The sequence below is a fragment of the Hydractinia symbiolongicarpus genome, chromosome 8, assembly GCF_029227915.1.
Source record: "Hydractinia symbiolongicarpus strain clone_291-10 chromosome 8, HSymV2.1, whole genome shotgun sequence".
Lineage (NCBI taxonomy): Eukaryota > Metazoa > Cnidaria > Hydrozoa > Anthoathecata > Hydractiniidae > Hydractinia > Hydractinia symbiolongicarpus.
Window position 1 is genome coordinate 10,374,896 of NC_079882.1, and position 568,498 is coordinate 10,943,393.

General features: G+C 33.4%; 34 protein-coding genes and 2 long non-coding RNA genes across 49 annotated transcripts; 19 read left to right on the plus strand and 17 right to left on the minus strand.

Moving 5' to 3' along the window:
* Window positions 1-19,217: 19,217 nt before the first annotated feature.
* LOC130655181 (uncharacterized) lies at window positions 19,218-25,688 on the minus strand. Its single transcript, XM_057457902.1, has 5 exons — window positions 25,335-25,688; window positions 20,376-20,476; window positions 20,103-20,278; window positions 19,920-20,018; window positions 19,218-19,558 (listed from the first exon to the last, which is right to left on the minus strand). Exons 2-5 carry the CDS (start codon window positions 20,434-20,436, stop codon window positions 19,526-19,528), a joined length of 369 nt encoding a protein of 122 aa, XP_057313885.1. The 5' UTR covers window positions 20,437-20,476; window positions 25,335-25,688; the 3' UTR covers window positions 19,218-19,525.
* Window positions 25,689-33,283: 7,595 nt separating this feature from the next.
* On the plus strand, window positions 33,284-38,501 carry LOC130653711 (uncharacterized). Its single transcript, XM_057456227.1, has 4 exons — window positions 33,284-33,662; window positions 35,918-36,093; window positions 38,301-38,384; window positions 38,484-38,501. Exons 1-4 carry the CDS (start codon window positions 33,605-33,607, stop codon window positions 38,499-38,501), a joined length of 336 nt encoding a protein of 111 aa, XP_057312210.1. The 5' UTR covers window positions 33,284-33,604.
* Window positions 38,502-43,022: 4,521 nt separating this feature from the next.
* Window positions 43,023-47,432, plus strand: LOC130654758 (uncharacterized). The gene is made up of 6 exons (XM_057457372.1): window positions 43,023-43,186; window positions 44,105-44,171; window positions 44,326-44,592; window positions 45,045-45,289; window positions 46,167-46,346; window positions 46,644-47,432. The coding sequence occupies exons 2-6, from the start codon at window positions 44,105-44,107 to the stop codon at window positions 46,809-46,811; spliced, it is 927 nt and encodes a 308-aa protein (XP_057313355.1). The 5' UTR covers window positions 43,023-43,186; the 3' UTR covers window positions 46,812-47,432.
* Window positions 47,433-47,838: 406 nt separating this feature from the next.
* On the minus strand, window positions 47,839-51,797 carry LOC130654759 (WASH complex subunit 3-like). 2 transcript variants are annotated; one of them, XM_057457374.1, is made up of 9 exons: window positions 51,625-51,797; window positions 49,296-49,394; window positions 49,161-49,226; window positions 48,918-49,049; window positions 48,808-48,835; window positions 48,708-48,725; window positions 48,416-48,471; window positions 48,275-48,339; window positions 47,839-48,166 (listed from the first exon to the last, which is right to left on the minus strand). In XM_057457374.1, exons 1-9 carry the CDS (start codon window positions 51,670-51,672, stop codon window positions 48,046-48,048), a joined length of 633 nt encoding a protein of 210 aa, XP_057313357.1. In that variant the 5' UTR covers window positions 51,673-51,797; the 3' UTR covers window positions 47,839-48,045. The 2 variants fall into 2 exon arrangements, with proteins under 2 accessions (XP_057313357.1, XP_057313356.1); XM_057457373.1 differs by having other exon boundaries at window positions 48,708-48,728; window positions 51,625-51,795.
* Window positions 51,798-53,858: 2,061 nt separating this feature from the next.
* On the plus strand, window positions 53,859-57,563 carry LOC130654756 (coiled-coil domain-containing protein 34-like). The gene is made up of 4 exons (XM_057457371.1): window positions 53,859-54,070; window positions 54,167-54,484; window positions 55,171-55,435; window positions 56,493-57,563. The coding sequence occupies exons 1-4, from the start codon at window positions 53,907-53,909 to the stop codon at window positions 56,967-56,969; spliced, it is 1,224 nt and encodes a 407-aa protein (XP_057313354.1). The 5' UTR covers window positions 53,859-53,906; the 3' UTR covers window positions 56,970-57,563.
* A 1,444-nt stretch (window positions 57,564-59,007) lies between these two features.
* On the plus strand, window positions 59,008-62,520 carry LOC130655224 (gamma-aminobutyric acid type B receptor subunit 2-like). The gene is made up of 4 exons (XM_057457957.1): window positions 59,008-59,168; window positions 59,287-61,053; window positions 61,179-61,640; window positions 61,891-62,520. The coding sequence occupies exons 1-4, from the start codon at window positions 59,079-59,081 to the stop codon at window positions 62,284-62,286; spliced, it is 2,715 nt and encodes a 904-aa protein (XP_057313940.1). The 5' UTR covers window positions 59,008-59,078; the 3' UTR covers window positions 62,287-62,520.
* A 1,537-nt stretch (window positions 62,521-64,057) lies between these two features.
* Window positions 64,058-138,739, minus strand: LOC130655710 (uncharacterized). Of its 3 annotated transcripts, none has more exons than XM_057458491.1 (55): window positions 138,667-138,739; window positions 128,417-128,510; window positions 127,969-128,306; window positions 122,084-122,231; window positions 114,748-115,085; window positions 113,707-113,875; window positions 112,158-112,391; window positions 111,004-111,483; window positions 109,956-110,239; window positions 105,186-105,339; window positions 104,661-105,101; window positions 102,637-103,023; window positions 97,080-97,406; window positions 96,533-96,976; window positions 95,816-95,947; window positions 95,045-95,299; window positions 89,045-89,386; window positions 88,081-88,428; window positions 87,212-87,544; window positions 86,590-87,120; window positions 86,138-86,388; window positions 85,665-85,791; window positions 85,202-85,583; window positions 83,597-83,717; window positions 82,464-82,662; window positions 82,268-82,387; window positions 80,785-81,408; window positions 80,389-80,546; window positions 80,174-80,235; window positions 79,895-80,040; window positions 78,785-79,078; window positions 78,329-78,694; window positions 77,599-77,904; window positions 76,655-77,392; window positions 76,243-76,539; window positions 75,780-76,097; window positions 75,018-75,338; window positions 73,996-74,334; window positions 73,728-73,898; window positions 72,259-72,585; window positions 71,758-71,910; window positions 71,081-71,257; window positions 70,614-70,790; window positions 70,373-70,482; window positions 70,208-70,266; window positions 69,978-70,120; window positions 69,604-69,897; window positions 69,133-69,426; window positions 68,729-69,037; window positions 68,139-68,611; window positions 67,343-67,440; window positions 67,091-67,247; window positions 66,142-66,474; window positions 65,871-66,024; window positions 64,058-65,143 (listed from the first exon to the last, which is right to left on the minus strand). In XM_057458491.1, the coding sequence occupies exons 1-55, from the start codon at window positions 138,712-138,714 to the stop codon at window positions 64,881-64,883; spliced, it is 14,688 nt and encodes a 4,895-aa protein (XP_057314474.1). In that variant the 5' UTR covers window positions 138,715-138,739; the 3' UTR covers window positions 64,058-64,880. The 3 variants fall into 3 exon arrangements, with proteins under 3 accessions (XP_057314474.1, XP_057314473.1, XP_057314475.1); XM_057458490.1 differs by lacking the exon at window positions 138,667-138,739 and adding an exon at window positions 129,125-129,245; XM_057458492.1 differs by lacking the exon at window positions 138,667-138,739 and adding an exon at window positions 128,739-128,870.
* Window positions 116,608-119,622, minus strand: LOC130655713 (uncharacterized). Its single transcript, XM_057458494.1, has 2 exons — window positions 119,511-119,622; window positions 116,608-118,826 (listed from the first exon to the last, which is right to left on the minus strand). Exons 1-2 carry the CDS (start codon window positions 119,520-119,522, stop codon window positions 116,760-116,762), a joined length of 2,079 nt encoding a protein of 692 aa, XP_057314477.1. The 5' UTR covers window positions 119,523-119,622; the 3' UTR covers window positions 116,608-116,759.
* Window positions 118,699-121,713, plus strand: LOC130655712 (uncharacterized). Its single transcript, XM_057458493.1, has 2 exons — window positions 118,699-118,810; window positions 119,495-121,713. The coding sequence occupies exons 1-2, from the start codon at window positions 118,799-118,801 to the stop codon at window positions 121,559-121,561; spliced, it is 2,079 nt and encodes a 692-aa protein (XP_057314476.1). The 5' UTR covers window positions 118,699-118,798; the 3' UTR covers window positions 121,562-121,713.
* Window positions 138,740-143,397: 4,658 nt separating the features above from the next.
* LOC130654936 (uncharacterized) lies at window positions 143,398-156,834 on the plus strand. Its single transcript, XM_057457591.1, has 8 exons — window positions 143,398-143,525; window positions 151,163-151,282; window positions 152,337-152,465; window positions 154,070-154,117; window positions 154,988-155,046; window positions 155,124-155,192; window positions 155,292-155,447; window positions 155,556-156,834. The coding sequence occupies exons 1-8, from the start codon at window positions 143,520-143,522 to the stop codon at window positions 156,067-156,069; spliced, it is 1,101 nt and encodes a 366-aa protein (XP_057313574.1). The 5' UTR covers window positions 143,398-143,519; the 3' UTR covers window positions 156,070-156,834.
* Window positions 156,835-159,378: 2,544 nt separating this feature from the next.
* LOC130655923 (uncharacterized) lies at window positions 159,379-255,653 on the plus strand. Of its 4 annotated transcripts, XM_057458738.1 has the most exons (56): window positions 159,379-159,472; window positions 163,267-163,333; window positions 182,904-183,217; window positions 183,630-183,804; window positions 194,463-194,785; window positions 194,853-195,009; window positions 195,083-195,301; window positions 195,589-196,062; window positions 200,024-200,337; window positions 201,526-201,685; window positions 201,989-202,414; window positions 204,320-204,700; window positions 204,780-205,124; window positions 206,842-207,300; window positions 207,692-207,829; window positions 208,078-208,305; window positions 209,888-210,229; window positions 218,968-219,204; window positions 219,289-219,333; window positions 219,747-220,073; window positions 224,841-225,371; window positions 225,529-225,776; window positions 226,048-226,168; window positions 227,623-227,995; window positions 229,054-229,180; window positions 230,433-230,625; window positions 231,742-231,855; window positions 232,285-232,893; window positions 234,786-234,895; window positions 235,209-235,279; window positions 236,263-236,420; window positions 236,724-237,029; window positions 240,350-240,712; window positions 241,238-241,534; window positions 241,661-242,377; window positions 242,469-242,774; window positions 242,864-243,178; window positions 243,623-243,937; window positions 244,040-244,369; window positions 244,485-244,655; window positions 244,777-245,103; window positions 245,568-245,717; window positions 245,863-246,036; window positions 246,122-246,298; window positions 248,307-248,416; window positions 248,526-248,596; window positions 249,019-249,161; window positions 249,284-249,586; window positions 249,667-249,960; window positions 250,058-250,363; window positions 251,572-252,047; window positions 252,133-252,230; window positions 252,316-252,472; window positions 252,814-253,143; window positions 253,458-253,617; window positions 254,951-255,653. In XM_057458738.1, exons 1-56 carry the CDS (start codon window positions 159,437-159,439, stop codon window positions 255,232-255,234), a joined length of 14,502 nt encoding a protein of 4,833 aa, XP_057314721.1. In that variant the 5' UTR covers window positions 159,379-159,436; the 3' UTR covers window positions 255,235-255,653. The 4 variants fall into 4 exon arrangements, with proteins under 4 accessions (XP_057314721.1, XP_057314720.1, XP_057314722.1 ...); XM_057458737.1 differs by having other exon boundaries at window positions 218,968-219,333; XM_057458739.1 differs by lacking the exon at window positions 159,379-159,472 and adding an exon at window positions 162,117-162,910 and having other exon boundaries at window positions 218,968-219,333.
* Window positions 255,654-257,877: 2,224 nt separating this feature from the next.
* On the minus strand, window positions 257,878-263,840 carry LOC130655925 (ubiquitin-conjugating enzyme E2 B). Of its 2 annotated transcripts, XR_008984787.1 has the most exons (7): window positions 263,640-263,840; window positions 260,127-260,207; window positions 259,938-259,963; window positions 259,731-259,820; window positions 259,037-259,125; window positions 258,172-258,571; window positions 257,878-257,992 (listed from the first exon to the last, which is right to left on the minus strand). XR_008984787.1 is itself a non-coding variant. In XM_057458741.1 (6 exons), the coding sequence occupies exons 1-6, from the start codon at window positions 263,681-263,683 to the stop codon at window positions 258,443-258,445; spliced, it is 459 nt and encodes a 152-aa protein (XP_057314724.1). In that variant the 5' UTR covers window positions 263,684-263,840; the 3' UTR covers window positions 258,152-258,442. The 2 variants fall into 2 exon arrangements, 1 of the variants encoding a protein (XP_057314724.1); XM_057458741.1 differs by lacking the exon at window positions 257,878-257,992 and having other exon boundaries at window positions 258,152-258,571.
* A 17,044-nt stretch (window positions 263,841-280,884) lies between these two features.
* LOC130655926 (uncharacterized) lies at window positions 280,885-380,714 on the plus strand. Of its 2 annotated transcripts, XM_057458742.1 has the most exons (54): window positions 280,885-281,256; window positions 285,034-285,109; window positions 298,549-298,859; window positions 299,223-299,379; window positions 300,687-301,006; window positions 303,339-303,495; window positions 319,621-319,845; window positions 320,696-321,163; window positions 323,331-323,623; window positions 324,080-324,239; window positions 328,888-329,283; window positions 329,391-329,768; window positions 330,071-330,418; window positions 332,327-332,800; window positions 332,994-333,116; window positions 333,201-333,425; window positions 334,783-335,142; window positions 339,184-339,540; window positions 339,676-340,194; window positions 340,310-340,563; window positions 344,206-344,344; window positions 345,222-345,603; window positions 349,908-350,028; window positions 350,107-350,299; window positions 356,669-356,782; window positions 357,168-357,794; window positions 357,952-358,079; window positions 360,594-360,667; window positions 360,892-361,052; window positions 361,401-361,703; window positions 362,811-363,173; window positions 363,552-363,863; window positions 363,966-364,676; window positions 364,784-365,107; window positions 365,219-365,536; window positions 365,628-365,939; window positions 366,818-367,147; window positions 367,306-367,476; window positions 367,550-367,876; window positions 367,979-368,128; window positions 369,657-369,830; window positions 369,918-370,094; window positions 370,167-370,276; window positions 370,351-370,421; window positions 371,136-371,278; window positions 372,128-372,421; window positions 372,525-372,818; window positions 372,930-373,235; window positions 373,417-373,892; window positions 373,962-374,059; window positions 374,312-374,468; window positions 375,854-376,183; window positions 378,577-378,736; window positions 379,739-380,714. In XM_057458742.1, exons 3-54 carry the CDS (start codon window positions 298,569-298,571, stop codon window positions 380,008-380,010), a joined length of 14,127 nt encoding a protein of 4,708 aa, XP_057314725.1. In that variant the 5' UTR covers window positions 280,885-281,256; window positions 285,034-285,109; window positions 298,549-298,568; the 3' UTR covers window positions 380,011-380,714. The 2 variants fall into 2 exon arrangements, 1 of the variants encoding a protein (XP_057314725.1); XR_008984788.1 differs by lacking the exons at window positions 280,885-281,256; window positions 372,128-372,421; window positions 372,525-372,818; ... (5 more) ...; window positions 378,577-378,736; window positions 379,739-380,714 and having other exon boundaries at window positions 284,152-285,109; window positions 370,351-370,506; window positions 371,136-371,272.
* Window positions 335,429-337,579, minus strand: LOC130655928 (uncharacterized). The gene is made up of 2 exons (XR_008984789.1): window positions 336,914-337,579; window positions 335,429-336,778 (listed from the first exon to the last, which is right to left on the minus strand). It is a non-coding gene; the product is annotated as an uncharacterized LOC130655928 (long non-coding RNA).
* An 835-nt stretch (window positions 380,715-381,549) lies between the features above and the next one.
* Window positions 381,550-390,420, plus strand: LOC130655034 (uncharacterized). The gene is made up of 7 exons (XM_057457735.1): window positions 381,550-382,947; window positions 383,129-383,604; window positions 383,674-383,771; window positions 384,024-384,180; window positions 385,566-385,895; window positions 388,289-388,448; window positions 389,451-390,420. Exons 1-7 carry the CDS (start codon window positions 382,881-382,883, stop codon window positions 389,720-389,722), a joined length of 1,560 nt encoding a protein of 519 aa, XP_057313718.1. The 5' UTR covers window positions 381,550-382,880; the 3' UTR covers window positions 389,723-390,420.
* A 3,036-nt stretch (window positions 390,421-393,456) lies between these two features.
* Window positions 393,457-399,847, plus strand: LOC130655390 (prostatic acid phosphatase-like). The gene is made up of 13 exons (XM_057458141.1): window positions 393,457-393,680; window positions 395,234-395,369; window positions 396,355-396,450; window positions 396,793-396,885; window positions 396,974-397,060; window positions 397,129-397,194; window positions 397,278-397,376; window positions 397,456-397,542; window positions 397,620-397,835; window positions 398,014-398,120; window positions 398,678-398,782; window positions 398,862-398,968; window positions 399,361-399,847. Exons 2-13 carry the CDS (start codon window positions 395,244-395,246, stop codon window positions 399,543-399,545), a joined length of 1,374 nt encoding a protein of 457 aa, XP_057314124.1. The 5' UTR covers window positions 393,457-393,680; window positions 395,234-395,243; the 3' UTR covers window positions 399,546-399,847.
* A 2,679-nt stretch (window positions 399,848-402,526) lies between these two features.
* On the plus strand, window positions 402,527-404,245 carry LOC130655103 (uncharacterized). Its single transcript, XM_057457804.1, has one exon. It carries the CDS (start codon window positions 402,873-402,875, stop codon window positions 403,473-403,475), a length of 603 nt encoding a protein of 200 aa, XP_057313787.1. The 5' UTR covers window positions 402,527-402,872; the 3' UTR covers window positions 403,476-404,245.
* Window positions 404,246-404,949: 704 nt separating this feature from the next.
* LOC130655393 (uncharacterized) lies at window positions 404,950-408,874 on the minus strand. Its single transcript, XM_057458143.1, has 8 exons — window positions 408,766-408,874; window positions 408,351-408,432; window positions 408,200-408,259; window positions 408,018-408,122; window positions 407,370-407,507; window positions 407,134-407,292; window positions 406,607-406,876; window positions 404,950-406,509 (listed from the first exon to the last, which is right to left on the minus strand). The coding sequence occupies exons 2-8, from the start codon at window positions 408,427-408,429 to the stop codon at window positions 405,176-405,178; spliced, it is 2,145 nt and encodes a 714-aa protein (XP_057314126.1). The 5' UTR covers window positions 408,430-408,432; window positions 408,766-408,874; the 3' UTR covers window positions 404,950-405,175.
* A 9,169-nt stretch (window positions 408,875-418,043) lies between these two features.
* On the minus strand, window positions 418,044-419,899 carry LOC130655087 (uncharacterized). Its single transcript, XM_057457790.1, has 2 exons — window positions 419,285-419,899; window positions 418,044-418,305 (listed from the first exon to the last, which is right to left on the minus strand). Exons 1-2 carry the CDS (start codon window positions 419,469-419,471, stop codon window positions 418,121-418,123), a joined length of 372 nt encoding a protein of 123 aa, XP_057313773.1. The 5' UTR covers window positions 419,472-419,899; the 3' UTR covers window positions 418,044-418,120.
* Window positions 419,900-422,826: 2,927 nt separating this feature from the next.
* LOC130655513 (uncharacterized) lies at window positions 422,827-425,247 on the plus strand. Its single transcript, XM_057458279.1, has 7 exons — window positions 422,827-422,961; window positions 423,221-423,275; window positions 423,491-423,580; window positions 423,806-423,918; window positions 424,093-424,151; window positions 424,299-424,438; window positions 424,527-425,247. Exons 2-7 carry the CDS (start codon window positions 423,230-423,232, stop codon window positions 424,859-424,861), a joined length of 783 nt encoding a protein of 260 aa, XP_057314262.1. The 5' UTR covers window positions 422,827-422,961; window positions 423,221-423,229; the 3' UTR covers window positions 424,862-425,247.
* Window positions 425,248-426,220: 973 nt separating this feature from the next.
* Window positions 426,221-427,171, minus strand: LOC130653712 (trace amine-associated receptor 7e-like). The gene has a single exon (XM_057456228.1). It carries the CDS (start codon window positions 427,169-427,171, stop codon window positions 426,221-426,223), a length of 951 nt encoding a protein of 316 aa, XP_057312211.1.
* A 3,121-nt stretch (window positions 427,172-430,292) lies between these two features.
* LOC130655131 (uncharacterized) lies at window positions 430,293-435,932 on the plus strand. 2 transcript variants are annotated; one of them, XM_057457831.1, is made up of 13 exons: window positions 430,293-430,443; window positions 430,739-430,815; window positions 431,785-431,888; window positions 432,503-432,577; window positions 432,751-432,882; window positions 433,215-433,352; window positions 433,423-433,512; window positions 433,820-433,883; window positions 434,085-434,175; window positions 434,576-434,663; window positions 435,040-435,117; window positions 435,229-435,344; window positions 435,415-435,932. In XM_057457831.1, the coding sequence occupies exons 1-13, from the start codon at window positions 430,328-430,330 to the stop codon at window positions 435,551-435,553; spliced, it is 1,308 nt and encodes a 435-aa protein (XP_057313814.1). In that variant the 5' UTR covers window positions 430,293-430,327; the 3' UTR covers window positions 435,554-435,932. The 2 variants fall into 2 exon arrangements, with proteins under 2 accessions (XP_057313814.1, XP_057313815.1); XM_057457832.1 differs by lacking the exon at window positions 434,085-434,175 and adding an exon at window positions 434,294-434,381.
* A 6,452-nt stretch (window positions 435,933-442,384) lies between these two features.
* LOC130653713 (uncharacterized) lies at window positions 442,385-443,101 on the minus strand. Its single transcript, XM_057456229.1, has one exon. It carries the CDS (start codon window positions 443,099-443,101, stop codon window positions 442,385-442,387), a length of 717 nt encoding a protein of 238 aa, XP_057312212.1.
* A 3,080-nt stretch (window positions 443,102-446,181) lies between these two features.
* Window positions 446,182-447,636, minus strand: LOC130654240 (uncharacterized). The gene has a single exon (XM_057456789.1). The coding sequence runs from the start codon at window positions 447,501-447,503 to the stop codon at window positions 446,793-446,795; it is 711 nt and encodes a 236-aa protein (XP_057312772.1). The 5' UTR covers window positions 447,504-447,636; the 3' UTR covers window positions 446,182-446,792.
* A 140-nt stretch (window positions 447,637-447,776) lies between these two features.
* Window positions 447,777-459,628, minus strand: LOC130654239 (ADP-ribosylation factor GTPase-activating protein 3-like). The gene is made up of 19 exons (XM_057456788.1): window positions 459,480-459,628; window positions 453,941-454,059; window positions 453,488-453,560; window positions 453,075-453,133; window positions 452,878-452,950; window positions 452,189-452,324; window positions 451,867-451,917; window positions 451,677-451,732; window positions 451,535-451,570; window positions 451,184-451,428; window positions 450,926-451,048; window positions 450,771-450,836; window positions 450,614-450,664; window positions 450,499-450,537; window positions 449,999-450,042; window positions 449,728-449,795; window positions 449,557-449,644; window positions 449,378-449,439; window positions 447,777-448,567 (listed from the first exon to the last, which is right to left on the minus strand). The coding sequence occupies exons 1-19, from the start codon at window positions 459,552-459,554 to the stop codon at window positions 448,505-448,507; spliced, it is 1,527 nt and encodes a 508-aa protein (XP_057312771.1). The 5' UTR covers window positions 459,555-459,628; the 3' UTR covers window positions 447,777-448,504.
* A 1,628-nt stretch (window positions 459,629-461,256) lies between these two features.
* LOC130655316 (uncharacterized) lies at window positions 461,257-464,887 on the minus strand. Its single transcript, XM_057458053.1, has 7 exons — window positions 464,863-464,887; window positions 464,332-464,502; window positions 463,367-463,498; window positions 462,068-462,157; window positions 461,838-461,989; window positions 461,662-461,766; window positions 461,257-461,587 (listed from the first exon to the last, which is right to left on the minus strand). The coding sequence occupies exons 2-7, from the start codon at window positions 464,477-464,479 to the stop codon at window positions 461,570-461,572; spliced, it is 645 nt and encodes a 214-aa protein (XP_057314036.1). The 5' UTR covers window positions 464,480-464,502; window positions 464,863-464,887; the 3' UTR covers window positions 461,257-461,569.
* A 21,223-nt stretch (window positions 464,888-486,110) lies between these two features.
* LOC130653971 (coatomer subunit alpha-like) lies at window positions 486,111-500,345 on the minus strand. The gene is made up of 38 exons (XM_057456470.1): window positions 500,192-500,345; window positions 497,407-497,520; window positions 497,234-497,307; window positions 496,876-496,956; window positions 496,722-496,798; window positions 496,480-496,589; window positions 496,265-496,383; window positions 495,619-495,718; window positions 495,446-495,535; window positions 495,316-495,361; window positions 495,159-495,241; window positions 494,896-494,981; window positions 494,749-494,813; window positions 494,506-494,575; window positions 494,006-494,090; window positions 493,846-493,928; window positions 493,435-493,574; window positions 493,062-493,147; window positions 491,944-492,082; window positions 491,602-491,656; window positions 491,186-491,527; window positions 490,810-490,912; window positions 490,605-490,700; window positions 490,435-490,523; window positions 490,234-490,357; window positions 489,842-489,931; window positions 489,662-489,759; window positions 489,366-489,509; window positions 488,889-489,025; window positions 488,727-488,799; window positions 488,245-488,358; window positions 487,925-488,002; window positions 487,597-487,629; window positions 487,388-487,471; window positions 487,228-487,305; window positions 487,000-487,112; window positions 486,578-486,659; window positions 486,111-486,491 (listed from the first exon to the last, which is right to left on the minus strand). The coding sequence occupies exons 1-38, from the start codon at window positions 500,229-500,231 to the stop codon at window positions 486,432-486,434; spliced, it is 3,681 nt and encodes a 1,226-aa protein (XP_057312453.1). The 5' UTR covers window positions 500,232-500,345; the 3' UTR covers window positions 486,111-486,431.
* Window positions 500,346-500,565: 220 nt separating this feature from the next.
* Window positions 500,566-511,350, plus strand: LOC130653972 (uncharacterized). Of its 3 annotated transcripts, XM_057456472.1 has the most exons (6): window positions 500,566-501,819; window positions 501,934-502,132; window positions 502,703-502,796; window positions 502,878-503,270; window positions 503,379-503,957; window positions 510,447-511,350. In XM_057456472.1, exons 1-6 carry the CDS (start codon window positions 501,414-501,416, stop codon window positions 510,492-510,494), a joined length of 1,719 nt encoding a protein of 572 aa, XP_057312455.1. In that variant the 5' UTR covers window positions 500,566-501,413; the 3' UTR covers window positions 510,495-511,350. The 3 variants fall into 3 exon arrangements, with proteins under 3 accessions (XP_057312455.1, XP_057312454.1, XP_057312456.1); XM_057456471.1 differs by lacking the exon at window positions 510,447-511,350 and having other exon boundaries at window positions 503,379-504,755; XM_057456473.1 differs by lacking the exons at window positions 501,934-502,132; window positions 510,447-511,350 and having other exon boundaries at window positions 501,635-501,819; window positions 502,517-502,796; window positions 503,379-504,755.
* Window positions 508,460-511,450, minus strand: LOC130653973 (uncharacterized). The gene is made up of 3 exons (XR_008984315.1): window positions 511,307-511,450; window positions 510,583-510,930; window positions 508,460-509,144 (listed from the first exon to the last, which is right to left on the minus strand). It is a non-coding gene; the product is annotated as an uncharacterized LOC130653973 (long non-coding RNA).
* A 57-nt stretch (window positions 511,451-511,507) lies between these two features.
* On the plus strand, window positions 511,508-524,102 carry LOC130654862 (ras-related protein Rab-28-like). Its single transcript, XM_057457507.1, has 2 exons — window positions 511,508-511,598; window positions 522,352-524,102. Exon 2 carries the CDS (start codon window positions 522,365-522,367, stop codon window positions 523,037-523,039), a length of 675 nt encoding a protein of 224 aa, XP_057313490.1. The 5' UTR covers window positions 511,508-511,598; window positions 522,352-522,364; the 3' UTR covers window positions 523,040-524,102.
* Window positions 524,102-531,308, plus strand: LOC130654856 (translation initiation factor eIF-2B subunit epsilon-like). Its single transcript, XM_057457500.1, has 21 exons — window positions 524,102-524,278; window positions 524,356-524,480; window positions 524,594-524,696; window positions 524,863-524,945; window positions 525,017-525,091; window positions 525,201-525,300; window positions 526,012-526,089; window positions 526,158-526,235; window positions 526,486-526,571; window positions 526,642-526,746; window positions 527,137-527,237; window positions 527,779-527,884; window positions 527,960-527,996; window positions 528,294-528,408; window positions 528,760-528,852; window positions 528,928-529,017; window positions 529,099-529,195; window positions 529,608-529,725; window positions 530,001-530,081; window positions 530,415-530,585; window positions 531,205-531,308. Exons 1-21 carry the CDS (start codon window positions 524,129-524,131, stop codon window positions 531,271-531,273), a joined length of 2,061 nt encoding a protein of 686 aa, XP_057313483.1. The 5' UTR covers window positions 524,102-524,128; the 3' UTR covers window positions 531,274-531,308.
* Window positions 531,309-534,382: 3,074 nt separating this feature from the next.
* Window positions 534,383-537,218, minus strand: LOC130654864 (uncharacterized). Its single transcript, XM_057457509.1, has 9 exons — window positions 537,026-537,218; window positions 536,345-536,400; window positions 535,547-535,594; window positions 535,284-535,348; window positions 535,089-535,126; window positions 534,931-535,010; window positions 534,789-534,851; window positions 534,661-534,711; window positions 534,383-534,592 (listed from the first exon to the last, which is right to left on the minus strand). The coding sequence occupies exons 1-9, from the start codon at window positions 537,165-537,167 to the stop codon at window positions 534,539-534,541; spliced, it is 597 nt and encodes a 198-aa protein (XP_057313492.1). The 5' UTR covers window positions 537,168-537,218; the 3' UTR covers window positions 534,383-534,538.
* Window positions 537,219-537,488: 270 nt separating this feature from the next.
* Window positions 537,489-550,124, plus strand: LOC130654860 (OCIA domain-containing protein 1-like). 2 transcript variants are annotated; one of them, XM_057457505.1, is made up of 9 exons: window positions 537,489-537,646; window positions 540,910-540,970; window positions 541,057-541,110; window positions 541,874-541,918; window positions 541,991-542,117; window positions 542,200-542,234; window positions 542,854-543,089; window positions 543,286-543,463; window positions 549,901-550,124. In XM_057457505.1, the coding sequence occupies exons 1-9, from the start codon at window positions 537,587-537,589 to the stop codon at window positions 549,939-549,941; spliced, it is 837 nt and encodes a 278-aa protein (XP_057313488.1). In that variant the 5' UTR covers window positions 537,489-537,586; the 3' UTR covers window positions 549,942-550,124. The 2 variants fall into 2 exon arrangements, with proteins under 2 accessions (XP_057313488.1, XP_057313489.1); XM_057457506.1 differs by having other exon boundaries at window positions 537,490-537,646; window positions 541,991-542,108.
* Window positions 550,125-550,764: 640 nt separating this feature from the next.
* Window positions 550,765-557,843, plus strand: LOC130654855 (LON peptidase N-terminal domain and RING finger protein 3-like). The gene is made up of 3 exons (XM_057457499.1): window positions 550,765-552,950; window positions 554,689-554,885; window positions 555,715-557,843. Exons 1-3 carry the CDS (start codon window positions 551,305-551,307, stop codon window positions 556,194-556,196), a joined length of 2,325 nt encoding a protein of 774 aa, XP_057313482.1. The 5' UTR covers window positions 550,765-551,304; the 3' UTR covers window positions 556,197-557,843.
* Window positions 557,844-558,152: 309 nt separating this feature from the next.
* Window positions 558,153-560,329, plus strand: LOC130654859 (uncharacterized). 2 transcript variants are annotated; one of them, XM_057457504.1, is made up of 6 exons: window positions 558,153-558,306; window positions 558,384-558,628; window positions 558,901-559,098; window positions 559,178-559,321; window positions 559,651-559,797; window positions 560,152-560,329. In XM_057457504.1, exons 2-6 carry the CDS (start codon window positions 558,394-558,396, stop codon window positions 560,295-560,297), a joined length of 870 nt encoding a protein of 289 aa, XP_057313487.1. In that variant the 5' UTR covers window positions 558,153-558,306; window positions 558,384-558,393; the 3' UTR covers window positions 560,298-560,329. The 2 variants fall into 2 exon arrangements, with proteins under 2 accessions (XP_057313487.1, XP_057313486.1); XM_057457503.1 differs by having other exon boundaries at window positions 558,154-558,310.
* A 1,313-nt stretch (window positions 560,330-561,642) lies between these two features.
* LOC130654863 (acyl-protein thioesterase 1-like) lies at window positions 561,643-567,190 on the minus strand. The gene is made up of 10 exons (XM_057457508.1): window positions 567,091-567,190; window positions 564,848-564,879; window positions 564,675-564,740; window positions 564,487-564,534; window positions 564,292-564,362; window positions 564,070-564,129; window positions 563,226-563,341; window positions 563,093-563,138; window positions 562,900-563,021; window positions 561,643-561,918 (listed from the first exon to the last, which is right to left on the minus strand). The coding sequence occupies exons 1-10, from the start codon at window positions 567,133-567,135 to the stop codon at window positions 561,865-561,867; spliced, it is 660 nt and encodes a 219-aa protein (XP_057313491.1). The 5' UTR covers window positions 567,136-567,190; the 3' UTR covers window positions 561,643-561,864.
* Between the last annotated feature and the right edge of the window lie 1,308 nt (window positions 567,191-568,498).

Sequence of the window (568,498 nt, forward strand, 5' to 3'; positions counted from 1 at the left end):
TGTTGTGGAATGTCGGTACAAGAACTTCAAAAAAGAATGGTTGCTAAGTGGTTAAAAAACCATATATTTTATAGGCCCTACAAGGCCTATAAAATATACCAAATTAGGGTTTGTAAGCAGGTAGAGACTCTAACTAGCACTTGCATACTGCACAGATGCTAGTTTTTTTAAGATGTCATTTCTACCCTCTTTTCGGCTTTTTGCAACTAGCTGAGAACGCTCCTGTTCATTGATTGAGTTGACAATACGGTTAAACCGCTGTCTCATCTGTTCCTTTACCAGTATATACTTATGCTTCTCTTGGATAATGGTAGTGAATTCATAGTAGCTGATAACCCCGTTTTCTACAGCCTTTGATATAAGATCAATAATAGAGTTCAATTTAGGCTCCGCCAATAGTTTTATATTCCCATGCTTTTTGGATTTCACACCAAGCCTTTTTCCAGCATTCCTCTGACCTGCCTGTCCAACTCCCATGGCAATCATAATCCCACCTATGGCAATACAGACCGGAACACAAAGACCCGAGGCCATGGCCCCAATTCCAACGCCCGAAGTTACTATAGTAATACCCAGCAGTCCGTGGTCACAGTATCGTACCCAGGTCCCGTGCATTTTGAACTTTTTTGCGAGTTTGTCCCGCTCTTTAATCTCATCTTGCAGATACTTTTCAATCTCGTCAATCTTGTCAAGTCCTAATTTTTGAGTTTTATCCTGCATGTCCGCGCTTTCCACAGGCGCACTTGGTAAATTTGGATACAGCTTGGTTATATCGCTCATTTATCATTCAATGAGCAAATGCATCGTTATTGCAGTGAACAAAACATTTTTGTTGTGGTGAAATTCGTCTGTTAGCTAAACTCGAGGCGATCCGTAGAGCCCTTCAAAGGCATTTAAATTGGCGTATCAAAAATCCAGGTCAACATGTCCCCCCAAGCATTCAACCTTTTGGTGGGAAGCAACGCGAGAATTTTAGACTTTTTACCATCTAGCAGGGCATCACATTCATCTAACTGAGGGCAAACAAGTCGTAGTCTAATATAAACGTCGGTCCTGTAGTATGCATCGTAGTCACCGCTCGTGTAGTATTGTTTACTAGGATCGTAGGGTAGCTCCAAGAGCTCTTGCAGTTGTCGATGAATTACCACTGTGTACCCCTCGCTGACACGGAGCCTGCGCAGTCAATTTTTCAGGACAAACAGCCTAATCTTGTCCTCTGCCTGACTATTGACGATAATCGCCAAATCCTCGATTTTGTACAGACCGTTTATGATCTCGATCCGAATAACCCTCTGATCAGAACCCACATTACGGATGACGAATTCATTATTACTATAAAGGTTCAGCCACACGGGCCAGATACTAATAGATTTTAATGCAATTCTCGTGTCCTGTCCCAGGTAGTCCTCAAATATCGTAGGTTTTTCAATGTCGGTGATTAAGAGTTGCTTCATCCCTTTCTTAGAAGAAAAGGATGAACATGTACTCATACAACGCCAAGGCAAAGTACAGGTCCAACAGAGGAGAAGGGTCTTTTGCTAACAAGAACCTGGAGCATCAAGACCCGTATGTATCGACGGAATCATATATTTCCGTGGTATTCCTTGAGTTTACCAAATATGCCATCAAAATCCCCACAAATTTTTTGAATGACCCTGTCAGAGTAAGGTGGACAGGACAAGCCTTAGACTACTGGAATATCCAGATTAATTTCGCAACGCATTGCGCAACTACGGCATTAGGCATCTCCGCTAAGCACATAACAGGCTCCGTACCCTTTGTATTACCACATGCGGCGCTTCCTGGCAAGAATGAAGGTACCCATGTCATTTGACGATGGGTTTGCCTAGTACAAAAATCCCTACTCAACATCTGGATACGCACAAGTCTGTCACGAATACGGTGCAGATCCTAATAGTCTGTACAAATTCAAGGCTGTCATGTCGTCACTCACCAACAGTTCATGGTGGCATGCCGGCAAGTCGAGGCCTAACGTCGGAAGGTCTGACCAAGCTGAGTGAAAGTATTCGCGTCTACGTGGTCTTGTTGCTTGGGTCGCAAGCAGGAGCCAAGGCATCCTTACTCGGGTCTGGTGCGGACAACTACACAGCAAGGCAAATCTTGTTGCAAAAATTTGAAGCCATAGTACAACGTCAGGAGAATGTAGGGCATGACATAAGTCAATTTCCGAAGGTGCTCCAACATGCCCAAACTCCGGTGAATTTTGCCGTCATGCCCAGCGTGTTCATGTTGCCTTCTGATATGACGCTGCGTATAGGTAAAATTGAGGGGTATAATAACAACATTTTGATCGCACCTGCTAACGTAAGTGTTGAGGTTCAGGTTGACCGTGAATAACATGCCTATTGTCAAGCATACAGAGAGAGTCATCAAACCACCTCTTAGACATACTACACCTCCCAAGCATACTACACCTCCTAGGCATACTATACCTCCTATACAGGCTATACCACCTGCACCACTTAAGCATACTACACCTCCTAAGCATACCATACCTCCTAAGCATGCTACGCCTCCTATACATACTACATTCCCTGAACAAACCCTACAGGAGGAACAACATGAGGATACCAAAACAGTGTTGATCACGGTAGGGGTAGGGCTTATCATTGCATACATCTGGCTTCAGTAAGGTCTACTGTAACTTATTTTCTCTTTTCAACGTATACCACAATAAACCCAACGGCAGCTGCGATTGTCATGTACAGATGCCTGGCTGCATATTCGACAATGGTTGCCGCTACCCTAAAAAAGAACGAGACAACCGTGCCAATAATGCAGCACCTGCCTTACCTGCTAGATATTTTAGGAATTTTCCAAACCTTTACAGCTGTTTCTCTACAAAGCCTTTTCCTGCACCCGTTGCGGCACTTCCTCCTGCGCCTGTTGCGGCACTTCCTTCTGTAACGGCGAGTTCAATGGTGGAAATCAGTAGACCAACAGCCGACACGATACTCGTTATGGTCAGACCCTGCTCTTTGAACAAAATTTTAAGCTTTTCAAGCAGGGACGTGTAATCTCCGGCAATTTTCATTAACGTTTCCTTAATAACCTTCAGCTGCCTGTAGATATCAGAGGAAAGTAAACTATGGGCACTTTGAGCAGTCTCTTTTTTATTGTTCAATTTTTCAATCTTATCATTAAGATTTTCTATTTCTATATCAATGTTAGCCTTTTGTCCTTTGGTTGCTCCGACTTTCTGCTTCTCGAGTTCTTTCACCTTGCCCTCCGCCTTGCTAATCTCGCTATCATATAAGATCATCTTGCTTTTCAAGTTTTTCAAGTTGCCCCTTAGGGTTTGAATCTCAAGATTTAATCCTCTCCTCTCGCGCTCGGTGAATACTTCGTCGTCGCCACCAAATGAAGTTTCCTGGATAAAGCTCTCCGTGGCATCTACAAATTCCTCTATCGATTTCATCAAAATGATATAATCAGCCCTGTCCTTCCTCACGATGTCATCAACCTTTTGCCCAAGTGCCTGGGCCGCTGCCTTACCTTTGTTGGGTGTAGTGACATAGTCTGGGAAACCCATACCCTATCTTTTGTAATTAATACTGTAAGGTCTATATTATTGAAAAAAAGACGTTCTCCTTCCATCTAAACTTATCGGAAGGTGTCGCATTAGGCTTCCCCAGCTTCTTGTTAAGAACTTCTTACCCTGTTGTGCTCCTGACGTTGAAGGCCCTGGCGTTGATAGAGGTTTTGGCGTTAATTGCGTACTATCATCAGGTTTATCATCTTTCGCACCATTATTATTAAATGTATCGTGCTCCTATACTGGGTTCGTTGGCATTTATTTAAAAAAATTATTCTAAATAAATGAGTGCATTTGGAACTACATTGGACCCCTACGCAGAAATGAAACAGCTTCTTGGTATTAAGGGAAGAGAGCAGTACGTCAAGGTAAGCCACGCACCCTCCACGATTATTCAGAATGAGGACCTTTATCTTGATGCGCCCATCCGGGGGTAGAATGATGTCATATTTTCAGGTAGATCAGGCTACTGTTTAGCCTGGAGCTTACAGGGACCAACACAAAGCGTACCCTAGTCAGCAAAATAGGGAAGAGTCTAGTGCGAAATCTACGTATCACCGGCAATGAAATTCAAAATGTAAGCGACTATGACCCCTAGCGGTCTACAGAGATTTGTGGCTGCCCAAATTCAATTGAGAAAACAACCTAATTCTAGAGAGTATTAACCCTAATGACGGTACCATCAGGGCCCTGCAGGTAAAGGCCACTGACCATGTAGGTACCGACGAGGAGAAAGCCATCGCTGCCGCCTATGGAAACACCTTTTCCGTCCCCCTCGGTAAAATTTTCGAACTAACGAGGGACTTACCATACTATCAAGCGGGATTATACGACAGTTTGTCCTACATTTTGCACCACATCGGGACGTTATCAAAGATGGAGGTACGGCAGCCTCAGGGTCTACCGCAGCCAAGGCAGCCGACGCCGCATATAAAATCACCAATATTGCCCGTTGCGAAATAGTCGTCTCGCGTTACCCTACGAAAGGGTACTCCGGAGCAAGTTACAATTTACAAATTGACACTCCTGCAAAAAGTCTAAAGGGCGTCTTGCTACTCTTCGTGGACCCTGCAACAGTAAAACCCTATGCTGGAAAGAATGAGGTGTTTTACAGCCCCAAGATCGAAAAAATATCCATCATTGTGGAGGGTATGCCCAACGATTTGTACTCACATGCCATGCATCCAAAATACCACCTCGAACAGATCATGAGCCTCTTTGCTAGCCACAACGATACGCCCTGTTCATCGATTTCCGAACCTCTCCTGATCATACCCTACATGTTTCCGGAAGACTCCTACAACGCCTTAGTGACGGCATCACGTTGCACATGACCAAGAAAGCCGACGGAACTGGGGACATCCACTGCTATGTGTACCTGCTTCAGGATGCCCAGCTAAACATCTTAGATGGTAGGTTTCACAGCGTTAAGTATTAGTGTTCATAATTTGTATTTGTCCCCAGAGGCAAATACAAATCAATATGGAAGGAACCAAGAGCTGCTGAAATTGTAAAAAAGTGTTAACCCTAGACAAATTTAGGATCAAGGGGGGGGGGGGTGGCCAAACAAAAAGTTGTATAGTTTGCCTGGATAAAAAGAAACAGTGGCGTGACAAAAACAAATGCCCCAATCAAATGTTGAAGTCTCAATGCAAAGACTGTAGAGGAAATCGCATTTGCCGTCATGAAAGGCGGAGGGATCAATGCTAAGAGTGTAAGGGCAGTCAGGTTTGCCCCCATGAAAAGCGGAGGGCTTATTGTAAAGAGTGTAACGGAAGTCAGATTTGCCCCCATGAAAAACAGAGGTCTCACTGTAAAGAGTGTAAGGGCAGTCAGGTTTGCCTCCATGAACAAAGAAAATCCCAGCGCAAAGAGTGTAAGAAGAGCAAGCAGTCAGAAAAAATGGCAACTATCGGTATTCTTGTTGCAGGTGCCGCGATTACTGCGTTAGCCTTCAGCGGGTCAAACTTCCTATTTAGTAAACTTGCAGGGTATGGCGACGCGGAGCGGAAAAGGCAAGATGAAGCAATGGAAAAATTACAATCAGCTCAAGCTCAATTGGTCCGGGACAGACAAGCAAAACTTGATTGGTTCAACAAACAAAGGGAATTGCAAATACAGGCTGGGAAGAGCCTTCGTGAAATGGAAGATGATATGTACAAGTACCACTAAGTCAGACGCACCCCTCATGATATCACGGCGAGGGGTTTTTTCTATCTTCGAAGGTTCTTGGGCAAAGCAGTATACGACTGCGTTAAGAGCCATATATTATGCTTGCGATGTCTACCTGAAATAGCTAATTCAAGCAAGGGTTGACGTTTTTTGTCGAGGCTCTCATCAGATATCATGTCATCCACCACCAAGGTCTCCTCACCCGCCAACAACTAGGACAATTTTTTATCCATTAAAAAAGTTCATCCTTAGGGTCTATCATAAACACATATACGCCATCATCTTCAGGACGTCATTCGTGTCAATTTTTGCAGATGGGCGTAAAATACCCAGGATAATTTCTCAAGTCTCTTGCCAGCAGCAGCACGACCTTCGTTCTTCTTGGTTATGACTTGGTTAGGTTCCTCACTCATTTATCTTATAGCTCTGAAGGACTATAAGATAAATTTTACATGATCCTTAAGGATCCTTTTCCTCCGCCTCATCCTCTCTTTTGCTCATATGTCTCACGGTATGGTCCGCAACCAAAATGGGCGCTAAGCACCTCCCAATTGTACAGTACACCAGAATACCAAGGCTTCATGAATGTTATAATATCACATCCCAGATATTCTGTGGATGTTATCTCTGTATCACGATTTAAGGCATTATGTATTCTTATTAGAAGTAGGTTATGGAGATACTCAGGGCGCTCGCAGGTTGGACATTGGTGTCTTTGGTTTTTGTGCGGCCATTTCGTACGTTCTTTTGACGACCTACTAATATCAATGCATTTGATGCATCGCCTTGTTCGTTGTCCGTTTTCTTTGACCCTAAAATTTTCTAGGGTTAAAAAGTGTTTTTTCCTGGTCCCCTCCATATTGTTCTTGTTTTGTAAAGTACTACCTTTACAAAATTTTGGACAGCTTTTGGAAAACCTTATTATTTAAAAATACCTAAAATTCAAGCGGGGAGGTACGTACCCCATCGTCGTTTACAACCTTTTTGTCATATAATGCTGAGAGACCGAGATTGTTCTGTTCATACGTAACCATACCATGGTTGTGTACCCGAAAACCTACGTTTTTAGCCATGTCCATACCACCCCCTAGCGCACTCAGGTATCTACCCCAGGTCAGAGCAATTTGTTTCTTCGACATGCCCTTACATGAAAATTTCGTACCTTCTTTACCTTTAATGAAATAGCACTTGGTCGTCAGGGCAATCATCCGAAACCCTACGAATTCCGCTTTGAATAATCCTCCCGTTTGACTTGAATACTTATCAGTAACGAGTCGGTTTTTCACGTCTTTGTTGTAAGTGTCAAGCAGTTCGGGGCGAACGACATCTCTTAACTCTTTCCCAGATATGGCAAAATACGCACTGTCAGTGTCCATGTAGATGTACTCAAAGTCTCGACGATCAACATACTTGTCGAGAAAATCATAGTAAAATTCAAGCATGCGCAACTTCGCGAGTTGATATACCGCAATACCACACTGGTAGGCCCTATCGATACTACACTTGTGTTTGCCTTTTCTAAGATCATACGCATCTCCGATCTCTTCAAGATCCTCTAGGTACGGGCTTCGCAGAGCTGCATCAACCTACTTTTCATCCCTCGTAAATGTAGTATTTGCGTGCGCTCTAGGTCTTCAATCATCTTGCCGTAGAAGCTGTTCCCCTTCAGCTTTGCCGTATCTCCCGCAATACGTTTATCGGGGTCCTTATCGGCCTGGCGTCTTGCATTGGTAATTTCTTATGGGAACCATTCAAAGGGCCTACCTCTAGCATACTTGAGAAACTGGTAAAAAGCAGTCACTTTCAGCCCATGGCCAAGGTACCATTTTAGCACAGGGGTATACAGTAGGATTTTTTCAGCCTTTAGCAACCCCAGAAGCTTAGGCGTACCTAAAACACGCTTGCACCCCGTAGTTTTCAGGTACTCGTGCATATGCTCAGAGATTTGACCGTCAGGTATCTCCCTAACAACAGCAGGGCCATTTCGCTGAATTTTTCACGCAGATTTTCAGCCACCTCGATATCAACCTGGGCAAACCCAAAGAGTGATGCATCTAGCACACCTCGCGTAAGTATCTCGATATTGTGTTCCGATGTTGGTATAGCCACCTTGATCAGCTGTTCATTCCCACAAAGAAAGTCTTGCATCAAGGTACTTGAGTAGAACATGTTTGCATCATACCCTAGAATGGTCTTACACTTGTGGGGTTCGCTGTACACATGAGATCTGATACCCGTCACGTCTCGTTCGTGGTATCTACAGAATACGATCGCAGGATCACCAACCATCCCCGTCCGCAAGAGCTTGTAGGCCTCTTCCTCGTACATTTTGTGCATGCTTTCTGTAACTGTTTACAACTCTTTCAACTCTTGGTGTAGCAAGATTCCTCGCACCTGTGCCAGCATGGGTCTCCTGGAGCGTATAGTTCCAGCTTGGGGTTCAACCATAGAGACTTGTTTAGAACGTACCGTATTGATACACCTGGGATTCTGACCACGTCCTTCAAAATGTCTATCTCGTCGGTGTAATACTGCAGCCTCGTCTTATCCACGGCTTTAATGAAAGGTTCCACGTCGGCTACATTGTATTCGCGCAACCAGTCCATCATAGTGAAGCAGCCTTGTAAAACTCGGCGCAGAATGTACCCCTCGGGAGATAGCGGGTTTTTCCCACTTAGCCGGCTATAGAAGTCCTTGTGCTCGACAGGCCCAACATGTTTCAGCTTGTCGTGGCTCGTTAGCCACTTGTAGGGAAACATGGGCTTCTCGAGCTTCCATTCCAACGATTTGCACCAACCGGCATAGCTCAGCCCGGGAGCAAGGAAATTCGTAATGTCGATAACTTTAAACCGAGGTGGCGAGAAACATGTAGTCGTTGTCTTTCTTAGCCACCCTGATCTTATCACCTTGCGAGATCTCTTCGACAAAATACCGCTTGATCAGGTTGATGTCGTACTTGCCGCTGTTAAACCCGATTACAGCTACTTGATTTACCCACTCGTTCCACAACTTCCGACCTTTTTAGGAGAGCATGTCAAAATTGTCAGGTTTGGGGTACATTCTCTCTACCTCTTTCACAATGAGGGCATGCTTCTTTTCCAGCTGCTCCACAAACTGTTTGACCAGGACCTTGGGATTTTTGTGCTCGATGAATGTCGGGTGGCTATTCAACAAGCTATCGGCGATACTAACACTTACGGAAACATGTCTCGAAAGGTATGTTAAATCAGAGGTTTGCTGGTAATTTCAGGGTGAGAGAAGGGCCTCAAAGTCGAACACAATATAGTGTTGGTAGGACTTGAATTCCTTCTTAAAGAATCTCTTGCTTTTTGGTGATTTCTCACATTCCCAAGCTGTGATGAGGTTGTAGCCCTGTTCCCTTATCCTTCTTTTCCTTAGACAGGGTTGCCCTGTAATGATTCTCCTCCGCCTCGGCTTTCTCGGTCTGACAGGGACATTCGTGCCACTTACAACCGTTGTACTCGCAAACAGTCTTTGAAACAGGGTCATACTCATCTACTCTCCATTCCTTTTTATCATCACGAATAACGCGTTGACCACCATGCCCACATAGTGCATGATGTATATGACTTCCAGTTTCCTTTTACATGTATTCTATCCATTTTGATGCATCGAAACTAAAACCCTTGCCGTAAAAGAACTTCTCTGCCTTGCCCGGCATACGCCTGACCTTGCCCACTTTGCAGATGATTGTCGTCCTGACACCCTTGCATTTTTTCTTTTTATGTCGCGTGATATTCCAGACCTCGTTAAACTTTTGTTTGCATGCCTCGCATTCCCAGTGCTTGGTCAACACGTCAAGATCTCTAATGTAAAAACAGTGGCCATCCAGCATACCAAGATTGATAGTGTCTAAACCCTTTTTGTACTACTTTTGACCATAGACGAGTCGCCATGGTGCCTTTTCAGAGTTTGTCTTAGGTTCAAGGACTCTGATGTTGATCTTGAATTGCTTGTCAACTCCCTCCATGTCCACCAGCCTCGTAGGCCTTACATCCTTACGTTTTAGCTTAGGGTCCCCGTAGTACTTTCGAACTAAGGTGAGAGCTGGCCTTGTAAGGAACTCTGTTCTCCTTTTTACGTCGGCCCTCTCCCTTACCGCCAAACATCTCCAGAAGCACAGGTTGTTCGTTCTGGCATCTTCACCATCCATAGCGTAGATGCACCTCTTTTTTCGTAATCAATTCGGGAGGGGGGCACATCCCAGAAGAGGTTCGTTTGTACTTATCACCTTAATTTGTACATGATCGAAGACGATCTTGCCCTCGTATCCCCCCGGGTTCTCGGTGGTTCTGGCAAGTGGTAGGTAGGCCTTGGTCCAGAGCTCGTGATCCTTCAGATCAAGGCGCTTCATCTCGCATTCCTCAAGGAAAGCTTTGATTTTTCCTATGCTTGATAGTGACCTTTTCTAGCCTGACTTGTTGACTTAAACAAAATTTTGGAAATCAGCCTATAAAGTTTTCTCGAATTTATCTGGTTTAGATAAGAAAATGGAGTGTTTTTGCTGATATAGCTCAACTTCGTTCCCGGGGCTTTTAATTAAATTGACAGTAGCTGAAATATTGGAAGCTCCATAGTAACAGCTTAGGAGGGATGGGAACCAGGATAGATGCGCAATCGCGTGCCTATATAAATAACATACTTTGCAGCTACTTCCGTTGAGATTGTCTTGAACCAATTTGTACTCTTTCTCAACATTATTTTTTCGAAGTGCGGATAACTATATTTCGGAAAGTTGATATTACTCACTGTTTCTTTTACCTTTCTTGATGTCCAACCATACTTTTGTGGCCCCATATAGTCATTCTTTCTGCAATCTCATTCTTGTTTATATCAGCGTTGCAAAAGACTCTTTTGAGCTCCTGCACCAGTTGTTTAAACATTTGTTTCGTTGTGCAGATAAAAAATCGCACAAGAATTATTGGAATGATTCTGTAGACATGTTTTGTCTTTTGGATACAAAAGTATATTACGTACTGCGTTTTTAGATTGCCACTGGTCTTATTTTATATGACTTTTTATTACCCAACGAAGTACACTGCTTTTCTTTAGTATATATGGCATACAGATTGTATCCACACCCTCTAGATCCACATTTCTATCAGTTCTGTTCTGTTCCTGATTTTCTTGTCAACCTTTTGAATGGAGCATCTCTTTGCAAATAAGACATAACTTTTTTAGTCATTTTCCTGATTGCTCTGTCCAATAATGAAAACACAACATTTTCTTTGCAGGATATTTTTGCTAATGAGGTGTGTAATTGAGATATTGATTAGTAGTATAAGTAAGTTTCCAGTAAAAAGTTTCCGTTTGCTGACCACTAGTTTTTTTTAAGTTTAATTGTAAATTTAGTTGGTAGGTGTAATTTTTTAATAAGGTCGACACACGAGGGACTTTTTCATTGCGTGTGCAATGCAACATATTGAAACATAATGAAAGTCCCATCGTGTCACAACACAAAAAATTTCCCCAGGGGACAAAGTAGCTTCATGCAATTCCAAAGATCCCTTGTTTGCGCCCTATCTTGTTCCTTCCTATTTAAATGTATATGACCTTTCTTATTTCCAAAAAGACGACGTTATGTACAGACTTTAAAAAAACTCAGAGGCGTGGTTTGTAGGAGTGAAAGCTGTAGTCTCATAATTCTGCAGATATGTTTGAGCATGGAGGAGCACCAATAGGCACCTTTTACCAAGAAGTAAATAAACACTATCTTTTTCTTGGCATTATTTATATTTAGGACATGAAATTGTCTATTAAAATGCATGTTTTGTTTTCACATGCATCACACATATTTCTCTGGTGATATTTATTTTTATCCTTTCTACGGAACACTGTTTCTTTGCTCCGATGGTTGTTTGAAAGAGAGTTTCAACAGATGGGTTTTCTTAAAAAAAACACTTCTCGACTTTCCTTGATCGCTGGAAATCCCGCATGTCTTTGTCTCCACCCTGGTTAGTATAAATATGGCAAGTTATAAGCAAATATTGCTGGGAGCGGATTAATCTAATATTAAGAAAAAATGGACATGCAATATCTGATTTATTATTATATACCCAATTGATCCTTCTTTGTTGCCTTTTAAATTAAACTTGGAAATAGAAATATTTTATACATCTTGATGTCTGTTGCACTCAATACACATTTATTTTAACAGAGAATGCAGTTGTAGAAACTTATCTCTTATATTATGAAGACAACGCAGTTCTATCTTTTAAACATTGAAATCATGAATATTCTTTGCCATCGTCAGTCGAACCATGGTCGAACGGTCAGTTAGCTAAGTCTAGACTTAACCGCACCAGTTAGCAATAACAAAAAACAAATTCCTTACAGGCTAGTTATTATTGAGTTTTTCGGGATATCAAAGAAAATACATAGCCGCGATAAGTAAACAGTATACTACTTACAAAACCAGGCAGTTTGATTAAACTAAGGTTGTTTATTTAAACTATAACGGATTAAAGCCAAAGCTTATTTTTTCTACTCGTGATATATAAACAAACACATGAACAGACAGCATTTGTGGTATCGGTGGTCTTTTTGTAAAAAGATCCAGTTTCTCTTTTACAAATTATCTTGGAGGCAAGTTTTCGTAGAGTGCTTTTCTACATTGAAGCATCGCTTTAATGTGTCAATTTTCGCAGGTAATAATTTCGCGCTTTCTGCTAGTTTTGATCGCATTTGCGAAACTTATGCCGGCGTAAAACTCTTTTTTGGCATATTTATACCCGTTAAATTTTTAATTCGATTTTACAAAGGATCAAGGGGAAAGGCTTAAATTCAGTTTCTTCCTGAGAAAACCAAAGCAAACCACGCTTTTGTTCGAGGGGGTTGTTTTGAATTATTACATATAGACTGAGGAAGAACGCAACGCAATAAAGTTGTATGTTCAGAATGTATATACAGTATTAAAGGGCGAAGAAAAAAATAATTTTATTTTGTATTATTTTTTAAAAAAACCGTCTTATTATGATGTGTATTGAGTGCAACAGACAAAAAATCGCCGACACCATAAGTTTCACATGAAAGGTGAAATTGACTCTACCGATCTCTTTTCCCACTCCTACTTTCAAACATCTTACGCACGTCAAGTGCAAGTCTTAAAACACTACGCAAAGACATAACCCAGTGTTAGGTATTTCTAGAAATCTTTGAGAGAAAGGAGTAACAAAAATGCCACCATAAAGTTAAAAAACCTTTTTATTAGCAAATATATTTATAACTGTTAAACATGCTGTCTAGACACATTCTTTCCCGACTTAGTTTTCTTTGTTGTACCGCTACTTTTTTTAAACTTTTTTAAACAAAATGAATGTAATTCTTGAAATCCTCACCTAAAAATTGATAAAATGTGAAATTTTCAGATTTTTCATAATTGAACTCTGCTTAAAACCGAGGCTTTTTAATTAGTGCAAGTGGAAAATTAAGAAGACTTTAACCGTAACTTTATTGCCATCAAAACAGTATTTTCAAATGTCTGGTTAAGTTGAAAATTTATCCACACACCATTTTAATGATGTTAAATATGATCCTAAAGTCAAAACATCAAAATTCTAAGATTTTAAAAAAGCATGTTATTCGGGAAACGTGTAACGTGTATCTTTTTTTTTCGATTTTTTATTATGGATTTAAGTAATGATAATACGATTTTTAATGGAGCAGTTTCAAACAAAATATACGATATCTAAAAGTGGAATATCGTCTAAAGCTATTTTTCTTACGCATTTTATTGCGAAACTCTCTCAAGTGGTTTTAGAGCGTACTTTTTATCATATAGCGGTTACAAAAAGTTGAGAAAAGTTTTAGACAATGTCTATAAGGGAAAATTTTACTAGATGTGGAGTCTTTTTGGTTGTTTACTTTGTACAAAAACTTTCAAATTCGTTTTGAAAGGTATATTTTTTAAAACATACTTTAATACAAGTGTAATTACTAATATGAATAAACAAATATTTACGTATATACAATTTGACAAGTCACTGACCCTTGACAGTCAGTTGACAAAAAGATAGAAATGTTCCTGACATTTTCTTGTTAAATATAACGCTTTGAACAAATCGTTACAGGAACTTTATATCAGCGAAAAACCACAATTTTTTGGTCCTAAAAAAAGAATAGAAATACAATTATATTACCAGCGCATGCAAAAGTTTAAATAACAAGTCCTGAAAAAGAAATATTCTTACTGTGCAGAACTTATTTTCAGTTTTGCAAATTGCATTTGGAGCTGTGTTATCCACCAACAACTTTGTGATATTTTTTGCAAAATGACCAATAAAAAAGTGACACTAATAAAAAGTTATAGAAAACGATTAGACATTATTAAAAACTTTGGACCAATGAGTTAGACTAGTCGCAGGGTAGATTTTATTTTAAGATATCTGTAAAAGGTTAAAACAATGCTCACCTCTGCAAGATGTGCACATTTTTCACACACATGTTTCACAATGTTTTCAATATTTGATTCTGTCGTGTTTACACCGAGTAGTGTTATTGAAGTTTGCACTTGTTTCATCGTATCATGACATGTAGAACACGAGACATTTTTGTAAGCATCGTATCTTGGACCTAAATAAATGTAGCTTTCATTACGCTGAAGAAAAACATTGATCCATAATGGACGTTTCATTGCTTTAGCCTATTAACAGTTCCTTCAGTAGAAACAATAATGGCTTACCTTGGCACGATATTACCAGCCACGTACAAGCTAACATCAAGTTTTGAAGAATGAGTTTCATTTTTATATCTGCTTTTCGTTACTTTGTATTTTTTCAGCATCTGATGTTACTCGACTTATGTAGACAGCTTATATAGCTAATAACGACACCACTTAAAGTTTTTTGTCTGAAAAACATATTTACTCTATGAGAAACTCTTAAAGCAAAAATGTTTTGCTAATCTCCGTATTTTTGTTGCTATTTTTGTTTTGTCCTAAATATGCAAATATCGCATAATGATCGCTCTATTTTTAGTTCACATTGGCTGCAACTTATGTCTATTGTGCAGATAATAATATCAAGTTGTTTATTACTTCATAGCTACGCCTACCGCAAAATGTGGACAAGTTTTGTGTTTTTTGCAAATGTCAATGCTCACCTTATTTCAATGACCCATATTAAGAATATAATTACGGAAAAAACTTTTTATTGTGGACTTTCAAAAAACCTCTGTGAAGGAAAAAACATGCGAACGAGAACGGATAAAATGATGTTCAAACTGTTTTTGTAGTAAAAATCCTCTGTGGCGGACACTTTGTCGTGGATACCTCTCTATAGCGGAAGTTATTTCATGGTCACCGTTTACATTACTTTTATAGATAACCTATTTTTACCGCATACACTCAATAATGGGTCATCTAAAAAAATTCTTGAAATTTTATTTTTCACCAAACTAATGTGGGTGTCTGTATTCTGCCTTGGTTTATTGGATCCTTTGCCGCAATGTACAATCGGTGCTCCAGTTCGATGTTGTTTGTTATTTTTGGTTTTCATGAAAAGATGGCGGTTAAAATTATTTCAAGGGCACTTGATAAAATTAAATAAGCTGATAGATAAGATCTGGTAGGTAGAACATCAGACAAGACGAAGCGTCTATTCTTGTTTTCTTCTTCTATTTCTACTTATTTTTCAATGTTTAACGTGCGTCAGAACGGTATTCTAAAATTCCGTTTAACTCTATTTAGGTTGGGGTTTGAGTGACCTGGTCAAATTTTGGGGAAGGGGAGGGGAACAATATACCCAACCTCAGTAACTATTGGCTCATTATGAATTTTTTTTCGCAGATATATCACCCATCGCAAAAACGTTAACGTTTGACCACGTTTGTAATTCCCGACGTCAGCAAAAATTCAAAATTATTTGGATATATTAATTGCACCCCTTTACAAAAAAGCTTGCGTCATATTTCTTCTATGGACAATAATTAAAATGTTTTTCTTAACATTTTTTATTATTATAACAAAGATATACGGCGATTCTGCGAAATTTAGTTAAAAACTCATTTGGTTTGTAGCCATGGTTACGCGGTCCTAGACAGAACAAGACTTTTGCGCTAGTCTCAAAAGCCCTGCATTCTCGCTTCTCATTGGTCCGGTTTGTGATTAAGTGAAGCAGAATTTCTTCAGCTGATATCGTCTGTCTAGCAACTCGAGTACAACTTATAGATTATTTGCGGAGCAAAAATAAATTTTTTTCAGTAGAACAAGCCAATTCTTTAAAGGAATCGGAGCACTTAAGTTATATATTTCCTTTTATCCCCACCTTTTTCTTACAACAAAATAAGAAAAAAGTTAGCAATCTTACGCATTCGAAAGCATAAAACATAAACATCCTAAATCTGTTGTAGTATTTCAAAAAAGAAAAAAAAAAGCGGAAAAAATACAGTAGGAATTGTACGTGCGTATCTTATGCCCTCGTAGCATAATTTAGCATAAAAAAGACGTAATAGAGTCCCAAAGTATCAGAAAAAATATGCAAAGATCATAGATTTTTTGACTATCCTTATCCATTTTAATAAATATAGGATTAATAATTATTTCTTTTTGGTCTTACAATATACGATGTATTTAATATAAAGGTCGAACTTATAATAAAGAAAGTAATAGTTCTTTTATTATTCAATACCAGAGACTTAGCTATTGCAATTTAAATTAATTCTTGTGAGGCCATCAAAAATTACAGTCTGAAAACCCAGGGTAGGGCAGTTTTTTTCTCCTCCTAAACCTGCGTGCAATCATTCTCAAATTCGTTTCCAAGGCTATTATACATTCAAGATGTATTAAATTGTCTTTCAAGAAAAAATAAGAACTCGAACAGCATTGTGATTTTTTTTAAACATTTAAAAATGATGTACTAAAATGCATAGCTGTCAAAGATCAGCTTTCCAAAACAATATGCCAGGAAAGAACATTTTTACACAGGAAACAGTTGTGACATGTGGTGGCTTTCAACTTCTTAAATCTTTCCTCAGTTGTCAAAAAGATATTTGTAAAATATATAAACATGTAGTCAGTTTATGCCACCAACGATTGAGATATTCTTTTCGTTACAAGTTTTACATTAAAAAACTGTTTTACTGAATGGATGTGCTCCAAATAGAATGAGGTATTTGAATGTGTTATTATTTTATTTATAAGAAATACTGACATTTGCTGAAAACAACTTTAACCTTCCACTAACGAGTTCAATTTTCGTTAAGATATTTTTCAGAGAAACTCTGTCCTTTTTGCAAAAAAATATCTGCAAATCATAAAGAATGCATAATGTTTAACAGGGAAGTAACAAATAGTTGTAATTAGAGTAAAAAGATATATTTTTGATCCTAAATTTCTATTTCTATCACCTATTTAGGCATTAAAATATACACATATTAGAAGCGACTAACACGTGGTCAATTACTTTTTTTCTCCAATTTTACAAATTTTACAAAATTTTGTAGGATTTTCGTGGAGATTATTTTCTAGCACCTGTAAAAACAGAAAAATCTCTTCAAAGCAGACACAATCGCTGCATAAATATTGTCCGCTTTATAGAAATTTCGTAAAAAATATGGTTTTAAGAAGAATATTGACCAAAAAAGGTTTTTCATGCTTGACGTTACGAGCATTGTAAAATAAGAGACTGTATTTCGGAATAAAGCATTATTCATATAAAAAAAAGATCGACGACTGTTTCTTTCAGAAAAAGCTGTCGAATGGGCAGAAAAACATTTAAAAAAGTTTTGATAATGTTTGATAAAACAGAAAAATTTTAAAATATTAGTAAATGATTTTTGTTATAATTTTATTTTATAATGTCCGCTTTATCAGCGAGCGAGAAATTTCATTTAGTGCAAGAAAATTGTCCATTTTATTGACGTCCGCTTTATAGAGTTTCGTAAGAGTTTAGCCTAAGATTTATCCGTTTCAAGTGCTGCTGTCCGTGTTATGGAGCTGCTCGCTTTGAGCCGTGCCGTTTTAGCGGAATTCCACTGTGGCTAAGTTATCTTTTATATACACTAACGTACCTTAAAATTGTAATTTTTGAAGAAAGAATTAGGCCACAAAAAGTAATTATAATGTATTTTGTTTCTTAGTCACAACCACTTTGAATCGCTTGAAACTTAATCTGGTGTGTTACCTTGCTTTCTTTTCATATTTCTATGTCATTGGCAATTGTTTTTATCAGGACAGCACAAGCGTGGAAATAGTTTAAATAGGATCTCATTTTTACGTTAAGGTGAATTTACATTCAAACTATTTTCACGCTCGCGCGTGGACATGCGCAGTTTTTATTCAAACATGTGATTGCATCATTTTAAGGCTGAAATACAGGATCAGTTTAAACTGATAATAGAAAAAACTGATCGTGTAAACAACAGATGAATTTTTCATGATCCGTTTAAGAATTTTTTAAAAGTGTCTATAATACATTCCTTATATAAACTTTCTGTATTTTATAAACGTTATGTTTACGATTATAATTGGCTAGAAAAAATCATGTCATAAAACAAAATGATTATATTAGTTAAGAATTATGACGAGTGCTTTTGTTATAAATTATTGTACGGGTAAAGTCACGGGTAATTACCGTTGTTATTGTTGTCAATTTTTCTCAACAATTTTAATTCATAGTTCGTAATTTTTTGAAGGGAACTGACAACAAATTATTTTTTGACAAATAAATTTTAAATGTTTTTGAGTGGATTCCTCCAATAGTTTTCGTTTAAAACGTATTTTTTTACTCTTATTAATGAAATTATCAACAACCCTTTTTGTAATAAGAAGTACAATAAATTTAAAAAAATATAAAAAATTAGTAGATTATTAGAGGATTTAAATAACTGGTAGCGAAATAAAATGTTTAAAAAAATTATTTCACGTAGTCTCACTTTAGTTACAAGTGGAAACCAAGCTAAAAACTTATTTACTTAGGATCTTTTTTTTTTAAGAAATCCTTTAAACTCTGCTTTTGCACTGATAGAGTTTTGTTTTCATTTTTTAGAGTTACTAGTCGGTAGCCCGTGGAAAAATCCACGGTTTCGCCTGTCCTTTTAATACTTCATTGCGTGCGTGTCATAACTTGCGGTACCATTTTGCGTGACAGACAGACGCATACGGGTACTATAATATTGTTGATTGGCTAATTTCTCACAAAAGCATTTTTACGATCGCACTACGGAATCTATCTTTTCTTTTTTGCCACTGTCACGCGCTGTATAATGATGCAATCACCAGTTTGAATAACGACTGCTCCACAATACACGCGAGCGTAAAAATTGTTTAGATGTAAATCCATGGTGGGTGATTTTTACTTCAATCAAAAATGGCGCAACGAATACTCTCATGCCATATTCTACGTCTATTGGGACAAAAATTCTTTGATGTAACACGTATGGCAAAACCATTAGTAGCTAGCATAATTTTTAGCTAGCATAATTTTTAGCTAGCATAATTTTTAGCTAGCATAATTTTTAGCTAGCATAATTTTTAGCTAGCATAATTTTTCTGTTTTCTTCCTCTCATGCTTTCTAATTTTATACTTTGACATACACATCAAATTTGATGTGTCTTTTGTAAGTTCAGGTACTTTGAATAAATTTTAATGTTTATGTTGAAGAGTATGGAATAAAAGAAGATAATTATATAAACATATATTATTTACCACAAAATACAAATTTTCTGCAGTCATAAAAAAGAATTTTTAACGTCACATAGACGACACGACACAAACAGTAGGAAGATAAATCTACGCTCTAATAAATATACAAAATTAAATAAAAAAAGAAACTTTTCAATCAAGGGTAAATGACAATTTGCTTCTTTGCCACCTAAATAACAAAAATAATGTCTACAATAAAATTTCAAGCGTTGTTTCTATCGTCTGTTCTTAACTAATGCAGCAGTTCCCAGATGTAGGGGGGGGGGGGGGGGGTGCGCTGTCCCCAATATAGTTATTAAAAAATATTAAAAACATTAACATTTTTAACAAGAAACAGTAAGGTTAATTAGATAAAATACATTGATTTTAAGAGTTCATTTTGCAGAATTTGTGTTTCTGTGGGTCAACCATGGTACGGTCTACGGTAGACAACATATTATTAACCCTTCCCCCCATCATTTCATGAGTCTGTAGAGGTTGGCTTTTATTATTCACATGATGAGTTTTAGGCCATGGGAAAGTTTTATTACCTTGCATATTTGCTTGTCTCCACAAACTGATGATGCATTCATGTTTTTAAGTAAGCAAGTGGTAATATACTTCGAGAAATGTCCAGTTAGGTAGCCGCACTAAGGAGAAGTAACATTCTGTTTACCAATGCGTAACAACAGCTTATCTATTTATCTAGCTGTTAAAGATGTAGAAAGTCTCACCTCTTTTGTGTAAATCTCATCCAGAGTTCCACAAACATTCTTAACGATGCTTTTGATTTTCGATTCCGTTTTGTTAGTTCCAAGTAAAGTCAGTGAGGTTCCTATGCTTTTGAGTGCAACCTTGCACGTGTGGCATGAAACGTTTTTATAGTCACCCGGACCATATTTTCGTGGACCTATAAAAAGAACGCACATATTTAGTATCACAATAGGATTATTTAAATGTAACAAGATAGTTTTTGGTAATGCTGTTTTAATCAACAAGGGTATTACCTTGAGTGAAACCAGGTTGCCATATACAAAGAAAGACCAGGACGCAGAAGACCAGCTTCATTCTTGTAGATGCTCTGTGATGTCTGTGAACACTTTTTGAACTGCAATTTAAAAAAAGATTCAAATAATCCACCTTTTATAACAGCACTGTAACTGGTACTCAGACTATTCTTTAGGGAAATTTATTTACTTTTCTAATAGACACTTGATTTAAAACCTGCTAGAATAATACCTTACTATTTAAGGTATCAGTGGAGTGCAGATTCTGCAGTTATGTGATAATTTTATATTGTTCTTATTCTTGTCTGATATATTCAGTTGTTATGTCACCGTTGTGGATTTGCGTTTTTCGTAAAACTACTCGTATATCATTGACCTAGACACAAGGTTAGGTATACATAAATACACATATAGAATATTTTTGTCGCAAAAAGCAAACGAGACAGAATGATTGTTTAACTATTCTTAGACAAAATGAGCGGGAAAGAATTTGAAACATTAAATATAACTTGTAACGTAAATATAATCTATTTTGGAAAATTGGAAGTAAGCCAAGATATATATCACTAAGACGTCATGATTATATGCAAAATCCTTAACACAGTAATGTAAGCCATTTGATTTTCTAAGTACCAAAATTAAAAGTGAATTTAAAAAACATCTAACACAAACATTACTTAAAGACCCAAACCGAAGTTATGCAAATTAAAAGTTCTTTAACATTACTATGTGATCTGTAATGGAAACTCCTAAGCAATTTTATAGATGATTTTTTCACCCAGATTTACCTTTAAATTGTACTAATTGTGCTAAGTCGGCGTAACGATGCTTATTTTGCTAGCCGGTCTATTTTGTTGACTTTTGGCCTAATGATTTCATAGGGTTGGTTCGAGAAGCCATTTTAACGGTTCATTAAATATTTTCTTGGGTTCATAAGATTTTAGGCGATATGTTTCGGTCATTAATGCAATTTTATTTTGTTTATATTAGTTGTGTAAACCAGTGGAAAAAATCCATAGGAATTCATCTGTCGTTATAATGCAGTTACCATCTTTGGCTCACAGGCAATGAGAATTACCCTATAGATAACGTAGATAAAACAAATTGACCATTATATGGTGTTAAAACCTCAACCCAGTGTAGCTATATTCCTAGTTAGCCAACTGAAATGAGATAAAACATGAAATAATTGAGATGAAATATTTTAACTGTCCAGTAAGTAGACACTATATTATCGTTCTCCCTCCTGCCCTCCTGCCCAAATCACGTGTTTTAATTGGATAAACCCCGTCAAAGTTAAGAACTCGTTAAGAAACTTTCTCTAAAAAATGACAGAATTTAAAAAACTGCTACTAGATGGACATTTTTTTTTCACAATAGGTGCCCAATACTTTTTATGTCAATGAAAACCAGCCAACCTTCGCACTCATGTTGCTTGATGAAACTTTGAATACATGACTAAAATTAGAACCAATAAAAATTTAGGTCGACTTGGTTTGGGTTAAAAAAAATAACATAGCTCGTTCTTGAATAATAAATTAGGCAGTATGAGATTATAAAAGTTAATTACCAAAAGCAAGAAACAGTGAAATAAAAGTCAATATTATGACGATGCCAGTTCTTTTTTAGCGTAAGTGTTTGTTTTCGAAAAGTGAAAGTATTGCACAATTATTCAACCACATGCCGCTTTGTCTGAAAAAGCCGCAAATTTTTCACTGACACACTTCTAGAATGTTATGATAAAGATATGGGGAAGTGGACAACATTTATAAGCGCCTACGAGAATCTTATCCTTTCCAATGCTCCTGTTTCCGTATAGATTTAAAAACACTAGTTAAAGGAGAGACGAAATACGCACGGCACAGCTGCTGAATAAAAGTTTATAATCACAATGTTGATTTTGATGACCAGACTGACTGGCTAAGTTTGCTCCATAATAAATTAATTTACGTGTTACATAACAAAAAAGCCCTAAAGCAAAGACTATAAATGTTTTGATATTAAAAATATTCGTAGATAGTAGAGTTTAAATATTTGATGTGTTTTACATAAAAACGATATTTTAAAACTTTGCAGAATGACAACACACTAGACCAAAAATAAAAAAAAAACCGATAACAATACCAGTATTGTTTACATCTTTGTGAGTTTGAATTGTACAGAAAAATATCAGCTCTGATTTAAAAGGTAGACTTTGTCAATTAGCCTAAATTAATATCACGGAGGCAATCAACTTTTAAATACAAATCTGTTTATTCATTTAATGTTTTTGAATGACGCAAATTATTCACAATCCAGGAAGGATGGGTATCAATGAATGCTCTAATTACATTAGGGATACGATTTTGCCATCCACATGCAAATAAGCAAACTCTCTTTCTCAGGTAATAACCAAAATCAACCTATGGAATTGAACTATGTAGTTTATCTGATTGCTTTAATGCTGAAAGACACGATCAGTTTAAATAAAACATTTTAAACTGATAAGACGCACCTGCCTACACGTTCAGTTTAAAATGAAAAAACTTCCATTTTTTCTTCTTTTTCGACATGGACAGCGCAGTGCAAGGTTATTGTAAAAAGAAAAAAAAAGTACAAGAACGAAACGAACAATTTGGGTAAAGCCGTGGTTACAGCGGATGCATTTATTGGGTGCATACGATACGTTGTTAAGTGACCTTAGGCCGGAAGATCATTTGGAGTATCAAAAGTTTTTGCGCATTGGACCTGAAACTTTTGATGAATTACTGTTTCTTATTGAACATTCAATAAGGAAAAAAAATAGTCATGCGAGATTCCCTACCTCTAAAAATCAAACTAGCAGCAACTATTCGTTTTTTGCCGACTGGATCTTGTTATTTACAACATCTTTTCAGAGTTCATAAAAGCACTTTATCAAAAATCACATGAAAAATACTACGAAATCATTCGGAAATGTCACCAAAAGAAACATCCGACTTTTCTTATGATTTTAATAAAACATTTACAAAAAAAAAATGTTAAAAAGTACACAATTTTCACGTATCAAAATAGCGAGGTGATTCCAGTCCGGCTAGCCGGGTTCAGGTGAACGGCCCCTAAGTCAATTAAAACCAGTTTTACTTTCATGTGAACAAGTTAGTTTTAGGTTTAACACGTAAAGCCGTTTTGCATAAAGTCGTTCAACCAAGATTTCAGGATCAAAACAGTTTGTTTTTAAAATATGTTTTAATCCCAAGATGCCACGTGTTCTATAGTTTTGTTGTCAGCTTCAGTTTCAAAAGTAAAGAAAAAATAATTTTATTTATTTTAAAATGTTTTGCAGCAAACAAATAAAGAAATGGTGCAAGATGTGACAAACATTTGAGGATGGTGAAAAATAAGATTTGATCCTTAAAACACGTTTTCATGGCAGAACAGTTTTACGAGTTAAAACTGGAACTAACCTTAAAGCGTTAAGTAAAAGGTTTTAAAAAACATTTTTGGCGTCGATGGAAATTTCAGCTAATAGTAAGCATTTTTTCCCCATTTTTCTACTATTTATTACCATATTGGCCTATACTTTGAAAAATTCTTTTCTATTCGAATAGAAAGTCCTACACTTGGTCAATCCGCTTTTCTTATAAGAATAAACTGTATAAAAATAATCATAATAAAATAGACAAAAAGTTAAGAACATCTTAAAAATATTGCTTGAATCCTAAATACAATATAAGCAAAACACACCAAGCTTGCAAACTCACATTTTCATGATTCGTTTGCGTCTTAATGATGGAAATAATCGATGTCCAAATGTTTTTTTATTGTCTTGTAAAATTGCACTGTGGATTTGAAAAAAAATACACAGGTAGAAATATGCCAAAAACATACCAGGATAAATTTTTGCCCAAAAGTTAGGAATATTTATCTTAAAACATGAACCAAATTTTGTTATCTGCACGCTGTTTATAATAAACAACATACAATGTTGGCTGAGACTCAATGTTGCCTAAAGGGCTGTTCATATGATGTGAGCTAGTCCAGTTAGTCAGGATGACTCGGTTAGACGGTCTTATTTTTTTATGTTCGGGAAACGCTTTGTGGGTTTTTGGGTGTTGCAGGGAATTGTCTGGTAGAGCGCAAACCCTAATTAGGTCTGCATAGATAAAATAAGCATTAAATACCCTAGGACTTCACATCTAAGCTATAGCAGCTTCTGGAAATAATATACGGACGGTATATCCCTCGATTTTTGTGAGGCTAGCCACGTAAAATATGCACATCTATCGATCGATCTATTAGCTAAGTTACGAAAACTAGTTTAACTTAACAGAGCGCTTTAAAATGAATTTAACATAATAGGATTCTAAATAATGATAATAAAATTCATGAAGGTCTTTACTGATTTTGTCGAAAGACCGCAAAATATCACAATTAATCTTATGATAATCATTTGAAGTGTTTCTATATGTTTATTGTTCTCGATGCACGCATTATTTTTTCTAATAGTTTATAAAGTTACATAAACTTTTTGACAAAGATTGTATTTTTGTTAAATTCAACCTTTTTGTATCGGGCCGTCCATAAAGAACGTCCGCACCTTAGTGGAGGGGGGGAAGCAAAAACGGGGGAAGGGTGTTTACCGTAAGAAGATATCCTTTGCTATACCATACGTCAAAAATTAAATAAATTATCACAATTTGTGTCCACATGCACATAATGAAGAATGGAAGGACAGGCACAGACGGGGGGGAATGGTGGTAAAAAATTGACAAAATTGTGCAGACGTCTTATAGATGGCCGCTAAAGAAAAATTCTTTTTCCAAATAAACAAATCTAATCATGCATAAAAATAAAAACGTCAGCCACATTGGCGTGTATACACGTAAAAATTTCATCCCGTCTTGCCGAGGTAAAAAAAAGCGAGTTGACTCGATTTTCAAATGTACACGTATGTTATGCAAGGTTTTCCGAACCATGGTAAGAATTTTGCTAGCTTACCTCCCTATAAACAGGCACCAAGTTTTTATATATTACAGTTTTTCACTTGCAATACAGTTTTGCACTTTCACTTTTCACTTGCAATTGGAGTGGATATGTTTGCTCCAACACAAGGATGTTATTTGAGGTATTTAAGATCTTATCTTTGAACGACATATCTGCATGACAATTGCATCAATTGCTTTAAACCAGCAACTTAAAAAGGCATTCTCAAATAGCAAGATGATTATATATTTAGCATCTCTCAGATTATAAAATAAAGCATTGTTGTGTTTTAGAGAGCAATTGCATAATTTACTTGATCACAACCTCGTTCCCAGGGCTTTTTGTCTCTCATCGGCGCTGCGCTTTCGTTTCGCCGTCCGATATGCAAAAAGAGACAACATGTCCTGGGAACGAGGTTGACTTGATCACAAACAAACATTTCTAAAAATAAAAAGACGTTCCATAGTCCATTATCCAGACAAGAGCAACTCCTAGCTCATTGCAAGAATGTAACATCCTTAATTTGCCACTATTATAAATAATACATTAGGAACGAACATTTTCAGACGGAAAACTTACGATTTTTTTGTCCGCAAATTTGTGTCTGCTAAAGGTTTTTCAGTGAAAAAATTTTGGTTTCTCTAATATTATCGAAATACCACTCAAGTTGTCAATTTTAAAAACTATCCACGCTAAATGGGTTAGTGGCCTACACGACCATTTACGGAATAATTCAGCCATGCCATAATTTGCAATGGTTTCGACGAAGCTGGCATTTCTTAGGCTTTAACTATAGAGTTGGATCCTGAGGAGCCTTTTTTAGATTTTGATTAATCAAATGCTTCAAGCCTTCTTTTTGTGTCGTTTCCTGTAATCATTACTTTTGAAATTTGGTTAAAATTCGTTCAGAAGACTTACTCATGCATTCTTTGACTTTATAAATCTTCTCTGAAAAATTTCCGGTGAAATAAAAAATTGTTTTCGAAAGTGTTCGTCAAAGTTTTTCGGTTGAAAATTTTCTTTCTTAATGTAAACGAATATATAAAGACGGGGAAGTGCTTTAAAAAGATTATTTGAATTGTTAGCTAGCAGACTTAAAAAGAACTCTATTTCATTTTGTTAGATGTTTTTTTTTTAAACAGTGAATCAAGAAGAGCCTTTTTATACATTTTTTTAGTCAAACTTCTCTGATGGATGCTTAATTGGGAAATATTCTCTTGGTGAAGAAAAAATCTAATATTAAGCAAATATTGGACGAAGATTTACTCGGTTCAGCGTGCAATATTTGACCAATAAAACAAAAACTAAATTGCGTTGTTTTTTTTACTCTAATGAGCTACAGGAACATTTAGCCTTGCTTTGTCAAGTCAATTTTAATGTAGTACTGTTTCCATATTTTGTTTTTTCCTTGTTATCTGGAAATAGAAAACGATTGTTTTCGTGCAGGAAAGTAGGTATCCAAAAATAATTTGCTTTAAGATGTATCCACTTGCGGTGCCGAGTGGAATATTTTCTTAACGAGAGTGGATAAATCTGACATTGAACGAGAATCTGTTTTAACCCAATTGATCCTTGTTTGTTTCCTTTTGAATTGAAACTCTTTGTTTTTAAAAATGGAAAATGCGTATGTTGATGTTCACAAGGTTCACGCCGAAATAATTTTTGAACATTTTAATCCAATTATTAATACAATAATAACTGATTACCCCCGGCTGTACCGCAAAATATCGCCCGAGGTCTAAGTGCCGACCGAGTTTCGGGGTCGGGGCAATGACTGGGGGCAATATTTTCGGTACAGCACGGGGTAATCGGTTATTATTGTATTTTAACCGTCTAACTTAGATAAAATTAAAAAAAGCAATTTTAGTTTAGTGTTCTTATAATATAAGTCACTAGAACTACTTTTTTAACACTCGAGGTCAAAATTCGAAACAGTCCTGTCTAAAAACAAAAATTCTATTTATAATTCGAAAGTACCTAAAGAATAAAACGTTGTAAACAAAACATAACAATGTTCGACACGTACAGAATAATTTTTAAAGTTGAATGCAGAGCTAAAATATAGTTACAACGAATATTGAAATAATTTTTTTAACTAGCTAGGTAGCCAAGAAAAACACGAGCTTTATATTAACTCGGTAACCACAAAGCTAAAGGAACGAATCTGAAATGAGAGGAGACGTATTTGTTATGATTTCGTCGCCCTGTGTTTAGTATTTTTGATAAAACTGGATATCAGCATCGTTTTTTATGGACAATGTAGCTAATTAACTATCCATGTTGAAGAAGCATCTACACGGAAAGTTGCTAAATCTGGTTATTTTAACTGTTAAACTTGACATTGTTGTTGTGTTTATCCTATGTTGTCTGATGCTTTTATCGATAAATATATTGTAGCAGCTAGATATATAATCATTTCCAATGCTTCCTAAAACTTGTTTTCCGTGCTTGTTTACATTTTAAGCTATCATTTTTCTTGACGACGAGCAATACCGCAAAATATCGGCCGTCGTCAAGAGCGCTAAGCCAATTAGAATGCCTAAAAACCCGTATTGCCCGCTTGAAAAATCCAGACGGTTAACAACGTATAGTATTAAGTCTAAAACAAAAAAACTAATGCTTTAACGACTAGATTGATTGAAGTGAACAATTAATCATAAATAAAACAAAGTTATTTTAATAAAAACCATGTTTTTTTAACAAAAGCAGCGGCGTAGTATCAATAGATGTTTTGATTGCAGGTAATAATTTAGCTACTTCGGTTTCTGAGGTGGATAATAATTAATAAGTAAATAAAAAACGGAGACAAAATGTGACTAAATTCTAGTGCAGTGATTACTCCTATCAAAGCAATTTTTAATCAACCTTATTTTTAACCACTTAGTGGTCAAAAATAAGCTTAGCCCTTAGTAGTGGTCAAAAAAAACACAAAAATAAACCGAAGTAAGCTTAGTAAGGTTACTTCGGTTTATTTTTTTATTGCATCAAGAACAAAAATTATGATTATTACAGTTTACGTTAAGTTGGAATTGCCAAACCAAAAGGTGAATATTTTGACATGAATATTACTTCATAATATTACCACATTTTCAGCACATTTAAAATTTATAGATCCGAGAATTCAAACTGGTGTAAAAATCATCCCTAAGATTGTTGAAGAAGTCTAATTCAAATGACAGAACGACAACTAGATTTTGTTGGGGAAAATACTTTTAATAAGACCTGAGAAAATAGATCTTTAAACAAACTTAACGGAAAATTAAAGGTTTTAAAATAAACGGGATATTTTAAAGATAAGGAAATGTAAGGTAAGACAATTGACAAGAATATTGCTATTTGGTTAACTTACTTTCTATTTAAGATTTTATGGGAATGGTGTATGCATAGAATTGCTTGAGCATGTCAGAATGGTAAACCTGTTACTCTAATAAAAGTTCGGTGAACTAAATTAAGCTATACTTTAATCTACTCATCTTTTAGCAGCGACTGGTGAACGATTTTGTTCACGCTAGCTTTGATTTGCATTTGTCACTTGTTAACGTAATTTTCCAAGGATTTCAATCTGGTATTCTTTATAAAACTATTTTTTCAACAGATTATCAGATAAAGGTATATCCCCTCATGACAGGTTAAAAAAGTAAACAGTGTCGATGCTTACCATATGGTCAAATACACGCCAGTAATCTAAATTTTACTGTCCTTTTTTTGAGCGACATTTACAACTCTTGGGTTAATAAATATTAAAAAAATATATTTTTTAAAATAATAATAATCCACTATTTTTTTAAAAAATCATTACTTAATTAATTACTTAGGGAAAGTTCCAATTTACACTGTAGTGCCACTTCATTTAAGACATTTTGCCCATAATAAACTTTTTCTCCTACCTGTTTTCTATTTTTTTTCTTACGACTTTTCCTACATTTTCTCTTGCTTATTTTTATTCTACAATTACCTTTACATATTGCACCATCCAGACGGCGATCTTATATATGTCCACTGGTCATGTATCTAGAAGTGTCAAAGTTAAAAGATTAGTTTTGGCTAGAAAGGTGAATCCTAGCTAATAAAAATTTGAACAAAATTGTAAAGGCATAGCTAGAATTTTTTTTAACAATTTATACGAAATAAAATACAATAAATCAGTAATATTAGAAAACTAGTTGTAAGACCCGGAATAACACATCAAATGTAGCACTACATTAAAACTATCATTGCACCCTTTTGATTTGCCATTGCCGATTCTACATGATGAAAAATCATAAACTGGTAAATACCAGTAAAACAACGGTTATCATAAAAGATTGAAAAAATCTATCGGCTTGATCGTAGTGGCCTGGACCTGCTTTGTGACTATCAAAAATGTAATAACTTGAGTAGATAAAGGGTTGTTGGCTTTAAAGTTTTTATGAAGTGTTTTCTTGGAATAATGTGATGGAATTAGCAAAAAAATGCTTTTATTAGCTATAATTTTCAGCATTTAGATAAAACGTTAAGGCGATAAGACCTTTTTGAAGAAATCTAGCTATGAGACTCGATGTACAATGTCACATTGAGCGCTTCATGGTTACTCGGAATTCCAGTGGAACAATTCCAGTCTCAGAGTATTTAAAGTGTAAACCTTTTTTATGCTTGCTCACCGACTTGTTATATAAGTATTTAGAAAGAATGATATCACAGTGGTTAGCATTTTATTTCATCAGTGATCGCTAAAATAGCTGGTAAGAATAGAAATAAACTGCTATTTAAGGTTAATAATACACTAGTAGAAAGTCTACTCTACAATTTAGAATCACAACACCATCTAAAAGTTCGATAGCTAAACTACTTTCGCTTTTAACCATATAACAAAGGTAGCTAAACATAGTGAAACATAAAAAAGTGTGTTGGATTTTTAATTTTATGAACGTATTCCATGATTGTAATCCAAGTATTCTTCGGTCCCCACGTAGCTAAAAATTGAAAACTTGCAAATTTTGCCACAATAAGTTCAACTATTCTTTATAAAAACATCAAAGTATATAAAGATTTAAGCAGAAGTTCTAGATTTTTCTATAACCAGTGTGCAGGGAGGAACGCAAGTGTACTGGTTTCTTGCCGCTATCCAGAAACTACATTTCGCCATACTGCTTTCAGATTAGCTAGAAAGAGTTCAATTGCATGTGTTTACTCCTAGCTCATTTACCTTTTAATACCCTAGGGTAAAACCTGGACAAGCAAGGCAAACGTCTTATACGAAAATGCCCACTATAGGTGGGTATTTTGGCCGGCTAATACCAGAGCTGGGGACGAGAATGTACATGCGGCTCCCGTGAGTAACCAATGACCTTATTAATTATAAACAGGTTGACTAGACTTTGAATTTAGTAGAATGAGTACATTTATGTACTTTGATCACACTAAACAACAAAAAATTCTGAATTATCAACAATGTGGGAAAATTAACAGATGAAATATCTGACAATTAAAAGAAGAATTTTAATTCTACAAAACAATTGTAAGAGAATGCTATGGTTACTATTTATAGCTCTGGTACACACCATAAACAAATGCGATCGCACAATCTTTAAGTGTTTGCATTTTTTATATGAAATAAATGTACTTCTCACTTCTCTCTGTCTTTGTTTTCACCATGTCTAATTTTATGACGCTATAGAATGAAGAGCTCTGTTTATTACCATTGACACGCTTTATTTATATAAGAATAGTGTTTTAAATAAATATTCTTGACTTTTGGGTTAAAATCATCTTAATATATTCCTAGCATACTCCCAGCATAGTTAATTTTGAAACATCTACGGATGCAAAAAAAACCTAAACTTAAGGTTAAGGCCCTGTTGTTTACCCCAATTTAACGTAGGTGGGAGGGAGGGGGTGTGAACAAAGTGCCCGATGCCTGTTTGACACGGCATAACTTATGTTGGGGTGGTTAAGTACGGAAGGTTTTTCCTAACTTTTATTGGGGCTTGTGGTTTATAATTTTGGTAAATTTGCGAAGTGTATTGCATCGTTGGAACGGAGGGAATTCCTGTTAATTTTAAAAAATGCTGAAATTATGTATGAGTGCTATAAAATGTTAAATCTGTTATATAAATATTTATTATGTGTATGTAAGTAACCAGGTGGTGGCTACGGAGATATATGGAAACTACTATAATATTATTCCAGCGGAATTATGTCATTTCTTAAGATATTCTGAGAATATTCTTAGGATATTCTTAACTTTTTATCAAAAAAGAGTATATTTTTGTGTAAACAGCTTGTGTAAAACTTTATATTTGCAATTTTGTGTTATGAATAACTTCAAGACGTAAGGTCTCCCTAAAACGTTGAATAGAAATTTAGATTTTCGTCATTTTTCCTTCCCATAAACTTCAAGATAAAAATACCGTCAGCAAGTTAGACTATGCGCAGTTCTCTATGCGCAATTACGCGAACGTGAATAAAACTAAATGATTAGATTGTGCTTTCACTGACTGTTGTAAAGTCAACGTGACGACTATCGGGATAAATGCAGTTTATAAGTATTTATAAACAATAATAAACGGATACTGACCGTTTTGATGTCGTACTGTGAAACACAAACCCCTTGGTTAAAAATACAGAGCAAACTGCGAGGTTTGTGCTCTTGACCGAGGGCTATATTTTTTACAATACAACATCAAAAGTGATTAGTTATCGCTTGATTACCAGACTGCAACCTGCAACTCATCTAAAGTCAAAAAGTGTTAATGTAAGCAAAAAATAAAGTCGTTCTTTTAAGTTGTTATCCCTAAGCCACTAAAGAAAGAAAAAAGCAGATGTTCGAATTTGATAGTTTTGGAATTCAATATCGTTTGTTTCAACTTTTTTAAGTTAAAAATAAGTTCAAATTATTGTTATGTGAATTGAAACGAAAAGACCGTTTTACGTGACTTTCATATTTTCTTGCTATGGAAATCTGTCATTCGTCTTTTAACGTTTACGTTATTTTTTAACTGACAGATACTCTCAGTCTGGAAAGCCATTATTAAAATGGTACCATATAAATGAAACCCCACCCCCCCCCCAAATAATTGTAACAAGAAATCTAAAATTCGCCCATCTTTAAGTAAGTATGTAACGGGAAGTTTTAACGTCCTTGGGGATTCCATTAAATCAAGCGACATTAAATTCCAAAAGTATCAAAATTGAACAAGTGTTTTTTTTTTTCTGTGTAACTTGGGAATAACAACTTAGAAAAATGACTTCGATTTTTTTGTTTATACACACAAAAAAATTTGTACTTTAATGATATGGAGTCAGTTATAGTACAAAACCGTCGGTCAAGGGCACAGACCTTGTAAGCTTTTTAACCGGAAATCATGGTGTCAACTTCTAAGTACCTAGTGAAAAATTTAGGGCGTGTTTAAAGTTTATTAATTCACATAACGCAAAAATATCTTACATGGTCAGGCAATTGGTGAAAAAAGGCAACATGTGTTAAATAATAAACAACAAAGTTGTGGGCCACACATGACAAAAGTTTAAATAAGTGAGTAAGATTTAGGCCAACGACAATTTTCGCCTGAAAAAGTTTTGGTCAATAAAACATTGCTTTTAAAATACGGTTCCGTAAAACGCTAAATAGGTTGTCGCGAAAAAGTTACCATTTTAACTATAACTGTATTTAAATCCAGTTGTTATGAAATATCGGATATTGTTTTAGCCAAAAATATGCTACTGCATGAATATAAAAGAAGGTTTTTTGTTTCAAAATTTTAAAATATTTATAAATAAAAAAAATATTTTGCTACTTCAGTGTGAAAAAAACACGTCGACGTGACATATTATGTACAATACCAAGTTGTCCTTAACACTAAACTTTTTTCCAATTTTCGATTTTTTAATATCTATCACCTTGTCTTACTGACTAACACTCTTAGATAACGCAATTTTTGCCTACAAAAGAGAAGCAGGAAGAGTCAAAAACAAAAAAATATTATATTTTTTCTTCCGTTTCAGTAGAGCATTGACACAGACAGACATTCACGATCCTCCTCTTTTCAATGGCTTTCTAGAATTGCAAAATCCATTTGACAACCTTACTCATATCGATACAAGCTAACTTCGCCACGATCTATAGGAGAACTATGAACGAAGTTTATTTCTGTCTGAAACAGTATGGACAGCTTTGTCAACAATGCCATATTATAGCAAGAAAATAGATTAATATTTAATAATCGTCCCCTATATAAAAGCAACATCAAATACAGTATTCAAATGGATCAAGTCATTCGTCAGTCAAGAATTCAACAACATTCATAATGAAGTTGTTTTGTTTTCTTTTTAACGTGCTGTTCATTCAAGTCACTGTAGGTCAAGGTATGACAATTTATTCCTTATTTTGTAGTGTCAATTGCAATATTTTTATTAGGGTCAGTGCTTCAATCTGTTCCCCCAAAAATGTGTTATGAACTAAAAACGCTTGAAAGGTACATATAAAAGAATTGGTCTATGTTCCATACAAGAAATCTGCTCTTAAAAATACACCAATTTTTCATATTTTTATTATTAATATTGCATTGGTTAGAAAATAATTACAATGTACTTTTAACGTAATGGAGGAACATTTCTATTTTTAAATTAAAAAGGACAAAAGAAACTTTTCACAACTACATTTTTAAGTGATTTGTTCTCTACAGTGAAGTGTCTAACAAGCCAGTCGTTCATCTTCAAGGGAGGGAAGATATCGTTGTTTGTTTGTTAAATGCAATTGAATGATTAAGAAGTTTCAGCTGAATATCTTCAACAAATAAATTTGTCTGTACATAACACTCTGTTGATATAAATATTACAATATTAGTAGTTGTGGAAACAAGCAGAAGTAAACAAAAAAATAGGTTCTAGATCAAAATAAAAATGTTTAGTATTATTAGGTAAATCCAAACAAACATGTCCATATTACGGAAATGGACAACTGTTACCTGTAATATGCAGTTGCGGTTTAATGTTGCAATAGGAATTGCTTCCTTGTAATGTTTTTAAAAAGACCTTTACTGGAAAGCTCTAGTAAGACGAGGTTTGATTTTAGTAAAAGTGATAATATTCAATCAGTTTCAAAATTTTCAAAATCTAGTAATTTTAAGTATTATTTCAATGTGGGATATACACTTGAAATTTGAAGTTGTTTATTTCATATGAGGACGTTCTTGTTAATTTCACTCGCATTGGTGCCATAGTTTCAATTGTATTGTGGCTCACGCATTTTTTTCGCAATATTGCTTTCGCAAAAACACACTGGAGAAATGTGTGACATTAAAACAACAAAGGACTTAGCTGATAAATGATACCACCTTGTTTGTTTGAGATTGTTTGTTTGCGAGTAATAGCAACAGTGGCAAGTACTGAAAAACCACAAATTTGTGAAATAGCTGTGTATTATTGACAAATATCTTCAACAGAGCTCCCAAATTACATGTTTTTTACAAATTACAATTTTTTTGTTATTTTTGAGTTAACCAGTAATAAACCATCAAAAATCACCAAAAAATTGCAGTTTGACTCAAATCTACCAAAACATTTTGCAGAGGGACTATACACATAAACAGTACAATAAAGGACCATAAGCATCGGCATAACTTCGGTGATACGCTTGTTTCTTTATGTAATTGTGGTCTTTTAGAATCAGAAACGACGTCTCACTTCCTCTTGCGCTGTAGTTTTTATGGTAACCAAAGAACACTCCTTCTTGATAATATTATAGAAATAATTGGTGATATTTCGAATTTTTCTGATGAAAACCTAGTGCGAGTACTTCTTTATGGCCAAGAAAACACTAATATGGTCGAAAACGTATCTATACTGAATAACACAATTGTGTTTCTTAAATCGTCAGGAAGATTTGAGGGACCTCTTTTTTGAGTTAACAGTCCTTTTCAAACCCTTCTCTTAAACTTTTTTCTTGCCCATTTCTTAAAATGTTAAAATATATTGTATATTACTTATATTTTATTTTTGTTAATTTTGGTAGTTAGATTTGTCTAACACCTATTTAAATGTCGTACTTTTAGTATTTTTTCATTTTTTTCTGTATCTGTCTTGTAATTTTTTTCTAAAAAAAAAAAAAAAGAAAATTTTAAATGAAAATTTTGCGAGGAAAATTGTGCTCGTGAAAATAACTAGTAGTTATCTACAATTGACAAATCATGAAATTTTCAGCAGATATAAGAAAACATTGGACGGATAACAGAAGGATTTTTTAAGCAATTTTTACATAAAATTAAACTTGCAAAAAAAAAAAATATTTCCGTTAGCTTCCATTTTAAAGTCTGTAATCGTTGTGGATATTGATAAAATTATCTCTACAACATTTGCTCTGTAACATCACGTTGTAACGGCGACTGTTGCACAATTCGACCGTTGTATGACTGTGAATCAAAACCAACCTATACTCGTAAGGCAAGTACCACAGTACAAATTTGTTCAAAATAGAAAAATTGAAGAGAAACTTGGCAAAAAAAAAAAGGATTTCTAGAAAACCACATAATATAAATTTTCAACTTAATTCAAACACAGATTTAAAAGTGAAGTGGTCGCAAATAGAATCGAAGTATTAATCATTGTCTTTTTAATTTTAGGTCCTCGCCGAGTTTATCACTCTGCTCACACGATTCTATCTTGTTCTGTATGCAAAGATGTATTACAGGCGCTAGAAGGTTCTTTGGTAGGATTGGAAAAAGAACCAAATAATTTAAACGTAAAAGAAACAGTCTCGAAAATATGCGAGAAAATATCAAATGAATTTTCTACTGAGGTACGAATAACATATTTATGCGAGCTTGACAAGTGACAGCGAGCAGGGTACCCGTCCTCATACAAAATCATACAATCTTAAACAAAATGACAAATTTTCTATAATTTCCTACAATCACATACAAAACTACTTGAAAATATAATTTCTCATACAAACTCCTACTTTTTTAGATTTTTATTCAACCAAAAGTTTGTTTTTAACATTTTTTCGGACCGTCTCTAGCACTTGGCGAAAACCCTGATATTTCTTTAATATAATACGAAATACTTTTCATCCATTATTTCCTTTTTTTTACATGAATTATGTATATTATACAAAATTAGCAGCTTTTAATGTGAAAGTTTGAAAAGAGTTTCCTACAATCTCCTACTTTTTTGTTACTTTTTTATCAATTTGACCGCGTAATCTCATAAAAATGAACGGAAAATGAGAGATAAAATTATGGTGGGCACCCTGAGGGAGTGATGACAAGAAGAAAGGACGGCAAAATCTTAACTTTTTTATCCCTACAGGAATAACCGTTTATGTGAAAATTAATTTGGAAAAGTATTTATGCTCAAAATCGATAAGTAAGGCTAAAATATAGTCACAAAGGAATATATAGTTTCAAAAATGCAGCGATAGATACAGGAAAATGCCAGGGTTGTGCAATACTTTCCACATCAATGTTGTGGTAAAGCTTTTTCTAACACGCATTACATAAAAGGCTAAAAATTGCACTATTTCACTGGACGTTTTAAAATATTCTTTATTTGTATTGCTCTTTATAACTGTCATCACGTCTGATTTTTTGCTTTCTTGTGTCCAAGGGGGGAGAGGGGGTGGTCTATGAAGAAAGTAGAAGGTGTTAATACTGGAAATATGGGAAATATTGGATAGCAAACAAGAGCTCCACACCTAAGAGCTAGCTAACTGATGGTATTTGATTGGATAATAGTGTGATAAATTTATTTACTTTTACTTGCTTTTGGCATTTTCACTTTTAGTAACCAAGAATTATTGACATTTCATTTGATTTTTGAATGTTTTAGTGTGAAGTTTAGAACAGTTTTTTCTCTAATAACAACTTTCCAAAATAGCTAGCTGTTTTGGTTCCAAATTTAAAAGTTATCTTAACATTATAAATATTTTATTATGAATATTTCCACCAAGAAATGGTTACATCAACATCAGTATCCAGCACTTCGAAGTTGTTTGAAGCTTATAGCATTTAATGTTCACGGGTTAATTGCCATTTCTCTTTCTTTTTGACATTTGACATATATTTTACAATTCGCTTAGCAATGAGGGAAATATAAAATGAAGTGTCGGCTATCGCACGTTTTTATCATAGTAGTAGCTGCAAAAATATTTTTTCAATTTGTGGTTTGAAACATGATATTTATGATTTAAACACAATCATCTAGCTAAGTTCAATGCATACCTTGCTTGTATTGATTCTTTACGACATCTTTACATTAGCGTACCAGAATGAGCACCTGTATGAACCAACCTGGCATACTGACTATGTTTGAAAATGATAGGTAGCAATTTTCAATTCATGTAACTATTGTACTGAAAATACATTAAATTTCTTTGATGTATCTCAATCCATATTGGTTCCATATTGATTCGTAACTAATTCCACATTTTGCAGGTAGCCGGATTTGCTACATGTCTATTTTTGACTAGTGTATCAACATACTGACTAGTGTATCAACATACTTGGCATACTGACTATGTTTGAAAATGATAGGTAGCAATTTTCAATTCATGTAACTATTGTACTGAAAATACATTAAATTTCTTTGATGTATCTCAATCCATATTGGTTCCATATTGATTCGTAACTAATTCCACATTTTGCAGGTAGCCGGATTTGCTACATGTCTATTTTTGACTAGTGTATCAACTATCTATAGAGCAAACTTACCAAATCTGTTTAGATTTCTAAACACATTTTTAAAATTTCTTGGCAAATAAAATTGTCAACACAAAGTTCCTTTTTTAGTTTGTTTTTTTAAAAACAATTTACTTTAAAGTTCGAATTTTTAAAATCACCCTGCATGTTTTTTTAAACCAACCTATCCAGCAAAGCACCTAGACTTTTTCTTGTAACTAAGGGCCAAAGTATTTTTACAGAGAATATTGTTCTCTCCTGTTATTAACACACGATCTTAGTTGTAAGGCTGAAGATTCTTAAGTTACTGTTTTTCGTATTTTTTTAGTGTAATCACATAATACGAAGGTTTGGAAGAAGAATAACAAAACATGTACAGAAAAGAAACATTGCAACTAAACATATTTGCAAGGTAAATTAAAATTAAGTTGTGAAGGTTGTTGCAAAGTGAAAAACATATTTTTCATTTGATGTCTTAAAAAATCTGAATATTCTAATCTACTTTTTTTAGGTGATAAAGATTTGTTGACTTCCAAAACCTCGTTCCGGATTTAATAATTTATTTTAACATTGCATTTATAATAGAAGAAAACTTATGTTCATAGTAGTAAATTTGTTTTTACCCAAAATCTTCTATACAAAATTTCACAATTTCACACAGAATATGTGAGAACTGAAAATGCTGCTAACCCTAATTTGAATTCTTTACATACAATATGAAATTTTAATCATGTGGTCGACCTGTGCAGATGTTCACCAAAAGTACTTCATCTTCAGTTTTTTTGCCGTAAATTATCAATTTAGCGCACTGGGCGCTTATTAAATTTCGGAGCTATTACGCCAGGCGCTTGGTCACTGGGAAATCATTACCTATGAAAGGATGACCTGTTTTTAAAAGGATATCATTTTCACTTAACAAGAGACCTGAACGGTTCATGTTAGCCCAATCCATCATCTTTCTAAAACATAGGGAAATACTTTTTAAGGCACTTATTAGAGCAGGGCGGCTCATTACAAAAATTTCCCTAACCTCAGGGCGCTTATTCGACAGGGAAGCTCATTGGGCACAGGGCGCTTAATCTGTCATTTACGGTATTTCCAGAAACCATTCTTCAATGGTTAAATCTGATGACAATTAAGGATACATGAAACACACAAATATTTATTTTCGTCTATTTCCTTTTATTTTTATTTCATTGGAAATCCAACAATTCATAGAATATTTATTTTAAAGAAAAACATTTAACATGAAAAAGAAAAAAATATAAAATAACTAGTCGTTAGCCCGTGGAATAATTCACGGGAATTGGCCGTCCTAATTATTTCCCGCACCGTTATTTTGCGAGCCTGCTATGAAATTTCTCTGTAGTCACGGTCCCTGGCAAAATACGCTTATAGGCAGGGAACCAGTTTAAGCTACACATGTCTTTTTTTTATACCCTATTTTGTCGAAAGTAGTGTTACGCCACTTTCTGGTTATATTATTATTATTATAAATATAAATTTGACATTACACTTTTTGTTCAGGTAAAAGCATAATAAGAAAAATTCCAGCAAAAAAAAATGAGCACATCCAGTTACAGACAAAAGTTCTTATAAAAAGTGTCAATGGTTAGAGACAAAATAAAATTTACGAAATAAATTCCAAATTGATATGTAGAACAAACAAAAATCTCACTTACAAAATCTTCTTAAAATTTATTGTTCTCTTCTTCTAAAGCTTGTTTTTGTTAATTTCTTTAAAAAGGCGCGAGTATTTGAAAATGTGTAATGAAATAGACAACGAAATGTTAATGGTCCGTAACTTTGACCGTGCACGTATTCATAACAAAGACTCTGCATCGAGGGAACAATAAAAGCTAACTATCCATGAGTTTTGTATAAGAATTTTTAAATTAAACGAAAACTTTGTAATACCACGTAGCACGACTTTTTTTCCCGCGCACATTGTTATTGTAGGGATTTTTTTCTTCGTTATATTTATCAAAATTTGATTCTTGGTATCTCAAAAACAATTCTTGCTTGATACACATCTATTTTAGGCTAAAAGATACAAGCATATTTATGAATATGGAGACAAACTAAAACATTAATTTTCCACGCATACTGAGCTAATAAAGGATGTCTTTTTCTTTATGGAAAATAATTATAATTTTATCACTGTGCGAAGAAAAAAATGTACAAAGCAGAAGCACTGAAAGCAATTTTTTATATAAATTTAGAACTAGATCTTAAAAAGCAAAAACGCTAAATTTTTAGGCACTCAAGTGGAGTAGATTCGAATGGTGTAAATTTGATGCCATAAATTTGAAATGCCTGTACCTGTTCCTTGAGAGTCTGCATCTCGAAATAGGTGTCCGATTTACGTCTTCCCAAAATAAAACTCAATTCATTTGTCTTTCAGGAAATATTTACTTTAACATACTTTTATTTCGCAGTTTAGGAAATATAAATAATATTTTCAACATTGAAAATTAGGTGTTTTATGTATCCTGCTGCAAAAATAACAGTAAAACTCAATAAGAAGATTATTTAGTGCGTTTTATTCAACAGTTCTTTTTCTTTACCTTCCGCATCGTCATCTATTACCATATAATCCGGCGTGACTTCGACAACGTCATCATTGAATTAGAAATTAATAATCTGAATTTTTGCTTCTTTATCAGGGTTATGAAATAATTTTGTCAACACCAAAAGTAATATTAAATTGAAATAATTCTTTATCTGTATAACTTCGCAATTTGTGCAGTCTCGAATTTATTGGGAATGTTATCACTCGGATTTTAATGTGTCAACAATCTAAACCAGGTCACGTGATTTATGGATTTAACAAGAGCTAGAAAAATATTATATCGAGATAGATTCCCACTATACTTATAAATCCCACGTTAAACTCTCATAAAAATAACACATTGTAAATCACACATGACATTCTAGGATGTGCAACGTTTCTAGTGTGCTTATAAACAGCACAATTCTTAAGAGATGACTTAATTATTAAAATAAATGTTCATGCAAGTATTGTCAAAACAATGTTTGAGGTTCCAAATAACAGAAAATTGGTTATATTAAATCAATCCGTGAGTAGTTTTAATTAGCTACAACGTGTTGTTTCATGTAAATTAAATCATTAGGCTTACTTTGTACTAAAACCAACTTCGTCACCAGATCTCTTTGAGAAAACCAATTATTGCAGATCATGACTTTACTCTGGTCTGGCTTTTTTAAACATATTATAACCGTGGGGTAAAGTGGTTAGTGGCAGGAGGAGGAGATGGGGGGGCTCCCTCTTTCATAACTTGAATCAAACTTGGCACAGTTAAAGCACTTCTTGTGACGTCATCGAAAGCTTAAAATTTGTCCAATTACTTTAGTCCTAGAAGGAAATTGAACATTCTGTTTGCAGTTTCTTATAGTCAAATAAGAGTTATATAGCTAATTAATTTTTTGTATTCCGTATGATGAAATGCAAAAAAATCGCTTGAAAATTCGTAACTTCGTAACATAACTTCACATAATGAATTTCTTGCAAAACTATAATGTAATTTTCAAATTTTAAATTTAACGGAAGTTATTTTGTTTTAACGTTTATAAGGATTCTATCGAAAAATTTAAGGTATAGTTTGGGGCAAAATAGATTTCCTCGACTGTGTGGGTATGGGACCTAAAGATTTGCCGGTATGTCGGATATACAACCATGAAATCTCAGTAAATAAATAGTTACTGCAACATACTATTGGTAATTTTATTTTAGGGGGTATCAGGTCAGGGGTTGAGGAAATAAGGACCTGAACCCACCTTCCGGACCGAACAGGGTTAAACTGCAAGTAGAAGGGGGTAACGAATTATTCTTTTTGTTTAAGATCACCAGTTAGTTTGTCTTAGTGTAATTATTAATAAGAGCGGGGTCCCGGCAAACGTCCTGTCGGCAATCGTCCTGTCCCGCTTCTCATATAAACAGCCCTTTATTGTGTTTTTCGACAGAAATATTATACACACTAGTATTTAGTCCCGTGGAAAAATCCACTATAGATATAGAATAAAAAAACAGAGAAATAGTGAGAGAAATTAGCCATAAAATTCACTTGTTCCAAAGGACATGAAAGTTTCGATACGTGATAAAAACTAAAGTTTAATTTCAATTGGTACACTAGTTAACTCAACAAGCAGCATGCGATTTTGTGACAAGTAAGGAACATATGAGCCTGCATATTAAAGAAACTTTTACACTCTTTTGCATTTAAATGCAAGTTAATGGAGCTTAAAACTATCTTTAACTGTGAAATTGATTTTGCAACAACAATTTCAATATTTTTGTGAAGACTCATTTTCGCAAAAATTTATCTGTGCCAAAATTCTCAGAAGTTTCAATTCGCATAAGTTAATATTTGTGAATTTTTTTTTTGAAATTATAAAAGGATTTTTTTTGTCCATATTTTTCTATGGCAATTACCTACTCCTGCTCAATAGTATAATATTATAAATTAAGTTGTTTTATGCTTGTTTTTTATGTTAAAATATTTAGATAAAAAAAAAATATCAACAACTAACAAGAACAAAATTTTCGAAACGAAAGTTTCTTGTTTTTATTCGAATGGTTTAAATATATTTTTCATTTCAACTTACAAAATGTTTGGGCTGTCCGCTAATTGGAGAGAAGAAAATGCCTACCATACCTACCATTTCGTGTAAAAAGTATCGTCCGCTTATTAATTTTATTTAGCCTCTTAGAAAGCTTTTTATGAGAGTTTGACAAGAAAAAGGCCAGTGAAAAAAATATTGTCGAGTAATTAAGGTGATAATTTTAGTCCCGCTAACTAGGGGTAATATTGTAATTTAAGAATATAATTATCTCCCTTCCTTAATTTGTTGAACTCTTTTTTAATTTTCTGATTTCAAACATGCTAGTGGAAGATGAGCGTTTGTATGAGATCAGTTACAATAATGAGCTTAACGCTTCGTTGCACCGCAACTACATGCTGCATTCTAATTGGCTCTTTAAACGTTTAATTTATTTCCAATTCATTAGCCTATTTGTAGCTCTGTTGCTATAGGTTAAAAAACATTCGATTCAGTAAACATACTTGCTGCAGTAAAAACTCATCTTCGGCAATTCGAAAGCTATGGAAAGAATAATTTATATGAAAAATATATATTAAATATAGCATTAACTAGAATAATGTAATTAGCAATTAAGTAGAACAAACAAGAAAGGTAAGTTATTCACGGGACATGCTATTTTTCACTTGATTTCTTTAGTTTTATGTCCGCATGATTGACCATGGTTATAGGTACCTAACAGTATGTAGTGCACAAAAATTTGAAGTCGACATTAAAACGTTGTTCTTGTTACCTCCCAGTTATTTCGATAAATTATCATTTGCGCATTTGTTGCACGTAAACAAGAGAAACACAAGCAAATAGAACAGTTTTAACCCACCAGAATGCTTTTATTTTTACGCAGTACTATTTGTTTGCTGATAAGAAAACAGCTTCACCTCAGCTAACACACAAGTCTGATACCTGCATAGATAGGTACAAATTGGTCTGAAGTAAATATTTTCTATACAGTGATCTTTCAGATTCTGGTCCATGTTTACTACGTTCAATGAACTTTTGGTACCAATCTGTTATCCTTAAGTTTATTCATTGTCGTGAGGATTGATTTTCGCTATTTTCGCTAATTTATCCATATTCGCGAACATTTTTCTGCGTGAAAATTCTTGAAAATATCAGTTCGCGAAAATAAATCTTCGCGAAGTTACTATAAAAAATTTTTTTGCTAAAATTAAATTGAATTTAAAACTAGTTTTTCTCGTATTTTTCATTAAATTTTCCTTTTTGTAGTTGGTAAAAATAATGGCTAGCAGATACACGATCTCAATGTTTAGTCTGGCAAAAATTATAATTGCAAAAAAAAACTACTTTCATGAAAATAATTCTTTGTAAATAACGTTAAAATGGTTCATTCTCCAAAAAAGAATCTTCGCGAAGTAACTCGACATTGTGATTCGCGAAAATTATTCAACTAAAGGTAGCGGTGTAAGTTTACTTTTTAAAACAATGAGACTGCCAATGTTGGAAGAAAGCTTTTACCTGTAAACATACTTAGACAAGACATTCTTCTTTTAGATGATTCTTCGGCACGGTGAAACTGCTTATCTTTTTTCACTTTTATTTCTACTTACTACTGTCCAAGGTATGTTAGTTTGCATATGTTATAAGCTTCGGAAATCATGCAGTACAACAAATTTTTGTTACATTTAGTATCCGTAAGAATATCAGTATGAATTCTTCTCTTTGAAATTACTGTTCTTTATCAAATCGCATTGACGTAAAATCTTTAATTTTAGTTCGTTCAGAGTTCGGGTGGCCAGCAGGTACATATGGTATGCCAGAACCTGCAACAGGTTGTCCAAATTTTGGCGACATAGCGTTTAAAAGAGGATATACTTATCACAACACAGAAGACGAACATCCTGCCAATAAACGATCACAAAATTATCATTTTGCAGGAAACTTTTCACAGCATGGTGTTCAACAGAGATTTTGCATTAAAGAGGAATCTCAAGGTTCTCCAGAAATTTGGCCTGAAGGAAAATACTGCCTATATAAAAAAGGTTTGCATTTAATCAGTGCCTAAAATTTCCGTAAAAAGTTTATTTTAAAATCAGCGGTAAAAGGATCTGCACTGCACATCCGCTAATTTTAAAACTTAGACTTAATTTCTATTAGCACAATAAAAGGTAAAATTTGTCACAAGCTTTGTTTCGCAGTACTGGTTTAAATTTGGCACAGAATCTTTCTGATCGTTTTTACATTAATGCAACCCTTGATTAGAAGATGCTCTGCCATCAATGCACTCGTTAGAATACGTTGTCTAGTATTTTTTTCTTCCAAATTAACATGTGCAAAATTCAAACTGTGCGGAATATTGTATTTTAGAATGACTTTGAAGTTACAACCATAGTAGAAAAGTTACCTGATGAAATATGATCAAGAAATATTAGCTAAATCATATCTCTAAGCATGTAGCCGTAATGATATTCTCGCTTTTCTTTTTTATTAATAGGAGTTTGCCCTGGTGGGTTAGAAGAAGGGTATGTGAAGTGGGATGATGAACATGCAACATTAGATCAAGCCAACAAACAAGTTGGGGCAGTACCAGATGGAGACTACGATAAAAAACATACTACCTTGAAGTACTGTTGCAGCACGAAAGGAGACGCCAATACACCTATTAGTTTGCCCAACACGAAGCCCTTTTATTTAATGGCTTATGGATCACCACAGTGTCAAAATGTTGCAGGGACTAGGGTAGGTAAATTTTTATATTACAGACTTCGTAATGTATCACCAATATACATTAAGGGGAGAAATTTCAGCGAAAATTTAATTTCCCAAATCAAAAAAAAAAAGAAAAAAAAAAATTCGCGGGAATTTAAAAGATTTAATTTTTTTCGCGAGAATTTTATTTTGCGAAATAGCAAAAATTTAAATTTTTTACCAAAACTTTTTTTTGTGATTTCAAAGCAATCAAATTTTTAAGCAAATTAATTTTTGGAGTTTCCCATTATAATTAAGTGTGAATGACATTAAAGAAAAAAGGATACTTTTGGCATTGAAATCTGACATCAGAAAATTTTCTACGAATTTGTTTCGCGTATTACAGAAAATTAAATTTCTCGCGGGAATTTAATAATGCAAATTTGAAAATTTAAATTTTTGCGAGAATTTAATTTCGCTAATTCCAGTATAATTTGTGGTAAATATTCCCCCCCGCAAAAAGTTCTTCCCGTATATTTCGTATGTTTATTTTTAATTTAAACTGTTGGAAAGACCAATATGTGTTTGCACAGAAAGTAAAAAACTACTCTTCAAATTATAAGGGGGTTGAAGACAAGTGTCTATTAAATAACTCGGCTGACGTTTAATTATTTATATGTACAAATCCATCATTCTGATTGGTTAAAAATCAATCTGTTTCCCCAGCGCAAAAAGAAAGTTTAAATTGTTTTCGGCAAAGAGCCTTGTTTTAATGAGGATTTGCCATACACAGTTAAAAATTAGGTTAAAAGTGATTTTGTGACTTTCCTAAATTTCATCAAAGATAAACTATTAAAACCATCGTTAACTCAGTAAAAAAGGCAACCTAGATCAGGGCTTGTAAATAATGTAAAAAACTTTGTTTCAGGCTTCTATGGAATTTATCAAATTTGATGACAATGACAGGGGAAGTGAAAATAAATTTGATGGTGCTACGCCATTTGGACCAAGTGAAGACTTGTTCAATACAAAAATATACTACTGTTACTATGAACCTGGAGAGGCGTCCACTGAAGATCTTGGAACAGGAAAGAAAGTTCTCGCTAAAGTAAGTTTTAAAAGCAGTTACTAGCAGATAAGCTGCTTATTCCTACAAAGGACAGGTGCAAACTCATTTCCATGAAATTTTTATGGCATGAATAATGAAATCTTTTAAGCAAATCAAAAGTTGGGCTTTTTTTAAGATTTATTTTGGGTTCATGTAAAATTTAAGAAAGCTATTTTGGTTGCGCAAATAAAAGGAGAGAATAATAATAATGCAAAAATTAAATTGTTAGAATTAAAAAAATTATTACCTAAGTGTTTTTGACACTGAAATATTCTCTACCGTGTATTTATATTTCAGGATTATAAACATACGTCATCAGGTTTAGCCGTTTTGATTGGATGCGGTGTTGCAGGAATCATTGTTGGTACAGCATCAATAGCGTTTGCAACGAAGCGCGTGTTAGGAGCCCGATCAAGAACAGATTTTGATTCAGCTGATATTGACCCTGTTCCAGATGCACCATAAGATACAACTCCACAAATATGTACAATTCCGTGTCAATGTCTTACTTATTCACAAATACTGTAAATGGTAGTGTTTCGATTGTTTATGTCAACACTCTCTATTCAATTCACTACAGGCTCTGCATAGCTTATGTCCTGATATCCTGTCCTATAGGAATTATGCAAAATACTGCTGAGACATTTTTCTTAGTAATTCGCAAATTAAAGCATATTAAATTTTAATTTCTTACATACCCACATTTCGCCTGACACAGATGTTGATTTCGTATTGAGAAGGCATGAAATATTGTCGGATAATAGCAAATGCGATGTATTTTAATGATTCCCACGAATTTCCACGTACTAGTATGTGTTAGTATTCAATCTGTCGTTTATTAACCTTGTCCCGTGGGCTTGTGTTCTTTTTTTACATTTTAAAAGGACGAATCTATTTTCGGAAGCATCTCTAGGGACGAAGTTAATCACAAATATATAACAAATCGCATGTCGTATTCATATGTGATCCCTTGTTCGTTAATTTTGTAAAGTTTTTACAACGGAAATTTTTCAATACAATTTTTATATGTAAACCTTTTATACTATACACCTGTAAAAAGTTTTAGAGAAAACTCAACTTACACAACGTCCTTCCTTCTTGTTACTTTCCTCAGTGGATACTGCTTCAACTCGCTATTAAATAGCATCAGAAGAGGGGGGGGGGGGGATGTTTAATAGTTTTTTGCGCATCGCGATTTCTGTTAAATTTATGTTAGGAAATTCTAAATTTGAAAATATTTTGTTAAACTAGGTATGGGGTAGCCACTGTTATCGGAGATAGACTTCAAGAGATTGCAGTCTGACATTTTTTTCAAGAACTAGCCGACTATCAGCTTTCTGTGTCTGTTTCTTTCTGTTTCTTTCTTTCTGTGTAATTTCACGTGTGGATGTATCGCAGGTTTTAGGATAACTGAATAGCAGATCTCACAAAGTGAAGCAGAGGTACCCTAACCCTTCCTAAAAATAGGGGTTAAAAAATAAAAATAAAACAATGATAATTATAAAGTAGATCAAACAAAAATTTACAACTATATATAATTATAATTTAAAAAAGAGAATTTAATAACCAAATACTTTTTGGTAGAATTTCTGTCACAAAAGTACATTTAGGGGACTCCTATTCATAGCATCTTACGATTTATACCACAACAATCGTTTAACAACAACTGACGTGTCATTAAGATCTGCATGGGTAATCATCAATCATCATCACTAAACGAAGATGCCTCAGAAGACGAATCTCTGTCATTGTCGTCATCGCTATCGTCACCATCGGACAGTGCGACAGCATCTCCGCCGTCGGATGGTGCGTCTGGGGTACTAAAAAATAAAACTTCAGTAACAAACGTGGGCAAAGTTAAGGTTTCAAACAGTCAAAATCTTTTATAGAACCACAGAACAAAACTGTTGCAAGAAATTCCCACTTACTCCAACAAATCTGCGTTAAAGCCCTCTGCTGCCATTTTACCTTTTACTGCAGAGAGTGGAACACCCTTAAAAGATTAAGAGATCAAGCAAATATATGTTTTTTTCTAACTGCGAAAAAATAAATAAATTGTTGAAACATACAAACGCCAACATCTTGAAATATTTCGCATAACGTGGGTCCTGTGATACAGTCATTTCTAAAAAATTTAAATATAGTTCCGTATTTGGGTACTAATAACACGTTTTCAAAAAGTATAAATCTTTGCATATGTATAAAAAAATGATCGTGCCTTTCTGGAAAAATATCGAATAAAACACTGAAAGCTTTTTCCTTTTGTACTGCATTTTTTAACCTCTTTTTTCCGGGGCTTCTGGGTATTTTAGCACAATTTCTGAAAATTAATACACTATAAGTTGTCGTAAAAACACTTACTGCGAACTTCCGGTTCCACTGCTAAAAAAAAAGATTTAGACACGTTAAGTAAATCATTTTTGTAGCAAATCTTAATAGAAGAGAAAAATATTTCACACACCTGCTTCAATCGGAACATTGTCATCATTCTACAAAAAAATAATAACATGATTATTAAGACTTTATCATAGAAACGACTTTTTGTTGGAAGAAGCAGCAAATAAAACCAACCTGAACCGGAGATTTCACTTCAGATTGTAAGTTTTTATTTGGTACACTTTCTTCATTAGTAACTGGCGCTGACGATACAGTTGTTGTAGATTCAGGTGCAGATATTTGATCCAAACCAGGAATTGAGGATAGCTGCAAACAAAGGTTTTATCAAAAATACTCAATTTCAAAACAAACAGCAAGACACACAGCATAAATACACAGTGAAAATACAAATATCACGATATTGACACACTGCCGCACCTTGGCTTCTAGTATACTTAGTGTTATCTCCAGCCTTTGGATTTTCACCTGAAGATCCGATAATTTCTAGAAAAGATGAAATAAAGTTATTTACCATTCTATTAAAAATCATAAATCAACTAATTGATTTCTCACCTGCTCACAAACTCCCGAAAATCTGTTCAAAAAACGAACAGTATGCGTCACGAAATGATTCAAAAATGCCAACGTTCGTTTGTAATTAATTGGAGGTGCCTGAAGAAAAAATGCCGGAAAATTATGTCATGAATTAAATTTAGTAAAAATAATAAAAACATTTATGACTTGTCATATGGGTAATGTTGGGAAAATCCCTAAGGAAATCTGATGACAGATTTTTTAGAGCAGAAAAAGTACAGAAAAAAGAAAATTACATAGTTATTTTGATGTTTTGCCCCTGCCTTATGGTGGCAACTAATGGATTGTTTTGCTTTTTAGAACAAAAATAACAACCTCTATTTTCCCTTGATATGTGTTTTTTCACAGATCCTCCTTGGTAATTTGCTTCATTAAGTTTCCTTAATAATGTGTCTGCTTTTTGAGCAATAAAAAAGATACATTACAATGTTTTAGGAACATATCAATCATAAATAGGCTTTAGAAATAATTCCAATTGGTCTTGCATCGACATAAACAAAACTGTGTATCGCACAACTAGGAAATTATATCCTATTTGTTTGTTTCTCAACCATTTGCAAATAAATAAATTGTCCATTTTATCAGCATTTTTTGCCACGTTGTTTTAACAGATGTACAGTCAAAACATAAAGTTCTGTACTGGGCAGAGTTACATCATTTTAGTGCTTAGATATGCACCTAAAAAGGATGTTATACAATAGGTTACCTACAGGGTTTTCATCACACGTTTTGTTTTATTTTTAGCTACATGGGAGAGCTTATACATAGAAAATGTCAGGCATAAAGAAATGATGGAATCAATGGCAGGCTTATACTTAGATGCGCTTGTATTCAGTTTATGATATTCTCTCTGCCCCTAGCCAGTCAGGGACAACCGCAAATTGAACTATCACAAATTAGGATAGTAGCTTAGGTTAGCTAGAAGATTTTCCAGTAGTTAGGAGATCATCTCATATTTAGGAGATTAATTTTTTTCTTTTACCATATATTGACAACCACGTCTCACCTCATCCTAACTTATCTTTTTTCCAAGTTTGGTTGCTCGTTCGATCATCCCTGTTCAAGCAGAATGCGAAACTAGAAATTATACATCAAAAGTCTTTGAATCTGCTTATTAGGTAAGAATAGTATATTTAGGCTAAGCACAGCCATGTTTAAAATATGCAGCACAGGAACTTTAGCCTTTTTCCAGAAGCAACCAGAGCCGTGAAACAAAGGACCCGAAGCATGGGACATGTATTCTTAATCAAAACAAACTAAATGCTATATCTTCTCACAGCGCAAATAGAGAAAAATTTAAATTTTTACATTTTCTGTGGTAAGCCCTTTTGGTTCTTACAACTGCGTGGCAGGCAGAAACATTGTTGCGACTATGCAACAGAACAGCGATAGGTGGCAAAAACAAGTTGATAGTCTAATTAGGACAGATAAATCTCCCAAATTGCCTATTGTAAACTAATTTGCAGTTATCCCAGACTAGCCCATCACACCAAAGTATGTTAGTCTCTAAAGCATACCAGCAGATATATGTTGCTAGCATTTTAGCCATGGATAGTTATCCCAGGTATTACATATTGAAATAAAGATTCCATAACCTGATTTGCATAAGAAGGTGCTGTTCTGCCCGATATTAAACCCTGCCCTGATTATATACAGCAGCTTGCACTGGGTAAAAATAGGGCAGAAAATACATAATCAGGGCAACATAATCAGAACAGGCCGGCTTATTATTATGTACAACAGTTAAAAATATTATTTGACACTTATAAAAGGAACATAATCAGGGCAGGCTGGTTTATGTACGACAGTTTAATATCACTTGTTACTTAAAAAAATGCTTATATTATTTCTTACTTATTTTATAGAACGTAATCCACAGGATTCAATTCCTGCAAAAAATAAATGAGCCAACCAACCATTCGCAAAATCTACTTCCGTGACATTTAGTTACTTCATTCAAAGTATATTATGTTGAAATATACTCACAAGAGGAGTTTAAATTTAAAATTATGTCAAGATTTTTTCCTGGCTATGGCTAGTTTTCAATGGTGTTATATTCTGCAGAGAAAAAAAAGCACAAAATCTATCGTTCTGTAACAATCCGTCAATGTTTCAAAAAAATGCCAATCGCAGCCTGCCTTGCAGGCATTTTATAGCGATCATAATCTGGTCATCACAACATAAAAATTGAGGCCATAATTGGGCCATGCGTCCATAATCCCGGCTGTCCTGTTTTATAAACAGGCCGTTTGCGCAATCTGGGCACAGAACAGGTGCCAGCTAGCTCTCTACATTAAAAGTACATTACCTGAGCTAAATCTACTGCAGGGCCAACGATTGGTAAATCATCATCCATTGTTACAGATTAGGATTTTGAAATATATATATACTTTTTAACGTGCAACGTTACAAAATAAAACGGCCGAACCGTTTTGGTTGGTCCGGGCAGGGTCACGAGTGAGTTAAAAGTGAAAGCAAAGTTGTTTGCTATTTGGAATTATGACCAAGAGCTCTTAATCGAGTAATAAACGAAACAGGCAAAAACGAAGACGATGAATATCAATATTTTATTTAAAAAATATCGTACATGCCGTGCCAATAAAAGTCATAGTTTTAAAACGACAACAAACAGAGGGTCAAAATAGTGATTTTCCCGAATCAACCATATTTTTTATGGTATGACTTAATTGGAATATAACTGGGATAGGAATAGGGCACGCCATCCAAATTTGCTAACAGTCGCCTTAAACAGGATGTTTTTCTTATTTGCATTTCTAGTAGACAGAACAGCTGTCAGCTATTTTGTCCAAATCATTCAACATGTTTTTGTGTTTTCTTAGTAAGGAGGCCGTTTTTTATACTAATGTCAAAAGTTTTGTAGAATTTGATCAACTTTTATTAAATTTCCTAAAGCTTACCTTCCACTTAAAGGAGAACAAATGAAAATACTTACATTTGTCTTTTTGTACTAAAAACATTCTTACATATCCTAAAAACAACATGGCAATAAAATTTTGGGCTTAAGGTTTCTACAACAGGCCATATACTGGTTGGGACATTGTAATCCATTGAGACTTAGAAGGACATGACTGATAGCCACCTGCCTGTGTGCATGGCACCATGTGATTACAAGTTGTGGGAACCTTTGTAATATAAGGCTACAACACAACCTTGGGGGCTGTGCACGTAGATGACAAGGTTCTATTAGCCTGATTAAAAGAACTAGATTGATGGCAACCTCCCTTCTGAGGCTACACAAGGTCATAATACAGCCTTTGAAAGCCTTTTAATGTTGTTTACAAGTTATGAAGGAAAATTAATTGCGATGTATGCCAGAAGATGCCACTGGAAGGACTAGCCCGAACGCCTTTTCACAAATAAATTTTATTATAGCTACCATTATAGGGTAGGCTAGTTTTAAGCATGTAGTTTGTATGGTACAACCTTTATAAGTTCTGATTCATTTAAGTGTCTTTTTCATTTTTGGGTTTAAATGTTTAATATGTTTTATATAGCTACTGGTTAATATTTGGCAATTGGCTGCATTTTAAAATGTATTTCAAAATAGCTATGTGATTTCACAGCTTTGTGGCTTCTTAGTTTGTTGCTTCATTGCAATTTAATGTCTTCATCTAATTAACAAAAAATAAGTAAACAAAGTTGTTGCATTAATCCATGAAGCCACAAAGCCAGCTGTTTTCTTAAAGACAAAAAGGGTTTATCCCATTATTTATTTATCTAAAATTTCCTATATATACTTAAAATCGGGCATCTAGTGATTTACGTCTCAATTTCCTGATATGTGTTTATTTCATTTGAATAATTTTCTGCGCTCTGTTTCATAGTCTAAATGATCTTGCAAACCTGTCCTAGATGTAGTTAATGACTGTAGCTATACAAAGCAGTCCTGTCATTGAGAAAGATTTATAAATTGAATTAACGAAGAGGACCTGACCTTGAAAATTTGTACTTAAAAAATTCTCAGCTTGTCTTGTCATAATAGTATATAATATATAAAATTATATTAAGTTATTATGATCGATGGCAGACTTTCTCTTCAGCATTTGTTTTAACCCTCCGATTTTGAACAGCACACTCCCATCTTTTTTTGTTGTCCTGTTCAAGCAACATTTTACAGAAAAAGATTTATACAACATCAAGTCCAGTTTTAATTCGCTTTGCCAATTGGTTGCCCTTGTTAGTTGACACGAGTTACTTAGTGAAAAGTAAAATATTAATAATAATAAAAAAATAATAATAAAAAAAATAATAATAATAAAAATAATATAAAAGTATAATTTTTCTTGCTTTAATTTAAAAATTAACTACATTGGTTTTGTGTTTTCTTCTGCGTACATGCATTTTATGAATATCTAGAAGGTCTTTTGACCCTCTAGATATTCAAACTTATTTTTTAAAAAAAAATTATCCTAAATGGCAAAGCTCAGTTCAGTTGCTGTATTTTCTGTCTGCATGGATTAAAAGTTATATATGAAAAGTTTTTGTTTGTGTAAGAGTTGGCAATTCTCTTAACTGAATGTATTTAATGTGTTTATAACTTTTGTAGAATTATATGTTAAAATTGCAAGTATGTCTTCAAATCTTCCGATTCGTGCATCATCTCCAATTGATGGCAAAACATTTGTTGTAAAAACTCTTCCTTCAGACTTCAATACCTCTGAAGATTTCCTTTTACAAACTGGTGAATCAACAAGATCATTACTGACACCACTATACGCAAGCAATTATGAAAGGTAGATATACCTTATTAAAATCCCTTATTATATATAGATGATGAACTTATGTAAAAGAAACTTTATTGCAACGTCATATATTTTCTTTGAATTTAGTTTTGAAATGGAGGATTCTGAAAAAGAAAATAACTCAAAGAAAGATTTGTCAGTAGCTGATAGTAATAAAAAGAAATTGTACCATTTGGAAATGAAAGCTGATAAACACTCTTCAGAATCAAACAGAAGTTGGTCTTCACGAGAATCATCAGTTAAGAAGAAATCTTTATCTAGCAACCCGTCATCAAACAGTAGGAATAAATCAAAAAGATCAGACTCCAGTTCATCATCTTCTTCATCATCCTCGTCATCTTCCTCGTCCTCCGTATTATCATCATCAAGTTTTTCTAGTTCAACCAAATACTTAACAGATAACAGGTGATTTTCAATACATATTTTATATATGAAAATAAAAAATATAAAATTTGCCCTGATGAAGTCTCGTAAGGGCGCGGAATATCTTTTTAAACTGTTATTTATTATTCATATAATACACCCATACATAACCAAATTGGCTGCAATGTTTTATATTTTTTATATTATATATTGTATAATTTTTAATATTTTATAAATTGTTTTAATTAAAAATTGAAGGAGTACTCTAACAGTTAAAAATTTACTAAAATAAAGGAACTCAAAAAAATATATACCCCTCTCCCTTTGATATGTATTTTTATAGCGTAAAAAGCATGCATTATAAGTACAAATTAAGATAGTTATATATGTAACTGCTTTGAACATGTGCAACTTTTTATTGTATCTTATGAAAAAGTTCATCCTTGAGGATGTACAAGTACCATTAAAAAAATAAACTTTGGGGTCTGTTCCAATAGGAAAATCTTTTGGTTAACAAGAAAATGTTTAAGCGTGACAACTCCTGTTCATATGGAAAAGCAAATTTTCTGCTTACCCAGCCCTAACTGATGAATGCTCTCTGCGTCGCAAGGAAATGTAGTGTTCAGTCATAATTTCTAACTAATTCATTTTTGTACGGTGACTGAAGATCACATAAATAAATTTTATGTTGCAAAACAATTTAAAATGTTTTTTCTTGTTTTTGCTAGTCCTTCAAAGTATTTCACTGATTTGAAGCTTAATACTTGGGAGGAATGGTTAATGCATAAGGCTTTGTTAGACATACAAAAGTTAAACGTAAAAAAAGAAGAGAAAAAGAAGTCGCAGTTGGAGAGAATGAAAGAAGAAGAAGAAAAACAACGCAAGATAATCCTTGCCAAAGAAAATAGAGAGGAGTGGCTTAAGAATAAAATATATGAACTTCAGAAAAGGAAGAAGGAGGAAGATGCACAAATCGAGTTCGAGAAATTAAAGGTTATTTGTTATTCTTTTTTTTTAAGATAATAAAAATGATAAGGTTGTTCCTACAAAAAGAAATTGATAACTTCTAAGTTTATTTTAATGAACCGTTTTTATAGACCATTTTCAGCGCGACGCAATGTTTTGATTTTATGTGTAGAACAATGGCCATGCGCTCACGTTATTATTTAAAGCGTCTGCATAATTAGGTTTGTTTTCTTATTTCCTTGTTAGACAATACGTTGTATTTTTTATTACACTGAAAAAATAAAACTTACTCATATATTAGACTTCAGAAAAACCAAATTCAGTTTTCTTTCTTCATTTCTTAAAATTTGTTAATAAAGGAATATTCGATTTTCTTGTGGTCCTTCTATTCTTGTGTATCAGAATGTGCAGCACGCACATTAGGAACTGTTTAAACATTCAAAATTCGACTGTAATAGAAATTTAATCAAACATTTTAAGCTTTGCATACTTAATTGCATAACTTATACAAAAAATACTGCTAAGGATTAGGCTTTTGGACTGAAAATTTTATATAGTATGCATGTGTACCAGGATTAGCTTTTGATTGACAATTGTGATGTAAAAATTGGATGAAAATTGGATGGACACTTCGAAGTCACTATTATCACCAACAGGGGCAATGTATTGTTCATTATTCTTAGTTTGGACTATAAAAAAAGAAGAATAAATTAATAAATAAAGTTCTAAATTTCTTTCAATCTTTTGTAGTTAGTTCCTTATCCTTTTTCATTTAAACGTTTCCTTCCAACTTTTGTTTGTTAGGTTTTTTAGTTTTCTGATACCTTATGTTCTTGTTTTATTGTTGTTATTTATTGTTTTACTACTTTTTGATACGACCGTTTTCCATTATAACATCGCTAGTCATGTTAATGATTTGTTATACATATGCTCGACATGCTCTATCATTACCATAAAATCTCTGAAAACACCAAGTTGAATTTTTTTACATCACTGTTAGTTTACGTTTTTAGGTTTTGCACTTCTTGTCCAGATAATGTTATTGAACGCCTCAAGGGTTTTGTACACGTTTTTTATATTATAGAAACAGCAAGAGATGGATTTACTGGAGAAGAAATCAAGAGAACGATACGAAAAATGGCGTCAGGAAGTGAAAGAAAGAGATAAAGAAAAACGTGACCAAAACAAAATAGAAGAACAAACACGACAAAAACAAATATTGAATAAAAAGCTAGCATCAGAAGAAGCTTACAGGGAATGGCTTAAGAAATCCAAGAAAAAGAAACGCCCATCACGCAACACGTACGGTTATTCAGAGGGCTCGCTCTTCAGTTATTACGACATGGGATCGACGCCTCCGCCGTCATATATGAACCCTATACCCTGGGTTGCCAATGTTACAAACAGTGCTAAAGATAAAAAGAATTTAAGACAAAAAGAATTTTCTTCACCACCCATGTTGTGGAAAGAAATAGAAGAAAGAAAAGGAAAACATAACAGAAATTATTCAAAACAAAAACATGTTGTTTCCAAGCATTCTTGTATTAATGTTGCACCGTAGTGCCTCGATTAAACCTTCTATCTTTTCAACACCTTGGTATCTTCTTTATAGATTTCGTGACAAAAGCCTCTTTTTTCTCAAATGCCAATTTTTCTCCTAAACACTTGTTTTGTTTACCGTATTTTCAATCATAATTCCTTTAACCATATTTTAAAGAAACTTGAGACTTTGCATTTTACGGGTGAAATCGAGAAATCTAATATAAAATTTATAAAAAGGCTTAAGTTTATCCCCGCAAAATTTCTTGAAAGGAACTATTTGCGGAAGTTAATTCTCGTGAACTTTTTTAACACTATGCTTTTCTTTTTAGTAGCCAAGATTTCATGCAATAAACTTTAACTAACTCTTTGAGTCGATTCAAAGTGTATTCATTTGTGCGGTTGCCGCCATTATAAAAAAAAGGTTTGTAAAAAAGGCTATTCGCGAAAGTTATTTCCCTTGATTTCGCGTGTTTTTCTTAATTACAAAGGTTTCTGCCTTTAAAATAGTTATTTTGATTAGGCACTCGGTATTTTATCGGAGCCATACGGTGCTTTAAAAATTGTCTTTATTTTGTTCATGATGTTGTTTTGCGTGTTAAATGTTTTTTAATAATCTTTGTTGTTATTTTGCCACTTACAGAATCACTTCCCGTTTACCCAGGCAACGCGGACTTGTTAAAACTACATAAATTTATATCTACGGTTGTCTAAAATTTGTAAAACAAAAATTGAGAAAGGTAGGTGGGACAAAGTAACCATTGAAATCCAAGAAATAAAGAAACAAACTGACTGTACAGATGCTTTTTGCATGGTCACATAGCCAACACCATTTTTAAAGAAATCGCGAGCTTAAAGTCTTTTCGCGGGGTCCCGACCCTGTTTAATATTTACTACTCACTAGTTAATATCCCAGATTGAAGAGGACTAGGATCAATCCAATCACACTTCTTAGAGAGCCCGAAAGGCGAATTTAACATCGGAAAATACGCTTTAGAAGAAGATGAAACCGTATCGTAGATTGTGTATTTTATTTTAACCCTACAAATAAGGTAAAAAATAGGCGTTTCTATTCTGTAATGATGGGTTGGGAAAGAAAATCATAAAATGCCTGCACTGAACATAAAAATTCTCATGCTTAAGTAATAAAACTTGACCTAGTTGTAGAATGACTTAAAACTTGCAGAGCTGACTAGGAATCTTTCTATTTTTTGGAAAAATCTTTTTGGTTAGCGAGATGTTGTAAGTCTTAGAAGTTTAGCTAATTATGCGGAATTATGAAGTTAGATGTTGAAAAACAATTGCGGATTTAAATGATAATCAGGAGTTTAAGAAACACAAAACTCAAGATGCCAAACATTTAAGAAACATTTCAAGCTGAAATGGATTGTTTTTCAAAAAACATTAAACCCGCCGGTTTCTTAAAAAATCAAAAGTACTATTTAGTAATACTTATGCAAATGCGTTTAAAATATTCAACTGAATAAGTGAAAACATATTTACATCACCACAATACCTTGATAAATCCCTAAAACAGCACCTCATTTATTTTAAATACATGATGTCATACATACATTAATTAGCATAACTATCAACTTCTCGAAAATCTTAAGAATCAAGAATTAGAGAGGGCGTTTACTTAGGAGGGAAATAGAAAAATAAATAAACGCACTTTGTAGACACACTGTCATTTCATGCGTTATATCCTTGAAAACGAAATTAAAGAGAATGTAAAATTGATTTTATGATTTGTTTGAACGCATCGTAATGCATGTGGGCAATTGAGGATTATTGAAAACAAAATTGCAGTGAGAATTAAAAACGAAATTGAAGGAATTTTGAATTTTATGATATATTTCAAGAGTTTTGGGAGGGCGCATATTAAATAAGGGGTGGGGGCGGGGCCTTTATGTTGACAAGCGTGTTCAGTCAAATCTTAAACTGCTTCCTACTTCGATAGTTAATAAAAAAACATGGTCAGATATTGACGTGTCATAGCATGATATGCAATTTATTTTCAACAACATCGGTAATGATTAATGAGCGTCATTAGATTTTTTATTGTATTCTAATTATATACTTTTTGTCAAATAGTAATTACCATCGTCATTAAGGATGTCCACACTTTGATATGTTTTTTTTATTAAGACGAAGAAATTTCTTCAGTGTTGAAAGAAAAATTTGTAAACAACGAAGAAAAAAAGAAAGTGCTAACATGGAGGTACAATTTATGTTGATTATTTTTTTCAAATATCATGGATAGGGGATAAATTTTTGATGTAATTCGAAATCTCTTTCTTCTTGAAAACATTTTTTTTGATGAAATAAGATTGTTTTAGATGGAGAAATGGTTCCTGCTCTTTATGTTTATCTCGACATCACATTCCGACGACAGACGCCCATTACGCTTTGCCGCATTGGTACCGGAATATTCAGTAGACAAGGGCTGTATCAACGCTTCCATTCATATGGCTTTTGAAGACGTTAAAAAGGCTACAAATCTGCTAAAAGTAAAGGGTAAAAACATTCAGTTTAAAGTAGTACCAGTCATACGAGCTGTAGAAGAAACGACCATTTCAGTGATCGACACACTGTTTAATTTGTATGTAAAAAACAAAATACCAGTGGTGGGGACAATTGGACCACCATTTAAAAAACAAAACGAACTAGGAATGCATTTTACGCATGGATATTTTGAGCTGCAAGGATCATACAGTGAAGCACATGAACCAGTTGAAGATTACTTTGCTTTCTTCTTCAAAAACACCCCTTCTATCATAACAAGATTTGACGCCGCTCGTAGGCTGATAGACAATTACAACTGGACAAGGGTCGGAATATTATATGATCTTTCGGATAAAACATATCGTAAGAATGTGGATAGCTTAAGAAAGGCAATGGACACCTCAACTGATAATAATAATTCTTTAAATATATTATTATATAATAGTATCTGGAGCGAACCACCCAGGTACTCTGTGTCCAACGAAATGAGACAACTACAAGAACTGGGGGCAAGGATAATATTAGCACTAGTGTCCGTCCCAGGTGCAAGGAAGATATTTTGTGAGGCTTACCTTCGACAAATGTACTCACCAAAAGTCACGTGGATACTATTTGAAACTCTTCCATCTGATTGGGCGTCGTCAAAATATGATTCGATTATTGATGAATTTACCAACAAAAAAACGCGCGAGATTAGCTGTAACGAAGAAGAGTTGCTGATAGCTTCATATGGGTATATTTCTATTACAAAACAAAAGGTTCGGAGGGATAAAGAGCAAACTATCGGTAATATGACCGGTAACGATTTCGTGAAACGTTTACACGACCATTTGGACGTTGGTGTTAAATGTCCAGACAACACTGCATACGCATACGACATGGTATGGACAATGACATTACTTTTTGACGACGCGCTTGCAAGTGGGGGGATAGCAAATAACGACATAGATTTTGAAAATGACAATGCCCTTAAAAGAGCCCGACGTATCTATATACTTTTGCGGGACCTCCCAAGGATAAAGTTTCAAGGAATTACTGGCCCTGTTTCTTACCAGAGAGTATTTAATGATAAGTCTGATAGGATTGGTCAGCTCTCTCTTTTTTCAAACAAAGAAACTTCGGTAATTATTGGTATGGATGATTTTACTAAAAAAAAACTAACAATGATTCCAGAGGCTACTAGCATCTTATTCAAAAATGGAAATGTTCCGAAAGATAAAGCCATTTATCTCAAAAAATTTGCGCATTTTGCCAAACCGTTACTCGTGACCATGTGGATCATTGCTTGTATTGGTATATTGATAGCCATTTCATTTCTGATCATTACACTGGTATTTTCTCAAGATAAAAAAATGTCCATGCAATCTCCTGCAATCAACTGTGTGATTATATTTGGCAGTGTACTATGTTATTCATCTGTTATCATCTATGGACTTGACACTCGCTTCACGTCGAAAGAAAACACACATTACATCTGTTGGTCCTTCTTGTTTACATTATCAACTGGTTTTACATTGACGTTTGGATCGTTGTTTGCCAAAGTATGGCATATTTACAAGTTATATATGACACCAGAAGTTAAACTACAACGTTCAATGAAGGTGAGACCTTTTTATGTACTATTTTATTCAACTTATAAAAAACATATAATGCTTGAGCTTAACATAAGAGAAGAAATCTAATTCTTAATTAGTTAGTTTAATTATTTAATTGCAACTTTGTTTAGAGCTCCTCCGATTGGTCACTTTTTGCGATCATTGGATTGTTTATCTTCATTGATTCGATAGCCTTGATCAACTGGGTTGAATTCTCCCCATTTGATTATGACATTCGTAACATCACCCAAGAGGAAGATTTATTTGCAGATACAATAGAGATAGAGCAGATCGTTGGTTGTACCTGTAAATACGAAACTCAATTTACCATTGGAATGTATTGCTACAAAGGCGTCATATTGATTTTTGGAATATTTCTTGCATGGCAATCAAGAAATGCAAAAATAAAAATGCAAAACGAATCAAAACAAATCGCAATGGCGATTTACAATGTTGTTGCTGTTTCAGTTATTGGTGTAATCTGTGTGTCAGTGTTGGCAAACACCACTCGTCATCATGCAACATATGCTATTGTGGCTGTCTGCATCTGTATATGTACCACTACAACACTCCTGTTGGTCTTTATACCAAAGGTGAGCAAAACATCCGAGGCAACTTTGTTGCATTTCACATAAGAAATTGTACTGTGTGGTCCCATGTGTTATTTTCCATACAGTGAAAAATGCTGCACTTTTTTTGACTTTGTGAGATGTTACCATATGCAGGCCAATGTTCTATTTTATTTTAAAAAGGAAAGGCAATTTTGCAGCTTTTAACAAAAACGTTAAAGACATTTACCTTAACAGATTAAGTGGTACTAATTTTGTTTGTTTTCTGCGTTAGGTTCGGATGATATTAAATGCCACAGAAATAAACTCTGGAGGTAGCGACCAAAGCAGTGCGAATGAGCCAGAGGATAACTATCCAATGGGCTACGTGAATAGGAGCATGGAGAAAGACAGCGATAACATGAAATCAGCATTTTCGACGTGTACTATGACATCAGATGTGTCGTCTGATCAACCATGCGGGTCACTTGATAGTTCATCTTTTGCAGGAGGAAGCAATACATCAAACAATGCATTTCTATCAAATTCAGTATTTAATTCGCCTCCGTCTTATAACGAAGAACCTAAACGGTACGTCGACAGTAATGGATGCTTAGCTTCGGGAGTTTATGTGGGAACAATTGATGAAGAACCTGAAGGTTCCAATCCAGTTAACGACTCCACTGCTTGAGAAGAGAACTTATAAGAAGAAGTTGTAAATACTAAGACTGCAAATACTTGGTTACAGCGCTGCAAGGATCCCTACTTTAACAAATGTCCTCAATTATTACGAATTTATAGCACCCTTTATGATGAAACGCCCCGAGGCGTGTAATTATAGCATTTGACATCAAGAGATCAATTTTATTTTATAGCGAAATTTAACGAAAACAAATGTCATTAGAATATATATTCATATACTTCAGTTCGTTTATGTTTTTTTTTGTATAAGAGTAGGAGATGCGCGAGGGTGCAGCGTTGCGGTTTGGGGGTTTGAGTTTGACTAAAAATCCATGCGAATATTAATTGTTGTGCAATAGAATAAAGTAATTTGGCGCAAGTTCAAATCCTTCTACAACTAACAAGGACAAAATAATAACACTGAGGGTTTAAGACAAAATATAGATTTAGAGTCTCAAACCTCCCACTCCAATTTAATTTCAAAACGTTGATAACGGATTAGTATTAAACAAAAAATATACGCTTCGCAAATACGTATTGAAAAACGAGAGATTTAACCTTTAGATTGTGTTTTTACCCACTTCGGGCACTTCTCCTCCACCATTTTGAAATGGTTTTTCGTTTTCCTGATTTTTTTGACGTCATTACATTGGGGGTTGGGGAAATCCGCCCCCTCAATAATTTTTTATAGGGTTGTTCAAATTAAATCAAACTTGGCACACTTATAGTACGTCTTAAAAAGAACAAAATGGCAGCAATAAATTTTTGCTTGCATCAGCACATTTTCTGTGACGTCATCAGCTTGAAATTTGTTAAAAATTCCACTATCTGCTTAAAATTTAATTACTTTTGTTCCAGAGCGAATTTTTGCATTCTGTCTGAAGTTTCTGAAAGCTAAATAAAAGTTATTTAACATATTTTCCGGTTTTTACGTGGATCGCATCAAAAATTGCCTGAAAATCCGGGTTTTTTTTCGATTTTCGGGTAAACTCCGACAAAATCGGGGAATCGGATTAATTAAGTGTCCAAATTATGCAAAATGATTCTTCTTAATAAATCAAAGTTGTGATGCAAGTTTTAAGTTTTGAGGATAATCCTAACAGAGACCATAGAGATTTTTAAGGGTAGTTTCGAGTAATGGCCAATATCAAGGCCTCTGAAAGGTTTTGGACCTAAACATTTGGCATGCAGGTGTCTAATAGATAAATATTGAAACTCAGAAGTTTCACAGCCATATAACATAGCAATAAGAAGTTAATAAAAAAAACCATCAGGGGGGGGGGACCGAATAGGGTTTAAGAGCGCGCTAGCTATATGAAAGCGTTGAAGAATAGGGGTTTTACAGTCGCTATAGCCCCCTGTTTACGTTTCCAGAGACTTAATTTTAGATGAAACAACAGTTCAACGCTGAATCCAAACTTTTAATGAATTCGTTCGTTAATACCTTGGGCATTAATTTTGCAAGAACTTATAAAGTAAAATTTAATTTTCTAGAAGTTGGCAAGTCCTAATACATTGCGAGAATTAAATTTTGCGAATTTCGCGCTTCTTAATTTATACCGTTTTTTGAGGTAGTTTATGTTGGAGACATTAAAAAAAGACTGCTGAAGTTCAAATTCACATATACATATGTCGTTCTAGGTAAATCAAAAAAATATGAATTTCACGGTAATTAATTTTTGTGAAATAGGCGAAAACTAATTTAATTTCGAGGGAATTAAATAATTCCCTTAAGGTAGTGTTTCCCAGGAAGGTGACTCTATCTTGGAAAAAATCGCTTCTATCACACGGAAGTGACCGCTGATAAATAAACCACGAATAGGGACATCTACTGCTGCCTTCTTTGGTAGATTGGGAATGGTATTTCCTGACGTAGAGGTTTTTTAGGTACCAGCAAGTTTTCTTACGGCGCAGAGTGACAGCTAGATACTAAAAAAAGTCTACCTTCTTAAGATCAAAACAATTCAATCCACAAACTCGTCCCCAGGGTTTGTGTCCCGTGAGCCGTTATTACAGAGTGACCAACTTTTCGCCACTATCGACTTCTGCAACAAGACAAAATGCCCTGGGAACGAGGTTGATCAATCCGCTCTTCACACAGCTAACAAGAGCAACGAGAGACAATACAAACATTTATTCTCATCACATGCGAAGACATAGTTACAAAACTGTGACACTACTACGTTAAAATTAAAAAAATTGTATTCAATATATTCACAGTCATATCCTCGTCAAAAACAAGAATTTGTCGTTTACATTGTTCAAATAGAAATAAATGAAAAAATTTCAGTTTATAATTACATAATTATCAAGCCTAAAAAAAGAGTACAGTATACCTTATCACAAACCACAGGTATACGAAGGGGCCTTCGTATTTTTATGGTTTTCAGGGTATGAATTTTTGAGTAAGGAGAAGTCATTTAATTTCCAAAGGCACACTCGACTTCGAGTTTGTGAAAATTCGAAAAAAATTTTTTTACTCATATTTATTTTTTTCACACACATTTTTGATTTTACCGCAACAACGCGGAAATGCACACGCGAAAATTATTACAAACAAGATAAATCTTATTTTTTTACAAAAAACACCCAAGCAAGAGTTAACTAAGCTTCAGTTTCGTTGATTAGTCTTTTCCTTCGTTTTTTATGCTTTTTAGCTTTTCTTTTCATCTTCAGTGCTATATCGTTTTCACTATAGCCGCATCTTTTCAATAACTTTGTATATCTCGATCTAAGGTCTGCTAGCAAAATCAACTCAGTGTTGTTTCTTGCATCAGCTTTCTTTACATTTTCAATAAAGGCATCCTTGAAGTTCTGAACTAGGACATGCATTCGTTCATAAATATCAACAGAAGTTTCAGGTCGTGCTAAAATATAATAAATAAATAAAATTAATCAAATATGGCGATACATGCAGGCGTACAATATAAAAAAATATTTAAAAGAAAGAAACCTCTGCATGACACAATATTTTGGGATAAGCCTTAAACAAGAAAGAAATAAAAAATAACTAAGTAGAGTTATTTTGCGCATCAGTGATACACAACCTAGATTCGATCAGCGGTCCTTACAAAGTGGGAAGGGGCAGTACTGGAAACTACAGACAAACTAGACTACTTGCTGCATGAAACACTTCGTATGTCTACATTACGGTTGTGTTCTTCAACGAAGTAGTTTTAACGCGATCAAAGATCTGCACAACCACACGCTTTACCGACGGCATGTTTATGATAATGAAAAAATTTGTCAAAATACGCCAATTTCAGTCCGCGATAAATTTAAACCATTTTAAATTTCAAATCATAACCATCCGCAAAATCTGTGCTTAATCTATTCCTTAATAATCGAATATAATTTTAATCAAGAGTTTTTTTTTTAAAATTTAACCCAAACCAAAGTACATCATTTCAGCCAATCGGCAAATTGAATACTCCCTTTTATCTCTAAAATATAAATAGCCATATTCTGCCGAAATTTTAGCCCGCAAAGATTTCCAATACGAAAGATTTCTTTCGCGAAAGTTTCTACGGCGAAGCTTGTTTTACGAAAGTTACGTTTAAAGGTTTCGTTAATTACACACGAAATGAAACTAACCTTCAGGGTGGACCTTTCTCTTTCTAATCTTCCGTATGATTGAAACGATTATACCCAAGACAGTCAGACCAATCATCATCTTGCATGCCATTATAATACGAGATTTGAAAAAACTTTTCGACAACAATTCAACGTCTGTTTTTGGAGTAGGCGGCTGTGAAAAGAAACGGTAGTATGACTACATTAAATATTAGAAACCCTCCTATGATAATTCCCTTCAATGTAAGTTTAGAAAAAGAAAGAAAAAGCAACAACTGAGGAATATACATACCACAATACGGCCAACAATTTCATCCACCAACATTTGAATTTGTGGCTTCGCAGCTGTTAAATAACTTTCAAAGTCACCAGAAATAACTTCTAGCCCTCCAGATAAAACCAGGCCATAGCCAGAATTAGAATCAATAATCTTATGGATTTTTAGACTCATGTTAGTTATTCTATCTATATAACTACCAGCAGTCACTGCATCAATGAGTCCAACCTTAACTCTTTTATCAGCTACTGCAGAAAGAACTTGAAGTGTATTCTTGTACGCATCATTCACTATAGCATTTCTCATCACAGCTAAGTTATATTCCCTGGACAGAAAGATGGCGGCGGTCTAATGCGAAAGAAAATTATTCCACGTGTGATACAGACGTCATTCTAATCAGCTCTCTAATTAACAGAAACTTCAAAAAGGGCACTAATTAACGGACAAAAAATATCGCACCAGCAAAACCACGGTCGAATTATATGGAATACTCTCTAATAAGCGGATAGCAATTAGCGGAGAGTGATTTTCGCTATCAGAAATCCCTTAAATTAGAAATCGGGAAAGAACTTTTTTTCTAACTTTTTACACTTATCTTTGTGTGACTTTGTTGCATTGTATTTTTTTCAACCCCCTTTAGTTTTTATTGGTGACCATAAATATATTTTATAGGTATTTCCAGATTTGTCGATTTGAGCATTTTTCTATGCACCTACACAAATCTGAAAAAAAATGAATCTCTAAACCAAATTGTAGAAAGTTCTTTAAAATAAATGAAAACTGAAACGTGTGCGCTACTTCGAGATTTTTAAGCCCTCTAGATTCATTTACGCAAAAATATACACGCACACAAAAGTGGAAAACACAACAAGCGTATTGCTGACAGTTTCAGATTGAATCCCGATTACTAAACCTAAGTCAAAAACACAATATGGTACTAATTATTAAAAGATTGTGTTCTCACCTTTTCTCCATACAATTTGATGTCTTCCTGTTGATTATTAACCACCATACTAGACGTGGCAACTGACAGGAAAATGTTGACAATAATTAAACCCGTTAACACCCAAACTAGCACCATGGCTTTCGACAGATTCGTAGAAGGAACAATGTCACCATATCTACAAAAGAAAATCAAATGTTACCTTGAAAGCAGACAACTCCTTTTAAACATTTGGAATACGTTGGTATTATATAAGCAGTGTAATTAACCTACCCTACGGTTGTCATGGTTATTACAGCCATCCAAACACCTCCAAGAAAACCAAAAATAGGATTATGTAATTGGATATCACTTTCTGTCGAACCTTGCTCCTAACGTATATAATCAAAATATATTTATTCACAGAAGCTCATTGTTACTTATCCAGAATAATAGATTACAGGCTACAGATCCTGCGTTAATCCGCGTTAAGCGTTCCTTCTACTTTTAATTCACCAAATGAAAGTCCATAATAAAATGTTTTCCACAATGTTATTAGACATATTTCACGAAAGAAATAAATTATTATAGTGTGAATTTTATTTGTAATGGAAACGTCCTCGTGCTAAATACTCAATAAGTTAAAAAACTCTGATGTCAGAAAAAGCGCGAGAAATTAACGCCATTTTAACGCCAGATGGTAACCAAGCTTTAGGAATTATAACCAATCAGGCCGAAATAAAGATACTGAAAATCTACACCCATTCAAATAAACACACAGGCACAGTACTTTAAAAAGTAGGAAAAATATTCCTCTGTAGTCTTTGATTGGACGTAAAGCCCTCGTTTGCTTATTTCTAAATTAGGAGACATTCTGTCCCTCTTTTAATCAAGGCAAGTAGCTCACTCCACACTAAGAAAAAAATGTAGGCATTTTATAAGCGCCCAGGGCGTTGACTTACAGTATATGTCAACCTCGTTTACTAAAAATGTGTTGTATTTAGAAGCCGCGAAAATTGGTTAAAGCAACATAGTTTTTAACAAAAACTCTGTAAAGAAAGCGAAATTGTGACATTTAAAAACTACTTACGGTAAACCAATAAATTATTCCAACAACACAGGAGAAGAGAACACCAATTACAACAATGGGCCAAGAAGATAAAATCTTCATCAAAAGTGCTTTGAATTCAACGACTTTCACTTCTTCATAGTAAACAACCATAGCACTCCCTTGTGATAACGCCACTCCCAAATATGGATAATTCCCCATGAAATTTGGCACATCAAATTTCCCATAAATAGGAAAACTCATGTGGGTAACTTCCGAGATGGCGACACGAACAGCAATCTCGTTCAACTTCGACGGGTCGTGACCAGTGTAGGATCTGTTAAAATGGATAGTCGGATAGCGATACGTTCTACATTCTGTGCAGACTTTTTTGATTATGCCGGATATAACAGTTGGAAATATGCCAGATATAACATCAGTGATGGTATGAACTCCCATATAAGGTTGTAGTTGAAAATAATTAGTAAAAATGTCTTTCGGACATTTGCAAGTTCCTAAAAAAGTGTTTGTAAAAACTACTAGGAAGGACAACACATTTATGCAATAACTTTGCCACACAACTTTTCTTCGAAAAAGAATAAAGCGGTGAAAAAATTATATATACTACTCACGGGCGTATACTGTTTTCGAAGGACCGCTGCCAACATCTGAATACCCAAAAATGTTGATCACGTAAAGAGAATATGCTTTCAGGCCTTTAAGAGTATAGTCAAAAGTGAATTTATCCACTGAAACGGTATAAATCTTTTCGGAACCTTCCACGACATCAACATCAGCCGTTTGCAGCAGTTCATATGTTATTCTGTAACCTAACATGTTGCTATTTTCTTTTTCTTCTGGTATTGCTTTCCATGTCAGCATAACCGTGTCAGTCGTGTAACGGTCGTAAACTGTGACTTCAGGTGGAATGACACCAGGTGCTAAAATTAAAGACATAAAATGTTTGAAAGAAACTTAAATTAACACTATTATGAGCTATCGAGACGGATAATATGCATAAATTTTGAAAATGTACCTGATGCAGGTGTCTTAAAAATGACCAAATCGCTCGGCCCACATCCTGCAATAGTGTAGCCACAGATTTCAACCCAATACAATGTGAATGGTCTTAAGTTACGTAATGTCCTTAGCAACATTGATGCCGCGTTCGTGTCAACTACAGGGATATCGCTGTAGTAAGGTCTATAAGTGATTCTGTAACCAAGCAGGACTCCGGGAATTTGCGTCTGTGGAATGTCATCCCAGCTAAGGTAGACAGTATTGGCATCAAGAACTTGATGCATAAAATTAGGCGGTTTGATCCAGGGCTCTGAAAAAAAATATGAAGGTAAATCATAAAATACGAGTTTCACATGTTTTTTTTTAAAATGTATAATTTAAAATTTACTCCTAATAAACCATCTCCCTTTGCCTAAACAACTGAAAAAAAAACTAAATCAACTTTTCTAGTTTATATTTTTACAAACAAATGTTTACACCAACATACCAGCTTCCTTTGTTTTTAATTGCAACTCCTCTGTAGCAATACCCCTACCAGCGATTGTGGCTGCAGCTAAACGCAGTCCATAAGTTGTTGCAGGTCGAAGGTCGCGTAGTACAACGCTAAGGTTAGCTGATCCCATAATTTGCCAAGCAGGTGGGTGTTCAGAAACAACACGGTAATGAATATAATATGCAGTAATGTTACCATTTAAATTTTTCTCTGGTATCTTTGTCCATGATACATGGATTGTGAATGGTGTGTTTGAAACTGCAGAAAACGATGGCGGATCAAATGGAACTAAAACATGAATGAATTATTGATAATTCCCAGTTTAAAGAGAAAATGGTAAAGAGATCTATATGGACAACCCCCCATACCATAATCACTTGTAACGCTGATCGGTTTGACAGGCATCGAGTTGATCATTCCAACATAATCTATCGCATGTTGAATTTTTATCAGCTCCAATGATGGAATAGGAAAAAGATGCAACGAGAAGTTTGCGTTCACACTTCCTTTCCTAAAGTAAACACACGTAAATTATCTAGTCAAGTGTCAATGTTGATCAAATAAGAATATTTGTCCATGCACAAACAGAAACACTTACCAAAATGCGTTAACAAGAACCTGATAAGTCACAACATCTGGTTTGCTAACTTCATGAATCTAGAAAAAAAGGTAAAGTTAAGACTGAAAACAAACTAAAGAGCAGGTGTGAAATCACTTTCGAAAACAACAACGTCATAATACGTCAACAAAAAGCTACACGTACGGCATCTGTAAGACGTCGCGATAAATTCATATGACGTTGTGAGTGGCTATACACCAGACGATATTGCCAAACCTCTTCTAATAGTTTGACCACAAATGTAACTGTGGACTCTATGAAAAATATCTGATTATTAGCATGAAGGTTATGATTTGCTAACGGGGGTAACAATTTTAAAATCAACATTTTTTCTAAAAACTTGTATCATTTATACAAACGATGTTTTTAAGCGACTGTATCTTACTCGCACAAGTGATATTTTCATTGCATTTTATCATTTCAATCCGATTGCCAGGACATGGCGCGCCATTGTAAAGAGGAGCAGGATTGGTGCAGTACCGCCTTTTTAACATTACACCGCCCAAGCCACAAGGTTGAGTGCATTCTTCGAATTCGTACCAGTTACTCCACTTACCGTTAACTTAAAAAAATGCAATAAACTTAACAACAAAACGCACGAACAAACGAACGAACGAACGAACGAACGAACGAACGAACGAACGAACGAACGAACGAACGAACGAACGAACGAACGAACGAACGAACGAACGAACGAACGAACGAACGAACGAACGAACGAACGAACGAACGAACGAACGAACGAACGAACGAACGAACGAACGAACGAACGAACGAACGAACGAACGAACGAACGAACGAACGAACGAACGAACGAACGAACGAATTACACAATTAGGTAAAGAAACGCACTTGGACATGGATAAGGATTGCAACCATTAATATAATCCACACTGATGCCACCTGCACATTCTTTCCCGCCATAACGTGGCGAAGGTGAGTCACATGACCTTGTGCGAATTCGTTTGCCATGTCCGCATGATTTGTCACATTCACTAAAATTTCCCCACGTACCCCACATGCCATCAACTAAAAGCACGAGTGAATCAATTGAATGTAAGAAAAAAGGATTGGAAGTGTTATTAACAAGCACTACGACAAGAAAAAGGAACAGTACAATGATAACTTGAACTCCCTTCGAATTTCCAGTAACCAAATCCCTAAAACTTTCACTAAAAATAGGGGCATTTTCAAAATAAAAACAGGCGGAAAGAATTTAATGATATTTGAGGAGTTTGGATCCAGAGTTGAACTATCTCATTACGGTTCTTTGTCGAAATAACCCCCTGAAAAACAAACTGCTAAGAAAAAATATAAACAAACTTTTCTTTCAGTAAATTTCAAAGTGCATGATGCATCAACAAGGTCAGATGTTTAATTTTTGTTTGATTAAAAAAAAAAACTCTAGCTGTTTTTGCTCTATCGAAGATTGAAGTCTCGGGAGTTTACTACTGAATAACCATTAGAAGGCTTCTTCTAAGAAGCAGCAAACAAAACTAACAGTATGTATACTAAAAAAAATCAAATACTTTGACAGATCTGCACATTGCAATCTGTTTCTTGCATCGTGTTATTGCATTTTCCAGACTCAAGCAAACAGGTCCGATGCCGCTTTTTCACACCACCTCCACATGTCACAGAACACGTGCCCCACAACGCCCATGGCAACGTGTTGATAGAATCTGAAACATTCAAATATAGTAATAATTAGCATTTGCAATATTTATTTATAAACTATTAAAAGCAAAAAAATCACCCTCCAACATTGAGGAATTCATGAATTCATTCATTCATTTATTCATTCATTCATTCATTCAACTATTATTTCATCAACACAAAGATAATTAAAAGACAAGACAAAACAATATGTAATGTGTTCAAGATAGAAGCCGAAATTCTACTTTGTGATAAGGAAACACAAAATACAGAATGTGTACGGCGGACGAAAATGTGATGACCGGAATATATGGATTTGTCCAAGCTCTAATAACTAGTTTCTTAAATATTACCCGTATATAAACATCACATACCACTATCCAGGCAAGAACAAAGCCTTCTCTTATGTGGACTCAGTTGGTCCAACGCAGAACACTGTATCTTGTCAGGTACATTCGCGTAGCCCTCACATCGATTACTCTGCAGGTCATAAACAGGATCGATATCTTTTGAGTAGTTCATCGATGGAGCGCTGATGTCACAAGTAATGTTAGTTTCTGATGTGTAATCGAGCACTTCCATTGCAGTCTTGTAAATGTTTATGGAGTTCTTGGTCAAAATTCGGTCAACACATCGCAAAGAGGTATTTACAAAGGAACACGTTTCATCACAATCAACATTCGGCTGGGCTAGATAAAATCCTGCAAAAAAAAATATACATCATAGTTCATTGGTACCACACAGGATGTCATCTAGAGTTCTACATAGCCATTGAGGACACATGAAACACCCAAACCGTTATTTTTGTTACTTGTTACTTTTGTTATAAATATTTTTTATAAGTAAAAAGATAAACTTTTGACAGCAAAAGATGAAAAGGGAAAATTAAAAAGTTTTTTGCAATAAAATTTAATTTAAAATTTAATTGCTTACAAAGTTAACTGTTTTTGGCTAAAAAGTACAAACATTTATGAATGTGGAGACAAGACTAAAATGGTAACTCTCTAAACATGCCGAACTCTCCAACAGTGTATTTTTTTGCGTAAAGTGAAAGGTAAAAAAGTAAAACAAAAGAAACACGCAAGTTAACTTTTCAATATAAAATTCAAACAAGACCTTAAACGGCAAAACAGGAGACACCGTTTCAGTACTGGAACAAATAACAAACAAATATTTGATTGGTGTGATTTTTATGCGATAAGCTTTAAATGCCGTACTTTTTAGGCACGAGTGTCGCAACTCGAAAAAGATGTTCGACAATTTTTTACGTCTTCCCAGTTTATTATTTTATGACAAAAATAGCGCTACACAATAGGACAATTATCTGTCATTCAGAAAAATATACTTTTATTTCACGGTTTGGGAAATATAGAAAGTGTTCTCAACATGGGTAATAGGTGCTTCATGTATCCGTAGAAGGCTATTTTCTAATTAAAATTTCTTTTGAAATTCCTAATTCATTAGATAAAAAAGCTATTATTTTAGCAAAGTCCAGTTAGTTTTAAAAATTCTAACATCTTCTTGATTAATCCACCTCATTATTTTTCCTGACTTATACTTTAAAATGACAACAAAGGGACAATTATAGACGTAACTGCTTACCCTATTTTAAGAAAGATCTACATTAAAAACCGATACTTTAGAAGGCACAAAATGTTTGACTATTTTTTAATCAAAGTTAACTTTGATCCCCTTTCCCGGTCGATTTTTTTTGTTTTCCTGGGAAACTTGAGTTGGTATTTACACCTTGGGAGGAGTGATATAACAATATATAATAATAATAAATAAAGACACATAATAACTCACTCTGGACAACTTCTTTTAATGCATAAATACAACTCACCAGGACAAGTGAAGTCATTGCAAGGTCTTAAGTCCACATCTGGTCCTGGACAGTCAGCGCCACCATATTTAGGGAAAGGTTCCATACACCATCTATGTCTTTTTTCAGTTCCGTTTCCACAGCTTTGATCACACACACCCCATTCAGACCATAACGTCCAATTACCATCGACTAAAATAAATTTTATCTCATATTTCTACCTTAACAATTTAAATAACTACATATATATATATGGTGCAAAATAATGATATAAAGAATAGACACTGACCATAAATTCCTGTCTCGACATAAACACACGGACTTAACACTCCGTCTCCAACAGCAGTGTAACCCCGCACACAAACACTGTAATTGACATTTAGACCTAAGTCTGTTATATTAACTGACTCTACATCGTTGCTTGGTAATACTTCGGTGACATTGTAACAGTTCTCGGATTTTCCACTTCTATTGAAACATTGCTCTAGAAGATCCACTTCTTGATATAATATCTTATAACCTTTCAGTTTCCCCTCATGAAACGATACATCAATTTTGTTGAATTGTATATTTATACCACTGCTGCTTATATTGTTCGCATGCAAACCAGTAGGTGCCTTACTTGGAACTAAAATTTAAATATATATATATATATATATTATACTAATTATTTTTCGAAGTCTTCTTTCTAAGTCACAATGCTCTATACATTGCAGTAGAGCAAAAATATATTCACTTTCGCCGAAAAAGATCACCTCTACTACTGAATATTGCATAATGTATTTATGCCCGGTGCTGTGTTCTACTACTGTTGTTTAACTACTGTTCTATGAATTGTATAATATGTAATACTGTACCCAGAAGATATAAAGAAAATATTTGTTTGTACTTAAAGTTTCATGCTGCTGCAAGGGCAACAATAAGGATGATGACATGAAACTTAAATACAAACAATTATTCTGTTGTTTTCTTTATATCTAAATATAAAACATATTATAAGTCTCCTGGGTACAGTACCGGGCATATATACATTTTACCATTTTCAGTATTGAAGGTGATCTCTTAGTCGAAAGTGAAAACTTGGACCGAACGGGATTTGAATGAAATATAGATATACTAGTCGTTAGCCCGTGGAAAAATCCACGGGTTCGCCCGTCCCAGCTAAGCTACCATTTTGCGTGACAGACAGACGGACGGAGGGACGGACAGGCGTATACGGGCATTATAATATAGATATATATAATAATAATTATTATTATGATTGTTAAGTTTAAAGAAAATAAAGCTATAACCTATATACAGAATACATACCATTTTCTGGTGTCCTGAATACATATTTTTGACTTTTAGGTCCTTCTCCAATCTTTGTTAATCCTGAAATCTCTATTTCGTAGTTTGTGTAGTTATCAAGCTTTTCAATGATCAAGGAGTGAGTGGAACCATCAACAGTAATAAACCTGCTCGTCGATGCAGCAAACGTTTCCCACGCATGATTCATGCGCGTATAAGATATGTTATAAGTTATTATTTCTCCTCGCTGCTGCATGGGAGCAATATTCGTCCATTCAATGGAAAGCTTGTTCTTCTCGTCAATTACAGTTTGAGTGCAGTTTGTAACTGATCCTGAAGGTGCTAGAAGTGAAACAAAATGCTTTCAAAATAAATTTTAGGAAAATATGTTTTGGTAATTTTATAATGATTAAAGTTAACCCTATTCCTACCGGGACTTTTTGTCTCTGATTGAGCCGGGAAGGTGCACTCCCCCTCTCCTTGTAATTTCAATTGTAAGTCCTACTTATGTTCTCTTAAATTTAAGAAAAAAATGTTCAAAATCCATAAAGGCGGTCATTGCCTCGGCCCTCATATATGCGCAGTCAAAAAGAGACTTTAATTTCACAAGAAACCGAAAGTACTTACGATAGAGCAAAGCACTGTTTTTCGCCTTAATATATGTGGTAAGTATATGTGATTATAACACAAAGAAAGGAAAAATATTAGCCATTCCGAATAAGCACCTTTCCGGCAGGAATACGGCTAAATAAGACACCAAAAGTTGAAGAAAAGTGGACTTACTCATTTCTAGTGTAGAAGCATTAACAGCTGTCAGGACACTGCATCCAGGATTATTGCAAGCTTGAACAAAGAAACTGTACACTGTCGCTGGAAATAATTCATCCTGCGTGAATTCAAACGTGTCTGTAATTTTGTAGTGGCTGATATTTCGCACTTTTAATTTATGATCTGTTTTATTTGCAAGGGTCCCGTTACCATACAGAAGAAAGTAATGAATGAAGCCATGCTTGTGCGCCGTTGGAACGTGTTGCCACGTCACCGTGACACTACTGCTCGATTTGGGCGTGGCAGTAAAATTTGCAGGGGGCAATGATGGTGCTAAAAAAAAAAAAAATTTAAAATACTTGAATTGGTTGTTTAATAAATATTTAGAGAGCGACTCTTAATAATAGAATAGTATCGCGTACAAGGAGCAAAAAATATAATTAAACAAAGAAGATAAAGAAGATATAGCCTAAATTACCTTCTTCATCAGTCAACACATCTACTGGAAACGAAGATGGACCAGCTCCAATTTTGGTAAAGGCACTAACGGCAAATTTATATTCAGTATAGGGAAGCAAGCCATTCACAACGTAATAAGTGATTGTTTCATTAAAACGCCAGGCTATGTGTTTGTCTGCGCGTGAAAGCTTGTCGGTTATGTTATAACCAGTAATAATTCCATTGACGTGATCTGGATGTGGCAATTGTATTGTCAGCAATACAGCAGTTGAATTAAGTACTGTTGCAGTAACATTACTGGGAGGTCCATCTGGTGCTAAAAATGGAACATTTAACTAGGTGAATGTTAAATACTACATACTTTTGCATGCGAATCATATATTTATGTTCATTATTCACTCATTCATACAAAAATAAAAGTAAAATCTTACTATCCTCGGCTGTCATTGCCCAAATAGACGAAGAGTAAGGACCTTTCCCAACTTGATTTGAAATATAAATAACTGCTGAATAGTTCCAGTATTTCTTCAAGTGCTTATATTCAAATGAATTTGATAGGGTAATTAAGATACTGCTGGATGGTAGGTCTACTTCATCCAATGTTTTGTTTTGCGTCGCATGAATATAAAACGAAGTTTCGAGAAATACCACATAGAAATTTTGTAAATATCCCTTTACGCATACGTCGAATAAATTTTCCCATTTCAAGACTAGGGAAGTGGAACTGGTGTTTTCAAAGCTTGTGAAATTGGGAAAGCAGGTTGGAAGACTTGGCAAAGTTCGAATTGATATTGTTTTTTCATGTTTGGAACTGCAGTTCACTTGAGTGCATGCAGAAACTCGAAATTTGTAATATACAAATGAATCTAAATTTTTAATCGTGTAGTTAACTAAGGCAGCCGAAGAGGGTTGTGGTGATGTGATAAGGGAGCAATTTATTGAAACGTTTTTCATCATTTCCCAATAAGTTAGATTACTTAGCGAATGGTTTAGCAGAGGTGTGAATCGTTCCTTAACTTCATCAGCCCAATTTTCTGCATCAAATCGAACCACATAATGTGTGATAACTCCATCTTCCTTTCTAGTGTTTTTGATACCACCAATCTCAAGAATTACTGACGTCGCAGTGATATTGACGACGTTCAACACATCTGGAGCCATTTTTGGCACTAAAACGTTTAAGAAAATTTATATTATTTTACCTATATACCCGCCCGGTTACCCGTCCGTCCGTCACGCAACATGGTAACCGCAGTAGCGAAACACATAAAATGCAGTAACTAAAGGACGGTCAAACCCGATTTATCTACAGGCCACTGACTAGTTGAAAAATATTTTGTATAAATGATTATTTGATTGCAAGCGCAATTATTACCTTCCTCTCCTGTTGCAAAACATCTCTCTACATCAGGACCGTTTCCAATCTGGTTAAAAATATTCATCTTAACTTTATAAAACTCAAACGCTTCCAGTTCAATTTGGACACTAGTTTCATTAGAAGCAATTGAATGATTTGCTGCTGTGAACAAAGCCTGAGGATAAATTGGCAAAATACTGATCAGATAGCCTGTAAAATTCCACGAGTTAATTTTTTCGATATCGTATATAGGTATCCATGTAATGTTGATCAATTTTGCAGTTATCAAAGATATGTCTTTTATTGTTGGTGCAATTTCTGGGTCTAAAAATAGATAAAACAGTGTTTTAAGACTAAAAACTTTCGTGAGCAGTAATTTTTATTAATATTGAGGAAAGTTTTTTGACGCAAAAAAAAAATTAGGCAAGCAACCTTCGGTGACAAAAAAAATAAATTAGGAACATTCAATAAAACAACATCAACAAAATCGAGGCATTCGATTTATTTAACAAACTTTTATGGTAATCAAGTCAAAAAACTTGTTCACAATATTCATGACTAACATTTCATAATTTTTATTGGCTTTGCAAAATTTTCCGATCTCAAGATAAAACAGCATCAAGTAAGGAAACACACTCAGCGTAATAAAAATGCCAGCTTCTTCCGTCCATATAATCAGAAGCTGAAAGGGGTTTAAAGCAAAGAAAAAAAAGCCTTTCACAAATAATAAAGTTGAAAACACACTTACACCATTCACCACTTCTAAAAAAGAAGACATCTGAGGCTTTTCCAAAACCAATAGGGTTGTATGTCTGAATGACAACACTGTAATTGGTAAACGGTTTTAAACCAGTTATGAAAAAGGAGAACGATCCATTAATATCAGGAGATTCTATATGAAAGTAACGGTCATTTGTTAAGATAACAGACTGGTTAAAAACAGTTGAATTTTGATACGTTGTATAGTCTGTAAAATCATCTGTTACTTCCTTCCAAAACACATAAAACAAAAGTGAAGGGCCGGTCCAATGGGATATGGCAAATTCCCAATCAACTTTGATTGAACTTTCATTCCAAGGAACGCCAGTTATATTGTATGGTGCAACTTTATTTTCTAAAATAAGAATATAACAATAAAAAAAACTAAGAATATACAATGAATGCAAGATGTTATCGAATTAATTAATGAAAATTTTAAACATACTATCGGGTGATGATAAAAAAGTGGAAACACTTCGTTTCCCATATCCCCAATGTGTTAACGGCCACAAGGTTACTTCGTAACGACGGTATGTGGAAACATTTAAATAAAGTTCGTATTCTCCAGTGAAATATGTTAGCACTTCTTCGGTTTCATTCTCAGACAGATATTTTAGTTTTTTGAGCTTTATACGATATCCAAGATGGTTGCTTTCTTGTTGAGGAAGTCGATTTTTAATTTTAATGAAAGTATTGTTCGCCGAAGGAGAGAGCACTTCGAAATCCACTTTAGTTGCGACTGCAAAAAAAAAGATTTCTCATACAAGCCCATTTAAATGATTGAAATCTATACCAGGCATAATATTTCAGAGAAACATGTCAAAATAAGACTTGACGTCATCCATTTATCCACAAGCTTAATGTATTTGCCAAAAATTTGACATTTCCTGAAATTCACGAACAAATATTTCTGTCATAATTTGGTCCAATTACATGGGTCATTATTCTGTTTGCAAATGCACAGTGGCAGTTGTTCTGAATGCTTTGTAACTATGATCAAATAATACTGAATTTTTTTTTTTGTTTGTTTGTTTTAAATAAGCTATTATCTATTACTCAAGTATAGTTAAAACATCCTATATACGGCTAAAACATTCTATCTATGACAAATGAGTGCTTAAGTACAGCTCATACATCCTATGTACGGCTAAAGCATTCTATCTATGACAAACGAGTGCTTAAGTACAGCTCATACATCCTATGTACGTCTAAAACATTCTATGTATGACAAATGAGATTTTAAAGTAGCATGTAGAAATTTAAAATGTAAATGTAGAATGTAGATTACTTTTTTGCAGCAAAGAATTGGCCAAAAAAATTATTTTTAAATTTATTTCTATACAAAAGCTTTGTATGCAGGGAGCAAAAACATATACCAAACATATTCCTATATTGTATTTCACCGACGTTAGTCTAGCTAAGCTACTGTTTATGCCTCTTTTAAAAATGCGAAAAATATAATCATAAAATATGACATATTTTTATATTTATAAAATCTAAAAACAATCATAAAATATAATCATTAAAATATAATCATAAAATAACGTAAAAGTACCTCCGACAACTGGCATCCAAGTATTTGTGTGAATTTTGAAAGAATAAAAAAAAGTCACTTCTCTTAATGCTTCTTCAGAAAAATAAGCTTCGTTTTCCAATCCAAAATATGAAAAAAACAAACTTGGGGTTGTTTTTCCTGAAGATCTATTAACAAAAAAGAACTACAAGATGCAATATATACAAAACACATTTCAAAAATACGTGTGCACCATTTACAATTCCCATTTCATGGAACAAGCAAAAAAAGTGATTTTTTTTTACAATTTATTTCACTTACTGGAATTCTTGAATTTCAGCTCCAACAAAATGATCAGTTAACTTTGAAAATGTATCGTTCAACTAGAACAAACAGGACATAAAAGATTACCTCTTGTGACATTCATTCGTAATGTCATTGAAAATAACATCAAAATTTTGTTTTTAACAGTAACAAGGATAAAAAAAGATTACGAATCAAAAACAAAACAGTTAAAGTAATTAAAAAGAATTAACCATTGCGATGAATCTTCTTTTGAGAAACTTTGCTTCACTAGTAGTGATGTCGGTATACGCCATCTTATATGCTTCGTCGTCAGGAATGTTTGTTGGTTCAACCAATAATCGAATTTCAACATATTTCCTTAAAATCTCCTGTTCACTTTCAATGGCTCCTGAACAGAAAGTCATGCAATAAATCCATCATCACACACTTATACCTGCAGTACTTTCTACGGGGTTTTTTTTAAGAAGAAAGATTGCAATTAACATTCTGAGTTCAAATTAGCAATAATCTTAAACGAACATGCTATATCTAAGTAAAAACAACAACAAAAGAACAAACAAAAACAAACAAAATAAAACAAACAAACAAAAACAAATAAATACAAATAAACAAAATAAAAAAACAACCTCTAAGTATGTTATGATACAACAATTGATTTAAATCCACACCATCTTGATTTGGTGTCACAGAAAATTCATCAATGCACACTTTACTAGTACCACGCAAGTACAGCTTACTCTCGACCTCCATACTTCCAGGTGTTGAACAGCTTATTGTATTCTCTTCTTTTCCATTTACATACAAAGTGATTTCTTGCCAATTACTTGAAAATTTAATCAAGAAATAGTTCCAATTTCGAATTCCAATATTCTCAATAGAATTGCGACAATTTTTAATCACAACATGCAATGCCATGGAATAATTAGATTGGCGCATTACACTAACTTTTATATTATTAAATTGGACTATATTTATTTCAGTATATTCGCTTTCTGTTGTTTGCATCGAAATTAATAACCACATTCCCAATGTGTATCCATTTTGACATCCTGTCATGGCTGATACACAGCCATGAGTGAGAGATCCCACTAAGAATGTTTCATTCGCAACACAAATACCATTGTTGATAGGACTTGCAACAGACATTGCACCTGTGGTCAGGCTAAACCTTTCCTTTTCGCCAATGTGCTGGTCTTGAATATCAAAAGATACATAGGATATTGAATTCTTGTACGACGAAAACTGAAGAGCTACGCAGAAGAATACAAAACATTCCTAATAGTGTCAATTTCTTACAAAAATGATAGTCAAATGATGTACATTTATTTCAATGTTAAAGATCAAAACATTCGTTTAAGTCAGAAATAACTAAAATATAAACCTCCTTTTAACTTGGTTAACACAAATTTTATTAAAAACACAACCTGGCGAAAAAAGCCGATTTTTTTTGTTGATTATACATTTTAACTAGAAATTTTTGCTGACTTACTTAGATATGAAGGTCCATATCTTTAGGAAATAATAAGCAAAATTTATATCCCTTAATTAAATAATGCAACTGTTTGACCAATTGGAAAAAGTTGTTGCCACCTTAACCTATTCATAGAGGGTTTTTTTAAGGTACCAAATACCCTAGGACCATCTCAACGAACTTTAGAATAGCTTCAGCTATGTGGCAGGAATAAATATGGCATAAAAAATTGATTGCTAAGTATACTTGATTTTGTCGCTGGCCTTTTTGACACGAGTGGTTTGATTTGGATTTTGTTTTTTAAATGGTTCCTAGGTTATTCCCCTTTATAATATGACCTTTTGGGACAATACAAAAGGTCATTAAAACAAATGCTCAAAAAATCAATTTTTATTTCCAGGAACTAAATCAAAACTACTACTACATGGACATTTTTAATTAACATTTGCCAAATAAAAATATATTAAAAGCAACCAAGTTTTAGCCCTGTTGAGGCAGTATTTTAGGAGTTATAACAATCCAATCACAGAATCATTCTTCTTCTGGTTTTTCTTAAGTGTAAATTTATAGATGCACTGGACAGACACAAGTGAAAATGAAAGTTTATAATTCATTATTTAAAATGAACAAAACATTACCTCCACCACATGAAGGGTATATAAATCTTTTATTATTTTCTGGACAAATACAACCTCTGAAAAAAGGTATGGAGATACCACCATCCAAGCACGTTGACAAGTTAGTATGGTAGTATTCCTCTAAGGTAGAGATCGCCCAATCAAAGATAATCTCAAATTCCTGTATACTTAGTTTATTTTAACACTTGATACATACCTTGTCTGTTTGGGCAAAATTCCAGTTTTATTATTTCTTGTTTAGATAAACTTTTATTATGCATTTGAAAACAGGATAATGAGCCATGAAATTGTGTTTCTTTTGGACTTTTTCCTACATCAGCATCGTCTCGAGAAAAAAATATTGGTGATGGGAATGGATCAAAGGCTTCTCTTGCCACAGGAAATAACAAATCCAGCTAAAAAAGTCATGTTTAGGTATTCTATATTCTTAAACCTATCATGCTGTTGAGTTTTTGATTACCAACAAACAAAACAACGCAAAAAGATAAGTCTTTGATTTCTTGTTTACAGCTACCTTGCACACAGCTATTCAACTACCATTGGACACAGCCTTCCGCATGGGCGCACGCCCTGGTGCTCCAATCCATACAACCCTTGTTTGGTGTCATATATGTACTTTACTTTAGGCACGAAAGGGTTAATTAAAAGGCTGATGCCTTTTTATTCAGAAAGTTTAAGTTTCTGTAATCATTTATAATCCTTACTTATTTTTACGCTACAGGCTATTTTAAACAAAGGATAAATATAGCGGTATCCTTTAAAAAATTGTTTTATGTTGTTTTTTAGTGTATACTATTTTCACAGTGCTGACAATCGTATTTTTTGAGTTAAAAGGTAAGGACATTTTTATGGGCTTATGAATAGAATTTCGAACCAAAGCAATCATAATAAATTTTGTAGTGATTTTAGGAAGTTCTAATACTTTAATGCAATATATTAACCATATAATTAATGCAATATATTAACCATATAATTAATGCAATATATTAACCATATAATTAATGCAATATATTAACCAATAATGTTACAAAAACTGCACTAAATAATTTCTTGTTCACCATCATATGTAATTTTTTAAACGTAATTATTTTTTATTCTTTAAAATTATATATCGAATTATTAATACCTTATTATACATTATCATATATTAAATTTGATGAGATTTGAGGAGGAAGTCCAAATTGAAAATAATTAAAGAATTTTGGGAAGGCCTAGCAATCCGATTGATAGCTTCACAGAAAGAAACTTAATGCAATCGTTAGGTGGTTATACGTAGTAGATGTTAAAACTGAACTTACTACAACAAACAAACAAAAAAGCATAGACTACCTCATTGTTGAAGTAAAGCTTCATAAAACCATCTCCATAAATTAAACCAACGTACACTGGCGATTTTATGATAATTTCTGTCGCGCCAAAATGTTCAAGCTTTATGCCATTAGTAATCACACTATAATAATAGTCAGTATACATTAACTGAAAAAAGCAAAACAAAATGGCACCATTTTTTATGGAACATATGATATTGAAGATACAAAAAAATAAGCTTGAAAAAAACTATTTTCTAGAAAATATCCAAATTAAGTGGACTTAAACCAGTTCGAGCTAACGCTGACTGAGAGTAAATTTTTACTATCTATTTACATGTTTTCGTTTTACGACTTTTAGGTTAGTAGAACTTCAAAATAAGCATCTTTTTTGTTCCTGTTTTTATTACAGAGACTTGCGAAGCACAGCTAGTTGCCAGTTACAAATAAATCATTTTATATTATTATTTTGTGTTTAGTTAGTTACGCCGATACCAACTACAACGATCACTTGCCAACATCTTATTTGCACCCGAGAAGTTTCAACTATTCGAAATTCGTTTTCAAAAACGAACTAGATTAATTAAAAATAATTGTTTTTATCGATTTTTACGTTTCATCTATGTTCCATAAAAGCAGTGTTCACAAACTTGAACTAATTTTTTTCAATCTTATTCTTTCCCCTTCTTTGCTTTGCCGGTTATTGGTAATAATTACTTAATGATAATGTAAACACACTTAAACACTGAGAGTGCAAAAAATTCTCCAATTACAACGCTTATTTACAAAATCAAAAGATTCCTAGTTATTTTTTATATAAACTCGCCTTGTTTTTTAGTTTGAGGCAAGCTTTAAGAAGGAAAGTTTAATTGCCATTATTTGTCATTCTTGTTTTCTTCTGTTACATTGAACAGCTACCACAACTATATAGTTAAACTAGGGGGCTATTTATGAGAGACAGAACGGGACGATTGTCGGGAAGGGGACGTTTGCAAGGATCCTGCCCTCGAGATACTTTTTGCATATTTCAATTGAAAGAAAAATCACATCCTGACACATTTTTTCTTCGTATATAAAGGCAGGACAAATTCCTGGCAAACGCTTTGTTCCGGTAATCATCCAATGCCACCTCTCATGTAAATAGCCTTAAACCTATTTTAAATTATATCCTTAAGATTTTTTTTAAAAACGTGTACACACTGGGGTTATGGAATTAGAAAAAGTTTTCGGACCGGTTCAAGTTGATTTTAGTTTATATATACTTTTTCTACCTACGCATTGTTTAGCTACTTAGGAAAAATTGCTTAGTCATTGTTTACCTGGATAAGTTTAAGAAAATTGCTTATTTTTCCACACACTCAATGTCTGCTAACATTTACTTTTGGTATCACTATTCACTATTTATTCAATCCAAGTGAATTGTTCAGCAATTGTGCAAAATTTTACAACTTCAGGGCAACTGTTAAATTTGATATTGTTTATGTAAATAAACTTTCAAACCAGTTCAAGTTAAATAAATTTCCCAACCATTCAAACTTAATTTTAATTTTTAAATTTACTTAAATTTGAACTCAATTTAATCTTTAAATTTAATTTAGTCATGTGTTGATAAGGAGGTACCACCTACCTTATTTTCAACAAGTTGCCAACCAAGGAGAATTTTAATTTATTTTGACTTCCTTCAGCTCCCAATTTGAAAATTGTTCGTTCAGAAGTCATTTTATTTTCGGCAACCAAATGCAATAAAATTGAAAATCGATGTTTGAAGTTATATGTATCAGTAAAGTTGGGTGAATTTATGATAGCATTGCTATCAGAAAGGTGATCAATATTACTATATAATGAATGTCTTAAAAAAAAATATTTATCCGAAAGAAAAACCGTTTGGATATGTTGGGCAGTCAGATCTAACCCTAAAAGTCCAAAATCTTTAAATGAGTTAAATGGATACAAAATTATTGGTTGTGAAAAATTTAAAGCTTTTAATCTCTCTTTGTAAGCAACAGTATCTAAAAAGAATTAAAAAGGCTGTTAGATCATGTCAATTTTTAATCAACCATTACTTTTGATTCACCAAAAATCATGCATACCTAACGTGTCAAATTCAGGGGTATATTCGTTATTAATTTGCACGGAAGCGTTGTTCACGAACCCTTGAATATGATCAATTGCAATATGACCTTTGCTGCCAAGGTTATTAAATGTTGTGAATGTAATCTAAAAAATGTAATCTAATAAATTACAAAAAGTTCCAGCTCGTTTTTTGGAATAGGAAAAATGACTTCAATTTCATTTAAGAATACACAGATTCAGTTCTACTACTCTGTTAAATGGTGTGCCTCTTGACATCAACAAATGCGTTTTTGAATAGAATGTTTCTTGTAGTCTTATTTTCTTTCCCTACTCAAATACCTTATGTTTGGGTGAAGTACCTTTGAAAGTGACATGTAGTACAAAAACTAACTAGTTACCATTTTTTTTTTAACAATAACAAAAACATTAGTTAGTGGAGTTCTTTTGATATAAAAGATTTAGATATTATCCAAAATACATAAATATTTACCTGAAAAAACTCTCCCAGTCCTTCAATAGAAATCCACACTTGTCTCCAATAATTACCTTGTGAACCTTTAAAACGATAAATGAGCTTATCTAATATGGTTTGATGTTGCCACACAAACAATGTTCCAACATCAGGTCCAAACATGTAAATCCAAAACGATAAAGCTTTCATATTTGGTCGAAATATAGGTGAAGAATATATCATTGGAGAAATAACAGGTGAATATTTAGAGGGGAAAAAGATGTATGGATCTAAAAAAATAAGTAAATAAAAAATATCGAATACGATAGAGCAAAATTGACAAACATAATTAAAACATATCACTAACTTACTATAGGAATTAATTCAAATTTAGTATATTTTTAAAAAATTATTTAAAAAGACATAACTAACTTTACTGCAGTTCCAAGAAGACTTACATTTATAGTACGTAAAATTATCATATTACTTACTAAAATCACGTGTTTCATAGTATACAGCCAGTTGTGTCTCTCTAGCATTTATTCTAGCATTTCTAACAATGCCGTCATTTGTTTCCATTTGAATATGAAATGTGACAATGTGTCCTTCTCTCCATGTAGATTTTTGAGTAACAAATTCTATATGTGCTGTTACATCAACAGGATAACTGACTCCTTGCTCAAAATTACTAACATTACGATACAAGGGTTCAACAAATTCATAGTCATTTTCATTGGAAAATGGGAAGCACTTTGACGAGCCGAATTTGCTGTTTTGATTAAGATCTATTTTTAATGCGTAATGATCACCATTATTTTCAATTGGTAAAAACTTCAAGAATGCATTTTTAATAACAGAATGCTGCGTAATATTCAGTTGGAACTGGAAAATACCAACTGAACTTTTATCAGCTTGTACTCTTGGAAAGCCAGTACTGTTAGAGTCATAAAGGCAGACACCAGGAGAATGATAAATTGTTGAGTGCACTGGGGTTGATGTGGCAATTAAAAGTGTTTCTGGAACTAAAATTAAAATTAACAATACCCTTACTCATTGTAATAAGAACATTTTTTTGCAGTATTCTCATTCAATATATAACGCACAACAACTTACCATCACACATGTATTGTGAAAGACTTGAGCAATCAACATCAACTAGGCCTCCTTTGCAATAAATACCTCCACACATTTCACTCGCTCCGTTTGGTTCACCAGAATACCATCCAAATGTAGCAGAACTACCATTGGACCACACAAAATTATTACCATCAACAGATGAGAGTCCAATGTAAGTGAAGAAAGGATTAGGGTAAGCCAATCTCATGATATGATTTAACATGCCTCTATCAATGTTTGAAACAAGATCAGCCTGCATAACTTGACATTCTTTTCTAGAGTCATCAAAATTACGTTGAAGTGGTGATAGTTGGTATTTCGATGAGTATGCTGAAGAAAAAAAAAGGTGAATAGTCAAGTCTAAAGTAACAATTTAAAAAAAAGTTTTAGAAGTGCTATGCAAATCGGCATCATCTACGTAGGAAAAATATTTAAAAAAGAAATAAACTGCGTAAAGTTTGTGTAAAACAACACATATTTGTTTCTTCTATTTCCCCTTTAAAAATGTTTTATTTAACAAAAACAAGAGACACCAAGAAATAAAATTAATTTTTTAGATACCTTGCTACTCAATGTTTTAAACTTAAATTACTTTCAATTTTGTCAAATTTTAATATTTAGTCAAATTTTATTCGATTCGTTTTACATCGTTTTAAAGGTTCATTTTTTTAAAAAATCAAAATAAATTTAGCAAAGGGAGATCATCTCAATCCTAAATTAATAATCATTTGAAAAACAATGGTAAACAATAATCAGATTTTAACTTGACTTGCAGTAGGAAAAAAAATAAAATCAGAAGAAATACCTTGTGAGAATTACAAAACATCTCGTCCTGGATGTCCATATAATAAAAATAGGGAACTTACTTTGCTGAAGTCGAGTGTGAAAAATGCTGTTATCATCACTTTTTATGAATAAAATGTGATTATCATCCACAAAAGCATGATCCAAAGATGATTCACTAGTAATGTTTTGCCATTCTTCAAATTGGCGCCACACCCAAATCCCATCACATGTAGATATTACAATTTGTGTTTCGAATGCTTCCAAAGCTTTCAAACAATTGGATGGAAGCGGAGATGTTATAGTTAGTATACTATCATTGATTGGTACTTTTTTAATGGTGTTATCAGTTGTTGAATGAGCAAAAACAGCATCAGAATCATCCGAAGCACAAATAATATCAATATCAGCAGCAAGTGTTTTCATATTTTCTACAATTTAAAAAACCGTATTAATTTATTAATTAGTATTAATTTTAGAACATAAGTAACCCTTATAATCTCTCAAATTTAAATCCAACGCTGGCAAAATCTTACTAATTTGTCATCAAAACAGTATCACTAAAGTTGAAGAGGGACACTAAGGTGTATCGAACATATTACACCAAAAAATTATTAGAGTTTTTTTTAATTTTTTTAAAAAACTTTTCGTTTTCTTATTTCCAGATATTTCCATTTAAAGATTTTCAGAATTTAGGGAATGCAAATTTCGATATAAGAAAACCCTGGGAGAAACCAGCTTCGCACCTAAGACCATCACCAGTTTATATTGCTCAAACTGTTATTGTTTATATTGAAATAATGGTGCATATATGAGGTATTTAACTAAGTATCCATAACATTCAAAGAGCCACAATGTAAACACAAAAACCAAAGAAAAACCTTTACAACGTACATGCAACAGATAAAATCAAAATCTACATAAAAAGCATTTTTATAGATTCAAAAAGTTCAAATAAAACACCACAGCCACAAATACTTTAAAACATGTATACATATTTTTACACATCACCTATTTTCACAATTGCTGTGCAAAAAAGGGTCTTACCACTTGCAATTTTTTCTTTTCCACTCAGTGTATTGCTTTTAACACAAAAAATGTGGGTAACTGTCACAGCAAACTGATTACAATTTTCATCATGCTTTACAGGAGTTCCATCTCCATGAAAATGCACGTCTCCATCAGTTCTTAATGTCCAAATGCTTCCATTGCTGTCAAATTTGATTGCCTTAAGGTTCCCAGTTTGAGATGTATCAGGTTTCCAAGCACTCAGAGGCTGGGGTGGCTTACTATACAATTCCCCACTGTGTCCTATACAATACCACCATTTATTTACTGGATGTTTTTCAATTTTGACACAGGCTTCAGTGGCAACTTTACCAAATTTGTCTAAACAAGTAATTTATTAATTTTAAGTATTTCATAACAAATTAAAATGTGTGCAACATTTCGTGTGGTATTAAAAATACACGAAACACTCAAATCGTTATTTTTGTCAAATTTCGGATGTTTATATCATTGGAAAGGTTATAATTTATAAAAAATTTATTTTAAAAAAAATATATAAAAATTTGGCAGAAAAAAAGAGAAAGGAAAAAATATAAAAGAACAAACCTTTCTTTTAAGTTATTTTCAGTAAAATTTAATTTATTTACAAAGTTTAAGCCTCGAGATGCAAAAACAACTCTTGTTCAATATAACCCTACATTCACAAATGCTTGTACCTAAAAGGTATAAGCATTTGTATATGTGGAAAACTAAAAAATGTAAATGTTCTGGACATGCTCCAATGGTGCGTGTTTCTTCTTCAAAATGAATTGTTAAGATTTTTTTTACAGTATAAAGAATAAAAAAACAACAACATAAATTTGGAACTACACCTATCAAAATCAAGAAACTGTTTTAATCGAATAGATTTGAATGGCAATAGCATGTTTCTGGTCAGTAGCTATTCAATTAAACACATAGTCAAAAACATGAAATAATTAAGCTTCTCAAACTAGATGAAGCAACAAATTGTTTAAACATTAATTTTAGCGACATTGAATTAGGAGAAAAATAGTTTTAAAACATTTAGTACTTTTATTCTAGGAGTATTATTCTAGGATAATCCCTAACTCCCTGAATGAAAAAAAGTTGACTTATATGGCTCCCACCTAGGACAACCCCCCTGGACAATTGCACCCACTAATTACCACTAAATGCTTGCTCCCTGGATTAAAAAGAATGTCTGCTTTTCTCAGTTGATCAACCAACAATTTGTTAAAAAACTGATACATTCTTAACTAAATATACTTTACAAGTGTAAGAAAACCGTCAAGCTAAGCTTTTTTAAGGCTATTTTACTAAAATATGGAGGGTAAAAATGTGATAATTAATGTTAAATGTCTTTTTGCTAAAACGCAATGTTGCACTACTTTGACTATATTATGATCATTCTTTGAGCTATGGTACACAATCTCATTTTTGTCTGATGTCAGCATTGTCTTCGGCCCTTTTGTGCCCCTAAACCCGTTTAATCAATATAAAAGCATCACATCACAGGTTGATGAACCATGGAGACAGTTACTTTCTATCAAAGACTGATGCTCTATCAAAATAATGCAGTCTGGTATAAAAGTTCTGGGAAGAAGATGATTGAGGATCAAAAATCGAATGGACTGAAAAATAGAGAAATAACAACAATTGCAAAAAAGATTAGAATAGAACTTGAAGATGTGAGGATAATGGCAAAAACAGGTCAAGAAAAAAATAAAGAGAACCTTCATACAGAAATAGAATAAAAGGAAGAAACGATAAAAAAATTAGACATCAAAAATATCAAAAGTTTGTAAGAAAAAAGAAAAACAGGATTAGAATTGCTCGGAAAGTGAAACATGTGAAAATCAGTTAGACTTTCGAAGGAGCAGCAGAAAGTGTAATTTGCTGATGAATGTGAATATTAAATGCATTAACATCGCTCTCAGTGAAAGAAAACATGTGAAATGTGAAAACCCCTGATTTAATACCTGGAGATTTCAATATGAATAGTTTGAAGGCACCTTAATTTCTACTATTCATTCACTGAACTATCACTTGATTGTTCCTTAACCTACTCATACTATGGGTGGATTGATGTATCACATACATGCGTCTACTCATTTTAATGAGACTACAAGTTTCAGTTTTAAAATAACCCAAGTACATTATTCTGATCATAATGCAATTTCTTTACTATTTTGACATGCTTTAAATTTTGGTTCTTTATTTTGTTATTTATGTCATTCACATATTATTGAAACTACATCTACAATATGATGAGTATCATTTTGTCTAATTTCAAGGCGCATATTGTAGCTATGTTAAGATTTTATATTATTCATATTCTGATTATTGGCTACGTCACTGCTATGCCTCCCATTAAAACTATGAAAAATCAGAAAAGAAAGTACTTTGACTTCACATTGAATACAGCAGAAAAAACAAGAAAAAGTGAAAAACATATTTTGGTGAACTACATATTTAAAAAACATTCTGGTTATCAAAAAAATAACATATTATGGCAGGAGGGGGGATACCGTCCCCTCTCTTAATACTTTTTCATAGGCTTCTCCAAATTGAATCAAACTTGGCACACTTATAGTACGTTACAAAAAGAATACAATTTAAGCAATAAATCACAAGCTTTAAATTTGTTCAAAATAACACTTACTGCTTAAAATTCAATTAATTTAGTTTTACATTCTGTTTAAAGTTTCTGAAAGCTAAATAAACGTTTTATTACAGATTTTCGGTTTTTACATAATTTTGCATAGAAAGTTGCAAAAAATTGCCTGGAAATCCGTTTTTCCTTCGATTTTGGGGTAAAATTCGAGAAAATTGGGAAAGCGAATTATTCACATGTCCAAAACATGCAGAACGATTCTATTTGATGAAATTGAGTTGTGTTGTAAGTTTCAAGTTCTAACGATAATCCTAACAAGTTTTCTGAAAGGTATGGGGCCGAAAAATTTGGCATGCAGGTGTCTAATAGATAAATATTTGTTTTGTACAAACATGCGAATTTCTAATTATTTATTCATAAACACAGTGGAGTTGCTATGTCATTTATATTCTATTCCAAGTTGTTGATATTTTGTTGTCCTGCTATAGTTTTTGTCTTACTTACTTACGTACTTATCTTACTTACTTACACAAGAATTTTCCATGTGCAAGTATTTTTGAGATTGAAATAGTCTACCTGCGATGAAGAAAATTCATCAACAGGTACATATCGCCAAACTTTATCCCAATAAATTTTTGGAAATGGCTGCTACCTTTTTTTAAGGTTTTGAAAAGCAAAGTCTGCAATGTTATCTTTTTATCTTAAGTAAACTGGGTTTGAAGTGGCGCCATTAATTACCCAATTTTACATCTGCATAACTTTCCTGTTTAACAGTAATTTCATGGTGTTAAGTAATGTGTCCTTTTTCAGTACATTTGTGTACGGTAAGCCAACAATACAATATGCTTGTTGTCTTCAATTCATGCGTTTCTGATAAATTTTACTCTTTCAAGTTTTTTACATTAATCACTTACTGTGTAATTCCTAAGAATAGTAGCTAAATTTATCGATAAATTAAACAAAGAAGATCCTATATATGAAACCGTTAGACAAGTTGTAATTCAATATGTATTTTTGGAAAAGGCAGTGAAATGATTGAAGGTTTAAGATTGTAATCAGATTTATAATCGATGCAAATATCTTTATTTAAAGGTATCAAGATATTCTTTGTGTCACACTTGATAGTTTTTGTGTTGGATCTCATTGGAGGAGTGCATTTGGATCTTTGCTACACCCAAAATGACCATTGTATGTATGGCCTTTATCTGCTAACACGATCATAATATCATTATCCTTTTTCAATTTCAATAATGTCATGCATTTCTGTTTGGTTATGTTATCTCTAGTGTCTGCTTCTTCCTTTGACAATACTTAATTGTCTGCTCCACACTCGCAACAATTTCTCTAGTTAGTAAACTTGACACAATAATCCATCCCTTTTAATAGAAAAATGTTCTTCTCTTGCTCTGATAGTTGTTTGAAAGAGATTTACATAATTTATTTCGATGTAGCTATGGCAATATTATCAATAACCACTAGTCTATTGAGATTTGAGTAATTTCGGCACACAACCTTTTCTCTTTCTTGCAACTCCCATTGTGAATTATTATCATTTGATCGTAATGATTACCGAAAAAACTGATTGTTCCCATTAATCTAAATCTTTGTATTTCTCAAATTATTTCTCTCCACATGCTTTTCAGCCCTTGAAATTAAATTGCTGATTTCCAACAGCGTTACATTTCGCGATGGCAAAAATCTGCTAAGGCTGCTCAGTTCAATTTTGTTGTGCAACTTCTAGACTTAAGGTTACTGTAAAGGAAACAATTATTTTTTTAGGTTTTTTGCAAAAAATTCATGACATATAGAAAAAAAAATTCTCTTTCCAATGACATATTTTATAGTCTATGAAAATATTTGGAACATCCCTTTTTTCTGGAAAAAGCCTTTTTAGAGCTGTTATATCCTTCACACCTTTGAAAAAATAAGTGCAAAATGAGTTGAGCTTATTTTTTCTAAACATTATGCATAATATGAAACTTCCGTATAAAAATATGCATATTAATATTTTTAAGATAGTTTACTTTCACTATCGAATTAAAAAAAATCAAAGTTAAGGAATATGCATATGAGCTTTCTCTTGTAAACCTGACTTCTGTCTATTTTTAATTCTGAACGCGTGCACGCATATTCAGCATAAAGAAAAAGTTCGCACTTCTATCATCTTTCTGCATGCTCAGTTCACACATTTTTATAACACCGCCGAAGATTTTTAAAAACAAATATCTCGTTAGTAAATTTTCATTCAGAAACAAAAAAACATAAAAAAAAATTATAAAAGTATTGATAAATTATAAGGGTTTTTCTGAGACTACGCATCAAGTGAGTTTTTTCCTTTACAGTAACCTTAACAACCTACTAATGTTCATTAAATTGTCCATAATTTTAATTAGTTTTTCAGGGTCACAAATTTAAAGCGCTATTTTATTTTAGCATAACGTTCAAGGTAGCTGTCACAATGTGGCTGTAAAGGTAAATACAAAGCAGATGTTTGAAAGTTTTCTTTGAAACTTGCAGACTCAACTTCGCTTTAATTTCCACAAAAACCTTATGAAAGTAATGTCTTATTTGGGCTGAATTTATTAATTCAAGACTGCTGATGAAAATTATGAGGCGTAATGTGCGTTGTTTCCCGGCATTTAAGGACATTAAAATTAAATTTAACATAAAAAGGGTGTGCCTTGATTTTTATCAGAGAAGGCAAAGTGATGTTGTGAGCTGAAAATTTTAATACTTTTAAAGTGAAGAAAATCTAATGAAATACGGCTTTTACAAGCAAATTTAAAGTTAAATTAAATCACTAAGCTTTGGGCTATGTTAGTAAAGTTAGTAAAGTTAAAAACTGTTACCAAAACAACAACAAAAAATTTTTTATAGTTTAATGGCATTTTGGAGAAGTCATACAGCAACTTGCATTTTTTGTTCTATGAACTGAGACAACATAAAGAACAATACTAATGCATCCTTTGCCTATACTAAAATGTCTTGTCAAAATATATATTGAAAACCACCATTATGTGAACAATTATTAAAATGGCAAAGTCACTTTGAATTCTATAAAAATTGTTAAAAGGACAACAATCGTACAGTACAGCGGAAGTGATAATTAATGGAATAGGCAAGACCTAATAAATTTAAATAAATAAACCTTTTTTGTTGAAAAAATAAAATTGATTAACAAGGATGAGTTGTTATTTTTATGAAAATAAATTGAGATAATTTTTTTTGTCATATTTGTGATCAGAATGAGTTTAACGAATATTTACAAATCCACTATAATATTTATGTATGTCTTGCTTTATACATGCCTAGAGTATACTGGGTTCGTAATAATACAAAAAAAACTTTCTCTAGATTTACCTTGCCCATAGTTTTAAATATAATATTTTCTTTTGATGACTTACATGTAACAGGGGGAAAGCATGAATCATATGTTTCCTTGTCCACAGCAGTAGTCGATATACTCTCCATATCTACAAAGCAGTAACATTCCTTGGTATCCTTTTTATATGTTGCTCCATTAACAGTGCCATCCAACTCAAACTGATGCTTACAAGTTCTTGCACAATCTGATCTCTTTACAATATTGGGAAAAAGGACTTTGGTTCCACCAACTCCATTACCCGGCAACCAGTCGCAGTCATAAGTAACCTTGACATCTAAAAAACAAACAGTTATTTAGCATTAAAAATATGATATTCAATTTCTTAGTAAAAACATTTACCTAGGTATAAAAACTTTCCTACCATGGTTTTAAAAGACCATGTTTCAAATAAACGCCTTCTTCCATTAGACACCAACGCTCTAACTTTTAAATGTTTTTTAGAAAATGGCCATTTCAAATACATGTTTATTTGAAACATAGGGCATTTCCACAAATTTTTAAATGTTAATGTTATGAAAGTTTATTATGTCTATCAAAATATTTGAAAAGAATATGGGCAAAGGTGATGCCATTATGTGACAATAATTACACTAATATAGAACATATTTTTAAATGCCTTTTGTTTTCAGATGTATTACGCAAGTAGTAACATGGTACATACAAAAATGTTCCTTTTCAGTATTTGATTTACCTGTAAATATACTACAGAATTTTAAATAAATTTCTTGGTACATCATTAGTAAGGCATAACAGATACTGCATTGGTTATTTTGCTAATAATCATCCTTACCTTTATAGTGCAAGTGTGTGCTCACGTCATAGCATGGTCCAGTCATTTTGTCATGATCAGAACATCCGGTAAACAATTTCCAACCTTTGTTTTCTACATGTTGATCATGTTGTTCAGAGAATGTTATTGTGGCTAAAAGAAAATTTCAAAACATTTATTCTATTCTATATAATTGCAATACAGAGCGTATATAGTATGTGTTGTTGAGAAGAAAAAAACTACTTTGTTTTGTACTTAAAGTTTCATGCCGTTTACCTGACAATCCTCAGCAAAACAAGTGTTTACAATAAAGTTCGTTATAAAATTTGTTGTAGCGAAATTTATAACAAACTTTATTGTAATTTAATTTTAAATTTTATAATACATCTAAAAGAACATAAAGCAGAAAAATGACTTCAGAAGTGCTTTAATGCTAGTTAAAGAACTGTCAAAGAAAAATATCCTGACATGTATGCAAACATTCAGTGATTTATTTTCCTTATATCAGGTGAAAGACAGAGAAACATGAGTTTTACACCGTGCATGCTTGCAGTCAGATTACACGAATTATTGGTTAGTCTAACAAAATCTAATTCAAAGGTAGAAATTAAACTAATGACTAGGGTTTCTGCAATTGCATGAATTACCTACATCTTGTCAAATCAAACTTTAAATAATGACAAGTCCAAATATTATTTTAATACCTGCATTAGAAAGAATATCCCTGTCCATACTCACCATTGAAAAACACTTCTTCAATATCGTGTTTAGATAATGAATGTCTCCATATTTTCAATCCATGCATTTTTAAATTGTAATAAGATACAAAGTACCGATAATATGGTGAACCAATACAGAGAAAGTTTGTTTCAAAAGGAACATCACTAGCATAGTTCTTAATTGCATCAGTTAGAGCTGCCACAGTGGCAACCAAAGTGGTATCTTTATACAACATCATTTCCTTAGATCGAACATTCAATGTTAATGTGAACAAGTTCCATACTTCATAGTCAGCTTCAATATATCCCATATAGGTTTGTTTATTGGTTTGTAGTGAAGCAATTAGTTTTAGTTTTTCACCGTAGGATATGGAAAACTGAAAACCTTTTCCAATTGTTGCATATTGTGTCTTATGCAAGCCACTGGATATAAAAGCAAATTCTGGATATGCTCTTTTGGGAACTAAAACAATAAAAAAGTAAAATTATATTACAGATAGCAGACGCTATCTAATTGCTAGGCAAAATATTTTTACTACTGTTGTCAATTTGAAGATTTTTACTACCTTCACAAACGACACCAATAGGTCCACCTGTATCACAGTTTCTAACATCTATGACACCATTATGGTTGGCTGACCAACAACCACTTGTTTCGGAGACTTTATATACATAGTCATAAGGTGAACCATCTAGGGTAACAAAGTCACGAATCCCAAGCCAAAAATTATGAGGCACCTGCAACTCATCCACACTACGTATTAAAGATGTCATCAATAAAGTTTCAAGTCTATTGTGAAAAACAGGTAAATTATATCCAAGCTTCTGACAGTATGATGCAGCATCTGCAAATTTCATTGACTCTGTGGCAAAATGATATTTTTGTTTTGCAACTAAAAGTAAATAAAAGCAAAAATATATTCATATCAGAGACAATTTAAAAAATATAAGACCAACATAAAAAAAGAACGGAGGTGACAATGACGTTCAAGTGTGTCTAAAATTTTTGTGCCAAATATATCACATTATTAGTTTTTACATTTTACACTCACTACAAATGTACTAAAAAAATCCACAATAGCAGTTTTAGGCAAGAAGAAGTTTGCTTACAATTGTATGAAGTATTGTTTCAAACACATAATGCCCCTTTTAATTAAAAATTTGTTATTTGAAAAAGAAACATATATAATTCGAATCCAACTGCTGAAAATTGAAACTCTTTTCGAATTCAAAGGAGTCAGTGTGCAAAGATTGTCGGAGATGCAAGAAAGAATTATTACAGAAAACTTGACGTGTCGAAAGTTCAAGACAACAAAGCATTTTGGAAAATCGTGAAACCAAATTTTTCTGAGAAAGTAATTAAGGAAAATATAACTTCGTTAGTCAAAGATGATGCTGTTTTACAAAATAAATTTAAAATTGCAAATGTCATAAATGATTTTTTTGTAAATATCACAAAATCAATGGATATAAACAACATCCCTGAAAACAATCCAGGAACAGCGGATGATTGCTCTCCTAGGGAGGTTAATGCAATTATTTTAAGTATCAAAGAACATCCGAGCATGAAAAATATCAAAGCGAAACTCTGCAAAAGTGCTGGCATGGACAAAATGAAATTCTGTCATGTTTCTTTTGAAAAATTAAACCTTTGTATTGGTTCTTCTCAAAGCTCACACAAATGTTTTTGTTAAGCAGTCGAGTCACTGTTCTAATGACTCAGTAGATAGGTGCATCTTTCCTGAGTCTTTGAAATTTGGGGATGTGTCTCCAATCTACAAAGCAAAGTCTAGGGTCTGCAAAGAAAATTATTAGCCAGTTAGTAAACTGCCAAACAAGGCTAAGGTTTTTAAATAAATTTTATTTGAAGAGATTAGTGAGTTCATGGAGGGGAAAATGTCCCCTATTTTGTCTGGTTTCAGGAAAGGATACAGTAGCCAACATGTTCTTTTAAATCTAATGTGCTTTCTTTAAGAAAAATTAGATTCCAAAAAGTGTGTTGCTGTCTTGCTCATGGATTTAAGCAAGGCTTTTGACTGTATTAGCCACAAACTGCTTATTGCTAAGCTTCATGCTTTTGGATTTTCTTCTAGTGCATTATCCTTTATTTGGAAGCAGCGCTTTCAGAGTTAGGTGTTAATGGGGTTTTTGGTAGAACATTTTCTGGTGTACTCTGGGGTCAATTTTGGGTCAGTAACTGTTAAACATATTTTCAAATGATTTTCTTTTTCAATATGAAGTTTGCCCTGCTCTGATATTCTAGTGCGTAACTATGCTGATGATAATACTTTTTGTGCATCAGCTGAAACTTTTAATGAAGTAAAATATATGTTAGAACAACTTTTTAGGTCAGTAGCTTTATGGTTTTCCGATAATGGCTTGCAATTAAACACAAGCAAATGCGATTTTATGATATTCAGAAAACCAGAAAGTCCATAAATCCGGCATTTGAATTCAAATGGGGCAATTTTATCTACATTCAAATGTGTAAAGCTTCTTGGTATTAAATTTGAAAATCAGCTTACTTTTGCAGATCATATTAACACACTGTGCAAAAGAGCTAGCTGCAAATCTAATGCCCTGAAAAGAATTTCCTAGATTGTTGATAATAAACAGAAAAGTTTATTATATGCAACATTTATAGCATCCGAGTTCAATTATTGTCCTTTAGTCTGGGGATTTAATAGCAGGAAATCTATTTCAAAGGCGGATAGAGTTTTAAAAAGGGCAAGGTCTCAGTCCAAAGTGGAATCCACTCCTTCTATAAAAAGAATTCATATGCAACATTGTAGACAATTACTGAAAGAGGTCTACAAGACGAAATAGAAAATGAATCCTTCCTGCATAGAATGTGTGTTTCAGTTTAGAAATGATACTTGGTATATTTTAAGGTCATCAAATGCTTTAGTTAGATCTAGCATAAAATCTTAAAAATATGGGCTGCAAACATTTGGATATATAGCCTCTCACGGAATTCTCTACCAGATGATATGAAATCTGCAGTCTTTTGTTAACTTCTGTAGAGTTATAGGCGAATTTTTTTTTCCAATGCAAATGTCGGATCTGTGCAGAACACAAATTTAATTCGGGATTTATTTAATTTTTGGTTTAAACAGTCCATTTTAATTAGACTTAATAGATTAACCACCTTCTCCAGTATAGTCTTTCATGTTTTCGGCCAAATTAAGCTTCCTGATTAACTCTACTAGAGTAATGGTATTTTATTATTATATTTTATTAGTATATTATAAATATTTTGTACATTATTGACTATAGATAAAGGAATCTATCCATCCGTCTATATTTATCTACATGCACAAGTGATATAAAAATTATGCAGAATCAGCACTATTTTCGAGCTAAAGACCACAGTAAAAGAGTGAATTTCTCCTTGAAGGAAAAGAAGATCCCAGTTATAGGGTCGTCAGCAAAAAATAAGAGGCCTGGGACGAGCGAATGAGTGACATTTTGGCAAAAACATTTATGTTAGTCAATTCACCTATATTATTATCTATGCAATAACGAAGTTTGAATGTCAAAAGGTTGGTATTACTTAAATATGACGTCATAATTTATGCAACATAATTAAAATCAGAATTCTTTAAATGTTAATATCTTGAGAACAAAAAGAGTTTTTTCAAAAAATTTAAAAAGACATGTTAACCAACTTTTTAAGCTCTATAATAGTCCAACATCATTTTTTATACCTCGAGTTCCCTTTAACATCCTTAAACATAATTATGTAAATCAGAAATTTGATCCCTGCAAACTTACCCCTGCTTTTTCTGCAGTGATAATGTAACTTATGTAAATGTGAAAATAAAAAATAATTAGCAAATTACTACTGATTATTCAAAGATATAAGAAAATAAAATAAGCAGTTTTGTTGAAAACATTGTTCATTTTACTTAAACGAAATGCTAACCCCTTATACTGTTAAGCCCTAGTTATACCTTTATCATGTTTCTCAAAGTATACAAATCTGAGATATAAATTTTCAGGCTGTTTATATACCTATACTTAACATAATAAAAAGCTAACACTCTTTATTGTTACTTAATGTTGTACCTGCCACCTTCTATTATGTTTATTGCTGGTAATTTCTAATTATGGAAAAAAATACCTGGAATTTACAGACATTTTTATGCTTTCCTCCACATAGCTAATAGTATTACAGTGGACGCTCTATAACTTTTTATATGGGAAGTTGTTTTATTTCGGGTGTTTTTTATATATTGGCTATTTAGCTTTGATCTATGTTACTACAATCCATTGTGTAATTTGTATTTAAAAGAAACAGAGACCATGCTTGTGAAGTTTCAAAACAGATATACAGCCCTGTGATTCAAAAATACCGAAAGTCGGCACAATAGCATTTGGCGGCCAAAGATCGGCTAAATTTTGCAGGCCTACAATGATAATAAGGTTGGCAAAACTGATTTAAAGGCACTTCACAGTTCAACACGCTATATTCTTCCTTACTTTGGGGATTTCAGTTACAAAATTTATTGTAACTAATATCCTTTGTAGACTCGTTATTCTTCCTATTCATTGACGACTTTGATTTTGTTTTCCTTAGAGCGGCAAAATCTATTTTTCAAGGTTCAAAATAATAAAGTGCGGATTCTTTGTAAGATTGAAATAGAGTGAAGTGGATTTTCTTTGTCTACAAGAAACGATGTACTAAAAACTTAAAGGTAATTTTTTTTCCCTTTTCTCAGGTCAGTTCTGCTGATTTTTTAAAAAGTTTTCTTGGCATGCCTATCTTGGTACAGATATAGGGCGGCATAAAAAGCTGTCACAGGGCAGTACAATGGATCTGATATTTTAATCAATCATGTGAGGTCCTTACACAAGTCATAATATCAAAACGGATAAATAATGCATTCGATAAACAAAGTGCAATGCAATTGAGACATTTAACCTCATCTATAGTATCAAAACAGAGATAAACAGTGTTAACAAACAATACATGTATCATTTAATTCGCATTGGAATCATCTAAGACACCTGACAAAATAACGTTTTTATGTAGTTCTAATTTAGTGGGTGCTGAAGTTATGACAGTTTGAGTAATACAGAGTCACTTATAAGAATAGGAAATTTTCACAGTGCAAGAGGAACCGCTAGAGTTGAAATTATATTTGTTTTAAATTACTATGATGATGACCTATCTATATAAAAGAATTCTTTTTTGACCTATTCCTTTCACTTGGATTGACTTAAAAAATCGTAAAAAAAATTGAAACATTTTTTGGTTAACCGTCTTTTGCACTATTTACCTGCACAAAAAATGCAGTTTGACTCATTTTGGTCTGAGGTGTGCCCTAGATCTCAGGTATATACAGTTAAATACATAGGACACTGAAATGATCCTAATTTACTGTATTGGTAAAAAGCGGTAACAATAGTAAAGTATTGCATCCAAATACAAAAAACTCTACATCAAATATTCTTCATTTCAAGGAAAGTAAAAAAACTATTTTTAATGAATCAATATATAACAACTTCTTTGTGGAATACAAAAAATTATTAATACAATATTATTAACACTTCAGATATGGTGGGGCATTATAGTACACTTAATTTAACATATGGTGGGGCATTATAGTACACTTAATTTAACAATGTGTTGAGTCCAACCTGAGATGTCTAAATAAATTTTGTTTATCCCTAAAGCTGTTTTCCATTTAAGTAATTTAAGGGGGTGTAATTTACAAAAAGCAACATGGCAGTGGTTAATGAGTTGTTTTTACTGAAAAGAAAATACTTTTGGTAATGATCCCTTATAAAAACTTGAATAAAGAATAGATAGATGTTTGCATCTTGAATAATGAGTTGCTAACGTAAAATTAATTTTAATGCTTAAAAAAAGTACTTTAAACCATCACAAAGGTAAAAAAAAATTGTTTTAAAAACTTCTTGAATCCTATGTACTACCACTTTCACATTAGATTTGCCACTGCTGTAACTTAAATCTTCTCCCTATCTTTAATTTACAATTACAATTACAATTACAACTAGTCTTTGTTACACTTGCTCAACCATTTTTAAGTTCAAAACAAAACTGAAGTGTCACACATCACCCGCTTTAAAAAAAATTAAAAAAAGTTCACAACTTACATTCGATGTTGTAAACAGATTCATTTCTGGGAACATCATATGTAAAATTAAACTCGGAACAAGACGCTTCATTATCAATCAGGTCAACACTCTTGCCATGTATTGGACGTCCTCCCTCAGGATACAAACATTTGTTATTTTGATGTTTAATTATTCCATTTATGTGAACTGAAAATGATTCTGTGCAAAACTGATTAAGAACAAACTTATCCACAGACCATGTTAAACAATGTCCAGTATTCACATGCACTAAATAGCCCCTTGTTGTGAAGTAAAACATGTCTTTACAGGATCTATCAAACTTCAGCTCTTCAGAAATAATTGATAGACATGAGCAAAATTTCGATGAACATTTTTCAACAATGTATATACCTGGCATTTTCTTTCCTAAAAACAATGAAACATAAGCAAAAGACAATGGAAATAGAGCTTATGAAAATAACAACTAAATATATCACACAGATTATTAACTGATAGTTATTTTCAACCAGTTTTAGAGGAAATCTGCAGTGCTGTATGGCCAAAAACCTTTATGACAAACTTTGGACAGCATGATATAACTTTAAACCTCATAGCAACCATAATGGTAGCTATAAATGTAAATTGTTATAACGTAACTACATACATACAGACTTAAAAATCAAGTTGCAGTAAATCTAAAATCTTGAAACACTCTGCCAGAAAAACAGCAAACGTTGATAATTCAAATCATTGTTCGATTCTTGACAAAGAATAAACTTTGATTTAAACAATGTCCTAAAAAAATCTATATTTTGTTTTTCTAATGTTTTGTTTTCTCTTTGCATTTGCATATGTATTTGAAAAATCCAAACAATAAAATTTAAATCAAACCTTTTCTATTTTTACAACCTTGCCGCAAGTAAATCTTTAAAAAATAACCCTGGTTACAAACTGAAACAAAATAGCTATCAGTTAATAAATACAATATTAATTATTTATCTACGTCTTCCAAAAAATATTACCCTTAGTCAGTATATCAACATTTGGTACTATTTATTTGTATAAATAGACATAACAGTTTATATTGTATTAATATACCTTAATTCATGATATTTTAGTATAATTTTAAATTTTGTCAAAGGCGAAAAAATGACAAAGTAAGGAGGACAGACGAATGATGACATTTGAAAAATTATAATAATGATTGATTTGGTGAGGCAAAAAAGTACTGTGAAAACTTAATTTGGCTGTTTCATACTATCGAATATTTACACACCTTTAAAAAATAAAGGAAAACAGTACGCTCGGATGCAAAAAGGGAAGAGAGACAATGTCCAATTTGATATTTTGAATTTCACAGTCATACACATTTGTAAGGACTTTTTTTAAGTTGTGTAATTTTGAGATGGTTGTGTAGATGAGAATAGTCATAGAGTATATATCGAATGATTTTAGACAACTATTGAAACAATGATATCAAACGTAGTATTCTGCTTAGGAATTTAGGTAACATTTTTGGTCGAAGAATATGACATGCATGCAACAGATCAATCACACTTGCTAACAATGGTATGGTTTACTGAATCTTTGGTTTTCAATTCAAACAATATAAAAGAACACAAGAAAGGTTAGCTTCCTTAATGTTCCGGAAGAGATTGGTAATTCAGACTGAGATAGATATTTCACCTCAAAAATGAAAAAAAAATGTCTGACCAAGAAAAGTATATGATAACAGGCAAGCTGGTAATCTCCCAATGGGTTTTCACAATTTCATTGCATTGTTGCTCTTGTTAGGACCTTAAACTTGCTGATGAACAGATAAAAATGCCGAAGGGTAATTATGTTACCAACAATGACAAAGAGTAAAATCTCCAAAAAGTTAACAAGGACTATAAATGATGTGTAAAATAAGATAATGTACAATATGTGTACACCAATTTTTGCACAAGTGCGCAAGGAATTAGATTTTTTGTGAAACAAATTGTTTGTTTCTCAACTTTGCTTGAATTAAGGCACTCACATATATACACAAAAAAGTTATTTGGTATAGTATGCTACCTTACCCCATCCAAGCACATCAACACAAACTTGACCATCATTATCAGCATTTCCGGATGAGTAAAGATCTTCACTGTTCCATATGTGTATATTCTCATTTTCTTGAAAGTATGTTGGTTTACTCTGCATAATGATTTCTGATGAATTTTTACTGTAGCCAGTTAGGGTAAAGGCCTTACTGCTAGTGAGAAATTCATTGTTAAATGGCAGCAGTGGTCCCAAAATAGTATTATTTTCTGTTGTGATATAAGTGGTTATTTCATTAGGGTAACTGTTACATCCAAAATTGCTATATGGTGCAGCTAGTGAGCATCTTATTTGTCCACTTTTATGTACCAGTTTAAATGCAGTTATTTGATAAAATGTTTGCGTGGAAAATACTCCTGAACTACCACCAAAACAAATAGGCTCACTATTCAATTTCAGCCATGAATCCTCCAGAGAAACTAAAAATGATACAACATGACAGAAATTAGTTAAAAAATCAACTAAAAAAACTACAAAATATTACTAAAGAAATTGCCACCGACCTGGAAACCTTTCACATGTTATAATGTCCACACGCAAGCCTGTTTTAACTTTACAATTTTGTTTCATCATTATCTTTATTGTGTGTGCTACAACTGTATGGGGCAGTGCCAAATGTTCGATTGCATTTTGACTTCCTTTGGTTCTAACAAATGACTAAAAATACAAAAGTTAGCAATGACATTCAAAAATAGTTACAAAAAAATGACTTCAAAAAATAATTTTTGAATCTTAGTTTATTTTATTTAATCTGGTCATGTCATTTTTTTTTTTATCAGTGGTAGTCAACCAATCCCTACCCTAAATCGATTTTCATTAACAGAAGGTGTTGGTGTTAAAAGACCTACTCTATTAAAAAAACCTCACAAACAAGTATACCTTCTTTTCTTGTGTATTATTATTTTCTATTTTCTTTTTTTTTCGTTTATACTTACAATGCTGAAATAATGACACTTAGTGACATGTTCATGTTGAAAAGCCCTTCTTATCTAAATCTAGTCCGCTGTCAAGACTTAATCCATTAATATTTTGTTTACAAAAACTGTTACAGGCAAGTAACTATAAATAAAAAGTTGGTCTTTCGCAAAATCATTCCTAAGACAGGAGTTTTTATGGTATCACAAGCTTTTTTTATTATTTCAAATATGAAATTACTCTTTTGCATCAATACTTTTTCTAAAATTTAAAGAAAATATGCAGTTTTGTTACTACCAAGAATTATTTGATAGTTCTTTAAATGCCAGCTGTTTATTTACGTCATGCTAATTGTGACTAAAATTGTAAAACTTTTTACGTTTGTGAGTTACTTATAAATTTAAAATTGATGTCAACTTAAAAATTCATTTGTGAAATTATATTGCGGCATGTAAAACAGAGCTGAAAATAATTGACATCAGTGTTATTGCAAGTAAATACAGCTCATTGAGCTATTTAATGACTTAAAAAACATTATTTCGTTTTCTTGTCCATTTTTATTATAATCAGTGAAAATGCACTGCGTTTTAGGAATGCAGAGGTCATAATATAAGATCATTTAGAATATGATGTACCTTTCACTACAAATTGTAATGTTCATAATGTGCAGAAATTTTATCATTGCAATAAAATGATACAATGTGTGTCAGAAGAACAATGCAAAATATTAATATCATTTATAATTAAAGGTTTATCATTTCTTGAACATAATAGTTTAGTATGTATATTTCTGGAAATCTTGCTCCCATCATTGAGCAAATTGCAGAAGATCAAAGCTAAAGCAGATCAAAACTCATAAGAATTAACCAGACTTTAACAAGCTGTTAAATACGGTTAATTACAGTAAGTCTAGATTTGGACTAAATGAATGGTGTTTTTGTAACTTGACTAAATAAACCAATTCTTGAGCAGTTCTTTGCAAGCTTGCAAACGTGTACATCATTACTTGAATACAAAATGGGTAGATCATTGTCTCTAAAGCAAGCGAAGCAGTAGAAAAAGGGATGAAGAAGATCAAAACAATAATCAATGGACTGGAACTATCCATTGCAAGGCAAATGACCACCAAGTTTGTCGGACATACTAGGAGAAATATGCATTGTTCAAGTGTTCAAAATACAAGGAAATGGATGCAAGCACCCAATTTCAGACTGCCAAGAAAGTTAAAACGTGCAACAACTGTTCAAAACAAGACCATTTAATCTCAAATTGCATATCAGAAAACAACTGTCTAGAATTCGGTTGTTCTAAATAAAAATGCTACATAAATACTTTGTTGCTGAAAAGAAAGATCAGCCAACCTTTCAAGAGGAAACCCAGATTTCTGGTCTCTCAAAAGAAACAGTTTTTCTTGATAAAACACCTGTCAAGGTGATTGGTTTGAAATTAACATGAACAACAATGTTCGCTTTTCTTAATTATTCCAGTCAAGTTATCCCTCCTAGTCTTATTGTTGCTGAAAAATTGAAATTGAAGATGAAAGACAAAAAAATATTAATCAGTGCAATATATTATAATAGTAATGAGATAAAAGTAAAGGAGACATCGTTGAATGCGAAATCTTTGCTAGAGGATTTAAAAGTACACATAAATCAATCTACATCGTTCCAATAACATACTTTTACATGCCTGGGCAAATATATGGAGCTAAACACATTTTAGCTCGTGTTAATTGCAGTTCCCAATACTTGATAGTTGCTATGCAGATGCATCATTAACGGTAAACAAGTTTGTCTTGCTCACCCAAGGCATCTTTGTCTCAATTAACCAAATCAAAGCTATGTGTCATAACTTGAAGCAACTTTCTTGTTGTTGATACTTTAGAGTAGGGGACTAAAGGTTTGAGTATAGTCTGGCCATATTAGGTGGTTCTAAGTTAGCCAATCAACAATCTAGGGGCCAGGAGAGAGTTACTCTGATTTAGTTTCTCACCAGTAGTAGCTGAAATAACTTTTCCACCCAACCCACCCATATATTTGGTTAATTTTATTTTATTTTTCTCTTTATGTGACACATCTGCATCATCGCCACACTATGTTGGAACAATAACGAATTATCTACAATCAAACTGGTTCATCGAGGCTACATAACTTCGTCGAGCGTAAAGAGATGTCCAATTGCTTTAGCTACACGGTTTCCTTGAATTGGCACAGTTTGGCTTAGTATGACCAACAAGGTTTTAGTCCAGTGGTGGAAGCAATTGGCAACTTTACTCAATCATGTCAATGTGTTAAATATAACTGGTGAGGGTGCTCGGCTGCCCTGGGCAGCCACAAAGTGTAGAGATGTGCGTGTACCCCTGGAAGAGTATGGTGCATTAAGTACAGGAGATAAACGACGGTGCCCCACGCGAGCAGGACAGATGACTGGGGAAATAACAGCTGGGGGATGTGGCGCTGACAATCAGAGGTGGGGCACCAAGAGGTTAATAACAGGTGTATGAAATGCATAAGTAGCTAGAGCTCATAGAGAGTAGGTTCTTGTGAGGTATGATAAAGGAAATGGAAACAGAAAAGAAGAGGAGCTCCAGATGTGATTAAGAGATTAGTTAAGCCAGAAAACACTACTAGGAGAAGAGCTCCGGATGTAGTGGAGAAGAGCAAATTGATTGGGAACACGCACGTGAGCTTGAGACAATATCTTCTCTCCAGCCTAGCATCCTCCAGTTCATTCTTACAAAATTGAAATAAATTTTCTACTCTAAGTTTGTATTTTTATTGGGAACTACAGCAATTAATCTGGGGATATCTCTCATTTTGAGCACATCATCAAAATTAAACTTTACAACATGCAAAGCTGTTAAATTGGTATCTTGATTGATGCAAATGTTTCAGCCATACACATACCACTCCATGTGATAACTGGAAGCGAATCAAAGTGATCAGCCATAACAACGATGTGAGAGACAATTTTGAGAAGTTTTTAATTGGTTTTACGTGGATGATCTACTAAAATAAGGTAGATGTGGATGGTGGAAAAAGTCTTTGATTAAATTTAAGAAGCTTGCAGGAATCAGGCTGACAAAGTTTGTCAGTAACAGTAACAGTAAATGTATAAATGGACGAATTGCTATCACGAGTAAATGATGTAAAAGTCAATACTGGCAAGACTTTAGAAGCACTTGGAGTAAAGTGGGATATCAAATCGAATCATTCACCTTTACACTAAGTATTTATAGTGACATGATAACATAACAGCAGCACTTAAGATTACTCTCATAATCTTAAGTGCTGCCGTTATGATATTTGACCCATTGATGTTCATACCGCCTTACATTTCCAAAGAGAATATGATTCTACTAGATTTATGGCATGAAAACATAGATTGAGACGAGGAAGTTAACAACATTATACTAATTGCATGGAAGCAATGGCAATATGTTCTGCAATCAAACGTGCTATGAAACCAATTTTTAAAAGAAATTGCAGTTGCACCTGTTTGGAGACGCATCAGAAAAGGCCTATGGCACAGTTGCCTAGACATCTAAAAAAATGAAAAATGACTGATGTCACAGACCTACACGTTGCTCTCATAAAATTGCATGGTTAAATTGAACAGGTGTTACTGTGTAAAGGCCAGGCCTTTTTTACAGTATGTTTTAGTAAATCCATTGCATAACTTTATTGAAAATAGAAGATGTAAACAATTTCACATGGGTATCCATAGCTCAACACTGTGTTATATACCACCTGTGCAGGAATCAGCAGGTTGATGACATTATGCAAAACCATTTAAACCTAAAAATTCTTTTGGTTAGTTGAAAGCAAATGATCCTATACATTATTTTGGATCAGTGTTTCAACTATAAAATAAGAGAAATGACCAAAAATATTTCTTCGACAAATTTTATTTAATATAGGCCATGGTTTTATTTAAAGTGATGGTATAACTTTGTATTTTGTAGACATTTATACAGGTTTATCCGTGTAATTTTTACAATACCAAAACTTCTATTTTATGTCAATACTTAAGGATACAGTATAACTTTTGAACATGATTTTATAAATCGCAAAAGTAAATCAAAGTTTATTTATTCATACAACAGTAAAACGCATGATTTATTTTTCTTTTTTTTAAAAATGCTACTAATATGTAATTTAAAATTTTGCCGTCGGAATGTAGTATCTAGAAAAAAATTCATTTTTTTGCAAAAACTAAAATCATTTTTAGATAAAAATGTTGGTTTTTGCCTAATATCACTCTCCCTTTCACAGGTTCTGTAGTTTTGTAAAAGAGATTTTTCTATCCTTGAATGATCTTACCAATGGTGGAAAAAAATAAAGTAAACTTGGACTTACATTTTCAACTTTTCGGAATATTTTTTGATCGCCATTACGGTAGAATAATGAAAAAGAACAAAAGAAATTTTGTCTGGTATCCTTCTTTGATGCTGCAACTTTAAGCATTGTGATTTCATATGATTGCAACAAATCAATGATAAGGTAATCATCTTCTAAATTATTTATCCATCCAACTTGCCCAAATCGTGCATCAGAAGCACAGAATGTGGTACAGTTGTCTTTTTGGGTAAAACTTTCTGGGGGTAAATTTGAGACAATGCCATCTCTGAAGGAATCACAAGCTAGGTTAAATTAAAAACAAAAATTATCTTAGAACAAACTATTTAAATTGATTGGCAAAAGCACAACCAAAAGAGAAAAAAAAAAAATATAAGGACCGGAAAAAACAACCTATTTACATTTTAATTACAACTAAAAGCTATCAAAAACAGGGTTTTTTTACTATTATTCTTTACATGCTGAATTTCCTGAATATGCCTCGTTTCTACCTAATATTGTTTTTATGCCTTTTTTTAAAATTGCAACCCTTTCAGTTATGCAATTTATTAACTAAATACAAAGAAACAGTCTACATAATGTATGAAGTCTTTAATTAAGGATTTTCTCTTATGAAAGCAAATGTTTTTACTACCCTATCTTTAAATCTTTTTTTTTTTTTTAAATTCCCAATGTCATGTAAAGCTGGCATGTTTCAAGCATATGGTTAATTTAAGAAATATAATTGACTAATTTTCTCTTAGCTCTATCCCAATTCACAAAACCTGTTTTGATTAAGTGATTTTTAGTGGCATACTTAACTAATAGGCATTTTGGGTGGCTTAAAAAGGGTATCTTGGCTAAGCAATTTTTTTCAAATATTACTTATTTTAGGCCATCTGAGGATTTAGCTACATATTTAATAAATCATCAATTGTCAATTAAAACATGTCTTTAATTCTTTAAAGAGCTCTTCCCAACATAGTTATCTATCTAAAGTGATTTTACTATTTGCAAATAATTAAAAGCATAATATATTTTACGAAAAAAAAATGCAGAGGCGACATACCTGAATGTTCAAGTATAGTTAATTTTCCTTCAGTGCCTTTCTTTCTTTCTTCATTCTTTATATAAGGCGGTGCTTTTATAACAAATGAAAGTGACATGCCATATGACCAAACTGGGGAGTTCACAATAACATTAATTGCTTGATCTGGTATTATAATAAATCTGTCATAATTAACTATTGCAGTAAAGGTAACAATTGGCTGAATATGCGTTGTTTCATACTGACATGATGAGACAAATGCTTCTGGCATATTAATGTAAACAAAAACTGTAACTGAAGTCATTATGCTTTTTCCAATGTATATAGTACAATCTTTTAGTCTGGAGTACCTAGCCACGTCAAAGTTTTTGATATACATAACCGCTGGTAAGTTCATATTAAAGGATACATTGGCTGCTGACGAGCATATTCCATTGAGTTGAAACATTAAAGCTGGGTCAACTTCAAAAATCGTTTTCTTATAATTTACTATCTTCGAAACTATAAAAGTAAGATAATTTGTAATTGAGCCTACCTAAACCCTAACATAACATGACAATTCCAAAACAAAAATGTTTTTAGATAGTTTTTCTACATTTAAAAGTTTTTTTATGTAAAGGGCTGTGTTTACTATCTTATCAGTGATATTGTCACATTGGCTTGGATAAGATTCTCTCATGGTAAAAAATAATCATTTTCTCTTTGTAGTGCAGGGTCCGAGTTTAGTTGTCATAAAAGTTAACAATGAGTTTACAATGGAGAAAACAGTTGAATTAGGTATCCACTTTATCCATCATTTAACATCAGAAACTTTCGAATATTAATGACCTTATGCATTATTAGAACATGTCAGAAAACCTACATTGAAACATTAAAACCATTTAAATGTAAATTGTTTGGTTGCATAAACTTTTCCAGTTAACTAAATTGGTTGCTGAGAAGTAAGGTACCATCCAAAAGTTTTAACAAAATAAAAAAATAACATGATAAAACTACAAATGTTGCCTAAAATCTGAAACAATGCTGATTCATTTGGTACAAAAATGGCCTTTACGGATTCAATGTGCTTTTTGACAGAATAACAAATAACATTATAAGGACAATGTACTATCAATCATACTTAATTATCTCACATATAGGAATCACTGTTCCAATAAAAAGGGCATAATACTCACATTTTGCCCAAAATGCTACCGATAATCCATCATGACAATTCTCTGGACTAACAATGCAATCATTGAGTGGAAAACCAAAACTCGTCATTGGTGCCTTCGCCTGGAAACTTATATCATAACTCAATATTGTTTTACCAAATTGAATCGCAAATCTATTAGAACTTCGCTTCAGGTCTCTGTAACCAACATCATCATATGTAGATGAGAGATCTTGCAACTTCCATTCGTGATCAGCTTAAAACAAATGCAATATAAAACTTTATTTATATCAATATAAAACATTTTGAATATGCTCCTTATCCTCTATGCATTTTTGTTTAAAAATTTATACAGAACTATCGTTAATAATAAAAAAAACAAATATGAACTATAATAAAAAAAAGGGTAATTTTCAAAACATACACACAAAAAATTGTTCATCCTGTTGCCACTATTGTGCAGCACTTGAAACAGTGTCAAATAAAATGTACAGGACCATGTGCTTTTGATAAGGTTTGCCTTACTACCTTACATATTCGTGTTGATTTTATGTTTAACTTGATTGAAAAAAGTGTTGTTTCTTTGACCAAGTTTACAAGTTTTTAGAGTTAAGTGTGCTGAAGTAGTAATAAAAAAAATACTAAGGCAGTATGTGACAAAATTACACAAGTTAACAACTTCTCATAGAGAACAATTTTGAAGTTGAAACAAAATGCATGCATATAAAATAAATAAAATATAAGCAACAAACTTAATATCAAAGAATTTTCGACAAAATAGACTTACTTTCTGCCAAGTGTAGACTTACTTAAAAAAATTCTTTCTGGTGAACTTTTTCTGTATTGGACTCAAATCCCAATTTTTTGAACAGATGCCATTTTTGCAGACACTTAGATGCATAAAGCATGCAAAGCATGTTTTTTTATTATTAAGGCGTACATTTTTGAACATTTTTGAAATTTCCTTGCTATTTTCACTTCAAAGATAAAAAGACACATGTAAATGATGTAAAGCTTATGTGAGTCTACTCCACCTTTTTGGTGAAAACTAGTAGTACTAGCCTAAATTTAAAGTTATGGAATTTAGGTTATTTCAACCTGTTTCCAAGTTAATTTGCCTGAAACTTTAAAGTGCCATGCAATGGTTTTACCAATCTTCTTTAACCCTATTTGTGCTGGGGGAGAGGAGACTGATTCAGCAATTACACAGGGTGGGGGTCGAATCACCCCCCCCCCCTCCCCAGCATGGAGGAGCCCCTAAAAGGCCCAGCAAGAATAGGGTTAATCTATCAACATAATAATGTCAATCTACTAATATACTAACGAAAAAGTTTTGTAAATAACAGAACACTTGTATAGTCAATGTTTTATAGCAGTCGTAAAAGAAAATTTGAAAATAATATTTACAGTGGGCGTTACAGACTTTTCATTTTATTATCACAGATACTTAGACCTTACAGTATCCTTAACTATGCTCTGCTGTAAGAAAGTTAAATTATTTTTTCTCAAGTAAGTATTAATGACATAAAGAGCATAATGACATTTAGAATTAAAATATTTAAGAAACACACCAGTTTGTTTTGACACTCCATAAAGCTCCAGTTGCACAGTATTGCATCCACCATAATGATTATTTATTCCACAGAATGGAACATACTGAAATACCTTTCCCACAAGAGGGTACCAGAAGACATGATGCAGTTTTACATTTGGAATATCATATTTGGGAGGAAAAATTATCTAAAAGAAATATTTTTAAACTTATTTTTATCATTTTTGTACAATACAAGAAAAAAAACACCAACTTATTAAATATGACATATTGGTAATTTATATATTTTAACCTTAGATAATTAAATTAGAAGCCCTAAGGCTTTACAAATTTCTGCAAGAGATTGATGCCATAAAAGCATAAAAGCTGTAAAATATGCTGCACATAGCACTCTGGAAATCTCCATTGAAAGACTTTTAATCAGCTGAAGCATAAAACATTTGTCCAGGTAAAGATCAAACATTTGTTAACAAGGTCAAGGGTGTTACACAGTAATCTGTTGTTCTACTTTCTCATTTACAAAATTGACTAGTAAAGTGTTGTAAAGGAATATGTCTGCCAAAGCTATAATTATAAAAACACCAATAATGTCACCAAAGACTAGTTTCTCTTCTACTAACAAACAATGCAGTAGTACTAAAATGTATGGTAATTGTGAGAATACTAAGAAAATTACTTTTATTGCTGAAACGAACATACAATCAGAGATGATTCACAATGAAAAATGTAAATTCTACACAAGCTTAAAAGTGCTTCCGAGGTGTCCGTTCTTAATTCTTCAAGTAGTCTTTCTTTATTTCAGGTGTGTGTGGAAGTAAAAATGTGTTTAGGATCTTTTTAAGCCTCAGCAAAGAAAAAAATATCCTAAGCCTAAATTGTTTTTATTTAAACAGGCTGTATTTTGAGCCCTTGTCTTTATTTTTCTTGCTTACAAACTCCCAAAAATGTAGATATTGTATCAAGGTTTTCCTCCCAACCAATCACTTTCTAAAATGATTTGTGCTAATGATAAAGCATGATATCAGAAAAACAATTACTTGCATGATATTAATCTACTTACCATTCTGCTTCCATCTTTATTTTGGTACCAGAACAAGTTACTTTCATCTTTGCCATATTTTATACCATATAAATTGCTAAGAAGGGTATTACCACCTTCCATGTCATTTGTCACAACAATGTACAGCACTTTTTGTTCATAAGGAAATTTAATCTGTAAAAACACATTTGTTCCTGCAACAGCCGAAAGCTGAGGACGTGAATAGGTATTAGGAAACCAGCCTCGTCCAGCCATATTAAGACGAGAGTTTAAAGGATTTTGTGCGCGTGTTTCGATTGAAAAGGAGGACAGATGTTCATCTTTAATGAACTTATTAGACATGCCCAATGGACGGCCATCTAAACAATAAATTACAAAAAAATGTAGTAGAGATATAATAAGCATAAAATAAAGCTCAGATAATACATGGTTTGTGATTTTCAACTGCTTTTTAGCATTATTTAGCATTTTAACAGCATTAATAATAGTAGTATAGTATATTTAGTATGAAATTATAACAGCTTTAAAATTTGCTTGGATTCTTGGATTCTTTGGATTGTTTCTGTTTTTGTAACATTACTAATGCGTTGATAGCAGTATTATAGTTTTTAATGTTAAAACGTATTCAATTTGGCCAGAGGGATGTTCCCAAGTGAAACTCTAAGGGGCTATTTCTTTTGTGCACAAGATTTGGTTCTGGATGCTCCAAGTGCTTATTTACCATTTTTTTGGTAATTTGAAGCAGTAAGAATCGAATTTGGATGAACCCTTTGAGGAAAAGTTCAATTGTAGCATTTAGAGCACTCAGAACTAAAAATTAGACTACGGTCGAAACCTTCTTGGTCTAAAAAACCATTTCTTTGGTCACATTTTTTGTTTGTTGATGAAACCCTTGCAGTAAGAAACCATTTTGAATAATATGCATTAATTAAAAAAAAGCACAGGGGATTCAAACTAATTATGTGAAAAACATAAAATTAAATTAGATACTTTGCAGCATAGATTAAGTTAAATATACTTTGGTTTCATAAAAAAGCTTAGCATGCATCTTAAGCTATACAACAAAATTCGGAGCACTTAGGTTTGAATCCGTGCTGTTTGTTTGGTCACTGGAGCACTTGGAGCTGTTGGAGCATGCAGATAGTTATGAGAGAAATAGCCATTAATTATTATAATGCATTATAATGCTTCACTGTGATTATCGAATGCCAGGGCATTTTATATCAGAATTATCGAACTTTAAAAAATCCTTTAATGTTTTATGTATTATAACGCTGATTTTCCATGTTTTAAGCTTTTCTGAATGAAAAAATAGCGAATTGTAAGCTTCATATCGCCATAGTTCTGTCATATTGGTATGAAATAATGCCAAGGTTTGGTATAGTTGTGTTTTTGTCATATCAAAATAAAATACGATGCTAAACATACAACCCTGTTTAAATACTTTTAGAACGAAACATAAACATATACTAATTAGGTAGTAATTGAATCTTGTCTGTTATAATAAAGAAGTTGTGATTTAAAAAAGGAATAATCAATACAATAAAACGCAAGAACATGAGTAATCTCTCATTTTTGCTGAGGTTATATATAGTTAGATAGATGAGGTTATGATAGTTATATATATATATATATATATATAACTATATATACTATATATATATATATATATATATATATACTATATATACTATATATATATATATAACTATATATACTATATATATATATATATATATATATATATATATATATATATATATATATATATATATATATATATATATATATATATATATATATATATATATATATATATATATATATATATATATATATATATTATTTTTATGTTTTGTTTTCAAGAAAAAACTACATTAATTTTGCTACTTAAAGTTTCATGCTTCTTAGCAATCTTCAGGCAAATGATACAAATTATACAAGTTGGTACTAACTAAAGTATAAACCTTTTAATTACGTGATACAACGTAATAAAACAAATAAATACAAATAAATACATTGTTCGTTACAGTTCATTTCAACCATTTCAAAGTAAATTTGTTGCGATGGCGACATTTGTTGATAAGTTCTGTTCTTTTATTTAACAGTCCCTTCGGTTCAGCTCGTACAATTGCTATTTTTTCTGTTAGGCACAAGTCACACGTGCGCGCTCCTGTCTTATACGGCATTGCACGTCTTTCTATACTCCATAAGATTTCAAAGTCTGTTCCGTCGTCTTTTAATCTCCAAATTAATTTCGACAATTCGGTTTCGTTTCTGTATTTCTCGTGTCGAAAGGACTTTTTGTGGTTGTTAAACCTTTCTTTAAATTCGCCTTCGCATAATCCGTAGTAAAATTCCTTTTTGTCTACGTATTTGACTTCCGCTTTGTAGATGATGCACGCAGCTAAACAGTCACCATTCAGTGGACACTGGGACTTATCCCGGCAGTTGCAAGGTCGTTGTTTTTGCCTTTCTTCAGAAGTGAGAACTTTTTTATTATGGCCCTTTATGATGTTTCGGATGTTTGTGCTACATGAATAGCTCAACTTGAGGGTGTTTTTGTTGAAGATTTTATAATATTTGTGATCTTTACTGAAGTTTTTTCTAACAATCTTGAGAAATGATCGTCCAATGTCTGTTTTAACGTTTTTACTGAACGGCGGGTTGAACCAAATTATCTTCCTTTGGCGATTAGGGCGTTGTTTGGGTTTACTCGCGTATGCCATTGTGCTTTTAAATCCGCTGGCGGAGAGTGAAGCTTCGTATAAAGGTTTTGCGTCATCAAATGCTTTTCTGTTACATGATGTCGCAATTAATCTTTCATTTACCATCTTCGGAATGACTTTCAATACATTATTCGGGTGGTTTGAATTAATGTTAATGTATAGCGGATCGTTGTTGGGTTTCCTGTAGGGTTTGTAGGTTTTACTATTCACGTTAAATGATACATCCAAAAAGTCTGTTTCAATCAGGTTCGTTTCGATAGTTACTGACAATTTGTCTTCCTTAAACAAGGTTATGATGTCCTTTCGAATTTTGTTCATTCGTGGTCCATTGGCGTTTTGGATAATTGCAAGTCCATCGTCTCTGTATAGACCAACATGTTTGATATCGATAATATTGCTGATCTTTTTTAATATATATAGTCCAACTAACTCACAGATCTCCGCTCCATCGAATGAACCCATTGTTACATCGAAAAGAACGTTTCCTTTTTTAACCCAAGTCGATGATTTATCAAATAACAAGGACTTTCGACTGTGCCTTATTATATCGAGGACTTTGTTGTCGATTGGTACAGCAGATCTTGCGAAATTAATTGCTTTGTCGAGTAGTTCTTCAGAGATAGAAGGGTAAAACTCGACAATGTCGAATTTGATGAATTTTGACTTTGCATCAGTTGGTGTTTTTCTGAACCATTCAATTACAGTAGATGTATTTCGCCATTGGTTGACCTGCGTTGCTTTCTGAACTTTTTCTATGATGGTCTCCAAGTACTTTTTACTGACGATTCCCATGTCTGTTTTGGCTGGATTAATTAATCTGCACTTGACATTTTGGGGGAAGTTTGGTTTGTGGTCTTTGATTGTAATGTAGGCCTGTTTCTCTGAGTAGCATTGCATTTTGGCGTCTAAATCTAGCGATTTTGCGATTTTTTTGGCCTCTTTATTGATGTTGGTTTTCAAAGAAGTACTACATTTTTCATACGATTTTGTGATATTTTCTGTAACGAGTTTGGTGTAATCATTTTTCGGAAGTTCGTATAGGTTATTAGTTTTATCGGCGAAAGCAAATACATTTTCGGAATTTTGGATGTTCTTAACGTCTGTTTTCAATTTGTTTAAGAACGAATTGTCAACATTGCGGAATTCGATTTTTCGGATGAGGTCGTAAAGGTCGCTTTCGAAGCTTGCAAGGTTCGGGTTAACAGGTGGGGTTGCAGTTGATTTAAAACCGAAAGATACGTGTTCGTGCTCGTCTTCTTTTTCGTTATTTTTATCGAAGAAATATGCCTTCCATCGAATTCGTTTGATAAGGCTTTCTACTTTGTCCATTAAACATTTTAAGTATGTATTTTTCGGTGGTATCGGGATATTCTTTATTCTAAAGGTTTAACAACCACAAAAAGTCCTTTCGACACGAGAAATACAGAAACGAAACCGAATTGTCGAAATTAATTTGGAGATTAAAAGACGACGGAACAGACTTTGAAATCTTATGGAGTATAGAAAGACGTGCAATGCCGTATAAGACAGGAGCGCGCACGTGTGACTTGTGCCTAACAGAAAAAATAGCAATTGTACGAGCTGAACCGAAGGGACTGTTAAATAAAAGAACAGAACTTATCAACAAATGTCGCCATCGCAACAAATTTACTTTGAAATGGTTGAAATGAACTGTAACGAACAATGTATTTATTTGTATTTATTTGTTTTATTACGTTGTATCACGTAATTAAAAGGTTTATACTTTAGTTAGTACCAACTTGTATAATTTGTATCATTTGCCTGAAGATTGCTAAGAAGCATGAAACTTTAAGTAGCAAAATTAATGTAGTTTTTTCTTGAAAACAAAACATAAAAATAATATAACTGCTCTGTTACACATTGAGCACTCTGTTGTAATTTGTGTTAAAATTACTTCGTGTTTATAAAAGCTCCTGTTTTTGTTGAGCACTCTGAACACTCTACACACCACTGTTTACAAGATTTTACATTATTGTTTTATGGTCATGGAAAGGAGAAATCTTGGTTACTCGCTAAAGAATATCCCGATACCACCGAAAAATACATACTTAAAATGTTTAATGGACAAAGTAGAAAGCCTTATCAAACGAATTCGATGGAAGGCATATTTCTTCGATAAAAATAACGAAAAAGAAGACGAGCACGAACACGTATCTTTCGGTTTTAAATCAACTGCAACCCCACCTGTTAACCCGAACCTTGCAAGCTTCGAAAGCGACCTTTACGACCTCATCCGAAAAATCGAATTCCGCAATGTTGACAATTCGTTCTTAAACAAATTGAAAACAGACGTTAAGAACATCCAAAATTCCGAAAATGTATTTGCTTTCGCCGATAAAACTAATAACCTATACGAACTTCCGAAAAATGATTACACCAAACTCGTTACAGAAAATATCACAAAATCGTATGAAAAATGTAGTACTTCTTTGAAAACCAACATCAATAAAGAGGCCAAAAAAATCGCAAAATCGCTAGATTTAGACGCCAAAATGCAATGCTACTCAGAGAAACAGGCCTACATTACAATCAAAGACCACAAACCAAACTTCCCCCAAAATGTCAAGTGCAGATTAATTAATCCAGCCAAAACAGACATGGGAATCGTCAGTAAAAAGTACTTGGAGACCATCATAGAAAAAGTTCAGAAAGCAACGCAGGTCAACCAATGGCGAAATACATCTACTGTAATTGAATGGTTCAGAAAAACACCAACTGATGCAAAGTCAAAATTCATCAAATTCGACATTGTCGAGTTTTACCCTTCTATCTCTGAAGAACTACTCGACAAAGCAATTAATTTCGCAAGATCTGCTGTACCAATCGACAACAAAGTCCTCGATATAATAAGGCACAGTCGAAAGTCCTTGTTATTTGATAAATCATCGACTTGGGTTAAAAAAGGAAACGTTCTTTTCGATGTAACAATGGGTTCATTCGATGGAGCGGAGATCTGTGAGTTAGTTGGACTATATATATTAAAAAAGATCAGCAATATTATCGATATCAAACATGTTGGTCTATACAGAGACGATGGACTTGCAATTATCCAAAACGCCAATGGACCACGAATGAACAAAATTCGAAAGGACATCATAACCTTGTTTAAGGAAGACAAATTGTCAGTAACTATCGAAACGAACCTGATTGAAACAGACTTTTTGGATGTATCATTTAACGTGAATAGTAAAACCTACAAACCCTACAGGAAACCCAACAACGATCCGCTATACATTAACATTAATTCAAACCACCCGAATAATGTATTGAAAGTCATTCCGAAGATGGTAAATGAAAGATTAATTGCGACATCATGTAACAGAAAAGCATTTGATGACGCAAAACCTTTATACGAAGCTTCACTCTCCGCCAGCGGATTTAAAAGCACAATGGCATACGCGAGTAAACCCAAACAACGCCCTAATCGCCAAAGGAAGATAATTTGGTTCAACCCGCCGTTCAGTAAAAACGTTAAAACAGACATTGGACGATCATTTCTCAAGATTGTTAGAAAAAACTTCAGTAAAGATCACAAATATTATAAAATCTTCAACAAAAACACCCTCAAGTTGAGCTATTCATGTAGCACAAACATCCGAAACATCATAAAGGGCCATAATAAAAAAGTTCTCACTTCTGAAGAAAGGCAAAAACAACGACCTTGCAACTGCCGGGATAAGTCCCAGTGTCCACTGAATGGTGACTGTTTAGCTGCGTGCATCATCTACAAAGCGGAAGTCAAATACGTAGACAAAAAGGAATTTTACTACGGATTATGCGAAGGCGAATTTAAAGAAAGGTTTAACAACCACAAAAAGTCCTTTCGACACGAGAAATACAGAAACGAAACCGAATTGTCGAAATTAATTTGGAGATTAAAAGACGACGGAACAGACTTTGAAATCTTATGGAGTATAGAAAGACGTGCAATGCCGTATAAGACAGGAGCGCGCACGTGTGACTTGTGCCTAACAGAAAAAATAGCAATTGTACGAGCTGAACCGAAGGGACTGTTAAATAAAAGAACAGAACTTATCAACAAATGTCGCCATCGCAACAAATTTACTTTGAAATGGTTGAAATGAACTGTAACGAACAATGTATTTATTTGTATTTATTTGTTTTATTACGTTGTATCACGTAATTAAAAGGTTTATACTTTAGTTAGTACCAACTTGTATAATTTGTATCATTTGCCTGAAGATTGCTAAGAAGCATGAAACTTTAAGTAGCAAAATTAATGTAGTTTTTTCTTGAAAACAAAACATAAAAATAATATAACTGCTCTGTTACACATTGAGCACTCTGTTGTAATTTGTGTTAAAATTACTTCGTGTTTATATATATATATATATATATATATATATATATATATATATATATATATATATATATATATATATATATATATATATATATATATATATATATATATATATATATATATATATATATATATATATATATATATATATATATATATATATATATATATATATATATATATATATATATATATATATATATATATATATATATATATATATATATATCTATATATATATATATGATTAAAATTAATAAATTGAAATTAGAAAAAAACCTACATTCCCAGTATGCACATCCAAAAAATTCAAAGCGCAAAGTTGTGTAGGTTGACATACTCAGCTCAGCGATCACAAGTCGGAAATGCTGCAATGGTCTAATTTCATGTAGTGATACTACAACCAATTCTTTAGTTAAAAGCCAAGAATCCTTAAATGTAAATATTACACTCTAGTTACAAATACCAACAAATTTCTATAATACCTTGAGTAAAACAACTAACTACAATAAAATTTTAGTGAAAATAAGAATTCATAGTGTATGAGTTACTTCTCATATTACGTATAATCTACAAAAAAATAAAATCATTATTAAAGGTGATAGTAACCCTTTTAACATTAATTTTTTTTGACACAATTAGTTAATATGGGTTTTTTTCAGACTATATATCCATATTTTTCATTCATACTGCAAGGTAAAGTATGAGTGTTTGGGTGAGGCAGCAAAATTTTTGCTTAACATTTCTTACTTGTGATGCCTGGCCAAACATGTTGTTAAAATCAAAATGTACAGTAGCTTTTTAATTAAAGTAATATGACCACAAAGAGGCAAATAATGAAGGCACAAATGTAAAAATCATGGCATGTTGGCGATTGACAAAACATAGGTTATAAACAAAGCATTATAAAAAGGAACGTACAAATGACATTTATTTCATCAACAGCACAAATATATGGACTCTGCAAACCTTTTTAGCTTTATTTAGGAAATTTGTGCAGAAAAAAGGAAAGTTTTAAACAACCTAGCCAAACTTTTAGTTTCAAAGATTTAATGATATGATATGCAAAAAATTTGGGTTTTTATTTTGTGAGAAATTTTATTGCAGAGTATTAACATTGTCTAAAAGTCATATTTTTTACTAGGCAACCTTTTTGGTTTACTGTGCTTCAGAAGCTGGAGCCGTTAAGTTGACTTAACATTACTGGTGTGTTAGGTATGTTTTAAAAACAGTATGACTGTTAAAGCTTCTAAGCTGTCTTGTTTTCACATAAAAAGATTTAATTTAAACAATTCCTCTATAAAAAAAATGTTGTGTATAATTTATTCTGCAAAATATAGTTCCAGTACTACGCGATTGTAGAATCTAAAAATCTAAGAGAATCAAAAAATTAGGCCGACAGTAATTGTAATTTAATTTTCGCTGTCCATTTGATGTAATACAACGGCACTACGACAGCAAAAAAAATTACCGTCACTAAAATAAAGTAGGACAGAAGTTGTTTTACAAAATATTTTTAATACGTCATTATTACTATCTCGCCTGCGAGAATAGCATTGGTTTCTAACTCATAACAGACTAACGAACTAACTATGTCCCAAATGGTCAATTGCAACAAGCTTTCATGTGCAAAGTTTTATATAAGAAAAACATCCCCTAGGGAGATTTGAACCAGCACCACAGCAGAACCTTGCACCTAAGTGCAACAGGAGTAATTCGTGAATATTTAATATTTAATTGAAGTTCCTAACCTTTATCTTTTTCGATCTTTTGAGCTGGTGTGTTAATCAAACAAAACATTATTTTTTACCACTGTTGTATTTATTTGAGCAAAATAATTTCGATCTTCGTAGTATGACATTTTTCATCACAACACAGTAAACTTCAAAGAAAAAAGACGTATTATGGGAAAAGATTAAAAAATACGCTTTTTGATTGAAAAGCATTCTAAGTACTGTCTGGTTGCGTATTCGCCCATCTCAACATTTTTAAAATGCAATAAATTTCCTGTGTGCAAAATAAAAAAAGTATGATGATTCTGTAGTGCAGACAACAGAAATAACAATTTGGGAAGATTACCAGAAAGACAATTATTTTAATGTGCAAAAATTATTTTAAAACGTATCAATTTAATGCATATTATTGCTTGTGGTGCAAAAGTTTCCGTGAATAGATTACAAGCTTCTGAAAGTATACATTAGCATTACTTTAGTTTTGCAAAAAGTATTTTTACTTAATTGTAAAAAAATATACCTCAACAACATGGATTTATGTTCGTGTTGATTAATTATTGCGGTATCTGACAACGGACAATTCTTTCGCATATGAATTAACACTTCTTGAGTGCAAAGTGTTAATTTTTTGTCAAAAATTTCAGCCTGGTATGCTTATAAAGCATGTTCTCATAAAAGAAAAAGCATGTAGGTGTACACTATTCTCACTTTTTTAAAGTTTTCCTACACAACTGTTTTCCTGGTTTTGCTTTTTCTTAGCAACCCTTAACACTCGTCCGCATAACCAGCCCCGCCCCTTTGTTTATTTTGGTTATAATGCATCACACTTTTATAAGAATCTGTTCTGTTTGCTTGTATTTCATGTTAAAAATTTGGCCTTTGAATTTTGATATTCTTATAAAAAAGGTGTGTACTGTTAACCATCACATTTTGGAAATTGTTTCCTCAAAAAATAATTTTTTTAAAAAATATCTCCTGTCACCCTATTTAGCTGCTTTAAATTTGCGCAAACTTAGTGACTACATATAGACACCTTAAAGGGAACCCGAGGTATAAAATGGCGTTGGACTTATATTATAGAGCTTAAAAAGTAAGCTAACAAGTCTTTTCAAATTTTTTAAAAAAGCTCTTTTCGTTCTCTTGGTTTGCAATCAAATTTTGTGGGTAAGCTTGTATAAGCCCTATATGTTTACTTGCAAAATTTGATTGCAAACCGACATGCAGATCCCAAGTTATGAGTTCGTCAACAAAAAATGAGGAGGCCTGGGACGAGCAAACAAATGTTAGTTCTCTTGGTTCTAAATTAACTTAACAGGTAAATATTCTTATACAATTTATAGAGTGGTCTAAGCGTTATAAAATACTTTTTTAACAACAATTTGATGGCACGATAACGGCTTGTCAGAAGCAAATAATGTGGTGTAATTATACTAAGTTGGTTTTTTTGCAAACATAAAATAATTTAAACGAATGAAGTAATTATCATGGCGATGTTTAAACTTTATACAGCTGTCTTTGTCATATTTAAACAAAATACAGCAGAGCCAATGCCTACAAGCTTTGTGCAACAGTGTTTTCGTTATTTTAAAATGAAATACAAAGATTTCTAAGCTTCGTCTCACCCTGTTTTTAGTCATTTTAGAATGAAACAGGTTAAAAATAATAAACGGTAAAAAAATAACAATAAGCAATTTTAACAAGGTTAATAATATATATTAATAATATAACAAAGAGCAGGAACAGGTAAACTTCTTACTTAATAAACTTTTTGTCTAGTTTTGCAGCCTTTATTTAACAAGTTTAAATCTGCATTGTTTTATTGATCAAATTTTTTTTTGAGATTACAAAATTGGAGCAGCATTATAACGCTGATAAAAATAGACATACTTAAGAAACGTCTAACACATCAAACTTTGGTTTTTTAAACACCTCTTAATGCTGAACGAGTGATGATTAAGTTGTATATTAAGGCTGAAGTACAAGCATTATAATGGACATGTAACAATGTTTATGATGGTGTTAGAGAAATTAAACAGTTGAAACCAAGTCACAAATCCCTTTTTTTTTTCAATTTTATATATTTTAAGTACAGAAATGATATCCCTTTCCAATTTTTTCTCCATATTTTTCTATGTTGTGAGTTAATGTGATCTTGGATCCAACAATTTTTAGATTCCAAGTTTACTTAAGATTCTTTCAAAAATTATACATAGTTTCTCCCTTGCTTTCAACAGAGAAAAGTACATGTCAACATTTCCCCTATCAAATACAAAAACTTAGTGGATGATTCTATTTTTTGATAATTTTTTTGGCAGAACCAGGTCTATCAATAAGGGGAGAGCAATTGCTCCTGATCACGCAAAGGCTTGTCCAATTCTGAGAAATGAGAAACTAGCTGAGCCATTAATTGCTCCCCCTATTTCACAAAAAGTTTGTCTAGCTGAGCAATATCAATTCATCTCACATGGAAATCAATGTTATCTTATTATTATTTGCAGTAAAAATTAACCAAAGTATATAAAAAAGATGATAAAATAGATAAAAAAGATTTTGTAATAAAATACGCCTTTATAACTTATTCTATTTATTCAGGTTGCTCACCCAGTCTAAATTATTGAGACCTTGGAAGAGCGATTTATTGCTCTGGTGTTATTTTCTTATTGATAGGCTTGCAAAAGCTGCACTCTGCAAAACACAATATGAATCAGTTAAATCGAATGTTTGTTTTTCCAAGGAATTTGTTTTTGTTGAGAAAACAAAGACTACAGAATAAGCAGTTTTTTAGAAAAATATTATATTGCTAGCTTTGAGAAGGGAATTAGTACCTTCAAAAATTAAAAGTTGAAAGTTTATTTCATCACATATTTAATTTAAAAGTAAGGCAAATTCTTATGCTGAATTATGAATATCAAGAACATAGCCTGTTTTGCAGTACCTTCAATCATGGCATACATTTTTAGAAAAAAAACACATTGTTCATCAACATACTCTAAACAATTTTTAGATTAGTTTAAAAATACTTGCACAAAAACAATTGCAGTCCTTGAACAAAACTTTTCAAATAGAAATTTGAGAAAAGCTCACAGAATTACCAAAAAGGAAACACATGTTGTCTATTTATCCTGAAAGAAACAGACATGAAAGCCAGTGAGGGAGATAACTCCTGGTGAAATTGGTGCACATAAAAAACACTGCACAACTAGACTCTATCGTGATACCATGAATAATGTTTACCTGATATAAATAACGTTTTAACATCACTTTAGTTGTCACTTGAAAAAAAGTATTACATGTATATATTTAAATTGAAATTTTTCTTGTGTTATTGAATTTCCGCGCCCGAAGGCGTAGGAAATTCTTTAAAACCGTTGTTTTTTTATTTCGGAGCATTTTTTGAGAAAAAATCGACCCTGGGATTTCACGTTACTCTGAGGGGAGGATAGTATTGGTATAACTGACTAATTAACTAATCCTGTCCCAAATGGTCAATTACAACGTCACAGATTTAAACTTCGTACCCAAGCTCCCTAAGTACTGGGAAGTCATCTAAATGACGTTTCAGGTCAAAATTGGTATTTGTTTTCGACAAAATTAGGCACAGTTAACAAAAAAAGTATGCTGAACATGATGGTGACATCAAAGTTTTGGTTTTTTGCCACCTTAAATGTCATTTGAGGCCAAAATTTGTCCAAAAATTAAAACTACTTTATTTTCGACAAAAATTGGCACAGTTAAAAAAAAACTATGCTGAAAATGATGGTCACATCAAAATTTTGATTTTTTGTCAACTAAATGCTGTTTAAGACCATAAACGTTTCAATCGCAAGACTTTCAACCATGAATGATAGGCTGTAATTTTTGTTAGCAATTTCTTTTAAAATGTGAGTTTATTATGACACGTTTCGTTTTGTTTGCTTTTGTTGTAAGATATAATGTCACTTGTGTGCTTTATCTTCAGAGCTTCATTCACCAAACCTCTTCGAATGTTTGGCACGATAACACAACGAATTAGCAGGTTGTCATCAAATATTTTGGTAGCGAGCGGAAATTCTTAGAGCCCCCAGGTCTCCTTGTTTTTGTCTCAAAACATCTTGCAAGACCACAACACACAACAGGTGTTTTTTAATTTCTTGTTAAAGATGCACAATGAAGTGTGTTGAAAGTGATTTTGATAGTAAAATGTGTCTAGAGTTGGAAAGAAAGATTAAGTGTCACTGGAGTGAACAAGAGTCAGGGAGGGTTAGAATGTTGAATATCTAAACAAAAGTACTTTTTGGATACCCATATGAATGTGTATGAATAAATAAATATAACTACACCATCATCGTTGTTTAAATATAATGCAATTTGATCTTTGTTTATAGCACCTTATTAAAATGCATATTCTGCAAGTTAACTATCTACATAAAAATAAAGATGCTAAATTTGTACATACCTGGTCTGATAGCGTGCCATGATAAAAAGGAATGAAATTTTCGTTAATTGGGTCTTCTGTGGTTGAGAAAAACTTTATTGATCTGGGGAAATGATCTGAAGAATGTGACTCTATCAATACCTTCAACACAATAACAGGTTCGGAAAAGCTGACTTGAAACCAGGGCTCAGTGACTGTAGATGGAATACACCACCAGCTTCCTCCATTATTGTCCACCCTTGATCTTGCATTTTGACAAGGCTTGCAAAAACTGTCAAATGACTCATCATATGTGCTGCATAATATTTGTGTATCTGCAATTGCTCCATTTGCCATACCAAGTATTCTTTCCTCACATGCTAAAATGCAGAATATTATAAAATTACAAGAGTTTATTGGCTCTATAAGTAGTTCTTGCAAACAAGTCTATTTATGACATTTTGGAACAGAAAACTATTGACAATCTCACCTTTCTTGTAATCTACTGACGTGCCAGTAACTCGTGAAAAATGTGAACAGACATATCCTAATGTCAATAAATGAAGAAATACCACAAAGTTAACCTAGAAGAAAAAATAAATAAACTTGCCATCATGTTAGTCCTATATTAAAATGATATACTAAAAGAAGATACATTCAACAAAGGGAAAGCAAGATCTTAAAGAATGTATGTTTAACTTTATGTTCACAAAGAAAGAGCTGACAGAAAAACCTATTTAGACATTTTTTGTAATAAAAATGTTCTTATGTATCATTAAAGCAACATGGTATAAAAATCTTAAAACCCTTACATTTTTGGTTATTGGTGTTGTCCCCGAAAAGTATCAAATTTGTCTGCCACTCTAAATGTGACGCGGTTGATTTTTAACATACGCTCTTATAGCGTTTTTTCTTATTTTGATATGTTCTACAAGTTAGTTTCTTCAAAATTGTCATTTTAAATTTTAAATTTCTTGATGACGTCATCATTTAGGCAAGTGACCTAAAAACATGGAAAGGCATAATTCCAAGATAAGCAACCAGGCTATTTTCATTTTACACATAAAAATAAGTTACTTTTAACACAGAGCCTGCAGGCCTCCTTTCCGTGCTACAAATGCATTTTTGGTGCCTCTTTTTAATTTACAACTAATGGCCTATATATTTTGTTGATTTGCCATAAAACAATAGCTCATACTTTGTAGGCAATGACTAAAGATTCTTTCACTTGTGATTTTTCAAAAAATAATGCATATATTGCTTCTAACATTTACCAAAAAAATTATTTTAGTTTGTTTTTTACAACATTACTTTTGCCGTGTTTTTTTTCTTAAAATCATTTATGCAGGCCTTGCCATGAGTTTTAGTTGCAAGTGTGACAAATCGCACGCGCAAAAGGCCCTGGGCGTGCAGGTTTTTTAAAAATTGTTTTAAAGTCTTTGAACTTAAAGTTTTCCTTCCACCAGGCTTTCTCTGGTTCTTTAAAATATGTTACTTATTATTAAAATCCACATTAACTCTATATCAGATGCTGAAAGAAAGTCACTAGCTAACAAAACAAGAATAATATTAGAGCATATTGTCACCCTGGCATAGGCAACCTGCAACATCTTTAAATTAAACTTTGGGAATTTTGACCAAAGCCAACCATGTTCATATGTAATACTGAGCAGATACATTTTATACAAATTGAAACGATCATTTCTAAGATCCCATTTTCTTGATTTTTAAGCGATCTATGGTGATCTTTTCCCTTTCTAAGATCCCGTTTTCATGATTTTTAAAAGATCTACAGCGATCTTTTCGCTTTCTACAATTTCGTTTTCATGATTTTAAAACAATCTACGGCAATGTTTTTGATTTCTACAATCCCATTTTCATGATTTTTAAACAATCTATGGCGATCTTTTCACTTTCTGCGATCCCGTTTTCATTTTTTTAAACGATCTACAGCGATCTTTTCGCTTTCTACAATACTGTTTCCATCATTTTTAAACGATCTACGGCGATGTAACAAAACGCAGCGCAACAAAAAATAATAAAACTTAGGATTAAAAATGGCATGTTATTTTATTTATTTTAATCTTCGTCAAGTTTAAATTGATCGACCGAAACTGGTATTCAAAACTACTATTCAAAAAAATCAAGGCACGTGAGTATCGAAACAGTGTTCTCAAAATAGAAATAAAAAAAACAGGTAGCAATGTGCAAGCTATTATAAAAAGTTTTAGTATGATGGCTTTAATTATTGTTAACACTTTCAAGCAATAGCATGCATTAAATGTAAGAACTAAAAGGATTCATCAAATCTTATTGTTATGACTCGCGCACAACGATAACAATAGAAAGCAAGGTTCATAATGTAAACAAAAGATATGTGAAGGTTCTTTATGTAAACATGAGATCGTTACACGACGTAGTAAAACTCGTGTAAAGTAAGATTTAAGCGGTACTGTACCCTGTTCTAAATTAATTTCTTGTATGTAATTATCTTTTCGTGGTTTGGCTTAAGATTAATCACTTCAAATTTTATATATGATTTTGCATGTGTGCTCAATCGCCTGCCTTGGACATTTTGCGCGTGCGATCGCACGCCTCTCATGGCAAGGCCTGTTTATGGTAATGTATAACTTGATCTTTTAAAACAAATTTAAATAATAACATAATTGGAACGTTGAATATATTTTTTGATTATAAATTGAAATGCAATCTTGTTCAAAAACAATAATTTTTATTTTGTTTTTCTATTTTTCTGCCTATTCACCATTGTTTGTTTACATCTGCACTAGTTTCATTACCACTAAATACACCACACGTTATTCATTCACCCAACAGAATACCTTTCTGATATTGTCATGGTTGTGACCCTGGAAACTATTGACATTAGTAATAAAATTTAGCAGTGTGTTACAAATCCAAAGAATAAGTAAATTGCACATGAAACTATTGTCAAAAACTTTCATAAAGATTTTTGGTAAAGATAAAACTTAAAATTTCAAAACTTGGAATATGACTTTTGCTACAAAACGTTAATAACATGTCTTTGTAGGTGAAAGTATTTCTAGCTAGAAAAATTCCCTTTTCACTTATGGCAGATATTTATCCTTCTGTGGTTTAGTTCTGACAGTTTTCAAGTGAACTAATATGCTGTATCAGTCTTTTACAGACATCACAAGAAACAAGTTTGTCTTGAAACAAACATCAGGCCATTTCTTGAATAAAACTATGCCAGAGCTACAAAAAGCACCCGCTAAAAAAATTACGAGTGCTATGGTGTGCGAAAAATCTGAATTGTGAGCAAAATTTACAAGTGCTATGTGAATATTTGTAAGTGTCATTCACACTGAACTACTTTTTGTTTACCGCAACGTCATATGTTGTTTAAGCTGTACAGAAATGAATTTTGTAAAACGTATTAACCACAAGTGCAAGGTTTAAACAACGTTGAACGTAATGATGTGTTGGCATATTTGCTATATGTTTTTGGCATCAAATATATTTTTTGGCATTTTTGATTTTTCTTTCCCCTTTTAAAAAGATTATTTAAACTTTATTCAACATGCTTTTTCTTTGGTATTACATCACGAAAACATTCGTCTGAAAGCTGTATTAAGGTACAGGACACCCAACCTCTTCCATGTTCTGGTTATATTTAACTTGCAAGGGTGTGCACTCTTCTCGCAGTATGATGGTCGAACCAACACGGCCATACAGGTCACGACAGACAGTAAACGATATCTCGGAGCCGCCATGAGGAGTGATGAGTTTCGCGAGAAATATGCCAACAAAGTAAAAATGTTATGTGACGAAATGGGAAAATTGGCTGAATACGCGAAAACTCAACCACAAGCAGCATTTGCGGCATTTGTTCACGGCGAGACTCACTGGTTTGTTTATTTCCTTAGAACAATACCCAGCATGGAAAAATTTGTTAAACCTCTCGACGAAGCAATCAACAATAAGTTTCTCCCAGCTTTAATCGGGACGTTGTTTACAGGTAGTGAACATGAACTTTTCTCACTACCTATCTCTCTAGGGGGATTGAGTATACCAATATATGCCGAAAAAGGCCATAACAGAACACAACACATCAAAAAAGTTGACAGCTCCTCTCGCAACAATAATGATGCTCCAAAGCAATGAACTCCCAAATGACAATGAAGTAACATCGATAATGAAAACACGTGTTAGTACGATTGAAGGAAGTCTCTCCAATGTTACTATCAGAGCTGTTCGACAAACGCAAGAAAAGGAAGCTTCCAACTGGTTAAGTGTTATACCACTGGAAGAGCATGGCTTTGTACTAAACAAAAGGGAGTTTAGAGATGCAATAAGTCTCAGGTACAACAGTATGCAGGGTCTTCCAAGTAAATGCCTGTGTGGTGAAAACTACAACGTTACTCATGCCCTCAACTGCAAAAAGGGAGGATTCATAACAATCCCCCTTAACAATCTCCGCGATTCTGAAGCAAATTTATTGAGGAAGGTTTATAACAATGTTGAACTCGAGCCTGCACTACAACCATTAGATAGAGAACACATAAAGGCATCTCCGGGGACAAAGCACGACCCAATGTACAAGCACACGGAGTATGGAGACATGGGCAGAATGCCTTTTTTGACATACGCGTCACAAATCCGAACGCGCAATCCCAGATTCGTTTACCGAACAAACAGATTTTTCAAAAGCATGAAAAAGAAAAGAGACGCAATTACAACGTAATGAACATAGAGCACGGAACATTCACTCCATTGATATTCTCGACAAACAGTGGTGAAGGTCCCGAGTGCTCTATGTTTCACAAACACATTGCAGAACGCATTGCAAAGAAAAGTGAGGACAGATACGAAAAAGTACTCACCTGGATTCGTTGTAAGATTTCATTCTTAGTGTTAAGATCGTCCTTAATGTGCATACGAGGTAGCTGCCCACATAATAATTCAAAACAAACTGATGTAATAGACGATTTTGAATTAGCATGTGATGACGCTAAACTTACTATCTAACCTGCTGCAAATTGTTAACATATTTTTAACACATTACCTTTGGAAATACACAGAGAAAGAAATGTGTATATATATTATTTTAATCTTTTAACTCCTGTAATTCTCTGGTGTGCTGACGATGTTCCTCCCCAAGGAAGGCACATTGTATAGAAACTTTATTTTTTTCATTGCTGCTGTTTATGAATTCTGTGAACTCTGTTTTTCTGGTCTGCTATGAAGGTAATTTTTCATGTGGGCTGTGTGTATGCGGAACTGTACTGTACTTACGACTTAAATTTACACAATGGAAATTTTGTTATTTCACAAAATATTTGTCAAACAAATTGTTCAACTTTCGTCCACTCATTCATACCAAGCAAGTTATTTTGCATTTAAAATTTTGGAAATTTTGGAAATTTTGGAAATTTTTGAATTTGACATTTCGCTTTTTAAATATAAATTGTTTTATAAAAAGGATCCATACCTTTGGTAAAAGAAAAACATACTTTTGATTTGTTGCACTGGTTTCATTCAATTTACCAAAAAATGAAAAACATAATGTGCACGCTGTTGAATTTAATTAACAACGACTAAGACAGTAACCAAAGCAGGCCACTCAATGAAGAAAATAATACCCATGACATAAAATGCTTATGTTAATAAGGTTAATTAGGCTAATTTAACTGCATACACGAACTCGATCACCTACGCACATACGTAACCTTACTTGACCTAAGCGATCAGACAGCGAAATTGCTTCATACTTCTATTACTTAGCAGATTTCCACACTTTATTTCCTATTTTACACAATGTTTCTGAATATGAAAACTATTTCTCAACAGGAAAACTGTTTCCATATTTGTACATTATCCTGAACGTGAAGGAATTCAAGGCTTAATGTTCTTATTGTTTATATTTTTTGACAAACTTTTCCTTTAAAAGTTGTTGTAAACTCCTAACTGTAAAACACCGTCCACTTATTTTCTAAACATCTAGCTAGCCAAATGTGAATATCTTGAGAATGAGAAGCTTTTTAAAGTTCAAAAAGAACACAACATCCACGTGCGTCAAATTCACATTTCCCGGAACGCAGCCAGCAACATAAACTCCTCCCCGGTTACCTTTCCATGTTCAGGACTGGGGATGACACGGGCATCCTCGTCCCCAGGGTCTCTTGGTCTCCTGAGCCGTTATATATTACGTGGTTAGGGGCGGGATATAAAAGAACACTAAAGACTGACTCTCTTAACAATAATTTTAATTTTTTATTTTTTTATGTAATTATGGTCTGACTTGGTAACAACATCGTTGGTACACGGATTAATACCAAACGAAAGGGAAGAGCACGGCAAAGAAGACGTAAGACAACAAAATTGCCTAAAAAAGATCCTTAGTGTATTTAATGGCAAGGTTTTTCCAAATGAAAAATAGCTGCAAAGACTGCATTCCGTTTGAAAAATTTGTTTTTTTAGCCAAGAAATGATATATATGGTTATAAATTAGGCACATCACACGAGCCAGATATATTGAAACTAACTGTACCCTACTGATATGCTTGAGAACTCCCTGCAACATCCAACGCTCACAAAGTGACAGAGCAGAGCGATGACTTGTTTTAGAAAGTACAAAAAAAATTTTTTCTAATAATTTAGTCAAATTGTTAACATTTCTTAGAATTTCATTAGCTAAAAAGATCCAGGGAAAAAGTACGCGCTAATTAAGAGAAGTATCAACCTCGATCCCAGGACTTTTTTCTCTTTTTGATATAAGGACAGCGAGCGCAAGCATGTTTTTACGTCGTATGGAAACCTGCCTTAAATGTTCAATATATTATTAATCAAAAAGGCAAAATGCCCTGGGAACGGGGTTGGTGCACAAGATTTCTGTTTAATAACTGCCTAGATAGATAGATAGATAGATGTGCATATTTTACATGGCTAGCCTCACAAATATCGAGGGATATACCCTGTCTATTATTTCCAGGAGGGGCCATGGCGTGGATGGAGAGTCCTAGAGTATTTAATGCTCATTTTGAGCTACGCAGACCCAATTAGAGCCCGCGCTCTACTAGACAACTCCCGGCAACATCCAACGGCCCACACAGTGTGCCATCTTCCCAATTTCCCTCACATGGCTTGGGTTAACCCGGGGCTATGGTAACATTCACTCGCCCATGTTGAATCGCCGTCAAGAGGAATCAAACCCCGGTCTCCCGCACAGAGTACGAGAGCTATAACCACTAATCTACGGCGCCACATACCTGCCCACCTGTATCACTCGCGTGTTTGCTACGATGCAGTTAGGATTAGTGGTTGTCACTTTTTATCCTTCGCAAAAATAATTCAAAAAAAAGCTTGGGTACGAAATTGTATATTTTGTGGCGCATGCTATATATATAACAACAGAAAAGTGAAAAACAAGTGTTATGGCTTCTACAGCCCACTTTTTTTCTTAATGAAAATAGTTTCCTTCCTAGTAACTTCTTAGTCTGTTCTTTCCTCCAATAACTTCTTTTACGTTCGAAGATCTTCTGTTGCAAGAATAAAACACTTCTCTTCCAAGCTTGTCCCAACTCTGGATTTCCTTACGTTTTTAGATAAATGACAACCGGCCCTCCACAGAATTTATGTAAATTTTAGAGGACCATAACTTTTAAGGCCGATTTCCATTCAACGAAAACAGGACAGGTTGCAAAAAATGTCCTAATGCTTCTATATTAAGCACAAATCAAACATCTGAGGTTAAAGAGCTGATCGTGCAAGTTAAAAACTATAAACTTGCACGCTAATAAGAATTGCTCAATCAAAATGGAAATTGTGGTACTCTTTTATTCTTTTCAATACATGTTTTTTAACCATTTTATAAAAAACAAAATAGTCGCTTTCCAAAACATTAAAAAAATCTTACAAGTGTAGTTGCAATAATGTAAAGTTCTTAAGAAACTTTTCCTAGTTAAATGTTTCTTTGGTTTCTTATTAAAAAAAAGTCAAAAATACGTGTAGTTTGCTTGCTGGATATTGCCATGATTTCGAAGACCAAACCTAAAATTTAATTGGTAACTAGCTATAGCTGGTATACATATATTTTTTTAATTATTAGACTGCATGTTGATGTTAAATGTGCTGACATTGTAAATAATGTAGCAACAATGACAGGCAAAGAACTTGAGATGAATGTGCTGCTTTGTGGAATGAATCAAGCAGAAATGCCCTACTACCCCTCTGTTGGTTGTAAGTCTTTGTACAAATAATGTCGCTCACATTTAAATGATGTTTGCAGGCAATAATTTTGCTGGCATCAGCGTTTTTTTGTAAGTTCCAGTTTCTGAAGATCTAAATTTTGGCCATATATTAGATTAAATATATCCAAATTAAGAATTCTTTTGATATTTTAATTGATATTTTACTTACTCCGAAATAATCCATTAACTCATTGAAGCGCCAATTGGACAATAAGACCGAAAAAAGTTAATACACCTCTTTAATGAGTTGTACTGTTTACTTAGTCGGTGCACTTCTAAATGGAAAGATCGTTTTTACAGTTTTAGATCAAAAAAAATAATTCCACAGGGTGCCAATCCCGCAAAAACCTCAACAACAACAAAAAATCGAAGAAGATGAGCCTAATTTCAGGAAAACTTAACGCTTTGGAGCTTAAATTTTTGTTTGTAGCATGGGGCGTAAAGTGAACTCTTCAAAATAAAATTGAAAAATATAAGATTGAGCTTTTGAAAATGGGCGTGAGATACCACCTAGAAATTATTTTATTCTTTACATTCCAAAATGCTAACGTAAGTTCCATTGAATTAATCCTTTAATGTTATCAATAAAAGGTAACACAGGTAGGGCATCCTCCCCCCCCTCCTCTCTCATTTTAATGGTGTATTATGTATAGCCAGGTATAATATATGTGATGTGAAAGCTGATGGACACTTTATTACTTTGTAGTGTTGTGTCGAGGTCCTGGGTTATCGTTTTTCTTAATCCAGACTCTTAAAATTACCGCGTTTTTATGCTTGCTTTTGTTCACCAGGCCGATAACTGTCCCGTTTTTTTGGTCACCATTTTGTGAAGCACCCAGGTTGGGACTAAATCAAAAGGGTAAAGCTTTGAAATGTTAATGACTAAAAACGCAATCCTTTTGTAAGTCTCTTAAATATGTTTGCTATATTTATTTTTTAATGAGGCGCGCCCTCCTTTACCCGCGCCCTCCTCCTAAGCTGTTACGGCCTTGACATGTTATTAGAACCAGTGTTTAGCAACAACAACGGATAAAAGAAACAAAAAAACATTACCATGAGTTAAAAAAAATTTATTTTATACACGTTAGGAACTATCTACACAATCATTTTCTTACTTTGATTCAAAGCCTTCAAAATTTCTTTTTTGTTCTAATCAATTTTAGTTAATAATTTTTTTCTGTACGAAACGTTTATTTTTCTAAAAACTGTGACTTCCGTGGTTTCAACTTTCATAGGATATACTTTCTGCAACAGGCAAAACTTTGCTCCACCGAAATAACTATTTCATTTATTTCATAAAAAGTTATTAAGTCGCTTCTTCGCACAAAGCAGAAATTATCAAGATTTTAATTTTCACAGGAGTTGAGTATAGAGAACTTAAATGTATTAATTATTATTTATTCATATTGGTCGTCATAAGGATAAGTTTCGAAATAACCGCTGATGCAAATCGAATAAAAAGGTTTGTAGCTATACAAGATGTCAAACTGCTCAATATCCTTTTGAATCAACCTCGTTTCCAGCGCCTGTTGCCTCTTTTCTATAACTAGGACGGCGAGACGAACATGGCCCTGGAGAAGACCTAATCACATGACCCTCAAATGCACAGTTTTTCTGGGTATAAAATTTAATGAGATTTGTCTCAATGTTTTTATAAATAACCTTGCAGAGCTAAGCGAGCTCGGCGTTTTACGTCACAGATACGTGCGGTGAGTTTGTTTTAATTTCTCTCATACGCAATACAAAAACTGCTCGCATATTGCCCTTTGATTGTTTTCTATGTTCGTATCGCCGTTCCGATGTCAGAAAATATACAAGATGCCCTGGGGACGAGGTTGCTTTTAAATATGGTGTTTTTAATTGAGATTTTTCAGGAATGTTTTAATTTATTATGCTTAAACATAACTATGTGAATATGTTATGCATAGCAAAAACACTTCGCATTACCGGAGTTTAGGAGGAGCAGAGTTCTTTTGTTATGTAACAGAGAATTTTTATCTATGGCAGATATTTTTGGGTTTTTTTAGTGTGTGATCTCCATCTTTAATTTGTTTCTTGCCTCTGGACTTAAGCAAAGGTGAAAAATGTCATCTTAATGAAATTTCCCTGCATATCTTTTTCCAATATTACAGCATTAGTTTGGCTGATTATCTGTTACATGAAGGTTTTTGATACTATAGAAAAAGAATAGGTGAGGTCTTATGCTATTAGGTAATTATTGCCCTTGGGTTTGAAATTTTAAAAATCAATCAAAATTTTTAAAAAAATATACAAACTCCTCGAAAACTTTCCAAGCCCTTTCATGTGAAATCAACTTGTTCTTAAAAATAACAACAAATATTCCCTTTTTTCTTTCTTCCGTTTTTAAATCAACCTGAATGACCCATTTTCTCAAAAAATTGAACAAGTGAAACATTCGATAAGTAAAACCATTTCCTCCATGGTTCCACCTATCGCGCGCAAACTGTATATAAAAACCAACAACAACAAAAAAATAACAAAAAATGCTTACTGTTGACTTTGAAAACATCATTTTCATTTCAACATTTTTTTTTTTCATTTTAAATAAAAAACAAACTAATTTCCCATTTATCGTTTGTATCAGTGGTTGTCATGGAAATGTTTCAAGGTTGCAGCATTGATAATTTAAAACATGTATGTCTTTAAACTTGTGTCTGATATATTATTAATTGTTATGGTACACGAAGGAAATTAGTAAGTCGTTGTCTCTAAGCTAGGAGTATACGTTAAATAGCAAAATCATCTTGAATAAATCTCACAGCAGGGGTGAATCTTTTAGAATGGTCAATATAACGAAAGTAACGCCTTGATTGTGAATTCTATACGAGATGAAAATTTACTCACAAAACAATGTACTAATGTCGTTTTTGTAATTTTCATGAAGCAAAAATTAGTTATTTATTGCTCTTTCAAGAATAAATTTAAGAAATTCTCATTACTTTATAATAAAAGGCAAAAAGCGTAAATTTACAACATCAAGTAAATGCTTCTTATGAATTGTTTATCCATTGTCATGTAACGTTGTCTGACTTTATTTACCACATTCTATTTTTACAAAATAATTTTTTCCAGAACCTATTTTCGTGCTTGGGAGTAAAAAAAAAATTCTGAAACGCACTCATTTATGCATGAATGAATCTATCATTCAGAAACAGATTTTCGGATTCTTATTTTAAGCAGCTGCAAAATGGTACAACTTTCAAATTTAATGACTTACATGAAAGTCTTATAAAGTGACAAGGAGCTTACTAGTAGAGTGGTATCTTTCTCCTCAGGGTTTCCAGGTTTTTATAATTTGGATAAACATAACAAGCCCTGGGGACGAAAAGTTTTTAAGGGGTTGTTAAATTAATTTAGGTAATCACATAACCTAAAGTCCCGTGAACTTTGTAACTCGTGCCAGTTTTTTGATTTCCGCCGGCGAAGGCGGAATCTTTAATATCGTCTGGGAAGATAGAGAGAGAGATAGAGAGATAGATAGAGACAGCCCAGAGCCTGGACGCCTAAAACTTATCCAGGCTAAAGCTTAAATCCTCGTTTTGACAGATTTTTTTCTGAGAACGAGGCTAAATTGAGTTTTAAGCCAATAAGAATCCTAACGGTGCAACAAATTGTTTTATTATCCAATGAACATTACTTTATTTTAAAGTTTATAATCGAAAGTTAAAGCTCGTGCAGTGTGGCATAATTCCTAACTGATTATGTAAAAAAAAAATAAAAATGTTGTCACCTTTAAAGATATTTTCCTAGCTGTTTTTCGGAGAAAAAGAGAAAATAGATAAATTTTCACCCTTGCCGTTGTTTTTATTTTGTTCTTATTGTTCATCAATTTTCAGGATTATTATTTTTCTTTTAAAATTGTTCTTATGTAGAGAAATAAAGTTTATGTAAGTTAAGTTAGCTATGATTTACAGTTACAATAATAATCAAAAATTGAATTTTAAAATTTTAGAATATACAATGATTTTGTTCCCCCAGTCCTCTTCAAAGTTCAGTACTTTTTCAGATTATTGCTAATGGCGGAAGTCTTTAAGCCACAGGGCTTCTTGTTTGATTTCACTTGAGACAGAAAATAAAGAAGTTTTTTTCAGAAACTTGTGTATTTTATTACCCATGTTTACCACCCTCGCCCAAGGTTTTTTTTATCTTTTTTCATGTCAAAAAGACAAAAAGTCCTGGGGACGAGGCTGCCATGTTTACGACATAACACGCTCTGAAATAGAGACAACGATACTGGTAAAGATTTTAGGATTTTGGCGTCATTGTATAACCTCACAAAATGTGAGAAAAGATTATAAAAATTGTTCTTCATATGCGAATTTAATTATGCATGGTTTTAAACAAACCAGGTTAGTGTCCAGGGCCTTAAATAGTTTTTTACATCGGAACAAAGAAGTGCTGAGACAAGGTTAGTTTAGAAGTGGTTTCAAAAAACCTATCATAACAGAAAAATCATTATCGCTTAAAAACAAGAAAATAAATAAACATAAACTTTTGCGCTGAGTTGTCTATTACTTTTCTTTTTCAAAATAATGATCAATGGCAACTCCATCATCATCATCATCATCATCATCATCATCATCATCATCATCATCATCATCATCATCATCATCATCATCATCATCATCATCATCATCATCATCATCATCATCATCATCATCATCATCATCATCATCATCATCATCATCATCATCATCATCATCATCATCATCATCATCATCATCATCATCATCATCATCATCATCATCATCATCATCATCATCATCATCATCATCATCATCATCATCATCATCATCATCATCATCATCATCATCATCATCATCATCATCATCATCATCATCATCATCATCATCATCATCATCATCATCATCATCATCATCATCATCATCATCATCATCATCATCATCATCATCATCATCATCATCATCATCATCATCATCATCATCATCATCATCATCATCATCATCATCATCATCATCATCATCATCATCATCATCATCATCATCATCATCATCATCATCATCATCATCATCATCATCATCATCATCATCATCATCATCATCATCATCATCATCATCATCATCATCATCATCATCATCATCATCATCATCATCATCATCATCATCATCATCATCATCATCATCATCATCATCATCATCATCATCATCATCAACATCATCATCATCATCATCATCATCATCATCATCATCATCATCATCATCATCATCATCATCATCATCATCATCATCATCATCATCATCATCATCATCATCATCATCATCATCATCATCATCATCATCATCATCATCATCATCATCATCATCATCATCATCATCATCATCATCATCATCATCATCATCATCATCATCATCATCATCATCATCATCATCATCATCATCATCATCATCATCCCCTTAAATAAAAATAAAAACCTAAATATGTGGATATAGTTAAAATATTAAATCTACACATTATAAAAATATTGATAAATAAAAAAATGTTTAGACTTCAAAATATTTAAGTTTCTTGTTGAAGTCCTTTTCCGCTAATCGGATCTCTCCAGGTAACAAGTTATAAAGCTTTGCTCCCATGGCAAAAAAGCCTGACATTGCAAACTCCAGCCTGACCTTAGGCAAAACAAGTAGAATATCTTTGTTTCTTATCGTTTTTCTATGAAGGTTTACTTTAAAATAATCTTGAAAATTCGAACGTTTCCTTCAATGCATTTTCTTACAAGCTTGATTGCATATTTATATAAGTCATTTTGTATGGAAACCGTTTTTATCCTCATGATTTTATCCGCTAGTGTTTCGAAATTTTTCAGTTTTTCTTTCTGAGTCGATGTCAAGTTCAATTGGACAATACAGTTATATCTTAATGCTGATAAAATTATGCTCGCGTAGATTGCAACAGTAGCTTCTGGTGTTAATAACTGTCTTAAACTTTTCAGAAGGTAAAGTTTAGATGTGGCTTTTTTCAGCTTAACATCAAAGTTCGTTCCAAGGTTAAGGTATTGGTCGATACAGGCACCGAGATAGTTGTATGAATCTGTGCAGTTAATTTTAATTCTGTTGAAAACATATCAAGTTTCTTAGGCCCACTAGCAATACGTTTTGCAGTTCCAAGGAGCACGCATTTCAGTAAGTATCATAGCCATGCATCATATCCCTCACGCAAGGAACAGCTGTAAATCAATTTTTAGGTTTTGTGAAATGATCCTGTTAATAAATTAAAAATAATATTGTTGCAGTGATGTGTAATTGACATTGACATGCGAGATAGTTTATCCAGCCCCTGTATCTTGTTGGATCTTGTTAAGATTTCCCCCTAAAATTTAACGTTTTCTCTTCTTTTGGTCTTGTGAAGATTTTAAAGCTTTTTACTTTGAAACAAATGAAAACGTCCCACTAGTAAAAAAATTTTAAAATTGTGGACGGTCATTTTACTAGAAAAACTTTCTTGACAGGATTCCTAATATCATGTTCAAGAAATGATAAACTTTCCACAAACCTTAATAATATCTTTAAAAAAGGATATTTGACCAAAACCATGATTTTGACACATCAAATAGACATACATACATACAAGAAAAGATAAAATAATGCCGTTTTTCGCCTTTTATTTAGCATCTGACTAAAATTATGTTCTGGTCCACTGAAATCGTCAACTTTTAAGTAGTCTTCCAATTTGTCACAAAAACGCATCTGAAACGCATCTTTCAATTGCAGGCACATTGTGAAATAATTCGTTCTTAACCTTTTTTATAATAAACGCCGTTTAAAATGTTTTTTTTTAAATCAGCCTCTTTTTCATAACGAGATTGAAATTCGAATTAAAGAGACTTCTCCAACCTCGTCACCAGGGCTCTTTTTCTCCTTTTGACCTCGTAAGGCTTAAAAGCCGTCCGAGATTGGCAGAAAGAGAAAAAGAGCCAAGGGGACAAGGCTTTGAAACTTCTCGTAATTTGAATTTCTTTTTAATTTGAATGAAGTTTGTCCCCCTTGAAATTCGATTTAGAGAAAGTTAACTGTATCAATTAATTCTGCGAAATTACCTAAATACAGACGATTTTTAGAAATATTTATTTTGAATAACCATGCTTATGATTTCATACAGAAAACTGCATTGTAACAACAGCGCTGCCAACTCTTACATCACTTTCGGTATTATTTCAATACACGTAAGCAGCCAACTCTAACAAAAATTATTCGTAACAATATATTGTTTTGCTTCTGTATGATTTTTGTTGGTAAGCGCGCCGAATAAAAGAAACTGATTTTTTAAGACCTTATCCAAAGTTAAGCCAGTGAGAAAAAACCACTTTGTCACAAACAGAATTTCAAGATGGAGGTAACGAACCGTTTTTTTTGTTGTCGTTTTAATTCTCTTTTGCACTTTTTATAACTAAGAATTGTATGTATTTATACATATGTGGGATCAGTCAGACATTATTTTGAGTTACGCCACTCTCACTGTGGTGGATTAATATGGAATGTCCGTTACCTTTCTCATTGGCGTAATCATCATCTTTGGTTTGTTTACCGTTCATCGTTCGTTCATATTCAATGTTATGAGTTGGGCGAGATTTATATGACCAACCCTCATTTGGACTGTAGAAATTCCTGGTCCCAAAGGAATCACAATATGAGACATTTTCATTTCTGACAGTTGATTGGTTAATAACCATTTGTGTTAACGTAAAAAAATTATAATCATCAGTGGAAAGCTGATCAAAAAATGTGGCGTCGTCATTGGCATGCAATGCAACCTCGTTCCCAGGAGTTTTAAGTCTTTTTTATATTTCGACAGAACTTGAAGAAGTTTCGTCTAAATATAGCCCTGGGGACGAGATTGTTTGATATTCTTTTTTCGGTCAAACCACGATGCTCAGCTTCGTTTATTGCTCAGCTGTTGCTTAAATATCTCAAGTAAAGTAATTAATTATCTCCAACCTTGTTTCCAGGACCTTTTTAACACGCTTATAATAGACTTTTTTCTCTCCTGCTAAGACTATAACATAGCCAAAGGAATGAGTTTGAACTATTTTTATCCTATGTTGAACCATGTATGTGAAGATACTACTGAAACCTATGATTAATTTGTTGTTATTGTTTGTTCAAAGTTTAATTTTAACTTGTTAATCTGAGGCTGGCTTTTTACTTAAAATTTCATGAAATTTTAGCCTCGTTTTACTTATAAAGCTTGTATTGGAGACTTCGTTATTTCATTTCATTCTTCATGGTTTTCACAAGAAAGCGTTCATCTTTAGGAAAAACAACAACAAATCTCCTAATAACATTTTTTGTCAATTTTTTGTTGAGCCTAACAGATAACCCTTTCTAAATTACCAGCCGTTGATGTGCTAAAGCTCAAATTGCTCAAATGCAATCCGTAAGTAAATATTAGCCAAATGTTTTGAAAATTTGATGTGTAATCAGTCATGGAGGTATAAAAGAACTGATTCAGTTAAGATGCAACATAAGAATTCTCTGTTTTTTGTTAAAAATTTGCTTGCTTACCGCGAAATTTAGAGAAAACACTCGCAAAATTCGCAAAATTTTTATATCTTGAAAATAACACGAAATTAAAACACGATTTTTGAATTTCCGCGCCCGAAGGCGTAGGAAATTCTTTAAAACCGTCGTTTTTTTCTTTCGGAGCATTTTTTGAGAAAAAATCGACCCCGGGATTTCACGTTGGTCCGTCACAGATGTAAACTTCGTACCCAAGCTCTTTAACTACTGGGAAGTCTAGTGTTGACGCTTCAGGCCAAAATTAGTATTTGTTTTCGACAAAATTTGGCACAGTTAACAAAAAAAGTATGCTGAACATAATGGTGACATAATAATTTTGATTTTTGTCACCTAAATGTCATTTTAGGCCAAAATTGGTCCAAAAATTAGAACTGCTTTATTTTCGACAAAAATTGACACAGTAAATAAAAAAAGTATGCTGAAAATGATGGTCACATCAAAATTTTGATTTTCTGTCAACTAATGCCATTTAAGACCATAAACGTTTCAATCGCAAGACTTTCAACCATGAATGATAGGCTGTATTTTTTGTTAGCAATTTCTTTTAAAATGTGAGTTTACTATGACACGTTTCGTTTTGTTTGCGTTTGTCGTAAGATATAATGTCACTGGTGTGCTTTATCTTCAGAGGTTCATGCACCAAACCCCTTCGAATGTTTGGCACAATAACACAACGAATTAGCAGGTTTTCATCAAATATTTTAGTAGCGCGCGGGAATTCTTAGAGCCCCCAGGGCTTCTTGTTTCTTCTGAAAAACTATTTTTAACATTTTGTCAAAAAACTCGCCAATTAACGAAATTTGCCGCATAATGCTGCAATGATAAATAACCTGTTAAAGTCGGCTAGAGTTATTTACATGCGCAAAACGTTAACCACGCTAAACCAGAAAATAATAAACACTTATTTATTTATAAATAAAAGTGTATCGTTTAAGATATTAACCTCTTTTTATTATATGAACAAAAGAAATTTTCGAAACGCAAGGTAACTTTTCGGGGCAAGTTAAAGTATTGTAAAAAAGGGTTTAAATGAGAATGTGTTTATTACTTGGACCAGATAACAGAAATTTTTGTACAAATTTTTCCACGCAGTCAAAATAATTTATGCAGAGCCAGCGACTTTTTTGCCCACTTGGGTTTTCATCACGTGATATTCTCCCACGTGAAAAAAAATTACCTTGAAGACACTTTTCATAAATTATAATAATTATGATGTCATCCAAAATTTTATAATTGTTCTATGCTCTACAAATAGGGTTATTTAGATAGAACATCAAATTATCAAGACAAAACTGAAGTTTTTAAAGCAATATGATATTCTGTTTGGATTTTATTTAGATTTGAAGACAATAATTATTTTGAGAACGCTATTCTTAGAAGGCTCGGCTATAGAAGGGCTTGACCGTAACTTTCATCCCACTTAATGAAGAGAAATTAGGTAATTTGTTCTACTTTTTGCTAAGGAACCTAAGACTTTTAACTTGTTGCTCTTGTAGCTATAATATAGGGCCAAAATAAGCATATTTCTATTTAAGTTCGTGAAATGGGTTAAAGAAAATAACAACTTTAGTGCTAATAAAATCAAAAAGTGCAAAGATATAAGATAAAAAGCGTAGCTACTGTAAGTTTCAAGTGGAATCCTGGTATTTCAATTAGAAGATGCAGATTCCGGGGTTACGCCCCAACCACCAACCTGGATAGGGTTTAGATAATTGAAGGATCAGCCTGAATCCTATGACTAAATAGATGCCATATTCTACATATATGTAACATGAGAAATATTTTTGAAAAAAAGTCTTTTTACCTTCTTTATAATAACAAACTTCTTTGCAGAAATTACGTTATTAAAATAAAATTACTTTTTTATATAAAACTAATTTTCTGCTATTCATTCCGTAAGTCTAAAAAGAACCTAGATTATAGCATCGTAACACGTTAAAGTATAGTACATTTTAAAATTGGGAAAATAGCCCATTTTTGAGAGGTTTCTATTCTCTATGACGCCATCAAATTATGTTTTTAACTTGGAACAAGTTTGTGTTAAGACATTCTACAACTGTGCTAAATATCAATCTCGAACTATTGAAATATAGTTAAATATACTTAAAAAGAAAGTACTTGTGGACCGCGGGCAATTTATGCACCCACCCAGGATTAAGGGCCAAAAGCAATAAATAAATAGTAGGGTTGAAATAAGAAAAAAAAATATCCCGGGTTTTAAATAGCTAGGGATAATAAGCCAATTTAAACTTAAATAGTCTTTTTATTAACTTTCACATATTTGACCCCTCCAATAAAGGGCACATGCGGTTAAGGGCACAATTAAATGTGCTCTTTTATAAAAACAAAAATAAAGCAGAAAATATTGACTTTGTAATATCCGTTATACGTTGCTTGATTGATTTCCTAACTGTCCGAATTTTTTTATTATTTAACCCAAATCCATCCACTGAAAAAAAGTAAAGCAAATCGATCAATATTTTTTTGAAACATACGGCGCATAATTGCATGCGTGTTTACACGCTGCGCCACGTGTCATGTGCAAAGACTTCCTCAGTCAGACTCTTATATCTTGTTTCCTTGTTGATGCGTTAAATTTTCCCGTCTCGTTTGTCTGATGTTACCACACATGTGGGATGATAAGTAAGATGAAAATGCGGAAGAAAATGTCACTTTCAAGCTGTTTCCATAATCACGAAAGAGGAACCAAATGTGTGGCAGTAAAAAGAAGTGTAAATGTTATATTATGAAGATGATGTCAGCATTGTAATTACAGTGCAATGTAACAGCATGTAACGTCAATTTTGTTAAAAATTAAAAAATTCTGCTACACCCCCGTGTTAAATCGCAACACGAGTACAATGACGTGTTTTTATACACGTCATATTTGACGTGTTTTTAATACGTCTTTAGGGAAATTTTAACTTCAGTGACGCTGACACACGTCATAAACGAAAAATGTCGTCGACATATTTTTTAAAAAAAGCAGCGTGAGCACAATGACGTGTTTTTAATATATTTGACGTGTTTTAGTGTTGTGGTGATGTTTTAACTTTAGTGACGCTGACACGTCACCACCGCATAATAATGTTGTCGACATTTTTTTTTCTTTTACGTAAAGATAATTAACTTTATATTAAAAGATTGTATAGGGATAGCTGGAGTTTTTTTCTTACTAAGATGACTCCCAACATAAAAAGAGACTTGTTAAAGACAACCAGTGAACGGCGTATAATAGGACAATTTTTATCATAAAAAATACACCCTCCCAACAACCTTGCGTTACGAAACACAATCGTCTACTATGGGTTATTTTTTTTTACGCAATTAACTAAACGGGTAAAGAGTGCTACGTCCGAAAAATAATCGGAAACAAGGTGTAAAAAATAATTTGTTTTTCCCCCTGTGAGATTGCGTTTGCAGCAAAAATTTTCATCGCATTGTATTTTGTTTATTATTGCCATGCTCATTAAATAATCATTTATTTAAACATTCTTTTGACATTCGTTTTGCACGTCACATATAAATAGTGTTGTTGTCTTCTAATTAAGTAGTTGTTCAGTCAGCATCACCACACGAAGCGTGCAGGATCACAAGAGGAGTGGTACGGTGAGAAAAAATGTTTTTTACTTGGAAATATCATTATAATTTAACAAAATTTCATTTTTTTATGGAGTTAAGTTATTCCCTTACTCTGCTTCCTTTCCTTTTTTTTCTTTATTATTTTTGGCAAACGAATTTATAAAATAAAAAAAAAGCAAAAAATATTTTTAATTTCAATAGTTACAAAATCAGAGACGAAAATAAATACTTTTTTGTGATTGGTTAGTCATTTTACTAGGAGTTCTCTGTTTTTGTATAAAAAAGTTTAAAAAATGAATAGGTCTTTGTGACAAGCTTGTTCGATTTTAAGCAAAAGTTAACATTTCATGACGAAATTTTTGTTAAATTTAATTTGGTGAAGTTTGCTCCGGGTTTTTTTTTATATATTATATTCTGTATTTTAAAAGATGTAATTTGAAGCTGGTGTCTAAGAACCGTTAATACTAGACTTCCACAAAACATTGACTTACGATTTTTTTTTGATCAGCGATTCCTTTTAAAATCATAGTATCATTTTTTTACTGCTATGTTTCCTCAGCTCTGAGCAGGACTAAGGTACATATATTTTTTTTTCCTTGAAAACTTTCTGTACTGCTTCGGATCAAAAGACACACACACAAAATGCTTAGAACTCAAAAACTATCTCTGAACATATGACAATCCAAGATACTCATCCGATAACCAGGTTTTGACAATATTTTTTCATATATAAATGCTTGAAATATTTTTAAAACTCAACTAAAAACATTAACGATTTGTGTAACTGTTAGTTAGTTTTTCACCATCGTGATTGGTTTTCGATGACTATATAAAATATGTCTTGCTTATTTCGGAACAAAGCAATAAATAAATAAATAAAAATCGGACAAAAGATATAGCTGCAACTACGAGTTACGTTAGTTTGAATATAACAAAGTTCATAGAAAACCGAGACGTACATATATACTAAATTCGATTATAATATTCGATTTATGGGTTGATATATATGTATATGATCTTCTCGAATATCCATGCATTTGTGATCCATAAATTTTAATTAAAAAATTATTAGCACAAACAAATATGAATATTTTAACAACGATTCAGAAAGGAAAACAGGGTGGTGAATCCAGGCTACTTGTAAAGTAGCAAGTAGTCAGGCTATAATATTTTATTATCACGTACACTCTCACACTCAATCTAGTTTCGGGTTTTCAGTCATGAAGCTAGCCTGTCCTAAGTAAAATACACATAACCACTTGTTGACTTGACTTGACTTGTTTTTCTTTTCTTTTCTTTGTAAGAAACCTAACGAAGGGTGGTTTCTTCGTTTTCTTGTTTACAAGTTGTTTTCTTGTAAAATTTCTTTACAGTCAGGAAGAAACGCTATTCAATCAAAATAAGTTTACTGGACCAAAATAAAAATAAAAAAGGATTTTTTCTTTCGGTCTTATCGGGGTCATTCACGGGGACAATATTATCAGCATTTCAATGATCACATATTAAAAAAATCTACATCAACATGTAAATAAACTAACACGTTGTAAACATATATATAAAAGTTATATAAAAGAAATAAAAAACAAAAGTAATAAAACAAAATATATATTCAGCTAACAAGCCCTTCCCCAGTTGTCCCTCTTTATTTACATTTTATGTAATATCAATATATAGGACTTTGAATATCAGTCGTTAAATGTTACCAGCAACGATATCGTATATTTTTGTACAAGTAGCAGTTCTATGGTCACGACCTAACGACCTTATTGCCAAACATACGCTATGATGATGACGTGGGACTCAATGTTGAAAAACATGCATTACAAGTTGCAAAGTTCTTTATATCCAATGTTCTATTTATCGATGAAATCGATTTTTTTTACCATTTACGTATCGAGTGTTTATCGATAGAAACGTTTATGTTGTAACTTAAAACGTCAGGTTAGTTTCCTTTCAGACTTTCAGCTTGTTGGTCATCTGAAACTTATTTCTATATCCATTTTTATTACTCTTAATTATTCATTATACTTCCACACAACTTGTTTGTTTACATTTTCAAGAAATCAGCCATCACCAACACACGATCTCGTCAAATGCAAGTGACGAATGAAAAGGCTTTCAATGAATAACAAGGGGATGACATACTGAGAAAGTTTCGGTTTCGAAAAGGGAGTCGTAAACTATAATTATCCTGCTTGCTATACTATTTTTGTTCTCTCAAAAAAAAACTTTCTTTGTACTGAAAAATCATATCAAAATAAGCATTTTTTTTTTTTTTTATTTTTTTGTTATTATTTTATTATTTTTATTTTTAAAGAAGAAACAGGTGGATCAAATGCAATTCCTCGTTTACTAATTCTCACTGAAAACTTGCATTTTTAATCTTTGAGTAACTTTCCAGTGAGAATGTGTGATTCACACACCTAGTAACAGGTGCGTGCCAAGCCTCGTTAACCAGTACGGACTTCAAATACAAACTTGATTAACCAAACAACGCCAACGTTATAATGCGATGATTTAAAAATAGCTGCACCTACGTTGTTTATAGTGACAATGTTTGACATCATACATAAACAAGACTCCGAATATTAAAAGAAAAAAAATGCAGTATGTTTATTTTTAGGGTGGTGACGCAAAGAATATGTAACAGTGCTAAAAAAAATATTTTCCATTAAGCAGACGTCCCACTTTTATGCTATATCTGATTGTCTGAAACATAACATTTGCTTTGAAAACTGTAATGGTTAGAATGTGCATACGTGGCAAGCTTTCGGACACACTAGTCTCTTGCTGAGGTTTTAGCTATGAAACCATAAGAGGCCATGGGGTAATTAATTTTTTTTATAACTGTATATATTTTCTCTCTTGCAGGCCATCGATCACCAAAACAGAAATCGCACTTGGGAAGGCAAAAGATTAACCGAAGCAGAAGAAAAACAGTGTCTATCGTCATCTGGGATTACAATAAGCGAATACCTTATCAACAATTATGTAAGGAACGTTGCTTAGTTTAACATGCTAGCTATGCGTTCAAGTTCCGCGTAGAATTGCATCTAATTAGCCATGTCGGTTATTATATTGTCATTATAATCAGCATTAATGAGAGTACATCCAAGTTCCGCTTACGCTATTGTTAAAATGTCATTGAATTTATTTCAGCATATTAATCTGTATAATTAATCAGTAAGACGGGTAATTTGCATTAACTACATATATGTCAGCAGGCAAATTTTTCTCCTAAATTTTACCTTTCCTCAATTTCTATTTCCTTCTATTACTTACATAAAAATGATATAATTAGAAGTACGAGGCAGCCAGTACATCTATTTTAAGATAAGTTAAGACAGTTTACACGAAAAACGTTTCTCACGCATGCGCTCTAATAATAAATATTTACACAACGATGCAACTCCCTTCTGCAGTATGGATTTGTTCAAAGGAAAAAAACATACTCCATTCTTTGCTTTTATCGTGTTATAGCTTACAAACGTTTTCGCATCCCAATAGGAGGTCTAGGAACTAATCCTAGAAAGTAGGCTTAAAAACTAAGTTGCGTACGATTGCTGATCTAAACTGAAAGTTGATTACACAGTGAAAGTGCCTACTGTTGTACAATGGCAGATACAAAACTGTTAGAAAGACTGATAACATAATTATTGACATGAAGAAGAGAAGGAGTCGGTCAGTGACGTTGATAAAGTTGATTGGTGACGTCACTGAACTCTGTACAATGTTCGTTACAAGTTTAACGACAACAGCGCAGCGTAATGACAATGTATATTTTATTGGTATCTAATAAGAATACAGACTTGCTGCGGTGTTATTTGTCGTATTGAAAAAGTAGCTAATTGAACATTTTTTAGTTGGCGATATAATGAATTTCCGTTGTTAAGTCACGGCTGTCACTATTAGAGCATGTCTGTTTTGGCAGTTTTTAGAATCATGTGCAAAAAGCATGACTGAACAAAAAGGTAGCATGCGGATAAAAATTCCGACTAAAGTTTGGAGCTTTAAGTATTAATCTTAAAAACTGTTTCTATTTTAGCCACCAGTGACACAAATAGCATACGAAACTGAGGACGCTGTCACCATGGTTCCCCTGCGTAATTCAACTTACTCCAGCAGTTCTGAGATGGGAGCAGACACAGAATATCAATTTGGTTCTTATAATCAAGTAAGTCTAATTCCTAAATATATCTTAAAGGGGTACCTCTGGATTTCTCTCAATGAAGCTACATAAAAATCATGCGTAGTTTTAATCACAGACTTGCAAGGGAATATATAAAACCCACGTTAGCCAAGCCTTTCTATTGACGGTTTGTTGCTAACCTTAATTGCCAGTAGTTACCTCTCGCACGCAAACAACTCTAGTAATAAAGTTCGACCAGCTAGAACAAACATTTTTGCACATTTCATTTAAGTCATGGGTTCTTTTTGGATGCCTTCTTTTAATCATCTGAGGTGTCCGAAATGTAGCTCAAAGAGCATGTTGACGTGTAATATGAGATTTAAAATTGTTTTAAAAGAGGAAGTTCCGATCACCAATTAGAGAGTCAACATGTCATCATTATTAATACCCACATTAAGAAAAGAGGGATTCTCCTTCATATAATGCAAGTTATTTGTGAGAGATAAAAATAGTAATTGCACTCATTTAAATTTGTTTTTCTAAATAAAACTGATGTGATTAAAATTAGAAGAAGAATATTGTTTTGATTTTCTTGCAACGAGAAAAATACCAGTAAATTTGTATCCAAGAAAACATCACAAGAGTACGCGTCTAAAGAATGCCTTTTTTATTCGAGAATTTTTTATTGCTTATCACAACTTTTCACAGAAAACAAGTGATTTATTCAAAATTCTCAACAAGAATTTAATTTTTCAGGCATTTTCAGCAACAGTTTGTATATGGTCCCAATTGACATCATAACAAGACGTATGATATACGCAAACAACCTCGCGAATAAAGTTTACAAAAAGCTGTCTATCAAATTGTGATTTTTGTTACGAAGTTAGGCACGACATATTTTACTATTCAGATACGCAATAATACTACGCAGTTATATTTCAAAATTGATTTGTGAGATCTTCTTGAACGGAAAATTCCTCGATATTTTAATTTTCGATGGGTCCGTCTTTGGTGAACCCAGGAAGAAGAAAGACCACAAACCCCACCTAAAATTTGCTAAATTCAGTAATTCAGTTAATTCTGCCTACATTCACTTTTGAAAAGTTTGGTGCAAACACCTTTACTTTACCAGTTAGTTAAATAAGGCTTTTGAACCCTTTTCTTATCTTTTTAAAAAAGAAAAAGGAAAAAAAAAAGGAAAAATAGTTACCAAGTTGAGATTCGAACACACGACAACTCCCGTGTCGGTGCTCAGAGAGGCAAAAATTTCCATTCTTGTAGGACACATTTGCGTTTTAATACAAGCTCACGAGCTTGTAACAAGCTCACGAGCTTGTAATAAAATCAACGCTCTTTAGGAGTAAGTCCTAGTTGAAATGCTGTATTTAAAGGTGGAACTATTTAATAAAATTTGGGAAGGACGTGGTTAGAAATGCCTATGTGATGTCATTATATTTGGTTATAAAGATTAACCACATAAACGTTAAAAAAATTCTAAAATTTGCACTTTTTCTACCGACTTTAGTGTTTGAAACACTGTGATGACGTCGGCAAACTTTTCAGCAAGCTTTCATGATTAGCTGGAAATACGAGAGGTCATGCACCAAAAACACAGCACTTGTAACTCCTGTACGCTTATTGTATTTTAGTTGGATGCAGAAGAAATGAAAAAAGCAAGAAGGAGAATGAAGAACAAGGTAATTAGTCACAGTAATTACAACAACAAAAACAACAACAATAGGAACAACAACAAATAAAGCAACAACCAACCAAAACAGAAACAACAAAATTGACAAGTTCATCTCCAGAATTTTTTCAGCTTTTTTATATCTGTGGAGAAACAGCAATACTTAATGTTGCAAACATCATGATTAGCTTGTAAACTACTTTTGACAAACATCCACAAATCACAACAATAACTACAATCAAATAAAGTTAATAACCTAAAAATTTGATTACATTTGAAATTTATTTTGTAACTTGCTAATACAGGTCTAGTTTATTAAGCCACAAATTTTGTACGTTGTGATAAAAAAGGTTATTTTTTAAATTTCAGTTAAATAGGAATTAAAAAAACTCCCTATTGATTGAATTTATGTGGTAATGTGATATTTTGCGGACCAAAATTATGAAAAACCAAAGAATATGGTAGCCAATGATATAGTTGGATAAGAGACTGGTGATTTAGCTATTCCCTTTCCTTAAAAATCAAAACAGAAATGACGACTTCAGCATAAATACATAAATTCAAGTTGTTTGTTAGCATTGAATATGGATGTCTATATGTCTGGCTATATGTCTGAAGGCAACAAGTAAATTGGAAGAAAAGCACCATTCCTTAACTTTTGTTTGAGCTTCATAGTCTTCTGACGAAAGTATATCTAAAAGTTGTTCTAAAATAACGAACTTATCTTAAGAGCTTCTATGGCAAGGTTTTCTTCCATGATATATTCCCTTTTTTCATGTTAACATCTTTTTTGAGGATTCAAAATGGTGTTGCCAAAACAAAGTTTGCCTACTGACATTCAGTGTGCCAATGATTTACGTTAAAAATGCTTTCATTGTAGATATCAGCTCAAGAAAGTCGGAGACGAAAAAAAGAATATGTAGATTCACTGGAGGCAAGGTAAATATCTCGTTTGCTCTCTAACAAATTTTTAATTTACCTCTTCATAAGTTACAAACTCTTTTTTATAACGTTAGATTGAAGCAAAGAGACCAGGAAAAGAATCTCTTGAAAGATAAAGTAACTGAGTTGGAAGATAAAGTTAGGTAACGCAAACTTTATTCTTAATTATGTATTTAGACTGTAATATTACAACACTGCTTTCCTTTCCTCGATACTAAACGATTTATACTATTCAAATTTAGAATGTTGGTTGATGAGCTTTTTGCGTTGAAACAAAAGCAACACAACGAAGAACTTTCAACATCACTAAATGATGACGAAAACTCACGTGCAAAATTTCAGCCGAAATGCATTTCTCAAATAAGCAGAGCCACGCAGACTGGAATCTGTTTACTTTGGTAAGACATTAAATATTGTTTGTTACCTGCAGCCAAACAGGTATGACCTGCAGCTAAACAGGTATGCGAATTTAATGCACTGTTAACATGGGATTTCTTTTATTTTAGTTTTTTTAACCGTTCTAAAAATACAAGCGAGTGTCACAATGATATGGAGAATGATATGGAAATAAATAATCAGGACATGAAAAACGGACAGGAGTTTTTCTCAACTTATCAATCAATAAATGATAGCATGTCGACACAGAGCTCATTATCAGATTTTGATGTCAATGTAGAAGATGATGAAACTATGACACCATCTTTTCGAGAAAATCATCTTGTTCGAAGATCAGCTTCTCCAGATGATGAAATAAAGTTTAGGAAAGAAAGGCCAGCGTCTGCTGATGGAGAACTGCAATTCACAAGAAACAAACCTACCGTTAAAGCTCCCGAAAGCTTGCAGGACGGAAGCTGTCAAACTATGATTTATGATAACTCGCCCCATGTAAAATATCGCCAACTGGAAACTCGCTTTTACGAGAAACAACAATACACATCATCGGAAGGTCCTGGGGATGATGTATTCTTTGATAATGCTGGACAATATGTTCGTAGACCAGGAAGTGCGGCAGTAAGATAGGTTCTTTAAACACGAAATGTAGATAATCTTTGTTTATGCTGTTTTTTATTTTGTAAATATTAGCTATTTCTAAATAGTATGAGCTTGTGATGACAAACATGAAATTTTCAAAATTAAATGCTCCATTTCATTATGAGTCCTCTTTGCTGTTGATTAGACAATTTTTTACTTTATCTACTTCAATTCGGAGGGTAGAAACAACAAAACAGCAATTTGCCTAGAGTTCTGCTCGTATCAGAATTTTTTCTCCAAAGTTTGGCAACTTTAGAATTAGTCCATGTGCTAGGTAACTCAGACAATGAACCTTGAAACGAAACCGCAGCTTCCCGCTTATGTTTTTATTCTTTTTTGCATTCATTTAAAGCAATGTTTTTTTTTATTTTTGTGTGTCACGCAAACATCTGCAGAATGCACTGATATGATTGCAATGGACTCTGTCTATCTCAAAACTAACAAGGAGTCGAAAAACAGATTCGAGAATAAAAATATACAAACTCATCCCCAGGTTCAATCATTTTTGACATCGGTATTACCACCGTCTTGATGTCAAAAATATACAAAATATCCCGGGAATGAGTTTGGAGATTGTAATCAGATATATAGAGAATGTTACGGTCGTTGTTGTGAACTTTATTCTTTGTGCTTCATGTTTTTAAAGTTTGACCAACACCAGCCTTCTTTTTGTAGGGGCACTGGTAGTAAATGAAAATGTTAAGAAGCTGTTATAGGTTTCTGTGTTATTATAAAAATATATAATTTATTAAGTATTTGTCTTTTTAATTGATATCCACTTTTAATGAAACATTAATGACCTCTGGAACATCTACCAACGAATTATTCATAACTAACAAGAAAGTCTCTCCATATACTAACTTGACATGGCATTTCGATCTCCAGTTAAGTTTGCATAAACGGTATCGAGCATGTCAAAATTCTTTAACAGAACAGAGGTTTAATCAGTATTTTCCTACCAAATTAGTATAAGAAAATCCCATAAAAACACGCTTTTTCACAACTCATTAGCAGTTCCCTGCGACATGACCTTTTGTTGTTACCATTCAAAGTTATAAAAACTTTACTGTTTTATTTTTTTTAAATAAATTTGCTAAAAAAAATTTGCTACGACGGGCGTATTTTTGTGGAATTTAAAGACCAAATTTTTTTACGGATAAACAGTCAGTCTATATCAAAAATTTTCGGTTGTCCGTCTCTGCGCAATCTTCTAGCCGTGCTATAGACACAGTAAATGTTATATGCGATATATAAGAGAACGGGTCAGTGCATATATCCACGTGTCACCAACTAATAATAGTCTATAATGTAGTGCTTGCTGTCTGATGCGAGCCAAAAATAGTAGCGGCAAGTAGCGACTGCTGAATTACCTTGGATTTTCCTGTGAATAATTTTAGAATGACATTGAAATATTCTCATATTAGCATGGGGCAGCGTATAACGCTTGCTAAACCTTCGCATGGCAAACCGTAAATGCGCATACGTCATTTTACGGCCACCATAGTTGGTCAAAACACGCTGCAAACAAGAATTATTTGCTTAAATGTAAATTTAGACATATCATTAAGCGCACACTTGTGCAGCGTTTTGTAATAAATGGCTCATTTTGGAATACCTGTCGCATTTTGTAACGACAAAAACAGCTCATTTTGGAATAAAAAGCTAACGGGTTTTGAAATCATGTTTTAGTCATTCTGTTGTCTATTACATTTGTTCCACAGTTCTTTGGGTACCTAACTTTGTTGTTTAATGGAAAGAGTAACTTTTTATTTTCATTTACAACTAATTTTACCTTGTAAATTTCACCAAGAAAATCACTAGAATATGTAATTTCACTAAGTTTTATTAGAAGAAGAGCCGATAATTCTATTACAAAAACCGTAGATTTACTTAAACTTTTACATGTTTTGACTTGTCCTAATTATTTAGGCCACAACAAAAGGTTAGTCCAAAAGCGTATTGATTGTCCGCTAAAAGACGGGTTTTTATTTAATGAATCGTAACGTGCAGAATGCTTAATGATGGTGTTCTTAATTTTCACACAAGTTTAAACCTATTCCAAATGCATTCGCTAAAATAATAAAATGAGTAACCTTATTACAGTTTCTTAAACAGTGTTTTCAGATGCAACGCGACCAAGGTCGTTCCCGGCGCCTGTTGTCATTTTTTTATATTGCCGTCTTGATATAAGAAATGATTCAAGATGCCCTGCCTGGGGACGACGTTGCAACGCGATATGTAGAGCCGTGATATATTCGTTACTTATTAAAACGTATGCCGCTCGTCCACAGAGTTTCCTGCCTTTTTTATCTCATATAAACCCTGGGGACTTTCTTTCTCAGCTGGACTGACAGCATAGGGTGCGTTGGTGAAATACTTTTGTGTGTGTCGAGCTATCACAAGAAAAGGGGTGTGGATTCCACCATCAACAACTCACTCGATAGGCCTAAAACTGAGGGACAATCTTCTGTGGTGTCTCAAAAATGGGTGCACAAAATGATAAAGTTATTTGTTACGATAACGTGCACTAAATTTGTAAATTATTTTGAATTCTGTTGACAACTGATCTCGTACCCAGGTCCCATTTTCGTTATACTTATATTGGCAGTAAAAAAGGGGTCCCGAGGACAAGGTTGGTTGACAAAAACATAACATTACGGAAAAGCACCTTTTTTCATCATGCTGGTTAAAATTCTTTTTAATTCATTTGTTTTGTTTGTTTTCTTTGCAATGAAAAGGACAACCTCATACCAAGGGTCGTGTGGCCCCTGATTCGTTTTAACAGAGCAGCCGTTATCAAATTTATCAATAAGGCAAAATGCCTTGGGAATGAGGTTGATGAAAAGGAGTCTCCTTTCATGGAGTGGTTGGACTTTTTCTTGTACTTTTATACTGTTGTTGATTAGGGATACTCCAACATTTAAAGTCCAGGTTCCTTTGTGCAACATGTTGCCACTTCGCAATGTATTTTTTAAAACACGTCCGATTTTATTCGTGTTTTTTAAAAAAGCTTTTCGTTTCACTATCACCAATGGTTTTCACACAAATTGTGTATACGAAGTTTGTTTTACGTTGAGTTCACTAACACTGTAGAAAACACATCATTGAGTTTTGAATAACAACAAAAATTGTCATGGACGAAAAACTGTTCTTAATGCTTGGTTTGAATAATTTATGCATGCTAAAACGAATAAATTACATTTCCTGATAATTTATTTATCAGGTAATGAGGAATGGATGAATCGAATACGTATTTAGCAACTAAATAAAACATAAAAAAAATTGTTAGTTTTTATGAGATGCTAGAGGAAAAGCAATGAAAAATAAAAAAGAGACAAAAATTTAGGGTTTTACAATGATGAAAGACGAAAAACTCGTTCACGTTTATCTTGTAAGTCAGTTTAATTTTTATTTTTACTGCTTTAGAGTGCATGCATAATTTTTCTTAGGCATCTTAAACAAAAAGATGAATTTCTTCACAACGTATTAAAATTGCAACAGTGCGCGAAGGGTTTGCTACTTGAAGCTTGATTTACAACAATTGTTCTGCTAAATATCTTTTTGTTATAGTAAAGTATTTTCGTTTCTGTTCACAAATAAAAAGGTTAAAAGTTGAAAAAAATTTCAATTTTTAGTTTGAACCAGAACGGAAGATTTATCAACCAATTGGACTCCAGAAATCACAATTTCTGATCTCATCTGATCTTTTCTATTTTTGAGTAAAAACCTAGCTTAACTTCCTGTGGTAATATATATCGTGGGCGAATCCAGAAGCCGTGAACACATCATGAAATACTATAATTTTTTTATTAAGTGCAAAATCTTTCTTTCTGAACGATTTATTTCTGCAACACAGTTATGCTCACTGTCCGTCAATGAAATCAAAAATTAGAAATTGGGAGTGTCAAAAATTACCAGGAGGTTTCACGTTTTTTCACGTTGTGAGTTCTCATTTGTCACTTGTGCAGGGACCGTCTCTATTTATATTATTTTGTTCTTCCGACTTAGATTTTATCTTGGAGGACGTCTTTTCTCTAAGATTCTATCAATCATACCACAATGGTCTGGCAGGTGTTTATATAGAGACTTAATTTGTGAATAAATTATCATAGATTTGTGAATAAATTATCATAGATTTGTGAATAAATTATTCCTACATTGACGTCACACATGCCATTTCCCCAACTTTGCAATAAATTGTACGAAAGTTTCTATTCTAATGATAAAGATAAAAAGATTCTTCAGAAATAATAATGTTTTAATGACATTAGACTTGCTAAATCTTTAGAACATGGCATTTATAGATTGTACAGGTGAATCAAAAAATAAAATGACGTCATTAAGATCGGAATGACCTAATTTCGCTGGATCGATATTTTCGTCAAATTTGGTCGGTACTTTATCCCTAGGACCTACATATCTCCTTAGCCACACTTTACTAACCGCATGGTAACGAACACAAATGTAATAGATAATTTACAACAAAACAACAGTGTACAACACTCATACGTGCATGCTTGGAGGAAAGAATACGTATCCTCCAATATATATATCCTCCAAGGTGCATGTCAGCACTTCTTAAGGACACTATGTACGCCACTATCAGCGCAACATTACTGTATTACACGTTGTGTGTGGTTCACAACAAGCTGCATATGCACTAGTTGCGGTGTAAACATTAGATTTGGTTCTTGCTTAAAGTATTTAAAAGCGGAGACTCAAAATCCACAATGCATTCTCTGTGTTTCACTGCACACGTAAAAGGTACCAGTAGGACTCTCATTCTTCCTTTTTTTAAGCCTATTTGTCGGATAGCTTTCATACATTATGTTAACAAAAAAGCATCATCACTAAAACCACTCAGCAGCATTGTTTTTTTATATTCTCCACGCGAAGCTTCTCTTCGGTGTAGTCTTTTATTTTCTAATTTTTGTTAGATCTAAATTACTAGTACAAGATTAACACCATATTCCTCGACGAAAATAAACTTATAAATTGCATCTACTAAGGCCATGAGCGCAATGCTATAAAAGATTTCGTAGTTGTTGTAAGTTGAATCACGGTTCCCGTCAATTGTACCAAAACAGTTTGGAAATTGTTATTTCAGTTCATGATCAGCAATACTTTTCGCCCGCTCCTATCCAACATTTCTGGAAAGTGTTCCTTTAGTCAAGGAAAATCTTCAAGTGCGTTGTGGAACCGAGTCAAAAAGAAAAATCTAAGCGGTAGTACGCCAAAATATTTCGAGAAATTGTAAACATAGCATAGCCTGTTTCTGCGAAGGCAGACTTTCATAGTAAAAGGCTTTTACTTTGATTAACTCAAGAAGATGTCATTCTCGCGATATTTTTATTGAATCAACTGCGTAACCGTCTTCATGACATTTTTTATCAAGGCATTTAGGCAGGAGTATAACGACGACGCCGTCGCATGTTGTTTACGTATCTTTCATTGTTGTTTATATCTGCGTATATAAACATTGAGTAATTTCAAATTTTGCAGCAACAAATATCTTATGTCTACATCCGTTCTGTTTTGCAACAGCATGTAAAATAGCCAAATGGAAATGGTCGCAGCTCTTTTCACGACAGGGCGCAAAGTTCCGCTGGTATGCATGGAAACACCTTTCAATAAGAAGCTTTCCTATTCTTGATTAAACGCGTCCTCCATTTTTTTTTCCAATAAACGTTCCCTGTAATAGACACCTCCTCTGATAAATTTTCGTAACTCTAAAATGTGTTTAGTAAAAACACGTTTTGGAGTTACGCAAATTTTCTGAACAACATTAACGTTTTGCGATATTTGAAAATTTTAAATCTACCTAAATTTAACACAGTTTTAACCCCCGAAGCATCCAAATTTTAGATAACCTTGATTTTTTACAACCTTGCCCCCAGGGCATTCTGTATTTTTTCTGAAATCAGACGACGGTACGAACGTGTTCGTCTCGCCGTCCTGAAAAATGACAACAGGCGCTGGGGAACAAGACACACAAAGCTGCCCCGCGCAGTATGTCTTGCATGCGGGTAATACATACGGGTCTTTGTTTACCTGTTTTGAGCGGGAGTACTTGACGCATGCACGTGTGCAGCCTCAAAATCTCTTTTAGAGGTGTTGCTTTTTTTTACCATTATTGTTCGACATTCAACATTGTACTTGGAAATTTTGAATACAATTATGATGGCATTTTCTAAACATATGTGCAAGTATTAGTGTATTAGTGTAAGTTAGAAAACTTCACTGAGAAACTATTGCACCAAGAATCCATTTGGAGGGATAGAATCTTTTGCTGCCACAAAATTAGATTCACTGTATAAAATGATAGTAATGCAGCAACCTTTACAAGCTTTGACCCATCAGATTTTTCAGACCTTGTTTATAAAACAGCGCAACTAAAACATCATCAGAAACAAGAAACAACCATTCCACGGCCCTTGCATCCATTTACGATTCATTTAGCATTAATATGCCGCAAGAAGAGTTGAAAACAGCATGCGAAAAAGCATATAACATAAAAACGAATATACTCATCAACAATACAATAACCCTGAAAACGCACAAGGAAACGGTCGTCTGATCCTTCATGGATGATAGACAGGGCTGGTAGAATAACAGCCTGGGTCGCCAAGGGGTGCTATACAAGAAACAGCGAGTCCTTTCTTCACAAAATTTTGAAGTATTCACAAATAAAAAAGAATAAATATACATTATATGGCACAAACTTGGAGAAAGAAGCACGTTCATTTTCATTGAAAATAAAAAATGACTACATCAGAATGATGCCAAAATCCTACAAAAATTAAAAAAGTGGGCCTTTTTGTCAATATTGGTAAGTGTTTCCTTTAAAATTTTTTAACATTTTTACATCATTTGCAAAAACTAATACCTGTAAAATCTCTTACAATAATCTCTAAAACTTAACACACACAAAACGTAGATTCAATAGAAATTTCTATTGTAAGAATTAGTACTAACATGCATGTGGAAGACAATGACCAACTCTTTAACTTGAATTCGGCCTAGAAATTGGTCAGTTTACATGTCCAACATGTCTTGCAACAAATTGAAGGGAATGTACATTATGCATGTGCCACATAGCTATGCTAAGAACATGATATGTAATAAAATCTTTCCCCTGTTTGACTTTGCAATCAATATATATTCATAGTATCAACTTATTTTCAGATCTTGGTGCTCTTTTTCTCTGGTGGTTTATGTCTGTTAAGAAGACCAGTTCCAGAGAAGCTTAATGGTATGATGATTTCTTAATATTTATTTTCTGAATTACACCCTGAGTTCAGGCCTTTTCAGGAATGGTGTGTGATCGCACGCGCGCACACACGCCATGTTTGAATGTTCCTGTGCGAATAATATTCTGTTCAATGAAGGTGTAGGGGAATAATATATGTAGGGAAGCCGGATTTAATTTCTCCATTTTTTTCAATTTTTTTATTTTTTTCTAAGTTTTCTTTTCTTCCTCAATTGGTATAATAATTGGTATAATAAGGTCACTTGCTTGTTATTAAGATTTATGTGTTTACGTGCTCAACATTCTTATGTTTGTATTTAGATTAGGTATGTACTAACACATTGTGTTTCTTAATATATATTATCGATAAAACATTGGTAGCAGAGGGTAGTTGCAGGAATAAGCGCATACAAGAACCCACCATTGTTTAATAGCACCACAAAGCCATATGATCGACATGTTGAAGAGGTGCGGGGGTGGAGTATTGTCACAGATCTTGACAAGGATAAACAAGGTGTAGCACTTAATCTGGTTATGCCAGAGGAAGATCCAAGCGGTATACGTGACAAGATATTTAATGAAGTCAGATTAGAAAACCTAAATACAGAAGATGGAATTACGGTTTTGTTGAATTACATGAACAATCTTTTTTTAAAAGTTGAATTAAGTGAAACGTATGAAAGATATGTGAAATTTGAGCGTTATCAGCGTGAAAGTAGCCAAAAGATGGAAGATTGCATTCTTGAATTTAAGAGACTATATAACAGAATCAAACACAAAGAGAGTGTTAGCTTTTAAACTTCTTGAAGCATCTCAATTTTTCCTATGTTCCTATATCTCTGAAAAGGAAACACTATTCAACCAGACAAAATTTTCACTTAGAAAGTTTCATGGGGATCAAGCCATCCCAGAGGGAAAGGCAGTTGTCAATACACCCCCAATAAAATTGGAAAATAAAGAAGTGAATTTTACAACAGATCGTTCCCGGCAGAATTTCCAACCTGGTGAATACAGACCTTATCACCAGTACAGTATGTATTCAGAACCACATAGAGGCAGTTTCAGACCAAAACAAAACTGGTATACACAAAATCCTTTGGATCAAAATGGTAGGCCCATTAAATGTGGACGTTGCGAATCTGTCATGCATCTCATGAGAGATTGCCCTCATAACAACGAACACCAGAAACGTCTAATAATTTCTCTGAAGAGTCCTTGACGCTTTTTACAGGTTCTAAACCAAACGATATGTGCCTTTTATCATATGAAGCTAGAAATGCTGCTGTGTTGGACTCTGGCTGTACATCCACAGTTTCTGAAGCAAACTGGTTGGCTTGTTACCTAGAGTCTTTCCCTGAAGATCATCTTAAACAGGTTAACCGTACCCCCAGCACAAAGTTATTTAAGTTTGGAGGTAGTGAGACTAAAGCTTCTCTTGAAAGTGTTGAAATTGCATGTGTTGTGGCAGGACAATCGATTAGGATCAGAACTGATGTTGTTGACAGTGAAATTCCTCTTTTGTTAAGTAAAGAGGCTATAAAAAAAGCAAAAGTCAAACTTGATCTCGAAAATGATAAAGCTTCCATTCTTGGTCGATTGGTAGATCTGGACTCCACATCATCAGGCCACTATTGTGTTCCTCTCTGGGAATCTTCAGTGGTGTTAGATAAATGCCTTTTTACTCAACTGGATAATTTGTCCATTAAGGAGAAAACAGACATGCTTCAAAATATCCACAAGCAGTCTGCTCATCCAACTTTGCTGAAGTTAAAAGCATTATTGATCGATACAGGCTACTTGGATGAGGATTGTCAACCGATTTTGGAGGTGATTTATTTAATTGTAGTACTTGCAAACAATTTTCTCGCACTCTTCCTCGTCCTGTTGTGTCACTGCCACTGGCCAAACGGTTTAACGAGACAGTGGCAATGGACCTAAAGCTTTGGAACAATTGCTACATCCTTTACTTAGTTGACAAGTTAACTTGATTAACAATTGAGCAATGGCAAGCAACCAGCATTGGTAATAAATAAAGTGATGAAAATGTGGATAGGGGATGGACTGGGAACTCATAAGAAATTTATTACAGATAATGGTGGGGAATTTGCAAATCCACAGAAAATCTCAATGTTCATACCTGCACAACTGGTGCTGAGAGTCCTTGGCAGAACGGATTATGTGAGCGCAACTATGTAGTTGTTGATCATTGTCTTTAAAAGATTCTTCATGATCAACCGGATGCACCTTCAGAAACAGCATTAGCCTGAGCCATCAATGCCAAGAATTCTCTGCAGATGTGGTCAGGTTTCTCATCTTATCAGCTTGTGTATGGTCAACAGCCACATTTACTATCAGTAGTTGTAGATAAACCTCCAGCTCCCCATGGCACATCTGGGTCAATGGATGTCGTACAACATATAAACACGATGCATGCAGCCAGAAAAGCCTTTGTTGAAGCTGGGTCAGCAGAACGGTTTGCGACACAAATTACGATCAGCATTGCAGCAAGGTTTACAAAAGACAAGATTCAAACAAATGGCGAGACCGTGGTGTGGTGATTGGCCGGGACGGCAAAGTTATATTTGTGCAACATGGCAGCATTTACGTGAGGGTGTTGTTAATCTTCCATTCTAGGCGATTACTAATTAGAATCAATTGGTGGTGGGGTTTACTTGTGTTGAACCAAGCTTTCTGGTGAAATCATTGTGTTTAGAATAGTGGTGTATATTGTGTTGTGTATAAATCAATTTGGGTTTATTTGGTGTTGCGTTATTAGGAGAATTGTGAAGATAACCTACAGGTTAGTCATACACATATTGCGAGTTTAACAGGTGTCACAGAACCGAATCCTTAAGGCTGGTGAAGAGTTTACAGTTCCAGATGATTCTATGGATCAATCAGTTAGGGGTATAAAGTTAATTCCGCTGATACTCGAAAAGTACCTCAAGATAGTGATGAATCAGATGGTGAACTGATAACACCAGCAGTTGAACCAGAAAGTCAAACAGATCCAGATAGCTTGGCAGAAACTGTAACAGATTTAAGTGAGGCTGGAAGATGCAACACTGATCAGTCTACACATTCTGTACATCAGCCATTTCCAAAAACAAAACACAATATTTTTCCGACGTCCAGATGAAGTTACCTGGAAGAAAGCCGAAGTAATTGCCAGAGCGGGTAAAGCAACTGGAAAGTGCAAATCTTGGATTAACGTAAATCAGACAATGCACCCAGTTGCATCAATTTATCTGAATTAGAATGGAAATTGGCTGACCTGGCTGATGAAGAAGTAAACATTACTATCCCAGTTAATCATCATTAGGACCCAGACGTTCTAGCAGCAAAGACAAAAGAGCTAGAACTTTGGAAAGAATATGGAGTATATGCAGAAATACCCCTAGAATGTCAAAAAATGATTTCAACAACTATTACTGAGAAATGTGTAGGTGGAAATTACCAAGTCAAAGCAGGATTAGTGGAGAGGGGTTTTGAAGAAGAAAAGATCAGTCAAGTAGATTCACCAACAGCTGGTCAACAGCTGGGAATTTTTCTGGCAGTAGTGTCAACATTTTGATGGCAGTGCAAAACTCTTGATACAAAATCTGCATTTCTGCAAGGAAAGCAAATAGAACGAGAATTTTTCCTTCTCGCACCTCCAGAACACGGTAATCAAAAGGTTCGCTGGAATCTCAATAAGGTGGTTTATGGACTTAATATTGCAGCTCGAAATTGGTATTAAAGTGTTGTTAAAGAGTTAAGTAATCTTTGTTGCTTCTGATCAAAACACGACCTTGCCCTATTCTACAAAAAAGTGCCAAAAGGTTTTCAGGGGTTGTTACTGATTCATGTGGATGGTTTTATATATGCAGGCTCAAAAGAATTCGAAGATCGTGTTATTTTTAGAGTCAAAAGTGTATTTAAAGTTGGTAAGGAGGATGAAGGGTGATTTAAGTATGTTGGACTTATTGTTCAACAAAAAGGAAACATCAAAACTCTTGATCAACAAAAACTTGCTGAATCAATAACTAAAATCCAAATTGATAATAAAAGAGCTATAAAGAAATTTGATGATGTCAATGTAGATGAACATCAATTGTTCAGAGCTGCTGTTGGACAAATCAACTGGATGGCAAATCAATGACGACCTGATATTGCTTTTGATGTTCTCGAAATGAGCATGCAGGCAAACAAACCAAAACCACTATTCGTTGCTGATGTTGCAGTTTCTTGATCAATCTGTTAGCATTTATTTAGTAAATGCTAACATTGATCAAGAAACTGCAACATCAGCAACGAATACTGGTTTTTCTTTCGTTTAAGTCTATCACAAAAACCGTGGTCTACACTGATGCTTCATTTGCAAACTTGCCTGATGGAATGTCAAGTGCTGGTGGACATATGATTTTTCTTCTTGGTGAGGAAAGAAAAGTTTGTTAAATCATGTGGAGCTCAAAGAAGATTAACATGTTGTTAAGAGCACAACTGCAGCAGAAGGTCTTGCTTTTGCTGAGGGTCTTGAAAATGCAATCTTCTTACAAGAAATGTTACAGGAACTACTTGGCGAAAAAATACCTATCATTAGTTTTACTGACAGGAAGAACCTTGTTGCCACTGTCAACTCTACAAAACATGTAACTGAGAAACAATTACGGCTTGATGTGGCCAGCATCAGAGAGATGGTCGAAAATGACACAGTAGAGTCAGTTCAATGGATCAACACCAACAATCAATTGGCTGATGTTCTGATGTAAAAGGGAGTTCATGGTGCAAAAGCTATGAGTATTATAACAAAATGGATTTTTAGAGTTGTAGAACATTGTTCATTAAACTGAGAACTATCATATGAACCAGCTTCTTAACAGAGACATTAAAACATTTACTTAGAATTGATAAACTGTTTTTTTTGTGTTACTTTTATTTACGTCTTCCATCCTCAAAGAAAGGGATTAGTCTGTTTACATGCTTCATATTCTTATGTTTGTATTTAGATTAGGTATATGTACTAACACATTGTATTGGCTGGTTGGGTTTGTTTCTTAATATATTTCATCGATAAAACATTATGCAGCAAGAATTTTTCTTGTGTTGTTTTGAAAGTTATACAGAATGTACTAATGTTGTTTTGAAAGTTTTGTGCTGTTTAGAAATTGATAGTAAGTTATTCTCCTCCCACTTAAAATAATAAGAAAACTGAAAAATTATTTTTACAAAAAGTGTTCTTTTAATGTTTTTGCGCAGTCTAAAAAAAATCTAAATGTAAGTACAAAATCTTTATACAGACTACAGTTTAGTTGATAATATTCAAAGTCTTTCGGAGCATTAAAATTATATATTTAAATTCATAACGAAGAGGGTGTTACGATAAGCACATTCCACCCTGTTTATATTATTTTTCCTGGATGGTATTGATAAGGTACTAGGTGAATTGAATTTGTGAAAGATTATTTAAAACTTTTCTTGACATTGAAAAAGATGATCACCTCAGTGACTTCAAGTGAACAAGTGAACTGAAAAATCTGCTTGCAAATAAATAAATATAAATTCCATATAGAGTTTACTTTACAATTAAATTTTATAACATTGGCACAAATTGACATTTAATTAACACAAAGACACAAACAGGTGATTAAATTTTTACACTAAATACACTTGAGTAACTACACTTGACAACACAATAGTTATATAAATTACAGAACAAACATAAAGACAAATTTTAACATAGAGCTGACTCAACACTCCCCAACGATGATAAAATTTTTACTTTATTTTGAACAATAACTTGAGTCATTGAGAAACTTGGAATCGAAGTACTGTGCAGCTTTGTATAGTTCCTCGTACAAATTAAATTCGTCAATTCGATGATTAACAAGCGATAACTGAGCGATGGGTTTCGCGGTCAAGTTTTCATTGTTATTTCAATATTTAACAAGAACTCGTCTAATTTTATCATCTCTACCATAATCGACTGATTTGATCATACCAAATTGATAATTCGAACTAAAAATTAGTAAAACTACGTTGCCTTCTAGAACATCGACATCCGATCTGAACCATTTTGGATGATCCATTAATTTGGGAACATGTGAAATTAACTAATTCTCATATCATGTATTGAATATCTTTTATTCGTTCTCAGAATTTTATGGTAATCGTTAACTACTTTCATACTTCAAATTGGACTTCGTTCATTATTTCGACCTAATCTTAAACGATTAGGGGTTATCAAATCCATGGCTTCAAAATTAGATTTGTTGTTTCCAAGAACCAAAGGTAGGTTCTAAATACTGTTTGTCGTATACGTGATCCGCCACCTTTATAATTATATTAGTCAGCGGCGGCACTTTGGTCGGTATTTTTTAACGAATATAACATGGCGCTGAGAGTAGCATGAGGCTAAGAAGAACCGCTAGAATATTGTAAATTTAAATCGAAGAACATCTTTCAAGATATTATACAAGACGTTATTATCCTGATCTTCCAAGAAACAGTGATATTCCATGACAGAACGATAACTTTCATATTATTGATTTGTTAATTATTGTGACCTGAATATAGATGATGTTAGGGGCAACCAACATTTTACCACCCCCCAAACTAGACCTAGCACTAGATAGATATGCAGCGTTTAGGGCATGGAAAGTTCGATGGACGGGCTACAGTGTTATTACATCCCTAAATACAAAAGATAAGGAGTATCAATGCACTATGCTACGATTTTGTTTTACTGAGGACACTCAGAAAATATATGAGTCCTTAAATTTAACCACCGATGGGGTGGGAGAAATAATTAGCGCTATGGAAAAATTTGTGAAAGGAATTATAAACGAAAAATTGGAAAGACATCTCCTACATATAAGAAAACAGGAACAAAGTGAACCTTTTGATGAGTTTTTAACGGACATTAAAGTACTAAGCAAGAACTGTATCTTTTGCGCTACCTGTCACAATGGCCTTTTGCGGGATCAGATTGTTGAGAGGGTATCTGATGACTCACTAAGAAGAAAACTACTAGCTGAGCCAAATTTGACGCTGAAGAAGGCTGAAGACATATGTCGCTCCAAGGAAAAAGCACAACAAGAAGTGGAAGAAAGGACTAGAAGAGAAAGGGCTAAGGGTGAGCACATCAAAGTCTAAAGTCATGATTAGTAGCATTGGAGCCAAGTGTAACCTTGTAGTTGGAAAGTGGCCTTGTGGAGTTTGCAGGAAAGGGGTTGGTAGTAACTCAATTTTTTGTCAGACTTGCAAGCATTGGGTACGTAAGAAATGCAGTAGTATTGGTGGAAGGTTAAGAGATGACATTCACTTTGTATGCAAGCGTTGCAAAGGTGAGATTATAGAGAATGAAGTATTTCCAGCTTCAATGATGTACAACAGTGGCTCGTTAGAGATAGTTGAGAACTTCTGTTACTTAGGTGATATGTTGGGCAGTGAAGGGGGTGTTGGAAGAAGTGTTACTTGCAGGATAGGTTCTGCTTGGAAAAAGTTCAGAGAGTTACTTCGTTTGTGGACTAGAAAAGTCTTGTCAATTGAGTTAAAAGGTAGGTTGTATGATGCCTGTGTAAGAAGTGTTATGTTGTACGGTAGTGAGACATGGGCAGTGAAGCAGGAAGATCTTGACCATTTAGAAAGGAATGATATGAGAATGGTTAGGTGAATGTGTAACGCCAGTCTGAGAAACAGAAAAAGTTCAGATGAGCTAAGAAGCAGGCTAAGTATCCGTAGAATTAAAGATGTTATCCAAATAAGAATATTGAATTGGCTGGGGCACTTGGAAAGAATGGAGGGGGACAATTGGGTAAGAAAGTGTAGAGACTTGATAGTTTCTGGGGCAAAGCCCAGAGGCAGACTGAAAAAGACTTGGCAGGAGGTTATAAGGACAGACTTGATACAGAGGAAGTTGAGTTTAGATCTAACACAGTCTAAATCAGATTGGAAGAGGGTCATTAACTTACCCCGTCCAACCCATGCTAGCATGGAAAACGGACGTTAAGCTGAGAATGATGATGATGATGATGATGGTGATGATGATGATGATGATGATGATGATGATGATGATGATGATGATGATGATGATGATGATGATGATGATGATGATGATGATGATGATGATGATGAAGGAGCAGACAAGCTAAAAAAAGAGAGAACAGCAGACATTATTGCAGATGCCATTATGCAAGCCAAGAAAAGTTGGAGAGGAGGAAGGAAATTCTACTGAGCACCAGCAAAACTACCTACAGAAAACAGAAAAGATCAAGCCTGTAAATATTGCAACAGGCGACATCCTTGGGGAGCAAAGAACTGTCCAGCCTGGGGGAAAACATGCATATCGTGTCAAAAGCGAAATCATTTCAAAGGAAGGGAAGTGTGTCGTGGCCAGATTGACAATCTGGAGGAAGAAGAAGAAGCAACGGAAGGTCTAGGGTCCCTTTTTCTAGGCGCTGTAAACAGCCACAGTGAAGCATTGTTATGGGAAATAGTAATGCCGACTCCCAAGGGAAGAGGCATTAACTTTAAAATTGATACTGGAGCGGATGTAACCGTGATATCAAGTGAGGATCTACAAAAATTGAACATAAACAAAAACTCATTAAAAACAACTAGAAAGAAACTAAAAGGTCCAGCAAATCAACCCTTGAAATGCTTAAGATACACATTCCTGAACTTTAGATGGGTGGAAGAAGAGAGCAAAGAAATTGTATATGTGTGTGACAACCTAACCCATGCATTGTTAGGTAAACCAGCCATTAATCGATTAAAAATAGCAACACTGCATGCAACACAGACGGTGTCTTGTGGACACATAAAGACAGAAAAAGAGGATAAGGATAACAAGAACAATGTTTTCCTAACAGAATACCCAGAAGTATTCACAGGATTGGGAGATGTGGAAGGCGATCCCATCCATATCAAGTTGAAAAAAGATGCAACACCGTACTGGGTTACTACTTCGCAACACATTCCTATACCACTTTTTGAAAAAGTCAGATCGGAACTTTTTCGGATGGAATCATTAGGAGTTATCAGCCAACAGATTGGTGCCACCCAATAGTGGCAGTGCTAAAGCCTAACAATAAGGACACCCGTCTAGGTATAGACTTGACCAAACTCAACAGCTGTATTGATGAGAACTGTATCAACTGGAGTCAGTAGATGAAACACTGGCATGCATTGGAAGAGACTGTAAGATAATGAGCAAACTGGATGCCAACTCTGGATATTGGCAACTCAGGTTAGATGAAGAATCAAAACTATTAACTACGTTCATCACACCCATAGGACGATTCTGTTGCACCAGAGGCTCATTTGGACTTGTGTAGGAAATATTTAACTAGCGTATGGACCAGTTAGTGGACAGGTTACCTGGTGTGGTAAAAAGCACAGATGATTTCCTTGTTCATGGTAAAGATGAGGAAAACCATGATGAAAGAATGCACCAACTATTAATCACGTTCTGCCAAAAGGAATTGATACTTAACCCAGCAAAGTGCAAGTTCAAAACAAATATCTCCAAGTGGAGTAGAACCATCAACATCCAAAAACTGATGCAATCGTCAACTATCCAACTCCAAATAGCTAAACAGAATTACGCAGATTTATGGGTATGGCCCAACAAATGTCAAAATACACGGACAGATTAGCACTGATAGCTGAACCACTCAGGAACTTGTTGTTGACTAAAAATTCATGGCTATGGACATTGGTCCATGACCAAGCATTCCAGGAGATCAAGAAACTTTTAACATCACCCAAAATCCTAAAGTTATATGATGTGACAAAAGTCACAAAACTTGAGTGGATGGTAGCAAATTGAATGGCATTAGTGTTGTATTATACCAACAACATGGGAAAAAGTGGCATCCAGTTTCCTGTGCGTCCAGATTTTTGACAGATAAAAAAAAGAAATACCATCCGATAGAGATAGAAATGCTAGCAGTTTCTTGGGGATGTAGGAAAATGCACATGTACATACACGGATTGATTTGAAATTCATAATGACACCTACAGTACAGTCTGAATGTAATCTAACGCGGACGCGAAACTCACATGAATAGTTACACAGAACAATAACATTGCGATAGCTTTTGTTTTTTTAAAAAAATAATTGCCTCGCTGGTAAACAATGACCCCACGCGATCGATTGTTTAATCACAATAGATTGCAAGATCAATTTTAGCAATCTATTTTGCGCGAACTCTTTTGAAATTTTTAACGAGTCGCACAAGTCATTTAATAGTTGTGAACAATGCTTCTCATATGTTTTTTAAATTAAACGCACTGGAATCTTTTTATGTAATTAAATCAACAATACATTCTCGCGCAATGTATTATAAAACTTTGCTGAAGATCTTTATTATTTAATTACTTCACGCCAATACTTAAGGGAATAGCTTATCAATACATTTACACAATGTATCTCGCTATTACAAGAATTATAATTGCTCCGATATTTCTTCGCGAGCACATTGTTTTTTAACACGCAAATATAAACTCGCAAAACCCTTAAGGGATTTTATTATACCAAAAGACAAACTACTGCCGTCCTCCAAGCAAAGGTGTGATATTAGCATGTACGCAGTAGATTACGTTCAGACTGTACTGTACCTAGTTATCACAGATTATTATTCATTATGGCCAGAACTATATAAACTAAAACAGAGTAAATCAGCCAATGTAATAGAAGCAGTTAAGGATTCCTTTGCCAGGAACGGTATTCCAGATGAGGTATTCTCCGAAAATGGACCGGAGTATGCACCCAAACTCTTCAGAGATTTGCTAAAAAATGGGGATTTCAACATACAACATCAAGCCCCAGATACCCACAATCTAATGGGCTGCCTGAAGCAGCAGTCAAAATAATCAAAAGCATGATTAAGAAATGCATTGAAAGCAAATAAGACATCAAGGCAGGATTAATGGCAATACGCAGCACACCATTTCAATGTGGATCAACCCCCGCTTAACTCATGCTAGGTCGTCTATTACAAGACCACTTACCCTGCATGGAAAAATGCCGATCAGCAAAACATACAAGAAATTTAGCAGAAGACAAAGACAACAACAGATTAACAATAATGTGCATAACAAGACAGACACACACATAGACAGTTATCACATTGGACAAAAAATGAGAATTCAGGACCACCACACACATGAATGGTCTCAAACAGGTATCATTTGTGACAAGGTAGCATCACTGTCATATAATATCAAACTATAAGACCAAACAATAATAAGAAGTAATGCAAGACACATTCGAAAAATATACTCGTTAACGTCAAGTCAACATGCAACTGGTCTAAACATATAGAAGAAAACGAAGCAACAAATGAAGATGAATTAGTAGAAGACAACATTAAAAGTAAAGCTTCTACCCAAACAACAACATATGAAAAAATGGACACCTCAAGCGACGAGGAAGCTGACTCAGATGCGACACACCCATATGACGAGGAGGAAGAAGAAGAACGAATATGGGAGATATGTAAAACACGTTCTTGTCGACTAATTAAAGTAAGAAAACCCACCGATTATAATGAATTATGAGGAGAGTGCAGCAACAGGTTGAGAACAGGCTTTGTTATTTACGGAGAAATAATATGTTTATTGAAGAGATTTGACGATTTGCCAGTTAACTACATAGTATTATGTTGAGAACACATTTAAATACATTTATATATTATGTTACATACGGTTAGGAAGGAACATGTTGTATACGTGATCCGCCATCTTTATATTTATATTAGACGGCGACGGCCCTTTGGTCGGTATCTTTTAACGAATATAACACTGTTTGCGATGGACGATGCTATTGTTTCCCATTTAATAATCGAAAGTTTTGAATTATGTAAATTCTTCTCAGCGAAACTTTTATTTGGCGAATCTTACTCTCGACTTTACCATGCATTGTATGAGCAGCAACAGGGCATACTTTAAATTCAACCGCTTCGTTTTGATGAAGCTGATATTTAATGTTAACAAAGTCCAATCGCATTGATTCGTAACCTTTCACTAACTGACTGCCTTCATCTGGAAGGAGTACTTTTGAATAACCGACTTCAAATGCAAATCTTGTGAAGGCTTGTAAAAATGTAGAAGTGCTGTAATCTTCATCACCTTGATATTAACTGTTGACGTTGTTGTGCAGCAAAAAACTATCAACCATATTTTGACAGTGGTTAAAATGGACCTGAAAGGTCAAGCTGTGTAATATAAAACACAGGTTCAATAGTTAGATTGTGTTTTGAAACAAGTCCCATTACCACTTCCAATGTCCTCCAAGTACCTGCATCTTGCGCAAGCAGCTTTCATCTTTTTTACCAATGATCTTCCTTCAATGATGTAAATCTGCTTTAATACATATCTTCATGTTGTCTCAACCTCTGAATGACGTACAGTTTTGTCATGCGAGTGAATATTGTTTACAACACTGTATGCTATCGGTGAATGTCAGTCGACCACTGAGACACAAAATGTTGTTGATGACAGTTCCTTCATAGCTTTTGTTGCTTGTCCAACAATTGTAACTTCATCTGTTGGAAGAATCCTTTCAGAGTAAAGGAGAATTCCATTCTTTCCGTATTGATTTGACTTCAGGAATTGTTTGATTTCCATTGTTGCCTTCTTGCGGAAATAGTTTTCTGCGTCTTTTATCTCCACATCTGACAGCACAACGATATTTTTGATTTTTGATGATTGATTTGAGGAAATCCTGTTTAAATTTTTTATATGACAATTTCGTATAAATCTGAAAACAATGGCGAGGATTCTTACCACTACTTTCCAGCGATGTCTGTTGGTATCGATAAGGTATTTCAAAAATTGATATCTGTCAGATATTTCTTTTGTTTAGGTAGAATCAAGAGCTAGGTATGTGGTTTGTGGTTCTTGTTCGTCTTTTGGTGGAGTTTCCTGTTTAAAGATTTTGGTTATTTAGAACAATTTTCTTAGCATCCATCATTGGAAAACTGGACTCTTAACCTTTCATCCACTCGAAACCTCTACACCAAACAGATTCAGTTAGAACATTACTAATGGAAATACATCGTCGGGTACCAATATCTGCAATCATATCTTCTGATCTGACTATCTCCATTGATCAATAGATGTGAATAGATTCTATAACTCGATTTCTTACGTATTGCTTTAGAGCTCAATTTTCATTTGCTAACCAGTACAGGACAATTTGGCAATCTGTGAATTTGATAGCTTTTTTGTGGATCTTATGAAGAGATCTTCTTACCACTTCACCACGATGTGTGTTGACAATAGCTGCATTGTGGCAGTTATTAGAGTTAACATTCCTGAGATGTCAAAGATTTCTGCCACCTTCAATGTGCAATTCCGTCTGGTGAGTTGCTCTGGTATTTGCATGATCTGCTTCACTTTGCGACCACGATGTTTCTTTGCAAAGTTAAGATCTTTGATATCGAGGGAAATTTCATCTACGATACCAAAGAAGACCAGCCACACACAGCGTGAGTCCATCAATTGATAAATTTTCTTGTGGCTTCTTCCCAGATATTGTGACACCTTTAAGTGTTAATCAACCACGATTTAGAACTAGTTCCAGTTCATCTACTCCTTGTAACGTTTAATCCATTGTTGGACAGCCTGACATACAGTCATCTATGTATATGTCTTTGCAGACTGTTTCATATACCTCCGGGTATGGTTCTTGAAATAATTTGGCAGTTTCTCAAAGACCACGTTCTGCCTGATTTCCAGATGATTTTAGTATACAAGTATCGTTGATAGCACCAGTCCTCTTCACGAAGTTTGACAGCATTATACATTTTTTGTATATCTGTATGGAATCCATCTTTGTGTATTCTCCATAGAATGAAGATTTCGACAAGATTGTTCATGTTATTTCGACCTTTGGCAAGGACACTGTTAAGGCTGAATCCAGTTGATGTTGGTTGTGATGCATCGTATACAATGCGACATGGTGTTGTTGTTGAATTATCTATCCATGCCACCCTCCAAGGAATGTAGTTTTTCATTTGATTTTTAGCAATTGATGTTTGTATATTGGCTGGTAGATTTTTAACATATTTAACAAAACAAAGTGAATGAAGTTTAGCCTCTGAATTTATAATTGATTCTTTATCTGTATGATTTTTCTCCAATCGTTTCAGTTGTTGGAAGTATACGTTCAGAGCTTTGTGCCGATTCGGACTTAAATTGATACTTGGGTCTCGCATGAATGGAAGTATAGTGATCGTAATGCAGTTCTTGATATCAACATGCACAGATTTATCAATAACCTCTTGTTCTATTTCCTCCTTGATTGACAACGATTCATTTTGGTCATGGTTTTTGCAAGTTGAACACGTACAACATTTGATGAATTTGTAATTTATTTCGCTCCCTGCAGCTTCCACTTGATTAAAGGATTTGATATTTTTTGATACAAACGTGTGGTGGTTGTTATCAAAGTGAAAGTTTTTAACTTTTTTTACTTAAATGTCAAATGAATCATTTTTATATCCTAACAGAGAAAAATATGGGTTTACTTGATACCCATTCTTAAAAAGACAATGTTGATTTGATAGAAAGGATTTGCAATAAGATAAATAGTGATACCTTTCAATTTGGGTGAATACTTCATGCGGCCCTCCAATCACACAATAACTACCATCAGTATTTTTAAAATGTGATTTGTAAATTGTTAACCCAGATGGCATCTGGTATACTCAGGCCATTCCTTGAGACGAGTGCGATCACACGTGCACTCGCCTGCACACTCGTAAAAAGATTTACGAGTGCTTTTTTCGCACTCGTGAATTTTTTCTTTTTCTAAAATATTATAGAGTGATGAAAAAAAGCTATTACGCTGACTACTTCACATTCATTTCTCCGTGATTGATTTGTTTAAAAAGTATAGAGAACATTAAAGTCGGCCCCTTCCTTCATGCTGACACTCTTATGCTCGGCTGGTGCATTACACTGAGACTGGAACAAAAGATGGAAGACCATTTGGAACCATGCCACAAGTCAGTCCAACCTTCATCGTCACAGAGAATACTGCAAGAAAAGTGCACACCCATGCAAGTTAAATATAACCAGAACATGGGAGAGGTTAGGTGTCATGTACCTTCATACAGCTTTCAGACGAATGTTTTCGTTATGTAATACCAAAGAAAAAACATGTTGAATAAAGTTTAAAAAAAAATTTTAAAAGGGGAAAGAGAAGTCAAAAATGTTTAGAAATATATTTAATGCCAAAAACATATAGCAAATCTGCCAACACATCATCGCGTCCAACGTTTTAACCTTGCACTTGTGGTTAATACGTTTTACAAAATTCATTTCTATACAGCTTAAATAACATAACATTGCAGTAAACAAAAAATAGTTAAGTGTGAATCACACTTGCAAATATTCACATCGCACTTGTAAATTTTGCTTACGAGTGCAATTTTCTGCACACCATAGCACTCGTAATTTTCTTAGCGGGTGCTTTTTGTAGCTCTGGCATAGTTTTATTCAAGAAATGGCCTGTATACTGCTTCAGGAAAGTATCGTAGGTATTTAACTCCCAGTATGAAATCTGTTCCTCCACCGACGATTGGTAACAAAGAAGGTAAGTTTCTTACATCATTTCCTGATCGACGGTATGATTCTTTAATATCAGACTCTACTCTTCCACTAAGTGGGTATTTTGGGAACGTTGCTGTTATTTATTCCATGCATAATCCTGACATCACAGCATCTCCTCCATTAGCAAGTGGCAGTTTGACACTATATACTCCATAAGGTGTTTTTGTTATGATAACTCCGACTCCACCAAGGGTTATTGGTCCAGTACACTCCTAAACTGCATGTTGTCCAACCTTATGAACAGCATTGAGTCTGTTTATAAAATCACCACATCCTGTATTGTAGAACATTGAGTATTGGTGATTATCAATCTCGATTGTTTGTAGCATATAGATTGCTTTATTGTCTTCTTTTTTGTTGATTAATGTTGATTTGTAGCTAGAGCTTTTGGTTGCTTCAACATAGTGTGACAATTTGACATCCTTTGCATAAGTAGATGATTCAACTTGATATCCTGTCAAAATACATCTGGTTTTATAGATGTCGAGTACATCTTGATTTTCTTTGTTGTCATTGTGTTCTTCATACACAAGTATATGTTTCTTTCTTGGGTACTTATCATGCTTTCAAATAAAGTCCCTTTGACAATGGCCTTCTTTGTGTTTGCCTCCATTCATTTCTGCACCTGGAAAAAGACTCAAAACAAAGGTGAAAATCATTCAGCTGGTGACATATTGACTAAGCATTCACAAACAAAATACTGTACAATTTTTGTACCTCTAGGACCATTGGTCATCACATGATCAGATTGATTACAGATAAAACAAGAATTTTGTACCTCATTAAAATCTGTGTGATTTTGATCATTCTTTCCAGTATAATGGACTGTTGGTTACCATTTTTGATGGAACTGTTCTTGGTTCTAGTGTGGTATTTTGTTATGCTATATTTTGATGAAACTTTTCTTGTTTCTAGTGTGGTATTTTGTTGATAAACTAGGATTTCTTTTTCCAATGTGGTGAGTTTATTCCACTTACTTTCTCCTACTGAATCATCACAACTAGCAGCCAACCACCTTGTCACTATGTTATCACCAATCAATCTAAAGATCCTTTCCAGACCATCACCAACTCATTTTCAATCCTATGACACTTTGCTAAGTGTATCAGATCCTTCATGATTTTGACAATGTGGCTAAGTCCTTCAACCACCTTTTCTGGATACTTGTGCTTCAGTTCAGTTTTATTCAACTCTGCCAATTTCTTTGATAGTAGCGTTTTCTGATCTCCATATGCATCTTAAAGTCTCCTCCAGATCTCATTGATATTAGTTACATTTCTCACCCGTGTCAACGCTGGGTGTTCTAAAAAATTATTCTTCAGAAGATCTGGTAGAACAGCATTAGGTGTGAATCTTAGGTACAATTTTTTGAAGACAGTTTGAAATGTGTAAATATCACAAACACTGCCATAACCTTTAAATATAGGTAATTTTATATTCAAAGCTGATGAGTTAAACTTCTCCACTTTTGAAAGTTCCCTATCCTGATATTCCTGATCAAGGGTTTTAATGTAACAATTTTTGAGATCAACAAGTTTGTCATACCTTTCATTTAGATTATCTAAATTACCTTCGTCCTTCTCTTTTGCGGTTTCAATAATTTCTTTAAAGGATTTTCTTAATGTTTCCATCTGGCTTAACTGCTTCGGCAAATCCTCTTTTCTCTTTTTGATTTCTTTATCATCCAAGGTGGACAAAGATGATGTGAACGATTCCTGTAAATAAGAAATTAACTGAATGATTTCATTGACAAGGAACTTCATTTTTCTTTCTGACGATTCTATGTTGCCAAGAATTTGTCTTTCACATAATCTCTATCATCGCTCTCTCTTCATGATAACGAAACACTTTATGCTTTCGATTTTGAGAGTATATGGTTTACCATATGTTCCTTCGTAAAGTTTCTTTAAGTTTGCTGATAGCTCCTCGTGTTTTCGCCTATACTGGGTGCGTAAATTTTCCATTTTCTTGATATTCAAATCTATATCTTCAATTGATTCTCCATAATATCCTGACAGGTTTTCATCCACAAAATCGTCAATGTCATCAGCTAGTATTGATTTATCCGTTGATAGTTGAATAACTGGGTCTGAGTTTTTCCTGATACTAGTGTCTTCGGATGCCATTACTACAATTAAAGGAACGGTTGCACAAACACACACAAAGAGTACCTTGCATTCAACACCTGTTCTACTTTTTTTCTGTGCCACCCATCAAGTAGTTTACAGCTGCATAACTTTTCATTAAAATGCTATATAAGAAATTCCCAAATTGTTTTTGTAAAGTTTCCAATCACAACTACTGAAAAAGGACAAAGAAAAGTCATAAGAAACGTAATATTTGTATCAAAAATATAGAGAACGGCCTTAATCTTTTTAGAGAAAAGTACACTTTTTTAGAGAAAAGTACACTTTTTTTTTTACCAAAATATTTTTTATAGCAGCAAAAGGCTGGGAACGGCTAAAAATATAAGAACAAAATAAGAATAAAAAATGGCAAAATTAGTGTTGTTGTATGCGAGTTTCGGGCGCCTCAAAATAATTGAAAAGTATCATGACGTGCGAAGCTCGCACGCCAGCATTTTTCTTCCTGACAAGGCCTGGACTTCAACATAAAGTATTTAGAAATTTTTTCAACTTCAGTGTAATGTTCATAACAAACAATATCAAACGAGAGTGAACAGTAGTAACAATGGGCCTAATGAAAAGATGGTGTATGATAAAAAAAAAATGTAACCGTTAGTTCATATATAAGCCATGTTATTGGTCATATGTGCTTGAATATAATGGGCATGGAGTGTACTATTGTCAATCTTACTCAACCTCAGGGTTCGAATTAGAAAAGTAAAGTCGGTTCGCAAAAATTTCGGCACTGTGGCCTGGGAACACCGTAGATCAATTATCATTGGCTTGTTCATTGGTAGCTACTTGTTTTTCAACGAGAATTTGTATTTTTTATGAGCTTTGAGCTTTACTTTTTGCTGCGTTATTATTGTTTTGTTGGAGACAAGTGGGGGACGTTTCAACTTGTGAACCCCAAACACGAAAACTGAGCGTCTGAACTAGTGACTCTCTCAGTTGTAACTTTCTTGTTTCCGATAGCTGAAATAATGTTGCTAAAATGAAAATAGTTTTTGTGAACATTATAACGCAAGTTAAATACAGTATACTGATTAAAGTTGTTTTTACAAAAAAAAAGTTTGTTTGCCGTTGCCGTTCTTCGTTCTTAAATTTTTAAAATACGATCTAACGAAGCTTTTCTATCGCCGTTCTTCGTTCATAAATTTTTAAAACACGATCTAAAAAAGCATTTCTATCGCCGCTTTTCATTCTAAAGTTTTAAAATGAGATATAACAAACTTTTTCTATCAGCGTTTTTCTTTCTTAGATTTATAAAACACGATTTGAAAAAGCATTTCTATCACCACTTATAAATATTCATTTCTCACTTTTATCATTTTCTTTGCAAAGTGATTCGCAAGAATGGCATTTCAATTCGCAAATTGCGAACTACTAATTTTTTCCCTGAGCCTTACAACAAAAATTGTTTCATGTATATGTACAGTACTGGAAAAATGTTTAAAAATCTTGCTTCGCGTATCACAATGCTCGATCCATGATAGATGTTTCTTTCTTTCAAATTGGATCAAGACAGTTTTCCCAATACATATGTCTGATATCATTCTTAAAGCTATCAAGGCCATTTACATTTTCTTATAATAGAATTATTTTACAGATAAGATTATTGGTAAAAATAATCACAGATATTCAAATAATTACTTCTTATGTTTTATATTTTATTTAGCTGACAATGAGTTTTCTCATAGTAAAACTAAACATTATATATACTTAACGAAAAATAAATGTCAAAAACATTCTTTACATCTTTTGTAACAACATTAATTGTCAACATTAATTCACTTTTATATTTGGGTCTGACTCTAAGATGTTTTATTTCTATGTTTTTTAAGAATGCAGTCAATCTCTTGGATTGTATAATGGTGCGATCAAAGATGGTGATCTATCAGCAAGTGTGTACTATGTGAATAATGATTTACCAATGTGTGGAGGTATACATAGTGGTCGCTTAAGTAGTCTATATTGGTGCACCTACCGTTCCTCATACCCATTGTATTATGCAGTTGATTTCAACTTTCCAACTGTTGTTACTGGTTTTCGGATAGTGGTGACTGAGTATGGTGTCAAAGGAATGTACTTGGCTTATACATCTGGTGATAATAATAGAGATGAATTTCAATTTGTGGTAGAAAAAGAATTTCCTGAAGTATGAAAGTTTTATTTCTCTTTCAGTTTTGTGTCTTGCGCCTTCAATTTTCAATTTTTAACATCGCATTTTTCTGAATGAATTTATTATTTAGGTACTTTATGTTTCTCAGGTTTTGCAAGACATCAAAATTATATTTGTACAAAAGTCATTTAACTTTTGCAAAGTTGTCTTAAAATGTATTTATTGCAAACAGTAGAACTGTCAAAATAATAGTCATAAAAAGAAAAATTTGTATATAAATCATGTGAAGCTATAAATATACTTAAATGTTTGTTCATTATCATGTTATAGCATTTAACAGAAATGCAGATAACTTTGGAAAAAATATTTTTGAAAGTTAAGATGCCCTTAAGCTAAATCCAATAAGGTACTGTTGCCTAACAAAAGTGTTTGTACATTTTATTTCTAGAAATCCCCAACCTTTTTCCTATTAACATCAGCTGTCACATACTGGTTTAAGGCTTTTAAAGCACGAGTAGTTAGAATATATGCAACTACAGATCTTGATCAACAGCTGGACAATGACAATTATCATCTTTGGTCTGCATTAAAATTCGAGTTCTTTGGTTGTCCATATTGGGACTGTAAGTATCTTTTATTTTTTATAATAATGCAACATAAAGTTGTTTTCATTTTTTGTCATGGTACTTTGGGTAAATGAACCATTATATTTTTCTTACCCGAGATTCAGATTTGTATGGTCCAACTGCTCCAAGTGCTCTGCTGACCAAGAAAACAAGACAGGTTCAAATCTAAGTGCTCCAAAATTTGTTGCACAATTTCACTCTTTCAGTACCGGGCATGTTTTTGACTTTATTTATTCCATGACCAGGCATAATTTCATGTTGAATATCATTTTCATTAGTGAACACAAGAAAATCTGTTTTTAAAAGTGATAACTTTGTTAAAACCTAGCATGACTATCATTTTCTGAAAGCTACATAAAATGTCTTCACAATCAATAAAAAATAATCCTTGAAATAAAAACAAGAGGAAGACAATGGGTATAAAATAACATAAATGATAAAAATTCTTGAAACATTTGTAAATTCTTATGAAATTGTTCAGGTTTGGTAAATAATAGGACAGTAAAAATATCTAAAACTAAGCTGCAAAGCCTCTTAGAAGATTGTAAAACACTTAGAGAAGTTTTTTGCAAGTTTATTGCACCGTTTTGCTACTTTTTATCAACATGAGTTTTTTCGAAAAATCATTCGAAAATCCACGAAAAATGAATATATACTCATGATTGTTGAATCAAAAAAAAAAAAAGTAAGTGTTCACTGAGTATGCTTGGTATGATAAATCCCAAAGCAGTATTTTCGGTGCAAATGAGGTTGGCTAGAACAGGTAGTGCAAACAAACTTTGCTGTCTACGCTGTTTTTTTGTGGCATGCTACAAACAATGCAGTTACGGTCAGCATTGACATAAACAACAAGGTGTGGCACATCGCATCTTTTTGCGGCTCTGAAAATAACAAAACTTAATAAGTAATTTATTTATGATCTACTTGGCCAATCAGTCTATTTTTTTTAATTATGCAAAACAATTATCTGATGGCATAACTTATGCACTATACAGAAGCCGCTGTGAGCGGCTTGTGGTCAGACCATAACAATCACGGGAGCCACTCTATGTGGCTTGCGGTACTGAAAGAGTTTATGCTTAGTTTTCTTGCATAATTATGAAACCGAAGTAGATTCAACTTAATCTATTTTACACAATATCTAATTTAGTTTTTTTTTCATAATTAGTTTGAATCCTCTGTGCTTTTTCTATTTAATGCAAATTATTTATCATGGTTTCTTACTGCAAGGGTTTCATCAACAAACAAAAAATATGACCAAAGAAATGGGTTTTCAGAGCAAGAAGGCTTTGACCCTAGTAATTCTAATTATTAGTGCTCTAAGTGTTCCAAGTGAACTGCTCCTCAAAGACCAGATTCAATTTTGGCTGCCCAAAATTACCAAAGAAATGGTAAATGTATTGCTTGTAGCACACAGAAATGAATATCATGTGGGAAAGAAATAGCGCTTAATTGATGTCAAAGGGCAAGTGGGTAGGTATAAAAGGTAATCATACTAACTTACAATCATAAAATAAAATACGAAGGATGTACAATAAAAAGCAGAATTAAATAGAGGTAGAAAGAGTTGCTATTTAGTGAAAGTGTGCCAAAGTGGAATTATATGAATTAGAAACTGCATCGGAAATATATAAACAAATAAGAAGACATAATAAAATTAGCAACAAGTGTTAAAAAAGTCCTAAAGGAAATGGGTTTTTTATTAATAAAGCTTTTTTCTAAAAAAGATATAAATTTCTTAGTTATCTCCGCATACTATTACTATTACTATTATTTACCCAGGATAGCCTCTTCAGTTCCTATTGGTACTGCTATCAACGAGGGTCCTGCGAAGGGGGTCCTAGCGCATTTAAAGCTCCCATTTGAGCTACGAAAGTCGTGGAAGCACAGCAATCGCTCAACTAGACAACCGCCTAAGATATCAATCCTATTCTCATGCTGAGCGCTAAGCAGAAAGGATAGATTCACACTTTTATAGTCTCTGGCATGACTCGGCCGGGGTTTGAACCCAAGACCTCCCGCACTGAAAGCGAACGCTCTACCACAAGGCTATCAGTCGGTATAAGAATAATGTACAAGTAAGCAACATTATTTTATTATTGGCATATTTTCTACTACATGTTTTACTATTCGTGACTGCATGTTACTATAGGGCTTGACTTTAAACTGTACTTTTTTTTGTTTACACGAAAATGCTGTAGTTCTTCATCTTATTAATGAGTTTTTCGTCATTTAAGGGGCGTAAAATTTTTCCTACTTTTTTATTATACGGTGAGAAAAACTTTAAGTTAATTTTGACAAAATTTCACTTTTTTACTCAAAAAGTCAACCGAAAAAAAAGTCTAGTTTAACAGCTTAATGCCGGTTGCAACACAAACAAAATACAAAGGCAGCCAATCATTTCATCTGTAATGTTTGAAAAAAACATTTAAAAAGAAAAACAAGTTCAAACTAGTTTATTTAACTAGAAGGAAGTGATAAACTTTGTAGGTTTTTCTTTAGTTGTCTCTCATTTAAAAAGTGTAGCATGTTTTAATTTTAGTTTGTTGTGTGTTTTTATTTCATAATTGTCCAATTGTATGCTTTACCATTGCATTTAGATACAAAAGCGTCGAACCCTAACTAGAAATAACTTAATGTGATAGCTTCCGAGACAACTATAAAAGTAATTTTAGGGAAAAATAGCCCTTGTAGTTTCCTAGGTACATAGTTATATAAAGCCTAGTTACACTTGAAGGTTGTTAAAGGTTAGCAAGCGAAAAGGTATTTAATGGTTGATATATAATCATAATTGATCAGATAAAGACCTGAAATTTCATGACCACATACTTCAGAATAAACTGAGGCTACCTGCTGTTTCTTATGTAGAGAGAGAGCAAGATCAAGTTAATTATCTTTTATTTTAAACTATCGCTAGGTTTATAACCAGGCTTTTTTTTTGAGCGCAGTAACAGATCATGAAATTGTTATTTACCACACTGGAAACAAAATTCAGTATATGCTACTGAGCTGCTTTTCTTGGTATTGATGTATACTTAACTTTAGAAAATTGTATGCATTCTCATCCATATAAATACATTAGTCAATATTGGGTAGTCAATATTGGGAAATAGGACATGATCATTTATCATCACCCCATTCAATGCTTGTAGGTAGCATAGGCAAAATTCATTTCAAATCTCTTTTACCGGTATAGGGCTAATATTTCAACAGGTACAATAATGACCAATTAAATGGAGTAGTATTGGTAATAATGGTAAAATTTAAAGTACACAGATCAAGCAAAAAAGGTCTGTCCTTGTAATTCTAAAAATGTTATTGGAGCCAGCAAAAAGAGACAAAAACATAAAATTTAGTATTACTTCGATGTTTTTTTTTCTAATAGAAAAATTGACATGGTTTCAGAAAAATCGTACATTTTAAACAGTTTTGGAGGACGTAGTGCCAGATACTAATTCGACCAAAGGTTGTATCCTTTCAACCATTAAATGTCAATGAGGGAAAAAATAAAAAGGTTGAAAAAAGATTTAATGTACCAGCTAAGTTTCCAAGATGTTTTAGTTCTAATAAAGATACAGGTGCTGCTAAAATCTTGCACGTACCAATAATATGCATTTTGAGGTTGTTCCATGGTGTAAATATACACCATTTAACAACATTGGAAATAGCTTACCGTTGCAATGCATGTTTTTTTATTTTGTGCTGTTGAATGTCATTGGCTTCAAAAGGACACTATAAGTTTGCTACAAGATTGCATATTGCTAGAACTTTGCCCTTGCTTCGTAATGGGTGAAAGAATATGAATACCAAGAAAAGAAAAATAGGCTATCCCAAAGAGATTGCAACCCCCCATGAAGCAAATCCTCAACTAGGTCTGTTTCTAATATAATAAACTAGTCGATAAAGCCCGTGGAGAAATCCACTTAGGCAGAAGGACAATGGAAAAATAGGTTGTTTAGATTTTTTGCTGAGGTCAACAGTGCAGGTACAAAAAAAATTGGCCAAGTTTAGTTTATTCGTTGCCTATAACGTGTAAAGGTTAAAACGCTGATCACAATAATGTATAGGATCATATGTATCCGACAAAGGCCTAAGGGGATATAAGGTGTTAAAAATTTTGTTGACGTCAGCAATGGCCTGTCAAACCAAAAAATTTATTTTCAAGAAATTTGTGTACCTATTGCCTTCATCGTATAGATCTTGAAACGCTGATCAAGAAAATGTATAGGATCGTGTACTTGAGACAAACGGATGCAGAGATATTAGGGTTTAAAGGTTTTTTATGACGTCATTTACCCGTCCATTCCGAAATGGATTTGGTGACCCAGGTATAGAAAACTTACCCAACCTGGTCCCAGGTAGTCCCTAGTTACCCACGCAGGAGATGACGTCAGTTATTTCCACCCGTTTCCGAGTTATTAAGCCTTAATTTTAAAAGTGCAATGCTTTGCCTCACTAATCTTAATATACTTTCCTTTGACGTCAATATTGCTTTAACGTCAAAGTTTGCTAATTTACAGAACAAATTTATAGGCAATGTTTTGTAGACTTTATCAAAGAAATTTTATCCACTACGCAAAAGTCACAGACAGAAGCTCCGTATTATTATATAGACTAGTCGATAAATCCCGTGGAGTAATCCACTTAGGCAGAAGGACAATGGAAAAATAGGTTGTTTTAGTTTTTTTGCTGACGTCAGCAGTGCAAATATACAATACAAAATAAATATATATTTTTAGAAATTTGTATACCTGTTGCCTTCATCATATAGATCTTGAAATGCTGATCAAGAAAATGTATATGATCATGTATCTTTGACAAACGGTTGCAGAGATATCAAGGTTTAAAGGTTTTTTGATGACGTCATCAAACCGTCCATTCCGAAACGGATTCGGGGACCCAGGTTTGGAAAACTTACCCAAATTGGTCCCAGGTTGTCCCTAGTTACCCACGCGGTGAAAAAACATTGACGTCACCACCTCGTTTCCAAGTTATTTGGCCTCAAAGTTTTAAGTGCATTGTAATAGCTTCACTAATCTTAATTAACTTTCCTTTGACGTCAATACTATTTTATCGGTAAAGTTTGGTAAATTACAGAACAATTTTATAGGCGATGTTTTATAGAATTTGTTAAAGAAAATTTTGAAGAATGTAATCCACTTTGCAAAAGTGACAGACAGACACACGGAACTGGCGTATTATTATATAGATAAAGGTCAAAACATAAATACACAATGCATTGCCTTAGTAAATAGAGTGTCTTCGCAAGGATTCGATGGATATGACTTACGATTTAAAAAAAGAAAGAAGATAAGTACTGTAGATTCAATTTTGGCGATCAAGACCCAATTACAAAAAAATATTCTGGTAGACTTGTCAGTGGTGATCATCCTTGATATGAAGGCCTCGGAGATCATCCTAGAATGATTATGTATATCCACATATAATTGCTTACATAAGATAAGATAAGATAACTTTATTTAGATTCGAATAAAATATACATTTTGTAAAAGGTATTTTAATAAAATAAAGTGAAATAAAATTTAAACTGTACCATTTCCCTGCCAGAAATTATTCATCAATTTAATAGATAATCATTTCTTGGAGGGAAGGTGGTTAGCCTACGAAGGCTAATTAAGATCGACCATAATTAAAATATAAAGGAAAAAATTAAATCTAGTTTATATAACCTATACATGGTAGCACATAGACGGCATTTGCAGTGTAGACTATCCAACTGCCGAATCTTATTGCAGAAAAGGCTAAAAGATGTCTCACTTTCCACTGCCTCTGGAAGACTGTCCCATAACTGAGCACCAATATGACAAGCAGACTGTAGACCAAATCTTGTAGATCTAATTCTGTTTCTTATAATAGCGCACCCCTTTCACAAATTGTATAGTGGAGTTTCTACAAAAGGAAAAACACTTTGCATATAGGCTTAAACAATTTCTAGTCTTAAATACCTCTCTAAGTAATATCTCACAATGATGACGGTGCATAGTTTTGCAGACCGATCTATCTTGTGTAGGATCATAACACAACTCAAATGCTCTGCCATGCACTCGTTCTATCTTTGCTAGAGATGACCTAGTTGTGAAAGACCAAATAAGAAGACAATATCTGGTTTATGACTTTATTTATCAAATGATATAAATATAGATATTCTTCTTAAAGCAGATAACTTGGCACTAGCCCTCTTGCACAATGCATTTACATGCTTTGTGAAAGAAACGGCATTGTCAAAGTTCACTCCCAACAATTTTACATTGCTACATTCCCTTAAAATGATTCCATTAAAATTTATTAAAACAGGAGAAAGCCTTGCTTTCCCAAACACAATTAGTTGACACTTATCAGCATTAAGCTGAAGACCATTTTAAGAGAACCATTCCAATACAAAAACTAAAGCTTTTTTTTAATTTCTGCTTCACTTTAGTTATATCAGTAGACAATGCATAAAGTGTATTGTCATCAGCATAGTTGCATATGCTCACGTTATATCACTAAAATCTAGCATGAGGTCGTTCAAATAAATATGAGCCCTGAGGCCCACCAATGAACAGATCAAGCCATGAGCTATATTTGCCACCTAATCCTACCCTTCGCTTACGACTAGTGAGGTAACTACGAATGACATGTAGAGCTTGATTTGTGAAACCATATGTATGCATCTTTGCAAGAAGTAATTCATGGTCAATGCAGTCAAATGCTTTACTCAAATCCATTAAAACGGCTGCCACATATTTTCCCTGATCTAATCCCCTATGCCAATCGTGCAGCATGTGTAATAAGACATGCTCTGAACTATAACCTTTCCTAAAACCACTCAATAACGGTAGCATCTTACCCGACATGAAAAAAGATATCTGATCATATAAAATACCTTCAAATGCTTTAGGAAAAGATGGAAGCTTACTAATAGGCCTAAAGTTTTTTATTTTGTCTTGGGACCCTTTTTGTGAAAAGGAATAATGTCGGCATGTTTCAATAAATCTGGAAAACTTTTTTTGTAAACACATTCATTGTTGAAAATAAAAGTAAGGTCTTTAGCATACACATCAGCAACCTGCTTTAATACCTTTACCGGAATATCATTTTCAGGCGAACTTTTCTTTTCCTTCAAGTTCATAATATTTTTCTTCATCGTGTCTTCATCGATTGTTTCCAATACCATTTCGTTCTCTTTTGGGTAGTTAAACGCTTTGATGGTTTTCGAATTTATCGATAATAGCATGAATTTCGTCAATATCTTGGGTCTGATAGTTTTTGCATGGAATTTGGTCAATTTTTTAGAGACTTTGTTATGTTGACAAAGTATTTATTCATTACATTCGCAATGGTTTCACTTCTTCTAATATTTCGTCATTTTCAATAAGCGTTTTTAACTTTCCTCCACATGATTTCTCACTAAAGACGCGTTTTCCAGAAAAGCTTATTGTCTTTTCACACTTATTTCTCTGTAGACGATAAGTATCCCAGTATATTTATAGTATAAATTTCGCTTCCTAGATCTTAACATAATCTCTTTTCGTAACGATTTTAACATGAATGGACCATTATTTGCCGTGCTATTTTTTTCTTTAGAGGTGCGTGTTTATCAAGAACTTGGCTAAAAGAGTATTCAAAGGAGTTTTACGTGATATTTTCTATAGAATCTAGTGCTTGACGGAGATCGTTGCTGAAGCCTTGTTTGTTAAAATTTTTGTAGGATCGATACGTAAACGTTTTGGGCAAAGCTTTCGGTATCGAAACTATGAAAGATGTCACAGTCATCTTGTGCCAGTCAGATAAACCTGTCTCAAAAGTTTCACAGTTTTTAAAACGTCTTTTTTGTGTTACCCAAATATGATTTATGCATGTCGGGTTTTCAACTGATTTAAAGCAAGTTTGTTCTCTAACAATATTTTCAGGATTGATTTCAGTTACAAAACGTTCCATAAACTGGTTCGTCGGTTCTACATTGAAATCACCGAGAAGTATAATATTATAGTGCGCAATTTGAATAGTTGAAGGGTTTTTTAAACGTCTCAATTTCAACATGTTAATTATTTACCATATTAGTTTGCTGTAAATTACCATCTATGCGCGTATACCATCAGGATTTTTCGACAGCTCTGATGAAATTACGAGAAAGGATTTTGGTGCCTTTTTGTTTAAGTGAAGTCTAGTATTGTTTAGATGTAATGTAGGAATTATGTTTTTGTGCAAAAACATATATATATATATATATATATATATATATATATATATATATATATATATATATATATATATATATATATATATATATATATATATTGGCTTTCCTGTTCATCTATGTTTATCAATAACAAGGCTTTGCTAAAGGTCAACTAATGACACTCTAAGTAACTTGGAAAACACTTTATGATATGAAAAATAGTAGTTTTTTGTTAGCTTTTGCTGAGTTTGCTGAGGATCTAGGTACTCACATCTTAAAGGATTGGGCTAAACAATGAAGCATTTTATTATCAATCCATATAATGTGATCTACTACCTAATGGAGGGGAGAACTTTAATTGACATAATATGGTATACAATCGATAAGTGAATCAATACCTGACATTGTTAGTGGATGAGTTGAAAGTGTGGTAGCTGAAAAAGATAGCACAAATATGCTAAGTAGTGTAGCTCACCTGTATTTAAAGATTTGCTAATTAAAAAAAAAAGTGTATAACAACAAAATTATGAGCAGTGACTGGTACACATAATTTGGAGGACCCATTAAAGTTTATGTTGCTTAATATAGATGGAAGAAGAAATGTTTAAAAAGAGTTGTAGCGTGGCGCAGCCAACGTTAGTTAGGTTTTTAGGTAGTTATTTAGTTTTGTCTTTTTGTGAAAATCTATGCAAGTATTTGCTATTATTTATTTTCAGCACTACTAAAAGCTTACCTTAAGCTACAGATTGGAAAGCTAGTCTCAATTTTCTTTAAGTTTTTGTTATGAATAAACGTCAATTAAAATCTGTATAGTCACAGAGAAACAAGCACCAAAAATTGTGAGTTCATGTACTTTTATGGAACAAAGTAAAACACATCTTAATACTGTATTTACTTCTATATTTCCTCTACTCTGATAAGCCAACCTTTTTGGTATGAGTTGAAAAAAATAGTCCTACCTCCTAGGTAATGCTGATTGCCATAAATTTTTATCGATTTTCTACCATACCTACATCCGTCTACATAGAATTTTGAGAGGGCTATTAAGTAGAATGAAAATTGTAAAAGTTGCATTTTGTTATTATACGATAGCTGGTGACATTTAAGATTAAATCTTGTTGGTACAATGAATAGATTGTGCCAAAGATAAAATACCATGATTGTTTTACCCAACTATTCAATGAGTGATCTAATTTATTTGTCTTTCAATATAAATTTTGAAATCAATAGAGAAGTTTTGTCAAACATAAAAGAAATAATTGTGTGTCAGAATATGTGTTAAGCAGCAATTTCTAAACAAAATGCCTGTTTTTAAAATTCATTATCACTTTAACAAATATATTTCAGGCACCTCTTTTAAGGGTGATCATTTTAAATTTCAGCATTTTGAGCAACTTTTTTTTCTTTGCTTATTGACTGCCACCCAGTGATGTTTAAACACATTGCTCGTAAACTACAAAATATTAAGTTAAGAGAATGTTTCATTTGATCAATATTTAGAAATACTAACTGTGTTAAGCATTTGGCTTTCCTAATTCATTGAAACTGTAAACCACAGAAAATGGAATACATTTCATTAGGTATAGAATTATAATTGTGTCTCCTTTTTTCTTTTCTCCAAGATCTTTCTTTCTATAATTGTGTGACCATTTCAAAAACTTGTAGAATTTCTTGTTTTGAAATAATACTAATCTGCTGTAAAATATCGCCCTCTGTAGTAAACTTGCGTTTGTGTCTAACATTAAAGCACCAACTCTGGAGCACATAGTATTAGAACAAGATTTTATTGTTCGGATTTGTAAAAACTGCTTAAATCGGGAAGCTACTTAAAGTTAAAATGTTTAGAAGGTTTTATAGAGTTCAAAAATTATCAAATACTAATTATCATAATTATAATAAAAATAGCCCTTCTAATAGCTCTTTAAAAAGTAGGTTTACTTCATGGAAGATTGGAAAATTATTATTAGATAAATGTGATCTATTTCTGGCTTTTTTAAACCTCATATGTGTCATTATGTAGCAAATTTTAAGAAATCTTATATTTTCTTTAAAGTAATTCTTTCCCCCAATGTAATCTACTTATTAAAACTGCCTAAAAAAAGCACATTTAAGCACTTCTAACATGGCAGACCAGATGAAGCTATTAACTTGTACTGCATAAAAAGACTATTTTGAAAAGAATTACTTCACCTCATTAAGGCCTACTATACATTCTCCCTGACTAATAGCTCTTGTTAAAAGGTCTCTTGTTTGGCAGGTTAAGTTGGAAACAATACTGAAATGACAGTTTACAAAAAATGTAAACATCTACTTGTTTTTATTTTGGAAAAGTTCACTACTTTTTCTAAATATATATAAGATAAAAGATATTTCAGAGTGAAAACATATTTTCAGATAAGGCATTAAGGTGAAGTTTACACTATGTTTATCCTTTAAAATGAAACGCAATAATACATACATCGTTTTATTCTAGATGCTAGGCCTCTTGGAATGTCAAGTAGAATGATCAGTGATTCTAAAATAACATCTTTTAATTTCGAAAATGAGGTGTCAAATCCGCTCAATGCAAGATTGGGCCTAAAAGAACGATACTGGAGGCAGTTTGGTACAGTACCAGTCCAGACTACATTAGATTCAAATAGATTTTGGCTTCAAATAGTTTTGCCAGACTTAAAAAAATTGGTTTATATAGTGGTACAATCAAATCGTTTTGATGAAGAGAGCCACCACTATTGGTTAAAATATGGGTTGGATCAAGTTTCGTTGTCAGCGTATGAGAAAAACGGAGCAGCCTATGTATGTGTTTTTATTTAATTATTTTGATATTCAAACCATTTGCTTCTACAATTGTTTGTAATTTTAGAAAATCGAGCCACCAAATACACCTGGCTACCAAAATACAAGCCATATCTTTGAGTACCCTTTAATAGCAAAAGTAATCCGATATATTCCATGCGTAAACACCGCTTCTAATTCTCCAAATGCAAGATTAGAACTTTATGGAGTGAATGTTTTGACACGTATGTATTAACTTTGTCTCTTTTTGTTATCTAAATTTGTACATTTATTTTATTGTAAATTTTAATTTTAAAGCTGACAATAATTGGAAATTGGCACCCCCTTATGAATTTCTCGATCATACACAATTTCAAGACCTGCGTAGTTCAAAAAAAATTGAAGCAGGAGATTACTATGCATCTGTTAGATCAGGTGTAGGTGATCTACTTCGGACTGAAGAAATGGGGAGTCCCGATTGTCTCATTAATCCAAGCAACTGTCATGATGGATTATCGCTTGCATTCTATACGAATGGTAAAATTAGTTAATTATTGTTTGTATATGCTATTATGGAGATAACTTTATCAAGTGTTAAAACAACATACTAGCCTTCAAATTATCAATTTTTTGTGTAACAAATTTTTGTTGAATTTCCAAGTACCAAGATAAGAGCAAATATTCTCAAGAAATATGCAAAATATACCATCTAAGGAATTGCCACAACCTTAGAACTTAGCTAGATTTTTTTAAAAATAAAATGTTAAAGTGAAATTGTTTTATTTTTTGTGTCTGAGCTAAATTCTAATCAAAAATATTTTTAGGAGATGTTAAGATGTCGGGTCATGGTGACAGTATTCCAGTTTTTGCTATAACACAAAAGAGAGGCAATATTTGTAACATTATTGAATTGGCTGATATATATTATAACATGCCACTTGGTTTATATATCAGTAAATTTGATGTACAAAGATATGATAAAATACATCCGAAGATCATAGTAGAAAACAGCAACAACTTATTAAATATGCAATTTCAAGCATATGTATATATAAACCAAGAACCTACTTTTGTGTCAGAGTGCAAATATGTGGATACTGCATTGCATCCTATACATGTTGCAACCGTTTCCTTTCATGATCAAACATTTGATGTTGGTAATCTTTTAAATAATATTGTGCAATCTGTTGTGTGGACAATGGGAAGTTCTTTGTCAATTATATTAGAACAACTGACAAATTTCAATACTTTTATCAAAAGACGTTCCACTGTATTACTCTCGCCTCAGGTTTTTTCAGGTTAGTTGAATAAAAGTTTTTTAGTTCGATTTTAGTTCGATTTTTTTTATTTGAGAAAAAATCTTTCAACTGGTCAACACCCTCTGTTCATGTGTGAAGATATGCCGGGATTGAATGGTCTTATAATTAAGATGAGATTTTTTTAAGCGCCTTTTCGTTGTCAATTGTAAGGATTCGCAATGCAATACTATTACAGTAATAAAATTGTTAATTGTAAAAAAAAATCACAAGAATGAGTCACTCCTTGAAATTAGCATCAGCAATCTGCATTTGGTGTGTGATTGCTAGGCAGTTTTATTTTGCAACAGCAAAAAAATACAGAAGCTGTTCAGGTCGAAATTTATATGAATTTTAAGATTTTTCTTTAAGTTTAATCTGGGATTATAGGATTAATGATGTTTGAAAGATTTGCACAGTCATTTTTACTCTCTACTCTAAAATAGTAAAGTTTATTAAATAATATTAACTGGCAATAATTTTCTTTACCAGAGAAAAATTATTTATAATAATTACAAATTAATAATAAAATAACCTGTAACCTGTGCAAACACGTGCAACCACCTGATTTATATGTAAGACCTTTATTATCAAAAGCAAGATGGTGCTGCGGTGTATGGACGTGTTCCGTCACCTTTTATTACTTGTTGTTATATTTTCTTTGAAAAAAGCTTACTTTTACATCAGCCGGACATGCAATTTATAATATTATGGATACAAATACTTGTCGGAGACGTTGAAATTTGTCTGGGTCCTAATTGTGGCGCTTGGTTGAATAATATAAAGCAAAACAAACAAAAGGTAACATATATTGGATGTACTTAATTTTTTCACAAAAATTGTATCAATATAAAAGATTTTATCTTTTTGCACTTAATGCAGACTCAAGACTTGGAGAGTGATATCAAATCCATAGTTGTAAAAATTTTTGTAGAAATGTCCAAATCTTTTATTGTTTTTGTCATGTACCGACCCCCGGATAGTTCATTACATGGTATAAAAAAACTTGACTTGTCTAAAACTTGTCTTAACAACTTTTTGACAATTAGCTCAACGGAAGATGAAGAAACTTCACTACTGGGAGATCTTAATATAGATTATAAATAAACGCAGTAATCATAAACAATTAAAAGACCTATTTGTTATTGTGGGTCTCAAGCAACTCATCAAACAGTTCACTAGAGTAGTGGAAAGTTCAAAAATGATAATTGATGTAATTTTTACCTCGCAACAAAACAATGTCAAAGAAACGATAGTTCTACCATTAGGGATCAGTGATCATGACTTAATTGGTGTAAACAGAAAAATAAATGTCAATCGCTACGTACCTCGTAGAATTAAAATTCCAGATTATAAAAATTACAACGTAACTCGTTTTAAGGATGATATGAAAAAATCTGATCTGGATTCTATTATAAAGATATCATGAATGAAAGCTGGGATGCATTTAAATCGAGAATCCTTGAAATCGTTAATATTCATGTTCCACTTAAAGAAATATCTATTCGAGGAAAGTTGTGTCTGTGGCTCTCTGGTGAAATTAAAACAAAAATGAGAGAAAGGGACCATTTTTTGAGAAAAGCAAGGAAATATAACAACAGTTTTGACTGGGAAAGCTATAAAAGAATTCGTAATAAAGTCACCACTCTTATACATCAAAGTAAATAGAAATATCACCAAAACATATTTATTGAAAACGTCAATGATTCTAAAACATTTTAGAATAAGATTAAAAAAGTGTACCCAGTTAAACCAAAAAAAGGTGTTAGTAATGTTATAGATCTTGATGGATGCTTAATTAGTACTAAATTAAGGATAGCTGGTTGTTTCTGTAAATTCTTCTCAAGTATTGATTCCAAACTTGCTAATACTATTACTTCCATTGGTGATCGGAGATGGATGTATTTTGAGTCGAGCAAGCTTTCCCTTAACAAGAATATGTCAGTGTTCAAATTTAATGTAGTTACTCCTGATTTACTTATAAAACGACTAAAGAAACTAAAAGTGTCAAAAGGTGCCAGTCCGGATGGAATACCGCCTTGTCTCATGAAGAATTGCACTCATGAAATTGTCCTTCCATTATGCTATCTAATTAACTTGAGTCTTCGGTCTCATACATTTCCATTGGCTAAAAAAGTAGCATGCGTGACTCCAGTACACAAATCGGACCATAAATCTAAACTTAATAACTATCAACCAATTTCCGCACTAAATGTATTCTTGAAGATTATCGAACTAATTGTACATCACCAACTGTACAATTATCTAGAAGAAAACAACCGTCTTTAACAGATTACTTGTGATGTACCCCAGGGATCAACCCTGGGTCCATTACTATTCTTTTTACTTGTTAACCACTTACATCAACTACTAAGTAAATCGAAAGTACTTTTGTATGCCCAAGACACTTTTGTGTATTACTCATCAATCATCAAAATCGAGCAAAGAAGTTAAATCATTTGTTATTAACGAAGTCCAACGTATTGCAGACTAGATGAATGAAAACTGTTTAATAATAAATCTTAAATGGGGAAAAATCGGGTTTGTAATGTATGGAGCTCATCAAAACCTATGTAAACAAGATGCATGTACCATTAAGATAAATGCTATGTCCATAACAAAGAAGATAATTATGTCTATCTGGGAGTTAATCTGGACAGGAACATCTCAACACAACATACAAAAAAGCTTTCGGAAAGCTCAAATTACTCAAAAATATTCAATATCTTTTGACAGCTGACATAGTAAAATCGCTTTATAACACTGTTATCCTGCCGAATTTACTTTATTGTTATCCAATAATGCTGTCTTTATCGAGAACCCAGAAAAACAAGCTACAATATTTACACAATCGAGCGTTTAAAATCTGTGGTGGTACCCATCAATGGGATTCTATTGCAGCAATCAAGAAAAAAAGAGCTGCAGTTGAAGTTTTAAAAAGCATCAATGGCATCACTTATATCCACTTCAATTTTCAGCAATCAACCACACAATGAATACTCGAAGAATCAATCAAACATCAAACTTAGCCATCTTAGGAATAAATTCGCAAGAAAATATTTCAGTCATCAAGGTGGTATGATTTTTAGCGAATTACTTACTGTACTGCAGAAAGAATCATCTTTGTTTTTATTTAAAAAAAGCATGAGGGATATTAAATTTAATTTCCACACAGTGTTGCGTCTTATTACCTATGCGCACTTAAATTGCCTTACCACCAGTTTTGTTTTTCCTCTTCATGTATTTTACAGTGTGGTGTTTAACTATCTATCCCAGCATATTCGCCTATTCTATTTTTTTGAATATTTCATTTTTGTCTATAGTCTTTTTTCTTTTTTATCATTTTTAAAATTTTTTTAACATTATGTATTATATACTTGTATATACAGGAACCTTATTGATACCAGGATTGTTTTTATGGACCCTGATTGAACACCTGTAAATAAATATGAATAATAATAATAATAATAATAATAATAATAATAATAATAATAATAATAATAATAATCTACATTAATAAAAGGGGCAGAAAAATAATTGGCGTATCAATTTAATACATTTTAGTCTTTTCCACAATAACTTAGTTTGCCCATCACACCATTTGTTAAGTGATTTTGGACGTTTTTAATGGTGAGATCCTTCATTATGAGGAAACTTAACTATGCTCTCTACTTATTTTGGCTGCTTTTCTATACAACAAAAAAACACTTTTGGTGTGCCAAATCACATATGTCTCATTGAATTCTCGCAAAACTGTCAACGATTTAAATATTCATGTTGAGAAATTATTGCAGACTAATTGCTGTTGCAAACGTATTTTTTGGTTAATTTTGAGGGCTTTGACATTATATCCAAATTATCAACCAATATTCTGAAAAGTTTTTTGCGAAAATTAATATGTATAATATCCGCTTTTGTATGTGAAATAACAAAAGTTTAAATAAATTATTTAATAACTTTTTAGAATGTGCTTACCATGAGAGCAACATCATCTCACAACTGCCAAATGATAAAATGTCATTGGGGAACCCAGCCTCATGTTCACACAATGCATATCAGATAAAAATGTCTGATCCTATTGGTTTTTCAACATGTAGTGGGGTTAATACATATGTTGGAATCAATCTTCTCAAAACATACAAAATAATAGCTTTCAAAATTGCAAGTCTGGCAAATATCAATGTTATAAATAGAAATATGATGACAAAATTTCAAATTGAATATGCATATGACTCCCGTGGTCCATGGAAATTTGTGAATAATGGGGATGAGAAATATGTAAGTATGATAAATATTTCACAAAGAAACAACAAGACCTAAGTTTACACTTTATGTAGATTTATTAGCTTTTGCAGAATATTTTACAGGAAGAAAGCAAAGGTAGACAGGTAGACGTAAAATGTGGATAAATAAAATAGGTAGAATAGCTAAGGTGAAGGCATACATTTTTTCTTTGGATTTTCATCATCATCATCATCATCATCATTCTCGGCTTAACGTCCGTTTTCCATGCTAGCAATTAGAGATATTTGTATTGTACACATTTCCAACCACAAATTTAAAAAAAAGCAAATTAATATAGAGTTTTTATAATGTTGACAGTGGTGATATTTTTTGATATAGAAATAGCTTATTTAACTACTTGTACTAGTGGAAATGAGCTTTGAAGTTTGCTGCCTCAATTATATTGCCCTAATATGTTAATATTTTATGTAGATTGACTAAAATGCATCTCCCAAACAAGTTGTTTAACTAAAAATCTTGTTCATAAAATTCATAAAAACTAGAAATCATGTTCACAAGGTTGAAAGTTTGTATAAGCAACCTTTATTTAAGACAGAAAACAAAAGATAAACACTATTTCTGCAATTTGAATGAAATATTTGTTAGTGTAAATAAGAAAAATTATAGTTTCAGAGAAAATGTAAACAAGCATCAGTCTTAAAGATTCAGTGTTAAAAGAATTTTATTTTAGTGCCATGTATTTTGAAATAAACCCAATTCAGGTAGGGTCACTTTGCAGGCTTTAACCCTGGACATAATGTAATAGAAGAAAATGCAGAATTTCAAAGAAAGCAACCACAAGCATTTAACGTAACAAGAACTGCAAACATGTCAATGTTCTTAAAGGACTTAGGACTTAGGATCTTAGGTTATTTGGTTAGATCTAAAATTTTAATGGGTGCTAATTTTTCCTGCCATTAGAATTTCCCAATTTCACTATAATTTTTGGCCTTTCTGTGCGGTGGAGTGGATGTTCCATGCGGACATGTGTAAAGTGCAGCTAGTGCATCTTCAACGTTGGTTACTCAGCCTGCACCCCTGTTTAAGTAGAACTTTGCAGTCTATTGACTGTAATGCACTAGCCAAGTTTGGACAATTTCCTATATATAATTATCAGAGTTGTTGCTTGAAATTTAAAAGCTATGTGAGTGTTGAATCTAAATGCAAAAATTATTTTTTTAGGTGTTTGAGAGAAAGCAGATTGTCCATCAGAAAGTAGAAGTCATGCCATTGCCTTTCCCTGTTTACGCGAGATTTATCAGAATACACCCTGTGCCAAATGCTTACACTGGAGATGCTAATGGCTTTCGATTTGATATTATAACTTGTGGAACACCCCCTGGTATAATTCTTTAATTCTTTGTTTAAAAATGCCCTTGTTAAGTGTTTCAAAATACAATTTTAAAGATGCCTGAGCATGGCACATTTGTGGTACTTAATTTTCAATAATAATACATTGATTTTTGCAGATAATGTAAGAAACTTTCTGTGGAAAAAGGGAAAGAAATAATGTGGCATAACAAAAATTTGAATGTTTGTGTGAAAACCTTGAATATTAATATTTGATAGGAAAATGTTGAAATGTGTAGATGTGAGCATTTCTTAACCTGTACTTTTCTTTATTGCAATACTTTATAATTTGTAGCAAAATCGCCAACATGGATAAAATTAAATTCTAAGCCTGTGTGCTTCGGGGCGAGAAATGGTACTTTTGGGACATTCAACGTTACAACTGATGCTGATGTTTCTTTTTTTAAATTATCCTATTTGAGTGGTGGCGTTAAATGCACCCCTGATGGTACTTTATCAAATTGGGGTTGTGATCCCTCCTTGATTGGAGTTGTACTAACAGATGAAGAGAAAAATATTATTGCACCTCCAGAAGCAATTGGTAAAAAATTCTATGAGTTGCTGACATTCAATAGCAAATCACCTGAAATTCATTTGTCTTTATTTGGACCACAGTTTTTGAGACAGGGAGAAAAATTATCATTGTACCATGCATCAGATTTTTGGAATTCTGAAGTTGAGGACAATTCAGAAACTACTTGTACTGATATTTACGGATGGGGTAGGTTAATTGTGTGATTTTGCAGGTTAATGTCTAGTTCAAAATTATTATTACACTATGCATCACATTTTTTCTTTTATATTATAAGTTGAACTTGTTCAACATTTCATTTTGACTTTCTATGTTTTTAACAACTTTTAACTCATGCATTTTCACATTTGTTTGAAATATTTAAGAATGTGAACTAATGTCATGGGTACTAGGTTGGCCTGTCAACTTGACTGCTCTAAATTCTAAGTGCACATATAGAGTTAATAATAAAAGTTGTAAGTTGGTGAAAAAAAACTATTTTGACTTTAGTCAACTCATAGTTTAACATTAAAAAATGTGTGTGCATTTGTTTCAAAAATTTTATTTATTAAGGGTTACATGTAACAGTACCAAATCATATGCAAGTACTTTCGCAAGTGCTTGTGGAAGTACTTGTGCATTTTTTAAACTTGTAAAGACTTGAATTTGTGTGCCCAATTTAAAAATTTTTCCTGGTATGTATCTGTCATAACAGCAAAGGAAGTTTTTTTCTTACATGCGTTTTCATGTCGATAATTATGATATTTCAATGATGTATATAAAGTGTATAATTTTGTATATACCTGAAGATGTTACTATGTAACAAAAACAAATACGAAATACCGATTTTTGAAATAGGCTGCCTGTTTAAAATACAAAGACACAAAAATGTCTGGTTAAAAAAAACCACCTCAAACACAGCAATAATATTTAGTTTAAAAATAATGATAGGTATCTGTACCTAATTATTTTCTCTTTGCTTCAACGTGAAGACTTTTGGCCAAACATTATCATTATCATTATTCTATTATTAGGGGTATTCTCAGTATTTTTTTTAAATCATGTGCTAGTCGCGTAATATTTGGACTTGCCAACTTCACGAAAATTTGTTGTATTTATTTGTTGTAAACAGCGGAAGTTTAAACCACCATTAAATTCAACTTCACCAAAATTCACTATAATTATTTCGTTGTCAGTTGCATAAATATCCGAATACATTAGTTTTCATTAGTTAGTAATTAGGATTAATTAAGTAATAATTAAGTAATTAAGTTTTTATTAATATTATTGATATTATAATATTGATAATATTGTTGATATTATTAATTAAGTAATTAAGATTTTCATTAGTTAGTAATTAAGCGAATAAATTAGTACATTAGTTTTGTAAACAAACATGGCCAAGTTACGCACGAAAAAACTTTTGCTTTCGCTTGTATTAGAAGAAAGTGAATAGTACGATAGTGATTTAGATAAAGAATTCTTTATCACAACCACTCATATTCATGTTTTAATATCGACAAAAAGCGCATATGTATTTGTTTTGATTTGATTACAGCGCTGTTTGTTTATATTACGCATGAATTATTTTGCCACACAACAAGCATAATTATAAAATAATATTTTAAATATGGTAAATTTTTGCGAATAAATTACTACTATTGCCGCGTTTTATCAGAATCCAGGTTAGTTTGGCTATGAGTATCACCACTACTACGTTTGCCTTGCTTCTGGAGGAAGGCAAAAAAATTCAGATACAAGTAGCACAAAAGACGGAAGAAATAAAAAATTTCTTAAAATTGTGGGATTTGTGGTTCTTATAGCCAGATATTTTGTTGAAAAAAATGGAGCCAAAATAAGATCAAGCATTCCATTTTGCCCAATAGAACTTAAAGGGTGGTTTTTACTAGCAATGGTACAGTAACAAGAAATACCCTATTAGATTCATCATTACTCCACATGAATATTTTTTTTTGTGGAAATGAACTATGCTCTAACTTTGATTGGCTTAAAGTCATTTTAATACGAATAAAATTAACCAGGCTTTATAAGAAAATCTGATTAATATTTTGAGCTGAATGTTTTTCACCAATTTTTCTTTTTTTCTTTTTGTAGGCAAGACAGTCCCGCATCATGGCTTAATTGTCTCCCATCATCTTTGTGTAATGGTTGATATTAACAACCATTTCAAACTCTCATCCAGTTGTGAAGATTTGTTTTTCGTAACACTCAAAAGACATCTTGTGCATGCAAATACGGGAAAATGTGTAGCCGTAAATTGTACAACCGAACCCTGTAAATTGCAGTTGTCTGATGTGTGCAATAATCATACCAAATTTGAAGTTAATGTGAATAATGGTGCTGTGAAGCACACCCAAACTGGCTATAATCTTGTTTCTGATGGCGTTGAAATGTCTAACATTGCACTTTCAGCTGTGTTGAATCACCTAAAGATATTACGATTTACAGACGCTTTATACCTTAAACATACAACTTGTTAGTATTTTTATATCCTCTTATATCTAGCATTTTTAGATCGAATTTTGTTTTGATTGTAGTAACATATTTTTCTTAGATTATGATAATGATTTTGTTGTGTCAAAAGCTGTTGTTAGCAGAAAAGTGGCAGAACATGGATGTAAAAACCTTAATCTTGACATGATAAGCTTGAGAAACCTATTGGAAATGGAAATTATTTTTAAATTTCTTCAGAAGCATTCGATAACAGACAATGTTTTTCATGTTGGAGTGTCTAAACGAGACAATAAAGGGCTTACATGGCTAGATGGTTCTCCATTTAATAAAGTAGAATTTGATACTGTACCAAAGGTGTTTACTGAATTGGGATGTGTTGTGTGGATTAGTGGACGACTTGAAATTTCTACTACATGCAACCCTGCGAGATACATATGTAGAAAACGTAAGTTATTTCACTGTGTTTTATTTTGCAGACTCTCATTAATTAGAGGAGACTATCAAAGAATTAGAAAATATTTTTAACAGAAATACAGCAAACAGACTAGTGAGGCAGCTGTAAATAATAGTGGGTTAATATCAAATTTCAGAAATTTCACAAGACAAACTGATTTCTAAATTTCAGCAACATATTTTTAATAAGCGTGAGTTTTGTATTATCATTTTTTATTATAACATAACATTTTTTCAAACTCCCTAGCTTAAAACTTATCTGCTGTTTGCTATTTCTGGCTGATAGGAAATGTTAACATACCTCTTTCAAATTGATTTTTTTTAACAGCCTTAATGATAAATTTATCAACAATATTGATTAATTAATTGTTCAACAATGGGATTGTTATTCTTGCATACATGTGAACTCTATTGTTTGTAAGGATAAGCAGACTAACAAATTTTTGCCAAAAATCCATAGTTTCTAGGGGTAATGGAAGTTTCATGAAAATTATTAAATAATTTACTAGTTCAACATTCTGCGGAAAAACAAACACTTGGTTAAGGTGGCAGGCATGGACACCTGACGACATCGTCAACAACCAATCATCAATAACCCATACAAAAGATTTTTTTATTCAGATTTAAGGTCTAAAGCTGGATTCACATGAAAAACAAAATTGTTTTAATTTTAAATCTTAAACAAAAGTTTTCCCTTTTTAAACTTATATGTTCACATGGAGAGAAATTATGCTTTGAGATGTTAAAACTAAACGTTAATTTGTAGTCTTTTTTATCAGAGTTTATCTTTCAAAAGAATTTATATTTTATTTTTCACCATCCTCAATAGCTTTCATCACAAATTATTTTTCCAATTTTCGAAACTGAAACTAGCAACAAAACAATAAAACAGAGAACTTTTTTGGCTTAAAACACTAAGAAACAAACTGATTTTATTATTAAACATTTTTTAATGACTTCATGCACATTAAAAATGACTGAAAGCACATTGACGTCAGTTTGAAATGCATTATGTCTTGATATGACGTCAATAAATTTAACAAATTAAACAAACTTTTTTAACTACTTCAAAGGAAAATGAATGCATTCACCTTGCCTATTACAGAAATAGACACCGTTATTGTATTGTTATAAGAGACTAGTCAATAAACCCATGGAAAAATCCACTTTTTTGAAAACATCAGCAGTGCATAAACAAAAAATTATTAAAAATAATTTGTTTAGCTGTTGCCTCTAATGTGATAGAGCTTGAAATGCTGATAAACAAAATGTATATGATCATGTACTTGTGACGAACAGTTACAGAGGGTTTAAAGGTACTTTGTTGGCATCAAACCGTCTGTTCTGAAACGAATTTCCTGAAAATAATATATATTGCAATTTTTACCAGGCAATTACTCAACTGATGTTTGCAAATGTTTATGAAAAATAAAATTCTTTGTGTTAACATACCCGTATTTAAATGTCACTGGCTTTTGTAAACATTTAGTATAATGGTATTTACTAGAATACTATAAAAATGTGAGGACAAAATATTAATGTGTGCTGTTACTACTTTGTTTTCTTTTTTTATTGTCGCGTTAATTTCTCACAAAATAATGTCAGAAAATTATGACAAAGAAAAACTTTATTCAGGACTGTTTTCAGACTTTAACTTTTGTTATATGTAAGCATACCTATTATCTTTTATTGCATAATTTTATATTCAGGGACAAACCTTGATAGTGATATGTCACCTAAAATTCCAATCATATCATCCGGCTTACATTCAGTTGAAGGCTATCTGATTGGTAAAGGATTTCATGTTTCTGCCAGCAAAATCAATTCTGAAATCATAATGTCAGCGGGTCTGAAAAGCACAGACGTATCCTGCGAAGCAAGCTTTAAAATTACCTCTGGTTGGAAACTTTATGGTATGACATGGGTGAGAAAAGAAAAACAACTAAAAATTTTTGTAAATGGAGAACACATAGCAACTGGATCCTGCATTGCTTTCTCACAACTTAGCAATACTGCATTACCTATTGTAATACATTCAATGTTTAATTTTGTTAATCTGGTGGGTTTTTATGACCACTTGTATGGATACCTACAAATGAAACTTTCAGATGTACAGTTGTGGCGACATGTGCTAAAAGATTCCGATTTTGTTGAACTTTTCTCAAAAGGTAAAGAGCTTGCACAATAATCCATAAAAGTTTTTAATATAGTTGCACTGCAAACAAAAAATAAAAATTAAAAGACCTAATAGATTGGATAGAGCAGTAAACTTTTGTTTTTGTATATCTTTGTGTTAGTGACATTATTTTGCACGATTAAAGACAATAGAAATTTTAATGATTAATTCATTAAAAACAAAAAAACGTTATTTAAAAGAACTGATTAAACGGGAATTTTTTGGGAAAGAAAGATACTTGACAAAATGGTAAATAAAGAATCGTAACAATTGAATTTTCTATTTAGTTTTTCGAATAACAAACAGGAATGTCTGTTTTACCTGTCGAAAATTTTTATATCTGTTGATTTCACTAGTTAGTATTACCTTACCTTTTTTTCTAGACGAGATCACATTTTCAGAACATTACTCAGAAAATAAAAAAAATGCAGGTTATCAAATAATAAATTCAGCTTGCTTTCACGGTACAAACACAACTGCGCCATGCCAAGATGTGGACATGTTACTACAACCTGTTGAAGGTAAGAATTGATAACCTATCCTAAAGGTATGCTATTGAAGAATAACTTACAGTTTCTCAAATTGTTGAAGATGTGATAGTTATAAGGGGATTTTTTCTGCCTGTTTTTGTGTGTGTGTGTCTTTATAAAGGTTAAAACTAACTAACCAATGGCTATCAACAATAAGGATGTATTATCACCCATCTATGTACATGTGAATTTTCATAAAACAATATGTTTTCAATACTATAGTTAAAATATCATTATAGATATTGTATGTGATTGGATCAGTGGTGCTCCAATAGCTACAACGTTTTCTCAATATGATACAGTCCCTGGTGAAAATCACTGTGTGTACAAGTGCAGCACTGAAAGTGAAAAAAATCACAGCATAAATGGTGTCTTATATATGAATAATACTTGCTATTGTGTCTTTGATATGTATGACGTTGATGAAAAGATTCAAAGACAAAAGTCATGTTTCCTGCCAACCAAAGGTTGTTACCCTACATTATGCTTGTATTGTATTGTATTTCCAATTTTACTTATTTTGTGGAAAAGTCCACTTATTTAAAAAAATGATATTTAAGTGAAAGAGGCAAAGAATATTGAGAAGTATGATTGTTAGTATTTTGCACAACTTGAAACACTGCTAAAAATAATGTATAGAATCATAGTGTTTAAAAATTTTAACTATGTCAACAATAAACCGAATGTACAAAAATACGTTTTTTGGGTAGAACCTGAAATGTTAATCATAATAATAATGACCCTACTGATTTGGCCTCAAAGTTATAAGGACAATGCAATGGCTTTACTATTCTATTTTAAAGGAGAACTAAAGATTAATTAGAAACAATAGAACAAAAATAATCTCAAAATTTTTGTGTTTGGAAGTAGTAGTATTTTGTAGTTATATTTTTATTAAATTATTAGATGATGATGTTGTTCTACTAAAATTTAACTTTTCTTTTTTATTGCTCAAACTTTGCATTTTACCTTAACCATTTTTGTAATTCCTTCTTTGCATATTCTGATTATGTAAGCGTAAGAAGCTCTGAACTCTTCACTCAATAATGACTTAACACTTGATAATTGTTACAATTTAAATTACTTTGAGAAGATGATGATGTAAGTAAATCTACATCCATCAATGTGATGTAACAAATCAACAACGTGTACAAACTAAGTTTGCTTTTGTTTGACAATTACCGTGACTGTTAATGTAATTATTGTTATATGGGCACAAATTGTGGACATCAAAATAGAAAGATTTTTATGCCATGTTGTTTTCAAAATATGTTTTTCTAAAGCATATATGTAGTTTTTTCGTTAGTTCTCCTTTGATTTATTGACTCAGCCTAACACATTGACAAATATAATATTATTTTTTTGGCTACCTGAAAGGAAAATAAACATTATCCAACTTGCCTATTTTGAATAAACAAACACACATAGTCAGGGTATTGTATTTTGGTTAATGAAGAAAGTACTATTTTGAGCTGTATTTTGTGCAATCACTTAAATGGCTGTGTAAACAAAACCCTATTCATGCCACTCTTCTTCTCTTTAACTCTTTTCCATTTGTTTGTCTCTTTAACTCTTTTCCATTTATTTGCCTATATTGAAACCAACTTTTCTTAACTTTGATTTAACTTTAATTTTCCAGAGTTTTTCTGAGAAAATATTGGACAGTATTGTAACGGTAACCAATTTTTTAAATTGAATAAAATTTTGCAGGTATTTTTTGAAAAAAATGTTTTTGTAAGCTTTAGGGGACTTTTTAGTATGTATTGCTACATACTCTCTGAATCTTAACTTTGAGTTAATTTTTACCCATTTCCAAATATCTCATGATATAATTAGCAAAAATGCTAACATAAGCAAGTTGTTACTTTAACACAGCATTTAGGTAAGTTTAATCTGTATAGATCAACAACTTTAGAAATTACAAAGGAGGCCAATTCAGCACCCAACATTAAGGATTCCCCAAAAAGCCCAGCAGGAATAGGGTTAAAAGTTGCAATATAATTTTTTTATGTTATCCTGAAATATATAAATTTATTCATTTATTTTTAGTTCGTTTTGGTGCACAAACTACTGCGAGCGGTCTTTTATATATTAGAATACACCCTATTAACAAAATGTGGTACGCTTTTAACAATTGGCGTAATAGAATATATCGACACCCTGCAAGACCATCACGGCATGCAAAAATTTGGGAACATGCTATTTCTCTTAACACTCAAATACATTCCTTTAAATTTATTGATAAGGATGTTTGGATTGTTAAGGATCAGAATCTTTTCCTTTGGAAAGATGAAATACTTGTGAAGAAAGCAGATGGAATTAAAGATTTTACAGTCTGTGATAATTTTACATTTATAATTGATAATGCTGAAGATATCTTTGTACAAAATGGTGAGTTTTTACTGTTTTTTAATCATAATTAAAAACACTAGTTGTTGTGTTTATTTTAAGGGGGGATTAGAGGAGCCATGTTTTGTTGCATAAACTCAAAAGTACTACTTGCTATTTATTTCTAATATTAAATAAAAACTACAAACTTGCTATCTTTGTTTTTGAATATTGCAATTGCATTTTTTTATTATGTACTTGTGACAACAGTTTGCAAAGTGCTGTTCCACATCTTTTATTCATAAAGGTATCCTGAAACACAAGATGAAAATCTCCCCTTTAAAAGTAATCATATTTTTGAATACAAAAATAATTTTTAAATATTGTTTATTAAAATCAAAACCCAACGAATTAAGTTGTTTTTTTAGTAAGTACATTTTGTGACTCATCTTTGCCTCCGTTTTGTTATTCTGAAGGAGAGTAGAGTCATGCCGTAAATTGCATAATTAGCTGATGTCACCAAATGTTCTGGATATAGAATGCCTGTCTACTATATGATGTTTTTGTGTTGCTCAATTGATGTGAAAATAATTGTTATCATTTTTTATGCCTGCTCTTGCCATGTATTTACCAACAATTTTTTTCCTAATAAACTTGACCTAGTGTGAAGTCCATATGCAGTTTTAGATCAGAAAAGACCCCGTAAACAAGAGTGGTTTTTCGAACATTTTATTCTCTAGTGACTTTGCCAAATTCAGTATTATTGCTTAGAAAAGTAGTTGCTAGTAGCAAGGTTAATAATGAAAAGAGAACAAACACAATCGTCACCGAGAACCAGCTTTAAGATAGTGTCTTGCATTTTTTAAACCTGAATAGTCACTTTGCAATAAAAATGTTTGTACTAGAATACCATAATAACAAGAAGTTGTAGTAACAGAGAAAGTGCATCGCTTTATAGAATATTAAAAAATTAAGCTCTTTTTATATTAAGAATTATATTTATTTTTTTATTCTTTTTATATTAAAAATTTATATTAATTGCATGCATTACCATTATACACACAAGGTTTACCTTCTTGTTGTAAGTTACTCTAATATGGTAAGGGGGATGTGGACTGTATTTTCTCAGTTTGTTGCTTATCAGTTTTGTCTCTAGAGCTATTTTTGCTAATTTTATCTCATTAAGCTGATACTTTTTGTGATCCACAAAATTTTATCATGAAATCCACTTTATTGTCTAATGCCAATAAGCTTTTGTTAAACTTTCCCAAAAATTACTTTCCACAAAATTATATTTCTTACTGCAAATTTCTGAACAATAAATTTTAAACTGGTGTGCAATTTGAACAGTTGTAAAATGATGTCACAGTAAAAGAATTTCCGTATGAGGTTGTGAAAAAGTCCAACTTAACAGGAAAAAGAGGTTGTGCCAGGCTTGATCCTGTTAAAATTCAATGCATCAAAAATTATGTCCTGGCACAATTCAATTCTACCGAATAAATTTGGAATAATGTTGTTTATAATAAACTACAACATAAGCTAAGAAACTTTAGACATAAAAAATAACTTTTATCTCGTACTGTTTCTAAATCTGTAGCTTCTCTGGAATCGTTAGCTAGATAGCTTTATAATTTGCCATTTCACATAAAAAAAAGCCCTGAAAAAAATGTATGTTTTTTAACTTTCTTAATGTTGTTAGTTTCTTAGTTTAAAGGCATTTTTCCTCTACTATTTACATGTTGCACTTTCTTCATCATCATCATCATCATCATCATCATCATTCTCAACTTAACGTCCGTTTTCCATGCTAGCATGGGTTGGACGGGGTATATTAATGACCCTCTTCCAATCTGATCTAGACTGTGTTAGATCTAAACTCAACTTTCTCTGTATCAAGTCTGTCCTTATAACCTCCTGCCAAGTCTTTCTCGGTCTGCCTCTGGGCTTTGCCCCAGAAACTATCAAATCTCTACACTTTCTTACCCAATTATCCTCCTCCGTTCTTTCCAAGTGCCCCAGCCAATTCAATCTTCTTATCTGGTTAACATCTTTAATTCTACGGAGACTTAGCCTGCTTCTTAGCTCATTTGAACTCTTTCTGTCTCTCAGACTGGCGTTACACATCCACCTAACCATTCTCATATCATTCCTTTCTAAGCGGTCAAGATCTCCCTGCTTCACTGCCCATATCTCACTACTGTACAACATAAGACTTCTTACACAGGCCTCATACAACCTACCTTTTACCTCAATTGACAGGACTCTGCTAGTCAACAAAGGAAGTAACTCTCTGAACTTTTTCCAAGCAGAACCTATCCTGCAAGTAACACTTCTTCCAACACCCCCTTCACTGCCCAACATATCACCTAAGTAACAGAAGTTCTAAACTATCTCTAACGAGCCACTGTTGTACATCATTAAAGCTGGAAATACTTTATTCTCTATAATCTCACCTTTGCAACGTTTGCATACAAACTGAATGTTAGCTCTTAACCCTCCACTAATACTACTGCACTTCTTATGTACCCAATGCTTGCAACTCTGACAAAAAATTGAGTTACTACCAACCCCTTTCCTGCAAACTCCACAAGGCCACTTTCCAACTACAAGGTCACACTTGGCTGCAATGCTACTAATCATGACTTTAGACTTTGCTGTGTTTACTTTTAGCCCTATCTCTTCTAGTCCTTTCTTCCACTTCTCAAAATTTTCAACTAATTCTTCCATCGACTCTGCTATGAGAACCAAATCATCTGCCTACAATAACTCCCATGGACAACCTGTTCTGAACTCCATCGACAGCGCTTCTAAGACTAGAACAAACAACAAAGGACTGAGTACAGAACCCTGATGTACACCTACATTTACACTAAATTCATCACTAAGTGAATCGTTAATCCTGACACGACTTCTAGCATTGCTGTACATAGACTGTACCATCGTAACTAGCCACTCATCCACACCTAATTTTCTTATAGCTCACCAAATAACTTTATGTGGCACTCTATCAAAAGCTTTCTCTAAATCTACAAAGGCGAAATAGAGATTCTTTCTCTTTCCTAAATACTTTTCCTGAAGCTGTCTGAGTAAAAATATTGCATCTGTAGTGCCACGCCCTGGAACAAAACCAAATTGCATCTTATCTATATCAATTCTTTCTCTAAGTAACTTATCAATCACTCTTTCAAGAACTTTCAATACTTGATCAACCAACTTCAAACCTCTATAGTTACCCCTTTCTAATGCATCACCCTTGCCCTTAAAACAATTCACTATTACACTCGACTGCCACTCACTCGGAATAGCACCATCCTTTATAATCTGGTTAGCAAGACTTGTAATAAGCTCAACTCCAATATATCCAGATGCTTTTACCATCTCTGCAACAATACCTGATACTCCTGCAGCCTTGCCAATCTTCAATTTTCTAATAGCCTCCACTACCCATTCTGTCTTGATCTGCATAGCTGGCCCTTCTACAACATCATCATCAGACAAATTATCCTCATCCCAATCAAACTCAGTGTTAAGCAACCTCTGATAATGATTCTTCCAAGCTACCCTTTTCTCCTCCTCTGTGCTAGCCAAAACACCTTCATCATTACGTATACACTTCTCACCTACAACATCTTGATTAGTCTTCTTCATTTGCTTTGCTATCTTGAATACCTCATTGTGCTGGTCTTCCCTTCTTAACACATCTGCAAATCTGTTTCTCTCTGCTTCTGATTTTGCCTTATACACTGCTGTATGAGCGTGACGCTTAGCTTCTAAGTAAATATTTTTACTACCACCTGACTTCCACTCTTTCCAAAGTTTCCTCTTTTCCTTTATACACTGGTCAACCTCATTATTCCACCACCAGGTCTGTCTATGTCTAGCTGGTCCTTTCGTCCACCCACAGGTATCATCACAATCTTCTAGAAGACAATTCTTCAAAGTAATTAGCCAACATTAGCGCTATTTTGTAGTGATAATTAACGCTATAGTGTTATCTCATGTTAACGCTATAACGTTAAAGTGGGCTTTTCTAGCGTTTATAGTAATTTTTGTTTCCAGCACCCAGGTTTGTGTTACTTAAAAACATTAGCGTAATATTTTCTATTAAACTTTGTTGCATGGAATTCTCTTAAAAACCAACAGTCTGTAAAGTCGAACAAACAAATGTAAATACTTTGATCACTTTGTAGGTGACATAAACAGCCTACCTTGCTTTGAAAGCTATTTTATCAGGAACTTTTTTAAAAAAAGTTTCTGGGCGATGTCATTGATGAAATTGCACATGTCTATGTTTTCATGAGCAAATAATAAAGTTGTGGATGTTAGTACAGCAATTTTGAATATAAAAACAAATAAAGTGATTGTTTTTGGTTTCTTGTGCTTTCCTCAGTATTGTTGAAACAAAAAGAGAAAATTTGATTTCCACTGGAATTTCCCTTTAAGTCGTGTTTCAGCACTAACCAGTAACACAATTGTAAATTAACCTATGTACTACTCTCTTTAATTACATATAGACGAAAACTGTGTTAGATTCTTTAAAAGCTCTTTCTTTTCGGTTGTTGTACCAACCTCGCAATCTCAATTGGCGCTTGAACCTTGGGTGATATTTTCGGGTACACCACAGGCTAATCGGTAATATTATTGTATTAGTTAACCATCTTTAGTTCAATTAAAAATAAAGAACGAACGGTTTTCAGCTTAGTGTTCTTGCAGTTATTTAATTTAATACTTTTATTAACACTTGAGATAACATTTAAAACAGAGCTGTTTAATTCTAAGCAGAATGTCCCTGTAGAATTATTGTAAAGAAAAAATTGTGATGATCAGAAGTTTTCTTTTCTTAAACAGGAGAATGCGCGGCTTAAATTGGCAGAGAATATTTGAGTAAATTTCCGAGTAGTTAGCCAAGAATAACATGCGTTTTGATGATCTTTACATTGACTAAGTACAGGAACCAAATGCTGAAAGACCAAATTTGACAATGATTGTGTTGTAAATTTGTTCTCCTGTATTTAGTATTTTCTATCAGGACTAACAGTAAAATTTGACATCGTAACTTTTTTATCCTATGGAGTGTTTTTATCAGTTAATGTATTGCAAGAATTAGATATTTGGTGAAAGGTCTCTTTAAGAGACAAGAGACGATTTGAACGTCCTCCACCATACCTTGTATAAAGGGGCGATTGTGGAAGTCCCATAAAATGCCACATAGCGATGGTGTCACTTTAAAAAAGCACACAGTCCTTTCTGTCACTTTTTTGTCAGTATGCTCCACAGTGTGGACTCAGTGAGGAAGATAAAGATAAGTTTTATGATGAATTAATATCAGTCACATCAAAGTTTGGAGACACTGAACTTGTCATGGTGGGTGGCGACTTTGATAGTCATGCTGGGAAGTCATCTGAAGGTTATAGAGGTGTGCATAGAGGCTTTGGATTTGGGAGCAGAAATAACGAAGGGGAGAGATTGCTTGAGTTTGGAATGAAACTCTAACAGAGTAGGCCGATACTATATGAGTCAGGTCGTTGTAAGACATAGATAGATTACTTCCTGGTTATAAAGTCAGACAAGAAAGTGGTGAAGGACGTGAAAGTTTATCGAGGGAAGAGTGTGTTTCCCATCATAGGTTGCTGGTTTGTGATATTATCTTTAAGAGTGTTAAGGAAGCCAAGGGGAAGTACAGGCCCCGTCGGAAAGTCTGGAAGCTGAAGGAAGAGATTGTAGCAAGAAAATTTAGTACCAAAGTTCACCAGTTATCCCACAATGGTCAATGTGATGTGACAATGTTGAAAGTACTCTGACTACTTTGAAGAATTGTCTTCTACAAGCTTCTGATGATACCTGGGGTGGACGAAAGGACCAACTAGACATAGACAGACCTTGTGGTGGAATAATGAGGTTGACCAGTGTATAAAGGAAAAGAGGAAACTTTGGAAAGAGTGGAAGTCAGGTGGTAGTAAAAATATTTACTTAGAAGCTAAGCGTCGTGCTCGTACAGCAGTGTATAAGGCAAAATCAGAAGCAGAGTGAAACAGATTCACAGATGTGTTAAGAAGGGAATACCAGCGCAATGAGATATTCAAGATAGCAAAGCAAATGAAGAAGACTAATCAAGATGTTGTAGGTGAGAAGTGTATACGTAATGATGAAGGTGTTTTGGCTAGCACGGAGGAGGAGAAAAGGGTAGCTTGGAAGAATTATTATCAGAGGTTGCCTAACACTGAGTTTGATTGGGATGAGGATAATTTGTCTGATGATGATGTTGTAGAAGGGCCAGCTATGCAGATCAAGACAGAATGGGTAGTGAAGGCTATTGGGAAATTGAAGATTGGCAAGGCTGCAGGTGTATCAGGTATCGCTGCAGAGATGGTAAAAACATCTGGGTATATCAGAGTTAAGCTTATTACAAGTCTTGCTAATCAGATTATAAAGGATGGTGCTATTTCGAGTGAGTGACAGTCGAGTGTAATAGTGAATTGTTTCAAGGGCAAGGGTGATGCATTAGAAAGAGGTAACTATAGAGGTTTGAAGTTGGTTGATCAAGTAATGAAAGTTCTTGAAAGAGTGATTGATAAGTTACTTAGAGAAAGAATTGATGTAGATAAGATGCAATTTAGTTTTGTTCCAGGGCGTGGCACTACAGATGCAATATATTTATTCAGACAGCTTCAGGAAAAGTATTTAGGAAAGAGAAAGAATCTCTATTTTACCTTTGTAGATTTAGAGAAAAATTTTGATAGAATGCCACGCAAAGTTATTCGGTGGGCTATGAGAAAATTAGGTGTGGATGAGTGGCTAGTTACAGTGGTACAGTCTATGTACAGCAATGCTAGAAGTTGTGTCAGGATTAACGATTCACTTAGTGATGAATTTAGTGTAAATGTTGGTGTACATCAGGGTTCTGTACTTAGTTCTTTCTTGTTTGTTCTAGTCTTAGAAGTGCTGTTGATGGAGTTCAGAACAGGTTGTCCATGGGAGTTATTGACTTGGTTCTCATAGCAGAGTCGATGAAAGAATTAGTTAAAAAGTTTGAGAAGTGGAAGAAAGGACTAGAAGAGAAAGGGCTAAGGGTGAACACAGCAAAGTCTAAAGTCATGATTGGTAGCATTGCAGCCAAGTGTGACCTTGTAGTTGGAAAGTGGCCTTGTGGAGTTTGCAGGAATGGGGTTGGTAGTAACTCAATTTTTTGTCAAACTTGCAAGCATTGGGTACATAAAAAGTGCAGTAGTATTGGTGGAAGGTTAAGAGCTGACATTCAGTTTGTATGCAAGCGTTGCAAAGGTGAGATTATAGAATATAAGGTATTTCCAGCTTTAATGATGTGCAACAGTGGCTCGTTAGAGATAGTTGAGAACTTCTGTCACTTTGGTGATATGTTGAGCAGTGAAGGGGGTGTTGGAAGAAGTGTTACTTGCAGGATAGGTTCTGCTTGGTAAAAGTTCAGAGATTTACTTCCTTTGTTGAATGGCAGAGTCTTGTCAATTGAGGCAAAAGGTAGGTTCTATGAGGCCTGTGTAAGAAGTGTTATGTACGGTAGTGAGACATGGGCAGTGAAGCAGGAAGATCTTGATCGTTTAGAAAGGAATGATATGAGCATGGTTAGGTGGATGTGTAACGCCAGTCTAAGAGACAGAAAAAGTTCAGATGAGCTAAGAAGCAGGCTAAGTATCCGTAGAGTTAAATATGTATCCAGATAAGAAGATTGAATTGGCTGGGGCACTTTGAAAGAATGGAGGAGGATAATAGGGTAAGAAAGTGTAGAGATTTGATAGTTCCTGGGGCAAAGACCAGACCGAGAAAGGCAGACCGAGAAAGACTTGGCAGGAGGTTATAAGGACAGACTTGATTCAGAGGAAGTTGGTTTTAGATCTAACACAGTCTAGATCAGATTGGAAGAGGGTCATTAATATACCCCGTCCAACCCATGCTAGCATGGAAAACGGACGTTAAGCCAAGAATGATGATAGTGAGATATAAAAATCATTTGCAATGGATCTTGGAATTAACTTTTTCTGCTTGTTTATATTTAAATCAACTATTTTTATATATGACAACACATTACCACACCTACTTAAAACAACTGAATTAACCTTCAAAGATTATTCAACACAATTGATTTTAGGAAAAGGTTCCACAAAAGAACACAAAATTTTCAACAATTGATTATAAAGTTGGTGACCTGTGGAAAAATCCACAGGTTCACATACCGCCTCCAGCCCTTCTCACTACTTAAGATACCATTTCATGTGACGAACAAACGTATGCAGGTATTATATTATAGATATTGACCTACATGGTTTTTATAAGGAAGTAAGAATTTATGTTTTTTATAAGGAATTAAAATTTCTGAATCAGGCTGGGATATGCTTATGCAAAAAAACACAACTAGTGTTAGAGTATGCTTACAGTATTTTTATTGTTAAAACAAATTAAAAACCTAACTGTTGCCTTTCGAGTGATATAGAATTATTTCTCAAAACAAAAAAATAAAGAATAGTGGTAATTAAGTTTTATGTTGTGTTAGGAAAAAAATGTCTAACACAGCCAATAAAATTAGGACATAGAACAAAGGCTGTGCGAATGAAAAAAATTCCTTATCTGGGCTTATATTTTAAGTTTTGATTTTTTTTTTTAGGGTTTGCTTACAAAGAAATGAAATATAACTTCCTTGCCATTGCAGTACATATTAAAGAAAGTTTTCAAATGTCAAATAGTTTACTATGCAACAAAACTAAAGTAACTGATTCATTTAACAAGTAAAATTCTGTGCTAAAAACATACATGAGATGATTTTATTTTAGGTGATGTCTTGACTGCAATCCGTTATGGCAACTTCAAGTTTATTGAATGTGATGTATACAATAAACGTGTAATAGCTTATAGTGAAGACAGGCAAATGATATATTTTTCCACAACAAACCACGCTATTCTTTTAGACTTACCACGAGTGCCTAGCACAATAATTCAACTTGTGGTGTCAAAATATGGTATTATCTACGTAATGACTGACAATTTTCAAGTTTTCATGCACGTTGAAGGTAGATATAAGAAAGTGGGACCAAAAACAATACTTTTTGATAAATATTTTAATATTGACATCGTTGACGATGAGTACATTATAGGTTTAGCTAGTGATGGCAGAGTGCATCAATATCCAATCCTACAAGGTATATTAATTACTTATTGAGTAGCACTACTATTAACTGAATTCATTTCCCAAATTTTAAAGGAAAGACAATTGCAATGTAAGTTTAGAAATTATTAGTAACAATGGTAATTTGCAGCAGTTATTAAATGTCATTGACATTTTAAGAGCTGTTTTTTCCTATTTATTTATCTAAATCTCGTCCATTAGACTCTGTTACCATCTTTCTTAAATAATAATAATAGTAAATATTTAAAGTGGTTAGCCCAGAAAATCACAGAAACCTATATTTACTGGATGGATTTCACTGGAGGCCACTAAAGATATTGAAATATTCTTGCTTATCTGTATTTTTTATTTTTTTGCTAATTACTAAATGCCCTTAATCATCATGTTTCGAAAGGCATTTTGTTATAATTCTGAAATTCTTTTTAGTCTCTGTACCAGGACTATCTCATTATTCTATACAAGATCATGCAGCTTCAGAAAAAACGTGTGCAAAGTTTTTATCTGAATTACCTAAATTCAATAATGAATATGAATTTGAACTTCTCATGGCATCCGCTATGCATTGGGTTACTGCAACGTACGTTGGTTTAAAGAAAGTCGGAAATATTTTTAATTGGTTTGATGGAAAGGCTCCAACATATTTGCCATGGTGTGAGAATGACCCAAAGACCGAAAACTGTGCTGGGGTTTATCCTCCAAGGTTCTGTGTCTCTACATATACATGTTCAAATAATGCTCCACTTATATGTAAAGGTATGTGTTAAGCATTAAAACCTTGCCCAAACACTAGTTGTAATAATCGGTATTGCTTAAGTATGCAAATTTTTATTTATTTTATAATGTTTAACTAGTTAATTTTCCCATGGAAATATTTACTTATTTAGGCGAAACAAAAGATAAAAAAATAGATTTAAATGATGTCAAGGATAACCTACCAATGTACAAAAACTATTCGCAAACATTTAAAAACCTGTTTTCATTATTGTTAGCGTTTTAGTTCAAGTCAGTATCCACCTGTTTGTGTTAAAGAATTGTTTTATTTAGATATCAAAGCTGCTTCTATTGTGTAGATTTTTAACCGCTGCTGATCAATAAAATGTATAGCATAGCATGCTCTCAACATGCCATTAAGAAGACATTAGGGTCAAAATAATCAGCCCAATATAAAAAATATTTTTTGACAAATTAATTAACATGTCTTTATTGTGTAAATATTGAAACAGTGATCAATATATAGGGATTGTGTGCTTTCACAAACTGCTAAAGAGATATTGAACATTTAAGGTTTTGACGACATCAAAACAGGCAGGTTGGAGGATTAAACAACTTTAGAATAATAACACAATTTTAGCCTCTGATGGTCCATGGTAAAAATTAACCAAAAATATTTATATTAGTAGACTTAAATACAAAGTAGTATAAATATATCCATTAAGTGTATTGTTAATTGGAAATAAGCCATCAAGCTAGCCTAATAATACCTTGGTTAATTCTCTATCTTTATAAATAAAAAATTTGCCTCTTTTGTAAATAAGTTTTTATTCTTTTTAACATCTTTTTATATCATCTTGTGTGTTCTGAAAAGGTATTGTTCTCACCAGCCTTAATCAGAACGTCAAATGTCAAATTTGTGGCAGTCTGTGACTGTTGACTGTTCCTTTTTTTAAACGTTGGTATATAACAACATGTAAAAGTTAACCCTAATAAAATTACTTGCTTTGACAATGCTAAAAGTAAAACAAAATAATGTTAACTACTACATCCGAATATGAATTTAAATCACTAAAAATGTTGTTTCAACAAGTTACATTGAGTGTCATACAAAAAAGCTGATAACTAAATGCTCAAAACCTACAGTTTGCAACACTTAGGGGCTATTTCTTTCATACCTGAGATTCAAATCTGTATGCTCCAACTGCTCCGGTGACCAAAGAAACAACACAGAACCGAATCCAAGTGCTCCAACATTTTTATGTGGTTTAAAAATATAGCTTATATTTTTGCATAATTTTTGCATAATAAAGAAACCACGGCTCATTTGTAAACAAATATGGCTGTTTCAAAAGCGAAACCGCTAGCGCTTTTAGCCTTCTGAGAATTAGAAAATGAAGAAGATAAAAGAAATGCGGAGGATATCACTGAATTAATTTTGCCATTGGTTGCTTCAATTAGTTCTACCGATCATGTTGATGCTGTTAGGATACCAGGATACTTTGAGACAGTGATACCCTTGTATACCGATGACACATTTAAAAGCCATTTTAGGTTGAGAAAAACATCAGTTGAATCATTGTGTTTAAAGATTGGCAACTTCGATCAGTTTTTTAAATCAAATAGTGGTGGAAGACCAATGGTCAAGTTGCACAAACAAGTATGTATTTTTCTGTGGTATTGTGCATCAAAGGAACCACTTCGTAGCATTGCTGATCGCTTCGATGTTACCGAGTCAACAGTACTCAGAATTATACGTCGAGTATCAAAGGCAATTATGTGTTGTTTGGTCCCAGTTAACATTGTTTGGCCTTCATAATCGAAGTAGCTAATGGCTTTAAATTTCTAAAAGGGATGGAAGGTGGAGACGGCGACTGACCTATGGCGCTTGTATCTATCGTAGATAATTCTCCTGTTTCATCATTTATTCTGTAAATATAAACCGTAATCTTCGCAAGAAGTGTTAAATGACATCGCGCTTTCACTTTTAATCAAGTTGTGTTTACATTTGAAGCTGTCCTGTTTGTTTATTTTTCCGTATAATTAAGTTCCGTCTCCCATGGTTTTTTAATTTATGTAAAGTATTCAAAATGGTTTTTCACTGCAAGAGTTTCACTAGCGAAAAAATGTGCACCAAAGAAATGGGTTTTCGGAGCAAGAAGGCTTTGACCGTAATAAGTCAAATTATTAGTTCTGAGTGCTCTAAATGCTCCAAGTGAACTGCTTCTCGAGGAGTTCATCCAGATTCGATTCTAAATGCCCCAAATTACCAAAGAAATGATAGTTGGAGCACTTGGAGCATTCAGAACCGATTCTTGTGTGCGAAAGAAATAGCCCCTTACAAAATTTAATTATTTTGGCAAAGTGCCTCTAGCTAAATATTTTATCAAAAGAGAACAGTTTGACACAAGTAATTTTTAAATACTAGGCAGGTCCCCTAAAGTAAGCCACAAGTAAAATTGTTACCCAGTGGAACAATTAATAAAAACTGTAAACTGTTCCACACATTTAGGTGGAACGCTCCATTACAGGTATGCATGTATGTTGTAAGTCTAATGAAGCGTATACAACATTATTGTGTTTCGGGTATATTATATTTTTTAAAAAATAACTTTTCTGCACATTCAGCTAAAATAAAAACAGTTTACAACTCTTTGTTACCCCGTCATAGCAAAAACAGCTAGCTAAGTTTTTTTATTTTTCTTCAGAAAAATGGTCCCGTTGAAAGGTTAAAAAATAAATTTTACTCCTTCTCAGCAGCAGCTTAGTACAGGTAAAAAATTTCACACATCCGTATAGGTATTATACCCTTTTCCTTACGCTTAGCTCTTTATAACACTGTGTCTCACATTTGTATAGGCATATTACACTGTTCTAAAGAACTATATTCTCACTTTAGTTTTAATAAAAACACAATGTGCAGCCAAACAATTTCTGCAATTTTATTTGTAGAAAATGTTTTTATGACAGTAATGAAAGGTATCTGCATCTAGCATAAGAATTATTAATTAAAAGTTGTAGTGCAACTAAACTGCATTTGGCTGATTTCTCTTTTAAGCCAGATATAATTAAAAAGCTAGATAGATAGCCACAATACCAAACATAAAAATAAATAATTTTGGCTACAATAAGAAGCCCTTATACCTAACTGAATAAAAGATTAGCAATGAATTTAGCCTAGCTTTCCAGAGCTAAACAAAATTTAATTTTTCCGGTAAAATCACGTATCCTCCTTCCCCACAAAAGATTTTGCATATCGTCTTTACTTATAAAATCTTAGACAAAAATGTCAAAAATCCACTATTCAGAACATACTAAATTTAAATCTAGAATAATCAGTCATTTCGTTGTATATTGTATATAGTGCTCCACAGTGCTCTCACTGATGACATTGACATGACAGGTTTGCATTTCTTACGCTTACTAGGCAATGAGCCTGTGAAAAAACCCACTTAGGCAAGTCTGTCTTTGAACTTTGAAAATGTCAACAATGTCCCGTCAACACACAAATTTTTTTTGTGTCCTTTTGATGAAGGGTACAAAGATATTAAGTTTAAGGCTATGATGTCATCAACCTGTTATCTAAGCAGGTAGGTTAACACAGCTTTAGAAAGTTGGTCCCCTTTTGGTCTTGGGTAGTCCCTAGTTACTCGTGCATTAGTTGACGCCAGTTATGTTCACTTAAACTTAAAAGAGCAATGCAATAGCTTCCCTATTCTTGATATACTTTCTTTTGACGTCAATATTGTTTTAACAGAACAATTTTGTAGGTCATGTTTTATAGACTTAGGTAGAGAAAACTATGAAAAATAAAATCCTCTTTACACAAGTCCCATACAGACGCACCAAAGTTTTGTATGATTATATAGACTAGTCTTTGAGCCCGTGGAAAAATCCACTTAGGTAAAAGAATGATGGAAAGGAACAAATGAATTATGCTGACATCAGCAATCTCCCACCAATGTAAAAGATGTTTTTTGAGAAAGTTGTTCATCAGTTGCCTTTATTATGTTGAGCTTGGAATGCTGATAAAGAAAATGTATAGGATAATGTTTTTGACAAACGATTAAAGAAATTGAGATAATAAGGGTTTTGATGACCTAGTTAACTGGTCTGTTTTGAAACCAGTCTGTTGACCAAGCTTTCGGAAGAGGCAGGAGATGACGTTAGTTACTTCCAACCGTTTTAAAGTTATTTAGTGTCAAACTTAAAATGCAATGAAATTAATTCACTATTATAAAAATGCTATTGACGTCAGTCTAAATGCATTAACGTGGTAACATCTAAAGTATTGACAAATAAGGCATAACTTTTTCAGCGATTTTAAAAGAAAATGGAACACATCCACCTTGCCTGTTACAGAAACATGAAAGTTATCTATTAACATAGCAAGTCTATCAGTAAGAAAATAACACCTAAGCAATAAATCGCTCTTCCAAGGTTACAATAATTTAGACTGGGTGAGTAATCTGAATAAATAGAATAAGTTTATAAACACATATTTAATTACAAAATCTTTTTTATCTATCTTATCTTACTATTTTTTACCTTTTTTTATATATTTTAGTAATTTTTCCGCAAATAATAAGAAAGAAAGCTTTGATTTTCATGTGAGATGAATAGATATTGCTCAGCTGAGATACTTTTTGTGGAATTTGGGGAGCAATTAATGGTTCAGCTAGTTTCTCATTTCTCAGAATTGGGGGAGCCTTTGGGTGAGTAAGAGCAATGGCTCCCCCTTATTGATAGGCCTGGTATAGACAATATTTTATTTTCTATGGTTAATGTTGCTTTTTGTTTCTTTTTTAGAAGAAGAATCTTATCTAAATTCTGGTGGAATACAACCAACAGCTAAATTTATAATAAGGAAATCTCAGCTGTCACAAGGAGAGAGTTGTGAAATTTTTTCACAGTTTAATAAACTAATTCATTTCACACCAAATTCATACAGACATTTTATGCTGACATTTAATGTGAACATAGAAAAGGAAGTAGTGATCTCAAGAGCTTTTGTGGATTTTGTTTTTAATGACCCAATAGTTCCACCGTCACCAATCAAATACTCCATTATACCGTTAAAAGAAGTCCCTACAAGTTGTGGAAACCTTACCAAATATTTTGAGTTTATTAAGCCTGTCATTTGGGAGTTTACTGAGTTGAACAGAGAAATGGAATCTCCTGACATATCCACTTTGATCCAACACGCAGTGAATGGAGACTGGTTTTATGGAAAAGAACTTAAATTAATATTTTTTTTGGAGGAAGCGTACAATCTTTTCAATTTTGAGTCATCTTTACACAACTCTGCTTTGAGAATTTATTATAAAAACCAAAAACCAAGTAAGTATTTTGATTTTGATTTTATTATTTGTTCTAAAATAAACAGAAGCAGCATCTTTTTAACATAGTTCCAACCCCTTGTTGTTGGTCCTTTCCACGTGATGTCCACTCTCAGTGGTAACAAAAATAATTGTTGGAATATTCCAAATTTTTTTAGATAATTTTCTGTATTTTCAAGCTGAACTGATGGAGTATTATGATACATTTTCCAATGTTTACAGAACGTCGTATAACACCTTGTCTTTCTGGTCTCATATGTATGGAGAAAATGCAGGAACACTTTTTGTATGGATAATTAATGCTGCACATGAAACTCCACAGATTATTTACCAATCAAATGTTAATCAAAACCAGTGGCAAGAAATACATGTAATTTTGCCAAATGTACCAAGTTCAGTATATAAAGTATGTATAATTTAATCTTTTGAGTTTATATTTAATGCCATTTTTCTTTCTTATTTCGATAGATGTTACTCTTTTTCTAAAAATCATATCGATCTATGTAATCTAACATTATCTATCTAACATTAAATGCAAGTATAAATGAAAAACAATATAAAGATATAAAATATGGATGTCAACTGGGTAATCGAATCATAAGAACATCTCCATTGTATCAGCATATTTTACGTAAGGAACATCTAGAACTTTTACTTGTATTGTTTAATTCTTTTAGATTGAATTTCATGTCTTGTACAACAAACATACAAGCGGCCATGTTGCTATTGATCGAATTAAACTATACAACTCATCTGTGGTTGAGCCGTCTAATTTTGTTTCATCTTACAATTCCTCAGGTATGTAGATACCAGCTTAACATACATTTTAAATTCATTTTTAAATTAGGCATCCAAAACTTGGGCAGATAAAATATCAGGTAGTTAAATATTTTAAACATAAAATTAAATTTTATGCAGTTAAGATTGGAATTCAAGTTAATCCATTAATGAAGTAAGTTAATTTAATGCTTACCTGATCCTTATTTGTCAGTGTATATTTATGAATTAAAAAACCTTAGAAATCTTACTTTTAATTAGGATCATACTCTTATGAAAGACGGCAATTGTGCTTACGTTAAGCTGGTAAAAAAAAATTCCCAATACTTAATTGTACTCTCTTCATTATTTATATATTATATTCCATTATCCATATGTTTATTATTTACAATCTAAGTACTGTTTAAAAATAGAAAGACTGAAACCAAGTAAATGTATCACATCACTAATGTCAAAGTAATATCCAAACATTCAAAGTCTTTATGCCAAGGGTGCTTGTTTTATATTTGAGTTCCAGAACACTTATAACGTTCTGATTTGGGAAGAAAAATACAGATAAATGTGATTCCATTTTTGAAAGCTGGGACAATGCATAAATTAGACTCATTGCAATCATTGTCTAATCACCTTAGCATTCTAATTGCATTGATATAGTACCTTTTATATTTCACAGGATGGCCTAACCAGTTACAAAATGGTACTGTTATCTAATAGGGTCCTGTAATGACTTTAACTTTGTAAAAAAAAAGGAACCGATATGCCAACAATTGTCTTACGTCTGTATCACTAGATGCAATGCTTGAAAATTTTGATTTTTATAATTCAGAAATTCTTGAAACTCACTCATTTAAGACTTCTGTAAATAATAATTTTTTTCTAAATAATTTTCTGTTGTGGAATTTAGGTCATTAGTATCCTCAAAACTCATTTAACATAACCAAAAATGTAGTGGTTTTCCATGTATCCACCTTTTTATTTGATGTTATTTAAATCAATTGTTTTACCATAGTTGGTATATTACTGTGAAAAGAAGCTAATCATAAATTATTGAGTTAAAAACATATTAAACCAATATTATTCTCACTGGTCATTAGCCCCAGGAGAAATTGACAGTTCTCCTGGTTCTTAGATTTTTTCCTTTTAATAATATTTTCCTCATTGATATTTTGTGCAATTTTGAACAGAATAAAGGTATTATTAGAAAGATAAGCAATGGTATGGTAAAGAGAAATGAAGTGTTCAGGAGAAGCAACACGATACAATACAAGAGAATTTATAGATTATGCTATTGACGTTAATCTGTTTAAATGTTTGCAACAAATCCTAATGGATTGTATAAAGAAAAGAGATGAAAGATCATATTAAAGTTGTCAGTCACTGCTTGCAAAAAAAACATACCATATTTTGATTGGTTAACGTTATAATTATAGTGAAAAATTAACCAGATATTAAATGGTGAATTTCTTAACTTTTAGATATGGCATCGTACAGATCAATAATAAAGAAGTTAGGTTATCCTTTACCTAAATATCTTTTTCCTTTTGCGACAAAAGAACATTATTTAAAAGATTATGGTCCTTTCCGAATGGCTAATCAAGAAGCTGAACAACAACAAAGTTTAACCTACCTTTTTGGAACAGATAAATATGGCTTTTCTTCGCATGGAATTGGAAAACCATCCAAGACAAATGTCCCTCTTCTTAGAACCTTAATATTTGACATGAACTTGACTGTTTTGTTTCATTTGAAGCCAGTGGCATTAAATAAAACACAATACATTTTTAATTTGGGACGTGATTTCTCAAAATATTTTTCTATTTGTCTCCTTGGGCATAAAATGGGACTAAGGTAAGAAATAATTAAGATTTGAATATATTGTGAATATCAGCTGTCCAAATAAGCTAGCTCTCTCAAAAAGCCGTCTTGTAGAGGATTTAAAAAAGTAATCTTTGGAAAGTAGTTATCCAGAACCATTTCCATTTCCATATCCGTTTTCATTTATGCATCAACAGAATATGACTTTTACAGCTTTAAACTGGCAGTATAGGTAGTAATGGTGTGACAAAAAAGTTACCCCTTTGTAGATTTTAAATGATTCAACTTTTCCTACCACGTAAAAAAGTCAATTTAAGTCTGTAAAATGTTTCAAATATTGCTAAAAATTACCTTTGTCCAACATGGAAAAATAAATTGCATGAGTCACCCCTTAAAGTAGATCAACTGTGAGTAAGTCTAGTTAATGTTTTTTTTATAGATGTTGTTTGAAAAATAAGGTACACTCAATAACTGGAGATACTGATTATATGCCAGCAACATCACCAATTTTAATAAACAGCTTTAAATTTTCATTTTTGTTTGAAATAAACCAGCTTGGCATATCTTCATAATATAAAGCTATCTAGTATACTTACCTCACTTATCACCAAGAATAATAGACGAACTATAGAAATGAACCTGTCTGGGAGATACATGCAATTATCCTGTATTATTACTAAGTTTGACAAACTAATTTTTCAAATAATGGAAGTAAAGAAATCATTATGCACTACTTTGCTGCAAACTAAAAGTCCACTCAAAACTAATCTTGTTTTCATTTTATTCTGTAATTTGGTATGTATATTTTGTGAAAGGAAAATGGGTGTGGAAATGGGTCTGTGGAAGGATTAATTCTGGTAATTTAATTATCCAGGAAATTTTAATGTTAGATCGTTGGCCTTGAGAACTCTAGGGGCTTCTTTCTGTAATGGAGGGCGAATACAAAAATGGACAAAAATTACTAGTTTTTCTAATTCTACTTTTGTACCACTAAAAAATTTGCAAAGAAGATATTTTTCTTTTTAACCTGATGAAAACAACAGATGTTATTTGCACTAAACTACGCAAAAATTACAAATCTTTTTTTATAGGTTAAGATTTGACCGAGATGCACCACCTAATATTTATTATTACCAAGAACCAACTAAAAAAAATGACTGGACGTATTATGCCATCACATTCTCAGAAGATAGAATCATGTTTTACTACAATAATACAGTAAGCAATTTCTGGATATTAAGTAATTTAATATAAATAAATATAATCTTTTCTATGGCATGATGAATTCGTTAACCTCTGACATGTAACTATATTTATTATGTTATAACACAAAAATACACTGTTTGCATAATTAGGCAAGGCCAAAGAGATAGCCTTTTTTAAACATGGCTTCTTTTTTTGTCAGAACATTTTTATTCATACTTACTGAGGTGGTAGGCACTTCTTGAGAAATCCACTGTACTAAATCTAGCAGAGATCAGGCATATTTAGGTTAAGTTATTCGCAAAATGTCACCTTGTTTTTCTCTAAATAATGTTTATCTGCAATTTTTTCCCCATACCCCTTAACTTAACAAGATGTTGAGTTGAGACAAGCACCTGTTGGAATATACTTCAAATATGAAAAAATAATATTTACTGAGGTCAAGAAATTAAACTGTAATCCACATAATATCACCTAACGAGCTATTTTATCCACATTATTTCACCCATCATAATGAAATTCTTTTTTTTTTTCTCCACCAGAACACGTAAATTTCTTTTACAGATTCCAATTGTAACATGTTTTATCATTTTTTAAAAATGTCCTACCAAGTTATCCACAGTGGAATGTTATCCACAATTTTTCACTTGATTTAAATGGCTATATTATCAAAACTACTGTGAATTTTCCCATTCTGAAAAATCCACAAAGAAGTTTAATCATTAGCCCTCAGATTGCAAAATCAACCTGAGTGTAATCCACAATTAGGTCACTTGGAATTTAAGCATTATTGAGGAAGCAGCAAAATGTCACAAAACAGGTTTATTTTTGACCACGTCTAGGGTTAAGGTACACTATTCAATCCAATTTTTTATTTAAAGATGTCTCTTGCTGTTGCTCTTGTGATATAAATTCCATTTTTAGCAACAAAAATTTTTTGTATGAATTAATTTCGTTATTTTCGTTAAAAACAAATAATTTTCCGAATTAAACAAAAAGATTGTTTATAGATTAATTTCTTTCAAACATTCTATACAAATAAAGAATGTGCCCACAATCACCCCAACATTCTGAATGTTTTAAGTGGGTTCTCGGAGGCAACCATTAATATATAACAAAGTACAGAAAGGGTTAATATATTATATATTATTATGTTAATATATTATATATTAACCCTTTCTTTACTTTGTGCTGTCCAAGTTTTGCTTATATTTCTAATTGTACCCAATTTGTTAGTATTAATTTTATCGTATATTTATCATTATAGCTTGACTCTGAGTTTAACATTCAGGAAAAAAATATTTCTACCTTACCACCACAAGCGTCGTTTGGTAGTTGGCCAAAGTCAGAAGTTTTTGCTTCGAGATTTTACTCTGGGTACATGTCCTGTTTTTGTTTATATGACAAAGTGTTAAAACCTTTTCAAATTGAAGCATTGGAGTTCTGTCCAAACCGACAAGGTAAATACTCTTGCTATTCTTTTGAAATGGTGAGTACCACTAATGTGTTGAACTCTTAACCCTATTTGGAAAGTGTGGCATGAACTTTCTGTAGCAAATCTAAGTTTTCATCTTCTCAAAATACTTGCACAATTGAATTTTGATAAATATAATATTTTTTTGACTGACAGCATTTCTTAAAATTTTGACTCTACTTGTCAATGAAGTCACAAATTATTAGACATTGCTCAAAACCACCAAATTGACTTTCTTTGGAAAATAAATGACAATATGAGCGTAGTTTAAACATTTTGAAATTATATAGCCTAGTTGATCTAGAATTTTGTTTCTAGTAGAGTTAATAAAGTGTTATCTTGGTGGTTGGTTATAACTTTATAACTCATAATAATTTCAAGGTAGAAATATTCGCAACAGAAACTTTTGATTTTGCTATTTTTAGCTTGTCTTGCAAAGTCAGGTGCTGGAAAATATTTTGAAAAACCTTGATCACAAAAATTTATAACAAAAATTTAGGCTATTTTGGAAAGCTACTCTTTAATTATTTTTTAATTTTATAGGGTGAAATAATTCCTTGTGTATTAATTATTTTGTAAGGCTGGTTTCCACTTCAAGAAAGTTTTCTACATAAACAAAACAATATCATTTTTGCTGATAGGTTTCACTTCATAGTATTGAAGACAGAAAGTGTTCACTTACAGTTTGTGCAATTCTTACACAAGATTGGCTAACTAAATTTCTGCCTTTCGTTTCTGCACAGAACGCATAGAATAAATGGAATTCGATTCTACTTTCCCCAGACTGAACGTAAAGGAAAATTTTCTACTCACGTGGTGTGTACTTATTTTAAGTACGAATTTATTCTACAGAAAATTTTCTTGCAGTAGAAAATAGCATTATTCAAGGCTTTAAATCAGTTCAAAAGTACATGGTCTTTATTGTTGTTTGCATTTTATGGTAACTTCTCCTGCTGTTCCAAGACCTCCTTAAACAAAATAATGAACACCTGTGGATATCATGTTTTAAAAATAGTAATTCGCGACAACTATTTTCTTTTATTTTCAGGGTTTTTAGAGCCACAAAAGTTTTGTGAAGTACAAGTTGTTTTTTTAATTTTAGATTTGAGTTACCACAATCACACTTGTAAGAATGGTTTAAGTGTCGCCTTTGGTGATAGAAAATGTGCATGTTTTGATTCTAATCTCCGACATCAAACTTCGAGTTGTGAAAATGGTATGTTAAATTCGTTTTTTAACTGCCAGCTCTAATGGTAATGATTTAACAATTCAGTTTCTGTAAATCTTTGTATTATACTTGATATTACAGCTGTTTAACACATTATGAAGCTAAAAAGAGTAGTGTTGTTGTTTTGTATAATGTGTTAGAATGTGGTGTGAAATATACTCCCTTTCCCCCCAAATAGTTGTAAGAATATATGTTATCAAGGAATTTTGGAAATATTTAATTAAGGAGAATGATTAGAATTTTAGTAATTCTTATTCTCAAATTTAAGTTTTCTATTTTTTCTAATCCAGAGTATTGGTGCATTTAAGAATAGTGCAGTCAATAAGAGAAGTTGCGAATAAATAAAAAATCACTAAGGTTTAGGGAGGACAATAACCTCAAAAAATGATGTAAACTCTGTCTTTTCTCTACATTTAGCTTTTACACAAACTGTTTATCAGACTGCAAGTGTATATATCCCGTTTGATTATGAAAATGCAATTAAATGTGAAAAAGGCAAATTCAGACTGACCTATCAAAGTAGTAATAATGTACACTTAAAACCAGGACCAGTGGATTATGCAGCTTGTGTAAATGATCATTTTTCCAAGATTGGTTCAATGTCAATTAGATGCACCAAAAACATTTTTAATTGCATCCGGTTCATTGGGTTTTGGTTTTATTTTCCACAACGGCTATACTGGTCTGCGCCGATCAAGGTTTTTCAATTTGCCAACATTGTGATTTATGTAAACACTCTATCAAACAAAACAACAATTGATGTTCAATGGAACGGTGAAACATGTGCTAATACAGACCTACCATTAAACTCATGGATTTATATAAGTATTAGACTAGAAGAAGATAAATTGGGTTTTTACTTAAATACTAAAAAAATCGATATTACTGGAAAATGCAAGTATCCATTTGGAAATAATATTGGTTTACTGGAATTATCAATTGGATCATATGTCTGTATCGATGAATTTTCTATTTTTAAATTATTGAATACTCCTGCCAAAAATTTTTACAAACATTTGATATTTGGTAAGTGAAATATTTCACATTTTTATTGGTATTGTTTTTGTTTGTGATCTTTTTTACCTTGTTTTAAAAATAACGAGACTCTAGATTAGATGGTTATTTGTGCGATTATTTAATTTCACAGGTCAAACAGAATTATGTTTCGAAGGTAGAAATTTTCAAAGATACTGTTTGAAGTATTTTGTCGGTATTAATATGTGCTAAGTACTTAAAATATGTTTTAAATTTTTATGGATTGTTTTAAACTTCATGACTGTTTTTAGGATTTTTGTAATTGAGAAAAGTAAATTACCAAAATAGCTTTTTATTACGTTAAAAGGGTTACAATTTTTCTTGGGGATTTTTTTGCAGGTAATGAATTTTCACAAAATTCGCAAAAATTAGGAGCTATTAAATGTTCTTTAAAACCTGTTGTAAAATGAAAGAAAAAGAATAAGAAAATATGCATGTAAAATATAATTGATATACCCAGAGATTATGATTTTATGCCAATTTTCGCTCGGTCCAAACCACCCAATTATTTTGAAATTGTTAACAATATTTATCTTAAGTTTTTTCCAACGATCTAGGCCTTGCAACAACCTATTGTCTGATATCTTCTAAACCCATCTCAAAATAAACCTAAATTTTCACCATGGTGTTAACTACATGATGTAAAACAAAAAATCTAAGACCGGTGCTCATAGCCATGGGTTAACCCTTTTCCTTATTTTAAATGAGCACCTAATTGAAAATAAAATTAGGGAAAGCATAAAAATTGTGCCGATATCTTCACGAACCTAACAGCCTAACATAATTCTTGCTTGTCTTTAACCTCCACGTAAATACTATAACAGTTTGTTGTCACGTAAGTGATGCAAAGGAAAAAAAAGAAGAAAAAACGGATACTGACTGGTTTTTATGTTGCAAAGTGAAATACAAAGCTCAAGGTCAAAAATACATACCGAACTTGCGTGGTCAAACAAAACATTTTTATATGAATTGAAATTAAAAGGTGAAGTAAGGTACGGGACTTTTATATTTTTGTGTGTGCTATGGAAACGTTTTTGTGTTACTATTTTAATAATGGCTTTATAAACCGGCTAGTATGGCTCCATACAAAACCTTGTTTTAATGAGCCGCAAACCAATCAAATCGTCAGATCTTTTCATACTAATCAGTTTTTCGTATTAGTCAGGTGACCATAAAAACGTAAACAAATAAAAAAGAGATTCCTGTAGCACACGAAAAAGTAAAAGTGGCTCACCTAAAACTTTTTTTGATCAAATTTGTATTAAAAAGGTTTCTATGATCTTGAAATTAGTTAAACTAAAAAATAAAAAATTTCTCATAAATCAGAATTTTTTTGCCATGGAAAATTTTTTTTTGGAATGTTATGCAGTTTGGTAATAATTTGAAAGCCCAGTCTATACTTTTAACATCAGGTATTTCACATTACAACATCAAAACTCAATAAAGATATTGAAGAGGAATGAGAAAGTTGTTAGACGATATATTTACATGGAAAGTTAGTTAAGTTAGTAAAGCAAAAAGAAAATAATTAAAACAGTTGGAATCTTGCATACTATACAGTTTCAATGTTTTCAGAAAAAGAAAAAAGAAAATAATTTGCTAGCGATAAAAATTTCATCCTATAAATTTGTCCTATAAATAAAGTATTGTGCAGTAAATGTAAATAAACAGACTGCATTTTAATTGTTTTGGCTTGTTTATGAAGTACACCCTTTATTTATAAGAATACCAAACTTCTAACTAGACTGGTCATTTCTTTATTGCTTTAAACAATAGACTATTGTTTTTAACCTGATTTCCCAGCCTGTTAATCTTGTAAAGAATATTCTTACAGAAAAAAAGTGTGAAATGTAAATGTGAATTTTTTATTTTTTGATTTTTAGATGCAGAATACATAAATAGTGCCGTTATCACCCTTGATATTACATCTAGTGATTTTATGAGCTTTACGAAGGCGGATGAGAAATTTACAAAACAATCTATTATGCTGATGGTGATATTTCAATTTAACTATTTTCACTAAAACTCTACAGACTGCAAATCAAATTAAAAAGAATTAGATAAATTTAATTTAATATAAAACCTAAATGACAGTAATTTTCACTTTTGCTCTTCCAATTTAAAGCTTAAGTATTTTTGTGGTTTTTATGATCAACACTTTTATGATTACCAAAGTTCTCTTTTCACTATAATCAGGTTTTAGTTAAGCTACTAGAGTTTGATTCCCAGAGTACATGAAAACAAGTTCTATAATACCTATAAGGCCCGATTAAACACTTGACATTTTTTTTCTTAACTTTGTTTAGGTGAAAGAATTTTTCAAGCAATTTCGAGATGAAAAAACAAGATACATCAGTTCCAAACCGCTGGAAATAACGTAAGAAAGACCCAAAACAAATTGATCTTTTTTTTACTTTATTGCAAGCATATAGTGTATGATCACACAAACATTGAATCACTAAAGGGCTGTTTGAGTAGTAAATATGTACTTCGTTAAGGCCGGTTTCCATACAACTGCATTTTGCGCCCAGTCGTAAAAAGCGCCGCGACTTTTGATCTACGCATGCGCATTATCAGAATAATGCCGCTGACCTCGCGCTTTTGCATGCGCTGGGGCGATTTAAAAAAAGTTGAACAGGCTCTACTTTTTGCAAGCTACATTTTGCGCTTCAGCTTAACAGCCAATCAAAAGGTAGCAATCTACATGAATCACGAAAGAATTTTTAATTAGACCATTTCAATATGGCTAGCAAAATCTCGTTTCTATGTTAAATTTTTGTCAAAGCCAAATGAATGTAGAGAAACAGAATATATATCAATCAAGTGAAGTAGATGAAAAACAAAATAACATTAATGAGTCTGTGGAGGCACAAAGAAACAACATTGTAAACAAACTTAAAAAGACTACTCGTGATCTGACAATATTAAATCCATAAGCAAAACGTTGTATAGTCCTTTGATTCTTCTTTCTATGGAAAGTCGTCTCATCCACATGTTTTTCTTACGTATTTTACAACGTTGTTTATTTCTACGCCATAAAAATATTGCTAGGACTACTCTCAAATTTTGCAGTAACAAATATCGTCAGTTTACATCAGCCATGTGTTGCAAAAAACACGTGAGCAAAAATCGCTGAAATGGTTCGGTATATGTGATAAAAGTCGCGGCGCATTTAACGACTGGGCGCAAAATGTAGCTGTATGGAAACCGGCCTTTAGCTGTTTCGGCACGATATCTTTTCAACTTTCTTTTTGTACTACACGGTAGAAGGTTTTTCCTGGATGTAAAAGAACCATCCCATAAGTGGATTGTTTACTCTTGAATTTTATGTTAAGCCAACATTATTTTATTCTACTTTAGTTTCAATGATACTGTGATGCACGTGCCAGTTTTGGTAAAATTGTCCTATCTGAGTTATGCAATTGAGAATGAATTTTATAATCAGCCAACACAAGAACATACATTTGAAAGCAGAAAATATTTTCTGAATTGGAACAAAACTTCTTCAAATATTGCAAGTGTGTTCAATTTTTTTATTTATTTTTTTTTGTTGTTTTTGAACTGTGCAGTGAAGTATTTTTTTTTAATACAAGATTTAAGAAAAATTAGCAAAAAATTAACTCATCTTTTTATCAGGACTGAGAACATTCATTCGAAGAAAGTGTTTATTCAAGCTTTGCAGTTAGTGTTTCTTTTTCAGATTTTCACTCAAAATTTGGAGGAACATTCCTTAGCATATTCACTCGCATATTAATATATTTTTCCTGTGCTAATATGACCAAAATAAAAACGCCTTAACAATGGTATTATGCTTGTTTTAGTTCCATTAGAAACATCTTTTACACCAGTGGTAATCAACTCGACATCAATAGTTTTGAAAATTCCAACTCTTGATGAAGAAGACAAAAGATACCACTATATGTTCACAGTTGTTTTGTATGAAAATACAAGTGTGGCGTCACAGGTTGCGGAAACAGTTAAACACAAATACAACTTTGAGACTGGTGTTTTAACACTACTTATAAACAATCTTACTGCATTCAGAAGTTATGAGATCATTTTATGGACACGCACTCATCAGGGTTATAGTAAACGAGCAGTTGAATCTATACTTACACCTGCAGATGGTACTAGTTTACTTTAATCTTTTTTAAAAAATGTTTTAAAATCTCAAGAATTTGTTGCAACAACTTTTTTAACTGCCTTTCCAAGTGGGATTTTTGCCATTTTTGTATATTTGTTTGCCTAATTTTGCGTTTTTTGTTAATTTTTTATCTTATATATTAATTCCCTTGCGTGACTAAAACTGTGAGTCCACGAGACGGAAATCACGGGTTACTTTCTTATGACGTGGCTGTACGCTAAAATTTAACTAAAAAGATTAGGGATGTACTTCATAGAAATCGCACATAAGCTGTAAATATATAACCCGCTGCTAATAACGATATAAATATATATACCCTTATGCCAAAAAACTCTATGTTAGCATATATATATAGGTATCGCTACATATGAAACGGTATTAGATATTTACAAAGCATACGGACTGTTAAATGAAGTTCCCAGCATAAAACGGAAGTTGTGTTTACGAAAAAGATGGCTGTTCTTTTTGAGTATTCTCTACTCTTTCATTCAAAATAAATCTTTAAAAAAACATTTGAAGAAGAGCATGGTTTTATAAATTAATCATAGCAATGTTCTGTAAGGTTTTTTCATGTTTTATTTTCAGTTTTGATTATATTATTGTTGCCAGACATGTTTTATAGCTAGCATCAAAAAGCCAACCACCACCAACAACTAGCTAGCTAGCTAGAAATATATATATATATATATATATATATATATATATATATATATATATATATATATATATATATATATGTAGCCATGTTCTTTATACCTAGCTAAGTCTCCAGTTTATATTTAAGTGACTAGCTATTAGCTGCTGTAGCTAGCTAATGCTAGCTTTAAACTAAAGATTCCCAGTATATATATTCCCACAAAACCCATCAAACGTTATTAACCCTGAAGATTTTAAACATTTTCCTGTTTTTTTTTGGTTTGCGAAGTTCTTTTCCTCCAAATATTCTGAAAATAAAGTTCAGAAATTACTTATTTTTAAAATGTAAATTTAATTTGTTTCAAATTGTGGTTGTGACATTTTCATGTAAGAATTTGTGGGCAAAAACCTTAATCAGCATGCTAAAAGAACTGATTTTTCTTAATTTAGAATTACTAAACACAACCATTTTCTTACATTTAGTGTAAACTTTTGTGCGTATGGCTTATATTTAATACAACAAAAGAGCTACTTTGTTGATTTCAATTTTATACTCTTTGTAAGCTATTTTTTTCTTCTTTTTGACATTTTGAATTAACTTATTGCTGTAGAAGGCATATAATATACATGCATATAAAAAAATGGAATTTTGCAAATTTCTGTTTTACCACTCAATTTTTACATTTTATAAGTTATTTGGAACAGAATGGTATGAAATAGACCAAAATACCTGATCTTAGTTGTTTTTAATTTACAGGCTGTGTCTGTGAAACTTTAAGGGGAACATTTGGTGGAAGACAATGGCATGACATATACTGATAGAACTGATTTTTGTTGTGTTAGATGTTATATCTGAACCTTTTTGACATTTTATGTTAATTTTGCGAGAAAGGACTATATATATATACACAGAAAAAGAATTCAATTTTACACCTTGCAAGCTTTGTTTTTCTATATTTTGTATAAATTCTTACTGGGGAGGACTCCGTGCAATATATCGAAATGACTGATCCTTCTCGATTTAAATTTGATGTGTTTTAAATCGTATATAGTTTTGGAAATTTTGTGTAAGATTTAATGGGTAAGGGCTAGATGCAATATGTCAAAAAAACTTTTTTTGTTGAATCAGAAGCACTCCCTACAACCATTCTTTTTTTACAGTTTGTGAAGCTTTTGTGAGAAAAGAGTGTATGCAATATTATCGAAATAACTGATTTTTGTTGCAAACTGTCTTTCTTAGGCATTTTAGCTTAAAATATTGTTTTAGAGGGCATATGCAGTAGATATATGTACCGAAATAATTGAATTTTGCAAACTTTGATTTTGTCGTTACCTCTCATTTTTTACATTTTGATTAAACTTTTGTGGGAGACCGTCGGTATGCGAAGGACCAAAATAAGAGATTTTAGTATTATTTAGAATTTGTATTTTGTGTTGCAAAATTGGTGCAAAAATTGACATAAAATGAACTTATATACAGATTGATTGCTGTTGTTTAACATGACTCATTATGACTTTATATATATATTTTATGAAAATTTGTGACAGAATACTATGTGAGATTTGAAATTTTGTTTGCTTTATTGATGGTAAAACAGCATGCAAATTGCTAAAAGGACTTTATTAATTTTTGATTTAAACACCGTTTTTTGTTGGCATTTTGTCTAAAGTTTGGTGAGGAAGGACCATATGCATTATATCAAAAAACGTTTTATTGCAATATAATTTAACCTTGCAATCCCTTTGTAACACCTTAGATAAAAATTTCTACTTAGGCAAAATTTATTGTTTATTTTTCGCATTTTGTGTCAACCTTTGGCAGGGTTTGCAATAAACTAACTGATTTTAACATATACAATGAGAGAGATTTGTGTTTGACATTGATCAGCTTTTTTGTATATATGTGGCGTTTTAAGTGATTTAAATTTTATGGGTGAGATGTATGTTGAAATGCTTTTGGAAACTTCTTTCCGAATAATTTTCGCATTTGTCAGATGGTCAGAGCAAGTAATTTTAGTAGATTTAGATTTTAAATGTCACATAAATACTGCAGTTGTTGAAAACCTTTAATTTTTTTGGTCATTTATATAATAATGCAGATGTAAGATGCGCACTGCTGTATTGTTTGTTTTTTGATGGACATATATCTGCTACATAAATTTAATGGAATACAGTGGATTCTTCCACGGGAAACAGCTAGTTGGTTAATAAAACACTTGATATTGATTTTAAAATAACCGTTACACTTTCAAACAATGCCAAATTCAAGCAATGGCACCCAAAATTGGGAAACTTTTAAACAATTACTAAATAATTTGCAAGGGGCAAATAAATGGTCAAAAATTAAACAATTTTTTTCGCAAATAATAAATAACTTTTATAGTGCGAATTCAAGTCCTAAAGTTTGTCAGAGACAAAACATTTTGAATCCTTGCTATAAATAAAAAGAGTGCTTTAATAATTAAATATCTAAAGTGAGTGAATAAATATTTTGTAAGTTTTAATACTCTGACTTTAAAGATATTTGAAATATTTTAAACTTACCCAGTTAAACATTGAATATGAATTCCTAAGTAGCTAGGCAATGTTTGAGGCGAAGTGCAAAAGACCATTGTTTATAAAACATCTATTCTTTTTTTCTTTTTGATTATTAAATTCTTTTTTTAGTTAATTTCATCCCACCACAAGATGTTGAAGCATTCAACACCAGTCATACCTCAATAAAAGTTAAATGGTCACTATATGACAATGTAAAGCATTGGAACAGCGAGAATATGACAATCAGAATATATTGGAAAAAAGTTGATTTCGCTTTTAACACCACACAAAACAACTTGTCGTCATACAATTATACAGATATGCACTCAACGTTAAAAGATTTCATCGACTTTAACTATGGAGATGATGTTATAACCTCATATGAAATAACAGGTTTAGAGGCTTTTACTAATTATAGCATTTTGGTTGCAACAGTAAACGATGTTGGAGTTGGTGCTTTTGCTAGTATCTACTGTAGATCCGGCCAGTGGTGTAAGTATTCTGATAATTTTAATATCTAATTTAATTTCTTCCTATTCCAAACTAATAGCAAGTGCTAAAGATTTCAAACATCTCTTAAAGTAAAAATTACTTCTGGCTTGCTTTATTGGCTTTATCAAAAGACATGGTGTACTTAATGCTTTAATGCTTGTGATCGCATTCTATTTATAAAATTTAACACCAGTATAAATATGTAACTTTGGGTCCTTTTTGACATTCGTGGACTTTATCTATACAAGGCAAAAAATAAAGTGGACATCTAATTCCATTCTTTTCATTTTCTTTTTAAGCTTTTTTTCTATTCAGTGATACAAATACTTTTTCATTATCCTTATTTTCTGTCAGGTATTTAGGTGCTTTTCCGTCGTTTTTTTTCTTTTCCCCAGACATTCCATAAGTATACGCGTCTTGAATGTGTAGACTTCTGTGCACTGTTTCACGCAGTTACCATGCAGTGCGTGCAATTATAATATGTAAGTCCTCTCCCTTTGAGACATTTGTCTTTTTACAATTTAGTACCTGAAAGCCTATATAATATATCTGCTGCTCATACGGCGAAAGATGTTATAACAATGCAATGGAAATACCCTGACAATATCGAAGTTTTTAATTCATGGATATTAGATGGTTTCAACATCACTCTCTATCCAACATTAAATACTCTGGAGAATATCACAATGTCACTTTCCAGTAGTGAAAGATCAAAGAATTTAAGCCTGGGTTATTTTAAAAGATACAGAGCGGTTATCTTCCCGTATAACATAGTTGGAATGGGGCCACCGGTGGACATATGTTTTGCAACACCAAAAGGAGGTAGTGTTTAACTTTTAACATTTCTATTTACTATCTCGTTTTTATTGATGTATTGCTGTCTAGTAACATGGCAAGCGAAAAATAATGTGAAAAGTTTACAGTGGAATTGTGCATGTGTCTTTTTAGTTCCATCTTCTGCACCAGAAACACTTGAGTTGGTTAATGCCACGCATCTTTTACTGAATATCAAGTTTGGTAATGTATCAACACAAAATGAAAATGGTGTCATCCTGTATTATCATATCAGATATAAATCATTGGATTGGCTTGATAACACACACAATAGGTGGACCACAAACTTGACTCATACGAAAGAAGATATACAAATGTGGAAAAATATGTCCAATTTTATTGTCCCTTGCAGTACGCTTTCAAGGGTTGATCCTCAGTCATCGCAGGTTAGAAATTATACCATCCAAAATTTACATCCACATACTCGCTATGAAGTGAGCGTTGCTGCATGCACGGAAGTTAATTGTAGCAGTCACTTTTTTACGAAAACATTTTTGACAGCCGAGACATACCCCTCATGTGCACCTAACCTTACAATGTGGAATACCTCTTCGTCTTCTCTGTTTGTTACAATCGATCCACTTGGACATTTTTGTATGAATGGTATTTTAAAGTTTTATCATTTCGTTTTACTGGAGAGTGAGTTGTATGGAGAGATTTATAATTTATCACTAAATGATATTCTAAAAGAAAATGTTGAAAATTTGACTGTGAATACGCATACTGCAACAGGATTAAAGAAATATTGGAATTACACTGCTGTTGTGTATGTTGAGAACAGTATTGGTAATGGGCCACACAGTTTTAAATGGGCTGTGACTGCTCAAGATGGTAAGTTGGTATTTTAAAAAAACATTTATCTACCCGTCAAGATATCGTTTATACAATCCACAATTAATGGTATGAAATTTTATTTTCATAGCTCCTGATGGCCCACCTACGAACATATCTGGATATGCAAACAGTAGCAGCTCAATCATCTTGAATGTAACTTTGCCTAAACGTGAACATAGAAATGGCATTATCCGAGGCTACAAGGTTCTATTGTACAATCTGCAGAACTTTAAAGCACTGGAGTTTGCGTATAACATAACAGATGAAATATCAAACGTGTTTTCGTTTGAAGGACTTGCTAAATACACAGACTATGAAGTTAAGGTTAAAGCATTCACTGTAATTGGAAATGGGCCATACTCTTCTCCTTTTAACATTAGAACCTTTGAAGACGGTAAGACATACTATTCTTAATAACTCTGGCGAACATAAAAACTAAGAGCAGGTATTATGATTGTCTTTAAAAATTTAATTTACTTTTAGTTCCCAGCCTTGCAGCAGTAAATTTTACCATAGTGTCAGTCACTGAAAGTAGTGTGAATGTTATGTGGGAGGATATACCGGATGACTTTCTTCATGGCGTGTATGTCTCTTCAAAATTGGAACTAACTGGGGTTTTAGCAAATGGTACAACACATGCTGAATCAAAGAATGTTACTCCAAATGCTTTTATTTATCCACACCGGACTCAATTTGCCGGTTTATTCCCATACACTAGTTACAATATTTCCATTCAAGGATGCACAAGGGTGGGTTGCGGAGTGAAAAATTTCTCTTATTTTGAAACTGAGGAAATGGGTGAGTATGTGGTACTTTTTCTTGTTTCTTTCTGATATGCACAGCTTCACTAATTTTATTATTTACAACATACAAATAAGATATATTATGTTTAAAGTCAAAAGGTGTCTACCTAAATGCAAGCTATTCAACATCGCAATGTTATGAAGAGCATTTTAAGGGATAATAGCATCAGTAAAAACGTTTTAATGCTTTTATTATTTCGTCAGCTATAATTGTTAGAATATCACAAAAAGCATAAAGAACAGACGCTATGAACTTGTTGAAAAAGTACATAAAATTTGAGTTTTCATAGAAATATTAGATAATAAATTCCAAAACTGCCCTCAGAAAAAAATCCGTAATTTTTAACTAATATTTTTGGCTTTTAATGTAAATCATGTTAATTTGGTCTTCTTACAATTTGTCACCTGTATTATAAATAATATTTTGATGACTTTTAAGGTCCAATTGGTGTGGTACAGAACCTTCAAGATCAAAAGAAAAACATAACAGAAAGCTTGCATTTTAATTGGTCAGATATTCGTCCGATGGAAAAGCGAGGGCGTATCACATATTTTAATATCTCGTTATACAAATTTCTAAAGCCTTGGGCGAGTATTAGTAACGAAGCAATATCATTTCTTGTACCTGCTAATCAATTCAACGCATCAGTTTACAACTTGGATAATTTTACTTCTTATAAGGTGATGGTTTTTGCAATGAACAAAAGAGGACATGGTCCAGTTGCTTTCATCGAATTACTAACACCAGAGAATGGTAAGCTTACTAGAATAGAAATTAAAAGAAGGTTTTTTGTTACTAGAAAATTATACCCATCTGTTACTTGAAAATTATCCCAATTCGTTACTTATGTTTTAGTTCCATTATATTCTCCACAAATAACATTTGCAAATAACATTAGCAGTTCAGGAATAAATGTGAAATTTACGAAACTACCTCAATCATCGTGGCAAGGTGAACTATTAGGTTACCATGTTTATTACCAACATGCAGATGAACCTACCAATTGCACTGCTGGACAAATATGTAAGAAGATGGAGTTTAAAGATTGCATTGGTAATGATATAAATACTTGTGATGTTACAGAACTCGATCTGCATACAAACTACAGTGTATGCATTGCTGGTTACACGAGTGCTGGAGCAGGACCAATGAGTGAATGTGTTTATGTAGTTACTGATACGTTTGGTTAGTGTTCATTCTACTTTTGGTATACGTTACTTTTTCTTGTTTTGTATGGTGTTTTGCATCTTCCTTCCTTGTGAATAATGTTGTATGTGTATTTAAAGCTTTTTCTTATTAGTTAATGGTAATTGGACAGAATGGAGTGAATGGGGAAACTGTGATAGGAGCTGTGCAAATGGTACTGAAGCGAGGTTACGATTTTGTATTAACCCAATACCAGCAAGAGGTGGAGCCAATTGTTCTGGCTTAGATGTTGAAAGAAGACCATGCAATGATTTTCCTTGTCCAGGTTAGCTTCGCTAATTTTGTAATCTTCTGTCATTGTGATAGAATATGTGCTTACTTTTGAAACGGTTTTTGTTGTCTTGCAACTGGTGCGAGGAATGTTTCAGTCTGGTTTGTTTATTTAGGTTATTACCTTGCCAAACCACTAACTGATTGTACACAAACATGCAACAATCTTGGAAATGCATTTGGTTGCTCAAATGTAATTGATACAATTAATACAACACATGTTTTCGAGACGTCTATCAATGGATATGATTATACTGATGTACAGGGTGTAGTTTGTTCGTCTGATGATTCGCAGAAAACGTATTCGATGGAACATCATCCTTCTTTCTCTGTCAATGGGAATATTTGCTCTGGATATGCACATGTTCCTCGAAGAATTAAATGTTCTATTGATGACACGTTAAGTGAAGAGTATCGGCGATTGTGTTACTGTATAGACAAAGGTAAATATGGACTGCAGTATTTAAATTTTTTATTAGCATAGAAGTTTAAAGTTTTCAACAGCCTTTCAACTTGTAATTGTAAAAGCATTTTTACCAAGTTTTTGAGTGTGGTGTGTTCCATTGTTGTCACTATCATTTTTAATGATTATTGATCATACTCAGAAGCAATAATCAGTGATTGCAAACTGATAGTGTATCTGAACCTCCATGCCTTATTATTTATCCTCCTTTTTTAATTTCTTCTGTTTTGTTAACAACTTTACTTACTGCAGTTATTGTTTTATATTAGTTATTTCTTGTTTCAAGTTTTTTAATTTAATTTTTTTAATGTGTTTTTTATAAAGAACAAACGTATTGGAGCATAGGTTATTGATTGTTGGGATAAGAACACAAAGATGTCATCTACGTTTATTGCCTTACAAATTTTAATTTCTTCAACGTGTGTGTAATTTCTTTGATTTTAGAATCTTTGGGCTATACTGAATGGGGTATATGGAGTCCTTGTTCAAAGACATGTGGTTCAGGTTTATCAAGGAGGCTTCGGATTTGTCGTCTGGAAAGTGGTTGCAACAAAACTGAGGATCTTAATGATTGTAACACACAGCTATGTCCGAGTAAGTAAAAATTGGTTACCTGCAAATTAGTATTTTCATGACACATACCCTAAAACGAGAAATTGCATTTATGTTATGAGCAGAAAAAGTTGTGGGTCCTTTTACAAAATATTTATAGTCAACCTTTTTTGTTGGTATTTTTAAGTTGATGGCGCCTGGGGTGGATGGTCAGAATATAGTGGATGTACAAAATCATGTGGCATTGGTAAGATAAAAAGAACAAGACAATGCAATTCTCCGACACCTTTACATGGCGGTGCTCCATGTGTAGGAACTGATGTACAAGAGATTATCGGTTGCAACCCTGATCCCTGTCCACGTATGTTTTGTTTTCTTTTTATTAAAAAAAATGGGGCAGTTTTATAGTTGGGGATATCATCTAACTTTCTGCGACAATTTTCTAGAAAATGGAAGTTGGAGTGATTGGTCTTCGTTAGAATTGTGCTCACAACCATGTGGTGTTGGTGGTACGAAGCTTCAAAGACGATATTGTAACAATCCAGCACCTTCCTATGGTGGGGCTTTATGTAGTGGTCCAAATCAAAACAATGTTTCATGCAACGAGGATGTCGTTTGTAGAGGTATGCACACTTGTTAAATAGTTTGTTTGAAGCAGATGTTCTTAAAATTTTGATATAAATTTAGTATAAATTTTTCAACCAGCAGGTTTTTGTCACAATAAAACCTTTTCCAATGCAACAAGTACTTGAACATAAATCAAAGCTAAACTTTCTCTAGCGATTTAATTATGAGTAAGCAGTAACAGATGTTTAATAACAAAAGATTTTTAAGCTTTATTTCTTTGCCCAACGATATACCAGGATTTTAAATGTATATTTTTACGCCATTCAAGAGAGAGAACAATGATATAACATCGATGCGCTTGAAAAGACTTGTTTTTACCAATAATAGAATTTAACTGGTGTGTACAATGAAAACAATTATTTAACTAAACAATGTAAACGCTTTATGCTGACAAAGGTAAATATCTTACGCATCACTATAAAAATACTATAATTTTACATAAAATAATTTTTGATAGAGGACCAGATTTGTAAGATCATCCCAACAATAGTTAATTCACTTTCGAATTTTAGCAAACTTGTCAAGTTTTAACTGCAGATTTGTTAAATTTGCAAGGTCTTCACAGACCCTAAAGTGTGTTGTTCTTTATGGATTCATGTCAGAATTCGCAACTTTTGCGTTTTAAGCCAATTTTATATCATTTCTGCAGATTGCAAAATTGTAGCTAGCTACAAAAGGGGAGATTTGTTGCTGGGAATTGGTAAATTATTTGCCCATCTGATTCTGGTTCTATCAGGTGCAAAACTGGCTACATGTTTTTTAGATTGTCATGTGATTCGTGGTGCCTGACCAAAGGTAGTTCAACAGAAATTTAACTCCAGATTAAGGAAGTAATATACACGATTAATTCAATTTTTTTAAGTTTAATTCATTTTGGCAGAACTTTAGAAACCTCATTTTTTTGTCGATGCATACCTGCGTGTCTCTTGTAGCTTCTATATGATGACCAGGATTTCCTAATTGTTATCAGAAAGTGAAAACAATTAAGAACTTACTGCTTGAAGTTATCATTAGCATATGCTATAAAAAAGCAAGCAACGACGTATGTGGATAAAAAAGAGCTTCAAAAACCTATTCACTTTAGTGTCTCATCTTTACCTTCAACTTTTTTAGCCTCAACAATTTAAAAATGCACCCATCCACTTTCAAATTATGCTCACCTCCAACTTATACAAGTGGATTTCTTTTTTATTTGCTTTTATTTAGATAGTTCAGTATTTTCAGGGTAACTACTTACTTCTCCAGTTATTAAATGTTGCAAGCTATCAAAATATTTCGATCCAAGCAGTATATCATATTTATTTACTGTAATTCATTTAAATTTTTAACTTTAAAAAAGCTAAAATTCTCTTACAAAAAAATATACAGCTACTCTGACATAGTACGAACAGCTTTCTCCTGTTCATCACAATCTTGCCGCCTCGCTAATTTTTTTTGCGTCGCAATAATTAGTATCTGCGCCAATCAGGTTTTATATTGAACCAACCCCCTCCAGGGCCATGTTCGGCTCTCGTCCAAGACACAAAAAAGACAACAGGGAAGGAGGTTGGTTATGTACTGGACCTATGTATCTGCAAAAGTGACGCATTTAGAGTTGAATTTATTATTATTATTCAATTGATGCTATACATCCATACTGCAAAAGAGCCAAAAAATTGTGAATTCTTTATGATTTTGTCAAGGGTTATAAAACTGCCACCATATGTCTAAGAAAATTTAGTTAAAACGAAGGAGACTCCACGTGTTGCAGCAATATTCTATTTCAGGAAACAACGCCCTGTGTCTGGCTTTTTTGTTAAATCTATTTTTTTTACAATCTTTCATAGTTTTTATAACACTAACATCTTTACTGCATGTACCAACAGAATATGTAAACATATTGAGAATAGCACGTTCATGGACTTTATTTTAATTCACAATATTTCAATCATGGCGAATTCCGTTGTGGGACTTTATTAGGAAAATGAAAATAAACAAATGTAATAACCTCAATTTTCATTTTAGAAGTTGGAGTGAACTATCTTGTAAGGTTGACTAATGAAACCTGGCATTATACCATGCACTATGCAACTTCGGAGATGGGAAGGAACCTGCATAACAAGCTAAAAAGAGAAGTAAATTAAAACTCGTCTATTTTTATTTTCCTTTTTTATTTCGCTGGATACAAAATAGCTGTTATTAAATTTCTGTTGTTAGTGAAAATTGACTTTTTGTTGTGTACAGGTGCTGAAATTTATGGAAAAAAGTAGAATTGGTGCATCAGTAATTGATAGGGTCGAAGTTACTCAGTTAAGGTAAACTGGCATTTTTGAATGACCATCCTCTTTGTGTCAGAAGTCAATTTTTGTAAAATTCTCAAGGAATGGGAAAAAAGTCACAAACACTGGTTGATTTATAAATAAAGTTAATTTATATTATATTGAGTATGTCACTTTTTCACCTATTGGTAATTATGGGAGAATGTTGGCATTGGTGGCATGGTGATTTACATGTGTCTGTCCAGAGGAGTATGATCACAAAGAAATAGCGTTAAATTTAACGTTATATCGCTGCAATGAACAAAATAAATAACGCTAATTAACGCTAAATAAATTCCACTTTAACGTTACAGCTTAAACATGAGATAGCACTATAGCGGTAATTAATCATTTTGGCACTCTGTGCTTTATATCTTTTTAGAAGAAGTTTACAAGGGTACTTTTTATTATTATTTCAGCCGTGGTAGTGTCATTGCAAATTTTACCGTTTTCTATTTTGGCAATCCATTTATCGAAACATTGATTCTGCAAAACGCGATTGACGACATCGGTTTCATAAACACTATCCCAGTGCAACTGTTGGCTGTCACCTCCCAAAATGGTAACACATTTTTTATACATTTCTAAGATTTTTAAACTGGAAAATTTGCAATCCGTTCTAGTCAGACATTTTTCTCTTAATTAAAATTGGTTAATCTTTAAGTATATATCCTTACCCTTTAGTTCCAGATGTTACACCTACGTTTACTGCTTTTGCTGAGGACTCCAGTACAATTACAATAAGTTGGAAAGACGATGAAAATTGGGATGTATCAACGTTTGGTGAAGAGTTTTACATGTATTACATATTCTACCGGGATTTGACAATTCCCAATTTAAACTGGACCTCATATGGTACATTGAATAAAACAGTGACACTTCCTGACTTGAATGCTAACACATTGTATGGGATTCGTTTGGTCGTTGCATTAATTGACGCTAATGGCATTGCTTCATCGGAAAAGAAAATCAGAACTAAAGAAGGCGGTAAGTTGGCGAAAAAGTAATAGAGTAGAAGTTTCATTACATATTTTTGAAATTAATAAAAAAATTCATTTCATATTCAGTTCCATTCATCGCTCCACCGAATTTTATTTATCAAGAAATGAGCCCAACCTCAATATATTTGGATTGGGGTGAGATACCGAAAAATGAAGTCCCAGGAACTTTGCTTGGTTATAAAATTGTTTATAAAAGATTGGATAACAACTTAACCCGTGAAACAACAACATCAGCTATTATGCTACAAAGAACGTTGAAAGGTTTAAAACCTGCTACGTTATACCTGTTTACTATACATGGTTACACGGTTGCTGGTGATGGTCCGATTTCTTTTGTGACCCTAAAAACAGCATTCGATGGTACGTATTCCAAGATGTTATAATCCGTTTTGCATAGTGATTTAAAAACAATTATTTTCTTAACATTTTAATTTAATGAATACTTTCATTCTCATAGCACCTGGAGTAGCTCCACCTAAGGTCGCTTGGGAAGATCGATTTTCATCATACCAGATAAAAATAAGTTGGAATCCCATACCAGCAGAAGAGGAAAATGGTTATGTAGTTGGATATAAGATAAAATACACTCTTATACGTCAAGCAGATAGAGATGTGACAGTAGGTGAAAAGCCATCAGTTAAAGAAGTTGATCGCTTCACATTCTCTACGTATATAGATGGCTTATCCCCTTACTCTATGTATAAATTCGAAATCTTTGCGTTTGCTAAAGAAGGGGATGGCCCGGTATTTACCTTTACAGCAGGTACGTGAACGCATTCTTTCTTATTGTTGTTTGGTGTTATTTCTAAACCATATTTCTAATGACGGCAGATTCTTGCCGAATTAACTTGACCACAAAGAGTTGTTTTTTTATGCGTAGAAATTTACTGAGTGAGAATGTATTTAAAACATGCAAGCTAAATGGACCTATTTCCATATCCATTTTCGTTTCGCGAAATATACATACTAAAATACCGAATTCAAGAAAGTCAAGATAATTTTCAGTTTGTTTATCATTCTGAGCTAGATTTACTAGCTTCTTTTAACTACGATGATATAAGTTGTAGCTAGCTGGCTGGTTTATTCCAAACAAACGTGAAGTTTCAAGCTGTTTATTAAAATTAGTGATATTGCTGGCATATATCCTGTGTCTCCAGTTACTGAGTGTACCTTATTTTTCAAACAACATCTGTAAAATTGGATACTGGTGTGCATGATTACCATCTTAGTATTTTGTTGCCAAATAAAATATTCCACTTGGTGAAAACAGTTTCTTTCTTTGGAAGCTCACTTGGCAAAGCATGTTTGCTTTTTTCCATTCAATTTAAAAATTGCCCCTTGAGAAAAAAACACAATAATTTAAAAACAAACTATTCTAACGTACTGCCATGCAAAAAAAACTTTTTTATCCAAAAAGGCTTGTCATTTTAAACTCTAACTGTAATCCGATAGATAACAAAGTTAAAATATTTTTGTGACGTGGTCAATCGAAATTCTTATTTTAATATTTTCACAAATCGACGTTGGAAAAATTCCATGAAGATTATTTGCCGTGAGTAAACAAAATTCTGCAAGATCAAGTTTTAAAATTATATGCGTAAAAGGGAGAAAATACATATAAAACTAGTTTATAATAATAGTAAACTGTACATCAAGTTTTAGTACTAAACTAACCAGAATAAAGTAAATTAAAAATTTATTTACATCGTTCTAAAAATGTGACAAGTTATTATAATAGGTTTAGCTAGCTAACATATACCAAAAGATGCCACTCTAAAATCTACAATATCTCAACGATCCGAATAAGCGCCCCCTATTCTCGAGTAGGGGGCTTATTAGACCATGGGGCTTATTTACAAATTTTTTTCCAACCCTGTGGCGATTATTGGGCACGGGGCGCTTAATCCGTCATATACGGTAGGTCTATTTACGATTAATTTTGTTTTTTATTTATTTATTTTTTATTTTTAGAAACGTGTAAATGTCCTGAAATACTATATTCCAACTTTTACTCTTTGAAACCTTTCATACACCAAGAAAAGCAAGGCTTGCGGCAAGTGCACGGATTTTTCCCACGGCTTCTGAAGCGGATTCTACGAGGAGTATGCACAAAATGCAAGGCGTATAATTCTCCTGAGGTTTACTTCGACCGAACATTTTCAGGCTCGCCATCGGAAAAACTGAATGCTCGCCAAATGAAAGACAATATCGGATCAACAGTGCAATTAAGCATGCCTGTATATGGCAAATTTACAGTGAAAAAATATGCTGGTATTTATCCATACATAAGTATCGTGAGAACGCAAGGAAGTGCAGCTATTATGTACGATCAAAAGGTGAGAAGATATCAGATGAAAGACTTGTTAAGAAATGTAGTTGCATCATGGACAACCGTTGCAATAATGGTACTAATGTCCATAATATGTGGATGGTTACTGTGGTTTGCTGTAAGTAGTTTATTTTCTACGTCAATTTCTTGCCATAATAATACTCCATGTGGATATCTTTAATAATTGGATGCCTTTATTTTAGGAACAAACATCATCAAATAGTGATTTTGAAATCCACAGTGCATTTAAAGGATCTTTTCAAGGAATATGGGCAGCGTTCGTAACAATGTCAACTGTGGGGTATGCATTTAGTTGTGATTTTCCCTATTTGCAAAAGGTTATGTAAAAATTAGATATTAGAAAAGTAGAAAACATTAACTTTTAGGTATGGGGATTACACTCCGAGCACACGGGCATCTAAACTGATCACAATATGCTGGACATTGATTGGTCTGATCACTACTAGCATATTCATTGCATCAATATCGACTCATTTGGTTTCGATTAGTTTGCGACAGGAAGCAAAATTATATGGCGTCCTGGTAAGAAAATTTACCATTCGAAAATTTATGGTTGGAGAAGATCAGTAAAACCTTTACAATGATAAAATATTATATATACTATGTAAAATATTTTTGCTGGGACGTAAAAACCCTCTTTGTCGGAATGAAGGGCACATCAAATATCAAACTTGTTTAGAATAATAGGAATTAATTATTGTCACGATTGGAATTGACTTCAAATTTTTGCTTGCTTAAATCTCATCAATTTATTTACACAACTCGAAAGATTTTCCTAAAGTAAATATCAGTGTCTAATTGGCGTTGCCTAAACTGAAGTCAAAATACAAGCCCTTAAGTTTTAATTCTCCCAATATGTCTAGACTGCTGTTATTCCTGGGACTGCAGAGTATAGTTTAGCTGTTGCACGAAACGCAAAGATATACAACGTAAGTCGACCGATAGATGTATTGGAAGCTGTCAGCAAAGGCATTGTTCCGATTGGTCTGCTCGATGCATACACAGCAACTAGTTACAGTGACCACCTAAAGAAAATGACTCTTACTGTAAAAAAAATATTTGACACAAACAGCGGGTATGGAACTGTGTTGTCGGGTGGCTTGGAAAGCCTCGAAGATGATATTCGCAGTTACGTTGACGCAAATGAAGGAAGCATTAGTGCGTTTATTAATAGTCAGACAAAAGTTTTAAAAGTAAGCTTACGATTTAAAGTGCTTTAAAAATGTTTGAGAAGAAGAAGTCAGTCAAAAAAAACAATCCGAAAATAAGCATTATTTTAAATAAAAACCATCAAGAAAACCTTTTTCCTTTCTATTGGTTTTCAAATGCTTTTGTAGTACTTTCGTTAATTGACATTTTAGAAAAAACCTTTTACGTCCGATTACTTCTAAGGGGGCTCCTTGATTAAACATTTCCGCTGTTTCTGTAAATATAAATTTACGGGACAGCGGAAAATGTATACCTTTATGTTGTCCTGTGTAACAACTATACGTATATTTTCTTTTAGCCAAATGTGACCATTATTGAGACTGAATTAATTCCAAAAGATGAATTGGTAGAGTTTTCAATTTTGTTGGTGTATGCTTTCCTTGCAATGTGTGTGTTTGGAATCTGTATATGGCTATGCTGTCTTAAAAGAAGAAAATTAAAGAAAATTCAACCTCTAGGTATTGTTCAGAAGCATTTTTGAAATGTTTTTATCCTATTGCCTCGCGTAAAGGGGCAGCGCCTGTAACAAGGACAAGACAAATGCGTTTTTTCTGTCCACCAATCTAGACGAAATGTTTAAGATTTAAAATGTCTTACGTAATGCATTTATTAGCTTACTGAGGCTGGGAAGTCTTAAAAAATTAAGTATAAGTGAAGACTATCCTATCCTGGACTTCTAGAGTGTTATCAAAGAGTGAAATCTCTTAAAACATGGAGAATAGCGTTTCTACATACATGTGGATATTCATTGACACTTGTATGTTCGTATATCCTTTTGAAAGAAAGCAAGACGTATGATATACGCAAATAACCTCGCGAATAAAGTTTACAAAAAGCTGTCTATCAAATTGTGATTTTTGTTACGAAGTTAGACACAACATATTTTACTATTCAAATACGCAATAATACTTATTACTTATTATTATTATATTTCAAAATTGAACTTGAACGGAAAATTCCTCGATATTTTAATTTTCGATGGATCCGTCTTGGGTGAACCGACTGACAGGAAGAAGAAAGACCACAAACCCCACCCAAAATTTGCTAAATTCAGTTAATTCTGCCTACATTCACTTTTGAAAAGTTTGGTGGAAACACCTTTACTTTACCAGTTAGTTAAATAATGCTTTTGAACACGTATCGTATCTTTTTAAAAAAGAAAAAGAAAAAATAGTTACCAAGATGAGATTCGAACACACGACGACTCCCGTGTCGGTGCCCAGAGAGGCAAAAATTTCCATTCTTGTAGGATACGAGCTTGTAATAATTATGTTGCATAAACGTTTCAAACATAATAAGCGCATTGAACAAGAAATTTCATAACATTGAAAAAATATACAGAGTGCTTTTAAAAAAATTATGTCAATAACGTTTCCTTCATTCTCAGAAACAAACTCAATGTGTTTCTACACACACACATTTGACGACGAAAGTCCTTACATTAAATTATATTTGAAAAACTAAATGAAGTAGATCAAATTTCCTACTGTCTATTATCTTTGATTCCTGATTGTTGTTAATTGGATTATTCCGAGGGAGCAAAGGGTCACTTCAAAGGCATATTGTAAGGGGACAGGGTAAAATAGGATTGGCAGTTTTTTCTCTATTCATTAAACTATACACAGCTTAATTACAGTTGTATGGACATGATCGCCAACGGTCTGTTTAAAACTTACTGAGGTACGAATTAAGTGTGTTCAATATACGCAATGAAGTTTTGTTAAAACTTAACATTTCATAACTTTGTTATCTTGGAACTGGTAGTAATTTCACGAAACTATTTTGTTTTAGCAACAAAAGAGGAAGCAACAAGAGAGGAAGTGCTGAAAACTGAACTGATACCACGTATCAGTAATTTCCATCAGAGCTTTGTCGCTATTGTGAAAAAGATGGATGAGAAACATTTTGGTGAACTATCTCGTCTGCAAGTCTTACGAACAAACTTTATGCGACTTATGACAAGGCATGGTCATACTAAAAAGGAGGTGAATGATCGATTTGAAGCAATACGAAAAAAGCACTTGAAAAAAATTAGAAAAAGAAATAGATTAAAATATTTAGAAACAAATATTTAAAATATTTAATAGATTTTGCACGTGTCAGCACTTGTAACGTCGCACGAAAGGACGTTTATTTCCGTGACGTTTTGTTCCTTTTCTTCACTGCTATTAAAATTGTATGACAATCAGTTTGAAAAACTGAGAGATGATATGTCTATCACTTTATTAAAATATATAAATATTAAAAAATAAGTTTTTAATACGACAATGATATTTGGTTGAAAGTTTTTGTCAAGAAAATTCAGAACTAAGTTTGCAATTGAAATGTTTTTTTATTATTCAGTTGTATGATTATTTTATAAATTTCACATTTTAAATGTTTTTCAAGAAGACTACACCATGTCGGTTGTTAAATATGACAAGTAATTAATATTACTTACAAACCCGACCCACCAATTTTAAATAATTTTTCAGCAAAAAAAAATTTATGAATAACTTTGCAGAACTTATTTTTTGCAATTTCCTCTAAAAAATCAATTGGGGAACTGATTTGCTTGATTGGGGTCCAAATTAGCAAAAAAGCCACAGAAGTTTTTAATTAGTACGTGTCTTTTTATCTAAGACATAAATATAATATTAAATTAGGTGTTGATTGCTTATAATGTAATGTGCAGCTATAAATTTCACTACTGCATTTGTTCCAATGCTTTGGTTAGCTATGCCATTATTTCTTACAGAATTTGCTCACACTTAAAATTGTAACGACATGTTACAGGCTGTGTTTATATAAGCTGACAATTGATGAGCTCACATGAGAACTTATTCCACAAAAAAACTGGGTGACAATTTCAGCCTGTTTTATATTAAGTTACGGAAAGGTTATTTTTTTAGAGAGACTTTCCCGCCGAAATAAATCGTTAAAGGCGCTTTACTGGATTCGCAACAAACTCTGTTAGTAACGTTTTGAAACTTTATTGAGAGCTTATTTCGCAGATATAAAATGTCGGGTGAATGTTTTTTGCTAGGACAGGGTTACCATCAACCTCCTCCCCAGGATTTTTTAGGCTTTTTATATTCGGACGTCCGAATAAAAAATCCTAACAATATAGGGACTAGGTTGGGGTACGATAGGCTGTACAATGTTTTAATTTAACTGCGTTTGTGCAACATTAGTAAATCTACACTAAGCGCTGCACGTAAGTGTGTGGCACAAAATACCTGTAATTTACTGTTTAACCTTGCGTTTAACCCCTCGTCACCCGGCTAGTCTAGTTGTGTAGCGGTAAGTCCATTGATCTTGCGCAAAAAGGGGTAAAGGCAGGTATGCAACTTAGTAAAAAGCTGCATTTTTTAAATGCGTCATTTTAAACATCAGTATCAATCTAGTCCCAAAAGTCATCTTGTATTTTTTGACGCCGAGACGCAGAAGTTTCAATGTCAACATGGGGACGAGGATGTATGAGTACGTTTTGTAGCCAGTTCTTTTGATAAACACAATACAAGTTCAAAACTTTACAAAATGTTTGTAGGACGATGCGTGTGGTAGTCTGTTGCCATGATAACTCATCGGTTAAATGTTGGATCAGGAGACAAATCGACCAAAAACATTTCTTTGCTCTAGCAGTTTCAATTGTACCCTGCGCTCCACCGAAACTACTCCCTATATTAACAATTCCCGTTGTCTCTGAGCGAGAGAAAAATTAGGTACAGTTTTTTTATATATGCACGACGTTTGGGGAAGAAATGTAATGGTCAGAGTCATGCTAGCTACGGCTACTTTGCAAGTTGCGATTTTGGGGTTTAGATTGGAGAAAGTTACTAAATTTTATCTTCTAAATACTTGGAGATAAATTAACTTTATTAATGTGTTAAAATGAATATTTTGTAACGTTGTTGAGGCAAGTATAAACTTTTAGACGAACTACGAAACGGCTGTTGGTTTTCAACTTTAGTGACTTACACGAAAGTCGAGCTAATGGCGCTGGAAACGTTTATGATCACTGAGGACAAAAACAACAGCTTAAATATCACATTGGGCATCCAAATATAACTAAAAACAACAAAAAAGTTTCCCACATATGGTGGATATTATGATTTATTCGATATAAGTACTTACCTTGCTTTTACTCAAACTTTCTAATAAAACTTCAACATTTTTGCATGAAAACATGTTTATTGTACATAAAGCCAGCCTAAGCAACAACAATGAATTAAAAAATATTTAGGGGTATTAGTTATCTTCAAAGCAGCATTTTTTAAAAATACAGTTCCTCGTGTTGTCTCTGTTCCCTCGTCAAAACAAATTTTCGATAACAAAAACAGCTCTTCGTGTTGTCTCTTCAAAAACTTTCGTTTACTGATATTTAATTAAGAAATTTCACATACCATACCTAATTTTACCACTAAAAAGTATAGTTAAGGAAAAATTTTTCTTTTTTTAGAAAATAGAAATAAAAAAGTAGCAAACAAATCATAAAAAATGAATTATTTCTAAATAGGTTGTCTAGACGTCTATGTGGTTCTGAATGTGGTTAATTTCTTGCACCTTGACCTTTTGAGTGGTCCATTTATTACACGCTTTTCTTCATAAATTGTGGGGATTAAGCTAATTGAATCAGTTTGTAGCCCCTTTAATGGCTACGTCACATCGTGTGGAGCAGCATGGATCTAGCCTGTTTGGTCTATTAAACTGCCTTTATCTTAGCCAGCATTCTTGTGTTTTAAAAATACTTTAACAGATGTGCGGCGTGAAATATACCTATACTAAGCGGGTTAACCGCTCAACGCCGGATTACCCAGAAAGTTCACTTAAGTTGTTATTTTTTTGCCACAACTAAAAAACACAATTAGGGAAACTTGAACATTTATTATATTTACAAAAAAAAAAAAAAAAACTGCACAAAACATCTTTTTTTTGTAGGTTTTGACGCGAGAACCTATTACATCGACTGCAAAGGCTTTTCGCATTAAAGCATAAAACAATACGCTAACAAAAAAGTCACGTAAACTTACACAATTATATACAAAATTTCTTTTAATAGGATTAACACAACAACAAAAAAATATACTACTGTGAGGACGTGAACAATTCTCCAGTAAAGGGTAGCTTTTATGAAAGCAAGTCAATGCAAATTGTTGAATACAGATCTAGTTTATTCCACGGCGCCATCAAAACTGTGGGGATACGAATAATACCATATGCAGAGCAGAACAAAATAGCAGCTACAGTTGGCACAGCAAGCGATACATTCTTTTATATTATACTTGTTCATTACAACTAAGCCTAAGCACTCTGCCAACTTTGCTCCACGATAGCCTGTACCTTCTTTTCGTATTCTCGTTTATTTTCTTGATATAGCTGTGCTGCTAAACTGTTTGCAGGACTATTTGGGTTTGGTTCATCGAGTAATGACTACGCAAAAAAATAAAACATCAATTAGTATATGCCATTACATTGTATAAACGCTGCATCCGAAACGTCGCATTGTGGAAAAAAACGTTTATTTCACGCACTACCAAGAGAATTACTTTTCGCCAGAACTTAATTTTGGCGAGAACTAATTTTCGCGAAGTTAGCAAGTCCTACCTAATCGCGAAATGTAATTCTTATTAGGACTTGCTAACTTAATGAAAATTAGTTCTTGCGAAGTTGGTTCTTTTTTATTTTCAAAACATTTCTCGCGAAAATTAATCCCCTTAAGAAAATATTTCGGGAGAATTACATCTCGCAAATTTCGTGACAGCTTTTTGTCTTAAAATATATCGCTTTAGGGATCTATTTTGTGATTGACACTGACAAGCTGGGCAGTCATACTGAGAACCTTAAATGTACTTAAAAAATGATTTTGAATTTATGTATAACCAAATATCTACATACCTGTATCGATGTGAGGATGGAAGAGACATCATATGTCGGACTCCACCGGTTCTGTAAAATATCCAGGCAAATACCGCCATCAGCGTAAACTGAAAATAACAGAACAGTAACACATAGATAGACATACACAATATTAAATGTAACAGGGTTACAGAAGAAAACACAGGAATACGTGTGGGTTTATTTGGGATTTTTTTAAGGAAATTTAAGATGATTCAGGGAGCGTAGCAAACCTAAGTAACAAAATCAGTGCAAAGAGGAAATCATAATAAAATTAAATGCATAATTAAAGATATGAGGAGTCAAAACAGATTTTTTTGGGAAATCAAATTACATTTGGACCAATTTAAATACAATTAATTTTTGATTGTTAAACAGACCAATCGTATTTTATTTTTTTAAGAACAGTGGCCAGCCTGATACATTTACATACTGTTATTATACTAATTTTGTATATTTAAACGCAGCACGCACCTTCATAAGGTTAAAATTGAATTTTTATTTCTGAAATTTAACTTTAGCAGATTAAAAAATATACTTCATAAAAGCGTTTGCAAGTGCCCTAAAAAAAATCCTAAGACATTTAAATTGAGTACCCTAAGGAAAGAAATTTTTGTGGTTATTTATGGACTTTTTAAATTTATTTTCGTGAATTTATAAAATTGAATTTACGAAACAAGAAAATATTATTTACCATTTGGATGAAACATTTTTGATAAAAATTTTACGATTGGTGGCTTGTTCGGATATTCTTCGGTGAATTCCATTATTAAGCGAAATGTGCCTGAAAAGAAAACTTGTGTAATAACTTATCCGATCATATTATATTATAGTACATCACATTATCAAGACGCAGAATATCATAGTACATCATATTATTAAGACGCAAATTAAAGTATACCTCCTTCAAATGGTGTGTCATCAGGTCTAAAGAAAAAAAGAAAATCCACATACAATAGACATTAAATTGTAAAAAGCAATTGAAAAAATTAACGTGTCTCGCAATGGTCTAAGATGAACGGTACAGTCTACGCTATACAATATATTAGGCTAACTAGAAGACTGCAGAAAATGATTTGGCTAATCTTACCCAAATATAACTGCATTCCATTGCATGATGTTATTTTCTGTGGGAGCGCCACTTACACCTGCAGGTGGATCATCTTGCAGTCTAATAAAATAAACGATTTATATTCATAAACCTAACTAAGATATTCCTGAGAATCAATTAAAAATCTACTTTTTTCTTTACATCAGAAGCTATTTTAAAACCTATGACATACTCAAATTTACCCAAATCATTACCCAAATCAAATCATATATTTATAATCTGTTAGTTTTGTCATATTTATATCAAAAACAAAACTCAGAAAAAAAAATTACTCATGAAGATGTATTTTTAAATTAAATGCAGGCTCTTCCTAAAAATTCTATGGTTATGCCTAGTACAAAACGATGTTTCCTTTTTGATTTTGATCCTTTACAATGAAAATACTACTGGGTTGTCATGTCATGATGGATTCAACAAAGTTTCTTTAAAGGCTGCCTTCGTGCCTATTTTGCAGCTTACAATGACATTTTCAACAAAATAACAGGATGGTGCCGTTGTGTCACCGTAGCTGCTGCAATTTAATATGGCTGAGTGAATGTTACCAGAGCCCCGGGTTAACCCCAGCCATGTGAGTAAAATTAAGGAGATGGCATACTGTGTGCGCCAAGAGTTGTTTGATAGAGCGCGGATCCTAATTGGGTCTGCATAGCTCAAAATGAGCAATAAATACTCTAGGCCTGCCCATTTATAACCCATAACCCCTCCTGAAAATAATAGACAAGGTATATCCCTCAATATTTGTGAGGTTAGCCATGTAAAACATGCACATCTATCTATGGAGGGGGTTATTGGTTGATACATATATATTATTTTTGTTGTGTTTAAACGTGTATATTGATATGTTTGTTCAGTGTGTTGACAGTTTTAAAATGACTGGTTTCTTGTTAGCTTTCACCAATAACCTATATCCAATAACACTTACAATGTTCTTATAAAATTCATGTCACACAATGACAAAGCTATTTCTTTACTTCTCTGAAAATAATGTTAGTAACAATTTGCACTGGTAGTGGAATTCTTTGAAAATATTTTCATAAGAACAACTTTTGTTTTCCTTTTCATAACTCTACTTTCCTTTTCATCAACATTTTTTTAATCTGCCTGAATTATTCCGAACATGCAAAATAGCACTGTCTACCAGTTTGTTGATCTGGTGAGAAAAAAGCATGATGCTTTTAGTAATCTTGGCTAAGTGTATTAAGGTGACAGTAACCCTTTTAAAAATCGGAATTTTTTTTACATAATTTGTTACAAAAGGTTATTTTCAGACCATATATATATGTCAATATTTTTTCTGTTATAACACACTTGTCACGATTATATAGCTAAAATACTATTATCTTTCACCAAATATATTCAGACTCGACAATTCCTCTTTAAATTAAAACTTATGTATAATTAATTAGTTCTGCCAAATATAGTTTAAGTCTATGTGCCTGCAAAATTGTACAGAAAAAACAACGTAATTATTAAAGAGAAACCTTAAATACAACAAAGATGGCACATTATGTAGAAATTTAAGATAATCTTCATTATGCTACACTGCACAAGCTTTAACTTTCGATAGCATTTTCGTTTCACTTTCACAAATTTTCAGACATGCTTGGTGAGCCATGCAGCCATGATATGGTGTGGGGAAATCTATTTTTCTTTTAACAGCGTTCAATGCAGCAGGGGATGGTAACAAAGAATCTTTTGAGAAAACAAAAGGCTATTGCTAAAAAAATATGAATGAACAAAAACGCTTCACACACAGGGTTAACCCAAGGTTCATTTAAAAACAGAAGCTGATGATTTTTAGGAAATAGTAAAAAATGATATAAATAAAACACTAAGTATATAATTCGGCTATTTGGACAGCTAAAAAAGAATTACTGCCACCTTAATGGAGAAAAATTTTCAAAAACAACTCATGAACCTTAAGTTAACCAACTTCCAGCAAAGTTTGTTATAGCTCAGGTCTGGAAATTTATCAACTTTAGAGAAATGATTCATTGCTGTCACCCTCAGAAGCTTACAGAAACTATAGCACATACTGTTTTTATTACAAAATTATTTAAACAAATGGCTCGCTACATAACTTTATATTTTGACTATCCCTCAAAACAACTTTGCAAAAACTAGTGAACCGGCGGGCTTTTGTGCGGGTCAAGCAAAAAAGGAATCAAGTGAAACGTCCTGGTTGCGCAAATATGCCTCAATATGGTGATCACATTGTGGAGAACACAGGTTTGCAACTTTGGGAGTTACCCTGGAGGTTTGGATTAAAGGCTTCTTTTCATTTTTTAGTGGTTTTAAGGATTTTAGCAAACTTTTAGAAAAACAAGAAAGGCCAAAGTAGTTGGTAAAACTTCTTGAGTTTAAGTTGATTTTCACTAGTATATATATTTTTAAAATTTTTAATGGTCAGTCATAGGATGTGAATTGAACCTCTGAGCCACTTGCAAATCAATTTAATAATGAAAGAAGTCAGTTTGATTTACTTCCATTCTTAAATCGATTTGTGAGTGACACTTTTATGTGGTCCATAGTTTCTTTAACTTCTATTTTAGAGAATTTTTACCTGAACTATGTGATGCCTTTAAGGCTTTAACCTTTTTGAATGTTCATATTTTCCCGGTAAGCCCTTTCGGCTTTAACAATTGTGTGCCAGGCAAAAAGATGTGGGCACTAGGTGAAGTGAAGTCCTTCTTAGTCTGTTTCCTTGCACGAGGATATCATTATGACTTTATATAAATATATGTGAATCAGAAGTTATGGATCTACACTTGATAATAGTTTATAAAGCCTCAAAAATGTTTCCGTAGTAGAAAAAAATAGGCATTCTATAACCCAATTAAGAGGGTGCCGATAAGCCACAAACGCCCGCATATACAAGGGCGAGTTTGGGCGACTTTTCGAATTAAATTGACGGTTGTCCGCCGAAAACGCCCGCACTTTCCAGAACACGCCCGGAACATTCCTGAAATGCAACATCTTGTTACACAAACATGACGGAAGACAGTTGAAAGAACGCGCTTGAAGAGAAAGGAGGTAATAAAGTTTATATATATATAAGTTATTTATCAAGTAAATCTTATCAAAAACCATAAAAAACAGTTCTTTTAAAAACTTAGCTACCATATAGTTAGTTTATTCTAATTTTTATACTTTTTTAAATAATTCTTCGAGAGTCATTATGGTGAATTTTTTTTTTCGGGCATTGTTCAGGACTATGCGGGTTTTTTTGGGCAAATACCTGAATTTTTTTTAAAACACAGAACTCGCCCGAAAACGGTCGCACTTTTTACGGAGTATGCACCCTCGTACCCAATTACACTTCTCAATATTCTGCTACTTAGAAGATGTAGACGCTTACTTAGGTTATTACAAGGCTGCTGGTAATAGAAATTGCTCAGTTGGTTTGAAAGTAATATAACAGTAAAAATCAACCGAAAATCAAGAAATTTTGCCAACTCCTTTCGATTTTCTTGTTGGCAGAAAAGTTCTAACCTTTTAAAGTCTCGCATTAGTCTTCGTCGGGCTGGAGTTGACATATCTACCTTCTTGTGTTAAAAAAAAGCACAGGAATAGGACTGCCCTTGTTATGAGACTATGGCCAGATAATTTTCAAACAAGCGAAAAGAGACGATCTTGTTTCACACCACCGACATTTTCTTTATTTTACGAAAAGTATGTTATGACTCGATATTTTTTGTCAATAAAATTTTATACCAAGTTTAAAACAGGTAGAGCGAGGTAAATTATTAAATATGACGTCATACTCTATTTCGTGGGACGGGGCCCTCGCGACAGGGGGCATACCCCTCCATTCTCCCTTGGCCCCTTTTAACTGACTGGAATTTTATGCCGTTTTTGCAAATTTTGTAAGTACGGTACACATCCGCTAATTCGAATGCCATTAATTCGAACATTCGCCATTCAGAACAAAATTTTTGGTCCCTTGCTTTATGAAACTCTTCTATTTACTGCTGCTTAATTCGAACTATCGTTTATTCGAACATATATTTCGATCCCTTGCGTGTCCGAATTAGGGGAGGTGTACTCTACCACAATTTCTCTAATTTAGTGCAGCCTCTAATCAGTGGTGACATCCAGGTGAAAAGTACAGCTTATCACAGGACAGTCAAAGCAATATATCGAAGACAGGAAATGAAATTTATGCTTGAGAAGCTGGATAAAGTTTGCAGATGAGCATGTTTCAAAAGTCTTTGGATGAGACTATGAATAAAAATATAGACGATTAAAATGTATTCAAGACAAACATGATAACCATTACGTTAGATGGTAGTGAAGATCACCTCGCAAGTAAGAAGCTCACGGATCTTGTTGGCAATGAAATGTTAGAATTAGAAGAAAGCTTCTGACAAATAAACCAGCACTCAACCTAAAAGAGCTATGATCAAACCATTTTCGAATGAAGGTTGACAAGGTTGATGATCAAGCCTCCATATGACGCAGTTTTAGAACTATACGATGGAGATGGAGATGATCTTGAACACATTTATTGTGAAGAACTGAATACTATTTAAATACTCCTGACATAACTGCAGAATCAGACAACCCTGGAAGTGTTGTCATAAGTGTGACTTCGACTGACACTGTTTAAGGCACAGAAGTTGATAAGCTAGTTTAATCCACGTGATTAATGATCACGTTTGCGAATATCAGGTGATCCTTTTTTAGACGCATAACGCCTCAAGCAGAACTTGCGGTGATACTAGCCATATAGCCCTGGTCGCAACTGACGGAAGGAAAACGAAAAACAGGTATGTAACCATAGCTAGTATATCGATATTACTAAGCTATGGAACTACCCAAAATCAGTCAGAATCACCCAAAATACCTAGAACCAACCAAAATTACCCATAACAAAGCAGAATCAGCCAGAAAAATGGAGAACCAGCCAAACGTATGAAATCAATGGACCTGTTTATCTTTCAGACCTCCGCTCTGCTCGGACCTAGCGATGGTGATGTATATGCGCGTAAAATAAGTACTTCATGGCAACCCTGACCTCCACCCCAAAACCAGGGCTTCTTTAAAAAGATTTTTATCCATTATTCTTGAGGGTCAGCCTCCATGTTCATGGCATATGGCAATAAAGAACGAACTAATATCAAAGAATAATATAAAACAAATAATATACAGAAAAGCAAAACAAGGTATATGGATGCATTGTACATTCATGTTAATTAATTTACAAAGTGATGTGTACACCAAGTGTTTTTTAAAAAGTTGAACTCAGCAGATATATGTTGCGAAATATTTGTTGCACAGTTCGGCACATCTCACCTTGTATATATACAATACAACACAAGACATTAACTGGCTAATTCAGCGTGATAAACACGCGTGAAAAATATAAATACAGCATCATATGCATTAATTTCCGATTAACTTCACAACTATGATGAACGGTATGATGATCAGCAACTGGATGAAAAAACTTCTCCAGCCATGAAGCCAAACGTGGAAGCTCTATAGCCTTTTTTCCGGAGAAGAAAAACAATAAAGATGACCATTTGTTACGCCGTGCATCTTACAATATATATTTTCGTACTCTGTTTTTTCACGATTTTCGTCATAAACTCGAAGTTTGGTGGTACATGAGAAATAAAAAATATGAAGAACATTAAACACTGTTAGCAAAAGTTTGCGATGCCAAGGCGAACTGACGATTGAGGAAAAACCTTTGCGAAAATCGCCTTGAATACTAACTCACTGCGCATATGCAGTCAGACCCGCAAAGAATTGCCGTAGAGAATCCGAAAAGAAACTTAGTTTCTGGCAACCTGCGATAGTGAAAACCTCGCTTTTAAAAAATGATAATCTCTATTTTTATTTTTCTTAACAACCAGCGGTGTCACGGGAGTTGTCACGTCAATTTTATCCTCAACGAGCACTACATTTGTCGAGTGACATTTTCGGGTGATATGGCATGGTTTACGACCAACATATGGGATACCGTTTAAAGTACAGAAGTTGATAAACCAGTTGATTTAATAGTGTTGATAAAAATCAATGACACCATCAGTGACGCAAACAACCAATGTTCTAACTCACTGCTACCATTTCGTTAAATATCAAAGGCGTGACTGCTAAGAGTGAAGAGTAAAGTATTAAAAGATGGGCTAAAAATAGATGGCATAATCAAAGAGACATCAATGTCTTCGAGTAGTGGGGCAAAAGAAGTGATCGAAAGGGCGGTGACTGTAGCAAACAATGCAAAAGAGATGTTATAGAGACAGGGACTGATAATGAAGGAAATCGATTCGACATTTTCAGTTGGACAAATTTAAAAAAACAGACTTTTTTTCCATTGTATTTGAGATGATTCAAATTTCCCTAAAAGGAGGGGGTATAAAGAAAATATAAAAAAAATTGAAATGGGAACACCTGGGATCAAAATAGGACTAATTTCTTAAAGCAGGATCAACCTATCAGTTTCTGAACATACGGGTTGATGACATCATCTAAATATCTGTCATCGTTCGGCAAAAGTACATGACCCTATACATTTTCTGGATGAGCGTTTAACGGGTAAACCAAATTCTGTAAAAAATTCATTGCACATTTGTTTGTTTTTGCTGAAATCTGCAGAATTTTTAAACCCTAAAATTTCCTTCACCGTTCATCAAAGGCACATGATCCTATACGTTATCATTATCAGCGTTTCGAGCTTTACACATGAGTGAGTCGTTGGGTATACAAATTTTTTACAGCCTTAGCTGACGTCATAAAAGATTTTTAAACCCGTATGTCCTTAATCGTTCGTTAAAACTAGGAGGATAGGTTGAAAGTACATGGTCCTATACATTAGTGTTTCAAGCTCTTTACAATAGTTGTAACAAGTTAAATAAAAATTTTTTTGCAAGTCATTGCTGACGTCATCAAAATTTTAATTACGAGATCTTTTTCATTGTTTTTCTGCCTAGGTGGATTTTTCCATGGGTCCTTATCGACTAGTATGTTATTAAAAAGACATTAAACTTATCTCGAAAATGCTGAAAATGTAATAAAGCTACTACATTCACATGCACGTAATTTTTGACGTAAGAGCTTACGGAAAATTTCTACGTAATTTGAATCATCTCAAATACAATGGAAAAAAGTCTTATAACATATTAAAACTGTTTTTTTAAATTCGTCCATCTTTTTATTTCTAAATTACAAAAAGTCTCCCGGATGGAGGCCCAGTGGTCCTAAACCTGGATATAAGTCCACAGGACTTATAAACAGGGCTTATTTATATGCGAGGAGGACTTATAAACAGGGCTTATTTATATGCGAGGGGATAGGGTACGTAAAGTTTTACGTAAGGGCTTACGGAATGGCTGGTGTTCATTCATTTTCTTACGTAACACATGTGACGGAATTATCGTAAACACCCACGGAGTTTCGTAAGTGATAAGGTAGATTTTTCATTCGAACAAAATTTTTGTTCACAACAAATCGTACGTAAGCTAAAAGAAGGAAAAAAGAAGGAAAAAACTGTGCAATAGCTTTCGATTCTATTTTCAAAGGTCTATAATTTATAAACTTTAATCAAAAACGAACACAAACTATAATTAAAATTTCTTCGTATAACGAGGAAGAGCTTTGTTTTGCAGGCCCGTCGAGACTGCGATTTCTAAGGTTTGTTGGTGTAGTGCGTGATCTGTTTTTAAGAACGTGATCCATTGCTTTTCTTTGATGACTGCGATGTTCCAAAGTTAACGCAACAAATACATTTGGTATAACGGGATATTTGCTACTGATACAAAATATAAACTTACCCAAAGACCGAACCTGCGAGTTCAAAATATTAACCGATTAAAATACGCTTACCTGTTTAAAAGTCTAAGTAACATTGAAACAAACCTCACGCAAAGGAGAGAATTTTCCGCAAAAATTATACAAGAGCTTAGGTTATACCAAACCAGTACTTAAAGGGATACGAAACAATTCAATAAGCTCAATCGCCGCAATTTCTGAAGAATTGCGTGTAACAAACGGACTACTTAAAAGGTCAAGATTCAAGAAATTATACACACTTTAGAACAACATGGACGTCTAGACAACCTGTGTATGAAAATTAATTTTTATAATGAATTTGCAATTTTTTTATTTTATTTTCTAAAAAAAAAATTTTCAGTATTTTTTTTGCCGGTAAAATCACCTACGGTCTGTTAAGTTTATTGTATATCAGTGAATCCGAAGTTTGTTTTGACGAGGGAACAGAGACAATACGAGGACCTGTATTTGTTAAAAAAATAGTATATTACTAGCTTTAAGAAGGTAATTAATACCTTTATAATAATTTTAAAGTCATTGTTGTTGCTCAGACTGGCTTTATGTGCAATAAACTTGTATGTTTCTATGCAAAATTTTCCAAGGTTAGTTCAAAAAGTTTGAAGTTTATTTTATTAGAAGGTGTGAGTTAAAAGCAAGGGTAAGTACTGATATTATATAAATTATGGATATCAAATAAATATAGGGAACTTTTCTGCCATTCTCAGTTATATTTAGATGCCCAATATGATATTTAAGTTAATGAAGTTGTTGTTGTCCTCAGTGATCATAAACTTTTACAACGCCATTAGCTCGACTTTCGTGTGAGGTACTAAAGTCAAAAAACAACAGTTCGTAACCCCTTTAGTAGGTGATCTACCACATAGTGTGACCGTTGGAAATGAGGTCATACTCGCTTTGAAAAAAAATCTCTATAATAATAGCCGTATTCCGTCTGTCTGTCTCTGCGCGGATCCCCCGCTGAGTTAGAAGATGATGTTACGGAAACACGAATATCAAATGCGATATATTTTTATCCACTTTGTTGCGACGGGTAAATATAAAAGACGGGCGAACTCGTGGATTTTTCCACGGGCAACGACTATCTATATGATAATACCCGTATATGTCTGTCTGTCACGCAAAATGGTAGCTTAGCTGCACAAGTAGTGAGACGCACGTGATGCGATATAAAAAGGAAGGGCGAACCCGTGGATTTTTCTACAGGCTAACGACTAGTAAATAGATACTTTTTTCTGCTTTTCTTTCCGTTGTATTCATTTTTTTTTGCCAACAGTAACACAGCTATGTTATTTATGTGGCACTTTCTTCAGGGTCCCATGTTTATATTCTACTTTAGGTGGCGGGCAGTGTAAGGTTATTCCTAGCTACCTAGCTAGCTAGTGATAGAACAAAAGCAATTTTTATGATACTAATTTTTTTTGTTGCAGAAAGAACTTTAAACTGCAGATCTTGTTTCACATTAGTTAGACCTGAATCAATTGCATGCCACTTAAGTATTTTCACTGTATAGCTAGCTAGCAATTAGAAGGGACAGTTCAGGAACAACACTGCAGATTAGACTATGATAGTTTAATTAAGCTGCAATAGTCTGTTTATCTATTTCTCCTAATTAGGTTAACAACATGGTTTTTGCTACCTGTGGCTTTTCCGTTGTGGTGCTGATTTTTTTTTAACTAAACAGCCCACAAAAATTCTTTGAGAGGAATAGAGCTCAATTTTACATAGGGTAGCGAAGGACAATATTTTTAAATCAAAATCTATATAATAATACGCTAAGTGTGTCTGTCTGTCTGATTGTGACAGGCAAAGTGGATGTGTTCATTTTCCTTTAATGTTGCCGAAAAATGCATGTCTTATTTGTTAAATTTTCTGACGTTACGGCGCGACGGTAATAACATTAATTTAACGTCAATATCTTATATCAATTTAATAAAGCCACTAGTCGATAAAGCCCGTGGAAAAATCCACTTGTGCAGAATAAAAACGAAAAAAAAGCGTCATTTAAATTTTGATGACGTCAGCAACCCATCCATAAAAAAAAATTTAGAACCTTGTTTTCACGTTGCCCCTATTGTGTAGACCTTAAAGCGCTGATCAAGAAAATGTTTATGATCATGTGCTTTTGATATGAGCGGTTAAGAAGATATAAGGAAGGGTTTGAAACCTTTGCTGACATCAGCAAAAACGAGCAAATATGCAAAAAAAATATTTTAAGAAATTCGTATACCTGTTGCCTTCATAGATCTTTAAACGCTGACCAAGAAAATGTATAGGATTATGTACTTTTGACAAACGGTTGCAGAGATATCAGGGTTTGAAGGTTTTTTGATAACGTCTTTAACCCGTCCATTCCGAAACGGATTCGGGGACCCAGGTTTGGGAAACTTACCCAAATTGATCTTAGTTGTTCCTTAGTTACCCACGCGGTGAAAAATCATTGACGTCACCACCTCGGTTCCAAGTTATTTAGCCTCAAAGTTTTAGGTGCACTGTAATGGCTTCATTAATTTATTATAGGATATTGACGTTTCTATTTGACTGTTAAATCTTTTTGCTCTACATGGCCCCGCTCTTTTTTATTTATATTTGGCTCTCTAGTCTTTTTGTCTTGAATGGCCTTGTTTTGTCATTTTTGTTATATTTGGTTTTCAAATCTTAGGCTTACCTTGACCCTGTTCCGTATTTGCCTCTCGAATCTGGCCCTGACGCGTGGAGTTTAGAAACTCCACGCGTCTGAAAAATACATCTCGGTTGATTTTAGTGTGAGAATAAGCGAATTTAAAATGCATCAATGCATCGAAAACGGACTGTTTTTATTTGATATGTAATCGTTCATTGTATAAACAATCAGCTAAGTTGTTTCATTATGTTGATAAAACAGAAATTTTAGAGGAGCATTTCTACATTAGAATAGAAGATTGCCAACGTTTTTTATGACTCTGTCTTGCGCATATTTAAGATGGAATAAACTCGTAAAAATTATAACTAAATTACAAGGAAACGTTTTTGCTAAAAAAGAACTTGAAAATCTAAATTACTAATAACGAACCGAGATTCTTAATAGTAATCCAGTTCTTTTGGCAGAGTATGCACATGTTTTAAGGAAAGGAAAATTGTTCACTGAAAACTCGAGCACTTACTCACAGAAATTATTGGGTAACTTTTATTTATTGGCTGAACAAGAAAACAATGTTTCCGATGAGATAAGTTGAATTTTTTATCTTTCTAACACGAAATTGTGGAAAGTCCCAATTAATAACAACAATTTTTTACATACTAAATAAGCACGTTCTTATCATGTAGGGAATCCAGAAAAGGATAAGATTCTGATTGTAGCACCCACTGGTGTTGCTGCCATCAATTTAGCGTGCAATACAATACATTCAGCCTTGAGTATACCAGCAATTGACGTTTTGCGAAAAATTTTCCAAAATTTGAATGATAAAAAGAGATGCATGCTGCGAAATTAATTTTCAGAGCTAAGTATTATTGTATTGTGGATCTCAATGATCCAAAAAAGCTGCTTTTACATATTCATCAACGGCTAAAAATATTTGAATGTTCGGAAGACATTCCATTTGCAGAAATATCTGTTATAGCATGTGGTGATTACTACCAACTTCCATCAATCCAAACAAGGCCAGTATATGCAGACAACAATCCAAAGATGTATTGCTAAACCTTTCACATTGCTGGAAATATTTTAAAAATGCTGAGCTGACGGAAGTTATGAGGCAGCGTGGTAATTAATATTTGATTTAATTTTTAAATAATATCAGATTAAGAAAATTAAAAAGCACAACACGAAAATTTACTAAAATCTAATTTTATTTCTCTAAATGACCCCAACTATCCAAAAGATGCGATTTATTTTCTTGCTAAAACCAACCTAAGTATAACAAAAGATGCTGAACAGCATAGGATCGGATAAAATAAATATAGGCCGATGATAAAATAAATATATGAAAACAGGTGGACTTGCTAAAAACCATCTTTTAAGACCTAACGCGAAAATCGTGTTGAAGTCAAATATCGACGTAACCATATAAACTGGTAGATTGGAACTGTTTATCATATATAAACTGATAGCTCGGGAAAAGAAAGGGAAATACATTTGAAAACAGAGGTCAAAAACACAGGATTTAGTTATAAGAATAGATCCATTGGCTTGGCAAGAAAATGTTATTCCAATTAACAGAATAGAGATGGAAATCAAGTTCCACTAATGCTGTCATGGGCCTGCACTGTTAATAAAGTTCAAGAAAAAACGTTTACTAAAAGTGTTGTTTGTTTTAATTCAATAAAGCAACGAGCCTTTCACTTAGGATAAATCTATATGTTGCGCTAAGTCGATGAGTCACAAGCTTGAGGGTTATACCTAACGGGGACATTTTCCAGATCAGCTATTAAGTCAGACACACGAGCAATTTAATATATGCAAGAAGAATTAATGATACTGGCATAATTAGTGAAAACTCTATTATAGAAACTTCGCTTAATACAAAAAACGCAAAAACGATATTAGCTCCGACCGTGTTCTCATGTAAAGTGATTTATTATGCCTAACGGAAACCTAAATACCATTTAAGTCCTAATGCAATAGATTCCTTTAATTTGATTCCAAACAAAGATGTGAATAAATTTAATAGTCTTTTTTGTTGGACATAACAATACAATAGAGTTATCTGATATTGTAAAAATTCCAGGTAGAATATTTTTTAAAATAACAAAAAAGAAAAGCTTTTTATGAAAACGGTATTAGTTTTCTACTTCTATCATTAAAATCCCCTTAATCGATAGCAGTCATTAGTGATGATGTCGTCTACAGGAAGATCTCCCCCCCCCCCCCCCCCCAGCAACCTCCTAGTAAAATTTACTGAAACTTCACTTCTCATGTCTTGCATTACTTTAACTATCAATTCAGAACACCTTTTTACTACTGACTGCTTACATCTATGTTTTGTAATCATGCGGATAGGTTATCGGTAATTCATGAATAACCTCTTTTAAAGACATAACCCAAAGAAAAGGAAAAATGTCAAAATTTGTTTCTGGCAGCCAATCATACGTGCTTTGACTTTTGGAGCAGTGATTCTGAAAGACAAGCCTCCCAAAGTTTCATTAAGCTTAGATAATTTTGAAACTGGTGACTTTGTAGTAATTTTTTTTAATCATTACTTAGCCCCCTTTCTACTTTCTAGATTTTTTTTTATTTTGCCTTGAAGGGATAAAACGGGTATAGTTAAGAATTTGCTAAAAACGTAGATAAATAAAATTTTCATTTTAAAAAACTTGTTAGGCTCAAATAAGAACAAAGAAATATTTGATGCTCGGATGATAAAAGTTTTAAGAGGGTTCAACTTAATGTTAGTGTTACACAACATGCAGTGTGTATTCCGTTCCGAATCCGCGTTCTGTGTAGTTTATAAAGAGGCTGATCAAACGTTTTAAGAAGGTTCAACTTAATGTTAGTGTTACACAACATGCAGTGTGTATTCCGTTCCGAATCCGCGTTCTGTGTCGTTTATAAAGAGGCTGATCAAACGTTTTAAGAGGGTTCAACTTAATGTTACTGTTACACAACATGCAGTGTGTATTCCGTTCCGAATCAGCGTTCCGTGTCGTTTATAAAGAGGCTGATCAAACGTTTTAAAACGGGATAACTTTACAACACGGATAGAACAGTTCCACAGTTTTTTAGCCACCCGGATTTTTTGTTGATACTAAAAAAGGCTAAATGATATTTAAAGAATCTCCATCGCCTTACTTCATATCGAAAATCAAAAAATCAAATTATCATCTAAAAAAAGTAATCTACAGTTTTTGTTTCAATATTTTTCACCATATTTTTCGTATACCCATAGTTTTATAAATATGTACAGGTTTGTTGTCATGTGACTGGATGCTTTAAAACAAACCTATGAAAGTTTTGTGTACGCTTTGATGTCGGCGCACTTTCGACACCATTTCTTTTTCTTATTAATTATGTTAATACTAAATACGACATATTGTTTATTGTGTATTTTATTACGTCGTTAAAATTATGCTTCCGCAATCCTCGAATGGTCCATTGAAGACTTAACCAATGAAAAAATTGTAATTCATTTGCTGAGAACAAACCATTCTTCAAAAGTAAAAATATTTTCATAGTTTAGTGAAGATGATATTTAAGTACGAAATGATTTTACTGTTCCTAAAGGTAACATTTTTTATATATGTATTTTTATTTTCCAAAAAGTTCAAAGCATGTTTGTTCAAGCAGTGTCATGATATTGCATCACAAAATCAGAATATTTAGCCACGGAATTTACTTCAATAGAACTTTCTGGGATAGGGCCTAAGTGACAATAATTTTCCCTGACAAAAATTATCCTCCACAAAAAAACTTTTGACAAACAATGATTAAACCCAAAAGAATAAAAAGTTGAAGAAACTACTATCTCGCATATCTTTCTCTAAAGAAATTCTACCCGCTATGTAAATTTAGTCACTCGATTGGAGAAGTGTCCTTTAGTTTTGCTGATAAAAAATGTTTTGGGGTATTTGAATAAGGATCACTAGTATATTTTCCCTAACACAAAAAGTAGAGACATGCTTTTTAAAATTTAATGTTGTACGTTCTGAAATCTAAAGACATAGACTTAAGTGTCCTCCTGGCGAGCTTAAATTTTTTTTTCAGCTTGTGCCAGAAGATAATACCCTATATATAGGACTAGTGTTTCAGCATAGCTCCTTTTGGTACTGTTACACTTAAGGTTCCTGCAAGTTATGCGAACACATTGACCCTTCAACTACCAACCCCTTAAGATTTTTATTTTCATGCCAAGCGTTAATAAACAAAAAGGACTTATTTGTAATTTGATCAAGTCGTATATATTCGCCTGCGGATTAAATTCGTGACTATCTTTACTGGATTACATATTAGATAAACGGTTTTGGAAGGAAGAGATTAACATTTTGGTGGTGAATAGAAGAAAATAATCAAACTAGCGTTGCCACGATAATAAATTGTTTTGTATTGAAATGCAAAATGAGCGGATTGTAATAACAAACTAGTATCTATAAAGATGTTTCAATAATAACAATGTTGAATACATTGTTATTATTGAAATGTAACATTGAACAAAGTAAAAAAACAGAATAAATTATTTAACATGTAAAACAAATTTTTCATAATCAAAATTTATTTTTCATTTTATTTGCGCTCGAAGGAAAAGTGATTTGTTAAGCAACAATAAAGCATATTAAACAGAGTAGCGGACAAATACAGAGTTCTAAAACAAAATTAAATCAAAAAATAATTTTGTTGTCCACATACTGTACAGTTAACAAATAAGATAGTGACAAAGAATGCTGAGTTTTATCACTTGAATTCTGTTTTAGGCCACAACTAGTCAATTAAAGTGAAACTGCTTCTTTATCGACAAAACGAAATGAACGAAAAACATCTGAAAACAATGGTAATAACAAAATTTCTCGATTTTTGGCCTATTTTCCAAAACTTTATTCAGTACAAACGTTTTAATTTAAGCGTCGTCACTTTTTTGTTGTTTTTGTCACATTACAGCGATTTTTAACCACCCTTCTGAAGATAAAATAAAATAATAAGTAAAAAGATCATCTACCCGCAGCCTACCTTTTGCTCCTGACAGCCTCGCTGTCATACGTTTATTCAAACTTTTACAATCACTTTTGCCATACAAAAATCAAATCAACTGTCCGGTGAAGTATGACAACCTCTCACCCGGTAAATATAGCTTACTTAGTGGAGGTGCTAGGCTGCGGACTGAATATGCGTATTTTTATGGACTAGTTTTTATAATAATACCCTAACTGTGTCTGTCCGTGCTTGCATTAGAAAAAGTTGGCCATGTGTGTCATCATATACGATGGTGGGTGTTGGTATAAGCTAGCGGTTTACCTCTGCGTCATTTGTTTACAGCCTTCATGCTTGATGTTCGGCTTCGAAGGGAAATATATTTCTTCTGGTATGGAAACATTCGAAACATTGTTTTGAATACATTATGTCGCTTTTCAAAAGAATAATCTAGCACTTGCCGAAAATGTTGACATAAAAGTAATAAACCAAGACGCAGAGGTTTGTTCACTAAAACGAGGATAAAATCTGCATGCAAATAATGCTCTCTCATCGTTCCGTTAAACGACAAACCCACCCCCCCCCCCCCTATAGTTTTTTAATATGAGTATAAACTGCATAGGCTATGGGCCCTGGGATTAAGGCTGTTATTCGTTATCATACTACCTTTTGAGGGACAATTATTCCATGAAAATGGAATGCAGAAATTTCGTTGTTGTATTTGAAAGCATAGGAAAACGCGTCTGTACGCTTCTTTATATATTTTCTACACAACTTAATGTCTTGAATCTTCAAACACAACATTTTTGTTCTTAGGCTTGTACACTCACTTAACCAATCCCCCTCAAACTGGGACTTTTTCAAGACCGGCTTAGAATGTCCCACTTATCGATATTTTTTAAAAATGTGTTTGTTAGTTATATTAACCTTCCTTTTCAAGAATATAAAGGAGAATAATAATTAACTAAAATATGGTCTGCAATCTAGCAAAAAATCCTAAAAAATACAACTGTTGCAGAAAATCAAGTTAAAAACAACGTATGTATAATACCTTATCGGTAAAAAAAAATCGGTGTAAAAAAAAGTCGGCAAAAAATTTAGTCGGCAAAAAAGTTAGTCACTTAGCAAAAATTAGTCACTTTTTACCGGTTAATTTTTTAAATATTGGTCACTTATTGCCGACTTTTTTGACACCGCTGAATTAAAAGAGAACAAAGATTTTACAACAATCTAATCTATTTCAATAACATCTTTATTAATGATTTTATCAATAATATTTTGGACATCTCCCGGCTCCTTCGCATTATCTTCTTCTTCATTTTCATCATTTTTCTCTTCTTCAACACTCCCTTCTACCTTATCATTGTTAATAATAACTGTCTTCTTTCACTGTAAAAGTAAGTAGAAGCGGTACTTCAAGTCCTCCTGCAGGGATCGGGGACACTTTGTAGTTGGTGGAGAGCAAGTGACCAGAAATACTTCCACCTTCTTTGATGAAATAAAAACAGTGGCGTGAAATTTCCCTTGGAATGTGCCCAACAGTCATCCAGTTGTCAAAGAAATTATTCTTTATTTTAATGGCACATGCATAAGGATCACATTCTTTGGACGATTTGTTAGTCTCAATTTGTACTTGGACTTTTTGACCTGCTTCAGCATTTTTCCACGTTGTGTTCTTGTAAACATGATAACCTCTGGCTGCAATCTTTCTGTCGAATGAAGGCATATTTCTACGAACATGAATCAACGAACTTGCCTTGTGAAAAAAATGAGTGCAAAAAAAACACGTTCGAACATTCGAATGCTTTCGAAATCTATCGTGACATAATAAGTTGCTCTCCACCTTTGTTGTTACGTTATAAAAACAAAAGACGATCGATTTCAATCAAGGAGCGAAGGAGAGACTTAAATCAAATTATGTAACTTTTCTGTTTCATCACTTTATCAATCAAAACATTGATAAAAAAGAATAGCAACAATGGCTAAAGTACGAGATTTGAAAGATTTTTATAAATCTTCATCGAGAAGCTGTAATGGGAAATCTCCTGAGAAAGTACCAACGTTTTTAACTTCTGCATCTGGCACTGTTAATGGAGCAGAAATCAACGCGATTAATAAAGAGATGAAAGCGTTTGTTCAACCAAAAACCAAAAAGAAATACTCATCACTTCCAAGCAACATAAAGAATGAAGTTGGAGAATACGCTCTTTTGAATGGCACCAAATCAGCACTGGAGAAATTCAAGAAAAAGTATCCAAAATATACTTTCTTCCGAACGTCAGTGAATAATTGGAAAAAAAAGATTCAGAAGAACAAAAATCACTCTGTTTCATCTACTGTACACGAGAAGAAAGGTAGGCCAAACCTCTTACCAGACGAACTTATGCTTAAAGTGAGAGATGTGATAACTGGAGTACGTCTGGCTGGAGGTGCTATTTCAAGAAAAATGGTCATAGCAATTGGTAATGGAGTCGTCAAGGCAAACTGTCCATCAAAACTTAAAGAATTCGGTGGTCATATTGTACTTACAGAAGGCTGGGCTAGAAATGTATTGAAATCAATGGCATGGTCTAAACGAAAAGGAACGACCGGCAAAATCGAGCCAAGTAAACAATTTTTACTTGAAGAAAAGCTCACATTTCAACGACAAATTTCCGCTGTTGTCAGCGACGATGATATTCCTAAGGATCTTATATTAATTTGGACCAAACTCCTTTATCTTATGTGTCTCCTGGAAAATACACTTTCAATCCAAAAGGAGCAAAAACTGTTCCAATTAAAGGCATCGATGATAAGAGACAAATAACAGCTACTTTTGTTATCAGCATGACTGGTAAGTTTCTCCCGATTCAGCTTATCTATGAAGGCAAAACAAAAAGATGCCTCCCAAAGTTTGATTTTCCAACTGGCTTTAATGTTAAATTTTCCAGCAATCATTGGTCAAATACTGAAAAATCAATGGAGCTATTTGAAGATATTATTTTTCCGTACATGGATAAAGTCAAAGTAAATCTGAATTATCCAAAGGAGCAACTATCATTAATAATCATGGATACATTCAAGGGGCAGGATAACGAAGCTGTTCTTCAACTTTGCCGAGAGAATTCTTTCAGAGTTATAATAGTGCCCCACAACCTAACAAATAAGTTTCAACCACTGGATATAACCTTGAACAAGCCAGCAAAATCGTTCATTTCCAATTGTTACAATGAATGGTTTTCTCATCAAGTTTCCCAGCAGTTGGAGAAAGGCATAAGACCTGCAGATATTAAAGTGTCGCTTAATCTAACCGAATTAAAGGTGATGCATGCTAAATGGATTTCAAAACTTTATGAATTCTTATGTGCTCAAGATAAAATGATATTAAATGGCTTCAAAGCTGCTGGTATAACAGAAGCAGTGGAATCTGCTAATGCTGTCTTGGAATTAATTGAAAACCCTTTTCGTTGTTAAAATATTTACTTATTTTTCTCTGTTATTTGTATGAACAGTTTGTTGTTGTTGATTATGTTGTTTTTGATGTTTATATTACAAAGATACCATTGTTAGCATTAAATTAAACAGTAGGAATTCAAAAGAACTTCTTTAATTTTCTTTCTCCTTTACCAGATTTGGTTTTACAGGATCATTATACACTAACTATGTGAAAAAGCTCTCCACCAAATATGGTCATAAATAATTGAACCAATCATTAACCGAGAAATTATTTGCTTTTATCATCTCACGTGTGTTTAAGAGAAAGCTATTGGTTCAATTGGTTCAAACTTAGTGTATACAAAGACATAATATAGCGGAGCTCCGCTATTTGGTGTATACTCCGTATAATATTGCGGATGAGGCTTCATAAAACGACAAATTCTAAATTTGATTAGAATCCCTGGAATCACTTTGGAAAGTCAAAAAACTAAAAAATTGGAGGTTAAAATATTAATTCAAAAAATCGGCAAATATTACTAGTCGGTAAAAAAAAGTCGGTAAAAATTTTCGGTCGGCAAAAAAAAAATGTCGGTAAAAAAATTGGTCGGTAAAAAATTTAGTCACCTAGCCAAAATTTGGTCACTTTTTGTCGACTTTTTTTTTACCGATAAGGTATATGTTTAAAAATTAGTGACTGCCATTTTCTTTTATTTTGCAACTTTCTATGTCGATCTCAATGTTAAGCGAGTCGTATTGGAATAAAATTGAATATATAATGTATATTTACAAGATGACTATCAATATTAGCTTACCCAACCACTTACCCAAATACTAATCCAATTGGGGCACCCCATGTTTTCAATTAACCCTTCAAGAAGGGATCGTAACAAAGGGATCCCACTTAAACGAAGTTCTATTATTTGGGGTCTCACTTGAGCAAAGTATGTTTGCTTGGATTTCGTACGGAAGTTTAAGGAACCGACGAATTTGGTCCCAATCAGCGAAACACGAGTGTACTGTTCATAGTGAATAAAGTTATATTTTTAAAGGGGCTTCGAAACAGCTGTTAGTTTTGCAATTTAGTGACTTACACAAAAGTCGATCTAATAGCGGTGGAAAGGTTTATGTTGACTGGGGACAAAAAACAACCACTTTAATCATCTTAAATATCATATTGGGCATCCAAATATAACTGAAAAGGACAAAGAAGTTCTTTACATATATTGGATATCATGATTTATTTGATATAAGTACTTACCTTGCTTTTAACTCAAACTTTCTAATAAGGAACTGTATATTCGTACGCACTTTAATATGACATAAAGTGCGTATTAATAGTGCGTAGCGCTATTCATACGTAAAAAAAAGGAAAAAGAATCCTAACCCTAACCCTAACCCTAAAGCACTTTACGTACGAATAGCGGATGAACATATACGTACGCAAAAATGGGCAAAAGTGCGTACGAATATACACTACGTTCTAATAACATGAACTCCAAACCTTTTGAACTAGCTCCTTCCACATTTTGCGTATAAACATATAAGTTTATTGTTATTTATTTATTTATTTATGTATGTATTGTTTATTGTACGTCTAAGCAACAAAAATGACTTTAAAACCTTTTTTGAGGTATTAATTACCAAAGTTAGTAACATACTATTTTTTAACAGATACAACTCCTCGTGTTGTCTCTGTTTACTCGTCAAAACAAACTTTTGATTTATTAATATTTAATATATTTTATAGCAATTCATTTTATTACCGTCGTTGTTATAACAGCTAACGGGCCAAAAGACCCTGGGGAAAAATGAATTGTTGGGTGACGTGGTTTCTATGTGGTAGCATAAGTATAAACGTACAATTTTTCGCTTGCGAACATAGGACTTAGCAATCCTTTGTATATTGATTTGTGTTGCACCAGCTTCTTCGAAAACTCTAAGCTAATAGAATTTCAGCGAAGTTTGTTCATTCGTGTTATGTCTGTCTATATGATTTTCATCAAGGCAGGAAGATAAAAAATGCCAAGCGCATAAAAACAAACCGTGCTGCGACATCCATTTCCCGCGAACTGTATTTGTTTGAAGTTTGTGTCGTCTTCACAAAATATTTCTGAAGGTGGGCGAGACAAATTTCTTGCGAACTCAAGCACATGCGTTCCCCAGACAGCATGGTGCAGAGGGCAGGCAGCTTTCCGCGAGAGACCATATGGGTATGCCTTGCAACTCGGTTGCTAATATTAACTTTCGTCCTTGACAAGAGAGATCCCTGTGATAACTTCAAGCCTTCAAAACACTCATGTAAGTTAGGCTTAAGGTGATTTAAACTTCATTAATTTTTTTCCTGGTTTTCTTCCTCATTTATTTTATCATGAAATCTAATTGGAAGAAATATTTTGGCTTTTCTTGCATCCAAGTTAACATACTTTAATTTTTTAATCATTTTCAAAAAAATGACCAAACTATCTGAATCCAGGATAAAAAATACACGGAATAATAATGGTCACAATGTTAATGTCATTAAAATTGTAATGTAGCGTTCACGATAAGTGACCATACATGGTCATCTTCTTGACAGCATAGTGAATCATGCATGTTGTGCATGATACGCAGTATACACTGGTTGCTAAGGAACTTGATTATTTTTGTTTGTGTTTTTATTTTTCTAGACTACTTGGCTACTTTTGTTGCTTTTACTTTTCTGCGACATTTTAGGCGATAGAGTATTGACTATTCTCTCCAACTTTTTGTGTTGCCTTAAATATTTATATACATAATTCTTTATCATATCATCATCATCATCATCATCATTCTCGGCTTAACGTCCGTTTTCCATGCTAGCATGGGTTGGACGGGGTATATTAATGACCCTCTTCCAATCTGATCTAGACTGTGTTAGATCTAAACTCAACTTCCTCTCTATCAAGTCTGTCCTTATAACCTCCTGCCAAGTCTTTCTCGGTCTGCCTATATATATATAATTAATATCTTACTATTTGATTTTTAACTTTAAAATATATTAACACAAGACCTCGTTGTAAAACAATAAATATTATTTTGCTGAAGTAGTAATCCACTGTATAATACATATTCAAAATAAATAAATGTTAGATGCCCTATTTCCAATATCTACTGTATAAGTTATCATTAACTCTTGTAACATTAGTGAAAGCCCTCATTATCATCAGGGTTGCTATGCTTATTTCTCTTTTTCTTTTTTTGAACTTATTCCTGAAAAAAACATAAACTGTTTAAGCATTTGTAATGTATTAATACATGCCACACAATAAAAGTATCATAAACTTTGAATCTCTTATTTCACGTGGTTCAATATTTTCTTGAAGCAAACATCCAAAATTTTTATTTAATTGGGTGGCATGAAATTCATGTAAGAAAAAAACAATGTATATGTACATACTCAAAACCATTTGTGTACAGAGTCTATGAATTTGATGACATGTATGTACAGTGATTTGTCAACCCTGGTACCTCTGTCTGCCTAGTTATTGTCCAATTAGTGGTTCACCTAACAGGTATGATGCAATATCTACCAAAAATTTTAGAAATTAGAAATTTTTGGTGAATATATTATTAAATTAGAAAAAAGAAAATTTGATTTCCATTGTTTGGTAACAATAAAAAATTATTATTATATAAGCTGAGGTAGAATTGTTGAATATATTTTTTTAATATTTTGTGCAATTTGCATTTGTTATACATGTTTATCAGTCTTTTTCAGGAAAGGCGTGCGATCGCACGCGCACGCCTTGGCACACGCCTGAATCATTTCAGGCGTGTGATTAATCCCACGCCTGAAAAATAAATATTGAGTTTTCAAAATCAACCTTTAAAATCCATTTTGTAGTGTGAGATGGCAGCCCTTGAAAGAATTTTTGGAGACTCGTCAGACAAAACGTCCGATAGATTTCCCTCATGGTTGGACACTTTTAGATCTCAGAAATTATTGAATAGTCCTGGTCCTTTTAATCCACGAGCATGCCTATTCAGAGCTAACGTGACCATCCTAGCTAATTCAACAAATTCGGACTTAGTTAAAAGAACTACGTAGACATAAATCTCTTTTGCCTGGCCCCTTCGTTGTTGGTAACCAGGTCTTACACAAGAAATCCAGCCATGCGGTTCTTAACTAATGCGGAGGTGAATGCTGACGGAGCACGGATGAAACAAGTCTGCAAAACTGCACTTACAGGCAGAATAGACATTTAATCATGGATTTAATTGTAGATAATTTCTTCAGGTCCGAATTTAATGGATTTTTTCTTTATGCCTGTAAAAACGAAACACACGTCCGGTGTAAATCTTTTTGAAGTTTTAAGCCACGTGGATAAAGATTTTTTTTTAACTTGAAAACAAAGCATCATCATCATCATCATTCTCGGTTTAACGTCCGTTTTCCATGCTAGCATGGGTTGGACAGGGTATATTAATGACCCTCTTCTAATCTGATCTAGACTGTGTTAGATCTAAACTCAACTTCCTCTGTATCAAGTCTGTCCTTATAACCTCCTGCCAAGTCTTTCTCGGTCTGCCTCTGGGCTTTTCCCCAGGAACTATCAAGTCTCTAAACTTTCATACCCAATTATCCTCCTCCATTCTATCCAAGTGCCCCAGCCAATTTAATCTTCTTATCTGGATAACATATTTAATTCTACGGAGACTTAGCCTGCTTCTTAGCTCAACTGATCTCTTTCTGTCTCTCAGACTGGTGTTACACATCCACCTAACCATTCTCATATCATTCCTTTCTAAACGGTCAAGATCTTCCTGCTTCACTGCTCATGTCTCACTACCGTACAACATAACACTTCTTACACAGGCCTCATACCTACCTTTTACCTCAATTGACAGGACTTTGCTAGTCAACAAAGGAAGTAACTCTCTGAACTTTTTCCAAGCAGAACATATCCTGCAAGTAACACTTTTTCCAACACCCCCTTCACTGCCCAACATATCACCTAAGTAACAGAAGTTCTCAACTGTCTCTAACGAGCCACTGTTGTACATCATTAAAGCTGGAAATACTTCATGTCAGCTCTTAACTTTCCACTAATACTACTGCACTTCTTATGTTCCCAATGCTTGCAAGTCTGACAAAAAATTGAGTTACTACCAACCCCTTTCCTGCAAACTCCACAAGGCCAGTTTCCAACTACACACTTGGCTGCAATGCTACTAATCATGACTTTAGACTTTGCTGTGTGTACCTTTAGCCCTTTCTCTTCTAGTCCTTTCTTCCACTTCTCAAACTTTTCAACTAATTCTTCCATCGACTCTGCTATGAGAACCAAATCATCTGCATACAATAACTCCCATGGACAACCTATTCTGAACTCCATCGACAGTGCTTCTAAGATTAGAACAAACAACAAAGGACTAAGTGCAAAACCCTGATGTACACCTACATTTACACTAAGTTCATCACTAAGTGAATTGTTAATCCTGACACGACTTCTAGCATTGCTGTACATTGACTGTACCATCGTAACTAGCCACTCATCCACACCTAATTTTCTCATAGCCCACCAAATAACTTTACATGGCACTCTATCAAAAGCTTTCTCTAAATCTACAAAGGCAAAAAAGAGATTCTTTCTCTTTCCTAAATACTTTTCCTGAAGCTGTCTGAGTAAAAATATTGCATCTGTAGTGCCACGCCCTGGAACAAAACCAAATTGCCTATTAGCTTGTGATGACCTGAAAAGTGAACAATAAATATAAAAATGACAGTATAGTCATGCATACTATTTCGGACATGTAGAAAAGGAAGTTAAGATTGAGAGGGTCGCTATACCAGTAGATCATCGTGTTTGGGGTTCACGATTTAAAACGTCCCCCACTTTTCTACCGCAAAATGAATGCACAACAAAAAATAACCTCGGAGCCTGTGTCATATGCGTAACATTCTTTGCACGTGCACGTCACACACGTTACTTGATTTACACGTGCGAATCATCGCACACCTACTCAAATATTCCTGAAAAAGACTGGTTTATTACCCTGTAGTAATAAATGCAACAACAATGCTTCTCATTTTAAGTTGTATCTATCTTTTTTTAGTTTTTTCTGCTGTTGATATTAGGAAGTACTTTTGCTTTGGCAATCCTGCGAAGGCCAACTCCTGACAAAGTGCTAGGTATGTGTATTTCTGCATTATTAAATTTATTTTTGTTGATATAGTTTGTCCCTTTATTGCCCAAGTAAAATATACTAATTTTTGTGTCAAGATTCGTAAACAAGAGTAACAGTTTCTAAGAATAAGAATTTATGATTCTACCATCATTGTAAAATATACAATACTAGATAAAGCTAGAAGCCCCATTGACACAAATTTATGTTCTGAGAACAATTTTATAAATATGCATTGTTCCAATGCTGTGAAAATAATAGGGAAATGTTAGGAATTATAATGCTCTCTAGGAAAATTGACCACTTCTCTTTTCGTATTAAAAAATACGGATTTCGTATTTTAAAATATGCGTATTTTTAAAAATACGAAATACGAATTTTCGTATTTTGTATCAAGTGAGTGGTTGAATAAACTGAATAGAAAAATTACTCAATTTGACAAGTTTGTTTTTAATAGATTTTAAATTGGCTCAATGATTTCACATTGACGTTTTCTCGTCATTTTAGTATGATATACGACAACTTTAAAGCTTCACAGGAAAGTTTTCTCGACATTTTAAAACGAAATATGGCAACTTTATAGCTTCGCAGATACGTTTTCTCCTCATTTTGGAACGAAATACGGCACTACCAAACCCACTTTTATTAAATAGCGCCACTGTTAACAAAAAAAATTGATCGTCAACAACATAAATTGACCGTCAACTAAATAAATTGACTGACAACGAAAAAAATTGACCGTATTTAAGTAATACTAACCTTTAATGTTTCTTGTTAACGGGCAATTTATAATTTGCAAATCTTCTACGTAATTATTAACCGTTAACAATTTAATTAACTGGGTGTAAACATTATTGACGGTTAATAAATATTGTTAGCTGCCAATATAAATACCTAACTGTTAATTTTTGTGAGGGTCGAAAGGCTGTAATAAAAAACGAGAGCTATTTTTTATTTATTTACTTATTTATTAATCCAAAAATAAGTGAACTTAACAAACAATTTCTGCTATTTAGGTATTTTTTTTGGTTACGACCTAACATTAGGGTGTGGAAACGTAAGCAAATGTAAATTTTTAAATACTACAGTATTGTTAAAAGAAAGCTAATATTTTGCTTGTATAAACTTAATTCACATTAGATAGAAGTTCTGAACTGTAAGCAGTGCACGGTGCTCTTTTAAATAGTAATAACAAGTAGATAGTTTTATCCTTAAACATAGTAGTGATAAAACAGTATACAACACCTTATACATATTATAATTTTGTTTTAGGTTTTGAGTTGTAAAAACAGTGTAGATAGAATTTCAAAACAATTTCGAGTAAATGTTCACTGAAAAGGGTTGTAAAAGTTGGGTTTTTATTGCGCGAAACAGATTTATTATACATTTATTTGTCTTTTTTGTTAAAATAATAAATTTATTTGTATTTTTATGCTTTCTACCAATCATAATTCTTTTTAAAAACTTTTTTTTGTTAAAAAAAACTCAATTTATTTAAAAAAAATATTTCCGCCTCGCTAATAAACCTGTCTTTACTTCTAAGAGCTTATAAAAACGGTAATTTTTTTTGTACAAAAAAAAAGGAAATTAGAAAATGTTACATAATTACGAACACATTATTCGCCTGCCACACAGAAGTGGGTACACGTTTTGTTTTTAATATATAATAGATTTCTATCCATTTTTCTTTTATAATAAATTAAAAATTTATAACAAAGACAGATCATAAATACAACATTATTATTTGCTAACTGTTTAAATAAAAGCATCAGTTAGATTATCAAACATCTCGTGTAATTTCCTAACCCAACAAATTTTAATTTCTCGTTTTAAGCGAACGACGGGTGAAAGATTTCTCGTACTTGTTAACGCAGACAAATGAGTATGCAGCGTTTCATCGTATATAAATATATGTATATATATATTTAAACTCACACATAAAAACTCATCATTGTAGAGTACAGTTCTATTGCTGTAGATAGGACAAAAGTTACAAAACATTTATATATAGTAATAGCTGAAAATATATACAAGCATGAAATGAAAGTAGAACACATATATAATATAAGCAACAACAAAGCCAAGGTAATAACACATCTCTATATAATATTAATAAGCGTGAACAAAATATATATATACATAGCATAGCTCACAACGTAAAATATGTGAAAACATAGAGGTATATATAATAGCAGCAGGGAGGGAGGAGGAAGAACAACTGCTAGAACCGAAAAGGAAAACCATGAGGCAACTGCAGCTTAAATACTAGCAAGGTAGATAACACTAGGTTGAGGATGGCTAGTGTAAATGTTGGTACTCTGAGAGGTAGAGCAGGTGAAGTAGTTGAAATGTTAGAATGTAGATCTGTTGATATGTGTTGTGTTCAGGAAGTTAGGTGGAGAGGAGCTTCAGTGAGATTTGTGGAAGGTAGGAGGGCAAGGTATAAGCTTTTTTGGATTGGTAATAGTGATGGATATGGAGGAGTTGGCATATTCGTTGCGGAGAAGTGGGTAGAAAAAGTAATAGATGTTATGCGTGTTAATAGTCGTATTATAGTGATAAAGTTTTTGATAGGTAATAGGATTGTCACTTTTCTGTCAGTTTATGCTCCACAGTGTGGACTCAGTGAGGAAGATAAAGATAAGTTTTATGATGAGTTAATAGCAGTCACATCAAAGTTTGGAGACACTGAACTTGTCATGGTGGGCGGCGACTTTAATGGTCATGTTGGGAAGTCATCTGAAGGTTATAGAGGTGTGCATGGAGGCTATGGATTTGGGAGCAGAAATAAGGAAGGGGAGAGATTGCTTGAGTTTAGAATGGCAACGGACATGGTGGTTTGCAACACATCATTCAGTAAGAGACAGAGTAGGCTGATAACATATGAGTCAGGTGGTTGTAAGACACAGATAGATTACTTTCTGGTTAGAAAGTCAGACAAGAAAGTGGTGAAGGACGTGAAAGTTATATCGGGGGAAGAGTGTGTTTCCCAGCATAGGTTGCTGGTTTGTGATATTATCTTGAAGAGTGTTAAAGAAGCCAAGGGAAAGTACAGGCCCCGTCGAAAAGTCTGGAAGCTGAAGGAAGAGATTGTAGCAAGACAATTTAGTGCAAAAGTTTAGCAGTTAGCCTACAATAGTCAATGTGATAGTGACAATGTTGAAAGTACTTGGACTACTTTGAAGAATTGTCTTCTAGAAGCTTCTGATGATACCTGTGGGTGGACGAAAGGACCAGCTAGACATAGACAGACCTGGTGGTGGAATAATGAGGTTGACCAGTGTATAAAGGAAAAGAGGAAACTTTGGAAAGAGTGGAAGTCAGGTGGTAGTAAAAGTATTTACTTAGAAGCTAAGCGTCGCGCTCGTACAGCAGTGTAAAAGGCAAAATCAGAAGCAGAGAGAAACAGATTTGCAGATGTGTTAAGAAGGGAAGACCAGCGCAATGAGGTATTCAAGATAGCAAAGCAAATGAAGAAGACTAATCAAGATATTGTAGGTGAGAAGTGTATACGTAATGATGAAGGTGTTTTGGCTAGCACAGAGGAGGAGAAAAGGGTAGCTTGGAAGAATCATTATCAGAGGTTGCTTAACACTGAGTTTGATTGGGACGAGGATAATTTGTCTGATGATGATGTCGTAGAAGGGCCAGCTATGCAGATCAAGACAGAATGGGTAGTGGAGGCTATTAGGAAATTGAAGATTGGCAAGGCTGCAGGAGTATCAGGTATTGTTGCAGAGATGGTAAAAGCATCTGGATATATTGGAGTTGAGCTTATTACAAGTCTTGCTAACCAGATTATAAAGGATGGTGCTATTCCGAGTGAGTGGCAGTCGAGTGTAATAGTGAACTGTTTCAAGGGCAAGGGTGATGCATTAGAAAGGGGTAACTATAGAGGTTTGAAGTTGGTTGATCAAGTAATGAAAGTTATTGAAAGAGTGATTGACAAGTTACTTAGAGAAAGAATTGATATAGATAAGATGCAATTTGGTTTTGTTCCAGGGCGTGGCACTACAGATGCAATATTTTTACTCAGACAGCTTCAGGAAAAGTATTTAGGAAAGAGAAAGAATCTCTATTTTGCCTTTGTAGATTTAGAGAAAGCTTTTGATAGAGTGCCACGTAAAGTTATTTGGTGGGCTATGAGAAAATTAGGTGTGGATGAGTGGCTAGTTACGATGGTTCAGTCTATGTACAGCAATGCTAGAAGTCATGTCAGGATTAACGATTCACTTAGTGATGAATTTAGTGTAAATGTTGGTGTACATCAGGGTTCTGTACTTAGTCCTTTGTTGTTTATTCTAGTCTTAGAAGCGCTGTCGATGGAGTTCAGAACAGGTTGTCCATGGGAGTTATTGTATGCAGATGATTTGGTTCTCATAGCAGAGTCGATGGAAGAATTAGTTGAAAAGTTTGAGAAGTGGAAGAAAGGACTAGAAGAGAAAGGGCTGAAGGTAAACACAGCAAAGTCTAAAGTCATGATAAGTAGCATTGCAGCCAAGTGTGACCTTGTAGTTGGAAAGTGGCCTTGTGGAGTTTGCAGGAAAGGGGTTGGTAGTCCTGTCAATTGAGGTAAAAGGTAGGTTGTATGAGGCCTGTGTAAGAAGTGTTATGTTGTACGGTAGTGAGACATGGGCAGTGAAGCAGGAAGATCTTGACCGTTTAGAAAGGAATGATATGAGAATGGTTAGGTGGATGTGTAATGCCAGTCTGAGAGACAGAAAGAGTTCAGATGAGCTAAGAAGCAGGCTAAGTCTCCGCAGAATTAAAGATGTTATCCAGATAAGAAGATTGAATTGGCTGGGGCACTTGGAAAGAATGGAGGAGGATAATTGGGTAAGAAAGTGTAGAGACTTGATAGTTCCTGGGGCAAAGCCCAGAGGCAGACCGAGAAAGACTTGGCAGGAGGTTATAAGGACAGACTTGATAGAGAGGAAGTTGAGTTTAGATCTAACACAGTCTAGATCAGATTGGAAGAGGGTCATTAATATACCCCGTCCAACCCATGCTAGCATGGAAAACGGACGTTAAGCCGAGAATGATGATGATGATGATGAAGACTGCTGACCAAAATATATGCTGCTGACCAGAAAAGGCACATAGGTAAATGGTGAACTAACTATGAGCAATAAAAACCAGAGTACTGTAGGAAGAAGATCTATATATGTGTGCATTTAAACACTCATAAATATATATTTATGAGTCACATATATTATTGTCGATAATCCAATCTTCAACCGGAACTCGATTTTCTGACCTCACTGTTTAGAAACCAAAGAAAATACATAAAAAAAAATTGACTGGCAACGTTTAAAATTGGCAGACAACATATTTAATTAATCGCTAATTTTTGTGATTAACCGTCAATAAACTTTATTAACCGTTAATACGACTTTGATATTTATAAATAACTGTAATAACCGACAATCAAAGTTATTAACCGTCAACAAACTTTAATAACGGCCAATCTTTTACATTGACGGTCAATCAAATTTGTTATCAGTTAACAAAAAAAGTTAACCGGCAACTAAAAACATTGACCGTTAATAAATATCATTAACCGTTAACGTGAGAACGTTAACGGTGGCGCTATTTAATAAAAGTCGGTTTGGTAGTGTGAGCTTCGCAAGCATATTTTCTCGTTATTTTATAACGAAATACGGCAACTTTAGAGCTTCGCAGGGACGTTTTCTCGTCATTTTAGAATGAAATACGGCAACTTTATAGCTTCACAGAGACGTTTTCTCGTCATTTTAGAACGAAATACGGCAACTGTAGAGCTTCACAGGCACATTTTCTCGTTATTTTATAACGAAATACGGCAACTTTAGAGCTTCGCAGGGACGTTTTCTCGTCATTTAAGAATGAAATAAGGCAACTTAAGACCTTCACAGGGACGTTTTCTCGTCATTTTAGAATGAAATACAGCAACTTAAGAGCTTCGCAGGGACGTTCTCTCGTCATTTTAGAATGAAATACAGCAACCTTAAAGCTTCGCAGGGACGTTTTCTCATCATTTTAGAAGGAAATACGGCAACTTTAAAACTTCATATGCACATTTTCTTGTCATTACGATTACGACTTTTTAAAGAAAAGACAAGTTTATATTTCACAAGTTTAATAGGTTTTTAATTAGTTCATTTATTTTAAAATTCGTTTCAATAATGCGTCATTTACCTTTAGCATCGTCTTACTTCTGATATTTTGACAATCATATCAAATTGTTTTTAAACTTTTTTTTACAATATTGTGTCAAAATCGTTTCATTTTTCGTATTAAATTATATAATCGTTTCGTGAAAAAAAATTAAAACATTTAATTCATATCATAATACGATGTAAAAAAATAATGGAACGATTCCTATATAATTAAAATCGTTTCATTCAAAAATGAAAAGATCTCAGAGACGATCCTTTACTTTTCTTATGTTTTCGAATTTTAAATCACAGCGTATTTTTAGAAATACGTATTTTTTTATACAAATTGCGTATTTTCAAAAATACGAAATTCGTATAAAAAAATACGCGTATTTTTAAATACGAATTCCATATTTTTTGAAAATACGAAATACGGTTTTTAAAAAAATACGCATATTTTTAAATACCCTAATTGTTTTGATGTCTTCACAGGCCATTTCTTAAGATTTTAGGCAGGCGTGCAGTAGATCGCACGCCTCAAAATTTCTGCGAGTGGGATCAAAAAAAATTTTTTTACAAAAAAATTTCCTTTACCCCTGTACACCGCACAGGGGCTGCTGTTTTGGCGTAAGGAACAAACAAAGTGCAAGTTCCAACAATGTACGGCAAGGAATTTCAAACCATATGCGAAAAAGTTGTGAGCAGACTTGTTAATTTAACTTTGTTATTACTTGTGAGGCAAACAGATATTTAAATTAAATTAAATTACGGAAAGTGGAACGGCCGCTAGTAATAATATTTAATAAACCTTATGTTCGATGAATCATAAAAATTATTACCTAAAAGAATATTTCGTTATTAAAGAAGTTTTTTTTTCGTATTAGTTTTATTATCTTTTAGTTATTTAAGCTTAAATAACGCTGTATTTCTTTTAAATTCTCCAAAAGGCGACCTTACAAAGATTAAAATATTGTTGCATTTTTTTATAAAATCATTAAAAGGAAACTCGCAAAGCCTTATTATAGCCTTGTGCTTAATGCAGACTTGTTCTGCTGTTTTTCATTACTATTTCAGAAACATTTGATAAGAGACAAGGGAAAAAGACATCATAAAGTAAAGTTGCATGTCGTGTCAAAATATTTACATAAAGATCAATCTTCAAAACTAAAACAAACAAGAAACCTTGACGGTTTGAAACACTCGTCGTTTCTGTATATGTGCATTTTCATGAGTATTCTATTACTTATATTTTGCGAAATAGCGACAAAATCGCTAAATGGACATATAGCTTTACGGCCGTAGTTCAGCGGGCGCGGGTTCAACTACCAAGTGAAAAGTTTTGTTCATCGGACGGACGATCATATATATTGCGCAATATCCTCAGACTGCTCAGAGCGCGCGTTCAAATACCCATGAACCGGCTTCGCAGCTGTGCGGTTCGTTAAGCACGGTCTCACGTCTCCGTAACACGTGACTATCCACACATAACTGTCTCACACTACGTTTCCCCGAGGCGACTATCCATACATCACCGCTGTCTTCGCGCTACACTTTCCTAAGGCTGAGAACGTTTCAATGCGTTGTTTTCACGACACATCGTGATCGAGATTTTCGAAAGAAAAATGATTTGAGAAATTTCAAAACAAAATGCGCATACCCGAAACTTTCTCACACCAATGTGTCATGGATTAGGCAATAGAAATAATTAAGCGAGTAACTTATTGCATCAACCAATCACAAGACTTGAAAAATTATCCGCATAGAGAGATTTACCCATGGTTTCACAAATCGATTATAAATTTCATGATTAGTACGCAAATAATTTTGAGTCATAAATATTGTTTCGAATAATGCATTAATACATAAAAAATTAATACAAACATTGTTCCGCTGACGTTTTCACGAAGTAGCAACCTCCTCCACAAGATTGTTCTATAACATTCTACATGTCAATCGTATATGTCCCAGCATAGAATGTAATGCGTTTTCTTTCCATTATAAGATTAGGCAAGTCTGCATGTGAATCGTATATGTCCCAGCATGGAACGTAATGCGATTTCTAGATTGCCTGATGGATTAATGCTCACGTGATGGTTCAGACGAATATAAAGGCTGCATACGATCTGTGTAGTCTTCAGTTGCACTCGCATGACTGTTGTAGCAAATGACAAGCATTAGAGAAAAGCTATAAATGAGAACAAACAATTTTCAAAACAAGAAAAAGTATCGCTTCAGCAGTTTATAGGTTTAAATAACAACAAAATACTTTTGAGGTTCATTATTGCAAAACAATGAAAAAAAAAATGAAGCTTATCTTAGTGTAAATATGAACTAAATATTTTCTAGGCAAGATAGGGTCATTCGTCGGAAACTTTATTACGAAATAAATGATATGGCTTACCATATACAAAAGGTATATATATACAACCAAACTACTATATATATATATATATATATATATATATATATATATATATATATATATATATATATATATATATATATATATATATATATATATATATATATATATATATATATATATATATATATATATATATATATATATATATATATATATATATATATATATATATATATATATATATATATATATATATATATATATATATATATATATATATATATATATATACAATTTCTCTTGCAGACAAAAGCTACGTAGCTCAGTGGGCACAAATTATCTTTCAACAACAAAAAGTACATGAACAGTACCACGCTGTCCACTTACATCTGGCAGTTAAAGGACCAAAATATCACGCCGGAGTTAAACTGGTCGATCGTAAAATGTGTGAGAAGTTACTCAAACAAAAGCAAATCGTGTCCACTTTGTCTGCAAGAGAAATTGGAAATCCTTAGTTACGAAAATAAAGACGAACTTTTAAACAAAAGGTCGGAGATCGTTTCAAAATGCCGCCATATGAACAAATATCTATTGGCCAATTATAAGTCAAAAGACTGATAATGACATTTTGACACTTTTTTTATTGTAAATTACTGATTTTATTGCACGTTATACAACCTCAATTAATTTTGTTATACTTATAGGAATTTAAATCAGTTGAATTTATTTTACAGCTGAGGATTGTATAGTGAATACATGAAACTCTGAGTACTGTAAAAGCTCAGTTTACTTTATTACCCTTGTTATATGGCTCCTGTGATTTAATGTTATAGTCGAGCACTGTTTTGAGGATAGCATTACGCATCTGTATTGAATATAAACAGCTCCTGGATTTATCTTGTCGAGCACTTTGTTTTGCTTTCATCAATGGAGAAAATAAATTTTGCTTACTCCTTGAAGAACATACCGATTCCTGATAAAAATTCTTACAAGACTAAATTAATTGATAAAATCGAAGCAGTTATAAAACGTATGCGCTGGAAAATGTACTGGATTAACAACAGGGACGGAAATACAATTCCACAAGCAGAAACCTTCGGATTTAAAAGTAAGAACACTCCTCCACCTTGCACCGAACTGGAAAACTTCGAATCAGATTTACTGGACCTATTTGAAAACATCGAATTTCGTAACACACATGACACCTTCCAACGAAAACTGAAAAAGGACATTTCAAGCATTCGCAAATCAAACAAGGTTTACGTTTTTGCTGATAAGACTTCAAACATTTACACGATGGCACCAGACCTCCACGAAAAGCTATTGAAAGAAAACGTCACCAAAACGTACAAAAAAGCACCGCCCCTTCTCGAAAAAGCGATCAACTCCGAAGCAAAAGAAATTGCATCTTCTTACAAAATAGACAATCGCGCTGAAAAACTCGCAAAATCTCCTGCATTCATATCCTTGAAAAAAAGAAAACTTTCATCAAAAACATCCTTGTCGTCTTATAAACCCATGTAAAAGTGAGCTTGGTGCCATTAGCAAATCGATTTTGGACCGAATTAATTCAGACCTACGAAACTTACTTCATGTTAACCAGTGGAAAAACACCGACCAGGTATTGGATTGGTTTTCTTCATTGCACAACAAACAAACCTGTACTTTCATCCAGCTTGATATCAAAGAATTTTACCCATCAATTACAAACAACATTCTAGACGAGGCATTACGCTTTGCAAAGGAACACACTACGATATCAGACAAAGAAATAAGAACTATCTTACACTGCCGAAAGTCACTTTTGTTTTTCAATGAAGAGCCATGGAAGAAAAAAGATATACATGGATGTTTTGACGTTACGATGGGAAGCTTTGATGGAGCCGAAATTTGTGAGTTAGTTGGCATTCTTATTCTGCAAAAGCTCTCTTCAATCGTGAGAAAAGACGACATTGGCTTATACCGTGATGACGGATTATTAGTATTAAGAAACTCAAGAGGTAGATCAACAGACACCAAACGTAAAAAAATAATCGAAACCTTCAAAACGATCGGATTCGACATCGAGATTCAAACTAACCTAAAAAGAGTAGACTTCCTCGACGTTACACTTGATTTAGATTCAGAAACTTTCAAACCCTATAAAAAGCCAAACGATCAGCTCCAATACGTCCACATTTTATCTAACCTTCCAAAAAATATTTTGAAACAACTACCAATATCAATCAACGATAGGCTTGTCAAAAATTCGTCAAACGAACAAGTTTTTGACCAAGCCAAACCGGAATACGAAGAAGCCCTCCGAAAAAGCGGATACAAAAACCTGAACTTGTCCTTCAATAAAAAGGAACCCAATCGGATTGGCAGAAATAGGAAACGAAACGTGATACGAAACGTGCTCTGTGTCTTCTACTTTTTCCACATATTCTGGGGTTACATTGTGTCCAGAATTTTTCAATTCATACACACATGGGCGAAACTGGTTTTCCTTGTGTATACACTGAAGAAGATTTGAAAAGAATCAAAAATTTTATACAACACCATGTGTTTTTAATGTTATATTTAATATAATAAATATTATTATATATCTAAAATATGCTAACAGGATGATATCATCATCGTAACTCTATAAAAGTGGCTGCAAAGTTGATTGATCAAAATATGGCTTGTCAGTTTGTCAGCGTGGTGTCGTTGAAAGGCTAAATTTGATAGCATTATGATCAGAGAAATGTATGCACTTGACATAGCAATTAATGCAGTACATCGACAAAACGCTACTCTTCACATAAACATGATCAACGATAGCACCAGCTAGATGAGTAGGTCCTGGTACAATTTGTGTATAATCATTCATGATATCTGCTAATTCTGGCTGGTCAGCTTGGGCATTTATATTGAAATCTAGTATAAATCAAAACATGTATGTCAGAACTTGCAATTTTCCTTGACAGCATGTTGTAAAATGTCTGCAGATGACTGTTCACTTTTCTGTAAATAACCATGACATTAAGAACATCAGATGAAAAGGACGGTTTCGAAGTGAAACAGAACTGACCCCAGGATTATCATGAATATTATGAACCAATATATGCTTTCGAAAACACAATGAACTGTTTCTGAATTCATTTGTCGATGAGCTAAGAAGTAATGTTCATCACCCAAAAGAGCTGACGTAATACTCAGGAAACTTATAGCAATTTGGGTCTGTTGAAATTTGACTGCTTAAAATTAGCATCACCATGTTCTAATATGTTATCTAAATCAAATGACTAAATCAAATGATATTCAAAAAGAAATTCTTTTGAGTTGGGACCAACATATAGCTAGAAGAGCATTGCACATACACTGAATACCAGCAGTTTCACCAAACTTTTTGTTGCCTTGATTAAATGACCCATTAACTGATTTAATATGGTAAGCCGGACCTGAATTAGACTACAACACACTAGGCACACTTTGTACAACAACAGTAGGTCAGTAAGTCTAGCAAGATAGCAGATTGCATGAAAGCAAGATAAATATTCCAGCGATACTTCATTTATATTCCGCTACTATTTCTTAAAAGAATTTCGTAGAATTGTGAAAACACAGCTAAGAGTGCTTCGATTCTCAGCGGGCAGTGCGCATGCTTCGACTTCAGCGGTAGCGATGCATAAACGACTGGTCTGTGGTCTGCAAAATACGGGTTAAGACACACACAACATGATAAGAAGCGGGAAATAGGGTCGCGGAAAAAAAGAAGAATTATGGCGCGGGGGAGCGGGTAAGTTACGATATTCGGTCAGATCGCATGTCACTTTTGGTCGCACAAGCCGAAACCAATACACTCCTCTCCTCCGGGACGAGTGTAATGAATCACTTTAATTTTCAGAGTCTGACCAAATAATGACTGATTCGTCATCATCTTCATCTTCAGAAGAAACAATCGATATGTCGAGTGACCTGACAAAAATAAAAATAAATCAAAACAACCTTTTACTGTTAAAATCTCTCACCTGGTATTTTGTTACCACATTTGTAACCTTTATAAACGCTAACGCAGCTGTCTTTGCATTTCCTTTTAATCGAGAAGTAATTTCCGTTTTATACCTCGCACAAACTTTACACCAAACATAGTTTACCAATACCTTTCCATCTTTTTTCTCTGTTTTCCAACCAAGAATATCTGATTTATCCCAACTTTCAAGAGTTTTTAATTCAACTTTATTTCCTTTCGTTCTTTTTTCAGACATTTTTAAAAAGAATTCATAGCGCTGATATAATCTCCACATTAACCCAAACTGAACAAACAAAATAAAATATCAACGATTCCACCATTAAGTCAATGTTTTCATTGGTTCGCAAAATTTGAAAGGAAAAAGAAACAAATTCTTCAAAAGATAGCGGCCACACACTAGGTCGTTAGTGACCTATATCTGTTCTGCATAATACCCCTTGGTCGGCAAAATGAAAGAAAGAAAGCAAATGGTAGCAATTAAATTCACATTATCAACATTTGGTAAAGAATGCTCACGTGCGATCTATTGTGAGTTCAGTAAAAGAATGATCGTTTATTTTAAGCTTTATTTAATAAATTTTCTTTCGTATAAATATAATGATTTTTAATTACAGCAACGTTTTGCACGTGCAATGAATCGCACGCCTCTCACGAAATGGCCTGTCTTCAAACATACTAATGGAAGAGTAATTTCACGATTTTTTAATCTTATTTACAAAACATTTTCTTCACAAAAACCATTCACTAATTTGATAGGGATTAGAAGAGGTCATTGGAGAACCAAATATGTATAAGAAGATTATTCCATTCATCATCTGCATGCACAAAAGTTTGTCTACGCCTGGTTTGTTAAAATAATTTTGTGCGGAAATGAATCTTCATTTCACAAAATTTTTTTTAACAAACAACATGGAAACACACTAGACTCTATACCTTTTTTTTTATAGAATGCAAGAAAACACTTGGAATGCACAGTGGTGCAATTAACCAATTTGATATTTCAGTAAGTCATAAACATCAAGACGAAAGCTGCAAAAGGTTTCAAGTGCGTTTGGGAGAAAAATTTGGATGGTGCACTCAGAACTCACCAAATCCATTATTTTTACAGATCAAATTTAATCAAGTTACCATAATTACAGGCTATAGTCTTAAGCATCTTACAGAGACTGTTACATTATCAGGCCATTACTTTGGGTATTCTTTTGAAAATGATGATGTATCAGATTTTCAATACATTTTCAAGGGTAACGCATTACTGGTGAGTTTATTTTTGTCTTTTATTATTTTCTTACTTCCTGTTTTTTATTGTTATGTGATTAAGAAGGGGCTAGACATAAAATGACTCTGCTGTTTTTTTCTGTGAAATGTTCACAACGTCCTTCAGCAGACAATGCAAAATTGTGAATTTATTGTGCAAACCTGCTGTGCTAAATAAAAAACACATTTGGAGTAAACATTATGCATGTAGGATATTTTTTTTGTAATAATATCTATATTTTCCTTTAATTTTTTTATAATTTTATGTTTATTGTGTTTCTCTGTTTAATTTATAAACTAGATGAATATGTTATTTTCTGCTTTTGTTGGGTAACTAACTCTTGGGTAACTATTTTATTTTCAGATTCACACAATTCCATCTAGTGGCTTGCATACATACTGGTTTATTTCTCCTGTAAGGGCAAGAAGACTAAGAATATATTTTCAAGCTCAGAATAATGATTATGTGAAGAATTTCGCATCAATGCAATTTGAATTTTATGGATGTCCACATTGGGATTGTACGTACTTATTTTGTTTCTTTATAATATTACTTAATTGAAATTTTTGTAGATACTTATAACTATTATTACATTGATATTGTAATTCCTCTTTTTTATCCTTCTCTCTTTATTACCCCCTCCCCCTCCCTTGAAAAAAATTAAATAAAAGATTAAAAGCAGCAAAAGAAGCTCAATATTATTTCTTGGTTTAACCTCACATACAACTATGTTCATACGCTGCGTTAGGGTTTTTTCTTTAAGTTCTGTTTGCAAAATATCTAAGTCCATCTTATAATTTTCGATGACCAGTTCTGTTAGATAAAGATAGTGATGAAACAGATGAAATTTAGGGTGTATTTGTTTCAGCCCCTTTTAACCGTACTAATCCTGCTAAACCAACTTATTTTCAATTGTTTCAGATTTACTGAACCTTCCAAGAAAACTGAGAAGGCCTTCCAAACATTCTACGAGCAGAGCAGAATGTTTGGAAGAAAAAAAGAAAAGCTCCTACCTTAGCATCTCGCTTTTGTACATTTGTTTCCACCTTCTAGATCTTCTAAATTATACTCAAAAGCTATTTTTGCAGTTTGTGCATAATTTGTGCAACTTATGCATGCTATGACTAGCAACGTCATAATTTAATTAAATTTATTTTTAAAAGGTAGACAAATGCTGTGTCTTCTTTAATCTTTTTGCATTTTTTTTGTTTAGACTTTTTGCATAATTATAATAATTTATATAAGCATTGACACACTTAATTATCTCTATTATAAAACTGCCTGTTTGTGAGCCAAAATATACTAAATTTCTTTTTAAAAACCTGACTTTTACAGCTATAGTCACAGTAAAAGCTTTTGGTGAATGTATAGCTAATCTTGTAACAAGCCACAGATGTGTGATTCTAATGCTTTATACTTTCTGTGGCTAGGTAGACTTATGTATCAACATAACAACAGTTTATCTGTAGTGTGGGTAAACAGTATTTTAGTCATAATCTCATTGTGCTCCCTGAAAATGCAAATTAAAACTCGGAAGTATAGCTTTGTTCTCAAGTTATTCTATTTTGATATTCATGAAATACGCCCAGGGAAGCTCCATCATGACAATTAAAGAGGGAATAACAAACTAAAATGGCAGAAAAACATTTTGGTCCCTCCCTAACCTGAATGGTTTTTCCCAATAATAAAATCTCATACGTAACTCTGTCTTTAATCTCTAATTGAACAATTATTTTTGTCACATACAGTATTTTCTTTCTACAACTCAAACATAATAATTGGCAATCTTTTTAAGCAAATACAGTGTGTTTTTGTTTTTTGGTATAGATGCAAAACCACTTGGTATGTCCAGTGGATTAATTAGCAAACAAAGAATAACGAGCTACGCTAACAAACAAGAATCACACCCATATCTTGCACGATTCGATTTGCAAGGCTTTGGATGGCAGCCATTTGGTGATGTAGAAGACCAGTTAGAGTCTAAAAATGCAAATTATTGGCTACAGATTGTTTTACCAACTTTAAAGAAAATAACATATATTATTGTGCAAGGATCTAATTCTCACAATACTGTACCATTACGTTATTGGATTCAATATGGCCAAGATGAGAATTCACTTACAATCTACAAAAACCCCCATCAAAAGGTAAGACTGTATGTCTTTTGTCAACTAAATCTAAAAACAGGTTTTAAAAATGATTTAAAAGGTTCTCTAAGTATTATTTGAAAACATATTTTATTAAATAAAATTCTGCAAATGAAGTTTATTGTGCTTTCAAATAATAATTTATTTTTAGGTTTTTAACATGAAGTTCATTAAGCAGCTTTTTATTTCTTGCAATATATTTAACATTTTTAGGTACTAATTTTCACCATGTGAACTTTAAAGACAATTAATCCCAGTATATATCACAACTAAATCTCAGTATAGGCTACAGGGAATAGCAAAGCATGGTTTCTTTGTTACTTAGTGTCATTGGCAAAGAGTAAGTGAAGAGCCAATGACACAATTTTTTAGTATTTATATACAAGGCACTTTAATTGCACTTACTTGTACTGCTCACACAAAGATTGTACATATAAAACTTAGAACTTATACAAAAATACCACAGGCAAATGTTTACAAAAAGAGATTAACTTTGACGTTTTTTGATATCATTCCTAAACAGGTAGCTTAGCTAACCTAAAGCTACATTAGGATTAAGATAGCATAGTTTGAATATTAAACTTTTGAATTTGGATTAACTATGAAAGGACAAGGCTGAGATTTGGCTTGATAGAAAGTCAAAACTTAAGAGAGAAATTACATCACTGTTTCTTGCCTTGCTGCATATTTGGAAAAACCTGCAGAAAATGTCATAGTTTATCATGTTACCCAGTATTGGTAATATTTTATTTTTAAAGTAAATGTCCTACAGAGGTGGAAGTTTTTACCCTATAGTCATAAAAAAAGCTGGGCAAAATAAAAACATTGATAAAAAGTAAAAGCTTACACTACTGCTGAAAATGACATTAGCCGAAAAGCTGCTACTTTTATATATAATGTTATCAAGACTTTATTATTATCAAAATGTTATATATAATGTTATAGATTGGTTTGATGTAATAAAGACGAAAACGATTTTCACTAGTATCAGAGATCCTGATTTCCTGAATTTAGCCATTTTTGAAGACAACAATAAACTGTTTTTGACAGTATATTAATTTTGACCAGATACTTTGCAGAAAACATTAAAAGCAACTCTCATGATTGAAATAAATCAGATAGATAAAAGGAGTCATAGATTTTAGACCAGATGCTTTACCAAGCCAAGAGAAATTAGAAATGTGCTTCTAGGGTACAGGGTCAAATAATTTATCTTAATTTTATGCCATATAAGTATAAAGTTGTTGGGAAGTTATTTTGTGTACCCTCTGGATCTGCAACATTGTTTTCTTACACTAATTGCTTAACCTAGTGCAGCTCACAATAATTTATTTTTAAATATTCACAGGGACGTATTCTGTGAAATAGAAAACGCTAAACAATTGTATTTTCTTTGAAGATGTAACAATAGGTTTTATTATAAGTCTTAAAAAGCACTCCACTGATTTATTTACTAAGCAGCCTATCCTGATGTGTGACACAGCTTACCCGGTACTAAGTGTTTAGACTGTGGTTTCAGCTCTTTCAGCTACAACCACAATACAACAACAATGTCCTATCATTGCAAAAACTTCATAGTGAATATTACTTTTTAATATAGTTCCCCAATTTTTTTATTTCATAAAAACAAAAAAAATGAAAATATGCAAAAATTTATTTATGAAAAGAAGGTGTTTGTTTGTTGTGACAACATGTTTTACATATGATACCATACATACCTAGCTAGAGTCTGTTTTGGGAAGATTGTGAAATACTCAAGGTCTATAATATAATATAATTGTACATAAGATAATTGTATATAAGATAATTGTACTTTGAACCATTATTTGAAAACAAATGTGCCTTTGGAGTGCTGTTATGTGCATCAAAATCTCAAAATAAATATTATCAAGATGTGACCATCTTTCATCATCAGACATCAGGAAAGGCTTCCTGTTTAGTAATTCTCATTATTGGGTACCTCAAATGCAATTGTAAACACAATTAAAAAAAATTGTTTAAAACTTGCACTTCTTTCATTTGCACCACTCGTGGTATTTCTTTGATTGCTTTCAGTTTCAAGTCATAATTTCTTAGAATAGGTAACAGCAAGGTTCAGTTGTGTTGCTTTTACAAGCTTCGGCACTAGCCATTACTATGGACAACGTCATAGAGCCCCGGGTAATAACGGAAATTTGTGGTTCTTAAATTCTTTGCTGCCTGATATCAGCTTTTTTTTAACCCTCACGTCCGACTCACCATAAATATAGGGAAAAATTGTCTTTAATATCAGGTTTGATTTAATGTTTTTTGAAATCTATTATTTTTCAGGAAATCTTTTTCATTTTTTTAGGACATAATATTGACACCAGAATATGGAGCATTTGTGAATGCTACTCATGTGTTTTCGACTCCATTGATTGCAAGTATCATCCGATATATTCCTCACATAAGTTATAACAGGACACCTCAAGTAAAATTTGAGCTTTATGGTGTGGATTGTTTAACTCGTAAGTTTTATTTATCCTACATTTTTTATTTAACCCTGTTGTAATGTTTTAACTGGCAGAGTAATGTTTTAATTGACAGGCTGAATACGCTGTCTATAATATGTCTCAAATTTGGTATTTGTACTTCTATACTGCTGTATTTACACTTTTTTTACATGTTTACAACTATATATGTTAAGGTATGGAAATATGTGATGCTCTCTAGGAAAATCGACCACTTCTCTTTTCGTATTAAAAAATACGGATTTCGTATTTTAAAATACGCGTGTTTTTTAAAAATACGAAATACGAACGCAATTCTATTTTTAACAATACAAAATTCGTATTTCGTATTTTTAAAAAATACGAAATGAATTTCCTATTTTTTAAAAATAAAAAATACGAAATTCTATTTTTAAAGATAGAACCTACGAAGTTGTATTTTTAAAAATAGAATATCGTATTTTTAAAACTATAAGTGTATTAAGTGAGTGGTTGAATAAACTTAATAGAAAAATTACTCAATTTTACAAGGTTATTTTTAATAGGTTTTAAATTGGCTTAATGATTTCACAGGGACGTTTTCTCGTCATTTTAAAGTGATAAACGGCAACTTTAAAGCTTCGCAGGAAAGTTTTCTCGTCATTTTAAAACGAAATACGGCAACTTTAAAGCTTGGCAGGGACGTTTTTTCTTCATTTTAGAAGGAAATACGGCAACTTTATAGCTTCGCAGAGATGTTTTCTCGTCATTTTAGAACGAAATACAGCAACCTTAAAGCTTTGCAGGGACGTTTTCTCATCATTTTAGAAGGAAATACTTGCAACTTTAAAACTTTATATACACATTTTCTTGTCATTACGATTACGATAATGATTACAGCAACTTTTTATCTAATGAAAATTGATTCAATTCAAAAATGAAAAGATTATGTTTTCGAATTTTAATCACAGCGCATTTTTAGAAATGTGTATTTTTAGAATTACAAAATTTTTTGATACGAATTTCGTATTTTCAAAAATACGAAGTTCGTATTAAAAAATACGCCTATTTTTAAATCCAAATTCCATATTTTTTTGAAAAAACAAAATACAGTTTTTAAAAAAATACGCGTATTTAATTCGTATTTTTGAAAATGCTAAGTACGGAATTCTATTGTTTTAAAAATACAAATTAAAAATAGAAGTGATCGATTTTCCTAGAGAGCATCACTTATGAAACATGCAATTTTGTTACCCCTGTTTCTGTGTAATGTTTTTTTATAGATTAATTGTCTTGGGTCTTTAGTCAAAGCACACATAGTAATAGAGAATGTTGTATTTTGAAATAATTTGTAGCATACAACATCATTCACGTGAAACGCAATTTGTAAATTTGGTAATGATTTAGAATGGCGGGTAAGAAATCTGATAAGGTGTTGCTTGTCATCATAACATGATAATTACGCCAAAATACTTGCCCAAGGTGAAGAGAGTACCACCGAGTACGCACATTCACAAGCATGTCCTCATGGATCATTATTGTAAGTGGTTTGCAAGACATGGTCAAAAGCTCTTTATGCATAAATTTCATACTCATTTCCTCTCTTGATAAGGTTCACTTTCACTACTAATTTATTTATGTATTACTAATGTATTTATCTATTTACTTATTTATTCTTATGCGTGCAGGATGTTTTATTTCTCTTTTCTTTTTAATTATAAAGGTATACTTTCACTTCACTATAGACTGATAATCACATAGTGCATCTTTGCACACAATAACATGTGTTTTCAAATAATCACGGTTAAAGGTAGCATGTAAAAGCTGGGCAAGTATTGGATTAGCATATGTACCACAGAATAATATTAGGATTCATAAATAGGTGTGCCTCACCATAATGGCAATAACATATAATAATATCAAGTAATAATAAAATACAGGTCACACTCACGCTTCTGTCTAAATTTGTGGCTATTCCCTCCAGTCTCTCACAGTTCTTTATGGCTCAAAAAATGGACTGACACTCATGTGCGTGTATCATCTTAGTTTCATTAAGTGAGGTAATGCAGATGCCTGAGATCTGGTGTTGACACTACTCGAGGTAGGTATTAACCATAATTGGCCATCATTTGGGTTTACTGAATCAAAGGTGCCTCATTCTCCAACCTAATTCAAGGTTAGTGCATGTCGTTCTACAGGACAGCTAAAATGTTTACTGAAGTCACCACAATTAACACTACCAATCACACTTTTATTAAATAGCGTCACCGTCAACATAATAAATTGACCGTCAACTAAATAAATCGACTGACAACAAAATAAATTGACCACAGTTAAGTAATGCTCCCCGTTATTGTTTTTTGTTAACGGTTAATTTTAACTTGCAAATCTTCTCCGTAAATATTAGCCGTTCACAAATTCAATTAACAGAGCATAAATATTATTGACGGTTAATAAATCTTGTTAATTTACAATATCATTATCATCTGAAGGTTTTTACGTTTTTTTTCGTATCATTATACGATTGCTACGAAATAGTTCATTTTGTAGCAAATTGCTTCCTTTAAAATAAAAAATATAAACAAAGTTCATACAAACTTTTTTAAAACATGATACACACTTAAACGAAAATGATATGGACTTTAAGCAAGTAAATTGCTATACAAACTTGAAACGAACTTCAAAACGCCAGTGTAAATGCGCACAACTGAATATAAAAGTTTAAATTTTTGTGTCATTTATAACAAAAAATAGCTACTTTTGCTAAATAGTTATGCAAGTGAAAAACAAGACAGATTATTATTGTCGTAACATCCTCCTTCGCCGTGATTATTATACATGTTTGAAATTATGCTAGCTAAAATGTAATACTGCAAGACTAAAGGTGGATTTCCACAGAGCAGATTTTTGCATAAGCGAAAATCTGATAGAGATTTTTGGGACTGTGTTTTTATTGCTTGTGTAATTTCCATCTAGTTTATATGTCAATTTGTTTTTTAAATCCTGCAAATGGTGTAAAGGGTGATGCAATAATTTTATTTTCCAGTAATCTTATTAAGTGTCGCGCAAAAGCCCCCTGACAAAGTTAAATTCATTCAATCTTGCGAGGGAGCTTTATTTTATCCCCGGATCAACCTCCTCCGTTAGATTTAAATATATATATATATTTAGATGCTGCAAAAGACTTTAGATATTGCCAACTAAACTATAGTCTGTAAAATGATTTTGTACTTAGATTTTGATTTTATTATAAGACTGCGCAAGAAACATGAAAAGAACAGTAAAATTTTTTTATAAAAAATAGTTCCTCTGTTTTTTCATCTTGACAGCTAGTTATTTCAATAATTTAAAACAGGAGAACAAATTTATCCAATCATTGTTTTTAGTGAGACAAATTATTATTCCTTCACAACAAAAAATATTAACTGTGTGTCAGATACGAAAATACATAGAAAAATATGCTTGTTGAAGAATTGAACTTATATTTAAATTTAGCAATATTATTTAAACTTATCATTTATCTCACGAAATAAAGTTTAGTTTCTTTTAGAATAAGACACAGTGATGACAGTGCATTTTGTAAACAACACAAAGTTTATTCTATTGAAATTATTTATTATTGACACTATTTACCCAGGATTTGAATATAATATTTGAATATAAAAACTTTAGATAATAGTCCAAATAAAACAAACGCACTTCGTATAACGAAACAAACTCCATTAAAAAAAATATAAAGACTTTAGTCCAATTATAATAAACGAACTTTGTTATGAGTAACTTCTCATACAAACTTCTTTGAAACGATACAAACTACATACGAACTTTATAATTTCGATGATATGTTCGTATTGCAAATAAAATGATACGAAAGATTTAATTAATCGATACAAAATTTAAAGTTAAAAAATTAGAATTTAAATTGACTGGCAACGTTTAAAATTGGCAGATAACGTATTAATGGTAAATTTTACTGATTGACCGTGAATAATTTTTATTAACCCTTAATACGTCTGTCATATTTATAAAATATCTGTTATGACTGACAATAAAAACAGTTAACAGGCAACAAAAAACATTGGCAGGCAAAGCAGTACTTTTTACTTGTTTTTTTTTTCTTTAATTTTTTACAGGTCAAGATATATAGTCACCTATCTTTGTAATCAAATATAATACTAGACAGAACAGATAAATAAACAAATAAATGGACAGATGGATGGATAAGTTTAATCTTTCATATTTTGCCTTTCGTAACATCATTCATTGTGTTCTTATGGTTAACCGCCATTTTACAAAATAAAAAAACATCCAAATAACTTTTTGGATGAAAAATCAGTTGTAGACAATGTTTTTGTTTGTGTGTAGAGAATGTAAATGTGAAATATTCTTTGTAATAGTTTATAATAGGCATTTAATGTCGTTTGAATATGGGCTGTAATTTGTGGTCTGAGATTATAAATTTTTCTCTATCATCCCTCAAAGCAACTGACCAAGCAAATTATTACTGATTTTGGTTCCCTTTTAGGAATCCTAACTGGAAGTACAGTAGGGTTCTTTTATGCAGAGGTAATGTCACAAAAAACAGACATTGGAATTGTGTGTGCCACTTTTTTATTATAACTCTAACTTGCTCATTAATTTGTATTTGCTCAAAAAAAGTACACAAAAAAGTTCAAAATATTTTTAACTAGTTGTTAACAGCATTTTTAGTAGCCCTGAAGCAGCTAATTCGTTTGGATGGGTTGATGATGTCATTAAAACCTTTAACCCCAGTATCTCTGGACCAGTTTGTTAAAGATACATGATTTTATACATTTTCTTGATCAGCGTTTCAAGATTTATATTATTTTTTTAAAAAAAGTCTTTTTGTGTATTTACGGGTCTTTGCTCACATTAACAAAATTTTTAAACCCTTATATTTCATTACCGTTCATCAAAAGCACCTTATATATATACATTTTTATTTATTTTATTTATTTTTATCCAGTAACAAACAGACATCTTGCATTAAAATATCAATTATTATTATTATTATTATTATTATTATTATTATTATTATTATTATTATTATTACTATTATTATTATTATTATTATTATTATTATTATTATTATTATTATTATTATTATTATTATCAAACTTAAATAGTTGACGCAAGTGGTTGACGAGAAAACTTTCAAACCTGTCTTAATAAGTTATTATATTATAATACAATAATATAATAAATAGATAAATTAATCTAAAAAAACAAAATAGAGAAAACTGGGCTAAGCACAGAGTAATGACACACAAAAAATTAAAAGGTGATAGGAGGTCCGAACATGGACAAAAAAAAAAGATAAAAAATCACTGCAAGGACAAACATCTTGCAAGAGATTTATCTTTAAAATACTTTTTTGCCTCTCTAGTAAAACATTTAAAGTTTTTACAAGTTCATATATTCTTTGGAAGATCACTAAAACTTGTTGCTTTGTCAATAAATGTGTTTTTTTCACCATGCTCTAGTTTCATTACGTTGTCTGCTTGTGAACTCCTACCTTCTTTTTTCATTCACAATGGTAAATAAATCGGCCAGTTTATGTCATGTATTGCATTATGCGCAAGTTTCACAGTAGCGAAGTCGATATTTTCTTTTACCGGTGACCAATGTAAATAGCAATGTCAAAAAAAATGTAAAAGTCTGCCAAATTTCTATTCCTTTTAGGACAGTCATCATAACATGAAATTTTTCTTGATACAGGTCATGCTTTAAAGTTACAGGGGAATGAACGTCAAAATGTTTTTAAGATTGTATTTAAGAACGTAGTAATAACTAAGTTATACTTACTTAATCTCTAAAATTGATTAAAATCCTTTAAAATCCCCAATATCTTATTTTTCTTTAACATAATGCCATTTGAATCTGCTCTTTTGGTACTGGGAAAGAAACATGGCTTCAACAAAGCACAAAAAATTAAAAGGTCTTTGATAAGGAAGTCGAAAAAATTACAATTATATACATACTCCTAGCCTTGTTGTTTCCCTTAGGCCTTCTAAATTACGCACCATTGTTATAGGTAAGGGAAAAGTTGTCTAAAGTTCACCATTTACAGTTGGCAGCGAAAAAATTCTAATCCAATTAGGTTTTCAGGCAGAACAGTAAACCCATCCTTGTCTAATTCTGCTGCAATACAAGAATTTCTAATTGATGCCAAAGACAAACTTATAGCTATAAGCAGGTCCTTTCATAAAGGGGTCCATAAGGTTTGGTTTTTACACCATCTGTTAATTCCCAGAATCCGCTGGCCATTATTAATTTATGAAGTTTCTCTATCTAATATCATAAAACTAGAGCAAAGATTTTTTGTTTTTATTAGGAAATGGTTAAAACTACATCATTCAATTTCCAACATTTCCTTATATTCCTCAACATTGCCTTGTCCTCTTCCCCTGAAATGTCTTGCATCTGTTCTCAAATCTGCCAAAATCAGTGGACATCTGTTACTAAGAGATTCTGTCGACCCTTGTGTGTCTAAGTGCGTACCTGATTTAAAAGCTGGAAATTTAGTTAGTGAGGCAGTTCTTTCGGCGGATAGTCAGCTCAATTTCAAAAGGATTTTAGGTTTGCATCAGACTGGTCGAGCTGGCTTAGGGCTCTTAGACCACAAAAATATACCACCAAAAGGCACTTATGCTTACTGAAAGCTTGTTTCCAATATCATTGAAGAAAATGAAGAAGATATTTACCATGCCAGAGCTGTACAGTTGCATTTTGCAAGGTAATTGGACAAAATGGTGCTCTTATGTGAAAAATGATTTATCTTGGAGAACAATTCTTTCACTGCCACAATGTCTAACTTCCTTTTGTATAGGGGCAACCTACAACACCCTTCCCTCTCCAACCAATCTTGTGAGATGGGGAATTGAGAAAGACAAAAGTTACATTCTGTGCAAGAAACCATCCTCAAATGTCTCTCATATATTGGGTGCCTGTAGGACCTTCCTTACGCAGGGTAGATACACATACCGTCATGACTCGGTTTTAATAGTTTTGGTTAAGGCATTAAAAGAGTTTTTGGTATCATATAAACCTCTTAAAGTTTCCAACTGCAACAAAATTAATTTCATTCTGGCCGGTCAATCACCATCTAAAAAGAGGCATGCAAAGTGTCCAGGCCTTCTTCACCTTGCTTCTGATTGGAAAATACTGTCAGATTTAGATTCCGTTTTCTTTGCCATTGAGGTGGGTGCAAGGGGTTTCTGTTCAGAACCAGTAAGGACCTGTTTTCGTCGCCTTGGTTTCCCTAACAAGCCTTTACGTTCCCTATTATAATCCCTAACTCTTACCTCCATGAGTGCTTCTTTTTACATCTGGATGTCTGGAAATTCTACCACTTGGGTTGAGCCTGAAAAGGCCCCAATCATTCCTGAAGTTTCTTTTGTTACAAATATGGAATGTAAAAAATCAAAAACCCCTGAGAAATCTTCTGCAAGTCACACAAAATCTTGTAAAATCAAAAAACCCGAAAAACTTGCTACAAGGTCTTCCAAAACAACAGTCGCATTGCCATCTAACCCTGATTTTAGGATTTTAGGCGGTCTAAAAAACTTGGGAAACACATGTTATGCAAACTCCATCTTACAATGTTTTTATAACCTTCCAAAAGTTAAGGAAGCCATTTCTGTCAGCAAAACAACCTAAAAGTTCGGCGAAGCATTTGTAGGTGTTCTTCAAAGTTTGGCTGTTTCTAAAAGTTCAGTTGATCCCTCCCATTTTTTGCGTGCTATGAACCATCATATCTCAGCTGCGAAGGGAAGTGCATTTAATATCTTTGCTCAGCACGACGTTGCCGAGGTTCTTGAATATCTCCTACCTGGTCTGTCATTAGACTTTCCATTTCTTGGAAGTCTTTTTAATATTGGCATCAAGACATCAACCACTTGCAATTCATGTGATATTACCAGCTCCTCAGAAGTTATAGCACCATGCATCCAACTTTCTCTGCACCCTACGTTACAATCTTCCTTAGATAATTTCTTCGAAAGCGAGGAGTTATCAGACACCAATGCCTACTTCTGCCATGTTTGCAACGCTCATCAAACTGCTCTAGTTAAAAATGAGTTAGTGTCGTGCGGTTCCCATCTCATTTTACAGCTAAAACGTTTTGCCAGTGCCAACGGCCTTGTGTCAAAAATTGCCTCTCATATTACTGCTTACCTTGGTACCCTTTCCATACCTTTTACCGTAGATGGAGAAGTGAAATTTCGTAAAAATTTTCAATTAGGGGCTATTTTCAACCATTGCGACAACTTAAATAATGGTCACTACACAACCATAGCCTTCAACCAAATGGTTGACAGGTGGATGCATTGCAACGATAGAGCAGTAATTTTCTGTGATGACCGCCTTATTAACAGTCACGAGTCATATGTTTTCTTTTTAGAAGGGCTGAGGTAAGAATATTTTAACCAGAATGAGTCAACAAGGGGACTTGACTACACTCAGTCTTGTCTTTGGAGAGTGACGACTCCACTTATTACCCAAGTCAAAAGTAAAAACAAAATCAAATAAAAATTAAGTTAGCAAGGGGGTTTGATCATACTAGGTCTTGTCTTTGGAGAGTGATGACTCCACTTATCACCCCAGTTAAAAAAAAATATTAGCAGGGGGGTTTGATCACACATGATCTTGTCTTTGGAGAGTAACGACTCCACTTATTACCTGAGTTAAAAACAAAGAATAGCACAGTTGAACATAAAGTGGTCAAAGTTAACTTTAGGAAGATAGGGATGTTTAGTTTCTGCTGATGACCATCCGCGGACCTCTTCGAGGTGACCCAGCTAGACATCCAGGGTACTTAGGTTCAGAAAAATGGGTCGAAACCTACCTGCCCTTGGTTAAAGTTCTGTTCATCTTTTCAAATGTGTTGTGTCCTTTTTATTTTTTTATATTTTTTTAATTAATTCCTCGTAAAAAGGGAGAATTGTGCTTTTAGAGGCATTTTCTCTAGAGGAGTAAAACCTCTAGCTTATTTCCAAAGACCTAACAGGTTGAGTTCATCATTGCGGTGGCTTGCCACCTCTTTATAAATTTTTTTCTCATAGCTAATTATTTTTTAATTTTTCTATCTATTAAAAAATTTTTCTCTCCTGCCAAGTGTTTTACCTGTTCCTCAAGCCCTTTGTTGGCGTGAATCATTGACTCTACCCAACACTGTATTAACATATCGGAATTTTATGTCCTTTATGGAAAAGTGTTAACAGAGTTAGGGTGTTTTCCCTCCCAATATGGTACTCACTCAGTTTGCCGTGGTGTTGCCACCTTTGCTTTAGAGATGTTTCTCTGCCTCCACACGCCCTTGCTCAGCAGTTATCTGCCTAGCGACTTATGGCATTATCCCTTGCATGACATTTTTATTTATTTTATTTTCTACAACTACTTTGGATTTAAAAAAAACCATAATTGCAGAGTACAGTTCTATTGCTGTATATAGGACAAAACATTATACCTTATTTTCCGGTATATAACCAGCACATCGTATAACCCGCAGCTCAGCTTTTTAAGGAGTTATAAACTAGATGCTATCAGATAGCCCGCACCTTCGTATAACCCGCATAAAATTTCAATCAATGTGTTTTACTTACCCCCACCTTGGCATAACCCAAATAGTGTTCAGAAAAAAAAATTGCTTTTATTTTTACTTACCTTAATCATTTTATAAACGTGTGCATGTGTTCTGTTTATTTTTCATGCTGGAGACAATTGGGGGATGTTTAAACTAGTGAACCCCAAACACGAGAACCGAATGTCTGAACTAGCGACTCTCTCAGTCTTAACTTCCTTGTCTCGGATTGCTGAAATAATAATGAATTAAAATTAATTTGACAAGCCGATCTTCTGCTAATGCCAACAGTACTAAATCAGACAACGCTGTTTTCTTTTTATTTGTAGACATTAGTTTCAGCCAATAATAACTCTTGCTCCCTGTGATTAAACAAACAAACAAACAAACATAAAAACCATTCTATCAGGTTATAAACCTAAAGTAAAATCTCTGTTTTTTATGTATATTTAAGTTTTTTTGGCATAAAAATAAACAACATAATAATTATCACGGATTGTCTGTTAATGTTTATAGAAATTTGTTATCTATTTATATCTCAGCAATCACAGTGTGCATGATAAAATGAATGGCGGCAATGAGGAGGGGATAGTTGCGTGTGTGTTATTAATTGTATTTTATATTTACTAGACGTTAGCCTGTGGAAAATCCACAGGTTCGCCCGTCCCTTTTATACCACATTGCGTGCTTCTCGCTATTGCGCAGCTAAGCTACCATTTTGCGTGACAGACAGACAGACGTATACAGATATTATAATATAGATTTTTGGTATTTTCAGTGGCCACCTGTTGCTCGAAGGTAGCGAAGTTAAAAAAAATTATTATCTATACTTTAATTTTAACATTTTTTAATATTTTTAACAGGAATTAATAGTTAAGTCCAGGGCACTAGGTTGTGAAATACCTGTTAATTAAACCTAAAAATGATACCTGCTATGTTGCTCTATTACCAGAAGCAAATCATTTCAATGTGCTTAATGTGATTGCAAAGATATAAATAGATTAAAATTACATTCAACACAAAAGAAACATGATCTCCAGAATTGTGTTTCAGAGAGAGCTCGTAATATTAGTACTATCAAGCAATAGAACGTTAAAGCAATTTCACTGTGTATAAAAAATTAAATCACGTAGTTGAAGTAAGATTACGTAAATATGGATCGCGCATGCAGTTATATTAATGTACGCATTTTATCCCGTTGGTAGTATTTTCTTCATTTAATGTATAAACTTTAAATTTCACAATAAATGACAGAAAATATAAAACTTATTACATAACCCGCACCACATTATAACCCGCACCAACGGTGGAATTCGTAAAAATTAACTTATAACCTGCGGGTTATATACCAGAGAATACGTAGTAATAGCTGAAAATATATACAAAGCATGAAATAAAAGCAGAACACATATATTAAGGACACAATATAAAAAATTTGAGAAGACATAGAGGTAGGTAGGATAATAGCAGAGAGGGAGGAGGAAGAAAAACTGCTAGAACTGAAAAGGAAAATCATAAGGCAACTGCAACTTAATAATATATGCTGCTGACCAGAAAGGCATATAGGTAACACTAACTATGAGCAATAACAAACCAGCGATGTGTGCATTTAAACACTCATGAATATATAATATATTACTTACATTTTCATAACTGCAAGAACGTTATTATAGATATAAATTCAAGAATAAATCAAAGGCTGATATAAATTCAAGAATAAATCAAAGGCTGATTACTTTATTCTTGAAGGTCTTTGCATACACGGCACATTAGCCTTTAATGTTTTTATCGCTCTAACAATACGTCACACAACATGTAAAATATACAGCAACCATATGATGCAGATGGCAGTGAAGACGAGTGATAACTAACTTTCTCTAGAAGAACAGCAATACAAAAACAACAGTAATACAAAAACCATCAATCAGGAAGGATATAATATTCAATAACAGTGAAAAGGACAGGTTAACAAGTTTTTGAAATATACCACCCATTTTTGACATTATTCAATTTAGTGTTAGGTCCATCAAATTTGGGTTGTTGTCTAAATTATATAAAAATGCTTTGGAAACTTTACCGGTTGCAGGACTATGGATTAACCATACTTGCCTTTTATTTCTTTTCTTCGTATACTGTACTGATGTAACAACGATACAATAAAGTTTAGCAAATGGCCTAGCAAACTGTCAAATAGTAAGCCTTGAACCAGTGCTTTCTAAAATTTGAAACAAGATTTAGTTACTCAAATGTAAAAACAACTATGTAGAAACAATACTGCAGAAACATTTTTGGAATGGTACATCTGGTACAATTGAGCATATGAAATTACTAATATATAATGCAATAAATCACAGCAAAAGAGCAAAGAAACATGGTTGTTTAACTAATGCGTTTTAAAAAATGCGTTTGCCGAGGTGAGCCATGATTCGTTATCTCATAGTCAAGGAAATAATTTCCCTAATAAGTATTTTTGTGGTAGATGGTACCAGAAAACCAAAATCTATCACCCTCATTCGAATGCCTGAGTTATGACAATCGGGAAATATAGTTTATACAAATTTATTTTCGTTGATTTCATCAAATGTAACTAATACCACCCTGTAACAAATTATTTTTTACATAAGTTATTGAACTTTGTTTTTAGGTCCAAATTAATGAAAGTACTCGAGTTATGGTAACAATAATGATGTTGCATTGATTTAGCTTGAAAAAAGGCTGATTTCATAGTTCGGTGGCATTTATTAAAAGCACTAATCTCATATAATTTTTTCTAGTAATTAATGAGTCAACAGTCAATATATACTTAAAAGCTCCCTGGATGGCATATCTTGATTTTGGTACAAGTTTTCCATCAACAATTTTTCAAATACATCCTATATGGCCGTGATAGGTTGCAGTTGCAGATGACCCACATCTGCAACTTCTTTGTGAACTTCATACTGTTACCATTTTTCCAGTTTTTCACTTTTGGCATTCTAAACTAGTCAGGTGCTTCGAAGAAAAGAGTAACCCCTCTTTTGGTTCACTTACTGTGTGGTTTGATATAACTTCGACTAAATTCAATTCTGATACATTACTCCAATCGTTTGAATATTCATTTTTAATTTTTGACAATTTTATTTTTCACAGGACCCATATTGACAACAGAATTGTACATGTATATACTTGCATATAATCTGAATTGGCAATCCTGTATAAATATTGGATAAATAAATTATGGAAGCTGGGCTTTTTTGTTTTGTTACTTCTTTCTATTCTCCTTTAAGACATTTGTACTGCACTGTTCATTGGTGCTTTGGGACATTTGGAACTTGGTAACAGAACCAGTTTCTGGTTGTTAAGCTGAACTTTCTGATTGATCAGTTGCAACATGTTTTATTAAAATGTCATACTTCTTTCCTAGCTTCTTTTTCTAGAATATGGTGCTGGTCATGTTGTTTCTGATTTTAACCTGGGGATTGATTTTGAGAAATATTTATTTGGCTATTTCTAACTGGTTGTGGTGATGAGTTAAGACCAATTGCATAAACAAGCTGTAAGAAAAATGGATAAAAATGGTGAAGAACACTACCATGGCGAATCATCACAACTTTACCATCTGCACCAATGGTAGTAGCAGGCGCTTGTCAGCATCAATCATCTGGTAGCTTATAGAAAACGTGTTTTTCAGGTTGATAAAAATTACCTGCACACTTTACCTGCACACAAAATATTTTCAATGCCTTCTGCAGGTTTTGACTGATTTCTGCTTGCACAAAACCTTTTATTACTGCAGCAATAACATTGAAATGCCAGGCTATTACAGAGTTGGTGCATACTGCAGTGCTAGTGATTCAGATGACTTTGGGCGAACTCTATTGTTGCCTGGTTGCGTTTATTCAGACCATTTTCCAAAGGACTTTATGCAGCAGTGTGCTTGATGGTTATTTTGAATAGATGGTTCCTATTGGTGCTGCTTTCCAAGAGATTCCTGCGAAGGGGTCTCTAACGCATTTAAAGCTCACATTTAAGCTACGAAAGTCGTACAAGCACAGCAATGGCTCAACTAGACAACCACCTAAGGTATCAATCCTATTTTCATGCTGAGTGCTAAGCAGAAAGGACAGATTCACACTTTTATAGTCTCTGTCATGACTCGGCTGTGTTTTGACCCCAAGACCTTATGCACTGGAAGCGAACACTCAACCACAAGGCTACTAGTCGTCAGCAAATCATTAAAAGTAATTTGAATTAAGGGACATGTGCTCTCCTTCTTTTTTAAATTCAATTAAATAGATATACTGTGTAAATTGAAATATTTAATGGTGTGCATTTTCTCAAACTTGTTACCTGCAGAATTTTAAAGTGAAAATTGTGTAAAGAGTGTGTTGTTTTGATTGAGAGAAGTTGTTTTCCAAAAAAAACTTACTTATTTGTATACATGGAGAGTTTTTTGAATTTTTCTAATAACATCGGTTCGTATGCTTGCTGTCTTCAGAACTGTGCGATTTAAAGACTGAATTATACATTTGTTGTCAATTAATTATTGTTCAATAAAGTTGAGAATTCTTTACAACACCTGTTTAACTAGAATCACTACTGTATTTAACATTTGAACATGGAATCAAGATATAGTGATATTGTCCAGAGCAAGCAACTTGAATCTTCCATATTTCTTGCCTCTTTGGTAATCAGCATTCAGCATAAGGTTATTTCAGCAGTAACTTGTAGCTCACGTCACAAAATAATTGTTGTTAATTAACCGTGGTGTGAAAAGATTAAATGTCTCTTACCATGGGGTTATTAAAGACATGAATTTTGTTGTAAAAGATATCAATTTTTTTTTAATTTTAACTTGGGTTTGGGAAATAAATCTAATTTTGAAGACAATTCTGTTTTTTTTAATAGAACATCTAATTCTCAAGTGATTTTAGGAACAGCCAAAACATGTGCTATAATTGTATACAAATATTCCATGAATCACCCACCATTAAGCTTTTTTTACAACATATCAGTACTCATACAATCAAGATATTGTGATATTGTCTAGACCCAGTATTGCCAAATGTTGTATCCAGACTGCCCCTGTAATATTTTATGGCCAACTGGTATCTGGAATCATATAGTTAAATGCAACACCACCTGCTGCGGAAGCTTCGTTCATTCAATAACATTAGAAATAACAGCAGCAATTTATGACTACTTTTTTGGTCTTTCAATCCTTGTTGTTTATCAGAATGGTGTGGGCAATCTTGAGCTAAAAGTGAAATTTAGTAAGAAACAAGACATGTTAGTGGTCTTGTAATTGACATTTGATAAATTACTATTTTGGGGTTAAATATTTTTTCCATGCAACATGGTTCATACTTTTCTAGTGTGGCAAAAAAGCTTCTTGCTTTATATTTCTACAGCAGTGCTAAATGACTAAGTGCTTGTTACTGTAGCACTTCACAGATATTCCTTCTGCGCCTTTTTAGCTTTTTTATACATCTCTGTCAACTTCTTTTTTTAACAGATGGATGTAAGTGTCATTAAGATTTGCAGCATACAGCGAATTTAGTCAACGAATGCTCTCTCTAAGTTTTGTGTCAAAGTGTTTTATTTTAACTTGTATTTCTCGTAATACATGATGTGTTGTTTAATATCTTGACCTTCTTTTCCACACAAAATACAGAAGTTTTTCTATGTATCAAATGCTGACCATTGACCATCCAACCCATAATAAATCTCAATTATCACTTTTTCAACACATCATCACCCCTTATGTCCTCTATATTCAGAGCATCAAATACTTGCCAAAATATTTTACTACCATCTGGAAGATTGGCTAAAACATGTCATGCCTAATTTTTCCTGGAAAGACATAACAGGTGACTGCTCTCAACCCCCCACTTTTCTTTAGTACAAAACATTTTGATTTTTTCAGATTTCTAATAACTTCTAGCTAGCCAGTTTTGTCAGACAATCTTAATGGATACTGGAGGTCCAGATGTTCCCTCATTGAATAGCATTTAAAACACTTTTGGATAACCTTCGCCAAAACCTTGTTAATTTATATAACACTGTAAATTTTGTGGCTTTACAAAGCCTCGCTTTGTTGTTTACTGATGATATTGAACTTAAGTTTACGAAATGTTAAATAACTTAATGTTTAGTGTTTCTTGTCCTGTCCTAATCTTTTAAGATATAAGAAACAAATAGCGAAAGATAATTCCTGCCAGTGAATGAGCAACTACAGTTTTAAATTATATAAACACTTTTAACGTTACAATTAGCGCGCTAGAGCACTATTTTGTAATGATAATTATTGCTATAGTGTTTTCTATTTAGATGCTATAATGCTAAAATGGACTTTATTTATTATTAATTACCGTTTCTTCCTTTTTTCCTTGCAGCAATATAACATTAAAATTTAACGTTAATTTGTTAATATACAATTGGGTAGTATCCTATGTTTTACTAGTATTAGATATTAACTGTTTTTAATTTTTTTTTAAATATTCTGCATTATGGTTTCGTCTAATGCTCTCTGTTTTCTTTTTATAAAGTAAAAGAAAAATAAGTTAGCGAATATTTTTTTTTAGCTGACCATAACTGGAAGTTTTTCTCACCACATCCGTTTATTGATTCCATTCAATTTGAAGATCTTCGACCAACAACAAGAATTAGGTCATTAAAAGAATATTCAGACCTACGTTACACTAAAACGTATCATCAACACTTGCGGACAGAAGAACTTCCTTCAAATGACTGTTTACTGAATCCTGATCTTTGTGAAGATGGATTTGCAGCTTCATTTGGGTTTTCGTGTAAGTAATGCATATTTTAAATTTGTAAGAATATTTTATAATAGAACTATTGACAGCTCTTAAAAAGTAGATAGTGTACCCCTAATGGTTAAAGTAACGGCTAAATATTTGTGACCAGATCTAACAACATATATAAAAATAATAAGCATGTTGCGAAGTCTTTTCCTGATTTTTCTGAGATCATGCAATAAATTGTTTTTCAGTCTATTTAACTATTTTTTGTTGTATTGTGATGTTTAAATATTGAAGCTTGGCAGCCAATGACATTAATTGACTTATATTGCCAGTACTGAATTAATCAAAAATGCTTATTTCGTTTTTTTATAACTGTATCCTGACTTTAAGCTGATGGTCCCACTTATTACCCCAGTCCAGCAGGGTGGCAGAGTTTGCTCACTTTGCCTTTAGGATTGACGATATACTGTCCTCAGTCATTGCAGAATAAGATAAGGGGGGTAGATTTCCTTATCTGGTCTTTGTGGTGTTACGCATATTACCCCAGTTATGTCAGGCTAGTATTGTCATTCCACAGCAACAATTATCTGTGTAAGGCTGAGTGTTGGAACTCCGTAACATGTAAAGTCCTGACTCACAGATAGTAGTTTGCTTTATTTTAACTTACTCTCGTTAGGAATAATTTTATAGTTTTAAGATTATCTAATGATTTGTGTGCCTATTCAGTGTGAATTACTTATTAATCTAGTTGTTTTTATTTATTTTTTTGTTATGGCATTGTGTTTTTTTCTGCCTTTTCCGGTCAATGCTGTCATTAGCTGTCATTAGACTAGTATCATCATTTCAACTTGCTGTTTTTATACCTTATCATCATTATCTGTTTATTTTCTTATAGACTTACACACACCAAATCCCATTCTGAGAACAGTGGGATCAGCTATTTCAAAATACAATGGAAATTGTGAAAAGCTTGATTCGGGAGGAAAACTTACCACAGATTCAATGTTTGCTATTCATTTTGACGCTATTCAACTACGAAGATTTCAGACTGTAAGGGGTACCTTTATTATAACCAGAGATCCTGCAGACCAATTTCCAAACATGGAGGTTTTTATCTGGGCATATGTGAATCAGGATCGTTCCTATGTTGAAGAATGCTGGTATGGAAGCACTTCGCGTCAACATATCCGCAGAGAAAAATTTTCTTTTGTTAATCAACGATTTGCAATTGATGCGTTTTTGCAAGGAATTGTTAATTCAAAAGCTTGGAAATATAATTCATCATTGTCTTTTGTAATTGAGCCAACAAAAGCCTTTGTTGGTGTGTTTAAAGGATCATATTTAGATGTAAGCTTGTTTTCAGGTATGAATTTTTAATTATTGTTTAGTTGTAAATAATTTTTTGAACTTTTTTTAACAGCAGTGATACTTTTTTAGTTCCTATAGTGACAGTGCAGTGCACAGTTTTATATTTTTTATGATCAAGGTGAGTATCTCTTTTTTATTTGAGATGCAAATCTATAAGCTGGTTCACCTTTGTGACAAAAAATTAGCACATAAAATATAACTTTAATATTTCAGAATAATTTTGCAATGAAATGGAAACCATGAAAAATTATTTGCCAATTGTTTATTTATTGTAAACTTGTTGCAAGCATCGCAAAAATCTACATGTTGATTAAGTAATAAAAATTATTGAATAAGTGATTTAATAAGAGATAGGAGAATTAATATACATAAGATTGGATTTGTTCCAAAGCTGGCACTACAGATGCAATATTTTTACTCAGACAGCTTTAGGAAAAGTGTTTTGGACAGAGAAAGAATATCTGCAGACAAACCGATAAGCTATTTAAAATCTGTTGGCAAATCTCAAGTAAAATGTGTTCCTTAATGTTGTTTAACTCAACTTTTTTATTGATCACCGCCTGTATGATGACATTCTCAAGATATATCTCTGTTTGCCTTCTTAAGCAAAATGGATTCTTTTACCACCCATTTAACTAGTTTCAATAAATATGTTAAACAAAAGGCAGGGAAGGTTGGACAGAAAGCAAAACTACATAATGAGAATCTCTGGTGGATATTTTTTTACACATCTAGCCATGATTAGAAATAACTTATTTCAAACTAGGCAATACAAATTAGCCATAAACAATTAATCAAATATATGTAAAGGCCAGGATACACTTGTATAATATCATTAAATATATTCTATAATACAGTTATAACTTTTCTACAATATACTTATAATTTGCTATAATATCGTTATAATTTCATTTAATTTCATATAATCGTTGCCACAACAACGCTAGCAATTATAGAACTATTGTCACATAAACAGAAGACATTCGAAACCAGATTACCAACAATATTATTAAAATCAAACTCGCTTGTTTTTATTCAAATATTATAGCCATGCAGCAAATTATGAGGCTATGACGCACATGCCAGATGTTTAAATTATGCATATTATAGCCATATTTTAAGAAATTATAACCATATTTTAAACATATTTTAAAAAATTATAGTGATATTATAAGGTATATTTCAGTGATATTATACAAGTGTATCACGTCCTTAACGAAAAATTGAAGAAATGTTTTCTTTAGAAAGAAAATGTCTGCACAACAAGTAGCCCCCCTTCCCCTTGTTTATTTTATTTGTACACGACCACATTTTGAATGCCTCCAACCTTTTTAATTTAAGTTTCAATACACAAATGTGTGTGCATTTGTTTTACAAACAATAATTTTGTTCTACTTATTCCTTTGGCCCTACTGTAGTCCAAGGTGGTCCCTAATTACCCGTGCCAGGATTTATGTCATTTATCTCCAACAATTTCCACTTATTAGACCTCAAATCCAAAAGTATAATTCGATTGCTTTACTAATCTTATTTATTATGTTGGTCTTCTTTGTTGACATGATGTCCCACTCGATTGTGACAGACAGACAAAAATGAAGTTTTAAAATAAGATGATTATCACTGTGTTGACAATGATTTAATTTTTTGTGGGAAAAAGGATTGGATGAAGTCACAATTACATAAGTATAGGCACTAAGGGGGGTGGAACTTATGCCAAAAGTAAACTCAAATGAACAAGGGAGAGGGGTGGCAAAGATGGCAGATAGTTGGTTGACCATATGTTTTGAATCCCCCCTTTGTATTACTACCTTAATTCTTTATTTTTAAGTATTAATGAATTACTCGAAAATATAAAAAGCGTATTGATGTGAAAACAAAGCAAAATTTTCTTTAGGTTATTTTGTATTTAAAAGTAATTTTGTGTTATTTATTTAAGTAAAAGCAGAGTGCCTTTTGTTCAATACTGACCACAATTTTTTATGAAATTAATACTTTTTGAGGACAACATGTACGAAAATGTGAAATTTTGTTATTACTTAATTTCCACGATTCCGAAGAAAGTTCATGATTTTAGAAATCAGACTTCCTAGAAGGTGTTATTTACTTTGTTGTTTTTAGGTTGTCACTGATCGTCATTAAAACTTTTATTTTTTTATATTTAGCTTGCCATAGCCATGAAACCAACATCATTAAACAATTGGATAGTTCAAATTTTAAAAAGCACGATCACGGAAATTGTAATGAAGAACCCCATCATTTAAAATTTGGAAGGGATGGTTTTCAGTTTTGCAAAAAAGATAATGTGTTTGTTCAAATCAACCTGATGAAACAGCATGTTATAACAGCTCTGAAAGTGGCAGGTGTTAGAGAGTTAACTCACACTAACTTAAAAGTGACAACTTCTTTTAAAATGGAATACGGTCTTGATAACAGTGTCTGGGAGACTTTTCCTACGGTTTGTTTCTTTATATACTAAAAGCATTAAAATATTGTGTTGACAATAAAATTTCATTAAACCCCATTCATGCTGGACTATCTGGGGAGGTGGCATATCCCGACCCCTGCGTTCTGTTTTCTAAAGTTGCTCAATAAACGTGAAACCCGACAAGTGTTCACTGGACTGATTGTCAACATTTTAGCTGAATTTGTTAAATAGTATTTAGTTTGTATTTAGTCACAATTATGTCAAAAACTTTTTTTAAAAAAAAAACGTCTGAAATATTTTAATTAACTCGAAAAATTAGTTGTCATGGCAAAATTAAGCAAAAATTAACAAAATATTACGATGGATATAAGACCATAAAAACTTATGGGAAAAGTTAAACCTCCCTACCACTTCCTCAGCACGAACAGGTTAAGTTAGACATAAAATACTATTTGTCAAATTTTGGTTTGTTTGTATCTTTCTTAGAGTTTTGAACGGAAAATAATTAGTCCTGACAAGATAGAGATAATTCCATTGCCACATTCAATCCATGCACAGTATGTCAAAATAATACCAGATAATGGAAAATACGTGGGTGCCAACCATGGTTTAAGATTTGATGTTGTCACATGCAATTTTGCTGAACGTATGTTTTAACTTTGTTGTTTTTTCTCCATTCTGCAACTTTTTTTGTTCTTCTGTATAAATTTAATAAGTATCAATTTTGAAAATTGTTATAAAATTTACTTTCAAAAATTTAAACCATTTGATTTTTTTTGTCATTTCCATTAGTTAAAAATATCTTTCCTGTTGTCATACTTATAAGTTTTAGTTGTCTTCTCTTTGTGACAGCTGTTTTGCATCATGCAGTTCCTTTTATTTATAAAAAGCCTAGTTGTTGGTACTTCGGAAGAAGCAAGTTTTTCCGCAGAAACTGCAAATTAAAACTTGCAATCTGCCAGTTTAGATATGTCTTTTCAGCATCCCACCCTCCTTTTTTCTCCATCCCTCTTTTTCTCCAATATAACCAAAAGTTTCATTCAGTAATTAACCATTTTAACGAATTTTTCTTGCTGTGCTGTTAAATTAATTTCCCATCATGCTCGTTGAAGCTTGCTGAATAAGCACCATATGATAGAGCACTTTTGAGGAGCCCGTAAATGTGCACATAACATACATTTACGTAACTTTATGGCCAAACACATTATTACTAAGAAAAACGATACTATTGGATGAAATCATTGAGTTGTGTTTTCCTATATGGTCTCAAAAATATGAACTTAACAGCCATCCTGGTGACCTTCTTTGGTCTTTTCTGATATCACTTGTGAAAATATTTAGAAATCAAGGGTATTAGCTAGTAATTATAATTAAGGCTGTTATATGTCACTTGGGTACTTTTGTTTAGAGACTTCCAGAGGATGACCAATCGCAGTGTCTGAAGTAAAAAAATAAAAAAATCTATGGTCCCAGATGCCCAAAAGCAACTATCTGGACATTAGTTTTTCCTAACATTGATTAAAGTTTTCACTCTTTTTTAATTAAAAAATTAAAAAATTGTAATGCAATAAATGAATCTGTGGCGGGACTGGTAGGTTTTGACTGCTAGGTAGTTTTTGAGAAAGGAATACATCTGCTAGATCATAGGAAAAACCAGGGAAAATAAATGATTAATTGGAAGAGCTAACTAGTATTGTCAGTGAAGAATTGTCTATATTTCGCTTCTTCCATTTGAGCTTCGAGGCTAAGACAACATTTCTAATGTCACATGCAGGCTTGGAGTAACCATACAAAAAAAACGGTCATTTCATCTGCATAGGTGATAAAAGTTTCTTTTGTTAAAACAGTGATCTATGCATTTGTCATACCTTTTCTTTTTGCAACCCTTATAAGCAATCGTGAAAACCACAAACTAAATTTGTTGAAGAGCTCTAAGTTTTGAAAACAAGATGAAACATATATCCTATCCTTCAAGACTTTGAAGAATTATCTTAACTCAAAACTCTAACTAATTGTTAATTTTTTAATAGAGTCAAGTTCCTACAAACTGTAATGGGAATACAGACAAGACATACTTGTAGTTCAGTTCTGTACAAAGCAAATTTGTTTCTGGAGCTTTAATATAGTGTCTCTACGAGGACAACCCATGGCTTCATCTGAAGGAGAAAAGTTTCAAAATAAGGCCCTCTATATTGCCATAAAATTCATTCAACAAAATTCATTTTTTTAATGCAAATACTATTTTCTAAAAAATAATTAGGGGGTTTAACTCCCTTTCCCGCACTGTTTGCTGCAATACTATGTTATAATAGAAAAAAGAAAGCTATTCCTGGTGTAATAAATTTTAGGTTGTTTAAATTTCATTTTCTAATATTGATGATCAATAGAGTATGTGACAGAAAAAAATAGATTTTAGCACTCTACTTTCACAATCTCTTAATTCAGACTTTATCACAAATGATTGAATTTGTATCAGTCTCGTTTTCGGTGACCCTGCCTTTTTTTGGGTGACCCTGCTCTTTTTAATAAAAACCTGTTTCTGTACTTTTATGAAAAGAAACTTCTTAATTAATGTCTGGGATTTCACTCAGAGCATGTAACTATAACAAGATTATTCTTTATTGTTCTGTGTGGAATAAATAATGAAGATGATTTTGTAAAATATCACAACACATTCCTAAATTGGACTTGTGTTTTTTTTCACAGGGAAAAATCCTGCATTTTCATAACAAGGACTCACAAATCGTAACAAGGATCTGCAGTATTTACCAGCCATTACCGTTATTATTTTAACTTTTATATTCCCCCGTAAATTCAATATACCAATGTTGAAAACTAACACTAAACAACAGTTTTATGTATTTATTCTTTAATAATATTTAATATAGCAGAAAAAATAATTTAAAACTCAAGGAAATGTGACACGTGCCCTTTCTTAGTACTTTGTTAGTACTTTTAAACATAGATTTTAACATAGATTTAAACATAGATTTTATGCTTAATATTTTTTTTACAAATCACTTTATAGCTGGTCTTCGAAACTGAACTTATCAAATCTACTAATGAGTCATTAGGTGTTTGTGCAATCAAGTTTTTATTTAAAAAAGGTTACACACATAGTTGGGAGAGGGGTTAGAACCCTCTATTTTTAAAGCAACCACCCTATTCTTAGAAACTCCACCCTTCTTATTTTAAGTCCCTCCAATTTTCTAATGTTACCAATTTTGAAAATCACCACAAGCTTAGTTTTCTGAGTTTATTGAATCTTTTCATAATTGCTAGCTTCCAAATGATTTTTTCTAATACTTTATAACAGGCACAAACATGGATTTACATTAACGAATACTAGCCGCATGCCCCCGAAAGAATCCACTGTATTTCTCATTTAATCCATGCAACAGATATATGTACATCAAAAAACAAACAATACAGCAGTGCAAATATTACAATCTGCATTACTTACTAAGTGACCAACAAAAAAAAGGTGTCCAACAACTGCACTATATATATATATATGGCATTCAAAAGCCAAATCTACTAAAATTACTTACCCTGACAATACATCCCACTCATAAACTTAAATCACTTAAAACGTATATTGTAACATATTTCAATATGTCTCAAACGGAAAAAAGCTGACCAATGCCAAACACAAGATTATATAAAAATCGGTTAGTTTATTGCATAGATCACCCTGCCAAAGGTTGATACAAAATGTAAAAAAATAAACAGTTAACAACACTTCAAATATTGCATAGCGCCTCTAGCAAAAATGCTTATCTGAAATATAAAAGAAATGGATTGCAAGGATAAATTATAATACAACAAAACGTTTTTTGATATATTGCATACGGTCCTTCCTCACCAAATGTCAAAAAGAATGGTTTGTACCCTAAATTAACAAAAATCATTCCTGTCTTTACCACCCATAAAGTCTTACACAAAATTTCAATAATTGGAAATCCAAAAAAAAACACGTTTTGGGTCAAAATGTTAAAATAACAACAATTAATTTCTAACAGTTCATTTTATGTAATTTTTTTCACCAATTTTGTAACCCATAAAATACAAATTCTAAATAATACTGAAGTCTGTTATTTCGATCTATTGCATACCTATGGTCACCTACAAATGTTTAATCAAAATGTAAAAGATGAGAGGTTAATGACAAAATCAAAGTTTGTAAAATTTAATTATTTTGGTATATATATTGCATATGCCCTCTAAAACAATATTTTAATCCAAAATGCCAAAGAAAAACAATCCGCAACAAAAATCAGTTATTTAGTACAGTCTTTCCCCTAAAAAGCCTACACAAAATGTAAATCAGTTCTTTTGACATTTTGCCTGTTGTTCTTACCCATTAAATCTTACACAAAATTTCAACAAACCACAATTTGGAAGGCGTCAAATATAAATTGAGAAGGATCCTCCCTGGTAAGAGTTTATAAAAAATATAGAAAAACACAGCTTGCAAGGTGTAAAATCTAATTTTTCTTCTGTTTTTGGTCCTCCCTCATAAAATTAACATGTAAAATGTCAAAAAAAAGTTTCCTACAACAAAAATCTGTTCTTTTAGTATATTTCATGTCATTGTCTTCCACAAAATTTTTACCCGAAAGGCTCGCAAGCCACAGCCTGTAAATTAAAAACAACTAAGATTAGGTATTTTGGTCTATTTCATATATATATATATATATATATATATATATATATATATATATATATATATATATATATATATATATATATATATATATATATATATATATATATATATATATATATATATATATATATATATATATATATATATATATATATATATATATATATATATATATATATATATATATATATATATATATATATATATATATATATATATATATATATATATATATATATATATATATATATATATATATATATATATATATATATATATATATATATATATATATATTGTGATTTCTGTGCCATGAACCCACATGCTCACTCACATGCGAGATTTAATATATAAGATACAGGATCAAACTAAAACAGTACAAAAAATTAGCAATTGCTGTTTCAAGGTTAAATTAAATGATCTGTCTTACTTGAAGTAGGTAATCTAAGAAGCAATAGTTTGCTCTAAAATATAGAGTAAAACTCCACCCTTTTTAAGACAACCCCCTCTATTTTGCTCAGCTCCACCCACTTTACTGGGAAATTTTACCCTCCCTCCCAGTATTTTCGCAAAATCTCAAAAAGTATTCATTTTTTAGTAACACTGCATTTTATTCTCTGTATAGCCCATCAATCAATTTGGATAAAGTTAAATGATAATGCTGTATGTGTTGGGGTAAAAGATGACTCTCCTGGAAGATTCACTTTATTTAACAATGTTGATATATCCTTTGTTAAATTTGTACACAAATCTGGGGGTGTAGCTTGTGCACATGGTTCTTCACAAACTAATTTTGGTTGTGGAAGTATCTATTTGACTGATGGTGATAAGAAAGTAATATTAAATACTGGGTATCTTGTACCACCTTATGGCTATAATTCTTCGAAATTTGAGGTAAAATTAAACGGACCAAGATTTTTTCGATATGGTCAAGACTTTGGTGTATGGTTTGCTGAAGATTTTTTGGGTGTAACAGAATGGGATAACAGTGGTTCGACTTGTTTTGACTTATATGGCTGGGGTGAGTAACATTAATTTAGTGAGTTTTAAATTAAAAGATTATTAGAGAAATGTTGTAGTGTAATTCTGATTAAAGTATTTTTTTTTTAAATATATTATGTTTATCAGGTCGAACATATCCACATCGGGCTTTAATGACAACCAAAAATTGGCCAGAACGCTTGTGTGTGACAGTTTCAAGTGATACACTGATTGTTAACTTACACTGTGAAGATTCCTTCTTTATGACCACCGAAATGTATCTTGTTCATGCCAACAGTGGAAAATGTGTAATGCGTGATTGTTCAACAAATCCCTGCGAAGTCAGAGTGGTACAAGAGTGTAGTCATGAATTTGAAATTGTTGAAGGGTTTGTTAAGCATACTCAGTCAGGTCAATATTTAGTAGAGCTTAATGGTAAAGTGGTTTTGGCGTCATCCTGTGATGGAAATTGTTTTATGTTAACAGATTCTGTTAAATTTCTTAACACTGAAAGCTGGGATCACTGTAAGTTTTGTGCTTTTTCTGCAAGGCTTTACAAATTAGGCATGCTCTTGTAAAATGGGAAGATGTGTCGTGAAACTTCGGATTTGCATTTTTTCAAAAAAATTTATTTGTCATGTTACATTATTGGTGTTATTCTGATCTTGCAGAATGCAATAAATACACACGCTTATGTATTGTTTTTTCAAAAAATATTTGTGTTTCAAGAACTTTTTATAAATGTATATAATACTGGTTAAAATGTAAGAAAAAAAAATTTAAGACTTAGTTTTTAAAAATGTAGTAGCTTATTTATTCTGTTTTAGATTTTTCCAATAATTTGTTTATGTCAAAAGAAACTGCAAATGATCCGGATGATGCTGCTAAAAAATGTTCTCAGCATAATTCTGAACTTTTAAGTGTTCATTCAAAGGAGGAAGCATTTGCAATTAGCAGTTTTTTAAGCAAAAATGACTTCAAAGAGGCATATATGATTGGATTAAAGAATCCTGCTAGCAATGTTTATTTTTGGATTGATGGAACCCCATTTGACAAAGATGAGTTTAAACGGATGGATAAAGATATACCTGTCTCCTCTAACGCTTGTTTCAGTAAGGATAATGGAAAACTTCGTGCACTTTCCTGTACTCAAATGAAATTTATTTGTAAGAAAAGTAAGTATGTATTAGAGTATAATCTTTACTAACAATAAATTTAGGATGGGCCTGCATCTATAACATAAACAAAACCTGTGTTCACACAGACAACAAAAAATTTGGTTAGAACTTGTACTTAACATCATATTTTTCAACTCATAAAAACAGTTCTGCAAAAAGTCAGTAAAAAAATTTATAAGGAAGAACGTGTGCTCATTTAAAAAACATGAATAAAGAAAATTACAAAAAACATGTTTACAGCCAATTGAAATTTTTTTATACATTTTTATTGTTTGTGTGAATTAATTAATACTGAATTCTTGTTAACAGTTTTGAATGTTAAGCGCATATGTCAGGTTTTTTTCACCTGTTGCAGGTTTCACAATAATAACAAACGTGTAATATTAATTTTGATATAAACAAACAGATAATAAAAAAGACAAAAAAAAATTCAGCTTTTGCTATTCAATTTAAAAATAGATCCACTTATGTATAAATGCATAGATTGGAAAGATTAAGTGAAAATTGACAATGATTTCTGGGTCTAATCCTGCTTGCTGCTACGCAATATTTTAGGGTACACAAAGTAGCTCTACTTCTTTATGATTTTACATACTATTGTAGTAACAGACAGAATTTTGTAACCTTCATTAATACTTCTTAGAGCTTTATAAACATGTCTTACAACCTATAATAATATCTTTTTTGTGATTTGGACCGCTTTTCCAAAACATACATCCAGCTTCAAATAATGAAGTTAGTTGTGATGAGATGGTGTGAAATCTGGTACACAGACCAGAAAGATTCAGTAGCAAATTGAATGCATATTATAGTGGTTTCATCTTTGTTTACAAATATCTTTTCTCTTTATATTTATTCACAAAGTTGTACAGTAAGTTCAGTGGTATAAAATAAAAATATATTTATCATGTTCAACTAATAGCATTTTTGCTATTGTGACCCTGAATTTTTTTCTTGTTATTTATTTTTGATAAAAAGGGTGTATTCATTGATGCATGGCCATCACAATAAAGAGAAACACATTTATTGGTTTTTTAAAGCAATCATATGTTCACTACTTAAAAATGTTTGAAGCCATTTTCACATGTCTTGTCTACTAACTAGTTATTACAAAAAATTAAAGAAAAGCAAAAACCTTGATAGAACATTTTGGACTAACTTATCTGGTCTGATTTTCAATCAGCAAACCAACCTAAAACGTTTGTCTTCGTAATGTTTCTTTTTAAGCATTTTATTACACATAATTTTATAATAAAAATTAAAATAAGAGCTTCAAAAATAAAAGATTTTTTTTGCTTCTTTTCGACTATCAGATTCCATGAAGTAGCGTGGTATAATTTTTGCGTATGATTTCTTATTAAATTCTGTTTATGGAGGAGTGTTTGTTTAGTTTTGCATCGTTTTTTTATTACAAGCTTTATTGAACAGACCATTTCACTATAACTATTGTCTGCTTATTATCCTTAATGTTATTTCTTATTGCTTTGTAACGACATTTGTACTTATGAAGGTTTTTTCTATAGCAAACCATAGAAGGATTTGAAATCAAACTAGGGAAAAAAACTTCTGTTCTTCTGCAACAGTGTTTTCGTAAACTCAAATAAATTGTCTGAGGTTTGGGAAGTTGACCTGCTTTGAAACCAGACCATTTGCCATATATTTACTTAAATTTTAGTTCTTTTCCTTAGTCGGTATACTTGGTCCCTCTGATCCTAGTTTACTTCATTGTAATACATTACCATTATAAAATTACCTAGTTAAACTATACTGTTAAATGAAAATCTTTTTATGCATATATGTTAATGAAAGTGAATAATAGTTCAAACTAGGGATGAGTGTTTTCATAGTACTCATGTTGTATGTTAAATACTGGATCTAAAAATTTAAATTATTAAATCTTTCTAGAACCCCTTTCCATACCAAAATTCAGTGTGCCTGTATTATCCAGTGGTTTACATTCTGTTGGCAACTACCATGAAGGAAAGGGATTTCAAGTTAGTTTGGCATCCATCGTTAAATTTTCTCTTTCTGCTACTGTGGAATCAGACGACTGTTCATGTTATGCAACATATAATTTGCCTAAAAAAGTTGCATACAATGTTAATGTCTTTGGAATAACATGGTCGAAAAAGAGAAAAGAATTAAAGTTATATTTAGATGGGGAAAGTGTCGGTGAAGTTATTTGTATTGATCTTTCGTCATTTAACAGAGTTGTAAAAAAACCAATTGACACTAGTATGTCAAATTTTATCAATATTGCTGGATTTTATGACCAATTAAAAAGTTTTTGGTGGACTGAACACCATAATATCCTGAATGATTTAAAAGTTTGGCGATTTTATTTGGAGGACTATCAAATATACAATGAATTTAACAATGGTAAGTATTAATAAAGAAAGTTTTTTTGTATGCCTTGTAAAATATCTAGTAATGGAAGAAGTGATAGCTAATCAAATGCATTCTTTAACTTAAGGCAGGGGAAAATCTTTAAACCTATTTGACCTAATGGTCCACATTAAATTGGTATTGTAAAGTGGAGCTAAGAAATGGATTGTGGGACATTATTTTTTAGACAAAACTACATTTTCTGAACATAATGCTGCTGTTGAAAATAAAGAAGCATGGAATTTCCAGGATTCATGTGGTGCTAACACTAATGTTCCCTGTTATGATGTTGACTTGTCTATTGCTAAACGTAGGTTATTATATAAAAAAAAATTATTGGAAAAACATGTTTTTACCAATTATAAGTATATATCAAATAAATCTAATTTTTTAGTTATTGACTGTGTTTGGTTAAATGGTGGTCCAGTCGGTAACTCTACCATTATCTTTAACGAATTGGATGAAACGCAATGCATTTATAAATGTTACTTAGAACGTAGCAAGATTGAGAGCATAAATGGTGCATCACATGCAGGCAAAAAGTGCTATTGTGTTAGCGATATGTATGATGTTGATGACACAATGGAAAAACAATGGTCATGTTTTCTTCCTGTCAAAGGTAATTACTATCATTAAAAAAAGAGACAAATTATTTAACTGACTCTGATAAACACTATAAATAAAGACTATTTGAAGTCCACACTTTATGCTCTATGTGAAGACATTTTTTGTACCATTAGCAAAGCCAACAGAGTAAATATACTTGGGTTATTTCTTTTACACGTAAACTTCGGAACTGGTTGTTTTAAACGGTTGGTCATTGGGGGCTGTCAGAGTCAAATCTGTATGATCTCCTTAAGAAGTTGTTCACTTGCACTTATAACGCTAACTAATAATTAAACTTACTATAGCCAAACCTATGAAATCTTATTTCTTTGGACACATTTCGTTTGTTGGTTGACGAAACTCTTAGCGAGAAAACATTTACAATAATTTGATTATTTTCAAAAAACAAAATTTTATACTTTGCAAAACAGCGCAAATAAAACCTACTTTTGTTTTATAAATACGATAAGCAACTAGCTACCAGTTTCACACTATGCAACAAATTCTGAAGCATTTGGATTTAAATGAAGCACTTAGAACTAATTAATTGTATTTGAATCTTAGATATAGAAGAAATTATTAGTTTTTGGTAACATAGCTCTTTTAATATTATGACTAGAGCACAATCAATCCCACTCTTCATAACTTTTAAGTGCGTTTCTCGAATTGAATCAAACTTGACACACTTATACTATCATAAAAGGAACAAAATGACAGTAATAAACTTGTTCTTAGGTCAACACTATCTGTGGCGTCATTGAAAGCTTGAAATTTGTCTAAAATACCATAATCTGCTTAAGATTCAATTACTTTATTTCTAGAACGAATTTTAACATTGTGTAAAGTTCCTGACAGCCAAAGTGAAGTTTTTTAACATTCCTAAAAAATTCAATTTTTTTTCGCGTATTGGGTTATAATTCACGAATAATAACACAATATGAGGTCCAATGGTCCAGGATTTAATAATATTTTCCAAATGTAGGCTTTTTGTAGGCTTCACTGCTGAAAACGGAGGGTTCAAAGCCAAAATCGCCCTCCAGCCTCACTTGTTTAATTTGTAACTAGGTGTAGTCTTAGTTCTTTTCGTCTTGTAAAAGGGAAAGTGATTTTTTTCTGATTTCAACAAAAATGGCTTCATGTGACAAATTACATCTTTCAAAAATGGAGTTTAACTACTTTAAAATCAAACGTGAAACTTACCTTACTCAGGAAGATTTGAAAAGTAATAACATAACTTTCATAACTTTTGTGTTCTTCTATGCCATGGCAAAGTTTTTAATGCTGATGCATTATTGCATTGAATTTGGTAGATAAAACTGCTAAAAAGAAATTGCCTAATTTTATCTTATTTTTTTTTGTTCCTGCTTTAGTTACTAACGGCCGTCAGACAGTACAGAAATCCATGAAAAATATTAAAATCCACCCTGTTAATAAGATGTGGTATGGTATCGGAGGTGATTCTTTTATATACCGTCACCCTGCAAGAACTTCACCAAACGTTGATCTGTGGAAAAAAGTTATTGCAATATGTGCTGTTATAAAATTTGATATATTTGAGAGAAATATATGGATACTCTGTAACAATCACAGACTTTATCAATGGATTAACAAAGATCACATAGTTGAATATAATGGAGTGTATCTAGACATTGCTGTTGGAAAGGACTTTGTTTATGGTGTTGGGACGAACAATAGGTTATACTATATCCTTAATGCAATATCACCATCACGTAAGTATATGTCTTTTCTTTTCCTTCTTCTTTTTCTTTAACTGATTAGTCCAGAAATTGAAGCACAATAATAATTAGAAAGAAAAAAAGAATAGTGTTTGAATTTCATTGATGGAATGCTTTTTTCAAATGTCAATTATTGAAGTTCAGTTTTTCTTGTAGCTATTAAAAGAAACTCTAAGCATAATATTAACATTTACTAGCTGAATACCCGTGGGGGAATCCACTGAATCTCTCATTAAACCGATGTAAGGGATACCAAACAAAAACATACAACACAGTAATATGAATCTTTAAAAGTCACAATTTGTATTATTCTAGTTTATAACCACTAGAACAAAACGTCCAAAAATATAAATATGTGCAGCAATAAAAAAATAACAATAAAAGAGAAAAAAACCCTGGGATTGAAGTTGCTCACAATCTGCGTTATATTTGTACCCGCTGAAGCAGAACGCTTAAAAATATAAGCATGTCCAGCAACAAATAAAAATGCAAAAAGTTTAACAAAATCGAAGGTGGCTAACAAATCTGTTAAAACTATATACTTGCTTTGTCATACCCGAAATATAAAAGGGAAAATGGTATACCAGACATTAGAAAAAATCGATAAGTCACACAAATAAGGTTATTGCAAAGTTTCCACAACGTACAGATTCTAATGCATCATACCAAATTAGCTATTTAGTCTATTGCATATAGCAACCTTCCCAATGCGCAAACGTGCAGTGCATGATAACAATGCAGTGTTTTCGAATTGAAGAATCGAATATTATTTTAAACGGTAACGTAACAAATGTAAACATTGATTTAACTTTGTTTACATTAAGGTTTATTATAACGACATCAACCACTTCGTAGCGTTAAAAACAGTAACAACGAAAAAATACTTTCTACATTTTATATAAACTCTTCTCTATTATATACACGCTGTATTTTATAAGAATAGTGTTTGTTTTTTTCGTTTCGGCCTTCATGTTCTTAGCTTTCCCTGGTGTACTTGCCCATTGTTTTGGAGAGAAAAAAGTTCAGTCATACAAATTTTTATATCAAAAGAAACAACCAAGCTTAGACATTCTTAGGATATTCTGACCCATTGTTTAGAGTATATTCTTACAAAAAATGTTAAATATGTTCAGGCTAAAGACAAAACATATTTAACTTTATATTAAAGGGAAAGTTTAGCTGGAAGCGTGTAAACGGCTTAAAAACGTCGCTTTACATTTTAGATTCTTATAAAAATTGTGTCAAAAGAAAACGCATTTAAGACTCAACAAGGAACTAAAAATTTAAAGGAAAAGCTGAGCTCTGAAAGTTAAAACGGTTAAAAAAAAACGTTACACACCTAAACTTATCTCTTTACCAGATAAACTAAACAACACACCTGCCTTTTTTTGGCTTTCTCAGTTAGCTAGCGTCTCTGGATAAAAGACCAATCAGTTTTTTACTTCAATTATTAAACTTCGCTTCATCCCAAAGAAAACAAATTAAAATGTATAGCTAGCTACAATTGTCTGATACATTTCTAATCAGTTCTCTTTTCGACGTTATATTATCGTACGTTTTTCTTCTTTATAACAAATATTTCTGGCAACAACATAAACTTTTTTATTCTCGCTCGACATCAACAGTCGCTCTACAATGACAACAGTTTTGTTATTTACTTCTTAGATTCGAATTATCATTCGAATTCGATAGTTTTTTTAAAAGAAAGCAACTTCGGTCCCAGAACACAAAAAAGATAGAAGAAACAAATAAGCTTTAATCTAACCTCGTGATGAGTAAACCTTGTTTGAAATAACTTTTTTCAGGATTACTTTGAAAAAGAGACAACTTTCTTCGCTTCGGTTTTCATTTTTCAGTTAATAAACTTTGTTTCCGTGAGATACGGCGCGCACATGGTAAACCGGGGGTAAAATTTAATTATTCTATCTTAAACGACCAGCGGGGCTTTTACAACAAAATAACAAATAAACCATTTGAAATTAAAATAAAAATTAGTTTTAATGAGTAAGGAAAAAGAGTTTTATTTAAAAAAAAAAATAAGAAAAGAGAATTAAATATTTATATAGTAACCCCCTGATTTGCGTTTTCTTTAACTTGGTAAATTTTAGCGTAACGCCACGTCGTAAGAAAATGACCTGTGATTTGTGTGACGTGGCCTCACCGTGCGCACACACACACAAGGCGTATTAATATATAGATTTTTGGCAGGTTAGCTAATTACCTCAGCATTCACAAGCACAGGAACAAAGAAAAAATGCTTACGATATTGGTAGCATACATTTTAAGAAATAAGAAATAAGGCCCTGTTTTTAGCCCCTGAGGGATTTTTCTTCGAATTGCTAAATATTAAGCAGATATTGGAGGACCGTTCGTTGAATATCAAGATTTATCCACTGGAGGTGAACAATATTGTCTCACCAAGAGTGGATAAATCTGATATTCAACGGACAGGCATGCAATATATGCTTTATTATATACCTAACATCTCTTTTTTTGTCAGACTTTTTTATGTTTCTATTGCATTTTTGCTAAATAGAAGGCCCATTAAAGGGAGTAACAATATCGTTTTTTAAAAACCGTGAACACAAAAATTCGATTTGATGATTCGAACGTTTTACGGAAGTCATTGGATTGCAAATTGAAAATATCAAAACAAGCCTGGAATATTGCATCAGTTATTACACGGTTGTACCGAACATTTAGATTTATTTTATATAAATAAGAGTTGACAGGTATGTAATAATTGTTATTCTTAAAGGAAAACAAAAAGTTTGGAAAGTTTTTTATTAAATTTTTCGCTCAGAGACAGAGAACAACATTAGTATTCATATAAATTTTTTTTTTCTAAAAAATAATATGTTTAGCAAAATACAAGCATTTAAAATTTTCATTTTTGAGTACAAATTTTTTAAAGTAATAAATGCGTATCTGTAGTTTTGTTACTATCTCGCCTGCGAGGATTGGTTTCCAACTCCTAACTAACTAACCCTGTCCCAAATGGTCAATTGCAACGTCACAGATTTAAACTTCGTACCTAAACTCTCTAAGTACTAAGTACTTAATTCTTGTGACCTCAATGTATTTTAGGCCAAAATTGGTCCAAAAATTAAAACTATTTTATTTTCAACAAAAATTGGCACAGTTAAAAAACAAAAAAATTGGCACACAAAAAAAAACATGATGAACATGATGGTGACATCAAAATTTTGTCAACTAAATGCCTTTTCAGACCATAAACGTTTCAATCGCCCGACTTTTAACCATGAATGATGGGCTGTATTTTTTGTTAGCGGAAATTGTATAATTGGGTTGCATTGTGGATGTTTCATAGTTGTCCATTTTTGATAGCCAGAGTTTATGCAGAGCCTGCATCTTGTTATAATTAAAACACATATCATATGGAAGCTTGACCTGAAAAAAAACGCAACAAATTTTAAACTCTGTTTCCCTTTAATAAGCATAATCAGTTCGTCATGGACACGATGTCTGTTTTCATCATATTGAACCTCTGGTACATATTTCCAGACATGTAAAAAAATGTATAGAATAATTCCAACAGTTGTTTACAAAAGCACAAAAAAGACAAGTCTATGTGAGTGAGGTTCACTCATGCCTAATACAGTAACCTATTTTAATATGTTTATTCTCCTCCAATGCCCTGGAATTCAGAATTCGGAATTTATAAAAAATATAAATTCTGAATTCAAATTCTTCTTTTGATATTTTACCATAGCTGACTAATTATACAATTTAAGGTGTAGTTTTGAATATTTGAAAGACTGATATTTAATGGGTATGTACAACAAGATGGGATAAAAGATGGCAAGCGCAGAGAGTAGGGGTGGAAGCAAAGTTGTGTTCCTGCAGCAATATAATTATTACATCTATATCCTTGGACTATTAAAAAAAAGAAATGTTAACACTGCAATAAATTTCTTGCTTAAATCTAGTTTGTATTGAATGTATTTTACTCTAATATTTAAAAAGCTTAAAACTTATTAACAATTCCTTAAGATGTTTAATTTTACATTTTAGCAACTTATCAATGTGGAAGTAGTAGAAGTTATGTACAATTGAGCACTGATGTATATAATAGTCGATGCTATGCATTGATGGTGGATGGAGGCATTACGTTTGTTTTAGACCATAACAATTTAATTTCCCACAATTTAACTGCCACTGAAAATATAATTGACATGGCAACCTCAAAATATGGAAACTTGTATGTTAATAATGGGACCAATATTAAAGTTTTCATTGATGACAAATATAAAGATATCCAACTGTTAGTAAATAAAACGTTGACTTTTACAACCTTTGATGTCGAAGACGATGACTACATTATAGGGATAAATAAAAATGGTGTGCTCCATCAGTACGCCTTAAGAGCATGTAGGTAGTATTATTTTTTAGCCCTCAGTATATGTTTCATTTTTTAACAACTTGTAGTTTGTGCTATTTAAATTTGTATTTTCAATGGCTGTAGCAGTGTTATATGTATTTTTTTGTCTCTATTTATATTTGTAGCTGAAAAGATCGATTTACATGCCAAAGTGTCACATAAAAGTATAATGGCTATTCACAAGACTAATGAACAGTTCAGTTGTAACTCAGATTTAATAAAGGTTAATGCAGCACAAACAGCAACAGTTTTTACCTTTGCTGTTGGAATTCAAGAGAATGTGATTGTAAATACTGCATTTATCAATCTTCTCATCAATGAAACAACCCCACTGTCGACTTCAATTGGTTATAAAATTACCACTTTATGGCAGTCTCCAGATGACGCTGTGGATTGTGAACATACAGTGGCACAAGCAAACTACAATCTGCTTAAACCGATATCATGGGGTATAGAAGTGTTAAGTGATGTTGTTATCACACCAGATGTTTCATCACTTGTTCAGCATGCTGTCAATCAAAGGCATTGGTTTCATGGGCAAAATTTATATGTTATAATGGTACCTAATGCTGATAATGATGTAAATGTTGAATTTAATATAAGAGCAGCATACTTAGAAGTATTTTATGCCAATCAAAAACCAAGTAAGTATAAATCAATATATTTTTAACAAGTATAAATGTTTTAATTTATTGCAAACCAGGATAAGAATTAATAACAAGCATGCAAAAATATTTATTGCAAAAATTTTATCTTTAGATAACTACTTACATATTCAAACAACAGCTCTACCATACACAAGTTTTAAAACAGAGTTTTATTTACCCCATTATCAATATTTAACATTTTGGATATATATGTCAGAGAAGGGACGTGCTATTCTTATGGTCTGGAAAGTTAATTCAAATTATAGATCGTGGGGGAGCATCATGGTTGCTAGAGTTACGAATAGGAACTTCACCATGGGATGGAAACAGATAAATGTTCCCCTGCACTCTAATAACTATTTTCAGGTAATATTTCCAATATTCAAGCTTTTTAATTTTAATATCCTAATTTATTATCAAAGTTTTCTTAAAATAATATTTTGCATGAGTAAAATTAACATATTTTTTAGGACTCGGTTAGTGTTTAGCAAATTGTCTTCCTGACTTGGCAATATATGCACATTAGTGTATCAGTTTAGCTGTGTTTTTTTACATTTTAATTTTCATTGAATACAAACAGTTTCTTTAATGTTGTGTAATAATGAAGTGTCACACATCTGCAGCAAGAATCTCGCTTCTTTTAATGTTTTGTGACCTCATACTGATGCCATACCTGCCTGGCTAAGCCTCAAGAGAAACAAATCTGGTGAATCAGGATAGATTTTACAGCTCCTGGTCCTGCACTTCCATAAGCCAAAAAAAGTATTGTTAATTAACGAAGCATAAAAAAGATCAGGTCACTGAACCAGGTCTTACTTAGTTTTTTTCTGTGTTCTCTGACTTTCCACAAGGTTTCTTAAGATTTGGATTACATCCAAGATCTTATTAAAACAGGCGGTCTTTTTCTTCTCCTTCTCCTTCTTCTTCTTCAACCGATTTTTTAACCTATTGCTGTAGCGACTTTTAATGTCCGATCTGGCCCCGCGTCCTAGCTCTACGCCGGTTTTGTATGTATCTCAATGTTCGAAGAAGTGGGAAAGAATGAAGACTGCGTTACAAATTTGATTACAAATATTGTTACAGACTGTTAATTTAATATTATTTGATGAGCTATGCTAGATACACCTTCAAATTTTCGTTTCCAGTTATGTTTTTAACAAGGTGGATTTTGTTCAACTAAACCGAACTCTAAGGGTTAAGGTACGAGTCGTTTCTTTTGAGGGACCGAGTTCAAGGACACCATATTTGTTATACCCTGGCTTCTTCACCAAGCTGTGAATCAAAAATTTTTTGAAGAAAGAGGAATATTTGGTTGGGTTAGTAAAATTATTTAACTGCCTAAATTTCAGTTCTATCAACGTTTAAGATATTCTCTTCATTGTGTCTATGTTTTCACATATTAAGATGAAGATATCATCACGTTTTCTTAGCCATGTGTAAATCTGAAACAAATCAATTTCAAGATTTTAGCTAGCTAACGTAGATTTCAAGGCAGCATCCTGCTGAAGCCAGCTTGCTGTAGCTAGCCTTATTTATTCCTATTATTTTAAAGTTTGGTATATTATTATTAATTTTTATGTTGGGGTCTCTCCTAGCTAGCTCTTCAGCTACTTCTGGCTGAAGAGTAAAAGTAGCCAAATGCAGTTTGGCTAGCTACAACAAAATTCTTAATCAATTTTTCTTATGCTAAATGCAGTTAGTAGGTAGCCACACCTTTTATTAGTCTCATGAAAACTTACTCCGCAAAATAGAATTGCTGAGTGATTTTTTTAGCTGGACAGGGTAACAACAGGATGTTTTTCACATGTTCATATTTAAACCGAAGTTGCAATAAAGTTTTTTTGAAAGGGTATTACGCCTAAACGCATTGACGACACAGTACAGCGGTGAGTCCAATGTTGATGACGGCTGTTTCCTGAGCCAACTTTTTTTGCTATAACAGGGTATCAACTAGTTGTAAACTTAATTTTTATTTGAACAAAAGTTGTGAAAAGTTATTTTTTGAAAAATATATTACACTGGAAAGAACATAATGTTGTGCGCCTATTTTTTTCAAAATATATTACACTGGAAACATAATGTTCTGCGCCTCACTTAATTTATGACATGCTATACTGGCACAGTTTATACTTCTTATTAATTGCTCCTCAAGGTGTTCAAAGCCAGGTAACACAGTTACTTATGAATTAACCCAGCGTTTCGACTCCGGGTTCCCTGGCTAGTCTAAATATTAATACCACGGAATCGCATTTTGGATTTAGTCTCTATTGTTCATTCGAAACCGATGAACGTAGTCTTTTAAATATTTTGTATCTTTCGCCTACTTCTATTTCTTTTTTTGTTTTTAAACTTGTAGGATCCAACTTTATGGTCAAATCTTAAATATATTAAACTTGATAAAGATTTTAGTCATGTCACAGGTATAATATTTTCAAAAAACATTTTCAAAATATCGCTTCACCACAAGCAATAATATTAAATAAATTGATATGCTAAAACGTCTTCGTTTCTTATGAATGTTAAGTGTAGTGCAGTATTGTTAAAGTATCAATTTATTTTCACAAATCACTTTTTGTATATTTGTAATACATGAAAAATTTTGCAAGATCAAGATAATACCATGAGATAATACCTATTTATTTCAAATAATGGAACAACATTGTAAAAGTTCTGTACAAAATGGGCTACTGGCAAGCTCGAAAGGTATAGGGAACAAAATTACATGCAAACAAGAATCTGAAATCTTTTAGCCTGCAAGGGCTTTTCATTTTCTTATTTATTTAAGGCTTGTTACAGACGGATTTAAGATTTTTTCTATCCTGATGGTAAAAACCAGTCCCTCCTCCTATTTATTTCAATTGTGACCTTTTTCTATCACCTTTTCACACCTTTTAATGCTCAAAAGAAGAAAGTAATCTCTTAATGTACATTTAAAAGCTGAAAGCCTCTATATAATTTTAAAGAGACGTAAGCCACATGTTATCACACCAGCACCTTATTTTTAATACCTTCCTGAAATGTCACAAAATGAGAATTTGTTTTTGAAAGAAATCACTACTGAAGTTATTACTTTTATTTTGAAAAAGGAAATGCTTTGCTTAAAACATACTATTACAACCTTCTTGGGAAAAATATTAAGATCGTTACTATTTAAAACGTCAACATTTTGCAACTTTTTTTAGAAAGAATTAGGTAGTAAATAAACTAAAAACATAGTAACCTTAATAAAAAAAAATATTTACTAAAACTTCTCTTCTCAGTCCAATGAAATATCTGCTTCAATATTTCACTTACCATATATATTTTGGAACATCTGTTGAAAATCCACAAAAAAATCGGAGCATAATATACATTATTTTTTCTAATAAGGACCCTACACATAATAAGCATCACTTTAATAATAAAAGAGCGCATATAACAAGCCCAAGATGAACACTTTTAACATCTTGGACTCCTGTAACAAAGAAAACAACCTCCACACCATAGATATAGATCAAGATGATGAAGTTTTAGTTGTGGAGATTTTGTTGTGTTGTTGGTAGTAAAAATTCACTGTTGATCAAACGAATGCTGTTTTTATCTTCCCCAACCAAAATTTCAAACTTTTTGAAAAGTGAAACAAGCACTGACTCAGAAAATTAAATATTTTGCAGAACGAAAAAGTAGCGTTCAAGTTTTTAACATGACAGGAACATAGCAGGAACCATTCAATCCAGACACAAAGAAGCAAATACTCCAAAAAACCAGTTTAATATGTGGTTGTGGGTGGACACAGTTGTTAAAGTAATATATTCAGATCTCAGGAATAAATTTCAGAAAAGAACTCACAGAAATGCACTTAAGTCTAATTTTGAATTATGTATACCAGTACACCATGTGACTTTTCTTTTTAGATTTTATTATTTTTTGGGGAGGTTATTTTTAAATGATAAAAAAAATGAAAAATTTATTTTATTTATGTGTTAACATAAGATTTTTTTTGATGTTAGGGTTTTGTTTTTATCTTAGCTTTCCTTTCAAGTCTATCACAGAGACAGGAGTGGTCATGGTGATGTTGCAATTGATGACATTCATGTCCACAAGAATTTAAATTATGATGGAGTAATTGAAAAAACAAACGATTATCAATCATTTTACGATCCTGCAAGTAAGTATATTCCATTTATTTGTGAAATTCAGAAAAACACCCAAAAGTAAAAATGACTTCTAATTTTTATAACTTTACTCAGATGTTTTTATATTTCTCATGATATTCATGATGCAGTAAACATTGTAACAATATAAACTTGCTCCCTATAGACAAAAGTTTTTGAAAATTTTAAAACAAATGTAGGACAAATGTTTAAAAGGTCAAGCAAAAGCTTGTATTCCATAATTTCCTCGAAAAGATTTAAAGACGTCAGCCAATGTGTTGTTAAGTATTTATTGCGATATAATTGGTTAAAATCAGACGATGATGCCAGCCATCAGCCATGTAATTCGCAAAAATAGTCTAAAGTTCAAATACGCATATTTTATCTAGCTCATGATGTCAATTATCAGCTGTGAGCCGCTAAAAGTCAGGGGGAGGCAGTCTGGAAAAGACAGGAAATAACTTTGGATTACTCATAAATTTCAGATAAGATGCATCGAACTTATATGACTTATTCGTTAAATGAAAATTACCCAATGGGAATTTTAGAATGGTCAGGACATTTTGCTAAGTAGACAAGAAACTGTTTTTTGTTGTTGTTGCAACATGTCTAATGCACAGCGTGTGCATGTAGGTTGTAATCAAAACAATACTTAAACTATTGTGTCATGTCATATTTCTGTAACTTGCTTCCTTGTTCGAGTGGTTGCTTCCCTGGGTCAATCAACTAGCAAAATTATTTCAGAACAGGTTTCTAGGCCTCGTAATCTAACATAAGAGTTATTGGCTGTGGTGCAAGCCCTTGTATCGTATGAATAAGTTTTAGGTAAATAGTAAAAAGCTATATCTAATAATTTGTTTTAGAAAGAACAAATGTTTAAATTATTTTTAGATTACACTTCTTACATTGCTGTTATTAAAACGTTAAATTTACCAACACCTCTTCTTCTGTATCCTTTGGCACTACCCGAATATTACTTACAAGACTATGGTCCGCATCATCTCCATTTGGTTGATAATACTGGTGTGATAATTCGGATAGCTGACAAATATGGCATGTGGCATCATTCCGTGCACTTACATTTGCGATATTCTAAACCAGGGCTTTATAATCTAAACGTATCAACTGCCGTAACTGCAATAAACACTGAATTCACATTTTTATTTCACTTTTATCCATTGGATGTTGTCAATCCGTCCATGAAAATTGTACAATTTGGACTCAAACCAGGTGTAATAAATATTAAAATGAAGAAAAACAAACTATACATTGAGTAAGTTTCTCAATATTTCTTCTGTCATACAAGATTATCTTGTAATGCACGTGAGTACTTTTTAGAGCCTTCACAAGCCCTATGCAATATATCTAGGCAAAGCTTTTTTGTGCTATGGGTATATTTTTAAGAAATTAAATGATAATGCAGATTTTTTAAAGTTCAAAAATTAATAAAGTGCCTTATACTTTAAAACCACTAACCTTTCGTCTCCTATAAGACTTTCTAATATTCTTCCTTCCTCAGCAATCTTTAGTTCCGATAGTCTATAATCTTGATGGAATCCAACAGCTTCTCTTGCTTTCTAATATTCTTCCTTGCTCAATAATACTTTCATCTAATACTCATATGCAATCTTTCTTGTATAACCCAACACCTTCTTAGCTATATTTAGGAGGTCAGTAATATTGTCTTACTCTTTGTTCTATATGACAATAAATACACGTTAACAACGCCAACTTGATATGTAACACACAGCCATATGGTACAAATACATGTGAAAAATATGCTTGTTGTGACACCATTCTCTTTTACAAAAATTATGATATAAAATTAAAATGTAATACGACATTTTAGATAGAAATATGTTGTGATATTTTTCATCCAAAAACTTTTCCATCCAATTTTTTTCTTGTCTAAAAACGTTTTATCAAGATTGCTGTCTCTTATTGCTATTTTTCTATTGCAAAATATTTGTCTGGGATAAAAATGTTAAAATGGATAAAAGTGTTAAAATTTTGATCATAGCTTTAAGGTAGGAAGTGTTCATCATTGAGTTTTTACTTTATTTTTAATTGTATATTTTAACATCTTTTTTCTGTAATAAAGAACAGTGCCATCATGGGCCATTTTCAAACCATCTGAGACTCTGTTGTAGTCTATCACTTTCACATTTTTTCCCAACATGTGAGAAGAGGCTTTCAGTTTTTAATTCCGTATGAGAAACGTGAACAACAAACAATTGCCTATGCAATATAGATAAATCATTATGCAATTAATTATGCAATTAATTATGCAATTAATTATGCAATCAATTTATTTCTTCGTGTTAATTTATTATTTATGTTAAAACTTTTTAAAAAAAACTATATATTAAGGTTACTGTATAGGAAAAAACTCACTTGATAAGTAGTCTCAGAAAAACCCTTATAGTTTATCAATACTTTTATATATTTTTTCTTATTTTTTTTTGTTTATGAATGCTAGATCATCATCATCATCATCATTCTCGGCTTAACGTCCGTTTTCCATGCTAGCATGGGTTGGACGGGGTATATTAATGACCCTCTTCCAATCTGGTCTAGACTGTGTTAGATCTAAACTCAACTTCCTCTGTATCAAGTCTGTCCTTATAACCTGCCAAGTCTTTCTGGGTCTGCCTCTGGGCTTTGCGCCAGGAACTATCAAGTCTCTACACTTTCTTACCCAATTATCCTCCTCCATTCTTTCCAAGTGCCCCAGCCAATTCAATCTTCTTATCTGGATAACATCTTTAATGCTACGGTTACTTAGCCTGCTTCTTAGCTCATCTCTGTCTCTCAGACTGGCGTTACACATCCACCTAACCATTCTCATATCATTCCTTTCTAAACGGTCAAGATCTTCTTGCTAGATGAAAGACTTATTTGATGGTGTTATTTTCGTGAGATGTTAACACCATTTTTTTTCACCGTCTCGTTTTTGCACCATTACATTCAGCATAAATTAAATTCATTTTCTAATAACGTCGTTTTGAAATTATTTGTAATTATATATAATCTTTCAAAAAAATGCATATTTTTTCTTTCTATCGTAATAATTTGCTAACTAATTTTCAATTAAGTAATTTATACTGAAAAATCTGGGAACCTTTTGTGCATAATTTCTTTAACTTTCTATTACTGAAAATTTTAATGACCCAATAGGAAGCTTTTGGAAAAAGAGACCACAAACGTAAAGGTAGTATGCGAAATTTTACTAACAGAGACAGATCATATGCATAGTACTTAACTTTACTTAATTTTTTTTAATGATTTTTTATACGACAATATTTATATATATATATATCGGTAGTGAAAGTAAACTATCTAAAAAATATTATGGATATTTTTATACGGCAGTTTCATATCATGCATAATGTTTACAAAAAATATGCTAAACTCATTTTGTACATACTTCCTTAAAGCCGCGAAGGATATAAGGCTTTTTCTATAAAAAAGGGACGATTCAAATATTTTCATGGAATATAAAATTTGTTATTCAAAAGAAATTTTTTTTTTCTATTATCTCAAAAATTTTTTGCAAAAAACTTAAAAAAGTTGGTTTCCTTTACAGTAAGCTTTACATTGATATGGCACTTCTTAAAGTCGTGTAGTTGCACGAAAAAGCGACCAGGAATCTCCATATAAGTATATATATTTTTTTAGCATACTATGTAATTTTCTCTCATTCGCCAACATTTGACACAGTAGTTGGAATAAGTTCAACTACCACGCTGAATGGTAATTTATCAACCAATCAGATTTCCAGATTTCAAAATACAAATTTAAAACCAGGTTTAGAATTTCAAAATGTAAACAAAGTTGACAAGAAAGGAAAGTTTTTTAAATGAGCTCAAATGGAATAACGTAACTAAATGATTGTACCAAATTAAGAATGAATGTCTTATTTGTTATGTGCATTCTTTCATTCACAAAGAATGAAACATATGTATTCTCATCATTCGAATGACTACGACAAATGACTGTAACATCTCCTAAATAAACTAAAAAAAAGTCAAGAATAATCTTGTTTATTAGTTTATCCGGTTAGAAATCTCTCTGTAAATTACCTCCTCTCTTAGGCTTCTAAATAAGCAAAATTTATAAAAAGTACTACCAGCTTGCAGGTTTGGGAGTTCAACTGACCAACAAGGATGAAGCTTAGCATCAAGTTTTTCTTGAGAGCTAGGGTGATAATGGCTAGCGATTTCATTCAATTATTTTTTTTATCTTAGCAAATTGTTTGATTATATGGCATTACATATGCAGTTTTATTTATATTCAATGTTAGATATAATATCCTGATTTTTTTTTTTTTGGAAAAATAATTAAAATACCAGATTTTAAATTTAGTTTAATAAATCTATGGCAATATTTTGGATTTCTCCTGAAATCTCCTAAAAAATTTTTTTAGGTTTTAGCATTATATTCTTTTTTTTTTTTTTAAAAAAAAATTACCTGAAATGTCCTAATTTTTGAAACGAAAAATCCACTTGACAAATTTACAGTAGTTAACTTTTCTACTTGGTGAAGGAAGAAATTTAATGTCTACTGTGGTTCTTTGATTTGTTTTTAAAATGAAATGAGAACCAATAATCTTGAGTTGCGGAATTTGAGACTTGTTCGTTGGACCATACCTGCCCACCATACCTGCAAAATAACAAAATAACCAGCCAAAATAACATTGTTGATTGAGTTGAAGTCATTCAAAATAGTCAAAAGTAAGGAAAATCTAAAGTCCAAAAATGCACTGTGCAGTGTTTTTTATGCTAACGTTTACATATTTACAGAGCCTTTGGGAGAGAAATACGAGTAACATATAATTTTGTGTAGATTAGCCAATCACACAAGACAAACTGAACCATATAATATAAATTTTTACGTTGTTTGCACCTCTGACTTTAAACAATAACAGTAATTAAAAAAATGCAATCTTTTTAATCTGTGAACAGAATGCTATATTTCAAAAGCCATAGTAAGTTCCAATGCTCAGAACTTGTATATTATAAATGGTAACTGATCTCTTTTCAAAAGGGGTAAAAAAAATCAAGATTTTCTTAGCTCGCTACATAAACTGAATAGAATTTAATTTTTTTCCTGAATTATGTACTTTTTGACATTTTTCTATTTAGTGCATCGATAATAAGTTGTGTAACAGTCGAATTTTAAACACAAAACCACAAGAATTAAAAACCAATCTAGAACTCTGGAACTTGTTTAATCGTTTGTTAATAGCTTTATTTGTCTAATTTTCATTTCTTCAAATCCCCTTCCAAATTTTCATGTGTTTTTTATTCTACATCACAGAATTTAAATTTTACCAAATAGATGATACATTAAACAGGCTTTTAAAACACAAGGTACAAGGATTTTAATATTTAATCAGAAATACGTCTAAAAATTTATAAAATTTACAAAATAATTTTTTTTAAATGTAATGAGGGTTTTTATAAATCTATAGATTGCCAACTTGTCACGGAATTGTATATTTTAGTTATTAGTTTGAAACATCACATATATAATATTTTAGAACACAGACTTATGATAGAAAACTGTGTATTTTAGAATGCGATCCAGTGCTGGATCATCTGAAGAAGCCTTCACAATTACACTAGAAAATAGCATATGGACATATGTTGGTGTTTCATATTCTGCAGGACGCATGAAATTATTCATAAATAACACAGTAGGAAATTTATTTCATGTTTAATAGTTCCTGCAATGCTTTTCACCAAATTATTTTCTGTATATTTTATTTTTATAGCTGGATAAAGAATTTGAAGTACCTGCAGAATTTGTTATTCCATTCCCACAAAGTATCCATTTCTTTTACAATGGAACGAACGCCCGTCCAGCCTTTGAGCTCTACAGAGGGTACTTTTCATGTTTTCAACTTTATAACAAGTCACTAACTTTGGCTGAAATTAAAGCTTTAGAATTTTGTCCGAATCGTCAAGGTTTGTTTTCATATCTGCATAATTCTATTCACTGTAATAGTACTGTTATATATATACACGTTGTGTTTTTATAAGAACTTAGTTTGTAAAACACGACGGGCTATTTCCAGTGTGAAAATGGTTAACTCGCATTTTTCAAACGGTCTGCCTATTTTGTCAAGGATTGTTACACGGAGTTTGCGCCACAATTCGACACAACTAAAAAATGGATAAATTATTGTTATTTTATGGCTTTCGTAGCTACCGTTACTCATTATTGCATATAATAAAAAATAAAAAGGAGATGGAATGGAGGCAGCACAGCCAGCTAGCTCCCAGAACACACAGAACAGTCAAAAAACAAAAACTACTTTTGTGACACATTGTATCTCAATACGAAGCAAATAATTAACACAACAACTCTGTTTAAATAAAACATATGAACTAGGAAAACTTTTTTTTATAAAATATAAAGCCAATATAAACAAATCATATAGCTAGGGTTTTATAACATCTATTCACAGAAAAAAATGATGATGATCTAGAATTTGTTTTCTTTTGCAAAAGAAAATTTGGCATTGCCATGCTCCTAAAAATAAAATATATTTGTATAAAATACATATTCTTTGATGTAAATATTGTAAGTTTTATGCTGTTATAGTCACCATACTTTCTATATGATAACGTCGTAAACATATTGATGTATATACCAAATGTTCTGACAAAACATTTATATTAAAAAATTTAATTTTTTGAGCTTTCTAATTGGGAAAATTTATATTCATACTCCTGCGAAAGACAACTGATTCACAAATATACATTGCAAATGTTATGCTCACAAAAAGTGTATAGCAGAATAAGGAAATAAAGAAAATATACATCTAACACTAACTATCAGTATACTGAACTTTTAAACAAAACGGTGTCTAAATTTCTAAATCATAAAAAACCTTTTCATGATAGCACTCTCACATAATAGGCATTCCAAGTTATTTCTAACAAGCAGCAAGCAATGTTCACAACACATATCTCTCTCTGGTATGTACTCAGATCCTCTTGAAACATAGTGCAATTTATCGTAACCGTTCTCTCTCAGATGCAACAATTGTATGTACTTGTGACGGAAAATTCTTGGCCAGCAACATTGGAAAGTGGTATTCTTAGAATACTTTACAATCATCTGGTTACAATCATCTGACTTTTGCTCCCGCCCTTCCATACTATTACATCCAATTCTGAAACCGTAGCACAGCAAAGTACTTTCAGCGTGGAAAGGTATGCATAAAGTCCATAAACTGGGTGAGACGCTTACATCATACAACAGCTTGACTTGGAAAGTAGTTTACATTGCTTCTTTAAATCTTGTAAAAGTTCCAAATTGAAATTCTCTACACGTACTGATAGTGAAATAATTTTTCGCAAACATATGAACTGAAAGTGGATTTGATGCAGCCTTATTTTCATTTGTTCACTCTTCAATTCATTTAAAATAAGTATATTTAATTCTGGGAAATGACAAAGAAAGGCTTCACTCTCATTTCCACGAAAACGAAAAGTGAACTTCTTTCATTCTTAGAACTGCTTTAATTAAACCACTGGATAATTTTTTCGACAAAAAATTACATACATAAATTACATGGCAATTGCTGAACGTATAAAATTAACAAATTTTATTAAAGCGTGTGAGGAAGGTATATCTTTAAATGCTTAGTAGGAATTCCATGGAGCAGTTGCCAAACATAGATTGAATAACTTCATGAAGTACGCTTTGTCGATATTGTTCTTCAGATGAAGAGGTGCAGCTTTTGCTTTATCAATATAATGGCCAACCAAGGGGACTTCTTCTTGTCTACCTTTCAAAACTTTAGATATATAAGATTTCAAGTTACTACGTTTCGTTGCACTATTTCCTGTGCATTTAACTTCGATTTCTTTTTTTTGCCTTCAACCTTTTTGGCATCACTTATGCGTTTGGGATAGTTAAAGGGCATCCATTTGTCACTTTGCTTGGTTCCATATGTATATTCAAATTTGGCTGAATTATCTTTATTTACATTTCCGAACGTTAAAAAGTAGTAGGCTGAATTTGTTAGTTCCCCAGCCAAAAAAGGCAACATCTTTATATCGTTAGGTAATTCACCCAATAAAAATTCAACTTTGTAGGCAACTTCATCAACACAAACTGTGAAAACCTGACTTTCCAAAAACTTCACGTCCGACAACAACTTGAGAACATAATTGCGTACAACAGTAGTATTTTCCTCAGTATCACCACTAAAAATTAAAAAGTTTTCAGAGCTGCTGCATATCCGATTACCAACATTAAGAAAAGAGACTAAAATTGACATACCACAAATAGGAGCTCCATCCCCACCAAGAGCAAATACAAACAGAAAAGATTCAAAACATTTTTTTCAAGCATATTGAATGTTTTTAGTTTGTCACTCCGTTGACGATTCACTTTTAAATAGAATTTTGCCAATCGTAACAAAAATTCATCATACGATCTATAATTTCTGATTTTGTTTCATCTCCACATGTTAGAGTTGGATGTATGTCATATATGTTCCTATATCAATGTTATTATTAATAGTTGCTAAATGAGGATACTGAATATAATTAACCACTGAATTCTGTTTATTCTGGGAAATTCTATTTGCCTTTCTAATTGCCATGTATTTAGCTTTCCCCATGACATTGTGGCTGTAAAAAACATTGAGAGAACATAGTTTATTATCTTCTGAATTGTAAAATTCTTCATTTGCTCTTTTGATGGTAGTTTCCTTTATCTGTTTTACTACAGATTTCGCATTCAATAAACTTTTTGCAAACATTTTTGAGGGGATTTTCGAACACAATGTGTCAATCATACCAAACATAACCGGCTGAACAGATTCCTTAGACCCTCCGTGAATGGCAGAACAAACTTCAAATGTTTCCAGACAACGTGTATCTTTTGCTGATCTATTTAAATCAATAGAAGATGGGAATTTACTTAGCTGTTACCTTTCTGATGCTAAATTTGACTTCATAGTCCACTCTATTCTTACTACACTCATAGTTTAGGTGTCTAACACGTTTTCTTTTTCTAGCTAATCTATTTCTTAACTTATCAAGATCCCTTTCAATCAAAGTTATCTCACTGCTCAATGCTGCTAATTGTTTTTGTTTTTCCTCGATTAGGTTACTCTTATTTGAGATTTTTAAATCCATAATGTTGATTTTTTTTCTGTTTGATGTGTATTTTCCTAACTGGGAAAATTTAATGTTTTGTGCCTTTGACTTTCCTTTAGGAGGCATGGCATAGAACAACAAAATAAAAACATTTAACTAGCATAAAAATCCAATTTTGTCAATAACTACATACCATACCATATTGGTTGACAACTTTGTACGATGCAGTTATATTTAATGTCTTTGTTGACAGTTTGTAATGTAAAATACATTTTTTTCATTGTCACATATCATATCACTGACAGCATTGCTTTTAAACTTCTTTTTGAATATTTTATTGATATTAAGGCTAAGCAAGTTTGATAAATGGAATTTCAATGACCCAAGATGATGAAAAATAATACTAATTTCTTTAATGATACCACTTTTGTCTTTCTTAATAATCAATTCTCTACCGTAAGCTGTGCGGAAGTCGCGAATGGCTTTGTAAACAGCTAAAAATATTTCGGAATAGACACTTTCATTAATGACAACTTTGAAGGGATTATACAAAGTTTGTTTTGCTTGAATTTTTTGATTAAGAGATGTTACAATTGTATCGAACTGAAACTTTATTAAATTGATGATGAGGATATTTTTTTCGTCCAACTCTGATGAATCAATTAAATCTTACATCATTATACATGATCTAAAAGCATAGGTAATTATAATTATATATTATATATATATATATATATATATATATATATATATATATATATATATATATATATATATATATATATATATATATATATATATATATATATATATATATATATATATATATATATATATATATATATATATATATATATATATATATATATATATATATATATATATATATATATATATATATATATATATATATATATATATATATATATATATATATATATATATATATATATATATATATATATATATATATATATATATATATATATATATATATATATATATATATATATATATATATATATATATATATATATATATATATATATATATATATATATATATATATATATATATATATATATATATATATATATATATATATATATATATATATATATATATATATATATATTCTTTTATATATATATATATATATATATATAAAAGAAGAAAAGTTATTATCTGTCATTTTAGAAAAAGAAGATAAAAAAGAGAGGATATTTTTATTTACTACCTTAAGTGGATAAAATTTGGCGAGTATTTAATGGTGAATGACCAAAGAAATATTTATTTTAACGGAATTTATTTTAGCGAATGACACAAAGAAATGATTTTTTTTGTCTTGAAATGTTTTAAAAAAAAAAAGAATGAACAAATATATAAACACAAGGTCGTTATATAGCGAAAAAACATTTTTCTTTTCTTAATTAACAAAAAAGTATTTTTTTAAAAATTGGTGGGGATTTAATTTGACGAACGGTAAATTATGTTAAATTTAGCGAGTATTTAATTTAGCGAATAGTCAGTTATCAGAATTCTGCCAGGTATCAGACCGCAGAGATTGAAAAAATGAGTTAAAAAGAACTTACATTGTGAAATAATTAAAACCTGATCTTAAAAAGAGAAAATGACAGTTAAGAAAAACCAATTCCAACTCCTTTTAGATTGTTTATTCCTTAAATATACAAATTAGTGGAAATAGTTTTTCTTATGTGGTCCTTCTTTTATTGCCTGTAAGAATGCGCGCGCATATACAGAACTTTGTAAACATTCGCTCATCTATACACAGAACTCTAGCTAGCTACGGTTTAACACATCTATTTTGCCTAAAAACCCTAAATTTTTCCTTGTTGCTTGTGGATGAATGAAAACTTGCGAAAAAATGCGTAGCTTACTACAATTTTCCCATACTTTCGTTACTTTTTTTACCAAAAAAACTTCAAAATTAAAAAATGTAAAACAACAGAATTGAAGATTCGTCTTACAACTTGCGTTTTAATGCCTTCAAATAGAAAAATAATACCATTTAATACTATTCTATACCCAACAAAGTTTGTAACTGGATGGGGGAAATTGAAAGAGGCACTATTTCAAGACAGCTCAAAAGACATTCTATGATGTTAAACATAAGCATGTTTATATTCGATCGAAAGAAAATTTATTCGACTTTCAAATTCTAGCGCTCCTAAAACCATTAGACACGTTTAAAACCACATACCAGATAAAAGTATGGTACCATGTACCAAAGATATAATACTTACGGTCCTCGACCGTTTTTAAAAACCTACTGGCCGAAAAACGCAGATGCTTTTGATAAGCATTTCTTGGACCGTTTTTACCCGCCGTGAAAATGTTAGGGCTGACATTTCGCCAAATATTAATAAGCATTACAACGTACATTAAAAACACCAATAACAATGTCCAATTGCCTGTAACCTTGCCTGTACATTAAAGGAGAACTAACTACTGTTAACAAGTTGTGCTTAAAATCTTCATTAGAGTGTGCATATGAACTGTATTATTTTTTATAAATGTAAGCTTCGGTTTTACAGATATTTAAGGTCAAAGTAGTACCACGATTGCTGCCATTGAAGTGTCAATTTAGTCAGATTTTTAATTCGGTAAATTAATAACTTGTGTGACGTAAGTCCGTAGTGATGTCTATATAAGACTAGTTATACAAACCTGTGGAGGAGCCGGTTTAAAAGTTATTTAAATTTTTTGTGTTTCTTATCACAAAACTGTTGTTTATTTCATTAAGGTTTAAAGGAAAAACGTGTAATAGTTCACCCCACAAACATTTTTAAAAAATATTTGCAATCTGTCAAATATTATAATGGGAGTCAAATAAAATTGCTGAAGAAAACGGACAGCAATAATAAACAGCGTTAATTGACTGTGATTTACCTGTACAAAAATTTATAATAAATTACCTGTCACAGTAAATTAAAAATAGGGGCTTAATAAGAAAATTTTAGGACACAACTTTTGTATTGATATAATGTATCCTTATACCATAAGATAATTTTACCACTATATTTTGAAAACAAAAACAAAACACTAATAAAAACATTTGAGATTAAAAAAGGCATAGGGGTAAGTACGTCCAGCCTCAGCTGAAATTTAAAGGTTCTTATAAAAAAAGAACTGTGTGTATATTTTCTTTTTGGTGATTGAAATAGTATACATTTCCATTGCTGTTTTTATATTTAGAATTGTTTTACCATGATACGAAGTGTAAAAATGGTTTTAGTTTGACGTTATCAATGGAACCATGTGCTTGTTATGATCAAACATTACGTCACCAGACACCCAGTTGTGAAAATGGTAAATGACAACTTTCTAAATTATTGTTCTTCGTAACCATAAAAGTTAAGACGATACTTTAAAGTTTTCGTAATTCTGTATGCATATATTATAGCAAAACTTTTAAAATAGTTGCAACTACCATTCTATTTTTTGGGAAAATATAGTTTTAAACCATTTAAAATTCCTGTTATTTCAATGATATTCAGTGCATCCAAATCTTGTAACGAACTTTCTGGTTTGATTTCCTATTAAGTTGAAATTAGCAACTTACGTGATTATGCTTTCCATGACAAAATTAAAACTTTGCGTTACTGGATAAGCACTGTAATAGTAACTTAAAAAGTTAAACCAAACAAAATTGTAATTTCAGGTAAAACACTGCACTTTTAACTTCTACGTTTAGCATTTGTTGGAGGTATTTTCAAAGATGCTCTTGTGTACATTCCATTTGACTATGAAACAGCAACACAGTCTGACAAAGGTGAATTCAGATTAACTTATCAAAGTAATGGTTATATTCGCTTGAAACCAGGACCAATGGATTATGCAGCTTGTGTAGATAAACGGTTTTCCAACATTGGTTCTGTTGCAACTCCATGTTCCGGTGATTTTTCCACCTGCACAGAAAAATATGTGATTGGATTTTGGTTTTATGTTTCTCATCGAGTAAATGAAATAGGACAACAAAAAGTGTTTCAATTTGGTGATATATCTATGCAGGTAACATCAAGCGAAGAAACCATTGCTACTAAGACTAACATTCAATGGAATGGCAATATTTGCTGTTCTACAACATTACCATTAAACTCATGGATTTATGTAAACGTAGAACTAAATTCTACACATTTAAGCATATTTTTAAATGGTGCTCCTGTTGCTAACAATGGAAATTGCAACTACCCATTTGGAAGTAACTCTGCTATAATGAAATTATCAATTGGATCATACAGTTGTATTGATGAATTTTCAATCTTTTCATATCCCAATTCAAATTCCCGTACAGAAGTTACTTACAATTGGTACTTGTATGGTATGTGATTATGCATGTTAAATTTTGCCTGAAAACTAATTTGATTCACGCAAATTAATAATAATTATGAATTATTGTAGTTTAGATTTTTGACATGCTTTAACTTTTTTTTATTATTTAGTTGTTTATTAATGTAAACTTATGTTACATATACTAGGAAGCACCAGCGACTACCGCAAGTATGTACAAATTAAGTTCATTGTTTCATCCAAAGATTTTTATCAACCTAATGAGGAAGAAAATTCTGAGGAAGACGATTTCATACATCAAACTGTAGACCTTATGGTGTGTTCACAATAAATTATATTTTTTGTTTGTTTTTTTGTGTATGTGTTAGTTACAATGGTCTTTTTAGTAGACAAGAAAAAAGAAATATGCTCCCTTTGCAATAATTTAGTTTAAAATATTGCTAAAAGTCTTTGATAATACCTGTTAGTACATTCGGTCAGAGGAACTGCAGTACTTGATCTTTAGCAAGTTAAGGTGTCCTACATGTCGGGTCCGCAGTGTTGGCAACGTCACACTGTTACCCAGCTATCAAATAACAAGGTAGAAAAAACTGGCTTGGGGTGGTTTGTGTCACTGATAAAATGGTAAAATGTGTTGAGTTTAGAAGTCAGGTAGAGAGAAGCTTTAAAAAGATTTGTCGAAGGTGGGAAGACAAGGTGGGAAGATAGTGATGGATATGGAGGAGTGGGCATATTTTTGGCAGAGAAATAATGAGTAAAAGACTGAATAGTGTTAATAGTCGTACTAGAGTGATTAGTTTTTTTATAGTTAGAGAATTGTCACTTTTGTTTCAATTTATTCTTTTCTGTGTGGCCTCAGTAAATCTGTATTCACATATGGAAATTTTCACGTAATGGCTGGTCTTCATTCATTCTTTTAGTTTCTTTAAAATCTTTACGTACATGTGACATGTTTAACGAAAAGTACATAAACCCTTCCAAAGTTTTGTTCGTGTTTAGGTAGCTTTTACAAACCAAAATTTGTGTTCTTAAAAAAGTGAGTCAGAAAAAGGAAAATATGGAAAAACTTGCGCAATTTCATTCGGTTCTGTTTTTAAATGCCTAAAATTTAAAATCTCAATCAAAACAAAAACAAAATCTAAAATGTCTTTGTATAACAGAGATAACCTCTTTCGACTGTTTTTTTTGACATGCTGTTCTTTTCGACAACAGGACTACATTCTGAATTCGCCAGAAGCCTCGCCAAATAATTTTCTACAAAAGCTAAGGAGCTTGGAAAAGTTCTCCAAAAGCTAAGGATCTTGGAAAAGTTACAATACATTGCACTCTGAATTCGCCAGAAGGCTCGCCAAATAATTTTCTCCAAAAGCTAAGGAGCTTGGAAAAGTTACGATACATTGCACGCAGCACTTTGCTGCTATTTTGAATAAACCGAAAACTAAAAGTCAAGAAGAAGTGAACTAAAGTCTATGTAACGTTAACAAAACCTCACATAAGGAGAGATTTCTACGTAAAATTTCCTGTAAGCATTTACGTAAAAAAATGCGTACATGTTGCTGCTTGAATCCTGCTAAAAGAACACAAAATTAAGTCTAATGATAGTTTATAATGGTCACATCTAAATGCCGAGACAGTGAACTTGTCATGGTAGGTGGTGACTTCATTGGTCAGGTCATGCCTGAGAAAATGGTAGCTATGAAAGATTAAAGTTAATAAAGTAATTTTTATGTGTACTAATTTTTCTGCATCTGAAGAAAAATCTCACATAAAGAGAGATTTCTTACGCAAAATTTCCCGTTAGCCCTCACGTAAAAATCCTGTACATAAATTTGCATCAGAAAAATGTATTAACTCTTGAACAATAGTTCAAGTATATTAATTTCCGCCCAAGTTTAAATTCTTTCGCAAATAAAATGTTTCTTTTATGTAAACTTATATATTGTTACTAAAATGCGCAAAAAAATTAGTGCAAATAAGCTAAAGTTTATAAACAAAAGTGATCTGTTTTTTCCCTTACAGATTTAAAAAAAGCTTTTATTAGATATTTTGTGGTGGGTACGACCAGTGTTCATAATGGAAAAACAAACCTCTACTTCTTAACACTTTTGATATGCTTTTTTGCCAGAAACAGGGAACTTACAACAAAAAATTTATCAATCATGTATTGTCTGCATAAGTAGTGTAATGGTATTCCACGAAGGTGAGAAGTTGACATTCTGTTTATATCTAGTTGTGCTAAAGATGATTATAGATAACGAAGTATTTTTAAATTTAATAATGTACCTCAGCGACTTGTGGGAGATAATAGTGGGAGTAAGAGGGGTGTGGGGTGCCATTTGCAGGGTAGGTTTTGCATGGGGAAAGTTCCAAGGTAGGAAGTCATTGATAGTGAAGCAAGAATAGCTTCACTATTTAGAAAGGCATAATATGAGAATGGTTAGGTAGATGTGTAAAACACCAGTTTAAGAGACACAAGAAGTTCAGATGAGGTATAAGCATTCGAGATTCAATTCAGATAAAAATGTTAAGTTAGTTAACTAATGGGAGAAGATGATGAAAAATAATCAGGTAAGATGGTGTAGAGGCGGTAATGGAGTAGCCAAGCAGGGAGTGGCCAAGCCCATTACCGAAAGGGACTTATCAAGAGGTAATAAGGATATACTTGCTGCAGAGGAATTCTAATTTAGACCAAACACAGTTCACATCGTATTGAAGAAAGGTCATTAATATACCCAGCCCAACTCATGCTAGCATTAGAAAATTGTATTTTATTTAAATATTGAATGTTTCTTTCGTAAAAATAGTGATTGTAATTTTTTTCGTGTTTCAGTTAAAGGACTTCTTTCGTCAAATGAAAGACAATAGAATGAAATATATTGGTTCTAAGCCAATTGATATATTGAGGTGAGTGTTAAAAGTTTTTTTTAATATTTTTTTTCTGCTTCTATAAGCTTAAAAAGCATGAACGTTGTAGTTGGGTGAATATCCTCTTTGCTTTAGCTACCAATAATTGTAATAGCAAACATTGTCTTTTTAAGTAGCTTTTATAAATACTATATTTTGTAAATCCGTATTTTACTTTGAAAATCTACCACCAAATGATTTGTTTTCATTTGGACAATATTTAGAATTGAACCTCCTAAAACCAAAGTTTTCCTACTGGTTTCAATATCATACCTACCATATCAACTTGAAAATGCATTTTACACAATACCAATTCATCATTATGAACATAATGGCAGAGAATACTTTATCGAGAGAGAGTACGATGAAGCATCAACTATTGGAGGTAAAATCTTTTCTACATGTTTCGGTATATTAAAAGTGATATATATTTTACGGAAATACAGAAATTGGTTTTGACATTGTACTTTAATTCAATTACTAGAATATTTTTTTCTTTTGTTGAAATTTTCTTGTATAACAGTATAATTATGCTATAATATATGCTAGCAAAAGCATACAACTTCTCTTTTGAACCATTTATGGGAAAACAACTTTAAACTTCAATTAACCACATAATAAACAACTTTTAGCGTCAATTACTGAAAATAGTAAACAGCTCTAGAATTTTCAAGCATTAAAGTTGTTTATAAAAAAGTGTGTAAATGCGACGTTGTCATTTTCATATATTTAGTGCTGCCTACACCAGTAAATTTCACAGCTAAACCACTGAACTCATCTACTGTTAGGCTTCATATAAATAACCATGTTGAAGACGAAAGATATCATCTTGGTTTTTTTGTAAACATTACCAGCTATTTCGTAGTACATTCTTCGTCATTCCATCTTACATTTTGGAAATATTTTTATACTGGCCGATTATATCTCTACCTTGTCAACCTTTCGCCATACAAGAAATACGAAATCACTTTATGGTCTTTAACCCACCAAGGGCTTGGACCGAGAGGAAAGCGGATTGTATACACACATATTGATGGTATGTCATTATTTATGTTGCATTTTAAAATGTGAAAATATGTTTCTGTTGTTTTGTTATGCTATAGAAAATCTTATGTTCTCATTAATAAGATTCTAAAATGAAGACGGATATTAGTTCTTTTCTAAGACAAATTTAGGTTTCTGTACACTTTCTTGCAAATTCGACCATAAACAACACCTGTAAATTCTATTGTCCCAAACTGTGAAGCTAATGCATGAAAGTTCATTTGTCATCTGTGTCTGTAGATCTCGTGAACAAAGTAGAACTATTTATAATAGCAAATTATGAATCTGTTGATTTCGGTTTGCATCTTATTAACAAGCGAGCTTTTAAGATATGATCCATATACTGCAAATAGAGACGTAATTCACATTTTGTTGTGTTGTCATACTTGCATAACCATTTGCAATTTGAGTGGCATACAGACAAGTGCATGGCTAAAAAACTAAGTTCGGAAAGTTTAAACATCTATTGTAAGACCTTTATGTCAAAAAAATTTGGAAAATTCGCCTAACCCTTTTATTAGATACACAATAAAATTTCTATATTGCTGCTACCACCTGGACTACAAAAAGTTTCTGTGTAGAGGTTCTGTTTAAACTGGCTTATATTGCTCCAGGGGGTTCTGGTATAATGAACTTAACCGCAAAGTGTGTCAAGAGGCTGATTTAGGGGGGAAAACCCTACCTAAAAACTATAAAAATAAAACAGACTTGTTACTTCAGGGGGAAAAAACCCTACCTAAAAACTTTAAAAATAAAACAGACTTGTTACTTCACAAAAGCTTTGAGATTTTGCTTTGTCAAAACATTGCATTCAATAAAAAGATAGAAGAATTTCTTACAATGTTTTATTAAAACTAGGACCTTGATGTGAAATAAACCTACCGAGGAGTGTCTACCATTTTTTTTGCATTTTGTTTTAGTCGTTGTTTTCGTAAGATATAATATAGATGATTTAAATTTGTCAAAAAACAAGACACTTTACACCCATTAGGTGGCGGTGTTGGAAGTTCTGGTGTTAGTATTTTAGCATGTTTACATGAATAACATCTTGTAAGAAAACCTATTTTCGTTAGTTTTATTTGTTCTGGTATCTCTTTAGTTAATGTGATGCCACCCCAAAATGTCCAGGCACATAACACTAGTCACACGTCAATTATGGTTGGGTGGGCGTTGTACGATAATGGAACGTATTGGAACAGCAACACTATGAACTTTAGAATTTATTGGAAAAGAACTAATTTGACCCTAAGAAGTTCTCAGTACAATTTGTTATCATGGAATTACACAGATGTACATTCCACTTTCAAAACATTTTCTGAGTTAAATTATGGTCCTGATGTTATAACCTCATATGAAATAACAGGTTTAGAATCTTTTACTAATTATACCATATTGGTTGCAACAGTAAACCCAGCTGGAGTTGGTGCTTTTGCTGTGACCTACTGTAGATCTAGTCAGTGGTGTAAGTATCTTGTTTTCTATAAAGGTTATATTGGAAGTTTTTAGTCACAGTTATACGGTTGTTACTTTGTCGTGTTACGACTTTACTACCTTAGGGCATACATTTTAGTGAGAACTAATTTTGGCATTATTGATATTTGCAGCTTGGCAAATGAAAAATAAACTATGTTTGATTTGTCAAGAATTAAATGTGCGAATAGAAATTAAAATAATTTTGTAAAAAAAATGCGCGAATCTCGTGAAAGTTTAATTTTGTGCGATTTCAAGAGAATTATTGTTTGTTTATCATAAATTTACAGGTATAATGTTCTAATAAGTAAACCTAAAATTGGAGTAAATTGGAGTTCAATTATTTTATAGTTACTTATGTTTCTTATAGTGCCAGAAGAAGCACCAAACTTATTTTTGGTAGATTTAATATCTCCTGGCGTTGTACTCATACAATTCAATTACACAGAAGACATTGAAATTTTTAACTCATGGAAAATGTCTGGCTATAACTTGACAATTGAACCATTATATCCAAGTTTGTCTCAATCAGTAGCTGTCACTTTATTGGTACCATACAAACAAAATATGTTTAATTCAACTGTCCTCGATTATTTTAACTTGTTCAAAGTAACTGCATCTGCTTTTAATGAGATTGGAAATGGGCCTAAAGCTCAAATTTGTTTTGCTACAGGACAATTTGGTAAGATGTTGTTTTTCGAAAAACTGAGTTACGTGGTTATGTGGTTTTAATTATGTTTGCCATTGTCATTGTTTTTATTGTTTTGTGCTATTTTCTTATTAGTGCCAAATCATTACCCAACTATTTCCAAGCTGATAAACAAAACACACAATTCCCTAAATATAGAATTGGGTCAAGTTCCTCTCAAGAACGAGAACGGTATAATCACCCATTATCTGATTAACTACAGATCAGCTGATTGGGAAAGTCTTTTTGTTAACGTAACAAAAAATCTCACTCATACTTCAGATGACTGGAGTTATTGGACACAAATGTCTAATGGTAATATTTCATGTTCTATTGAGCCACAACCAAATTCCTCGAAAGTAGTTGATTTCAATTTTACTGGTCTGTATCCCTTTACAAATTACGAATTTCATTTTGAATCTTGCACCGTAGTAAATTGCTCTAACATACAACATAGTGTTGTGTTTCGAACAGCTGAGACATATCCCTCGTGTGCGCCTAACTTCACAGTGTGGAATACGTCATCGTCATCTCTGTTTATTACAATCGATCCGCTTGGACATTTTTGTATGAATGGTATTTTAAAGTTTTATCATGTCGTTTTTCTGGAGAGTGAGTTGTATGGAGAGAGTATTTATAATTTATTACTTAATGATATTCCAAAAGAAAATGTGGCAGATTTGACTGCAAATACGCATACTGCAACAGGATTAAAGAAATATTGGAATTACACTGCTGTTGTGTATGTTGAGAACAGTATTGGTAATGGGCCACACAGTTTTAAATGGGCTGTGACTGCTCAAGATGGTAAGCTAATCCGAACTATTTTTTTTTATCTTTTAACGTTACTTCCTTTTTCACTTATTTTTATTGGGTAAAGTTTACAGCCTGTAATTATTTCTATTTTTTGGTAGCTCCTGATGGCCCACCTACGAACATATCCGGATATGCAAACAGTAGCAGTTCGATCATCTTAAATGTCACCTTACCTAAACGAGAACACAGAAATGGCATCATCCGTGGTTATAAGGTTCATCTTTTGAATTTGGGTAACTTAACAGCGCATGAGTTGGTGTTTGACGTTATTGAAGAACCAGCATCCATATTAGTAGTGGAAAGTTTGAATTTTTTTACCTCGTATGAGATCAAAGTGAGAGCATATACAAAAATAGGTGACGGACCTTACACGTCTGATGCACCATTTTTATTTTTTCTCATACTAAAAACATTTGAGGACGGTACGTATATTTATTTGTTACTTCAAATGTGCGAATTCTTAACTTTGTATTTTTTGGTTTGAAAATTTCGAAAACATAAACCCTTCTTTTAAAACAGTGCTTTCATTTTAGTTCCTACTGCTCCACCTTCAAATGTTAATGTCACATCATTAACTTCGGACAGTGTGACTGTTACATGGCAAAAAGTTCCAGGTGACTTTCAAAATGGTATTTTAAACTCGTTCCAGTTAGAAATATCTGGGATATTGGCGAATAATACGTTACATACTCTTCGACCACCTAACATCAGTTTTTTGGATTACCTGGATGATTACAGAAGTTCCATTTCTGGTTTGTTTCCAAATACACAATATAATGTATCTGTACAAGGATGCACCACCCCCGGATGTGGAATGAGAGGTTGGTTACAGTTTACTACAGATGAAATGGGTAAGTTAACAAAAGATATTTATAGATTCTGGTTTGTAATTGAAATTTAGCTTGGCATGTATTTTGACAATATTTATTTATTTTTATGTAGCACCCATTGGAAAAATACAGTTTCTCCAACAAATAAATATGGACATAAAAGAGAGCTTGCATTTCAATTGGTCTGATATTAACCCAATGGAAAAAAGGGGAGAAATTACTTTCTTCATATCTTACGATAAACATGAAAAACCATGGGAGGAATACAATGAGTCTTCTACAACTTTCACTGTTCCTGGTAGTCAGCTGAACGCATCGATTTACAACTTAAATAATTATACTATGTATCGAATAGAAATTTATGGTATGGGAAGAGAAGGAATTGGACCTTCAGTAACAAGTGACATGCTAACACCTGAAAATGGTAAAAACATCGCATTACTTCTTGTAGTCCCTTTTTTATTCGTATGGACTCGTAGACTTGTACTAAAGTGTTTGCTTCCAGTGTGCCAGGTTATTGTCCAGAAAATTGTTTATTAAAAAGCAGTGCAGGATTGATATCTTAGGCTGCCCAATTGATCAGTCACGCCGCTAAGGAAACCTTAAATACACTGTAACTGGTGTCTTCATTGGTAATAGTACCAGCAGAAATTGTGCAAGGAGTACTTTTCTAATAAACTACCATTTTTAGATGTTTAAACATTTAAATTAGAAACGAAAATTTTCGGACGAACAAGCTTTCGGATTTTTTTGTCCGAAAATTTTTCCGTCCGAAAGTTTTTTATCCGAAAATTTTTTTCTAATTTTGTTTAAAAAGGCCCAGTGCATAAAAATTATATATAGGTAATCAGAAAATTAAAACTGCAGTTTTTGAACTTATTATTTTCGTTATTTTCACATTTGGCCGAGGCTCTATCTATAAAGTTGGATCCTGAACACCCTTTTTAGATCTTGATTGAATATATGTACAATTTAAATGCTTCTACCCTTTTTTTTGTGTCATTTCCCGTAATCATTACTTTTGAAATTTGGTAAAAATTCGTTCAAAAGACTTACCCATATATTTTTTTGACTTTATAAATGTTGTCCGAAAATTTTTCAGCTGAAATAAAAAATTGTGTCCGAAAGTTTTTCCGCCGAAACATTTTAGTTCTTAATGTATTCTACATACCTGTTGAGTTTCATTTTTAATTTTACTGTTTAGTTCCATTATATTATATTAATAACAAACTATGTAACTTGATCAAATCTTATAAAAACCTTCATCCTATATGCATGTTAAGTTTAATTTTTAATGTTTAGTTCCATTATATTCTCCACAAATTACATATGCAAATAACATTAGCAGTTCAGGAATAAATGTGAAATTTACGAAACTACCTCAATCATCGTGGCAAGGTGAACTATTAGGTTACCATGTTTATTACCAACATGCAGATGGACCTACCAATTGCACTGCTGGACAAATATGTAAGAATATGGAGTTTACAGATTGCATTGGTAATGATATAAATACTTGTGATGTTACAGAACTCGATCTGCATACAAACTACAGTGTATGCATTGCTGGTTACACGAGTGCTGGAGCAGGACCAATGAGTGAATGTGTTTATGTAGTTACTGATACGTTTGGTAAGTCTAGGCTTAAGCAGCTTTTAATATCTATTTGTAGTTTACAATAGCTACTTTCAAGGACAGAAAGATTGTGCTAAGAAATGTTACTGCGAAACATAATTATTTATTCTCGCGTCTAACATCTTTAGAGGAATTTACTTTGTTTTGTTAAATAGTTGATGGTAATTGGACGGAATGGGGAACATGGGGCAACTGTGATAGGAGCTGTGCAAATGGTACTGAAGCTAGGTTACGATTTTGCATTAACCCAATACCAGCAAAAGGTGGAGCCAATTGCTCTGGCTTAGATGTTGAACGAAGACCATGTAATGATTTTCCTTGTCCAGGTTAGCCCTATACATATTTTAAGTAGTGTTCGCAAAACTTCGTCACCACATGACTATAACTAACTTGTTTTAGGTTTCTATCTTGCAAAACCCTTAACTGATTGTACAGAAACATGTGAGAATCTTGGAAGTAAATTTGCGTGCTCTAATATTATTGATACGGAGAATACAACGCATGTATTTGAAACATCTATCAGTGGATATGATTATACTGATATACAAGGCGTGACTTGTTCTCCTGATGATTCTCAAAAGACATTTTTAAAGGAACACGATCCTTTTTTCTTTATTGATGGAAATATTTGCTCTGGATATGCACGAGTTCCTGGTCGAATCAAATGTTCTGTTGGTGGCAAGTTAAGTGAAACGATTCGACGACTCTGTTATTGCATCGATAAAGGTATTAGGAATTTTTATTATAGTTGTTGATTTGTGTGATTGCAGGTAATTACAATACTAATTAGGACGGACCGGCTTTAATGTTATTGTTTTTTTCCGGCAGAAACAATGTCTTACACATCCTGGGCTATATGGAGTCCTTGTTCTGTGTCTTGTGCTGGCGGATTATCACAGCGCTTTCGTACATGTTTGTTAGAAAGTGGTTGCAACAAAACACTAGATGCCAAGGATTGCAATACACAACTGTGTCCAGGTATGTGAAAATTAATTAGTTACAAAATCATTCGTACCTATTTATCTCTATAATAATAGCCGTCGTCTGTCTGTCTCTGCGCAACATGGCGGAGCAAGTAGCGAGACCCGCCAAAAATCCCCGCGGCCCTGCAGCTTTATTTCGAATCCCCGGCAGACCCCGTTTTTTTTACCGGCCTTGCTTTGCCGCTCATTGTAATAAACCAATCACGAGGCTCCATTTTCACTAATGACCAATCCAAGTGCTTCGCGGCCTCAACATGCCGACGGGAGGAAACATGCTACCCCTACGAAGGCCATTTTGGTTTGGAAGTGATGGTGTGAAGTTTGTAGGTTTCCTTTCAATCCTCCTTATTTCTTCTGAGTACTTTTTATCCTATAGGATTATTTAGTTTGTTTTCACATGTTAAGGTGAATATTTCATCACGTTTTCTAGCTACGTATAAATCTTAAACAAACCAATTTTAAGTTTTTGGCTAGCTACAAAACGTACATTTTGAGGCAGCTAGCTATAGCTAGCTTTATTTATTCCTATTCTTTTAAAGTTTTTATTCAGTTTGGTATATTGTTCTTTATTTTTATGTTGAAGTTGGGTCTACCTATCTAGCTCCTTTTAGCTCTACCTCTGGCTAAAAAGTGAAAATAGCTAAATGCAGTTATAGGAAGCTACCAATTTTATTACTGCTATGAAAGCTTATGCTGAAAAATAAAATTGCTGAGTATATATTTTTTTAGCTGAACTTGATAACGACAGGCGGTTTCCTGATTTTTTTTAAACTGAAGTCGCGATAAAGTTTTTTTAAAAATGGTGTTATGCCTATACTCATGTGCGACACAGTCTAGATGTACTAAGCGCTTAGTCCGGTGGTAACAACGGGCTGTTTCCTGTGTTTCTGTTTAACCGAAGTTGTGATAACGTTTTTTACAGAAAAAAAGTACACACTGTTTACCTATACTAAGCGCTCAGCTTAACATTTTTTTGAACTTTTCCCGGGAACATTCCCTGAAAAATAAAGAAGGTTGGCCAGCTGCTTTCGCTATGACGGGGTAACATTGAATTGTAATCTGGGTTTTTATTTGACCTAAGTTGTCGAAAGTTATTTTTTGAATAGTATATTACACCGGAAACACCATAAAGTTGTGTGCACTTCACTTGATTTTTTACACACTATATGGCTGTACTAAAGCGCTTTACCTGAATGTGTGGCACAGTTGACGGTTCTTATTAATCACTCAATCTGGTGTTTAACGCTGGGTAACACAGCTACTTGTGGCTTAACCCGGCGATTCAACAGAGTGTATTCTGTGTTTTGTAAACCAAAGCTTCAATAGTTTTTTTGAATAGGGTCAGCCTAAACGCATGTGTCGCACGATGTCTCTTTAATAATAGCCGTATTTTGTCTGTCTGTCCGCGAAAGCCGCTTCCTGTTACGGAAACACGAAATGCGGTATATAAAGGACGGGCGACCCCGTGGATTTTTCCACGGGTTAACGGCTAGTGTCTTATTATTGTGAGTATTTTTTATTAGTTGATGGTCAGTGGAGTGCGTGGACAGGATTCGGGGAATGTTCCAAATCATGCGGTCTGGGAAGTAACACTCGAAGTAGATATTGTAATTCACCACCTGCATTATTTGGAGGAAAGAAATGTGAGGGAAAGGACTCAGAATCTATTGATGGATGCAACCCAAACCCATGCCCAAGTAAGGAATTCGCCTATAAATTAGTTTACTCTACTTTCGAAGACTGTGGTTAATGCCAGATAATATTTTATCACTTGACATTTAAAGGAGATGGCCAATGGAGTGCGTGGTCATTCATAGGTCTATGTACTCGACCATGTGGTGCTGGTGGTGTACAAGTAAAAAGACGTTATTGTAACAATCCAGAACCAATGTATGGTGGACACTTATGTAATGGGCCAAAGGAAATTCAATATCCATGTAATGAGGATGTGCTGTGCAGAGGTATATTGCTTTACATGAATTCATTTAGTATATATATTTACCTTTTTACTTATAAGAAACTTTTTGTTGCAGAAATTGGAGTAAACTTCTTGATAAAGATGACCAACGAGACTTGGCATTACACTATGCATTACGATAACTCTGTCAAAGGGAGAAAAGTCCGAAGTCATCTGATTAACGAGGTATGTAAATTTGTTTAGTTGCAACAGGATTTTCTTTCACTTAGACTATCATTACTTTTTATCTTGTTGTTTAGGTGATGGCTGTTATGTCAAATAGTTACGTTGGTTTATCTGTAGTTAGTGATGTTGTAGTACATGAAATGAGGTAATGTTATAACAAGTACATATAGAACGCCAAAGCTGGCATAATTAAACACGTATAGAACGCCAAAGCTGGCATAATTAAATAGGTAATACTTCGATAATGATTGTTGTTATTCAGTCTGTGAATATTTAACGTTAAAGTCATCATTTAGTTCATGCATTGTATCATTCTGGGCCAATACTTTGCCATTTGGTGGCGACATTTTTTCATTCGTTACAAGTATTATGACATTTGATACCAATATTTTATTTATTTTCAATACGCTGAAAAACTATCATTCGCATATTATTTCCAATTCGCTTAAAAAATAACATTTTGCTGTATGTAGATAACAATACAAAAAAGAAAAAATGTGTGAATGTTGTTTTTTGAGCGAATAAAAAAACTGCAAAAGCAAATAGTTAACGTAAAACATCACGCATACACGAATGAAAAATGTTGGCACGAAATGACATGATATTTGTAGTGAATAATAAATTATCAATACCGATTGATGAAAAGTCAGCATCACATCAGGCAAGGTCACTAACGAATTATAAATTATTAAGACAGGATGATAAAATATCATCAATTATAAAATATAATTACTGGAGTGTAATAATAGTAATTTATGGCAGCTATAGTGATCCATAGATGCAAATTTATTGTTTCATGCGGTACGTTTTTTTTATACGAACATTAAGCCACATACCTAAAGTACGTTTCTTTTTTTAGCCGGGGTAGTGTAATTGCAAATTTTACAGTCTTCTATCATGGCAACCCATTCGCCGAAACATTGATTTTACAAAATGCTATTGATGATATCGGCTTCATAAACACGATACCAGTTGAAATGCTATCTATAACATCGGACAGTGGTAATTGTCGTATTAATTTTTATGTTGAATTCAATTGAAATGTACTGTATTATAAATGCGCACCCCTTCTTATAATATTATACGTATTTGGAGTTAAATCAGTAAGATAGTGTTTTGTCATTTACTTCTAAATATTTTATAAAGTAGGTTAGCCTGTACAATATTTGATTGTATATCCAACTCTTTGTAAACTTCACTGTTGAGTCGATTTCCTAAGTCGGAGCCAAACATTAAAAAAAAAACTACTAATTCACCATTTATAACATAAGCAGGATAAATTTTGCACTTCCACAAGTTTTTTCTCTAGTTATGTATTTTATGTTATAGCGAAATTCTCTGAGACCATTTTTAATATATGTTACCGTACAAGCTTACGACCGACTTTACGAATTGCGGGAATGAAGCAACAGCGCAATTTCTTCGCTTTTAGTAGACTGATTTTATTTTCCATTGCTGATTTGTCGGTGACATTTTTATTCACCGTTGGTTATAACATTAGATTAACCCTAACCCTAAGCAGGATAAATTAAAAACAATTTCATCGCACCTTTGAATTCTAATAATTGAAAATCGAAAATCATCGTTTTTTCGTAAACGTTTTATTTTTTATATGCTTGGAATGAAATAGAAAATTGTTAAGTACAAGTATGAAGTCGTTTGTCGGTGCGTAGAAATTAGTATGTATAATTTAAACTCTAAATTTGCATGGAAATTATTATGTTCAAAAATACGTACAAAAGTATATGGTCAGGTATTTTTTCGTTTTGACAACACTTTACCTTCTGTGAAATAACAGTGTGGAAAATAATAGATTTGTAATGATGTAAAACGTTGATTACATTCTTTTAGTGCCAAGCAACGCACCTCAGTTCACAGCAACTTCTACCGTATTTGACAGAATTTTTATCAGTTGGAAAAATGATACTGAATGGGCTATTCCAGAAGAGTTTTCAATGTATTACGTATTTTATCGTGATTTGACTGTTCCGAATGTGAATTGGACATCGCTTACTACTGTGAATAAATCTACAGAGATAACTGATCTGAAAGGTCACACTCTGTATGGGATTCGTTTGGTAGCTGGAATATCTGATGCCAATGGTATTGCATCAATGGAACTAAAGGTTCGGACAGCTGAAGGAGGTAGTTTTTTATTCTGTTTCCTTATCTTGACGTGCACAACAGGTACAACTGGAAAATAAATTTACCAAGTCCTAGAATTACCGAGCATTTTTTTCGCATTTAGTTCCATTTATCGCTCCACCAAATTTTATTTATCAAGAAATGAGCCCGACCTCAATATATTTGGAATGGGGTGAGATACCGGAAAAAGAAGTCCCAGGAACTTTGCTTGGTTATAAAATTGTTTATGGAATATTGGGTAGCAATTTAACTCGTGACACAACAACTGCAGCTAATATGTTACAAAGAACATTAAATAATTTAAAACCCGCTTCATGGTATCTTTTTACGATTTATGGTTACACTGTCGCTGGCAATGGTCCAGTTTCTTTTATTACTTTAAAAACAGCATTTGATGGTAGGCATCTATTATTAATATCTTTGATAGTAGCAACCCTAAATATTTTCTTATCATCTCTTTTTCCGCCGTTCTCGAGTTGTTTTGAGTACTTCTTTTTACATATTTAAGCACCTGGAGTAGCTCCACCTAAGGTCGCTTGGGAAGATCGATTTTCATCATACCAGATAAAAATAACTTGGAATCCCATACCAGCAGAAGAGGAAAATGGTTATGTGGTTGGATATAAGATCAAATACGTTCTTGTACGTCAAGCAGATATAGACGTGACAGTAGGTGAGACGCCATCAGTCAAACAAGTTGATCGTTTTACATTCTCTGCGTATATAGATGACTTATCCCCTTACTCGATGTATAAATTTGAAATCTTTGCGTTTGCTAAAGAAGGAGATGGCCCAGCTTTCACATTTACAGCTGGTATGTATGTTTTTTTCTCGTACGATGTTTTTCATCCAGTGATGATTGATCTATAGATGTCATTTAGTTTGGTTATAATTTATTCCAAGTGGTATTTTTTTTGTTGTTGTTTTTAATTTTAGCATTAATACTTGCAGCACAAAAAATACAAATGTTAAGATGTTATGCATTTAACATTTAGAAACATGCAGATGTCCTCAAAACATTTATGCGAATTTCTATAGCTTGAAACCATACATTTATCATGATAAAAGCAAAGGCAGGGACACTCAAGGTTTTTTTCCCCAGCTATTAACAACCATATTGAAAAACGTATGCACGAATTGCAAAGCATACACTATTCCAAAAATTTACTTTGATCGAACAGTAACTGGTCATTCTGCAGAGAAACTGAAGTCACAACACATGAAAGAAGACATCGGATCAACAGTGCAGTTAAGCATGCCCGTCTATGGCAAATTTGCAATAAGGAGATACGCTGGTATCTATCCATACATAGGTATTGTAAAAACACAAGGAAGTGCAGCTATTATGTACGATCAAAAGGTGAGAAGATATCAGATGAAAGACTTGTTAAGAAATGTAGTTGCATCATGGACAACCGTTGCAATAATGGTACTGTTGTCCATAATATGTGGATGGTTACTATGGTTTACTGTAAGTAGTTTATTTATACTGAAAACTCCTATATTTCAAGTCCACTTTGCATGTGTTTAACATTTTTAGGAACAATCTTCTTCCGCGAGTGATTTAACGTTGGATAACTGTTGGAGAGGAGCTTTACAAGGAATGTGGATGGCATTTATAACGATGGGAACTGTGGGGTATGAGATGATTTTCTTTCTTGTTGTGTACACTATTTAGCATAAGTTACGGAATATTTCATCAGGACTGTGATTTAATCTAGATTCACCTATGTATACACACCATCCGGATAAACTATCTGCCGCACGTAGTGTAGTGGGTTCGTCTGCGTCTCTTATTTCTAGGAGCTACCAGACAGTATGTTAGCGATGAGGAAAGTAGTTCTTCAATATGACACTGTGATTTGTTATTCTTTCTCATGGTTATTTTAGATATGGCGATTACAATCCGAGTACGAACGCATCAAAGGCTTTATTGATATACTGGACATTGCTTGGCCTAATCATGACCAGTATTTTTATTGCATCGATTTCAACAAATTTGGTGTCGAGCAATTTACAACAAGAAGTTATATTATATGGTGTTCAAGTATGTTCCACAATTTAATTATTTCGGCAAAAATGAAATTACCTTAATAAATTAACAACTCAGCACATAAACGCACAAGAAACTAACATAGTTTTTTTAAAAAATCACGTTTAGGTAGCATGAAACTTAAGGCTGTTTTATTTAATATCGCAAAAAAAAGATCATAAGTTGCCTGTTTCTTAATCTCTAATCACATAAATGGCTTAAAATCAACTATAGCACCACTTCTGTTTTCTTTAACTGCACGAATCACTCCAGCTGCTTTCTAAATATTTGACATTGTCCTACACCCTTCGTATTTTTAAGTTTGCAATCCAGAATATGTTGAATATTTCATTAATTCTCAAGTTATTCGTAAGGAACTACTTTGAGCAAATGTGAAGGGAGTGATATTTTGTTTTCTGATGATATTTTGTTATTTTAAGGGACGACTTGTTTTAGATGGATAGATTTTTCGGACCATGTCTGGTGCATTGAATGTCAAATCTTAGTTTTGGCATTCAATGCATCAGTTTTGCTATTTATAGATTTTACCGGAAGTATCAGCAATCATACAACGCGAGGCTGTTAACATTAGCATTCTTTCGTTGCATGTATACTTCATGGAAAGAAAGTGTTTGCGAAAAAGGCTTTCGCAGATCAGTTTTAATGCAAATTTTTTTACATTTTCCTGGAAGAACTTTTGAGCTTTCCTCTAGTTCCATCTAGATGTTATGAATTTTATGTTATAGCGAAATTCTAATTAAAATATGTTGCGGGAAAAACTTTGTGGTTTATGACTGATCTTACTTTTTGCGGGAATAAAGCGAAAGCGCGCTTTCTTTCTTTTAGTAGATTACACTAACAAGTCATTACTGACTTGTTGGTGAAATTTTCATACTTAATTGGCTTATTTTTTTCTGAACAAACTCGTACATGTATGGATGGTTTATACGTGTAGATTCCACACATTTTTTGGTGTCATGTATAGGAACGCTTAAGCCTAGTTCACGCCAGTGACTTCTAAATAGAAATTCACTCACTGAGGTTCGTTATTCTTTAAAACCCCTACCGCACTAAAAAGATGATATTTATTCTGATAAACTATTAACTGTCGTTCAATTATGTACAGACACTGTACTGAATTGTTAAAAAGTCTAAAAATGATGTTAGAATATGAAAAATCAAATTAGAGTTTATCTAATATTTAACACACAGTAAGGAAAGTCGTTTCATACTTTGGTTTAAACAATGCGTCCCTATAATAAGGATTCCTTTTTTCAGTCAGTACATATTTTACACCAAATCTTCGCTTAAACAGTAAATAAAATAGGCTTTGTTCAGAAATTATTAGTACGTATAATATGTTATATATTATAATAGATTATTATTATTATTGCATATAGGTTGCTGTTATTCCTGGGACTGCAGAGTATAGTTTAGCTGTTGCACGAAACGCAAAGATATACAACGTAAGTCGACCGATAGATGTATTGGAAGCTGTCAGCAAAGACATTGTTCCGATTGGTCTGCTCGATGCATACACAGCAACTAGTTACAGTGACCACCTAAAGAAAATGACTCTTACTGTAAAGAAAATATTTGACACAAACAGTGGATATGGAACAGTGTTGTCGGGAGGCTTGGAAAGCCTTGAAGACGATGTTCGCAGTTATGTTGACGCAAATCAGGGGAGCATTAGTGCGTTCATTAGCAGTCAGACAGATGTTTTAAAAGTAGGTTCACTTTTCAAGATATTTTTGAATTGTTTCAGATGAAGCGGTTTTGTTATTAATTTTCGAAATACTTTTGAAATAAAAAATATATGTAGAGCTTCAAGTTAGTTGATATTTCTAACCATTGAAGTGGTTTCTCATTTCTTAAAGATACATTATACATCTATTAACCATGTCCATAATACTGTCTATACTCCTATACTGCGAAATAAAATTGTATGAAAGTATTTATTTTCTAAAAGCCAGATAAATTTCCTATCGAGTAGTGTTATTTTGCCATAAAATAACTATGAAGACGTAAAAAATTATCAAACATCTTTTTTAAGTTGCCGACACTCGAGCCTAAAAGGTATAGACATTTTTAAGCTTATTGCATAAAAACCACACTATTCAAGTCTACTCCACTAGAGTACTAAATCGGTGTCTCGGTTTTGCAATTTATGGTCTAGCCTCAAATTTATATTGAAAAGTTGATTTTCGTAATTCTCCTTTGTACTTTTTTACATTCACGGTATCATAAAATTTTAACAATTTATTTTTCAGTAAAAACTGACACGGTTTAAAAGCTTAATTTTATCTCCATATTTATAAATGCTTGTACCTTTTAACTTAAAACGTTGTGGTGTATCAAGCAAAAAGACAATCCAGCTTCAAACTTTATAAACAAATTACAAATATTTTTCTTATCAAAAACTTATATTTTTTATTTATAAATATTCTATAAATTATAAACTTTCCAAAGATATTGAAAGCCAAAATTTGACAAATATTTTTTTGTTATAAAGGACAGAAACAACATTTTCATGTTGTTTCAAGGCTAATATAGGTCTCTTGGACTACGTTCCAAGATGCGCTATTGCTTGAATAATACCAAATCTGGTTAGTATGGGAAAATCAGTTTGGTTTTGTGAACTGACAAAACTAAAATTAAAATCGATCTAAGGATTTTGGACTTGAAAGTTATTAATGGGTCCTTTTTTTTTATTTGCAAAAGATATCAGATGGTTTTCCCGAAATAATCCAACAACACTACTTTTAAAGGGGCTACGAAACTGTTGTTGGTTCTCGGCTTTAGTGACTTGCACGAAAGTCCAGCTAATGGCGGTAGAAAGGTTTATGACCACTGAGAACAAAACAACAACTTAAGTCATCTTAAATATCATATTGAGCATCCAAATATAACAGAAAATCAAAGAGAAGTGTCCTACACATATGGTTATGGTTATCCATGATTTATTCGATAAAAGTACTTACCTTGATTTTAACTCATACTTTCTAATAAAATAAACTTCAAACCTTTTAAACTACCTAGCTTTATCCTTTGAAATTTTGCATAGAAACGTAAGTTTATTGTCTAAGCCAGTCAAAGCAACAACAATGACTATAAAATCTCTTAAGAGGAATTAATTCCTTTCTTGAAGCTAGTAACATATTATTTTTTAACAAACACAACTCTCGTGTTGTCTCTGTTCCCTCGTCAAAGCAAACTTTTGATTAACTGATATTTAATATATTTAACAGACCGTTTAAAAGAATACTGAGTGATTTTTTTTTTTTTAGAAAATAAAAATAAAAAGGTAGCAAATTCATCATAAAAAATTAATTATTCAAAAACAGGTCGTCTAGACGTCTATGTATTATTGGTAAAAAAAAGATGAACATAGAAATTTGTATCTACCCTTGCTGAAGCTTCTGATAACAATGTGTGTTGTTGGTCAAAATCTTAATATTTTGTTTGTTTATCTGGCTAAAAACTTTATGCAATATTCCCTAAATATGTAGCTAGGAATCAAAACAAATATTTCGCAAATACAAGGCAATTGGATTATAAAAATGTCAAAAGGGGGCTTTAAAATGGCTAAAAAGGCTATGGAAGAGACTATATCCAAAGTACGATTCCGTACTCCTATTTCAGTAATATTTAGAAGTTACTAATGGTTGCATGCCCCTGAATGGAAATAATATCAAATAACGGAACCGGATATTGGATATAGAGTTACGTTCCTAGAGTTTTCAAAAAGCTGGACATGGTTTATGACTGTGATTCTAGGTACAATTATAATGGCGTTTCCGATTATAAAGCCCTCGTTGGCTCACATGCAGACAAGTACTATATATAATATAAATAAACTGTAAAATTTATTACCATCTTTGTCGAACAGTTTAGTTGAGGAAATAAAAACTCATTTTGTTTTTTCGTTAAAAAAGCAGGAATAAAATAGACAAGGGTTAACAATAATTCTTCGTTGCATTTATTTATGACGATGATAGATTAGAAAAAGCAGCATGAAAACAATCGTGGAGTTAGCCCTTGTTTATATGAATTAGCCCGGTTTTTTCCTAGATAAGATATTCAAAGTGGATGGCTTAATACCATACTTACTTTCTTTTAGCCCAATGCGACCCTCATAAAGACTGAATTTATTCCAAAGGATGAATTGATTGACTTCTCAATTTTGTTGTGCTATGTTTTTCTTGGTATGTGTGTCCTTGGAACTTTTGTATGGTTGTGTTGCCTTAAAAGAAGAGGAAAGAAAAAAATTCAACCTATAGGTAATATATATTCTATTCATATATACATTTTTTTCATATACATATTCATATATACGAACTCCAGATGTAAGGAACATGTAGGTTTTACAAAGGAAAGTCTTTTCCCCCTTTTTAAAGAAAAGCCTAATAACACCTTTTAATAATACAGAGTTGGCACGTCTCCTTAAAACTTTTCGCCTCCTCAAAACTCCTCAATTCCCCTCTAAGGTCGGTTTTCCACTAGGCGGATCAAGAACGTGTGGGGCGAAGCGGGCATTGTTATTGTAACAGCCGACCTGCTTTGCGCTCCATCTATCGCTTTTTTGCAACATTTAAAAAAACTTTTGAAATAAAGGTCGAATTAAGTTGATAGATGTTTAAAAGTTTGGACGAAAAATAAAGAAGCAAGAGCACATAAGCTAGAACTTGAGATGAAAAAACTAGGAAGAACCCTAGCTGCTCGTAGGAAAAATGAGACTATATGGCCAGCAACTTTTTTTTAACATTTCTGGACGTTACAGCGGAAGCATATAAAAAGTTTATATTTTCTCTCTGGTACACTCGTTATCATATTTTTCCAGGTTTTATCCAATATTTTGAATAAAAAATGTCTAAATATGTTCTAGTTTCGTGTTTACATCACGTATACAATTTGCTCTGATTGGATGGCGTATTTACGTATGGCATTTCGCGCGAAGCGGATCGCTTTCAGCGTAATTCTGATAGAAATAACAAAGCCGCCTCGCACAGAATAATCCACTAGTTTGAACTCGCGTAAAAGTAGATTTTGTTAACATTTTTTTAAACACAAAAATCTCCTCGAATCTCCTTAATTTCCTTTATAAATACCGTCATCTTTTTAAAAAAGTTTAAACATTGTCGTCAAAGGTCCTCAATTCCAAAATTTGACTTTATAAAAGTGGGAATACCAATGAGTTTTACGAACCTTTTTTGTGTTCGTTTAGTTTTTGCTTCCTTACTGTTCCTCTTTATTTTAGAAAATATATATTTACTATATTTCAGCTTCAAGGGATGAAATAGTTAAGAACGAATTAACACAAGATATAAATGACTTTGCGCACAATTTTAAAAGTCGTGTAGAGAAGATGGATGAAAAACATTCCAGTGAACTTTCTCGTCTGCAAGTCTTACGAACAAACTTTATGCGACTTATGAAAAGACATGGCCATACAGAAAAAGAAGTGAATGATCGATTTGATGCAATACGAAAAAAGAGCGTGAAAAAAATTAGAAAACATCGCAAAAGATTAAAATATTTAGAAACAAGCATTTAATTATACACGCCAATGAATGTGAAAAAATATACATTGTTAGATTGTATGATTTTTACGATGATTCTGACGATGGTAAAACGACCGTTGGTCTGCTGATAATGCACTTTTATATATTTACTTATTTATTTATTTGTTTATATTCACCTTTTTATATAATTTTATCTTTTTTTCACTACAATTTGTTAGCATACACATTTTTATAAGCATTAATTTCTTTTCATTTTAATAAATATATACGATTAAAAAAATACCAGTGTTTATTTTTCTTTGCAATCCTTATTTGGAATAACACCAACAATCAATGATATTACCTATAATCCAGATATGTTGCAACAGAGCTTTAAGCTAATCTCAATTATCTTTTATCCAAAAAAAGGGAAGTAAATCTAAGTGTGAGAACTACCGACCCATATCTCTTTTTTGTTTACCTGAAAAAAGTTTCGAAGGTGTCATTGCCTCGATTCTTGACAAGCATGTTTATAGTAATAAACTGCTAAGCAGAGATCAATGGGGTTTCAGAATAGGTATTTTGGCATGGAGGTATATATCTTTATATCGTAAAAAGCCGCGATATACAATATCATTCTAACTTTTATTTTAGCCACACTTTGGGGGAACAATGCGCGAGCCGTAAAAAAGCGACTTGTGATTTTTGTGCTGTGGACCCACATGCTCACTCACGCAAGGAAATTAATATATAAGACAAAACTTAAAGGGCAGAAAACTCATACTTTTTCATCTATCATAAAACGTCTTTAACAACCCCTTTTCAAGCTCTCTCCGATTTTTACTTGAGATTTATTTTCATATGTTAGATTTTCAGCTTAATATATTCTCTGTTCTCACTTTCAGTTTGGCCTAGGAGAGTTTAGGAAAAAACAAACTGACATACGAAGCTTTAATTGATACTAAATCAGTAAAAACTGACCAAGGACAAAAGTTACGTTTTAGGTTTGAATTTAAAAAAACACAGATTGTCCTATAAAATTCTATTTATGATAAGCTGACTGTGGAACTTCATGTCCTCCCTAATCATCATTAGATGATATATTATTACCGAACATAAATTGGGCCCAGGGTTTATTCGGTTGCTTGCCCCCGGATGTTAAATAAACTAATATACTATTGACGTCAGTAACGTCGTAACGTAACGTCAATAAAATTTACAAAAATGTAAAAAAGAGGATTATTCTATAATTTCGTACATGGGAAGGCTTTTCTCTCTGTGTTGACTAAGGAAAGTGTATACTTGTTTTTGTTTGCAACAATGAAATTGTATGACACAAAAAATTGCATCGCTTTTAAGGGAAGCTAAACGGACGCCAAATTTTATTCTCCCTTGTGGTCAACGATGTTAGCCTCTTTGATAGACACTACACATTGTTCTCTTGAAATGATTTTACTTTTTACGGGCCTATGGAGACTAGTAACTTTACAATATACTCCAGAATTCTTACTACGGAGCGATGCTTTAAATGTTTCAAGGCATAGTGTCACTTTAAAATTGCCATTCTGGATCGTTAAATACGCCGGCAAACGAAAAATTGATTTTTATATTCCATCGTGACAAGCAGCAACACGGAAAAAAAACGACTAAGCTGATAGACTCCTTTGTAAACAGAAGAGTGCAAAAGAAGGTTAACTTTTTCCGTATTAAAATAATCCTCATTAAAGATCAAAGAGTTTTTCAGAAGACTTTAAGTTTCGAATGACGTTAATCGCATCTTGTTTTTTGATAAAATATAATAAAAGATAATGAATAAACAGTTGAAAACTGGAATGTTATATGCTACTCTCATTATCTGGACAATGAAGAGATTTGTTTGTATATAATAAAGTTAGCGTGGAACACACGATCATTATATAAAACGAGTCAATAGCCCGTGAAAAATTGTTTGAAATGTATTGGATCGTGTATCTTTGACAAAAGGTTGCAGGTTTTTTGATGACGGTTGATACCTGTTTATTCCGAAACAGATTTAGGGACCCCCAGGTTTGGAAAACTTGCCCAAATTGTCCCAGGTGGTCCCTAGTTACCTACGCAGTGAAAAATGGCTGACGTCACCACCTCGATTCCAAGTTATTTGGCCTAAAAGTTTTAGGTGCACTGTAATGACTTCACTAATTTAATATAGCGAAGTTTAACATTTGAGACATGACATTTTCGGCGACATCAAAGGAAAATGAACACATCCACTTTGCCTGTCACAGACACACACACTCTCTGTATTATTATAAAAGAAGATTGACAAACATTTTTCTTAATAACTTAATATCTTTGTGCAATTTAAATTAAAAGCTGAGTATAAACAAAACATTTTAATGACCAATCACACATTTATACATGTGGAGTTATGAAGCATATGCAACGGAATCTAATAACTTTTCTTCCTTCTATAGCAATTTCAACCATTCAAATGTCAACTGAAATTATCCAACGTTGTACTGAAGCATTTTCGTTTTTAATGCATTTTAAAGGGAAAGTAAAAATGTGCGAAACATAAAATTAGCAAAAATAGTACATGTTTTTTTATAAGCAACCGAGTTGCTAACGTCTCGGCCTCAAATTTGGCTTAAAAATTAAATAACTTTTTAGCAACACCTTAGGCCTACAGAAAAACTGCACTAAGCAACTTACTGAGAAACAGATGAAATAGACAAACAAATATCGATTTTCATCATACCAGATAAAAATAACTTGGAATCCCATACCAGCAGAAGAGGAAAATGGTTATGTGGTTGGATATAAGATCAAATACGTTCTTGTACGTCAAGCAGATATAGACGTGACAGTAGGTGAGACGCCATCAGTCAAACAAGTTGATCGTTTTACATTCTCTGCGTATATAGATGACTTATCCCCTTACTCGATGTATAAATTTGAAATCTTTGCGTTTGCTAAAGAAGGAGATGGCCCAGCTTTCACATTTACAGCTGGTATGTATGTTTTTTTCTCGTACGATGTTTTTCATCCAGTGATGATTGATCTATAGATGTCATTTAGTTTGGTTATAATTTATTCCAAGTGGTATTTTTTTTGTTGTTGTTTTTAATTTTAGCATTAATACTTGCAGCACAAAAAATACAAATGTTAAGATGTTATGCATTTAACATTTAGAAACATGCAGATGTCCTCAAAACATTTATGCGAATTTCTATAGCTTGAAACCATACATTTATCATGATAAAAGCAAAGGCAGGGACACTCAAGGTTTTTTTCCCCAGCTATTAACAACCATATTGAAAAACGTATGCACGAATTGCAAAGCATACACTATTCCAAAAATTTACTTTGATCGAACAGTAACTGGTCATTCTGCAGAGAAACTGAAGTCACAACACATGAAAGAAGACATCGGATCAACAGTGCAGTTAAGCATGCCCGTCTATGGCAAATTTGCAATAAGGAGATACGCTGGTATCTATCCATACATAGGTATTGTAAAAACACAAGGAAGTGCAGCTATTATGTACGATCAAAAGGTGAGAAGATATCAGATGAAAGACTTGTTAAGAAATGTAGTTGCATCATGGACAACCGTTGCAATAATGGTACTGTTGTCCATAATATGTGGATGGTTACTATGGTTTACTGTAAGTAGTTTATTTATACTGAAAACTCCTATATTTCAAGTCCACTTTGCATGTGTTTAACATTTTTAGGAACAATCTTCTTCCGCGAGTGATTTAACGTTGGATAACTGTTGGAGAGGAGCTTTACAAGGAATGTGGATGGCATTTATAACGATGGGAACTGTGGGGTATGAGATGATTTTCTTTCTTGTTGTGTACACTATTTAGCATAAGTTACGGAATATTTCATCAGGACTGTGATTTAATCTAGATTCACCTATGTATACACACCATCCGGATAAACTATCTGCCGCACGTAGTGTAGTGGGTTCGTCTGCGTCTCTTATTTCTAGGAGCTACCAGACAGTATGTTAGCGATGAGGAAAGTAGTTCTTCAATATGACACTGTGATTTGTTATTCTTTCTCATGGTTATTTTAGATATGGCGATTACAATCCGAGTACGAACGCATCAAAGGCTTTATTGATATACTGGACATTGCTTGGCCTAATCATGACCAGTATTTTTATTGCATCGATTTCAACAAATTTGGTGTCGAGCAATTTACAACAAGAAGTTATATTATATGGTGTTCAAGTATGTTCCACAATTTAATTATTTCGGCAAAAATGAAATTACCTTAATAAATTAACAACTCAGCACATAAACGCACAAGAAACTAACATAGTTTTTTTAAAAAATCACGTTTAGGTAGCATGAAACTTAAGGCTGTTTTATTTAATATCGCAAAAAAAAGATCATAAGTTGCCTGTTTCTTAATCTCTAATCACATAAATGGCTTAAAATCAACTATAGCACCACTTCTGTTTTCTTTAACTGCACGAATCACTCCAGCTGCTTTCTAAATATTTGACATTGTCCTACACCCTTCGTATTTTTAAGTTTGCAATCCAGAATATGTTGAATATTTCATTAATTCTCAAGTTATTCGTAAGGAACTACTTTGAGCAAATGTGAAGGGAGTGATATTTTGTTTTCTGATGATATTTTGTTATTTTAAGGGACGACTTGTTTTAGATGGATAGATTTTTCGGACCATGTCTGGTGCATTGAATGTCAAATCTTAGTTTTGGCATTCAATGCATCAGTTTTGCTATTTATAGATTTTACCGGAAGTATCAGCAATCATACAACGCGAGGCTGTTAACATTAGCATTCTTTCGTTGCATGTATACTTCATGGAAAGAAAGTGTTTGCGAAAAAGGCTTTCGCAGATCAGTTTTAATGCAAATTTTTTTACATTTTCCTGGAAGAACTTTTGAGCTTTCCTCTAGTTCCATCTAGATGTTATGAATTTTATGTTATAGCGAAATTCTAATTAAAATATGTTGCGGGAAAAACTTTGTGGTTTATGACTGATCTTACTTTTTGCGGGAATAAAGCGAAAGCGCGCTTTCTTTCTTTTAGTAGATTACACTAACAAGTCATTACTGACTTGTTGGTGAAATTTTCATACTTAATTGGCTTATTTTTTTCTGAACAAACTCGTACATGTATGGATGGTTTATACGTGTAGATTCCACACATTTTTTGGTGTCATGTATAGGAACGCTTAAGCCTAGTTCACGCCAGTGACTTCTAAATAGAAATTCACTCACTGAGGTTCGTTATTCTTTAAAACCCCTACCGCACTAAAAAGATGATATTTATTCTGATAAACTATTAACTGTCGTTCAATTATGTACAGACACTGTACTGAATTGTTAAAAAGTCTAAAAATGATGTTAGAATATGAAAAATCAAATTAGAGTTTATCTAATATTTAACACACAGTAAGGAAAGTCGTTTCATACTTTGGTTTAAACAATGCGTCCCTATAATAAGGATTCCTTTTTTCAGTCAGTACATATTTTACACCAAATCTTCGCTTAAACAGTAAATAAAATAGGCTTTGTTCAGAAATTATTAGTACGTATAATATGTTATATATTATAATAGATTATTATTATTATTGCATATAGGTTGCTGTTATTCCTGGGACTGCAGAGTATAGTTTAGCTGTTGCACGAAACGCAAAGATATACAACGTAAGTCGACCGATAGATGTATTGGAAGCTGTCAGCAAAGACATTGTTCCGATTGGTCTGCTCGATGCATACACAGCAACTAGTTACAGTGACCACCTAAAGAAAATGACTCTTACTGTAAAGAAAATATTTGACACAAACAGTGGATATGGAACAGTGTTGTCGGGAGGCTTGGAAAGCCTTGAAGACGATGTTCGCAGTTATGTTGACGCAAATCAGGGGAGCATTAGTGCGTTCATTAGCAGTCAGACAGATGTTTTAAAAGTAGGTTCACTTTTCAAGATATTTTTGAATTGTTTCAGATGAAGCGGTTTTGTTATTAATTTTCGAAATACTTTTGAAATAAAAAATATATGTAGAGCTTCAAGTTAGTTGATATTTCTAACCATTGAAGTGGTTTCTCATTTCTTAAAGATACATTATACATCTATTAACCATGTCCATAATACTGTCTATACTCCTATACTGCGAAATAAAATTGTATGAAAGTATTTATTTTCTAAAAGCCAGATAAATTTCCTATCGAGTAGTGTTATTTTGCCATAAAATAACTATGAAGACGTAAAAAATTATCAAACATCTTTTTTAAGTTGCCGACACTCGAGCCTAAAAGGTATAGACATTTTTAAGCTTATTGCATAAAAACCACACTATTCAAGTCTACTCCACTAGAGTACTAAATCGGTGTCTCGGTTTTGCAATTTATGGTCTAGCCTCAAATTTATATTGAAAAGTTGATTTTCGTAATTCTCCTTTGTACTTTTTTACATTCACGGTATCATAAAATTTTAACAATTTATTTTTCAGTAAAAACTGACACGGTTTAAAAGCTTAATTTTATCTCCATATTTATAAATGCTTGTACCTTTTAACTTAAAACGTTGTGGTGTATCAAGCAAAAAGACAATCCAGCTTCAAACTTTATAAACAAATTACAAATATTTTTCTTATCAAAAACTTATATTTTTTATTTATAAATATTCTATAAATTATAAACTTTCCAAAGATATTGAAAGCCAAAATTTGACAAATATTTTTTTGTTATAAAGGACAGAAACAACATTTTCATGTTGTTTCAAGGCTAATATAGGTCTCTTGGACTACGTTCCAAGATGCGCTATTGCTTGAATAATACCAAATCTGGTTAGTATGGGAAAATCAGTTTGGTTTTGTGAACTGACAAAACTAAAATTAAAATCGATCTAAGGATTTTGGACTTGAAAGTTATTAATGGGTCCTTTTTTTTTATTTGCAAAAGATATCAGATGGTTTTCCCGAAATAATCCAACAACACTACTTTTAAAGGGGCTACGAAACTGTTGTTGGTTCTCGGCTTTAGTGACTTGCACGAAAGTCCAGCTAATGGCGGTAGAAAGGTTTATGACCACTGAGAACAAAACAACAACTTAAGTCATCTTAAATATCATATTGAGCATCCAAATATAACAGAAAATCAAAGAGAAGTGTCCTACACATATGGTTATGGTTATCCATGATTTATTCGATAAAAGTACTTACCTTGATTTTAACTCATACTTTCTAATAAAATAAACTTCAAACCTTTTAAACTACCTAGCTTTATCCTTTGAAATTTTGCATAGAAACGTAAGTTTATTGTCTAAGCCAGTCAAAGCAACAACAATGACTATAAAATCTCTTAAGAGGAATTAATTCCTTTCTTGAAGCTAGTAACATATTATTTTTTAACAAACACAACTCTCGTGTTGTCTCTGTTCCCTCGTCAAAGCAAACTTTTGATTAACTGATATTTAATATATTTAACAGACCGTTTAAAAGAATACTGAGTGATTTTTTTTTTTTTAGAAAATAAAAATAAAAAGGTAGCAAATTCATCATAAAAAATTAATTATTCAAAAACAGGTCGTCTAGACGTCTATGTATTATTGGTAAAAAAAAGATGAACATAGAAATTTGTATCTACCCTTGCTGAAGCTTCTGATAACAATGTGTGTTGTTGGTCAAAATCTTAATATTTTGTTTGTTTATCTGGCTAAAAACTTTATGCAATATTCCCTAAATATGTAGCTAGGAATCAAAACAAATATTTCGCAAATACAAGGCAATTGGATTATAAAAATGTCAAAAGGGGGCTTTAAAATGGCTAAAAAGGCTATGGAAGAGACTATATCCAAAGTACGATTCCGTACTCCTATTTCAGTAATATTTAGAAGTTACTAATGGTTGCATGCCCCTGAATGGAAATAATATCAAATAACGGAACCGGATATTGGATATAGAGTTACGTTCCTAGAGTTTTCAAAAAGCTGGACATGGTTTATGACTGTGATTCTAGGTACAATTATAATGGCGTTTCCGATTATAAAGCCCTCGTTGGCTCACATGCAGACAAGTACTATATATAATATAAATAAACTGTAAAATTTATTACCATCTTTGTCGAACAGTTTAGTTGAGGAAATAAAAACTCATTTTGTTTTTTCGTTAAAAAAGCAGGAATAAAATAGACAAGGGTTAACAATAATTCTTCGTTGCATTTATTTATGACGATGATAGATTAGAAAAAGCAGCATGAAAACAATCGTGGAGTTAGCCCTTGTTTATATGAATTAGCCCGGTTTTTTCCTAGATAAGATATTCAAAGTGGATGGCTTAATACCATACTTACTTTCTTTTAGCCCAATGCGACCCTCATAAAGACTGAATTTATTCCAAAGGATGAATTGATTGACTTCTCAATTTTGTTGTGCTATGTTTTTCTTGGTATGTGTGTCCTTGGAACTTTTGTATGGTTGTGTTGCCTTAAAAGAAGAGGAAAGAAAAAAATTCAACCTATAGGTAATATATATTCTATTCATATATACATTTTTTTCATATACATATTCATATATACGAACTCCAGATGTAAGGAACATGTAGGTTTTACAAAGGAAAGTCTTTTCCCCCTTTTTAAAGAAAAGCCTAATAACACCTTTTAATAATACAGAGTTGGCACGTCTCCTTAAAACTTTTCGCCTCCTCAAAACTCCTCAATTCCCCTCTAAGGTCGGTTTTCCACTAGGCGGATCAAGAACGTGTGGGGCGAAGCGGGCATTGTTATTGTAACAGCCGACCTGCTTTGCGCTCCATCTATCGCTTTTTTGCAACATTTAAAAAAACTTTTGAAATAAAGGTCGAATTAAGTTGATAGATGTTTAAAAGTTTGGACGAAAAATAAAGAAGCAAGAGCACATAAGCTAGAACTTGAGATGAAAAAACTAGGAAGAACCCTAGCTGCTCGTAGGAAAAATGAGACTATATGGCCAGCAACTTTTTTTTAACATTTCTGGACGTTACAGCGGAAGCATATAAAAAGTTTATATTTTCTCTCTGGTACACTCGTTATCATATTTTTCCAGGTTTTATCCAATATTTTGAATAAAAAATGTCTAAATATGTTCTAGTTTCGTGTTTACATCACGTATACAATTTGCTCTGATTGGATGGCGTATTTACGTATGGCATTTCGCGCGAAGCGGATCGCTTTCAGCGTAATTCTGATAGAAATAACAAAGCCGCCTCGCACAGAATAATCCACTAGTTTGAACTCGCGTAAAAGTAGATTTTGTTAACATTTTTTTAAACACAAAAATCTCCTCGAATCTCCTTAATTTCCTTTATAAATACCGTCATCTTTTTAAAAAAGTTTAAACATTGTCGTCAAAGGTCCTCAATTCCAAAATTTGACTTTATAAAAGTGGGAATACCAATGAGTTTTACGAACCTTTTTTGTGTTCGTTTAGTTTTTGCTTCCTTACTGTTCCTCTTTATTTTAGAAAATATATATTTACTATATTTCAGCTTCAAGGGATGAAATAGTTAAGAACGAATTAACACAAGATATAAATGACTTTGCGCACAATTTTAAAAGTCGTGTAGAGAAGATGGATGAAAAACATTCCAGTGAACTTTCTCGTCTGCAAGTCTTACGAACAAACTTTATGCGACTTATGAAAAGACATGGCCATACAGAAAAAGAAGTGAATGATCGATTTGATGCAATACGAAAAAAGAGCGTGAAAAAAATTAGAAAACATCGCAAAAGATTAAAATATTTAGAAACAAGCATTTAATTATACACGCCAATGAATGTGAAAAAATATACATTGTTAGATTGTATGATTTTTACGATGATTCTGACGATGGTAAAACGACCGTTGGTCTGCTGATAATGCACTTTTATATATTTACTTATTTATTTATTTGTTTATATTCACCTTTTTATATAATTTTATCTTTTTTTCACTACAATTTGTTAGCATACACATTTTTATAAGCATTAATTTCTTTTCATTTTAATAAATATATACGATTAAAAAAATACCAGTGTTTATTTTTCTTTGCAATCCTTATTTGGAATAACACCAACAATCAATGATATTACCTATAATCCAGATATGTTGCAACAGAGCTTTAAGCTAATCTCAATTATCTTTTATCCAAAAAAAGGGAAGTAAATCTAAGTGTGAGAACTACCGACCCATATCTCTTTTTTGTTTACCTGAAAAAAGTTTCGAAGGTGTCATTGCCTCGATTCTTGACAAGCATGTTTATAGTAATAAACTGCTAAGCAGAGATCAATGGGGTTTCAGAATAGGTATTTTGGCATGGAGGTATATATCTTTATATCGTAAAAAGCCGCGATATACAATATCATTCTAACTTTTATTTTAGCCACACTTTGGGGGAACAATGCGCGAGCCGTAAAAAAGCGACTTGTGATTTTTGTGCTGTGGACCCACATGCTCACTCACGCAAGGAAATTAATATATAAGACAAAACTTAAAGGGCAGAAAACTCATACTTTTTCATCTATCATAAAACGTCTTTAACAACCCCTTTTCAAGCTCTCTCCGATTTTTACTTGAGATTTATTTTCATATGTTAGATTTTCAGCTTAATATATTCTCTGTTCTCACTTTCAGTTTGGCCTAGGAGAGTTTAGGAAAAAACAAACTGACATACGAAGCTTTAATTGATACTAAATCAGTAAAAACTGACCAAGGACAAAAGTTACGTTTTAGGTTTGAATTTAAAAAAACACAGATTGTCCTATAAAATTCTATTTATGATAAGCTGACTGTGGAACTTCATGTCCTCCCTAATCATCATTAGATGATATATTATTACCGAACATAAATTGGGCCCAGGGTTTATTCGGTTGCTTGCCCCCGGATGTTAAATAAACTAATATACTATTGACGTCAGTAACGTCGTAACGTAACGTCAATAAAATTTACAAAAATGTAAAAAAGAGGATTATTCTATAATTTCGTACATGGGAAGGCTTTTCTCTCTGTGTTGACTAAGGAAAGTGTATACTTGTTTTTGTTTGCAACAATGAAATTGTATGACACAAAAAATTGCATCGCTTTTAAGGGAAGCTAAACGGACGCCAAATTTTATTCTCCCTTGTGGTCAACGATGTTAGCCTCTTTGATAGACACTACACATTGTTCTCTTGAAATGATTTTACTTTTTACGGGCCTATGGAGACTAGTAACTTTACAATATACTCCAGAATTCTTACTACGGAGCGATGCTTTAAATGTTTCAAGGCATAGTGTCACTTTAAAATTGCCATTCTGGATCGTTAAATACGCCGGCAAACGAAAAATTGATTTTTATATTCCATCGTGACAAGCAGCAACACGGAAAAAAAACGACTAAGCTGATAGACTCCTTTGTAAACAGAAGAGTGCAAAAGAAGGTTAACTTTTTCCGTATTAAAATAATCCTCATTAAAGATCAAAGAGTTTTTCAGAAGACTTTAAGTTTCGAATGACGTTAATCGCATCTTGTTTTTTGATAAAATATAATAAAAGATAATGAATAAACAGTTGAAAACTGGAATGTTATATGCTACTCTCATTATCTGGACAATGAAGAGATTTGTTTGTATATAATAAAGTTAGCGTGGAACACACGATCATTATATAAAACGAGTCAATAGCCCGTGAAAAATTGTTTGAAATGTATTGGATCGTGTATCTTTGACAAAAGGTTGCAGGTTTTTTGATGACGGTTGATACCTGTTTATTCCGAAACAGATTTAGGGACCCCCAGGTTTGGAAAACTTGCCCAAATTGTCCCAGGTGGTCCCTAGTTACCTACGCAGTGAAAAATGGCTGACGTCACCACCTCGATTCCAAGTTATTTGGCCTAAAAGTTTTAGGTGCACTGTAATGACTTCACTAATTTAATATAGCGAAGTTTAACATTTGAGACATGACATTTTCGGCGACATCAAAGGAAAATGAACACATCCACTTTGCCTGTCACAGACACACACACTCTCTGTATTATTATAAAAGAAGATTGACAAACATTTTTCTTAATAACTTAATATCTTTGTGCAATTTAAATTAAAAGCTGAGTATAAACAAAACATTTTAATGACCAATCACACATTTATACATGTGGAGTTATGAAGCATATGCAACGGAATCTAATAACTTTTCTTCCTTCTATAGCAATTTCAACCATTCAAATGTCAACTGAAATTATCCAACGTTGTACTGAAGCATTTTCGTTTTTAATGCATTTTAAAGGGAAAGTAAAAATGTGCGAAACATAAAATTAGCAAAAATAGTACATGTTTTTTTATAAGCAACCGAGTTGCTAACGTCTCGGCCTCAAATTTGGCTTAAAAATTAAATAACTTTTTAGCAACACCTTAGGCCTACAGAAAAACTGCACTAAGCAACTTACTGAGAAACAGATGAAATAGACAAACAAATAAAATTTAGGACAAAAACAATGCACTCAATATGTTCCCCAACATAATAAAAAAAATGAAATTGTCCAGCAAGCAAGTTCAAAAAAGTTCAAAAAGTCTCCTAATCATGTAATATAGTCATGCTCTTAGACCAGGTGTTTTTTTGAAGGGAGATACTGAACGATCGAGCAGGGAAAAATGTCTTGCAGTGTTATCTAGGAAAATTTTCAGAAATAATTTGTATGCATAGCAACTCTCCTAAGGTTTTCCTGTTAGAAACTACTTAGCAACTTTAACGCTCAGAATTCAATTTTTCCTTAGCAACTCCCTGCACGTAACTCTAGGCTGAAATTAAAAATAGATTTGATTATAAAAAAAAGTGTAGGTCGGTTAAAAAAAAAGTCGGTTAAAAATATCAAAATCTTTTGATCCCTATCGCGCCGTTAATCCACTGCACGCTTTTTCATAAGAATAGCCTTTTTTTCTTTAAACATGAATATTCTTAACTTTAAGAAAAAATCATCCTCATATATTCCTTGCATATTGCTCGTACAGTTCGATTGAAAAAACCTCAGAATTGTAACTGGTGTAAAAATTACCCTACGTTACTGTTGTTTAAGAGGTCTAACTCAACTGGGAGACAGATAACTAGATTTTAGTTTATTTAATTCTAAACTAAGATAAAAACTCAGTGTGAGTTTAGTAGGCTAAAACTTAAACCACTGGTGTAAATCAAGCATAATTCATGTAAGGTTAAAACATTGAGAAGACTCGCTTATCTATATTATAATGCCCGTATACGTCTGTCCGTCTGTCCGTCTGTCTGTCACGCAAAATGGTAGCTTAGCTGCGTAGATAGCGAGAAGCACGCAATGCGGTATAAAAAGGACGGGAGAACCCGTGGATTTTTCCACGGGCTAACGACTATTCCTATAAATTGATGTTAATCCCATACGTTAATAATTCAATTCTTATCAATTAAATGGCACTAATACACCCTAATTATTTTAATGAATGAATAAATAGATCATTTTCTGTTTGAAAACACTATCCTCCGGTTTAAATGTGTGCAACTTATAATTTATATTCCTTGTTATGGCGCTTGAACTAATGTTTTAATAACTGTCTTAAAAAAAACAAAGCAGTGATTAACAATAACCAATAAAATTGAAACAGTATTATTTTCATTTCTCCTTGAATATTGTATATAAACCCTACACCTGTATTGAACAGTCAGTTAGTTGTGAGTTTCTACGTTGATTATTTTTATTTTTGGAAGGAAAGGTGAAGGAACATTTAACACACACTTGCAGGTAAGTAAACATTTTTTTAACAAAATTTCTCAACCTCGTTTTTAGGGCATATTGAAACTCTTTCGACGTTTGGAACTCGCTTCGCCCAGTTTCAAAAAGAGACAAAAACCCTGGAAACGAAGCTGGAATTGTAGAACCAAATAAATAAAGGTTATATAACGTAAATCTCAGGTGGTTGGTTCTTTCCTGTCGAATGTACTTTTTCTGCCACAACTAAAAATGCGTGAAAATTTCCTTATACAAAGAACTTAAACTTAAATTGTCTATTACAAGACCCTGTGCCGTTGGTCGTTGGATAAAAATGGGCCGACAATACGATTTTACAATGCGCCAAAATAATTCGAACCCATCATGCGAGTTAATCAAATACATTAAAAAAAACTTTGGCTGTTACAGATAACGAAAGTAATGGATTTTAATTATGATGAATAATCTACTATTTATTCTTTGTGTTGATGTTTTTAAATTGGTTCTACTCTCCGGTGTTGGATTCGGAGTATCGTACGTAGAGATGTTTATCCATTTTTAAATCACACGTACAAAGTAGTGTGATATGTTGGTTTACCTTTTTGTCGCTGAGGCGGCGGCCAAGACATTTTTATCACACTGGATTTGGAATTGCTCATTTTACTGCATTCAAAGTTTCCTACTATTTTCTCGCGGAAACAGAAAGCTGTTGTTGTTGTGGTGCTCTGATGATACAAAGTTTAGAAAGAAAACCTAATCTTGCAGCTGTTTTTATTAAAGCATGTGGCGACACTACTCAAAATGCAAATTAGATGAAAATGACTTAACCTATAAATATGTTTATGTACATAGCTATAACATAAAGTGTTTTAACTAGAATAGCACATAACACAAATTTATATCATCATAATTTCTTCTGCCTATAATACGGAAAGTAAACTGCGAAAAAATAATGAAATGCCAGAGAAACTAGTTATAGCTTACTTTGACTGGTTTTTATTGTAGTATTTTCTTTGGTATCAATATTTAAAGCTTTGATAAATATCTTCAAATCTAAAGAAATTCTTTAAAAGCGTCGGGATATATGATAGTTTGATAATGGTGGAGATATGGCCATGAGGAACTAAGAGTAAAAATAATCAAAACTCCTTTAGAAAAGAAAAACATATAGACAATTATGTTAGAGCTTGACTTCATTCTCCCGAGTAGTTTTCTTCCTTCCTGAAACCCATATTCTAATTTTTCCCATAAACAGTTTGCTTGAAGTTTAGAAAATAAAAAATTAAAAATAGCAAATTCATTATAAAAATTAATTATTCAAAAACAGGTTGTCTAGACGTCTATGTGGTTCTAAAGTTCTATAATTTCTTGCACCTTGACCTTTTGAGTGGTTTGTTAATTACACGCCATTCTTAGGGAATTGCAGGGATTGAGCTTTTGAGTCATGTTGTCGCCTCTTTAATATCTAGACCGTTATTATATCGACATATTCTTTTATCTATTCTTGGTCGGGACGCGTACGCTGAAATTTTTTTTCGGAACGTGTGATTTTAAACCGACTACGGTTTCTTTTTTTTCTTTTTTAGTTATCACAAGATGATTTTTCGCATAGCAACCAACTTGCTGCTGATAGGAATATTATCATCACAGGAGGAGAGTGTTTTCGCGCGCGCTGATGAAATAGATGTGTCGGATGGTAAAACATTAAAAATGGTTCACCTGGTAGGATATTTATTTATTCAGAGATTTTTGTATTTTGTTTTGAAACAGGAACTTGAAACATGTTTATTTATTATATAATATGAAATGTGTTGTCTTATCCAAAAAAAACTGTATTTTTTCTGTTTTACCAAATTTTGTCTATTTTTTGATATGGTTAAAAAAAACAAAAACAGTTTGTCAGCACGGGCATACAGAATTAATAACCAGAATAGCTAGTAGCTCATTATTCAAAACAATAAAGAAGCAAGAACAAGCTATGAGCTAAGGCAGGAATTATTTTGGTTTTCTTTTTACACAGTATAACTAGGCGTATTAAAATGCGAAACGCATACTAAATTAATTTCGTTATTTAGGAGAGGTCTTCACGACTGTTCCGCCCGTCTGAAACTAAAATTTTCTGACAAAAACGCATGGCATTTAATATCACATTTTCAGAACAACATCAGAGTTTCGCCCATCGCCCATTTTGATTTGACGTGAGGTGGTTTAAAAAACGCTAGACGTGCATCTAACTTTTGACTTTTGGCAGGCTCACATTTATCCAGGGAACTTTTTTCAGTTATTTCTCCTAAGCGCGAAGTGCATAGCTAATAGGAGATTCTTGACTAACCCATAGTGCAAGTAATAATACCATAATCCCTCGTCATAGAATTTGAGAGATTTTGCGTGTTTTGGAGACCTTCTAAAACTATTGAATATTATTTTGCTTGTATAGATAACAAGTCCCGGGAATTAGTTTCTTTTATTTATTTTTTTATACATAATTTATCTTTATTTGCTTCCAATTTTGTGCTTCACTTGACAAATTTATCTTCTAGAAAAACCCTTATTCTGTTTCTGATTTTAAAGCCGTGCTACGGACACACGAAATGCGATAAGGACAGTCGAACCCGTAGATCCCCCCCCCCCCCTACCAATTAGTTCTTTTCTCATTATGCGAAACACATAAAATGTTGATAGGTTCACTTCAACAAGAATGATTTAGGTATACCGTCATGGGCACAGATCTCCCGTAGCGATCTATCCCAACAATCCTTATCAAGAAAATGTGTGGCCAGATGGTCTTTCAAGATTAACTCAGGTGAGAAGATTTGTTCGTTGAATTATTTTCGAAACAAAATTTGAATCATTCACAGAAACTTCCCAAATTTTATCCTCTTGGTTTATGATTTTCCCCCTAATTTTTAAATTCAGTAAATGTAAATTAGCATGTATGTGAATTTTTAACTTATTTAAACTTCATGTCGTCTCGTTTTTATGACATTATTGTGTCCCCCTCCCCCCCCCCCCCCCCCCCTCCCCCAGAAGAAAAGAGTCGAGATATTCATACATATTTGAACTTGCTTAATTCCATTTCATTACAAAGAAGCTACGGCACACCAAATGAAATAAATTCAGTCTATTACTACTATATATCCAATAGATTGGCATGAACATGGAATACGATCTTGGAAAGTTTTTACGAAACCGATATGTCGAAGCGGGCTTTATTAACTCATCATATCTGCACAAGGAGGTAAGTACGAATTTAAGAATGTATATTGATAAATGCTTCACATTCTTTGCACTGCATGCTTCGTACGTGAGGGTTTATTTTACTTCAGGTGTACATACGAAGTTCGGGTGTAGACAGGTGTTTACAAAGTGCAGAGTCTCAATTAGCTGCTCTCTATCCACCCAAAGGCTGGCAGGTAGATTTTCTTATTAAAATATTATCATGAAATATTAGCCAAAATAGTAACACTCCTTTATATTTTAGGTTTGGAACACAGAAATTCCATGGCAACCAGTACCAGTTCAGACTGTACCATCAGACAACGACCCTGTAATATTTTAACTTTTATTTTATGACAGAGAAAGGAAAAATTATGTACGTTGGATTTTAATGGTTTGCAGCCTGTTTTTTAGGTTTTGCGTCCAGATTCAACTGTTTGTCCAGCTCTTAAAAAAATTTGGGAAGCAAAGGAGTATGAGCCTGAATATTTGAAAAAGAAAAAAGAATATGAAGTATGTTCTATTTCAAAAATGCTGAAGCACGCATGCGCAATCAACTCATTATAAATTATCAACGCTTGATTTTCTCTAGAATCTAATGGCGTACGTGAGTCATCATTCTGGCTGGAACGTTACATTTGACAATGCGTGGATGGTCATGGACGATTTTAAGTCTGAGGTATGGAAAATAAAAAGATGCCATTGCTTCATTTTTGCTATACCAAAGATCTTCATACATCTCCCGTGTTTCTTTAGAAAGTTCAAGGTTTTCCCACACCAGGATGGGCGGTTCCTATTTATGACGATTTGCAATATATTACCGATTGGCTATTCCTGAACAAATACGTTGGTGGAAAAAAATTAGGAAGAATTCTTGGAGGAACTCTGTTGGGAATAATGAACAAAGGGATGCTAAAATTTAGTAAAGGAAAAGATCTTGATAAACTTCACAAGCTGAATATGTTTTCGGGGGTGAGTAGCTAGTTCTTTCATATATTAAAAAAATAATAATAATTAAAAACGGGCGCTATTTTTTCCGCCCTAACTTTTCACGCAGTCGCAACATACGTATTTTTACGCAAAAATATATATAGTGCGTAGAATTTTCCGAAAATATATATTTTAAGAGTTCAAATTATTTTTCATTTAGCATGATACATCAATCTTGTCGTTGTCCACTGCTTTGGACATTCACATTACGGAATCGCCATACTACGCATCGTGTTTCATGATAGAATTATTTACCAACCGGAGAGGGTAAAAGAATACATACTTTAGAAATTGAATATTTGTTAGGACACAGTACATAATTATATAAGTCGAAGATTGTTTTTTTTAAAAAAAGATAGTAATTTTTTAAGTGCCTGTTATTATATTATTTGTTACTTGGGACGTTAATAACAAAAAAATATTGAAATTATAAAGAAGAAAAAAAATTGCAAAAAATAGTTTTCAACTTTCTTCGTATTAAAGTCACTTTTAACTTTGCGAACAAATAGGACCATTCCCACCATTTTTTTCAACAGAAAAATTTTTTTGTTGTGTAATTTCCGCAGTGCTCAACTTGTATTATTACTGATCTACTTCCAGACGCAACTACCCTTTCAGTTACATGTCAACTCTCTATTCTTGATTTTGTGCAATATTTTACCATTTATTTTTTTGATCTCTATTATCTATTTTTAAGTCAATTAATATATTATTTTTAGTGTATGAACAGGACAAACATTGATAGCTGTTATCAATTTTTGTACATTTGTATGCATGCTGAAGTTTTTGTTCTGTATATTTTTTCTTTCTAACTATACTTTTAGGAAATACTTTGTGGAAATGAACTTTCGTAACGACAGCAGTGGTTCAACCTATCCAGCAAAGTTGAAGGGCTGCAGATACCGATGCCCGTTAAAAAAGTTTATCAAGTAAAAATTATGACTTTTTAACACATTTAAACATTTGCAAAATATGTTTTTGTTCTTCGTATGTTCTTTTTTTCTTTAGATTAACAAAGCCAAGAATTCCAAGTGACAGAGACAAAGACTGTGGCATTACAGATAAAAAACCTGTCCCTAGTTCCAAAACACGCGAAGTCAAGGCAGGGGCCCTATGTAAGTTTTGACATATTTTTTATCACTAGTCGTTAGCCCGTGGAAAAATCCACGGGTTCGCCCGTCCTTTTTATACCGTACTGCGTGCGTCTCGCTACTTGCGCAGCTAAGCTACCATTTTGCGTGACAGACGGACAGACGTATATGGGTATTATAATATAGACTAGTCGTTAGCCCGTGGAAAAATCCAAGGGTTCGCCCGTCCTTTAAATAGACCCGTGGCAACAAAGTGGATAAAAATATATCGCATTTGATATTCGTGCGCATTTTCAATACTTCGTGTTTCCGTTACGGGACGCCCCTTTCGCGGACACACAGACAGACGACGGCTATTATTAAAGAGATTATATTCCCATTTTATGACGTCAAAATAACAAAAACATTTTGTTTAGACTGGAGAATTTTAACTTTTCTGTTTTTGGCGTTAACTGCGTTATTGTTGTTTGTGCTGATTTCTATCCTGGCTAAAAGAAAACGTCCTTACGAAAGACAAGTTGATGAAAGTTTTTCAACTGAGGAAAAGAGCGCGAGTGATAAAGAATTTGAAGTGCATGGTGTTGTGGTTAAACAAGTTTAATAACATGCATTTTTCAGCTTGAAATTTACTGCAGTGCTTGTAACTCTTTATATAATTTTAATACGCTCATAGAAACATTGTTCTATGATATATCGTAACTTCTTTGACCTGTATGATCCAGGAGAGGAAAACCGGGATGATATTCTTTACACCATATATGTGAGATAGAATTGCTTACAGTATGGTAACAGACTAATTTTTATTTTTGAAACGATTCGGACTAAAATAATGTTCACGAAGGCATTATTTCTTCACTGTGTTATTTTTGTGTATTAGTTTAGGCGAAAACGGATGAGTAAAAAGTTGCAAGTTTTCGTTATGATTGGCAGGTATTTTTCAACATGTACCAATAACTTTGCTATAATAATTTTCAAAACATTTTTGCAAAACAGCGTTTTTTTATTTGTCGTTTCCCTGTGAAAAATTACACGGGAGATTTGCCCGTCTTTACTTGCAGCAGCAAACCTTGGCTCACGGACATCGTGAAATCGTTTTTTTGTTTTTTTTTTGGCATTAGCTACTATTATTTTTAGCATGAATATAGATAAAGAAATCGTTAATAATATCAATTATAAGTACAGTCGACGCTCGATATCTCAAAATCTTAGAATCAACGAAAAAGTTTGAGATATTGAATGTTTGAGATAAAGGATAGTCGAGGTATCAAGCGCCGAAGGCTTATAAAGTTCGAGATAGTAAAATACTCGTACTTGTTTACGAAAGTTTACGTTATTGATTAAATGAGAAAATTGTAAACATTCCAAAGTCTCTTTTATGTATCAATCGAACTTTTTTAAAATCGAATGTTTTTTTGTTTGAAAAATATGGAAAAAATTCGAGATAACGTGATAAAATCAGCTTAAGGGACCGGAAAAGTAGTTCGACAAAACGAAAGTTTAAGATAACAGAGTTTCAGATATACAACGTAATTTTGCCTACAAAAGATTACAATGACTAAAGGTGCCGAAAAAAAGGTTGAAACAGCGAAAGTTCGAGATATCGAGCGTCAACTGTAATACCTAAAATATGCATGAACAAAGCAATAGTCAGCTAGCTATCGCTAGCCTTATTAAAAAATGAAAAAATAAAGAGTTTGCGTACCTTCTTTGTGATCAAAATTCCATGTAGCCGTATTTGTACAAAACGTAAAATGCCGTCGTACATATTTTGATCATCAGGTTATTGCCTTCCGTACATAACCAGGTTATCGCTTTTTCGTGCATACTTAGCACAGAGTAGCGATTCAGCCACCATTTCGAAAAGAAAACGAGGGTATTAATATAGGAGAATTACCGTTGGTTCATGGTAAAAAACACGGGAAACAAATTTAATAAAAATATATATTTGCCATTCCGTGTGTCTTTGATGCGACATTTTTTCCGACAGACAGGTAGAATACGGATATTCATAAAGTCGTTTAGCTGAGTCACTCTGCGTTGAACGCCATGTTAAATGGGCCGCGACACACATCTGGATAGAACGGTTAGTACAGGGATATGTTGATTTATTCAAAGAAGCGATTGGTGATGACCTTACGTTAGAGCGTTTACCTCCAGTGCGATAGGTCTTGGGTTCAAACCTCGGTTAAGTCATGCCAGAGACTATAAAAATGTGAGTCGATCCTTCCTACTTAGCGTTCAACATGATAATAGGGAGCGATTGTTGTTCTTACACGCGTTTCGTAGCTCAAATAGGAGCTTTTAATGAACTAGGACCCGCAACTTCAGTAAAAGTAAAACACAGACAACAGCCTGTCGTTCAGAATAGGTTTTCGTGAACTTTTACAATTAATCGTCAGTGGTCAGATTAATAATAAAAAAAACAAAACAGTTCTCCAATTGTCAACAACTTGTCAAATAAAATAATAAGAAATAATAATCATAAAAAATGAAAAAAATTGTAAAAATTGTGTGCAGAATTCGTTTCATTGGAACAATAAACTTTAAAGAACAATATTTAAAGGTTCGATGCAGTCAACTTTATTTGGTTACTTTCACTCTCTTTAGCTGGAGGTAGCTGATAACTAGCTACAAGTCAAGTTGCAAGTTAGTAAGAATCAGGCTAGTAATAATAAATTTTGGCTAGGTTAAACAGCATATTCACAGCTAACTAACTATGGCTCTTTAACGCTCGTAAAAAAAACTTTAAAATTGGATTGGTATTTTAACTTTTTCAAATCAAAAATCAAATTTTGAAAAGAAGGGAGATCCTTAAACATGGATACCTTCAACATATCGTCTTTAAAACATGTTTTGATCGGGCGACTAAAGTTCACGTTGTACTCATAAACGTGATCGGCGTTTGATATCACGGGTTCCAATTTCACACATTTCTGTAAGAATCCGCGGGTCTGCCGGTCCTCAGATTTTATCCCAGAGCGTTAAACACCTAGTAACTTGCTGCGCTTCTGAACAATAACAACAACAATAACAATAACAATAACAATAACAATAACAATAACAATAACAATAACAATAACAATAACAATAACAATAACAATAACAAAATAGCTACCTTCTCACAGACAGGCACCGCGGAACTACGCTTTGCGTAGAAATAACAGGTTTTCGATGATAAGACTAGTAAGGAAAGTTGCAATTAATCCGTAGTATTGTATGTATATGTTACGTATATTATATACCTTTATTATATACCTTTTTAAAAACTATTTTGGCTTGTTTTGGGTGTCTAAAAAAACAATTTTTTGCTTGAGTTAAATGTTTACATGATAAGATGTCCTTAAGGCTGGTTTAATTTAGGATGTTGTTGGCCGCTTCTCCCACCCCAATATCTGCGCACGTTACAATTCTTCCTAGCCGCGACGCCTGTATTTTGGTAACATTGGAAGTTAACAACTAATAAAAACAAAAAATGCTATCATCTTTAATGTAATGGAAATTGAGCATATTGAATGTCGACGTCTAAGCTGTGAGAGCTGCAGTCATCAATGTCTTAATGTAATGTAGCCTTTAACTATTGACATGATGTTAAGCTCTATTTTAGGAAGTTCAGGTGGAGAAAAAGTCACATAAACATTTCGTTGTCATGTTGTATCCATAGTTTTAGTATGAAATGTTTCAATCCTATTTAGCCTCTTATATTATATTTGAATGCCCTACTTAATACACTTATTCACTGAGAAAAAAACCTACTCGAAATTCGTTGATTCATAAAAACTTGAATTGACATTCATGGAAACATATTTCTAAATTTATTTCATGCCGATATATTTGAAAACAATACTGTGCGAAGCAGAAGTTTTCAAGACATCTTTTTAAAACATCTCCTTTCATTGTTCATTTCGATATATCTTTTCTTTAAAGAAAAATGTGCGTTTGCTGTAAGCATTATCAAGATTGGAACATTCAACTTGAAGTGATCAGCGAAGAAGGTAAAATTGAACGACATCCATACCACGTCGAAGTTGAATCCGATAAACATGCAAGTTGCGGCTGCTGCCAAAATGGTGTCCACATTTTAAGTGTAAATGAAGAAGTCATAGCCAACGAGCTTTATGACAACATTTGTTTTCCGTTGTGTTGCGCAGGAGGTGATTACGAATGGCAAGAGAAAGGACATTTTTTTCGTTTAGAGCTACCATCTTTGTTTATTCATGATGGTTTGTATGTCGATGGAAAAGAGTTAAAGAGTAGAAAATTAAACACCAGCGAATGGAAATGCCAATTTGCTATTTGGTTGATATTGGGAATTTTTATGTTTTTGCTTGGGATCGTTTTTGTTGGCATAGATCGATCAGAATGCTGTTGGGAGGGGTTCTTGTATTTGGGAATAAGTTGCTTAGTTACTGGTTTGTTGATCTTTCTACCGGGATTAATTGGATGTTTCCGAGCCGAATCTCTTGGCCGAGAATACAAAAAACTAAAAGAACAAAAGCGAAAAGAAAGTGGTATACATTCGACGAAGTTTTAAAGACGTTACGTCATAGAAAAACGAAAACAGAATTAGCGACTTATCCTGAAAGCAAGCTTGGATTAACGTTATATCTAAAGTAAATAATTCGCCATATTGTTAGGAGTATAAAAATATTTTTTTTAAAATTGATAAAGTTTCTGACTCCTGGTACCGTCAGCCGAAAAGCTTTGTCAATTTTTAATAAATATTTTTAATCTTTTTTTTATTATTATACAGAAATGCTGTTTCTATGGAACTCTCAGAAAATCACTGATGAATGTATCAATTTGATACAATGACGTGCTAAATTCGCATGCTTAGGGACTGTTTATATGTGAGGCAGGACGGGACGTTTGGCGATATCCCTCCCTTATTAGTAATTGTATTAAATATTACTTTATGTTTATATAAAAAAAATTTGTTCTGGAAAGATTTTGTCCAGTCCCGGATAAGCGAAATCCCCCTTCAGGCAAACGGAACTCGGCTCAGGCGGGAATTTTAATTCTACATAAACACACCGTCCGACATGAACGAGATTATTTATCTGCATATTTTAATTGAAAAAAAAAACATCCCGGAACACTTTTTTCCATATGAACGCAGGATAAAAAATATCCCGGCAAACGTCTATTCCCGGCATTCGTCCCACCCCGCCTTTCATGTAAGAACTCCCCTCACTTGACAGAATAAATCTTATATTATGTTATTTATATTATTTAATATATAATAAACGTTTTTTATTTAAAGAAACCAAGCATACTGCCAACTATTAAAAATAGCAAAAGTTTTTAATTCTGAGGTTGGTTCTATATAAATTTTTTAACAAGTTTCTTAATTTTAAGGCGGTCTATAAGAAGGATATTCAATCAAAAACATGATTTTGATACAACAAATATTCATCAAAATAATGTCTTTGTCGTCTTTTATTCATGATTTTAAAAAAATCTGTTTTATTGAAATCGTCAAATTTTAAATAGTCTTTAGGATTGTCTAATGTATAAGTGTAACTATTATTGTAGAGAATAATTTAAGACATCTGTGAAAAAATATTCTTTCCTAAAAATTTTACTTTTTTACTAGTAAAAGAAGGCAACCAGTCAGTTACTTATAAAGTGGTTCTATATAAAACGATGCACGTATGTTGGATTTATTTGTGTCACCAATCTCATACATGATAATTGTTTTCATTACGTAGAGATGGCAATGAAACATTTCTAAACCTTTAATTTTTTCATTTTATATTGTACCATGTACAAAACATGTCTTTATATCTTATTGAAAAGTTTATATTTATAAAAATAAATGTTGTAAAAATTAAAATGTACAACTATATATCACAAACACAAAACTAACTCCCTTCTTTCTATTTCCTTGGAGGCAAGCTATTTTTTAACACGTACAGTAAATCTACAGGAAAAAAATATGAAAGCTGTTTCCACCAAATTTATTTTCGAAAAATTTCCAATTAAAATTAGATAGCATTGCTTAAAAATTACGACTTTCGAAGGCTTTTTTTAAACAATATTTATATACAGAATTTCAAAGAAATGAAATGTCCAGATTACCATAGTATTGATACCATTTTATCGTTTTGAATGACGTAATACTCTTGGGTTACCCTACTCACCGAGTAGATCATTTATCACCCAAATTCCACCTCAAAATGTCTGCGTATGTGCACGTGAAATATCATGTTTTATATATCGTGCGTATTTAGTCTAAGTTTCATTTCCAGCTTTTGTTTTGTTCACAGGTTTAGCGATTAAACTTCTTTTATCATCAGAAACAGGTCTAATTTCTTTTCTCTTGTCCCATGTACTTTCTGCTTTTTCTTTCTTTTGTTGAATACATCCCCCAAGAGGACATTTTGCTTCAGTTCGATCCATTTCTTTTTCCATGGCATCAATTTCAGCTGTTGAATCACAACATTCCTGTGAACAACTTGGTGCACAGTAATCTGAACAACCTGCAGAACACTGAGATGTTGGAGGTGGTGGCGGTGGTGGCAGAGCTGGTGGAGTGCAACAATTCGCTTCGCAACTGGGTGCACATGATGAAGGACATGGTGCAGCGCATTGTGGCGGCGGTGGTGGTGCAGGTGGCATTTGTGCACTGCAACATCCAGGATTGCAAGCTGGTGCACATCCTGGAGAACATGGTGCTGGACAACTTCCAGGTGGCAACATGGGTGGAAGTGGAGGTGGAGGAGCAGGAAGAGTAATGCGGATTGGTGGCATGTTAATCATTTTCATCATAGGTATTTGTGGTGGAGCCATGGGCGCACCGCAGCAGCTAGGACTACAACTAGGAGTACACGCTTGAGCGCAAGCTGGATTGCATTGTGGAGGGGGTGGTGGCAGCATTGGTAGAGATGGTGGTGGAAGCATTGGTGGAAGCATTGGAAGAGGCCGAGGTGGCGGCAGTGGAGGCTGTTGGCCATGACCACTACAACATGCAGGTGTGCAACTTGGAGCGCAAGCAGGTGAACATGGTGAGGGACAATGAAGCATTGGTGGTGGTGGAGGGGGAGGTGGTGGTGGTGGTGGAAGCATATGCATTGGAGGAAGACCACCACAGCATTGTGGAGAGCAACTTGGTGCACAAGCTGGTGAACATCCTGGAAACATGGCACAAGGAAGCATTGGAGGTGGTGGTGGTGGAGGTGGAGGTGGGAGATGAAAAGTAGTAAAAAGGTGAATTTGATGTGGGAGTTGCGGAGCTGGAGGAGCTTGCATTACACCTGGAAAGCAGCATTGTGGGGTGCAAGATGGCGCGCACGCACTAGAACATCCTAACGGACAACTTGTTGGAGGAGCCATTGGAGGTGGTGGTGGTAGCATGGGTGGTGGTGGAGGTGGCATGGGAGGTGGTGGAGGAGGCATGGGAGGTGATGGAAGTGACATAGATTGACTAGCCGCGCAGCATTCGTTACTACAGGATGGATAACATTGATCTGCACAACCGTTAGTACATCCTCCCGTACCTGTATTTGGATATGATTGTGGTGCCATCGGTGGCGGTGGTGGTGGTGGTGGTGGTAAAGGTGCGTATCCTAAAATAAAATATGTAAATGCTAAATACATATCTGGTATTCTAAAATGAAATAAGGTAGGTTATGTTATTTATGTTTGATAACACAAAATTCGTACCTTGCGATAAATGTGCAAAATTTGTTTTTCTAAGATAAGCGGGTATACAACACATAAAATCACAGGAAGGCAAGCATAGCTTTTCACAGGATGGATCACATCTTCCAGCAGAACCAGATTTTAATTTTCTACTAGGAGATGGTCTAGGTCGTGGCCTTGGTTTTGGTCTTGGTGGTGGCGGTGGTGGTGGAGGCGGTGGTGGCGGTGGTGGTGGAGGTGCATCTTCAGGAGGTGTCATGGGTTCGCCATTATCAATATTTTGACAGCAGTCTAAATCAAACATACTTTATATAAATTCAGCAATTATTCAACACCTTTTATTTACTTACAACTTATTCTAAATTTGTGTACCGAAGCGTCTACAAATATCTTGCATTAAAACTAAAAAACAAGGGAGATTTGATTGACTAGGTGAGACAGAAATGTTGTTGCCAAACCGAATTCAATCGTGTTTACCAATTTAGGAACCAAATAATTTAGTGATCGGATGTCTTTCTACGAATAATATGGCAAATTATCAAACCCACCTTCTGAGCATGTTGGTGCGCACTCTGCGGAACAAGAATCTCCACATGGCATTTGTTGCATTGCATTCATATATGGCGGTGCCATAGGTGGCGGTGGCGGTGGTGGCGGCATTGGCATCGGAGGAGGTGGAGGCGGTGGTGCGTTACCACTGCAACACGCTATAGAAACGAATTAGTTATTTAGTTAATTTAAAACATATCGCAAATTTGCGTATATGCATTCACGTTTTTTATACCTGATCCACAAGTTGGAGCGCACGATGGAGAGCAGAATTGCCCACAAGCATAAGGGTCGCTCTGTTGACCACCAGTGTATTCTGCAATCATCTGTTTTTTTGCTTGTTCAGCAATATGTTGCTGTAATGATTCGATTTCTAAACGAAAAGTGGAAACATTATACAGGTATTGTTTAATATCAAGATTTATCCAGTTGGGATAAAGCAATATTCCACATGACTTAGCCGAGGGGCACATTGTGTTAACAAAAGTTGGTAAATCTGATATTTTAACAGAAATAGGCGTTTAATATCTGCTTTATTATGTACCCAACTGAGCTTCGTTTGTTGCCGTTTGACTGAAAATAGATGTTCACAAAGTTCTTCTCTCAGACATTACCTTTAACCAATCAGATAAAGTAATCAAATTTATAACAAAAGAAGTTAATGCTATTTGAAGAATAGTTTTAACTGATATTTGAATAATTAAAATCCACATGAAATTGATTCCCAAAACAAAGAACAAAGAAAAAGCTAAATTGGCATAAAGTTTTGTTTTAATAGATAATAGTGGTAAATAGACGGTTTTGCCTACGGGTATATAATAATGCAATTAAGGATTTGTGGAAATATTAAATAGCTATTTGCTTATGAAGTAACCAAATTTACCTGGAATCATGTCTGGATGATAGTCAGGTGCACCGGGCTTACAACAACTGGATTTGCATGACGGCAGACAGTAACTTCTACAGCCGGGATGACATACCCAGGCTCCTATCATAAAAAAGTAAATTTAAAATGAAATAAAGTGTGAGCATTATATTTCAGTAAAGAAATAGAAGGGGGCTTACTTTTAGATGGCGAAACTGCTCTATGGTGGTCAGAAATAAATCTTTTCTCTTTATGATGACCTGAACACAAAATGACATGTGTACAAAATTACTTCCCAAGAATAATTCCAGTGTAGTTTTCAGAAGAAAAGAGTGATAAAATATTTCTTACTGTGTTTCAGTTTTAACGTTCTTGCATGGATCCATGTTATCAGTACTAATAGAAAGGCTAGTAGCCTCCACAACCTCATATTCTATACAAAGAAAATCACATAGTTAATATTTTCAAAACACAAGATATTCGTGCGATCTTAATAAACTGATCTTCGCTGCGTTCTAATTTTAACCGCGGTTTTATACCCACTGCAGATTGAGTTTAATATCTGTAATAAAAAAATCTGGCAAAGTTTCAAGATAATTTCCCTTGCAATCAACAAATTGACAACTGGTAAGGTTTGTTGGATGTTAGACCTATCGTTTTTTATTTGCTTGTTTGCTTAAAGATTCAGTAAGACGGTGAAAACTATATGCGTCAAATTAAAACAATTTTCAACAAAGATAAACCAAAAAGCAGAACATGAAGATACCTGTTATTGTCAAGAATACTCGATTGTCTGTAAATATTATTTCAAAAATGCTATTTTTATAAATTATTATTGAATTCCATTAGAACTTGTTCGTTCCGTCGTGTTAGTGTTTGGTATTGCGTTAGAAACAAAATAGATACCTCCTGTCGTTTATGTTTGAATGGAAATTACTCAAGCGTGGTAATCTAATTGCAAGACTTTTTAATTTTTAGTTTACAACTTGCCGCATAATTCTAGAAAGAAACGCTGTTTAGAGAGTGTTAGAGAGATGCATTATGGGTATAATGAGGTTCTTTCAACATACTGAAACTGAACGCAGGCGATTCTTTTTTCTTTTTCCTTTTTTTTCTAATTTAACGTAACGTATATGAAAATTTTGTCTAGTGCGAACTATTATTGTCTAGGTTTCGAATAGATTTTGTGGGAAAAAATGTGTAAAGCTGATACTTTGCTAAAAGAATTCCATTTGTATGTAGACGACTCGGAAAAAAATCGCCATTGTTTTCCATATGGGAAAACCAAGCCCTTTTTGAAATTTGCACATGTGTCATATGGAAAAAGGCGATATTTTCTAATTATGATCATGGAGGTGATTTTACTGTGTTTTTAATTATTTTTCAATTGATTGCTCATTCAATTAATTATTAGCAACTATGGTCTAAAAATAAAGGGAAATAAGTTATTTGACATACTAATAGCCACTAATATTATTTCAATTTTGACATTGTGCTCTGCTTCAGCATGTACAGATGTTCCGCCCCATTGCCGCCCCACAATGGGGCGGAAAGGTGGTTGGGGGCTGAGATGTTTACATTTTGGTACTGCAGAACAGATTTCGCAGTTTAATTTTGATTTCTACGCTTTCTTATTCAAAACTTAAGAATGGTTAAAGTCTCACAACTTACTTCAATAATCGAGGTTAAGTTCCAGTATATTGATGTTATCCCGAACTAACCATACATATGTATAACATAGCTGCTTGGTAAAATGAGTTACATAAAAAATGCAAAAGAGTTAATTAAAGTTACAAACTAGTTAGCTACCTGCCATAGCTCATACTTGTGGTCTTGCAATTAACCTGCTACTAGCTAATTAGCAACATATTTTTGTTTTTATTTAGCTTCTGGCAGACATATTTAATGCTTTCTTATTGTGGCGTAGCTATAATATTGTATACGTAGCTAATGTTATGACTATCTAGCTATAATTAAAAGTACATTACATCAAAAGCGTTTGTGTAAAATATCCAGGATGTGTTATTCGTGAGCCTGGTTTAGAAGCTTTTCAGCCACAAAATTGTCTGACTCTATCCGCAACAACTTTGGTCTTAAGGCTAATTCATGAGTTTATTTCGTGTAATAAAAAAAGCTGGATGACTAATACCTTAGGCAGGCGACACATGAACTATTTTTTGGAATCAAATTTGCTGTTGCAGTAGACGTCCGTTAATTCGAATGCCGCTTGATTCGAACTTTCCGTCTTTATTTTGAGCTGCTTAATTCGAACTCTGCGAAATCGAACATTTTTTTAGTCCCAATGCTACATTGTGCTCGTTAATTCGAACTTTTGTGTATCGATGAATAACATCTTATGGGAAAATAAAAAAATGTTTTCATTACAAGCTCGTGAGCTTGTATTAAAACGCAAATGTGTCCTACAAGAATGGAAATTTTTGCCTCTCTGGGCACCGACACGGGAGTTGTCGTGTGTTCGAATCTCATCTTGGTAACTATTTTTACTTTCTTTTTCTTTTTTAAAAAGTCTCCCAATATGCCTGAAAAGTAGTCTGCGAAAAAATAAAATTTCCACAACAATACGTAAGAGAAAAACGAAGACGCTACACCTTATATGCTTAATGACGAGAACGAAAAAATGATTTCGGAAACACTCTGAAAAAACGTAAATTTTCCGATTTCCTGCTTGTTATTTGTCTCCGCGCCAAGTGCACAAGACCCTTTTTATCGAAGTTTGCTGTTTGTGACAGTTCTGGTAATATATATTTTTAACTGCAGCTATTTTTTTTCGCGAACAATAAAGATTTACTCGTAAATTTTTTTTTTTCATTTTGCTTTTTCTCACGGAGTGACTTTCTTATACCCCGTTTTTTACTGAATTACTGAATTAAGCAAATTATAGGTGGGGTTTGTGGTCTTTCTTCTTCCAGTTAGTCAGTTTACCCAAGACGGACCCATCGAAAATTAAATTTTCGAGGAATTTTCCGTTCAAGAAGATCTCACAAATCAATTTTGAAAAATAACTGCGTAGTGCGTAACAAATATTATTGCCTATCTGAATGGCGAAATATGTCGTGTCTAACTTCGTAACAAAAATCCCAATTTGATAGACAGCTTTTTGTAAACTTTATTCGCGAGGTTGTTTGCGTATATCATACGTCTTGTTTCTATTCATTTTTATTACATCAATGGTGGAGAAATTTCTTTCAAATCATCAATTAAATTGGCATTGCCAATAAAAATAAAGATTACAAGGAATATGGAGGCCTTGCCCATCTCCAAGCAAACAACGTTAAAAGATTTTTATAAAAAGTTGTAGTAAAGTTGTAATAAAGTTATAATAGCATAACACCTTTAAACGTTTATTAAAAATCTTGTTTTTTCTGAACTTGCGATAATCCAAACATTCGTTAATTCGAAAAAATAATTTAGTCCCTTGCGTGTTCGAATTGGATGTCTACTGTATTCCGAAATAACCGTGTACACCGAAGTTGTATGGTATCAGATAACGAAGGTTTGTTCCCTAATTTCTTCTTGCAAGAATATTTATTGACATCTTCAAGCACTTTTCAACATTTTCCTTAAATTTCCATCAAACTGAATACTCGATCAAGTAAATATAGTAATGACAAATAAGTTAGTGTTCAAGTTAGGATGCAGCAGTAGTTTGTAACTATAACTTAGTAATATTATAATTTAACATAGCTTTTCACAATTTCGTTCAGAATTAATAAAACCATTTATAAATGAAACTCTGTGTTTTTGAGAGATATAAACCTTCCTGTTATTCAAGTGTCTAACCTTAATTGAGTAATTCAAACATTTTTTCAAAGCAACGGATTCATAAAACGATCATTTGGGTGGCTTTATTCCACCATTGCGTAGATGGCGAAACATTGGTGCCTAAAAATTTGTTGGCGCAATAAATTGGACATCTGATAAAAAATTTGTGCTGTAACAATTTTACGCGAAAAGTGAAAGAAAAACTTGAAATTAAAACCTTAAGCACACACAAGAATAGGATGAAACTGGACGATGGGGACTACTTTAGCTACTATATAGACAGTAAAAACACTTAAAACAACTAGTGCATAATTCACCAAACAAAATTTTTGGAAAGAATTTGCCCGATTTTTCTCCGATAACTTTTTGTCCAACGAGGAACAAAATTAAAAAAAGGAATTCATCAGTGGTATTTTATATAAGTGATTCCAAGAATGTTGGCCTTAAAATCTTTATGCAAATAAATTACATCCAAAGAATGGGCTAAACGGATTTGTTCCTTATGATAAAAAGGATTAAAAGACTGCAACAAGTTACGGAAGGCTGTACAACATTCTATAATAATGAAGAAAGTTACGCTATCTTGTTAAAATCTTTTTTGTTAATATATGAACAAGAACCAGGTGGTAGTTGCATTTTGTCGTCTGCAGGAGAAAAAAGACAAATCAGTTTTTACTAAGAAGAGCAAACATCGAAATTGCGCTACAAAAATACTACCTCCTGCATGTTCAAAAATATAAAGGTAAGATATAAAAAATCATTGTTTAAATATATACTCTAGGAGCCTGGGGGGGGGGTTGAGTATGCACTTCAATGTACACTAGGTCTGACTTCAAATCCTGAAAGTACATGATGGAAAGGTCAGAAAAAACTTACTTTCCCATTTTGGTTCATGGTCGTTTGGCGGGAAAGATGGCGGAAGGGCTCAAAAAATGCATAAGGGCGTAATTTCCCAAATATGGTCATGTTATATATCAATCGATCACAAATTTAATACTGATCAATAATCACATTAGTATCTTATCTTTTCAAAAAATATATTGTCTTTTCAAAAAAATGTTGTGTATATTTTCTTGTTTACTACATGTTGCATTTTAATTGAAGATCATTGCTAATTTTGCAGGTTTGAATTGTTTTATATTGAGTATAGAAATCATACCTAAAGTGTGGACAAAAAGTAAGTAAATTACATGTGAATACTATCATGCGAATGAATTGTAAGTTTTGTCTCGTGATATTTTATAGCTCTTGTTCATCGTGCATGATATAAAAATTTCTCTTTTTATGTATTTAGAACTAAAAATATGCAATGACTAGTGTTGAATCGCCTACAAAGCTACATGCACCGTCTTGTACAAAAGAAGATAGTAAAAAGAGTACAAAAGACCTTACCAAGTGTATTATTTGTCAGAAAAAACAAGATAATAAGGGAAACAAGAAACTTACAAGTACAGAGAATGGAAGAAATGCTATATTTAACTGTTCAAAAAATTTGAATGATGATTTATTGAAGGGGATACCATTGAGTCAATACGATGATATCAACTACCATGTCAATACTTGCTATCCCCGGTATGTACGTTCTAAAGAGAGATTTGAAAGAAGGAATGAAACAGCAACAAGCACAGAAGATCTTGAAGTTAAACCAAATTGTGGAAAATGAGGTATTTGGTCCTGCAATTGTCAATACTGTTATGGATGGTGGCAACTACAATCGCGGTTTGCGTGGAATGTCATTATTATCAGAGGTTTTCTATACTCTCTTGTTGAAGCAATTCACTGCAGAAATCAAAGATTCATATGAGGAAATCAAGCTTCAGGTCGGATTACTCAATACATTAATACCAACATGTGAAGTTAAAAAGACTATCACCGAATGGGAAAAACTTCAAACACAATTTCATGAAATGAAAATTGATTCGTTTAGACAAGATGGCAGAGTTAAAAGTAACCAATTTTTGTACTGGGATACATTTCTGACAAGCATCTACCCAGTGTTAAGAGATCTTACGCGTTCTCACTGAGAAGGTGACTGGGAATTGCATCTTTCAGTAATCGAACGTGGATTGTCATTGGTGTTTGCTTTTGATAGAACAAATTACAAGCGATGGCTACCAATATATTTTGAAGATTGTTTAGCATTAGAGTCAGAGTTCCCTCTTGTTCCATCACTCAGCAATGATCACGAAGAAGCTGATGATCGCATCATGTACCATGTTAGCCAGTCAATCTCAGAAGAAAATTTTGAGAAAATTATAGTTGCTTCTCCAGATACTGTTGTTTTTGGATGTTCTGTTTACCATTTCAAGCGTTGGATTTTCAATGGTTTGAATGAGTTGTGGGTAGTCAGCGGTAGGAGCGGTACAACAGTTGCATTTCCTGTTCATGACCTGGCAGAGAGGATTGCTCCTGAAGTTATAGATATCTTACCAGCTGTGCATGCATTAACAGGTTGAACCATAATTTGAGAATATTGAGTACATTTGTTAATGTAGTAACTGTAGACCTGCAATGTAAACATGTATTCAAAATTTAACTGTTTATTCACTTTAAACATGCAATTCATGAAATCTTTTTTTATAGGATGCGACACAACAAGCAAAATTGGAACAAAAACAGCAGCATTAAAAGTTGCGTCTGGAAGTTGTTTTGGTGCACTATCTTTCTTTGGTGTATCTACTTTGAATGAAGAATTAGTCGACTTAGCACAACATTTTATGGTACATTGTATTTCAAAAGATAAGGACGTTACAACATTTGATCAGTAACGAAACAAGATCTATTATAAAAAATCGCAACTGTTAGATTTAGAGAAGCTTCCTCCCACATCGTCGAGTGCAATATTACATATTAAACGTGCCTATCTTCAAACGTATGTATGGTTACATGCCCCATTTGTGAGAAGTATTGACATAGATCCAACACATTACGGCTACGTATTGGATGAAGAAGGTGATTGCCTGAAGCCAAAAATAACTGAAGATGACGTTTTGCCTGATGATTTACCACAGCCTTGCAACTGTCTGAAATGTGCTCGAGCTAATGTCTGTATATGTCGAATAAATAACATTAACTGTTGTCAATATTGTAACTGCAAACGCGAAGAGTGTCAAAACCCATTCGGATGAAATTAGTAAATCTCTATATCATCAACGAACAAAGGCGCATGATATTTTTGTTATAATAGTTTTTTATATATATAGTGTCGTTTTACTCTTATCGTTTGATCAAGATTTTTTATCAAGAGCCTGAATAAAATAATTTACAATACTCCAAATTATGATCAGTATTGAAATTTTTAGTTTAGTATGCTTCACTTAAATGCTTCTAACTTTTGAACAGTATTCATTTCTAATGTGATTATTGATCAGTATTAAATTTGTGATCGATTGATATATAACATGACCATATTTGGGAAATCACGCCCTTATGCATTTTTTGCGCCCTTCCGCCATCTTTCCCGCCAAACGACCATGAACCAAAATGGGAAAGTAAGTTTTTTCTGACCTTTCCATCATGTACTTTCAGGATTTGAAGTCAGACCTAGTGTACATTGAAGTGCATACTCAACCCCCCCAGGCTCCTAATGAAGACGATTCTGTTGTAGACATAATCAAATATGTTACCATTTTAATATATACAGCATACGTGGGAAGTCCTCTCGGCTTCAAGAGCGAAGAAATGTTTTAATGAATGTGTTTTCCGCAAAGTCGTGATAATTTAATGGAAGTTGACGATATAGATTTAAAAACCTAACTTTCTTAAAAGAAATATGTTTGATGTAGCTTCTTACGGATAAGGCAACTTTGGTGAAGGTTTGGCAACGAATCTATTGCATAGTTAGGATAAGAAATCTATTATCTTTTATGAAATTAGTTTCTATAGCAACCACCATCAATAACATAAATTACAAAACATATCGTTTTGTATTAACAGGGTAAGGCAGCGAATTCTCGATATTTCCCTCCCCAACTATCAAACATCGCTGTTTAACGAACTAAATTATATCCCTTCTCATAAAGAAACCTTTTAAAGACTCTTCGATATAACCAATTTTTTGTTTTTAAAACTTTTCAGTGTCGGGGTTTATTTTAGAGAGAGTTCATTGTGCCAATGACTTCAATTTTACAAATTATATTTTTCTTGGTTTTACTCGTTGGTACCAGAATCAAATAAATCAAAATTCTGGCAGTATAGTGCAGTAAGCCTCCTTATAACAGACCTTTATGGCAAGCACTTCTCTACGGAGGACACTTTTCTCACAAACGGATGAATTGACAGTCAAATTCTGATAAGAAAACTTCTTTGTTTTCGAACAATTTTTACCATTTTACGTCGTAATACACATTACCTCTCTAAAACTGACACGCCCCAAATGTGTTATAATACTTGTCTATTTTTTCCTGACATATAATTATTTAACTTTTTCGTTTTGGGATTCTTTAATTTTTGTTATTTTTTGTTTATGAAAATTCCAGAGCTAAAAGAATGAATCCTTTGTTTTAATTTCCGGAATGACGGATATTGATTTTATCCTCTTCTCTATACACTAACACCCAAGGTTTTTGAAGCAATGTAAATCATTTTTGGGCAGAACTTCTACGTCGCAAACACCCTTTTATAGCGGACTTTTTAAGTAGGTCTCGATGGTGTCCGCTACAGTGCTATGAAAAGGTTTTCAATGTATTTCAAAAAGTATGTGTATAAAAATGTAAAAATCATCAAATCTTGGCTCCAAGTAACTAATATTTTTTAACGATCACAATTTCTTATCGACTTTTTTTACCGATAAACCATTTCTATGGACTTATTTTTTTTCAATTAAAGTTTTAACTGATTTTTGTTTTTGTTTCTGTTAGTAGATTATAAACTGAAGTCTTTCAAGAATGTAACTGTATACAAACGTTGGATTTTGTGAGCGTATATTTTTAGTTAAAAATCTTATACCGAAAAACAATTTGTATGAGATCCATGAGAAGCATGAGATCCAATGTTTCTTCCAAAATTTAGTCGACAAATACAGATGTGGTTAGTAAAGTCGGCAAAACTGACTAAATGACTTTTTTAGAAGGATCTTTATCTTTTGTTGATTATAAAAGATTGTTTTTTAAAAAAGTGTATGGTAGTCTGATAAATTGTTGAAAGTCCAAGTTCAAGCTCTGTTATATATGTGTAAAACAGGGCTGGAATGTTTGAGTTTAAATCCCAACTTGTCCTAAAATTCAGTCCCCATTTCGGAGAGGCACTTACATATCAGTAGAAATTAAATCATTTATGAGGTTGTAAAATTAGGTTTTAATTTTAATTATCTCTGCGTTTTTGGTGACCATTGTCAGCTTAAAAAGACAACAGCATCTAACTTGAAAAACTTATTCCAAGCGTCCAATCAAATGCCTAAAATGGTCAGCCTGGACCAGGACTATTACAGAGTTATCCCTCGTCAGTAGAATAGGGCCGGGGATGATGTTCCCTTGCAGCAACAGCCAAGTAAACACTGATTACTTTTTGCTCTTGTTTTTGTTAGAGGCAAGTCAATATGTTAAATATATTTGAATATATATTTAATAATATATATATATATATATATATATATATATTTGAATATATATTTAATAATATATATATATATATATATATATATATATATATATATATATATATATATATATATATATATATATATATATATATATATATATATATATATATATATATATATATATATATATATATATATATATATATATATATATATATTGCTTTTAAAGCGATTCTAAACAATATAGTGGGAAAAATAGGAAGATGAAGTCATGTGATTGTAGACAACATCGTTTCCAGATGTTCCTGCCTTTTTGACAATGAGAGCGATGGCGACTTTGACATTAGGCAACAAACCCTGGGAACAAGGATGTGAAGTAGATTGACTCCTAATGTTGTGATAGTAATGGTAGAAAAAAAAAATTCTATGGAGGCTTATTTTTGGGATTACAAACTTTAACATCGATAAGGAAAAACTTCTGAGGCTTAGATCAAAGAAGCGTTTAAGAGGGCGTTTACCTCAACACCGGCATTTATTAACGCTGTTGGGACATTTAGGTGTGCGGACGACATGGTGGTCGTTCCTTTAATTTTTAAGAACAATTTAAAGATGTTTTAGTCTTTAAAAATGAAAAAAATCAAAGACGTTCGAGACTTTGCTTTGCAATGAGACTTTCAAGTTTTATCAAGCTTTAGTTAAAAGTTAAATTAAAAAAAAAAACATCTAAGAAATAAATCTTATTTTTTTTCAAAACTTGCATTTACATTTTAAAAACAAAAAACTTTCTTCGTCTCCTTCTTCAGTTACTGAATATTAAATTCCCTCCATCTGTGAAGTTTGCTGTTTTCGTGGAAGATTCACTGTGTAAACAGATGTTATTACTCGGATCTTGAGCCTCCATGAAAGTATAGGAACTACACTTGTCGCTGTCCACGCAGTCCAACATGCAATCGTACATTGACAACGAAAGCATTGTCTTTGCAGCTAAAATCACAGAAGAGAAAGTAGTAAGTGGCATATTTATTTTGTAGTTTTTACCCTATTTCACTATTATAATAACACATATCACTTGTTCAGTCCTGTGTTGTTCTTAGCGTCGTAATTTTTTTTTTAAAAAATGAAGTTTTTAACCTTCTTGAATACTTCTTGAAGTTAAGAAAAAAATAAAAGGATTTTGAAAGTTAAAAAGTATTTATTAGTAAAGCAAAGTTAAGTTAATACGCTTATTTAGAAATGGTGTAACATGAGGTCCTTTTTGTTATTTATATAGTCTGAAGATGTACTTATTGTACGAAAAGCTTTACTAAGAATTTTTAACTTTTAAACTCGTTTTATTTTTTCTTAATTAATAATCTATGTCTGTTATTTTTATTTCTTGAAGTGATTCTTAAAGAAATGTTGAAAAAAAATTTACTTAAAACTGTTAAAAGATGCGATGACATCAACACTAATCGGGCTGAAGAAAGACTTGATAAATTTATTTTTTAGGGCTTTCATGGTGCCTTTCATGATTTTTAGTTCTCAAAATAAATTGTCAATTTTTTTGGCTTTTTTTAAGTAGTTCTAAAGAATTGAATCACCAACCGTTTTTTCTTATCTAAAGTTTATGTTCAACTGTCTTGGTATTTTTTACTCCAATGTGTTCAAAAAAATTCGCGCTAAGTGTTGTGGCAATCCTATGTGTCTTTCGTCACATTCAGGGGGGGGGGGGGGGGGTGGAATTTCATCCATTCGGGCTTTCGACATACGGAGTCCCCAATGAGGCAGGTCTGAATAAAATTAAAAACATACTCGAATAAACGAAGAAAAGGCTAAATATCTAATAAAAGAACCAATGTATAATATATTTTCAAAATATGCATTTTGTTTAAACTGCAGTAATTTTCTTTCGAGCCTTAAAATTTCGGAAGTTGAGTCTTTATGTTTCTTAAAAAAAGAATTCCTACAAAAAAATTGTGCTTACATGGTAGTGTCTTGTCGGCATGAGGTGTGTATGAAGCAACCCTCAAGATACTGTCACCACCGTCTTCAGCTGTTTTGAAGTTTTTAATTTTATAAACGGTCACACCTCCATCGGCTGTCTGTGGATGAAGGAAAACTGCGCACAAACAACATAAGAAATATTTCATCATTTTGAAGTACAAAATCATCCACGCAAAGTTCGAATTTAAATAAGTTTTTTCATCAGTTGAAAAAAATGATGTGTGAAAGTCTATTGTTTTTAAAAAAGGTTATTCAAAATTCTAACCAATTAAATTCTTAGCTCTCTGCTATTTCAGAAATTATAAATATTGCAAATTTTAATGAGAATGTGTAAAAAGTCAAAACAGGTAGCGAAATTGAACTTCACTGTTCAATTTGCAAATTTAATAAGACACCTGCTGATTAAATTTTCGTTCCTAGGCAACAGTAACTATAGAAATTATTAATATTTACTGTTTATGTAAATTTCAGAATCAGATTTGCTGACTCCACTAAAGCATGACAAACCTTTAATAAACTTAAGAACTACAAAAGTTCTTCCACTTTATAATTTGTGAGGCTTTACAACATACGTAACATGCATGCCTGGGGGAAGTTTCTATAGCAACGGCCTCGCTAAATTCGGTCTTATAAATCCGGATTTTCTGAGGATTGTTATTATTAACCTTTTGCAATGTTTCAAACGAAAAAATTAGGCTGGCACTAAATTCATTCCCGAACCCCTTAAGCTCTTTGAGATAAGCCTAAAAAGTACTTTTTCAGGATTTAATCTTAAAGAGTAATCCTGAAAAACGGCTTTAATGTTACTTCAACATGAAAAAGACAACTGAATGTGGGGCAAATTCTATGAATGCAGGTGTATTTCTCGCTAGGCGCTTGCCTACTCAAATCCACTGAGTTGCTGACACATACGGGGGGATGTGCGGGCGAAATATTCATATTACTATTCACTAAAGTCAAATCTTTGGAATAGAATAAACGGTATTGGCTGTGCAATCACAAGCCGAAACCATAATATACAATATATGTATAGAAGAATATGCTCGAATAGTTTAAGCTTGAAAATTGATAAAATTTAAGAATATTTCAGCCAATTTTTATCATTCTTATAAAAAAACGTGTATTAAAAAAGGTGATTACGTAGAGACCATTTAACAACCTTGTTCCTAGGGTGTTATGGCACCTGACCAAGCGACTAGATTCCCTGGGAACGAGCTTGACGATTTATCAAACTAATTTTATAATAGTGATCGGTAAAAATGCGTGTTCTCAGAAAAGAAATGATGCTATAACAAAATTGCTGACGTCAGTAAATTTTTATCCCCACTAATCAATTTCTTTTACGCTACGCTCATAAACATACCTTAACCATATTCACTCGCCACTCTATACCTTGGGCTAAATCGGGTTAAGCCATTTAAAGGTTATTTGACTTCGTCGAAATACCTTAATTCATGAAACTTTTGCGTACATCTAATTTGCACGAAGAATTCGTTGTTCAAAAATACTAATTTTTCACGCATTAAATTTTGTGTGCGCGAAATTGGAAAAAAATAGCAAGATAAGTTTCATAAAGCAATGGATTTATGAAAAATAAAGGTTATTATTTCGAAATACGATAGCTATAATATATAATATTAATATTTTGGCTTCCCGTAAGAGGGGCGCGAAAATTCAATCGCGATAAAAAGATGCGCGATTAATTAAACTTGCGCGAAAACTTCATAAATCAAGGTATAATATTAGACATTGAAATAAAATGTGAAAAAGATCGACACATTTTTAATCCATTATTGTTGCAGACTGTTGACAGTTTATTCAAATTAAGCACTTCCATTTCTCGTACAACATAAAACTTTTGCCATTTTATGTAAAAATACATTGGATAACAATTTTTGCTACAAAGAAGGGCTTTATTAGCTCTGCTCTGCTCCAGAATAAATGTTGACGTCATATCCATTTTTTTATGTTTATAGTGGTATATGCTTAACGCAATTTGGTATGGGGGAAAGACGGGGGCATAAAGTGCCCGCGGCATTTTTAAAGTCTCTTAACTTTTTAAATACATGATGAAATTTCTTGAAATTTTGTGACTTTTCCTAACTTTTAATGGACTTTCGGAAAATAAAAAATATATATTTCTAAAAATTGTCCTGTTAAATGTCACTTTGTCCTTTCTTGACAAGTGGTCATATCAACTTTTGCTGTAGTGCTAAAAATAAATGTTTCTCAAACTAACCACATTTACATTCTTATATTACTTTTTTAATGACTAGTACTGTAAATAGTTTTAAAAAAGATAAAAAAACGAGAATTTCCAAGGAAGACATTTTCTTCGACCATTGTATCATTATGACGTCATTACTTCTTTTGATGACATGTCAACCTAAATATTTTGTTACTAATTAAGTCACAACATATTAAGGCTTCTTTGTGACAAGTTTTGTCACTTAAATCCAAGAAGAACAAAAGTTACACCCCGCGTGCACTTTATGCCCCCCCCCCCCCTCCCATACTGAAAAGGGTAAAAAAAGCCCATATCAAATGGGTTAAGTGTTGATAACATTCTACATTTTTTTCACTGTCTCAATTTTTTGTTAAAATTGATGCACTTTATTTCCTGAAACGGCAAAATATGGTGTTTGGCAATTTTGAAAATACTATTTCGGTTTGTCTGCCCAGTGTTTATATTATTCAAGGTTTACTATTTCTTAATAACTACTTCTTTAATTGCAACAAATCGAAACACTCAAAATTGACCAATTAGAAAATACGTTGTTATTATTTTACTGAGAATGTATTCGCCATAATCTTTCGTCCAACAGACTGCACCCAAAAACTGAATTTACGCTTGGGAATGAAAAAGATTGCATAGTCACCATCATAGTGAAAATGGTACTTCGTGCTAGTAGCCTTTCTTTTGATGGGAACGTTTGACTAATGTCCCGTCACTTTTGGAATTTTAGGCTATAATACGCGAATTATTTCCAAATTCCAAAAATTGCAATATTTTCGAATGCAATTTTAGAATTATTAAATATTTATTTATGAAGCAAAGTAAGCATTTTTAAATCGTTTCCAATTTATATTCCATTGCAATAATATCAAATTAGATCAACTCCAAACCAAAGGGTGGCCGCAATTTGCAAGAATGTTTGCATGGCAAAATCGTTTACATGATCTCCGCAAGAACAGTCAAAGAAATTTCCTTCACTATCTTTAAAGTTACATGTTTACAAAGAGATTGTCTTATTTCAATTAATAAACATTGTCTATTTATTACGTTCGCTTCAAACTTTTCGCCATCTTTTCATACTCTGGCGCTTTTTAATCAGATTGAATCAAATTCTTTCAACACTCAGAAAACTAGAAATATTCAAACAATCGAACGCGTCTAAAAACGAATTTAAACAATTCAACGCGTCTAAAAACGAATAAAAGCAATGATTTTCAACAGTAACTGAGTTTTTTCAATTGAAAGAAACACGCCTGAGCGGTTTTTCAATTCGGTGAGTATGCGTAATGTCAAGCTTGAATGAACACAACTGAAAACAGACCACTAAATAACTCTTGGGAGAGTTCTGTATACTTACACGAAAAGTCGCATAATTTTTTATTTGCCAAGGCAAAATAAATAAATAGACCTTTATTATAAGGGTGAGTTGATATTACATATTATACATTGTATATTATATTTTTCTGGAGATTTCTGAGAGTTTTCTGAGAGTTTGTTTCATGCGAACGCAGAATACCAAATTAAAGTTATATGCAAGGGCGTTGAGGCTCGAAGTTTTGAACATGATAAAGATTCTGTTATTTTTTATAAATTATTGTTCAAATGCAGACGATTGAGAGGTTGAAGTTTTGTTTCCGAACAAAAGATATTTCAAGACTGTCATTTTTTATCGTTTTTTAGGCCCACAGAATGAAGTTAGCCCTTGCGGCGGCATTGCTGCTTTTAGTTTCTACAGGTAAAAAAAAATTACTTTAAATTCAGTTACCAGAAAGTTCTTCGAGTGTATCTACATATGTCCAAAGTTGGCATTTTTGTTAATCTATATCTTACCATTAATCCATCTCCCTTCTTACTGACATTATAAATAACAATTAGTTTTACTTTTAATATTAAATATTTGAATTAAATATTAACTAACTACTTTTTAATTTTAATTTCTTTATACTTTAGTTTACAGCAAAACAACACCAGCACCTACGAAGAAAGGTACCACACGACCAACAACGAAACCAACAAAAGCACCAACATGTCCGAAACAAGGCAAGGATACCATTTTATATCTGAAATAATGTGAACAATGAGCACGTGACAACACCTAAACAGACAGTGAAATTGCACATGTCATTGTTTCAGCGTATATAACTTGAAAATGACATCACCGGTCAAAAAATACCACGATTTAAACTGCAGCATTTCTTTTAAAAGTTTGAATTGGATTTATAAAATATTTGTAGTTTTACCCTTTAATTTTGATTTTACGTTTAGGAAAAGACTTTTACGTTCAAATAAAAGTTCTTGGTCAAGGTGATTGGTCATACGAAATGAATCAAGTAGAATCGCAAGCTTTTCAAGACATCAGAGAAAAGTTATATGATTGCGTAAGTTCCAACAAAACTCTTTTGTGTACATAGACCTTTAGCTACTCTACTGTATGATTTTTAGTTGATATTAAAAATATTTAATAGTAGCTTCACATCAGCAATTAGATTTGTATTCTCTACAATAAGTTAATGGTGGAAGCAAACCTATTCAAACCTCCGTATATTTTTTAGGCATTGACAACTTATTCGGACTACGATTTTTATCAAGATATGATCTTGCTTAGCGTAGAGTAAGTATATTATTTATTTAATTACTCTCACATTTCCTTGTCATTTAATAAAGTTGTCTTCTCACATTGTTGTTTCATTTTGAGCATCGCATATCCATACGCTTTTTATAGGAAGCTACTAGATGATTTCAATTTCTTTCTTTCTAGTAACGCAACAGCAGGATTTATTGCCAGTTTTGCTATTCGGTTCACTAAAGAAGGCGATGGTCATTTAAATCGATTAACGCAAGCAATTCAGTCTGGTAAATTCTGCGATGTAGAGGTTGCACCAAAATTTGTACAATGCAGTAAGTACCACTGTTTTCGTGTACACTGCAACTGAATATAAAATCTGTTATGTGATTATAACTACTAACATGCTCTTCGCTTTCTTAGATGAACTCGATCAAACTATGTTGTATCCAATGGCAAATTGTCCATCTCCATGTGGTGGCGATCTTAACTGCTGGCCATCATGTGACGCTTCATGCTGTGCTGCTTCTCCAGAACAAACGGTATATTTACCAGTTGCACCACCACCGCCACCGCCGCCACCTCCGCCACCACCGCCACCACCTCCAATGACAACATGCGCTCCCGGATGCCCAGAAACATGTGCCCCATCTTGTTCACCCACTTGTTGTTTCGTTCAGAAAAGATGGTTAGATAAACAAAAACAACAAAAAGTTGCTCAAAATGCAGGAAAACCGTTCTTTGCTCCAGGAAAGTAAACGAGACTTCATAAACAAACGATAAACCTACCTATGCTTATATAGCATGAGAAAAGAATAAAATTACAAGTTTCAAAAGATCAAACTTGTTTTGGTGACATATATATTACATATGACATATCTTTTTGTAAGACATGCACACGACTATATCGAAAAATTGGGCTTACGAATGTTGTATATTATATTTTTTTACGAAAATAAAAGAAAGCTAGATCTTGCCAGCTTCCACTCAAGTCACTGCTTTTAAATTTAGATAAAAAAAATTGTCTTTGATAAGCTATTGACATCTCTAGACTAGCTTTCTTTACGTGTATACTTTTGTATATTGTAATTTCTACGATTAAAGCCAATTAGGTCTCCGAAATAATATATTGTTCTTACTATCAGTAATTCCATTTTCTTCCCAATCAATTTGTCCCAATATGTGATGCTCCTAAAGTATTTCCAGAATGCTGCATTATGTTAAATCTTTTATCAGCGTTGTCGTTGCTTCAACAAACCCCTTTTCGATGAAAAAAGTAGAACAACTACTGATATTCATTATACGTGAGTTTCATAATCTAAAATGCATCAAGAAAGCTTAATTTAACAGCCAAAACTTTATGCATCTTCATTCACTTCGAGCTTCCGTTAATCGCTTGATATTTTACAATTTATTTTCTTTTGTGTAACCAAACTCCGAAATTTCTTAACCAAAGCTAAATAACATTACAAGTGCTATACATTTTCATTTTTTGCATAGCTTACTAAATGTCATTCTACGTTCTTATTGATGAATATGTTTTGTTTATAAACCACGTTTCGTCCACCGCTAACACGCCACCATGTTTTAATATTTGTGCCTTAAATATCTGCGTCTCTATGGTCACACGCGTATAAGTTAAAAAACTGCCTTACATTTTATCTTCAATTTATGCGTTCGGCCACTCGAGTAAGAAATTGTAAACAACGAAATATTTGATTCGCAATATGACTGACTAACGACACCCATTGTAAGACTGTACACGTTATCCTACGTAATAAAATCCAGGACAATATATTGCAATTTGCATTTTTTTAAATAAATTAATCACGACTACATCGCTTCAAGATTCTAAAATAGTTTATATAGAAATTTTAGGATCAAGTGTGAATTTTCGTCAAGAAATATAACACAGCGTGTGGTAAAATTTGTAACTGACTCTCTTCCTTTTTTTTACACCAACATTGTTATTAAACACATCACAGCTACCCAAACGCTGTTATAAACATTCTAGCCAATGTAAAAACAACCTCAAATTTGATATCCATATATATCAGCTGTTTAAAATATTCAACCAGAGTGATAACAATTCCGGTTTAACTGTTTCAGTTCTTTTATTACATATTTATGTCTTTTTTGATATCTTTCCTCTTTGCCAAGTCACTTTCTTCTGTTATACTCCTGCTTTCTATGATTGATAAACCAAGGAACGCTTTCGAAATTTTATTACAACGTTTTTGTATCTGGCGACGCAGGATATATACAATAGGGTCGAGTATTGATCGCAGTAATAGCAACGTAAACATAAAAACAAAAGTTACGTCATAATATGGCCGCGTAACATCAGATGCAACAAACATATTTATCACTGTGGGTAAAGTACAGACCGGAAATGACAACACAACAACAAAAGCAGTCACCGTTGCTTTTCGTTCCCTTTTTACGATCTCGATTCTCAGTATATGTAAGTGAGGATCTACTGCAGGGTTTGGCTTTACAGATGTTTTTCTAACGACGTAAATAATATATGCATAAACAACAATAAGAAAAAAATCTGCGACAAACATTAATATGGACAAAGTCAGAAGAAACAACGACTGCTTGGCTGTGTTATTGTTTTCCACACTCTCAGCGGCAGGGATTAGGCCAGCAATCCAAAGAAGTACCAGCAAACATACAATTTTCTTCTTGTTGATGTGATTTCGATGATAGAAGGGAAATCGAACAGAGATCAGTCTTTCAAGTGTTAACAACAGAATATGTAGTAATGATGCAATCAAAGCAAATTTGACTTGGTAACTTGTTAAGTATATTATCCAATATGGCAGCTTTACATCCAAGATAAAAAACATGAAATGCAACAAGCTGGCAAAACCCACTAAAAAGTTAGCACAGCATAAACTTATCAAAATACTTTGTTCCGGTTTATAGACTCGTCCTGTATTCTTTATTTGCCTGACAATTAAAACTTTACCAGCTACAAAATTGAATAAAACCACGAAGAAGGATAAAACTAAAGCATAATTTGCCAGTCCTTTTAAAGCTGTCGAATTGTCATTGTACGACATATTTTTTGAACTGTTAAACGTTAAACACATCACTTGATGTCATGTTTTTTTAAATAGTTTGTTGTTATGAGACACGATTAGTTACTGCTCTAATCACATTAAACATCGCGATTAAACAAACAACGGTAATAATCCTAAAAACTCTTTTTACAAAGATTTGCAACCTCGTTTCAAAGGCTTTCTTTTCCCGCTTTTTGTCATAACAAATGAAAATCCTTTTTGCTACATTGTTTTGATTGGAATACACATTTTTTTCACAAATATGCGGATCTGCAGATGATCCTATGCACTCCAACTTCGCATCTAGGTTGCGAAAACATGTATCATGTTCGTAAAGAAGCAATGGGCATCATCGCCGTAGTACAATAGTTCTACTGCAAATAATTTTAGGTTAAGTCTTTCTATGGACAGCAAATTAAGTTCAAGAATAAATTAGAACCTCTATGTACTTTTATTTTAATTTTTATGGTACTAGCTTAAGCAATGATATTGTTTACCTAACAAGGCACGCTTGGTTTTTCTAAAAAAAACTTAGTTAAAGCATAGATTAAAGAGAATGGAAGGGTTAAAACGACGGGGGGTGGAATTGTATTTTGTCCGGCACGGTGTTCTACGGATCGCAGGGGTATTAGTCCCCACTTTCGCGATTTATCTTTACCATAATGGCCAATTTGTTTTGGTTAAAAAGAACAAAGTTCAGGTTTAAGCAGCTGATATTTTTTTCTACAAGACAATAACGTTTTTTCCTTTTTAACTAGTTGTCATATATTGGTGGTGAGAATAGAAGAAGAGTGTAAAATAGCTAGGCAGCTAGTATGCATTTTGGAACTGTAAACTGACAAAAACGGCAGAAAAAGGCTTGCTTGGTACGCTAAGACTAGAGGCTGCTAGCACGCTAGCTTCTTTCTTTTTCAATAGACAACGTTCTAAGGATAGAGGTTTATTTTTAATCATGTCATGTTATTTGAACAATGTGGTCTATTTTGCCTGTATGTGCTGTTTGATCCATCTGTCTAGCAGTCATTAAAACTGTTGTGTGTAAACACCTGTAAAGGGGGGAGGAGACTGTCAACATAAAAAGGTTTGTCACATACACATAGCAAATTTTTTCCACTAATGAGGTGTGGAGGATTAGGTTAAGTTTTTTGAAGATATTTATTCTGTGACAAATATCTCTCCTTCTAAAGTTTTTTCTTGATCTTTCTTTTATTTCTTATTTAGAAAGGTAGCTAGCTACGAGTAAAAGTATATAGCTAGCTTGCTACACATGTTGCCATAGCTTAGAACAGTGGCTTATTTGTTTTAACTCTCCATTTTGTGCAGGAGACCAGGGTTCAATTCTTCTCAAGACATATGAGGGGAGATGGCACACTGTGTGGGCCGTTGGATGTTGCAGGAAAATGTCTTAGTAAAGTGTGGACCCTAAGTGGATCTGTGTAGCTTAAAATGAACATTAAATACTCGAGAACTCCCTTATCTAAGCTATGGCCCTTACTGGGAATAATAAATACGGTTATGTTCCTTAATGTTTGTGAGACTAGACTTTAAATAAGTGAGTCTATATTTATATCTACAAACTCCAAGATATTGATAGATCACTGAAAAATAATAGTGTATTTTAGCCTTAGGGAGTAAAAATGTTTGTCACCCTTGGTGTTTCATGAACATTTTCCATGAATTTGGTGCAATACGGGCGACAGTAAAAACAGTAAGGAAAGAAATCTGCTAGGGCTGAGGGTGGATGTTAAAAGACAAAATACTCTAAGCATAATGAACCTCTTTTGTTGTTGCCCACTACTTAGGCTATGTAGCCTAATCAGGGGACTCATCAAGTTAGGCAATAGGCAGTAGTTTAATTAGAACACTTGACTTTCTACAAGTAGTTTTGTTTTTCAAGTAATGGAATTTGGCTTGTAAAGTTTTAAATTTGACACATCACCTTAATTAGCAACGCATCACCTAATTAACCTACTTCCTTGGTTTGCAATAACTTAATTGGATGCAAAGCTATCTGAGATTAAAAAACAATAACATTAACTATTTACTCATGGTGGCCTAACCTTGGAATTTTCTGTCAAGAGTATTCAGGGAATTGGTACCGTATTTTCCAGTATATAACCTGCGGGTTATAAATTGATTTTTACGACTTCTACTGTTGGTGCATGTTATTATGTGGTGCGGGTGTTGTGATAAGTTTTATATTTTCTGTCATTTATTGTGAAATTTAAAGTTTATACATTTAATGAAGAAAATAGTATCAACAGGATAAAATATATATATTAATATAACTGCATGCTCGATCCTATATCTACGTAATTCTGGAGATCATTTTTCTTTTGTGCTGAATGTAATTCTAATCTATTTATATCTCTGCAATCACATTGAGTACATTGAAATGATTTGCTTCTAGTAATTGAGCAATATAACAGGTATAATTTTAGGGTTAATTGACACGTATTTCACAACCTAGTGCCCATGACTTAATTATTAATTCCTGTTAAAAATATTAGAAAATGTTAAAATTAAAGTATAGGTAATAATTTTCTTTTTTATCTTCGCTACCTTTGAGCAAAAGGTTGCCACTGAAAATATCAAAAATAAATATAAAATACAATTGATAAGACACACGCAACTATCTCATCCTCATTGCTGCCATTCATTTTATCATGCACACTGTAATAGCCGAGATATAAATAGATAACACAATTCTATAAACAAAGAACATTCCTTATTTCGCTAAAAAATCTGAGCTGCGGGTTATACAAAGGTGCGGGTATATACCAGAAAATAAGGTAGCTTAATTAGGTTAAAAATCACAGAACGAGTCTACAACATATATATACAGGCCTATCAATAACAAACCTTTGGTGAAAGGCATCTGATCGCACGTGCATGCCTCCACATCCAAAGATTTAACCAGATGTACTGCACATGTAAATCTTTGTTTATGTCTGTGAAATCTTTTCCAAAATATTGGTAAGTAATAGTAAGACTCGAAATTACGGAAATCTTGTCTTAACAATTGCACAAGGACTGCTGGGAAATTAAAAAAACTCAAAACAGCCAACCAACCTGAATGTATGTTACACATTAAAATGAAGTAGGAGTATTGTAAGTGTTAATTTTTTAATTGCATGCTTTTTATAGATAAAAGAAATGTACATTTGTGGAGTTTTGTTCTTTATTCTCTTATTCACTGAACAAGGAATATGTAGAAATGCTGATTTTCACAACAACAAAGTTTTATCTACAATAACATTTGGGAGTTGCAAGTAAGTAAAATTATTCTACTTTTTCTTTATACAGTACTATTATTTCTCACATCACAGTTTGTAATGTTGTCATCCATTTTTAAGACATCTTGCTCTCCGCCTTTCCCTCTTTCCTTTTACCTTTTTACGAACCACCTACCCCCAGGCAGTTCCACCACTCACAGGCAAAAAGTCTCTCTTCTTTACAAATATTTCATTTAAGCACATACTTATTATATTGAAATATTGAAACTCAGTTCACACTTTCCCCTAGAGTTGGCTATGGGTTGGTCATTAATTTTTTATTCACTTCTAGCCATCATGATGATGTACAGCCATTATGGTCAAAAATTATCAACCAAAATCCTGATTTATGGATTTGGTTAGGAGATGGTATGTTCCTTTTACTTATATGTTGGTACTGTGCCCGTTACAATGATGACCCTAATATTGATGTTGCAACATCCCAGTTTTAATTCTTTCCTAAACTGCACATTCTATATCCCAAAAAGGTCAGGAATTTAAACTTTTGCACCTTCGCATGGATTTATATGGAAGTGTCAGTTGTTATCACACTTTCACAAAATTAAATTAAAACATAAATCGAAAAAACTTTACAAAATTTTAGCCAGTAGGGCAAAGTATTTTTTATATATTTTTCTATAATAAAAATAACGTATAATATTTTTAAAATATGGTATTTCGACTTTGCTTCTTTGTGGATAATAATTACAGTTTTTCCTGTTAATTTTTTGTAACAAAATCTATTTGCAAAAATAGTTTTCTGTGTAAAAATTATGGTGGATTGAAAATAATTTATTTTTGTGTTGTTCTTTGATCATGGTTTATATCCTCAATATCCTTATGTTCCGATGTCTCTATATTGAATTGTTTCACTCAAAAATATAATTAATTCCTAAGTTATTTATAAAAACTAGTCGTTAGCCCGTGGAAAAATCCACAGGTTCGCCCGTCGCAGCTAAGCTACCATTTTGCGTGACAGACAGACATATACTGGCATTATAATATAGGTAAGATGTGGCTGCACTGACCTTGTGCTTATTGGTTGATTTGAATGTGGTGTTTGTTTTAAGAAATTCCTGTGTGTTTAGTTTATTGGTTGAACTAACTGTAATTATTAGAGAAGCCTGATTTCAATATCCCTTAAGAAAACTTTACTATGTTCTGTCATGACCTTTTTTCTTGAAAATTTGTTTTTTATATACATGTTTTTTGTGTGGTACCTGCTGGCTTTGTGTAATCCGTGTGTGGTGCCCAACATAGGGTGCAAATACAAACATGCCATGTTGCGGCTTTTATCAACAGCCAGTTATGATTTTATGCTATATATTTTCTGTTAAGCTGTTTATGCCGATACAAGAATATTGCCCTTTATCTGGGTCCCTTCTTCACTTGAAAATATGAAAGACAAATATGATCAGCAGAAGGAGAATTATGGATACAAGGTAAATATGACCATTTTGCAGTTAAATAAATGTTAAAACAAGTGGAAACAATTTTCCCCAACAATTTTCAGTAATTTGAGAAGCTTCTGTTGCTCTCCCTAATAAAAAACAGATCACTAAAAAGATCAGAATTCAAGTTAATGGTATAAAATGCAAAAACATTACTTACGGTTAACTACTTCTCAGAGTCCTGTTTTTCTAAGCAATGAAAACACTTATTTTTTTGCAAAGCTTATTTAAAATAAATCGTTATTTGCTTGTTAATTTAATTTTTAAATTATGTGTGGTCTAGCACCTGATGCGTATTAAGAAGTTATGTTATGTTTGAGAAATGCCACTGTTTTAATAACCAGATAAGTGAGTGATATCTAAGATGTTAGCTCCAACAGTACTTTAATCATTTTTCCATTTTGTTTACTTGGTTGTAGTCCAATATTAATGTTACAGAAATGTGCCGATCGGTTATTATACAAGAACTCTTATCAGATCTTCACATTAATAGTTTTTGTATCCCACTCTGGGTGACTGCTTTATCTTTTTTCAAGTTTTCTGTACCTGATATGGTCTCATCAATCTCCAACTGAACTCCAAAAAAACTCTGTTTTGGTTTTTAGGAATTACTTGATCGTGGAACACCTGTGATTGGTGTGTGGGACGATCATGATTATGGGATTGATGGTGGGGGAAAGGTAAAAAACATAAAACATATATATTTGTAATTAGTTATTATTATTATGTTTTGGTATTTAATTTTTAAGATTACCTAACAAAGTTTAACTGTTGTATTTGCATCCAAAGTACATGCTAAACCAAATACCAAACAAACCTGTATGCCTAGTTTTTTTAGTATTTTTTTTTTTAGGAATTTAAGTATCGTTTTCAATCTCAAAAAATATTTCTTGACTTTGTTGACGAACCAATAGACAGTATACGACGGACAAGAAAAGGAATTTATGCTTCGTATTCTTATGGTACTGGTAATCAAATTGTGAAAGTAATTCTATTTTGTTGATTCTTTTGTATTTTTTTTTAGGATTTATGAACTTTTTTTGAGTCAATACAGGCACTGAGTATAAGGTTAAAAGTTGAAGGCTTTAGGCAAAGTAAAGGATTTGGGTTTTACCGTAATATCATCAAAACAGTATTATCCAATGTGCTCATAACTTATACATACATTCTTGTAATGATACTGATAAAGATTTTAAAATATAACTTATAATGGTTTCTTAAGAAACTACAAATACTTCATTTAAAGATAAGCCTATAAACATTGTAAATTTTTATGTTCCTGCATGTAAATGTTTTGTGTTTTATTTATTTGTATAGATTATTCTGCTAGATGTTCGTAGCCACATGGTAACAGGAAGTAGTTGTGATATTCTTGGTGATGAGCAATGGGAATGGCTGGAAAATCAATTAAACGATGACGCACCGGAATTAATATTCATAGGAACAGGAAAACAGGTATAAGGTAACTTTTTCACCTGTTCAAGGATAATAAAACATCTCTAATTAAACATACGTTTATATTTAGGTACTTTCGGATATTCCCTTTATCGATAAATGGATGAGCTGCGCTTCCAGTCTTGATCGACTGATATTTCTCGCCCAAAAGAGATCAAAGGTAGCTAGAAAGTATTAAGTTGTTTTTTAATTTAATCAATTTTAATACGTAATAGCAAATGCGATAGCTACATTTTAATCTACTTTGTTTCAATGGCCGAACTCCCGTGGAATTTTAAGGACGGGCAAACGTCTAGTCACTTGCATTACCGCTTGTTTATTATTCAAAAATGGTATAAAATCACGACATAGTGGTAAATATGCACGATGCAAATAGCGATGCAGAAAATGACAGGCGTGATTATGTGGATGTTAAAACAGGCTAATAGTTAGTTAATTATAATGCGTATGAATTTCACTTTTTTTAGGTATTATTTCTGAGTGGCGATGTGCATTTTTCTGAAGTGAATTGTTTAAACTCTTCAGGAACTGGTAGGTGATGTTCCCTTAGGTTTTTACGTACAAATATCGTCCTTCATAGAAACGCACACAAGTTTTCTTATAACAAAGGAAAAGTAGAATTAAAATTAGTAGGAATTTGATGGAAAGTAATTTTTGAATAGCCGCAGCAAAAATGCTTCCCAACAATTTTCATTCCCCATAATGTTAGCGTTTTTTTTTTCGTTTTTGTAGGCTATCCCCTGTATGAGATCACATCTAGTGGACTCACGCATTCTTGTTCTGCTTCGTTATTACCATCTGGTGTTTGTGATTGGACGTTAAAGTGAGCAATTCCCCCTTTTCTTATCCCTCATGTCACACCTATAAACAACATTTTAACCATTCTAAAAAATCCCTGTAACAGCCACACGAAATCAATAACATTCTTTATTACGTAATAGGTTACCCAATATATGAATTAACATCCAGTGGAATGACTCACACATGTTCTTTTCCTAAACCTCACTCGTTGTGTACGTGGAGTCTAAAGTAAGTGCGTGAAAATTAAACGTATCTTAAAAAGTGCAACGAAACGAATAGTTTGTAGTATAATCTTAAGTAATGTAAAATTTAACACCATCCTAATATTAAATCACTTACTTTTTCTCTACCGGTAAATATTTTGTGAACTGCTACTTTCATCACCAAAGCAAAAGATTGTCAATTAAAGTTTGATTTTTCAGAAATGTTGTGGCGTCAAGATATCGTGTGTCAAATGTAGTGACGGATAAAAATTTTGGTGTTATAAAAATTGACTGGGAAAGTAAGCCGGTATGCATTGACTTGGAAATGAAATTCATTTAACTAGATATTTATAGTGTAGTAAATAGGCAAAAAAACTGTTTGTGTTGATATGACAGCATAGTAAGGTAGGTGCCAATAGCAGAAGAATTCTCACATCTTTTATCTTGGGCATTTTTATGGAACGTTCTTTGCAATTCTATTCTAGTCTACAAAATACTTTTTAGGATTTCTGGTTGGATGCCTTAAACACTCACATTGCAATATTCTCAACAAACCGTTACTTACTCTACTGACGCTTTCATGAAGCGCTATTTGTTTATATAAAAATTCTGCAGCAATCATATATAGTTTCTGCAAAAAAAAAGGAATTTCGTTTCAAAATAATCACGGGTTTGTTTCTTAGATTAAAGTAACGTTTCACCTGGTCGGTGAGAATAGTATTTTATCATCGTTTTCGATTGTCACGGATGATTTAACATTAGTAAGTCGATGCTGCTATTTTATTGTTGTTGTTTTTGTTGTGTTGTTGTGTTGTTGTTATTGTTATAATTGTTGTTGTTGTTGTTGATCGTGTCTATTTTCTTTACTTTAGACTAGACACCCATCATCGTGTCCAGTTGCTATCGAACAACCGAACTGGTATTGGAAGCGATTATTTTGGTGTAGTGTCGTTTTAACGGTCGTTCTTCTGTGTTTGTTTGTCCTAAAGTAAGTTTTTTTTAACTGTTTAAAAAACGCACGTTTGCTTGTGGGTATATTTCATGCTTTCTTCTTTTAGAATACTTGACGTGATTGGACGGTGGATAGCATTAGAGTTGTTAAAAGATTTAGATATGAAAATAAAACGACGTATCAAAAAATTAAGACTTATGGTCGGAGCAGTATATAAGAAAAAAAACAAGGAAAAAACGAATTGATATTTTTTTTTGTTTGGCTCGCAAAGCGTAGCATTATTGTTTTCCATCAGGCGAAATATTTCTGGCGCACAGCTTTGAAGCATTTTGGAAATTCCATCAGTCAGTAAATTAAATTTTGTATTCTATTGCAATATTACGCCTTGTGCTGGACAAAACTTCTATTTTTGAGGGCAAGTTTCGTCCACGTTTTTTTATGAGAAACAAGAAACGTTTTTATCTGTATCTTACATAAAGATGCGAATTGACGCTGTAATGATTATTTAGTATGTAAAAGATATCCAGCTACATAAAGATGACTCAATTATTTTAGGATTTTCTGTATAAGATGTAACTATTTTAAGTGTATATTTTTTATAGACAAATTTGAATTTGTATTGAAGATCGTTTTATATTTTGAAAAGTCTAAATTTATTTGAATCATCCTAAGTGAGCTTTAAAAGGGATACGAAACGGCTGTTGGTATGCCACTTACACAAAAGTCGCGCTGATGGCGGTGGAAAAGTTGAGTAACTACCCAGCTATAAGTCAGATATGTTTTGATTCAGTTATACTCCATGACTCAAAGTACATTAGATTTCCTTGTTTTTGTTCGGAAAAAAAATCGCCTCAAGCGACTAAAGATCGAAGAGAAGTGATCTACTTTTAACTTTTAAATATAAACCCAGGGCTTCTGCAATTTCATAAACTTTTTATAGTGGGCTTTTACACGGAGAAGCTCAAACAAGCGAAACCATAACAGCTACTAAAACATAATATAATGTACTAAGCAAAGAGAAACTTGTATAAAAAAGAGAAAGAATACTTGAAGGTAAAAAATTATAATCGGCCATTTGATTTTTATATTTTTATATATAGGGGAGTCAGGAATTTTCGAAAAAAGTTCAATAACGATAATAATTTTTACTCCAAAGGAGAAAAAAAATTAATTCGAATAAATAAAATTTCAAGTAATTGCTTGTTTAAATAAGTCATAAATATTTACAAGAATCTGTTGAGAAAAAAAGAAAAATGAAAATGACTTCAAATAAGATTGGGAGGAGATTGCCCCTATTTGAGAGAAATATAGATTGACCTGCTAACAAATTGAGATTTTTATGAGCAACTTTTTAGCTTATTTTCAGTGGATGATGCAGACGGTTGAAAGTGTTGTCAACCTATTTAGAGCTATCATTTTTTAGCTTCCAACCGCCTGGCGAGCAAGGTAGAGCAAAGTTATACATATCTTAGTATTGTAAAAGTCATAGTCGGAGCGCCGGCAGCAAGAATGAATATTCTTTAAACATATCAAACTGCTAGTTACTGGCATACTAAAATATCACAGGTTGTGGTGTTCTTAGAGTTACATGAAATCACTTTGAAGTAGTCGTTGATTCAACTTTGTTGCTAGGGCATTTTGCTTTTTTAAATTAATTTAATTGCCCGCTCCGCGAACACCTGCTTAGGGGCTAAGGAATTTTGATACGAGGATGGTGTTGATATGGGATAAGATTTGAGTCGCGTTGCAGTGAATGAAAAAATCCACAAAGAAATAAATGTAAAAATATGTGTTCATTTAAACCCAGCTACTAAGCTTTTATAAATCGAGACTTAATATAACTAATTTTCATGATGCAGAGTTGTTTAAAATTTTTCTCTGGTAAAGAGAGAATAGCTTAGTTAGTTTTACAGCAAGCAAATACCCTTATTTAATAAAAAGAGGGTTTACAACATGCCATGGCACACCCCTTTTAATAAAAACAGTTTGATTCATTCGTTACTTAATCACATATTTAATTACAATCGGGAAAAAACTCGAGGTTTAAGTTAGCCCATGGATATACGAAAGTAGTAGCTATATAGTAGCATATAATTTAGTATATCAATGGTATATATCTAAGACGAAGAAAATTTTAGTCACTCTCCCTGACGAAAATATACTGAATTCTTTATAGGTTTGCCTTTTCATAGTTAATTAGCAAATATTTCTTGGGTTTAAGGCAATAAATAACAAATTAAAAAAAAAAAAAAAAAAAAAAAATATACTGCTATATGCCGTAATTGCCAATGGTTAATATAAAATCTGGTTAAGCAAATTAAGCAGGAACCAAATTTTAACAATCTAATAAAAGCCAGTGGTAATATTATTAGTGAAGCATTTGTTAGGCCTTGAAATCTTTTAGCAAGGGAAACTCTAGTCACCGATTTTTTCACGATCAGGTATTCGTTCTGATGGTTTACTTTATTGCAAAAGAATTATTAGTTTTAGATTATCTGTTCTTTTTTATCTCAAAGAACTGCTGTAAATTCTCGTTTTAACACAACCTCATCCCCAGGGCTTTTCTGCGGACAGATGGCACCATAATAATATCCATTTCCTTAGAATATCATAGGACTAGAGGAGACATTATGTTTTTTTTTTAATTTTAACGCTTGAGACAAAAACCTGGAATTTAAAACAAGCGCCTGGCCCAACCTCGTTCCCAGGACCTGTTTTCTCTTTTTATATCGGGAGTCAGAAAAAGCCCTGGGGACGAGGTTGCATAGTCTCCATTAAGCGCTTTTCCCAATTTTGCAACGTCAGATGACGAATACATAATTTGTGTCATGTCATGGAAACTTAATGACGCAAGCATCGTGTCTTAAAAACATTAGTAATGGCACACTTTGTAAATAAACCTGACATATTCCAAATCTGAACAATAAAAGATATTTGCGTGGGTGTAGTATGTTTGGCATGCTAATGTTATAAAAAGCTACCATTCACAATTGACATTCACTGATGTTGCATGATATTTACTAACTGTCATCAGCATGCATTGATGTTTTATTCCAGTCTTGATCCAAGACCTGTTAATTCTCGTCCCCTGGGTCGTTATTACGGAGTTGATTGTTTTTCTGCCGCTATTAAACTAATCAAAAGCAAACTGCCCAGGGAACGAGGTTTGTGGTGTTTTATTCATACCCTGTGTTGTGTCAACGCCGCTACGTCTCATGCTTATTCATTTTGATGACGAATTCACAACTTACAAATACCTTTCTAATCAACCCTCAGATCTACCTTTTCTTTTTTTGATATGCGTGCTATCGCGAAAGAAGGGTCTAGCCAGATATTAGAAAGCGAAAAAGGATCCCTGATAATGAGATTGCTCACTAATAACCTTTTAAACGCCAACTCTACAATTAGCCTGAGAACGAATTTAATTTTTTGGTATTAATAGAAGACCACGTTTTTTACATATCCTATGTTACTTTCTGTAACAAAAAGCAGGATATAATGTTGAGCCATGTTTGTTGTCACACACACCATAATAAATTATCAAACTGTACCAACGCATAAAAGCTTGTCCGGGGAATAAGAAATAAAAATGCTAGCAAACTCGTATATAAAATCACAGGATGTCTTTAAAATATCCGAGTAGACATTTTAACATCCGATTATATTTATAGCAACAGGAAATTGTTTAAATTTGAAGCGATACGAACGCTAATGGTCAACTAGAGTACCATGCTTTATTTTTCACATAATTTTCTCATAAGTGAGGAGCACACCACGTGGTATGTTTTTCCTTTCACGTGGTGTTAGGAAGAAGTTAAAACAGTTTTTGACCACTCTACCAAGTTGGCATTTCAGCACTAACAAAAAAATTTGCACACACTCTAAATTGCGAATTGAGTCAAATCCGAAAATCATGCTTTTTATCATCGACAAGCTAAAACGGCGAAGAAGTAACCAAGTAATAAGGGTTATTCTGTAGTGATAAAAATGCCATCCACTTAAGTAAACAAATCTGGGTGATAACACAGACATGAAATAACTTCTTACGCGAAGAACATCAACGATGATAATTCGACCTCAAAAATTCTTACTATTTTTAACGAGAACACAAACGTCATTCTCTTTTTATTGTCTGAAATAAGAACAATATCCAGACTGTAGATGTCTTGGCAGTGTTTACAAAAGCTCATACAAAAGCGGGTTTTTTGCACATGCGCACACATTCTTGCAGGTTAAAAGGTAGGACTATAATGATCAGAATGTTTCTTATTAAAATTCATACACATTTTTAGAAGCACAAGGTCCGAAAGGCATTGAAATTAAATTTTTAAGTATATTTACCTTTTTCTAAATATATTCTATTAAGAGAACATTTCGTTTTTTAAATGGACCTTTTTCACTTCTGTTGTCTATAATTTTTTAATATACTGCAGAAATGCCCGAATGTCTAAACAATACGTCGCGCGGAAAGTGGTCTGTACTGGCTAATGTATAAATATTTTTTAAAAACTTGGTAAATAGAGTATCTCATGTATTTATTAGCGATTTCAGGGTTAACTCGCAAAACAAAAAGTGTACGCTAAAGTCAACCCTAACCCAACGTTAAAGGGAGAGAGAGGGAGTTGAAATTCTATGACGCTTAAACATTTTATAGGTGAAACATCAGCTTTTAGAAAGTACTTTGGATTGATCTAAACGTCATTCATAGATTTTAAAAGTTTTTTTCCCTATTTTAGACTGACCTTAAGGGTTGTTTGTCTACCAATTTTGCGTAAAATCTTCCGACGCTAACAGGTGAACCCAAAAAACCGAAAAATGAGTTTTCAAATACCTAAACTCTCGGGAAGAAATTATTTAAAGTCTCTAAACACAAATAATGACAATCCCATCACCATAGTATATTAGAACTAGAAAAAAAGCCTTGGAACTAGATTGGAAAAATAGATATTTATAGACTTTTAAGGTCACCTAGTCTGACAACCTCGTCCCCAGGGCTTGTTAGTTCTTTCAAATAGACATCCTAAATAAAAAAACCTAACAAGCCCGAAAAACCAGGTTTTAGTCTGATTGCAAAGATTCTAAGAACTGGCAGAAAGCCTTGGTAGGTCAGAAAAAAACAATTTATTTCATAAACTTTATTAGCTATATGTACATATTACAATTACAAACGCTGATAGCAGCTTATAATATAAAGCTGTTGACATCTCGCATATGTTAATAATAACCTTTTGAAGGGTTGTGCCCTGGATTTTATAAATCTGTTGATTTTATAAAGCTTTGTATTTAAAAATAGCATAAAAAGCTCAGTCTACAATTTAAAACTTCTGTAATTAATTCACTAATTAAAACGAGGATCTAGATGAAAGAATATCAAGAGTAAGGATAAAAGCTGATCTGATATTAAATTTTAGAATAAAATTTAGGTCATGTGAACAAAAGAGGAAACAGATTAATTTTAAAAGTCTTCGGATGACAATAAAGTTATGAGAGTAGATGGGCGTATGAAATAAAGTGTTTAATTTAAATTATTACTCGAATTTTTCCAAAAAAACTAAATTAATTCTTCATATATTTGTTATCGTGCGAATTTCTTCGTCTTTAGAGTTATATAAATATACCTTTAAACTTCAAAGAAAAAACACTTTATATGAAATAAAATGTTAACGAAATTCACCAGAAAACAATGGTTACTAGCACAGCCTGATGGTTATGTAAAACATGTTTAATAAAAAATCAAATGAATAAAATATAAACCACATGGCTTGCTCTTTTGTGAACCATTTGCATGAATGAATAGAGTATTTTATACACACACCTCATAGTTAAAAATCTGATCATGAAAAACAAGCCCTATGGATTGCTAAATTAGAAGTCTTGTTGACATGCAGGGATATGTTAAACCTGTCAAAAGGAAATGCTTGATTAAGAGGAACAAACCTGAGTAATAAAATTCTAAAAAATATAAGCAAATTATAGGTCTGTTTTCATATAATATATATAATAAGACTTTAAATCCTATGCAAACGGAATGAAAAACTGCAAGATTTATAGAAAACCAAGAAAAATATTTCAAAATTTGAATTTGAATTCGTGACACGTTTTTCTTTGTGAAAAGTATGCATATACATATGTTTGTATTTATTTAAAATATTCCAAGACCATTGAATGTATAAAAGAGAATTTACTCGACTTGCACAAAAATGTAAATAACTAAAAACTGAGTATAATAACTTTTTATTGTAAAACAAAATTTATGGACACACCTGCCTGATAAGAAAATACATAAAATCATTGTGGAAAAACTATAGAGAAATTTCCTTCATAACATAACAATAAAAATTGATCACATTATAAATAAAAACAAAAATACGGAACTATAAGTTACATACACTAATTATTTAACTAAACCAACTTTTTTTTCAATGGTCACAATTATTCATCAATAACCTCCTTAAAGGCAACAAAAAAACAACACAAATGTAATAATGTGTAAGTGATCATACTCAACATGAAATATAACATTGATATAATTTAATTAGATGGTGCAAACCCAAAAACTTTTGGTGCAAACCCAAAAACTTTTGCACAAATTGATTAGAACTCCAATATACATAGCCTAAATATGCTGAATTTTTTCAAGAAGTATACTATTATGCAAAGCTTAAGTACATTAGGTGCATTATTAGTGTTGTTTTTATACCACATGCCATCTTCAAAAAAACGAAAATCAGAATTAAATTGCAATCATATTTTTCAAATTGGCAAGGCTGTATGTGCTTTCATATATTATGGGAAAAGCTAATTCTGCATATATACATTCAGTTTTGCAGGAATGTTATTTTAAGTTATACTCTATAAAACCACAAGTATATACAGATACCTAAATTTTGTTCTCATGCCCCGTGAAAAGCATCAATAAAACGTGATTAATTTCATGAGGTAACTTTAGATTTTTCTTATATATAAATTATAAAAAACTAAGATATTTATCATTCTATAATTTTAGACACATAAAAATATTATCCAACTTGATAAGACATATAAACAAAGTTATAATATATACAGCTACAAACAGTTCATCTTTTTGTGCTCAAGGTTCTTCTTGTTGTCAAATCTTGCACTGGATCAGAATCTGGAGCATCTAACGACGAACCTGAACCAGAATGTTTACTTGTTTTCTTTTTTCCTTTATGGCCAACAGTTTTAGATCTATCACGATTTTTGTTTTGCAAACTTGTGGTCACATGCCTAAACATACAAGGTGTAGATATCTCGTCTTTTCGAATTTTTTTAAGTGAGAATTTACGAGATCCCTTTGTATTCAATGAAGACTCTGGTCTGACATCACCTTTTGGTATATTACTTAATACATCATTAAGAAATACTCTTCCAGATTCCTCTGTGGGAAATCTAATGCCTGCCATGTTTTTTGTCTCACCAACATCATTACTGCTGGATAGCAATTTGAATGTATGAAAGTTTCCCTGTGTTGATTTATAATTTGATGACTCTAGTAAAGTTTCTCTCCAAAGAGCAAAGCCAGAATGGGCATCCGCAATACAAATTTGAACACATGTTACTTCTCTATTTCCATCATGTGATAGAATTAATCCTGGAACACCTCGTTTAAAACAACTCCATGTTTCATCATCAGAAGGCGATTGTGTGTATAAGGTTGCTATCATTGGACAAACTACAACCGTGTTAGTTAGTGAAGATAAGGCTAGTTTGATTTTAAAGATTTCTTCATCTTTTATTCTACTGTTATTGTTTAAATTCGTACTTGTTTCCATCCTTATTGTGTTAGCTAGCTCATAAAGAAAAATGATCCCCAGCAAAATCGTAACAACAGTATAATTTAGCTAATTCTTAAAACTTCTGCTGGCCATATAAAACCATTTGGGTGCCAGATTTCATCAGCTATCCCACTCAAAAGTAAAATGTAATTTTGTTTAAGTAATTACCCAGCTACCAAACAATTTCTTCGCCACTCACTGATGATTCACTTCGCATGCGTTCAAATCAAAAGATCACTTCAGTTTTCCGGGAGTTGGACAGAAATGGCTTCTTGCGCTTTGAAAACAAACCCTGCATCCATGGCCTATCACACGAAGTAAATTTTCATGAAGCACAACCCTAGCACCTAGCCCCGGGGCCCCCTAACAGAAATGCTAGGGAAGCAAAATTGTTGTTTTTTTGACGGCAGAAACGCTGAAAATATTCAGTCATTACCACTGAATCATACAAATAGCCTCCCACTCTCAAATTTTCTTAGGAGATAGCTTAGAAAACTTTACTGAAGTTCGAAGTCCGATTAATCCGATTAATGTTGGACGGTGAATAAGGCAGGTGATATATTGTCATGGTACGCACGTCTAAAGTACAGTGTACAGGGTATTTTGAATTTCACGAGTTGCAGCAAAGCATAGATACATGTAAATGTATGTAGGTAGCCTACATAGTAGCGGACAAGTCTCCGCCATAAAGAGGCATTACAGCATCTACATATACAATGACGAGAATTTTGATAAACGCACTCAATCGTTTATCAAAAATTTTATTCATCTTTTATAAAGAACAGAAACAACAAACCTCCCCACAAATGAGTTTGATTAATTGGGACAATGGAAAATTAGGTCAATTCGTTATCATTTTATTATAATCAGTTACATGTCTAGATTATAACTTTACTTGTCACACCTGTCTAGCTTGAACATCCTGGCATAAAAAAGTTATTTTTGGAGAGAAATACGGCACTGAGCAATATTATGGCCAGCATAAATTTGGGAAATTGACTGGCTATTCCATATTTTACTACAAAGACGTCACTATAAAAGACATTGTTTTAAATAAAAACATTATTACGGTTTGGTTTAATTTTTTAAAACATAAATAGCGCAACCTTGTCATCAGTACTTCTTTTTTCTTTTTTATGTGTCGTTCAATCACTGGAAAACTGCATTTTTCTTAACAAATGGTATCTGGTCATTCAACAAAGATCATTAAAATGAAACTGACCCAAAATTTCTACTCGAACCAATCACTGCTTATTATACTTTAAAACATCTAAAACCATTACAAAAAGGTCGTTGGATTAGACGATATTCCATCTTGGTTACTCAAAGACTGCAGGGAGGTAATCTCTCAACCTCTGACATATATGATTATCCTATCGTTTGAAACCTCGTCCTTGAAAACATACTAAAGTGACCTCTTTTTAAATTTGGTACACAGTTATCTGTGGATAACTATAGACGGATATCCGAGATTCCAGTTATATCCAAGGTAGTTGAAAAAGTTGTTCATGAGCAACTGAACACCTCGAAATTAATTACTTGATAAATGATAACCAGTTTGGTTTCACATCCCGTCACTCCACGAAAATTGCTACTATAATATTCCTAGACTCTTTGTGAAATCCAAAGTGAACGAAGGTATTAGTCGAAGCTGTGTTTTAAGACCGGAGAAAAACTTCGATATGTTGATCCATGGTAAACTGTTGTCAAAAAGAGTTATGGTATTTATTTGTTTGGTAGATTTCAGCAAGTGCAATGATAAAAGCCTTCTATCTGATGAGCAGCTAATCACTAGTGGAGTACCACCGGGTAAATTTTAGACCCGCTACTATTTGTAATCTTCTTTATTGAGTTTTCTACCATTGTGATATATTCTGAAGTAGTAAAGTACGCAGACGATACCGTATTATTTGTTGTCAAGAGAGACTTGGATATCATCATTGAAACTCGTCTCTTATGTGACATAAACTGTATTTTTGAATGGTGTATAAAGAATGAATTAATTTTAAATCTTGGAGTCGAAAAAACTAAAGCTGTGTTGCTTAGTTTGAAAAACAATTTTTCAAAAATAAGCAACTTATTGAATATATAAGTATCTTGGTTTACTCATGGAACCGTCGTTAAATCTGAGGTTTAGTTTCAATTTAAACAATCTCAAAGCATCTGGAAAGTTGAATTTACTAAATTGCCTACGACCTTTGATTACAGATAGAGCCGCATTATCTTTTTTCCAAACAATGACCTAACTTATTTAACCTATTGTGCATTTGTACATCTTTACATAGAGGAGCAAGTAAAAATTATGGGAAATAAATCCCTCATACCACCTGATACTGTAAAAATGATGGAATAGAGATCTTATCAGACGTTGTTTGGATAACAATGTGTCTTAAAATTTCAAAATTTATTTCACGAAGACCAACCACACCAGAAATACATGTAACAACGAATACTGCTTAAAATTACCCAACCTTCGTTTGGAATATACTTGTGGATCGTTTTCGTATATTGGTGCGCAAATTTACAATAAACTTTCCCTGGAGTTAAAAAATGTGAATCCAATAATAATTTTAAATTGGAAGAATATTACCTCTAACTTATACCATTACGAGGATCTTTTTTTCTGAGTCTTTGCAATCTTAGGCTTCAGAGCTCTGAGCACGATATTGTTTTGTGTACGACGTCCCCTTATTACCTGTTAACCTTTTGGACCTGTGTTTTTACGGCCGTTTGTTTGTTTTTGTTTTTCGATTTTTCGTTTTTAACTATTTATTGATACTTACTGTTTTTACTAACATATACATTTTTAATACAATAACATTTTTTATTAGTTTTTGTTTTATTTATTATTTTGTGCTTCAGTATCTTGTGGCTAATCGCTTCTGACCTCCTCAGTGGAATAATGTTGATGTTAAATTAGTTACAATTCACTTTGGTTAATTTGTGAATTATTTCATGGTAAAGTTTCATTTTTACTGATGTCACGTGACCTGCTATAAGAGAAACACATGGACCTTAGTGAAAGTTTTTCAACTCTAATAAGTTTTAATTGACTTCAAATTTACACGGCTTCTTACTCCATTAAGATGCTGCGGGCGGGTATGCGATTTATTTCCTGTGGGAGTTGTTGACGTTTCGACATTTGGTGTTTGGTCGTGCAAGCTCAATCTCTTCACCAAGGCTTGTTAAGCTTTATGTACTGGAAAACCTAACAAGCCCTGTGGGGCAAGGTTGAACTTGCTCCTCACAAGTTTGGGGACGACGTTGGTGTGATTTAAGCAATAATATTGAACGCAACATTCATAACACTGCCTTTATCTTAATTTTAATTGCTACCATAGTTATTACACCCTCGTCCCCAGGGTTTTTTGCTTTTTTTTTATAACAGAAGACAGTGATTTTTCGACGTCATCTCTTATATCAAAAAGGCGAAAACGCCTGGGGACGAGGATGATTGAACTATACACCATAGTTATTGAACTATAGAGTCAAAACTAAATTAATAAAATTTACGATGCGATTCAATCTTGAATATTTCCGCACAGATTGATAGTTTGAATTACTTGAATATTTTTCCAGAATCAGAAAGTACCCTTCTGCGCTTCAGCATATTGTTCTACATATATTTTTTGTCGTGTTTTTCTTTCGCAAAAACGGAGAGCAGGTCATCATTAATTAACCGCAAATGTCAAGTGTCATTATTGCTTTTACTTTTATCAAAGAGTTCTTTATCAAGTTTAGGCGCAATATTTCTATTTTTCTTTTCGCACATTGATTTAAATCGTCGTATACCACGCGAGGACTTGCTATTACTGGCACTAGTCACATGACTGAACAAACATGGCGCAGAAATATCTCTTTTATGAATTCCGTTAAAAGTACTTCGTCTTTGTAATGAAACAGTTTTTGCGGGTTGTGCTAACGTTCTTGTACAGAATGCAATTGCTTTCGCAAACATGTTCGCCACCTGAGGGCCTGGAAAACTCAGCCCTGCTAATTTATCTGAAGTCATTTTAAAAGTGTAAAAGTTTTTCATCTGCGAAGAAGAGTTATAGTTTGAGGATGAAGTGAGCTCTTCTCTCCAAAGCGGCAATCCGGTTCGACGCTCAACCAAACAAATATGCAAATGAGACAGTTCGTCTGAGTCACGTGATACTATCAGGCAAGGAACACCTTTCCTGTGATAATCCCACATGTCATTATCAGACGGATTAATATATAAAATCGCTTTTGTTGGACAAACGATGACATCGCTTGTAGATAGTGACGATAACGCCAACGTGATCTTAGTTACTTCCTGATCTGTTAACTTCTCGTTTTCTTCACATTCCGCCATTTTCTGTGTCACTTTGTGTGTGTAAACAATTTTAAGGAATCGTTTTTGTTTTTTATTTTTCATGCACAGCTTAATCCCTGACAGTATAATCCCTGACAGTAAAATCTTCACGGTTTACTTAACTGTGAACTGAGAAATGAAAGTATCTTCTTTTGTAATGAATAAAAGAAAGTCATCTTATTTAATTGTAATAATATTGTGGTTGCAAACGAGTTTCTTTTCCTGTACTAACAATACAATCCTTATCAAATCGTCACACAACAAACGCTTTTTCTTAGAAGATAGAAACAGTGGCGAAAATGCGTCTTGCATACGTAGCAACTTTAAAAATGCACATTGTTTTGATAATAAAATTTATTCAAAATAAGCTTATATCGTTACGTACAACAATTCGAATATAAGTTCCTAATCATTTGTTTGTGTATGTGGCCAATGATTGATGTACCGTAAATGCTCGAACATGCGCCCCTTTTCTCGAATAAATGTTCTTTCTTTTAATAAAAAATATAAAACTCAATTAAACACCCGGGGTCTAAACTAATACATGTTGACATCAAAGGGTGTGGATTTTTGTAAATTATCCCCGATTTTGAAGAGGGCACCTTATCAATTTGTACCTCACATGAAAAGAAGAGTTAGAAATCGTTAATTCATATCTAAACAAAACAACTGTCTATAATTCTTATAATAATAATAATGAAAGTGCCTGTTTTTTAACCACTCTCTTTTCACATGATGCTTTTATATTACCGCCTGGGCGCCTAATCAAGCATTTGCGTTTTTTATAAATAGTATGTTATGATCGAAACTGTTGGAAACGAAATTCGTAAATAGCTATATGAGTGAAAAAAATGAAATTTCCAACATCACATTTAACACCACCAATGTATCAACGTTTCATGTTGAACTTGTATCTGCTACATTTCCATTTGCTTTCTATATTGTTATTTAAAATTGTTAAAAAAATAATGAATTCCACGAAAATAACTTAAGCAACACCCGTATATTATCCTATAACAACATGACCAGATCATGTTCTTAATTTTCTTTTTAAAAGTTCGAATCTAATTATTTCCGCTATATCGGCTCTGCAAACTACCAAGAACTCCCGACGCCATGTTGGACAACTAAAAATAGAATTAGCAAGCATAAGAGATCTTTCTGAATATCGCATAATTTTGTCTTAAGGTCAATGTATTATTTAAAGATTTTTAGTGGACGCACTTTCCATGTTAAATGTTTTTGTTTGAAGGCTCGCCTTACTTTCTTAGTTAAATTAATTTATAAATAAGGATTAGAAACAGATTTCGGCAAATCCAAGTATTTATTGACTAGCTTTCGGGGGCAAACGTCAATCCTATAATCACCTCTTCACAAGCGTGGTTTAAGATTACAAGTTCTAGATAAAATTGATAAAATAAAAACAATAGAATACAATGACACACTAGAATAATTTTAGAGGCATGGATTGAATGGTTCTATTTAACACCGGTTGGTTACGGTCAATGATTTACGCTACGGTTAATGATTTTAATTACAAAAAAATGAATGAAGTGGAAATCTGTTTCTTTGTTCTGATGTTTATAACAACTCTAGCTTCCATCTTGTGTTATTATTAATGAATTAATAAAGTGGGTAAATTCTGTCTCCTTTAATTACCCTGCCAGCTGCTCAAATATAAAAACAAACGTGCCGTCCTGTCTTTATGCACCAGATTTTATAACGATATGTAATTCCAAAAAACATTAATAACCCAGATGTTTTAAAAAAAAGAACGAAACATTCGCCAGACACACGCGATTTAAATTAATTTCAAAAAAACCTCAACTGACAACACAAACCTACGAGCGCTTTTAAAACCAAAGCAGTGTTTTAAAAACATGATTCGTGAGCCATCCTATAAAATCTGAGAGCACGCAGCAAAGAGGATGTATTACCTTTCCAGTGACGTTTTGTACGCTGTCTTTTATGTTTTGAATATCAACGTTACTTGAGCGACCTAAGACAATTTGATTGAAAACATGAACAACTGACATGTGCATAGCTACACAAGATTGTACATAGAAAACCGGTACTTTTTTATATAAAAGTACTGAATCAAACAGTGAGTTCTTACTTGATCTACTTTGTTTTTCACCAAATAAATCAGCACTAGAAATGGCGTTGGAGGACTGGTACTGATCCAACCTTCCTTGTGCTTCATTCTAAAAAATATAAAAAATAAACAGTATTTTTTCCATTTATAATTTTTCTGTATAAAAAAAATTATTTATAGAAAGTGACTGACCTGCCCAGAACCAAAAAGTTGATCCGATGAAATTCCTTTTGCACTGCCAAACTTCTTTTGAACTTCGTCTAACATAAAAAAATGTTACTAGATCTATCGTTTGTCAACCTGGAAGATCCCTTATATAGACTTTGAAAGGCTGAATGAAATGAATGTATAGAGTCATTTGCCTTCGAAAAGAAGTTAAGGAAATATTTGGTTTAAAAGGAATTTTGTGCAGATTTCTACAATCTTTCTTAAAAAAGAATTACAGAAGAAACCGTGCACTAACCTGATGTGGACTCTGAAAAAGACGACTTGCTCGGCCGTGAACGACTGAAAATGAAGTGAAAAAAATTAAAAATAATTAAGAACTGCACATTACTTTAAAAGGGTATAAATAGAAATAATTTTTGCGGGACGATTTCATTTTTTCATGCACTTTGCAAAAATTTAATGTTCGCGAAATAAATTTTAGGGTGGTTAATTCGCGAAAACATCCCAGCGAAATATCATTGATAAACACAATTATTTTGGACTCTAACATACTAAATACCAACACTAAAAAGGGAATTTTTTTATTTATTTACTTATTACAAATATTTTACGATAGCTATTTAAAAATCAGACATATAAAACCAAGTTCCTGTTCTGGGACCTGTATATTATTAAAAAGCCCACGACTTTTGCGGTTTCAAAAAAAAAATCAGTTTCTGCGAAAAACCAATTCTGTTAATTTGCAAAAAAATAATTCCTGCGAAAATTAGTTCTCTAGGGTATACCTGTTCTTACCTGTTCGTACTTTCTTCGCGTTCCGATTTATATGTTTTACTAAGAAAATCAAATGAATATTTTAATATGACGTTGTCATGAATTGAAAGGTCAAACGTACAACAAAAATACATACTTTGAACTTTCGAGTCCCCACGAACTTTTAGCAGTGTAACGACTCTCGTAGCTAAAGAAAAAAACAAAAAAATAGATACTTAAATTGTACAAACCGAAAAAAGAAGACACTGACAAAGAAAACAGTGAAACACTTTTAACGATATTTATATATATACCTCATCGGTTCTTCTGTGAAGCTACTTGTATCGTAGGACGAGACAGGCGCACCTAAACCATCAAAACTAAAAGAAAAAGTTATAGATATACAATTTACGTCTCTAAAACAGTTTTGGTGAGTATTGGAAGATAACAAAGGATGATTGAAAGTTACCTATCGAAAAAGTCCGGACCACTGGACCTCCCACCATAATCATCTCTGTAACTATCACGTGATCGGTCTGGTTTAACCTGTTCCACTGATTGCATACTGTCTGATACAGAGTGGCTAATATTTCTACGAAAAATAAGTTTATTTTAGATGGTTACATATTCAAGAAGAACTAGCAAAAAAAGCACTAATACGGATGAATTTTTTTGACGATTTCAATTTTTCTTTTAACTCATTATACGATATCGATTGAAATCTTACCCTCTATTGCCGAATCCCATTCCCAACCTCTCTAACTGTTTTGCCTTCTTTGGGTCGGATACTTTTAGCTTCTCTTCTTCACGTTTCATAGAAGCTGATTTATACATTAGGGTTGAAGATAGAGGGGCTTCAGTTGGGCTGAGGGGTGCAGCTGGAGAAGACGGCTCCATAACACGTTCTGACTCTTCACGAAGTTTGTCATTTTGTTGAACTTCAGTTTCGATGGCGGTGAAATTAGCTTTGCTCTAAGATGGAAAAATGTAACATTGAAATACAAATTATGGATAAGAGATCACACTTGATGACATTATTACACGATAACTTTGGTTAAACAAAAACGTTAATAATCACCCTAGTAGCGCCCAAACCTCCTTTCTTTGCACCAAGCTATAAAAAATAACAAAAATAGGAATACATGTAAAGAAATAAACGTAAAAATAATAGAGAATAATCGCAAAATAATAGAGAATAATCGCAAAAGAAATCTACATACTCCTTTTTTTTTATTTGTGGTTGGTTTTCGATTTCCTATCGTCGGTACACGAACATCTATAAAAATAAAAAACAAAACATTTAGGATCAGCTAAAAATATTGAATTTAAAATTGTCAAAAAAATAAAAAATTTTAAGGCCAGAAATTTCAAAATTCTGCTGTTTCAGTGAAGAGATGCAGGTTTGTTTACCTTTTTTCGGAGGTGATGTGCTCAGATGGCCCACATCAACATCGTGATTCTCTATAAATGAAGCAATCATTTTAAAAAACAAAAAAACTTCTCAGTTTTCCCATCGCAAAAGATAGTTTTCCTCATTCAGAAGTTTTTATTTCACAGATGTGTTTTCCTGAGTTGAAAAATAACAAGGCATTATACTGTTATACAAGAAGATAAAAGCAACAGAAGAAACTGATCACATCACTAAGAGTCCTAGGAGTCCTATAAAATTGTCAAATTGTCTGTCCGTCCAAATCGTTTAAGGGATTGAAAACAACAGATTTTAAAGGCATACTTGTCCCATTTTCTATTGCTTGACCTTTACTTAAACTAGGTGAGTCCGTCCGTGTATAAGTTTGCTCGATGTCTTGAAAGAAATCAACCTCTTTTTGTTCCGGAGTAATTGGAGAATTATGTTGGTCAATATATAACTAAAAAATAAAATATTAAATAAACTGGAAATATGTGATAACGTATAACAAAGCTGTCACATTAATTTTTTCAGGTGTATTGCATTTTCAAAACATGATAGCAAGCAACTATCAACACAAATTTAACATGAAGAACTTAAAATATGTTCAATTTCAGGATATTTCAGAATTCTTTAATTTTTGCTGTAAATTCTGCTTAAACATTCAGTTTTTGTTGACATTATTTTATAAAAAATTTCTAGGCCAATAACAATTACGTAAACAGTTCTACAGGCCAGCAACCCCTTAAATTACAGGCCCGTCACCGCTAAAATTGCATTTTAGGCAACTCCTTGGTCATTCCCCCTGATGCTTTTTATGCGTTTTATGGCAAAAGAGTTTATGTACATATTTGACTTCAATTTCATTTTTTTATGATTCCTGACAATTTAGAATCTTATAGCAGAAGAGAGGAATCAAATTGATTGTAAAAAAGAGCTTTTTGATACAAAAAATACAAAAATTGAAAAAAAAAGAAAAATTTTGTTTTATGCAAATTTGCAGAACGACTTACATTATGCCCTTGCTCTTTTATTGCTTTATGTGCAAGTGTTGAAAGCCTTTCCCTGTACATACTTGCGACACGACTAAAAATTAAAAAACGTGACAGTATAAGGAAGTATAATCTTACACATAAAATACAAAAGGTAAACTTGTTTGTAAAATCTAAAAAAGAACAACAGCATGTAATAACAGAAACAGAATTGTAACCTTTTGTATTTAGCCGCAGCATCATGTGTTGTTAAATTATGTTGTCTAAAAAAGGCATTCTAAAAAAAAAGGAAAAAAAGCATCATAATATCTCTACCGGTATCTGCAAAATTCAATAAATATACTTAAGGTCTAGAACAAATTTAAACATTTTGTTAGCCAAATAAAAGTAGACATATTTTCTAGTTTTTATATAATTTGCATAAAAAAGATATGCCAAAATATGTCAAAAAATTCTAAAAAAAAAAGGGAGAATGATTGCATGCCAAAATTTAGCATGCAAGTATCTAATAGATAATAAAAAAATTGAGTAAGTATCATAGCCTTGCAGTATACCAATTAAGAGTTATTAGAAAAAAATGGCAGGGGAGCGGGCATTTCGGGTTAAAACTAGTAGAACAATTTCTGCTTACAGCTTTTGCATTTCCACCACATTGCATATGTCGAAGTTGAAGCCAAGTCCAGTTGGTATCGAGTTGAGTAGACCTAAGCAGCAAGTAGACGTCAGTTTTGTTAATCACAAAATTTATGGTGTTAGCTAAAGAAATTCCTTTGGTTAATATCATATGTAAGTTTATTATCATACTTTGGCTTCAATGCAGCTTTGAAGGAGAATTTAAGTCAAAAGGGTTGGCTGAAAATTTCACAATTTAGTTATATTTAGCTGGGTTTTTTAGTTTTACTAGACTTGGGCTGCTAGCATGTGTAAAGCTGGTTAAAGTTGCCTTTAAACATACAAGTAATTTTTTTATAGAAGCAGTTTTATAAAGAATAATGGTTTAAGACCTTCATAATTTTCATTTGAAATAAAATGGGAAATTAAGACAACATTTATTATTTAAAGTATGTATACCCTAAAATCATACCTAATAAAAGTGAGATGTACACCAAGTGACCTATGAACTGCTGAACAATCTATACAGAGAAACACTCCATATGTTATTGACGCCCATGTTGGGTTTGAAGCACGGCAGTCGAAACACATCTAAAATAAGCAGATAAAGAGGTAAAAACAAAAAACAAATTTTGGCGCCAGGTACAGAGCAGCATATAAAAATACAATGGCCTGGTATGATTAAAGTCGTACCAGGCCCTTTTTGACAATTTTTTAATGCTTTTAAATTTTTTTTTAGTAACTGGTATGTTGTTTGAATTCATGTTTTTTTACATGTCAAAATAATATTCACGAATAATTAAAAATAAAAATCTGTATACGTGAATACCGTAATTCCTCGTTCTAGTCCCCCCTTCATTACCCCTCCTCCCCTTCAAAGATTCAAAAAGTTATCTAGCCCCTCCTTTTATTTACACCCCCCCACCCTTTCCAAAGGAAAATTAAATAAAACAAGTTTACATCGTTATGGTCACACACGAATATCAAACATAAGTATAAACAATGAAATTTTTAGACAACTATAAAAACCGCATTCATGGTTAATTTAGGGTAGTTAAGACCTGTTGCCTACCAATAATATAATTTTTATCAAATATAAAAGCCGGTTGAATTTCTGTCGTAGTTCATTTATAAAAACGAAACAAATAAATTTAAGAAAATGTGACAAACCATAATTTAAGGTAACTTTGAAACCAGCATTTTGCCATATGTAGGATCAAACAAAATTTAAAGATGACGATCTCTCACATTTTAGGCCAAAACGAACTATTATGGTTTTTTGGGAAATTTAAAAAAGTCACTTTCAAGAATTTTTTGATAAATAATTTCCAATGAATGGGTCCAGAGAGTAGCAGTGATGAAAGTACATAAGGATGCAAAACAAACCTATTTTTAGTTAATTTTAGGCTGTTCTATTATCATAATCATGATAATAATCTGTACCAACATTGATACCATTAGAAAAAAGTGATTATAATTTTTCGAGAAAAAATCAAAAAACCATATTTTGGGCCAAATTTGGAAGTTTTGCCCAAAATGGCTAATTAAAATCAGTAATTAAAAAATTAAAGCAGTCAAAGAAACTTAATATTTATTTGTTGATTATTGGCATATACAACAATATCCATAGGCTGCATCAGCATATGATTATTTTTGATATTACCTTCAAGTTTTGTTTGCAAAATATGTATGGTTCATTTTTTACAAGACTGTGTATGTTCCAGGCACAAAAGGTCCATCTTTCAATTTTCTGTGGCCATAGTTTCCTAGTGATTTGCCCCTCCCTTGATAATTCGCTTTTTCCAATTCCGCCTCCCCCTTTTTGTCCCCCCCTTCTTGAAAAATGTGATGGCGGTCAAAGGCAAGGTCAAAATCATAAATCGCGACAATTTTATAGTTAATGTTCTTGTACATAAAATAACTGTAAAGATATATTTTTATCAAACTGTAACCCAGAAAACAAGCAACTCAATTGTACTCATAAACTGTATGATACAAACTACTACCAGCAAAATAGTTGCGTGTATAAAGAACTAATCATAAACAATGCATAACCAGTTGAAAGCTATAAATTAATAGCAGATGAGTAACATGTGAAGGTAATGTATGTAAAAAATACTCTTACCAGTAATATTATTTTCTCTTTACATCAGAACAATTTTGTTGTGATAAATTTACAAATAGGGGGGGGAGGTTACTATGGTGGCCAGATGGAAAAAACACGACTGCTAATACTTTTTTCCTTAAGTATTTACTATTCATTTTGAGCTACGCAGACCAAGTTAGTTAAAAAACTTAAAAATCACCATATTTGGTTGTAAAATAGCTGTAAAAACCACAGAAGTTATACTTTGTTCTAAAAAACGACAATATTTCCTGTAAACAGTAAACATAAATGTATTGCATTTTAAAATCATCAAAAAAGGATATTACAAGATAAAAAATAATACTATACTGCAAACAGCAGATCGTTCGAAATTATTTTTAGTCACACAGGTAATTTCGTATTTAAAAAATACAAATTTCTTTGAAAATATTATTTCAAAAAATAGGCATTTTAAAAATAGGAAATTTCTATTTTTTAAAATACGGAATTTTTGTTTTGAAAAATACGAATTGATACACTTTAAAAATCGAAGTGGCCAATTTTCCCAGAGATCATCACAAATGGTCCAATGTATGCAGCACATGTTGTATAGCTATATCTACTCATTCAAATTGAACCCTGTTTACTTCAATTCTGTTGACTTGAGCAAAAAAAACAAATCGTCTTTTTTTGTGGTCTAAGGCAATTCCAATATATTTAGTTGTTCTACGGGCGAAGTTGATAGTAACTTACGGTCAGTCGGTGAGCAAAAAAAAAAATTTTATCAAGAATGTATGGTCGGAACAACAAAAAAAATAATAAAAAATAACAACAGAGGAGGGTGTTACGACAACAATTTTTTTCCATGTATTTTCGCATCAATGTTTTCACATGTTTTTGCGAATAATAATAATTTGTCTCACTAAAAAACTAGTTCTCATGGTGAAAAGATAAAAATATTTGCATGATCAAAAACTTGTTTTTAAAAGTTGCATAACTTTTAAAAACAAGTTTTTCTTGTGTTGTTTTGAAAGTTATACAGCAAGAATTATTTTTGTGCCGTTTTGAAAGTTGTAAGGAATATACTTGTATTGTTTTGAAATATATACAGCAAATTATACTTGCCCTGTTTCGAAACTTATACAGCATAACTCGCTCCTACTTAACATAATAAAACAAACAATTTTAGTGTTCTTTTAATGTTTTTTGCACAGTTTTATAGGAAAATCTAAATTTAAGTGCAAATTCTTTTTCAGACTATGGTTGTTTAGTTGAGAATATTTAAAGTCTTTGGCAGTGTTAAAATCATTTTTTAAAATTTATAACGGAGGAGGGTGTTACGACAAGCGTATTCTATCTGATTTTAATTATTTTTCCTAAATGGTATCAACCAAATTCTTGCTGTATTACAGTTTAGCTAGCGTAATTTTAAACATATATATTAATCATAACAATGGAGGGTGTTACGACATTAATCTGTCTTGTTTTTCACTTGTATTATAACTATTTTAGCGAAAGTAGCTAATTTTTGTTATAAATCACATAAAAATTCAAACTTCTGTTTTAACCATGTAACTATTTTTGTGATTACAAAATTAGCGCACTGAGCATTTTAGTTTTTTTACAACAAATTACTATGAACAAAGAATCAACTTCCAGTGACCTTACCAATGGCGGTCCTAAAGTAACGTTATTGATTCACCTTGTTTAGTATAATTGTACATGGACATTCAACCAACAAAAAATAACATCATTGATATCTTCTATGCTCATTATATTTTCACAAGATGGGATAAGAAAATATTTATTTATATACTTTTTTGCTTCATATTATTATTATTTTTTATTTAGTGGAAATTAGGGTCGGTCGGGCCTGTAGAAAAACTAATTAAATTGGAGTCGCCTAAGTCAACAGAATCAAAGTCCTGTTTTTTATTTAAAGAATTAGTTTGGGTCAGTTTGGGGAAATGCAGGAGTTATCAGATAAAAAAGTATTCTTCCTGGTCGGCAAATACTTATAACGCAAATACAGGTCTGTATTTTCAGGGATTTTCAGGTGGGGCAAAACTCGTTCCCAGGGCCAAAAAACAGTATAGCACCACTCAACTTGGTATACAGACCCTTTTTTCACCGCTCTGTAAACTTGCCAAGAGTACCATAAAGAAATTAATATTTAAGGGAATTAATTTTCATGAGCTTTTGTCAATTTTGGGAAAATTAGTTCTCATGAATTTTTTTTTTTTCAAATATATCTTGTTTGGATCAAAAAGTGTTTTCCGACTTACTGACTTGAGTTTTAATTGCCAAAAGTGAGTTGGGCAGAGGACGCGAACATAACATATTTTTGATGGGGCCTCAGTATTTATCAAAGTAGTTATCATAGTTTACAGCCCTCGAAATTAGTGTCAGCAATCGGCAATTGCCGTCGCAATTGCTGGCGCGCTTTTATTTCACGACGGCAAAAAACTGCTGAGGCTAATCTTTGTTGTGCTTTCATTTTGCGAGAGAGAAGTGGGGGACGTTTTGAATCGTGAAACCCAACCACGATGATCGAGCATCTACGTATAGCGAATCTCTCAATCTTAACTTCCTTTTTTCATGTCCGAAATAGTATGCATGACTATACTGTCACTTTCATAAATTTATTGTTTATTTTTCAGATCATCACTAGCAAATAGGCAAAAATATGCTTGGTTTTCAAATTACAAAAAATCTTTATCCACGTGGCTCAAATAAAATTTCAAAATTCATTCGAAAAGTTCAACTACATTTTAACAAAATTTATACAGAAATTTTTTTTACCACGCATGGGTTTCGTTTTTAAAATTGTTTGAATAACACTTGCGGCATAAAGAAAATCTATTAAATTCGGACCTGCTATGGTTTCCATTTGTTTTGTAAAATGAAGAAATTGTCTACAATTAAATCCATGATAAAATGTCTGTTCCGCCTGTAAGTGCAGTTTTGCAGACTTGATTTATCTGTGCTCCGTCTGCGTTCACCTCCGCATTAGTTAAGAACCGCATGGCTGGATTTCTTGAGTAAGACCTGGTTACCAACGACGAAGGGGCCAGGCAAAAGAGATTTATGTCTAAGTAGTTCTTAACTAAGTCAGGAGTCGGTGAATTAGCTAGGATGGTGAGGTTGGCTATGAATAGACTTGCTGGTGGATTAAAAGGACCTGGACTATTCAATAATTCTCAAACTAAAAGTTTTCGACCAAGACTGAAATCTATCAGACGTTTTGTCCAACGAAATGCAGCGGAAATTTTGTCTGACGAATATTCATAGCACGCTACAAAATTGATATTATAGGTTGATTTTGAAAACTCTATTTGTCAGGCATGCGATTATCACACACCTCTCCTGAAAAAGACTGATATTTAAAGGGTAAGTAAGACTAATAAGGCTTAAAAAATAATATTTTTAAAATTGCCGACGCTTTACTCTCTCGCGTCGGCAAATTATTGCCACGGAATTGCCGCTGCAACAGGTTTTTGGGCTAATTTCGAGGGCTGAGTTTAAATGAAAACACACTGTTTACAAAGTTAGCTCTTCATAAATCAAGGTTGAATTTTTTACAAAATGTTTGTTTTTCATGTGTTTAACTGGGAGAATCTAGCTACATAATTTTTAGGAAGCCTTTCAGAAATCTCTCGTCTCGTATGGTTGGGACCCCTCCAAAATGTCTGTTTGTGACATCCACCTTATCTCCTCAAACAATCGACCAAAATTGATGAGGTTTAGCCAGCTACAACACCCGGAATTAATGCGAGAACCGTTTCTGAGTTTCTGAGAGAGAGTTTACAAAAGGGCTTATTGTGCAGTGGCTATATATATTAGCCAATCGCATTTAATAAATTGAAAAATGCAGAAAAAAATAGAACATAAATAGAAAAACGATCATATTAGATTGTAAACATACTTTATTCTCTCCAGCAGTTTTTAACCGTTTAAAAACGGATAAAATATCCTTTGGAGGAACTTTTTCTTCCGCCATTTTTAAATCCAACACGACGACTGGTGAACAAAAAAATACATTTGTTTTGTCACGTGACTACTCATAACGTACGATTTGGGAAAGAAACTCTCTTTATGCACCTTCACCCCCGCGCCGTCACACCCAGGGGGCAGGGTATTTGGTCTCCCTTGATATAGCGTTTTAAGGAAAATCGTCAAAATTAAACTCTTCCATTGTCGAAAATTTGTAAGATAATAAGAAATTCGTCGTTTTGATCTGTATGAATTCGTAAATTTTAAAACCTTAAAAAAATGTTCTTATCTTTTTTTATTGGATATATCCTCCCATATTTCTTTATGCTGGAATTTTAAAAGCAGGAAGAATACAATAAACGTTCTGTCATTTCTCATATGAAAAAATTAGGTCAAATTTTCTACGTAGCGATATCGCTCAGGCTACTGCATTAGCGCATCTTGAGTTGACCGCGGGCGAAATACTGTTGGCGAAAACGAAAAATTTAGTGTAGTAGGCAGAAAACTCTACGCAGAAAATATAGTTTGATAGGATATCACTACTACTACGGCAATAAAAAAGTGCCGAATATAAAAACTTTTTTACGAAAGAGAATACCTTTGAAGCTTTTTTGTTTAAAGTTGTTTTTACTAATCTGGTTTTTACTCAGTTTTTTTCTCCGTTTAAAAATCTCAGAGATTTTTCTTTAGTTTAGAGAGGGGAAGAGGTTGTCATTTGTACGCGGCCACACAATTTTCGTCTCCATTTTCACTTAATTTTTCATTAATTTATTTTGATTTGTTGCTTATAACCACTAGTTTTTTTAAAAAAAATCTGTGTTATTTTATGTTTTCCAAGTGGGTAATCCGATATGAATAGCGTAGATACATTCAAAACAACATCAAACAAAGTTTTTTTATCTGGCAAATATTAAGAACACGCGGAGTGGAGCAAGCATTGTTTAAAGGCAAAAGTCCACTTCAATCTTTTCAGCACATCTCCTTAAAGTGGTCAATAATGCGCATTTTTAATTTCCACTTTAAAAGTGTATTTGCAGCAAAGAAATTTTTGAATTAAAGATAAAATTTATCTACTTTTGGTTGAAAAATTAAAACACGAAAAGTATAAAAAATAAATAAAAATAACAGTAATATTTTAAGAACGCATGCAAAATAAAGTCTTGCTACTCGTACGAAAAATAAGATAGTATGATTCGCAACTGTTTTCAACATGTTATAGCAAACACGTACCATCATTTAATTTTCGTGAAATAAATTGTTTTAACCTCAGAAATAAATCTGGTAAATTTTCGCAAAATAATTTGTTTTAGCCTCGTTAAAATAAAACTGGTGAATTTTCGCGAAGTACATTGTTTTAACCTTATAAAAACAAATCTGGCGAATTTTCGCAAAATAATTTTTTTAAAATCAAAATAAGTCTTGTGGTTGCTCTATTATCTGAGTATGGGTAAAATGACTAAAAACTTTTATAAACACTCGTGTAAATTAAACTGAGAGTTTGAATCACGACGTATAATAGATTACACTCACACGACCCCCTTCAAATATCTCTACGTCAGAAATGCTGCGTACACCGTTTTTATATGAAAGGGTGAACCTAGTCAAAGGAATAGGACTTTTTAGGTTTGGCATTGCTTCGTATTTTTTAGAACCATTTGATACAAAAATATAATTACCCATATTATTTTCCCAGGAATACCACGACAACGTTTATGTACTGAATGCTCGAAGACTTTTCTTCTGTTTGTAAAGATGTTCTTATAAAAATAGTGTATAGTACTACAGATAAAATAAATTACACTTTGTTGTTGTATCAAATCCACGTAATAAAATATTATTTTGGAAAATAATAATCTCCAAGATTCGTTCAAAAACGTGTCACCGATCGTCTTATCGATAATCGAAAGCAACTTCTCCAAACCACTTTCCAAAATATCAATGCTCATGTGCTGTGTTGCAATGAAAACATTCGGGCAGGATACGTATGGGTCTTACGACCAAATACTAACATGGTTTTACACCCTATCCACTCGTGAAAATCTATACCAGAAGTAATACAAGACATAAACAACTCATAACAACAATCTACGAAAAGTAAACAAAAAGATTGTTACCTTTGAGAGCAAAGATGGATTCAAAATATCAGTGGATGCAAACTCCTTTCCTGCAATCGGTTTTTGATAAATTTTACGGTTAACCTTTTGCGGCGGTAAATCGTCCTAAAAAGTCATTCAGATAACTTAACAAACACAAGTTTACAGGTAAAACTGAATGTAAGAAACATACACACCATCTGTGTGAGTTTTCTTTTCTTCTTTCTTCGTCCTTCCATGGCAGCAATAGCTTTCCCTTTTCCAACATTTTCCAAGTAAAAACTGGCTTCACGTTTCGCTTGTGATATTTCAGTGCGCATGCGTTGTTCACGTGCCGCTTTCTCATAGGCTAAAATGCATATATATGAAGAAAAATTACTTTGAGCAGATAAACGAACAGTTAAAATATATAAAAAGAAAAACATACCTAATTTTTCACTTATATGGCCCCATTTAAACTTGGGTAAGTATTTAACATTCCAAATGTCATCATGGTAATAATATCTCTTTTTCCCTCCTATAAAAAAGTAATTTTTTTTCACAACTAGAATTGACATTTTGTGCAAAAGAAACAAGCAAACATTTTTCGCAGTGCTTTTCTGACATAGCAATTTTTAAAATTAAGGTTTTTTGTACAATCGAAAAATATCACAATTTTAACAACATCAATAAAGAAAAACGAAATTTATATATTGTACGAAATTTTTCGTACAATATATAAAGGTGGTCAAAGGATTTTTTATTATCTTGAAGAGTGCGCATAGATTGATAACTGAGCATAGATTGTTCAAGAAAAGCACAGTCTTTCTTCAGACAAGGCTGTGTTAAAATTATGCCACCACTTTAAACAGTTTGAAAATAGAATATGCATTTATTCCAAATAAAAAAGAAATTGATTATCAGTTTCAAAATTCAAACATTTTCTGACAACATAATTTTTAAAGAAGGTTTGATTCGAACACTAAATTTGTAAAAAAGCTATTTTACAGACTATGAAATGCTAAAATGCAAAGATACCTTAAAAATATTATTCTAAAAAAATCAAAATAATAGATACATCAAATGACCGAATTGTGTGTTTTGCAGACTATGATTAATTTTAATACAGTAAAATCCAGCAGAAAATAACATTAAATCTGTTACTTAATGGTATTATAATTAAATTTTTTGTTTTATCCTTGCTAACAGTGCAGACTAACTTTGGCAGCACTTGAAACTTCGTTGATGGAAGGGTCAAAATCATCCGCTAAAAACAGCATTTCATGTTTAAAAACTTTGGGTAATCAATTGATGGCGAAACAGGACCAAAGTTCTGACGTAATTGATGTATGTTAGTTTAAAAGAAATGTCGTCTTTTTACTTATCATATCAATCGCATCCAGCCTAATTGAATCCACCCTAAAATTAGATTTTTAGCCTGGTTTCAATTCGGTGAACATTAAAATAATTCAAATTCAGCTTTTTTCGTATATTAAACGAAAAAAAAAGAGTTGCATGTAACTCAATGGATTCAGGTTTATAACTATGTAATCATATCTACATATCTTGCTATTTATTTATTTTTTTGTACTAAAAAAATTGCAGTTTCTTTTAAATTTAGTGTTTCTGTGAAATTTGATTTGATTTGTAAATTTGATGTGAATTCAATTTTGTGCATTTTGATAAAAATCACAAATTCACCAAATTTTCTCCTTAACTTTGAAGCACGCATTGAACAACAACTTACCTATGTTTGTGTTGTTAAGTGTTGATGCTACTGCTTTAGCAACCCTTTTGTCTTTAAACTCGACCCAACCTTCCGTAAACTGTTTGCGTCCACTTCCTCCACCTTTCTTTCTGCGTTTAGAAATGCTGGGATCTACAAAAAAAATCATAATATAAGAAAAACTAACATGAGACTTGCAATTTAGATATTTCAGTATTAAGCAGAACTTATTATGCAATGCTACTCTTATTAATACGGTTTAACTTTAAGTGACCTATTAACACATAATTCTGAGAATTATTGCTATCGCAAAATTTATTTACTGATTAATTACTTTAAAGGTGGAATGTTTTGCAAAATTTAAAGAATAAACTTTTGCGAATGACACAATGTTTTATATTTTGGCAAAGTCTGTAATAAAAAATTCTTTATTGAATTTAAAATTCAGTTGTTTAATGAAAATACACGTCTTTTCATAAGCAACCCAATTGCTAAGGATCTCGGCCTCAAATTGTTGCTAAAAATTAAGCAACTTGCTAAGCAACTGTAAGATCTTAAATCTGTCCACTAACACTTTTTCCTTTTTTTGTGGCAACATCCTTAGCTAAACTGTTGCAAAGTCTTTTCAGAAGCATTCATGTTTAAACAGTGCTATTAATGTTTTTCAGATATATATTTTGTGTGTATTGAGTTCACTGCTGACAAACACAATTCAAAGGGTCAAGGGTAGTGTGCACAATGCAAGAACTGTGTAGGTAAAAAAATTAAGGACCCTTAGTAAATTAAGGCCTGGTCCATAAAATTGCTAATAAAAAACATGTAAATTGTCAAATGCACCACACAACAAGCTTTGGTAGAACTGAAAATCAAAATTTCCTAATGAGGAGACTTTCATAAATACACACATAAGTTATAGCTAACTTGTAAATTTTTTTTTACAATTATTTTTAAATAAACATAAGTTAATTAGTGATCAAAATACTTGCCTTCTGGCTGGAGAAACAATCTTCCCACTTCACCATATTGGGAGAACATTGTTCTTACTTTAAGTGGCTTCATAAATGGTGGAATTCTACTTAAGTACACAATTCCAGAAGTGCTTTTACTTTTCAAATCTGTTTTGTTGTCTTCCATAGTTGGAAATTACTTTGAATTTTCTAAAATGTGAAGAAAAATTATGAGACCAAAAACATCCAAAAATTAAAACTTTATTTGGTTACTCGTTCTAAATGCCACTAGTTCTTCAAACAAGTGTTTTATTTATATACCTAGTGCATGAAAATTAGTATATTTGGGTTAAAGTTTGGATCCTATAAGTTATATACATTTTTTTGCTTAAACCTAATTTAGCACAGTCAGGACCATCTCTATGCTATGCTTTTATATTCATGTTGTCTTCTATTAATATTTAAAACTTTTTTGAAATAAGGATTGGCTACATTTTCTCAGAGTTGATTGGGTTATGTAAATCAAATCTACAATGTAACAAATTACATACACAATAAGTATATACGTGCCTCCAACTTAGTGTGTAAATATGTTCTTCAAAGGAGTCTTAAATGAGTCATGCAAGTTTGGTTTAATGTGTAACGTCTACAGTAGGATATAAGTAGGATTTACTGTAAGGTATTATAGCATCTGCATGGACTAGTGGTATAGTTGATTATATATTATTTTTGGTTCCTACTTGTGTGTCAGTGAAAGGGACTATGCAAAAAACAGGAAGTTCTTTGAATCCCCATTTGCCCAATTACAGCAAATTCAGCTTTAATCTTAAGTCCAAGAAGATTTTCTGTTGTGTAAGTAGTGTATTTTTCTTATGATGTTGAATTATATAAAAAGAGCCTAAAAAGTTGTTTAGCAAATCTTTGTTAAAAAAACTATTTTTGTTCTCAAAATATTCACGTTTAAAGATTATGATATGTTGAATGACAATATTAGTCGAAGCTAAGCATATAAAACTAGTAGAAGAAACCAGGATAAAAAGATTTTGTAAAAGGTTTCTTAGCTAGGCGAGTTGCTGTGTAACATATTGTGATTTTGCATTGACAACACAGGGGCAGAAAATATAAACAGAAAACAACCAAGATCAAGGAAATCCAGTAAAGCACTTACAACTTATGCAGAAATTCTTGCAAATTGTTTTGGAAAAGACAAGGGTGCTGATAAGCTACAGATCAGACAAGTTTAATGTTTTAAAAAAATAATTTGAGTGTTTGCCTGAAAAAGCCTGCATCCATTAAACAAATTAAAAAACATAAAGCTATACACCTTGTGGTACAGCACCCTATATATATTTAACCCTATATACAGTTTGAATCATTTCAGAATTAGAATACCCCTTTAATTTTTTATCGCGGTGGGGCTGTTTTGCCCAGATTGCAAAAAGAGCCTGTTTATAAACAGGACAGCCGAATAATGTACGCATAGCCCGATTATATTTTTTCCCCAATTATTATGTTGTGGTGACCGAATTATGAACGCTGATATAATGGCTAGTCAGGAAGGCTGCGATTGGCATTTTCTTCGAACTTTTGTGAATAAAACATTGATGGATTATTGTTACAGAATGATGGATTTCGTGCATTTTTTTCTCTGCAAGTTAGAACTTCATTGAAAACTAGGCATGGCAAAAGAAAAAAGTCTCGACGAAAGTTTTCTCTGCAGGATAAAAGACCATTGAAAACTAGCCATAGCGAAAAAAAATCTTGACCTAATTCTAAATATAAACTCCTCTTGTTTATTAGTTTTGCGGGAATTAAGTTTGGTGAAGTTATTAAACTTGCGAATCCCCAAATTTAGTTTCCACAAAATTTTGTTTCATTTGAGAACAACAACTCTACCACAAGGGCTTTTGCTTGCCAGACCAGAAGTGATAACGAACGATATAACAGCCGGTCAGCCCTGATTTTGTTCGATCTATAAGTGAGGAATAACGTAAAAGTGTCACACATAAGCTGGCCTGCCCTGATTATGTTCGTACTATAAGTGAGAAATAATATAAAAGTGTAGTATAAAAACGAGGGTGCTGATAAGCCGCATACGCTGTAAAAAGTGTTTTCGAGCATTTTCAGGCGAGTTCGGCGTTTTAAAAAAAAATCAGGTATTTGCCCGAAAAACCCCAAAGAGACCCGAACAATGCCCGAAAAAGAAAAGAAAAACAGACACTAATGATTCAAAAAACTATAAAAATTAAAATAAACTATGTGGTAGCGAAGTTCTTAAAAGAACTGTTTTTGATAGTTTAAAATAAGATTTACTTGATAAATAACTTATATATAAACTTTATTAACTCCTTTATCTTCAAGCGCCTTCTTCCAACTATCGTCCGCATGGTTTGTTACAATTTAATTCGAAAAGTCGCCCGAACTCGCCCTTATATATACATATGCGGGCGTTTGCGGCTTATCGGTACCCTCTTGTATAAAAGCCAGCCTGCCCCAATTATTTGTTCTATAAGTCTCAAATAATATTAGACTGTCATACATAAGCCAGCCTGTCCTGATTATGTTTTCCCAATTATGTATTTTCTGCCCTGTTTATAAACGGGGCAAGCTGCCGATAGATAGATAGATGGATGTCAATATTTTACATGGCTAGCCTCACAAATATCAAGGGATATACTATGTCTATTATATCCAGGAGGAGCCATGGCTTAGAGAAAGAGTCCTAGAGTATTTAATGCTCATTTTGAGCTACGCAGACCCAATTAGGGCAGCGCTCTACTAGAACAACTCCCGGCAACATCCAAAACGGGTCACACAGTGATGAGCCATCTCCCCAATTTTCCTCACATGACTTGGGTTAACCCGGGGCTATGGTAACATTGACTCGCCCATGTTAAATCGTTGACAAGAGGAATCGAATCCCGGTCTCCCGCACAGAGTACGAGAGCTATAACCACTAATTTACGGTACCACATATATCCTGGTAGCGTTTACAATCTGGGAAGAACAGAGCAAGTTGTACTTTGAAATCTCACATTATGTTATAATTCGCAAATTTCCACGTCACCTTGAATTTAGCATGTTTTCTGGCTGTTTTATCTGGCTAGTTAGTTAAAAAAGCAGAATTTTTGTGTCACCATTACTTTTCGTGTCTTTCCCAACAATAACTGCTTTTCCTAATGGCATGAGTTTCTATTATCAGTACTATATATCGAGCCTTGTATACGAAAATTAATTGCACAAAATTTTGACAAAAAATATAGCTAGCTAGCGGCTGACATATACTACAATTGGTACCACGAACAAACTTTGTTGAAAAATGTTGGTGTGAACCACGTTCTGCACACGCTATTCAGGTTACCATTACTGCTGTTGTATGTTTGCCGTCGTCCAACCCCACTCTAAGGTTTTTAGCCCTGGGGACAGGTTCGTAAGACTTCGTGCTACGCAATGTTTTACAGTTCTCTAGTCCTTTGACATATTTCATGGACCAAAACTGCAAAATATTGCGCAGCGCAAATATTTTCGCCGCTGCGCAATGTCAACTATAAAGCAATGACTATACAATCGAAAAAATGCTTTGTTGTAGTGCATTGCAGCAAGAAATTTAGTTTTCCTGTTACTGTTATTCTTGTCCATTGAATTTTTTTTTTTAAAAGAGCTAATGGCTGAAACTTTCCAAAAATTTTCTCAATTTTAGTATAAAACTTTCTTGTATAATTACAAAATTTAAATTCCTACTTACTAACATGAAAAAACTAAATCTCCCAGTCGGAATGTCACGTAGTACCACTTTCGGGAGAGAAAAAAAACACGGACGTGCTACGGTATCTGTATTTAAATAAAATTCACCTTAAACTACACAATATCGTAGGTTTAAAGTAAGAAAAAAAAGATTTTTTTTAAAAAAATTCACTCCCTCCTATAAAGAATTGACTGCGTTAACATCGTGTTTTTCCTTAAATCACTATGGCGACTACGGACCTGTAATAGGTTTAAAATTATCACGTGATATTTGCCGTCCGGGTGAATATTAATCAGCAGAAATTATTTTCACAGAAACATAACAACACATAAATATAGAAGTGTTGCTTTCTTAAACTGTTAACCAAAACAAATGAATTCATAAGCGTCCTTGTCTCCAGAGCTTTTTGAGATAGCTTTTCGAGGTTTACCTTAAAGAGCTTTGAGGACGAGGTTGGCGCATAAGCTCTAAGATTGTAAAATTTTGACTAAACCTCGTTAGATTTTTCCCCAGTAAAAAAAGATCTAACGAGTCCTGGGGACGAGGCACTCATTTAGCGTTTTCTATTCAATTTCGCTTTTGTTGAGTGTCAAGAAGCTTACATAAAGAGATAGTAAAATGTATGTTCTAGGACAGTCGACGGACGACAAGGGAAACTCCCCAAATCCCGAATTCCCCGAATCCAACAAATCCGACAATTCCGGGAATTCCGATAAAATTTCGTGCGCAATAGCGACTAGCGGGAATAATGCTGACGTCAACAGAGCATGCGCAGTCGAGTAGGGGTAAGTCACATACTCGAGGCTTTCTACTCAAAACCTGTCCCAGAATCTTTTGGCTGAGGTCTATATATAATAAATATGAATACACATACCGTAAAAGAATTACACGCTATTGCGAGAACACGTGGACTTACAAAGCCGACCTTGTTGCTTTATTAGAGGCACCTCCACAACCCGTTCCTGCTCCCAAGAGCATTTACACCAGATGCCTTGGATATATTTGAGCGTCAAGAGATGGCAAAAACCCGTCCTATTAAGAGTAAGATTGAGCCTCAGCTCCCCGCAATTGACGACATGAATGCTTTTGAACGCCAAGAAATGGGGAGGAGTCGTCCAGTGGTAAAGAGTGAACTGCAAGAGTGGTCTGACTGCCTTGTGAAGCATGTGCCGGAGTGTATTAGAAAGCCGGTGCAAAGTATATATGCATCAGCAAAAAATCACATCCTTGCTCTTTACGATGGAGTCAGGAAGACCCCGACGGGTGAAGTTGAAGAAGAGGCGCAAGAAAGCACCGAACCCGCTGAACAAAAGGCGCAAGAAGTCCTCACGCCCCAGGAGCATGCTCACCATGGAACCTTCAGAAGTTTTTGCATCCCTGGCATAGACGGTACGGATGTCGATGGCTACTTGGGGATGGTGCGTTCACACGTGAAAACCTTGGTTGAGAAGCAGGTTAAAGACATGGGGTCTGCTAAGGTTCAGTGTTCCCTCTGGAAGCCAGTGGAGGGTACCAACGAGTTATCGAAGTCGATACGGTCTTTCAGGGTACCGTCGTGGACGAGGTGCTGGATAGGATGTTTGCCCAAGTCAGGACGCATGTGGAGAACCCAGCGCTGCCCAAGAATGGTTTTAGCATCGGTCGCATCCTGCATCTCGACGTGGACTTCCACAAGCTTAAGCTGACGAGGGGTTCCTCATATATTGAAGCACCCAAGTGGATAGCCACCAAAAAGGCCATCATTAACCACACGAACAAGGACGAGGAGTGCTTCAAACGAAGCATAATCGCCGCTCTACATCATGAGGATATCGGTGATCATCCGGAACGCGTGACCAAGCTGAAACCCTATGCGGAGGTCTACAACTGGCAGGGAATCGAGTTTTCCATGAGCATCAAGGACATCTCCAAGTTTGAAAAGAACAACCCAGACATCGCGGTGAACGTCTTGTACGTGACGGGGAAGACGATCAATATTCTGCGTCGATCTACACACAACGAACGCGAAACAGGTTAATCTACTACTCCTCACGGACGACAAATAGAGTCATTATATAGCTGTCAAAAATCTCTCACAGCTCCTGGGTAGTGAGACATCGAAGAATACGGCAAAAATGCACTTCTGTCTGAACTGCTTGCAAGCCTTTCCAACAATCGAATTGCGAGACAAGCACTATACTTACTGCAGGGACAATGAAGCGGTCAAGATCACAATGCCAACCGAAAAGGAAAAGTGGCTCTACACCCTTCTATGCAGACTTCGAATCCCTGCTCGTTCCCATGACGGAAAATCAGAGGAAGAGCAAGACGAAAAAGCTGAACAAGCACATACCATGCTGGTGCACGTATAGTACCTTCGCCTATGGCGATATATCATATCCCTTGTATAGATACCGCGGTAAGGACTGTGTGACGAGGTTCGTTCAACACCTGGAGGATGAGGTAAAACGTCTTTACGCTACTTTCTCTCAACAAGATATGTTGCCCCTAACGGAGGTACAAAGGGGGGGCACGACACCACCACGACTTGTTAAATCTGCATGAAACCCTTCGACGACGACCCAAAGAACCGCAAAGTGAGGGATCACTGTCACTATACGGGTCTATACATGCAATCTCAAATACAAGATACCAGGCCACGTGCCCGTGATCTTCCACAATCTTTCAGGATATGATGCGCACTTGTTTATCCGAGAACTGGGTGAGAAGTACGACACCCACGATATTAGCTGCATCGCTGAGAACACCGGAAGCTCCTTACGGATCCCAATATGCTTCTGATGTTCGAAAAAGGTATCCGAGGTGGTATAACCCAAGCCGTGCACAGGTATGCAAAAGCCAACAACAAGTACATGGGGGATCAATACGATCCGGAGGTTGAGTCGTCATACTTGCAGTACCTCGACGCCAACAACCTCTACGGCTGGGCCATGCGTCAAGACTTGCCTACGCACGGGTTCAAATGGCTGTCGAACGTTGAGGTCTTTACAGAGAAGCGCATCAGTAAGCTCGTCGCTGACAACAAGCACGGCTACATCTTGGAGGTTGATATCAACTACCCTGAAAAGCTGCACGGCAAGCACAACGAGCTACCAGCGCAAGCTCGAGAAACTGATACCAAATTTGGAACACAAGCAGAGGTACGTGATGCACATCAGAGCCCTTCACAAGGCCCTGAAACATGGGTTCGAGCTCAAGAAAGTCTACCGAGTCATCCAGTTTAATCAGGAGCCCTGGCTGGTTATATCGATCACAACACGGGGCTTAGAACGGCCGCCAAAAACGAGTTTGAAAAGGACTTCTACAAGCTTATGAACCTCTCGGTGTTCGGAAAGACCATGGAGAACCTGAGGAATCACCACAACATCCAGTTGGTCACAAACGAGGAGAAGTATACGAAACTCGTCATGAAGCCAAATTTCAAGGGCGGGAACTACTTCAGCAGCCATCTCATGGGTGTGGAAATGGGTAAGACTGAGGTGAAGATGAACAAGCCCGTGTACATTGGCCAAGCTATCTCGGATCTGTCAAAGACCGTCATATACGAGTTCCACTACGACTACATGCAGCCCAAATACGGTAGCAAGCTGCGGATCTGCTATATGGATACTGACTCATTCGTCTACCACATCAGAACAGAGGACTTTTATCGCGATGTTGCCGATGATGTTGAAGCACGTTTCGATACGAGTGCTTATAGCAAAGATGATGGCAGACCTCTCCCCATCGGGGAAAACAAAAAGGTAGTGGGCCTCATGAAGGACGAGTTAAGTGGAAAAAACATGACAGAGTTCATCACACTGAGAGCCAAGCTGTATGCCTACAAGAGTATCACAAAGGAGGGCGGCGATCGCAAAGCGAAAGGTGTGAAGAAGTGCGTCACGAAGAAATCCATCAGCTTCGAGGATTACCAGCGGTGCCTGAAGGATGGTGTTGATATATACAAAACCTGGGTCTTTATCCAGCTGGCACTCAATAGGGCATACGACAAGCGGATCGTACAAGCGGACCAGATCACAACGCTCGCCAGAGGTCATTATCGCTTAGCGGATAAGGAGAGCAAATAAATGATATGACTGTATCTCGCCGTGCTCCTGCCATACGTCTTGATCCTTGCTTGCTTATTTCGTTACCGACATGTAATAAACATGGTTCAAGACATAGCAGAGATATTCGATGAAGTCGACACACCAGCAGAAGCCCTTGAGCAACAAAAACCAGACGTCGATAAACGTCAAGCCTTGAAGGATGCCCGTAAAGGTAAGGCACACTTGCTGCCGAAAATGTGCACAGAAGCCTTCCTCGACAAGGCCTCACCTGAGGTGATCGACAAGATACATGCCGAGTACGTTCAGCGGTAGCTCTACGAGAAAGAAGAGAAGACGGCCAAGGCACTATCCTGTCACGCCGTCAGCATGTATACCAAGGCTGTGGGAGTATGGTTAATTCGATAGTCCCGAGGCCCTGGGACAAGATCGAAGCTGACCCCATCATCTAAGACTCTATGGCTGACTTGGGGATTCTCGTGAACTCAGCTTTCGGAAAGCTTTTGGCACCTCTATTAGTGGCAGCCCACACCATAAATCACGCTCCGCTGAAGGTGTCCAAGGTAGTTGAAGAGAAGGTTGATGAAGAGCAAGAAAACAATGGGAAACATTCTATCGAAAATACGAATGGATAATCGTGAACGTTACGAGCGTTTCAAGAGCATGGCACTAGATCTATACAAGTTACCCTCCCTGCGTTATTCGGATTGGTGTAGTACATCTGCTGATTTGGGTGTACATGATACCGTCATCATAGCACCTGCGGCGGCTCGCTTCCCGCCTCACGTCTGTGTTTTAGAGACGATACCTTATACGAATTCACTGGAGTACGAGGGAAGATGGTTTTCTTAACGCGGAGGGTGTGATTTGTTGTAACTCCCACGAGTTATAACAAATGAGCGAGGAAACTAATCAAGTAATTACCAAGAAGAACGAGGTTCGTGTTGCCGCCGGCAAGAGACTTGCTGAATGGAACCGCAAGAACAAGGCTGACTTACAGAAGAACGTAGGCAAAAGTACTTTGCAAGAAGGTCAGGAGCATGATAAAAGTACTTTGCAGGTTCCTAACAGTGTATACCTTAGTGGAGGCTTTGTCATACTCGCCTGTGTAGGAGTTGGATTCTATGTTTTCCGTAAGCAGCCTGAAGCGGCTCACCCGCCTGTCGAAACACGTGCACCAGAGCAGCGTCAGCCTGATATCGACTTTTTCAAGATGAAATAATCATAATATAAATGTCTACAAACGTAACACCCCAGCAAAAGGAAATTATCGATATGATCTAGGAAACGGTTGTAGATTTAGGATTCACGTTCGCTTACGCGATGGCAGGTAAAAAGTTTCTGGGCATCTCGAGCCCCAGCACCAAGATGGATACTAACGATGTGATGAAAATGGTGGCATACTTCACAGCAGGTAGAGGTTCGAGAGAAATGGCGGTAGCAAAAGGCTGGATCCCTGCCTTCATAGTACCAAAACCTAAGTAAGCGCGGTACAAGGTTCGTGTGTACCCCAGGCACGCATGAAGATGGAATAAATGGCTCTCGATATTGTCAAGGAGCCGCATACAGCAATCTTCACAGGGCTTACCTCGTGCGGTAAAACCCAGCGTGTAGTGGATCTGCTTGAGAATGAATATAAACACCACTTCGAGAACATCTACAGCGTTACCGAAGAACCTCCGTCGGCAGAAATAACAAATTTTTGCATGGTATCCCCACGAAAGGAGCGACATGAAGCTAATTGACGAGAAGACTAACATTATCAACGACTGAGAGTCGATCAAGACCCAGTTGAAAAATTCCAAGCATGCTTGCCTGTATGTGAGTCTGGAGCTCGGACTTGGAAGATTTTTGAGTGATCTCGAAGGTGGACAATCTGTCCACCTTAACACGATCCTGATTGAGAACTTTTAATATATAAAATGTCTTGTATCGCAAAATTACAGAGGGAACTTGAGGAGCAGCGCAAGTTAATCAAAAAAAATATTCGAGATATCACAAGTAAAAATGTCTTGCATCGAGGAATCGGGGGAAATTGTTATTATGATTTTTCGCAAGCATACGACACCTGACGATGATAAGTACCATGATTTTTCATACTATGAAGCGCGTATTCAAAGACGCGATATCCCTAGGATGAGGCGTTGGTTTAAAGAGAAATTTCCAAAGTCTGAAGAGATTGTCGTTATCGACAATCCTAACGGTATACAGACCTTTAACAGGTTCATCAAAGAAGGAGACGTGGAGCGATACATATGCTACTTCAAACTGATCGATTTGGGTCGAGACGACTTGTACGATCTGGGTGTTCCAGCGCTATATGACTAAGTCACATGTTTTTTGTTGCTCTTGTCGGGCCACAAAAATTACGAGCACCCTCCGTGCAGACACGAGCCCCGGATTCAAAACGGCTTCCGTATTTTACTGAACAATTTTAATTCTGGCGAATCCGGAAATATACACGTATCCTGTGTAATACATTTTCTGTATAGCAAATATTCCGTATATTTTTGTTATTCACCCGTATTCTTATAATAATACCAAATTCCGTTTTCCCGTATTCAGGCATGTTTCACGCAGTGTACAAGTGGAATGTCTCTTGTGGCCGTTGATTTTTTTAAAGGAAAACAAGTCCGATCCCCGTAAAGGGTAAAGGGCAATGCCTAGTGGCCCGCCATGTTGTTAGAGCCGTTGGGTATACAGACAATGAAAATGGCAGGAACGATATAAAGACGTTACAAATGCTTTCCATAAGAGGGTCAATATTGACCCTCTTCATCAAGACACGGTTTTACTGACCGAAGCAGGCCTTTATTCCCTCCTCTTGAGGTGTGGCAGACCTGAGGCAAACCCATTCCTTGGGTGGGTAGTAGAGGAGGTACTATCTAGGGAAATGCGATAGCTTGCCGAATCTCTTGAAGCAAAGGACGTGGCCATCGAAGAAAGAGATATGGCCCTAGCACTGCTGATGACCTCGAGGACAGGGATAGGCAGCTTGTGGTGTTGAATGACGAACGTGAGGACAGGGATCGCCAGCTTGCAGCACAGTGCTGAGAAAATGCAAGACTCCGTGAAAGGTATGTGCCACATGCTAAAGATCCTCGAAAGGATAATGTTATTATGATTTACCACAAGCATACGACTCCTTACGATGACGAGTACCATCACCTCCCATATTACTGCGATCGCGTACAAAGACGTGCTTTACCAACCAAAAGAAGATGGTTCAAGGATCAATACCATAAGTCTGAAGAGATCGTTGTTATCGATAACGCCAATAGTCTTCATGCGTTTAACAGATTTGCAGAGGAGGGGCACGTGGAACGACACATATGCCACTTCAAGCTGTTCGAAGAGCTGTTTGACATTGATATCAAGTAAGCGTGCACATGTTTTTTTTTGTGTATTATCAAAGCCACAAAAACACGCCTGATAATGCTGCTTGACCACTTCGGCTGTATGTTAAAAGGTAGTTATATGTCAAAAGCCTACGTACAGAGTCAACAACTTAGAAACCTTACGATATTCGGGTACCCGTCCTGAGATGCTGCATCAAGGCAGGATCTACTACTGGTTATTGTTCACAGTGTTTAGAAAATTTTAGGTTTCGAATGGGAGAGTACTACGAGGGGTTTGAATATCCAGATGATGATGAGCTTCTAGAGAGAGTAGCATCTTGTGAAAAACCATGGGCGACAATCCCGACGGAATATATAGATGAGGATCTCGAAGATGAAGTGCTCGAGGTCGATATTGAAGACCGGGATCTGCATATCGTCTCTAATAATGTGAACAAGCGGGGTGTGCTATGTTACGAGATGTGCCTGAGTTAAAGCTCTCGGATCTCGCAGACTTTGAGAAAATTAGCGAAATACTCAAATTCCCTATAGAGGACAGAGCATTGGTTGACATCATCGACCTTGATAGCGAGCCAAATTTTGTCAAGGGAATCGTCTATATCGCTACCCATTCTACACCCTTCATCCTTATGATTATACACGCCTTCATCCATTGAATGATGACTCCGACGATGATGATTAAATGGATGTTGCTCGGGTAGGTACCACAAAAAAAAACAAATTTACCATTCTTTTACATGCTCGCGAGGTACTTCAACACCCTCGGGTACTAGCATGAACTCCTCCGCCACAAAGCTTTGATCAGGTGCTCCTGTGGAGCCGCTAGGCGATCCATCAGCCAAATAGTACAGGAGACGGGTACCAGTCACGATACGGTCCAGCTTGATCTCTACGCCCTTGCCCTCTAGAAGCTTGCTCACGTCCTACTTAAACTCTGAGCCGTTGTCGCACTGGAATATACTCGGATACTTAAGGGGTCCACCCTTGTATATGTCCTTGAGCATGTCAGCGACTTCACTAGCTTTCTTGGTCCTCAATCGTCTCGCTACTTTGTACCTCGAAGCCACATCGATGCCCGTGAGGATATACTTGTAAGTGCTACCATACACTTTATCGTGGAGCATGTAGAGTACGTTGAATTGGTGCATTTCATTCGGCTTTGTAATGGTGAAATGCGGATAATTGAGGCGCTTGGGCCCTCGAATATGTCGGAGCCATAAGAGTTGCCGACTCAGCCAATGAGTAACTCTCTTTTTAAAAGGCAAGAGTGTTCAGCGAGTAATTTGATCACCTTGCCTCCAGTCCAGAGATGTTCTGGTTGGTAATAGATTTGACCTAGCTTTTCAACAACAACCTCAGCCGTAACGATTTGTGCTACGCGCTTTGCTGATTTTGACATCTTTATTACATGTTAAAAAATGTTCTTTACATATACTTGTACGCCGCGAAACCCAGTAGAGCCAGGGATCCTACGATGAACGTCAGTTCACCATCTTGTTGTTGCTTCGAAGGTATATAGTAGTGGGAGAGTTTGGGAGCTTTTTCAATCGTTGCGATATAGTACTGTCGCATACCTTCATCAAGCTCTTTCAACCTTTCGCCAGCTTGTCTTTGAAGCTCTCGTTGCTGATTGTACCAGTCGATCTTTGCCTGTCTTTCACGCATCCACTGTGCTTGGGCTGCTTGTAATTGCTCAATAGCTTTATCGTGCCTTTTGCGTTCTTCTTCCCCGTGCCGAGTTTACTGAAGAGATAATTAGAACCGCTAAACGCGAGCGCGTTAATAGCAACACCTGCTACGAGTACGCCGATTGTAGCCATTTATATTTAGTACTCCGTGCTATGCCACCTGCCATCTAGGATGTTAAGCTGCGAATCCTGGAGTAAGTATACATAACAACGGATATCCCCACTTGTACCGTTGGCTTTTTTAGTCATGTGCAGCGTTATACCGTCCAACAATCTCTGCAAGGGCCTTCCACTACCGTGCAGGCTGTGATCTGGACTTGCTCTGAAGTCGATGAACAACGCATAACGTTCCGTACAAAACTGACCGATCGTCACCCTGCTATGTGCATCCCCGAAAAGTTCAAAGACTTGTTCGAGATGGTCCTTGGGTAACATGGCGTGGCTATACAGTTCATTCAGCTCACCTTCCACCGTGATCGATATCTTCTCGATCTTCGGATTGTAGAAGACCTCGTTGACTCCACTGTAGGCCTTCACTTTTCCAGGGTCTACAAACAACAGTAAAACGCCTTTCAAACTCTTGGCGGGAGTATCGATCTGGAGGTTGTAGCTCGTATCAGCCTTTTTCATTGTCACTACCTTGGAGCGGAGTACCCGCTCGTACGGCAGGGACAGCCTCGAGTATCTGGACATCATAGCACTCGCGAAACCCTCGTTTGTCACTTTATCAAACTCTAAGCAAATGTTGGTGATCTTAAACGCGGCGTCAGCTGGCTTTGCTGCCGTAGACCCTGAAGCAGCCGTGCCTCCATCTTTGATCACATCGCTGTGCTGTGCGAAGTGCAGTACGAACTGCAGCCTATCTTGTAAGCCTGCTTGGTAGAAGGGGTTTGATCCCTCGTCAACTCAAAAAATTAGCAAGCGTATTGCCATACGCCGCCACGATCGCTTTTTCTTCATCATTTCCTACATGGTCGCTAGCTTTTACTTGTAGAGCCCTTATGGTACCGTTGTTTGGATTGATACCCTCAAAAATCAAGTTGTTCTCTCGATCAATTTTGGGGAGCCGCAAGTCCCAATACACCGCGAGCACATTAAAATCACTGATGTTCTGCACTTCGTGGCCGTTCAGGTTTATGCGAAGGTTTTGAACCAGGGCCTTGCCGATGTTGCTGACAATGGCACGTTTCGTGTTGGTACCCTTGAGTTCCAGGTCAAAAAGGAGTTTGAGAGAGCCTGGGAAAATTACGTCGTTTTGCCCCAAATTGGGGATGTCAACATACAAGTCTTCGTTCTGCTTGATCGTGCTCGGGGTATGGGAGACTTTGACACGCTGCTTCTTACCTTTCATCGCCAGCATCGTTTTTAATTCCTTGTGTGGATCTAGCTTGGTTCCGTACATGTTTATTAGTAGGTTGTAGAGGGTTGAATAAATGTCTGAAAATCCAGGATACGAAGGAGATGACTTTACGCCAGTGCAAGATATTCAAGACGAGCCCGGGGAGTTCAGTAGCAAGAGCGAGATCCTTCGACCTGGGGGGGGGGGGTTTCAGGGTCCACCTCAACACTAGAAGAGCAGCCGGAATCTAGCAGAGCTGGAGATTGTCTAGAGGATCAGAGGTGGGATTTGCTCAAAGAAAGGGTTGACGATCTTTACAAACATCTAAGCAAGAGGTTAGGACAACAGTCCATCGCTAAAATGTACGACATGTTTGAACTGAAGGAAGGGCAGCTCTCTTTTCGACAGAAAAGTGATCACACATAAGGTGGGTGGGATACGAAAAATGATAGCTAGGGATCGTCTAATAGCCATGGGCTTTACAGAGCATACAACACCATTCAAACCCCGTCGAGGTGAAACCTTCGAAGCAGCGGCTCAAAAACTCAGGGGCGAGTATAACCATATCGAGGAGGAGGTCAAGACAAAGGCTGATGATATCGTGATATCGCCGCTACTCGATAAGGCTCTCGAGGACACGAAGAGCTTTATCATTTCCTTTGGCGGGGATATCACGGAGCGTGAGAGAAGTGAGCTCAACCTCGAAATTCAAGCGGTAAGGGGTAACCTCAAGGACTTGAAAAGCAAGATGATCTTATACGATAGTGAGATCAACAAAGCAGAAGTCGAGATCAAAAGTCTTGATACGAAGAAAGATCTAAAGGAAGCCGCACAAGAAGCGCACGGTTTACTTTTATCTCAGAGCCAAACATCAAGGAGACCTTGATGAAGATTGCTAGAGACGATAAAACCTTGCTTGAAAAGCTTAAAACCCTCTTCAAGGAACAAGGCCTGACTATCGCCAGCATTATTTCCGCTGTTGGTCTACTGGTCTCTACCATCGTCCTAGCTGTTACAGAAGGTGGTGGAGCTGCTGCTGCAGCTGGAGGTGCCGCAGGTGGGAAAGGTTTTGTAGAGAAGCAGCTAGAAAGACTCGGAAAATTCCTGAAGTATCTGGCTGCCAAAGGTGCAGCTCTTCCAGGGATCATTGGCAGCGTGGTGTTGTTATTCTTCAGAGCAGCTGCCAAAATTGTCGAGTTCGCGGCAAAGCACTTGTACATGGCCATGGCTGCTGCTGTGGGTATTGGTGTGGCGTATGTTGGTAACAAGAGGAGTAAGGGGAAATCGCACTGAGTGGTGAGCATTCTGGTAAGCTAGATGGTTTACCAAAAAATCTACCGAGCCCCTATTTTAACCATATGTATGCAAGGATGAACCCTACTCCCACCGTTATCACAGTTGCCTTGGTATTCTTATGGACATCCGCAGACCCGATCGAGTCTGCCACCCCACCCGTTTCATGACTTGGTACTTGATGATTCTTCGACTTGATAGTCTGCCTAGGAGGTGTGGTGAAGGCTGTCTCAAGCTTGACAGCTTGGCCTAAGGTTTTGGTATTTAGATCCAGCTCCACCCCTACGCCTATGTTAGAGGGCGCGATCAGAACGTTGTTGTTATACCCCACGATTTTACCAATGCGGAGATCCATGTTGGAGGGGCGCATGTACACGCTGGACATCACGGCGAAGTTTACCGGAATCCGTGCATACTGGAGCATCTTTTGAAACTCGGTAATGTCTTGACCTACGTTCTCATCACGTTGAACCATGGCCTCGAATTTCTGCAGGAGGATCTGTCTCGCCGTGAAGTTATCGGAGTTAGAGCCTAGGATTGAAGCATTGGCACTCGCTTGGGATCCTAGTAGCAAGATCACGTAAATGCGAATACTCTCGCTAAGCTTCATCAGACCTTCAGTTGTCAGACCTTGGCTAGTGGGGGTGATAAACTTGCCCCAGTCACCATCAACCTGCAGCCACCATCTACCATTTGTCAACGACGACACCAGAGCTTTGAACTTGTACAAAGCGTTGGGATCTGCACCGTACTCACGACATATTTGCGCATACTTTGAGGTGGAGTAGGGGTCCTCGTACTGGGAAAAGCCTCTTTCGTATGACATGGGTACCTTCATTCTCGCGAGAATACGTCTCATGTGGTAGTACACGTGGAACTTGAAAATGGATTGAACGAGGGGGGTACGGAGCCACTCATGTGCTTGGCAGAGATCCCCAGCGCCGTTGTTGCGCAATGACAAACGAAATTCACCTGGATGTTCCAGTAGTCCAAGGCTTGCCCCCAATTTACACTCACGGGATCGTTCAACAGGTTAGTGGTGACTTTGATGGGGTACTTGGTGAACTGTGGGAAGGCCACGGAAATGTGCTGAGTCGTAGATACGTACAGGTCCTGATGCTCCAATTGGAGTACACCGAGAGGCCACTCACCTCTGTTGGACTTGTACTTTGCTTTGGGATTGTACGAGTAAATGCTCATGATTCTTTAAAGAAACATGAGACAACTGTATGTCACGGATATAGAGAAACCTACGATATTCAAACCTCATCTAGGGGAAAGCACGAGGATCGCTCTAAAATCCATCAGTATCCGCCCTAGGTGGGTGAACCTCTTCATAAAGAGCGAGATCAACATCCATAAGGCGGGGTCCAAGTCGATGGAAGTCGGAAATTTGGAAGTCCTCATCTCTTTGCGCCAGGTTTGTATAGAATTGAGGATCTCGCGGCCATAGTCAACAGTCAAGCGGGAGGGAGGATCAAGCTCTTCGTACTCAGGAACGGAGTCTGTAGGCTTAGGTTTAACAAGGGATACAGTGTGATAATCGATCAACCACTGCAGGACATTATGGGACGGGCCTTTGATAATATTGTAATGTTTACCGCGGGTGGCTACGACAGCATCTATAAGACTGACGTTCACCAGCGGGTGAGACTCGTGTGCTCCCAGCTGGATCCGGATTATTCTCTTTTAAATGGTGAGAAATCCAATGTACTAGCCCTGCTTCCTATCAAAGAGCTAAACGCTTGGAGAGATATGGTGACATGGAGTTTCGACACTCCTTTATACCTTCCCTTCAAAGGCTCGACGGACAGGTTAGAGTTCATGCTCATGAACGAGTATCAACACGAAAAGAACCCTTTCGTGGGAATTACCATGCACCTACTGATAGAATAAATATGACTGACATTGCTAAGCTTTACCCGAGCTTACCGCCAAGTGCGCCTGATCAAGAGCCTATGTATGATACCCCAGAAGAGAGCCAGGTCTATCGGTTGAAAAAGATCGAAGAGATCGAAGCGTTCTTCCGTGATGAGATCAAAGAGCGGGAGAAGCTGTACAAAAAGTTCAAAGTCTGGGGGATAGGGTTGAGATATGCAGATCATGGAATGATCGCAGTAACTATGATAACCGCCACAGCTGGCATTGCCACACTTGCAACGTGGTTCGGAGCTCCGATAGCCATAAGTCTGGAAGCAGCGGCTCTTGCAGTAGGCATGGGGCAAGTAGGTTTGAAGAATGCGTCCAAACGCATAAGTGTTAAGGTCCACAAACATGAATGTATCAAACTTCTAGCGGATTCCAAGCTGGAAACCGTGTTCGACAAAATCTCCAAAGCGATACAAGATGGCGTGATCTCTGACAGTGAGTTCATCATGATTATACAAGAAAAACAGCGCTACATGATGCTCAAGAAGCAGATACGCCAGAGGACTAAGAAGGCTGTGACAATGATCAACGATAACGAGCGCGCGGAATTATTAGCGCAAGGGAGACAGGAGGCTAGGGAGGAACTTCCCAAAAAAATTCAGTCTGCACAGTATGTAAGTGCTACTTAGAACAACCACCTGCCTACTCAGTGTAAGTTTTGTTGGAGGTAGCTTCTGCATAAGCTCCCACAAAACTCTACTAGACGATCTCGAGTACTTCTCCAGTGTCTCGATCGATGATAAGGCCACAGTCATATACGACACGTCGCTGCTTTTCGGAGAGCTGTCTCGAGTATTCTTCGAGATTTTTCCGCAATTCTTGAAATCTATTCCTTCATTCATTTTTAAACTCACAAAGACTATGATCCTCCACGTACCGCTCGAACCTCGACTCAAGGTCATTCCCCTCTCTAATTCTTGTAGCAAAACAAAAGCCAAGAGGGGTAGAGTAAAACTAATACCAGCGATTAAAATCATATTTGCTGCATCTCCAACTATATCACCTAGTTTTGAATTAGTATAACACATTTATTATATACTCATTCAAAAATATTTTTTCATCAATTTTTAGTTCGTGATCGTCGCAAAGACAATTCTTTTGCAAGGAACCCGGGAATGTCCTTCTCATTATACGGAACTTCTATCAGATATACGCCCATGGCTTTACATAATTGCCTCTTGATTACATCCCTATACTTTTGCTCTTTAAAAACCTCCGGGGAAGAATGGTACCTCTTGGTGTATTTGTAGTGCTGGATCCCTTTGAATTCAACAGCCAAGCGGAGCTCTTCGTTGTAGCAGTTAAGCACGAGGTTCTCCTTCGTCTTGGGGTTCTTCAACCAATTCAGCCTCACGCGTTCGAAGCTCCTGCCAAACCTTTTCTCCATTCTTTTTCTGCATTCACTTTCCTGTGTCTTATAGTGAATTGCTGATAGTAGAGCTGATACGGTGTCATAAATTTTTTTGAACAGGGTAATATTTATATACACATTCAAAAAGATTTTTCATCATTTATTCAAGCGAGGATCCCCAGGGGAACACGTCCTGGGATCTGAAATGCTCCGGGACATATTCCAGTAGCAAGGGTCTCCGTCCAACAGCCATGGAGCACATTTCCAGTGTTTTGAGATGGTCCGGGACAAACTTGAGCAGCCATGGGTACTCTTGAACCGCCCTAGTACACATTTTTTGGGTCTTGAAATGGTCTGGAACAATACTGAGCATCTGGGGTTCCTCTTTAACGACCTCGATACACATTCCCTGGGTCATGAAATGATCCGGAACAAATCTGAATACCGCGGCATCATCTTGAACCGCCATGGCGCATGTTTCCGGGGTCTTTAAATAATCGCGAGTTGCATTCTCATGATGTCGGCTCATGTTTATTATTATATATAGACCTCAACTAGCAGGCACAACTCTATGGACTTCCACTACTCAATTGCGCATGCTCGAGATTTTGTTGATGTCAGCATTGTTTCCGCTAGTCGCTATTGCGCATGCGCAAAATTTTATCGGAATTCCCGGAATTGTCGGATTTGTTGGATTCGGGGAACTCGGGATTTGGGGAAATTCCCTTGTCGTCCGTCGACTGTCCTAGAACATACATTTTTATTCCTTTTATATGACTTAACATATTCAGAATATGTCCATTCTTAAACATATACGCCATTATTTTTATCTCCCTTTTCAACATTATAAGTTTTTTATAAGTAGTAGTGCGTACCATATTTCATATAAGCAACAAGGAAAAATACAGAAATATATACTGGCAATACAGAAAAAACTTTGAAATACTGTCTTGTTAACCTGTTTGCAAAGTTTGTAAGCAAATACCGCATGGGAACAAGGTTGCAGCGTTCGTCATACACCCTGTCTCCACCATTCAATTAGGTAAACCGCTACAGGTGACCACAAAGTTTTTTTGCACTAGCTACGCTAAAGGATAAACTTCTTCTCAGAGGTATTTTTTTTTTTTTACGAAATTTAACGCCGCTTCAACTAAATTATAAACTGAGATGAAGTGCCAAGAGCACACCATTCTCACTGATAAAAAAATTAGGAGAATTATTTATTTATTGCTCCGATCAAATTTCGTAACGTCCTCGTTTAAAAACGGTTGCCTCGTTTTGGATGATTTCCAAGAAAACTAAAACACTAGTACAAAAAACATACAATAAAAAGGAATAAAGTAGCTCTGTGCGGTTTTCTCATTGGTTTAAAAAAGCCAAGAGAGAAATAAAAATATAGATCTCTGAATATTTTTTTTATTCTTGTCGGGTAGAGGAAGCAGCTAAAAAAAGAAAAAAACGAACTCAACATCTGATTGATTTCAACTAAAATGGTATGTAAATGTATCTATGTGTCCATATTATTTTTATGCGGAACACTTATTGGTGTGCCCTTTTTCCTGAGAAAAGGTTGAGGGAAATAAGAAACAAGGTTACTTTAAGCTAAATCATGACTTTAGACCTCCTACATTAGGCGGTGATGGGTACTGTACAAGTAATAGTTTATAGTGATTCCACTCTACTACCTATCACCATATGCAGCCAATAATCTCTGTTGTATAAGTTGTCATTTCATACTTTTTAGCCTCCTAAAAGACAATTTGGGGAATTTAAATGCCCGAAGTGCAATCGCCGATGGATGAGTGCGAATTCATGGTCAAACACTGGACAACAGTGTAAATCATGCAACACTAGGGTGTTACCGACAGACCTACGCCCATTGCAAAAAAGAAACAGTGAAGATGAAGCATATGAGTCACGTGATAGCCATCCCCAACATCTATGTGAGAAATGTAAACAACTTGGGAGTTTTTGCGGCGACATATTTTTTTAGATAAAATATATGTGTCCGGTGCATTTTTTTTTATCGGTGTTAAAATATTTACCGTTCAGACAGATCAGTGGTTTTTTTTTATAAATAAATTAATAACGACAAATTGAGTTCTATCAATTATCAACAGAACTATAAATAGACAACATTTTCTTTGTTTCAGTGTGCCTGCAGGGTTCCTTTAGGTGAATTAAAAATTAAAACCGATATAGAAAGTCAATTGTAAAAAAGTGGGAAAACAATGACACATAATTAAATGTTTTTAGAAATATTATTCTCATGGTTTTTAACGTTTTTATACAGGCAAAGATGGCTATTCGAAATTTACAAAGTAAGTTTTGAAAGCACAGCAAACACTGTTTTTAATTCTCGACCATAGAGCTCTTTAAGATAAACCTGGGAACGAGAATGCCTGTATCTATTTTTAGAATACCTTATACATTATTCTTGCTTCTGCTGCACTTTAAGTAACGAAGATAATCTCTATCCCAGGCTCAGTGACCACCAATTAAAATTTAAATTTTGGGAAAAAGAGATCTGTCAATCTTGGAGAACAAAGCTTAGTGTTGTGATGCCACAGCAAAACAACCTGGATTCAAATGATTTGTTAGATAGAAGTTGGCTAATTTTTTCAAAAAGACTTTTTCTACAACACAAAATGATAAGACACCCCAATTTCAAAAGTTCTCATTTTATGCGCGTCTGAGTTTCACATTTTAGAAACTCGCCGTTGGAATTCCACATGCTTTTTCAACAAGCAACATGAGTGGTACAATTAAAACAACTTAGAAGCAACAGCCAGCCTAAAGGTAGTAAATAAAAAGGGAAAAATAACAAGTAACTAAAATTTGAAAAACCAGCAATAGGTTGTTTCCCAGAATTTCCTTCTTGTCATTCTAAGTCATTTAAATTTCATACGACAAGCGTGATTAAAAGTTTTATTTCGATCGGAGCACCAGTATATCTGGGCAAACAAACAATTGAGCCTGTAAGGTTGTAAACTTGATCCAAGATTGTCCCTCAGCCAGAATTTTGTGTTGTTTATAAAAAAAAGTGTGTAGAGGGAAACGAAGAAGGGTAACGTTTTAAATCTAATTTATTCATCACGAATACAATATCTACCACAAAATAAACTGTACGAAATTCATTCCTGGAAAACAGATTTAATCAGAGTATTACTAAAGACGGTCGATTTAAAGGTGAAACTCTTCTGATACTTCATTTCCCTGAGTTAGACGAAAGAGGTCGGAATAAATTCCATTCATAAAATACTAAAAAATATAATTTATTCTAGGTATGCTTCGATTAACCTACACACGAGATAACGGCCCATCAGTCAAGAATCATTTAATGTTGACAACGCATGTCGTATATATTTTATTCTGATGTTACACTGTGTTTATCTGAACTGTGACATGCTTATTTTCAAACCTGAACCAGGTCGTCCAATTTCCGCTACCTATAAAAATGAATAATTCCAGTACAATTTGTACACTGTTTGCTACGACTTCGTCAGATAGAATTTCAATATTAATATAAACTTACTTTGCATATGGTACATGTAGTTCCTTTGTATTCAGGTTTGTATGACGCTTGACATAAAGGACACTTTTCTTCAGGCTTTCCCCTAAAAGTTAGGTGTAAACAACTTTAATATAAACACCTAGTACGTCGAATGTTTATATCAGTTAGCAGATTTGGTGACTATAGCTACAACCCATGTGGCAACCCGTCACATAATTGTAGCTGTCACATATATTGTTGAGGGTGTTATGACGTGTTATGACGTGGGAGAAACAAATTACGGGCATCGAAGGAACAAGTTAGAGCGGCTTTTTATCTATGGTGACTTAACTCCTTACAAATGGAAACCTCTCAGAATAAAATTAATTTTTACAGAAATTCAAAAAATGCTAGGCAACAAATGGTGAAAGAGGTCAAAGTAAACGAAAACGCAAGGTATTAACCTGTAGATAGGTGTATAAGACACTGCGCATATTGAAAATGGATTTAATTCATCGTAATCAAATTGAACAGCATTTGTAGGATTTTTATCGCATGCTAGTAATATCTTTCGTGTCTAAGAAAAAAAAGAAAACATATTTAAAAAAATATTAAAAGTATATTGACAAGATCACACGCAATTTGAAAATGAAACCTCCTTGGACATATTAATTGCTTGATTGTACTTTTACCTGTTGAGCCACTTCGGGTTTAGGTCCAAGCTCCAACAAGCGTCGCGCAAATGAAGATGCTATCTTAAAATTTTTTATCTACAAAAAAGAAACCAAGGTAAATTGATGCTTCAATGATGTGAAAAACTATAAGAAATAAATAAATAAAAAAATTGCATACCTTAAACGCTAAATTTAGAGCTGTACGTAACGTTAATATTAGATGAATTGGCTGTAGGTTACAGTGTGTGAAGTATGCTGCCATCTAAATATTCAAGAAAACATGGAAATTGATAAGGTTGGACAGACTGAATTACATATGTTTATATTACAAACACATGGACATGCTCATTTGTACTAATACAAGCTTATATTACGAAGAGTTATTACCTCGCAGACTTTTTTTTGTTGTTCAGGTGTTTGCTAAAAAAGAAATTTACCGAAAAGTTTTAAATACTGCATGTAAACAAGATGGAACTACACAACAAAGCTGCCATTTTTTTCAACCAAACTTTCGAGAAGTACTAATGTTGACAAATAACAACATAATTTAGAACATTTTTTAATTCATGCAGAGTTCTAGTCTCTAATCCCAGTGTTTTCAGCAAGCCTTTAAATTTTAAATTTGAGATTTTCCTTCGAGTGAAAGCTAGCCAGGCTCATTTTGTGAAATCCAGAGTATATGGAAAACCGATAGCTAAGTTGTCAGTGACAATACCTTTGGTAATTCTTTTCTATTTAACTCCATTTTTAAACCAACTAAATATTCCCGACAGATTGAAAGTAATTGTTGTGCCTAAATAGAAAGAAAAATTAACAGAAAAATAACAACAAAATAATGTCAGAATAATGGTAAGAACAGCCAACAGCATCAACAACAACAAAACGACGACGATGGCAGTAACAACGACGACAACAACACAACGACAACAGCAACGGCAACAACAACAACGACGACGACAACAACAACAATAACGACGACAACAACAACACGACAACAGCAACGACAACGGCAACAACAGCAACACAAATATATACCTCTGTTATTTCTTGCCTGTTTTCTACCGCAAGTAATGTGATACTTAATAAAATGTTATGCAACCTTTCAGTCGCTTCGAGAAATTTACCACCTGTTGTGAGTTGATAAGCAGTCTGAAATTGGAATAAAAAAATTCTACAAGGAACGCTTCGTCCTACTTTATTTTATTTTTAACGAACTTAGCTGGCAATGGTTAGTGAGATACAAAAGGTAGTAAAAGATAAATAAACCGCTGTGGGCTCGTGGGCTTAATTGAAACTTGTTTTGCGCAGGTAATGTTGTAATTTTTTTCTGCGACTATGGCTTTAGTCAAACAACGATACATCATTAATAAAACCGAGAAGAAAAAAATGTTCTCATTGTAAAAATTACAGTTTTGTTACGATTACATTATACCAGAACGTCCTTTGTCCAGCCGTTACAAAACATTGCACCAACTGTTGTGCATATAGTTTTAGAGTAACTTGGTAAAGTATATTACCTGTAAGCGCTGGACTAAATCGTTTAGTCTTAAACCAACTGCCGGAAATCCTGCCTTGGCACCTGCTTCTCTCCTGATTTGAAAAATAAAAAAATAAATAACAAAATAGAGCAAATATTTCTTAGTCCTAAAATATTTTAGTTAAAAACTATGCGGTCTTACCAGTTTCGGTGAGGGAAGGTATATAAGCTTGGTGTTGAAGGTAGCCCACTGACAGCAGCCCTTCCTCTGGAATAGGCTAGCATAAAGAGCTGTTTGTACGGTTCGAAGTCAACTACACCAAGTTGTTCGTTAAGTAGCTGCAATTAGAAGTAGTAAAATTAACTATGCTATGAAAATCACATTAGTCTCCGCGACAATTCTTGGAGAATATTTTTTTTAAAACTAATTTTATTTTTTTAGCATCTGATTACTTACGACTAAAGCTCCTGAAAAACGGTATAAATCGAGGAAGTCGCAAAATTGAACTCACAAGACACAACAGGTATTTGCGATGGGTTATTAGCGTATGGCAAAAAACATTGACGATAATTTTTATCGCTTTTAGTGGACACTTAGCTTTAAAGCATATAAATTCATGTAATATTATTGCTCACATACAACTTGGTACTCAATTATAAAAGCAACCAACAAGCTCACCCTAGCAGCTGAGTCGAAAGATCCAGCCAAAAGATGATCAACAGCTAATTTAGAGTTCGTTACCCATACTTGTGCTTGACTGTTACCTCTTGTGGGTGGAACATAGTAATCTTCACCTCCTCCGGATGGCATTGGTCCAATATCCTAAACAGAGCATTCTATGCATTAAACAAATTCTATTTGTTATCAAGTTTTGACACTTTTATCTTCTTTCCAGTTATGTATACGGAGTCGTAAAATCCACGTAAATTAGTTCCATTTATAAGTAACACTAAAAAGTCTGATGTGACACTCACCAGGTCAGCAGGTAGCTCCAAATCGTCATCTCCAACATCCCAACCACCACCTTCTTCATCAATTTCTAATTTCTCTTCAGGATCTCCAAATCCTGCATCTAAAAAAAATTGAAAACTTGGGTAATAAATCAATGCAAGAAAGAAGACAATAAAAATCTAAAAAGGAATGTCGTGAAATACCTTCGTCCAGCACAAGGTCAGAATCTCCCCAACCTTCACCATCAGCATCCATGCCGCCGATGTCTGCTGCCATATTGCTTGCCCCAGTGTCTGAACATAAACAACAACAAAAACTTAGTCTTATGCCAATGTGTGGGTATAGTGAATGTAATTTGTACATGTTATTTGTCCCATGGACTGCTAAACTAATGATTAAATCACATTTTAACATATGAAATTTCGTTAAATCTCTTACGCAGAAATGCTATTCAAGGTTTCTCCATTGTTTTTTTTTTTAAAAGTAAAACATACATAATTTTTTTTAACTCTTTGAACTTTCTTCTTTCATGCTGCCAGAACAAGGAAAGAAGTACAGGAATTGTAACATTCATGCCACTAGGAATAAAATTTACCTTTCATGGAAGCAGCTCCTTCAAATAGAGTCTTGCTGACTGTTAGTAAAGGCCAATTTCCTTCATTTTGTAAGATTGGCACCGGTGGGCGTAATAACTTTGCATTTGGATTTATAGCTGGCAGCTAGAAGAACATAACATGAAATACGTAACACTGAAAACAAAAGACAAGTAAAAAGAATTTTAGTTTTCTGTACATACCTTTTCTGGGTCAAGATTAAAAATTTCTTTAATTTCTTCACATTCTGCTGCCAAACCATGGGTTGCTGCAGTTAAATAAGCCAATGAACCTAAAGGAGTATTTTTCAGATGATAAATCATGTTACATGGCTCACTTTGGAGAAATATCTATCTCATGGTAACTATTTGACCTTGGCCAACTTGCTTTAGAACTTTTATCCTTTCTTCAACGTCGCCACAGTACAAAGCATTGTGCAATTGTCCACTCACATCTTTACGGATTTCAGCTGAAAAAATACATATTCTTTATTATCGTCTTTTCAATACTTAATTCAATACAGGTTTGATTAACACACTAGTTAGCTAGTTCCAAAATGTTCAATAAGGTAAACTTACATATTTTTAACATTTTTCGCAATTTTTCGCTGTTGCCAGTTGTTAAGTAAAGGAAAGAGAGTCTGTCAAAGTTTTTCGTTCTTTGGTAGCACATTTCCACAACCTAAAAAATTTAAATAATAAAAGCTGCATTTGATTAAAGAACAAACTTTTGATTAATCTCTGATTTTAATTTATAATTTTAAGGATATATGAAACACTTAATACTCATGTTAATATATTCTCTAAACTGCAAAATAAAAGTATATTTTCTGAGAAACATAGAGGTATATCAAACAAAAATTGTTTTCAAGAAGCATTTTTCAGAAGCATCTCAAAAAATTATACAATTTCATTTGTGTCATCACAGAAGCTTGGTGTATAAAGATAAATATACCTGGTGATTTCCTTGCAACAAAGCCATTTCACTTAATTTCTCCCAACACACTTTATCATCCAAAGATTTAGCAGCTTCCAAAGCAATTTCAAGATTGCCACATTCAACAGCCAAACCAAAACGTGTCTTTTCATCTTTCACAAAATGCAAGGCAACTTCAGGATATCCCTTTCTTTGAAGATACGAGATGATAGATTGTCCAACCAACTTTGCATTTCGTACCATATGCAAAACTTCATCATAACGATGGTTAACTAAAGCTAGTTTGAACTTAAATTCTGTAGGGTCAATATTTAGTACCTTTGTCTTGCATTCCCTATCCAAACAATAGACACTGCTGCCCTGTAAAAGAAACATGAAAAAGTTATTATTAAATTCAAGAAAAATATGACAAATATATTATGCGAAATACATACCTTCACTCTGGTAATATATATTGGTAAGTCCAACGTCCTGATGATACCACTGTCACTAAAATCAAAAAACAGTACTTGTAAAGATGGTGTAATGGTAGTGCATTCGACTTTTGGTCATAAGGTTGCAGGTTCGAGTCTCCATTCCAACACACTTTAAATGTAGTGTTGTCAGACAATTTAAAGCCACCTAGTAATTGTGAACTAAAACGTGTGGCAGATAAGGCTATATGTATCTCTGGAGGGGAAAGAAAGCCACCTGTTTGGATGGAATCCTCGACTTTCCATTACTTACCCACCTATGTGGTATAGAAATTTCGCTAAAAGATTTAAGAAAAAACATACCCATTGGTTAGAGTGTATTTGATATGGTTGCTGGTTGTGTAAACAAAAACACCAGAATCGTCCCAGGCTCCACTCTTTATTTTTACGCTTTCATGAACAGTGCACAAGTTCTCCATTTTGCGGTTACAAATTGCAATTGCTGAAAATAATTTGTCAAAAATTTAATAAACAAAAATACAGTCTTTTATATGTAGCACTTTGCTTTGTCATCACAGAAAAACGTGTTTAAGGATACTGTAAGGGTATAGACACATATTCAGTATATTCATTATTTCTTAAAAATTATCTTTTTTTTAAAAAAATTATTTATTGAACATAAAAGCAAATTTAAAAAATGTGAAAAAATGAATTTTTGTTTGCCCCTTTGTGTTTTAAACTCACTTTTTTTTAAATAACCAAAATATACTTAAAATGTGACAAAGTCATTTGCAGCAGGTATTGATGAGCTCGTGTGCAAAGTTTTGTTCAGTTTCTCCATCGTGGAGGGAAAGTTTTGGACATTTTAAGTCATGTATACATTGTGAAAAACGAACATCTAAAATTCCTCGTAAAAGGGTTTTTTGCAACTTGACCTTTACAACAATAGCCTATTCAAAGATTTGCAGAATGTGTTAAGCGAACTATTGACAACTCATTAAGTATTTAAACTCTGTTAAAAAAATCTGTTGTGCTTAATGTCAGTTGGTATAAAAAAAATAAATAAAAATTTCGAAACAAATTAAAATTAAACAGAATAAAAAAAATATAACTCTAGAACACGCTAGAACAAAACCGATCCAGGAAAAGGTTTTTCTGCGACATTAAATCTACCCATCTCGAAAAAAGTTTAAAAAGCATAATTTAGCTTGTTTAGATAATAATATCCACACCGTGATCGTTAGAACTTATTGAATGTTTAAAGTGAGATTCACACATATTATCTCTTTCTTTGCTTTTCAAAATAAACTGTGTTTGAAGTTTGCCAACCAAAAGAAGTAGATCCTTTTTTATTCTACTTCCAATCAACATTTTTGAAAAAAAAATTCAGAAACTGGTAGAGAATATTAAACTCCACAAATTTTTGTAAGAAAAATTTATTTATACCCTTACAGTATCCTTAAATATAAAAGAGAACTTACAGTGTTTTGCAATTATGGCTACGTATGTCATATCAGATGACCAGATCACATTGCGGGCTTTTGATATCTTCACTGTCGCCATAACCCTTTTGGAAAAAAATAAAGCCTAGGTTTTTATTTCTGATCAAAAAAGCTAGCGGTTCACATTTTTTTCACACATGTGACATTTTTCTGCCAATTACCAGCAAAATTTTTAACATTTAAGAAATAAACAGATTAAATAAGTTTCAACTAAAAAGTAATGCAGAAACTCTAGTCAATTTATTGCACACAAAAAAGAAATGGGAATCGGGTAAATATAAACACCATTGTCATTTTTGACAAGGTTAAACAAGAATGGACAACAATTAAAAATTAAAATGGAAATACATACCTCTTTTGTTGCACATCAAAGAGCATAATCTGTTCAGAATCACGCAACAACAAACTTCCAGTACCAGCATAAAAGATCATATCGCAAGATGGTGCTTGGACTTTTTTTGTCACTTCGTTTTTTAAATTTTTGATAACAACCTAAATAAACAGCAAATCAGTTTATAAAAATGTTATTTGATTTTAATTGCAAAATAAAAGCAAGAGTCATTTTTCACAGAAGGGTGCAATAGCCAACATATTTGCCTAAAACATGTAAAATGGTGACTGATGACACATACTGAATGCTAAACCTTGCAAAGTTATACAATTCAGCACACTTAAAAGCACATGTAAAATGTCCCAAATTGATGTGTGCTATTTTCAACATATGTAACCGAAATATCCTTGCCAAAAGAGCAAAAGAGCTTACATTTTGTTGCTTATCAAGGACTGCAAATCTATTTCGAGCTACCCACACTGCAGCAAGTCCTGCTGAACGTCTACCTTCTGAGACTATAATAAAACATTTTTATTTGTACAAAATATTTAGATCAAATAAGGTAGAAATCAATTCAGTTTAAGAAACTTACCCTCGGGATCAGAAGATCTAATATCTTTTGGAATGGCATGTAACTCATAAATTTGATTTTCTGCATTTCCAGACGCAGCTGTGCTCTAAAAATTTTTTGACACATACATAAAACAGATAACAGAAATGGTCATGCTGACGATTACTAAAATAGAAGGTAAGTTAATGTATTTGTCATAGTTAATACAGCAGGGCTTTGATAGCTAATATAGGATTAGTGATATAACAGGTGATTGGAACTTTTTGTGTGGTTTCAATATTATAGAAGTCAAAGTATGTGATTAGTTAAATAAGGTGTTCGTTTCGATGCTTAAGATTAGTTATTGGAATAACTAATCCGAAAGTAGCTAATGTACCGAAGTCACAGAGATCAGTCAGTTTATGACATAGAAATATAACTACTCATATAACTACTTAGCTTCAACTCATCAAAAATAATCTTAGTGTAACTTTAACATTTATCAGACAAACTAAAATGGTTGTTTACAAAATTCTACTTACATAAGTCAACAAAATGCATCTTTCTGCGGGATTAAATATAAGATTGACAGGAGATGGGCGACCAGATCCCCTTAAAAAAAACGAAACAACTATTTAACTATTTGACAACTATCTGTTTATCTCAATCTAAATAACACTAGCTAAAGGTCTAATAAATATCATGGGTTTAGAATACATATAAATACATTTAAAATACAAATGTTGAAAAATATACAAGGCTTGTCAATGCTTTAAAAAACCTACTTTTTGAACTGCATAACGGGGATATCTTTAGATGTTCCAAACTCATACATTCTTAAATAACGTTCCTAATGTAAAGATATTTCTCACAGTTCAACATTGAACAAAAAAATACAATTTACTTGTTAGACTGACAGAAAACTTTTTTACCTTGACATAATAAAGCGTATTCAAGTGGACAGCATAAGCAGGTCGTTCCCTTTCCAGTTTAAACACTATCATACCACTATCATGACCTTAAGTAAGTTAATAATCGAACTTATAAAAAATCATTGTAATTGTAATCATTGTTAGTTAACATTGTTGTCAATGGTAACTGAGAAAATAAATTTAACAACATATAAATAAATGTTATTGGACATTTAGTTTTATATTGTTGTACAGTAGGGCTTTGAAGTCAAATAAATAAATACCTGCAGCGAACAAATTCAAAGTGGGATGAGCTCCTAATATCCAGAATCGATCACTCTCTCTCCGAAAAGTTTGTACACCAGTCCTGAACAACAAGAAACAAAAAGTTGTGAAAGGTTTAGTAATATTTGCAATGTCATATAAAAGTTACAATATTACCTTTTGGACATGTCCCAGACGCGAATACTTTTGTCCTCAGAGTTACCTGAAATTGGATTATAATACACAGTTATAAAATTGTTTAGAAAAAAATCTAAAGAAATGACAATCAAAAATAATGGAATCATACTTAATATAAGCTCTTGGCGAGGATGAAACAAGACTGATGAAACATTATTGTAATGGCCTCTGCATGTATCCACTTCCCATGCTTTGGATTCTAAAAAAACATTTTAAACATCACTGCAATGGCTTGCAAGAGTACCCTAGCACTTGAAGTCAGTGAGCAAATAACAAATTTACCGTTCATTCTCCACAGCTTAACTTGTCTATCATCAGCAGCAGAAACAATAAGCGGCATAGTTGGGTGAAAAGCAACCCAGTTGACACCACGGTCATGGCCCTAAATAAATATGAATATAATAGTTTACCATTTCAGTCTTTCTAATTCACGCTGGCATGTGGCAATTGCCAAGGTGAATGCCAAAATGTTCACAAAAATACACGATTCAAAAGAATTTACCAACAGGGTTTCCCTTTAAGTTGGTTATAACTTTAACTTATCAAAGTTTTACTCTCATTTTCTTTCTTAATTTTACTGTTATTCATGTGTTAAAGTTGTAGCATAAAAAAATGTGTACAACACTAAATATTGCATGTATTCGTAAAATATGGTTTGAAAAAATAATATGTTTTAGTTTGTCAATTGTGAATTGCTTATTTTTTTAACTAAATAATTCATTATAATTACCAGCTTTTTTAAACTGGCTGGTACGTCTTTGAGCAAAAAAAACTGTGAGTACAAAAATTGAAATTCGAACAAAATGTGTGTAGCTTAGCACAAGAAGTTTTCAAAAAGTTAAATATTTCCATTTCCATCTTGTTTCTTAGTGCATTTACACATAATTTAGCTAACAACAAAACAAAACAAAAATGAAAAATCATGTACCTCAAGCACATGTTTAACAATAGCATCAGCAGTTCCAAATAAATCCATTTGGCCAGGTTGTTTTGGTGAAGTATCCTCTGACACCTTTGCTCCAGGAGAAACAAACTTCTTACGCAAACCTGAAAGATTATTTGTTGAGAAAAAAATATGCTAACACAATATTATTCAATACACTGAAAATAGGCCTAACAACCTCAGATGCATGTTAAACATACCTGCAAAGTCCCATACTCTCACTGTTTGGTCAAGTGAAGCAGAGACAAGATAATCTTCAGATGGATGAAACTGAGCACACATGACATAGTGGTTGTGACCAGTCAGTACTCTAGCAAAAAAAAGAATAACACAAAAATCAGTATTATTCCATTAGTGTATCACATTGAACGATATCTATTTTTTTCAACTTCACTTTTTCTTATTAAATTATATACTAAAACTTATATGAAAACATATTTACCCAATGCAATTTCGTGATTGCCAATTCCAAATTCTGATAGTCTGATCATCAGAGCAACTGACTATCCATGGGTATTCCTAACCGAAAATAAAATAATCTTTGTTCATTAAATTTAATCCATGTGATCTCAACTCTGTCAAAAGAAAGTACATACATGGTGAAAGAATGTTGTTCTGATGTAATCCAGATGACCAAGTAGAGTGAAAATACATTTCTTTTGTTTATAATTCCAAACCTAAAAATTACACAAGAACATAAACAGTAACAATATTTGTTGCGTCTTCCATATAAATTGAAAAAAATTTATAACAGATGATGTTAGCTGAATGCTTGAATTATACCATTATGTCATGTTCTTATCATATCCCAGTATAGGTTATACCTAACAAAAATTGTAAACCTACTGTTTACCCTCCTTATCAAAAAAACCATTCACAATTAAAAGTAAATCTAAATAATATACAGAAACATTTACAACAATATTTTAAAGGGATTGAAAACTTTTTTTTTACCTTGATTTTGTAATCATCTCCACCTGACACGAATAATGGTTGATGTTCATGAAAATCTATACCTCTTACTGGTCCTAAAATCATTATAAAAATATAATTACGAATTAAATTGACGTTAATAAACAACAAAAATTAAAAAAAGGGAACACCATTTTTTTATTATAAAATATTACCGTCATGTTCATCGAATCTTTCCAGGAGAGTGCACATACGATAATCCCAAAGTTGAATGACACCATTGTGCAAGCTTGCTAACACCCATGGTCTTTTAGAATGAAATGTCAACCCTATGAATGAAATGGCAGATTTATATTGCGTGAAAGTGAAAAAAAAATTAATATATAATGATAAGTCTTTTTAAAGCAGTTAAATTGCATGCCTAAGTATTTCTGGATATGCAGTGAGCGTGTGATGTTTAAAATTTTAATTTGACAGAGGAAAATATTATGCCTAAATGTTTATTATAAAATCACAAAAATACTGCTGTAAGAAAATATTGTTGTAAAGGAATATTTCAGCAAGACTTATTCTGTATCCAGAATAAGTCTTGCTGAAATATTTCTTTGTAATATACTTTTCCAAAAAAATATTGAACCAGCGAGCAAAGTGCGCTTGTCTGTTTATAGCGCAAAACGCGTTTGCCGGATTTTTAATATGTATGCTGGATATATGGAAAGTGAGAATTTTAACCGGTTCGTAGCCAATGTAAGTCAATGATAAATGTTGCAAAACCATGTTAAGTTCTTCTCTGACTTCACATTTTGTATTTTTGTAACAACAATAATTTAATTTTCGCAGAATTCCTTTCATGGTTCACTTAGATTTATATTTGTGTCTTGTGATTAATGTTATTTTTTATTTTTTTACTTTGTTTGTTTGTTTGTGCTGATTTGATTGATTAGTCCATATATATATACAATTGACAATAAAAAATGATAATTATGATAATTAAACTTTACATTCTTGACAATGAAGAAAAAGCTAGGTGTGTGACAAATTACACACACAAAATTATTTTTATGGTGTGCAGGTGTTTAATTTTAAAATCTTTATTTGTTCTGTTAACTGACAGCCTAACATGACATGACATGATATTGTCAGCCTTAAGTTTAGGATCCGGCCTATTTCACAAAAAAATAGAGCAGATGAAATGAGTACAAAATAAATCTATATTAATAAAACTATAGACAGGCTGGAAAATATTTTTAAGAAAAAAAACATTTGCATTATGTTCTCCTTCACAGATCCTTTTTAATAATTCCCTTTTACCAACATTGTCGACTATCTAGGTATTTTTAACCTGATTAGGCTACTAAAAATTTAACGGTTACCCAAACACTCTTTAGAAAAATTGCATTGATTTTCATATTGTAATGGATAGTCTATGCGACCATGATATAAAAAATCTGACAGCTTCGCAGGTGATCAAGTTATTAAAAAACATCATTTGTTCACTTTTCAGGGTTTGTTTGGCAAACAAAAAGATACTATGATTTGGTGAAGAAAGGTCTTTTACTGTGGATTTCTTCTAACTGGAACATTGTTTGGGTTGTCAGGCCATTTCGTAAGAATTTAGGCAGGCGTGCGGTAGATCACACGCCTCAAAAATTCTGCGCGTGCGATGCGCGTGCGATCAAAAAAAAAATTTACATAAACATTTCCTTTACCCCTGTACACCGCACAGGGGCTGCTGTTTTGGCGTAAGGAACATACAAAGTGCAAGTTCCAACAATGTACGGCAAGGAATTTCAACCCGAATACGAAGAAGTCGTAAGCAGACTCGTTAATTAAACTTTGTTATTACTTGTGGGGAAAACAGATATTTAAATTAAATTAAATTACGGAAAGTCGAACAGCCGCTAATAATAATATTTAATAAACCTTCGATGAATCATAAAAATTATTATCTAAAAGAATATTTCGTTATTAAAGAAGTTTTTTTTTCTTATTAATGATATTATCTTTTAGTTATTTTAACTTAAATGCTGAATTTCTTTTAAATTCTTCAAAAGGCGACCTTACAAAGAATAAAATACTGTTGCATTTTTTTATAAAATCATTAAAACTCGCAAAGCCTTAATATAGCCTGGTAGCTGGCAAATGGTAGCAATTAAATTGTGCGATCTATTGTGAGTTCAGTAAAAGAATGATTGTTTATTTTTAGAGTTCAGTAAAAGAATGATCGTTTATTTTTAAGGTTTATTTAATAAATGTTCTTGTTATAAATACAATAATTTTTAATTACAGCAACGTTTTGCGTGTGCGATGAATCGCAAGCCTAAACAAATCTGCACGTGTGTGGGGGCGTGCGCGTGCGATCGCACGCCTCTCACGAAATGGCCTGGGTTGTAAACTATTATCGAGTGTAGTAAGGCCGTCATTAGAAACATGTTATGTTTGCGTCCTCCGACTGACTCACTTTTGGTAATAAAAACCAGAGTCGGTAAGTCGCAAAAAATATTTTTTCGCCAGAAATAATTTATGCAAAATTGAGAAAAACTTGCGAAAATTGATTTCCGTGAAAATTAATTCCTTTAGTGCACTCCTGTGGCTACTGACAGTTTATAGGGTGGCAAAAAATGGTCTACAAACGATGTCGAGTGGCGTTATACTGTTTTGGCCCTGGGAACAAATTTGCTTACTCAACTCATTTTTGCGGGGTCTTCAGGACGCGAACACAACATATTTTTGATCATTGTGTGAAGAAATGGACTGACAATTACTTTGCCCCACCTAGCAATGAGTACCCCATCCCAGTCTAACTTTAAAATTAACCGAAATAGTTATGTAAAAGTACTTTAGTTTAGTAGGGGCCAAATTGAAAAGTGTAGCTACACTTAACTCAAGTATTAAAGAAAGTTGACAAAGTTCTTACTTTCCCTTGTAGCTAGTTAGCTAAATATCAATCTGATTTTTGTTTGGGCGTTTTATCTAAAGCTAAAAAGTTAAATTAACTACCTTTAACACGGGCTGATTTGGTTTCAAATTTCGTCAACATGTCGCTCCTGTAGTCTTTGACTTCTCATATAACTACGAGGTTTTGAGCAATGGACAAATTACGGTCGCCTTTTCCTTACACGTCACCCGTAGAAGAAATACTGACCAAAATTTCAATTGTTGAGACCTGACTATCAAAATAATATACTTTTACTATAGTATTAGGAAACATTAATACTTGTTTTTATGCGTTCTTGTTGTCAAACAGGTTATATATGAGACTTGCATAGGTTATATATGTGACTAATGTTTAATATTCTAGACCATAAAGTTACGAAGAACACTGCACGTAAGTCCATCGCCTGAATATTTTCTACGGCTTGATACTACCTTTGGAGGACGTTAACATTCACTTTTCAGACCACATAAAATATTGTAATACTATTGGTCAGTTGCAGGCCAATGCTGCGTTAGCATTTTTTGATGCTTCCAGCAGGTTCGGGTACGGAAAGCGAAAGCAACGAGCCAAGCAACGGTTCTTCATCGGCCTGTTTTCTGTTTGCTTTGGTTTGCTTTTTCTTTCTGCTAAATTGTTTTTTAATAATTTGTACAGATATAAGTAGCTGCATTGTTTTTCCTCTTTTCTGCACTTTTTAAGGTTGCTATATAGCTAGCTAACTATATCTAGAGCTAGCATGGAAAACGGATGTTAACCGAGAATGATGATGATGATGATAGCTAGAGAGCGTGTGATGCTAGACCATGCTACATGCTAGGCTTGCAGAGCCTTAATCCTCCTACAAACTAACTATAGGTTTTTTATTAGCCAATCATCACTGTGGGAAAGGTTAAAGCTACTGTTGTAATCTAAAAGTTAAGGAGCAAATTTACAGATTATTGTAGCTACGTGCATGTATCCAGGCAAAAAAATAGCAGGCAAAAAAGAAGGACCGCATAGATGGATTCTATTGTGACATAATTTGTTTACTTTTCAGTAGTAAGCTTTTTGGCTTTGGCATTTGCGTGGCAGAAAAAGAAGATGCTGGGATTAGGTGAAGAGAGGTCTTTTTACACTGAATTTCTTCTTAAAACCATTATCCAGTGAGATTGATGTCTTCTAATTTATTTCAATTAATATAAAGTCCTAAGAATGTGTGAGGAAACGAACTGATAATTTTGTTTGAATATATTATATTCAAACAAAAATAGTTGATTTTCATTATAATATCATTTTAGAAACAAAATGGTTGATCCTACAGTTATAGATAATATCATACATAATTTAAACAAGTGCAATGATGCAATCTTTTTGGAGAATTCCTTGACAAACATATTACAACAAGAGGTTTTGTCACCTGATTCACCACTTTTAAAACTGGAGGATAACTGTTTGAATTTATCTGCCTCTGGATCAAGTGACAGCATATTCAGCTGTACTGTTTTGTCAGTTCCAGATGGCGAAAATATACATCACATTGCAAGATTCTTTGAAGCAGGAGGCTTTTCTGGATTCTACCGAAATGTTGCACATGAAAAGATTAAGGAAGATCTATCATTATATAGCCTTCTTCCTTACCAATTTTATAATGAAATGGATGTTGATATATGCTCCAAAAGGAATATGTCCTTATTCAAGGCTTTGAAAAAAGGTGCAAATATTTAATAAAACTGTGGATATTTGTTATATAATTATGAAACCAATCAATTTTTGTTTAATTTTGTACATGTTTTAAATGTTTATATATATTCATTCCTTCATTCAGGTAAACATACACCTCAGTATGCCAAGGATAGGTCATACAGAAGAGTTTTGATTGACAATCCAAATAGCATCAAAAATATTGTCAATAATGTGAAACCATCTGTTGAAAAAAGCAATTGTAAATGTCTCTTCTTCATATGCTATGTTATGCATCGCCTTCAAAAGCCAACAACTTCTTTGGATAGTGGATTTGAAAGAAGGTAAATGTGTGGAATAAAAAAGTAGTATAAATAATATATATATATATATATATATATATATATATATATATATATATATATATATATATATATATATATATATATATATATATATATATATATATATATATATATATATATATATATATATATATATATATATATATATATATATATATATATATATATATATATATATATATATATATATATATATATATATATATATATATATATATATATATATATATATATATATATATATATATATATATATATATATATATATATATATATATATATATATATATATATATATATATATATATATATATATATATATATATATATATATATATATATAATATATGTTATGTATAACAGGTACATGGTTTGTGATCAAGAACCGTCTTTGTGGGAAAACCTATTATTGACCTACCGTGCCAACAAAGTTCAATCAACTGAACTTGTGTCATTTAAACTACCAATGATTCACCATGAGCTATCCTTGGAGTCTCAGTTTTTTTATATTTCTTCAATACCTAACTTTCATAAATGGGTATGGTGTAGTGATGAGATAAAGCAAGTAGAGGTAAAGTATGTTCAAAAGTTCTCAACAAGCTGTAGAAGATATCCAGCATCTCCAAGAAACAGAATTCTTCAGGTTAGCAGCATATACATGGTGCTCCAAGTTTGAATAACAGGGATTTCTTAAACAATTTTATTTTTATTTTCATATTTATAGGCATGTAATTTCAGAGGTTCTGAAGAAGCTAGCGAAGTAGTGATTGCTGTTTTAAATTGCATTCTTGGTAACATAGTAGAAATACCTTATTATAAAAATAAAAAATTGCCAAGCACAACAAGAAAAAGGAAATTCCACCTGATTTCAAAGAGAAACAACAGGAAGAATGCAGAAGAGAGTGATGGTGATGAAGCAGATGCCTCTGACTCTAATATACAGGTTGATATTATGGAGAGTAGAAAACTTCAAAATGTAGCTTCATCCAGTGAATCGTTGTATCAGTATTTTTGTGGACAGTTGTTCAACTATGGCACCTTCAAATGGAGAGTTAAATCAGCTACAAAGAATGTTGTTGTCATGAATGATTACGATTGTAACACTGGTGAATTTATGGTTTGTATATATTTTTTGACTTTTTAATTATTTTTAGGTTATTGGTTCTACAGCTGTTCAACAACCTTTAGTCATGTTTTGTAACTTTATACTATTTATATTTTGTAGCATTTTGAATATGTTCATGTATTTTCAACTACCACAAGTACTGGTCCAACCTATTATTGCAATTGCAAAATATTTTCTGTATCTCAAACCTGTGTTGAAGCTCCAGAAAGATTTGATGTTAGGTGGCTGGGTGTTTCTTGTTTACATGTGCGATTGCTTGCCAGTGTTGTTTCACTTCTCCCATCTTCTGATCATATTCCAGAGCCTGTGAGTGCTGATGTCAGCCTTGTGAATATGTCAGTTATTAATGATGGCTTAAAGTGCTCAGAAACAGTTGTTGAGGAACTTCCTGCTAAATTAAATGTTCGCAAATTCTCGATCACCCATGAAGATTCTGCTGCAATTGTATCTCTTTTCAAAGTGTCTGGAACAAATAGAAAAGTTGTTCAATGCAAAAATTCGTTATGTGTTATTGACAAAGGATCAAAAAGGTCAATCAAAAACATAACCACTGCTTTTGACTTATGTCCTCATTTGGTGTCATTTCGAGACTTCTATTTGACCAATAATGAATCTGATGACGTTGATGATATCAGTGATGAAGATAGTAATAATGCTAATTTTCTTCCTGATAATAAGGTGTGTACTTTCTATTATCTATTATCTATTTTTTTTTTTTTTTTACTTTTAAACTATATATTCCCAATCTATTTAAGTGTATTATCAGTGGACTTATTTTCTTTTATTTGTTAACGGCATAAAACCACGCTACAGTTATTATTAACCACCATACAGAACCTGACAATAAAGTTAGACTACACGACTGTTACGTAAGTTACACATTGTATTTCCAAAGCGAAGGTCGCTGGTTCAAATCCAGCTCTTCTGAAATGAAGATAGCTCAGTGGTTAGAGCGTCGCTTACCATTTGTAAGATAATAAGGTGAAGCTTGACTATTAAATATGATTATTTAATATCATATAATGTCTTATAATCATAACTCTGAATTATAGTGGAAAGATGTATTCAATGAGGAAACTGGTTTGTGGCAATTTAATCTTAAATGTCCCAGCAAGTGTGTCGTAGATGGCGATCCTTTTTCTACAAGATTGCAAGATAATCTAAAATTAAGAGATAATTGGAGTGAGGAAAACGAAGACATCGATTTTGTACCTGATATGAATGGAACATGCCCATGTGAGGTTAGTATAAGGCAAAGTATACTGTCTTTAGTAAATAGAATGTTTTTTGTTTTTTTGTGCATGCATTATGTGTAGGGAATAATCCTTATAACAAAATGTAGAACTTATCGCTAAGACTTTCTTTATAAATATAATTAAAATTGTCACTTTAGGCTGGTTGGTTTTCAGATGAATTCCCACAAGGAATTATTGGAAAGTCAACGGAGTCTAAATTGTATTTGGACAGGAAAGTGGTTAAGTGCAACGTTTTCATGCGTTTGTGCTTGCAGAATTGTTGTGAACGTAAATGGGATGGATGGAATGAATCCATATTCAGGCTTTCATCAGCTACTTGTGCGGGTTATGAAATATGCTGGGATTTTGTTGATGCAGTAAAAACAAGTGGTCAAACGTTTAGCGGTTTCGTGACGGTTATGAATAACAGTTACAGGAGAAGGAATCACGGTGCCCAAAAGTTTATGTCAGTTCCAGTTTTTATTGATTGGTTCTTCGCATGGGTTTCAGCTATGCAAATTGAATTTCGTCAGCAATGTAGGTTGTGTGGAGGCGAAAGTAAAATATTAGCCTGTGACGGTACAAAGTTAGGAGTGGGTTTTAAAAATACTTTCGTTGATCCCATCGAAAATGCTGAGGGTGGGGAAATTTTGGAGACAACATTAAAACGGCTTAATCGTTGCTTTATATTTAATACCCCCGACCATGATTCTCGTGATTTCAGTCAGGCGAGAAATTTGTTAAAGGAGCAGTGCCAAAAGATTATTGATTGCGACCCTGGTGTGGTTGAGACAGGCATTACAGAATTTATAACTGAGTATGCTCGACCTGCATATCAAAAAATGATTTCTACCAATTCGGATAGCAAAGAACGGTATGCATTGGCCAAGTTCTTTCTTTTACTTTCATCCGACGCTTCAGTAGACACTGTGTTGCCATTTCGTTTTTGTCAAGACGTGTTAGATTTTGTTCAAAAGATTACTGATGAAGAATTAACAACCGCCGACCTACGATTATTTTTGTACGAACTGAGGTTTTATGCTCCTGAGTTATCTTCCTTGTTATTCGCATCCTCTATATCGTCATCGACTGAACTTCCAAGCAACGATGTTATATTGTTACTTAGATACCTGGTGGCATTTATAAAAAATGTACACTCTCATGATGAACCACCGGAAGATCCAGTACCTATACCGAAAACTTACAACCCTGCTAAATATGGACGCGCATATTACTTTAATACACATGGTTGTCAAGTTCGTAAAATGCGACAGTTCACTATTGACACAAAAGAACGTATCCATGCCAATTTTGATGACCCACCAGACAACGCATGTGAGAAACGCTTTCCAACAGTTTCGAAAAAAGGAACAACCTACGTATTTCTTTGGTTTTGTCCTTTACATGGACATTGCTACGGCTTCCATACAATTCCTGGAAGCGAAGGACGAAAGGACCCTGCCGCGTCGCTATTAACCCATATCAACAGCGCTCCTGACGACATTTTTTACGATTTTGCATGCAGTCTTTCGGAATATTGCAAAAATCGAGAATCTGGATTTTTTGCAAAAACAAGGTTTTTTCACGACGTATTTCATGGTTATACGCACAAATGCACCAACGCTTTCAAGTACAACCGTCTTCTTGCTTCAAGTGCGATAAATTCTTCCATTTGTGAGCAATTTAATAGTTATATTCAAAACATAAAGTCCTCTTGTAAATTGATGTCCCAAACGCATTTTGCGTTGTATCTGCAATTTTTTATTTACTTGTGGAATCAACACAAAGATGAATCACATAATAGAAAATTGAACATTGCGCTGTCTGGACGTGCTGATGATTGAAATCTCATTGTTTGTTTGTACTGAGTTTTTTATGTATCGAAGATAATAAGTTCATAATATTGAAAATTGTTTTCTTTAAATTAATTTCTATTCATTCCTGAAAAATATTCTTTTCGACCAAAAATTCAACGAAACACACAAACGGAGTGCGTATAGGCAATAAAATCATAGCCTAGTCTTCAATTCAAAACTTTTTCTCCTGAAAAACAGTTTTTCGACCAAAATTCAACGAAACAACACAAACGGAGTGCGTATAAGGAATAAAATCTTAGTCTAGTCTTCAATTCGAAAGTTTTTCTCCTGAAAAACAGTTTTTCGACCAAAATTCAACGAAACAACACAAACGGAGTGCGTAAAAGGAATAAAATCATAGCCCAGTCTTTAATTCGAAAGTTTTTCTCCTGAAAAACAGTTTTTCGACCAAAATTCAACGAAACAACACAAACGGAGTGCGTAAAAGGAATAAAATCATAGCCCAGTCTTCAATTCGAAAGTTTTTCTCCTGAAAAACAGTTTTCGACCAAAATTCAACGAAACACACAAACGGAGTGCGTATAGGCAATAAAATCATAGCCTAGTCTTCAATTCAAAACTTTTTCTCCTGAAAAACAGTTTTTCGACCAAAATTCAACGAAACAACACAAACGGAGTGCGTATAGGCAATAAAATCATAGCCTAGTCTTCAAATCGAAAGTTTTTCTCCTGAAAAACAGTTTTTCTCCTGAAAAACAGTTTTTCGACCAAAATTCAACGAAACAACACAAACGGAGTGCGTATAGGCAATAAGATCATAGCCTAGTCTTCAATTCGAAAGTTTTTCTCCTTCGCGGAAGAATTTTTTGCGAATCGAACCAAAGAAAAAATAATTAATTATCGATTTATTTTTTCCCCTCAATCCATTAAAATTCATCATAGAACATATTAGAATATTTCGTTCTTTTTTACTGTTTTGAGACTAGTGATGAACGCCCTTTTTCACTTCAACGGTAATATCCACATCATATATTATGTCTTTTATTGTACAGGGAGGTCTTGAAATACCTTGCAGGGTTAAAGTCTTTATGCCTCGTGCAATAAGAAAAAAATTATAGTTGACATTCACAAATACTTGTTATCAGTAGCATACTCACGTTTGTATTAAAGAAGACATAGGTACCGCGCGCGTAGGGAAGAGAGCTATTTGTGATAATTTCGCGAAAATGTTTTTCGCGAATTGACCTATTGTGAAAAGTTTTGCAGAAGAAACATTTACAAATAGCGAAATTTGCGAAAAGTTCTTCCATTAGCTCAATAGAAGAACTTTTCGCGAATTAATTGATTACTTTCAGAACGGTATTTCTCTTCATATGTTTCATAGAGGCCTTTATTTCATGTGTATGGAATGATTGTTGTTCTGGGAATGTTTTCTAAAATGCTTTTTGTAGACATAAGTTGCTAAAACAACCGAATCTCATATGTATGGATTGCTTTTAAAAACAGAAGTTCTCTTTAGAATTTGTTGTAAAGCCCTTGTTAAAAAATGTTATATTATTTCATGTGTATGGATTGATTGTTCTTCTGGGAATTTTTTCTAAAATGCTTTTTGTAGACATAAGTTGCTAAAACAACCGAATCTCGTATGTATGGATAGCTTTTAGAAACAAAAATTCTCATAAATTTGTTTTGTAAAGGCCTTATTAAAAAATGTTAAATTATTTCATGTGTATGGATTGATTGTTGTTCTGGGAATTTTTTCTAAAATGCTATTTGTAGACATAAGTTGCTAAAACAATCGAATCGCATATGTATGAATTGCTTTTAAAAACAGAAATTTTCTTTAAAATTTGTTGTAAAGGCCTTATTTAAAAATGTTATATTATTTCATGTGTATGATTGATTGTTGGCCTGAGAATTCTCCCTAAGTGCTTTGTATTGGCATATATTGCTGAAGCAACAGAATCTTACTCAGAAAAAAAAACAGAATTCCTCTTATAAATATTTTGCAAAACACTTGCAAAAAATGTAAACTTCAATTATGTGCATGGATTGCTTCTTGAAATAAGAATTCTTTAATGGTTTGGATAGGCATTGGTAGGCTGTAAGCAAATAAATAAACCATATGTAATTAGTTTTAATAATTTATCAAAAGTATAATTATATAATTTATACTCTATTTCATAAATACAACGACTAAGTAAATATCAGTCAGAACAATATTAGACAAGGAAATATTTTGCACAACCACGTCTGTGGTAGTACAGTTAGGTTCATGCATCTTTTGCAGTTTTGCGATTTAATGTCAATAAAGCTGATGTAATTTATAATCACATTAGGTATGTCGCTCAAAACAGTTTCCAAATAAACTTTTGATAAACTTTTATTTTAGATCAAAATCACTAACTAAATTATTGTGCATAATGCATATTCATTCTATTGCACTTTCTAATATGAAATTTCACTAGAAATAAAAATGACAAACTAATAGAACAATTCTCTCAAATTTTGCACACAAGAATTGATAAGAATGTACAGATTTGGTAATATAAAAGGGTCCGACTATTGTGTTATTAAGACTTTTTAAATTGAAATAAGAACAGACACTTTGTAGTTGAATTTGCATTGAGGAAAAAAAATAGACGAAATCATTTTATATATAAAATAGAACTTAAAAATGAAAAAAATGAAAAAACAGCACCAACATTCATCTACTAAAAAAGAGATTAAAAATTTAGGATAAAATTATAAATTTCACTTGTTTTAGGGATATATCTCTACTGTCCTCGGCATCGTAGCTTTGGCTGTATATACTATAAAAAAATAAGTACACAACATGAAAAAACAAAAGCAGGAATTGGAACAATCTGTTAAAAAATATTTATGACTCTTGTATACTTTTTTAAACAAGTTATGTGAAACTTTAACAAATATACAAAGTTTCCTCAAAAAATTATTTTTTAACATTCACAATCTATAACGAAGCATAAAATACATGATAACAAAATGGAAATTCATGTCTTCTTAATTGAGCAAACTTTCTCAGGTAAAACTTGAGCCTAAATGTTCTTGCATTTAACATTTAATGTGTACAAAAAAACACAAAAACTCACACCCTAAAATACATTTTAATATATTTAAAATAACTAATATTTATTATAACAAAACAAATGTTCTGTCATAATAAAATTTTGAATTTAAAATTAAAAATCTGAATTAAAACCTGAATTTTCTTAGTTAATTTTATAACATTTTAAGTATATACAAGTCCCAGCAATTTGAGTATAACTTATTTGTTAGAGCCTGCTATTTAACTTTTCTGTCCAATGTTTATGTGTGCACATGAGTAAATAATATTTTAACACAAAATCATAATATTTCTGTCACTATAAACTTACTTATTGCACCAAAGGACTTTCCCTTTGTTAGCAGCAACAACATGCTAGTTTATTGACTTTTCTTGACTACACACAATGGGGCTTAAGCCATATTTTCTTTCCTATATTTATCACTCATTTTTAAAAGCTATAACCTCTTTCTCCTTTCTTTAGGTCATTCCACCCAAGTCCAAAACATTCTTTGTTTCCTTTTCTATTTTTGTTATTGAAATGCATACTTAACTGGAATATCAAATTTAAGTGCCTATCAAACATATCAACACACTAAAAGTAAACTGGCATTAATTGAGGGTAGCTGCCATGCTAAAAAGCTAACATTTAAAGTTATTAATTTCGCAAAACATCAACTAAAGTAGTATTGTTACAGATAGGTAGAAATAAAATTAATTTTTTAATTTTTGGCCAGCTATACCTTTAAATGATTTGCCAATGTTTACAAAAAGCTTTTTGTATACATGAGCATGCTTTCTAATACGTAAAAAAAACAGAACCAAATAAGGTATATAAAATGCCTACTAAAGAAATTTATACATTTTTTAAACACAGTGTCTGTACATGTATATTGAAAGCAGTTCTAGAGTTTGTATAGTAATATCTGAAGTCATCATATGCATGAAAGTTTTTTTTATGGTGAGATTGCCCGGAATTGACATTGACTTTGACTGTAAGGTGCAAAAAAACTTTTTCTGGGAGTTTTTTTTCAAATTTATTTTTTAGCAAAACTGGTCATGCATTCAAAATATGGAAACTAGAACATATTTATGACAGCCCAGCCTTATTTGAACTGGTATACTATAATAGAACACAGCATCCCTTTATGGTGCTACTTAAAATTGGCAGAAAAAAGGAATACCTTTATCACGGAATCCCTGATTTGTAGGCTTGGTCCAACTGGCAAATACACTTGTTTAGAGAACAAGAATTTTTGAGCATCTTATAGACGGTTTCCTTTGTGTACATTTCCAACATCAGGGTGTTTTGGAAAAAAATGGAAACGATACGTGAAACGAGGCCATCTTCAGTCCATTTATCCATACAAAGGCATTGGTAATACTATAAATGGATTCAAATAAATCACAAGGCATCAATCTGCTCCAACGATGTTTCTGTGAGAAGAAATCCATACAAAAGATCTCTGTCTGGTCCAAGCTTAAGCATTTTTTCCCTGCCAGGCAGATGTCAGAGTCAAAAAAGCTAAACACTAAAAGTAAACGAATAACATCAAATACTGCAACACAGATAGGCAAATACATACTTTTTAAAAATGTTAATTTTTACGTACAGATACGGTAAGCTAGCTATTATAGCTAGCTACCACACATCCCGCAATGCCATTTAAAAAATATGTATATATTTTTCATAGCTATATATTCTAAAGTTTATCTGTCTATTGTTATCAAGTCAACAGAAAGTCAAAACATTAAATACGATGAAGAAATTTAGGAGTGTTGATGTTTGGAGGAAATACCCTGGCTGGCTTCTGTGCATGATATAAAATAATTTGCATACAGCTTATAGTAAATACTGCAGGGTAGCTAAACTTAACAATGATGGAGAAGAACCCTTAAGAATAATACCTGGCACATTTCCCTTGCTATATTACCAAAATTTTCGTCAAAAATGCTAGACGGGAAGCAACTGTGTGCAAACAGAGCGGCCATTATGAGACAAATAAAGGCAACCAATCACACGCGCTCATACCGATACATTACGTCATTTATACATGGTCTGAAAAGTGAATGTTAAGTGTATGTTTGTGAGCATTAAGGCTATGGAATTAAAATCTTCATATTTCAAAATGGCAGCGGCAGCTGTTGCCCCGTACAAGCAAAACAAATAACAACGAACAGTTGTTGTTCGCGTGTTGATGTGGGTAGATTTATTTAACCTATTTTTTTTGAGTTGTTCCCGTAAGTTTGTAAGTAAGGGACGTGTTTCTGCTCTACACTAGCTAATATAGCTAGCTAAGCTTTCCATCTTTTCTAATAATTAGATAAACTATTTCCTTCAACATGTGTTTATGCATGACACAAAAATATGTTTAGTTAGTGTCCTCCGACCGAACGTCTGTTGAGAAAAAAAAATGCACTGTTTTGATTTGGGTGTCCGAATTTCTAAGAGAAGGATAAAGCAAGCAAAGGAAAATCTAGCTACCAACATTCTTATCTTTTCTTCAAGTCACCTCACAACCACGACGCGATGTTTTTCTGATTATAATTTGCCTCTAAAATGAATCAGCGAGCCTTCTTCTTCCTTTTTGCGCAAGCCCTAGCATACACTTCACGATAATTTTTGCGTTTAACAAAACGGCCTTTTTATGCAACGTAAGTAATGTTAATTTTTGCAAGGTGGGCGTTACACCAAATCTCTCGAGTGGCGGAATTTTGCCGACGTAAAAAAGGCCGATGAGGTAGTTTGAGTAGATGATCAAACATGACGGCACCTGTATTCGACTATGCGAGATGTTTAGGCAAAATAATGTAACCGAGCGAACCTTTTCTGAACCCTCAAAAGGACACTAACCAAACATTTTTTTGTGTTACGCCTTACACAGTTGACAGTGGGATCTTTCTCCAATCAGTTTACTCTACCCTGGTTGGGGTAAATCACCTGATTGAGTGAGTCTACCATGTTCTACAATGTCAAAACAATAGACAAGACAATCACAAACAAACCAAATATATTACGTCCCTATGTTTTTGCATTGTGTTTCATGAGCTTACAATAATGTGGTATTGCTAAGTTATGATATGTAAAGACTACTCTTGAATGACCCTTTAGGAATGTGAAACCACATAATACACCTTAATCAAATTTTATATTTTTCGTAACTTTTGTGTTCAGTATGGTAGATTAGTATGCGTGTCAACTGGCCAAAAAAGCCATAAGTATGAGGGAAACCAGGCAGAATTAAGTTTCAGCCAAAATGAAGAGGGTGCCGATAAGCCACAAAGAGCCCGCATATATAAGGGCGAGTTCAGGCATCTTCTAAAAAAATTGGCGGTTGTCCCCCTGAAACCGCCCGGACTGGAGAAGGCGCTTGAAGAGAAAGGAGTTTTATATATAAGTTACAGTACTGGAATCAGGACACCTAACATCGTTAGCGCGTATCATGCGCGACACGAACAATCCGCAATCCTATCATGACCATCGCCATAGAAAAAATGTGAACGAAGAGCTTTGCAATAGTCGTGATGTATAAAAAATAACAATGTTATCGCGACTGTCACTATTAATCGTGATTGTTGCGATGGATCGTGAATAACCGTGAATAATAAAAATATTAAACAATAGATGTGTATAGCTAATCTTGTGTCTTTGTTTTTGTTTTTTTACATTTAAAAATTATTTTGCATCTTGTATTTTTATTAGAAATTGGATTTTAGAAATGAGGTGACTCCAACTTAATTACTTGTTCTACGCGTGAAGTAAATAGTTACTTACTGCCTGTTAGTCTGCGAAATAAAAATAATTTTATCGAGAATGTATAAATGCTCGGAACAACAAGAAAATAATAAAACAACAACGGAGGAGGGTGTAACGACAAGAATATTTTTCTATGTGTTATTAGCGAATGTTAATTTAGCGATTGTCCGATTTAATGAAAGTTCATGGAAAAATAAAAATGTATGGTCGGAACAACAACAAAAAAATAATAATAAAAAATAACAACAGAGGAGGGTGTTACGACAACTGTTTTCTATGTATTTTTGCATAACGCACACAGTAGTTTATATTATTTAGTTGTAAAACGAAAAATAATAATTTGTCTCACTAAAAAAATGTAACTAGTACTCAAGGTGAAAAGATAAAGTTACTTGCATGTTAAAAAACTTGTTTTCAAAAGTTATGCAGCAAGTTTTTTTGCGTTGTTTTGAAAGCTGTACAGCAAGAATTATGCTTGTGCTGTTTCAAAAGTTATACAGAATATACCTGCGTTGTTTTGAAAGATATACAGCAGGTTATACTTAGGCTGTTTCGAAATTTATACAGCAAGTTATTATTTTCCCATTTAAAATAATAAAAAACAAAATTTATTTTAATAAAAAAGTTAAATGTTCTGTTAATGTTTTTTGCGCAGTCTTATAAGAAAATTAATATTAGTTAGTTCACAATATTTAAAGTCTTTCACGACATTAAAATTATTTATTTATTTCATAACGGAGGAGGGTGTTAATGCGTATTTTACATTGTTTTAATTATTTTTCAAATATCGTTGGAAAAAAGATTTAATGATATTAATTATTTTTCCTAAATGATATCGACTAAGAAATTAAAGATTTTAGCAAGCAGCGTAATTTTTAACATATATTAATCATAACGAAGGAGGGTGTTACAATATTCATAATCTTTATTTTCACGAGATGGGATAAAAATTTTTGTTTGTTGATATTTTTATTATTTTATTTATCGTGAAAGTTAGGGTCGGGTTGTTAATAAAAAGCCGAGTCAGTAAGTGGGAAAAAACCCGAAAATTTTTTTTGCAAGATATATTTTTTTAAAAAATAAAAAAGTTTCGCAAGAAATTTTGCAAAATTGACTAAAACTTGCGAAAATAAATTCCCGTAAAAATTAATCTTTATGGTACTCCTGTGGTAACTGACAGTTTACAGGGCAGCGAGAAAGGGTCTGCAAACGATGTCGAATGGCGCTATACTGTTTTGTGACCCTGTGAACGAAATTACTTGCTTAGATCTAAAAGTCCCGGGAAAAAATACACCCAAATGACCGACTCATTTTTGCAGGGTCTTCAGGACGGGAACAATACATATTTTTTATATGGCATAAAAAGAACTTTATTTTAGTGCTGTCCTAAATTGTCAAATAGTAGAAATATGTCAAAATAGCCTTTAGAACCATAACCATACTGATTAAAAAATATTACTTTGAATTCTGAGACCAGTAAAGATAATACACATAAAAACCATTTAGGAAAATAATAAAAACAAGGTGGAATACACTTGTCATAACACACTCCTCCGTTGTGAATTTTGAATAAATAATTTTAATGCTGCATAAAACTTTAAATATTGTCAACTAAACTATGGTCTGTAAAAAGATTTTGCACTAAAAGAACACTCACATTTTTTGTCAAAATCACTTTTTATTATTATTATTTTAAGTGAGAGAAGAATCTCTAGCTGTATAAAGATGTAAAACAGCGCAAGTATAACTTGCTGCATACTAAAAGTTATTTATACATATATAACTTTTAAAACAACACAAGAATATTCTGTATAACTTTTAAAACAGCACAAGAATGATTCTTGCTGTATAACTTTCAAAACAACACAAGAAGTATTCTTGCTGCATAACTTTTAAAAACAAGTTTTTGTGGATACAAGTATGTTTTCACCTTAACAGCTAGTTATTTTAATAATTTAAAACAAGAGAACAAATTTATCCAAACATTTTTTATAATGAGACAAATTATTATTGACGCAAAAAATACATAGAAAAATATACTTGTCATCACACCCTCCTTCGTTATTTTTTTATTATTGTTTTTGTTTTTACCATACATTCTCCTTAATTGCTGACAACGCGCAGGGAAAAACAACAATAAAAACTGCAAGTTTGGCGGATATGAGGGGTCTCGGAGGATATGTGTGTACTGTATCTAATTGTAACAGAGGTCAACAAAGACCACAACAAACTGTCTAAGACAGTTTCTCGTAAATGTAGTGTGGTCAACAAGGATCACATAAACAAACTGTCAATCAATATAAGTAAAACAAACTGTCAACAAAGACAGGTTCTAAACAAACTGTCAACAAAGACAGGTTCTAACAAACTGCCAACAAGGACAGCTTAAGATTGATAGTTCATGAATAGCAAAATATTACTTAAGAATACCAGCATGAGTTTAAAATACACAACACACCCCCTCGACCCTGTCTTTCAGACCACATGAACGCAAAGTAAATATATATACAACGTATACAAAATATATACATCTCCCGTGTATAAATGTCCTAAAAATATTCACATTGAATAAAACCTAATGAACTAAACAGTAAAAATGCCCTGACGGGATGGGTGGGCGGTAAAACCACAACTACTGTTGGCTAGCACGAGCGAAAGAGGAATCGTGGAGCGAGACCGTGACTAAAAGAGCCGAACGAACAAAGTGAAGATTAGAGCCCAGGCCTGTGAAACTAAGATGGCAACCACAGCTACGCGCTACCGTACTAACGCCAGTCCATGTCGTTTAGCAAAATTAACTAAAGTTAAGTAAACTTAACTACCTTTAATTGCTGACAACGCGCAGGGAAAAACAACAATAAAAACTGCAAGTTTGGCGGATATGAGGGGTCTCGGAGGATATGTGTGTACTGTATCTAATTGTAACAGAGGTCAACAAAGACCACAACAAACTGTCTAAGACAGTTTCTCGTAAATGTAGTGTGGTCAACAAGGATCACATAAACAAACTGTCAATCAATATAAGTAAAACAAACTGTCAACAAAGACAGGTTCTAAACAAACTGTCAACAAAGACAGGTTCTAACAAACTGCCAACAAGGACAGCTTAAGATTGATAGTTCATGAATAGCAAAATATTACTTAAGAATACCAGCATGAGTTTAAAATACACAACACACCCCCAAATTCCCCCACACCACCACACTTGACAAACTATACAAAATGAAGAGGTGTGGTGACGCCTACGAGCGCCACCAACTAAACTATAACAAAAATGAAGAAGGTGTGTGACGGCTCCACCCACGAGTAGGTGGCCCAGCGGTGCATAGACTGCGAGAAAGGCCAATGACTTGTGCATCATCGAGATGTAGATAGCGTCTATAGGCATCACTGGTCCACCTGCCTAAACTGTGCTGTCAGGCACCCCTGCAGATGCTGCTGCGGAGGCACCACCAATGCGAAAGGAATGTGTATTAATGTGTGGAATATTAGGCAAACACGAAGCCAGGAGGTTTACTATGTCCTGACGAGTCAAAAATTTGAAGTCCTGGTAAGTGAAGAGTGGCCACCCTGGGCCGGGATGAACCGCTAAGAAACGGCGCATACACTGAACCGGGCAAACTGCGTTATTGTTAGCGCCAACCCTAATCTGACAACCAACACGAAAGGGATCTGTTTTAGACGACCGGATATGAACCAGCATGACGGAATTGTCTGCGGAAAATTGGATATCTCCAACCAATAAATCAGTGGATGGATCGAAGTGACGACTGGATTGATAAGTGTATTCAGAGCAGCGCAACAAGCAAAAAAAGGCCAAAGAGGTAGCAGCTTTGAAAAGTAGTCGTTCATATACTGTAGCTTGTAAAAATTGAATACGGTAATGAATTAAACACAAATTCTGATATGTAATTGGGTGCCTGCGCGGCCGGGTGAGACGAGCTCCTTGGACTCTTTTAATTCCTCGCAGGGTGTAACACAAGCGACTCATGTCTGCTATTCGAACATAGTTGCCGGCCATGATGGAGTGATATTGCAAGCCTGAGATGTAAACGCGAATGGTAGTGTGAGATACGCGTTGTGCCAAACTAGAAATGTAGCGAATTAGAATATCCTCGTTCAACGGCCAGAGAGGATGAGACCACCTATAACAAAATCGCTGATATGAGGCAACACCAGTGGAATACGTGGCCCTAGTAGTGGGTGCCAAAGCTTGAGATTGAAAGTACTGTGAGGCTATACTAAGATGGTCCAGATGGTTGGCTCGATTGGTGTGGGTGACTCGTCTGCGGACTGAAGGCGTTGTTTGAATCGACGAACCTGTAACCGAGATAGAAGATCAGCTGCAATATTAGTATGTCCAGGAATATGTTGAAGCAAAATATTAATGTTCAACCGCGCCGTGAGTAGAAATAAGTGGCGAATTAACGACATGATGTGTTTATCCCGCGATGTGCCTGAGCGCCACACATGAACTATGGACGCGTTGTCTGTGTAAATGATGATCTGCAGATTACGCCATTCGCGACCCCACGTCCTAACCGCTGCTACAATTGCGAAAAGCTCCAATATATTAATGTGAAAAGAATGAAATGTTGGGGGCCATGGAGCACAGAACCAACTATTGCGAAAAACAGCACCAAATCCTACCCCTGATGCATCCGTAAAGAGGCTAAGTGAAGCGGCTGTGATTGGGTCGCCTTGAATAAAACAGACACCATTCCAGCTAGGTAGAAAATCCACCCACCATTGAATGTCTAAGCGTGCCTCCCCATTTAATGTGATATGATGATTGAGTGATGCAACGGTGGTAGACAAATCAATTAACCTACGGAGGAACATTCTGCCTGGCTTTACCACTTTGGCAGCGAAAGATAAAGAGCCAATCAAGGAAAGCAATTCTCGTTTGGTGCACTTCTTCCTACCAGACCAAACCAATAAAGCTTCGTGCAACTCCCTGTACTTATCCGCTGGCAAGCGAATGATTTGTTGCTGAGAGTCGATCTCAATGCCCAGGTAGGTTATAGTTTGTGAGGGTCCTGTGTTTTTTTCCTCCGCAATAGGGACACCCAGTTTAGTGCACATAGACTGAATAGATTCCAAGTAACTATTTACTTCTGCTGCAGACCTCCCACAAAGGAAGAAATCGTCTAAGTAATGGATCACAAATGGAATAGCAAGCACAGTGAGGAAGATCCAACATAACAAATCTGCAAAACAGTTAAACAAGAAGGGTGAGGAGCGGCTGCCAAATGGCAAGCGAGTGTCCACAAAATAATAACCCTCCCAACAGTAGCCTAATAAACCCCATTGAACTGGTTTAACGGGGCAAAGGCGAAAAGCATGCTTGATATCAATTTTTGCTAAAAATGCTGTGGGACCCAACCCAGACACCAATTTTAGGTGCAAAGAGGGCAACTTGATGCAAGATGTCCATAATTCCGGCACCGAAAACACATGACCTGCAGTGGGGCACTTCGGAGATGACGGTTATAAAGATCGTCATCTACACGGTTCCATGACAAACCAGAATCAAAAGCCATTTGGTACCTAAACATGCGATCGTATGTCGACCATGCTGTAAATGTAAACTGTGAGGCGAAGTCACACATGATAGACTGATAGTGTAAAAGCTCGGATGCACGATGTGGAAAGAAAAAGGTGAAGCACCGGATAAAATTTTTCCATGCTAACATCCAAGATGAAAAGTCACTAACCTTAGGGCGGTTTGATTGCTTGGGAACTAACGCAACTGACGGGCTAGACCCACCGAGAACCTTAAACGTAAACTCGTCTGAAGATGAGGCAAAAGCAGGCAGTAAGCTATCAAAATTTACATACTCACCTTTTTTAACCTTGTCCAAAACGGCCTGAGGAAGTGCCGGCAAGGGAGCAGGGCGCGCTGTGGTTGCGACGGAAAACCCAACCTGGGCTGGACGAGGAAGACCCCCCTGTGGAAACTCACCCCCTTCAGAAAACGGCTCAGACACAAAATGGGGTACAATAGGAGTCTCAACAACAGAGTTAGAATGATAAGTGTCACCTGTCGCTTGATTTTGCTCTATTATGTCAGGAGCTCTTCCCGCGAGTCGTTCCCCCTCGTGACCCTCGAAAAATCGTCGCAATTCTCCTCTAATTAACTCTGTAACCACAGCTGTTGTAAGGATGGGCGACTCGACAACGTCGGTGGTCGAAGATGATGATGCCTGATGACCAGTGAAGACATTTGACGACACAACTGTAGTTGACTCAACGCCGGTTGCTGTGTTGGTCGGCTGGCCGCGTGGGCGGAGTCTGGTCGACCTCGTGGCCACGTTGGTTGATGGAATAATTGGGGCCATACATGATGTAGTGGTCACCGACGTAGCTACCACCGAATGTGGCGGATTGTAGAACGAAAACAGGCGACGAGCAAGTATTTGAGGCGATCCTGAGTCAATTAAATTTAATGCATTGCACACTAACCGTAGAGTTTGAACTGGCAATGTGGCCCATTCTGCCAGACTCTTCGTATCTGCGTCAGCCACTGGCAAAGTTCCTCCAGAACGCCGTCGAACGGCGACGCAAAGAACTATCGTTATCGACACGCACAGAAATCTCACAAGTAACATCTTTCGTCACGTAAATTATTATTTGCTGAACCAATTAAAGGATAACAATAGATAAATAACGATTAAAACCACAACTACTGTTGGCTAGCACGAGCGAAAGAGGAATCGTGGAGCGAGACCGTGACTAAAAGAGCCGAACGAACAAAGTGAAGATTGGAGCCCAGGCCTGTGAAACTAAGATGGCAACCACAGCTACGCGCTACCGTACTAACGCCAGTCCATGTCGTTTAGCAATTAACTAAAGTTAAGTAAACTTAACTACCTATAAAATTATTTTTATTTTACTGGCCGACCGATCGTGAGCTACTATCCACTTCACCCATAAAGCAACTACTTAAGTTGGAGTCTCCTAACATAAAAAGTAATAAAAATACGAAATTTCAAAAAATAACGTTGTAACCGCATGGTAAATTGGAGCATAATCAGTTTTCGATTTTATGTGATCAAAAAGCAAGAAGAATACTAACCCAATTCAGGTAAGTCTCACCCAATCGGGGTTTGCCCACTCACTTGATCAGGTGATATACGCCTGGACATAAATTTGACACCTCATCAACATATGCCTAATATCTAATACTAGTCGGTTGCCCATGAAAAAATCTACGGGTTCAACTGTTCTTTATTCACTGCAATCCGTATGTCTCGCTATTGTGGTTACCATTTTGCGTGACAGACAGACACACACGGGTATTATAATATAGATGATAAACATTTAACAAAGGTCTGATTTTTAACATTTCCTAAAAAATGTGCCAGTTTCTCTTGAACATATTAATTGATTATTTAAACAAACAGCATTGACACTGATATGACAACACCACTTATACTACATAACCGGAAAAGCCTATACACCATTGCAACTTTACAAAAATGCAGATGAACAAGACAAGTATTTGTAAAGGGTTGAGCAAAAAAGCTTAATTTACGTCTTAATTCCATGATGTGATTATTTTAATGTGACACCTATTGGAATTATTTCAAAAGCCTATTTACACTTGTCTGTTTACAGAGGAGAGAATAATGAAATATGAAAATTGTAAAGTATTTTTTGTACAAAAGTCTTCTGCAATATGTTAGCTAGTAGTTTTTAGTATATATTTATAACTAACTCTTTGATATCATTAGTCTTTTTTAAATAAATTTGTTATCATGAATAATTTTTTGTGGAAGTTAAAATATTAAAAAATGTTGTATATTTTTTTGCATTTGATCTTTAATGGTTGATCTGCAAGCATAAAATTTTGAAGTATTATATTGATTTGTTATATGCATTATAAATTAGAAACCAGGAGCCGCTTTATATGTTGGATTTAATTTGTAATGTCAATTCTTTAGAAGCAATGTGTATAATGGCTCATATATAAGTGTTTGTTGCCTACCTGCTATGAACAAAGCATTTCCTGCAGATTTTTTTAAAAAAGCGTATTTGGAAATTCAATAAAAATGCCCAACATTTGCCTTATATTTACTTTTTTCAAGATATTCAGTTATATTTCAGACGAGCTGCAAGGGTTTCCTTGATTTTGATTGAAATGGCTGCAATACTTGCCAACTTGTCTCAGATAAGTTGACGCGTCATTACGAAAACTTGGTGAAGTGAATTAACAAGAAGATCTGTTGATAAGAGCACATATTTTTTTTCTTAAAACTCTCAACCCTGTCTAATTTCATAATAATATATTTAAAGGGAAGAAAATTTTGTAGTTAAATCTTAGAGGCTTTTGCAGGAAAAAACTTTCACAGATTCGAGAATTTCAAATATTTAGCAGGAATTTTGAGAATACAGCCTCAAAATTGATGCAAGGTTACTAGATAATATTTTGATACAGAGTCTTTTTGGGGCATATTAATTTGGCAAAAAAACGTTACATAAAGACCTAAAAAAACAAGAATTATGTTTTCCTAATCAACTTTTGCAGTTCCAGAGCTAATTGCCTGGCAGACTAGCAAAGTTAAATAAATCTGGCGAAATAATCCCTGGGAGAAACGGGTCGTGTTTGCAAGGAGAAAAAGTCACAGTTACAAGAAAAGGAGATTCTGCAAGTGCAACCAATTTTTACTGCTTTTTTCCGTGACTTGCAACATAAATGGTTCTTGTGACGTGTTATAAAGAATGTTTTTTTGGTTTTCTTTCGCTTCTTTCGAAAAAAATGTGTTTTTTACATGTCTATAACACCAACATGAAAAGACATAATTACCTTTGTGAAAAAGTATGCATATTTACTTTTTTTGAAAACATTCAACATAACTTTAGATTTGGCTTAGGTATAAATTCATTAAAAAAGACAACACAAGGCCTTCCCACTAAATTAGGGTTTTACGAAAAAACAATTTGTGGAAAACATCTCGCTTTGTTGTACAACATGTGTTTCTTTGGTAGTGGTAACGGCAATTGTTGTACAACTCTTGCTTAACGCTTTTTATATTAATATAAACCAATCTTTCCCTTTGTGAAAAGATCAACTTTTTCATAAGTTTTATATTTAAATTTGGATTTGACATTTTTTACCATCATTAATTATTTTAATTAAATTATGGGCAAAAAATTTTAATGTCATTGTTTATTTTTTATTATTTATTTGTAGATATATAATTATTATGTCAAGCTCAGAAGAGGAGGACACTGATGAAAGACAGCTTAAAATCACTTTAATAGGAGATGGAACAACTGGAAAAACATCAATATGTACTCGGCTATCACAGGAAAGTTTCGAAAAACAGTACAATCAAACAATGGGTCTTGATTTCTTTTTAAAACGATACACACTACCTGGAAATATTAATGTTACATTGCAAGTATGGGATATTGGAGGTCAGCAGATCGGTGGCAAAATGCTGGAAACTTATTTATATGGAGCGAATGGGGTGGTTTTGATATATGACTTAACAAATTATAGTAGCTTTGAAAACTTACAAGACTGGTTTGATGTTGTTAAACAAGCATATGCGAGACAAGAAAAAGTGCCATATGTAGCACTAGTTGGTAATAAGAAAGATTTAGAACACTTACGAACTGTAAAAAAAGAAAAGCACACTGAATATGCACAAAAGAATGGTATGGCAAGTTTTTTCCTGTCAGCAAAATCTGGAGATCAAGTAAATTTTTGTTTTCAGAAAATTGCTGCCGATATTCTTGGGGTGCGTTTGTCAAAGCAGGAGGTTGAACAGTCAAATCGTGTTATAAAAGCAGACATTGTTACTTATACAGAAACGGAAGCAGCTGCACGCGCCCCACCAGGCCATACAAAGAGCACATTTTGCGAAATTCAATAAAAAACTTATTTACAGAGATTTTTATTTTCATGATGACATAGATTATTGTATCACATTTACTATTATTTCCTCCGTAAAATAAGTGTTTCATCCTTGGAAATCAAAGCTGGTTTACAACAGACACAGGAATATCCGAGAGACAAGGTTATTTTTTCAATGCATGAAAATTAAGTATTATTTTCAAAAGAAATTCAGCAAATTTTTAAAACAGTCACAGAATCATGATAAGCAAAAAGCATAAAAACACAAATCCATATATTAAACTAATGCGAATTGTACAACTTTTTTGAAACATACGCATGGTTGTTTCATGGTTGTTTCTGACAATGTCATTAATTATATGTCGCCATCACTGATTAGTGAAGATAATAGAGTAAATACAGTATGCATATTAAGAAACCTATAATGACATGACAGAAACATTTTAAACTGTGTTTTTATTTGATCATACTAACAGTTAATAAAATTTTACACCAATATTACATTTTATTTAATAACATTGTATCAAACAAAACTTTAAAGCAGTATACATCTTTCTGCGTTATAGACGATGTAAATATATTTATACATTGCTAATATAAATCCAAAGTTATCCATTGCCCTTTACAAAAAATTACCTTGAATCTACTTTTCGTGAGGATACAATATCTGTTATGTATTGTGTTTCTAATGGCATGTTTTATTTAACTAAATTGTTTTACTTTAAAATAAGCCTATCTCATACAAGCTTGACAGTGACACAGATATCAAAATCTAACTTGATTGGGAAGGTCTGACAAAATGATTTTAATTCTATAGGCAAATACTGAGTCCTTTGTTATAATGAGTCTAAAGTTATTATTGCACTCTGCCAATGTAATAAGGCATTGTTATTTTTACCTTGTAGTTTTTGTAAAATTATTTTAAACGTTTCACGTGTGCCTATAAGAAAATTTCTTACTGTTCCACTGAAGTTTGTCATGAAGATGTTCAATTTATCCTGTAAAAGTCTGAAAGGTGGACATCATTATTGTTATTTATGGAGCAATTTATGTAAAATTTATGTTTCTTGCGTACAATTTAGTATTTTTATAAATTGGGAAGTACAGTATGCCAAATAAAAAGAAAGGTAATGACAAAAAGGGAGGAGGAAGAGGTGGTGGTAACACATGGCAAAAAGACGAGAACGATGTCCAAGCTATTATTGTTGCTGATAGCTTCAACCGAAAATTTACACCCATAACACAAGAACTACCCAGAGTGAGTTATTTTTTTAATGTATTAGATGTGCTCTTGAAAAAGATTAACATTAGTAATTGCTTTCTCACTTGTTTTAGGCATTACTCCCTCTTGGCAACAAAAGAATAATTGATTATACAATTCAGTATTTACTGGATCAAGGAATTCAAGAGATCATTGTCTTTTGTTGTTCATTGGGTGAAAAAATACGAGAATATATAAAGTATGATATTTTTTATATAAAGCTGCTTAGTGTTTTAGTTCAAAGTATAATTAATTTATAATGTCAAAATCAGTTTAAGAGTTGTGTAATTAATAAGGCTTTTTTCCCTTCAGTCAAAAATGGGTAGAGAAAAGTAAATGTCATATTCATTGTGTTATGTCATCAACATCTGATTGTATATCACTTGGAGATGCTTTGCGTGAAATTGATAGAGAGGTTAGAGTGTTGTGTTGTTATATTGTAGTTAACTTTCCAATTCTATTTAAGCTGCAAACATGATGCACTGTAGTTTTTATGTACTGAAAAAAGACTATATATTTGATTTTTACATGTGGAATCTTACTTCTGATTGTTTTTATAGTATTACCTATTATTAATGTAGGGTTTAATTCGATCAGATTTTGTGCTGGTACCAGGAGATTTAATTTCAAATGTGAAGCTCTCAGATATTATAAAAAAACACAAGTGAGTTACAGAGGATATTTTAAACAGGTAGATTCTATGTGATTTCTTAATTTTTTTCCACCTTATGTTAGAATAAAACGAAAGAAAGAAAAAAACTTGGTAATGACGATTCTTCAGCGTGTCTTACAACCTGGCCATTTTAGCAGGTAACTTTGATTATGATAAAGCACAAGAAAAATTCTTAAATTGGCATGGAACTTCTGAATAACTTTCATCAATATAGCTACTAGAATTGCTAACAATACAATTGTTTAGAAGTCCTGAAGATAATGCTGTGTTAACAATTGAAAAAGATACAAATCGAGTTTTGCACTGTCAGAAATCTCAACAATGCAAACAAATTTTTATTCCCACTGTAAGTATGGTTATCTTGAAGCTATGTAACAATCAAATCATCATTAATTTACCTGTTCAGTAAAATATGTTAAATCGTTTCTGTTTTTTGTAACTCCAAGCTTTAGTAAGTAAGTAAGTAAGTAAGTAACAGGAAGTTTGAATGTCTTATGGGATTACAGTCAGAGGGGAGGAAGAACCAGCCATTAGGAAATGGCTGATTCTTCCTCCCCTCTGACTGTAACTATGTTACATTACTACCAGAGATATGTACAGCATTGCTCTTATTTGTTTGCCTGCCACACAAGCCTGTTAGCAGTAGATGGCACTAAATGGGCTGACAACACTAAATTTAAGTGGGGACTCGAACCTGAAACCTTAGAATTACAAGCCGAATGCCCTACCGCCACACCATCTCTTTAGTACTTGTTGAGCTGTGAATGAAAGAAGCCATGTTAAGCTGTGTATAACAAACATACCCAAATAGTTTGGTGATCAGCCTATCTAATTCAATTTATTGTCAGTAGAAAAATGCAGGCAAGAAAGCCAAGTTGCATTCAACGTAATAAAAAATAACGTTGGTAATTTTTGTTAACATGTTGGCATTCGTGTTAGCAATTGCTGAGTGCCAATGTAAATTGAAATGGCTGTAATAGTTAATTTCACGTTTTGATTTCGTTCCAAAAGATACAAAATCAGTAAAAAAATATGTTTATTATTTTTTGTGTTTTAGAGCGTTCTCTCTAATCGCACTGATGTCAACATCCACTATGACCTTTCTCCATGTCAAATATCAATCTGTTCTCCCCAGGTTAGTGATTGTACTTTCTAATGACAGTGTGTGACTTGCCATGCAATTTCTAATTGTCTTTGTTTTAGGTCGCTCCTTTATTTACAGACAATTTTGATTATCAAAATTTAGATGATTTTATAAAAGGTATATTAATTAATGAAGAGGTTAGTGTCTATTTACTTCTTTTAAGAAATAAACGTACTTTGATTTTTAAAATGATAGCAAATCACCATGGATTTTTGTTCCATTCTTGTGCTTATAATTTTTTTATGTTTTAAATTGTTAGCTTGTACTTTAAGACAAAAATGAAAGATACAAAATAATCGATGTGTTGGTGTTTTTGGAATTTTACAAAATTTATACATCTATCAAATAAGAAATGCTTACTATTGTTTGCCACATGACTTATTTTAGATTCTTGGTGATCAAGTGCATGCATGTATTGTCCATGACTGCTACTCTGCAAGAGTTAACGATCTGCATATGTATAACGCAATAAGGTATGTTAAAGAATGTCTGTTTAAGAGAAAGCTGTCACCAGTATCATTGATTGTCAATGTTATACTTCAGTCTAGATTTAATGAACCGTTGGATCTATCCTTTAGTACCAGACAGTGTGACCTGTCATTTTAGAAGAAACAATATATATTTGGAAGATGATGTTCGCATGGAAAAGTATGTTTATTTTGCTGTTTAAAAAACTAAATAGGCAGAAAATTAGGCTTTCGTGACATTTCTGCTATTTCTATATATATGAAAGTAATAAGCAAGGATTATTTTTTACTGTTGTGTTACTGTGAAATTAAGTTTCCTTTGTTGTGTGTCTTTGTAAAACTTAAGATAGAGTGGCAAATATTACCTAATAACACTGTACAGAAAGTTAGTCCAACCATACACTACACTTGCTTTTTTACTAAGCATGGAGTTTGTAAAACGTCTCTACACATTTGCTATTTGGCGTGCACAGCAATGTAATAAATTGCATTGCATGCGCCTGAAAAATACTCGTGTTTCAATGTTTTAAGGTGCCTAAGAAAGTAATATCGAAATACCTTTTTATTTCAGAAATTGTCAAATAATCGAAAGTGTGATTATTGGGAAATCAACTACAGTTGGAGAAGGAACAAAAGTATCGAACAGTGTGATAGGATCAAATTGTAGAATAGGTATATACCTTTTCCAGGGAATTACCGAGACACAAAATTAACAATCACGAAATTAACACAAAGGAAATTAACGCGAATACCTATATAACAACTTATAAAAAAGAATTAAATTAACGCGATTTAGGTCAACTAACTTACAAAAAGCAGTAAAATAACGCGAATTAGAAAATATATGTTTTTGTTTTTATTTTGAAACTGGCTCATTGACAACCAGTTTTTCTTGTTTTCTTTAAAACTTTTAAAATGCTAGATGTCCTTTAGCTTACCTTAATAACATTGGGTGAGTGAACCGTATCAGGACGATTAATAATTTTTTTGCGTCAACCAAACAGAAGAAAAACGAAATATGCGTGTGTGTTGTGATAGTCAGAAAAAATAATATTTAACGTTCCGGATATTTATGTTGCAAACCAATAAGGAGCATTTAATTGATTAATTTATTAATTTCCTGGGAAGAGCTATTTTTTACTTCTAAATGTAACATTTCCTCTCTCACATGTATACATATTTGGTGTGATTATCTTTAAACTGTTTCTTTCAGGAAAAAATGTTCACATAAACAATTCATATATATGGGATAATGTTACGATTGAAGATGATGTTGACATCACGCAATCTGTTGTTTGTACTGATTGTATTGTAAAAAGGTAAAATTACCTATTAAAATATATTTCACCATGTAATAAATATTCATTTATAAGATAATTTATGTATCTTTTTAGATCATCAAAGCTGATTGACTCTGTCATTTCTTTTAAAGTAAGCACACTTTTAGTTAACATCTCTATTGTAAAAAACTCTTTGCCAGTGAACATAAACTGATGAAAAATTTAGTGAAAACCTTTGATGTTTTGGGGACACAAAGCAATACTAAAAATTTCGGTTTACTATATTGTTAATATCAATTCGCATTAAAACTCGAATATTGTTTAAATTAATAGCTTCTATGGTTGTTCGCTTTATCTCTTTCTTATGTCAAAACTAAATTTTAAGCCCAAATCTATTTTCTTCAGTCCAAGGTTATCAACACCATATTGTTACTTTTACTTACTTCAGGTATGCGTGGGTGCCAACATGAAACTTGCACCGTCCACTAGATTATCATTATTACGCCCAGAAAATATAGAAGATCAGTTTGGCAGTATGGATTTAAAAAGCTGTGAAGATAGACGTACGTAAATATAGTTCCGAATGTTCTTTAAATACTACAAATTTTACAGTGTATTAATGAGCCATACTGTGTATAAAGGTTAACTACTCCCATATTGTAGAGTTAACTTTTAAATTTTGTAATTTCATCAACTACCATTATGTTACAGGAATAAGATTGAAAAAATAATTTAAAGTATGTGGTCACACACTGGGTTTTCGTTTTATTTTTAAGGCTGATCACGCCTTGGTTGGCTTAAATTTACTAAACTTTTTCATTGGAAAAAATCCTGATTATTTTCTCTTTTCAATCAGATACTGAGTTTGTAGTTACTGCGTCAAAGCAGCGCTTTTTAATCTGATCTTGTTTTAGCATACGATGTTTCAGTGGTAGGAGTGGATGGCCAAGGATACACATGGCCCTGTAATGATGATGATGAAGAAGACGTCATACCTAGTCTTACAGGTGCTAACCATAGCTGTTAGCTGTAACAATTTTATTATCATAGTGACAACAATGACTAAGGTATTTAATTTTTAGGTAACGACTACAACACGTCCGATGAGAGCAGTGACGACGATGAAGACGAGAACTCACTCCCTCCTACCCCACCTGTCGAAACATCAAATTGTAAGAACTCACTTTTATCAATCATGTTAATTGATTTTTTAATTTTTTTATGTACCCCTTATGTTACTTTTTTTTATTTAGTGTATCAATTCTATTTGGAAGTGACAGAGAATCTTCGATGTGGCATTACAGAAAAGATCAGTGCTGATAATATTGCTTTGGAAATAAATGCATCAAAGTAGGAGAGCCACCTCGCTTGTGACAAAACTTCATGTTCAAAAACTATTATGTTCTCTACTACTGTTTTTGTAGAACCCTCTGATCCATATGTTGTCATGCAACTTGTTAGTAAACCTCTTAAGACCAACGGCGCCATTTGACCTTTTGATGAGATGTTAAATAAACAGCTTTTTATTTAACATCTCATCCCCCCTAAACCATCTACCTGTATCACTTAATTTTTTATTAAAATGACAAAAACCTTTTAAACGAGGAAATTCTATGAAAGATTTATTTTGATTTAAAATTTAGTGAATTAGTTTCTCGTAGTTAGGACCCCTCCCCCTATGACAAAGTATTGTTTTCCTCTTTTTTACGAGGAGCATATGACAGTACGTACATTACAACTTGATTATTAATGTTTCCTCTAGGTTTAAATTCAACATAAGTATACCCGAGTTATGTCAAACTGTAGTGAAAGCGTTACTGGAATTATCTGTGAAAGACACATCAAGAACAAAACAAGATATGGCGAAGGATCTAGACAAGGTATGAAGCTGGTATTACTCAACACGTTTGTTTATTTAAGTGCCATCTCTAATGCATCTTCACAATTTATAATAAAAAAAAGAAAATTATGTACGCTTGAAACTCTCGAGCAAGAGGTCAAACAAAAAAACTTTCACAAGGAGAACTAGACGCCCCGGGATCTTTTAGGCTGCAAGAATTCATTTAAATCTGCTTTTGCGAGAAAAGCTAAATTACTATATTGATAAGGCTCCCTTAATTAGCGTTTTTGTTAAAAAGCTTAAAATATTTTACAGATCATGACAACGTTGCAGCCATTGTTGGAGAAATATTACAACTGCCCAGATACACAGCTACAAGCGATAGTAGCTGCAGAGGTTTGTGTTTTAATAGTTTTTAATGGAAAAATACCCAAGTGTTTGTTTTCTCATTTATAGATAATTTCTCTGGTGCAATTATTAAGTCGGTTTTCCCTTATTGTTCAGCTTGTTGTATTCTCGTGTAGACATTATTTATGGTTTTTTAACTCGTTTTTAATCCTTTGTTTGCTACAGTTTACTGCCAGTATTGACGATCTTGAAAAACAGAAAGCATCTTGAAATGAATTGAAATTTCATTTTTAAAACTGAATATCCTTTGTTTTCTATCTTACTTGCAAACGCATTTTAAACTACATTTATTATTGACTGGATTTGTCCGTTTGTTTTAAGGAATATTTCGCAAGTAACCTCAATATTGGTGCAGTCTTTGCAACTTTTCTCCATAAAATGTATGATAAAGATCTTCTCGATGAAAACGTCATTCTGAAATGGTATAAAAACCCACCAATTGCAGAAGAGTTTTCCATGCAAGACAATTTCAATGAATTAAGAGAAAATCAGGTGAGTAATTTCATCTTCGGGAGTTGATTCCCGGGAGCCTTTTCCCTTTCCCTTTTTGTTGCATTTTAGCGAAAACTACAACTCTAGACCTAGCATTTGTGGAAATGTCGTTGGGGTTACCTTAATAGGGGTGTAGGGCAAATGAAGAACGTCTAAAATGAGTTAACTGCGCTTTTCACATAAGGAATAATCCGCTCCATGGCTCGGATAAACATTGACAAGTTTAGAGTGCGCACTACTTACCCGGGGCGCTTATTTAGAAAAATTTCCCTAACCCCTGGACGCCTAATCCGTCATTTACGGTAGATGGAAACAGGTTTTCTCGATTGCTTGTTATTAGGATCTTTAAAATTCTTTTTTCCACTAATTTATGTCTGGGGGTTGCAGCTCACGCCAAATATACCACCCATACAATTTAATCCACCCTGAATCCAAAAGTTTGCTAAGATCACAATTGTCCATATATATATCTCATATATCTCTAACTAAATCTTTGATCTTCTTTTAAACCACCCATGTTAAAATTTGCTAATTTTGAAAATTGATAAAATGAGAAAAAGAGGTGGGATGCTATTGTCTGTTGTTGTTTAACGAACTGTTTTTTTGTTTTCTTTTATAGACACTTATTAAATTGATCACGTGGTTGGAAGAAGCAGAGGAAGAAGAATCTGATGAAGAATCCGATTAATTAGATAAATTAATAAATAAATTGTTGAACCTCGACCATGTTTGCTTTTTTATGTGTTACATTGTTTTGAGCAGTGGAAAATAGGATAATAATTTCGTTTCTCTAATATAATTTCATTTCCATTTTTATTATGAAAACAAACTTCATTACCATCAGTCCTCTAATTTAATGAGCCTCTGATTAGTGCCAATGGTCTTTTTTTCGAAATTTCGTTATTTTATTTCCTCTAATTTCTAATGCACGTCACTAATTTTTGTATTTCCTCTAAGATAATCCGACTAAGGTCGGTTTTTCCTCTAATCAGAGTGCGAACCAGATAATTTAGGGGACATGTTTTTCTTATTTTCTTTTTCTTCAATTTTTTTTTTTATTTTCAGTTGTCTATAATAAAAGATAAACAAGAAGCCCTGGGGGCTCTAAGAATTTCCGCTCGCTACCAAAATATTTGATGAAAACCTGCTAATTCGTTGTGTTATATTGTGCTAAACATTTGAGGAGATTTGGTGCATGAACCTCTGAAGATAAAGCACACAAGTGACATTATATCTTACAAAAAACGCAAACAAAACGAAACGTGTCATAATAAACTCACATTTTAAAATAAATTGCTAACAAAAAATACAGCCTAACATTCATGGTAAGTCTTGCGATTGAAACGTTTATGGTCTTAAACGGCATTTAGTTGACAAAGAATAAAAATTTTGCTGTGACCATCATTTTCAGCATACTTTTTTTATTAACTGTGCCAATTTTTGTCGAAAATAAAGCAGTTTTAATTTTTGGTAAATTTTGGCCTAAAATGACATTTAGGTGACAAAAATCAAACTTTTGTACCATCATCATTTTCAGCATACTTTGTTTGTTAACTGTGCCAGATTTAGCCGAAAATAAAATGGTTTTAATTTTTGGATAAATTTTGGCCTAAAATGGCATTTAGGTGACAAAAATCAAAATTTCGATGTCACCATTATGTTCACCATACTTTTTTTGTTAAATTTGCCAATTTTTGTTGAAAATGAAGTAGTTTTAATTTTTGGACCAATTTTGTCCTAAAATGACATTTAAGGTGGCAAAAAATCAAAATTATTATGTCACCATTATGTTCAGCATACTTTTTTTGTTAACTGTGCCAAATTTTGTTGAAAACAAATACTAATTTTGTCCTGAAACATCATTTAGATGAGTTCCCAGTAGTTGGAGAGCTTGGGTGCGAAGTTTACATCTGTGACGGAGGAACGTGTAATCCCAGGGTCGATTTTTTCTCAAAAATTGCTCCAAAAGAAAAAACGACGGTTTTAAAGAATTTCCTACGCCTTCGGGCGCGGAAATTTAAATAGCCTTAAATATTCAAAGTTTACTTAATCAAATGGCACAAGCAGATGTATCAGAAGTAAATAAGTACAACGAAAATCGATGAAAAGAAAAGAAGTAATCAGGAAAAAAAAATTAAAAATTAACATAAATTTTTTCTCTTATTTTTAGTGCGAAATTAAATTTTGGAATCAAGATAATTTATTTTCTCTAATTATTAGCTTGACCCTCTGAAATTTACGAATAGTTTCTAATTCTCAAAAATCTCTTCCGAGCAAGAGATCAAAGGTATAAAATAGCTTTTGGTCCACTTTAGAAAACGAAAAGACCTATTTTTTTAGAAATATCCACAATCGCAGTTTGCAAGATTTTATTATAACCTCAATTCGCAAAAATTTTTAAACGGAATATGCCTCAGTGTTAGCTTGCAAAATTCGCAATTTTTGGACACTTGATTGACGGAAATTTCTTCCCTTAAGGTAATGTTCATATTCAAGAAATTTACTTCTGCTACGAACATTTTGGTGGCTCGGTGCTTTTTGCTAAATTTTGGAAGCTAGCCTATCATAAATTACCTTCAGGTGAAAAAATGATTTGATGCTGTAACTAGTACTTTTTTATAAAAACCGGACAGCTAATGTCTAGGTGACAGTGTGATTAACCAAGGGGCAATTCTTCGTCAGCCATTACAAGTTGTTTTGTTTCAAATCATAGACAACATGCTAAATACCATTCTGGCAGGATGAATGATCTGATCTGTTTGATGTAAACTCAGATTATGACAGAAATTAGGCAGATAAGGAAGAAATCCGTGAAAATAGAGGATAGCAGAGTTTCTAACCTCATTTCAAGGGCTCTATACCTGATGGAGACATCAAAAAATCGGGAAAAAGCCTGGGAATGACGGTACATGGTATCCACGATTCAGTTGCTTTGCTAGTGGCCTTTACGGCAATATCATGCTTGTTTTTACTTATTGAAAAGTGTAGTTTCTTGAAAGTTAGCACATATTAAGCGAGAAATTGCCAATCACATGCGCAAGTTATCTTTGTTACTACTTTTACCAATATATAACTTATGTTGATGTTAAAACACTTAAGGGTTTTTTTGTAGAAGACATGAAATAAAGATTGCTGAGGTTGAGAAATTCGCGAAAATTAATTCCTGCGAAATTTAATTCCCTGAAGGTAATTAATTTTGATTAACCCCAATACAAGACATATTGAAGAAGATCTACTTCGCTCATCACTGGGAGAACTGGGAGCCGCAGGCGATGTTAGTGATGAGCAAAGTAGTTCTTCTTCAATATGACTTACACGGATTATACTCAGTCGTCCGATTGGGGTAAAACATTCCCTGTTAAGAACAAAAAAATACGGGTGTGCTATGATAAAGATTCACCTACCCATAACAAGAGTATGTCAAGCTGCTTATAAAATATACGTGTATTTTGCCAATTTTTATTATTTTTATGGCATCTTATTTAAATAAGAGCATTTGAGTTGACTATGGGAATTAATCAATAGACGTTTATTGATATTCAGTTTCATTTTATTTTCTACAATAACATAAACCGCAAAGTAGAAAAACGTATAAAGCAACCACCCCTTTTGAAAAGCAATTTACTCTAGATTTCTCAGATTGAAACTTGCGAATTGATCTTTTAGCCTAAGTATTTTCACGCGGGCAAAATTTCAGAAGTTCGCGAAAAATAAAAATATCGTGTTAGAAATTATAGCAAAATGATTAAAACAGAATGCAGACTCGCAGCTTTTGTTAAAATATAATTTAGGAGAACTCTAAATGACTAAAATAATATTTCACCAATAAGTTACATTTCCTTCGTGGTCACTTGCGCTGACAGAAAGTTGTTCAAAAAAACCTTTCAAATACGCATAATATTTCAATAATGTTGTAACGTATATTTAACACAGCCTGTTTTTCATCACAGTTGCTACCATAAGGGGTTTCGTTTGAACATCCCCTGCCATTGAGTTTCATCTGCTTCCTTAAATAAATATTAGAAAAAATGAAAAAAAAAGAGTAAATTATATTAATAATTTTAGTTATTTTTACCTTGAGTTTTCTATCTAGTACATTCATTTTCTCGTTAATATCACGAATTTCCTGAAAGCAAAAACATCTAAACTTTGAGAAACACAATTCGAATTTGAAAAAAAACTATAAAAGATAAAACTAACTACCTCGTCAATTTTTACAGCTTGTTTATCAGGTAAAGTTGGTGCAAAATTTTCCAGCTTGGACATCTAAAAGAAAAACAATACCCAATTGATTCTTGACTCTCAAACTTAAACAGACAATCTTTATTTTAAGTAAAGGTTTTACCCGACTGTTAATACTTCGAAGTTTTCGTTTTAAAACCTGTTCGTACGTCGGTACACTGACTGTGCGCTCAAATGGAGTCACTAAAGAGAAATTACAGAATCACTTGAATAAATTACAAAGCAAAACAAAAATACTTTACAATACACTACAAATCATACCGTTCTGATATCTGTTGCATATTTCCAATATGTATGGTCTAAAAATATTAAATTAAATATCATTAAATTATCATTCATGCATTCATTTTTTCGTCCATTCATTTATCCATTAATTTATCCAATTATCTATTTTTTATTTTAATATCAGAAAAAAACTTAACCCAAAAAACAATAAAGTAGCAGTTGCTCACTTACTTGGTATAGGTATTTTCCGGAATAGAGTAACTTAAAGGAATGATGGATTCTCTTTGATTACGTAGCTGAAAGTAAAATGCTGCTCAAAAAAAATGAAGCAAAATACATACAAGAGATAATATTATTCACACATTTCTAAGGTCCTGTGTTTCTACTCATCAAAACTAATATATTCACTATAATATTTAAAGCAATAAAAATTTAATTACAGATCCTTCTTCATTATATTGCACATAATCATATCTCGTTTGGCAAAATTTTACCTTTAACACTAATGAGCTGTCTTGAATGTTAAACTCTGATAACAGTTGCTGAAATTGAGATAAACATATTGTGTTATAAAAAGATATAGATCTGTTATATATGTACAAGCAAACAAACAGGCACAATTTAAAACTTCAAATGTAATTTATACAAAAATACAATATGTTGTATTTGGATATTCTATTTTCCCTATAAGTGTTTTTTGTTGACTAACCGTGTCACTCATGCGATGCAACTGCTCCAGAAAGCTTCAAATTAATAAGTACTTTACTAAGGACAGGTACGAAGATATATTTTGATTGCGTCATTAAGGGCTATAATTGATGTTAAGAAAAATTATTTTCAGAAAATTGTTTTGCCATTGTCATTATGGCGTAGGGCTTATTTTTAACAGTATTTTGATTAGCTTGCTACTCAAAATATAGCTATGAAATAAAATAATTGAGATAAACAACCAAAACAAATTTTTTGAAATCAAAATTTGTGATTCATTTTTGGTGTGTTTTTCTCAGAGTTAAATTTTGCTTTAAAACATTTTGTAATAATTTTGTGCTTCATATTGTGAGAAGTCAGGACAATTATAGTCTTACTTACTTGGATACAAAAAATTAAAATTAGTGTTTGTTAAATATCTTCACAAAAAATAAATATATTAACACTAAATAATAAATATTTTAACACTAAATAGGCATTTTCAATTGTATGTATATTTAGCTAATTTTAACTGAGTATACATAGTTTTGGCTATGACAGGTTATTAGTTAGTAGCTGAACTTATCGGAATACTGAAGCCTTACCTTCCGAACCATTTTGCATGTTACATCAGGAGTAAGAGTGATGCCTTTAATAATTCCTAAATTTACAAACTATATATGTAAAAACATGCTGAAAAAAGAAATGCGGAATTTCATGAATTTTTCATATTTTAATCAAATAAGAATTTGGTTAAAATATGAAAAATTCATGTAAAGCATTAATTCGCGAAAGTCTATGGATGTGCAAAAACTTCTACCTTTAATTTGCAAAAATTAATTTCTTAAAAAAAAAATCTGAAATTTTTAACCTTTTTTATTTCATGCAACAAATTTGACAATACCATTCACTAAATAGTTGACAAGAGTCGGAAGATCTAGTATAAAATTAGTATATTTCAATATCTTCCCCTCAATTTTGTTAAAGTGTTGTTTTGAAGTTTAAACTTGAACTTTTGGTGCCACGGGTGGCAAAACAAAAATTATGCTGAAACTTCCACCCTGTTCTTGAAAAAAAAAGCTAAAAAAATAATTTCATTGCCTCTAGCATTTTTTATTAGTCAATATTTACTCTATGTGAAAAAAAGCAGGACACTTTTTCTGTCGTATGTATAGCCATATCTAGCTATAGTTACATTACAAAATTTTGTACACATTGGATACTCATAGCTATATAGTTAGCTACCTACACACAAGTCATCACATAAAAAACCTAGATATTTTTACCTTCAGAAGCTTTTATTTCAGCTTTGTCATCAAAACAATATCTCAGCTGTATGTAAACAACTTTATTTGCAGGTATTTCATCTTCTGTTTCACCATTTACCTCCTCCTCTGAAACACCATTATCAAGAAACTCATTCCCCATTCCTAATTTTTCTACCAAAAATTTTTACCTAAAAAAGTAAAAATAACATTATCAACGGTATTGCATATTTCACATATCTTATATTTTATAGATTAGATACAACTGCAACTGTGTTTTTTTTTCCAGAATTCAAGTTAGCATACACAAAAAATGGTTTATTAACAGTTTAGATTCCTTTCTTGCACAAACACTAACATGACCAATTTTCGACATTTTGCCTTTTTTTATTTTCCTGTTGTTGTCATGTGGTCACACGGCTCATAATATAGATCAGTGGCCTAGTGTTATTATTACTACAGGTGTACTTGACCCGGCATTAGTTTTACTTTCGTTTTTTGGAAACAGGCCGTATTGAGCTGTGGCTATCAATCACGGTTTTAGGTTGTGTTGTGTGGCGAGCTAAAAGCTAGAGTGAAAAAATGAATAAATCTGAACAAAATAAAAGATTTAAAGATCCTCATGCCCGAGCGCCGGTTAAGGTATGTTTGACTCTTATCTTTTTCAAGTGGTTTTTTAGTTCCTCAAAAGTTTTATGAGGGCTTTTTAGACTTAGTTATTATGAAGTTTTTCATGCAGCACAGCAACTTGTTTTACTTAGCTCCTAATGCTGACCTGACTGACCTGACTGACCTGACTGGATTTGCAGTTTACCTATATATAGGACTATGCCCCTCCTTCTCTTTCAGTTTTTCTTCTCAGCAGAAGAAAAGTGCTATCTTCCCCTGTGTCTGCCATGTTTGTGACTCCTTGTAAAAAAGTGTGACAACATAGTTTACAGAATGGTCTTTTGACTTTGCACAATGCACTTGAATAAACAGGATAGCTAAATGGATAAAGTTGGAGCACATGGAGTTACTAAAACTTTGAGTTATGTGCTGATTTGATTGTTAGCTAACTTAACCATTGATAGAAAAACTACTTTTCCTACTTATTGATAGAAAAACTACTTTTCCTACTTTTCCTACTTATTGTACAAAACCCTAAAGCTCCCCTCTGTTGTTTTGGAAACATTTTTAGCAAGAGTTGGCACCCTCATTTAAAGTTCCAAAATCTTGTTACTCAATTTTTCGAGTGTATACTTCATGTTTTCTTGAACCTCAAAAACTTACTCTGTGGCTCTTTTTTAAAGTTTGATTTTGACCTTATCCAAAAAAAACTAAACATATATCCAATAAGATCATGCGTAAATAAAGCGTTAAACAAAGGCGGTAAAATAAAGACTAATATTTTGGTTGACCAAATGTTAGCCCGAGATATTTAATCTCTTCACTCCTCTTTAAAGGAATAACCATATAATTGATAGATTTGTTCTAAACTTTTTACAAGAGTTAGCTGCATTCTACCTGTTAAGTAGGACTCGGACCATCTTTGATGCCAAAACACCATAGATTTTTTAACAAAATTTATGATCAACAGTGTCAAAATCTTTTTTAAGGTGAGTAAGCACAGCACAAACATATTGTTGGTCTAGCTCAGTAAGAATAAAATCAGAGACATCGACTAATGCAGTTTTAGTCGAAATCCTGACTGTCTGTCATTTAGGAAGTTGTGCATAGAAATAAAATGAGCAATTTGCTCATGCTCTAATTTTCATTGGAATTGGCAGAATGGAGATAGACAGATAATTAGTAGGATTAGTTTTATTGTCACTTTCAAAATAGGTGAGACCTTTAGGTACATAGCCAGTAAATAAAGATTTGTTGAAAAGACTTAAAAATAAACATATACTAAAACTGACGAATCTTCTTTTAGCAGTCACGAACCAATTCCATCCAAGCCTGTAGCTTTATTAAGTTTTAGTAAACTCATTATTTTTTGACACTTTTGGTTTCAATGGGAGCCCACCAAAAAACGTGTCTGCTAACAAGTGGATTAACATTAGTAGAGCCAGAAGAATATTTTGAGGCTAGTTTGGCACCAATACTGACAAAAAATGAATTAAATCTGTTTAAAATTTCTTTTGGGTGAGATGTTTCTGTATCATCGTTTTGGACTATATGCTTGTTTTATTCAGGTAATATTTCCTGACTTATCAGGAACCAGTTTTTTAGGCTTTTGAAAAGTTGTTTGACTGTTTTGAAAGCCTGCAAAACATTGTAGTACTCGTTTTTGAGTCGATTTTTGAGACCTATTACCTGGTTCCTTTTCTGTTTGAAAGCTTTCCAGTTTATGGTAAATTTTGTTTTTGATGCTTTCTATTTAAGGAGTCTTTTTCTTTGATGGCTATAATTAATTCGTCTGGCCGGAAAGTCTATGTATTTCGAAAGGGGCATGTTTGTCAGCCACTGTTTTAACAATTTTATTCAGTTTCTCACATGCTTCATCAAGGTAATATTAATTATTAAAATATGACCTATTATTAAATTATGTCTAAATTCCTGAGGTCCTTCAAAAAAGCCTTGGCATTTTCAATTTGGAAATAAGTTGTAAAAAAGTGACTAAATTAAAAAAATTAGATGGCAAAAACTGACTAATATAATTATTTATATAATTCTGCCAAATAAATTCTTTAATAGATATAAAGAAAATTATTAAATATTTCATAGAATGAGATGTTTTTGCAAGTGTTAGGAAAATCTTTCCGTAATAAAAAACCTGTTTTTTTACTTTTCTATGATGGCATATGAAACATATAAATGTTCTATTTACAATAACTTAACTTCTACTTACCAAAAAACTCTTCTGCTCACTAAATAAAACATTTCTAATCTATAAAAAAAAACAGTTCTACTAACCAAAAAACACTTCTACTCACTAAGAAAAATGCTACTTACTAAATAAAGTACTTCTACTTCCTAAATAAAACACTTTTACTCAAAAACAATGCTTCTATTTGCAAAAAAAAGGCTTCTAATCAATAAATTTTAATTTTTGCTAAAAAAAACTGTGAATGTCTGTCTGTCTGTCTGTCCGTCCATCCGTCCGTATGTACTTCGAATAAGTTCAATAGCAAACAAAAGCTGCTTAAATTTAACCTTCGTCACTCTTCGCTGTTAATTTAAGTTTGTTGTTAAAGTTTATTGTATGTTCACACTTTAATGGAACCTCAGGTATAAAATGATGTTAGACTTATATTATAGAGCTTAAAAAATTGGTTAACAAGTCTTTTTGTTATCGAGATATTTACATTTAAAGAATTTCAGATTTAATGATGTTAAATAAATTATGATGTTATATTAAGTAATAGCTAATTTTGACATTTTCATTAATTTTAGACCTGTTGAGGGATATGCATTTAAACTTTACCAATGCATAGAGATTCTAAAGGTGAATTGATTAAGACTTGGTAATCAACTTTTTAAGCTCTATAATATAAGTCCAACATCATTTTATACCTTGGGTTCCATTTAATAAATCTAAAAACATAAGTTGCATGAGTCTTAGCTTGGCAATTCATGTGTTTTTATATAATTATCAATATTCTCTACTAATAAGGGCAGGTTTATTGTACAAGTTCCCAAGGGTTCACATGGCACTATATATTCTTAAACCTTTTTTTATATAAGAAACAGAAATATAAGAATCAAGATTAGTGTCCTGTCTCCTTATGGAGTATTTTGCAGTTAAAAGACATGTTTTATTTGTCATTTCTTTGTCATTATCTTTGTCCAGTTAATTTTTTAAACATTTCAGACAATTCATTGGAATTGAAAAGGGTAACGTAACAAAATAATTTTTAGCCTCATAAAAAAATAATGTTTTCATGACCACCAGTACTATGACATTTCCTTTTTTTACGCAGTTGACCCAAGAGGAAATTCAGGTTTTAAAAGAATGCAGAGTCAACAGTTTATATTACCGAGGTAAAGATATATATATATATTTGTGATTTGCAAATATTTTTCAGCATTGCTGTTTACAAAATATATTTTGAAGACTTTTTATTCAGGTATTCCAGCAGGTATATTTTCCGTCATTGTTGCCAGAGGTGCAGTAAAAAGTGGTGAGTTCATTATGCTATACCGTTAATCCTTGAGTTCTTCCTTTTTTTAATTTTTGGCGAAAGTACAGGATAATACTTTTTTTATAAAACATAACGTTTTTTCATATTCAGACAGAGAGGAGGATTTTTAAGCATATGCTAAGCATATTGCCCAATCTTGTTGAATCCTTCTTATGTGTTTTTTTTTGTGTTATGAGTATTTTAATTGGGCACATGTATTTCTTATTCCTTATACACAATAAAACTTAATTAAAACCACTATACTGTGTAAACTTGCTTTGTAAAACTGTACCTTTAGTTTTGTCGCTCCTCATTCAAATGTAAAAGCGGGACCATATTGTATTATTCCATAAGTTTTTCGGTTTTTAATTTGTTTTTGCAATAAGCATAACCTAAGTATACTCTAAGCCTGTTTGTGTTTTTCCCGGAAGCATATTTCAGCCTGAATTTGAATTTTCACATGCTTATAAAAACATGTATTTTCAGTTCTTTTTAATCAAAAGATAAAATTAGGGAATTTAATTGGAATTATATTTCGTTGGTACACATATGCTCTTGATTAGTTTGAAACGTTTTTACCAGTAATCAGTTTGTATACTCTACAAACTTGTCAAATTTCATGACTTAGACATAATATTTTCGCGATATTTGTTCTGCAGGCACTTTAAGTCCCTGCCCCGTCCAGGGGGTTACACCAGGCAAAAGAGACTGGTTCCAATAAAACTGAGAAGTGTTAGCAATTTCTTGTCTTCTCTCCGTTTAGGTTACTTTCCCAGACTTCAACGATGGTCGGGGGCGTTTTATGCAGGTGAGTAAACTCGTGTGTGTTTAAAATCATTACATTTTCTAGTTAACAGCTTTTTTTGTTACATCATTTTAGGCATGTTTGGTTTAGGCATGTTTTCAGGAGTGGCATCTTACAGAGATGAATGTTTTCGAAAGATTATGAGTTTGGAGAATTCGGTACTTGCCGAACAGTTTCGAAATTTTCAGAGGGAGTATGATTTGTTAATTGTTTGTTTGTTTGTTTGTTTTTTAAACATTATTTTATTGATTTTAATGTGTACTAGCAACTGTATTTGTTTTTAGACATGGTTTACCTGTCAATCAGTCTCCAAAATCAGGTAAAGCTGTTTTACTTTGACTTTTCATGAAAAATTGTAGATTGGGAACAGTTCTAATATATCAAAATATTTGTTTTGATTGGTTTTACTTCCCATATTATAAAAGTAAATAAAATGTCACGTGTCGTGTTACTCAATTTATGTAATATAAAAGAACTACGAGCCAGGTCAAACCTGTAAAACGTTTATTCTAATCAATGTACTACAGAGAATCTTATAGGGTAATTGCTTTGAAATGTGTGACATAGCTACCTTGATTGGTTCAATCACCATAAAAATAAACCCAGAGAAGTAAAGAATACTGGACATTTTTACCACCAGTAAATTTTATCATTCCTTGCTTATAACCGAGAATAAATTTTAACATTTTTAAAAAAATAAAATTGTTATTTTTGCTTTATAATGTAATTACCGAAACTGAAATCGAAATTTCTTTGTCTTCGTTTGACGTTTATTTTGTTTCACATTCCTCCAAAAGAAAGAAATGTGATACAGTCCTTAGCAAGTTCATGTTAATTTGGCATTTTACCCCTTCCTCCCTCCCTCCCCCTCTCCTCCCCCTCTCCTATTAATTTTTGCTAATAAAGTATATTATATTATATTTTATTATATTGTTTAGAATTTACCGAAGCTAGTCAACACAGCGAGATAAGTGATACAACATCTACAAGCGACGTCGATTCTCTTCTAATGAAACGAATGCAAGACCAAGGTAAATGGGCTGAATTGCGACAAGCCTCAAGGCAGTCTCACATTCCAACAAAATCAAGTGAGAAAGGTTTATCTTATGAGGAACTGCGGCTGCGAAATCGTTCAAAACGACAAGGAGAGACAGAGAACCATGTGTTAGATAAGGTGAGATTTGTGATACTTTAAAAAGCAGAAGTATTTGTATGGGCATTGTAAGCAGGTTAATTTGTAAATGTCCCTTCCCCTGTGAAAAAGTTAACAAATTCGACTTTTAACAATTTGACAGACAAGGTTTGTGAAGTTCCTTTAAGCTTCTCGAACAAAGCAGTTTTAAATTCAATTTTTTTCTTTAATGTTTTAGACTCGAGCGATGGATTTTGAAAGCTTTACGTCGTCAAATTTCAACGACAATAAATCAGCACTGGACTTTTCCAAAGATGACGAAATAAAAACATCTCTCTTTACGCCAGATACGAACTCGAGTTACGAAAATAAAAAACCTCCTGTTGATAGCAAGCAACGTAAAACATACGCGCAAGGTGACCATTTTAAATTCCAGTTTTTATTTTCAACGCCTCTTGTTTGCTTTCTTTAAAAACACTAGCTTCACAAAATTGCTTTACAAGGTCGTTCATCTTACGTTCGGTAAATACGATTTATTATGATTTCTTTATAAATTGCCTGTGAACTCTAATTTTCGCACTTACGACTCTTAAGAGGAAATATTCTCACTTCCTTTCCGCTTGTGAAAAATGAGTGGATTACTCTCTTTAGATTTCAAAATACGATTTTTTGCTTTTAAAGACAAACAGAAGTGAAGTATTGAATATTTTCTCAACTCTGAGTGTTTGACCTTTCTACCGGACGGACGGATTAGGGATCATCTTTGGACTTTCAAAACCTGTGGAATGTTTGTAATGCACGCTCTTAGAAGCGTTATTTGTGTGTGCTACATGAGCTCAGCAATATTTGAGACCATGAAATGCGAGTAATTTTTTGACTAGCAGAAATTTACAGTTAGTCTTTCTTTCTTCAGCATACACAGCAAAAAAGGGGGGCTTCAGGTCGCCACGAACAAAATACTTTCATTCTGAATTACAATATCTATTATTTATTTATCTGGATCCTGACCTTATGATCCGATAACAAATTTATAGTTGGTCAAGAACCAGGGAGGATCAAGCGACCAGGGAGGGTCAAGGGACCAGGAAGGGTCAAGGGACTGCTCAAAATTGCGCTACCAGATATTCTTAAACGTTGTGTATATTGTAAGCTCTGATTGTATGGATGTAAAGGGAACAAACTATTAGCCAACTGCACGACGTTATCTTTCTAAAAAATTAACTATTCATTTCCAGTTGTCTAGAAGAAGTTCCACTAATTATGCATGACATCATCAACTAGCCTTGAGCGGGGTTTTGTGTTTAGCAGTTTTCGAAGGCATATATGTTTGTATAGTGTTTTTAGCCATCCCGTTTTGCATGAATTTTAATATTTAGTTATTATAATTATGATTGATAGCCCCAATTACATAAAAGCTAGTTAATTATGTCATAATTTTGCATAGTTAACGAGGGCCTGATAAGTCTTCTCAAAAAACAAAAAAATAAAAAGATTTTAGGCAAGAGGTATACTTAGAATGTTGAGGCAGAATATTGAACTGATGCATCTGAAAAAGAGGGGAAAATTATTCGTCCGTTTTTCGTGACAAGGTATGTCTATTTTCGCACCTCTCAATCTATATTTAGAACTTAGTAGCATTTAACCACACATTTTGTTTACCCATCATGTTCTACTTTTTTTTCACACTACCGTTGTGCTCCGGCGGGAGTTGTGTTTATTGTCAGCCGATACGACGACAACAAACTGCGCAAACTCCCTGCACCGCCCAGGTCCACTACTTAAATGTCAGCTCAATTTTCAATTACGACCTAACTCCGGTATATCGAAAGGCCTAGAAGTGCTAAACACTTCAAGCAGTGGGGGCATAAAAGCATTCACAAAACACTCGAATTAAAGATTAAATACACATTCTTAATTGTCGATAAATGAATACAAATGTCCTAATGTTAAATATAAAATATAGCTACGATCACCAACCCTACCGACCGAGATGCTTCGGGTGATCCGTACGTCCTGTCTCCGTGGTGTTGTACAAACATCTCCTGTTTCGTGCAGTATACTGCACAAACTTGTGCAAACGTTGTGCACTGGCGCGTGTAATTCCAAACAAACGGGATGCCATTTCTACCATACATGTTTTCGTTTGGTGTTGCGTTTAAGATATCGTTGAACGGGTTTGAATGGGGGTTTGCTTTATTTAGGTTTGGGGAGCTGACGCCATTGGTGAAATATCCAGGGATCTGGACAAACGTTGTGCACTGGCGCGTGTAATTTCAAACAAACGGGATGCCATTTCTACCATACATGTTTTCGTTTGGTGCTGCGTTTAAGATATCGTTGAACGGGTTTGAATGGGGGTTTGCTTTATTTAGGTTTGGGGAGCTGACGCCATTGGTGAAATATCCAGGGATCTGGACATATTTGTATGGATTAGGAGGTATGGGTACGAGGTGTATCAATTGAGTTTGGACGTTACCTTGTAACAGTTGCTTCATAAAATCAGTTTAGTAATTTACTCATTTGTGACCACATGGGAGTGTGAGAAGCCAATCAACTTTCCTGGTTTCTATAGTCGTGTTATGAAGTGCCATTAAGAGAGAAACGACAACTGACAACCTCGTTATTACGTTTGTTAAGATGAGGAGGAAGTTTTGCTATGATAAATGACTTCATTCATTGTGTTCTTGATAAGTAACGAATAACCAAAGCAGCGTCAAACAAAGGAGCATGGGGGACTTGCTCTGCAGGTTCACATGCTAATCTATCTCCCTCCCTTCCCACAATTTACGTCGAAATGTTGAATTACATGCATAAAAGTTAATTCTTAACTTGTCTTAACCATGACTTTCTTTTTCTCTCATTTTTAATAATTAAAACACGCGTTGCAGCATTGGTGCCAGCTTTTGTTGTCATGGCAACAATATTAAGCTTAATGAACGTGTGTCAGCAGAGTATCAGCTCTGGTGTCATGAATGTTGACCCACATGATCATCGACATTTGAAGAATCCGGGAGTCGTCAAATAACTTCAGGTTAATTAGTTGTAGCACTTTTTTTGGATTTAGTCTTGCGTTGCTTTCGTGGAAACGTTATTTCAATGCTGGTTAGTTTTCATATAGTTATCAACTATGTTATTTTTTTCTAATAAAAACCTGTATTTGTTTAAGATAAAAAAATTTCTTTGCAGCTGATTCATCCTTGGTTGTATGTTTAATAAGCTGTTGGAAAAAATCACACAACACGCATTCGCTTATTTTTTCATTCTCATTTTGTGTTATTTTCATTAAAAAAGTCATTGTTTCTCAGGTAAAATTTGTTTGTGATACGAGCTAGTAGAAACCAGGTCTTTAGACGGCCTATAAATGGCCGCAGTCTCACGCACTTTTACTATTCGTGGTAAGGATTCTCTCTCACACTTTGCTTAGCAACATGAAGGTTTTAGTGGTTTTATGTTTGTTCGTTGTGTGCAGTGAAAGTAAGAAAACGAAGATGTACGAAATCAGTGACGAATACAAAGCTAAAAGCTATAACAACAGACAACGCTTCTTGGTATTGCATTACACTGCTGCTAATTTGCAAAGATCTTTAAATATCCTCACCGGGGATAGAGTGAGCTCACATTATGTCGTTCCAGAAGGTCCCATAGATGGTAAAAGAAAGATATACCGATTGGTGCCAGAAGAGCGACGTGCGTACACCCAAGGAGTAAGTTTTTGGCGTGGGCGGAATAATTTGAATGATCAAGGCGTTAGTCTGGAGATTGTTAATTTAGGATTTGAAGACAAAAAAGATGGCGGGCGCCATTGGTTCAAGTTTGCACCATATCAAATTGACTCTGTCATTCAGATAAGTAAAGATATTATAAAACGTTATGACATTGAAGCAACAAATGTTTTTGGGCATGGGGATTGTGCACCTGGAAGAAAGGTAGATCCTGGCCCATTGTTTCCATGGAAACAGTTGTACGAGAACGGCGTCGGAGCTTGGCCCGATGACAGTGACGTCCAGTGCTTTATGCGCTCTTTAAATGACAATGTAGATGTGAAAGAATTTCAAGAAGGTTTGGCGAAATACGGTTACAAGGTCAACACAGATGGAGTTATTACTGCCGAAACTCGAAACGTCGTTATCGCCTTTCAAATGCATTTTCGGCAAACGAAGTTTGACGGCGTGATAGATAAGGAATCGATGGCGATTTTGAAAGCTCTTCTTAAAAAATACCGATGAACTTTAAACTAAACAACATTGCGTTTCACAAATTTTTTTTTTAAGCTTGATTTAAGATTTTGTTGTTGTTATATTTGGATTCAATACAGCTAACTTATTGTGTGTAAAAATTTTAACTACTGCAGACAGTCCTGTTTTGCCACAGTTAAATGGTTCTTAACATTTTTGACTACTCTTGATCAGACCTTGATCAGACCAGGCATCAAATATAAGATATTTATTTCATTGCTGTATGATTTTGAAAATTTAAGACTTTAGCTTTTAAAATAATTTTTTTCTCTGTTTAAAAAAACTGACAGCTTTTGCGTGTTTGCTATAATTAACCCAAATAAAATCCGGATTTTTTAAATTCTTTAAAAAGTTGCATTGAATCTGTTCTCTGTTCATTGTCCATTTACAGTAGAAGACCAAGCCTGATATTTCTTTTTACCCGGAAATCGATGAGAGTAAGTTGAGAGAAATCATCAAGGAAAGTTTAGTTGAATAGGATATCTTATCGGATAAAAATTGTGGGACGCAATATTCGTCACCTTCAACAAAAAATAGTGAGACAGTATAGAAATTTTGAATTTCGACGCTACAAGTAATTATATTGGATATTTCTAGGATCATGCAATTTGACCTTGTGCAACAGGTCAATGTTCACGGTGGATCTTGATTAGATTCAAACTCCTAAAATGTGGTAATTGTTCCTGGAGGGGGTCAAATTAGGGGTCCTTTGTCGCGTCAGGCGTATAATGTTTTATACGGCAGAAGTGTTACAAAGTGTGACTGACCTAACACATCTGCAAATGACGCACTTCGCGACATTTTTGCTAAATTCGTCAAACGCCCAAAAAAGTTTCATTGTGTCACAGTTTCTGTGTGAGGTGGGGTGTGTAGATGAAACTTTCTTCCATTTTTTCAAGTTCCTTTATGAATATTCACAATAAATTATGCATAAAAATCTGCTATTACGTCAATTCGCAGCTTCCGTACTATAAATCAACTGCTTCGCTAATATATAGTGCCTTTCTATAATTCCTAATATCGACCATTTGTAGTTACGTTATCGTTAAGCGTGAATGAAAAATATTTGGGGAGAGCTCAGCCCCCTCCCCGAATACTTTTTTAAAGAATGAGTTTTAAAAAAACATCAAATATAGTAAAGATTGTTCTCGCTTTAAAACACATCCAAATTTACTGGTTTTGTTTTGGATATAATTTCCAATGGCAACATTTTTGTAGAAAATATTAATGAGTACCAAACAAATTTCTACCTGTTTAATTTTGCTCGTGTTGCCAATTCCGCTTCATGCTAGTGTCTTCTTCAAGTGAGTGGCTTCCGCCTCATGTGCAAAGTGAGTGCTATTCGTCTTATGCATGAAATAGTATTGACTGAGGGCGAATTTTGTTTACATGTATCAGTCTCGAGGTGGTTTCTATATTACTCATATTTTTTTTATTTAGTTATTATCTTACATTATCTTTCAACTTTAATTGTATTTGTCAATTCAATCCATTAGGGGAAGAAAGTGTTTGCGGAAGAAATTTTTGAGGTTCAGCTTTACCGCAAAGTTTTTTGTTTTTTTCGGGGGAAAACATTCGTGGTTCTACAAAAATGCTCACCTATTTTCAAATAGTTTTTATACATATTGTCTTATAGAAGGAATAGAATGGAATATTTTGTCTTATAGAAGGAAATTTCTTAAACACGCATCTCTTATTGACATATTTGGCGGGAAAATTTTTGACGGTTCACGACTGGCTTTACTTTTGGCGGGAATAAACTTTTTCATTTAATGTTTCTTGATGTACATTTTCGAGCAAGTAATTTTACATCGTAAAATACAACCTAAACAAAGTGAACCATGTTTTGTAGATATATTTTGCACCAGCAACTCGGAGATATTTAAAAATCACCTTCACCTTTTTTGACATAAATATAGCAGTTTTGTTTGTTGTTTAAGAATATTTGTAAAGATGAATTGCCGTTATATTGTATACTGCACGACAATACTCTCGTGCCTACTCGTGCAATAAATTTTAACGCGACACAAAGCAAATGCGCGGGAAAAAAATTCGATAAGCAACAAGTTCAGCATTGGTTAAATTAATATAAAAAAACGTGTCAATAATAACGGTTTTAAGGTAATATGGTAAATTGCAGCGCTTTTTTGCTACTATTTTCTGCTTAAACTTACGCTTTTTTACAAGTTATATTGAAAAGCAGCATGAAACTCGAACCCTTTGAAAAACAAAGCATCAGCTAAACAACAGTCAGCTGTGACTTAGTAAAAGCAAACAAAAATAGACAAACAACAGAGATTATAAAAACAACAATAGTTTCCAAGGCATCCTGTTTAACAAATTATGTAAGTTTGATGCAAAAAATGATGAAAATTTAAGTTTAATTTTGATCAGCGCTGTATTCTATCTGAGCAAGCAATCATGTGGGTTTCAAAGTAGATATACAACAAACAACATGTGAACAATAGTTCAAGCATGACAAAGAGAGGGAAAAAATTTAAGCAGCCTAATGTTGTTGATATAAAAAGTCGTGTATTTCACGTGCAAATCCAAGTATCTTATCCAGAAACTTAAAAAGATAATTAAAATTCCTAAATTATTTGTTTGTTTACTTTCAGCCACAAGAAGAAAAAATGCATACGGGGATGAAATTGAATGAATATTGGAAAATGCTCGACGCAATTTTTGTCGTCATCAAGGATGTCGAAGTACCTCAGAATGACGTCACTCAGAATATTTCACCTGATCGAAAAATATGAATACATAGCAGTGATATATACATATTTATGTAAATTATATTATAAAAAAACTATCTGAGATTTGTGCAGGAATGCATCAGGAATTTTAACGATGTATTTCATCTTGCTCAGGCGTATGCGCGTTTTCATTACTCAATATTGAAACCGAAGTTTTTTCTAACATTAAGACCTGGCCTGTCCTTTTAGTTGAAAACTAGGCTCACCCCTGGATGAGAAACTGTATTTAATCAAATTTGAGTATTTATACTAATTTAATAAGACAAGAACTAAAAGATATTCTAGCAGCAAAAACAATGACAAAAGCTAAAAGGTTTGTCCTGAAGCTGTAAGTAACATCTGGACAAAATGTCAGCTAGAATAACCGCGGATAAAGTGGGAAAATGTTTCAAAAATTATCAATCTTGAAAAAAGACGATAATTCCGTGCTTCCGAGTATTAGCTAAGAAATTTTCCAAACATTTTTGGAAAACAGTTCTCACATCAATACTATAAAAGTCTTGTCGTGTATTTATGGTTGTCATTGGTTGACCAACGTCTTCCACATTACGCTGCTCGGGTATCTGCTCATGATTTGCAGACCAAGACATCGAGGATATTCAACCAATACTCACACAGTCAATGAATTTACTTTTTGCTCGAATTTGAGGAGGTCATTCAAATTCACTATTCTCGTTCTCTTATTGTCAACGCAGTTTTTGAAGCCAGAGTTAAATGTGTTAACTTTCAAACATGAACAACTCTGCTAAGATATGTTCCAGATACGAAACTGCTGGGCAAGCCTATCAAGGCTGTCGTAAAGTGCTGTTTCTTGTCCGAATTTGACAAACTTAAACCGCTGCTGGTGAAAATGAAGAAGATGGTAACGGTTCTCCTTCAGATGATATCAGATTCAGAGAAGAGCTATTTTCTGAAATTGAACACTGTTAGCTTTTCGGGAGATGACCCACAAGAGCATTCAATCACAAAAACCTTGAATGTGATTCTTCTCACTTTTTTTATGCATTGCACCATTTCAACACGTTAGGGCCACGGTAGATTTTGGAATAATTTGGGGGTCGGAGCAGGGAGTTTCTGATTCGGAGACCGGTGTAGCTACCGGTCTAGAGTTTCGATACCGGCGCGAGAATTTCGTCGAAAATCTTTAAGTTACCTAACTTTAGCATCTTAAAATCTGTAGCGATGTATATCAAATGTGGAGCAAGGTCAATGTTTAAAGAAGTTATGAAGGTATTATGAAGTCGTGTGTGGGACAAAAAGAGCAACATGTCCATCGAGGAACAGGAGTTAGTTAAAAACATTGCTGGTTTTTCGAAAAATGACGACAAAGATTTAAAGTACGAAAAAACAGCGACAGTCCGTTCTAGCAAAAGCGAGCAAAAAAAGTATTCTAAGTTGGAAAAGTTTTTGTTTTGGTCTAGTATAAACCAAAAGTTTAAGAGCAGTTCCAAATTGCGAAGAAAATTATACACCGAAATTAGAAGAAAAGGATTTATTGTCTCCGAAGAAATTAAAGGAATAATCTTTGATTTTCAGAAAAGAAGAAATAATTTTGCTACCTGTTCAAAAAAAGTACCCAACGGCCTTTTTATGTCAAAACAATTTTTGTGCAAGTGTGAGTGGCTTCTTTACAATCCTGTAACTTTACCTTGTGGTCATACTTTGTGCAAAGAATGTGCTGATGAAGCAATGTTTTGTCTTGTTTGTGGTATTACACTAGATAGATCATGCCCTGTTAATATTTTTCTTGCTGCAATACTTTCAAATTGGTTTCCTACCGAATACAAGGCCACCAAACTTAAAAAGATTGCTAAAAATCAGATGAAAAATAACAGTTTGTCGTTAGCACTTTCTAGTGTAAATAAAGCTTTACTTCTAGTTGCTGAAGATTACATTGGACTAAATTTAAGATCAGAAATATATACAAAATTACAACGTTATTCTGAAGCTTTTAGGGATGTGGAGTTGGCATGTAAAATCAATCATCATGATGCAAAACTTCAGTTTCAACGAGGTGTTTGTTATTCAAATCTCGGTAATTTAGAATCCGCAATTGATGCTTTTCAACTTTGCCTTGAATTAGATCCAGAAAATATGGAACTGTCAAATGCTGTTATTTCAAGAATTGACGAATTACTTTCCCTTCCTGATTCAGAAGAAAAAAATAATTTACCAAATGAATTCAATAGAAATCCACTCCTTGACCAAGATAGTGATAATAAAGGTTCTGCGAAACCGTCCACTTATACTGGTCATGATGATTCAACAAAATTTGACCACACGGCAAAAACATATTCCACTACTAATAGTAGGACTCATATACAAGATGAATTAGTCAGTAATAGTATTTCTGACTGTGAAGTTGTAGTCAGTCAGCAAATATCACCTAAATCCAACCATGTAAACAGTAAAGATACATTAACTAGTAACTGCAATAAAAAATCTGATAAAAATAGTTCTAGTAAAAATTGTGAAATTTTGAATAATCGTTTATCTGATTTAAAAGAAAAACCTTCGTGTTCGAAAGAAAGAAAAGAATACAAAATGCTAAGTCATGACAATATATCACACATTGAATTACTTTCAAAACATCAGAATACACCGGTGGAAAAATTTTTAGGAGTACCAAAACATGCGTTAAAAGAAGAAGATTTTGAATGCAAGTTGTGTTATGATATTATTTATAATCCTGTGACAGCACCATGTGGACATGTTTTTTGTAGACATTGTTTATTACGGACACTAGACCATAACACTTTGTGTCCCATTTGCAGAGAATGTTTGAAAGACTATTTAGGGAAACCATCCAAACCAGTGACTGAAATTATTGTAAAAATGTTAGAACTGTATTTCAACAAGGAGTATTCTGAAAGAAAAAAAGCATACATGGACAATCTGGAGAAGTTATCAAGGTATATAATATTAAAGTATTTTTTAATTGAACTATTTTTTTTACACTTATAAATACAGGTCAGCGTTTAGCAGTTACAATTTCTTATATAACCGGTATTTAACTACTAAAACCACAAACCACTCTAAACCAATTAAAATCTCCTAAAACCAGTAAAAGTTTGAAACTATTAGAACATGAAAAACAAAACATAACCAGCTGACCATTAGCAAGCAGTATGATAAAGCGATACTTGCAGCAATGATGATTTTCAACAAGAGTTAATTGGTAGAGAAGTTCTTCTCTTCAGGTATACAATTGTTTAACCAAATTTTATAATATATTCAGTAAAACAATGCTACTAGAAAAGTCTTTAACAATAATTTGAATTTCTTCACTTAAAATCTGCACTTTATTGCCTGTATATTTTTCAATATTTTTCTGTAACATGCATGAGCCTCTATTTAACACCTATTATCTAAATTATCTATATACGCCCCTAAAAACTTGAAAATTATTTTAACACACCTGGTATTTCAACAATTATATATTTTTTAAAAAAGTCATCAAAGCCTACCGTCAGGCAAAAAACCTGGGGTGTTCAAAGACTGTTGTTATTTACCTTGCTTGTTACAAAAGATTATATGACAGCCAAAAAAATCATACACTTTTGCTTCTGTTCTTTTAAAAAAAAAATTGGTGGGGTGGTTTTTGGATCGTTTGGGTGGTTATTGAACATTTTAGCTGGTTTTGACTGGTTTATGTTCTATAATAACTTTGTCAATTACTTCCTGTAAAAATTGACACAATTCACATTCTGAAATAAACAGTTCTTAATGAAGAACAAAAACATTCTGGATATTTTGCAGAAAATATACACATTTAAGTTTTACCAATCTTCTATGTTTGGTGATATTTTTTATGAACAAAATTTTATTTTTAATAATTTGGCACCCTAGAAGTATGCATAAAATAGATTGAGCCAACATAACTGTTACCAGGACTGAAAAAAGAATATTTAAAAAACTTTAAAAAAGACACTGACATTTTTATGTTTTCTATTTTAATCTGTAACAATTACAAGTTTGTATATACTTTTGAAGTCTTAAAATTATGGCAATGCAAAGAATTTAGTCTTTAGCCCATGGAAAAATCCACAGGAATTTTTCTGAAGTACATATTTCCCATATCTTAGCATGTTTCTTGCGTTTCATAACACATCTTAATTTTGATGCACAGACAAATAAAATACAATAACAAGTTAAAACTATACTCTGTTGTAACCAAAATAAGTACAGTAAAAAAACTTGCATAAAGGTTTCATAAAATTTTGATTTTTTGGAAACTGAAAAGGCATCAGTAATCCCTTAAATTCTCTTTTTACCTTTTCAGGAAACAAGAAACTCAGTTTGTTTGTATCAAACAGTTAATATTTTAAACTGAAGCTACAAGGTCTAAAACTGTTACCACATTTTTTAACGTAACGCAATTTTCATCTCTCTATTTTGGGCGCACAAATTGGATGTCCCCAAAGTCTGTATAACAATGTCTAAGTTGACCTGTATTAGCCCCTGGACACAGATACAAACTAGAACATTTTTCAAAAATTTAAGAATTTGTATATATTAAGGAAAAACCCAATCAAATAACACAGAGCTTTTATATTGCTAGTGTGTTCACCTGTTGTAACATAATCTTATTCAACAATTTTATTAATATGCAGTTTAAGGGTAATCATTTTTACTATGTTTTTTTTTTAGAGTGGGAATAGACAAAGATGTTCCAATACCGATCTTTGTGTGTTCAATTGCTTTTCCATATGTTGGTTGTCCGCTACATATTTTTGAGCCCAAATATCGACTGATGATTCGAAATTGTTTGGAATCGGGTTCAAAGAAGTTTGGTATGTGCATCCCTCAGTCACCCCAATCAGAGAATGGAGACTTCGCTGATATAGGTATGTGTGTTACACCGTCGTTACCCTTAAGGTTACGTTAAGGTTCAATGTATAAATTTATAGTTTCCACGAGGACACCACGTTTTGACTGACAGGAAGAGGGGGGTAAAAATAGCACTTCTAAATTCCCAGAAACGTTGAAGTTCGATAAAATCGGTGCTAAAGACTGATTTTAAATAAAGTCAGTGCTAAAGACTGATTTTAGGGCTGTTCACATGGAGGCGGGCTGGCTCGGCTAGCCAGGGTGCTTTTCATCTCGTGTTCATATGAAGTTTTTTACATCTCGGCCGGCCAGGATGGAAAAGTTGTTTGCATTTCACAAAGATTCATAAACAATGAAGACAAAAGAATGTATTTCGATCTTTAAATAATTAATGAGAATTTTTTTAAATCTATTGTCAATTTCATCTCGCCTAGGCAGGCTGGCTCGGCTGTCATATGAACACATTTTTATTTTTCTATGCGCTTCTTAAGAACAGCGAGATCCCGCCTGACCAAGATCTCGGTACAAACAAGCGAGATCTCGGCAAGGCGGGCTGGCTCGGTTATCATATGAACACATTTTTATTTTTTCATGTGTTTCTTAATAGCAGCAAGATCCCGCTCACACGAGCCAGCCCGGTCAACCGAGCCAGCCCTCCTCCATATGAACAGCTCCTAAAAGGGCCAAGGAAACGATAGTTATTTTCCTTTTATCATATCAATTTGAAAAAATTTGGAGGGTCCATACAGGGGCCCCCTTGTATTTCCCCTAATTTCCCCTTGCTTTCTACGGCACAAGGTTTAAAGTATTCGTATTTTGATGAAGTAAAGTCACGTTTTTATATAGGTACAATCTGTGAAATCACGAAATATAAAGTACTATCCGATGGAAGATTTATCATTCATACTGTTGCAGGACAAAGATTTTTAGTAAAAGAAAAAAGGATTGTCGATTCTCTCTATTATGCGGATGTGGATTATTTTTGTGACGAGCCAGAAGATTTGAGTCATGAAAGGTTTTCCTTGTTGTCAACTTGTATATACAATCAGTTATCGGCATACATAACTGGTTTGAAGTCTGCCGAGCAAAGCTGCATTTTTAACGCGATCGGTAGATTGCCACCATACACACAAAATTATGGACAGTACCAACATGGCGTACCCTGGATTTGGTGGGGATTAGCTGCACTTCCGTTGAACTTGACGACCAAAGTGGTTTTCCTTCGTTCGAAATGTGTTAGTGAACGAATGCTAAGCTTGCAAAGATTTCTACGTTTTCTTACTAATTTAAACAATGCATCAAATAATTCAACAGCTGGAACTCGTTAAGCCAGCTTAAACTCGTTGAGCCAGCTTATTTATCACAAGGCCACAAATTCGCGAATTTACGTATTTGCACTTTCATTCTCAAATATTTTTATTTTCTTTAAAAAAAAGTTAAAAAAATAAACTTTGTTTTGTTCTTAGTCTATAAAGGCATTCAAACTAAGTACTAAGTCTCGACATTCTTATAAATTCTGTTCTTAAAATAGAAAACTTGTATTATTTTCTTGCTAAACTCGTGAAGAAAGTTTCAGATATTTCTTATGCTCTTGTTCAATTTGCCATGTTTCATTATTCGAAAAGTACTTCATTAGAGATTCACAATTATAAATCTTTGGGAGAATAAACTTTCGCGAATCAAGAATTACGTAGTTTCATGAAAATGCTATAAATAGGCTAGTTTTCTTCAGTTACATAACTTTGTCAAATTTCGTGTTTAGCACTCGTGATAAAATATGTGAATGTAAAAAAAAAATGATGACAGTCTATTTTTGGTAAAGTATTGATATTTTTTGATAAAACAGTAGTTCTGTGAGTAATAAAGAGTACAAATATAGTCTTATTAAAAAAGAACCTATATGGAATGAAGTCATGTGATATTTGCCCATAAAAAAAAGTATATAAAATCACTGTAGGTTTCTAAAAAACTGACTTCCCCGAAATTAGGTATTCTTAATATTGTAACTAATTTTTTACTATTGTACTATTGTCCGAGTATTTTTTTTAATTCACTGTAGATTTTAGAAATGTATAAATGACTAATATTTTTATAAAGCGGAAAATTATTTATAAATTAAATTCTGTTTGATCTCATAACTGCCTCACCGGTCTTTAAGCAACACACTACGTTCTTCAACCCAACCTCGTCCCCAGGGGCTTTTGCCTTTTTGACATGCTTGACATAGGCAACAAATCCTGGGGACAAGGATGTTCTTGCTTTTTACATATTTATACCTGCCATGCCATGCCATGCTGACATTTTTTGAAAAATTATACCATGCTTAAACCCATTTAAATCTGAGGAAGGGCGGGATCGTGAAAGGGCTTACAGATAAAACAAAAAACTCTTAATGACTTATTTTTAAGGTTTGATTAAACTTTAAATACAAAAGCTGTATTATATTATGTCAATCTCTTTAAGAAATACTCTGAAAGTTGAAAGTCCCCCTGTTAACTGTTTTCCACTATATCAGCCATTGTTGTTTGTTGCAAAGTTTTTAGAGAACTTTTTTTGTAAGTTATCTATTTGCCGGATCTTTTTTGACCTTTTTTTCCGTCATGACGAATGGCTCTTTTGCCCCTCCGCGTTCTCCCAGTAGATGGCTCCAAATAGGCTGACAACACCACACTTGCTGTTGTGGAGGCGAACTCGAACCTGAAACTTCATGATCACAAGTCCAATGCTCAACTCACTACACTATATCCACCATCTGAAATTGTGATAAACTTCCATCTTCATTTTTTTATTTATTCTGCTCTAATAAGAAATACAAGTGTGGGGCGCCACACTTGTATTTCTATTTTTTCTTCATAACTATGAGAAGGAAGTTAAAAAAAAAAAAAATTCTAAAAAAAAAAATAAACCGCCCCTGCCAAATAAGCGCCCCTGTTGAGATGAAACTTTTAAATAAGCGCCCGGGCGCTTAATCTGTTATTTACGGTATTGTCTCCGCAATTACAAAATATCTGCTGCGCATGCGTGATTTATAAAATTTCGTACTAACATGAAAATTTACATAAAACTCTGTATACATCATCACATTAACATACTAAATCCTTCAACACATCTTAAAAAACAGGTGTTACTATGACAACATTATGGTGTGTAAAAATGGAATGTTGCGATTTTCTTTGATTATAACATGCATTTAAATTTGTTTCCTTGCGTACCTGTTACACTTTTTGCAGGAATAGAGGGATCAAAAATAAGCGTAATTTATCAAGATGATTCTAAAACGCCTGGTAACCAACCTTATTATCAGATTCTTATGAAAATATGAAGACTTACCATTATTAAATAACGGACTGGACACAAGGAGGTTATCAAAACTTATAAGGAACGAGTGCCACATATTCTTAAAGACTACTTGAACGAGTCTTGAGGTTGATCCACAGCGTAGGTAAAAATATTTCAAACTAGAAAAAAAAATTTATAAACTACGTTATGTAATTTTCTTTTTCTTGCATTTTTAGGTACAGAAACATGAAGATTCTTATTGTCATTTCATCTGTTATTCTTTTGGCGTCAGCCAAGTTGAATCCTGACCTCTTGAAAAAGACACATGATCTATCTAATGATGCAAAACAACTTCATTCTTTCGTCACTGAAATGATATTGGATAACATTGAGGAAGGAAAAAGCATTTTCCATGCAGAACTTGCAAGCCTAAAGGAAGAGTTGGAAAAATTGACCGAAAAAATTACAGTACCAGAAGAGGGTATTTATTTATTTTATTTTTGACTTGACAGAGAATATAAATGAAAGGAAAAAACGTGAGGAGTTACTTGAAGGCTATGCGGGCTGTCATTTTGTACCCTGATCTGTTTGCTTGGTGTTATGGTGTTTTAGAAATAGTTAAAAATCCAGCTTTCAGATCTTATTTTTACGTGAATCAATGTTAAGTTGAAGCAACATAATAATTTATTTCATACTTTCCACACAAATTATGAACCAACTCTTTATATAACATTTGTATATTTACCGTTCTAGTGTCCTTCTTTTCTAAAGAAGAAGGAAAAGAGAGAAAAGAATTTCTGGAGAAGGTAAAAGAAAAAATGACGGCGACAAGCCTTGAAGTTGTACGAGCAGTTTTCGAAGCCGCACGACATTGTCGTGGCGACGATGATGTTGTGATAGGAAGAATTCTCGGCAAAAAGTCGGAAAAACGTGACAACGAAGAAGCTACTAGTAAGCTATGTCGAATGTGTTCTACCGTCAGTAATCTAACGGGTAAAAGTTTATGTGACTCGTCAACGTGTACTTCTAGGTTGTCTGCAAGGAAACCCTGAGAGAGAAAATATTGCAAGCATGCTGTTGGATCTTGACACGCTTGTCCAAAATGGTTTCCTCAAGATTGCGCAAGGTTTCATTAAAGCTTACCAAGAGATTATGGCAAACCACTTGGAAGACTGTGAGAATATTTTTAGAACTAAATTTTATGTTGCTAAATCTCGCGTAATCTTCATTTTCGCGCAAGACAAGGTGTGTAGTTGCAAATAATACGGGAGATAGATCCATCTTGCGCAATTTATGTACGCAGAAACTAAATTGTGCGAATGAAAAGAGTTTTCTTTTTCTAATTCCAAGCTAAGCGTCGATTATCCACCTTTGTATGTCATAAATCGGCGTTCTGTCCAAGTGACTGGTTGTTCCCTGAGTCTTTTAAAAGCTGACGGCTATTCCGGTTCTGAATTATCTATTAATTCCAAGTCTTTCTAAAAACATTTACTTTGTGTCTAGTGATCCCTCGAAGTATTGATTCAGACGTAAAACTTCTTCAAGAGGCATCTGGCGAGAGACTTGATTCTGTATTGGATCGCATCGATTTAACACTTGAGCAAATGGTAAAAGCTGCAAAATATTTTGATGAGCACAAGAAAATGATGTGTGAGTGACGATATTATTTTAAGTTCTAAGCCAATACAATACTTCCCTTTTTTTGGCGAAATTAAATCCCTGCGAAATGTATAATTTAGTTGAATTTTTCTCCAAATTTGACAAAGAAATAAAAGGAAGGAATTGAAAAGTTGAAAGATTTCTTTCGATATTTTCTGCCGTTTGTATGCTTACTTTAACAGAAACCTCAATGCAATCTTTTGCTCGCTGTTAATCGCGAAAACAGATTCTGCCAAACTTTTGGATCAACTTATGAAAATAGAATTCGACTTTTCAATTTTAATCTTTTTTTTTTATTAAATTAGCCTCCACATATTTGTTATAATATATATATTTATTTTATAGTTGTCGAGGTGAAAAAAACTCAAGCTGCAATGAAATCTGTTGATAAGGATGGCCAACAGAAAGTTTCAAGTGCCATCAGAGATGTTTACTCAGATGCAAGAGATGCTTTTAAAACTATTCGCGAGGCTCTCCGTAAAAAAGAGTAGTGCAAAGAAAGAGAAATAATGATTAAAAATAATTCACTTGTTTTTCATCTGTTTGCCCGGTATAAAAGTTCGGATTTTGACATCATTTTCCACGAGAACTCATCGATTTAGCACCCTTTTCCCTCCCCTTTGTGTTCAAAATAAATTACTTCATGTGATTTTAAGATTTCCAAAAATGTAGCTAGTTTTTTTTTATCTCCAATTCAGATATGGAACTGCGAGAAATGTTATTTATTCTTATGACGTTCTTAAGGCATTAACATTCTAGCCGGCTTTCAATTTATTTTTAATTTTATCCTTTTGGCTACATCGCATAATTAATTACCAAAATGTCCGTAGATTTTTATTTTTGAAAAAGCCTTTTGTCCAAAACATTGTGACATCGAAATTTTTTCGTTCTCTGTAAGCGTAAAATTGCTTGCAATATTTGGCATACATTAGCCACAAGAAGTTTTCATAACCACATAAATCATTAACAGAGATGGTTGCCAAAACCTTTAAAATGGCAAAGATCTAGCACTACAGAATTCTCCTTAAAATTTTTGACTCGTGCATATTTCCAGAATCGGCGCGAGTTATTTTCTTTTTAAACAGGCAAGCATTATCCAAATGGAGCAGGTTTTCACTTGAAACTTTCTTTTTAGAATGGTACATTTTTTGGATATTGTTGACTAGCTTTAATCCTGACTCTACACAAGAAGGTGTGGTGTTATTAGGAAGAACATGTAGCAACATAATTAAAAAATTAAGTATAAATTTCTTTTAGTTAAGGTGATCTCCAATACTTGGGTTTCGTTGGTCCATATGTTGTTTACGCTGAATTCATGACTCCAACACATTGGAACTTAGGTTGGTTTTCATTAACATCTACATTTGTTCTGCAACACCTTATGTCGCCTTGTTATATGACTCCTTTGACGACGTTACGGCGACTTGTTGTACAACAGTTACTCGACAAATTTTAAGTCAATGGAAACCGACCTTTACTTTTATTATAATACACACGACAACAAAATGCTTGTCTTCGCTTTCCACTTCCCACTATGTCCAACAATTTATATTGAGTAGCCTACATTAACCAAACTACAATTCAGCTCATAACAAAATATAGATAAGACGATATTTAGGAAAGGAAAACAACGAATTCTTAACGTTAAAAACTTATTACACTAGACTGTGACAAATTGGTGGAAATTTTTGATTCACAATACACAGGTACACACAAACACAAACGAATTATAAATACATAGTGTAAGATCGATGGACCAAGGCTAGCATTATTTTTAATTATAGAAGGTAGATTTTATGTGCATCATAGCTATCAGGTATTTGTTGACTTTTCTTATGCAATCACAAAAAACAAAGCTGTGCCTTATTGATCACCTCTTTTTCCTGTTTTTATGAAACATTTTTTGGGTTGAACTTATAAATTGAATGGTATTAAAGAAAGTAATGTTATGCAACGTATCTATCTTTGCAAGTCATCATAACATTAACAGTAAATGGATTAGCATCGTCACTTTATTTTTTTAATAAATCATCCAGTGTTGTTAAATACGGTGCGAGATCACGAAGAATTTGGTAACACTTTCTCTAAGAACTCTGCCACGTCATTCATTTCCTACAAAAAAATGGCAAGAAAACATAAAATCTCTTTATTAGTAGCTGTATTTTGTCTGTATATTAAAAATGGCTGGCCCAAGGCCTTATTCCAAACCCCCGTCTAAGTAGATTATTACACCATATCAACAGGCAGAAAAAATCACGAAATATCGATGTAGTAAATATGTACGGCAGGCGAAAATCTGAGGAACAGCGAACCCGCGGATTTTTTCAAGGGCTAGCGACTATTCTTCTATATTAAAACCCGTATTTAGTCTCTGCGCATATTGGTCGAGTCACAGCTTTATTTCGATCCCTCACAAAGTCAATAATTTTCTAACGGGCGCCCTCGAGGATTTTTTGTGATTTTTGTAAAAGGCTACAGAGAAAGGGAGCCTTGCCAGAAAGATTCTAACAGTTAAAGCCAAGTGAAGTTTTGTGTAATTGATACATAAACGTTTGTGATTGACATCATGGTTTTTCTTGGAGAGGTTTATGTATATGCTATAAATATTTTTTAATCAGCTTTTTCCGTTCTTGCAAGTTCAATTTTGGGACTTTAATGATGCAGCGTTTTTTTTGGGCTTTTGTACCATGTATTCACACTGCACAAATCATTACACAATTGAATTTTAACGCAAGATCACAACAATTACGGACATAACAACATTGTCCAAACAGAATCTCCTTGCCAAACCTTTGCATCCGGCATGCCGCGAAAGCTTTTGCAGATGTGTGGGCCAGGAAAAACAGCGATTAAAATGTTACCTGCAGTTTCTGCCATGTCCGCAATACGGAACAATAAACAAACGGCCCGCTAGGGTCTGAATAATTGGGAAAATGGAACATGCTGACAACAAAAATTAGTATGGGTTAACATTTTAAAACTACTGTAAAAAATGAGCGCATAGTAAAAATTTAATCCTTGCTAATACTTATGCAATGATTGTTATTTAAATCCAAAATTGCAAAAACATTTAAGTTTGTTGTTAAAACATACCTTTGGACTTGAACTATGCACCATATTTTTGTATGTATTGAAGGTTACATCAGTATAGTATTGCTTGAGAACGGTGCTAGTCATCATACCAAATTGATATTTCACAATTGGATCTACATCACCTGTATAATAATTGGAAAAATATCAATTACTGCATGAAATATTTTCAACTTACATAAGGAAAATCACATACCGTGTCCGATGAGTATGGGTGTGTCTTTGTTTGCTTCTTTACGGTTCTAAAAATAAATTTAGTTTTAAAAATATATATACAAATATATAAACAAGATTTTAAAAACAAATGAATAGCCGAAGTGAAAACGTACCGCTGGGAATTTTTGGTGTTGAGACATAAAAGAACTTAATCCAATACAGCCAGCTAGTTTTTCTTCACTTGTTATAAAAGTATGTAAGGCTGTTGAGCCACCCTGACTAAAGCCACCTAAATTATAAGAAACAACAAGTAAATTTAGATGCACTTAGTACCAGAAGAAGGGCTTACAAAATTTATATCTCCATTATATATCTCCGTTATATACACATGTTATTAGCTGCGCAACATGTTGTACCACACACAATACAGAATTCTCCCGATGACGTTTCTTCAAAACCTTTTTTGTTAGGAATTGTTTTAGTAAATGAACATTAAAAGCAATATGACAGAAAAAGTATATATAATGACAATATTCTAATAAATATCATTTTTTTATAATAAAGTTATAATGCTCATTGGCATAACTAATTATTCGAAGTTCAGTTTTGTTTATCATAAAGAAATGAATGGAATAAATGATAAAGTTCTTTTGCTCATTTCACAACTTTTTGATATGAGTGATAGAAGATACAATCATGTTCTTTTTGGCCTTATCTTAAAATTGCCAGACAGCATCTTCCGACGAATGCTCCGCTCTTTTTAGATGTTGTGTAGAACAAAGCAAGCAATGTTGAAAACGCACCAGTTTTTTGTAATGACCATATTCTGAACTAAGTGGCAGGGCTGATATCAGCAAAAAAATGCCTAAACGTTAAAGTCTTAAGTTTGTTTTTGTGAACACAAGTAGATTTCTAAAAGAAAAACAATCGTTTTGTGTGCATGGAGTATATAAGTCAGATCGATTTTTGTATTGCATAAATACAGTGTGTCAATTCCGAATTACAAATTTTTGTTACCAATAACTATTCTATTTGCAGGGATACCAATTTTCCCCTCTTCTTGAATAAGTTTCTTTACTAAAAAAGAAGAAGAAGAATCATTACTGTTTTTTACCAATATTCAATTGTTCTAAGTTGCAGTCCAGTTTTAAATTAGTAATTGTCAAAACGGAAATTATATTTTCAACACAAAACACCAAGAAAAAAAGTGAATATATCACAAAATATTTGATGCGTTACTTGAGTTTGCTGATTTCTCTAATCCTTCATCATCTTCTTTACCATCAAAACTTAATGATTTTATATCAAACCTAAAAAATCAAGTCCCAAATGTAAAACAATACATTTGCTTTAGGGATTGGCGTTCTGGGTTTGTAGTTTGATATCAAGAAAACATTTTTTTTAGATAGGAAAGTTTTGTGAGCATGCACTTACCAAGAAGGCATTTTCATCCCAGCATTTAAGGTGACTGCTTGTACAGGTCTAAAATAAGTAAATAAATAAGTAAAAATAAACAAACAAACAAATAATGAATTGATGAATAAATAAAATGAAAAATTATATAAATAAACAATAAAATGCAGATAAAATTTTAGCAGGAGGAAATAAAATGAAAAACTTACGCATTAGGACACATATATTTCACATATGGCAATGCAATATCCTCAAAACCTGCTAACCAACCATGCCTACAAAATATTTTTCAAGCAAGGTGACCTAATTTTAAATTCAAAAGTCTTTATAACTAAAACATAAATAAGTTGGACACATACACTAAAATTAAAAATAGTTTTACCCCGTATCACCAAGACCATGTAGAAAAATAACCTAAAATTAAATATAAATTTTAGTTCAACGAACCAAGGAAATACATTATTATCATTATTAACAATTATAATTTTACAGGTTGACTACGTCAGAAATATTTAAAATCCTGGTATCAATGTAGGACCTGTAAAACAGCTATATCACAAAACTATATACAGATAAGCAGTTTGGCTGCAAATCTACAGAAATTTTCGGAAGTTATCAAGAAATGAACTTTATATAGTACTGGCATCTTGTAATGATATTTTACACCTTTTTTACATATATACTTTCGCTTGGTACAAAAATCAGGTGCATGGAACATCAAACTTTTTTCTAATTTTTAATGATGTCAATAAAGCTATGACTTTCTTTTCTAATTAGCAAGACAGTAAGAGGAAGTAAGAAGTAACAGGAAGTAAGTAGTAACAGCAAGTTTAACAAACCAAGTCTAGCTGGTTTTAAATGGGCTGACAACATTACATTTACAGTGCGTTTGAGTGGACACTCGAACCTGCAACCTTATGATTACAATCTGATTGCACTACCCCTACACCATCTCTGTCTGCAATGCTAAGTATATTTGGCTTCTTCTTTACTTTATTAGAATATTTCCTTCATTTAGTTTTAGAATAAATAGAATTCATAAAATGTTTTTTATTTGCATACAAACTTATTGCATTAAGAATTCAATTATTGTACATTCTGTTTTTTTACTAACATTGCAACATCTAAATGCTATATTACAAAATTATCTCACAATGAACAGAAGAAAAAAAACCCTGCAAAACAAAGTAAACATAACAACAAAAAATAACAATTAAAGCAACAGTCCCATTTTACTCCCTGCGAAAATCGTCTAAAAAAATGTCTATATGTCTGGTGTTAAGGATACGGTAGCCCTTTTGACACATGTTCAGTATATTTAAAATATCTCCTTAACATGTGCCTTTTTTAAAAACATTTTTATATATTATAAAACATTCATAAATTCCCTACGATATATAAGAAAATTAATTTGTGAAAAAAAAACTGGAATGAAGAAAAAAAAAATCCAAACAAAAAAATGCTCTCCCTTGTTAAAGCTTTGGTAACACCCCACTCCATCAATTTTTTTTGTTTAAAAATACATCGTTGTATTGCTCTTATTCAGCTCTACAATATCTTACTATATCTTTTTTTTAAAAAAAAAATATTTGTTCTCAAGTTATAATGCATTTTGTCTAAAATACTACAAAAATCCATGAATTTATCTCGTTTGATGAATCATTCGGCGATAACTCGAAAATTATTCAAATTTCGATATAAAAAAAACAAGAATTTGTAGCCAGACATGTAACTGTTTCAAAAAAAATTGTTTCGCTAGTTTTCAGCGAAATGGAGGGGAGTTACCAACGCAAACAGGCAATGTATTGACCCAATTTCTTGTTTCGAGAAAAAAAAGCTTAAACATTGGAATATTAACCTTGTTAATAATTAATGAGTCGAAACATTTTTGGTATAAATAAAAATTTGTATTGATAAATGTAAAACATGGCTTCTAAACGTACAAATAAAAACGATGATAATAGAAAAATAAATAATAAAAAAGCAGCATGTGAAAGAAAAAGTATAACATTATAACTTTACAGTATTTATAAAAATGCAGAATAATTTATAGCTTGCTAATAAGTGTGCATGGTGAATTATATTACTAATACTTTAAAGTCTTTAATTTTAATAGAGTGTGGGTGTTTGAAAGAAAATTAAATTTGTGACTCATATTCGGGGCAAGATCAAAAATAATGTTATAAAAAAATACATTTTCCCCCTTTTTCATCCCACCAAAAAAACTTTATATTATATTTTTTCTAAAACTTACTGGAAACTCAACATGGAAGTTACATCCGTGAAAAAAAACCTGAAAAATTTCAACTCTAGGGGGCTACTGTATATATTTTTTTAAAACTGGCTTTAGGTTTAGGTTAGTTAAAAAGGCATCACATTGTTTATCATATTTAGTCCTTTTATATACATTTTATTACTATTAGTTTATTATTAATAATTTTTGTATATATAGCACCTTTTTAATGTTTACACTACTGTAGCAGGTACATATATATATATATAATAAAGTCCTGGGAACTAGATTGTTAAATGCCTATCAATAATGCTGAAAAACACTTGTGGTATTACTCTAGTCCAGGAACTAAACAACTTAATAGATACAAATACAGTAAGAAGAGTACTTACAGTAGCAGTATGTTTTGCTTTTGGCAATATCGTTGGACAAGCCATATTATATATATATATATAGTTTTTTATGCTATAACATAAAAGTATAAGTACATTATATTAATCACATAAAATTAGCTAGTTATCGAGAGAATCTAGTCTAATTAGGTTATCCTAAGAAATATGATTAGATAGTGTAACCCGACTAATTCACTAACAAAGGCGAAATTTGAGTCACGGATTCGGTACATTTGTGAAAAACAATAAAGCAAACAAATGGTAAAACTGGCATGCAGTCCCAAAAAAAATCAATTTATCTTTCATACTGTATCATGTCTTTCCCACTTCCACTTAAGGCAGAAGTCTCTTTTGTGCATCCAAGCGCCCCAATGCTCACCGGAAAGAGAAATGCGCCCATAAACTTAAATTGGTATCAAATTAAGCAAACTCATTGGTTGAAACAAGTGAAACCATGGGAACGACGATGATTGACAAAACAGAACTTGAAATAAAAAAGGAAATCAGGTTTGTATTAAAAAGAAAGAACAAAATAATGGCTGCGACTTTTTTAATTTTTGCAGAAAAAATTTTCACCATACCAGCCAACCGACTCACTTTTCTTATTACAAATGACGCTGAGAGTGGCGTTAGATTTCTATCTGTTATCTGTATATAAAGTAATAACATCATCTTAGTTGTATAGCCAGTAGATTGGTAAAACGCGAAACTTTAAAGTAACTAATAGCAATGTTATGTTTTATCTGAAAATATTTCATATAATTGCTCTGTGAAAGCATTAAGCACTCGTTACTGGAAATTTGTGTACTTATTTCTTCCCCATCCAGAAGTACAGCACTACCATCCAAGAATCAATCACTAAATAAAATGCTTTAAGAATAACATGAATGCGAAAAACTCTGGTTTTAGTTGGTTTGCTTTAAGACCATACCAACACCACAGAAAACAAATTATTTAAAGTTTATAGGCTACAGAGCCTGTTCTGCCAAGATTGCGAACGTGGCCTATTTATAAACGGGATGACCAGATCATGTATGCATGATCGATTATGTTTTTTTGCCCCATTATGTCTGGGTGAGCGGATTATAAATGCTAATATAATGGCTGGTCAGGCAAGCTGTGATTGGCATTTTTTTAGAAGTTTTGTGAATGAGACATTGACAAATTATTGTCACAGAATGATGGATTTCCTGCTTTATGTACCTGGGTAAGCTTTTTATATCGTTTGTACACCTGTCATTCCAAATAACTAATTTTAAAGCTGTGAATTTCATGTTGAACATGATAATTTTTATAATAGTGAATGTTTAAACCTCTAATATATTGGAGCACAACTGATCAGTGCTTCAAAAAGTGAATTAAGAGTGAATTAATAGTGATTTAAAATTTGCTTTGATTTTTCTAATTT

What these genes read in the sequence shown, in the direction of transcription:
- LOC130654758 (XM_057457372.1), top strand. Translation starts at nt 44,105, where the DNA reads ATGATTCTTCGGCACGGTGAAACTGCTTATCTTTTTTCACTTTTATTT. An exon ending in TCTACTTACTACTGTCCAAG is followed by an intron (nt 44,172 to 44,325) that starts GTATGTTAGTTT and finishes CTTTAATTTTAG; the next exon opens with TTCGTTCAGAGTTCGGGTGG. An exon ending in AAAATGTTGCAGGGACTAGG is followed by an intron (nt 45,290 to 46,166) that starts GTAGGTAAATTT and finishes ACTTTGTTTCAG; the next exon opens with GCTTCTATGGAATTTATCAA.
- LOC130655087 (XM_057457790.1), bottom strand. Translation starts at nt 419,471, where the DNA reads ATGATTTTGTACTTCAAAATGATGAAATATTTCTTATGTTGTTTGTGC. An exon ending in TGCCGACAAGACACTACCAT is followed by an intron (nt 418,306 to 419,284) that starts GTAAGCACAATT and finishes CTGTGATTTTAG; the next exon opens with CTGCAAAGACAATGCTTTCG.
- LOC130653712 (XM_057456228.1), bottom strand. Translation starts at nt 427,171, where the DNA reads ATGTCGTACAATGACAATTCGACAGCTTTAAAAGGACTGGCAAATTAT.
- LOC130655926 (XM_057458742.1), top strand. Translation starts at nt 298,569, where the DNA reads ATGCACAGTGGTGCAATTAACCAATTTGATATTTCAGTAAGTCATAAA. An exon ending in TTTTGCTACAGGACAATTTG is followed by an intron (nt 363,864 to 363,965) that starts GTAAGATGTTGT and finishes TTTTCTTATTAG; the next exon opens with TGCCAAATCATTACCCAACT. An exon ending in TAATGATTTTCCTTGTCCAG is followed by an intron (nt 367,477 to 367,549) that starts GTTAGCCCTATA and finishes AACTTGTTTTAG; the next exon opens with GTTTCTATCTTGCAAAACCC.
- LOC130654864 (XM_057457509.1), bottom strand. Translation starts at nt 537,167, where the DNA reads ATGGGGAATGAGTTTCTTGATAATGGTGTTTCAGAGGAGGAGGTAAAT. An exon ending in TTCGAAGTATTAACAGTCGG is followed by an intron (nt 534,852 to 534,930) that starts GTAAAACCTTTA and finishes TTTTTCTTTTAG; the next exon opens with ATGTCCAAGCTGGAAAATTT. An exon ending in AAGCTGTAAAAATTGACGAG is followed by an intron (nt 534,712 to 534,788) that starts GTAGTTAGTTTT and finishes TTTTGCTTTCAG; the next exon opens with GAAATTCGTGATATTAACGA.
- LOC130655131 (XM_057457831.1), top strand. Translation starts at nt 430,328, where the DNA reads ATGTACATTTGTGGAGTTTTGTTCTTTATTCTCTTATTCACTGAACAA. An exon ending in AGGAGAATTATGGATACAAG is followed by an intron (nt 431,889 to 432,502) that starts GTAAATATGACC and finishes TTTGGTTTTTAG; the next exon opens with GAATTACTTGATCGTGGAAC. An exon ending in TTTAAACTCTTCAGGAACTG is followed by an intron (nt 433,884 to 434,084) that starts GTAGGTGATGTT and finishes TCGTTTTTGTAG; the next exon opens with GCTATCCCCTGTATGAGATC.
- LOC130654859 (XM_057457504.1), top strand. Translation starts at nt 558,394, where the DNA reads ATGAAGATTCTTATTGTCATTTCATCTGTTATTCTTTTGGCGTCAGCC. An exon ending in AATTACAGTACCAGAAGAGG is followed by an intron (nt 558,629 to 558,900) that starts GTATTTATTTAT and finishes TTACCGTTCTAG; the next exon opens with TGTCCTTCTTTTCTAAAGAA. An exon ending in TGAGCACAAGAAAATGATGT is followed by an intron (nt 559,798 to 560,151) that starts GTGAGTGACGAT and finishes TTTATTTTATAG; the next exon opens with TTGTCGAGGTGAAAAAAACT.
- LOC130655390 (XM_057458141.1), top strand. Translation starts at nt 395,244, where the DNA reads ATGATTTTTCGCATAGCAACCAACTTGCTGCTGATAGGAATATTATCA. An exon ending in CATTAAAAATGGTTCACCTG is followed by an intron (nt 395,370 to 396,354) that starts GTAGGATATTTA and finishes AGAATGATTTAG; the next exon opens with GTATACCGTCATGGGCACAG. An exon ending in TACCATCAGACAACGACCCT is followed by an intron (nt 397,195 to 397,277) that starts GTAATATTTTAA and finishes CCTGTTTTTTAG; the next exon opens with GTTTTGCGTCCAGATTCAAC.
- LOC130654936 (XM_057457591.1), top strand. An exon ending in AATACCTTATCAACAATTAT is followed by an intron (nt 151,283 to 152,336) that starts GTAAGGAACGTT and finishes TTTCTATTTTAG; the next exon opens with CCACCAGTGACACAAATAGC. An exon ending in GAAGGAGAATGAAGAACAAG is followed by an intron (nt 154,118 to 154,987) that starts GTAATTAGTCAC and finishes CTTTCATTGTAG; the next exon opens with ATATCAGCTCAAGAAAGTCG.
- LOC130653711 (XM_057456227.1), top strand. Translation starts at nt 33,605, where the DNA reads ATGAAGTTGTTTTGTTTTCTTTTTAACGTGCTGTTCATTCAAGTCACT. An exon ending in TCAAGTCACTGTAGGTCAAG is followed by an intron (nt 33,663 to 35,917) that starts GTATGACAATTT and finishes TTTTAATTTTAG; the next exon opens with GTCCTCGCCGAGTTTATCAC. An exon ending in CAAATGAATTTTCTACTGAG is followed by an intron (nt 36,094 to 38,300) that starts GTACGAATAACA and finishes GTATTTTTTTAG; the next exon opens with TGTAATCACATAATACGAAG.
- LOC130653713 (XM_057456229.1), bottom strand. Translation starts at nt 443,101, where the DNA reads ATGGAAACAAGTACGAATTTAAACAATAACAGTAGAATAAAAGATGAA.
- LOC130654759 (XM_057457373.1), bottom strand. Translation starts at nt 51,672, where the DNA reads ATGGATGATGATTTACCAATCGTTGGCCCTGCAGTAGATTTAGCTCAG. An exon ending in CTGCAGTAGATTTAGCTCAG is followed by an intron (nt 49,395 to 51,624) that starts GTAATGTACTTT and finishes TTTTTTCTTCAG; the next exon opens with GCACCTCCAATTAATTACAA. An exon ending in TAAGTATACTAGAAGCCAAG is followed by an intron (nt 49,050 to 49,160) that starts GTGCGGCAGTGT and finishes CTTTGTTTGCAG; the next exon opens with CTATCCTCAATTCCTGGTTT.
- LOC130655710 (XM_057458490.1), bottom strand. Translation starts at nt 129,196, where the DNA reads ATGTTAGAAGCAATATATGCATTATTTTTTGAAAAATCACAAGTGAAA. An exon ending in TGGATGTGCATACTGGGAAT is followed by an intron (nt 115,086 to 122,083) that starts GTAGGTTTTTTT and finishes TTTATTGTTTAG; the next exon opens with ATGGCCGTCCATTGGGCATG. An exon ending in CTATGAAACACGTGATTTTA is followed by an intron (nt 86,389 to 86,589) that starts GTAAGTAATATG and finishes TTATTTTTTTAG; the next exon opens with ATCCATACATCTTTTTCCCC.
- LOC130654239 (XM_057456788.1), bottom strand. Translation starts at nt 459,554, where the DNA reads ATGGCGGAAGAAAAAGTTCCTCCAAAGGATATTTTATCCGTTTTTAAA. An exon ending in AAACTGCTGGAGAGAATAAA is followed by an intron (nt 454,060 to 459,479) that starts GTATGTTTACAA and finishes TGCTTATTTTAG; the next exon opens with ATGTGTTTCGACTGCCGTGC. An exon ending in AACTTTTTGGTTCTGGGCAG is followed by an intron (nt 449,645 to 449,727) that starts GTCAGTCACTTT and finishes TATATTTTTTAG; the next exon opens with AATGAAGCACAAGGAAGGTT.
- LOC130654855 (XM_057457499.1), top strand. Translation starts at nt 551,305, where the DNA reads ATGTCCATCGAGGAACAGGAGTTAGTTAAAAACATTGCTGGTTTTTCG. An exon ending in AATCTGGAGAAGTTATCAAG is followed by an intron (nt 552,951 to 554,688) that starts GTATATAATATT and finishes TTTTTTTTTTAG; the next exon opens with AGTGGGAATAGACAAAGATG. An exon ending in TGGAGACTTCGCTGATATAG is followed by an intron (nt 554,886 to 555,714) that starts GTATGTGTGTTA and finishes GTTTTTATATAG; the next exon opens with GTACAATCTGTGAAATCACG.
- LOC130654856 (XM_057457500.1), top strand. Translation starts at nt 524,129, where the DNA reads ATGCCAAATAAAAAGAAAGGTAATGACAAAAAGGGAGGAGGAAGAGGT. An exon ending in TGCGTGAAATTGATAGAGAG is followed by an intron (nt 524,697 to 524,862) that starts GTTAGAGTGTTG and finishes TTATTAATGTAG; the next exon opens with GGTTTAATTCGATCAGATTT. An exon ending in AAAAAGCTGTGAAGATAGAC is followed by an intron (nt 528,409 to 528,759) that starts GTACGTAAATAT and finishes ATCTTGTTTTAG; the next exon opens with CATACGATGTTTCAGTGGTA.
- LOC130655103 (XM_057457804.1), top strand. Translation starts at nt 402,873, where the DNA reads ATGTGCGTTTGCTGTAAGCATTATCAAGATTGGAACATTCAACTTGAA.
- LOC130655316 (XM_057458053.1), bottom strand. Translation starts at nt 464,479, where the DNA reads ATGGAAGACAACAAAACAGATTTGAAAAGTAAAAGCACTTCTGGAATT. An exon ending in ACTTAACAACACAAACATAG is followed by an intron (nt 462,158 to 463,366) that starts GTAAGTTGTTGT and finishes ACTTTTTTATAG; the next exon opens with GAGGGAAAAAGAGATATTAT. An exon ending in AAAGAAAACTCACACAGATG is followed by an intron (nt 461,767 to 461,837) that starts GTGTGTATGTTT and finishes ATGACTTTTTAG; the next exon opens with GACGATTTACCGCCGCAAAA.
- LOC130654240 (XM_057456789.1), bottom strand. Translation starts at nt 447,503, where the DNA reads ATGAAAAATAAAAAACAAAAACGATTCCTTAAAATTGTTTACACACAC.
- LOC130655513 (XM_057458279.1), top strand. Translation starts at nt 423,230, where the DNA reads ATGAAGTTAGCCCTTGCGGCGGCATTGCTGCTTTTAGTTTCTACAG. An exon ending in GCTGCTTTTAGTTTCTACAG is followed by an intron (nt 423,276 to 423,490) that starts GTAAAAAAAAAT and finishes TTTATACTTTAG; the next exon opens with TTTACAGCAAAACAACACCA. An exon ending in ATGATCTTGCTTAGCGTAGA is followed by an intron (nt 424,152 to 424,298) that starts GTAAGTATATTA and finishes CTTTCTTTCTAG; the next exon opens with TAACGCAACAGCAGGATTTA.
- LOC130654863 (XM_057457508.1), bottom strand. Translation starts at nt 567,135, where the DNA reads ATGGCTTGTCCAACGATATTGCCAAAAGCAAAACATACTGCTACT. An exon ending in AAATATATGTGTCCTAATGC is followed by an intron (nt 564,535 to 564,674) that starts GTAAGTTTTTCA and finishes TACTTATTTTAG; the next exon opens with ACCTGTACAAGCAGTCACCT. An exon ending in ACCCATACTCATCGGACACG is followed by an intron (nt 563,022 to 563,092) that starts GTATGTGATTTT and finishes ATTATTATACAG; the next exon opens with GTGATGTAGATCCAATTGTG.
- LOC130654860 (XM_057457505.1), top strand. Translation starts at nt 537,587, where the DNA reads ATGAATAAATCTGAACAAAATAAAAGATTTAAAGATCCTCATGCCCGA. An exon ending in TTTCAGAGGGAGTATGATTT is followed by an intron (nt 542,118 to 542,199) that starts GTTAATTGTTTG and finishes ATTTGTTTTTAG; the next exon opens with ACATGGTTTACCTGTCAATC. An exon ending in CAATCAGTCTCCAAAATCAG is followed by an intron (nt 542,235 to 542,853) that starts GTAAAGCTGTTT and finishes TATATTGTTTAG; the next exon opens with AATTTACCGAAGCTAGTCAA.
- LOC130653971 (XM_057456470.1), bottom strand. Translation starts at nt 500,231, where the DNA reads ATGTTGACGAAATTTGAAACCAAATCAGCCCGTGTTAAAG. An exon ending in TATATATTACCAGAGTGAAG is followed by an intron (nt 491,528 to 491,601) that starts GTATGTATTTCG and finishes TTTCTTTTACAG; the next exon opens with GGCAGCAGTGTCTATTGTTT. An exon ending in CTCTAAATTTAGCGTTTAAG is followed by an intron (nt 487,306 to 487,387) that starts GTATGCAATTTT and finishes TCTTTTTTGTAG; the next exon opens with ATAAAAAATTTTAAGATAGC.
- LOC130654756 (XM_057457371.1), top strand. Translation starts at nt 53,907, where the DNA reads ATGTCTTCAAATCTTCCGATTCGTGCATCATCTCCAATTGATGGCAAA. An exon ending in TACGCAAGCAATTATGAAAG is followed by an intron (nt 54,071 to 54,166) that starts GTAGATATACCT and finishes CTTTGAATTTAG; the next exon opens with TTTTGAAATGGAGGATTCTG. An exon ending in AAATACTTAACAGATAACAG is followed by an intron (nt 54,485 to 55,170) that starts GTGATTTTCAAT and finishes TGTTTTTGCTAG; the next exon opens with TCCTTCAAAGTATTTCACTG.
- LOC130655181 (XM_057457902.1), bottom strand. Translation starts at nt 20,436, where the DNA reads ATGAAGCTGGTCTTCTGCGTCCTGGTCTTTCTTTGTATATGGCAACCT. An exon ending in GCAACCTGGTTTCACTCAAG is followed by an intron (nt 20,279 to 20,375) that starts GTAATACCCTTG and finishes TTCTTTTTATAG; the next exon opens with GTCCACGAAAATATGGTCCG. An exon ending in ATGAGATTTACACAAAAGAG is followed by an intron (nt 20,019 to 20,102) that starts GTGAGACTTTCT and finishes ACTTCTCCTTAG; the next exon opens with TGCGGCTACCTAACTGGACA.
- LOC130655034 (XM_057457735.1), top strand. Translation starts at nt 382,881, where the DNA reads ATGTATAAATTTGAAATCTTTGCGTTTGCTAAAGAAGGAGATGGCCCA. An exon ending in AGCTTTCACATTTACAGCTG is followed by an intron (nt 382,948 to 383,128) that starts GTATGTATGTTT and finishes TTTAACATTTAG; the next exon opens with AAACATGCAGATGTCCTCAA. An exon ending in ATAACGATGGGAACTGTGGG is followed by an intron (nt 383,772 to 384,023) that starts GTATGAGATGAT and finishes TGGTTATTTTAG; the next exon opens with ATATGGCGATTACAATCCGA.
- LOC130654862 (XM_057457507.1), top strand. Translation starts at nt 522,365, where the DNA reads ATGTCAAGCTCAGAAGAGGAGGACACTGATGAAAGACAGCTTAAAATC.
- LOC130655925 (XM_057458741.1), bottom strand. Translation starts at nt 263,683, where the DNA reads ATGTCAACTCCAGCCCGACGAAGACTAATGCGAGACTTTAAAAG. An exon ending in TGGAATGCAGTTATATTTGG is followed by an intron (nt 259,964 to 260,126) that starts GTAAGATTAGCC and finishes TTTTTTCTTTAG; the next exon opens with ACCTGATGACACACCATTTG. An exon ending in TGACACACCATTTGAAGGAG is followed by an intron (nt 259,821 to 259,937) that starts GTATACTTTAAT and finishes TTTTCTTTTCAG; the next exon opens with GCACATTTCGCTTAATAATG.
- LOC130655923 (XM_057458737.1), top strand. Translation starts at nt 159,437, where the DNA reads ATGATGAAAGACGAAAAACTCGTTCACGTTTATCTT. An exon ending in GGGCATAAAATGGGACTAAG is followed by an intron (nt 227,996 to 229,053) that starts GTAAGAAATAAT and finishes CTTTTTTTATAG; the next exon opens with GTTAAGATTTGACCGAGATG. An exon ending in AACTTCTTCAAATATTGCAA is followed by an intron (nt 236,421 to 236,723) that starts GTGTGTTCAATT and finishes TGCTTGTTTTAG; the next exon opens with TTCCATTAGAAACATCTTTT.
- LOC130655224 (XM_057457957.1), top strand. Translation starts at nt 59,079, where the DNA reads ATGTTTTTTTTATTAAGACGAAGAAATTTCTTCAGTGTTGAAAGAAAA. An exon ending in AACTACAACGTTCAATGAAG is followed by an intron (nt 61,054 to 61,178) that starts GTGAGACCTTTT and finishes AACTTTGTTTAG; the next exon opens with AGCTCCTCCGATTGGTCACT. An exon ending in TGTTGGTCTTTATACCAAAG is followed by an intron (nt 61,641 to 61,890) that starts GTGAGCAAAACA and finishes TTTCTGCGTTAG; the next exon opens with GTTCGGATGATATTAAATGC.
- LOC130655393 (XM_057458143.1), bottom strand. Translation starts at nt 408,429, where the DNA reads ATGAGGTTGTGGAGGCTACTAGCCTTTCTATTAGTACTGATAACATGG. An exon ending in AGCAGTTTCGCCATCTAAAA is followed by an intron (nt 408,123 to 408,199) that starts GTAAGCCCCCTT and finishes TTTTTATGATAG; the next exon opens with GAGCCTGGGTATGTCATCCC. An exon ending in CGCACCAACATGCTCAGAAG is followed by an intron (nt 406,877 to 407,133) that starts GTGGGTTTGATA and finishes TGTTTGATTTAG; the next exon opens with ACTGCTGTCAAAATATTGAT.
- LOC130653972 (XM_057456471.1), top strand. Translation starts at nt 501,414, where the DNA reads ATGGTTGATCCTACAGTTATAGATAATATCATACATAATTTAAACAAG. An exon ending in ATTCAAGGCTTTGAAAAAAG is followed by an intron (nt 501,820 to 501,933) that starts GTGCAAATATTT and finishes TCCTTCATTCAG; the next exon opens with GTAAACATACACCTCAGTAT. An exon ending in GATAGTGGATTTGAAAGAAG is followed by an intron (nt 502,133 to 502,702) that starts GTAAATGTGTGG and finishes GGTATGGTGTAG; the next exon opens with TGATGAGATAAAGCAAGTAG.